The sequence below is a fragment of the Triturus cristatus genome, chromosome 1_1 (genome assembly GCF_964204655.1).
Source record: "Triturus cristatus chromosome 1_1, aTriCri1.1, whole genome shotgun sequence".
Classification (NCBI taxonomy): Eukaryota; Metazoa; Chordata; class Amphibia; order Caudata; family Salamandridae; genus Triturus; species Triturus cristatus.
Window position 1 is genome coordinate 832,351,220 of NC_140579.1, and position 576,716 is coordinate 832,927,935.

Sequence of the window (576,716 nt, forward strand, 5' to 3'; positions counted from 1 at the left end):
TAACAAGTGCACGCATAAAAGCATAATGCACTTCTGTGGAGACATCCCAATAGACATTGCAACACTGATATAGAACCAATATAAGCAAGGATATATAGTGGATAAATATATATATATATATATATATATATATATATATATATATATATATATATATATATATATATATATATATATATATAGAAGTGACTAGTGAAGCCTATGACTGGCACAATAATTACAGTGTTTACAAGGTAGACCTTGGCAATGGACACTCCCTAGTGGAAGTAGGTTGACAAGATTAGAAATGACATACACTGCAATCTAAACATCTCAAACATGGTAGCAGGTTGGATATAATACAGATTCACAATAAATACAGAAAATCAAAATGATAAAGGTCGAACCAACAAAGAAAGGAGTGATGAGATTTAGGATAAAAAATAAGTCAATATAGTCCTTTGAGATGCTCGGGAAAGAAAGGCGATGGGCTACTGTTACAGTGCATCAACGTTTTTGAAAATATAAGCGACTGATTTCAACAGTAATCAGAAAGAGGAAGTAGATGCTATTCACATTTAGCATGTCCAAAATAATAAGTAGGTGGAATCTGTGGGACAACAAGGATCACTTCGTTATGGAAAACATCCGCATGAAAGGTAGTTCACCAAACGTGTGATTTTTGATTTCGGGTCTTATACTATAGTTTCCACTTTAAATACTATTTACAATATCTATTCCACTATGAAAATTGGAAAACTTTATAGTATTATTTGGATTATGACTAAGTGGGATAAGAGTCTCTGAAATTGGTTGTACTAATTGCCAAATAATGGCGACACAAAAAAAGTATAAACAAAACATTTAAAAAACCTTTGAAATTCACAAAAAAAAACATAGGTTTCAGGGACGTTATAGTTGAACATTTGACTCATATAAAACCAGAGAAATTCGCCTGTTATAGTTAGCTGAGCTAACTATAACTTGCGCGCCCGCAATGATGATGTCACATATTACATCACTCATGACATGGTCAGGGACATCACTGATGACATCACTCATGACATCATCCATGTGACAATCTGATGCACATACTGATGCTCTAATATAAACTTTGATACACCCATTCTAAAATGCTGACTACTATTTTTGAAACCAAACAAAGAAGAATGCCATATACTACATAGCACTCACTATTTCCTAGGTCTACACACACATCCAGTCACTTATACATGTAGTTACTCATCAATAGAGGACTATAATATGCACTCATACATCTGTACATGCAGTCATACGCTGCCACTCATCCATAGTTACTCACACGCCTAGTCAGTAATACAAAGAAGGAATCACGTACCCTTTTAATCATGTATACAGTTATACACACCAACTTCGTTATTTTTAGACATACCACATCAATTATTTATACAGATACTAACACATATTTACTGTCTTATACAATCACTGATAGAAGCAGACACTTATTTATACACACACTCTTGAAATAACTTAGTCTCACGTACACTCATTTATATACTCCAACACTCACATATAATGGCTTAAAACATATGTAGTTAGTCACAGATATACCACTGAGACATTTATTCACTCACCAGCACACCCATCGACACACTAACTGACCCATACAGCCCTTTCCAGATGCACTTTTTAATCCATACAACCACTGAATCACCCACTCAGACATCTATGCACAGACTCATACACCCACCCACACACACACTCAGGGACCCATACAGATACTCAGACAACAAATCAGTAACCTATATAGACACTCATGTAGGTATTCAGCAACCCATGCAGTTGCTTACACACCAATGGAGAGACTAATACAGACTTTTACACAGTTTAGTCAGTAACCCATGCATTCAGTAAGACACGTTCAATCACTCACTTATACAGTCAGTCACATACATATGAAATAATTTCTTTAGACACTTGTAAATGCATTCATTCTTCAATACACCTTGGCATATATATATATAACATATTTACATTTTATAGAAACACACATTCACTGGATGATGTCATGAGTGATGTCATCAGTGATGTCATCAGTGATGTCATTTGAGATGTCATCAGTGATGTCACTGACCATGTCATGAGTGATGTAATATGTGACATCATCAGTAGTGCATTGTGGGCGCGTGAGTTATAGTTAGCTCAACTAATTATAACAGGTGAATTTCTCTGGTTTTATACGAGTCAAATGTTCAACTCACTATAACGTCCCTGAAACCTATGTTTTCTTTAGTGAATTTCAAAGGTTTTTTAAATGCTAATTCCTAATTATAACGTCTGTAAAACCTATGGTTTTTTCAGTGAAAAAAAAAAAAAAATATATATATATATATATATATATATATATATATATATATATATATATATATATATATATATAAATCCAATATTGCACGTCAGAAAGCACACTCAGAGTCACGGGTATTCCAAAACGGCAGTAGTTTACACACACACACACACACACATACATATATATTCACTGAAAACAAACATAGGTTTCAGAGACGTTATAGTTAGAAATTAGCATTTAAAAAAGCTTTGAAATTCACTGAAAAAACCATAGGTTTCAGAGACGTTATAGTTAGAAATTAGCATTTAAAAAACCTTAGAAATTCACAGAAAAAACCATAGGTTTCAGGGGTGTTATAGTTAGCTGGCCATTTCACTCGTACAAAACCATAGAAATTGCTCCGTTATAGTTAGTTCTGCTAACTATAACTCGCGCGCCCGCAATGCACTGCTGATGATGTCACATATTGCATCATTCATGACATGGTCAGTGACATCACTGATGACATCTCAAATGACATCACCGATGACATTACTGATGACATCATCCAGTGAATGTGGTTTAGTTTGAAATTTAAATATGTATTATATATATACCAATCTGTATTGAAGATTGAGTGGATATATAACTGTCTGGATGGAGGATTTAGTAACTGTCTGACTGTTTAAGTGAGTAATTAAAAGTGTCTCACTTAATACATGGATTAGTAACTAAACTATGTGAATGTGTGCATCAGTGTCTCTGTTGTTGTATAACATGCTGCATCAGCTGGTCACAAACTATATGAGTGTGTATATTAGGTATTGATTAGTTGGGTGAGTATTTGTATGGGGCACTGAGTTTGTGTGTGGTTGGATGGGGTGTGTATAACTCTATGCATAGATGTGTGAATGGTTGATTGACTACCTGTATAGGTTTAAGAGTGCATGTGGAAACAGTTGTTTGGGTGACTGAGGGTATTTATTTGTGTGTTGGTGATCGAATATATGTTTTAGCTGTACATCTTCAACGAAGTAAAAAAATAAAATTTATTTATTTATTTATTTGCACATTTGTAGAGCGCTCTGATACCCGGAGGTGTCCTGGCGCTAGAAAGATAAACTGGTGTGTTGAAGCGTGCTTACTGAGTGAAGAGCCATGTTTTTAGAGCTTTTCTAAAGGCCATCAGATTCTGGATTTGTCTAAGCGCAAGGGGAAGTTTATTCCAGGCCTCTGCGGCCCCAAGAGAGAAACTCCTGCCTCCCCAGCGAGCTCTTTTAATTCTGGGGACCGTGACCAGCGCCAGTTGTCCTGACCTCAGAGTTCTTGCTGGTTTGTGCCAGCGGAAAAGGGATTTCAAGTGTCGAGGTCCCGAATCGTGGAGGGCCTTAAAGACCATACAGACTGCCTTGAAAATGATTCTTTTACGGACCGGCAACCAATGAAGCTTACCCAGCTCCTGAGAAACCGAGGCAAATTTGGGTGTGTCAGTGATAAGACGAGCGGCTGCATTTTGCAGAAGCTGGAGTTTACTTAATACGCTCTGCTGGGCGTTTAACATCAGGCTGTTACAGTAGTCTAGGCGTGAAAGCACTAGACCCGTAACTATTGTTTTCCTGTGTTTCTTCTCAAGATAAGGTAGTATTTTCCTGATGGTTTTGAGTATGAAATGGAGGGAGGAGGAAAGAGCATTCACCTGGGCATTGTATGTGAGAGTTGGTGTATATGAATAAGTATGTGCAAGAGTCAGTGATTGCGATAGTAACTATATGAATGAGTGTATAATTGTAATGGTGATTTTTTAACATTAACTATGAGATACTATGTGTTTGAATAAATGAGGTGTTGTTGGATAATTGTGTAAGTGAGTAAATGTAAGAGTGATTAATTTTTTTCATGAGTGAGTAGGATGACTGCATAACCGACTAAGGTGACTGCTGATGTGTCAATGTCTATATATGTGCATAAGTGCATTTGATAGTGTTCTATTAATTAGTGACTGCATGTATAAATGATTCTGTTGTTGAATGGGGAGTTGTGTGTGTAGACTTAGGAATCAGTGAGTGGGTATGTAGTAACTGGTATTGGTGTGTCAGTGGTTTCAAATATGGTACTCTGTATTTTACAGTGAGTGATGAAAGGTTATACTAGTGTACGATGAGGTGTATCAGATTGTTACGTGGATGATGTCATCAGTGATGTCAACAGTGATGTCATTTGAGGTGTCATCAGTGATGTCACTGACCATGTCATGATTGATGCAATATGTGACATCATCAGCAGTGCATTGGGGGCGCGCGAGTTATAGTTAGCAGAACTATCTATAACGGGGGAATTTTAATGGTTTTGTACGAGTGAAATGGCCAGCTAACTATAACACCCCTGAAACCTATGGTTTTTTTCTGTGAATTTCTAAGGTTTTTTAAATGATAATTTCTAACTATAACGTCTCTGAAACCTATAGTTTTTTCAGTGAATGTCAAAGCTTTTTTAAATGATAATTTGTAACTATAACGTCTCTGAAACCTATGGTTTTTTTCAGTGAATTTCAAAGGTTTTTTAAATGCTAATTTTTAAGTGTGCTAGTAGTTGTACCTATTTTTTTGTACTGATTTTCTAGTTTTTTAACTGTTTATTTATAAATATTTTATTCATTAAATAACATATATTCTGAAAATTGCAAAAAAAAATTTTTTTTAAAAACATTCAAACTGAAATATTGATTAATTTTTTTGTATTCATTTTTTATTTTAATATATTTATATTATTTTCTTTTGAATAGCGTACACCTCACGGTGGGTGCGCGGATTCTAGCCGCCATTTTAGAAAAGTTGTGAAGGATCCGCGTACGGTGTGCGACGGCTGCGTGTTTTTCAGTTACATCATATACATTTAATATTACGTGATGTGAGCGATTGGTATGCAACCAGTCCGCGACTCCTGCTCCTGCGCATTCGCGACACATGCGCATTGCGGTACGAGATGCTTGCGCGGTGGCGGGTCTCGTGTGACGTCATATACAGGCTGGGGCGCGCTGGGTGCGCGACTCCCGCAAAAAATTATATGAATGTATCTTTAATATACATATTAGGGCAAGAGAGTATCTAAGATATTCATAAAAAGAATATATTTGTACTTATAATAAACTTATATTATTTTTAAATATATTTTCGCGAAGTCGGGTGCGTGCATCGTGAGCGCAGAGAACCAGGTCAGCAGAGCTGCTGTAGAGCCAGAGAAACCAGGTCAGCAGAGCCGTTGTAGAGCCAGAGAACCAGGTCAGCAGAGCTGCTCTAGAGCCTAAGAAGCAGGTCAGCAGAGCTGCTCTAGAACCAGAGACCCAGGTCAGCCGAGCTGATCTAGAGCCAGAGACCCAGGTCAGAATAGCTGCTTTAGAGCCAGAGAACCAGGTCAGCAGAGCTGCTCGAGAGGCAGAGAACCAGGTCAGCAGAGCTGCTTTAGAGGGAGAGAACCAGGGCAGCAGAGCTGCTTTAGAGCCAGAGAACCAGGTCACCAGAGCTGCTCTAGAGCCAGAGAAACCAGGTCAGCAGGGCTGTTTTAGAGGGAGAGAACCAGGCAGCAGAGCTGCTTTAGAGCCAGAGAACCAGGTCAACAGAGCAGCTCTAGTGCCAGAGAACCAGGTCAGCAGAGCTGCTTTAGAGCCATAGAACCAGATCAGCAGAGCTGCTTTAGAGCCAGAGAACCAGGTCAGCAGAGCTGCTGTAGAGCCAGAGAAACCAGGTCAGCAGAGCTGCTATAGAGCCAGAGAACCAGGTCAGTAGAGCTGCTTTAGAGCAAGAGAACCAGGTCAGCAGAGCTGCTTTAGAGCCAAGGGACCAGGTCAGCAGAGCTGCTTTAGAGCCATAGAACCGGGTCAGCAGAGCTGCTTTAGAGCCAGAGAACCAGGTCAGCAGAGCTGTTGTAGAGCCAGAGAACCAGTTCAGCAGAGCTGCTCTAGAGCCTAAGAACTACGTCAGCAGAGCTGCTCCAGAGCCAGAGAACCAGTTCAGCAGAGCTGCTTTAGAGGGAGAGAACCAGGTCAGCAGAGCTGCTCTGGAGGGAATGAACCAGGTCAAAAGAACAGCTCTAGAGCCAGAGAACCATGTCAGCAGAGCTGCTTTAGAGCCAGAGAACCAGTTCAGCAGAGCTGTTGTAGAGCCAGAGAACCAGATCAGCAGAGCTGCTCTGTAGCCTAAGAACTAGGTCAGCAGAGCAGCTCTAGAGCCAGAGAACCAGGTCAGCAGACCTGCTGTAGAGCCAGAGAAACCAGGTCAGCAGAGCTGCTTTAGAGGAAGAGAACCAGGTCAGCAGAGCTGCTTTAGAGCCAGAGAACCAGGTCAGCAGAGCTGCTTTAGAGCCAGAGAACTAGGTCAGCAGAGCTGGTTTAGAGCCAGAGAACCAGAGCTGCTCTAGCTGACACTGACTGACTGACACTGACTGACTGACACTGATTGACACTGACTGATTGACACTGACTGACTACTCTCTACTACTCACTCTCTACTACTCTCTACCACTCTCTCTCTACTACTCACTCTACTACTCTCTACTACTCACTCGCCACTATTCTACTACTCACTCTACTACTCACTCTCTACTACTCACTCTCTACTACTCACTCTCTACTACTACTCTCTACTATTCACTCTCTACTACTCACTCTCTACTACTTACTCTCTACTATTCACTCTCTACTACTCACTCTCTACGATTCACTCTCTACTACTCACTCTACTACTCACTCTCTACTACTCACTCTACTACTACTCACTCTACTACTCACTCTCTCCCACTCACTCTCTACTACTCTACTTCTCTCTACTACTCACTCTCTACTACTCACTCTCTACTACTCACTCTACTACTCACTCTACTACTCACTCTACTACTCACTCTACTACACTCTAATACTCACTCTCAACTACTCTCTCTACTACTCTCCACTACTCACTCTCCACTACTCACTCTCCACTACTTGCTCTCTACTACTCTCTACTTCTCACTCTCTACTACTCTCTCTACTACTCACTCTCTACTACTCTAAAACTCTACTACTCTCTACTACTCGCTCTCTACTACTCGCTCTCTACTACTCGCTCTCTACTACTCACTCTCTTCTACTCACTCTCTTCTACTCCCTCTCTTCTACTCCCTCTCTATTACTCCCTCTCTACTACTCCCTACTACTCTCTACTACTCACTCTCTACTACTCACTCTCTACTACTCTCTACTACTCACTCTCTACTACTCACTTTCTACTACTCATTCGCTACTACTCCACTACTCTCTCTACTACTCACTTTCTACTACTCGCTCTCTACTACTCTCTACTACTCACTCTACTACTCACTCTCTACTACTCACTCTACTACTCACTTTCTACTACTCACTCTCTACTACTCACTTTCTACTACTCACTCTACTTCTCTCTACTACTCACTCTACTACTCACTCTACTACTCACTCTACTACTCACTCTCTACTACACACTCTCTACTACTCACTCTCTACTACTCACTCTCTACTACTCACTCTCTACTACTCACTCTCTACTAGTCACTCTACTAACTCTCTACTACTCACTTTCTACTACTCACTTTCTACTACTCACTCTACTTCTCTCTACTACTCACTCTACTTCGCTCTACTACTCACTCTACTACTCTCTACTACTCACTCTACTACTCTCTCTCTCTATTACTCACTCTACGTGGAAGAGGTGTGGCGCCTCGGCCAGGGTGACTGACTCCGGAATCTGGGGATCACGGTTCGATCCCCAGCGCCGGCGGCAGTTTAGCCCAGCACCATGTGACTCTGGGCAATTGCTTGCTTAATCTTCCCGACGGCCCCCAGCGCCTAGAGACCCTTACGGGTGATTGTTCGCGCTTTACAAATGTGGATTATCATTATTATTATTACTACTCACTCTCTACTACTCACTCTACTACTCACTCTACTATTCACTCTACTACTCACTCTCCACTACTCACTCTCTACTACTCTCTACTACTCACTCTCTACTGCTCACTCTCTACTGCTCACTCTCTACTGCTCACTCTCTATTACTCTACTACTCTCTACTACTCTCTCTACTACTCACTCTCTACTACTCAACTACTCACTCTACTACTCTGCCACTCACTCTCTACCACTCTCTCTCTACCACTCTCTCTCTACTACTCTCTCTCTACTACTCTCTCTCTACTACTCACTCTACTACTCACTCTCTACTACTCACTCTACTACTCACTCTCTACTACTCCCTACTACACTCTCTACTACTCTCTACTACTCACTCTCTACTACTCTCTACCACTCACTGTCTACCACTCACTCTCTACCACTCACTCTACCACTCACTCTACCACTCACTCTCTACCACTCACTCACTACTACTCACTCTCTACTACTCACTCTCTACTACTCACTTTCTACTACTCACTCTCTACTACTCCCTACTACACTCTACTACTCACTCTCTACTACTCTCTACTACTCACTCTACCACTAACTCTCTACCACTCACTCTACCACTCACTCTACCACTCACTCTCTACCACTCACTCACTACTACTCTCTCTCTCTACTACTCACTCTCTACTACTCACTCTCTACTGCTCACTCTCTACTACTCTCTACTACTCACTCTCTACTACTCACTCTACTACTCTCTACTACTCACGCTCTACTGCTCACTCTCTACTACTCACTCTCTACTACTCTCTACTACTCACTCTCTACTACTCACTCTACTACTCTCTACTACTCACTCTCTACTGCTCACTCTCTACTACTCACTCTCTACTACTCCCTCTCCACTACTCACTCTACTACTCTCTACTACTCAATCTCTACTACTCACTCTCTGCTACTCACTCTCCACTACTCACTCTCCACTACTCACTTTCCACTACTCACTCTCCACTACTCGCTCTCAACTACTCTCTACTACACACTCTCTACTACACACTCTCTACTACACACTCTCTACTACACGCTCTCTACTACACGCTCTCTACTACTTGCTCTCTACTACTTGCTCTCTACTCTCTCTCTACTACTCTCTACTACTCACTCTACTACTCTCTACTACTCACTCTCTACTACTCTCTACTACTCACTCTCTACTATTCATTTTCCACTACTCACTCTCTGCTACTCGCTCTCTACTACTCACTCTCCACTACTCACTCTACTAATCGCTCTCAACTACTCACTCTCACTACTCACTCTCTACTACTCTCTACTACTCACTCTCTACTGCTCACTCTACTGCTCACTCTCTATTACTCTACTACTCTCTACTACTCTCTCTACTACTCACTCTCTACTACTCAACTACTCACTCTACTACTCTCTGCCACTCACTCTCTACTACTCTCTCTCTACTACTCACTCTACTACTCACTCTACTACTCACTCTCTACTACTCACTCTCTACCACTCACTCTCTACTACTCACTCTCTACTACTCACTCTCTACTACTCACTCTCTACTACTCTCTACTACTCACTCTCTACTGCTCACTCTCTACTACTCACTCTCCACTACTCACTCTCCACTACTCACTCTCCACTACTCACTCTCCACTACTCGCTCTCAACTACTCTCTACTACTCACTCTCTACTACACACTCTCTACTACACACTCTCTACTACACACTCTCTACTACTTGCTCTCTACTACTCACTCTACTACTCTACTACTCTCTCTACTACACTACTACTCTCTCTACTACTCTTCTACTCTCTACTACTCACTCTACTACTCTCTCTACTTCTCACTCTACTACTTTCTACTACTCACTCTCTACTCGCTCTCTACTACTTGCTCTCTACTACTTGCTCTCTACTACTCGCTCTACTACTCGCTCTACTACTCTCTACTACTCCACTACTCTCTACTACTCCACTACTCTCTACTACTCTACTACTCACTCTCTATCTACTAACTCTACTACTCACTCTCTATCTACTAACTCTGCTACTCACTCTACATCTACTAACTCTACTACTTACTCTCTACTACTCTACTAGTCACTCTCTACTACACTCTACTACTCACTCTACTACTCACTCTCTACTACACTCTACTACTCACTCTACTTCTCACTCTACTTCTCACTCTACTACTCACTCTCCTACTCGCTCTCTTCTACTCTCTACTACTCTCTGCTACTCACTCTATTACTCATTCTCTACTACTCTCTCTCTGCTACACTCTACTACTCACTCTACTACTCACTCTACTACTCACTCTACTACTCACTCTACTACTCTCTACTACTCACTCTCTACTACTCACTCTCTACCTCTCTCTGCTGCTCTCTACACCTCTACACCTCTACACCTCTACCTCTACACCCCTACTTCTACACCCCTACCTCTACACCTCTACCCCTATACCTCTACCTCTACACCTCTACCTCTACACCTCTACCTCTACACCTCTACACCTCTACCTCTCTCAACACGCACACTAATGCACATATATATATGCATATATATGCATTTATATATATGTATGTGTATATATATATTCCGATACGTGTGCTCTGCACTTGAAGGTGCACTCTGTGAACTGCAATCTATTCATTAGGGCAACGCCAGCACTTCAACCTCGAGTGTTCGCCTGACGCGTTTCAGATGGTTCCTTACTCATAGGCTCAATCCAATAATTTGCATATCAGCTGACACTCATTTTAATTCTCCAATGAGCTTCTTTCACCTTTTCCCAACGCCTGCTGGGACTTGTAGTGTCAGCCGCCGCCTCTTGCTCAAATGAGATTAGGTAAGTGTATAGTCCTTCAGCACTGATTGTGCCGTGATGTGCCGCTGGTGTCCATATTAAATTCAGTTCCCCACAAATGGCGACGACATGTATTGCGCGCCGTGGCCCCCTTTGGCAATCCTGGGGTGGTGCTACCTTCCTACGCCTGAGCAGGCGCGACAATATTCCGATACGTGTGCTCTGCACTTGAAGGTGCACTCTGTGAACTGCAATCTATTTGTTAGGGCAACGCCAGCACTTCAACCTCGAGTGTTCGCCTGACGCGTTTCGGATGGTTCCTTACTCATAGGCTCACTCCAATAATTTGCATATCAGCTGACACTCATTTTAATTCTCCAATGAGCTTCTTTCACCTTTTCCCAACGCCTGCTGGGACTTGTAGTGTCAGCCGCCGCCTCTTGCTCAAATGAGATTAGGTAAGTGTATAGTCCTTCGGCACTGATTGCGCCGTGATGTGCCGCTGGTGTCCATATTAAATTCAGTTCTCCACAAATGGCGACGACATGTATTGCGCGCCGTGGCCCCCTTTGGCAATCCTGGGGTGGTGCTACCTTCCTACGCCTGAGCAGGCGCGACAATATTCCGATACGTGTGCTCTGCACTTGAAGGTGCACTCTGTGAACTGCAATCTATTTGTTAGGGCAACGCCAGCACTTCAACCTCGAGTGTTCGCCTGACGCGTTTCGGATGGTTCCTTACTCATAGGCTCACTCCAATAATTTGCATATCAGCTGACACTCATTTTAATTCTCCAATGAGCTTCTTTCACCTTTTCCCAATGCCTGCTGGGACTTGTAGTGTCAGCCGCCGCATCTTGCTCAAATGAGATTAGGTAAGTGTATAGTCCTTCGGCACTGATTGCGCCGTGATGTGCCGCTGGTGTCCATATTAAATTCAGTTCCCCACAAATGGCGACGACATGTATTGCGCGCCGTGGCCCCCTTTGGCAATCCTGGGGTGGTGCTACCTTCCTACGCCTGAGCAGGCGCGACAATATTCCGATACGTGTGCTCTGCACTTGAAGGTGCACTCTGTGAACTGCAATCTATTCGTAAGGGCAACGCCAGCACTTCAACCTCGAGTGTTCGCCTGACGCGTTTCGGATGGTTCCTTACTCATAGGCTGTATATATATATATATATAATCTGCATATCTATATAAATACAAATATAAATGCATGCATACATATACATATATGCATACATATGCATGTTATGTACATGAAAGTTTGAAAAACACTAATACAAGCAAGCTAAAAAGCCACCTAATTACAAAACGAGGGCGAGACCTACTGCATTTTCAATGCTTGTTTACTTTGGTTCCATCAAGAAGGCATTCAGATGTGTCACACATTTGCCATAAATTCGGAATGTTTGCACGCTAGTTGCTCATTAGATCACTGTAGTAAAGCTACTGCTCACCAGGGAAGTCTGCTGCTGGTATTCAAAGTGCATGTTTCAGTCTGCAAGTCAAAATGTGCCCTAATTTTTCTTTCTGCAGCACTAATCATACTTTCTATGGCAAAATGAACCCCCTCATTTTGTTCCTTTTTAAATGAAATGTTTTAAGAGTTACCACTTTATTCCAATCAAGATGGCTTCAGGTGTGCCATACTTTTGTCATAAGTAAGACTGTTAGCGCTCTAGTTGTTCTTAAGAACACTCTGGGACATTCTGTCATTGGGCTATACTTGGGCTACATCTGGGTGATATTTGTGCTACGTTTGGGCTCTTTTGTCTCTGGTGGCCATCTTGGGAGACTTATTTGTTATGAAGTTTCCGGATTTTCTCATTTACTACAGTCTCTTCAGTAGGAAATAGTTTCAGTTTTTTACTTTCATTCTATCAAGAAGGCATTTCAGATATGTCACATTTGCCATAAATTCGGAATGTTAGCACTGTAGTAAAGCACATTTGCCATAAATTCAGAATGTTAGCACTCTAGTAAAGCTACTGCTCACCATGGAAGTCTGCTGCTGGTATTGAAAGTGCATGTTTCAGTCTGCATGTCAGAATTATTTATTGAAATAGAAGAGGTTTTGAGAAGTCACTCAAAATGTGCCCTAATTTTTCTTTTTTCAGCACTAATCATAATTTCTATGGCAAAATGAACCCCCTCACTGTGTTCCTTTTAAATTAAACTACTCACTCTCTACTACTCACTCGCTACTACTCTCTACTACTACTCTCTACTCACTCTACTCTCTACCTCCCTCTCTCCTACTCCCTCTCTACTACTCAGTCTCTACTACTCACTCTCTACTACTCGCTCTCTACTAGTCTCTACTACTCACTCTCTACTACTCACTCTACCACTCACTCTACTACTCTTTCTCCTACTCACTCTACTACTCACTCTACGACTCACTCTCTACGACTCGCTCTCTACGACTCGCTCTCTACGACTCGCTCTCTACTACTCATTCTCTACTATTCTACTACTCTCTCTACTACACACTCTCTACTACACACTCTCTACTACATACTCTCTACTACATACTCTCTACTACACACTCTCTACTACTCACTCTCTACTACACTCTACTACTCACTCCTACTCACTCTACTACTCACTCTACTACTCACTCTCTACTACTCTCTCTCTACTACTCTCTCTCTACTACTCCACTACTCCACTACTCCTCACTCTCTACTACTCTCTCTACTACTCCACTACTCCACTACTCCTCACTCTCTACTACTCTCTCTACTACTCTACTACTCCCTACTACTCTCTCTCTACTACTCACTCTCTACTACTCTCTACTACTCACTCTCTACTGCTCTCTCTACTACTCACTCTCTACTACTCACTCTCTCTCTACTACTCACTCTCTCTACTACTCACTCTCTACTATCTCTCTACTACTCTCTCACTACTACTCTCTCTCTACTACTCACTCTCTACTACTCACTCTACTACTCACTCTACTACACTACTACTCACTCTACTACTCACTCTCTACTACTCTACTACTCACTCTCTACTACTCTACTACTCTCTCTACTACTCACTCTACTACTCACTCTACTACTCTCTCTATTACTCACTCTCTGCTACTCTCTACTACTCACTCTCTACTCTATTACTCATCCTCTACTCTCTACCTCTCTCTACCTCTCTTTACTTCTCTCTACCTCTACACCTCTACACCTTTACCTCTCTCTACCTCTCTCTACACGTACACATATGCACATATATATATATATATATATATATTACCTACTGGCGGTCGCCAGTAGGTAGTTATAGTTAGGACCCTGTTTCCATAGGAAAACCGCAACATTCTATTTGAAATAACTTTGGCGCCGGTCGATGAATCCTTGCGAAATTTTCAAAACTAATGGGGCGCTACGCTCCGCTCCTACCCTGAAAGTCTCGGGGGGATTCGTCAAGCGGGGGCTGAGAAAAAAGGGGGTCCCAAAACGCGTTTTTCCCATGCATTTTTCCATAGGACCTTTAGACACAGCTACAGCCCGAACGGCTGAACAGAGTTACTTGAAATTTTGCAGAGAGGTAGTCTACAGTTCAAGGAAGTGCATTTTGTAGGTCTGGTGTAAATCTGTTCAGTAGTTCCTGAGAAAATAGCATTTAAATCAATATATATATCTGTGGCAGCTTACGGTGCGCTTACCGTGCGCTTACGTAGAACATTTATTCGATTACCTTTCACAACGAAGCGCATAATATGTCCTCCGTGAGCGGACGGTGCGCGAAGCGCATCGTGCGTACATGGCCCATCCAGCGTAACGTGGGCACGCGGTGCGTGTAGCGCACCGCGTGCCCACCGTGCTTGCCCGGCACTAACTGCGTAAAGTGGGCGTGCGGTGCGCGAAGCGCACCGCGTGCTCACTGTGCGCGCACGGTGTGCGAAGCGCACCGTGCGCGCACGGAACGAACTGCGTTAAGTGGGCGCGCACGCCACGAACGGCGTAAAGTAACTTAGCATTTAAAAAAACGTACAAATTCACTGAAAAAACCATAGGTTTCACACACGTTATAGTTAGGAATTAGCATTTAAAAAACCTTGCAAATTCACTGAAAAAACCATAGGTTTCACACATGTTATAGTTAGCTGGACATTTTACTCATAAAAAACCAATGAAAATCCCCCGTTATAGTTAGTGCAGGCAACTATAACTCACGCGACCGCAATCCTCTGCTGATGACATATGTGTCTTTATGAAAAAAAAATATTTGTAATATATGTATAGCTAAAATTTAATGGAAGAAGACATGGGCAAATAAGTGTCTAAATACAGTATTAGCATCAGCAGAGGATTGCGGTCGCGTGAGTTATAGTTGCCTGCACTAACTATAACGGGGGAATTTCATTGGTTTTTTATGAGTAAAATGTCCAGCTAACTATAACATGTGTGAAACCTATGGTTTTTTCAGTGAATATATATATATATATATATATATATATATATATATATATATATATATATATATATATATATATATATATATATGCATATGCATTTATATATGTATGTGTATATATATACATACATATATAAACATATATATAATCTGCATATCTATATAAATGCAAATATAAATGCATGCATACATATACATATATGCATATATATGCACGTTATGTACATGAAAGTTTGAAAAACACTAATAAAAGCAAAGCTAAAAAGCCACCTAATTACAAACAGAATTGCTTTAACTTAAACAAGGGCGAGACCTATTGCATTTTCAATGCTTATTTACTTTGGTTCCTTCAAGAAGGCATTCAGATGTGTCACACATTTGCCATAAATTCTGAATGTTAGCACTCTAGTTGCTCATTAGATCACTGTAGTAAAGCTACTGCTCACCAGGGAAGTCTGCTGCTTGTATTCAAAGTGCATGTTTCAGTCCACATGTCAGAATTTTGAAGAGGATTTGAGAAGTCAAAATGTGCCCTAATTTTTCTTTCTGCAGCACTAATCATAATTTCTATGGCAAAATAAACCCCCTCATGTTGTTCCTTTGCAAATTAAATGTTTTAAGTGTTACCACTTTATTCCAATCAAGATGGCTTCAGGTGTGCCATACTTATGTCATAAGTAAGACTGTTAGCGCTCTAGTTGTTCTTTAGAACACTCTGGGACATTTTGTCATTGGGCTATACTTGGCCTACATCTGGGTGATATTTGTGCTACATTTGGGCTCTTTTGTCTCTGGTGGCCATCTTGGGAGACTTATCTGTTATGAAGTTTCCTAATTTCCTACAGTCTCCTCAATAGGAAATAGTTTGTTTTTTACTTTGATTCCATCAAGAAGGCATTCAGATGTGTCACACATTTGCCATAAATTCTGAATGTTAGCACTCTAGTTGCTCATTAGATCACTGTAGTAAAGCTACTGCTCACCAGGGAAGTCTGCTGCTGGTATTGAAAGTGCATGTTTCAGTCTGCATGTCAGAATTGTTTAATGAAATAGAAGAGGATTTGACAAGTCACTCAAAATGTGCCCTAATTTTTCTTTCTGCAGCACTAATCATACTTTCTATGGCAAAATGAACCCCCTCATTTTGTTCCTTTTTAAATTAAATGTTTTAAGAGTTACCACTTTATTCCAATCAAGATGGCTTGAGATGTGCCATACGTTTGTCATAAGTAGGACTGTTAGCGCTCTAGTAATTCTTTAGAACACTCTGGGAAGCTGCAGTAGAACACAAAGGAATCAACTGACAGTCTCTGCCCTTGTTGGATGTACATGTTTTACTGAGAATGTCAAACTTCATTCTCACATGACTGAGAAAGATAATGTGAATTTACAGACAATATGCTCTCAGTTTAGCTTATAGATCACCTTCCAAACCTCTGTGGGAAAAGCATGAGAAAATAGTTTTCTCTCAAACATGATTCATGATATCCCAGCAGAAGGCTTTTTCACATGGTAAAATCACCTTAGAACACACCACAATTCCTGAAATTAGTATGGTACCATCAACAAATGATTTATAATGTAACTAAAGTCTTAAAACCTTCTATTAACTGCAATGCTTTTTAATGAGGTGCTATCATGTATATTGGTCCCAAGATGGCTGCCAACACTTCTTGGATGAAGTGCTGACAGCCAATCAGATCTCACGATGAGATGTGTGGTTAGGCTCCGCCCAGATATATCTATGATTTTACTTTTGATTTTCTCAGCAACTACTGAACAGATTGACACCATTTAACCAAAAGGCACGAGTGTGAACCAAGGGCTACCTCTTTGCCAAATTTCGTGTAATTCCGTTCAGCAGTTCGGGCTGCAGCTGCGATTAACGGTTCCTAAGGAAAATTGCAAGGGGAAAACACGTTTTGGAACCCCCCTTTTTTCTCGGCCCCCGCTTGACGAATCACCCCGAGACTTTCAGGATAGGAGCGGACAGGAGCGCCCCACCAGTTTTTAAAATTTCGTGAAGATTCGTCAACCGGCGGCAAAGTTATTCCAAATAGAATGTTGCGGATTTCCTATGGATAATAGGTCCTAACTATAACTACCTACTGGCGACCGCCAGTACGTAATATATATATATATATATATATATATATATATATCAAGCACAATCCAGCGTCATTCCACCTTCTCAGGAGACATGAGCAGGAACGGACCACCGCACAATCAAATCTTTTCAAATCTTGAGTGCTTTATTCCACAATTCAGCCAGCATGACGGGTTTCGACCGGGAAACCCGGTCTTGATCACATGATCAACTATAACTGGCGACCGCCAGTAGGTAAAATATATATATATATATATATATATTATCTACTGGCGGTCGCGGGGGGATTCGTCAAGCGGGGGCTGAGAAAAAAGGGGGGTCCCAAAACGCGTTTTCCCCATGCATTTTCCCATAGGACCTTTAGTCCGAGCTACAGCCCGAACGGCTGAACAGAATTACTTGAAATTTGGCAGAGAGGTAGTCGTCAGGTCAAGGATGTGGTGTAAATCTGTTCAGTAGGTCCTGAGAAAATAGCATTTAAATCAATATATATATCTGTAAGCGCGCTCCGTGCGCTTACCGTAAGCTTACCGTACGCGTACGGTGCCGTGCGCGAGCTCAATTCTGATTGGTGGTTACATGACTGTAAACATTCGAATCGGTCGAAATCAGGAAGTGTCGGCCGCCATTTTCTGTCTCTCGCACTGAGAAACAGAGGGGCGGAACGTGAAAAGGGGGCAAAGAGAGTTGCAGACCCCCTAGTGTTTGTCAGGGGGTCCAAGAAGGACCCAAAGTACGAAAAATACATTTAATAATGTTTAAAAAAAATCGCGGAGTGCGCGTACGGTAAGCTTACCGTATGCGCACGAAAAAAAAAAATAAAAAAAAAAAATAAAGAAGTAACAATCACATTTATTAAATAAACTAAAGGACCCACAAGGGAGAAAAAAACAAATGTTACTGTGTCAAAAAAGGCGACACGCACACGGCTTGGACTGTGCAACGTGGGTGCTCGCTGCGCGAAGCGCACCGTGCGCCCACAGAGCGCGCAGGGTGTGCGCACAGTGAAAAACCAGAAAAAAAAAAAAATAAAATACATAACTTAGCATTTAAAAAACCGTACAAATTCACTGAAAAAACCATAGGTTTCACACACGTTATAGTTAGGGATTATCATTTACAAAACCTTGCAAATTCACTTAAAAAATCATAGGTTTCACACATTTTATAGTTAGCTGTACATTTCACTCGTAAAAAACCAATGAAATTCCACGTTATAGTTAGATCAGGTAACTATAACTTGCGCGACCGCAATCCACAATGTGTAATTTCAGATGTCATCATTGATGTCATGAGTGATGTCACTGACCATGTCATGAGTGATGTAATATGTGACGTCATCAGCAGTTTATTGTGGGCGCGCAAGTTATAGTTACCTGATCTAACTATAACGTGGAATTTCATTGGTTTTTTACGAGTGAAATGTACAGCTAACTATAACATGTGTGAAACCTATGGTTTTTTAAGTGAATTTGCAAGGTTTTGTAAATGATAATCCCTAACTATAACGTGTGTGAAACCTATGGTTTTTTCAGTGAATATATATATATATATATATATCCAACATAGAAGTTGGGCAAAGGGGAACTTTCCAATTGAATGAAAGCAACAACGGGAGAAACTATTCTTGAGTGTTGAAAAATGTAATTGATTTTGTCTGTATACATGTTCCAAGATGGCGCTGATGTATACCTAAAAGTGTGTGGATGAAAACGACAGCAATTGTCGTCTTTCTATGTTTTAAGTAATGTAGATGGTATTTAATTAAGAAAACAAATGGCACTCATAGGCATGAACAAGGCTGCGTCTGGCAGCTGAAATGCGTAGATGATTTTTTCACTCTGAAGATAAAAAAACCAGAGTGATGAACCAAAGGAGTGCCAATTTCATCTCTATTATTTCAACTATGTGTTTGGTTTCATATATATATGCAACGAGTAACCACCCACCGAAACTGATACAAAGTATCCCTTATGGGGAACTGTTGCGGTTGAAACGCAATAGTTCACGATCATGTGATTTTGAGGCGTCAGCCACAGAGTGCATACATAGGTTTGCCTTAAGGGGAAATAACCCATTATTGTTGCAAAATACACTTAACAAGGTGCGAGGCATTCCGAGACAAAATTTGCTGGCCAGTAACAAGATGTCAGGAAACAATTCAGATATTACCCATGAAGGTAAATTTAGGATGGTTACCACCTACTCAGCAGAAGCGAATCATTTGAAACACATGCTGAGAAAAAACTGGCATATCCTGCTAACTGATAGTGTATTGAATGAGGATATTCCATCATATCCATTAGTAACTTTCAGAAAAGCTCGGTCTCTGAGAGATCAACTAGTGCACAGTCATTTAGAGAAAGAATCCCCGGGGGTGAGAACCCTGAAGGATATGAAGGGTTTTTTCCCTTGTGGGAAATGTAAGGCATGTTCCAATAGTAGAAGAGTCCTTTCCTATAGTTTACCAGACATACAGGTGAAAAGAACCATCAACAAATTCATCACATGCAGTACTTCCTATGTGGTATACTGCTTAGTATGTCCATGCAATTTATGGTACATAGGAAGCACCATACACCCACTGAAGATTAGGATATTAGAACACCAAAGAGCAATCACCAACAAAGATACGTCATATCATGTAGCGAGACACTGCGCAGAGAAACATTCCAGCAATAGGAATTTATTAAAATGTTATGGCCTGGATCTTGTATCAGATAACATCAGAGGGGGTGACAGGCTGAGGAAGCTGCGAAGACTTGAGTCACGCTACATTATTGATTGCCAGACGAAATTTCCTAAGGGCCTAAACAGTGGAGAAGAATTGGCATCACATTTGGGGTTATGATTATTCTCAGATTGTGATTTATGAGGAGAAATGCCTTCTAGTGATAATCAGGCAGCACAAGAATTGTCCATGCATTGTATCACCCACTATGAGATTATACACTATAAATTTAAAGTAGAGGTGGCAGCAACGGTTTGATTAAGTGAATGTAAGCTATGTACGCACTGATACATAGTAGCGATAATTGGACAATGTCACAGCCAATATATGGCATGAAACTTGTACAAAAGTGACAACATGAGCATCACTTATAAACTGTATGACGCATGCCGATTCACGGCTATATTCTTATTTTGAGAAAATCTCGCAGGGGCTATGTATGCACTGATATACAGTAGCGATAATTGGGCAATATCACAGCCAATATATGGCATGAAACTTGGACAAAAATGACAATATGAGCATCACTTATAAATCATAATTTGTATGTTTGGATATTACTCCAACAGAGTTGAGACCCGTAACATTTATGTTAAGATTTTCTCTTAATTTGTGATTATATATCGACTAAGTTTCATTCAACTAGCTAAAATTGCACGTTTACAAATGGCGGATCTGTTGATTATCATGTAGTCCCCTTTTCAATGTTGCCACACGGATGTTATGCATGCATTTAAATGGTGGCTTCCCGGTGCACTAGCAAACACCGAGGAAGGCAGTCCGCCGAAACGCGTTTGTTTGTTTGAATCGGAATCAAATTCTTTCGAGTGCCTCCCGCGAGTGCTTACTTCCTTTACACAACGAGGATTTGGAGCGTCGATATATATATATTCACTGAAAAAACATTGGCTTCAGGGACGTTATTAGTTAGTAATTAGCATTTAAAAAATCTTTGAATTTCAATGAAAAATACACAGGTGTCAGGGAGTTTATAGTTAGTGGGACATTTCACTCATACAAAGCCAGAGAAATGTGTCCTTTATAGTTAGTTGAACTAACTATAACTTGCGCCCCGCAATGCACTGCTGATGTCACATATTACATCATTCATGACATGGTCAGTGACATCACTGATGACATCTCAAATGACATCACTGATTACATCATCCATGTGATAATCTGATGCACCTCCTCACACCCTAATATAACCTTTGATACACCCACTCTAAAATACAGACTACCATTTTCGAAACCATAGACACACCTATACCAGTTACTACATACCCACTCATTGATTCCTAGGTCTACACACACATCCTCTCGTTCACCCATACATGCAGTCACTCATCAATACAGCACCCTCATATGCACTCATACATTTATACAGACACTCGCATACCGCCACTCATCCATAGAGTTACTCACATACCTAGTCAGTCATGCAAAGAATCAATCACACTCCCATTTACAGTTCTACACACCCACCACCTCACTTATTCATACAGATACTAACACATACTTACTCTTATAAAATCACTGATACAAGCACACACTCATCCATACAGTCACTCTCACAATCACTCACTCTCACATATAGTCTTTTATATACTCCATCACTCACATATACTGCCTTTCAAATATGTAGTTACTCACACATGTACCACTGAGACATCCATTCTCTCACCAACACACCCATACACACACTCACCCACCCATACAGCCCTTCACAGATGCACTCTTGAACCCATACACCCAGTGAATCACCCACTCACACATCTATGCACAGAGTCACGCACCCCTTACCCACACACACAGATACTCAGGCACCCATACAGATACTCGGACAACCAGTCAATGACCCATATAGACACTCATGTAGCTACTCACCAACCCATGCAGCCGCTGACACACCTTGGTGTATATATATATATATATATATTACCTACTGGCGGTCGCCAGTAGGTAGTTATAGTTAGGACCACGTTTCCATAGGAAATCCGCAACATTCTATTTTGAATAACTTTGGCGCCGGTCGACGAATCCTCGCGAAGTTTTCAAAATAGGTGGGGCGCTACGCTCCGCTCCTTCCCTGAAAGTCTCGGGGGGATTCGTCAAGCGGGGGCTGAGATAAAAGGGGGGTCCCAAAACGCGTTTTTCCCATGCATTTTTCCATAGGACCTTTAGACACGGCTACAGCCCGAACGGCTGAACAGAATTACTAGAAATTTGGCAGAGAGGTAGTCCTCAGGTCAAGGAAGTGCCTTTTGTAGGTTTGGTGTAAATCTGTTCAGTAGATTCTGAGAAAATAGCCTTTAAATCAATATATATATCTGAGCCAGCTTACGGTGCGCTTACGGTACGCGTACGGTGGCGTGCGCGAGCGCGATTCTGATTGGCTCTTAGATCTTAGTAAACATTCGAATCGGTCGAAACCAGGAAGCGGCGGCCGCCATTTCGTGTGTTTCACTCAGAAAAAAAAGAGTGATAACAAGAAAAGGGGGCAAGGAGGAGAGTTACAGACCCCCTAACATTTGTAAGGGGGTCAAAGAAGGACAGAAAAGTACAAAGAAAACATTTATTGATTTTAAAAAAAATCACGGGGTACGCGTACGGTAAGCGTACGGTAGAAAAAAAAAATAAAAAAAGAAATGAAAATCAGATTTAAGTGTTTAGATATTAGGGGGCTCTAAAAAGAGCCGTTGTGTTTATTAAGTGATTTTTTAGTGGTACCTACAAGTAAGTACCGATGCAGAGTCTAAGGTTCAAGAGGAAGACTCTGTTCCCTTCATCATTGAAGTGTACACCATCTCCTCTATAAATGTCTTGCATGTCATAACGCAAGTTGTTGTGGTAAATGGAACCCATACCATAGTCACGGAGGAAAGCAGAAACAGATTTGTTGACGTGCTTTCTTGCTTTGTCAATCTGCGGACAGAAATGATTGGACCAGTTCCATTTTTGCCTTTGGCATATGTTAGAAAACACAAAGGCAGTTTTAGGGAAAAGTGAAAACAGTTGTGCAAAGGTCTCCTTCATAAGCATTTCCAGACCTACCCCAGTCAAAGTGCCTAGGTCATTGCCACCACAGTGCACTATTATGAGGTCAGGGTGTTGGATGTGCATGAAGGATTTCACCAATGGCATCAATTGGTGCCACTTTAACCCTCTCTGACCAATCCATTTAATGTCTACATTTGGCAAAGCAAGGTCTCTCACCATATCTGTTTTCTCTGCATACTTTTCACTCCAGAAGACATAGCTGTGCCCTACAATCCACACTGTGAACATCTTCAAAGGAGAACTGGATGCACTCAGGAGGTGTCTTTCAGTAGAATGGCAATATGAAAAGAAAGACAGTTTGGAAATGGAGGCATACATATTTTTTTCAAAAAAAAAAGAACTGATTGGCTGTTTCATACCATTCTAGAATAAAAACTAGGCTGTATGTGTAAATTAATAGAAGCATGTTTTGTATTGGTACAGAAAAATGTGTTACCAAAGAACAGTACTATGGATTTGCTGTTAGGTTTGAAAAGTCAAGCACTCTTGCTCTTTGGAATTGAAACATTGTTTGGCGAACTTCTGACCTGACTCCACACAGCAGTGTTCCATGAGCTGTTGCTATGGTAGCAGGCAGAAGTCAAGTTGGGGGAAGGGTACTAGGCAGAAGTCAAGTTGGGGGAAGGGTACTTTTGGAAAAGGGTTGGGTTTTCAACCAATAGAAATGTGTGATTACATTTGAAAAAAAAGGGGCAAGCACTGAGATTTGAAACTAACATGTATATGTGTGGAAAAAGAGAGGGAAAGTTTGCCATTATCTGGTTCTGCTGAGAGGAGAGAGGTGTAGAGAACAGAGATCCTGGCTCTGATAATCTGCTGTTTGAGTGCCACATTTCTTTCACAACTAACTAATTTTAAAGGTGAGTTTAGAGTCTGAGAGGGGATGTATATGGTAAATTAAGAAATGAATAATAGAAATGCAATTCTTTTTGTTGAAGTTGTGTTTATTATTTTCTGTTTTGGGAGAAATTTAAATGTGTGGAACATGTAAAATAATATGGACTATGTTTTCACAATAAATTAAGGTGTACTGGTATAATAAAAGAATAGTTTAAGGGTTTGAGGTTGGACTCAGTAATGCAAATACATTCAGCATCACTAAGGCTGGTTGCCCTTGCTGGAGTGTAGGCAGACACCCAGGTTACAAATGATGCTGGTCTGAAAAAGCAGTTTGGACATGTGCTTTGTAAAAAATCTGAAAAGTGGATTCATAATGTGTCAGTCTGTAAAAGTGTTTATCACTTGCCAAAAAAAAGAGCAGTAAGTGTGCTTTCAAATTGGCAAAGAAATTTCGTTTTGTGACTAATGTGAAAACATGACTCTGTGTGCAAATAGGAATTACAGGCAGAGATTTATTGCGTATTTCTCTGGTGATTTCACAGTTGCATTAGATGGAAAGGGGGAGACATTTTTTGGTGCAGAAGCAGACTCTTAGCACACAGGTAGCTGCTTACCATGTGGAATCATGCACAGTATTCACAAGCGAGTGGGGTTTGAGGTTTCAGTCAGTAATGCAAATACATTCAGCATCACTAAGGCTGGTTGCCCTTGCTGGAGTGTAGGCAGACACCCAGGTTACAAATGATGCTGGTCTGAAAAAGCAGTTTGGACATGTGCTTTGTAAAAAATCTGAAAAGTGGATTCATAATGTGTCAGTCTGTAAAAGTGTTTATCACTTGCCAAAAAAAAGAGCAGTAAGTGTGCTTTCAAATTGGCAAAGAAATTTCGTTTTGTGACTAATGTGAAAACATGACTATGTGTGCAAATAGGAATTACAGGCAGAGATTTATTGCGTATTTCTCTGGTGATTTCACAGTTGCATTAGATGGAAAGGGGGAGACATTTTTTGGTGCAGAAGCAGACTCTTAGCACACAGGTAGCTGCTTACCATGTGGAATCATGCACAGTATTCACAAGCGAGTGGGGTTTGAGGTTTCAGTCAGTAATGCAAATACATTCAGCATCACTAAGGCTGGTTGCCCTTGCTGGAGTGTAGGCAGACACCCAGGTTACAAATGATGCTGGTCTGAAAAAGCAGTTTGGACATGTGCTTTGTAAAAAATCTGAAAAGTGGATTCATAATGTGTCAGTCTGTAAAAGTGTTTATCACTTGCCAAAAAAAAGAGCAGTAAGTGTGCTTTCAAATTGGCAAAGAAATTTCGTTTTGTGACTAATGTGAAAACATGACTCTGTGTGCAAAAAGGAATTACAGGCAGAGATTTATTGCGTATTGCTCTGGTGATTTCACAGTTGCATTAGATGGAAAGGGGGAGACATTTTTTGGTGCAGAAGCAGACTCTTAGCACACAGGTAGCTGCTTACCATGTGGAATCATACACAGTATTCACAAGCGAGTGGGGTTTGAGGTTTCAGTCAGTAATGCAAATATATTCAGCATCACTTAGGCTGGTTGCCCTTGCTGGAGTGTAGGCAGACACCCAGGTTACAAATGATGCTGGTCTGAAAAAGCAGTTTGGACATGTGCTTTGTAAAAAATCTGAAAAGTGGATTCATAATGTGTCAGTCTGTAAAAGTGTTTATCACTTGCCAAAAAAAAGAGCAGTAAGTGTGCTTTCAAATTGGCAAAGAAATTTCGTTTTGTGACTAATGTGAAAACATGACTCTGTGTGCAAAAAGGAATTACAGGCAGAGATTTATTGCGTATTGCTCTGGTGATTTCACAGTTGCATTAGATGGAAAGGGGGAGACATTTTTTGGTGCAGAAGCAGACTCTTAGCACACAGGTAGCTGCTTACCATGTGGAATCATGCACAGTATTCACAAGCGAGTGGGGTTTGAGGTTTCAGTCAGTAATGCAAATACATTCAGCATCACTAAGGCTGGTTGCCCTTGCTGGAGTGTAGGCAGACACCCAGGTTACAAATGATGCTGGTCTGAAAACGCAGTTTGGACATGTGCTCTGTAAAAAATCTGAAAAGTGGATTCATAATGTGTCAGTCTGTAAAAGTGTTTATCACTTGCCAAAAAAAAGAGCAGTAAGTGTGCTGTCAAATTGGCAAAGAAATTTCGTTTTGTGACTAATGTGAAAACATGACTCAGTTGTACAAATAGGAATTACAGGCAGAGATTTATTGCGTATTGCTCTGGAGATTTCACAGTTGCATTAGATGGAAAGGGGGAGCCATTTTTTGGTGCAGAAGCAGACTCTTAGCACACAGGTAGCTGCTTACCATGTGGAATCATGCACAGTATTCACAAGCGAGTGGGGTTTGAGGTTTCAGTCAGTAATGCAAATACATTCAGCATCACTAAGGCTGGTTGCCCTTGCTGGAGTGTAGGCAGACACCCAGGTTAGAAATGATGCTGGTCTGAAAAAGCAGTTTGGACATGTGCTTTGTAAAAAATCTGAAAAGTGGATTCATAATGTGTCAGTCTGTAAAAGTGTTTATCACTTGCCAAAAAAAAGAGCAGTAAGTGTGCTTTCAAATTGGCAAAGAAATTTCGTTTTGTGACTAATGTGAAAACAAATGTAGTAATATATTTAAATAAAATAAAGGAATTTTTTTTTTGTTTTTTTCAGGTATTGCTGAAGAGCAGTGAACAAAATGTAAGATGCCTACAAAATCCAGAGCAAAAAAAGAGCAGAAAAAAACCTATATTTGAAGACAACTGGAGGACCTAAGTTAGTTGAAGATGCTCATGTTGGGAAGAAGAAAAAATCTTCTGGTAAGCAAAAAAAAGATTTTCTAAGGAACATATTCAAAAAAAGGAAAAATGTACAAAATGTCTGTACTGGAAAGAATGATTTGAATCGAAAAGGACAGGAAAAAATTGAGAATTTAGTTAATGCAAATATACCTTCTGCAACTCAAAAGATAAACTTAAACAGAAAAACAGCGTTTAAAGAGATACGTAGAAAAATGTTTCAGAGGAGAGTTATGTCCAATTTGATAAAGGATGTGAAGAAATATAAGCAAAAGGCAAAGTTTTTTAAGAGAAAAAAAGAAATTGAAGCCATTGCAGCAAAGGCATTAGCATTAAAAAGGAAACTATTCATTTTAATTTTGAATAGGATGCGTACATTAGACAAAATGGTTAATGTACTGAAATCACATAGCAAAAGGAAAAGAGTAGTGAACAGAACAAACTTTTGTAAAGTGTTTTTAGGAAAATGGATGCATAGTTCAAGTAGTGAACCTTTTTTTAATGAAGAGAGCTATTTTCAAAGTAATAGTTTGCTGCATGCAGTTGACACCAGAGGTCGTGCTTACGAAGTGAAAAATGGTTGCATAATGGAGAAGGAGATAATGGTTCCAAGAGATGAGGTACAAGTGATGGCGGATGAGGCTATGGGGAGACGTCCTAAAGTCCCAGTGTACACTTGGAATTGTAGTAGTATTTGCACTGTGCGTCAGGAATCTATTGATAAATTTCGTGAGTTTCTAAGAGAATATAGCAAAAAAAGTGTGAAACAGAAGATTAAGGTGCTTCAAAGTCTAGATCCATGCAGAGTGAGAGAGAATACTGGTTTGCAGGGTCATTCTCTGGCTTGGATATCTAGACAAGTGTGTAATAGTGTTTTCCATCATTTTAGGATGCTGGCTGTTCATCATACTGAAATGAGAAAGTTTGTGAGACGGTTGTATTTTGCTAAAAGTCCAGCAATAAAGTTAGATGAATTGAATAGGGCTCTGTTCCGTGGAACGGTATCAGATGTAGAGAAGGTTGTTGATGAAATTCAGTTTTGTTACTTTGGTCCTGAACAAAAAAGTGCAGAGAAGGACACAGTAAATGAGGAAGAAGTGGAAGAAAATGTAGAACCCTCTGTAAGTAAGACATTTAATGATCACATAACAAAATTTGCAATAATCTCTAATGAAAGACCAAATATAACTTGTATTTGTTGCCGCAGAACTCATTATAGAAAACAAACCAGGTATGTTGATCTCTACAGAAAGAGTGAAAATGAAGATAATTATAAGTGGAAGGATTTTGCCACCTATATATTTCTTGAAAATTGTTTTGAATTGGGTGAAGTTCAGCGTATTTGTAAATACTGTTACAACAAGTTAGAGGAAAATAGAATGCCGACCAGAGCTGTACATAATAATTTAGAATTGGATGCTATTCCTGCTGAACTTTCTGAATTAAATACATATGAGTCTATACTCATTCAATGTGTTCATCCGTTCCAGACCATAGTACGTATGGAGCCCAAAACTGGTAAATTACCTCCTTCAGATTTACTGAGAGGTTTAAAAGGTAGAGTGGTGTATTTGCCCTTGGATTTGAAAAAAAATATGGAAACTATTGATGCGGATACTTTGGAAACTGAACCATTAATTATTCTGGTTAATGGTGTACCTACAAAGAATAAGAAGATTTGGCAGGAGCTGGTAGATGTACGGAAAGAACAAAGAGCAAATTTGTATTTGAAAAGGAATAACAAATGGTATGAATCAATTTATATAGAAGAAGAAGAAGATTTACAAGAAGACACAGAAACACCAACTGGACAAATTGAAAAAGTGGACAAGTCAAAGGAAGAAGAAATTTATGAACATTTTAGCATACATCCTCTTCATTCAAAAGAAGTTATGGGAGACAATATTGATCTATTTCAGATGAAGAAAGCAAAAGGAACTCCCGTGAGTGTATGGGAGGAGAGCTTGGAAGCTCGATGTTTTCCCCAGCTGTTTCCTAAAGGAAAAGGAGGACGATACGATGAACGTCCGGAACAGATTCCAGCTTCTGAGTATCGGACTACAAGACTATATGCTGAAGATCCCAGATTTCGACAAAGTATTCCTTATTTGTTCCATCTTTTATTTGAAAGCGACTTGTCTGCACTGTCTTATGCAGTAAATCACATTTTAAAAAGTGGAGTACATTTACAAAATGTGTCTGCTAAGGATTTTATGGAGAAAGTGCAGCACCGAGATGATCATTTGGAAACACAACTGATCAATCTGATGGCTTGTCAGCGTGGGACAAATGAATATTGGTACCGACGCCATGGTGAATTAAAATGCATGTTACGGAATTTAGGAACACCAACATGGTTCCTTACCCTAAGCTGTGCTGAGTACGCTTGGGATGATTTACTGGATTTTCTACGAGAGGCAAATTCAAACATTAAAAACATCGAATACAAAACAGCAGGAGAACTGTGTTCATTGGATCCGGTTAATGTTTGCAGATATTTCAATCATAGATTTGAGGCTATGATGTCCTTCATCTGCAATAAAAAAAATCCACCTCTAGGAGAAGTAGTGGATTTCTTTTGGAGAAAAGAGTACCAGGCAAGAGGTGCTCCTCATATTCATATGCTGTTGTGGATCAAGGATGCCCCAAAGTTTGGAACAGATACTGATGAAGCAGTGTTATCTTACATTGAAGAATATGCAACATGTGCTATACCAAAAAGCACAGAAGAGAAAAAGTTAAAGGAGCAAGTTTTACGTTTCCAAAGTCATCGGTGTGGAAAATACTGTCGACGGAAATACAAGAGCAAAGATAAATACTACACTAAATGTCGATTTGGATTTCCTAGACCTGTTCTTTCAAAAGGAAGAGTTAACAGTTTTATGTCAGCTGTGAGACATACTATCACAAGAAAATCACCTAAGAATACCTACAACCTTAAAAGAAAAGAAGAATCAAAAAATATAAATGACTACAACCCAGTGATTTTATCCATGTGGAACGCTAACATGGATATACAGTATGTAGCTGACAATTCCATTGCTGTTGCTCGATATGTAACGTCTTACATTACGAAATCAGAAAAAACAGAATTGAAGGAAATGTGGGAAGAGATTTCTCACGAGAAAACTGTCAGTAAGAAGCTGTACAGTTTCAGTTTGAAGATGTTATCGCATCGAGAAATTGGATCCTACGAATGTTCAGATAGGTTATCTTCTGCAAGTCTCTACTCGAAATCAAGAAGAATAATTTGGGCAAGTTTAGGCCTTGCAGCAATGAGAAATCGGGTACTGAAATCTGTTGGAGAAATTGAATATTTGGCCGAAAATGACCCAGAAAGTACAGATATTTTGAAATCAAACATGTTGGATACATATTACCCAAAGAGAAGTCATCATCTGGAGAACATGTGTCTCTATGAAGTGCTGCAGAACTACATTTATTCACGGAAAGCCGCAGAAGACATCAACAATGGAAAATATAAAGTTATTCGTGAGGAAGGATGTTTGGTGAAGCAAACAAAAGGAAGTTTGATAAATCACCGGAAGCTGAGTTGCGACACTACTGACAAAAAGGAATTTTACTACTTGGCTCTTTTACAGCTGTTTAAACCATGGTGTACAGAGGATGAACTACTGGGAGAATTTCAAAGCTATGAAGATTCATTTAATGCTTGCAAAGACAGCATACAATGCAGAACATTCACAACTTATCTGCAAATGTTAAATGAAGAAATTGAACAGGAAACTACAATTGCAGCAGAAATAGCTAGAGACAGTTCTCAGGACAGCCAAAGTTCAGGAACACTCAGTCAAGATCCCCTAGGACAACCAATCGTTGAAAATGAAGCATCAATAGCCATGAATGAAGTGGAAACAGCTATGAATCAAGCTCAAGAAGAATTTATAGACTTACAAAATTTGGAAAGACAACTGAATCAAGAGCAGCAACAAATGAAGAGATCAGAAACAAAATTGATCACGGATTTCTACATGAAAAAAAAGAGTGCTCATGCACATCATTTCATCCAATCAGGATGTATGTAAGCGGACAAGCTGGAACTGGAAAAAGTTTCCTTATAAAAGTCATCAGAAGCTACCTACTGCAAAAAACGGATTCTACTTTGTCTTGTGTGGTTACTGCTCCAACTGGGTTAGCAGCATATAACATAAAAGGAATCACTTTACATCGTTTGCTAATGTTACCAGTGGAGCATGAGAACAAAATACAATACAACAAGCTAACTGGAGAAGCATGCTTGGAAGTTTCAAGAGTATTGAAGAAGATGCAAGTTCTCATTATTGATGAGGTGAGCATGGTATCGAACTTAATGCTTGCCTTTGTGCATTTAAGAATGCAGCAAATTCTGAAGTCAGACTATGACGTGTTATTTGGAGGAAAACACGTCATAGTTTTTGGAGATCTTTTGCAACTTACTCCAGTTAAAGGACAACCAGTGTTTAATACTGTGACACATGAAGACACGAAGAAGTCATTGGGAAGCATCGGTAATGCAAATATTTGGTCCTTCTTTGAGTACAAGGAACTTACAACTAATATGAGGCAAGCAAACGATGAAGAATATGGAAGTATTCTGAAAGATATCAGGATTGGACTACTCACAGAAGCTGGCAAAAAAGCATTACAGACTCGGCTGCTACATAATTTATTTCCAAAGGAAGAAATAGTTGCAGAGAAGATATACAAGAACATTGCAGAAAACAAAAGTGTCATCTGCTTAATGCCAACTCTACGTGAGTGCTCAATATTCAATGAGGAGCTTTTGAAATTGGAAAAGGAAGATATCAGGAAATTGGAAGCAGTGGACAAAATTGAGGATGGAAGAATTACTGTCACATTAACAGGCACACTGAAAAATAAATTGGATTCACTAGAGAAGAAGATTTCCAAAACAGCTGGATTAGAAAAAAATCTATATGTTTGCATGAACTGTAGAGTATTTTTAAGGAGAAATTTGGATGTTGAAAAAGGTTTAGTTAATGGAGCTATGGGAAGAGTTGTGGGTTTTATTAATTATCAGAAAAAAGATGGAATTGAATGTTTAAAAATAAAATTTGATCAGATAGAAGAAGTTAAAGATATTTGTCGTTGTACAGTTCGTTGCATGCTTGTGAAAGACTTATATGTACGTAGGAAGCAGTTTCCGTTTTCTCTAGCATATGCTGTAACTTCACAAGTCTCAAGGATTGACTGTAGATTGTGCATTTGTGAACATTGGTTCAACTGTGTTCAAAGAAGGTATGGCATATGTTGCTTTGTCACGAGTGAAAACATTATCAGGTTTATTCATGATAGACTTTGATGATTCAAAAGTTAGTGCTGATACAAACTGTGTAAAGGAGTATAATAGATTAAGAAGAAGCTATGCTCCTCATTTAGGTCAGTATCCTGTGTTGGAGAAACGTGTAGTTTCTCGTAAAAGGAGAAATGAGAATATCTGTAATGAAGATGTAGAGAGGAGGAAAAAAAAGAGGAGTGATGTAATTGCAAGCAAAAAGAATAAGGAAAATGAAGAACAGGTTGTAGGATGTCATTTTGAAAATAGCTCTGGTGTCAACTGCTACGCTAATGTAGTGCTGAATGTTGCATTTTATCTGGAAAGTTTGCAAGAGCAGATAATAGTAAATCAGGGAAAAAGATTCTGTACTGTGCTGAGTCTCCTTTTTGAAAAGCTGAGTAATGATAAAACTCAAATAGAAAGTGCTACTGAAATTAGAAAACTTTTAGATGTATGTTCAGGACGAACACAGTTTTCTCAAAATGTACAGCAAGATGCACAGGAATTCTTGATGTATTTTCTTCAGGTACTGGAAGAGGAAGGGGTACAAATACAAAATATGTTTGGTCTCTCTTATAAATGGGAACATAGTTGTGAAAACTGTTATAATATATGTGGCTCTAATGTTGATTCTGAAAGGTTTATTTATTTAACATTGCCAGAGAGTAAAACAGTCACTTTTGCTAAATTAGTTAAAGATGCTAATCATAGCATGCAATGCAGTGAGTGTAAATCTGACATGTTTTCAACATTAATTTTAAAGGAATACAGACAGTATGTAATTTTAATGATGCAACGATGTAGAGCTGATGGTTCAAAATTGGATACTTTAATAAAGAAGTTTACTGGACAGCAATTATCAATTTCAGGAAAAACTTTTGTAACAGTTGCAATAATTTTCCATGATGGACCTACTGTAACTTCTGGTCATTACACAGTTTATCTTAAATGTGAAAAAGGCTGGACACTGTGTAATGATTCCCAATTGATTTTTAAGCAACGTTTGCCTTTTGATTTAGCAAATTCCTATCTAATCTTCCTGAAACCTAAATTTTAGAGAGATTTGACAACATCTGGAGAAAACAATTTTACCATTTTATTGGATTACCATTTGGAATTTACAAATAAAAAGATTTAACAAATTATCATTTGGCCTAATGGAAAGGTAACCAATTGTAATGTGGAATTTTTCCATTTTTTAAGGAAATTTTGGAAAAACAAAAATTTAGAAAAAATCGGTAACATCTGCACAATTTAAATTTTGGAATGTTATTGGATTGCCATTGGAAATTTTTTCAAAAAAGATTTTTAAAATTACTATTTGGCCATGCGGAAAAGTAAACAATTCTATTGTGGACTTATTTAATTATTAATTAATCTTTCGGAAACCAAAATGTTACAGAGAAACGGTGACATCTGTACAATTTAAACTTTTGTTTTTTATTGGATTACCATTGGAAATTAAACAAAAAAAGAATTTTAAAATTACTATTTGGCCTAAAGGAAATGGAACCAGATGTATTGTGGAGTTATTTGACATATATTATTGTGATTATACTTCTGAAACAAAAATATCAGACGGTATTTTAAAGAAATAAGTATAGATATTAGATGATATTTTTTTAGAATATTATGCATTTCTTTAAAGTTATGTTTATGAAAAAAGAGATTCTGGGCTTTTTTAAAAACAATCTTTGAGATTGTTAATTTTTTTTTGCCTGCTGTTAAATGATGAATGCAATTGCTTTCACAATTTATAGTGAAATGCAATATTTTCTGAAAACAGCAAAAAAAAGGCAAAAATATTTTTTGAAAAATATGTAAATATGTGTACTGTATTATTAAATGTTTTATTAAATATTAATACTTTTTTCTTTTTTTTCAGATTGAGATAGAAAATTTTCGAAAACTATAACCATTTAAAAAGCAATTAAAAATAAATTAAATGAATAAATCTTTTTTTGAGTGGCTATGGTAAGTCAATAATGTCATGGTCCCTTTTTTCCACTTCTCTACAATCACATTTGCAGTTTTTAATTGTAGTCTCTCAAGGACCTTGTAATGTGATAATTGATTTTTAGTGTTTTTAAAAAAAAAAAAAAAAATTACGCGTACCGTACGCGTACGGTAAAAAAAAATAAAAAAAGTTTTTTAAAAAATATATAAAAAATAGATGACAGGTAAGGTTGGCTCTTAAAAGAGCAGTTGTGTTCATGCAGGGACAGAGGAAAGAAAGATTGGGAATATTAGACGGTACGACAAGTGTGCTGATCTATTTTACTGTTCACTAGGGAAACACTGGTCTCCCTATAAGTAATTAGATCGTGACAATGGGCGCACCGTACTTCAACCCTCGCAAACCGAGGGTTAATTTCCAGAGGACCAGAAAAAGGAGATGCTCCCCCCACAGATGAAGGGCTCACCTGACCTGCAGAAGAAGGACTCGGCTCTGCAGATGATGGTTCAGGCTGAGCTGCTGTGGATGTGCTTGGTTGATTTACTGAATGGTTACCTTCAGTAAGTCGAGCATGTGTCCTTCTGTGTACATCCTTAAGGTGTCTCATCATGGTGTGATTCCCAAAGGAATACTTCCTGTCAGGATTACCTCTTGAAAGTACACGCTTACACAGCTTGCAAGTCACTAAGGGTGCATTTACCTTTTGCTGGCCTTCTGGAAAAGTAAAATAATCCCATACGTAAGAGGTCTTTTGTTTCCTCGCTCTCTGCCTCAAGGTAGTGCTGCTAGCCTCACTCTCAGAAGGGCTCTGCTGTTCTGCCATCGTATCACAAAGACAACCCAGCTCCTTCTCCTAAGGGATCACAAGCAGAAATGAGGGGAATGGGTGTGGTGTAGGAGAGTTCTAGAACTGAAAGTAGTTTCAACCAATCAAAAGTTGTGTTTCATGATCACATAACCTACCGTACGCTTACGGTACGCTTACGGTGCGCTTACGGCAAAAGTACGCATGCGCGTAAAAAAGACATGCGCTTGCGCGCATGCGCTTAACAGTCACTCCCCGACACTTCCGCGTAACGTGCGCGTGTAGCGTACACGCGTACGCGTCCCACGCGGAGGACGGGCGGCTACGCAAATTGCGCAACTATACGCAAAGAGCGTAGATAAATTACGGACGTTGCGTAAACCGTACGCTTACCGTAAGCTTACGGTACGCGTACTAAAAAAAAAATAAAAAAAAAAGGAAAAAATTTATTGCTAATAAATTTTACATGTTTATTTTATAAAATATATTTAAAAAAACATATTATAGAATTTTAAAAATTTAACCATAGTCTTTAAAAAAGGATAGAAAATTAAAATAAAAATATGTAAAAAAAAATAGAAGAAAAAAAAAATTAGCATTTAAAAAACCTTGCAAATTCACTGAAAAAACCATGGGTTTCACACACGTTATAGTTAGGAATTAGCATTTAAAAAACCTTAGAAATTCAATGAAAAAACCAAAGGTTTCACACATGTTATAGTTAGCTGGACATTTCACTCGTAAAAAACCAATGAAATTCCCCCGTTATAGTTAGTTCAGCTAACTATAACTCGCGCGCCCGCAATGCACTACTGATGACGTCACATATTACATCACTCATGACATGGTCAGTGACATCACTCATGACATCACTGATGACATCTCAAATGACATCACTGATGACATCTCAAATGACATCACTGATGACATTATCCTTGTGACAGAGTGGTAGACCTCCTCTCACCCTAATATAACCTTTGATACAAACATTCAAAAATAGACACTAAAATTTTCAAAACAATGGACATACCAATAACAGTTACAACAACCTATTCAGTAATTCTAAGATCCACATACACATCCACTCATACACCAACAATCCTATACAGTCACTCATACATGTACTCACACATCATATGTACTCATACACCTAAACATCCTGTAACACAATCCCACTCATCCATAGAGTTACTCACACACATAGTCACTCATGCTAATAAAGAAACAAACATCCATTTACTTGCATATACAGTTATACACACACCAGCACACTTACTTTAACAGAAACTTACACATACTTAGTCTTTTTAACAATCACTTATAGAAACACATACTTATTCATACAGGAACTCTTCCAATCTCTCACTCTCACATATACTCACTTATAAACAACAATAGTCACATATACTAGTTTAAAACATATGTAGTTACTTATGAAGACACTATTGAGACAGTCATTCACTCACTAACACACCCATGCACACACTCATCCACCCATACAGTCCTGCACACATGCTGACTTCAACACATACAAACAGTGAGTCACTCATTCATGCACCTATGCACTACGTAATACCCCCCACTGCACCATGAAGACACTCAGACTGATACTCAAAAAACCAACTAATAACCTATATAGACACCCATGTAGCTACTCACCAACCCATGCAGCCACTTATACACAAAGTGAGAGACTGATACAGGTATTTACACATTTAAACATTACTCACTAAGCCATGTATTCACTAAGATACACTTAATCAGTCAGTTATACAATCAATTTTTCAGAAACAAATCATCAATTTAGACACTTATATACTCATTTATTCTTCCATCGACCTTGAGATATACATATATAAAACATATTTAATTTTCAGAAAAACACACATTCACTGGATGATGTCATCAGTGATGTCATTTGAGATGTCATCAGTGATGTCATGAGTGATGTCACTGACCATGTCATGAGTGATGTAATATGTGACGTCATCAGTAGTGCATTGCGGGCGCGCGAGTTATAGTTAGCTGAACTAACTATAACGGGGGAATTTCATTGGTTTTTTACGAGTGAAATGTCCAGCTAACTATAACATGTGTGAAACCTTTGGTTTTTTCATTGAATATATATATACATATGTATATATTCACTGAACAAAACATAAGTTTCAGGCACGTTATTGTTTGAAATTAGCATTTAAAAAAACATTAGAAATTCACTGAAAAAACCACAGGTTTCAGGGACGTTATAGTTAGTGGGACATTTCTCTCGTACAAAACCATAAAAATTCCACCGTTATAGTTAGTTCAGCTAACTATAACTCGTGCACCCGCAATGCACTGCTGATGACGTCACATATTACATCATTCATGACCTTTTTTTCTCGATCCCCGCTTGACGAATCACCCCGAAACTTTCAAGACAGGAGCTGACCGGAGCGTGCCACTAGTTTTGAAAATTTCGCGAAGATGCATCAAACAACGGCAAAGTTATTGGGAAAACAAAAAATGCTTTTCCTATGGAAACTAGGTCCTAACTATAACTACCTACTGGCAACCGCCAGTGGGTAATATATGTGTGTATATATATATATATATATATATTTATTTTTTTTCCCCCTGCTTACCTGGTATATACCTATTAATTCGTTGTACTGTCATACAGCCAACCAGGTTCTGATGTGACTGGTGGTAGATGATTATTCCTGGGATGCAGGATTATTTACAGCCACAAATGCACACAAGGGGGGGGCTGAGGAGATTTAAAGGACCAGCGAGGGCACACCCCCCAATTCTAGACTCTTTATCTCACAAAGAGCCCTCTGGTCTGGGGTCACGCAAGGTGAGTGCAGGAGTGGGAACAACTATGCTGGAGAGAGGGGAATTCCCTTTTAAGGACTGATTCCCTCACACACCAGAGTTGTCATGCTTCATCATCGAGTATCCTCCTCGCATCACAAACCTGGTTGTGATGCGGGCTACAACCCCCTCGCTGTGACGGAGGAGCTCAGGGATGTTTTCAGATAAGAGGGGTATTCATAAAACCCAATTTAAGCGAAGTGTGTGGTGGGAAAAGTGCAGTGCTAACTGAACAGTGGTTAAAACTAGCTACGAGGTTAGCCAGACACAGTTTATTGTTGCTCACTGGTGCTAGGATTAAAAACAAATAGCGGATAGTGTTGCTGCTGACAATAGAGGCAGTTACACTAGAAAACACAGCCACCACAAGTTTGGAAATCAGTCTTTTAGTCCTTCTTGGTACACCTTTGCAATTTGTCCTATTATCTTTGGGAAAGGTGGGTTGCTGTCTTTTAGGCAGTCCTGGGGCCTTTGTGATTGCATGATACCTTTGCTCCTCCTGCACTGCTCATTCCTCTCCCTGCATTGTATCCAAGGCTGCTGTGTGAATGGCTTGAATCAACAAAACATTCTCGAGCTAGAGCAAATTCACATCGCCACACCAAATTGCATCCCTCGTGTGTGTTCTAAGATGTCTGCAATAACCATGTAGTCTTGGAACCTAGTCTTATTTATCATGCTTTTGGTCTATGAAAAACAAAGGATGCATTTCGAATTTTCCACTATGGCCAAAGATCTTGTTGACATAGCTACAACCTCCTGTACTTTTGGAGCTAAGCTAGTTTTTGAAACTAGATTATCAGCTCACTTTATTGCAAGAAGCTCTGTTTACCAATACAGAGTAAAGGGTTGGAAGAGTACCAAACCTCTGTTACTGCTGCCCTACTATAAGAGTTGATGATTGATTCTAGCAGTGAGGGAAAAAGCCTGTTGTGGCTTGCAGTGTATTGCCCTGAATGTTGAGAATCTACCTCAAGAACTCTGAAGACTCTGCTGCATTGAGCTCTCCTTCGAGAAACTATTGCCAGAAGGAGGAGCTAGCTTAACTGCATCTAACCAAGACAAAGATTTTCCCTCTCTCTCTCTCACCATTTCTACTATGATTTAAAACTGGTGCTACCATTCCTGAAAGCAAGAGGAGTGTGAAAAGTTCTAAAAGAAAATCTCTGGAGAGGAGGAAAGTACTGCCTTTTGATAGTTGCCAATATGGGCAGTCTTCCCCTCAGCCTTTATCTCCCTCTTTGTCTCCTTGGTCTTTGTAAGTAAGTAATGCATTTATAGAGTGCAACGAATGCTGAGGCGCAAACTTAACCTGCAGGACCTGTAAGAGAGCTATTGTAGTTATGATGGAAATATCCAAGTCTTAAACAGCTTCCTGAACATGGATCTCTTTGATTGTAATATGATTTCTACCGGAAGCGTGCCCCAGAGTTTGGCTGCCAGATATGACCAACTTTTCTCACCCCACCTAGCCCTCCAGATTTGAGAACCTGTGCCTGCCCTTTGTCAGCAGATCTTACGTCCTTCCGAGGGACATGCTAGGAAAAGAGTTTCTGCAGGTTCTGTACCCCCTCCCCCCCGTGCCTTGTGCATAATACAGAGGGCTATAAGTTTGATTTTTTGCTGAATCGGCAGCCAGTGGAGGTCCCTAATACTATTGGAAATGATATGAGATTTAGGATTATTTAGTAGCAACAGACCTGCTATGTTCTGCAAGAACTGGAGTTTTGACAGTGAGCATTTATTAATGCCAAGAAAAAGAGCATTACAATAATCTATTCTGGAGAGAATTAGAGCGACTATCACTGTTTTTCTCAGTTCTTGTGGAATAAAAAAGAGAATTTTTTGCAAGGTTTTCAGCAAAAAAAAGCATGAAGTTGTGAGGAAGTTGATCGGATCTGAGAAACTGAGCTGGTCGTCAAACAGACTCCCAAATTTCAGACATTGTTGATCGGTATGGGACATTGGCCACCCTCAGCTGGCCACCATAGATGATTCCAAAGTGATGGTCCCTTGCCAAACTCAACCACCTCTGTTTTCTCCGTATTTAATTTGAGACCATTTTGATGCATCCACCCAGTAATGGATGTCAGACAGTTATGAAAGGGACCTGTTATTACTGAGTATCGTCCGCGCACATAACTAATGAGAAACCAAACGTTTGAATAAGCTTCGCCAGCGGGGAGACATGGAGTTGGCAGAGGTGGGCACACCTCTCTTCCTCACTTGTTTTTCCCGCCAGTTCTCCCGCCCAAAGTGGGGGGGTAGAACCAGTGGGGAGCAGTTGCTGTTAGCAGCAAATGGTCTGAAGAGGCTCACAAAGGCGGCATGCATTTGAAGCTTCTCCTTCGTGAACCCCGCCCATCCTGGTAGAGGAGGCGTGGCACCTCGCCCCAGGATGTGCATTGTTTCAGGCCCCCGAGAGCAGCAGCTCTCAACCCAGGGGTCCAGAAACATGTCTGGTGGTGGCAGCCTAGGCAGCCACTCAGTCAGGTCACTAGAAGTTGGTAGAGTTTCAGGGGGCATCTCTAAGATGCCCTATGTTGTGCATTTTACATCAAATTCCACACTGGCATCAGTGTGGGTTTAATGTGCTGAGAGGTTTGATACCAAACTTCTCAGTCTTCAGTGTAGCCATTATGATGTTGTGGAGTTCGTAATGACAAACTCCCAGCACCATATACTCTTAATGGCAGCACTGCACTTGAAATGCCCAAAAAGGGACTTGGGCACTGTAGCGGCACAGGGCTTATGCACCTGTAACCTTACAACTGGTATAGTTTACCTTGCCAGAGTTGTGACGGATCTATGCCAGGGCAGTGGTTTGTGGTCATGGCACACAGAAAGGTGTGCTAAGTTGACTCTTCACTTTGTTCTGCACCAAGATACGCAGCCTGCAAAGGTGGTGTGTTTGTGTCAGGGTACAGGACCTCTAAGGGTGGCACAATAAGTGTTGCAGCACTTAGAAGCCTTCTCTTGTCACAGTGCCCTGGGTACCTGTGGTACCATTTACCAGGGGCTGACATGTGGCCAGAGATGCCAACTGGGTTTAGGTTTCAATGCAGTTTTAAGGAAGGAACATAGGCCCTGGGTACCTGATTAGCAGGAGCCCAGGGCACACTCAGTCAAAAAAAAGAGGGCACTTTCTCACCCAACCCCTTCCCCCCCCACCAACGAAAGATGACTGTGGGAAGTTGGCCTGATATATTATGTCACTAATTCTAGTGTACACCTTGTATCAGTCCAAACAACCCTTATGGTGATTGGTTGTAAAGTCAACCTTATAGACCAGCTATCCTAGTGGTAGCATGGACAAGAGCAGTCTTAGGCTAAACTCTGAATGGCATGTGAAGCCAGCTGTTATACCATATGTAATCCCTTGAATACCAAATGAAAGGACACCACAACAGATATATATAAAAATAGAATGTATTTATTCTAGTCAAACCCTCAGCACTCTTTATGAGATTCGAGGTAAGTACAACACAGTCTTATTTAAGCATACATTAAGTCACACAGGTAAGTAATACAGTTAGGCCCTAGGGGCCACGCAAACCATATACTAAGTAAGTGGTATAAGAACCACTGTCACGAACACAGGATAGGCCTAGGCCTAGGGAATCGCTGGGGCTACACTATACTACCAAAGGTTAGGAAGTGGGAGGCCCACGGGATTCAGGTGCAGAGTGGAAACACTCACGCGTAATGCGTAAAAGTCGATAGAAATAGAAGTTATTAGAATTTAACAGTTTTAGGACACTTCTGGATTAGCTAGGAAGTCGAGACTTGGAAACTAGACCCTTGGATAGTCAATACCCTTGTGAGCACCGGAGTACTCAAGTTACCTAGCCCACGGGCTGCGGGTGCATAGGTGTGAACTTGCGTCGGGTTTCGTCGTTGACTCCTATGGATGCCTGAAGGAAAGTTGCTGACAGGCAGTCAGTGAAGAGTGTCCGGTGGATCCCAAGGATGGAATCAAGAAGGAAGGATACTTGCAAGCAGAAGGGACAGAGTCTAGGTCACCAGCCAGGAGCCGGGAAGGAACCAGGAAGGAACCAGGCGATGTTGTGAAGATGCAGGTGAAGAGGTGAAGCTTGTCGCAGCAGCCACGGGTACCAGGAGGCGTCGAGGATGACCAGGACCAGGAGGTGAGCAGTCCCACGAAGGCTCTTGCTGTCGGCGGCGTCGAAGTCGAGTTAGGACCCAACAAGCCTTGGCAAGCGGAACCCACGCAGGATGGAGGACTTGCTTCTGGTGCAGACCAGGAAGGTCTGGGGTGCTTCTCTTTCACAGAGGAGCGGGTGCCAGTCTGGAGGAGCCGGACCAGCAAGATGAAAACAAAGGTTCGTCGTCGCAGAGGTTACTAGCCAACGGGCCAGCAACCGGACAGCACGTCAAGCAACTCAGGTGCAGAAGGGCCCCACGCAGAACACGTGAAGTGTGGGGAGCTGATCTTCTTTGCAGATGGTGCTCGGGATGGGGGCTTCTCAATTCCCCAAGCACAGCCTCGAGGAAGCCTCAGAAGTCGCGCTAGTCAGGTACTAGCCACTTTTCCCAAGTCTCCGGTCCCACGTCCCTCGTCGCCTCCACGGGTCTCAGCTTCGCTGTAGATGTGGATCTGGTTCAGAGGTGTCTGGAAGTCTCGACTCTGGTCAGTCTCTGCAGTCGTCCCTCGTAGGATCAGTCGCAAAGCAAGCAGCGGTCGCTGGATGGTGCCTGGTTGCCCAGGGTGGTCACTCCTTGGACACAAGGGAGATTTCTTCAGTCTTCTTCCTGAGGTCGAATGTCGAAGGTCCAGAGTTTCTGTTCAAGTTGCATATTCAGGTTAATCTAATTTTCTGCAGGGCTCAGCTACCTACTGATATACTGGGCTAGTGGGCTGGGCTACCTGCAAGGTCCCTCCTATGGGTGGGACCAGGAAGGGGAGTGGTTACACCCCCTTTCCTTTGTCCAGTTTCGCGCCAGAGCTGGGGCTGGAGTGCCCCAGCGCCGGTTTGAACTGGACTATGCATGGAGCACCTTGTGTGCCCCAGGCATGTCTCATTCCTTTCAGACCTCCCTGCCCCAATACACTAAAGTCTGTCTGGGGAGGTGCTAGCACCTCCCCAAGCAGGAAACCTATTGTCCAGGCCTCCCTGGCTGGGAGGGCTCCCAGCTGCAGGAGGTCAGACTCGTGTCTGTGGCAGCAGCATCCATTTTGTGATGCTGAGCCTTTGGTCAGAGTTAAACAGCAATGTAGGATTTTAACATGTCTCTCCCTCTAGAAGGGGGGGAATAATATCCTGTTCACCAGAAATGGTATGGGGGTATTATTCCAAAGTGTTAGACACCTTACACGACATGTTTTGATAAAGCCAAACCATAGTTACTATAACCGTTTAAGATTATAAGGTACTTTAAGAGTATATGGTAGGCTATATCATAGGAAACAAGTATAGGGCAAAAGGGGGTCCAAGGGACGGTTTAAAGACCACAGGCAGACTAAGTCCCCTGTCCAATAATTCATAAACCAAAAAAGTCTGGTGGTCTAAATGTACAGGAGAGAGATGCGAGAAGAGACATACAAAGAAAAAGAAAAAGAAAACAGACCCTTTAAGTGCTCTATGGCTAGAAGGATTTCCATCAATAACCAGTGATTGGTCAGTTTCATCATCTGGATATCCAACCTTCCCACCACTATCAACCTCTCCAACAAGAGGTATTCATTGTGGTTAGGTGTCAGCCTGATCACCAATAGTGCAAAAGGGAAGGAACAAGAGAACAGTGGGAATTTTTGTCTTGACCCACACGTATACCACTAAATGATATAAAAAGTGCAGTGCAGAAAAGTGAGATAAAAAAGGATTTAGAGGAAGAAAAGAATGTTTATTCGGGGTATTCCAACTAATCCATAGATTAAAAATTGGTGCAAAGAACAGCTTTTAACAAATAGGCTGTATTAGGATACGGTCGACATGTTTCAGCCTTGTTGACTCAGTGATCAAATGGCTTTCCTCAGGACCTTATGCCATGTTCGTATTGCTACTGCAACAATATTTGTGAAAAAAGAAAAATAAGTGTATAAAATACAATCTTTGCGGTGTGCATCCTTTCGTGTAAACGGTATATCTGTATTACCTGGACACATTGAAAAAGATGAAAACAAGGGTTGGAAAATTACAATGACTCTATTACACATTTGTGAGAAGTTGGCCTGGCATATGCTGTTCCTAGTTATAGGGACACCTTGCACCAGTCCAATTCGACTCTTATTGATGGTAGGTTTAAGACAACCTTTAAAGAAAGCTATCCTAGTGGTAGCTGTGGAGAGCAGCCTTCAGGCTAAGTCTTGAAGGAGTGTTAAGCTTATTGTTTTACCATAATAACCTCTTGAATAACCAAATGAAAGAGTAGTCCACACAGGTATATATATAAAATATATGTATTTATTCTAAGTAGAATCCCACAGACACTTTATGTGACTAGTGGCAAAGTTACAAGTTAAACAAGCATTTATAAACACAATAAATAGCACAGAAATCAATGGGCCCCAGGGGGGGACCAAACCATATACTAAAATAGTGGTATAAGAACCACGACAATTCTACAGGCAATGCCTAGGGCATTCAGGATCGCTTGCCCCTTCAGAATCCACCCACAGTTATGAGGAAGGGGACCCACGGGAGGCGTGTGCAGTGCGAGAAGCTGCTATCGAGATCGCTATGTTAGCCTATGGAGAATGTCGCGGTTGAATATTTAAAGTTAAAGGACACTTCTAGCAGTAGTACAAAGTTAAGACTTGAGACTTAAGGCTTTGGAGAGCCCACCACCACGGGAGTACCGAAGTACCACTGTTACCTGCCCCAGGGAAGCCGGGTGCATAGGTCGATTCTGGTGTCGGGTCGCGGGCTGATTTTCAATGGAAAAGTAGTCCAAACTGCTGCTAGCTGAAAGCGTCTCTGAAGTCGTGAAGATTAAAGATGTAGGAAATGTAGAGAAGGACCTGAAAGCAGAGGGGACAGAGTCTGGGTCACGGCACAGTGACCAGGGAGCTCACAGGAAGGAGCTCGTGGATGTCGGGTGCTTCAGGTGAGGAAGGTACAGCTGGGCTCTGCAGTCACGGGCTCCGGGAGGCTTCAAGGAAGGCCAGTTTCTGGAGGGCGACTGTCCCACGTCGGATGAGGGTCGCTGCGGTATTAGTGTCCCGATTGGATCCACTAAGCTTTGGCAACCGCACCCCACGCAAGATGTACAAAGCAGCTGCTGGTGTAGACCCACGAGGTCTGAGGGTGCTCTCCTTTGGAGGGAGCGCAGAGCAGGCCTGGAGCAACCAGGGGAACTCTTGGATATTAAGATTGTCCTCCGCCAGGGCCCACAAGTCGAGAGACAAGGGACCGCGGAAGGCAGCAAAATGGAGTGCGTAAAAGGGCTCCCACGGGCCACCGGAGCGGGCCAGGGAGCTGAGATTTGGCACAGATGCTGCTTGAAGGTTGGCTCAAAAGTGGGCCAAAGCACAACTTCCCCACTGGTCGGGGTCGTGTGCTGTGCAAGAGGTGGCCGGTGTCTCGGGGTATGCGGGGATCTCGACACCCACGTGGTCCAGGGTGCTCAGACTTGCTGGGCACACTCACAGGACGCTGGGATGCACTGGAGATCCACCTCGAGGTTGCTGGAAGGCGTCGAAGGTCGTGAGAGCAGCGAAGTTCCAACCGGGTATCTTGCAGTCTTTTAGGTGCCTGCCAAGCAGGGGGATAACTCCTTTATCCCAAGGGAGATTTCTTCAGTCAGCTGGGCAGCAGCTCGTCGAAGGTCAGTTCTGTTAAGTTCTGGACGAATCTGAGGCTCTGGGGCCATGTTATTCACTTATATCCCCAAGATTAGGGGATGGTCCCAAATGGAGCCTGCCAATCAGAGTAGAGGAGGGAAAGGGTGGCTACACCCACTCCCCTTTGTGTGTTTCCCGCCTGGGCGAGGGGCAGGATGCCCCTGAACCGGTTCCAGGCGGTGTATGCAGAATTGGGGCTCTGCAGCTGCCTACGTGCAACTCTGAATGGACATTTGGTGCACCCACCCTGTTCCAATCCACATATCCTGTCTGGGGAGGTGCTGGCACCTCCCTGCCACAGGAGCCCTATTGTCCAGATGGCGAGGCTGGGGTTTTCCCCAGCAACAGCCAGCCAGAGTCGTGTAGGTGGCGGGCAGTAGCCATTTTGTGGTACATGTGCACTTTTAAATTGGTGTCTAAATTCTACCGCTTTTCCCATATCACCCTCCTAGCAAGGGGGAATCGTACCCTCATGCCCATGGCTGGACTGGGGGTATGATTCCTTCATGTTTGACACCAAACACGATATGGTTCTGTGTAGCCATTCTCAAGTTATTGCGATGACGCGATTCACTTATAATGCGGTTAAGAGTATATGGTATGGCTACACTACAAACAACCCAGTAACGATTTTACAAAGGTTGCAGAGAGGTCCTACTCACGTAGGGGTCCCCCCTCACACATACCTCAGCACCCAGCCCTGTAGGATTACCAGGGCCTGCCATAGGGGTGACCTATGAGTGTATATGTGTTGTAATGGTGTGGCATATAGGGTACCTACATCCCTGTAAGGGGTGCTAGCACCACCTTACCCAGACTACAGTAGTGGTCTGGTGGTGTCAGTTTGGGCGGCTGTCCCAGGGTGGCACAATAAGTGCTGCAGCCCTGGTAGGCCTACTGGGGGACCCATGCCCTGGGTACCTAGGGTACCATCTACAAGGGACTGGTAGGGCATGCCCAGCATCCAATTAGGTTTGTACCTAGAGTACTTTACATCAGTTTTAGGGAGAAAGCAGATAGGCTAGGGTCCTGGATAGCAGGATCCCAGCCAGACTAGTCAAACACCACTTAAATACCAGGCAAAAAGTTGGGGGCAACCATTAGTCAGATTCCACTCTCCTACATAACCCCCCCCAAACAAAAGGGGATAAGGCTAACCTTGTCCAGATAAGCCTTTATTTCCTGAGTGGCCATATAAGGAAGAACCTGTAGTAACATGGTTGCTCCCTGTGTCATGGTCCACTTGGGAAATCCTACCCCAAGGGGTTCTAGAGTTTCTCCAAAGTCTAGGGAAATTACCTGTATTGGTTTTTGGGTCAGAGGTGGGCTGGTGGGGTTTCTGAGTCTGGAAGTGAGGCCCTATTTGGGTTGATCTCAACCTCCTCAGATCACTGGCCACTATGGAAGCCTTTCTGCCCATGACTGAGTCATATCTGGCCCTAAGGGTCAACCTCTGGCTGCCTACAGCTGGGGGTCGAATCCCTTTGGCTGGAATAGTGGAGGGCACTGGAAGGTTTGGTGCAGCTAGGCCCCAGGTTTCCCTGTGCTCAACATCCATTTGAGGGGTGCCTATACCTAGGGGTAAGGGGGATCCCTCAGTGTGTAGAGGAATATTCACCTGGCTGAAACTACTCTGCTGGGTGTCCCTAATCTGTTGATGAGGGGGTTCCTCTGGGCAGGGGCCCATTAAGGGTCCACTGACCTCCCTGACCTCTGCAGCCCTGGGCTGACTGAGGCAGGGTAGAGAGGGGCAGGATACCTGCTCCAGACTGGGTACCACCTTGGAAGGGTCCCCTGCCATCAGAGAGGTGGGCAGGCCAGGCCTGTCCACTTCTGGGGCAGTTACCTCACAAGGGGCAGGGTCAGTTCCCTGAGAAACTTGACCCTTACCTGTAGTCTGGTGGGGGGAGGACTGTTCCTCTTCCCCTATGCTCTCTGTTTGGGTAGAGTGATCCATAGTTTCAGGCTTCACTCTTTCTATTTTCTCCTGGGGTGGAGGTGAGGCCCTCAGGGTCTCATCCACTCTCTCAGGGATTCCTACCATTTTCAAATAGGCCTTGTGGTCAACCTCAGCCCAGGCTGAGATTTCCAGATCATTCCCCAGTAGACAATCTACAGGCACGTTTGGGGACACTGCCACTCTCTTTGGGCCAGTGACCCCTCCCCAGCTGAGATTTACTACTGCCATGGGATGGTCTGTCCTGATTCCATCTATATTGGTCACCTGGTAGCTAAATCCAGGTAAAAGCTGTTCTAGGGGCACTAGCCTCTTGGTCACCATGGTGACACTGGCCCCTGTGTCCTTATAGGCCACAGCCTTTTGACCATTGATTATTGGTTCTTGTCTGTACCTGCCCAAGATATTGGGGCTCATGGTAAAGTTGGCAAACCCCATGCCACCATCACAGACCATAGTTGCTTGAGTAGGGGACCTGGATAGGCCAGAGTCCCCCTGAGTTCCCCAAGAAATCCCAACTAAATTTTTGGGTGCACTCCCACCACCTGGGGGATTACTACTAGTAGCAACAGGAGGTGTTGGAGCTGCTTTTGGAGGAACATTTTCTTTATTGCCATTCTTTGGACAGCTGGAGTCAGTTTTCCAGTGGCCAGGTTGCTTACACACATGGCAATATGGTTTCTTGTTATTAGAGGAAGTATTTTGGGACCCACCCCCAGCACTGGGTTTTTGGGGCCCTTCATAGGACTTTTCTTGTTTATCATCCCCACCTTTCTCTTTGGGCTTAGTGGAATCCTTCTTCTGGTCACCAACTTGGTTCTTAGGCCTAATCCTGGTTCTGACCCATTTGTCTGCCTTCTTTCCCAATTCTTGGGGAGAGGTCAGATCAGAGTCCACCAGGTGCTGGTGTAAAAGTTGGTTCTGACAATTATTAAGAATCTGCTCCCTCATTATGAGATTATACAATCCTTGATAATCATTAACTTTACTGCCATTTAACCAACCTTCCAGTGCCCTGGTTGCACAATCCACAAAGTCTACCCAATCTTGATTCTGTGCTTTCTGGGTGTCTCTGAACTTAAGTCTGTATTGATCAGTGGTTAAGCCAAACCCATCTATTAAAGCAGCTTTCAAGATATAGTAATCATCTGCATCCTCTTCTCTTACAGAGAGGAGCTTGTCTCTACCTTTATCTGAAAAGGAGAGCCACAGGATTGCTGCCCACTGCTCTACTGGGACCCTCTGTACTCTACAGGCCCTCTCAAGAGCAGATATCCATTTGTGGATGTCATCCCCATTCTGATAGGGGGGCACAATCTTGTGGAGGTTCCTATTGTCAGGGACTTTCTCTCTAACTCTAGGGGTTTCCTTACTGCCACCAGGGGTCTCTCGACCCCACTTCATTGAAGCTTTCTGAAGCTCCAGGGCTTCCCTGTCCAAAGCTAACTGTTCTCTTTTAAGCTGAAGCTTAGCCTGCTCAAATTTGATCAGTCTGCATTTCCTCTCATGAGAGGATTCTCTTCTCTGAGAAGAGGCAGAGGACCCTTTGGATCTCTCAGAATGGTTGGATCCTCCTGAGGGGGATCTGTTCCTTCTGGGACCCACCACTCTCCTTTTAGGGATGGAGGGAGTGCCTCTGGGGCCATCACCTCCATGTTGTGAGTGGTTTGTTTCTTCCAGGTCAGGACTTTCATCCTCTTCCTGGTCCTCATCAGAGTCCCCCACTGGAGGGTCCTCTTCTGAAGGATGCCCACCCAACCTGTCTACCCCACTGGACCCTATGGTCTCCATAAAGTCTGCTATGAGCAGGATTTCCCTGAGACGTTGGGTGTTGGCACCTTTGTTTGTCTTCAGTTTTCTAAGGGTGCACATCTCCCTGAGCTCAGCAAAGGAGAGATGATCATACTTATCGACTGGGACCCTTTGGGGTCCTTCCAGAGCCTTAGTGGCACCTGCACCTGAAGACATGTCTAGTGCAGTGATAGTGGTGTATCTACCTACACTAAGTGTGGCCTACTGAACCCTCTCTTGAGTTGTAGTCAAGGTGTGCTAAACCCTCTACACACAACTCTAAGTTCAGTAGAACTTATTGTATTCTAGCTTGAATTTATATGTTCCTTTGGTACCAAGTGGCTTTCACTTTAGAAATTCAATTTGTTATCTGGTAAAACAATGTCAAGCTTGAATCCAACCGCTGCACACCAATGTGAGAAGTTGGCCTGGCATATGCTGTTCCTAGTTATAGGGACACCTTGCACCAGTCCAATTCGACTCTTATTGATGGTAGGTTTAAGACAACCTTTAAAGAAAGCTATCCTAGTGGTAGCTGTGGAGAGCAGCCTTCAGGCTAAGTCTTGAAGGAGTGTTAAGCTTATTGTTTTACCATAATAACCTCTTGAATAACCAAATGAAAGAGTAGTCCACACAGGTATATATATAAAATATATGTATTTATTCTAAGTAGAATCCCACAGACACTTTATGTGACTAGTGGCAAAGTTACAAGTTAAACAAGCATTTATAAACACAATAAATAGCACAGAAATCAATGGGCCCCAGGGGGGGACCAAACCATATACTAAAATAGTGGTATAAGAACCACGACAATTCTACAGGCAATGCCTAGGGCATTCAGGATCGCTTGCCCCTTCAGAATCCACCCACAGTTATGAGGAAGGGGACCCACGGGAGGCGTGTGCAGTGCGAGAAGCTGCTATCGGGATCGCAATGTTAGCCTATGGAGAATGTCGCGGTTGAATATTTAAAGTTAAAGGACACTTCTAGCAGTAGTACAAAGTTAAGACTTGAGACTTAAGGCTTTGGAGAGCCCACCACCACAGGAGTACCGAAGTACCACTGTTACCTGCCCCAGGGAAGCCGGGTGCATAGGTCGATTCTGGTGTCGGGTCGCGGGCTGATTTTCAATGGAAAAGTAGTCCAAACTGCTACTAGCTGAAAGCGTCGCTGAAGTCGTGAAGATTAAAGATGTAGGAAATGTAGAGAAGGACCTGAAAGCAGAGGGGACAGAGTCTGGGTCACGGCACAGTGACCAGGGAGCTCACAGGAAGGAGCTCGTGGATGTCTGGTGCTTCAGGTGAGGAAGGTACAGCTGGGCTCTGCAGTCACGGGCTCCGGGAGGCTTCAAGGAAGGCCAGCTTCTGGGGGGCGACTGTCCCACGTCGGATGAGGGTCGCTGCGGTGTTAGTGTCCCGATTGGATCCACTAAGCATTGGCAACCGCAACCCACACAAAATGTACAAAGCAGCTGCTGGTGTAGACCCACGAGGTCTGAGGGTGCTCTCCTTTGGAGGGAGCGCAGAGCAGGCCTGGAGCAACCAGGGGAACTCTTGGATATTAAGATTGTCCTCCGCCAGGGCCCACAAGTCGAGAGACAAGGGACCGCGGAAGGCAGCAAAATGGAGTGCGTAAAAGGGCTCCCACGGGCCACCGGAGCGGGCCAGGGAGCTGAGATTTGGCACAGATGCTGCTTGAAGGTTGGCTCAGAAGTGGGCCAAAGCACAACTTCCCCACTGGTCGGGGTCGTGTGCTGTGCAAGAGGTGGCCGGTGTCTCGGGGTATGCGGGGATCTCGACACCCACGTGGTCCAGGGTGCTCAGACTTGCTGGGCACACTCACAGGACGCTGGGATGCACTGGAGACCCACCTCAAGGTTGCTGGAAGGCGTCAAAGGTCGTGAGAGCAGCGAAGTTCCAACCGGGTATCTTGCAGTCTTTTAGGTGCCTGCCAAGCAGGGGGATAACTCCTTTATCCCAAGGGAGATTTCTTCAGTCAGCTGGGTAGCAGCTCGTCGAAGGTCAGTTCTGTTAAGTTCTGGACGAATCTGAGGCTCTGGGGCCATGTTATTCACTTATATCCCCAAGATTAGGGGATGGTCCCAAATGGAGCCTGCCAATCAGAGTAGAGGCGGGAAAGGGTGGCTACACCCACTCCCCTTTGTGTGTTTCCCGCCTGGGCGAGGGGCAGGACCAGGCGGTGTATGCAGAATTGGGGCTCTGCAGCTGCCTACGTGCAACTCTGAATGGACATTTGGTGCACCCACCCTGTTCCAATCCACATATCCTGTCTGGGGAAGTGCTGGCACCTCCCTGCCACAGGAGCCCTATTGTCCAGATGGCGAGGCTGGGGTTTTCCCCAGCAACAGCCAGCCAGAGTCGTGTAGGTGGCAGACAGTAGCCATTTTGTGGTACATGTGCACTTTTAAATTGGTGTCTAAATTCTACCGCTTTTCCCATATCACCCTCCTAGCAAGGGGGAATCGTACCCTCATGCCCATGGCTGGACTGGGGGTATGATTCCTTCATGTTTGACACCAAACACGATATGGTTCTGTGTAGCCATTCTCAAGTTATTGCGATGACGCGATTCACTTATAATGCGGTTAAGAGTATATGGTATGGCTACACTACAAACAACCCAGTAACGATTTTACAAAGGTTGCAGAGAGGTCCTACTCACGTAGGGGTCCCCCCTCACACATACCTCAGCACCGAGCCCTGTAGGATTACCAGGGCCTGCCGTAGGGGTGACCTATGAGAGTATAGATGTTGTAATGGTGTGGGATATAGGGTACCTACATCCCTGTAAGGGGTGCTAGCACCACCTTACCCAGACTACAGTAGTGGTCTGGTGGTGTCAGTTAGGGCGGCTGTCCCAGGGTGGCACAATAAGTGCTGCAGCCCTGGTAGGCCTACTGGGGGACCCATGCCCTGGGTACCTAGGGTACCATCTACAAGGGACTGGTAGGGCATGCCCAGCATCCAATTAGGTTTGTACCTAGAGTACTTTACATCAGTTTTAGGGAGAAAGCAGATAGGCTAGGGTCCTGGATAGCAGGATCCCAGCCAGACTAGTCAAAAACCACTTAAATACCAGGAAAAAAGTTGGGGGCAACCATTAGTCAGATTCCACTCTCCTACATATTACAGTGACTCTATTACACATTTCATTCTCCTGTTTATGACAATATGTGTCAAAAAACACCAAAAAATACCAAAAAATGGCTCCAAGTGCTTACCTGTTTAGCACGAGGAATATGCCTCACCTCACCCGGAAATAACTCAGGTTGATGGAGGCCCCGCCCTGTAAAGTGGAGGGAATATTGCAATATGTGGCTATCAGTGAGAGAATTAATCATGAAAAAACTCCCATATGTAAAATTTATGCAATAGTGGTTTAAAGGGATCACGTTGTGGATGATTTTTCAAGCAGCGCAATGAATTCTTATATGTCGAGCGAGATCAGATGCTACTCGTCGACAGGCTCAGCTCATGCTAGAGCACCATCTCACATGTTACCAAGCACTCTGCCTCCAGGATTGTTAAGGCCTGCCATAGGAGTGGCTCACAGGTACACATGTGTCTATTTTAAGGGTAGATATAGGTATACTATATCTAAGCAAGGGGTGATTACACGACCTTGCCCCAGCTGAGTGATCAGCCAGTTGTGTCTGATTGGGAGGCCAGACCAGGGGTGGCATAATACATGCTGGAAGAGAATCAACTTGATCTCCTCTCAGAGACATGATCTAGTGAGGGTGTGGTGTGTGCGCCTACCTACACTAGTTGTATCTACGAAACCTCTCTAGTAGTTGTAGTCAGGGTGTGCTAGGCCCTTCAACCTACAACAACTAAGTCCAGTAGGGCTTAAGTATTTATAATCTATGTTATATGTACCTAACAATATCTTATGTGATCTTTCAATTTAGTATCCCAAGATTACAATGGTATTACAACAGCAAGCTCAGATCCCAACCGCTGCTCACCAATGTGAGAAGTTGGCCTGATATATGATGTCACTAATTCTAGTGTACACCTTGTATCAGTCCAAACAACCCTTATGGTGATTGGTTGTAAAGTCAACCTTATAGACCAACTATCCTAGTGGTAGCATGGACAAGAGCAGTCTTAGGCTAAACTCTGAATGGCATGTGAAGCCAGCTATTATACCATATGTAATCCCTTGAATATCAAATGAAAGGACACCACAACAGACATATATAAAAATAGAATGTATTTATTCTAGTCAAACCCTCAGCACTCTTTATGAGATTCGAGGTAAGTACAACACAGTCTTATTTAAGCATACATTAAGTCACACAGGTAAGTAATACAGTTAGGCCCTAGGGGCCACGCAAACCATATACTAAGTAAGTGGTATAAGAACCACTGTCACGAACGCAGGATAGGCTTAGGCCTAGGGAATCGCTGGGGCTACACTATACTACCAAAGGTTAGGAAGTGGGAGGCCCACGGGATTCAGGTGCAGAGTGGAAACACTCACGCGTAATGCGTAAAAGTCGATAGAAATAGAAGTTATTAGAATTTAACAGTTTTAGGACACTTCTGGATTAGCTAGGAAGTCGAGACTTGGAAACTAGACCCTTGGATAGTCAATACCCTTGTGAGCACCGGAGTACTCCAGTTACCTAGCCCACGGGCTGCGGGTGCATAGGTGTGAACTTGCGTCGGGTTTCGTCATTGACTCCTATGGATGCCTGAAGGAAAGTTGCTGACAGGCAGTCAGTGAAGAGTGTCCGGTGGATCCCAAGGATGGAATCAAGAAGGAAGGATACCTGCAAGCAGAAGGGACAGAGTCTAGGTCACCAGCCAGGAGCCGGGAAGGAACCAGGAAGGAACCAGGCTATGTCGTGAAGATGCAGGTGAAGAGGTGAAGCTTGTCGCAGCAGCCACGGGTACCAGGAGGCGTCGAGGACGACCAGGACCAGGAGGTGAGCTGTCCCACGAAGGCTCTTGCTGACGGCGGCGTCGAAGTCGAGTTAGGACCCAACAAGCCTTGGCAAGCGGAACCCACGCAGGATGGGGGACTTGCTTCTGGTGCAGACCAGGAAGGTCTGGGGTGCTTCTCTTTCACAGAGGAGCGGTTGCCAGTCTGGAGGAGCCGGACCAGCAAGATGAAAACAAAGGTTCGTCGTCGCAGAGGTTACTAGCCAACGGGCCAGCAACCGGACAACACGTCGAGCAACTCAGGTGCAGAAGGGCCCCACGCAGAACACGTGAAGTGTGGGGAGCTGATCTTCTTTGCAGATGGTGCTCGGAATGGGGGCTTCTCAATTCCCCAAGCACAGCCTCGAGGAAGCCTCAGAAGTCGCGCTAGTCAGGTACTAGGCACTTTTCCCAAGTCGCCGGTCCCACGTCCCTCGTCGCCTCCACGGGTCTCAGCTTCGCTGTAGATGTGGATCTGGTTCAGAGGTGTCTGGAAGTCTCGGCGCTGGTCAGTCTCTGCAGTCGTCCCTCGTAGGATCAGTCGCAAAGCAAGCAGCGGTCGCTGGATGGTGCCTGGTTGCCCAGGGTGGTCACTCCTTGGCCACAAGGGAGATTTCTTCAGTCTTCTTCCTGAGGTCGAATGTCGAAGGTCCAGAGTTTCTGTTCAAGTTGCAGATTCAGGTTAATCTAATTTTCTGCAGGGCTCAGCTACCTACTGATATACTGGGCTAGTGGGCTGGGCTACCTGCAAGGTCCCTCCTATGGGTGGGACCAGGAAGGGGAGTGGTTACACCCCCTTTCCTTTGTCCAGTTTCGCTCCAGAGCTGGAGCTGGAGTGCCCCAGCGCCGGTTTGAACTGGACTATGCATGGAGCACCTTGTGTGCCCCAGGCATGTCTCATTCCTTTCAGCCCTCCCTGCCCCAATACACTAAAGTCTGTCTGGGGAGGTGCTAGCACCTCCCCGAACAGGCAACCTATTGTCCAGGCCTCCCTGGCTGGGAGGGCTCCCAGCTGCAGGAGGTCAGACTCGTGTCTGTGGCAGCAGCATCCAGAGCACCATCTCACATGTTACCAAGCACTCTGCCTCCAGGATTGTTAAGGTCTGCCATAGGAGTGGCTCACAGGTACACATGTGTCTATTTTAAGGGTAGATATAGGTATACTATATCTAAGCAAGGGGTGATTACCCGACCTTGCCCCAGCTGAGTGATCAGCCAGCTGTGTCTGATTGGGAGGCCAGACCAGGGGTGGCATAATACATGCTGCAGCCCCTGGGAGGCCTAGGGTACACCTATGCCCTGGGTACCTAGGGTACACTGTACAGGGTCCAATAAGGTGATCCTTACCAATTGGGTATGTACCTAGGGTACATGGTGTCCATTTTAAAGAGAGAGCAGACAGCCTGAAACCCTGAATGGCAGGATCTCAGGCCAACAAAGTCGAAAAACCAGCTAGACACTAGCAAAAAGTTGGGGGTAACCATAGTCAGATATCCACCTTCCTACAATGACGAGACTAACCTTGTCCTAGAGAGTCTTCATTGTCTAAGTGGAAGAACCTGGAAAGTTTTATACAAACAGTATTGTTAGAGGACAAGTTTTTCTGATGGATACATCTGCCAGTGGATTCCTCACCTTGTGAATATCCCCTGCACCAGCTACATTCGGAAACTTTTGTTGCTCTCCACACCGACGAGGGCGAAGACGACGTCACAGAGGCACGGCTCCGCTTGCGGCTCCGCTGACGTCACTGGATCCATAAGAAGACCTCGTCGGCGTGATGGCGTCAGTACCCTTATTTCCGCGCCGTCGACGCTAACGGTTTTCTTTTCTGGGACTCCCCGTAGCTTTGGCTGATTACTTTGTTTTTCTGCTGGTGTCTCTCTTTCTACTTGTTTGCAGTTAGAAAATGTCGACTAAGAAGTCCGGGTTCAAGCCGTGCAGGGAGTGCGGTAAGCACATGTCGATCACGGATCCACACGTGGACTGTGTCTGGTGCCTTTCATCGGATCATGATGTCGAGGGATGCTCTTGCTGCCGCAAGATGAGTACAAAAGCTTTGAAGGAAAGAGAGGCCAAGTTATTCATTGCCAGAATGAAAAAGGAGAAGAAAGGTCGAAGAAGATCGAGGTAAAGGTCGAGGTCGGCGTCGAAGTCGACATCTGGGCATGCTTCGAAGTCCAAGAAGCACAAGAAAAAGAAGAGGCATGGTTCTCGACATCGTTTGGATAGGGATGCGGCTCCGAGATCGACCTCTCCTTCTCGACGTCGTAAGGACTTTGTGTCTCCTTCTCCTGTCTCTGTTCCTGCCTTTCCTGTTGGCCTGACCTCGCCTGCGGCTTCACCAAAGCATTGTCCGGCTCCATCTCTGATGCCGGCTCATTCTCCGGCTCCCGTTGAGGAAGTGGACGAGTCTTCGACCCCGCTGGCCCCACCGTCGGCGCCGATCGGCCCGAGTCCGGTTATGCCTCAGCCTGAGCCATATCCTCCCTTTCCAGGCCCGGGTCAAGATCCAACGCATTATTTAAATGCGATGTATGGGGTCTTCACTAGAGCAATGTACCCCTCTGGAGTGCCTTCGGGTCCCATGGGTCCAATGGCTTTCAACTTGGGAGTTCCTCAAGCTTACCCTCAAGCTCCTTTTATGCCATTTTTCCCGGCGACGCCGTCTTGGCATTTCCCGGCGCCGAGGACATCGACGCCACTTCCATCATCTCCGGCTCGACCTCGTTCGACTCTGGCTGCTCCTCTCGATCCGGGTTTGACGCCAGCTCCGGCGCCGTCGGATTTGGTTACGGCGCCACCGACTCCTGTTGTGAGAATACGATCCAGGAGAGAAGCTCAAAGGGTACTGGAAGAACAAAGGTACCAGGTTGAGGAGATGGAAGAAGGTGAGCTCATGGAGTCTGTGGATTTGTTTGAGGAGTTGAAAGAAGCTAGTGGCCTGGACTTGTCACCGGAGAGGGAGATTACTCCTCCAGCTGATACTCCTTCAAAAGATGTGGCTCCCTACCACTCAGTTATTAAAAAAGCAGCTGAGCTTTTGGATCTGCAGCTACCATCTGCTGAGTTCAAGCCGAACATCCTCACAGAAGTTTTACATTCTCCCTCCTCTGTATCGGAACCCTTGCTTCCATTTAATGACGCCATTATTGAACCGGTCATGAAAGTATGGCGTAAGCCCTTCTCCACTCCTGCGGTCTCTAAAACTGTAGCAAGAAGATATAGGTCGCCTCCAGGGGACCCAGACTTTGTCTTCCCATCCTTCTCCGGAGAGTCTGGTGGTTCAGGCTGCTTGTTCTAAAAGATCTTCAGGTGCCTTTCCCCAGGTCCCTAGCGACAGGGATGCTAAAAAACTTGACCAATCAGCCAAGAAAGTCTTCTCCTCTGCCAGTATGGCTTTAAAATCAACAAATGCCACCTGTCTTTTGGGCCGATATATCCATGCTCTAATGGATTCAGCTAAACAACTGGCCCCTAAGTTGTCAGAGGAGGATAGACAGAACTTTAATGAGGTGCTATCAGACACTCAGGCGACTGCGCGTCAGGTTATCCAGAGTGGCCTGGATACTGCGGACTCTGTCGCTAGAATCATGGGCTCTTCTGTTGCCACAAGAAGGAGTGCGTGGCTGAAGTCATCTGAGTTCTCCCCTGATGTGCAGGCAACTCTTCTGGACTTGCCTTTTTATGGCTCTGGGCTTTTTGGTAAAAAAGCTGATGCTGCATTGGAGAGATTTAAAGAAAGTAAAGCCACGGCCAAATCTCTGGGTCTGCAGACACAACCTAGGGCAGAGTTCTTCAAACTGTGGGGTGCGCCCCCCTGGGAGTGCGCGACACCATCCTAGGGGGGGGCGCGTACTTCACTCTAATTTACCTTTGTTCCCTGTCGCAGGTCTTCTTAGAGAACTCCGGTATGGTTGGAGGTAGGGGAAATCGACGGGGCACAAAGTGCTCATGCTTTTATTATGTTCACCGTCCCAGGGGGGCGTTAATTCATTCAGCTTCAGCTGCAGTGAGGAAGCAGGAAGTCTCCTCTGCTAAAACCAAAGGTTAACGAACAGACAGCCTTCACATTCCATATTATAGTAGAGGAGACTCCTAGCCTCGCACTGCAGCTGAAATGCCTGTCTGTTCGTTTGCTTTCATTTTAAGCAGTGGAGACAGCCTGCCTCTCACTGCAGCTGAAGCATTTCAGCTCTATGAATTAACCCCTTCCTGGGAGGGTTAGCGCTTCCCAGAAAGGAGACAGTTTATTTTAAAACTACACAGGCAGGCGCGCAAAATGCCAGCCAGCCATGTGTTCTTTTAAACAGACTGCAAATTGCTTGTCTATAAATAAAGAAGCATGTTCCCTTTTATTATCAGCCATAGATTATTCAGGCAGCCCTAGAACACAAGTAAAAGTTATTTCTATTTATATTTGCTGTTCAAATTATGCATGGACAAGTACTGACAAAACAGCTTTAGGTGACTGCTTATTTTTGTACCGCCTGGGACATCAAAATAATGAGCTGGCAACCCTAATCACAAGACCTGGAGTTGTTGCAGGATCACCACATTATTTATTTCCTCCACCCTGATCCCTGGTTACTGCCATATTAGCAGTAGTTTAACACATTTGAAACCCTACGCTGCCGTCAATAACATTCTGAGTTACTTCAAGTGTCTGGGAATGCAACCTGCATTCAGACAACTCACTCCTCATTCTCGCCCTTCACTTTCACGCTCACCCTGCACTCACACTGATCCCCATGCACTCACACCATTCACCCACTTACCCTGCACTCACAGTGATCACTCTGCACTCACAATGCACTTGCACTGTTCACCCTGTACCTCACCCTGCAATCACACAAGCACACTACTCAACCTGCGCTCAAGTGACACTTCACTCACCTGTCCCCCTCACTGCTCAATCTGCAATCTCACTCAAATAAGCCCACCACTAACCATACATTCATTCGTCCCACTCTGCACTTATATCTGCAACCAAATTCATATGGTCACCTCGCTCACCCTGCAGTCACTCCTCTTACCCTACTCGCAAACTGTCGCATGGCTCAGCGTGCACTCACATGAGCACTCCTGCCACCCACACAGCACAGAGGGTTAATGTGCCTGCTCCATAGAATGTGTACCATGCAGATCACAGAACTGAGTGTGAGTAAACAATGAGTAGCGCTATAACAAAATAAAGAGAGATGAGGTGCATCGTTGGTGAGTGGTAGTGAGGGAATTCATGGAGAAGGAGGAAATGTGGGAGGGGGCACCAAAAAAGACTGTTGCACTGTGTGCAACAAGTGCTTGGGCCAGCCCTGGCTGGGAGTGTTAGCCCCCACCCGAAGTTTGGGTCTAGTTGTGCCCCTGTACACGAGTATGGGCATGTCGTCCTAATTTACAAAAGGACACATTTACATGCACTGCAATACAGCCTTCTAGGGGTCCCCTTGATAGAGACAGCTCTGGTTTTGCCTTGATGGCCTGGATAATTCCTAAACAGATTCTTGTAAATACCGTTTTGTTTCATTTCTTTTTTATGTGATTGATGTAAGGAGTCTATTACTATTTGCAGAGAAATGTGTTTGTTTCAAGCAACAACCATAAATAAAATTATTTTAGATCCAAGAGGGGTCCTCACATATGAGAAATTGGAAGATATCAAAGATATTATTCACTGTAAAATTAGTGGGCTGCTGCTTTGTTACAACAGTGAAAACACACATCACTATCTATGAATATTAGATGTAAACGCTTTTAGAATTTCAACCATAGTGCCTGTGCATCGTTAGTAGCCTGGCTAAAGAGGGTATGGCAGAGCTGAAAGTAAATCATTTAGACTCGAAGCTGTACTGAACAGGGGCCCCAAAAATAGTTTTGGTCCAGGGCACCCAAAATCCTTAACATGTCCCTGCCACCACAAAGTCTGTCAGACAACATTGCTCTGAAGTAAAATAGACAACATCATTCATTTATTATTAGTTCTATTTTTTTTTTAAACATAAGCCCGACGTGTCCTTAACCCCAACTGCTTCAGGCAAGCAACTTATCGTACTACCAAGGAATTCTCAATTAGGTGTTCGTTCAATGCCCTCTCTGTGGACTTTCAACTTTGTCTTTGGGTCCATAACAGGTTGGTGGGCAATTATCCCATTATAATACTGCCTGAAATGGTTGTTAATGATTTCTGGAGAAGATTTGTTTCTTGTGTACCAGCTCTGAGCTAGGGAGTGCTCGAAAAATCTGACAACACTGTCTCCTTTACAGTCCCTGTTTTGGCTGAAAAAGTCTGCAGAATATTCAGCTTTGAGAGAAACTGCTATCAAAACTCTCTTGCCTTTCAGCTCGTCCTATTTATGTGAGATTGGGTTCCCAGCATTTGCGGGATTAAAGACTAGGGGGCAGATTTACAAGCGCCCTGCGCCACCAGTACGTCACTTTTCGTGACGTACCGGTGGCGCAGGGGACTCCTCCATATTTACAAGGACGGGAAAAGCCACCCTGCGTGACGTTTTCTCTCCTTGTAAATACGGCCCCTACACACGCAGCACTTTGTGTTGAAGGGTTGTTCCATGGGTATTGCTGTGGGTGTTCCCACGCAACACCCATGGAACAAGACACATCTCTAGATTTACGAGGAATCATAAATCTGGAAATGCGTCTGAATGCACCCTAGAGGTGGCTTAGAGAGGCGCAACGAGGAGAAATGTTTTCATTTCTCCTCGTTTTTCCCTCTTTCAATGCGTGCTGCATTCTACAGCATGCATTGAAAGAGGGAAATGCCTGTAGTGATTGTTTATGTGCAGGAAGGTGCCCCTTCCTGCACAAAAACAATCTCCCCACGACGCAGACATCCTTGCACCATGATGCAAGGATGCCTATGCCAGCGCATGGCTGCAGTTTGTGCGCCAGCGCAGGGGGAAGCACAGTGATGCATCATATTCTTGTAAATATGTCGCTACCCTGTGCTTCGGAAGTGCAGCAGCGTGGCACAGCCAAAAGGCTTGCGGTGCCACGCTGCCGCACATCCTTGTAAATCTGCCCCTGGATGTAGAGCACTACCTGAGGATGGCAGTAGCAAAAATCCATCCACAGATGGACAGTCTGTGGCGAAAAACAGACACACCTGTCACATTTATGTTGGTGGTGTTATCAATCAATTCCATGTGTGAAACAAAGCATCCTAGTAAAAACAATTTGCGCACATTTTATCTAGGAAAATGGTGGTTTGAGCTATGTAATAATCTGTCATTTCAGCACACCCACTCACAAACCTGCACTTTACTAAACACTCTTATTATGTTGAACATTATTTGCTGGATATGGGCCAGGATATGTGCGCGGTGGTCAATTATGTAGTGTACCAGATTCCAGAAATTTCTGTCAGGTGTTGGGGGGGCCCAACAGCTAAAAGAAATTGAGCTGGGGGGCTCAACCTATAAAAGTTGGAAGACCTCTGACCTAGGGGTTCTTTTAGGAGGTACAGGGGCTTTGGAAGATCGTCCTTTCGGACCTACAGACAGCCCCAGCAGCAGCAGCAACAACAGCAACAGAACACCCTGTATAAGAGCTATAGGGGCAGAACCAGAGGTCGTGCTCGAGGTCGGCAGCTCTCCTCCTCCTCTTCCTCCGTCCCTCCCACCACTGCAAAGCAGTCCTAGATCCACCATTCTGGATCATGTTGGTCCTGTGAGGGGCCGACTTACCCATTTTCTACAAGATTGGGAATCGGTTACTACAGACCTTTGGGTTCTAGATCTTGTAGAAAATGGGTACGCCCTTCCCTTTTGGGAATTTCCTCCGAATTACCCTCCTTGCCAAGGTGCTTGCTCGGAGGACCATCTTCTCCTGCAGGAGGAGGTCCTAACGTTACAAAAAAAAAGGTGCGATAGAGGTGGTTCCAGAGCAGGAAAGGGGTCAGGGATGCTACTCCCGGTGTTTCCTGATTCCGAAGAAGGATGGCAGGCTACGTCCAATCCTGGACCTCAGGATCTTGAACCTTTTTCTGAAGCAGGAGAAGTTCAAGATGCTCACCCTTGCGCAGGTTCTTCAAGCACTGCAACAGGAGGACTGGATGGTGTCAATCGACTTGCAGGATGTGTATTTCCACATCCCCATCCTGAAGTCGCACAGGAAGTATCTCCGTTTTACGGTAGGGTTGCAACATTATCAGTTTGCGGTCCTTCCGTTTGGTCTTACTACTTCACCTAGAGTCTTCACCAAGGTGATGGCAGTGGTGGCAGCCCATCTCAGAAGGTCGGGGATTCCAGTTTTCCCCTATCTGGACGACTGGCTGATCAAAGCGGAGTCGCCAGAGAAGGTGCTTCATCATCTGCAGGATACAACTCAGCTGTTGTACAAATTGGGTTTCTCGATAAACTTGCCCAAATCTCACCTGGTGCCCTCTCAGCGCAACCTGTTCATAGGGGAGGTACTTGACACTACTGTGTGTCGAGCATTCCCACCTCCACAAAGGATTCTCGACATACAGGAAGTGATTCCCTTGTTTTACAATGGAGCGGTCGTTCCAGTCCTGAAGGTCCTTCGTCTGCTCGGTCTGTTTGCTTCCTGCATTCTGTTGGTCAACCATGCACGCTGGCACATGAGGACCCTCCAGTGGTGCCTCCGCAGGCAGTGGTATCAGCACAAGGGAGATCTCAGGGAGTTTGTGAGGATCTCCAGAGAAGCTGCAGCGGATCTGTCTTGGTGGAGTGTGGAGGGCAATCTGTCTCAAGGAAAGCCCTTCCATCTTCCTCCATCGGTGGCCACAGTGATAACGGACGCTTCCACTTTAGGGTGGTGTGCGCATCTGGGGGATCTGGAGATCAAGGGTCTTTGGTCTCCAGAAGAAAGGTTGCTTCACATCAACCTTTTGGAGTTGCGGGCGATACGTTTGGCACTCAAGGCCTTCCTCCCTTCCCTTTGCGGTCAGTCGGTTCAAGTCCTGACGGACAACACTACCGCGATGTGGTATGTCAACAAGCAGGGAGGGGTGGGGTCACATTGCCTCTGCAGAGAGGCTCTGCGTCTCTGGTCCTGGGTTCAGGATCATCAGATTTGTCCGATGGCAAATCACCTGGCCGGAGTTCTGAATGTGCGTGCAGACAGTCTGTCGACAATTTTCCGCCGACTACGAGTGGAGACTTCATCCAGAGGTGGTTCAGCACATCTTTCGGATGTGGGGGACTCCTCGGGTGGACCTGTTTGCCACTCACGAGAACGCTCACTGCCCGTCATTCTGCAGTCTCCAGTATCCGATGCAGGGAGCTTTGGGGGACGCGTTTCAGTTGGGTTGGAGCTCACAACTCCTTTACGCGTTTCCTCCCATACCCTTGATTCCTCGGGTTCTGAGGAAGATTCGCCAAGACCGGGCCCAAGTCATATTGATCGCCCCGTATTGGCCAAGAAGGGTGTGGTATACAGATCTTCTCTTCCAGGGGATCCTCATCAAAGTCATAAGCACTGAATATTCCCGCCCATGTGCGGGGACCCTGGAAATAATAAAATTATATATGAAGAACATATATATACAGCTCTGTATATGTATAAACATATATTATTTTTTCCCAAGCAAATGCAGCCCCCATAGAAGGCTATACAATGTAGACACAAATATCCAATAATGCACCATAGGTATAATAATACACCTAAATCTCTCTTTTTTTTTTTTGATGAGGTAAAAAACTGATTATAAAGAAAAGAGAACACTGTGCAAAACACAGATCCACAAAACATTGTTAGCCTGCAGGCTGCATTGCAATACAATACCATAGAGACTGAAAAGCCTTGTACAGGTAAAAACTGGCACCGTGCCAAAACATTGTTAGCCTGCAGGCTGCATTGCAATACAATACCATAGAGACTGAAAAGCCTTGTACAGGTAAAACTGGCACCGTGCCTTTAAGGCAGCCCTGACTCCAATATCCCATCATGCCTCAGGGGTGACAGTTGGGTCAGTTGTTCTTTCCGGCTCCTTCAGTCAGGACCCTGGAATTCAGCTCTCTTCTTTTTTTACTTTTCAGTCAAGAATTGTTGCTTTTATAGTAATTTTTGGGGCTTCCTCTTGTTAAATTCTGTCTAGATTTAACTTTTTTTGTCTGTCAGAAAAATGCCTTCTTTATTCATGCCGTGTCCATCCTGTGGCAAAAAGAAGGCCTCTTCAGACACACACGATGTGTGTATCGTCTGTCTACCAGATTCTCACTCTCCTGCATCCTGTCATCACTGTAAGGACCTTTCAAAGAGGACTTTGAAGGAGAGAGAGAGAATTAGGCTTTATGGCCTTTCGGAGCGGTCGACGTCGAAGCAGCTGGTCTCTGTCTGTTCTCCATCGGCGTCGGGCTCGGCGTCGAAGACTCCAGCGGCGGGATCGTCGCTGAGAGGTGAGGAGTCCAGGGGGAGTCATGCTTCCAAAAGAAAGTCTACGTCGACGCTCGATCCGGTGGCGCAGCGCATTTGTTCGTCGTCGGTAACTTAGAGGTCAAGAAAACATCCTTCGACGTCGAAGGAGGCTCATCGCCGATCGACGTCAAGAAAACATCCTTCGACATCAAAGGATAGACATCGCTCATCGTCGAAATCGACACCAAGAGAAAAGTCGACGTCGCATGAAGAGCACAGGCGTTCGACGTCGAAATCTACATTGACGTCGAGGCAAAGATCGTTGTCAAAAGATCCGGGAAGATCTTCGATGTCGAGACCTGATTCGCCGTCAAGAGAAAGGCGATCGTCTTCGAAAGTGCTGACGACGTCGAGACAAAGATCATCGTCGGAACATTCGACGTCGAGGCGGGTGCCTCCGTTGGAGTCGACGTCGAGGCGGCTGCCTCCGTCGGAGTCGACGTCGAGGCAGGTGCCTCCGTCAGAGTCGACGTCGAGGCAGGTGCCTCCGTAGTCTAAGGTCTCCAGATCTTCGGAGAAGATAGTGACGTCGAGGCGAGATTCCCCGTTGGGTTCTAGACCTCCGTCCAGGACAAGTCCTCCGTCGACGACAAGGCTCTCGACGTCGAGGCAGGACACATCGCCGGTTATCCACTCGGCGTCGAAGTCCAGATCTCCGGTGATAGGCCTATCACCGTCGAGACGGTCCCCCGCAGTGGGATACCAGGAAACGTCACACATTCGTATGACTTTCAAGAAAGTATCGAGACGCAAATCTCCTCATAGATTGGTATATACCACATCAGAGCACGATTCATCTCGTCCGATTTCAATTTCACCTTCAGCCTCTGAAGGCTCGAGATCAAGATCCGGATCACCGGAGGTGTTGGGTCTCTCTCCAGCTCCTCCAGTGGAGCATACGTCTCAAGACGAGGACCATACTCTGCCTCAGAGCCCCGTCAGGGAAATGCCTCAGAACACTTCAATGATTCAGGCAGTTAAGGATTCCTTAACAAGATTAAGGACTCTGGATCAACCATCACGACCAGCAAGATCCCATTCTCGAGGAAAAGAATTCCAAAGGCGCTCACGCTCGCCCAGAAGGCGATCCAGGTCCACCTCTCATAGAAGAGAGTCAATCAGATCGGGGAGAAGGCGGCGGAGGTCCCCCTCATCCTCCTTGTCAAGCCGTTCATCCAGAAGGGATTACTCACCCACACTCTCAGATACTCCACCATCTAGAGTGTCGCCAGTGGACGACATCACCACCTTCCAAGATGTGTTGTGCAGAGGAGCGACAAAGTTGAACATTCCCATGCCTGTTCAAGAAACCACCTCCTCTGTCATCTTCGAGACCCTTCATGAGCGAGCGGTGTCTCGTCCACTGTTGCCTTTAGTCCCTGGGTTGCTTAAACCGGTAATGGATATCTTCCTCACACCAGCGACTATCAAATCTGCGCCGGCGCGGATTCTTAAGAAATATCGTCCGGCTCCTGAGGATCCTCTATTTCTCAAGGCGGACCCTCCACCGGACTCTGTGATCACGGCTGCTGCCAGAAAAACTCATTCAGTGGTTTCGTCATCCACAGTGCCGCCGGATAAGGAAAGTAAATCACAAGACTCTTGGGGGAGAAGAGTATGTGGCTCGGCGGCCTCTAGTCTGGAAGTGGCTAGTGCCTCAGCGCTTCTGGGGCGCTACGACAGATCACTATGGGACTCCCTGCAGAGATTTATAGAAAAAGTACCTTCCGAAGACAGAAAGGACTTTGAAGAGATCTTGCACAAGGGCAGCCTAGTTTCAAACCAAGTGATAAGCTCAGCAGCGGATGGAGCAACGTTGGCAGCACACTCGTATGCTCATGGGATTTCCGCCAGAAGATCCTCTTGGCTAAGGCTGACGGCTCTGAAACCTGAAGCACAGGCAAGAATTCTGAATCTGCCTTTCTCGGGTAGTTCGCTTTTCGGTTCTCATGCGGATGACGAAATGGCTCGAATGAAGTCAGAACTCGAGACCATGAAAGCCGTGGGGCTAGAGAAACGGAAAGAATTCCGTCGCCGTAGGGAAACCGACAGGCGTTGCTACCAACAGAGGGTTCAAACCCCTCACTGGCAGAAAAATCAAGACCAACAAGGGCAAAAGAAGCAACAATTTCAGTCCCGCAGATCATCCAGGGGACGTGGAAATAACCGCCAGGCCTGCAGTGGAAACAAGGCTCAAGGAAAGCAATGAGAGACTGCTTCCTCCAATGCCGTCCACCGCTCCGATGGGAGGAAGTATTGCAAACCATCTTCCAGAGTGGCAATCCATCACAAAGGACAAGTGGGTTCTAAATATACTGCGACATGGATACTCGCTTCGTTTCCGGAGTCCCCCTCCCTCGATCCACCCTGTACAATCATCTCAACACCTCAAGTGGCGACCCTGCTGCTCAAATCAGCAATAGAAAGAGTTCCCAGGGCGCAGAGAGGGAGAGGAGTCTACTCCAGATATTTTCTAATTCTAAAAAGAAATACAAAAGCAGAGTTCAGACCCATCTTGGACTTATGGACACTCAACAAGCGTATCAAAAGAGAAAAGTTTCGCATGCTTGCGCTTCACCAAATATATCCTCATCTCCGGCAAGGCGATTGGATGTGCTCGCTGGATCTGCAAGACGCGTACTTTCATGTTCCCATAGTACAGAGTCATCGGAAATTTCTAAGGTTCTTAGTGGGGACCTCTCACTATCAGTTCAAGGTTCTACCATTTGGCCTGAAATCGGCCCCTCGAGTATTTACAAAATGCATGGCAGTAGTAGCGGCTGCACTGAGGCACGCAGGAGTCTTCGTCTATCCCTATCTAGACGATTGGCTGATAAAAGGCCCATCGCCTCAAAGTCTACACTCACACCTGGCACGCTGCTTGAATTTGTGTCACAGATTGGGACTCCGGGGTGAACTTCAAGAAATCCACCTTCACACCAACCCAAAGGATACACAACCTCGGTGCAACTATAGACTCCGCAGTAGGAAAAGTGTTTCCTTCGGAGGAGAGACGGTTATCCCTTATCCACAAAGGCAAGCAGATTATCACCAACAATCTGTCTACAGCGCGACAGATTTCGTCTCTGCTAGGGGCCATGGCATCTTGCATATTCCTGGTGCCCAATGCCAGATTGAGGATGCGTCCTCTCCAACAAGATCTGGAGGACAAATGGGACCAAAGGAATTCACTGTGGGAGGAAACAGTCTGTCTTTCCTCAGCGGCCAGGCAGTCAATCAAGTGGTGGTTGAAGCCACTCAATCTACAGGTGGGACTTCCTTTTCATCAAGAACCCCCATCTCAGACGCTGATCACCGACGCATCCCTGCAGGGTTGGGGTGCGCATCTGGGATCCCTACAGACCCAAGGACTGTGGTCCAGCAGCGAACGGTTGTACCACATCAACATGCTAGAACTCAGGGCAGTCCACCTAGCCCTCAAAGCGTTCCTACCCGCAATCAGGACGAGTCCCATTCTAGTACAAACGGACAATACCACCACAATGTACTACCTGAACAAACAGGGGGGTACTCGATCCAGGACACTCTCGCTGGAGGCTCAGTCCCTGTGGCACTGGAGCCTAGCAAGGAACATTTCGATAAAGGCGGTGCACCTGCCAGGAGAGCTCAACGTCAAAGCGGACTTGCTCAGTCGTCATTTTCAAGATCCAGATGACTGGGTACTCAACGACGAGGTGCTAGAGGACATCTTCAAGGAGTGGGTTCGTCCGCAAATAGATCTCTTCGCGGACGAAAACAACGCGAAATGCCGAGGCTTCGCCTCAAGATACCATCGGCCAGGATCCATAGGGAATGCCCTTTTGATCGATTGGTAAATGACATTTGTGTACGCCTTTCCGCCTTTCCCACTGATCCCCAAAGTGGTGATCAAACTGCAACACTCGTCTGCCAAGATGATCCTCATAGCACCGGACTGGCCGAGGCAGTGGTGGTACACGGATCTCCTCCACATGTCGATCCGACCTCACAAGCGCCTGCAGTGCAGACCGGACTTGTTAACCAAGATGCAGGGGAAGATTTACCATCCCAGTCTTCCCTCGCTGAGCTTAACAGCATGGCTCCTGAAGTCCTCCAGTATGGCCATTTAAACCTTCCCCAGGAGTGTATGACCATACTGAAGGAAGCTAGGAGGCCTTCTACAAGACACTCTTATTTCTGTAAGTGGAAGAGGTTTTATGTATGGTGTATTCAACATCAGTATAACCCTACAAAATGTCAAGAGGAAGTGATTTTGCCTTATCTTCTTCACTTAGCCAGGGTGGGGTTGAAATTTTCATCCATTAAAGTTCACCTAGCGGCCATTACAGCATATAGGCGCTCCCCATCGCAGCAGTCATTCTTTAAGCTGCAGGTGGTGAAGGATTTTTTGCAGGGGCTCAAAAAGGTTTACCCCCCAGTAAGGCCTCCCTCGCCTTCTTGGGAGCTGAACTTGGTTCTTTCAAAGCTTATGAGTTCACCTTTCGAGCCCATACATAAAGCTACTTTGCAGCACATTACGTGGAAAACAGCTTTTTTAATAGCTATCACTTTAGCACGTAGAGTGAGTGAAATACAGGCCCTCTGTTCTAAAGAACCCTACACGATTTTTCACCTGAATAGGGTAGTGATGAGAACTCATCCATCTTTTTTACCAAAGGTGGTGTCAGATTTTCATGTTAATCAGACTATCTCCTTACCAACCTTTTTTCCCAACCCCTCCTCGCCAGCTGAGAGGGCGTTGCACTCTTTAGATGTTAAGCGGGTTCTAAAATTCTACCTAGATAGGACTAAGGCTGTCAGGAAATCTGACCAATTGTTTGTGAACTATGGTGCTGTCCGCACAGGTTTTGCTGCATCTAAGCGTTCCATTGCTAGGTGGATTGTGTCAGGCATTAAATTGGCTTACCAACTGGCGCAGAAGCCACTGATCGCTCGACCTAAAGCGCATTCCACAAGAGGAAAGGCGGCTACTGCTGCTTTTCTCAATAATGTCCCACTCTCCGAGATCTGCAAAGCAGCCACTTGGAGATCTGTCCATACATTTACGAGGCATTATTGTCTGGACTCGGACACCAGAGCAGACACTCAAGTAGGACAAGCCTCCTTGAGGAATCTGTTCAATAACTGAATTTGTCAATGGTTTTACTCCATGTATAGTGCAGTTCTCATTTGCCTGCAGGTGGAAGGTGGGCTTGCTATTCTATTCAGTGCTTATGACTATTGATGAGGATCCCCTGGAAGAGAAGGATAAGTTACTTACCTGTAATCCTAGATCTCTTCCAGGGGTATCCTCATCAAAGTCATAAGCAACCCACCCGCCTCCCCAGGCAATTATGAGGAGTGGATTATTTAACATGGAGGAAGTATATCTTTGTGTGTAGGACTACGGTCCCGCAAAGAACAACTGACCCAACTGTCACCCCTGAGGCATGATGGGATTTTGGAGTCAGGGCTGCCTTAAAGGCACGGTGCCAGTTTTTACCTGTACAAGGCTTTTCAGTCTCTATGGTATTGTATTGCAATGCAGCCTGCAGGCTAACAATGTTTTGTGGATCTGTGTTTTGCACAGTTTTCTCTTTTCTTGATCATGAGTTTTTTTTACCTCATTTGTGTCTACATTGTATAGCCTTCTATGGGGGCTGCATTTGCTTGGGAAAAAATAATATATGTTTATACATATACAGAGCTGTATATATATGTTCTTCATATATAATTTTATTATTTCCGGGGTCCCCGCACATGGGCGGGAATATTCAGTGCTTATGACTTTGAAGAGGATACCCCTGGAAGAGAACTAGGATTACAGGTAAGTAACTTATCCTTCTCCACCTCTCCTCGTGCCCTCCGCTCCGTCTCCCTCTCAGGGTAGACCTCCTCTCACAGTCGGAGGGTTCAGGTTCTACATCCCCCACCTCCAGAGCTTACACCTTCATGCCTGGAGATTGAACGGGGCAACCTGAATTCTTTTTCTCTCCCGCCAGATGTGGTAGATGCAATTTTGTCTGCTAGACGTCATTCCACCAAATCTATCTATTCCTATAGGTGGTCCAAATTTGTACTTTGGTGCGGAGAAAAGTCTACTGACCCTTTGAGGGCTCGTTTATCCAACATTCTTCAGTTTGCTCTTTCTCTTGCTCAGCAGGGCTTTGCTGTAGCTACTGTTAAGGGATATTTGTCAGCTTAGTCGGCATTTCTTTGCTTGCCGGATCAGCCTTCTCTGTTTAAGTCACCTATTGTATTACGATTCCTTAAGGGCCTTACAAGAAAGATTCCGCCTACTCCTTTTATTGTGCCTCAAAGGGACTTAAATCTCGTCTTAACTTACTTGATGGGTTCTCCCTTCGAGCCCTTGCACAAGTGTCCCTTGAGGCTGTTGTCTTTCAAAACAGTCTTTCTCATTGCTATTACCTCAGCAAGGAGGGTAAGTGAGCTTCAAGCTCTGAGTTCAAAACCCCCGTTTTTGTCCATTCGTGCTGAAAGAATGGTACTCAGGTCCAGGGCTGCTTTTGTGCCAAAGGTGGTAACTCCTTTCCATCTGGGGCAATCCATTACCCTTCCTACCTTCTATCCTCCCCCTCACCCTTCCAAGGAGGAGGAGCGGCTTCACCGTTTGGACCCCAAGAGGGCGGTGAGCTTCTACCTTGATAGGACCTAGGACTTTTTAGTGGACGACCAGCTCTTCGTGGGCTTTGTTAGCTGCAGGAAAGGCAGAGCGGTGCACAAGCGCACCCTTTCCAGATGGATTATCTTGTGCATCAAGATATGTTACTCTTTGGCCAGTAAGGAACCTCCAGAGGGTATAAGGGCTCATTCTACCAGGGCAAAGTCTTCTACATCTGCCTTGTCTAGAGGTGTTCTGTGGAGGACATTTGTAGGGCAGCAACTTGGGCCTCCCTCCACACTTTCGCGAAGCATTACAGCTTGGATTCCGAGGTGAGGAGAGACTGTAACTTTGCTCGTTCCGTCCTTCAGGACTTTTTGGTATAGAAGGGTGGACACCCTCCTCCGGGAGTGGGACTGCTGTGAGAATCTTTTCATAAGGTGAGGAATCCACTGGCAGATGTATCCATCGGAAGAACAAGTTACTTACCTTCGGTAATGCTTTTTCTGGTGGATACAGTATCTGCCTGTGGATTCCTCACTGACCCACCTGCCTCCCCGTTGTCCACCCTTGTATACCTACAATTCTGATGATGGTGTTTGAAAATGTATTTCTTACTGTCAAAGGCAGTGTGTTATTTCTTTTGCCTTCCTATATTATCTCCACACTGTGTGTGTTGTTTTGTATATTATGTACTGTGTATACTGTATATATATTGCTGTCAGTCCGTCCATGTGCCTCAAAGGCACGGAAAAAAGGGCGGAACGGACGTCATCATGCTGACGAGGTCTTCTTATGGATCCAGTGACGTCAGCGGAGCCGCGAGCGGAGAGCTACAAAAGTTTCCGAATGTTGCTGGCGCAGGGGATATTCACAAGGTGAGGAATCCACAGGCAGATACTGTATCCACCAGGAAAAGCGTTACTGAAGGTAAGTAACTTGTTCGTTAGGCCCTTACCTGCAGAAGTCCAAAGTGTGGATTGAGCCTGTCTGTCTCGTAGGAGATTTCTGAATGGAGGAGCAGCTCCCCAGTCCCAGACCCGCTCCAAGGCCAGCAGACCTAGGACTGCTATTGGTTTTCCCCAGCTCCAAGCAAATCTGAGCCCTCCTCTCACACCTGCCCAGGCCCCTTAAGGCTTTGCTGGGTGCACCCCAAATCATTCTCCCTCTTGTGAGTTGCAGCCTACCTGCGCCCAGATTGCAGTGAGCTAGGTCCAGGAAGTGGTAAGAAGGCAGACTAGTGCTGTCTCTTTCCTAAAAATGTTTTTAAAAAACAATTTTCCCTACCTGTGATTGCATCATCTTATTTGTTTTCTTTTTAAATGTCTTTACCTGTCTTTGCCTGTGGTTGTTACCGTTTAAAATTGTAGTTTTAACCTGCCTGTGATTGCATCCCATGTTTTTGTTTAAACTTGTGGTTTCTCCTGCCTGTGACTGCTTCCATTTAACCTGTTGAATTGTGGGATTTGCAGTCCAAACTCTGTACTTTTTCCCTCTCATTCCCAGTGACTATCAGTTTTTCCCTCCAAATGTCTCCTTTGCTCTGTGCTAAGACCTGTATGTTAAGCAGTGCACCCCAGCAACCATTTTGTGTTAACAAGTCAGTGAAACCAGCCCCCCCTTCCCCCCTGAGACAGCAGTAATCTGCTGTAAGCTGTTTAACCTGTGTTTAATAGGGACTGTGCACTTCGTTTTTTGGCCAGGATAGGGAGTAAAGCTTCCTCTCCTAGCCAAATAGTGTTGTTAGAGGACAAGTTTGTTAGGGCCTCACCTGCAGAAGTCCAAAGTGTGGATTGAGCCTGTCTGTCTCCTAGGAGATTTCTGAATAGAGCAGCAGCTTCCAACTCCCTGGCCAGCAAACCTTGTCTGAGGTAGCTGGGACCTTATATAGTTTGATATTGTTTGGTACATGTGTACACTGATTGGTGGTTGTATCTGATGTTTCTATTGGATTAGGGTTAGTGTCCTCATTGGTTGGGTTTTTGAGGGTTCTGATTGGTTTCTGGATCTGTGATTCAATCAATGTAGGGTTGTGGCTAGGGTTAGGCCTTTAATTGGAAGTAGTGATTAGGACTTCTGATGGTATTGGTTGCTGGACTAGGTGTGGGACTAAGAGTAGGGTTAGGCTTTCTATTGGAAGTAGGGACTAGGGCTTCCTGTGCCATTGGTTGCTTGGACTAGGGTTGGGACTACTGTTTGGGCTAGAGCCTCTATTGGACGTAGAGATCAGGGTTTTTTAAACTGATTGGGTGCTTGGACTAGGGCTAAGATTGGCTGTAAGGTCCTGGTCTCCTATTGGTTCTAGATTTCAGGGCTAGTGTTGTGATTGGATAGTGTTAGGGCTAGGGCTCCCATTGGCTAAAGGGGTCACCTGACTACTAGGGCTATAAACAGCCAGGGCTTAGGGCGTCTCAACCCGGGCATCGAGGCTAAAGGTTGAGAGGACAAGGGTGAGTGCCTGTTTGAGCCTCTTCCCATTTTCCCATTCACTAATACCCATCCTATGTATGTGTCCCTCTGTATATAAGCATTTATTTCCACTATAGATATGGACCTATCTTTCTGTATTGCTTTGTATAAACATGTAGACTAATTATGTGGTTATAAAAACAAAAACAAAAAAACATCTTTGGTCTACATGTACATGCTTCCATTGTACATCTATGTACCTCCATGTACTTGGATCTGTGTGTCTGTTACTTTTCTCCTGAAAAAGCATATCCAATGCACTGCCCTATTTCTCATCCTGTACCTCTATCAATATCTTTAATCTGCATATACTTACCTCCTTTATGCATCTATATACTTTCAATGGACTTATGGATCTATATATTTATCACTTTCTTCTAATTTAGCATTTCCAATGCACTAACCTATTTCTCAGCCTATACTTCTCTCAATATATCTTCTAGCCCAACTTTCTGACTCATCTCAAACTTCTTTCTACTACTCTTTCCAATGCACTACCCTCTCTCACCCTATACATCTATCATTATATCCTCTACACCCACTCTCTCATTTATCCCAAACCCCGTACCACTAATATGTTCCCCAAAATAACCCTTTCTTGACTCTCTCCTACTCTATCCCTCCTTGCATCATCTGACACCTCTTTTACTATACCGATCCCCCAAAACAAACCTTTCTAAACTCTTCCCTCTGACTCTTCCCCTCCAAAAACCCTTTTTACTCATCCAAAAGCCTCCTCCTACTGCTATAAAAGATATCCTTCACTCTCCTATCCCTCCACTATCCTTTGCAATCAAAATAACACTGTAACATGTTCACCTCTCTAATTCCATATTCCACTATACTAATTCACCACTAATCCTTTATGGGTTCCAGAGTAGCGTGCTACTCGCCAACAAAGCATTTCAACACCTCATCAGGGTTACAAACGCTATATAAATGCAAACCTTTTTCCCTTTTTTACACCTCCCCAACCCTTCTCAATCCAAATAACTGACTAACATATCCACCACTCAAATTACTTCATATTTCGGTATACTCATTTTCAACACTAATCCTTTATGGGTTCCGGAGTAGCCTGCTACTCACCAGAAAAGCGCTTCAACAACCCACCAGGGGTAACAGGCGCTATATGAATGCAAACCTTTCTTTCCCTTCAATCCCTCAGCTATGCTTCTCACTCCAAATAACTGACTAATATCCACCTCTCAAATTACTTTCATATTTCACTGTACTAATTCACCACTAATCCTTTATGGGTTTTTGGAGTAGCATGCTACTCACCAAAAAAAGCACTTCAACACCCCTTCAGGGGTAAGAAGCGCTATATAAATACAAACCTTTTTTCCTCTTCTATCCTTCTGCTATCCTTCCAAATCCAAATAACTGACTAACATATCCACGACTTAAAATTTACTTGCATGTTTCACTATACTAATTCAACACTAATCCTCTATGGGTCCCGGAGTAGTGTGCTACTCGCCGAAAAGCGCTTCGACGCCTCGTCCGGGATAGTAAGCGCTATACAAATGCAATTACAATTACATTAAACAGGGTGGGAGACAGTGCAGAGCCTTGCGGAACTCCACAAGGGAGTGAGAATACCTCCGATGAAAGATTTTCCCAACGCATTCTCTGCTCCCTCGAAGTAAGGAAATAGGTAAGCAGGCACCACCAGCTTAACCATGGATGTTGTATTACCACTGGCTCCCATTTCTGACTTAGAATCTCTTTGTACTACTACAGACCTTGCTGTAGTTAATTGATGCTCAGGACCCCATCCAGCTTGTCTGCAGTTCTTCCTGCCTCCAGTATTCCCGGTTGCCCAGTGTTCAGGGTCTGAGTGCCTGACTTCAATGTACCTGGGAATAGATCTGAACAGCCGACGCGCCGGGGTGTGCACACATCTGTGGTGTGTGTACACACTCAAGAGTTGTTTGCTGCAATGCTTCTCTTAAGCTGAGCCTAGCATCTTCTTCATATGCTGTCTGCAGTAGCTGGTATTGGCTACATTGCTGGCATTCTGCCTGACTAACCTTTGCCTGGTATTTTATCCTCTCACCTGCATTGTACCATCTGTTCTTCCTCAATTACTTTCTAATGTCATGCTAGGGTGGGTTATCTTACTCATGTCTAACATCCATAAGACTTGATAAGGGAGTTACACTTAGTTGTTCGTAGAGCTCAGCGTCAAAATCGAGAACAAGCACAAAGTTGGTTAGTTCAACAGGAATAGATCCTTGCCTTACTTATTATCTTCCGTTTCATTTTTATGTCTATGTTGTGACAAAATGCATGAAGGATCCAAAAAGAAAGTAGGTCTTCTGTTGCAATAAGTGTTCTACATGTGAGAGGAGGGATCCCAAAATGGGGAGGGGACATGTCTTTATCATGAAGAGTGAAAATGAAAAACTACTAATGTAATGTAGAAGGGTTGCAGGAATAAGTGATTTGGAAATCCCAAATTATGAACCAGCCATTTTTGAGAAAAAGTTAGCAATTAATTCATTTGTGATTACATAAAAGCTAAAAAAAGATAGAGGAACGAATATTCATGAGACAGTGGAATATAGACCTATTTGTCCCTTTGCCAAATGTCCGATCTGCCAAATTGAAATATCCTGACCACGAACGCAAGGCTAAATGCTCCAAAGTGCCAGTATATAGACTTACGGCGATGCTTACCCTGCAGAAACTACCAGAGATAACTGTGATAAGCTAACGCAAGAACATAAAAGTAAATGTCAATTTGTCTTCCTTCCCACTTTTCATCCGTCTCACAAATAATTTATTGTAACAAAATGAAGATGAAATGAGACATTTGGCAGATAAGAACTGTTGAGATATCAAAATAAGCAGATTGTTCCAGAACAGTTTCGCAATCAGTGGTGGCAGAATATAAAGAAAGAATATGACACTACAGAAATACCTCCAGTATAGCCTCACCACTTCCCTGCTTCCAGTGTCCAGTATGCTGATCTCTGCCTCCCCCCCACACACAAAGCGATGTTCCTACAAACGCCCCAGAAATTCAGCACAAGAACCTCTCACAGGTCCAGAACAAAGTACACCTGCCTTCTAAGCAAATTTGGCTCCAGTCGGGGGCAGCTCCACAATGTTGACCTCTAAATGCCATATGCCTGCAGAAACAGAGAGAACTTATCTGCCCTGATAAAGAACCAGTGTAATTTCATAATAGCAAACGTGGCTAAGGTCCCCAGACAAGTGGTATGGCTTCGTAAATAGAGCAGGCTGGCTGTGGATAAAGGGAGTGAAATAAAGAGCAATGAGGAGAGACACACCCACAGGGTAGTATCAAACCAATGTCTAAATTATTGTCTGGTGTAGTGAAGGGAATTTGCCAGATTTTTATGACTTAACCAAGATGTGAGGAGAAAAGCTTAAATTCCAAGATTGTGTTTTGTCCCTCTTATCTGCTGTCCACAGTTTAGTAGCACAACTTCCCCAGACTATACCTTATTTGCACAAGTGTTGGCATTTAATTAGTTTGTAACATAAAAATGTTTCATCTGAATATTACAATGTTACTTTTCATAACTGCCCAATTCAGTTGTCAGACATTTGTCGGGCAATTGTGGTCTCCCTTCTACTCTCTTATACACGCTGAAACAGGTGCCTGTCAATCAAAGTATTCTTCTTGATATATTTTTTATTAATATCTGAATCTGTGTATGTTTTACAACAAAGAACAGCAAGCAGAAGTGAGTCTAATAAACGCACCTCTGTTTTAACCACTGCAGGCCTGTATAACAACCAGAAGAGCTGAGTCTGTCCTTCAAGAGCATATGAGACTAAAATAGTACATAGCATTCTCAAAGGATCAGTTTTCTCTGTCGCCCTTTTTACACCTGTTCAACTGTTTGAGAAGAGTGAGGCGTGTCCCCAGTTTGGGAAAAAACATTTAACTGTGGCTGTAGTTGAGCCTTAAAGTGAATAAAATAATGTATTCTTATTTTAAAGGCATAACGTTGAATAGGCATTTCATTTATTGTGTGTTTGCAATGCCCCTGTCTTGAGTTTCTAAACATGCAGAATTAAGGCTTGATTTTTCATGCTTGCCATCTCCTAGGAGTCAAAACCCAAAAAGGTGAGTTTTTGTTGAGGAGCATGCTCGCTGTAGTAACTACTTCTAATAGATACTTTTAACTGCAGATTCCTCACCTTAGAGTATTACCCAGGAGTATTATTATAATAATAATAGCTCCTATTTGTAAAGCGCAAACATATCACCCCCTTAACGGTTTCAGGGTGCTGGGGACCGTCGGGGAGATTAAGTGAGCTATTGCCCAGAGTCACATGATGTGAGCTGCCTCCGACACCCTGGATTGAACCGTGAGCCCTGCGGTCCGGAGTCAGCTGCACTGGCCGCTGCGCCACATCTCTCCCTCTGGTGTCCAACTGGATCAGGAAAATCTTGAGCAGTACCTCTGCGCACCGTCAGGTGGTGGTGTTCAGCTCCGCATTGGCTGCATTGGAAGTGATGTTGCAGTGCGTATAAAGGTGCCTCCTCAGCGCACTATCAGTTCCTTTCGTTCCGCACCAACAGTATGGTGCCTGACAGCTACCTCAGTCATTTTTGACCAACTTTTCCCAACTGTGTCTAACTTTTTGTGCTTTGGTCTGTGAGCTAGGAAATCATGTCCCCTATAAAACCCTCAGGGTTCAAGCTAGGCAAGGGTGAAGATGCAACCCCCGAAGCCTTGTAGGCTCACTCCACCAAAGGCCAAACATCACTGTGTAAGCATGCGGGGGTCTGTCCTGGACATCTGTCGAATAGAAGTACCTCCATACTTTCATGAAGCACTAATGCTTGGACACTCAGGTCCGTCGTAATAATAATTTTGCCCGTTCAGTCCTCCAGGACTTGTTTCTCTAAGCCCCTTTGCAGACCCAGCTCTAGAGAGGTATGGTTGGGTATCTATTTTAAGGTGAGGAATCAGCAATTATAAATCTCTATCAGAAGAACAAGTTACTTACCTTTGGTAACGCTCTTTCTGGTGGATACTCTGACTGCAGATTCTCCACTGCCCACCCTTCACCCTTTTCTGTGAAATGGTCTACTATACACTCTTAAAATGTCTCAACCTAGGAATCTGTACATTGGTATCGCTGATTATTGTTGGGCTTGTCAAAAAAGAAACTGATGTCCACGCGCAAGGGTGGGTGGTGCTATATGTGGCTCTATTTGTCACTTCTGGTGTGGAACAAAGTCTGCGTGGAGTCGCACAACGCCAACTATTAGCGTGAGGGAGCAATGCTGTTAAAATCTTCTTATCGACTCCAGAGCATGAGGGTATTCTAAAGATGCGAAATCTGCAGTTAGAGTACCCACCAGAAAAGCGTTACCAAAGGTAAGTAACTTATTCTTTTGGCCTATCTGGACTTGAGTTGATAACCTGTCAAACCTTGTAATATGCAAATTCTAGACTACTTATGTTACAAATAAATTACTCATTCACATAGCTCTCGTTTTCCTGCTGTGTAGTTGATTGGGCAAGCCTTTATATATTGATATGCATCCGATGCACCAGGAGCAGGATACACATGAATGTGTGGTTTGGTTTGGTTTGTGTTCTAGATTTTTGGTCCATCGATACTCAATTCTTCAGCAACATGCAGAGTCAAATGGAACAGACTCTCTGGATACTAGTATTGTTCATGTAAATACACGGACTGGTTACCACGACGACTCAGATGAGGTACACTAAACCTACCCATGTCTGATGATGGCTCAGTGTTTGGTTTATTTGAGGATGTGTCTGCCATTGTTTTTTGCCTTAAGAGGGCTAATAAGCTGTCTTTCATTGAAGAGAATATATAAAACACTTCTTCCTCGTGGAGTTGGTTTAGCACCTTAAGTGCAAGGTTATAAAAACTACTCTTGCCCCATTTGTAGTAATTGACAAGTTGTGTCGTGGGAGGGCCATGATAGTTAGCAGGCAGTTCAGTAGTAACATTAAATGACAGCACGGTGTGCTTGGGATGCATGAAGAGTGAGTTCACAGTCTTGTTGCATGAGTTGGTGCGGCAGTGTGTCTGTGCATGGAGGAGCATGAATTTGTATTTAGTAGTGTGGGACAATATAATGATGAGGAATTAAGGCTCTGATATTCTGACCCTGAGTGTGCTTTCAGCTTACACTCCCCCTTTCCTGTCCAAAGATTAGTTGGAGATCAGTGCATCACTCACAGCTACTTTTTCTTTTTCTCTCGCCCTCTCTCTGCTGCCCCACAGGACCTCCTTGAATAGCATTGTCTGGAAGCTTGCAAGACCTGAAGACTGCTCCGGTGGACACAACTTGGAAGCAAATGGAGGATTTCTGTCCAATATTTTTTTATTTTAAACCTCTAAAATTAAATGCTTATCTAATCCAATGCCCTTCGTTTTTGAGGGGCATTAAATGGGAACCTGTTGATCCCACTGATATGCCTTCTAGCTTAGCTGCCCCTGGCAGCAGAACAGGTGCAGGTGAAGGGGGGAGTACTTGGAATGTGAGATTCAAGTTCCACCTCCTGATTAAAAACGGAGTCATCCAGAAACACTTGAAAGAAAGTAAGGTGACTCACTAATATGAGGCAAACATCTGTAGGACTTGGCACTACAGAGAGGGAAATATTGGAGTTTTACTTTATGATATTTAATGTTTTCTTAACTTACATTCATTTTATAAATTCATAAATGAAATTGAAGCAAGGAAAAGGGTAGAGTTGAAACTATGGTGATGTAGAGGGACTTGTGACATTAGTGCTGCTTTAATACCCCAGGCCTTCAATGGCCCATCAGACGGAGCTCTGTAGTATTCATGACTGCGTTTTTCAGACACTGAGCAATTGAGCAGTTTTTGTTGCTCTATAGTCTCTTGATGTGCTCAGAGTGCCTCCACGTAGACTTGCATTGTAGGCTCGGGCACTGAGCCCCCACTTATAAGTTTACTCAAGTCCGCCTTATAGTCAGTAATGATCTCTCAGTTTCTTACATGAAGTTTGAGGTTACGATCTGTACGGTTATGATACACAGCAGCTTTTATATCAACTGATGAAGAAGGAATGTCAGGTCTGTGTGTTAGGTGAGTGTGTGTGTGAGAGAGAGAACGCTTTGGGGTATTAATTGGTAGATGGTGATTTGAGATTTGCTAATACAATAGCGTTTTTCATTTTCTTCTACACTTAGTGACCATTTTTATTTAATGTTCAATCAGTTTGAAAAACGAAGTCTATCATAAATTACCAGGTTTTGGGGGGGGGGGTGGATTGGGCTTCGAAGGTTTAATACAAGCTACTAATGCAAATAAAACACCTTCTGAAACATGCTGATTAATGGGAAAGATTTGATTAGATTTTCATAGTATCTGTGGTATGTAACTCCCCTCACATAGGTGGTAAGAATGTTTCTGGGTGTAGGGAGCACCCTAAATGACAAAAGTGGGACAGCAAACTATTTATAAATAAAACAATATGGGTTAAGAAATGGAGGCAATAAGCATGACACAGAAAAGTTATAGCAATGATACAATGTTAAGAAATATATGCATAGATTGGTACGCAAAACAGTACAAATAAGCTGTGTGGGAGTTAAGGAGGGATTATTCTGCAGTTACATAAGACACTATGCATTAGTAGAACTTTCAGCCTTATAGCAGCTATCTTCTTTGACTTTGATCCTTACCCTGTTTTCACCAGGCTCTCTTGATTATTGAAATGAGAAGTGCATGGACAATTACTTTGTTACTATTGATCCATGGAATTTGTCATGCGTGGAGGCAAAGAGTACCTGGAAAGCAGTGAGCATTGATTCTGTCATCTATAATACCCAAATCTATTGACCAATCAAGGTAAACGAAATGGCTACCAACTGGAAAGGTGAATGTGGAACTTGATATGGATAAATTGGATACATTGGATCCTTCCTATGTATGATCTTGCCATTTCACCTCTTTGGTTGAGTCATGCAGGTCTCCTTGCCTGGCTCTCTCTGTGTAGGTATTTAATTCTGTATGTCTCCTGGCCTGTCTCTTCTGGGCTGTCCTGTGTAGGTGCTGTGTGCCTTTGTTCACAACCTATCTTTTTGAAGGCAGTATTCAGTCATGTAGGTTTCAACCTACCTCCTCATTTCACTACATCAGGATCTTCCTTTGTTCCTGTAGATCTGTCCTCTCATCTGTTTATCCATAATATTTTAATCTGGATACTATTAGAATCCATTTCCTTACTACTTATTGCAAACTCCAGCTTACTACGATCTGCTCGCCTTTTTAGGTCTCGCTAGCGAACGCAGCACATGCGCTGCTTCGCCTTGCGAGACTCTATTGTCGTGGGTTTGAACGCGAAGGGAGACAAACCATGTGCGCGCACGGACAGGCGATGGGCGCGCGCATGGCGTCTCCTCTCTGCTCCCACCGCGTGCTTGATTTAGCTTTCCCGCGCGCTCCCACCATGCACTTGCCTCCCCGTGCCTGTCCCTCTGCCACACATTATTTCCATTTGGCCTGGGAAAGTAGGCAGCTATGTTAAAGCACTGTCTGTACCATCAATAAACTCCTCCGAGTTCGAGAAAACCTGTCAGGGTAACCGGAGCCCCTGTTTACTGTTCGGGTGATGGCATGGCAGTAGACACCCTCCGACTCTCCGCCTTGCTCTGTTACACAACTTTCGTTTTCGGGGTCTGTTAAGACACACCCTCGGCATACCTTAAAATGGACCTGTGCTTTCCATCGCACTGATCATCCATTCGGCGCAGACAATTTTTTCAAAGAAATAAAGGCGTGACAGGCGTGTGAGGTTTAAACTTTGCTTCCAAACAACATAAGCCCATGCGGTGAAAGGGGGGGGGGGCAAACTCCAGGGTGCCCCCTCAGCAAAAGTGATCAGGGGCGGATGGCCCATAGGGGCGCCGGGGCAGCGCCCCACAAAAGAAACTGCTCACTGCAGTTCGGCCAACAGGAATGTAAGCAGACGAATTGACAGCTTTTACAATTCGTCTGTTTACATTTCCGGGCCGGCCTGTTTCAGGGGTGAAAGTGCGCATGTGTCAAGGCACAGCGCACGCAGGCGATAGCAGGAGTCTAGAAGATGGACTGACTGCGCATGTGAGAGAGGAGCGTTGCTCCTCACTCACATTAACAAACCATTAGGTATGCTGCGCATGCCTAGTGTAGTGCAGGTGTCTGGAGATAGGCTCCTGCTTGGGCGGTGATGTGTTTTTCGTAAAGTTGCCCCATGCCCTATCAAATGCCAGCCGCCCGGCCCCCGTCGCATCCAGTCTCCTGATTTGGCAGTTAGTATTTCCTGTTGAGCGGCAAAAGAAAGATCTGGGAGAAGTTTGTTCCACCACGTTGCAGAGGAGACGTGATGCGACGCGGGACTGGAGGAGATGCCTGGTAAGTTTTATCATTAAATTAAACCCCCACCCGCCCCCCTCCCGGCGCTACCCCCCGAGTCATGCCGGCCGCAACTGCTGTGTGGTGCTTGATGTGTATGGTGTTGGGTGGGTGTTGAAGAGCACACGGTGTGTGCGCTCTGCACTCCCTCTTTTTATTTCTGAAGTACTTTGCACTGTGGTGTAGTGCGAGTTGTGTTTTGATTCTTTCCCTGTGGGGTTATTTCTGTGATAAAACGCGCCACCAGCAGCCAGCCTTTGCCTTATAGAAGCGCTGATGCTGACTGTCTTTGATCCTAATAAACACAGGACAAGTGGAGGGCAAATCACATTATCACCCTCCCATTAGTGGACCGGATGTTGTGCAGCAAAAGACACTCATGAAACAAGCAGCGTTGCCGGGTTATTGATTAATTTGCTGCTTGCTGAAAAGCAATGTTAGTGCCCTAAATCACACAAACAGCCGAAACGCACAATCACCTGTCGGCAGTCAAATGTGAAGTGGCAGATGACACTAATGCAGGGCTGCAGTCACTCGCCCACTCCTGCTCTCCAGGGGTATGTGATTAATGAAAACACACACAAGGCGAGAGGCAGTGTCTCATCTGAGGCTGCTGCTGCTGATGTCATTGCAAGCACACCGTGCATGATGAAACAGCCGTAGCGACTAGTGAGTCCAGTGCTTTGAACCCTCATTACGGTTGTTTCTGAGCACTCCCGATGTTGGCAGGTGTAGGAACTGAGGCACCAAAAGATCTGCTCTAGATTACAAAGTGTGATAAAGTGGTTAAGACAGGGGCAGAACCCTGAGTCCTACATCAACAGCCAGTGCCACAAAACCATTAAACCAGTGGCCACGGGAATTATGTTATCCTGCATCGGAATACAATTGGCATATAATCTACCTGCTGCACATTTTACAGATTTCGAAAAATGTTTCTAGCCGCAATGAATCCAAAGTTTCTAAAATATTGAATTACCACTGGTGGTTCTGTGCAATGGTCGACTCTTTCCGAAGGGTTAACTGGTCACCTTTCAGTAGCCGATTGCAGTATTCAGCTGTATGACAGCCAAGTATTAATGATTTGAGATATTTTCCGAGATAGGACTACTGTATGTAAACGGAATGCTTGGAGTTGGAGTCGCAGGATTTAGAGAAGTGCTCTGAGGGGAGAACTCCCATGGGGGATGAATTTTTATTTTTGCCCAGGGCTTCTTGAAGTTCCAAGTCCGGCCCTGTAAGCGGACACCTCCCCTGTGCAGTCCTTTGAGCAGCAGCAAACCATTATGGCTGATACAAACGTTACTGACCTTTTTAGTTGATTAAACTTGTAAGATACTACTTTTATCAAGCTTGTGCGCTTAATAAAACTAATTTTGCAAGTTAGTCCGCCTCGCAAACTTGCACACGTCTAATCGGAGTCCATGATGGATACTACTTAGTTAAATATTACCATTTCAAACAGGATTACACCCTAACTGCATGATATCTCCTATGCACTTTTTAAATTCCGTTTCTTTCATATAGTGTGGGTGTATGTCAGAGCAGATTTATAATCACTAGAGGGTGCTGCAGGGGGAAAATGACGGGTATTTTGATGTTTCGATCAAAGATGAATCTTGGAACACGATCTCTGCCTGCGGATTCCAAATGAAAATGAATGAGGAGACAAGCGCTTAACTAAGAGGAGACAATTTGTGGGTGAAACCGACCCTCCTTGCCGCTGTTTTTTGCCGTGGGATTTCATCTGAGACATGGCAGAGTCACTCTTAAGGAGGAGACAACATTCATCCCTGACACGTGCAGACATTAATACTTTCCCACAGCTCAAAACCCAGCCATCGTATTACAGAGACTGCTTCCATTAAAGACTGAAAGAGCAGAAAGCAGATTTAAAAAAAAGATTCAATACTGCTCTCTCTGCGGAAATGCATCCAACCCCCTCCCCCCGTCCTTAGCCCTGCAACCCCCCTCCATAGCCATGCCTGCATAGCTCCGTGAACCGTCATACATGGTGTCCATAGTCCCGTGCGGTACACCCCATGCTTTCACACCCCTTTTGCCTTCATATACTACCTGCACAGCCTTGTGTACCTTGCACAGCACTGCCTTCAAAGCCCTGTGCACCTTCATACCCTGCTTGCATAAACCGTGCGCCTTCAGACCCTGCCTGCACAGCCCCTCCCACCTTCATACTCTGTCTGCACAGCCCCATCCAGCCTCATACACTGCACAGCCCTGGCTGTAGATCTCCGTACACCTGTCTGCATACAACACCGTACACCCTCCGTTGCCACGCCTGCACGGCCCATGCACTTCTATAGTCTGCACAGTCCTTTCCACCTCCACACCCTGTGCACAGCCCCGCATGCTTTCCGTAGCCTCTCTGCTGGAGCCATGCACAGCTGTGCCTGTTCATAGGCCTGTCTGCAGCCATGCTTAAAGGCCCTGTATTAAGCAACATAATTCTGACAATGGCAAAGTTTTGACTCTTGAGTGAAAAGACTTGCCAAGTTTCACTAATAAAACACAGATACAGAATATGAAGGAACTGTGCAAGTGCCTATTATGGGAAGACAAGCACTGGTAACACGTGCTGTCAGTGTTCTGCCTCCTCTCATTCTCCCGAGGTACTTGCAAAAGGCAGAACTCTTATATAAATAGAAGGAACATAATGAACACACCCCCGACTTTGGGGTATCAGTGTTATAGCCAGGGCCACAGGATTTATTCGATGCTGCTGCGTTTTAGGCATGATTATGGATTTGATACCTTAGCTATATAATCCATCATCTACAGCCTAAATTGAAGATTTTAACAAAAACCATCAGAAAAAGGATCAAATGTTACTAAATGCAGTAATATGTTGCTGCACAGTGGACGGCCCTTCACATAGTGTTAACATGTGCAGAAAATGACATAATAATGAAATAATACTACCCTGCATTACACTGTCCACCCTGCTGCATAATTTGATACTTCCTGTTGCATAATTCCAGAGGATCTGATTAAAGTGCTGCTGCTCTTCCGGTCCTTGAGAGGGGTGGAGAGAAGCGAAGGAGAGAGATGTGAGGGTAATAGGGGTCATAAGGAGGAGGCTGGGGCATTGCTGGGTGTATTGCATTAATAACCTTCCTCATATTTGCTTGAAAATGCTCCATTTATCCTCTATTTTTAGGTCGAGGACTACCGGTCTGCCGAAGGCAGAACCGGAAGTCGAGATTTAATGTTTCCTAGAGTGGCTCCTTAGCCCGCCTCTCTTTTTGCCTCTCCTCCATTGGCTGGCTTCCTAAACGGAGGCCCGCCATTGGAGGAGAGAGCTGTCCCTCCAAATAGGCTCCGTCTTTTTCAGATTCGGGGGCGTGTTCCTTGCTGTTCTTTCCACTTTTTAGCCACGCCCTTTTAGAACAGCAGGAACACGCCCCCGAATCCGAAAAAGTTTCGGAGCTTCCATCCGCCATTGTTTTGCTGTCCTCTGGCCGTGAGGATCTTCGTGCTGTTGTGAGTATAGTTGGCGGCGCTGCCCTTCGATGAGCAGGGATCCGCACCGTGCCTTGGACGCCTTTCCCCCTTGTTTAGGACTTGTGCCCTGATCCTTTGCCCTCCCAAAAAACAATTCCTGGAGCCGGGCATGCTGACCTCGCTGCCCCGCACCCTACAGACTCTGGGCTCCTCCAATTGCACCCCATGCGGCCTCGTTGCTCTTGTACTGTCCCAGCGCTCCACAGACCCACCCAGGCTCCGTCCTCCTCCTCACCCTTTTGCAGCCCCTGTGGTCTATTGAAACCCCCCTTCCAGACTCGGCGGATCTCCCTTGCAACCCGTGCCCCCGTACACCCGTAGCCCTCCCGTAGTTATGTGCTCCGTTGCCGATTCAGATCCCTTACCCAGACCGAATACTCCCCCCCCCCCACCCCCACCCACGCACGCACGCCCCGCGTATGTGTGATAGCTCTAAAACACTGCTTGTACCCATTAATTGTTATCATTTACATAATGGTGTGGTTGACATTAAGGGCACCCCTCTCATACCCAACGGGCGTTGCGCACCCACCGGAGTCGTAGTGTGCTCACCGGACTCCTGTCAAGTCTACATATTTATTTCGGTGATTTCTATAAAGCGCCAACTTGCAGTCGCTACAGAGCGCTGGCGGGATGGGCAGCAGAGAAAGGCTTGGTAGAGTGCGGTGGGGTGTGGGCTGTGCACCCCTGTGCAGTATTCCGGCATCACTCTCCAGCTGGTACTGAAGGGTGGCTGGCTTTCATGCCTCACTAGGCCATATTAGAAGGAGCACAATTTATGAACTGCAAGTAACAAAGGGATCGCGGTCTTTAAAGCAGTGACCCATCCCCTGCTCTCGGCTCCCTCGGTGCTCCTGCCTCCGGCTGGCGCTGTTCGCTCTCCTCCCCCTGGCACTCGGGGTCCATATGTCATTCTTGCTGCAGTTAGGGTTAAAAAAGAAAGCTACTCTGCGTGGGTGTCAGGCCGAGCCGTACCGAGCAGAAGCAACCAGTCCAAGAGCACACGGATGCATTTCCCCGAGGAGAGTGTCACGGGAAGTATGATGCTGGGGTAATTGGATATCTAAAATGACTGTTGGTGCGTTCATCTGTCATGGGTATGGTAAGTCAGCCTGGCAGGCAATGCACTAGGTTTAATGTATTCGTGAAACCTAAATACGTTCTTCATAGGGTAGTTCAGTGCCAATAGTCTCTGCGGTGAAAGGGCGATTTCTTCCTTGGTTAAGTCAGTCGCTGTGTGGAAAGTGGCACTGGTAGCTCAGTCCCCCCCACACACGTGTAAAGCGCAGGGCCCCGTGGGGGTAGTGCACGTGTGTTGTCTGTGTTGAGTCGGCTCTTTTGTCTGCGCCTGGCACATGCTGCAGGGAGTCGCTCTGTTCTCAGACAGATAAACAACTGGTTAGAATAGGATGTTCTGAGCTCGGAGGCCCTTCTTCTGAAGGCAGAAAGCGAATGAGTGTGTGTGTGCTGTACAGAGGCAGTGGAAACAATGAACGCAAACAGCATTCAAAGCGCCTAGCTTTTAAACACCATTTCTAACTGCCCCACACCTTCCGAATTACAGCTCCATGACCCATCCAACTCCTTTACCCCCCACCCCCCCAGTCCTTGTGGGTCCTCCTTTGTACCTTCTCTAGTTTCTCTTCTTTCACTCGATATGTTCCACTAATTTTCCCTGAAAGACACCATCTTTTACTCTTATCGGCCACTCTTGCCCTAAATATCTGGATTTCTTACCCTCGCTCTTTTTTTCTTGTAATTTCCTACACTAATCCAAATGGGTGCTGGAGTAGCGTGCTACTCACCGTAAAAGCGCTTCAACACCTCGTCAAGTCGTCAGCGCTATTTAATTGCAATTACAATACAATACACATTATTGCTTCTGCCCTCTCCCCTTTTTCGCCCGCGCCTCTTCTCTTCGTATTACAGCCGCACGCTGTCCTCTCTTTGAGCCCTGGACTGCTGCCTTTTGGCCATGCGCCAATCATAGGCTGAGTTCCGCTCTTCTCCCTTTCCCCTAATATCTCCCTACCTTTCTGTCCTTCAACCCCCCACCCTCGTCTCTTGTCCCAAGTTCTCGCCTTGGCTTCCAGCCCTTCGCTATTCTTTGGCCCTACATGCCCCGCTCCACCCTGACTTTGCTCCGCTCCTCACATCTGTCTTGGCCCTTGAAGTCACCCCTCCTTTTTAGGTCTGTGTGTGTGTGTTTGTGTGTGGGTGGGTGGCTCTGTGTGTGTGGGTGGCTGTGTGTGTGTGTGTGTGTGTGTGTGTGGGTGGCTCTGTGTGTGGGTGGCTCTGTGGGGGTGGATTTTTTTGTAGGTGGTTCTATGCGTGGTGGCTCTGGCTGTGTGTGGGTAACTGTGTGTATAGGTGGCTCTGTGGGTGCCTCTATTTGTGTGTGGGTTGCTCTGTGTGGGTGGCTCTGTGTGGGTGAGTGGCTCTGTGTGTGTGGGTGGCTCTGTGTGTGTGGGTGGCTCTGTGTGGGTGGGTGGCTCTGTGGGTGTGGCTCTGTGTGTGGGTGCAAATGCAATAGGTCTCGCATTTGAGAGTGATTAAGCTATTGACATCATTGTAAATAACAATGCAGTTTCTTTAAATGTTTTAAAAACATAAACAAAAATAATGTCATGAGCAATGCCAATAGCTCTAACTTTAACAATGCCGAGACCATTGCATTGTAAATGCTTGTTTCAAAATGTTCTCGGGGGAGAACCCCCGAACCCCCCGAAGGTTGTTTAGGCTCGCTCGCTGGCCTCAGTGCAGTACTGTCAGAATTGTACGCCTTCCCACTTTCAAATGTCACCAGCCGCCACTGGTGCTAGGTGGTGAGCCAGGGAGGAGGGCTCCGTGCACTTTGCGGGGGGGGGAGAGGGGGGTCATGTTTCTTTACGTCACTGCTTCCGAAAGATCATTGCTGCGAGATACAAGATGTGTCATTTCCAATTACACAGACCCCGCCCACTCTCCTAAGGACTTCTTCCACTCACACAAACCATCCCACCGCCCCTCATGCAGCTGTCGGTGCGTATGTTTGCGGACATTCGGTGAGTTCAACTGGAGGTCTCGCACGTCAGTCTGCAGAGACCGGTCAGCTGGGTGGCTGCTCCCAGGGGTGTGCTCTGCGGCGCCCGCACAAGCTCTGACCACGAGCCACGCACCCCCAGCAGTGCAGACGGAAGTGGTAGTGGTTCGTCCCATCCCCGCGCTTATCTTTCGTATGGCATCAGGGTGGTGCTTTCCAATCGGAGACTGTGAAAGTTAGGCCTGCAATTTACAGCTACAATTTTCCACTCTTGTAAGCAGGATTCGTAGGCAACCTGCCTGCCACATTTGCAGACCAGGAGCCCAGCTGGCTGTTTTCATCACGGACATCTGAAACCCTCAGACTTTCGTTTTACTCACTACCCCGCAGAGTATTTCCCTGCCTTGTTTTAAAAGGCAGGACTGATATCTTGCACTTGAGAGCCTCTGCGTTTGTGTTCACTGCAGAAATATAAGGTGCAAGACATGGAAATGGTGTCAGGAAGCGCTTCTGCTAAACTTATTGCTGATCCAGCGAGACACGGCCATGAAATGGAAAATGTAAGACGCGCATTTAGAGAGCTTGTATGAGCACGTGAGTCCAACACGAACACAGCCTCAAACCCATAGTTCTCTGTGTGGGTTTTCTGTATTGATCGGTGAAATATCAGTTAACCCCAGGCACATTTTATATCTTAAAGTGTGGACCATAGCAGAGGAAATACGAATGCAAAGGTTAGAAGGGATTAAAAACGCAGATGCTGATTTACACATGCCTGCAGGCATGGGCAGTACAATAGATAATGCCCATGGGGATGATGTTAATAAAAAGGAAAGATGCTGAGATTCGGACGCACATGGTTGTGAAGTTAGTGTGGGAGACAACGTTGTACCGAAATGCGATATGGCCAACAACTGCGGACAGACGGGATGGTGACATCTGTAGTGAATGGTGGTATGTGAGACCTAACAATTGTGAAATGCCCTTGCTTTTCCAAGAAGCTAATGCTGGCATAAAAATTCACGCTTCTTTCATAGTCGGTGCCCAAATTAATGGATATTTGTTTTCTAACATTCATCAAAACAATCTTCCTCTGAAAAGGATGTATGACATTACAACGCGTGTCATTACAACGCGTGCAGTTACATCGCATGCGTTACAACGCATGCGATGTTACAACGCTATGCCATTACAACGCAAGTCTTTACATCGACTTGCACTAGATGGCGTGCTAACATTAGAAAAGTGTAATTTACTATTCCAACTCCAGTCCACGTAACAGTAGGGAAGGTGTTGGAATAGTAAACTACACTATTTGTAATGTTAGCACGCCATCTAGCGCAAGTCGATGTAAAGACTTGCGTTGTAATGGCATTGCGTTGTAACATCGCATGCGTTGTAACGCATGCGATGTAAAAGCTGCGCGTGGTAAAAACCGCGTTGTAATGGCTGTTCCCCTCTGGAAATGACAAATAATTGGACGTCATGAAGGTGGGCAGTAATCTATTTCAACACATGTTTGGGGTGTCTAAAAATATTTTACCTTGATCTTTTAAAAAATTAAAATGGAAAATGTATCCGTGGATTTGTAAAGCCCCAATCTGATGAAGGTAAACCAAATATATGAAGTGTTTGTTTGATGTGAGGTATTCTTAACCAAACACTCCTGTTCTGTTAATAGTGGTAGTACTGTTTAATTACAGTCGTATCATGCATTTGGAAATAAATAACCTCTGCCTTTTGATGCAGTTGTCATTTTCGATCAGGTTTTTTCATTCATGGAGGGTATTTTTTTGTCTTGTGTTAACCTCAATTAGTAATATTCAAAAGTATGTGTCTGTTGAGGGTTAGCAGATTGACCTATGAAAGACTGAAGTTACCTTCTCTTACAAGTTCTCTTATGAGTCAGAAGTAAGCAGCTCAGCATTATAGAAAATTACTGCTAATTTTAATATATAACATTTAAAATAAATGACCGTACTCTAAAGTTTCTGAATTGCATTTGATTTACAAACAGTGCTTAAAGACAGAGTGCTGGGGCCCAACAGTTTGCTCAGAAATCCACGGCTGGCTCTATCGTAGGAGGCTGTGTAGTCTTGGTTACTCCTCAAACCTGTTTAATCCACCACCAGACACACACTGCCAGTTTATCTCACTTTTGCAAGTTCTTTTTCGTCTCGGTTTTCTTCACTTAAGCTCCCCATGCTTACAAAAAATGAATGTGTCCTTCTGTAATATAACTGGTGCTCTTGTAAAGCACTCCAATACCTTCAGATCGAGTTCACGCTATATAAAACTGCATTAAAAAATACAGTGGTGGAGGGGTAATGCATTGGGGTTGGGAGGGCAGGGGTGGGGCGGTAAAATGCAACGATGAGGCGCACATGTCCAGTATGCTGGCTATGCTGGGAGACAAGCACTTGGACTAACCGTAACACCGTAACTTCATTCCAGATGCCAGACCCCCACTTGCAACCACTGTGAACAGGTCTGTGTTCTGTTTGATTGATGTGCATATGATACAACATCCAAATTCTCAAATCAGAAAACCATGATACAGTGAACCACAGAAAAATGCGGACTTAATCCGGACTTATGGCAGAAAAGCCAAGGAAATTCCAATTAGAGCGCATACTCCTACAGAAGTGCTCTATGTCAAATATCCCCGGAAAGTTCTAACTCCTCATTTACTTATTTGGCAATTTTTTGGGTAAGTGAACAGTTGAATATGCATCTTTAAATAATGCACTGCACAGATATGATAACCTCCAGAGACCATGGGTTACCCATTAATGCACATCACTAATAATTAGTGAGGAAGTGGAAGTTTCAGGTGGAGAATCCAGTGCTTAATTTGAGCCAGTGGTTTCCGGTGCTCAGCACCGGCACTTAATTATCAGCACCAGCACTCTACATGAGCACCAGTTAAGGACACATTAATTAATGGTAGGCTTGTGGAGACTAATTGATTTGCCCAGAATCATAGGATGTTGAGCCAATGCCAAGACTCGAACCTGGTTCCCCAGCTCCGAAGTTGGAAGCTCTGGACATTACGCCACATCCTCTCCCCACTTTCATGGCTAGTAGTTGGTTCTGTTTTCGGCGTCGCTAACTGGAGAAATGGGCTGGTGCAAGCTGCCTCCTGTTGAGAGGCCCGGCAAGTATTATTTTACAAATTAACGACTGGAAGAATCACTTCTGAAACCTATACAGGATGTGGTGTATCCAGGAAATGTCAAGGTAAAGGAATGCTAATATGGTTAATATACATTGTGATGACTCCTCGTCTACCTTCCAAACCTGGCATCTCTCCCATGGTAGAGCTGGGGTCAAAGTAACCAATCTCAGACGGTGACTCATTCTCCGATGCAATCTGGAACTTGGGAAGAAGCAGACTGAAAAATGCGGAAACTCTATGAATCTAAATCGAGATGGAAAATATTTCCCATTTTATTGTGAATTAAATCAATGATCATTGCAGTTGTACATAAGATAGCACACATAATACCAGAATCTTTAATATTCTTAAACAACCATTTGCAATGCAATAGGTCTCGCATTTGCAACATTTTAAGCTATTGGCACTGTAAATGACAATGCCTTTAATTTATATGTTTTCAAAACCAACACATAGATAAAGGTTTGTCATTTACAATGCCAGTAGCTCAAAGTCTCGCAAATGCGAGACCTATTGCATTGCAAATGCTTGTTTCCTATTGGTACTTCATAGGACCTGGTTCAGTTAATAAACTGGTCTTCTTTTAATTGTTTTATTTATGAAGTGCAAGATTCCCAACAATTAGAGCTTCAAAGGTTACAGATGGTACAATCTCACGTCTTAGAATAATAATTAAAATCAGTTAAACAATTAGCATTTAATCCATAACATCTGTCCTTAATAGTTGAGGTGGCAGACCCTCCATACAAAATATGTGCCAATTTCCAGAGATGGTAAAGAGGTTATTTGTTTAACTGATATTCTTCAGATGCCTTAAAAAGTATTTTTTTTAGGATTCTAGTTGTACTAAAGCTTTTCTCCTTCATTCTCAGAAAGTGTTTTTCACTTCCTAACGAGTGTGGGTTGAGTGGTATGAGTTTATGTGAAGGGCATTTGCCTAACTCTCGTCACTGTGCTTTGGGAATATTTATATCATCGTATTGTGTAGACTTTTTACTTGTCTTGCTCCATTGGAAGACCGAGGTGTGATATCCCTTATATGGTCTGTGTTGGAACAATACCTAATATTCTTTTATCAACTCCTGAAAGTTCAGTTTGGGTTTTGTTACAGATAAGAGAATCTTATCCCAAGCATGGGCTGTGCTTGAGATGTCCCCAGTCACTTAAGAGCAGGGTCTGAGAAATTTAAACTTTGACGCTGTTTATTTTATAAAAGCTACAGACCTCCCCTTCCCCATCCCTTTTTCTTCGCACCTAATAAAGGGTCTTTAGACACCAAACTGATGTTCATGAGCACTTTTAGTTTTCAGTACACATTTTGTTTACTGACCGCTTAACATCTTCATTAATAGTCATGTTTTCAATTCAAGTCATTTTGAATTTTACATTAGAGACTCTGTTTTTGATGGTTTTAGTTCTAATGATGTACCTTTGGTTTTTACTTTTCCTCATCCAGTTCAGGTGATCTGTGCTTTATTTCTCCGGGGTCGCTCAATATCCTCCTTATAAGATAGTTCCTTTCTTAACCAAGTCAGTGACATAAGTCTGTACTCGATTCTGCGGCAAAGGAATGTTGAGAGGGTCAGCATTTCTTGGTAGCTGTAGAATCTAAATTTCCTTTTTAGGTCTCGCCTGAGCCAGCGCATGCGCTGGTCTGGCGAGACATTTTGTGAGGGCTCCAAAAAGTGCTACCAGGCCAGCCTAGAGCTACAGTGCATGTGCGCGGGCGCGCGCGTCGCGCTTTACCGCGATTACTTTCACTTTTGCGGCCGCTGTGATGTTTGATCGTGATCACTTTCGCTGCCGCACGGCCGCTTTGATGTTCTCCGTGAGGCTTCAATAGATTGCAGCAGTTAAAACAAGCATTGGCATAGCCAATAGGTGTCGCTTTTGGGACCTTATAAGTGTTTAGTTATGCAACTGTTGCATGGCTAAACACTTATAAGGTCCCAAAGGCGAGACCTATTGGCTATGCCAATGCTTGTTTCATATTTTTTAAGTCCGTCCTATTCCTCTGAAGCACCTCTGATGCAGAACGCTTTACCTGAGGCCACTGTGGAGATCTTTCTTACTTCATTAATCCTCTCCAATTTTCCTTTTGTGGCCAGAGAGAATGCACTGATCCCACAGTTAATCTCCTGTCTATGCTACAGGACATCCTTTGGTGAATTTGTTATTATGCCTCTAGCAAGATGTTTAAGTTTGGCACTACAGCTTTCCCCTATATATGTTCATAAGGGCACCTGAACAGTTGAATTGCTTTTGAGAGCTAGGGTTATTGAATGTTACTAATGGTTCTTTGGCTTTGAGAACTTGAACTAAGCAGATATTTTCTGAGATTATGAACAAGGTCGCAAAATCATACCCGTTTATGTTGGAAGTTAATTTGTATATCCTCTTCTTCAGAAGCAAAAAGACAGGATTCTTGTGCTGGTCCTTTATAGATAAACGTAAGAGGCCTAAATAAAATGATGTCCGAAGTCTTAAGCTTTTACAAATGTTTTCAGCAATCTTTCCTCCCTAGATGGAGTTTAATTCTAAGCACAATCTACTGAAAGCTTGATGCAAAACTGTTGACCTTGGCATTTCACCTAATTTTATTGGTAAAATAACAAGCATTGCTTTTGATAACTGTAATGTCTCCACCCAGCGTCCTCTCAAGAGGTTTGCTCTCTGCTGCAGTGGAGGTCACTTGTCTACATTTGGCAAATGCTGGTACTACAGAAGATGGAAACAGTGGATGCACTTGTGTACAGTATGTTTAAATGACCTGTTCTTTGTACATACAAATTAAATGGTAAATAGCATTATGTTGCACTTAATTCAGTTTATCCTTTCCTTCTCTCCCAACCTAAAATCCTTTCCTTCTCGTGTCCCTTACTGAAGGACAAACACCTGTCCCATCATGCCCCTCCAGAGTAGGCCGATCTCAAATAGCAGTGGTGAGAGAGCGGATTACTGTGGCTCACCGAACACTGCAAATGGATTGGTACTTCACCTGTGGGTATGCACCTGAAGGTGAAGGACTTGCCTGAGCGAGGTCTGTAAATGGGGTATCTGCTCCTTCATGGTATAAAATGTAGCAAATATTGCATGCCAGAGGGTGTGTGAATCACAATCTGATTGTGGGTTGGATGTCATGGAGTCTTTGTCAACATGCACATTCTGCACTCATTTATGCCGTTCTTTAGTTAGTTGTGTTTCAGCTGTAAAGGAGACACTGTTGGACATGCTGTGAAGAAAGTCTCCATAAAAGCAGGCACTCACTCGCATGTCAAACACTATTTCGTCATCAAATGAAAGCTGTTTTCGGGAGCCCTGTCGGTAGCCATGAAAGAGCAGGTGTTTTGGGAGTTCGGCCTGTGTGGATATGTTAGCACAAGTGTTTGGGTCGAAGGATTTTTTGGGGATTTTACCTGTTACAGACAAGGAGTCCTCTGAGAAAGCAACGTTGGTTTATGCAGGAGAGGCTGCTCCCTAGTTTAGTGGAGGCATAGGAGGAGAATGGTCCTTATCATTTTTAGGTCTCGCCTGACCCAGCGCATGCGCTGGTGTGGCGCGATATTTTGTGAGGGCTCCAAGAGTGCTACCAGGCCAGCCTGGAGCTACAGTGCATGTGCGCGGGCGCTTTGATGTTTGATCGCGATCACTTTTGCGGCCGCACGGCCGTTTTGATGTTCTCCATGAGGCTTCAATAGATTGCAGCAGTTAGAACAAGCATTGCCATAGCCAATAGGTCTCGCTTTTGGGACCTTATAAGTGTTTAGTTATGCAACTGTTGCATGGCTAAACACTTATGAGGTCCCAAAGGCGAGACCTATTGGCTATGCCAATGCTTGTTTATTATGCCCGGAGCAAGAAGCTTGTTTGGGTGTGTCTCAAAAGCATCTCACTGTCTGCCGAAAGGAACAAGCTAAAGCGGATACTTACCACAAAATGATCTTAGTTTGTAAATATTCCTGGAGCTTGTGTGAAGAAAAGAAGTGTAATAACTTTGTACCATTACTTTTTTCCGTATATTTGCAATATTTGATTTAGAATAAACAAAATTAACTTTTTGTGTTGGGCTAGTTTTTTTTTGTTTGTTGAAAATTCTCTTGTTGAATATATGAGCTCAGTGAAGTGGAGTGAAAGACACATTAATAGGCGCTGGTAATGATGGTGAAACATGCAAGTCTAGGTATGAGGTAAGTGGTGAGGACATGAGCATTTACAGAAGCGTGGGGCCAGTGATGGCGGAAGAGGGAAATAACTAAAATATAAGGTTAAACATAATGCGGCTAAGAGTCTGTATTGCTCCTCAGCTTTCCTCTTGGCACTGGACATAACAATTTCTTAGGGATAGCAACTATTATTTGGAGTAAGGGGGCGTGGCCATGTGGACCAAGATGGCGGATGCATAGTCTTCTCACTCCGCCATTAGGGCCTGTTTTGCTCCGGCCAGGCTCCATCGGGCTGCTCTGTGGAATCCCAGGACGGGGGATGCCATCCTGTAAACTGGAGCGGTTTGGGCCGCAGCCAGAATCTGCACGCCATGGGACCTTTCCAGCCTGGATGGCACCTTGTGGCCAGGCCTTCCTCTGCATGTCATGGCCCTGCTGGTCTCCTGGCGGCCTACCTTGGGGCATCGCCGCTTCTGTGGGGACCCTCCTTGGGCTGGTGGTGCCTTTTGTGAGGCCTGCTCTTCTTATCACCCCACCCCTCCCAACCAGCTGGAACAAGATAACGGCCCAGGCTCTCCTCCATTATTGACTCTCTCCCCTGCACATTTTAGTTCTGGAAGAAAAGCACCTGGTGCCTAGCCTACGAAGGAAGCACTGGACTGCTGCCTAACCCCTATGCGTTCTTCGAGTGGACTGTGCATCGCTGCCCTACCTACCCTTTCTCCTTTCTTCCTCGATGAGGTTGTTGGGGGGCCAGGGGAAGACAGTTTAAATGACTCTGCTCTTCTCTGCCTTCATAGCCTGAGCCTGCCTCCCCCTCCTACATCACTGTCCTCAACAGACTGACGCCTCCCTGCGGAAAGACAGGGCTGATGCCTGAGCTCCTGCAAGCAGGCCTGCGGACTGGCAGCGCAGCTTGGACTCGCCTTTAGGGGCTGTCACAAGGAGTCCCCCCCCCCCCCCTACTGGGACATCCACCCGTTTGACCCCTCTGCCTGGATGCCCTTCAGAACTGGAGCTCCCCATGCCATCTCCTTCCTCTCGGACCCAAGGATGATGCTGCTGGCAAGCTGGATTCCATCTTGGCTGTCATAGTGGGCACCTGCTCCTCACTGGATACCAAAATAGATGGTGTCTCTGGAGCTCACTCCTCTTTCTGACAACCACTGCAAACTGTCAAAATGGGTTTCCTTCCGTTTGCTCCCCTCTCTTTTTTGCGGAGTTGTTCAATGTCACGACTGGCAGGAGGGTGTTTAACAATTTACTTTCTTTACCGCTCGCACTGGGGGGGAGGTGTGGGACAGCTCTGTTTCCCTTTGACACGCGCCTCCACTGCGCTAGCCTGCTGTATTCGACTCATGAGGGCAACCTACTCACGAATGTTAGGGGTATGGACACAGCAGTTAAACAATAGACCGTCTTTGCCAATCTTAAATGCTGCAACACACATTGCAATTCTCCAAGAGAGGCACTTTATGCATCCAGAAATACAGAGATTACAAATGCTTTGGAATGGGCTGTTTTTTTCAACTGGCTGTTCCCCCTTCTCTTGGAGATACTGATTCGGCTGTAAGCGGGAACCTAGTTCCAGCCTGAGGCTTCCTTCCTCAATCCTGAGGGTTGATATGTGCTGGTGTGCTGCAGATTGGGTGGAGTCGTGGTGGTTCTTGGTAGTATCTATGCCCCTAATTCTGAACAGCCTGCTTTATTTGCTTTATTCTGCTGCTCTCTCGGCTCACCTAGCACACTGAGCTAATGTCCCTTGGTCAGGGGAGGAACACAGGCCCCCACAGCCCCTGCAGTGCAGGTGGGGGGGCGAGCTGCAGGGGGCCCCCTCAGCCCAGTACTCAGGCCTGAGAGGTCCGGACACAGTCCTGTATCCTTCAACATAACACATATAAGGACATATAAGGACAATCACATGTAAAAAGACATTTTTCAGGCAAAACAGCAGCTTAACGCCAATTACAATGGTAGGGGCAAGCAGTAGACAGTAATGCACAAGCTTTTAACAAGTGAGTTTAACGTGCATGCTGTCTAAAGAGTCGACGACGTTTCGATCTATACCGAGATACATAGATCATTATCATGACGAGAGTTAACTAGCCTGAACACACACTGCCTGTGTAAGAAATGAAAAAACGGGGAGGGAGGCAGGGAGACAACATTAGCATTTACAGAATTGGAGAATTGACAGTTGACACAAACCAACTAGCGACCAGATAAACAGTAGGGTGTAGAGCAACGCAGTAATGGTTCATTTTTATAACCAACAATTTTATAAAACCATATAGTACGGCCGTTTGAGACACATGCGGGTGAATAAGAACTCCGTGAAAACGCATATTTATTAGTAAGGAGGAAGCGCGAGTGAATCTTACAATAGTAAGAGGAAGAATAACCATATTAAGGTGGTGGGCTAACTATAGAACCGTTTGTGATATATTATACAGTGAGAAAGCAACGTAGGGGCGCGGGAGGTGTGCATGAAGTAACCTCATAAGGTGAGTTGTGCCATACTGAGGTGGATGCGTGTCGCGGTAAAGGGTAGGCGGTGCGATCTTGGAAGTGATGGCGCTGCGGAGCGGCTGTTGGGCACGAAATTTTAAAGAATTGAAGGGTTTGAAGCGCTCACCTGATAGCGAGTGTGGGGACGGAAGCATCCGGGGGTATGGGTACCGCGGAGTGGCTGCTGTAAGAAAAAGGAGGGATATTGTGAAGGCCGTTAACAGCCAGAACCGGTGTGAGTAAAGCCCGAGGGACGGAAACTCAGCTATCAAGGGGATGTAAGAAATAAGGCCATGTATGAAATTAATCCATGGGAGGACTGCGGCGCTGGTCTTGTAATGCCAGGGTGCGACCGCGAAGGAAGGGGCTGCTTGCCGATCACAAGGGGAGCCTGAAGGGGGAGAGAGAAGGGGTAGTGGCAGAATTTTTTGTCCTAAATACTGACCGCGCCCTCCAAAGGCATTCAAAGTGGTGATACGGGGGCTTTGTATTGCTGCAGCAGTGGGTGTGCAGAAGGCCATCGACACCAAACTGCACTCCATTGAGGGCTTCTTGCTCTGCCTTCAAACTGAGGCAACCAGTGCGGGTGACCATGTTTGAGCCCTAGACACTGCTTGTTCATGCCATGCCAAACTACTTGATGGACTGCATTGTTTTAACTACGCAGTGCATGCCACGAAAACTCACTTTGAGTGAGATGAACCGTGCTGGCTTGGTTTATCAGGCTGGCTGACCGATGCAACCGTATTACCTTCATTGTTTCTGCTCCTAATATCTACACCCAGAATGACATTCATGAAGCCTTTTTTGCCCATTACTGTTCATTATATGCTCCCTCACGGCCGTGCACCCATGGGGGACATTGCTTTCTTTCCTGGGTGATATCATCCTGCTTTGCATCTCTTGGGAGCAGAAGCTTGAGCGTGGCTCTCCAGTCACACAAGAGGAGGTATGAGAGCCTTGTTCCAGCTGTTGACAAGGAAGGTGCTGAGCCCGGACGGCCTTGCTCTAAATTTATCAGTCACTTTCTAACCTCCTTATCCTGAAACTAGACTAACTGTACAAATTCTTTCCCCCTTGTTGTGGAAAAAAAGGTTCGGAGGGGCATCACTAAATCTTCGAAGGCTCTACCAGATTCTGGAATTTGCACTTTCACTTTACCCTCGAGCAGCCTGCCTGGCCTTAAATATTGAGAAGGCATTCGACTCTCGGGTGGCAGTATCTGTTCAAAGTGCTCTGTAGATTTGGCTTGAGGAACAGTCTACTGTGTTGGATCACCTGCTCTAGACATCTCCCACCCTCAGCGAGGGTCCAACCTGGACGCCTTATCTCTGCCCCTGTGGCTGATCAGTATGGTACTAGACAGGGTTGTCCCTTTATGCGCTGCGGGGTGGCCCTGGGGCATACCCTTGGCGGATAGCTTGACAATTGCACAGGTCCTAGGGACATTCCGTCATGGGTCTGGCCTGAGTGACGACTGGCACAAATCCTGCGTGCTCCTGCTCTCACCCCATCAGCAGTACACTGTTCCATTATTTAGGGTTTAGAATCTGTCATGAAGAGAAATACCTGCTAGACGGCAACATAACCAGAGGTGTCATGGCACGTAGGAGCCTGGCTGCCTTTTGGCGCACTCTTCTCCTATCATTTATTGGCAAGGTTGCCATTTTGTAAATGGTCATGCTGCCCCGTCTTTTGAACTGTTTTGCCAGCTTACCTCTAATGCTCCCCTGGTCAGTCTTCCACATATTGCACGGGCTACTGGGCAGACTTCTTTAAAGGCAATGGCCACTGGGTGGCGCTGGCAAAGCTGTGGGGTCCAACTGATCATGGGGGACTGGGAGCCCCCAACCTTCCAGCATTATTATCTAGCATTGCAGCAGACATGACCACACTGCAGCCACCCTTGCTCCTTCAAAAGATACTGGTAAACTTTGCACACAGCCACTCCCATTGAAACGCTCAACGCATGAAGCTGTTTGGAAGTTATAGGCCGCAGCTTTATTTAACATTGCACCAAATCACCCATAACGCTTTAATGGCGGGGGTCATAAAACATCCTGTATGTACATAACTGGACATCATAGACACAATTTACCGTAGAGCAAGTCATGAATCACACAGCCTGGTTGACACCAGGTCATAAATCAAAGCGGAAATCAATCCTTGAATCATAAATCAGAATGCCATAAATCGCACAGGCTGGTTGACACCAGGTCATAAATCAAAGTGTAACTCACTCCTTAGTCATAAATTACAGTCCTAAATCAAGTAATAAATCAAATAGCGATTTTAATTAAGTCCTAAATCAATCGTACAGACACCTTTGTCATCATGAAAGTCCTTTTTGCCTTGCACAGTCTGGCGTTTATTGTTGTCACCTTGAGCCCCTTGAGCTGGAGTGTTACAGACTATGTGGGTAAGAGGTATTCCGCCATCTCTTTTTATACTCAACTCGCCACCATACTTATTTGGTGTGGTCCTCCGACCAGCGGGCATGGGCTGCGAGTGCCGTAGTCTGGGACCCCACCCCTCTCTGACCGCCTTATCTTGCAGTAAGGCATCCCTTTCAAACTCTTAAGCACCATTTAACAGATTCTTTCACAGCCACACTTCCCGTCCTGGGGATGCTCCCCATGTTCCCATGCTCGATATACTGACATCCTGCTAGCACCAAAGCCGCCCAGAAGTTGGTTTAGAAAACCTCCAGCCTGCACCTGAAGGATGTACTCCATCCTCTGAAAAGTATTTGGGGCGTCTCAGATTGATTAGGCCATGCCAAATAGCCTCCCAGCTGTTGGCCCTGCAATATTTAGCCACCGCGCCATTAAGCTTCTTCCTTGATCGTTCAAATGCGTTTGTGGCCCAAGCCCATTTCCAATTTTTTCTGGGTACTATTTTGGACCACAACAAGCTGGTGCTGCCTAGCCACCTGGAGGCTCTAATCAGCCCCTGCCTCATACTATTCAGTAGTTTTTTTCTACCTAGGTGCGCCAGGTTGTTTCCCCCTAGGTGTACAACCACATCATCTAGCTCGTTTGTGCACTCCTTGTGTAATCTCCCCACTGTCGCCTCCAGCTCCCCCCATCACATGCCCGGTGCTCCCACCCACATCAATCTTGTGTTATTTGGCTTGGAGAGCCTCAAGCTATCCCTTTGGGACCACCATTTCTGCGCTCTCTAGATGAGTGTGTCATACCACCCAGACCTCTTAATCTTTATACCTGCTAAGACAAATGGAGAGATCTTGGCGCTAGTTTAGCTGGGAGAGTTCTTGGAGGGGGGGGGGGGGATTTAGGGAGGTGTGAGCGGTGATTTATAAGCTATGGGTTCTCCCCTTTTGGAAGCCGCACATAATGCCTGTAGGTTGCTGACTGCCATCTTCCTACATTCTTAATTGCATCTGCCGCCTGGCAAAACACGTTACATGCTGAACTCAATGGGCTTCCTCTTGTCCTCCTTTGCCCCTCAAGGCGCCACCAACCTTTCATTGCCGCTTTGAGATAAGGAGTTCCGGTGGGATCCTTCCCTTTAGCGATCCTGGTGAAGTGGACTATCTCTGTCAAGTGTACCTGTGTCCAAGATCTTGTTTTGCTGTGGTCAAAAGCCCATTTTGCAAATTGCTATGCGCCCCAGGCTGTGCTAAGTGTGTGATTGAAAGATTGCAGCACTGTCACCCTTGAAACTGTTTATTGTATGTAGAATACCTCTGCGCTGTCATGGGTACCAAGGCGTGCTCTACCAGCAGGGACTGGTCATGTCTGCCAGGGACAACATTTCTTCCGGGAAGGGAGTCATGGCACTATCTGCTGTGGGAGCTAGCTCCCTGTATTACCCCATCTGGAAACAAGAGTGCATCTGCTTTAGCATTACGTATCTCTTGGATGTGTCTTACCCTTACCTCTGGTTGCCTGTCATTTGCAGCCTGACCAGTCTTCTTAGCAGCCAGAACTAATGGGCATGTTTTTGCCCCTACATAGATGGCATGAACTACAGCTTGGTTATTTGGCAGCGTCAGCTTCATGTTGGTTAGCCTCGCTCTTCAAATTGACAGTGCCACAATGATTTGGAGCAATTCTAGAAATGATTTGGTCTTAGTTATCCCTGCCGCTGCCCAGTTGGGGGGCACCGCTGCGCACACCTCTTGTCTCCCAGTACAGCTCCAAAGCTTATGCTGCCTGATGCGTTTGTGTACAGGGCTAGCTCCCTGTCAGAGACCTACCCTTCTCTCCATATCAGTACCCCATTGAAATACTGAGGAAAGGATAGCCAGGTTTTCAAATCCTGCTTTGCCATGGAGCTTAATCTGACATGACAGTGATTCTTTCACAATCCTTTTGTTGATTGGATCAGCCTTCTTGCAAATATCCTCCCCACTAAGATAACCCGGGTTGCAACGTTCAGTTTACCAATCAGCTCCTGCAGCTCACCCAGCTTTCTCCTTCTTTCTTAATACCACGATTTTTTCTCTGATATCCTGGACTTTATCTAAGGGAATTAGCGAGGTGCCAGCCACAGGGTCCGGCTCAGTCCAGAGGAAAGTGATGTTCGAGGCATATGAGCTGTAGATCGTATACTTGTGCATAGATCGCCATCTGTCGTTGGGCTCGGATGTTTGCACTTTGTTTTTGTCCTGGAATAAGTTTTTTGTAGTCACGAGGTAGGTGACTCCTCCTTAGGACAATAGTGCGCATGGGCATCGACTCCATCTCCAGATTGTTTTTTCCACCATCGGGTTCAGATGTGATTTGCTGTGCTCCGGGTCGGTGCCGGTTTCGGACCCCCTTCGACGCTCAATTCCTCTACATTCAACGGTATTGTTTCGATCGCGTTTCCCTTTCAACGCGCATCTTTAAAAGTCAATGGAAAGGACTCCTTTCAAAAAATGCCCCGGGTGTGGTGCTAAGTTCCCACACACGGACTTGCACAGGGTTTGTAACCTCTGCCTCTCCCCAGAGCACAAAGACCAGAACTGCGAGGCCTGTTCTTCTTTCAGGTCAAAGAAAACCATCCGTGATCGTCCGGCTCGACTTCATGAAATTACTCACGGAAGCAGCTCGATTCCGGACATCTTCGGAGCAGGTCCCAATGTCCAGCCGGAGGAAAAAGGGGATGAAGAAGACATATCCGTCTCCGAGGCCGATGACTCTGATGTCGAAGAGGAGACACTCACCCCAGCTCAGCAGTTCGTGAGTACGGAAACCCCTCTCCCAAAAAACAAACCTAAGGCTCCAGTAACACCCTCGCCCTTGGGCTCGGATCGACACTGGCAACAGGTCTCAGACGCCCCGCCCTCGGGTCCGGCTATGAAACTTAAAGATAAGTGGCATGCCCTTCTTCGTCGGCACCGAAGACAGCCTCGACGCCGTCGAAACATACCAAGCACAAACATTTGGACACGAATAAATCTTCGAAGCCGAAAACAGCTTCGGAACCGAAAAAATTGTCCGAGCTGAAAAAAGTCTTGGACTCACAAACTCCTATAACAAAACCTAAGGTGTCCAAAACCCCACAAAAAGCCTCAAACTAGGTCCAAAGAACATTCTCACACAAAATGCTCAGCACCAAAAAAAGACATTTTGCCCACACAGCATGTACCTGATTTTTCGAATTCAAAACAAAACTTTTCTTTATTGACCCAGAGACTGGCAAAGTCGTCGCCAGGCCTCCACAAAAGAGGAAACTGGACACTTCAGACAAATCTGAAATACCCTTGAAACAAAAGGTGATGAGTACTAACACCTCCCCACCTCCTTCTCCTCCTCCAGTTGATCCAAATCTTCTCATTTCTTCACCACACTCCCCACAACATACTTTTTCACCTCAAACATCAGATACTGAGGATGATCATACTGACAGGGGAAGGAATATAGATCCACATGGGGATGATGATGCACATACCATCCCACATGACGTAGACCCTTGGGATAACTACAACACAGATCCCGACCCACACAATGACCCGGACCTCTGTCCATCTAGACCACGGTTACTCATAGTATGGCCCGTGGGCCGCCAACGGCCCGGCAAGCCTTCTTTGGCGGCCCGCGGACCTTGCAGACATCCTACCTGTGTTTTAAAAAAAAAATTAAATCGTGTTAGTGTGTGTGTGTCAGCCCTGGCTGAGGGCTGACACACACACACACGGGGTGAGATGACAGAGGGTGACGGAGGGAGGGAGACAGAGAGGCACAGTCTGGGGGAGACAGAGGGAGGGAGACGGAGGGTGACAGAGGGAGGGAGGGAGAGGGAGACAGAGGGAGAGAGACAGGGAGAGAGACAGAGGGAGGGAGAGAGACAGGGAGAGATAGAGGGAGGGAGACAGAGACGGAGGGAGGGAGACAGGGAGGGAGACGGAGGGAGAGGGAGGGAGACAGAGGGAGGGAGACGGAGGGAGGGAGATGGAGGGAGACGGAAAGAGGGAGAGGGAGGGAGGGAGGGAGACGGAGGGAGGGAGAGAGACGGAGGGGGAGGGAGACAGGGAGGGAGACGGAGGGTGACAGGGAGCAAGGGAGGGAGACAGAGGGAGGGAGAGGGAGACAGGGAGGGAGACAGACAGAGGGAGAGGGAGGGAGACAGAGAGAGAGACGGAGGGAAGGAGACAGACGGAGGGAGGGAGACAGAGGGAGGAAGGGAGAGGGACTGAGGGAGGCGGAGCGAGGGAGACGGAGGGAGACAGAAAGAGGGAGGGAGGGAGACGGCGAAGGAGGGAGGGAGGGAGACGGAGGGGGACAGAGGGAGGGAGGGAGGGAGACGTAGGAAGAGGGAGGGAGACAGAGGGAGGGAGACACGGAGGGTGACAAGGAGGGAGGGAGACAGAGGAAGAGAGACAGAGGGAGGGAGAGAGACAGGGAGAGATAGAGGGAGATGGAGGGAGAGACGGAGGGAGGGAGAGACAGAGGGGGAGACGGAGGGAGGGAGAGACAGAGGGAGGGAGACGGCAGGAGGGAGGGAGGGAGGGAGAGAGACAGGGGGAGAGAGACAGGGAGAGAGAGACAGACAGGGTGAGAGAGAGAGAGTGAGGGAGAGGAAGGGGGAGGAAGGGCGGGGGAGTGAGAGGGAGGAAGGGGGAGGGGAGGGGAGGGAGAGGGAGAGAGAGAGAGATGTGTGTATGCCGGGTCTGGTGGCTCAGTGGACGAAGGCGTCTGCTGCAGGGACCTGTGTTCAACCTCATGGTCACAATTTTTTTTTGCTTTAGCCCCGCCCCTCCCCCTCTGACCCTGCCCCCACCGGTGCGGCCCTCGGCCACAAACCACACTGTAAATTTTGCCCCGAGAGAAAGTTTGTGAGAACCCATGATCTAGACCATCACCACCAGATGACAATATTGGGTTCGCCCAACTAATCAATAGGGCTGCCCAATACCACGGGGTACAATTACATTCTGTTCCCTTAGAGGAAGACTTTTTACTTGAAACCTTTGCACCCTCGCAAAAGTCCACGCACACCCTGCCAATGTTAAAAGGCATGCTCAAACATGACCCAGAAGTTTTTAAAGACCCTGTCAGAGCCAGGATTCTTAACACCAGAATAGATAAATAGTATAAGGCAGCTCCCAATGACCGAATTTACATTAAAGGTCAGATCCCTTTGGATTCTCTTGTGGCGTCTAATGCACGCAAGAGAGCAAACCTTACAGATTACAGGCGACACCCCCCCTCCTGATAAGGAGTCAAAATTAATAGACGCATCTGATAGAGACTACTAGCCGCAGATTCCTTAACGTAGAATTATCCCCAGACGCGAGACTGGACCCGGAAAACTTACTTGCTCAGCATCACTGCATGCCGGGGGGGCGGTGCCTCGCGACTCTGCCCCGGCGTCCTCCGCGGGCGTGACGTCAACGAGGTCACATGAGCCCCACCCCCGCACGCTAACGTCCGTTTTCTTCTTACGGATCAGGATCGTGTTCCTGGCCTGTTTCAGGCCTTCTTTTTCCACTTTTTATCATTTTCTTGGGAACAGTGTGCGAATGCCTTCGGGCTTCAAGACGTGCTCGTCTTGCGCGCGCCAATATGTCGGCGACGGATCCTCACCCCATCTGCATGTGGTGTTTGGGGGAGCACCACGACTCCACAGACTGTGAGGCGTGTCAGCAAATGAAGCCGAAGTCCCGGCGGGAGTGCCGGATGAAACTCCTTTCGGCACGCATGTCCAGGTCGGCATCGTCGCGTGTCTGTCCCCCGCGGACGGCTTCAAGAACCGCCGCTTCCGTCTCCGACATCGTCCTTCTCCCAGGCCGCAAGGGCGTCGCTCACCTGTTGGTAAGTGTCGCAGTTTGTCCCCGAGGCCCGGTCCCCGGCCTGTTGGGGGCGTGGGTTCTCCGCGGGTGATGCGGCCTGCGCGTCGCCACCCTATCCGCCGTTCCCCGGCGCAGGGGCGACCAGAGCCCAGATGGAGGCCTATGCGGCGGCCTTGCAGGCCTCTTTGTCTCTTACTTCTTCTCTTTCTCTTCCTGGGATGTCTGCGGATCCCTTGCTGCGTGCGGGGACTTCGGCGCCGACAGGTTCGGATCCAGGTTCGGAGGATGTGGTGCCGTCGGGGTGCGGCCCTTCGGGGTTCCCGCCTTCGGACCACGGCGCCTTTGCCTCGCGGCAAACCCCCGTGGGGGTCCCTGTGGTGTCGTGGGAGGTTGCCAGGGCTCTGGGCGTGTCCTCGAGTCCCCCTCGGTCCTCTGGGCAGGCGGCGGCCTTGGCCGAGGTGGCGCCGTTCAGGCACCGGCGGCAGCAGGCCCTGGTGGCGCCTCAGGGGCTGGCTAGGGACCAGGGCATGTCCCCAGGCCCCCCCTTGTCCGTCCATGCTGGCGGATGCCTCGTTGGAGGTCAAGTCGATGCCTTTTCGGTGCCGTTCCTTAGCCGACCCGGCTCCGACCCCACCTCGGTCTCCTGCGCCGCTTGTTGTGGCGGAGGTAGTTTTGGCGTCCCCTTCAGCGCCGGTCGCCAACCTGACGCCGGTGGCGGACTCTACGGCGCCGGGTCGACGTCTGGTCGTTGATTCGTCTTCGGACACCCCCTCTTCTCCAGAGGTACGGCGGTTGTTGGTTTATCTTCTCCGGAGACGGGTCGCCGCGTCGTGGCTTTTGCCCCGGTGTCCTCTGAGGACGGCTCTTCGCCGTCACCGCGCCCGCAGTCTTCGCCGGAGGCGCCTCAGGTTCCCCATTCATCAGTCCACCCTCCCCCTTTTTGAGCTTGGCCTTTCCTTTCTCCGGTTGGGCTGGGGGACAGCCGCCTTAGCTTGCAGTCGTCACCCATGGAGGAACTGCTTTCCCCGCCGCGGGGCCCTACGGAGGCAAGTGCTCCCTTCGCTCGGTCTGTTTCCACGGCTGCAGGAATCATGCGCATGTGCCCATTTTCCCACGTATCATCTGCTGGAGGTTCTCCATCAGGGCTCTGGTGGACAGGAGCTTCTTCTTCCCTTCGAGGCTGTGCTCCACAATTCTCTTTTGGAGGCCTGGGGGCATCCTGCCACGAGGAACTTGTGCCCCAGCCTCTTCTGCACCACCACCGTCCTGCTCCGCATGATCTTATCTGTCTTTACCTCCACCCTTCTACCAGGGGCCCTCTTATACAGACTGCCTTTCCCTCCTTGCCATCGGTGTTGTCTCCCCCGTCACGGGAGGCCTGGTGGTTAGATTCCTGGGGTGCAACATCTTCGCCTCCTCCAGTGCTGCTTTGCGGGCCCTTAACACTCTGTGTGTTGGCCAGAGCCACTTCTTGTTTATGGGATTCGGCGGAGTCCCTTATGTCTTCCGCTTCTCAGGAGGCTGCCTGCGTTGATCTGCGGCACCATGTGTTGGATGGCCGGGAGCTGGCGGCGTTTATTCTTCGGTCAGCTCTGGACGTTTCGGAGGTGCTTGGTCGTGCCATGGCTACTTCGGTGGCCCTTCGTCGCAATGCCTGGCTACGGGACAGTGTTTTCCCTGAGAACGTTAGAGAACGGCTGGTTGACCTCCCCTTTGATGACGCTCTGTTGTCCCACGCCCCTGCGGATTCTGCCATTCAGAGGTTTCTTGCGGGGCTTCGCCCTCCTCCTCCTCCTCCTCCTCCCCCTCAGTGACCTGACTGTCGGTCTGTGTTTTGGGAGGTGTTCTCCCGTTGTTTTTCCTGAGGCCTTGTAACGGGTAGCCCGGGTTGTGTGTTCTGTATGGTTGCTGTGCCCTTGGGGTCCTTTTGTTGGGCCCTTGGTGCTGTTGGCTGCTGGTCCAGCCCTTTGTTCACTTGTGGTTTTGACTGTTGGTAAGCCTGGTAGGCCCTGAGATTAGGCCTTCAGTGTCTTCTTTATTGGCTGCTTGGTAAGCCGTCTGCGGGTTTTTTCTGCAGGTCTTTCTGTTTTGTCCTCTGCTGAGGAAATGTTTTCCTAAGAGGTGTTCCCATGGTTCTTGGGACGTTACCTACCCTATGTGGGGTACTTGTAGCTATTAGATAGCTCTGTCATGTGCTGGGGAGGTGTGGTCACCCTTTCGGGTTCCTTGCTCTCCGTGGCGTCACGGTATGTCACAGGTGCGATCTTCTTGCCAATTGTCTTGGAGCAGCTTGCGCTAGATCCGTCCTTCTCCTTGTCGCTACGTTGCTCAGCCGGTCTGGCATGCTGTCTGCGGCATCGGGTTGTAGCAGTTCTGCACTTTTGTCCTGTGTTTTGGCTTGGTCCTTGATCTGATGCTCCAGAGGGTTTGTCTTACCTTGGTCTCTGTGTTCTGGTGGCAGGCTTGGATCCATCCTCTGTCTTTTTCTTTTCTGCCGTTTCCTCCACTTCTTCGTGGGTCAGTGTGTGTCTGTTTTTGGTCCGGCCCCTCCCTTGGGGTGTGTCCTGGCCGTCCCTGGCCTCTGCCTTCGGCTGGCGTCTGCCTTGTCCGGGGTGCGCTGTTCCGTGGTGTTGCCTGTTGCTGGCAGCGCATGCCCGTGCAGGCCTGCTTGTTCTACTCCACCATTGTGATCTATCTCTATGCCTGTGTTTCTTACAGTGGGCCCTGCCCTTGGTTCTACCTCTTCTCACTGAGTTTGAGGTGGCCCTTGTGTTCCTTGAGGCTTTTGGGGCGCTGTCTGCCCCTGCGGGGTGTTGGGCGCTCTCTTTCTCTTGGTTGGGCTTAGGATATTCTGTCCTTTTCCTTCTTGTTCCTGTGCCATGTGCCCCTACTGGGGCCCTGATCTCTCCTGGTGGGGAGGCTCTCTCGCAGGCCCTCCTCCCTTCTGGGTATGGCTAGGGTATCTATTCTACGTTAAGGAATCTGCAGCTAGTAGTCTCTATCAGATGTACAAGTTACTTACCTTCGGTAACGATGTATCTGGTAGAGACGATTCTAGCCGCAGATTCCTTCACGACCCACCCTTCCTTCTCGTTCTGCGAGGTCCCTCAGCCTGGTTTTCTGCGCTCGCCTCCCTCTGGGTGGCTTGTCTTCTGTGGGGGTCCTTTTCGTTTTCTGCCTGTCGGGCTTCCCTCCAGCTGGGTTTTCTCTAGTGTAGGGGCCTGCTTTTCTCTTTCCTCTTTGTTGTTACAATTTCTGATCCCCTGGCGGTCTTCTACGCTGGGGGGTTCTTTTGCCTGCCCTTGGCCTCCTGCTCCTTCAGAGGCTCTGGCCCTCCTTGACTGTGTAGTCTGGGGGTAACTTGCTGTTGCTCCTCTGTTTCTGGCTTGTGGCCCTTTGCTGTGTGGTCTATGGTTGCAGTCTCTCTCTCTTTCTCTTACAGCGCTTTCCACTGCTTGTGCCTCCTGCCTGGCTCTCGCCTTGGCTGGCACAGTGGTTCCACGGAGGGGTGCTTTACGCTTTCCCTACTGTGGATTTACTGATGTGGTCTTCTGGTACTTTTGTGCTGCCTGGTGCTACCACCTGGCTTGCACAGTTGTTTCTCAGTGGTGGTCTGCTCTCTTCCTGCTTTGGCTTTCCTGTTGTAGCCTCCTGGCGACTCTGTGCCGCCTGGTGGTGTTCCTCACCTTTTGTCTCTCTCTTTTTGTTTCTCTGGTTTTTTTCGCACACTGTTCCCATGCTCTCCTCAGTTTTGTTGTGATGGCACCGCGTTGTGGCGCGGAAAAGTTCTCCGAAGCAAACTGACGTCAGCGCGCCGGGGTGGGGTTTATGTGACCTTGCTGACGTCACACCCGCAGAGGACTTCGGGGTGGAGTCGCGAGGCACCGCCCCCCGGCGCGCAGAGCTGCTGAGCAAGAAAGTTTTCCGGGTCCAGTCTTGCGCCTGGGGTTAATTCTACGTTAAGGAATCTGCGTCTAGAATCGTCTCTACCAGATAGATCGTTACCGAATGTAAGTAACTTGTACATCTGGTAAACGTATTGCGTCACAGGCTGCAAATCATTGGCGGATTGCCAATGCCCAAGCTTTATCGGCCAGATACGACAGGGCTCACTATGACGAGCTTGAAAAGCTCATGCAACACCTTCCCGACCAGTACAAACAAAAGGCTAACGACCTTATCCAAGAGGGGAAATTGATCACAAACACCTCGATTAAATGTGCGCTCGACGCGGCTGATACCGCATCCCACGCCATTAACACTAGCGTTTTGTTGCGCAGGAACGCTTGGCTCTGGGTCTCCAGATTCAAACAGGAGGTGCAATCTGCTATTCTAAATCAGCCCTTTGATCAAGAACATCTTTTCGGGCCCTCAGTTGACATATCTTTAGAGAAAATGAAAAAAGATACGGAAACTTCTAAGTCCATGGGGGCCTTACAATTCCCTTCCCCTTGAGGTTCTTTTCGCCGCTCCTTCTAAGGAGCTGGCTCCAAAACCATTGGCTCAGAGCATTCCTCTTTGTCCTATAAGAGCCCCACTCAAATGTCCTCCAGAGGATACTTTCGCGGAGGCTACAGAGGCAACAATGGTAAGGGAAGAGGACGCGGCAACAATAACCGCACATCCCCTACCACCAAACAGTGACTTCCCTGCACTTCCCCCCCAATCATCCCACTCCTGTCGGGGGGACATCTCTCACAGTTCCTACCTGTCTGGCATTCAATCACAACAGACAAGTGGGTAAGATAAATTATCCAGTATGGTTACTGCCTAGAACTCACCTCTACCCCCCAAACATTCCTCCCAGACAACGTCCAATGTCCATGGAACATCTAACACTTCTCAAACAAGAGGTTCTCTCTCAATTACAGAAACATGCAATAGAAACAGTCCCCTTGCTTCACCAAGGCACAGGGGTTTAGTCCCTTTATTTCCTAATCTCAAAAAAGGACGGCTCTCTCAGGCCCATATTGGACCTCAGACCCCTAAACCTCTACATACAGTCGGACCACTTCGACATGGTCACTTTCCAACAGGTGCACCCACTACTTCAACAGGGCGACTTTCTCCCCACTCTGGATTTAAAGGACGCCTACTTTCATATTTCCATTCACCCCGCTCACAGGAAATATCTCAGGTTCGTGGTAGATGGTCAACATTACCAGTTCAAGGTCCTCCCATTCGGGGTGACTACAGCACCCAGAGTCTTCACCAAGTGCCTCGCAGTAGTTGTAGCCCACTTAAGAAGACAGCACATTCATGTTTTCCCTTAGCAAGACGACTGGCTCATAAAAGCCAAGTCACACAGCAGCTGTCTGCAACACGCACACAAAACAAACTGCTTCACCACTTGGGAATCACGGTAAACCTCACTAAATCCCACCTCCCACTGTCCAACATAGAACAATATCTAGGGGCTACAATAGACACTTCAAGAGCTCTGGCATACCCCTACCCAGTCAGGATAAGTGCCATACAAGCTCTAATACAAATATTTCAGCCTCAACACTCACTACCAGCGTGAGTGTTCATGCAGTTAGTCGAGATGATGGTCTCTTGCATTCTCATCGTCCCTTATGCAAGACTCCAAAAGCGTCCCTTACAGGAGTGTTTGGCATGTCAGTGGAACCAGGCTCAAGGTCAGCTAACAGATCTGGTGTTGGTAGACGACCGCACCCATCTCTCTGCAGTGGTGGAACACACAAAACCTTTCCAAAGGGCGGCCGTTCCTCGACCCGGTTCCACAGATAGTGCTAACAGACGCATCGGTCACCGGCTGGGGAGCTCATCTTCAAACCCATACCATTCAGGGCATATGGACCCCTCAACAAAAATAATTCCACATAAATTACCTGGAATTGTTGGCAATCTTCCTAGCGTTAAAATCTTTTCAACTCCACCTCGTAAACAAAACTGTCCTAGTCCGTACAGACAACATGACAGCAATGTATTATATACAAAAACAGGGAGGGGGGGGGGGACACACTCCAGCTTTCACACCTAGCTCAAAGCATATGGAGATGGGCCATTCCTCAAAACTTAGATATCCCTGCAGAACACCTCCCAGGAGTACACAATCAAATTGCGGATCTACCCAAAAACAGCAGATCCACGAATGGGAACTTCATCCTCAAGTTCTGCTTCCATTCTTTCAAATGTGGGGCCACCCAGAAATAGACCTGTTCGCCACACACCAAAACGCAAAATGCCCTAGCTTCGCATCCAGGTATCCACACCCATTATCCAAAGGCAATGCGCTATGGATGAACTGGTCTGGCAAATTTGCTTACGCTTTTCCACCTCTCCCACTCATTCCGCTAGTGGTTCGTATACTCAAACAGCATTCCCTCACAATGATCATAATTGCTCCAACATGGGCCCGACAGCCATGGTTCACAACCCTCTTGGAACTATCAGTAGTTCCTCATCAAAAGCTACACCTCTCGCCCAAGCTTCTCACTCAGAACCATGGAGAGATAAGGCATCCAGATCCCAATCAACTCAACCTTGCAATCTGGCACCTGAAGTCTTAGAGTTTGGCTACCTTAATCTACCACCAGACTGCATGAACATCATTAAGGAGGCTAGACGTCCTACCACTAGAGCTTGCTATGCCGCAAAGTGGAAAAGATTAGTCATTTACTGTACAAATAACAAAATCAACTCACTAGATGCTTCTATTCAAGACATTATCTGTTACCTTTTGCTTCTAATACAATGTACCCTAGCGTATACATCCATTAGACTACATCTTGCGGCAATAGCAGCCTAGTTCCAAAACAGACAACATTTGTCTTTGTTTAGGGTACCAGCTATCAAGGCATTTATGGAAGGACTTAAAAGAATAGTTCCACCTAGAGTTCCACCCTCCAGTATGGAACCTAAATGTGGTACTTACCAGGCTCATGGGTCCCCCATTTGAATCTACGGATAAATGCAAATTACAATTTCTCACATGGAAAGTAGCTTTCCTGGTTGTGATCACCTCTCTCAGAAGTCAGTGAACTCCAGGCATTAACCATACAAGAACCATTTCTCCAAATCCATCATAACAAAGTGGTTCTTAGGACTAACCCAACATTTCTATCTAACGTAGTCTCTGCTTTTCTCCTTAACCAGTCTGTAGAACTCCCAGTTTTTTTCCCTTTACCTGACTGAGTAGCAGAACGCTCTTCACACACTAGACGTAAAAAGAGCAATACTTTATTACATTGAAAGAACAAAATCCTTTAGAAAGACTAAACTTTTTGTGGCTTTCTCCCCACCTCATAAAGGCAATCCTATCTCAATCACAGGAATTGCAAAGTGGATTGTTAAATGCATCCAAATATGCTATGCTAAAGCCAAACGTACCATAACCATTCCCCCTAGGGCTCACTCCACACGTAAACTAGGGGCATCTATGGCATTCTTAGGGAACATTCCTCTAGATCAAACCCAGATCTGTTGACTGGGTGTGAGTGTTTGATTGGCTCTGATGCTCTGTCCATCACCACCCCCTTTTGTACCGCTTTGTTCGCCTTAAGTTGGCAGGGTATGCTCAGACGTGAGTCCCTTGTTCACTTTGACACTGGATTCAAGCAAGCCTGGCTGAAGACGGCTGAAATGCCAGAAACCGGTCCTAGGAAGCTTGTGTCCGGTCCAGGGAAGACATGGCTTGGCAGTTCGGGCTGGACTGTTCCCATGAGGCACAGGGTCAGACTGATTTGCATATGGCCATGTCTGAACTGGAGTGGCAGAGTGGGCTAAAGAACGGTGATGTATTAAACCCAGATCAGTTGACTGGGGGTGAGTGCTTGCAATGTTCAACACTTCGTCCATCATTTCCTTTGGTTTTTGCTTTGTTCGCCTTAAGTTGGCAGGGTATACTCAGACGTGAGTCCCTTGCTCACTTTGCCACTGGATTCAAGCAAGCCTGGCTGAAGACGGCTGAAATGCCAGAAACCGGTCCTAGGAAGCTTGTGTCCGGTCCAGGGAAGACATGGCTTGGCAGTTCGGGCTGGACTGTTCCCATGAGGCACAGGGTCAGACTGATTTGCATATGGCCATGTCTGAACTGGGGTGGCAGAGTGGGCTAAAGAACGGTGATGGATTAAACCCAGATCAGTTGACTGGGGGTGAGTGCTTGCAATGTTCAACACTCCGTCCATCATTTCCTTTGGTTTTTGCTTTGTTCGCCTTAAGTTGGCAGGGTATGCTCAGACGTGAGTCCCTTGCTCACTTTGCCACTGGATTCAAGCAAGCCTGGCTGAAGACGGCTGAAATGCCAGAAACCGGTCCTAGGAAGCTTGTGTCCGGTCCAGGGAAGACATGGCTTGGCAGTCCGGGCTGGACTGTTCCCATGAGGCACAGGGTCAGACTGATTTGCATATGGCCATGTCTGAACTGGGATGGCAGAGTGGGCTAAAGAACGGTGATGGATTAAACCCAGATCAGTTGACTGGGGGTGAGTGCTTGCAATGTTCAACACTCCGTCCATCATTTCCTTTGGTTTTTGCTTTGTTCACCTTAAGTTGGCAGGGTATGCTCAGACGTGAGTCCCTTGCTCACTTTACCACTGGATTCAAGCAAGCCTGGCTGAAGACGGCTGAAATGCCAGAAACCGGTCCTAGGAAGCTTGTGTCCGGTCCAGGGAAGACATGGCTTGGCAGTTCGGGCTGGTCTGTACCCATGAGGCACAGGGTCAGACTGATTTGCATATGGCCATGTCTGAACTGGGGTGGCAGAGTGGGCTAAAGAACGGTGATGGATTAAACCCAGATCAGTTGACTGGGGGTGAGTGCTTGCAATGTTCAAAACTCCGTCCATCATTTCCTTTGGTTTTTGCTTTGTTCGCCTTAAGTTGGCAGGGTATGCTCAGACGTGAGTCCCTTGCTCACTTTGCCACTGGATTCAAGCAAGCCTGGCTGAAGACGGCTGAAATGCCAGAAACCGGTCCAAGGAAGCTTGTGTCCGGTCCAGGGAAGACATGGCTTGGCAGTTCGGGCTGGACTGTTCCCATGAGGCACAGGGTCAGACTGATTTGCATATGGCCATGTCTGAACTGGGGTGGCAGAGTGGGCTAAAGAACGGTGATGGATTAAACCCAGATCAGTTGACTGGGGGTGAGTGCTTGCAATGTTCAACACTCCGTCCATCATTTCCTTTGGTTTTTGTCTTGTTTTAAATCTCTCTTTTAACTAATTTTTTTAATGTACATTGTTCCTAAAAAACGTATTTTGGAGTATTGTAATTGTCTATTTGGGATTGTATAGCTTTTAAGATATTTTTTTTATCGAAATAAAGCTTATATTGACTGACTGACTGAGTCACCTACCTCTTGACTACAAAAGACTTCTTCCAAGACAAAAATAAAGTGCAAATATCCGAGCCCAACACCAGATGGCGATCTATGCACAAGTATACGAATCTACAGCTCTACATGCCAAGAACAGATGCATACTGGTAAGTAGCATTTTCCTTTTTGTGGCTGGTCCCACCATTTTGTCTGCGGTCAGTGGCACGCCTTACTCTGGCGCTAGCTGTTGGAAAGCTTTCAGGAGGTCTCTTCACTCTCCACCCCCCGGTTTGCCCACTCAGAGGAAGTCATCCAGATAGTGAAGTTTGCCTCCCTCGGGGTGTCTTTTAAGTAGTGCTCATTCTAGGAAGGTACTGCATTTTTCAAAATACGCACAAGATATGGAGCAACTCATTGGCAGGTCCTTGTCAGAGTACAGTGCCCCCTCATATTAAAAATTCAGTAGGTGGTAGCTGTCAGAGTAGACTGGCAGGAGCCTAAAGGCTGATTCTATGTCTGCCTTCGCCATTAAAGCCCCCTACTTGATGCATCTACCAAGTCAAGCAAATCTTTTACTGACTCATATGCCACTGTGCAGTCCTCAGGGTTGATCCTATCGTTAAATGACTCTCAATCTGGGAATGACAAGTGTTGAATGAGCCTGTATTGCCCCTGCTCCTTCTTGGGCACCACTCCCAGTGGGGAGACCACCAGATAAGCTGGCCTCGCTGTGCCGAAGGGACCTTCTATCCTGCCCAACGTTTTCCTTCAATATTTTCTTGCGCACTATTTCTGGGTGGAGGAGTGCAGAGCCTGTCTTGGCTCACCTCATTACCGGAATCCTGAAACCTTTCTCAAATCCTTAGCATAATAACTGCGTCTGCTTATTATCATAGTGGTTAGCTAGCAGCCTTAGTCTGTGCGTAATGATAGGGGAGCGGGCCAACTGAAAGCCACCCCCATCCCTTTCCAGGTTTTGATTCCCCCGCACTACTTTTTTCTTGTCTTCTTTCGTTTCTGCCTTTTTTGCAGTCAACTGCTGGTTGCCTCTGCCCCCCCCCCCCCCCCCCACCTTCCTCGGAAGGTTGAGCAGACATGCCTGAACTTACAGGACGGGTCCCTGTCATATTTGTAACATACTGCAGTGGAGTTTTTCCCTGACGCCCCCCCTTTCCAAACTGAAAGTGCTTCTGCTTATAGAAGGACTTCTGTCTCTCTTGGTGCCCCTTGAACTGGCCCTTCCAAAAGAGCTGTTCCTGCCTCCCAGGCCCTGGCCTGGCCTAACTGGCTACCATCATCTTGTGAATGTAGCTAGAAACTTCTTCATCCCACTCCATGTCTGGGTGTGCTTGCATTTTTATCCTACAGCTCTTATCATACTCTGGCCAAGTGTCTCCTGTGAATTGCCTATAAGCTTCATGAATATTTGATTCATATAACCACACATCTTTGGCACAATGGAGAAACTTCAACTATCACACAAGTGATCCTGAACGTATCCACCAGTTATCAAAGTTCCTCTCTTTGCTTACCTGCGCTATATCTTTCTTATCCATATCCTTTTTTTGTTGCATGTCATGAGGTCTAACCCTTCCATTTGTATCTCCAGCAAACAAAAGATGTCTATAAATTCTTTGTGCCATATGCGTTCCTTTATTTCAAACGGCACCAAGGTAGTTAGGCCCGTGACCCTTGCTACCTTCACTGGATGACCCAGTGTGCCCCTCCGCAGTGGGGTCCCATGTGTCAGCGACGGCTGGGAGAGCTGCGCTTGGTGATGGGGCCTCTTCAATGGTGTGAACTATGCCAGGGACCTGTGTTTCTGCACCCTGCGTGGAACTTGGGTTTGCTTCGTTACCCCCATCACATCAGTCCCCCCCCTTGTTGGCAAACAGCAGTGGCGCGAATGATCTTAATCTAGCCTGCACAATCACACTAATCTGCTCACCCTCTGTAGCCTTTGCCTTCTTGCTGGTGCTAGCTGCTGCATTGGTGATGGCTGAGATGTCTGCCACCCTTTTCCCTCTTCTAACGAAGGTGCAACGGGGATTTGTTGGTGCTTCTGTCTCCACGATCTCCGCCTGGCACTCGTGGCTCTGCTCCTCACTTATGCCCTCGTTGCTTGGTTTCTGCAGACTGCCTTGACCCCCTCTCTCCTGGACCAACAGCCACTCCTTACTGCAAGTGGTGGCTGCCTCTCTCACCGTCCTTATGATCTCCTCAATGTCCTCTGGTTGTACACTTCACATCATCAACAGTTGTCTGACTTGTCACTTGTCCTTGCCCCCCTTTGGGCTTTTTCACCAGCCTGGGCCGCATCACCCAATCAATGGGCTGCCCCCAGCTGACCTAAACACTTGGGTCGCAATGCTTGTTAACCAGGCTGTCCCCACTTGTGTCTTTCCCTTCAGTGGATTGCTAGATGTCCCATGGGTTGCGTTACCTTCTTAGGCTGTCCTGCCTGCTTTTGTAGAAAGGGGGGGTATAGTCTTCTCGTACGTTTGTTGCTTTGCCAGATATTAACTGTTGTCCACAGGCCCACAATTGTAAGGGACGATATCAAAACGACTGGAAGCAGCCCCCCTTGGTAATAGGCCACTTGCCCCTTGCTGCCACTTGCTCCGCTGTGCCAGTTTGCTCCACGTGCCCATGTGGTCTCTCCCACCAGTAAAAGAAAACTCTTCCTTGGTGGGCGATTGCATGCTGCCTGAGGCCACCACTTGCGGCCTTTGGACAGCTGAACAGAGTCGTGTTGCCGCGATATGCAGCTGTCTGCCGCGATATGCAGCTGTCGTCTGCCGGCCCCTGGGGATAAAGTTGCTTTGCTTCAGGGCCCAGGTTCAGCTGCCGTCCTTTAGCCGCATGATTCGGTCTGTCCCTTTAAGGGGGCGTGCCGAGATTCCTCTTTCCTCCTCCCCAGCAGCTGTCCGAAGCAGCTCACGTTGATGCTGCTGAGGGGGATGGGGGGAATGACCCACCAAGGTGCACTTGGGGACGGACTCCTGGTCCCACCGAAGTGGGACCCACATGCTTGCCCAGAAATGATCTGCCCAGTTTGTTGTCGGCCGCGCAGAGTCGCATCGCTGCACAAGTAGCGGTCCTCTCGTGGCACCGGACTGGTCCGATGAGCACCACACGCTGCTCTTACTTTGGCAAAGTGGCTGGCTCTCAAACTGGTCCTGCACATGGGAGGACCTGCGGAATAAAACCGGCCACAGCTGATGAAAAATGCAGTCTCCAACGGTGAGAAAGTGCCTTCTTTCTGCATGGTTGCCTTCACTTTTTGCTGAATCGCTGATGTGCTTTGCCTGAGTGTGCCCTAGGCACCTGCTAATCAGGTACCCAGGGCCTATGTTCTTTCCCTAAAACCTGCATTAAAAACAAAACCCAATTGGCATCTCTGGGCACAGGTCAGCCCCTGGTATATGGTACCACAGGTACCCAGGGCACTGTGACCAGGGAAGACCTCTAAGGGCTGCAGCACTTATTGTGCCACCCGTAGAGGCCCTGTTCCATTACACTCACACACTGCCTTTGCAGGCTGCGTGTTTTGGTGCAGAACAAGGTGTGCCATGCCTACAACCCACTGCCCTGGCATAGAACAATCACCCCTCTAGCTGGGTGCACTATACCAGTGGTGAGGGTACAGGTGCATGAGCCCTGTACCCCTACAGTGTCTAAGTCCATTCTTAGATATTGTAAGTGCAGTGCTGCCATTAAGAGTATATGGCGTTTGTCATTACGAACTCCACAGCACCATAATAGCTACACTGAAAACTGAGAAGCTTGGTATCAAACTTCTCAGCACATTACACCCACACCGATGCCAGTGTCGGATTTAATGAAAAATGCACACAGAGGGCATCTTAGAGATTCCCCCTGAAAACTAACCTACCACTAGTGTCCAGGCAGAGTGGCTGCTTTCGCTGCCTCCACCAGACAGGTTTCTGGACCCCTGGGTCGAGAGCCTGCTGCTCATGGGAGCCTGAAACAATGCACATCCTGGGACGAGGTGCCAAGCCTCCTCACCCAGGATGGACAGGATCCACGCAGGGGAAGCTTCAAAGGCTTGCCGCCTTTGTGAACTTCCCCAGGCCACTTGATGCTTTCAGCAACTGGTCCCCACTGGTTGTGACCCCCACTTTGGGCAGAAGAACCGGCAGGAAAAACAAGTGAGGAAGAGTGGTGTGCTCACCTCTGCCAACTCCACCACTCAAGTGGGGTAGGCGAGGTGAAGCACAATCTGTCCCTGCCATCTTGCAGATGGGGGGACTCAGCCAACCAGGAAAAAGGCTTATGCCCCTCTCCCACTGGAGGGTGGCATATTAGGGGGTGTATCCACCCCAGGGAAGGGACCCATTTGTCCCAACCGTTTTACATACCTGTAACACCCCTAAATCTAGTATTTAGGGGCAGGCCTGAACCTTTCTTCCTCAGACCAGTAGAAACTACAAGAAAAGAAGGACCGAACAGCAGTGCCGAAGCTAACAAGAGGAAGACGCCCACTGACCTGGCCCCAGCCCTACAGGCCTGTCTCCACCTCGAACCTGCTCCTGCAAAATCCCGGTGTGTCCTGCAGCCAGAAATCTCAAAAACCCCAGAGGACCTTCCTACCCTCAACCACAAAGACTGTGTCTCCCGTGAACAAGGGATTTGTTCATCTCCGACTCTGGCTCCGGCCGGACACGGTGAATCCGCACCACTCTGCATCCACGGCCCGAGATCGAGTAGGCAAACACCACGAGGAGGTCTCCCCGGCGATCCTGACCCAAGATCTGGCAGCCCCTAACCTGCCTCAAACCTCCAGCCGATGCTGCAGCCTAAATCCGGAAGGTCCCCCCAACCACGACCAGGAGCTGGTAAGAAGATCCGACCCTAAAAGATACCCCTGCATCCGATGCCCCATGGCCTTGGGTGGCCCAACCACCGGTGCCTAACCAACCCCCAACATTTCAACTTACCTCTCGAAGTGGTGGTCACACCCAGAAGACCTTCATCCCCAAGCCAGCAGTGTCTTTGCAAACCGGAGGTTCCCCATTGCAAACAACAGGGAGCCCGACGTCGAAACGGCACCCTGCACCCAGCCGCCTAAGTGCCGCGGAGGGTGCACCTTTGGTGCTACTTTGTTTCCCCATTTGCCCTAAGCTAAAGTCCAGGAGCTTTGCTCCCACAACCAAGTGGCCTGCTCGTCAGCAGCCAGCAACTGGAGGCCTCCTATCCCCCATTGGATAACATTGGGCCTGAGCACACTGTACCCGGCCGCCCTAGTGCGCGCTGAGGTTGTAACGAGATTGCATCCCTGACACTGGGGGACCCCTGAGTCTACTCCCAGAACCTCAACTCCCACTACCGAATGCTTACCCTAAAACCGATAACACTATTTTCCTCTATAGGATAACATGGACTGTTTTTTTCTTGGCAAAGGTTCTAAGTGTGAAGTTTGAAAACCTAATGAAATTCTTTAAAATAGTACTAACTAACAAAACCGCTTTTACTTACACGTTTACAGGAAATGTTCCAGTGCTGTACCCAGGCATACTGCACTGTGTAAGAAAAGCAATCTCAAAAGTAACTTACCTGTAATTTCACGAAAAATCCTATACAAAGTATATGTACTGTATTCTGAAAAGCACTGCATTACCAGTAACACTACTGTAATCAAATCAAAGTACATTTACAATTGCAATTCAAACTGTTTACAAACTGTATATTTACTGCAAAGCATTTATCACTTACCTGCGCCAGGCTTGCTTGGTTCTAGGAAATAAAATAACTAAAAGAATATTTTTATACTAAAACAATTGGTCTGAAGTTCAGTCTTTGAGTGTGTGAATTAATTTGCTGACTGTGTACAACAAATGCTTAACACTGTCCTCTGATAAAGCCTTACTGCTTGATCACACTACCACAAATCGAGAGTGAGGTGCTATCTAACTTTACCTCTGCCTACCTTTGGGGTTCCACTTGACTCTGTGCACACTACACCTCACTTTGGTATAGTATATACAGAGCCAGCTTCCTACATTGGTGGAAGAGCGGTGGGATATACAACTTTGCATTTATTGGACTACTTGGTTTCCACCTGATCACACGACAGAACTCTTAAATTGTCTTTAGAATTCTGATTTTTGAAATTGGCATTTATTGCAAAATTACTAAAAGTCTTGCTAGGGCCTTGCTTATGTCCCTGTAGAATTTTAGAATAATAAAAAGTCACTTTAGCTAAGGTTATAGGGGTTAGAAATCTTTTTTTTTAACAATGTCTCAAAACAAGAACCCAGTTGTTAGTGAAAATAACCACAAAGCCATAGAGGACCTGGTTGTGGAGCTTGACCTCACCCCTTACCTTTACTTGTCTTTCAAGGAGGTAAAGTCCCTATGTACAGGTAAAACATATCCATGGGGTCCCATCCCACCAAACAAAAGCTCCAGGAGCTGTTGGCTATTTGCTAAGGACCACCCATCTGAAAATGGTGAAGACCGATCAGATCAGGAAGAGGGAGAGGATGACCAGGTAGATCAACCTCCCCCACTTCATAGGGAAAAAGGGCCCCAGTGGCCCTGACTCCAAGAATCAACCTCTCAGTACCTAGATCCCACAAGGTGGGTCAGGCACTACTGAGGACATTGAGGAACGCCTCAATGAGGAGGACAGCCTTTTAGCAACCTTGACCAAAAGACTGCATCTGAGAGAGAGCGCAGAGATGGGCCTAGCACCCATCAATGGTGGCAGCAATTTACTTAATAAGGATAAAGAGCAATCTTATGATTATAAAACCCTCAAAGGTATTGTCCCTAAATATGAAGAGAGTGATATCATCACAAAATGGTTCACAGCCTTTGAGAGTGCTTGTGAAATGAGAAAAGTGAAGAAGTCACACTGGGGGCACTCCTTTGGGAACTGTTCTCTGGTGACTGCAGAGACAGATTCTTGACCCTTTCTGGGGCAGATTCTGGGTCTTATGACCTCATGAAGAGACCTCTGATTGAGGGATTTGGATTCACAACGGAGGTATATAGAATTAGATTCGGGGGGGGGGGGGGCTCACAAAACCAATCCTGGATTGATTTCGTAGACTACTCAGTTAAAACACTAGATGGTTGGTTAACTGGACACAATGTGCATGATTTCAATGGACTTTACAATCTGTTAATGAAAACATATTTTAAGTAATTGCATTCATGAAAAGTTACATCAGCATTTGGTAGACCTAGGTCTAATTTCTCCCCAAGAATTGGAAAAGAAGGCAGGCCACTGGGTCAAGACAAGGGTGATAAACAACCACTGGGGGTGACCAAAAGAAAGGGGTTACAAAACCTCCCCAGGGGAAAGGTGGTCAAATCCCCAAGATAAAAAGCCTGAGTCTTCAAAAGGGCCCCAAAAACCTGCACGGGGGGTCCCAAAACTCTTCCCAGCCCAATAATAGGTACTGGGGAAAGAACTTTGATCCCTTAAAGGCCTGGTGTAACAACTGTAAGAAGTTGGGACACTTAACTGGAGATGCTGCTTGTCCTAACAAGAAACCCCTAGTCCTAGTACAGCTACTCCTGGTGAAGAAAGTCTCCAGATGGGATCAACAGTGTGCCAAGAGCAAATCGGGTTGCACACTGAAGCAGTTCCAGTTTCAGAAGGGGAAGCTGAGTTTGCCACTGTAGCTGTGTGGCCATCCAACTTAAAGAAGTATTTGCAATACCCTTGGATTAATGGAACTAGGATAGAAGCTCTGAGGGATACAGGTGCCAGTGTCACTAAGGTGAGAGATACACTTGTTTCCCCTGAGCAAAACTTGATTGGGAGAACTTACCCAGTCACCAATGCTGACAGTGTTATCACTAACCATGTAATGGCCATGGTGACATTAGACTGGGGTGGGGGTTACTGACCTGTAACAGGTAGTGGTCTCTCCAAAGCTACCAGCTGCAGGTCTGCTTGGCAATGACCTGAAAACCTCAGCATGGGCTGAGGTTGAACTGAAAACCCATGCAGCAATGCTGGATAACCCTGAGATTTTGTGTGTAAAAACAAGAGCACAGAGCAGAAAACAGGGTGAAAAAGAAGTGATGGAGCCTGGAAGTATGGCCCAACATTTCAAGAGGAAAGTTATGAAGACTGGAAACCAGCTTCTGTACAGCAAAAGGATCAGGACCCCTCTCCTCAGGAAGAGGACTTGGACACCCCAGAGGTAACTGAACCCATGGAGCTTGACCCTTACGAGGTTTAACTCTTGCACCCAGGGGTACCCTCTAGGGAAGAGCTGTGCCTTGGGCATCAGGACTGTCTAACTCTTGAAAGCCTGAGGCAGCAAGCTGCTGCACAGGAAAATGGAGATGTCAGTGGTACCCACAGAGTTTATTGGGAAGAGGGACTATTGTACACTTAGGCCAGAGACCCCAACCCTGGGCCACTAGGAGAGTGGTAGTGCCTCAGAAGTACAGGGAGTTCCTCCTAACTTTAGCTCATGACATCCCTCTATCTGGGCCAAACCAAACCCTGGGAAAGGCTAGTTAGTTACTGGCCCCAGATGTCTCAGAAGGTGAATGAGTTTGTCAGCTCCTGTGTCACCTGTCAAGACAGGTGGCCTCCCAAAGGCTCCCTTGATACCACTACCAGTGGTTAGGGTTCCCTTTGAAAGTATAGGTGTGGACATAGTGGGTCCACTTGAGCTTCCCACAGCATCAGGAAACAAATTCATTCTAGTGATAGTGGATCATGCCACTAGGCATCCTGAGGCAATTCCCCTTAGGACGACTACAGCTCCTGCAGTAGCCAAGGCCCTCATTGGTGTCTTCACCAGGATAGGGTTTCCTAAGGAGGTGGTTTCAGACATAGGTTCCAACTTCATGTCTGTCTGCTTACCTCAAACACATGTGGAAAGAGTGTGGAGTGTAGTACAAGATTAAAACACCCTATCACCCACAAACCAATGGCCTTGTTGAGAGATTCAACAAGACATTGAAAGGCATGATGATGGGGCTCCCTGAAAAACTCAGAAGGAGATGGGCTGTCCTCTTAACATGCTTGCTTTTCTCTTACAGAGAGGTGCCACAGAAGGGAGTAGGGTTTTCCCCCTTTGAACTTCTGTTTGGCCATCCTGTGAGGGGACCACTCTGTCTTGTAAACGAAGGTTGAGAGAAACCTCTCCAAGAACCCAAACAAGATATTGTGGACTGTGTGCTTGGCCTAAGGTCCAGAATGGCTGAGTATGTGGAAAAGGCATCCAAGAATCTAGAGGCCAGCCAGGAGCTTCATTCACTGGTATTACCAAAAAGCTGCACTGGTAGAATTTCAACCTAGGCAGAATGTGTGGGTTTTGGAGCCAGTGGCACCAAGGTCTCTCAAGGGCAGATGGAGTGGCCCTTACCCTTTCCTGGAAAAGAAGAATGAGCTCACCTACCTGGTTGACCCGGGCACAAGCAGGACACCCAAAAGGGTTATCCATGTGAACCGCCTAAAGCTCTTCTATGACAGGGCTGACATCACCATGCTGATGGTGACTGGTGAGGATCAGGAGACCGAGAGTGAACCTCTCTCTGACCTCCTCTCCTACAGCCTCAAAGATAGGTCAGTGGATGGAGTTGTCTTTTCAGACAACCTCTCTACCCAACAGCAGACTGATTGCAAGCACGTCTTGCAGCAGTATGCAAAGCTCTTTTCCTTGACCCCTGGTCAGACAAACTGGTGTACCCATGATGTGGACACTGGTGACAGTTCACCTGTCAAAAACAAAATCTATCGCCAGTCTGATCAAGTCAAGGAAAGCATCAGAGCTGAAGTCAGCAAGCTGCTGGAGTTAGGGGTTATTGAACCTTCTGAGAGCCCTTGGGCCAGCCCAGTCTTTCTAGGCCCCAAACCTCATCCACAGGGTGGAAAGAGAGAAACGAGGTTCTGTGTGAGCTATAGAGGGCTCAACGCTGTCACCAAGACAGATGTTCACCCTATCCCAAGAGAAGATGAGTTGATAGAAATGTGGCTGTACCTACTAGATTGAAGTACCTTTGACTTAACTGCAGGGTACTGGCTGATTGGCAGGGCACCAGGAGCAAAAGAAAAGACTGCATTTGCCACACCTGATGGGCATTATCGGTTTACTGTTATGTCCTTTAGTTTAAAAAATGCCCCTGCCACCTTCCAGAGGTTGGTGAATCAAGTCCTTGCTGGATTGGAATTCTTTAGTGCAGTTTATCTAGATGATATTTCGGTCTTTAGTTCCACCTGGCAGGATCACCTTATCCACCTTGGGAAGGTTTTAAATGCTCTGAAAACTGCAGGCCTAACTGTCAAGGCATCCAAATGCCAGATAGGACAGGGAACTGTGGTGTACCTGGGCCACCTTGTTGGTGGAGGCCAAGTACAACCCTTACAAACCAAGATCCAGTCTATCCTGGACTGGGCAGCTCCAACAACCCAGACCCAAGTCAGGGCATTCCTTGGCTTAACTGGGTACTACAGGAGGTTTGTGAAGGGATATGGGTCCATTGTGGCTCACCTCCAAGAAGATGCCCAAAAAGGTAAACTAGACAATTAGTTGTCAAAAGGCTTTTGACACCCTCAAAAAAACTATGTGCTTAGCACCAATTCTCAAAGCTCCAGACTATGCCAAGCAGTTAATTGTGCAGACTGATGCCTCTGAGCTAGGGATCGGAGTGGTCCTTTCCCAGACCAGTGATGAAGGCCAAGACCAACCTGTTGCTTTTATAAGCAGAAGGCTTTTCCCCAGGGAGCAGCGTTGGAGTGCCATTGAGAGGGAGGCCTTTGCTGTGGTTTGGTCCCTGAAGAAGCTGAGACCATACTTGTTTGGTACTCACTTCCTAGTTCAAACTGATCACAGACCTCTCAGATGGCTAATGCAGATGAAAGGTGAAAATCCTAAACTGTTGAGGTGGTCCATCTCCCTACAGGGAATGGACTTTGTAGTGGAACAAATACCTGGGACTGCCCATGTCAATGCAGATGGACTTTCCAGGTTCTTCCACTTAGAAAATGAAGACTCTTTAGGGAAAGGTTAGTCTCGTCCTCTTTCGTTTGGTTAGGGGTTGTGTGAGAAAGTGCCCTCTTTCTGCATGGTTGCCCCCACTTTTTGCTTATGTGCTTTGACTGAGTGCCCCTGGCACCTGCTAATCAGGTACCCAGGGCCTATGTTCTTTCCCTAAAAACGCCATCAAAAACAAAACCCAATTGGCATCTCTGGCCACAGGTCTACCCCAGGGCACTGTGACCAGGGTAGACCTCTAAGGGCTGAGGCACTTAATGTGCCACCCTTAGAGGCCCTGTACCATTACACTCACACACTGCCTTTGCAGGCTCCGTGTTTTGGTGCAGAACAAAGTGGAGTCGCATGGCACACATCTCTGTGTGCCATGCCTACAACCCCACTGCCCTGGCATAGATCAGTCACCCCTCTAGCTGGGTGCACTATACCAGTGGTGAGGGTACAGGTGCGTGAGCCCTGTACCCCTACAGTGTTTAAGTCTATTCTTAGACATTGTAAGTGCAGTGCTGCCATTAAGAGTATACTGTGCTGGGAGTTTGTCATTACGAACTCCACTGCACCATAATGGCTACACTGAAAACTGAGAGTTTGGTATCAAACTTCTCAGCACATTAAACCTACACTGATGCCAGTGTGGAATTTAATGAAAAATGCACACAGAGGGCATCTTGGAGATGCCCCCTGAAAACTGACCTACCACTAGTGTCCAGGCTGAGTGGCTGCTTTCAGCTGCCACCCCCAGACATGTTTCTGGACCCCTGGGTCGAGAGCCTGCTGCTCTCAGGGGCCTGAAACAATACACATCCTGGGATGAGGTGCCAAGCCTCCTCCCCCAGGATGGGCAGGGTCCACGAAGGGGAAGCTTCAAAGGCTTGCCACCTCTGTGAGCTTCCCCAGGCCACTTGCTGCTTTCAGCAACTGGTCCCCACTGGTTCTGACCCCACTTTGGGCGGGAGAACAGGTGGGAAAAACAAGTGAGGAAGAAAGGTGTGTCCACCTCCGCCAACTCCACCCCTCAGGTGGGGGAGGCGAGGTGAAGCACAACTCTTAGTCCCTGCCATCTTGCCGATGGGGGGACTCAGCCAACCAGGGAAAGCCTTATGCCCCCCTCCCACTGGAGGGTGGCATAATAGGGGGTGTACCCACCCCAGGGAAGACAACCATTGGTCCCAACCTTTTTACCTACCTGTAACGCCCCTAAATCTAGTATTTAGGGGCACCCCTGAACTTTGCTTCTGAAGAACCAGGCTGAATTAAGCCTGGCGGCGCAGGGTACGCCTTAATCTCCTGAGTTCACCTGCTTTGTTGAACAGAGACACAGGACACTCTGTTGAGCGTAGAAGATCAGGTTTATTAGCTGCAGCTAAGTACAGTTGTCCCAGAAGTACACCTGGTATGTTCTTAGGAGACTGCCACTTTACTCCATGGCGCACAATCTTTTATAGCACATAGATTCACCAAGAACACACCCAATGCATACATGTTTAGCCAATGGGAAGAGTTTGAAAACAAGATATAACCAATGAGAAAAGTTTGAAAACAGGATATCAAGTAACCCAAATAAACCTCTCTTACAACTGTTTTTGTCACTCCTCCCCACAAAGTTAATCAGTGGTTGGGCCTACAACTCAACTTGCAGGTGGCAGGACATTTGTATGCTTTGGAGGACAGTTGTGAAATGAGAGAATACAAGTAGAGAATAGCGAAGGCCAGAAGATAAGATACGGCATGAGAAAAATACTAAAGGCTAACAGATAGTTGATATAGAGATTAGGTAGTCCAGACAAGGATTAGTTTAGGCCGGCTGGTGTCTGAGATGGGTTTCAAGACAAGGACGGAGGAGGTTTTTGACACGTTGCAGTCCAAGGGGCAGAGATACTTTGTGAATCGAGCTGCCTGTGTAAAGGCAACACAAAATGGCGGTGAATGTAAAATGGAGTCGAAATTAAAGAACCTCAGACCCTCCTTTTGCCATTACGCAGGCAAATCCTAATTCATTGCTAGGTGAGCATTTTCCATTCTACACATTTCATTTAAGCAGGTATATGTAAGCTATCAACAGGGATACAAAGAGAACAAAGCATCGGGTCATAATTAACATTCAGATAGCAGAAGAAAGTAATGACCATTATTACAAACAGGATTATCATTTTTTAACAACCCTAGGTAAAAGCAAATCCTAAAATTATTTAGCGAACCTTTTCAGGGCTCTTATGCATTTCAGTGACTATTGTATACTCAGGTGAAACAGTGGCGATCCTTATCAATGCTCTCAGGTGAAATGGGGATACTCTTCAACAGAGGATAGACTTCATTCTGCTTTTACTAAACAGAATACTACTCTAAAACAATGCCAGCAAAACAATAAGAATCAGTCTCCTAACACCCATTCTATGCAATTGCACGGGAACCGCTTGTGCAACCATAACTATGCCCAAAGTCCGTTCTAAGCCTCTCTGGTAGGCTTCTATGGTCCATAAAATCTGCTTCTGTTGTTTTCTTTCGCATTGGGCCTCTTCATTCAGGCCTTCCATGAAAATAGTGCTTCTCAGTATCCGTTGGAGTGCCCTCCTGGCAAACACTCACAGCTCACTCGAAAGTCTCAATGTCTCAAGGCAGTGCACCAATAAATTTCCTCTGCTGCAGGCACTACAGATATTGTGCTCTTCATTGGTCATAGATCATCATGTGCAGACCCAAGTACTATTAATCGGAAAGAGCAACAGACTTTCACGCTCAGCAACACTTTCAGGCTCCAACACTCGCTATTCAGTGTCAGAGGATGCTCGGGCTGCTCTTTCATTTAATTTTTCCTTTCATCATGGGTACCACAATGTAGTGCCTTTTGCCAATCTTGGATCCTCCGGTGCACTGCCCTTCCGTTGGAGCAAAGAAAAGAGGGTGTGTGGCCAAAACTCAGGCCAAGGGACTCAAGGGACTGCACACTGTCAGAGGTTACCAGCACATGACAGGTAGAAAACTGAAGCCTCAAACCAGCCCTGCCATCAACAACAGGGATCCTTCTCTTTCGCTCTTTTACACTGAAACTCTGGTTTTGTGATGTCCAACGCCGTCTGATGGAGCAAGTACGATGCTTTGGAGATACCATTGATGGCGCGCTGGCGATCGCTGTCCAGCCTTGCTACTTTCTGGGTGCTGGGACTGTAGGGCCAAGACGTCCGCCTTTCATCTGTAGCTGTCACTGATGGGAATTAGGCTTAAATCAGTGTTCTGCAGGTTATTATGACTTAATTCCCGCAGAATCTAGTGACGTAGGAAATGTGACACAGTTGTTAGTTTCCTTCAATTTAGTACAAAAACAGTTCATTGTATTTAACAATGGGACTGCAAGCAGGTGGCCTGCAATCTGCGAGGGAGTGACCATATGCCATGGGACAACTCTGATCTAGAATACACTGTCATTCTCAAAGGCAGTACTTCTAGTCTCTTCAATTGGGTACCCTTCATTATCCTCTGCCATCTAAGGGTAGATAGTTACATGGGAATTCTATCATGTTCAAAAAAATAAATGTAAGGTATCTCCTATTGAGGTGGAAAACTTGTCTTACTATAGTATTGAATCAGTTAACCAGTCCATCACTACCCTGACAGTCAGACTGGAAAACATCGAAGTAGGCCTAAAGAGAATTCTTGAAAACCAGTCTGGTCATACAAAAAGGGAATTATACATAATATGGGGGTCCCTGGTACATTACTGCAGTCTGGAAGTGTAAACCTGAACAATACTCCAACAATAATAAAAGGGCTGACTGGTGAAAGGAATACGGAGAAGGGAAATGGGACTAGGACACAGCTAAAATCCCCAATAACTAGGCACATGCGACATCAATCAGGGGAGAAGTGGCAAAAGAAAAATCTATAGGAAGAACAAGAAATTACTCGGGTGATAGTAAAGTTTGTGACACAATACCAAGAGTATGGGTGATACACAAAAGTCAAAATAGTACACAAATTTTAACTCTACCGCTGGCCGCTACACCATATACGGTAATCTCAGCTAATGTTCCAGTTCCTTCTTCAGGGAAAAATGAAACCTGGTTTCCTTTAAGGGACAAAGCCATACACTAGTTAGGAAGCAGAACAAAACTGACTAATGTAATATAGAAATTAGGTCACCATGTACAAGAGTCACAGATCTATAATTTATCCTTACGTCCAATCAGGATACATAAATCTAGGGCTGCCTGTTCCTTAAGGGAAGGGGGCAGTAACGTGACTAACTGCAGGTGACACACTTTGATCCTGTATATCTCTTTTTATTTTCTTTCAATACCATTATAGCCAAATAGACATGCACTGGTGAAGTGTTGTCTGTCATATTCACAGCATGAAATATCATATCTGTGAAATTTAGTAACCAGAACAAGTCCAACCAACTGTTGCGTAGCGATGGGCATCGTCATGACCATCCCCTCACAACACAGGGGAGCTTGTAACAGTATTAAAAGCAAAAGCGTAAACACAACGCAAAAACAAAAAAAAAACCTGCATAAAATAAAAACACACATGCCAAGCCATCAGGTATACTTGCTGTATACCAAGCACAGAAAGCATAGACAAATTTCAATATCATATGTAAATGAACGGTGATGCACAACACTATGTCATGCACACTATGCACAATGAACCTGCAACCCAACAACTAATATTCTGGCCTGCTTAATTTGTCAGGCTCAAAAATAATATTCCATTTCCTTACTCCCCTCTTATGACAGCTGGTGACCGGCTGTCAAAACAACTGACTGTGTCGCTTCTGACACACAGGACCAGCAGGAACAATTCATAGAAAGACAAAATGCACAAAAATAAACACAAACATTTCTTTCCAAAGAAGTTATGCAAAAACACATCTGTTTCAATACACAGCTGACAGCACCCTCCTTTTTGCAATTTGCTCATTGATTAGGTCCCACAGGGACATATGGAACACTCGTTCCACCACCTCATGATATGGACCATCGCTGTTTCGTTGGCTGTTAACCCCTGCTTTTTCACTACTCCTCTTCACCTACTGTAACATTCTCAGTCCTTTCTAGTCTTCTCTCACCCTGATTTCCTGCCTATAGCCATTCAGGGCGCTCATTTCACCATTCTTCCTTCACAACTGACATCTTCGTCAAACCAACTCACGTGTCCAACTGTAGTCTTGTCAGCCCTCGAACCACCCAGAACAATCCATGAATAATCTGTGGACAGAAGCAAAAAAATACACAACACGCAAAAGAAAAACACTTCACATACCACACAAAAATATCAACTATAACTTTTAATCAGGAGACAAAACATACAACACATTAACAAAACACAAAAAAATAAAAAATACAAACCTAGTGGTACTTAACTGTAACCATCTTGTCAACTTTGCAATGACTAAAACATGTAAGCATGTTAAGCCACCTTAATTTTAACTGTCTAAAAGGAAAACATTTTCACAGACACTCTGTGTTCCCTTGCGCCACAATTCCTCCTGTGAAAAATGAATCTTAATTTGCTGATCATTTTTACCTAGGCATGTAGCCCACAAAATTCTAAGAAAGAGCTTCATCTTATTTTTTGTCTGAGGCTAATGCCACATTTGTTAAATGAAGGCAACTACGTGGACAATATTTTTCAAAAGCAGAAATACCAATGTATAATTTTCTTCTCAGCACCCCTTTTTTTTTTTTTGAACAATATGGGAACAGACAGGGCTCCGTAACGATTCTCGGCTGTCCTATCTTATCAGAAAAGCTAAAAATAGCACCTCAGCGCGGAACCAGCCACTGCGAGCACTCCTGGCCCCCACCACTTTTCAAGGTTCCTATAGTGTGCAAGCATTAATGTCTTCTTGTCAGAGAAGCTTTTTCAAGCAATGGTTTCTCCATCTGTTTACACTCACTTCTAACTCCCACCTTACTGACCTCGAGGTCAAAATCTGCCTCACGCTCTGTGCTCCTCAGCCCTGAAGCTTGTCACAGACAAAAAAACCTTCCTAACTCTTCCTAACCTGCAATAATTTAACCCTTTTTAAAAACACATGTTATATATATTACTTCTTTTAGGGGCTACAATTTATTTCTATTCTTAAATTATTAAAACATTTACTGTAAATAACTCACAGAACATAATAACATAACATACTAGTTTTAGAGCAAATGTTTGTTACCACCCTATGCAACGGTACTCAGTTCATCAACCTTAAATGAATGAAAGTCTCAGTAGGTCCAGCTAGAGTCAGAACCTTCAATCTTGATATTAAACTCAAACCTCTGCACTGGGCACATTGGCTCACTGAGACATTAAAAGCAAGCCCAAATGGGAACAACCTGCAAATTTGTATTATACCTAAATATATGCATTTACTGAAGCCTAAGGCACTTTAAAGCTATTGTAAAGGGCAAGAATGCTGTTAAAATAGTTTATTTTACCCAATTTCGACTTTGATATTTGGGGCACTTAAAAATAAATATCCTATAATTGTGCTACATATTAATCCTCCTCAGAATGTTCTTTACAGATTGCAGATATTGGATATTAAACATATCTCTTGCAAATACTTTTGAAATATGAGTTTTTTAAGCCTGCGCCAAGTGAAATTCCATATACAAATGTCCTCACTATGCAGTACAACACAACTTAAATTAAATTATAATGCTAGGAGGTCACAGTATGAGCATTAAGCTTTATAAATAGTAAAAAACGAATTTAGAAGCACTTATTTTTAATAATTCTTTTTCATAATTAATAATTATTTTTGATAAACCCAACCATTTTTGATAATTTCACATATAAAAGCAAGCTGCATCCTTTGCCTATCATTTTAGATGCCTTCATTAAGCACAGAAACCTAATTTAAAACATGACAAATTTTTGCGCCACTTCTTTTTTTTTTTTTTTTTAACAGAACAATTATTTTAACATTAGAACCAAGAATATTTTTATAAAAATGCTTAAAGAGAGGAAACCCTTAATTGAAATGTCGTCCTGTAATACAAAATAATAAACCTTAGTTTTGGAACCTTTTTAAAACAACATTTTGAAATGCAAAGTTTCACCCGTGTTCAACTGAGGGCGAAGTCCTGGCTGAGTAAACATTCCTGTCTATTAGAGCTGCTTGCTTAGCGACAATAAAAGCTTGTCTCTCAGTGTTGTAACATGAGCACGCAATGCGTGCTGCGTTTGAGTTCAGCAAAAATTTACTTCAGCTGAAGTGTTTGCCTGTTAATATCTAATACAATGTATGTAAGTAAAAAATACTATAAGTTTATTTTTCTACAAAACACACAATTTCATTTTTGAGGCCATTGTATTCCTAGTGAATGTGAATTTTAATTTTATTTTTTAAGCATTTAACAGTTTGTACATGTGCATAATTGCTTACTCTATAAATTATATAGCAACATATAGCTATTTAGCATATCACATGGTTCATTTCCGGATTTTTATTTAATTTCTACTTAATATTAGTTAACTGACATTTTGCTTAACAGTCTGAAAACATCAAGAAAAACCACAAACACACATTGAGCTAATTTCAGACATAAACAGAAAGGGGTCAAACACTCAGGACACATACATTTAACCCACAGAAACACACATTTTAACCCACAGATCAACACTTAAGACAGAAACAAAGGACAGCCCACAGACTGTACTTAAACCAAACCATTTGTAAATACTAGTTGCAAGTCATATTTACAAGAAACGCTTCTTAATAGTGTTCCAAAAGACTGCAAAAAAAAACCAGCCCAACAGACTGCTATATGTCCTGCCATACGATGTTGTCTATCTAAAACCTCAATTGTATAATCATTCTCATTATCTTTAAACTGCTGGGCAGCCTGTATAACAGTCATGCCCTTTTCCTTCCTATCTCTTTTTGCTTGTCTTATTTCTTTCTGTTTGGCTTCCTTGCGCCAAAGGCGGAAAGAGTCAAACATTGCCGGCCGGGCTTTTCTTTTAAACAAAATTGCTTCCAAATTATCTAATATGTCAGGCTCAAAGCTTCGTGTATCGGATCCATGCTTCATTAAAGGCAATGGGGCCAACACCATGTTTAGAATAAAGCTCATAAGTGGGAGTTCCAACCGGAGGAATTGGACAAGAGTCCTCCAGCCGGGAATCCCTTTCACAACCAAAACAACAAAACTTTCTAAACTTAGTCAGACCAGGCATCGTTATTTCACTTGACTGTTCACAAACATCAAGGGGTTAAATCAAATAATATAGCACAAACTGTACTCACCCCTCGGCTTCGGCTTTTGCAATAGCCGAATCAAAGACCCAAATCAAACAAAATAGTGGGAGCTACCCACCAATACTTAACTAAGAGTCTTCTTACGCCAACAGAGGCCCGTCTAACGTCTCGCATTACCATACATCACCAAAAAGGGCCAAAGCAAGGCGGCAGTCAGGGCAGCAGTCAGCAGCCGTCAGGAAGGAGAAACCGCGCTGAAAAAGACCTTCGGACCACTTTGACCTGCAGGGGTCGCTTGACGTGGTTCGCGATTCCTCCAGTATTTTCTTGCAGGGTTCCTCACGACCTTCAGGCAAAACCGCTACCTCTGAAGCTGCCTCACAGAGGGCACCATTTGAAGAACCAGGCTGAATTAGGCCTGGCGGCGCAGGGTACGCCTTAATCTCCTGAGTTCACCTGCTTTGTTGAACAGAGACACAGGACACTCTGTTGAGCGTAGAAGATCAGGTTTATTAGCTGCAGCTAAGTACAGTTGTCCCAGAAGTACACCTGGTATGTTCTTAGGAGACTGCCACTTTACTCCATGGCGCACAATCTTTTATAGCACATAGATTCACCAAGAACACACCCAATGCATACATGTTTAGCCAATGGGAAGAGTTTGAAAACAAGATATAACCAATGAGAAAAGTTTGAAAACAAGATATCAAGTAACCCAAATAAACCTCTCTTACAACTGTTTTTGTCACCCCTCCCCACAAAGTTAATCAGTGGTTGGGCCTACAACTCAACTTGCAGGTGGCAGGACATTTGTATGCTTTGGAGGACAGTTGTGAAATGAGAGAATACAAGTAGAGAATAGCGAAGGCCAGAAGATAAGATACGGCATGAGAAAAATACTAAAGGCTAACAGATAGTTGATATAGAGATTAGGTAGTCCAGACAAGGATTAGTTTAGGCCGGCTGGTGTCTGAGATGGGTTTCAAGACAAGGACGGAGGGGTTTTTTGACACGTTGCAGTCCAAGGGGCAGAGACACTTTGTGAATCGAGCAGCCTGTGTAAAGGCAACACAAAATGGTGGTGAATGTAAAATGGAGTCGAAGTTAAAGAACCTCACTTCCTCTGGCCAGAAGAAACTACAAGAAAAGAAGGAGGACCGAACAGCCGTGCTGAAGCTAAAAAGAGGAAAATGACCTACCGGCCTGCCTCCACTTGGAACCTGCAAAATCCCGGTGCGTTCTGCAGCCAGCAACCTCGAAAACCCCAGAGGACCTGCCTACCTTCAACCACAAAGACTGTGCCTCCCGTGAACACCGGATTTGTTCATCTCCAACCTCTGGCTCCAGCCGGACACCGCGATTACACACCACTCTGCACCTGCCGTCCACGGACCGAGCTCGAGTGGGCAAACACCACGGGGAGGTTTCCCTGGAGATCCTGACCAGAGATCCGGCAGCCGCTGACCTGCCTCAAACCACCATCCTTTGCAAACCAGAGGTTCCCCATTGCAAACAGGGCACCCGACGTCAAAACAGCACCCGGCTCCCCTAGTGCCGCTGAGGGTGCACCTTTGGTGCTACTTTGTTTCCCCATTCGCCCTGAGCTAAAGTCCAGGAGCTTTGCTCCCAGACCCTAGTGGCCTGCTCGTCAACAGCCACCAACCGAAGGCCCCCTATTCCCCATTGGATAACATTGGGCCTCAGCACTCTGCACCCGGCTGCCCTAGTGCCGCTGAGGGTGTAAAGAGTGCATCGCTGACCCTGGGGGACCGCTGAGTCTACCTCCAGAACCTCAACTCCCATTACCGAAATACTTATCCGATTACACTATTTTCCTCAATAGGATAACATTCATTGTTTTTTCTAGGAAAAGTTTCTAAGTTTGGAGTTTGAAAACCTAAAGAAATTCTTTAAAATTGTGCTAACTAAAAAAAACGCTTTTACTTACCTATTTATATGAAATGTCCTAGTGCAGTATCCAGGCATACTGCACTGTGTAAGAAAAGTAATCTCAAAAGTAACCTACCTGTAATTTTACTAAATATCCTATACAAAGTATATGTACTGTATTCTGAAAAGCATTGCATTATCAGTAACACTGCTGTAACCAAAGTACATTTACAATTGCAATTCACATTGTTTACAAACTGTATATTTACTGCAAAGTATTTATCACTTACATGTGCCAGGCTTGCTTGGTTCTAGCAAATAAAATAACTAAAAGAATATTTTTATACAAAAACAATTGGTCTGAAGTTGTCTTTGAGTGTGTGAATTCATTTGCTGACTGAGTGTGTACAACAAATGCTTAACACTGTCCTCTAATAAAGCCTTACGGCTCGACCACACTACCACAAATAGAGAGTGAGGTGCTATCTAACTTTACCTCTGCCTACCTTTGGGGTTCCACTGGACTCTGTACACACTATACCTCACTTTGGTATAGTATATACAGAGCCAGCTTCCTACATTCAACCACACTTGATCGCCACTGCCTCCTATGAATTTTAATGGTGAGTGATCCTCCTCCTGCTGCGCCGTTGTCTCAGCACAGTGTCTCAGTACGGATGCTTACCCTTTTAATAGGGCCTTGATGCCCTGCAGGTACATGTAAAACCCCACAAGCCCCCCCCCTCCCTACAACGCCCTCCCCCAATGGCTGATGGGTTTTGTGCGCCACTCTTTCTACTTTTGGCCCTCTTTTCCCCATAACCCCTCTAGGCTGGTCTTTAGGTGCCCAGGGGTGCTACTTCCTGCCCTTTGTAGTGTCCGCTTCCGGGGACCACAGTTCCCGGGCCTTTAGTGCCGTTTACCACCCGGCCCCACTAGGCCCCTATTAGTGCAGACCTCTGCTATACTTTCCCCACGTCCAGGTGTGGCTCGACTGCCCCACTCCTGTTTGATTAGTGTGGCATATGTGCACTTTTGGAAAGGAATGGGGTTTATGGACTCAACTGCCCCATATGCACCAGCTGTTCCCCTTTTCTGCTTAACTCGTGTTGGAAGTGCACTGGCTGCTCCATATGTACGCCACTGGACAGTGGCAGAGTTGATGTCCCTTGGAGATCTTTCACAGTGTGGCCCTCCTTACCTTTGCAGACATAATTGACCAATGCAATATTCCTGCAGGTCATTTCCTCACCTAAAATGCCTTGACCAGACTGCTCTGCTCGGTTGGGGCATAGATTTGAAGGAGTCACCACAACATGCAGTTCTCTAATGCCTATTTGTTCTGGGGAAAAAGGTAAGCTCCTCATCCGTGTGCTAGCTAGAGGCCTCGGCGAACGCAGCCGGGGTTCCCCTTTCTGGCCTGAAGCCGAAGTGCAAAGCAGAGATTGGCAGGGCTCCCTCTGCGAAAGAGTGAACTTAAGTTCTGGCTTACCCTGCTCAGGTGTCCAGAAATACTAGTTTTAAACCCATGCAATTGTTCCTCCTCCATAGGTCTACCTTACCCCTGCTAAACTGAATGCATATTTCCCAAATGCATAGGGCTGCTGCCTACGCTGTCATTTGTGTGATGTTGATCTGCTCAACATGTTCTGGACCTGTCACTCCTGTTCGTATTACTGGCAAGCGGTCACATCTTAGCAGCCCCAGAGACAACACTGCTCACCACAAGCGGGAAGTCTGGCCATTAGGTCTGTTGCGCCGCTCTCAGAAACAGAAACCTAAAGTCCGCTTTTGAGACTATACCTTACTATTAGCTAAGCACCTAGTCAGCAGTCATTGGATGTTGCCTGCATAATTGTAATTGCATTTATATAGCTCTTACTATCCCTAATAAGGTGTCAAATCACTTTTTCGGCGAGTAGCACGCTAATCTGGAACCCAAAAAGGGTTAGTGTTGAATTAGTATAGGGAAATATGAAATTATTTGAGCGGTGGACATGTTAGTCTGTTATTTGGATTGAAAAGGATAGTGAAGGGATAGAAGAGGGAAGGGCATAGAAAGTGGGTTTTTTGGGGTGGGGGGAGCTCATAGCAGTTCAAGGAGGTTTGGGATGAGTAAAGAAGAGGTGGAGGGCCAGGAGTTAGAGGGGAGGATTTAGAAAGGCTTGTTTGGGAAATCTGAATACTAAAAAAAGGAATGAGACGATGCAAGGAGGGGTAGAGGAGGGAAGAGTCTAGGAAGGGTTATTTGGGGATCATAGTAGTAGAATGGGGTTTGGGGTGAGAGTGGAGGTAGAGGATGTATTGAGAGAGGCATAGGGTGAGAAATAGGGTAGTGCATTGGAGATGCTGAAATAGAAGCAAAGTAATAAATTTAAAGATACATAAGTGCATGGAAGGTATATATGTATAGGATGGTAATATATGTAGGTTGAAGTGGTATTTAATAAACACAGACTTTCAAGTGTTGCTGTACTTTAGGTTAATTTATTTGTGTGTGAACAATTATTCAAATGAATAGTATTGAAGATGTGGAGAGTCTCATGAAAAGATGATGGAAAAAAATAATTCTCCGTAAGAACCCAAACAGTAGTAGTGTCATCAGTGAAGTCATACATTAATGTACAAGCTTGACTAATTATGAATGAAGTATGATACAATATGAAGTCTGGAAACCTAACACTACCTTTTGATTTATGCCTCTTAGGTTCAGTCAGAGTTATGCTAGGAGTTACGATATTCTGTAAGAAATTTGAACAAATAGAATCCAATTGTTTAAAAATGTATAAGGGAATATGGTAGGGTGACATGGATAATAAGAATCAAATATGAGGAACAACCATCCTCTTTATAGTATCAAGGCAACCCCACCATGAAAGATATAAAGGAGACCAAACAGCTAACAGAATTGAATTTATTTTTCAGGTAGGGAACAATTAAATTCTACAGTTTTCTCTAAAAAAAATGTGAACCATGTACCAAGATCTGTAATTTTACAGGGAGTCCATACGATGCTAGTGTTATGAAGTATAGGCAGACAGCTTAATTTCCATAGATTTGCATTTAATACCCGAAACTGAATGATTGCTTCGTATACGTTCTAAGAAAGGTTCAAGACAAAGGACATATAATCAATTAGATAAAGGGTAACCATGTCAAGTTCCCCGCTCAAAGTTCAAATAAGGAGAAAAAGTACTGGTAAAAAAAAACACATGAATATAATAACTTAAAGTAATTAAACGAGAATCAAATCCATACCTTTGAAAGGATTTATTCGTATACTGCAAATTAACATGAACAAACTCCTTCTTGGCATCAAGTGAGAAGGCAGCAGCAGGGATTTTTAGTTTAGACAATAATGCAATTAAATTAGTAAAAACCCTTCCATTATCTGACTTAAGTCTTAGGTGGTTGCTTGGCAGCAATCTGTCATAGTTTGGGCTATAGCTCAAGACTGCACTGCTGCAGGAAGACGCCAGTGTCCCCTCGCACAGGTTTGGGATTAATTGTTTGTGGCCTTTTAGGTCCTACTTATGAATGATACGGGCCCCCCTGAAAGAGTGGCAGTAATGTCCCAGCTCCCTCTGAGCCTGGCGGTGGAGGACACCCCTCTGCTCTCACTACTAGAGGAGGACGAGACTAGAATTCATGGGACGAGCCGAGCCTGGGCTCCGGCTTGGCTCTGAGACCAAGTACGAGATGAGTCCAGAAAAAAACAAAATCAGCATGAGAATCATGAAAATATAATTCACAGCTTCCAGCCTGCAAAAACTGAAGAATGAGCAGGGCGGTGCTGATTATATAGTAATTAACACAGCCCTCCGCCTGTGGCAGTGGGGGGCGAGTGTATTGTCTGCCGTGCTGGTGTGCTAGAAGGCAGTGCGCCGGCTGGTTACGATGTAATTGACAAAGCTATACCACTGGATCATTGGGCTGGGGGTCCGTCTGGAATGATGTGCTAAAAGGCAGTTCCTTCCTTCTTGTGGTGGCTGTTTTTTGTTCAGTTTTAGCACAGTGCTACTTTTCACAGCCTGTGAAAACCAACATTCTGAGACAGCTTTAAAAAACACCAAGACGAGTGCACTGATGTTTTTTATAGAGTTTTAGGCCAATGCTGCGTTTCATAGCCTGTTAAAAACAACTTTTCTATTTTTTAGGTCGAGCCTAGGGGTAGCGCGCATACGCTACTCGCTCTGAGAGACATTCTGTATTAGGGTATGCACTGGAAGCCCCGCCCACTCTCTGCCCATATTTGTCATTGGCTTGTGTCATTGTCCTTCGTAAATGCTGGCTTCTGATTCGTACATAGGCTTGTTGGTCCCTCCTTTGTACCGCCTTGTGTGCATTTGTTACTGCCCATAACGACAGGACATTTTACTTGGCTCGTTACTGGGTCTGTGTTATCTAATAGGTGAGCACTATCTTATTTAATGGTCTTTACCTATTCCACCCACACACCGCCGCAGACCGCTTTTTCATTTTTGTTATGTTTTTGTTTGTAATTTGCAACGTGGTCCGCTTTAGCAGTCACGCTGCTTTATTTATTTAATTGGCAGCGCCGCAGCCTGCTTTTACATTGTTATGTAATATTTTTTAATTTGCAGCGTGGTCTGCTTTCACTTTAGCGGCTGCGCTGCTTTATTCATTTAACATACAACGCGGACCGCTTTCACTTAGCCGGCCGGCTTCTGAATTTAATTAGTTTACAGTACGGTAACAGCCTGCTGTCGATCGCTACGTGCCTCACACCGCCTTGCATTTTGCCCATTTCACTAATATTGCTTTAAAAACATGACATTCTTAAAGTGAAAGCGCGCCTGGCGTGCTGCAAATACAAACAAGCAGCCGCCAGAACAACAGGAGCGCAAAACAACGGAACACGTGGCTTCGTATTTGCTGCGTGTCATACGCCCTTTCACTTTATAGCTGCCGTCCCTCACTATACTCGCACCATAAAGTGAAAACATCTCTTTGACTTAATTGAATCTCGCACCACGGGATAATCATTGTTTCTGATAACCTTTGGTCCAGACACACTAAAGTCGAGTACATTTTTACCTTGCGATATCAGTTATTGCACAACACTTTACAGAGAGACACTGTGCTTTTTTATATTAAAAGTCGTCGTCTAAAAAGGCAGCGCACGCCTGCAAGCCAGGCATAGTTCTTTACTAAGCGCTTTAATAGATAGATGCATATAGAAACAAAACCATGTGCTTTTTCTTAAAAGCGATACCCACAGACTTGTAAAGCCAGACAGTGCCTATCGTGGACAACTAAAACTCACAGAAAGTGCAAACACAGACAGTGTGCCTTTTATACGCATGTCAGACAAAGGATCTTTCATGCAAAGTGTACGTCAGAATTTTCTGAGAAATGGCGCCTACAAGATAGGAATCTGCTTTACTACCCCTTTACTAGGTGTGAAAACCCCTTTATTTTCCTGAAAACAGCATGTTTACCACTGACAAAACCAGAGAACGGCGAGCTTTGAAGTCTTTAATAGGCCCTTAACTAGGGTGAATGTTACTTAATAATTTGCACTTTTCCTCAACAGACGGCATTTGAGGAAGAAGAAGGCAAGAAATGTGTATCTGTTGCCTGACCTGTACTCTTTGTGGAATGGGACAAGCGCTCTATTGTTGTCCTTCCTACAACAGGGAGGACTTTTTAGGTCGAGCCTAGCGTTGCAGCGCATGCGCTGCTTGCTTTGCGAGGCATGCTGTATTAGGGTATGTTTTAGAAGTGGTGTGGAAGCCCCGCCCATATTTTTCATCGGCTGGCGTCATCGTCCATGGTAAATACTGGCTTCCGATTGATAATGAGGCTTCTTAGTCCCCTCTTGTTACCGCCCTGTCTCCTTTTGGGATCGCCCATCATGACTGGATCTTTTACTTGGGGCGTTACACTGTCTCCTTCATAAGTTGGTGAGCACTTTTTTATCCCACTCCTGCTGGCTTCTTTCCATATATTCATGTTTTCCTTCTTTCTCCCTTTTCTGCCTGTCTCTTGTTCCGTGCCAAAGTCTGGTGACGGAAAATAAGTCCCGGTGATCAGCACCTGCAACCACCGGAACAAATTTAACGTTGATGAGAGGGTTGTCTGTTGTGTCTGTATGTGGCTGCCACACCTGCTAAGGGATTATAACCTGAAAGAAGTCATGAGAACGGTTAATTTCCTTGCAGAGCGACTAGTGCACGGGGTGAGCCGCTGAAAGGGGTCTGCTCCTGAAGTTTGTTTTGCTCTGGTCTGGGGTCCGGGCCGCAGCCATACCCTCCACGCCGGCGCTAGCTGCAGTGGAGCCAGCCGCAGGGTGCATCTGTCCTCGCTGGCAGGCACCGCCTTCTCTCTAGTGGCGCTGACACCCACCCCATTTTAATCAATGCGGGCGAATGCGAACCGCGCACCGAGACGCACATTGTTTTTTGAGACGGGTGCCTCTCAGCTTTAAGAGCACCATGGCGTATGGTTGTTTTAAAGATGGGTGTAACCAGTGTATACGCGGTGTCGCCTTCTTGGGCTATTTTAAGATTCAGTATTTAGTTTGTTTCTGTATTGGTGGAAATGGGAGTTTGTTTGCTGCTATGGTTTCCCCACACACCGCGCACGAAAGTCACGAGCAAGTTTTGCGACTTAGGGCTGGTAATGGCTAAAAGAGAAATTACCCTGCACTGGAAAACGAGAACTGGTCCCAGCTTTGCGAGGTGGAGAGCTGCCTTTACAAAATGGGCGGGTAGCGAGAGTACGCTTCGGTTGCAGTTAGCGCTGCGGAGCAACGATGACAAGGCATTAGCCGTGGCACATGCATGGGAGGCACTAGTGGCTGACCTCCGGGCGTGGGGCACAGATGCGGAGGAGGGTGCTGAAGCGCTGGAGCCACAGGCAGCGGCGTAGCGGCGGAGAGGCAGCTGATGGATCACGCTTGAGGGTGGGGGGGCTTCCTTCTCCGCTCTGCTTGGCACCTGACCATGGGGGTGGGGAATGGCCCACGGCCGCGCCAACGGCTAACTACGCGATCGACTTATCCCGGTACCTGTGACTCTGGTACACTGACATGTGGGTGGGGGGAGGGATTGTCTGCATTGGGGAATGTTGGGGACAGTGCGCTGATAGTTGAAAGTGGTCTCTACTGTATTATGCACTGGTGTTTATTACTGGAAGAAGACCGCGGATATGTTGATCACTACATTTGGCAACTGTACCTGTGTTATATAATTAAAATTGTTTTTGCAACAAAAAAAAAATAGTTTGTTTCTGTATTGGTCTAAAAACTCAATTAAACATGAGGGTAAAATAAATACAGTTTAGTAGTTCTAAACAAGTATGATATATTTTTTTTTTAATAGTCATCATGTAGGCGTCACGTCCCTAAATTTAAACGTACTGTCCCCGTTCGCTTAAGTGTATGTTAATCACAGTCCTTCTCAAACTAAACTGTTATTTGCTGTTGTACCAACAGCAACTCATGATTGATTATGAAAATATATACGTGAATGAAAAAATTGCATTGTTTGTAATGTTCCATTGTAAAATATATATAAAATAACCTATCACGAGTTAGACGCGTGGGTTTGTATTACATTTATTGTCTTACTCGTGTAGATTTGACACTGGTGGCACATGCAGTAATCTGAGTTTGCACACACATTTAATGGTGCAGTTCATCAAAGCGCTGAAAGCACAAAGGCGGATAGAGGGAAATGCGCCTTGAAACGCCAACGTGTCAATTACTCTACAAATACAAGCAAAGTGGTTTACCAGTTGAACGCTCATCGCTTATATCTGTCGTGAAGTACAGATCGGAAGTTCATTTTCCGACTGAGCGACCCAGGCTACGTACTGTTGTCTAATACTAATAGAAAAAACTACAAGTATAAACCGCTTGCAGCGCGTGGTAGGATTATATAGTAAGGTAAGAGGCACTACTTAAACATTTATAATAAATAAATAAATAAATAATTTTGATATGTACATAACCGTAAGAGATTCGTGTTACTTTACACGTTTCACTTTTTATACTAGTGAATGACGACGACCATGCCTGCACTAGAATCATTCTATACTTTCCCAACTAGAATCCAACTTCTTTTAAAACTAATACCAAACACACAGTTGTGTCGGGCAGGACGCCGTCCTTTGCCTTCAATGTTTTCTTTAATAATCTATGTGAGCACTTCCTTATTAAAGTGGCAATTTTGTGTAACCGTGTGTGTTTTTTCATATGTATTTCATTTAAAAGGGATATTAGCAGTTTCATTTTTAAACAACAACATTGCATTTCGCCTACTTCAGTTACGCATGTTATTTCCCAAACGCGACTGCTTCATCGTGAAATGTGTATGGGTTTATGCTGAGAAGCCGGTATATTATTCATTTATTTATTTATTTTGGAGTTTCGAATAGCGCGACTCGTCATTTTGACCACTTCTGAGAGCTAAGAAAACGAGCATTTGCAATCCAACAGGTCTTGCATTTTAGAAACTTTGACCTATTGCAAATGACAGTGCCTTTTATTATTGCAGATTTTTTAAACACATAAAAAAGGCATTGATATTTACAATGCCTATAGCTCAAAATCTTGCAATTGCGAAACATATTGCATTGCAAATGCTTGTTTGTTCTTACTTAGAGCACAGCTTTTCAGAATAAGGGATTTAGCCAGGTATACCAGAGATGGTCTTCTCTGAACTCAGATGTCACACCACCCTGAAATTCTCTCACACACATTTCTCATGGTGCTGGTGCTCAATGATATTAATGAGATTGTCACGTGTGAAACAGCGCTCTGGACCCTTACAGGCCATTACAATATGGGAGAAGATGTGGCCTTATAGCCATAGCTGCCGACTTTGGAGCTGGGGAACTTGATTCTATCCTTGGCGTCGGCTCAGCATCCTGTGTTTTTGGACAAATCACTTAATCTTCCAGTGCCTATAAAAAAAAACATTTGCAATGCAATAGGTCTCGCATCTGCGACAGTTTGAGCTATTTGCATTGTAAAAGACAATTCCTTTTATTTATGTGTTCAGAAAATCTACAAAGTGCGTGTTTAGGCACCACTTGCAAGTTTTCAAAACACATAAATAAAAGGCATTGTTATTTACAATGCCAATAGGTCAAAGTTTCGAAAATGTGAGACCTATTGCATTGCAAATGCTTGTCTTTCTTGCAGTTTTATATAGCGTGAACACACGTCCCGAATGAGCTCCAGTAACATTACACAAGGTCCCAATTATTTCATATTTTTAGGCACGGGGACATTAAGTGATGTGCCCAGAATCACGGCATGTTGAGAGATGCCAAGATTCGAACCTGGTTCCCCAGATACAAAGTCGGCTGTTCTGATCATAACGCCACATTCTGTTACAACTTTAAAAAACACCAACACAGATGTTGGTGTTTTTAGCGTTGTAACAGAATGCTGCTTTTTACTGCTTGTGAAAACCAACAAGCTGTTACAACTTTTAAAAAAAACGGATCCATGCCAGATTTTGAAGGCACCTACATTTATATAAATGGAGATATACTAAACATCTGGCAAGGATCCGGCCCTCCAGGACCGACTTTGGAGAACCCTGCCCTAGACCTAACGCGAACAGTCCAGTCGTCAGCAAGGCTGAGTATAAACTGTTTTTGGCAGAAGTCATGTCTTCTGTAATGTCGCATAGAACTATATGCTTGTTATCGGGGCTTTATGTGGGCCGGATCATGCCAACTGGCAGCTTTTTAAAAAGGGGCATTGAAACAGGCCCCTATCAGGCTCTGTTTTTAAGCCTTGGCATTTTTGTTTCAGCCCTGGCAGTACAAACTGGTGGACATGCCTAACAAAAATGGCTCGTGCATCGTTAAGTGAGTCACAGTAACACTTTTTCTGCTCGTTTTGAGCAACATAGCTAGAGTCACTATGGAGCCTGTTGCAGCTGCCCTGCGTGATTTCATGTGGATCCGACCTCTCCTGCCACATACGGCGGCCTTTGGTTTGCTGCTGGACGCTGGTGGTTTTGGCAGTCGGACCGGATTCATCCCCTGGACAGATGCCGCATCAGAAAGAGATGAGTCACTGGTGGCACTTCTCTGGGACTTGCCTAGTTTATTAAATGTTTTCACAAATAGAATACCACCACACAGTGGTGCACAGGAAAGTTGTGGGCATTCTGTAAGGAAAATGAGGAACCCAAGAACATGTTCAGTACACACGCTCTGAAGGACGTATACAAACCTGAGCAGTGTCCTGTTTGCTGCAGTATGTGTGCTCGGGTGGCTTCTCCACTATGACAAGGGAGCATCGCCCCACTGCTTTCAAGCAGTGCAGAAGCAAAAACATTAAATAATTACTTTAAGTTATTATCATTTTATGTTTGGCTGCTTTGTGGGTGGGCGGGGCTGCTCTGCGAGCAGGGCAGTGGAGGAGTGGTTTGCCAACTCCTAAAAGTGCACACGGACTGTTTGGTCAGCCCTCTCGGGCCGCCAAAACCAGTCATGCACACTTTCCCACTTCTCCATGGGGGCTGCAGTACAGCCTGCATGGAGAACAGGGCCACCCCTAAAGTTCCTGGCTGAGTGCTGTGTCACGTAACTCTCATGCGATCCCCCGCTGCGATCCCCTCCCACTGTGCCCCCCCCCCCCTTCGTCACCTACTCGCAAGTCATGCTGGCCGCTGCTGTATGTGTGGCCTCAGTGTCCGGACACTGGCGAGAATGCACACCGACGGCGCTTCTGTCCTCAGATAAAGGCTACGCTACTGTCTATCAATGCACAGTGGGAATATGGCCGAGCGGTGGTGCAGCAGAGCAGACCGACACTCCGCATAGTGTCGCTATCAGCACTACTCACTGTTTGGAGAGAATCACAAAGCACAGACAGTCCTGCCTTCGCCACCATAGAGTCTCCCTGCCGTTATACCACAACAAAGCAGACTCTGTACCTCTGTGCACCTTGCAGTGGCATAGCGTAAAATGTAATCCTGCGCTGCACAATGTGATGAGAGAGGCTGAGACGCCCATACCTTACAGATATTCACGGGACTTGGTTAAATGGTGCCCCTGAAGGGTTGCCTCCATGCTTCTCCGCATGCCACTGACACCTTGCACAAATCAATACTTTCCCTACCAATGCACTTTTTTTTTATGATGACCAATATTTAAAATGTTTCTTGAAACCATACCTTGCTTTGACTGAATGTACCTATTGTATTCTACATATTTTATATTTTTTACATACTGTATCTATTTAATACTATTTTTCTTGACTCTTAATAAAGTGAATTACAGTTGCACTCTTGTGATCAGGAGTGTTTCCGACAGTCACATATTTCCGGGATCTCTGTCGAACAAGAAAACCTTTTTAAAGCTCTCATCTAAAGCCACATACTCTGCAGAAGCCTTGGAAATAGATTAGGTAGATCCCTTAGAGATGGATGTGATACTCAATCAGCATTACCTAGTACATCCACAATGCCCCTCTTATTCATGTCTAAAGTTAAAACAAATAGCAGCCCTCAGTCGTAGCCCTCATTCGGAGAGACTAATTTTTTGGGCAGGTAATACAGCTCCCACTAAAAATGAATACTGCAGGTTGAAGTGTTTACCAGGTGCAGCATCACCTCTCCAGTTCAACACATAGGAATGAGGAGTAATGTGGTAGTACTGCAGGCTTTATCCCATTAGTAGCTCCAAAACTCAAAATATTTGTATTTCATCATGCCCAAGTTCTGGTAGGGTCATGCGGGCTTTCCTTTTGTATACAAAGCATAAAGCACAACAATGTCTACTCAGGTTGTAGTATGTGCTAAATAATTAATGCAATTACAATACAATATATAACCCATATGAAAACTAATATAACACTCAGTAGTCAGGCACTTGATTGTACTTCATACAGGCTGCTTCATAATTCCCTTTTTCTGGTTGACACTCTTAAACTCAAATAAGACACAACTGCTAAGGGTCATACCAGTCCACAGCATTAAACCACCCATTTCCATATAGGTTTTAAAAACAAGAGAAGTGTTTGTACAATGAACATCCTGAACTAGTGTATCTGATAGAGATGTCTATCCTTCCCTTTGAATTATCCCCAGGCGCCAGACTGGATCCGGGAAATTTTCTACAGCAGTACCTCTGCACGTCAGTAGAGGGCTTTGAGCAACTCCGTAACGACGTCGTCCACCAGATGTGATGTCGACAGAGTCCATACAAGCCTTCCCCTGACACGCTGACGTCAGTTTCTTGCGGGTATCATCTAAAGGAGAAACATTACAATAGAGATTATCATCATTGTAATCTTTTCATTTTGTCTAGTCCATTGTTGCAGGTTATGTGAAAATCGGATTCTCAAGCTTTGAGAAGGTCGACTGGAAACGAAGCCTGTGTTGCTGATTAGCTGTGATTTACATAGTCTATTTAGGGGCAGTATTTTAGTCTTTTCCTTGTTCACAGCACCCAGAGACAATGGAGTATTTCTGGATGTAAAAAAGCAGGTATACATTTGTAAGAATCGGAAGTAAATGGAAGGATGTCATCAGCATAAGTTGCAACTTTATAAATCTCAGTATTAAATGGAACTCTAGTAATCTCAGGGTCATCTCTGATTGCATTCAACTATGGCTTGATGGATATAAGTAAATGTTGGTGGGAGAAAGGGGGATTTGGGTTCAAACACCCTGACAGAGTTTCATTCACCCTAACTCTGGCCTATGGTTTGTCATAAAGTATCTGACCATTTGAATATAGAAGTCTTCCAGTGCGAACCTGATCACAGAAACCTTATCTCATCTCAAAGGCCTTCTCTGCATTTAGCTCCACATCCATGCGTTGAGTTGACTAAATTGGCCTTCCTGATGGTTTAGCAAAATAGGGTTGTGTTGTCACATGCTAACCTGCCATTTAAAAAATCTGTTGGGAGGGGCAGCTACACTTCTTATCTGCACTTAGATGAGTTTAAGGTAGTTTTGTGTACAAATCTTTTGTTCACTTTCTATACTAATAAATCATAACGTGTATTTGTAAAGTGCATGTTCACCCAAGGGTGTCTTGGCGCTGAAAAACATGTTTATTGTTACCCAACTCATTTTATCGACCTCAGAAGGATGAAAGGGTGGGTGGACCCACTGGGATTTGAACCTATGACCATGAGGTCGAACACAGGCCCCTAAAGTGGACACATTAGTCCATTAAGCTACCAGATCCGGCTTAACACTCAGTCCTGAGCTGAATCCTTCTTACAAGCCCTGGATATCTGAACAGCTTTCATATACCATATTGATCATATAAAACAACTCTACACAACAAACCAACTTTCTTTGCTTATGCCTTGCCTGTTTAGAGACAGTTTGTTTTTAAACTAGGTTTGCAAAATGCAGGTTGCACACAAATATGTTACCCACATGCCAGCTTTTAAATTCAGACTTCGACTCTTGAAATCGGTGGCACAATGGTCTTTGTAGGACACTTTTCTGTTGATGAAATTTTCTGTGTCTGCACAGTCGCTAAAATCTTGTGCTGATGTTTTCCCAGGGGATAGGCTTTGTTGAGTCAAACAATTCTCAAAAACGTGTTTGATTCTTCCTCTCCCACTACAAGCCCTCCATTTTATGGACAGTGAAGTACTGCTCTACAGTCTATGGGTGGCTCTGAATCTACAGTACAGGAATGCTGTAATGCTAAAATGTTACTTGCCTTTAGCCATCATTTTTCAGCATTTTCTTTTGTAGATTCACAGGTTTCTCCCACATCCCCTGAAGCCGCATAACAAGAGGATAACTTTTAGTGTGTTTTCAGTAACAAAGTGTCACATAAACACAAGTGTGATGGTAAATCCTTTACTATAAGGTTCAGTCTGTGCCCAACTGCATTGTGGGCTTCAGAGTGATGTAGGCACGAGTCAAGTTGTGGTGGGCCTCAATCAAGGAAACTGAAGCATAACATTTTGACAAAAATAACTTCCAATTTTCCAGACCCAGGAGTAGATGGCAGGAATACGCTCAGCATTTCAAGCTAGAAGAACATAAGATTCAAATTGAGTTAAACGTTGCCTTACAATCTTCGTTTATAGTACCGAGCAGATGATACAAATATTGTGATAAAAAACAAGCCAATACATATAATTTCTCACGAAGCTGCCATTAACCTATGTAAATGTAGTGCATTTATATAGCGCTCCGCACACCCCCGAAAGGGTCTCTCAGGCACTGTGCACATACCGCTGTGGAACCCTTCCTGCCCTTTCCCTGTGAAGTGTCCACTCCTGGGAACCCCCAAGGTGAAGCCAGGCATCCTAGCACTGTTGGGGCTATTGTGGAGATTAAGCAAGCTATTGTCCAGAGTTGCAGAGTGGGAGTAGGCACCGAGGCGAGAATTATCAGGTCCGGGGAAATTGAGCCCATGACCCGCCGAAGCGGGAATTGAACCCTGGTCCGGGCCAGATCTCTGCAACAGGGTCTGCCGCTCTAAACATTGAGCCACACTTCTCCACCTATAGAGTGTTGAAGAGAGAAGATAGTTGGCCATAGCTGTAAAGGTTTCATTTGTGAACCAATTCTGAATTATTTACATAACTAGAGCAAATAGGAAGATAATTTGACATTATCACGGATTAAGTATAACTGAGTTTTAAATGTTAAGCAATCCGACACGAAACATGGAAAGCTGTGAGAAACATGTTGAGTAGAGCAGTAAAACAGAGGTAAAACTCAGACGTCAAGTAGAAGAATGGGAGGGGCAAGTAAGACATTCAAATAAAAGGGTAATAGGCATGAGACCTACACTGAATAGCAGAATTAGCATATTTATTTAGAGAGTTTTATATAGCGCTGGCAAGACCCGTGGGTATCAGAGCGCTTTATAACATTTACACAGGCAATAATATTAGACAGCAGTAAGTAAAGGTAAATGAGAGTTGAGCGTTACAACTGGATTGGTGGTGAGAGAAAACACAACAATCAATGTCTTGAGCATTGTGGAGGTTGCTAAAATGCGCTATGCTTTACTGTCCAGAGGGTTAAGGTGGGGATTGAGGAGATCCTGAGGATCATGAAGGAGGGGTTGGTCCCCCGATCTACTGGTAGGGAGTTCCAGATTCGGGGGGCATTGCCAGAGAATGAGCAAGGCAGGGCTTTTGTATGAGTTTCTTAGGGGGGTATGAGAAGTAGGGTGTTGGTGCTTCTCATGTTTCTTGACTGTCATGCCTTGGTGAGTTTGGCTGCCCAGTATGCTGATTTATCAGTGTGAAGGACTTTTTATGGGTGAGACAGGCAGTTTTGAAGTGACAGCGAGCTTCAATTGGGAGCCACTTAAGATCTTTCAAGGAGGGGTAGATGTGATCATGCCTTTTGGCTCCAGTGACCATCCTTGCTGCTGCATTTAGAGTGGTTCTCAGGGGAGCTAAGTGGAATTTTGCTGCAACTGTGAGGATAGAGTTCCCGTAGTCTAGTCTGGACGGAACCAGGGCTTGTGCTGCAGTTTTGAGGTCATTCAGGGGGAGGTAAGGTTTGATTTTATTAAGGAGTTTTAGGTTGTAGAAGGCATTCCTCGCTGTATTCTTTATATGTGAGCTCATGTTCAGGCTTGGGTCCAGTGTTATCCCTAGAGATTTGGCAGGACCAGCCATGGATAGGTTGCACTTGAGAGAGTTGATAAGCTTTAGCCACTCTTGGACTTGAGGGTTCTGTCCATTGTTTGAGAGGAGAAGAATTTCAGTCTTTTCTTGGTTGTTTCAAGTGTTTGTAAGATAGCCAGTTTTGGATTTTTTTTAGTGTATCATTCAATTGGCGTATGTCATCTAGAGAGGACATTTCCTGGTAAAGATGCATGACATCCGCATAGAGGTGAAAGGGGATGTTTGCTTGTTTGATGATGGTTGTGAGAGGCTCCATGTAGATATTGAGGAGCGTAGGTGAGAGAACTGAACCCTGGGGAACACCTCTGGTTATAGCAGAGGTATTTGAAGTTGCGTTTATTTGTATTTGTTGAGAGCAGTTGTGAAGAAATTATGTGAACCATTGCAGAACCAGGCTGTCCACTCCAAACCATTATTTGAGGGTGTTTAGAAGAAACTTATGGTCGACCGTGTCGAAAGCCACTAATAGGTCTAGGAGGATGAGCAGGCAGCATCTACCAGCATCCATAGATTTGTGGATGTCATCCGTTATATATTTAGTATAGCGGTTTCTGTGCTACAGCCCTTTCTAAAGCATGATTGGTGTGAGTCCAGGAGACTATCGGTGTCTATGTGCTGGTTGAGTTGGAGTAGGACACATTTCTCAAGGATTTTAGGCAAGAATGGAAAGTTCGAGACTGGCCTGAAGTTGTTGAGGTCATCAGGGTCTGATCCGTTTTTTTTTTAGCAGTGGAGTGACGTGGCCTAATTTTAGGCAGTCTAGCATAACCTCAGTACTTGAGGAGCTGTTTATTATCATTATCCAAAGGGGGGTAATGACGGGATTAAGATTTTTTGCCAGGGAGGCTGGGAGGGGTCTGCAAAGTGGGAGGCAGGCTTTGAATTCGCAATTAAATTAGAGATGTCCATCTCCGTGATTAGGTTGAATACTTTCCAGCAGTTGGGGGGTAGAGGGGTATCCTAGGATTTGTTTGCACTAATCGGTCTCAGGAGGGGAGATCACTACTTGGGAGTCGGTGGAAAGCAAGGTGTGGTTTCCATCCTCTTTAGTGGGGGCTGATTTCAGTAGAGGCTTGAGTGTGGCATTCTGGAGAAGACTCGGTCATCGTGATTTTCTCATCAAAGAATTTAGAAAATGTGTCACAGCGTTCTTTGGAGACTTGATTGGCTTTTTTTGGTGGTTTGGAAGTCAGTTTTCTTAATGATAAGGTCTTTAGGGCGATTTATTGCATAGTCTAGAGTGCTGCGGAAAAAGACTGCTTTTTCTTTCATGATGTGATCTTTATATTTCTTACATAGCGCTATGAGTTGGTGAAGGTGAGTTAAGGATGGATTTGCTCATCTGAGTCTTTCTGCAGCTCTAAGTTGCATTCTTTTGTATTGAGGTCTTTGTTAAACCAGGACCGCGGGGGCGTTATTCTTTTTTAGTTTGAGGGTCTATGTGGTTGACATCGTAGAGTTAAATTGGGTTGTGAGTTCATTCGTTGAGAGGTTATCTGTCGTTGGGGGACGTAGAGAAATCATTATTTCTTCCAGAGCAGCTAGGGTAATCAGGCTTATGTTTTTAGTCCACTGGAGAGCTTCCTTAGTATGGATGGTGTGCAGCTCTGCCTGGTTCAAGTAGAACAGAATGATGTGGTGGTCCAACCAGTCTACTGGGAGGATGTTATTAATGGTTATCACCTTGTCCTGGGCTATGATGGTGTCAAGGATTGAGCCTCTGTTATGGGTTTTTTCTTTGAAGTGTTTGGTAAGGTTGTTGTCGAGTAAGAGTTTGTTTAAGGATTGGATTAGTTTGTTTTTCTCATCATTCCAATGGAGGTTGAAGTCACCTAGGATTATGTTATTGGCATTGGAGAGTGAGCAGTGAGTTACCAGGTCTGATAGGTGTTCATGGAATGAGAGTGTGTTGCCAGGAGGGTGGTAGAGGAGGTGACAATTTGCAGTTTTATTGTTCATCATTATAGTAGTGCTAAGATATTCAAAAGTGCTGTAGGTGGAGGTGACTGTTTCCACCATCATGATGGTATTCTTGTGGATTATGGCTAAGCCACCGCCTTGTTGATCCTTTCTGTCTTTCTTGATGATTGAGAACCCAGGAGGGACTAGTAGGTCAAGGATCGGGTAAGATGATTCATTAAGCCAAGTTTCTGTGATGAATGCAATATCGTTGTCATGGTTGAGGATGGCTTCAGCCAGTTCAGTTGCATGTTTGGAAGCAGATCTACAGTTTATGAGCAAGCAGTTGATATTTATAGAGTTGTTATGTTTCTGAGAGGGGGGTACTCTGTGGATATCAGTGTGGTGTGCTGGTGGTCTGGCTGTTTTCCTAGGTGGTATAAAGTTTCTTCCAATACCAGTGATCACCTGAATCTTGGAGGTGGGTTCTTTTTTCTGGTAGGCGTCATGTGATACGTTTTGGCCAGCTCTGTCACCTCATTGTGGGACATCCTGGGGCTTGATTGTTTCAGTCTGTAAGCTTGGTTGTTGAGAGGAGTTGTAATCCAGCTATTTGGCAGATTTTTAGGTGGCTGTAGGGGTCATAAACAACCGTATGTTGCAAAACGGTGAAGCCAATCAAACAAAAAGGTGTGCATTGGCTGATCGGTCTTCAGGCCCAATGAATCTTAATATAAAAGGTTAGTGCCTCAACCAAACATTAGCTGACTCCAGAAGTGGTTAATTGTACGTAGTTCTTCCTGAAATCTTTCAAGTGAGTCTCGTGATTCAATCCACGTCATTTGCAGCAACCAGTCACTATGCTTCAGATTTCCTTTTTTGTGTGAGGATGCACATTTTTGCCATTGTCAAGTGTGTAGCAATCCATCGCCAATAGTTTGTCATGTCACAGAAATCAAACCCATCTTGGCGTATAGCTAATGCTGGTGAGGGTTGTAATTCATAACCCAGTCAAAATCCTCACATTCCAGATCTCCAACAATTATGCACAGTACGTCTGGGATAAGACCAGAGAAAATTGATCAAATTGCAGTCTAGTGCATGGCATACCTCACAGTGTGTTAATTGAACATGTTTCTATTATTATGAGGTTTGCAATTGGAATTTGGATTGTAAAGCCTGCAAATACTTTGTGGCCATCAGGAAGTAAGTCCTAGAGTGTATGGAGCCTCGTGCTGAACCACTGAGTCGTATCATTATTCTAGATTTTTTCCAGATGGGAGCATATGGGTGGAGGAATCTGCATAATTTCAGCTGTTTGTGGATCGAGGCCCAATTTCTAAAATCTAGTGTAAGATCAGATTGCAGAGCCTGTATAAATAATTGTATTGTAAAGTTGATATCCCTTCCACGGCAGTTTTCTGAGAAGCTGCTTTTTAGGTCTCGGCTCGAGGGCTGCGCTTGCGCAGTCTCGCTCCGAGATTTAATGTTTCGGAGTGGGGCTTTAACCCGCCCCTTTTTTTAACCTCTTCTCCATTGGCTGGCCTCTGAAATACTGGTCAGCCATTGGAGAAGAGCATTGTCTCTCCAAACAAGCCCCGTCTTTTTCGGATTCGGGGGCGTGTTTTTTGCAATTCTTTCTCCCCTCTGGAATGTAAACATTCCAGCCAATGGCAAGAGGAGAGAAAGAAAAACACGCCCCCGAATCCGAAAACGCCGCTGCGTTTCTCCGAGGCATTTCTGCTTGACCTCGGAGAAAGGCGGCGGTGTTGCACACATTCGTGGTTTGTTTGGGGTGTGTTGACATTTCCTTGTGTTGAGTTTACCCTTAGTCTTTCGAACGTTTTGAGGATTTAGTGGTAAGTGAATTTGAATACATTTCACAGTTTCAAGTAATTTCTGCCAAATTTGACTAAATTTTGCAAAAAAAAATGTTTTGCCATTTGCACGCCCCTCCCTCTCAGGCTAGACCACAGGCACTGGTAGCTGGGTGCCCTGGCAGACAGAGTTGCACATTTCCATCTGTGTATCAGATTGTTCACGTGCACCTAATTGCTTTTGTGCAAAGGCTCGCTTTACCCGTCACGAGCTGGTAGTGACTTCATGTCACTGCGCCTCGCGCGCGCTTTGTTCTGAAGACACTTCCTGCTGAGAGAGTCACCAGCCAGACACAGAGCCGTCTCTGCTAATTAGTGGAGGAAATCTGAGAGGGGATTTTTTATGATCCGTCACTGTCCAATTAATGGAGCCTCTCGCATTATTTTGCAATTCGCGAAGGCGAAGCCCGTTTGCTGTCAATTAAAGGGTGGCATCTGCTCAGAGTGTGGGCACATGTGTCAGCACCAGCGCGAGCTGGCCTGGCAGACTTCACCAGGGCAGTGCCAGGCGGCTGGACCTCGCGCCACGGGCATGACCAGTATCTGACGGGTGGGGGGTGGGCATCTCAGCATCCAGCCCCGTGAGCCGGCCAGAGCTTGGACCCCGGACCTCGGCCCCCGGCCAGCCGTGTGTGTGGCCCTTTGACAGCAGCACTTAGAAGCCAACTTAACGTGAGGATTTGATATATGTATGCGGTCTGAATCACAAAGGGAAATATTTCCTGATTGACAGGTTGGATTTTTCAATGTTCCACTCAGTGTCACTCCTTTATACATTCAGAGCGTCCATAAAGTAAATATCACAAAACATAGTTTTCCGGTCTTTTTGTTTTGATTTATGTGTTTATTATCTTAATAACTTTTGTATCTTATGTCTGCTTTTTGTTCCTCTGCTGCCTAGTGGCAGTGCATTGGAATTATGCGGCAAGAGAGGATCAAATAATGCAACAAAATTGGAGATTTTCTGCTGTAAGAAAGAGCAAATTATGGCGCAGAACGCAGCACATTTTGTGGCAGTATTGCTTCACTATTTTCTCTTATGTTAACGTTGTCTGTGCAAAGGTTTCACCTCCGTATCTGCTTAACAAATATATGCGGCAAACAGCACCTGGATGCTGACTTCATAACTGATGCAAACGGCTCACTATTGTACGGCAGTGTTTTTGCTAACTTTTGATACGTTTCAGCTAGAAACAATCTCTTTTTCACAAACTGCAAATTACTCTGGAGAATATGGATACTGCGGCAAGTGTGGCAAAGCCAGAACTATGCGGAAAACACTGCAGACGCAGAGTGTCACGATTGCAGTAGCCCTGTTAGGGGCCCCTTCCGACAGAGGGTGAGTGATTTGAGACATTCCTCTGCCACCCCAAGACCCACCACCTGGGGGGAATCTCTGCAGTTATATATCCTAGCTTAATATATAATGTTATGGTTCACTGACGCAGTCTTCCATGTAAAACTCCCTGGCCTTGTTTGTGGCCAATAAACTACAACATCACATCCATAAATACAGGACACACGCCGGCCTCTGGCATTCACATAAAACGACTTTTTAACCACAAGGAAATGCGAGAGAGTTTTTATTGGTGAACTCTGTGATGGCTTCTTTAGGAGAAATTGCCCCTTCCGGTTAACTGCAGGTCACATTAAGGGTTCACCACTTCATCACGGGGGACATAGCCATCTGCAAGTCAAACTGACCATCATGTGAGGACCTCGCGACCCCTGGGGGCAGACTTCCGCCCCCACCTCACAATTCTCTGATGTATGTAATTATCCCCCAATCCCAGCCTCTCTGGCTGTTGGGCCTGGCTTTCTCGATTCTAATTAATTACAGTTGTTTCAGCGGGGGAATAAACTCGGTGTGTGAATGAGGCCTTTCTCCTTCTGGGAACTGACCTGTTTGTGTGATAATCTACGGTGGCCTGTGAGAGCCTCCTCCGTCCATGTCTATGCACAGGGCGGGGCAGCGGGTGTGAGAGAGGATGGGTTTCAGCTGGGGAGCCCTACGTCGGTTCAGGGGGGCCGGCTCCATGCCAGATGTTCAGGTTAATCGCTGGCTCCATAGACATTCCCAGTGCAGCATCACTGGGGACCGATTCACAAAGCCATCTGTGCAAGTTCAACTTCCGTGCACCAAGGGCTCGTTTGACTAGTTCGAGCAATTCACAAAGGGGGCCTAGCATATGTAGTCCATTCACACGTGTGTAATATCACTGCATGGGTAAATCCTTCTGGGGGGATGGAAGTGGGCTTTTCATTGCATGGATACCCTGGACGGGTTGAACCCCTCACAAACTCCAAAGTTTAAGGATACAGATTACAAACCTACCTTAAATATAAAAATATTTATCCTTGGTGATAAGAATTAAAATTGAACAAGGATGGTTGTATTTCTCCACGAGGGTTTCCCATTCGGTACAACTGGACATGCCGAAAAGCCCCTACGTCAGCAAAGTTGCAGATTCACAGTTTACGGCAGAACACCTGGAAACCAGCGACTGATGGAGGTGTTGAGTAAAATTTGTGAATTCCCAAAATGCCTAAATCTACACACAGGAAAAATATATGCCTGTTTATGTAGTTTGTTACAGCTGAGGTGTCCACCATAGGTTACCTAGTAGGTAGATGTTCAGCATTAGGGATTGAGCAGGTTACCAGTTGAGGCATCTTCCCTAAAAGGAGTTTGCTGCTTCGTGGGATTGAGAAACCAATCTCTAAAATTAATGTCTCCTTCACCTAGAACGAAGGGACCTTCAGTCCTCGCTCCTGTATTTGGGTGTATGTGGGTTGCTCTATTTGTGTGTGGGTTGCTCTATGTGAGTGGCTCTGTGGGTGGCTCTGTGTGTGTGGGTGGCTTTGTGTGTGGCTCTGTGTGTGTGCAAATGCAATAGGTCTCGAATTTGAGAGTGATTAAGCTATTGACATTGCAGTATTCTACCCTGCAGCATCATACCAGCATACTAAGCCTGAGGCAGGCATATGCCAAAATCCAGTGATCGTATGCTTACCACACCTATTGGTATTTTTATACACTGGTGGAGATTGACGTACCTGCAGCGCCCTCTGCTGGACAGCAGCAGGAACTCTATCTTGAATTCCGATACCGTCAGCAGCGAGAGCCCAACCCGCGGATAACAGCCTGGGGCCCGGACCCACATGAGCAGGCGGGAGAAGCGGGGAGCCCGGCAGGTTTTCAAGTTGTTCCTGGTAACGTCGTCAGCAAGGAGTTCCTGGCCTTTCCCCTGGAAGCATCTTGTACTTCGGAGACGGTATAGTCCAGCTGTTCCCGTCCGTTGCATCAGGCTCGCTCCCATCCTCGGCCCGGAGAGGCGCGGTCGGCGCCAGCACCATCATCCTGAACTTAGCCTAAACCGAGGCTGTCCGGAGGTTTCGTCCCGGCCGGGTGGTAATCCAGCCGGCGCTTCCTTGGGGCAACTTGTGCGGTAAGAGCTCCGTGACTGAAGCAGAGCCCCGCGAGGGCCTCCTGTGTATACATTTGTTGCTTGGGCTTTATTTTGGCGGGTAAATAGCTCCGAGGCAGGAGCGGTTTCAGTACCTGCTTGTGCGAGACATTAAGCGGACTTCAGTATCTGCTTGTGCGAGACATTACTTGTGGCACATTCTATAGCGTCAAAAAACTGTATTTTTGGTTGTTTAACGGGACGCGCCTACAGGACTTTTGCCACTTTCCTTTCGTCTGGGACTGCCGTGAGGGGAATGGCCTGCGTTGGGGGCATTTTCCACCTGCCCTGGCCTTCACTGTTGACACTGCTGCCGTGAGGTGAACGGCTTGGGATAACTACATCCCCCCAGTTCACACAGCGCCCGGCGCCTGCCGTACTCGACATCAGGCAGCGCCGGGGCGTTATTTAAGCCGCTTACCTGCTCCGTCAGTGGCCGGTTGAGGCCGGGCTGGGCCTATTCCCTTGGTTCCTGATTGGCATTTTGTGTTTATGTTGCTGGGTTGCTTGCAGTTAAGTAACAAAAAGTGGGCTCTGTTCTTTTGTTTTTGTGTTCCCTCATTGGGTTCTGTGGGTTCTGTTATGCTTATTGCAGCTTAAGTGCTATAAGCATCAAGCTACTAGTATCATGAGTAAGAGAAAAGCTGAGGCTAGGCTGGTGGGGACTCTTGATGACTATCTTACTAGGGCTGAGTCAGTAATAAATCATAAGATTCTAGCAGTAGAGAGAAGACTATCCCTAGAACCAGTCTCGGCGCTACCTCCTGCACAGCATGTGGATGAACAGGACATCCCTATGAATACCGGGACTGGTAACTGTATTCTGGAGGATAATGCATGTCTAATACCTAGGGCTGGGATTATTGACCCCTTGCCACCCGTAAGTAGCCTCCCCAGTCCCGCTATGGTAACAACTAGGGCCAAACAAAGAGCTACCGACCCTAAAACTAGAGAACCGCCCTGCAAGAAAAGGAAAGGTAGAGCCCCAAGTAAGTCAAGCGCAGCTAAGGCACCCCTTGGTATTAGAGGAGCCCATTCTTGTGGGACTCCTTCTGTCTCAGCTAATATTCCCCCCTTGCAACCTATGACCCAGTAGAGCTTCAAGCTTTTAAATACACTTTTTAAGGAACAGCTAGTCTCACTTATCCAACCTGTTTTGGACAAGCTAGATTCTGTGGTTTCAAGGCTAAATTGTATTGAAGCATCTTTGGCAAGTAAAACCCCGTCTGCAGTAACCTCACTTGAACCTAATTCGAATGTTGTGGCCAGCAACACAAGCAGAGGGGTTTCTGAAGGTCCTCTTGCTTTAAGAACCCAAGTTGTTAACTCCTCTGACCACACAGTTAATAGAGCTAATTCTAATCAGCCCATGGCCCCCCATACTATTGTTGATAGACCTTTGACCGATCACCAGCTAAGGCGTTCTACTCAAGGCCCTGCTGCCCAGGCATCAGTGGACCCTGATGTGTTAATAAATTTACACCTCCCCCCGGAAGCAACTCCCTATACAGTTATTTTAGCCAATGTTCCATTACTATCAGCAGAGACAAGGGAGCACTGGTCTAATCTCAAAAATAAAGCCCTTTACTATCTTGGGAATAAACTAGGGGCACGTAAAAGGCTGTTTAATGAATTCAAAATGGTTAGGCAGGGTAAAATGGGTTGGCCACTCTCACAAATCCTTGGTAGGGGACTGTGTGGTTTTGAGTTTTAGGACCCCTCTACTGGTTGAACAAATTTTGGAGAGGGCCTCCCAACTTGCTCCTAATCCTAACGAGATCATGATCCTGCCCCTTGGTTACTTTTATAGACCAGCAAGGGACGCGCATACTAGACAGTTTCGTGCTTCACATTTTGCTTCCCAGCAGGGTCTGCAGCCTCTTAATTCTATTCCGTTACATAACCGTTTCACTGCCTTTTCCTCCTTGGAGGATAATGACTGACTGAGGGTTGTTAGCGTCCATTCCGGGACTGAGTCAACAGAGGTCACAGAACCCTCTAGTCGGGCGCCTCCTGGCCAATCACTTCCATTGGTCCATGGAGAAGATTTAGTTTTATCTGGCCTACCCAATGTCTGCTCTACTTCCCACCCTAACGTGGCGAACCAGATAGTGCACAAAAGAAGTGATTCTTATAATGTTAACATCTCCTCCTGGAACATAGCAGGTCTAACTTCTAGACTTGCAGTTCCTGATTGGTTGGTTTTTGTCGACCAGGCAGATATCTGGTGCTTTCAGGAGACCTGGTCGTTAGTCCCCCTACTTCGTGTAGGGTATCTGAACTTTTTCAAACCGGCCATTAAGGGTCCCAGAGGTAGACCGGTGGGTGGTTTGACCACTTGGATTCGTCAATGTGAGGGCATCACAGTTGTGGAAGTCCCGATTGACAACCCTGATATTTTAGTTACCAGGATTACTTCCACAAGGGGCCTTAATATTCTTATTATAAACATCTACGTGAGAGGTCTCCCGGGTGGCAAATGTTCCCCCACAGTCCATCTTTTAGACCATTTACTCTGCACAGTGTCTAGTGATGGCCATAGGGTGGTGGCAGGTGATTTTAACACATGTTTTGAGCCTCTGGGTGATGAGGATGGGAAACTGTCTGAGGCTGAGGATTCTGTGTGGGGAATTCCTCAGTTGGAACTAAGCCCAATCAGGAAATGGACCCAAGCAGCATTATACATGAAGGGTCTTTGTCTTGAAAAGGGTCTGCGGGCTGACAACGGCAGAACGACATCAGATAGGTCCGGGACGTTGACCTTTAATAATGGCAGGAATGGTAGCAGAATAGATTATATTCTGGTTAACTGTGAGTTGTGGCCGGCTGTTATCGATATGGTGGTGTCCGACAGGATAGAAAGTGACCACAATCCCCTGACGCTGCTCCTATCAGATAGCAGTTTTAACGGCCCGCCAATTGATGATGGTTGTGTTGTGCAAGCGCATGCCATCTTATCTAATGATCAGAGAAGGGTTCGCTGGCCCAAGATTGCTTCTAATGCCTTCGTACAGGAAGCCATTAGGAATTTGGTTAATATAGCTATGGATAAATTGACTAGTTGCGAGACCGACGATGGGGTTAAGTGTAGTATACCGGATATTCACAGAGACTTATTTGCAGGTCTTAAATCTTTTTTTATCAAGAGCATCCCTGTTAATAGCAAATATAAATCCTTGGGAGATAACTCTTGGTTTGATATAAGCTGTAAAGAATCTCGTAAAGCCCTTTCACTAGCTATTAAATCCAGGATACCAGAAAGCATTAGGAGCTGTAGATCCGCTTATAAACTTGCCCAAATAAAAGCCAAGAAGAACTGGGACGAAAATCGGTGGAGGGAGTTATATGAGGCTTGTGAGGGTAGGAGTATGTGCCAATTTTGGTCCCTTCTTAAATGGGGTAAGAACCCACAGGATATGATTCCGGCAAATCATGTCGAACCTGCTCAGTGGGTTTCCTTTTTTGAAAGCCAGTTTAAGTCTGGTGAGAGTCCAGATAGAGTTTTGTGGTCTGATGCTGATATGGAAGAGTTACGGTTTGCCCCAAGTGAGGTGAAGGCAATTTTGAAATCTCTTCCAAGTGGTAAAGCCCCGGGTCCCGATTGCATTCCTGCTGATCTTTTTAAGCAGGACCTGGACCTCTGGACTCCCTATCTGACCATTCTTGCTAACGCCCTGGCTGGCGGTGAGCTGATTCCGGATACTTGGTTTGGGGCAGAGATATTGCCGATCTATAAGAAAGGTGATCGCTCTGCCCCGGCCAATTACCGCCCAATCAGCCTCATAGATGCTGCCCAAAAACTTATTGCTCGCCTTTTATTGGGCCGCATCCAGAATTGGATTTCTGAGATTAATATCTTAACCCCACTACAGGCAGGCTTTCGTTCACATGTTGGAACCATTGACCAGGCTTTTAGGTTTACCTTATTATACTGGAAGGAAGTATTTCTTGGGGGTGGCATGCTTTATGCCGCCTTTGTGGACCTTAAGTCTGCATTTGACTCTGTCCCAAGATTCAAACTCTGGGAAGTTCTTCGGGCCTTGTCCATGCCAACTGGTTTATTGAGGCTGTTGATTAGATTACATGATTCCACTTATGCCCAGGTTCGCTGGGGGAAACCAGGGGAGGTTTCGTCTAGATTTGAGGTGTCCAAGGGGGTAAGACAAGGCTGTGTCTTGGCCCCTATCCTCTTTTGCCTGTTTATTAATGGGGTAATTGACTATTTCTCAGATTTTCCGACTGATGCGCCCACATTGGCTGGTATGAAGGTTCCCCTGCTCATGTTCGCGGACGATACCCTCCTAATTTCTAAAACGCGTCAGGGGCTCCAGCTAGCACTGACCCGCTTTGAGTTGTTCTGCCGCGAACATGAGCTTGAGGTCAATGTGGGGAAGACCAAATTCATGGTCTTACGTGGTGCTAGACCGGTTAGGGCCAGGGTCGAAATGGGAGGAGCAACATTGGAACAGACTTCTACATTCACCTACCTGGGGGTCACTTTCTCTGACAACCTTAGTTGGAAGCCCCAGATTGACCACTATACCCTTAAACATATTCAATTGGGTGGAGCATTGCTTAGGGAACATAGGCTTTCGCTAACCAAACCTATGGCTCCCCTGATTAAAATCTATGGGTCCAAAATCCTTCCAGCGGTCATGTATGGTGCTGAACTTTGGGGGTTTGGTAATTTGAATTCCCTGAGAGTGGCTCAAAATACATTTCTCAGGTCTGCAATAGGATTACCACAATCTTCTCCACGCATACCCCTTCTATTTGATTCGGGTTGTCACCCTATTGAGTACATGGTGCGGTTTAGGCCACTGGCGTTTTGGCGACGCCTGTGGACCACACCTGAGCTGTCCTCTTACGCTAACGCTTTGATAGAAGTTAAAAACCTTGGGGGTTCCCACAGAATCAGTTGGTTGTTTGAAATTAAAGCTATTCTGACTGATATGGGAATGGGTGAGTTGTGGTCTAATCCCGAGTTGGCTGTTTTTCCTCAGAAAAAGATCTTTAGGGACAGATACTGGCAGTGGGTCAAAGACAAGCGTTTTGCCTCTATGACCGGAGGTCCTCTGACCATACTGTACTTGACCAACAAGGATGTCCCTTATCTTGAGGATTATTGGGATACAATCACAAAACTGCAGGACAGGAAACTCTACCATCAATTTAGACTAGGCACCCTACCACTACGTTCCTTCACTAAAAGTTGGTCTACCCCGGGTAATGATAAATGTACCCATTGTGAGGATATTAAATATTAAATCAGGCTCCCCAGCGGACCCTTGCCCCCCGCAGATATTTAAACAAGCATGGCCAGGCCTTGAGGAGGACATTTTATCGCTCCTAAATAGTTCCCTTACCTCGGGACTAGTCCCATCTACTCTCAAAGAAGCGAGACTGATCCCCCTGCTAAAAAAGGCTGGTGCCGATTCCAAGATTTTAAAGAATTACAGGCCCATATCTCAATTGCCTTTTTTAGCAAAAATACTGGAACATCATGTGCTGTCCGCCCTCTCGCACCACCTGGAGAGTAACGCACTACTCGAACCCAACCAAGCAGGGTTTAGAGCCCACAACAGCACGGAACTAGTCATGTTATCAGTACTTGATGACCTACGTCTTAAAACAGATAATAAAGATCCCTGTGCCCTGGTGCTACTCGACCTCTCCGCGGCATTCGATACGGTCAATCATGACCTTCTTTTGTCGCGGTTGGGGGAGTTTGGCATCAAGGGCACGGCCCACGCCTGGCTGACCTCGTTCCTTGGTGGACGGGTTCAGAAAGTACAACTGGATGACATGGTGTCAGAGGCTGCTAAAATCATATGCGGCGTCCCGCAGGGCTCTGCCTTGTCCCCCTTGATGTTTAACACATATCTGCAGCCCCTCATTTCATCTCTGAATCAGATGGACTGCAACATATATAATTATGCCGACGACACCCAGATCATCATTCAGATAGGCGATTCCCCTATGGCTGATCAAAAATTGAAAAATATTCTAAAATTTACAGTCAACTGGATGACGGCAAATTTTTTGAAGATCAACCCGGACAAGACGGAGGTTCTACCTATCACAACGTCATCTAGCCCTTGGTGCGACCTCCTTTGGCCATCCGAATTAGGTAACGCCCCAATACCGGCAACAGCAGTAAAAAGCCTGGGCATAATCATCGACACAAATCTCACTATGTCAGCCCAGGTCTCGGCGGTGGTGGGCACTTGTGTAGGCCTCCTGAGACAACTGCGCAAGCTAGCTCCCATCCTAAAGGCAGACACTCTCAGACGAGCAGTGTCAGCCTTAATTCTGGCCCGACTGGATTATGGTAATGCCATGTACTTCGGCATTCCGAAAAAACTCACCAAGAGACTCCAGATCGTCATGAATGACGCGGCCAGACTTATATATAATAAACCAAGAAGGACACCGGCCACCCCCCTCCTCCGGGAGCTACACTGGTTGCCAGTGAATCAACGAGCCAAGTTCAAGGGCCTATGCATTACGCAGAAAGCCTTATATGGGCAAGCCCCAAAATACATCAAAAAACGCCTTGTCCCATATGCTCCTAACAGGAACCTACGCTCAGCCAACGCCGCCCTATTGATCTGCCCTAGGATCAAACGATCCACCATCGGTGGTCGGACATTTTCCCACATAATGCCCAAAGCTTGGAACCAACTGCCTGAAAATCTGCGCAAAGAAACCAGACTCCTGCCTTTTAGGAAAGAGCTAAAAACTGTGCTCTTTCAAGAGGCATGGGGTAACATCTAGTCGGTTTTTCTTCCTGCCAGTACTCACTCGTCTGCTAAGCGCTTAGAGACCCCGGGGTGATAAGGCGCTCTACAAGTTAAAAATACAAATACAAATACAAATACAGATATGATAGAAACTGTAGATCATTTCCTCTATGTTTGCCCGGAGTATATTCGTCCAAGAAGGTTGTGGTTACGCCCTGTCTGTCGCAAACATGGAGTTAGAACAGCATCAATTGTTAGCAGAATATTGAATTCTGATACTTCAAGTTTTGTGATTATTGGTGTGGCCAAGTATTTAAGTTGGGCATGGCTCTTACGTAGTCGGAGTTTTAGTCCCTAATTATTTTGTACTTAATATTGTATAGTCTGTCATGACATAAGTTTTAAACATATCAAGTCATTGCAATTTTTGCACATTTAATAGTGAAAACTCATTTATAGGATTTTATGTATACTGGTACAACATATATCTGTATGTTTTTAACTTGTACTGATGTTTTAGTATGTCTTTTATGATGAAATATTCGCAATAAAGACTTTTTTGACTTGACTTGACTTGCTATTGACATTGTAAATAACAATGCTGTTTCTTTAAATGTTTTAAAAACAAAAACATAAACAAAAATAATGTCATGAGCAATGCCAATAGCTCTAACTTTAACAATGCCGAGACCATTGCATTGTAAATGCTTGTTTGTTATTCAGCCATGTTGGCTTTTGTTGGTGTGGTTAGATAACCTACATGATGATGCAAACTTGCACGTTCTCGCTGATTTACACAAGAGATATTCTCCAGTGTGTTTTTGACTCTTTTTTGGCCTTCACTTTAGACAAAGGCACTCTTTTCATTGAAACTCTACCTGTCCCAAGCACCACAGAAAGCCTGATGCTGTAGTATATTAACTCCTTCATTCTCTAGTAACAAAATTCGTTTTTTGTTTACAGTATTTTTTTTTAGGTCTAAACCTACAAACAGATTTGGCCTAAGTATGTACCAGGAGTACCGCTTTAGTTAGGAACTTGAGACCTAGAGTTAGATACAGTGGTCAGGAGGGGTGTTATTTTAATTTGTAATGCACACAAATCACCCCGGGAGTGGTATCTCGCCGCAATAACAGTTCAGAGGCAAGCAAAGGTAGTAGAATTAAAACAGTGTAGTCTTAAGTGTTTTCCTATAATGAAGGTGATCCAAGCATGTGGAGAGGTAAAACGTTCAAATATAAAGGGGCTAGGTATGATGTTCTATTAATTTAACTTATTGAGCGCGCGAATACCCGGAGATGTCTTGGCGCTGAAGCTAAATGTAAGCCCAAGGGGATCGTGATCTAATTCTGGAACAGCCAGGTTTTAAGATATTGCTAACCTAATATGCATTGGGAGCGTGTTCCATAATTGAGCTGTTCCGTAGCTAAGGCTTCTGCCCCCCCAACTGGAAGTGCGAAACATAGGAACCATCATGAGTCTAGCGTCAGTAGAGCAAATGTTTACAAATGTAGCTCCCATATTTTTCAAGGCTTTTTAAGCTAGACATAGTGTCTTAAACTTGACACGGCTCGCTACAGGAAGCCAATGGAGTTTTCGGATTCCCTTAGAAACGGACTCGTGTCTTGAAGCTGCTTTTTGTATCATCTGCAAAGTTTTTAGGTGTTTTTGCATATTCTGGTACAACCAATTACAGCAGTCCAGCTTTGATTGTACAAGTGCAGTCACAACAGTCCTCCTGGAATCAATGGGAATGTAAGGAAGGACCTTCTTCAGTTTTTTAATTAAATAAAAAGAACCAGAAACAATAGAGTTAGTTTGCTCTGAGTACGATAGCTTGTTATCAATGATAACCCCTAGATTATTAGCTTTTGCAACCAGAGATTGACCTGCCCCCTGATCAGGACTTTTTGACTTGTGGAACCAATAAGAGAGCCTTATCACTATATCTAAGGAGTCTGGAAGGATGATAGTAAGTTAGCTTCGAGGCTAAGCAGCTGGGACCCTTTCTTGTCAGGGCTTTGTGGGTAAGGCAACACATATTTAAACAATTCTCTTCCGGACTGTTAACCAGTGAAATGAAAACAAGAGGGGAGCAGAGGCAGCTCTGGGTGGAAGATTACAGATGGCACGAGCTGCAGTATTCTGCACAACTTGTAGTTTTGAAAGCAGCATCTCAGCCAAGGCCAGTAGGGCGTTTTCATAGTCCAATTGGCTAACAAAAAGGGCCTGAACCACCGTTTTACGTGCTGGAAGTGGGAGAAGTGGAAAGGCTCTTTTCAACAAGTGTATAGTTTGAAAACAGTTGAGCCTGTAATGGATAGAACCTGATCTTTCATAGAAGGGTTGGTTAAGCCAGATTATTGACCATATGTTTGGGCATAGGTGCTGTGCTTAGTACAGAAGGCCACCAAGCGGAGGTCCATAACTGTTGAGTCTTGCCGAACAGCATAATCTCAGTTTTACCAGTGTTCAGCTGGAGACAATTCTCCATCATCCAGGTAGCGATTGCTGTCATTTCAGCAGAAAAGTTTACTTTTGCTTTGGTCAGATCTTCATCAAAGGAGATTAAAAGTTGTGTATCGTCTGCGTAAAATATTATTTCATAGCCAAATGCTTTTGCTGTCTTGGTGAGGGATACAACATATATGTTAAACACCAAGGGGCTGAGGCAGGAGCCCCGGGGCACTACCTTGTCCAACACCAAAGTGCAAGACTCGAATGAACCGAAAGTTGTTGGCAGGGCCAAGTTGGCCTCTTTTTTTTGAATCGGCATGACCTGTGCTGCCTTCCAAGTTGCTGGAATTTTCTGGGGCATCGGGTCCGTGTGGTGCAGGGGAGCGATCAAGAGGAACTGTGGGCGATGCCCGATGTGCTGCTGGACTTACCAGTGTCGTGTGTGGGGAGCCTGCAGACTTGGTGGACATTGCGGAGATTTTGGGAGCGACGCTGGCCTGCTGCGGCTGTGAGACTTTGCTGTGGAAGCCTGACTGCTTGCCTGTGCTGCTCTGGGCTGACTGATCCTGAAGGTGGAGCGGGGGATGCGCATGGGGCGGCTTTGGAGGCCTAGCGGTGCAAGGAGCAGGCTGAGGTGATTTCAAGCATTGCTGGAGCGTCTTGGGTGCGACACAGGGGCCGGGCGGTTGCCTGTGGCGCCGACAGGGTGATTCTGGTTTGGACCTCCTGGCTCAGTCCGCAGCGGCGACACAATCATGGGCAAACACGACGCCAACCAGCCGAAATTGAATTTTGACAACAAGCGGGCCTCCCGCCATACCGACTTGGATCATGACCCTCATGCGGTGGGTCCTCATGACTCACAAACGGAGGACCACGGGGGAGATCTGAGATCCCTCATGTTAGAGATGAGATCAAGTCTTCGTACCATAGACACCAAGCTAGATAATTTAACTGAGCAGTTAGATTCAGTCAGGTCGCAGGTATCGACGCACAAGACTCGCCTGGATGCCCTGGAAAACCAACACACGGAATATCATGAATTCCAAGTTGAGACGAAGGAACAGCTACTTCACATGGATAAACTGCTGGGGGTCATCAGAGCTAAAAACGAAGACTTAGAGGCGAGGTCGCGACGCAGTAACCTTCGCATCACGGGAATTCCGGAGACGACGGCCATCTCTATAATGGAGACCTACGTAACGGAGCTGCTGCACGAACTGTTCGATCCTCACCCCTCCCCAGTCTTTGTGGTGGAGAGAGCCCACAGGTCGCTGGGACAGAGGTCTCCTGTTGGTGCCCCGCCCAGACCCATCATAGCAAATCTACTAAATTATCAGGACAGAGACCTCATCCTCCGGAAGGCAAGGGAGAAAGGCAAGGTTACACACAAAGGGAACGCCATCTCCTTCTGCCCAGATTTCACCCCGGTGGTGCAAGCGGCGCAACGTGAATTTATTCAAGCAAAGAGGATTCTCTTACAGGTGCAAATCAAATACTCACTGCTGTACCCAGCAAAGCTAAAGGTATCAGTCGATGGGACGTATCAGTCGATGGGACGTCCCACTTTTTCACGGATGCGAAATCTGCACTAAAATTTGCTTAAGACGTTGGTGGGAAACAGAAGAAGGGGCATCGCGAAGATGATGGGAGGGCGGAAGCTAACTTAAGTGACAATGACTGATATGGTTATAACATGCTCCGTTCTCTGGCCGATCGGATTGTTCAAATGGGAGACTTGTGCATTGCTGTGAGAGATACTGACAATTGTCCTGCAGCTTTCTCCACATCATTTCAGGTTATGCAGTGTATTAGTGGTTTTGTGCGAGTAGCCTCACCCGCAGTATTCCCGGCCACCTTGCGTAAACAAGGAAGTACGCCAGTATTGCTGCGCCCTCATGGGAAGGATCCCGATCTTTATGGTGTGGATTGCATGTTTTGGTTATTTTAGGGGGGGTTTGCTACAACCTGTTTGGGGGTTGGTGTGGGTGGAGGGAAGGGGGTAGGGTTTATGTTATTGTTTCATGCCAGTGGAGGTACGATATGGGCAAAACTTTATTACAGCTGTTTGAAGTATCACGCCGTGGATATATGCATGACAACTGGAATAGTAAACTTGGTCAATGTCTGTTAACACTCTAAATTGCCTCACTTGGAATGTTCGTGGGCTCAATGATGGTAGGAAATCAAGACTGGTTCATGCCTATTTATCTGGCCACAACATAGACATATGCATACTGCAAGAAACACACCTGAATGTGACACCTTCACAGAGACTCCGTCACAACCGATGGGTACATGTATTTTCTTTGGTATATTCTAACTATGCACGGGGGTGGCTGTGCTGATTAAGGAGGGACTAGACTGGAGGGAGAGGTATACACAGAGCGACCCTGAAGGCCGGTATGTTTTGGTGCAGGGACTTATATGTGGTGTGCTTGTGACAATTGTGGCTATATATGGTCCCAACATCGACTCTCTGTTTTTTTATCATAACATTTGGTCTAAGGTTAGAGCAGCTGGCTGTTCGACTGTGTTGTGGGGAGGAGACTTTAATGCTATCCTAGATGATACACTTGATAGGAAGGGAGCTGCCCGCACCTTGCACCAGGCGGCTAGCGCCGCGTTAGGGGCGATAGTGGCCGATGGGGATCTTATTGACATATGGCGCGAATGGCATCCCCAGCTGAGGGAGGGCACCTGCATTTCTGATCACCACAATTCATGGTCACGTCTGGATTACTGGTTGGTATCCAGGGATGTCGCTACTTGGTCTATGGATGTTGTGCACATGCCCAGGTCACTTTCGGACCACTCCCCGTGCGTGTTGCAGCTGGCACTCCCCGACTTACCAAAGAGGGTTTTTGCCAGGCGTCTCCCACCTCAGGCTCTCCTAGACGACGCCTTCAAAGAAGAAATTAGGTCCGATCTCATTGACTACTTTGATCTGAATACGGGTTCGGTGCATACCGAAGCCTCACTATGGGAGGCTTTTAAAGTAGTAATTAGAGGTAAATGTATTGCCAGACAGGCGGGTGTCTTAAAGGCAATAAGAGGGACACTTGCATCTATGGAGACTAATATCAAGGCGCTAGAAGACGAATTCTATGCAACAGGGGACCCAAAATTTACTGGCTTGCTTAAAGCTAAACTGTTGGACTACTCTGAGACGGCGCAGCGGGAGGTAAAGTTTCTGGGGAAATACGCAGAGGCCAGGAGGTATGGGGAGGGTGACAGACCGGGGCGCACGATGGCAGGTATGACAAAGGCACCCAGAGCCGCCACATTCATTCACGAGATACACACTGCGACAGGCGAAATGATTAGAGGTAGGGCAGAGATTTTGACCGCCTTCTCTGACTTCTATACTAATCTCTATAAGGCCACACAGGACGACAGCCCTGTGGGTACGCAATCATTTTTAGACTCAAGTTTCAAGTTTCAAAATTACTTTATTCGGCATAAAACAATACCATAAAAGTACAATATTAAAAAGGTATCTCAAACATTTTTTTTTTTAAAACCTTGCTAAAAATCTTTTAAACAATAATGCATAAAGTATAATTGATTCCACACAAGGTTCATCTCATGGAGCAACCATAAAATGTCCTAAAATAAAAATAATTCCTCCACAATATAATACAATGAGCAATTATAGAATCAAGACACCGATAAACCATTTTCAATACCTGAGGGATACCCTTCCTTTCTCAAAATGGCATATAGTAGAATTCACAGACCTTTATTTCTCCCCTCTGCTGGTTCTAAATCTCATTTGCTGGTTCTAAATCTAATTTTTAGACTCAATCGCACTAGCCTGGTTGAATGACAATCACAGAAAATACATGGATCTTCTGTACGCGGCTGCAGATGTTGCACAGGTTATAAAAAGCTTGCCCCTTGACAAGGCCCCCGGCCCTGACGGACTGACCACAGCTTTTTATAAAACATATGTAGAAGAATTGGCACCAAGGCTGCTGGAGGTCTACGGGGAAGCCCTGGAAACGGGAATATTGCCCACTACCATGAGGGAAGCTATAATAATTACTCTGCTAAAACCAGGAAAACCAGACTCTGAGTTGGATTCATACAGGCCACTCTCCCTGATAAATGTTGATGTCAAAATATACGTGAAATTGATTGCTAATAGACTACAGCCACTGCTGCCCATGATTGCACTTCCCGATAAGTTGGGGTTCATTCCGGGGCGATCGACGTCGCACAACCTACGAACCATTTTTTCAGTATTACATTATTTGCACCCCGACGTCCACGCCGCAGTAGTGTTTCTTGACGCTACAAAAGCTTTTGACACCCTGGAGTGGCCTTATCTGTTCACCATACTGGGTCGTATGGGGTTCAGCCCGCTTTTTATTAACAGTATACGGCTACTCTACACTTCCCCCAGCGCTCGGATCAGGGTAAACGGGCTACTCTCTGACCCATTCCCGATATCACGAGGCACAAGGCAGGGATGCCCCCTTTCTCCACTATTATTCGCAATAGCAATGGAGCCACTCGCTACGCGCATCCGCCAGCACCACACAGCACGAGGTATAGGATTTAGTTCCAGATGCCTTTTGATATCGCTATATGCGGATGGTGTAACCCTCTACCTTATGAACCCGGAGGAAAATCTGGACCCCATGTTGCAGGAATTTATACGGTTCGGAGGACTGGCTGGGATATCTATCAACTGGTCAAAATCGGTTGTTTTCCCCTTAACGGATGGCACGCCAAGAACCGATTCCGAGTATCCGCTGAAGTGGGAAGTAGAGGCAGTAAAATATTTGGGAATATGGATCAGTCGGGACGTGCAGGAAATTTGGAATTTAAATTATGGGAGAGCCATGACGTGGCTGGAGGAGAATGTCAAAATATGGACGAAACGGCCTCTGTCCCTGACTGGTAGGTTGGCCCTAGCTAAAATGATTGTCCTACCCAAGTTTCTGTACTTATTCGCGAATGTCCCGATTCCTTTGACGTCATATTTCTTCAACACTCTCAAGTCACATCTTGTTGCGTTGGCGTGGGCGGGTGGGCAGGCGAGGGTATCCTGGGACATGCTAACACTCCCACTGCGCCAGGGAGGCATGGGTGCTCCGGACATGCGTTTGTATGCGCTCAGCGCTCAGGCCCAATACCTGCATTTCTGGGTACACCCGACACCCTTCCAGCCTCATGGGGCGGTAGAGCACGACGTAGTTGCGCCCACTCCGCTTAAAGTGGCAATTTGCAAACCTGCTTGCCGCCCAAAGGTTGACATAGATACTGCTGGCACGCTAAGATCGCTTGGGAGGAGCTGCGTAAAAGAGTGGGGGTCCCGCTGCTGTATGCCCCATCGTTATCACTGACACAAAATCCATTGCTACCATGTGTTGCAGATGGGATTGACAGGTCCCTTGTGCAAAAATGACATCTTCACACCTTTGCTGACTTGTTCCCAGATAACACTTCAGGCCCCCTTGTGAGAAAGTGCCATCTTTCTTGCATGGTATGCCCCCACTTTTTGCTAAATTGCTGAATGTACTTTGATTGAGTGTACCCTGGGTTCCTGCCAATCAGGTGCCCAGGGCCTATGTTCCTTCCTTAAACCACACAAACTCCAAATTGGCAAACCCTAGCCACATGTCAGCCCCTAGTAAATAGTACCCTAGGTACCCAGGGTCTTGTGGCCAGGGAAGGCCTCTAAGGGCTGCAGCACTCATTGTGCCACCCTCAGAGGCCCTGTACCCTTACACACACACACTGCTCTTGCAGGCTGAGTGTCTGGGTGCAGGACAAAACAAAGAGTCGACATGGCACACATCACTGTGTACCATGCCCATCACCTACACTGCCAAGGCATATGTCAGCCACCCCTCTAGCTGGGTGCATTACGCCTATGGTGTGGGCACAGGAGCAGGAGCCCTGTGCCCCTTCAGTACCCGGGTCCATTCCTGGGCGCTGTAAGTGCAGTGCTGTCATTTAAGAGTACATGGTGTTGAGAGCTCGTCAAACACGAGCTCCACAGCACCATAATGGCAACACTGAAGCCTGGGAAGTTTGGTATCAAACTTCTCAGCACATTGAACCCACACTGATGCCAGTATGGGATTTAATGTACTAAGCACCCCAGAGGGCATCTTAGAGATGCCCCCTTACAGCTAACTTACAATCCACGTCTGCTCTGAGGCTGCCCAGGCTGCCACACAGCAGACACGTTGCTGGACCCCTGGGTGGGAGAGCTCCTGCTCTCCCGGGCCTGTAACAATGCACATCCTGGGTGAGGTGAGAAATCTCCTCCCCCAGGACGAGCTAAGGGAAGCTTCAAAGGCATGCCGCCCTTTGGAGTTTCCCCAGGCCACTGCAACCCCCCACTCTGGCGGGAAGCTTGGCCAGAAACCCCATACAAGGACAGGGGATGTGCCAGCCTGCCCACCCCACCCCTCAGGTGGGGGAGGCGAGGTGAAGCACATCTCCGGGCTCTCGCCATCTTGAAGATGGGAGGCCCTACCCTATCAGGATTAGGCTACTGCCCCCCTCCCACAGGAGAGAGGCAGGATAGGGGGTGTACCCACCCCAGGACAAGGGCCCATTGGTCCCTGGCCTTCACCTACCTGTAACGCCCCTAAATCTAGTATTTAGGGGCACCCTGAACCTTCCTTCCTCAGATTCCAGATAGAAAACTACAAGAAGAGCAAGAAGAACAAGGACCTGCCCTGCAGCTGCTAAAAAGAGAAGAAGACACCAACTACTTTGGCCCCAGCCCTACCGGCCTGTCGACTCTCGAACCTGCACCAGCGCGGCATCTCTCGTGGTCAGCAACCTCACCAACCCCGGAGGACCTGGCTACCTTTTGGCTCTAAGCCCCTGGGACTCCCATGAGTAGAGGCTCTACTCAAGAAACCTATTTTTAACCCTTGGCAGCAGCCCGGAACCGCGGACCCAACACACTCTGCACCAGCCAAGCCTGGCCAGTGCCGGAATGGACAAAGAACCTGAAGACGACCCCACGGCGACTGTGACCCCGAGTCCGGCACCCAAGGACCCCCCTCGACATTCCGGAAGAAGCCTGCAGCCTCAGAACAGAGTGCCACCCCAACCGCGATCAACCAGAGGGTAAGATTTCCGACATCAAAAGGCACCCCTGCACCCGGCGCCCTGCGGCCCCCTGTGCCCAATCCCGGGGTACCCACCTAACCTACAACTACCCAACTTACCTCTCGAAGTGGTGGTGGCACCTGAAGCATCCTCGTCCCCGAGCTTGCAGCCTTTTTCCAAACCGGAACATTCCCATTGATTTCCATTGAGCGCCCGAGGGCTCAAAAGCACCCTGCACCCAGCCGCCCGAGTGGCCCTGGCAGTGCACTCTCTACACTAACCTACTTCCCCACTTGCCCTGAGTAAGTGACCAGGAGCCCAGCTCCCACAGCCGCGTGGCTTGCCAGACAGCGGCCACCAACCAAGGCCCCCCTATCCCTCATAGGATAACATTGGGCCTAACTCTCTCTGCACCCGGCCGTCCTGAAACCGCTGAGGGTGAACCAACTGTACCTACCTGACACTGGGGGACCCCTGAGTCTATGCCCGGAATTTCAACTCTGCCAGTCGAGTACTTACCCTTAAACCGCTAACTTCATTTTCCTCATAGGGTAACATTGACTGGCTTTTTCTTGAAAAATCTTCTAAGTGTGAACTTTTCAAAACTGCAAATATTCACCAAAAATCAGCCAAGTGACAAAAACGAATTTACTCACCTGCTCCTAGGTGAGCTCCCAGTGCTGGATCTTGGTGCCCAGCCCTGACTCTGAAAAGTGTCCACAACTATACTTACCTCTAACTCATTTTTCTCCCATAGGAAACCATTGTCTGCTTTTCTGTGAAATTTCTTCTAAGTGTCTATTTTTGCAAATTTGAAATATTCTTTTAAAATCGTACCATTTCTGCAAACGAAATTACTTACCTGTTTTTGATAAGGACCCCAGTCCTGGGTCTAGGTACCCAGTCCTGGATTACTAAAGTAACGATAAAGTACTCTACCTGCAATTTGAATTTCTTGCCATAGAGATCCATTGAATGTTTTCCTTGAAATATTTTCTAAGTGCTAACTTTTGAAATAGCTAAATACTATTTAAAAATCATTACAGTTATTAAGTCGACTTTCATCACTTGATTCTGAATACTGACCCAGGGCTGGATCTAGGAGCCAGACCTGGAATTCCAAAAGTAATCTGAAAAGTAATTTATGACAAATGACCTAAATTTACCATTGAGCTCAATGCATTGTTATGTTTAGGAAATAGGATTGTTTATTGCAACCAACTGTGACTGTTTACAAAAATGTATTGCTCAAGACAAAAGTATTTATATTCAACCTCTCATTCTGAGAAAGTATATTTGTATCCCCTTTGTGGTTCTAAAAATAAAACAAGCATATATTTTATATATATAAACCATTGGCCTAGAGTTCAGTTATTGAGTGTGTGAAACCATTTGCTGACTGAGTGTGTACAATAAATGCTTTACACTGTCCTCTGGTACTGCCTTACTGCTCGACCAAGCTACCACTTTTGAGAGTAAGGTCATACCTAACTTTGACCTCTATCAGCCTCTGGGGGACTGTGGACTCTGTACACCCTGTACCTATTAGGGAACAGTATATACAGAGCCACTTTCTCACACCCCTCCGCCTGCAGACGGCGATCGGGATGCGTCTTTTCCTGAGTTATTCTTGTATCATAAACTCCGTGCGACATGTAGAGCTCTTAGCAAGGACTTTCCGAGGGCCATGTCGGTTCTGACAGCCCTGGCAAATGTGGTAGGCTCACCATCCCCCCGTAAGCTGGTAACTCGGATCTTTAAGAACATGCAGGACTCGGCCCCGGTTGTCTGCCCCAAATCCCTGCAATACTGGAATGATGAGCTGGCTACCCCGCTGACCGAGGACCAGTGGAGGTTCTGTTGCGGGCAGCTCTCTGAGCTGTCACCAAACTATAGGTTACGATTAATTCATTTCAAGTTTAGGCATAGATTTTATAGAACACCTATTGGTCTTCATAGGATGGGGCTACGTGCAGACGATAGATGCTGGAGATGCGGTTTCTCCATTGCCACGTTTTTGCACATGGCATGGGAATGCCCGAAATTAACAGATTATTGGACTAAGATATTTATCTCAGTGAATCAAATAGTTGGTAGGTCCGATCTGCCATCTCCAATAGTGGGACTATTGGGATTTGTTAAAGACACCCTGCCAAAAACACGTAAACTACATGCTCTGCTACTATTATTTGCTAAAAGACAGGTGGCGGTGTGCTGGGGTGGGAGAAGACTTCCATCGATTGAGGGCTGGTTCGCTGCTGTGGCATTTGGGCATACTCAGCTATCTACTTTTTGGGAACTCATGCCGCCCACCTCCAGGCCGGGTGACATCTGGGAACCCTTTCTGCAATGGGCACAAAATCAGAAAGACGCGGCTGAGTAAATAGGCGGGAGCTCTCCTTTCGCGTTGGCACTGGGGGATGGGGGTGTTGGGAGTCGGGAGGGGTCCCTTGGTTCCTCGCATGTCTTACCAAATGGTACTTGTGAATGCACAGATATCAATGAACAGACTGTATAACTGCTGCAATTCTATCGGACTGCCTTGATGTAGAACTGCTGAAGAGTGACTGCACACCATTGTTGACTCTCGCAGGCATAAAACAGATGTAGGTTTCATAAAAGTATTATGCACGGGGTACTCAACCAAATGTGTGATTAGATACTGAATTTCTTTTCTCTATTTTTTGTCTCATTATTGAATAGATGGTTATGGGAAAATGTAATGCCCAATTGGCTTGTTTTGTTGTTGGAATGTGTTCTATGTTAACGAAAATGGTAATAAAATAAAAAATAAAAAAAAACATGAAAAAATGTCAAAGACGGATCTGCAGATCACTGAGCAGAAAGGAAGCGGCTTACTTAAGCCTCAGTGAGTCAGCACATGTATAGATTTCCATTATTCCCCAAGTTATTTCAGTAGTCCTTAGAATTGCGTAGCAGGCTAATCAGTGGTAAGAGGACTCCATCGCCTTGATTGAGGCCCACTAACTTGTGTGCGCCCAAGGACCCCCGAAATTGCTCTGAAATCTTGACATTTTATTTAAGGTAAATAAATTGATGGTGGTCAAGAGTTCCAGACTTGGAGACTTAGGCCAGATGTGCGAAAGTCTTATTTTGCATTTCCTAAATAGCGACTCCGTAGGAATTGCTATATAGGAAATGCAAAACAGTATGTGCAAAATTAGCGATTTCCTAATAGCAATTCCTACAGAGTAGGAATCTCTATAAGGAAATTACATATAGGAAATGCTTTTGCATTCCCACCTATGGGCCAAATAGGAAATGGTTTGCATTTCCTAAATTGTGATTTCCTAATAGGAAATCACAGTTTAGGGAACCTAAAACCAAGGGTACCTCTGGGCGTAAGGCCTCCCTGGAGGCACCCCGAAATTCGTAGTGCACTTGTAAGTGCACTTATGCCCTAGGGGCATATGTGTTCTTCATGTTAAATTAAAAAAATGCATATTTTAAATTTTGCACATGGTTACTATCAACTTTGAGTCGATGGTAATCGCATTTCCTTAAATGCCCAATTTGTATTTAAGAAATGTTTTGTACATGTGCTTTAGGAATAGTTAATCCCTATTTGCGTTTTCTAAATTGCAGTCTGCTGAGAAAGAAATCCCAATTGCCACCGGTTTTTGGCCTTTGTACATATGAAAAGGTTGTTTTGCAAAAATTTCGATTCTGCCCGTTGAGAAATGCAAAAAGTTTACGTACATTTATCTGGCCATAGGTTCCAGAGCCTTGTTCCCAGCCCTTCAAAATGAACTAATGTTTGACAATGTCATATAGTCTAATAGCTCAGAAAATTGTAAGGGGTAGCACTCCAGACACATACTTGGATTGCAGTTTCACTACCATTTTAACAACATGATTATTACTCAGAACGATAGATGAAACTGGGACCATTGGGAAAAGTTGTAAGCAGTCTTCTCAATTAAGGGTTTAGGAGGTCAGCTACCATTTGTAGGGCCCTATTAACTAGTATGCCATCATTTAGCACACGTGATTTTATGGTCAGCTATAGCTGCAGCTTTTTTGGATCGGCTCATCGTCTGAGCTTAGCTCTTTCCTTAATTCACCCTATAGATTGAGAATTCTGAGAAATTGTCAGTTATTATGAGTAGTTTGTTGTAAGTCTATAGCATAGCATTTTGTTCACTAGCATTAGCATCTCTGACTCTCAGTTGAGGAGGATTGTCGAATGGCTGCCTCCAGTGGTTCAAGGACAACCAAAATAAGCATGGTTGACAGGGAGCATCCTTGTCTGGTTTCCATCTTGGCCTTCAAATGCCCCAACAGAAACCCTCATAAGTTTACTTGGGCCCTTAGGCTAAAATATGATCGTTTGCTCTTCACTATGAAATCAGGACACCAATCATGCTTTCTCCCCACAAAGAGACATTGCCACCTTCTTCTCATCCTCATCTGACACATCAAATGAAGTGTTAACAAGATCCTGCCAGGTGTGATGTGAGACGTTGGCCTGGTATATGCTGTCCACTAATTAAAGTGGGCACCTTGTACTAGTCCAAACAACCCCTTATGGTGATAGGTTAAAGACAACCTTTATTGAAAGCTATCCTAGTGGTAGCTATGGAGAGCAGCCTTCAGGCTAAGTCTTGAAGGAATGTAAAGCAGCTTGATTTACCAGTCTATAATCTCTTGAATGACCAAATGAAAGGACAACCACACCAGGTATATATTCAAAATATATGTATTTAAGATAAAACACACCCCTCTAGTCTCTATATGAGGCTGGAGTTCGAAGTACTTAAGTTACAAGTCAGTATTCTACAGTCAAAGCACAAATACACGTTTGGGCCCTAGGGGCGTACCAAACCATATACCAATAAAGTGGTATAAGAACCACGACTGAACTAGACACAAGGCCTAGAGCCTTTAGAAGTGCTTGGGCCCCAAGGAACCACCCAAGGTAGTGATGTAGGGGACCCACGGGGACGCGTGCAGTGTTAGAACACAGGTGCGAATCGCCGTTAACTTCTATGGAGAAAGTCGCGGTTGGAAACGTACAAGTTAAGGACACTTAGAGGACGACTACAAGCAAACCGTTTTGGACTTAGAGGTGTCTAGGGCCAACAACCACGGGAGCACCGGAGTACTCGAATTACCTCACCCAGGGAAGCCGGGTGCATAGGTGTCTTTTGGTGTCAGGTCGCGGCGTCGTTTTCAATGGAAGCTGGCAAAGAAGTGCTGCTGCCGTGAAGAGGAGAAGTGTCCGAAGAGATCCAAGCCTGGATCGAGGATGGAAGGAACCTGAAAGCAGAGGGGGACAGAGTCTGGGTCACTTACCAGTGACCAGGGGCACGATAGTCCAATGCCCACAGATGTCGGGTGCTTCAGATGAGTTGACGGATGTCTTGACTCTTCAGCCACGAGTTCCAGGAGGTGTCGTCGATGACCAGGAGCTGGATTGGAGCTGTCCCACGAAGTCTGTCGAGTGCTGCGGTGTCAGCGACCAGAATGGACCCAACAAACCTTGGCAACGGCAAGTCAAGTGGAAATAGAAGAAGGACATCGGTACAGACCAGCAAGGTCTAAGGGACTCACCCAGTGAGGGTAAGTCAGGGCACGTGTGGAGCAACCAGGAAAGCCCAAGCAGAAAAGGAGTTGCCTTCGTGGGGACCCACTAGCCAACGGGCTAGTGATCGCGAAGGAGCCTCGAGCAGTCGCACTGGAAACTGGCCCACGGGTCACTCGTGGAGTGCAGGCCCAAGATCTTCGGTGCTGTAGGTGCCCAAGGCTGGGGCTACTCGGAGCCCAAAGCACAGCATCGAGGAAGACCATGAAGATGATGTACCAGCAAAAGTTCACGGTGTCCAGGGGTCACGGTTCCACGTCATCCATGATAGCCACGGGCCTCAGCTTTGCTGTTGACTCAGGGTAGCCTCGGGGAAGTCTGGAAATCCACCTCTGGTGATGCAAAGACTTCAGCGTCTGACGGGAGCTTCAGAGTTGCAGACGGGACAGTTGCTTCTTTGGTGACTGCCAAGCAGGGGAGTCACTCCTTGACCCCAAGGGAGATTTCTTCAGTCTTCTAGTCGAAACAGAACGTCGATGGTCCAGGATAAATGTTACAGAGTTTCTTCCAGGGTAATCCACAGTCTCAAGGACTGGATTCCAATACCTATACTAAGATAGGGGGTTGGACATACTCTGGGGACCCACATATGGGAGGGTTTGGAAAGAGGGTGGTTACACCCATTTCCTTTGTCCAGTTCCGCGCCAGAGCAGGGGCACGTAGCCACTGCAACCGGTTTGAACTGGACTATGCACAGGGACACCAAGTGTGCCCCCAGTGCAGGACTTCAAAGCACCAGAGAGTGCTCCCGCCCAGCCCCAATACACATCTGCCTGTCAGGGGAGGTGGTTACACCTCCCTGTGACAGGAAACCTATTGTCCAGGCCTCCCCTGATGGAGTTTCGGTCAGCAGCAGGAGGCCAGACCCGTGTCTGTGGCATCCATTTTGTGATGCCAGGGCTCTAGAAAGTCTTTACCGGTTAGACCAGTGTGAACATGTCTCTCCCTCTAGAAGGGTGGAATGCTACCCCCGCCGCAAGAACTGGCAGGGGGGTAGTATTCCAAAGTGTTTGACACCAAACACGACATGTTTCCGTGCAGCCAGTCCAAAGTTAGCATTTACCGCGAGGTTATAATGCACTTAAGAGTATATGGTCAGGCTGCACCACAAACAGCATCAGAGGAGGTACTCCGAACGCTGCAGAGGGGCTCAGCTCATGCAGGGGCACCCTCTCACATAAAAACCAGGCACTCTGCCTTCAGGATTGTTAAGGCCCGCCATAGGAGTGACTTATAGGTTTTATATGTGTGTGCAATGGTAGTGATATAGGTAGCCTATACCACAGTAATGAGTGCATGCACCACCTTACCCAGGCTGCAGTAGCAGACCTGTGGTGTCATTTTGGAGTGCTTCCCAGGGGTGGCATAATACATGCTGCAGCCCCTAGCAGGCCTCTGAGGTACCTATGCCCTGGGTACATAGTATACCATATACTAGGGACTTATAAGGCACTCCAGAATCCAATTAGATATGTACCTAATGTACATGGAAACCATTTTAGAGAGGAAGCAGCTAGGCCGGGGTCCTGATTAGCAGGGCCACTGCCAGACTAAGGTTGAAAAACAGTGAAACACCAGCAAAAAGTGGGGGTACCCATGTGAAGCAGATCCTACTCTCTTACATGTGATTACTGCTTGGATTGGTGCATGAATCTCCAAATCACTGAACAGTGTTGGCAAATGCCTTTGCTTATATTACCACGTCTGTATTGATGAGATAAATCTGGTAGAAAAGTGGTATTTTCATAATAAAGTGTTTATTGATGCTATCACGTGACGCGTTTCAGCCGCCTCCACAGCCTTGTTCACAACAAAGGGCACCATTTAAGTTAATATAGTATAATGGCACATTGAAGCACGAAACTGATGCTGTTTAGACCTTGGAGAAATGTGATCTAAGGCGAGAAGGGATTGGGCAACATATTAGATACAGGCACTTGCCAATACTGTGATTTCCAATGAGAAAGAAATTACAAATGGAGTAGTTATGGAGATAAATGTAATGATTAGAATATTGCAACAATATGAACAATATTGTTTTACAGAAAAAGTTTTGTATTAATGAGAAAAAAGACTAATGTGGCGCTAAAGTGATAGTATGTCATTTTTTCTATCACTAGGAAGCACATATGCACTTTATAAAGGTTTGATGAAAATGGCACCCTTTGTTGTGAACAAGGCTGTGGAGGCGGCCAAAATGGCTCAAGTGGTAGCATCAATAAATACTTGATTATGAAAATACCTCGTTGATGCGGCTTCCGTCTGTGGAATACGGGAGAAGGAATATGGTGATATATATATATATATATTACTTGCAGTCACCAGTAGGTATAGTTAGGACCTTGTTTCTATTCAAAAAGCGTTTTTTCTTTTGACAATATCTTTGCCGCCGTTTGACGAATCTTCACAAAATTTCCAAAATGAATGGCCCACTCACTTCAGCTGGGGTGATTCGTCTAGCGGGGGCCGAGAAAAAGGGGGGATCCCAAAACACGTTTTCTCCATGTTAATTTCCATAGAAAACTCACAGCTACAGCCCGAACTGCTGAACGGAATTACACCAAATTTGGCAAAAAGGTAGCTTTTGGTTCAGAAAGCACTATTCTTTTGTTAAATGGTGTAAATCCTTTCAGTATTTCCTGAGAAATTTAAAGATTTCTCAGATATACAAATATTATTGCGGTGGATCCGCGAACACTCCCGATCTCGTGCCTGAGATCTGATTGGCTGCCAACACTTCAAACCAGGAAGTGTTGGCAGCCATCTTGTGACTCAGTTAAACCTAGTCCCAAGGTAAAAAAAATCAAAAAACTTTAAAAATTAAGAAAAGGAGGCAGGGTAGAAACACTATGACCCCCTAGCTCTGCTCAGGGGATCCCAAGGGAAAGTTTTTTTTTTTAAATTGGATCTGCAAATCCAGCAGAATTCTTTTTTTTTAAACTCCGCGCGGGCTCCCACGCTTCGTTTTCTTAAAGCCCCTGGTCCCGGGGGCAATGATTAAAATAGCCCGGGGACCGCCACCTTCCTGGGGCTATGTATATTAAATGCGGGGGGCCAGGCGGCCCCCCCCGTAGCCCCAGGGACCACCACCTCCCCGGGGCTAATTTATTGTAATGCGGGGGCCACCCCCCGAACCCCCCCCCCCGCAGCCCTGGGTATTGCCATCTCCCCAGGGCACAAATTAAGTTAAGGCAGGGTCCGTTGCGGGGGTCCTTCACCACCCCGGGGCTACAATAATAGATGGGAGGTGGGGGCACGTGGCCCTCCTCCAGGAGCCCTTTATGGCCCTGGGGACCACCACCCCCAGGGCTGGCTCCAGCAATGTCCCGGGATGCCCACCCCTGGGAGCACTGCTCCCGCCAAGCCATAGCAAACTCTGCTTCGCTTCATGGAATTGAGAGCAGGAAAAATGCTCTCACTTCTATGAAGTGAAGCAGAATTGCTTTTGGGCAGAGGGAGCTGCATGTTTGCAGCTCCCTCTGCCCAAAAGCAGTGCTGGCTCACGCAGGAGGCCGGGAGCCGGCAGGGACCGCAGGAACCTTGAGGCTCCCCTGCGGTCCCAACGACCTGGCCATGCCCTGGGGGATAAGGTACCTAGGGCAATATCGGCCCAGGTAGTTGCAGTCCCCCCATCCCATTTTTTTTTTTATTTTTTAAAGGAGAAGGTCTGGCCCCGGTGCTGAAATCGGCCTTTGGAGGGGGGCCGCACGGTCCCCCTCCTGTTTATCAATTATAATTTAAACATAGGGCTAGCCCTGGGGGATGGAGTTCCCGCGGCCGAAATCAGCCTCCGGAGGGTGGCCACATGGCCCCCTCCCTTTTAAAAAAAATATAAATAAATGGGCCAGGCCCTAGGGGATGGGGTCCCCGGGGCCCAAAAGTGCCAAGGGTAGTGGGGCCACACAGCCCTCTTTCCTAAATTAACAAAAAACTAAGCTGGCAACTCACCGTAGGCACCACCTCCTTTCTCCACCACTCTGCAAACATGCCTCCTGGCATGCTGGTGGTTGGGGTATGAAGTTCCCTTCGCTGCTGAAGGTCCTTAGGGGACAACTAGCCCACCTGGTACCTCCAGGATGCCCCACATAGCGGGATTGCTGAGAGGTGGTCAAAGGCCATGCCCCCTTTTTCCACCACTCTGCAAACACGCCTCGTGACCTGGTATCAGAACTCCGCCATCCTGCTATGTGGGACTTACTGGAGGTAATAGGAGGGGCAGTTGCCCCCAAGGCCGTCCTTGGGGGCCAACTATCCCTCCTGTTACCTCCAGAAAGTGGGATTGCTAAGAGGTCTTCGGAGGCCACGCCCCCTTTGTCCACCACTCTGCAAATGCGCCTCCTGGTGCAGTACTGGTTGGGGGATGAAGTCTACTTTACTCCAGAGGGACCTTGGGGGCCAAGAAGCCCTCCTGTTAGTCCTACGCAATGGAATTCCTGAGAGCTGGTCGGTGCCCAGACCCCTTTCTCCACCACTCTGCAAACGTGACTGCTAGTTAAAAAACCTTAGAGATTCACTGAAAAATATAACCGGTTTCAGGGACATTCTAGTTAGAAATTAGCATTTAAAAGACCTTAGAAATTCACTGAAAAAAACCACAGGCTTCAGGGATGTTATAGTTAGGCTGACGTTTCACTCGTACAAAACCAGAGAAGCTCACTATAACTTGCGCTCCTGCAATGCGTGGTGCGTGGAGTATCTGTCTTTGCCGAGTAGCAAGTGTGAATTCTGTGTGTCGTTGGAAATCCAGAGGCAGGTTAAAATCTACTTTTAGTAAGTTTCATGTAAAGTCCATCATAATTCTTCTTTCAGGGACCCTATAAAATAATACATTATTTTGTGTACACCTGTCTTCCAACTCTATACAGGTTTCAGAAACCTTAGACCCAGTCTTGAGATATGTTTAAATTACTCTTTCACAGTATCTAGCCTGTTTTTGGCAGTCTGATTGATTGAATTCTTTTAGAAACCTTGGATGTAGTGACCCCAACAGTGCCACTGGACTTCTGGGCCGCAGGGCCCATGTCCACCAGCTGATGCGCCAGAGACTAAACGCTGCTCGAGTGATCTATTTTAGGACAGTGGCGTTTTTTGGGGTCCAGTTATCAGCTGTGGAAACAAAATGGTCAGTACTACAGAGGCAAATCTGTTATGTTGCAGAAACCTGCAGGTCAGTGGGTGAGTATGAATACTAAAGAGTTGCACACTTGAGCAGTGAGGTATCTAATCCAATCCAGAAAGGCAGAGTGTTAATGAATGACGTGTTGCCATAGCCCAAATCTCAGAGAAAATTGGAAAACCAGTGTTGTTGGCTCTAAACTTTAGTACAGCCAGGTTAAACACTCTGGTAATGCAAGCCCAGCAGGTTGTCGTGGAACTCCAAGGGTCCCAGGACTGTGGTGAATGATGTAGTACTGAGCCTGGTAAGTGCATTACAGTTAGTCACACAGCTTCTAACCGCAGAATTATATCAGAATTCTACGGCAAGGTGGTGCACCTGCATTTAATTTCTATGAGTTTATAGTAGACCTGCTTAAGAGTAGAATCCTCGGATAATGTGTAGTGTGGTCGTGTTGTATCACTGTGAACTGCTGCGATAGCTTTGTTTGTAGCCAAACTAGAAATATCTCTGGGGGATAGACAAGGTCATAGAAAAGCCAGCAGACAAACCTCGTCATCAAAATCGAGTGGCCTCCATTTTCATATTTCCGTTCAGGGGAGTAATTGTCCACCACTCGCATAAAGGCAAATTCTCCTTCCCCGGAGCGTTCTTCAAAAAGCCGTGCTGAGTAATGTCTGCACCTTCAAAGTTGGCTTCTGCTCTCTCGCTTGTCCCCGAGATGGCTAGCGATATAGGACAATAAACATTCTTAACAATGACCCCGACCGAAGACCAATGCACAGGACGCATTGCACCCATCGTTTCGTAGTCAGGAGAATGAATGGTTGACTCGTACCAGTACATACATAATACTCAGGGTCGGCGGTCCACGGCCACATCGGCGGTCTGTCGGTGGCATGGGTAAAACTGATGTGGCAGTATTATGGCCTTGCCACCTGTCCTAGTGCTGTGCCAGTTTAGACTGCACTGTTGTCACACAGCGGTAGGCGTAATGCTTGTTTGGGCTGATCGCTCAAACTGCACACCAGCGGTAAGTGCACAAAAGGCTTCTCACCCAATGCAGTGGGTAGGTACGTTGGTGGGATTCCACAGGTCCCATGCTGTGGGTTATCTGTGGAAGGCCGGGTGTTGAGGGGGAACTCCAGGTCGCGACGCAACATAAACAGAGCAGGATGTGTGGCTTCTCATACACAGACAATTATTTCAACCCATAAATTAGCTGTAATCTAGCATATGGGTCTCTCCTGCAGCCACTGTGATGGAATGATGGCTAACCGGTGATGCTGAGCTCTTAAAGGAAGCGCAGATTTCTCTCACAGATATGTTTTAAGCATGGACAAAGAGGACAATTTGCCAGAGCTCCCACTTTCCAAGGGGCCCGTTGGTAAACTGAATAAGACAGTTAAAATCGTTGCCATAAATACGTTGCTCATAACAAGCAACGTTTTTTTCTAATTTCACAATTGGGTATGCTTAACAGAACATTCCGGCCAGTTTTAATAAGGATTTGCACCGGCACAAAATTGAAGTTACACAAAGAAACGCAAAGCAGTGCAAACTCAAGCAAGAGCATTTACTTTCCAGCGCAAATGATGTTTTGCGCTTGAAACGTGCCCTTTTCTCAGCGCAAATAGCACTTTTCGCTGCTTTTCACAGTCAAAAGGGTGATAATTGTGTGGATTATCTCAACCAACCATAGTTGTTTTGGTTTTTCTAAAAATCTTTTTATTGACATTATAAGATGACAAAAAGACAGCAAACAAGCCTATCCCTTGTTTAAGGATGTGTTCCAACATGGGCACCAGGCAAGTTGTGGTTACAGAAAACACTATAACAGCGCAGTAAGAGTGGCAGAATAAGAATACATTAATTATGTTCCTATGATTAACCTTAAATCCCTCCTTACTCTGCGAACCCCAACTTGCAGAATACACCCTCCCTTAGAGTGTCTCCCCTCAAGAATGCAGTTAAAGCCTATTCAGCTGACACCAAGTCTTCTCGCCAGTCGCCACAACCGCTCAAGACTTGTGCACTGGTGGATGGGCTCCCTCTGTGGCCCTAGCGGAAGAGGCCCAGCATTCTCCAGCATGACTGGAGAGCTGAATTGTCTCCCCCCCCCCCCCCCCCCCCCCCCCCCGAGCTGCTCACAGAGCGGCTTCCATTTAAGATCAAACCTTAGATGGGTGCCATTTAGTTTGCTTGTCAAACTGTCCATGGCCAATATGTCAACAGTGTGTTACCACTGGGCGCGTGCGGGGCGTTCTATTATAGGCTATCATCAGATTTGCGGCTCCTAGGCACAGATGCCATTCATGATTCATCATTGCTTTTAGAGTTGTTCGCTTGAGGCCCAGCAGCATCACCACTGGCGCTAAAGGGATCGGGTTTGTGAGCACCTTTTGCAGGCATTTGGAGACTACGTCCCAGAAACGGCGGAACACTGGGCAGGCCCACCAGATATGGAGCGCGTTGCAGAGGGTCCTGCCCCCCTCCAACATTGAGAAGGAGCGTGGTACATGCGGTGTAATCTGTGGGGAGTGTGGTGCCATCCGTACCAGACCTGATGGTGTATTTCTCTCCCAAAGTGAACATGGAGGATGCTGTATGTCCCTGCTTAATCTATCCCATTGCTTAGTGGTACACTGTAAGCTTAGGGATTGTTCCCATGCTCATCGCCTGTTGTGTTTCCAAGTCTTGGGGTCTGTCCTATGAGGAATTGTATAATGCGGAGATCATACGCTAAGTGCCTATGAGCTTGGGAAAAATTCTCTCCAAGGTAGTTTTAGGTCTGGTGGCTCCCACGCGGATAGAGGGATGTTACCCATTGTCAGATCTGAGCAAAGTGGAGCCTCACAGACTCAGGGAGTGCAAACAAATGTTTGCACTGTGTGGAGGACTTGGGGGTATCATTTCATACATATCCAAATTTGTTTTACAGCCTCCGTTCTGCCAAATATGAAAAGCCCATCCCTCCAGGATGGGAGTGAAAGCTGGGTTATAATGAATCGTTTACAGGGGGATAGGTATTGGACCTGTCGGCCCGACCTAACATATAGATCCCACGTCTTGAGGGTTGTGGACACTTGGGTGCTAAAATATGCATTGGGTGACTTACTACGCCTTTTCAACCACACTAAGTCCAAGAGGGGACTCCATACTATCATGTGGTCTAGTCCCCTCCAGTTCTTTTCAGAATCCAGCATTGACCACTCCACTCGTGTACGTAGTTAGGCTGCTGCATAGTAATGAGGTATACTCGGGGTCCCAAGACCACCCGATTCTCAGGGTTGCGTCATCAATTTCTGCTGGAGTCTGGAGACTTAGCCCAGCCGAATGAATGATATCAGGTATGTGGGATCAAACCATGGTATAGGGTCAGGAAAATGTATAGCCAGTATATAGTAGTATGTATATCTTTAACCACATTTATTCTGCCATACCAGGAGAGCATCAGTTTCACCCAAGATCGCAGTTCTGTTGTAATAGCTACCACTAAGGGGGAGGGAGGTTAGGGGTCCTAGTCTTTTAAAAGGTCTCCTATGGATCATGTTAGGCGATCTCCCAGGTATTTCATTAAAGATATCGCCCAGTGAAAGAGGAGTTGCAGCACCAGCTCCGCCTGCTCTTCCTTTTCAAGTGTCGGGTTTAGTATTGATGATTTTTCAAAATTGTTCTTATTGCGTATTCAAAATTGATTTTATAGTGCACCCATAGTATCTGACGCAATTCCCAATCTACTAAGTTAACCAGACTAGGTTTTGTGTTAAGAAATATAATAATAACACCTCCTTTACGCAGGCACTAACATGGAGTAAAGTTTTCATTTGTCACAACATTCCCCACATTGCATGTGTGCTGCGCTGTACAGCTCACCAACAATGTGTGGAGTGTTTAATACTGTTTCTAGGAGGGGTTTTGGTGCTGGCAGGGTACACTTTCAGTACAAATCCTTTGCCCTTCCCACATACTCTTCTGTACCATGGTGTAAAGATTGTGTGTGTTGTTAAGGCTGTTTGTGCGCCATCGCTATTTTCCTCCCCTTCTACAATGCTGCACAGCAACCTTGGTTGCTGCACTGCAGTAAAAAAAATATAAACGTGCCCCTCAGTGGCCATACCTGGAACAGCCCAGCCTTAAACCTCACACTCTTGTGCAGCTGGTGGCAATTAAATTGAAAAAGCATCCTTCTGAACAGTTTCTTTCTCCTTACTTTATCTAACCTTTGCTATCTTAACCCTCTCTATCTCTACTTCTGTGTACCTTTATCCTCTGTCTCAGCTCCCTTTACTTCACCTTTGTCTAACACCTCTCTCAATATATCCAAAACACCTCACTCAAATTCGTCTTTCTTTACCTCTCATGACCTTGCCCCCTGTATAGCACTCTTGCCTACATCTATATCCATTTATCTCCTCCCCTTTCTATAAAAAATCTCTGTACCTCATTCCTTTGTCTGTTCTCACTGCTCTTTTTCCATCTGACCTCCCTGTATATCTCCTCCATCTACTTCCTCTCACACAACCTAGTCTCTATCCTTTTCTAGCCTCTCTCCACGTCTCTACTACCATACCCCTCTACTCATCTCGCAGCCCGTTCTCTACGGCACCACTCCTCTTTCTCATTTCTCTCTAGTTAGCCTCGTTAAGATCAAATAAACAACGGCGAAAAAGGGACTCTGCCCCATGGTACAATCCAGACCTTAAAACCATAAAAATCAGGTGTAGGCACTTAGAGAGGGGCTGGAGAGCAGATTACAGCGAACAGAGGAAACTGCCCTACAAACTTGCCTTAGAGGAGTATAAGCGAGCCATCATAAATGCGAAAAAGATGTATTTTACTAGTAAAATCGATGGGGCAAAAACTCCTCAAGAGAGCTTTTTAAGACGGTCACGGCACTATCCAAACTAAACCAAGAAAATCAATTCGTTCCTGACCAGAGTTTCTGTGACAAGATGGGAAGCTTCTTCCAGACAAAAATACAACTGATCTACGTCAAATTGGTTGGGAAACTTCCAAGCCCTTGTAGTACTAGCACGCTGGAGGCAGCTAGTTTAATTAGGCCTGCCACGTCAAGTCAGTTGAGCAGGGTTACCCCTCTATCCACGGAGAGTACAAACGATCTGTTACTAGCAGCAAAATCTGGGGCCCCAACAGACCCTTGCTCGCCAGCTATTATACATTTGGTCTCAAATACAATTAGTAACCAACTTGCCCCACTTCTAAACAATATCATGAGTTCAGGAATCTTCCCCACTTCTTGGAAGAAGGCATGCACCGGGCCAATCTTAAAAAAACCATCCCTGGACCCCCACCTGGTTGAAAACTATCGGCCCATATCTTGTCTACCACTTGCGTAAAAAATACTGGCAAAATCTATGAATCCAGACCTAATGGGCTATCTAGAGCTTAATGAGATGGCTCTTAGCCTTCTGGCCTCATTCCTCGTGGATAGGGAACAAAGGGTGTTTTTGGACAACCATCAATCAGAGAGGTTTTCCCTCCCCTGTGGAGTTTCCCAGGGGTCAGCTCTATCCCCAACACTTTTTAACATTTATGTGACACCTCTGGCTGAGTTAACCAGATTACACGGGTTCTCTTTGGTGTCATACACTGATGACACCCAACTTGTCATTTCCATCTCTTCAAATGCGGACACCATTGCTGGGAAATTCCATTGCTCTCTAGAACATAGGTGATGAAGTTTGGGACTGGGGCACCGCTCTGGAACCAGGAATGGTGGCCGGCAGAAGCAGGAAACTGCCCTGTATCCACAGAAAAAGTCAGGAACTTGGAAATCTTGTTGGACAATCAACTAAGCTTCCTAGGCCAAATTAACTAGCTTACATCAGCTTGCTTCTTCAAGCTAAAAGTCCTACGATTTTTTTCCATTTATCCCCCCAGAACTACTGATATCGGTTGTTGTCACTTTGATTCTTTCAAGGCTTGACTATAGTAATGCTCTCTTTATGGGCATTAACAAGCGCCAACTGTCCAAACTACAATCTATACAAAATGCTGCAGCTAGAATGCTGTTAAACATTCCAAAGTACCATCACATATATGGCAGTATTAAAACCCTTCACTGGCTGCATGTGCAACAGCGAATTGAGTTTAAAGCTTTGTGCTTGGTACATAAAACCCAGTTTGGTGGAGGAGCAGCTGATTTACAGAAACTATTTCAGCAGTAAACTCCTCGGTGCAATCTTAGGTTGGCTAACAAAGGTCTAGTCCAGATACCCAGAATACAAAGAGCTAGATGGGGTGGTAGGAGCCTGACATATCGTGCGTCCAGATTATGGAATGAATTACCAGACGATATCAGACTCCAACCTTCCAGACTACGATTCAGGAAGTTGCTGAAGATATGGCTATTTATTAAGCAGAAGTAAGGTACTCCTCCTGTGTTAAACCGGTGTCCTGCTATAGCGCCAAGAAGCCTCGGCAATTGTGCGCTCTATAAGCATAATACTTACTTACTCTACCTTACATGTCCCTCACTGCCTTACCTCTCTCTATCCGACCACTCTTTCACTACCTAGCCTCTCAATTTACCTCACTGTTAGTTTATTACGTCACTGCCCCTCTTTCTCTTGCTCTACCTCTATTCCATTTCCTTCATCTCTATAAATATATCACTCCCTTCTGGCTACCTCTATTTCTCTACTTATACCCCTTTTCTCAATCAACTCCTCCGTCTCTCTCACACACTTATTTATTTCCTAATCTCATTCTAGATTTCAACTTGCCTCCTGAACCTCAACCTTCTTTTTATATATTCACTGGAAAAAAAACAAAGCTTACAGGGACGTTCTAGTTAGGAAATAAACATTTTAAAAACCTTAGAAATTCACACAAAAAACAAAGATTACGTAGATGTTATAGTTAGGTTCAGATTTTACACACATATAATCATAGAAATTCAGCATTTATGGCTATCTCAAGTAACTGTAACTCACGCCCACTCCATGCACAGTTTTCTCATCAAAAATGTCACTGCAAATGTTGCAGTGATATCAATGATGTCATAGAAGATGTCATGAGTGATGCAATATGTGGGGTAAATATCAGTGCATGGTGAGGGCGAGAGTTATAGTTACCTTAGGGCATGAGTTATAGTTGCATGACATAACTATAACTGTTGAATTTCTATGGTTTTGTGTGTGTAAAATCTGAACCTATCTATAATGTCCCTGTTACCTATGGCTCTTTAGTGAGTTTCTTTAATTGTATTTCCTAACTATACAAAGAACAACCACTCCTATCCCACTAACTTTGGTGACAGTTGTTGGCTACCATTGTTTATCCCTCCCATAATGTGGGCAGTTGCAATCACTTAAATAAATATTCAGCTTTGGTGTGCCTGGGAAGGTCTGCCTACCACACTTGTCCCACTAGCCTCTCAGAATGTCATGAAATGTTCACTGAATGTGGGTGTTCCCTACATTCCTTCCGACCTTGCTCGGTCCTGACTAGTTCCTAAATTATACAGTATGCAAGTGGCGGCTCTTCAGTATCCAGAGTGTTGCCCCAGGTGTTCTTTATGCACCAAGGTGCGGTCACTGTGCCCTCCGCTCTTAGACTTGGTACCCCTAGGTCCTCCACCCTCTTATCCCCTGGGAAGTGCCAAGCCGCTGGGTCTGTTCCCCTACCCACCCCTTGCCTTAGGCTTTTGTCAAATCCGTCTCGCTGTAAGTGATACCCTTTTGGGCTGCATGTTCATGCATGGTGACCTTTCAGGTGTTGGTTTGCTGGATCCTGGTGGGGCGAGCTATCCAGAAGATATCGATATACCCTTAGATGTGGTCCTGCTGTTATTAACATGTTTTGTTGGGTTAGTAATCTCTTTCACCATGGTACAGCCTACATACTCTCCCACTGGAATCACATTGTATTTTGTTTTTTCTTCTGCATGTGTTGGAAGATGTGTGCAAACATAACATCCTGACACATTCATTATCTTCACATACATTGTCAATATTTGTACATGTTTGTTTTCTTCATATTCTTCCCAAATGGTTTTCTCCTTACCCCTCAATTCTCTGACGCCATCTGTCATTGATGAGTTGGATCGAGGCATTTGGTACAGCATTCAGTATTGTTCATGCCTGTCTCTGGTGAATCAAGGAAGGGTATGGAGAAGCGGTCAGCAAATAGTATCACCAGTGTTGTGATAACTATACCAGGAATGGGGGTGCATACTGCAGCCTACACCCATGGCCGCTTCTGGTCTTTCTTCTGCACCATTCATGGCTTTGTTCCAGGCATTGAAACGAGCAGGTGTAGAAAAGGAACAAAGGATTCAAGGACCGAGAATTCACAAAGATCCAAAATTATTTAGTGGTACCCTTTGTGTGGCTTGCGAGGCTACCAGCACTTCAGCCACTTAGGTACTTCAATTGGAACTGAGATTGTAGCAATGTCTTTCTGGTGCTACAACGAGGCTGGAGGCAGTGCAGTCTGGTGTGGGCCTGGACCCAGACCCAGTTTCCTGGCTAGAGTCCATGGGCTGGTAGTGTGTCTGCTTCAGGGAGAGCCTGCAGCACCTGGCAATGGAGATAACGCAATGTCTCTGTTAGTCTCTTACAGTACTGGAAGAGCAAATCATCCGATACTGACAGAGTAACAATAGACATGTGGCCTGGAATGTGTATTGGACAGCCAAACAGAATCTCATGTGGGCTTAGTTTTGTGACTCTGTCAGGAGTGCTTCTCATAGACAACAAAGCTAATGGCAGTGCATCAATCTAGGATAGTTCATTGGATGCACAGATCTTCCCTATTTTGTTTTTCAACACCCCATTTCTTGTGCAGTGTAGTTTCTGTGTGCCCCCTAGCCCTCTGCATATTCCCCAATCACACAGGAGATGAACGCTGGTCCATTGTCAGAACTCAGGAGCACAGGGTTCCCAAAGCATGGAATAAGATCCTTCAAAAGGCATTTGGCAACAGTTTGTGCATCACAGTTTTTTGCTGGGTATGGCTCAGTCCATTTGCTAAACATGAACATAATGACCAACACACACTTGTATGTAGATTAAATCAAGCTGTAGACTTTCAAAGGGTCCGTGTAGAGGTGGCAAGTACAGTTGGTGTACCCTTCCCGGAATTGTATTGTGCACAAACAGTACATTGTCTGCATAAGCGTTCCCCGGTTTGGAGGAACTTGGTACTGTACCAACATTGGGACAACAACCAGATTATTTCATCACATACCACATGTGAAAGACCATGAAAGAGGCAGGCCATGGAGGAAAGCATGGATACGGGCAAACATATTTTACCACTAGGGCCTGTCCACAATCCCTCCTCTGTCTGCACACATCCTCCATACTTCCACTCCTCCTGCACCTCTACCCCAGCTTGTTTTTTGTGTCACCTCTGTGGAGTGGAGGTGATCTAGACCATTGCAAGTTTGCAACCTGTAAGTGCTATTCTCTTAGCCTCCCCATCTATTAATGCATTTCCCCTTGAAACATACCTGTTGACCAATTTGTGGCCCAAGTACCGTACTGATGTTAGGCAGAACTGCAGTTTCTTTAGGGACACTTTGTAGCACTTTAGTGCTAGGTGGCAAAGGAGGGCAACGGTACCCTCCACATAGGCTGCCAGCAAGGGTGAGGCAAACAGTGGGTCATCAATTTTTTGTATCAAGGTGGAGCCCCCATCAGTTCCAAGGGGTCCAAATCCATTTTCAAGGTGTTAGAAAAAATGGATGGTGACGCTGTGTACCCCTGTGCTAACCTACACTATGTATATCTTTTCAATCTGAATGAAGAAGGCAAAAGGATACTGGCTATTGGGGTGCAGTGGAATGGTGAAGAAGGCGGGGCTAGGGTCCAACACAGTGAAGTGGGTGGCCGTGACTGGGATGTTGGACAAAATGGTGGCTGGGTTGGGAACTGACGGGGTCCCGATTTTGTTCAATTCGTGGATGTCTTGCATAAATCTGTACACAGGGACCCCTACATACCCCGGGAGGCTTTCTTTACAGGCAATATTGGGGTGTTGCAGGGGATAAAGAGTATCTCTTATTATGCCCTGCTGCTGAAGGTCTTTTATTACAGGACCTATACCTGCTTCTCCCTCCTTCGAAATTTTGTATTTGGGAACGCATGGTAGTGGCGCCCCTGTTATTAATTGTATCTGTACCGGTGGATAATCCAGCACCTGCTCCACATCATTGTTGTTCCTTGCCCAGACATAGTGTGGCACGACATCCTGCAATTCTGGTGGTATCACTGGGTATGAACACTTCAGGAATGCTTATAACATCAGCCTATTCATCTTACTTCCATGAAAAACCCCAATGGTGAGCAGTGGGTGGTGCACTGTAATTTACAAAGCAGGTACCTGCCCAATAAATTTACGGGGCAGTATCTGCTGAGGATGAATTGGTGTTGAACTTTTACTGGGCCCACCACCAGCATCAAATGTTTTGTCAAGTATTCATCTTCTGATTGTGCTGTTACGCCAACTGCCGTTACTTGTGTCCCCAAGGGGTGTATCCAGCATCTCTGATGCTCAGCGTTGATTTTGAAGCCCCAGTGTCAACCAAGAAAGCAATAGTCTTGTCCAAAATTGTCCCTTCTGCATATGGACTGGGCTGGTCCACAGTAGAAGGAGACAATATTGTGTGAGACACACTGGCACCATATGAATGGAAGGTCTTAACACAAATGCTCAGCATACAATATTTTCTCAGAATGGAAATATTTAATAAGCATGTCTTTGAGGACATCACAGATGTCCGTCTCCAATCCTGAAAGTGCAAATATTAGATCTGTGTGCCAGTACGGGTACAATGCAACAGGTCTACTTTTACCATCATTATGTGGTAGACCTAGACCAGTGATGCAGATATTAGAGGCACCTCGTCTCACACAGCTGTACCAAACCCAAAGTTCTGACCTTGCTGACGTCAAAATGTGGTAGGACACTCAGCACCATTGTGCTAATGGAGGAGTGAGTAGCAACAACACTATATCATGTTCCTTTGGCTTCTCGACACTACCACTTGGAGAAGCACATTCTGCTTTCGGGTCTGCTGAACTATGTGAATCATCAGAGGTAAATCACGGAAGCAAAATCAGGAAGTTTCCCACTCGCAGCACCTTACTATAGCATACCAGTCATCTTTTCAAATCCACTATAAAGGTGATATTCATGTGGCTGGCATTCCCCATTTCGGTGGGTCTTGTGAGTTTCACCTTCTACAAATTTAGGAAAAACTGGGCGTTTTAAAGCACATTGCATGAGGCAATTACTCAGTAATAATTACAGGGGCACTTTATCGCCCCAAAGATGTTATGGAAAAGTCAGTGGCAAATGGTCCACTCTATCCAACTCCACTCCAGTCTACCCCAAACTACCTATCTCACTCCAATCTATTCCTCTCCACACTAATCTACCCCAATCAACTGCACTCCACTCTTCTCCAATCTCCCCACTCATTCAAATATATCCCACTCCAATCTACCGCACTTTACCCATTAGGGGAGTGGGGTAGACTGGAGTGAAGTGGGGTAGATTGGAGTGTGATATATGATGGGTTAGATAGGAAGGGGCTGGGGAAGAGTGGCATGCAGTGGATTGGAGTGGAGTAGATTGGAGTGGAGATGAGTAGATTGGAGTGAGATAGGAGTGGGGTAGATTGGGGTAGACTTGAGTGGGGTAAATTGGAGTGGAGTAGGTTGAAGTGGAGTTGGATAGAGTGGTGTATGGGGTAGATTGGGTTAGGGTGGGGTAGATTGGAGTGCGGAAGTTAGGAGTGGGGCGGATTGGATGAAATAGATTTGAGTAGGGTAGTTTGGGATAGAGTGGAGTGGGTTAGGTTGGACTGGAGTGGGGTAGAATTGAGTAGCACGTGGTTGTAAAGAGAGAAATGGAGTGGGGTAGATTAAGTAAAGTAAAATGGAGTGTGGTAGAGTAGAGTGCGGTATGTTAGGTGGATTGGAGTGAGTAGATTGGAGAGGGGTAGACTGGGGTAGAATGGAGTCGGTGGAGAGGAGTAGATGGGAGAGTGTAGTGTAGCAGGGTAGATGAGGGTGTAGTGGGGTAGACTGAGTAGATTAGAGTAGGGTAGATTGAAGAGGCATGATTGGAGTGGGGATAAATTGGAGTGGGGTAGGGTGTGGTGGAGGGGGTTGAAGTGGAGTGAAATGGGGTGGGTTGGGTTAAGTGGAGTAGATAGGGGTAGACTGGAGTGGGGTAGGGTAAATTGGGGAGGGGTAGATTGGAGAAGGTTAGTATGGGTGGAGTGGAGCGGGACAGGTTGGAGTGGGGTGAATTAGGGTAGAGTGGGTTAGATTGGAGTGGGATAGATGTGAGTAGAGTAGGACAAATTTGAGAGGAGTTTGGTAGATTGGAGTGATGTGGAGTGGGGTAGATTCGGATAGAGTGGAGTATGGTAGAGTGGAGTGGGTAGATCCTGGGGGAGTGGGGTAGATTGGCATGGTGTGGGGGTAGATTTGAGTGCAACAGATATGGGGTAGATTGGAGTGGAGTAGATTGGAGTGGTGTAGATTGAATTGGGGAAGATTGGGTGGGATGGTGGGATATATTGGGGTAGTTGGTGTGGAGTAGCTTTGAGTGAGGTAGATTGGTTAAGAGTGTAATGGAGTGCAGTGGACTGGGGTAGATTGGAGTAGAGTGGGGTAGATTAGGGTGGAGTGGACTAGAGAGGAGTAGGGTAGACTGGAGTGGGATAGATTGGGTGGATTATGGTAGGGTAGACTGGGGTAGAGTGGGCTATATTGGAGATACCTAGATAGGAATGGGGTAGTTTGGAGTGGGGTAGATTGGAGTGAAATAGGTTGGAGTGGAGTTGGATAGAGGGGTGCGGGTAAATTGGGATGAGGTTGATTGGCCTGGGGTAGATTGGAGTTGAGTGGAATAGATTGGGGTGGACTGGATGGGGTAGATTGGAGCAGGGTAGTTTGGAGTGGAGTAGGGTAGATTGGAGTAGATCGGGTTAGAGTGGAGTGGGGTAGATTTGATTGGCAGGTGGTAGGTTTGGAGTGGAGTGGGATAGACTGGGAAGAGTGGAATGGAGTGTGGTAGATCCGGGTAAAGTGGAGTGGGATATATTGGAGTGGGGTAGATTGGGGCAGACTGGAGTGGAATGGGATGGAGCAGAGTTGGATAAATTAGAGTGGAGTCGAGATTGGCGTGGAGTTAGACAGATTGGGGAAGAGTGGAGTGAGGTAGATTGGGGTGTTTTGTAGTGGGATAAATTAGGGTGGATTAGAGTAGGGTAGATTGGAATGGAGTAGGGTAGTTTGGAGTAGGGTAGTTTGGAGAGGGGTAGATTGAAGAGGGATGATTGGAGTGGGATAAATTGAAGTGGGTTGGATTGTAGTGGGGTGGGGTAGATTGTAGTGGGGTGAAGTGGGGTAGATTGGAGTGGAATAGGCAGGGGTAGATGGGACTGGGGTAGATGAGAGTGGGGAAGATTGGGGTGGGGTCGACTGGGGAGGGGTAGATTGGGGGGAGTGGGGTAGATCTGCATAGAGTGGGGTTGATAGGAGTGTGGTAGTCTAGAGTGGGTACATTGTGGTAGATTGGAGTGGTGTAGATTGTGGTAGACTGGAGAGGGGTAGATTAGAGTGGAGGGGAGTTAGATGTATTGCAGTGGAGTTTGTATGGAGTGGGGTATATTGGACTGGGGTAGATTGGAGTGGAGTAGATTGGAGCGGAGTGGGTTGGACTGGGGTACACTGCAGTGGGGTGGTTTGGGGTAGATTGGAGAGGAGTGGGGTAAACTGGCGTAGTTTGAAGCAGAGTTGGGTAGATTTGAGTGGAGTGCTGTAGACTGGAGTGGGGTAGATTGTATCATTGTGGCGGGATTGGGGTTGAGTGGGGTAGATTAGAGTGGTGTGGGTAAACTGGGATGGGGTATATTGGAGTGGGGTAGGGTGGAGGGGAGCAGAGTGGAGTGGAGTTTCATGAAATGGAGTGGCATAGAATGGAAGGGCTTAGAGTGGAGTGGCATAGTGTGGAGTATGTACAGTGTGGTAGCACACTGCCATGACAAACAACACATTTTCAATTGAAATGACCATTACATTTGCACCGAAATACACACAAACGATAATGTGTGCAAATGTCATCACCTAGTGTATTGATGTTTTGATCTAATTCAAATATTTGTTTCCCCCACACTTCGGAATTACAAAAACATTTGCATAATTTGTACTAGCTCTGATATTTTCTGAAGCATCAGCACAGTTCTTTTTTTGCTGTGCGCTAGAAAAAAAAAACATTCTACACCGTCTCCTCTTACATAGGTACTCAGCAGGATTGTCACATACATTCTCACTTTGAAGCCAGAGAAAGAAAAGTTAACACCAAGCTCCCTGGAAGAGAGCCTTAAATTGGACGTCTGTCTTTGAATGCACAGTAAATGTGGCAAAAACACGATGTAAAGGCCTTTTTACAGAAAGAGAGTTTGTGGAAGAATACGTTAAATGAGGTTTGGGGAACTCAAGCTGGACAGCCTAAAACAAATAAAGCCCGTAAAAAGAAAGACAGAAAATGCGAGTTACAAACAACAAAGTCAATGGTAAGCAACGGGCAGAATGCATTCCTATGTCAACTTTCTGAATGTCCCCAAGATGTCTTTAGCATGTTAGGCTTCGCTCTAAAAAGGGGCTCACATAAGTCTTCTGGAAGGGCAGGTGGCAAGACTGTGGTGAGGAGCAACTACTCTTCTGCTGTGGTTTAGATTAGGTATTGAAAAAAAGGTGAAATTCGGCATATCTTCTCTTTGAAATATAAACCTAAAACAACACATCAAATAAGTTAAAAGGTATTAAAGGGCTGTTCAAGTTGTCCTTAAATGATTTTAAAGGAAACATAGGGACACTTACCATGTTACAAAAGTATACTGAAGATTTTAGATACATTAGCTTCACCTTAGTCGTTCCTGAATATCAAAATGTAGACACATGGCAGGTGTTTTTTTTTTTTAGGATCGAGCCTGCAAGAGCATGCGCTAGCGCATCCGTCTCGCTTGAGAGACACTATTGTATACACAAGCATTGGCATAGCCAATAGGTCTCGCCTTTGGGACCTTATAAGTGTTTTGCTATGCAACAGTTGATGTTGTTGCACCAAGGATATTGTGCTGGATAACTGAACACTTATAAGGACCCAAAGGCGAGACCTATTGGCTATGCCAATAAAGTATGGGGCTTTCAGTGTGAATAAGCGAGAGTAGGACTCAAGATAATGCGATTTTCGGAAATAAAAACATGGAGACAGTCTTTCCTAGGCCTGGCTCATTGGCTCAATTGATACGATAGCGTCTGACTCCTGCCAATCACCATTCTTCTATGGCACTAACTTTGAGATCTCACTCCTTTGTGTTCAGATGTCAGCTGCCGCCCCATCCCCGCTAGGCTAGACAAGGGGAAGGAAGAATCGAGAACAGATAGAAATAAGACAAAGAGAAACAAGAGAGGGGTTTGTGGAGTGTGGCATTACTGCGACAAGAGAGATTTTTGTGGAGTGTGGCATTACTGCAAGAGCTGCCGCCTTTGGAATTGGGGAACCAAGTTCGAGTCTCGGTGCTGGCTCAGCATCCAGTGATAGAGGGCAAACAACTTTAATCTCCCCAAGCCTAAAAAATAGTGACCTTGCGTCATGTAACCGGTGCTCATGTAAAGCGCTCCAATATAGTTTACACTAGATAAAGCAGAACAAATATATATATATATATATATATATATATATATATATATATATATATATATATATTCACTGAAAAAACCAACGGTTTCAGGGGCGTTATAGTTAGCTGGACATTTCCCTCGTACAAAACCCTAGAAATCCCCCTGTTATAGTTAGTTCAGCCTTTGGTTTTTTCAGTGAATTTCTAAGGTTTTTTAAATGCCAATTCCTAACTATAACGCCCCTGAAACCTATGTTTTTTTCAGTGAATTTCAAAGGTTTTTTAAATGCTAATTCCTATCTATAACTTATCTCTGAAGATATCATGAAAAGCATTCTTTTTTAAAAGTAGGGTGCACATTAGTTTTGTGGAAAAGCATCTTTGTGATTGGTTAAGAAAAAGCAGTTTCAACGTGGAGTACATATCAAAGGATAACATTTGCTCAGATCAACCACACCTGCTACTTGCATTTGAAAGGCACTGTTCGAACTTAAAACAATCGTCAACTTTTAACATGCACATGTCGTTAAATATTCAAGAAAATGTTACAAAAAAATATCGTTAAGTTTTAAAAAATTGATGAACTTTTAACCTGCAATTGTTGTAGAATGTTCTATAAAGTGTGTTGATAGAATACGTTGCACTTCTGACTTCTATGTGTTGTTCAATATTAAAAAAACGGTTCATATGGAAAATTAAAAAGAAACCAATAGAGAAGTTTTGAAACCTAAAAGAATCAAGGAACTATTCTAATATATTCTTTACATGTATTTATGTGTGCAGCAACAAAATTATAGACACAACAGACGTAGGAAGAGGAAGAAGCAGGGAGTGGGGGGAGGGGGGATATGGGCAGAATGGCACACATGCACAATTAAGTACAACACACATATAGACTAACAATGGCCAAAATGAAACACACCAACAAGCAGCACAAGTCACACAACCCGCCAACATCACACCACTGAACGAGCATAGAAGTGAAAACCACGCTGCATTCATACAGGATGTGTACAAAGGCCAGTCGTTGGTGTTGTGGGATGTCTGCGACCATGATCATCATGGATGAGATGCCCAGCATGTGGCACATGGTCGAGTTCACTGTGTGTTATGTTGCCAAACGGCTACACCTCCCTCCCACGAGCCCCCACACTTTTGTACGGTGCGCTGTTGTATCTCGTGCACTCGTACAGCACACCATTGTAATGCCTATTTGTGCATGTCCTGCTACATTCCAACTACAACATCACAGTGCCGTTTGGAGGTGGTGCATGCCAGTTTACAACATCAACTGCTGCGGCTCTTGTAGCAGGCCACACCAGAACAAAGAGACACACTTACCGCACTTCCTGTACACGGACATGTCCGAGACACCCCGTTCCCCTTGCCGGATAGGCACACCCCTGCACTGACTTGTGAACCCCAGACCAGCACACGCCAGTTGTGCATGCAGGAGGATGCGTGCGTAGCTACACATCCAGGCTCACTGCCAACGCTGAGGTGACAGCACACTGTGATGTTGCAGGGCTCGTGCCTATCATGCTAAGACAATGACCATAGGGACACACTTACTAAGATGTGGGTTTGGGGGGCATTGGCGGTCCTGGAGTTGTTGAGATGAGTCTTCTGTCCCTCATGGGTATCCCTGTATCATGCTCATTGACTCTATGGTACCTGTGGGTGTTCTGGTGTGGCTCTTGGCTGTGTTCCCTTTCATGATACAGGTAGTTGTCCTGCTTAACACCAGCAGAAAGCAGGTGTAAAATCCCTGGTGCTAACGTGTCTTATCGCCGGAATTTGTTTCGCATTGCAATTGGTGTGAAAGTTGTGATGTGATTTTTTTCGTGTGCAGAACAATATACGAACTGAGCAGTGTATCTCATCAAGATCCAGCGCCCGACGCACTATTCCCAATCAATATAAATACAATGAGATTTCTTAATAGATTTTGTGTGTACACTGTAACTGCAGCCAATACCTCAGTGCAATTCAATACAGGATTTTAGTATTTAGAATAAATCGGAAAGGTGCACCTCGTGTCTTTTTGCACGGGAACGGCTACTCTCCATTTCATTATCAGCACTTTAACGGAAGTAAAGTTGAGATAAATCTAACACACTATTCAGAAGTTAGTGCAAACTGCAGATATCACCAGTATTCCAGCGATAAGTCCCCCAAAATTTAACACCATGGTGGGCTCCATCAAATAACAGTAGTAAGAACAAGAAAGAGTCACACAGCAGTTAAGAGAACAACCAAAAACGTTATTAATTTTTTTTCCAAACTTTATTTTTTATAATAATAATAAATATATAAACGAAAAACTATTTTCAAACTTTATTTTTTTATTAACATATATATGAACAATAAACTAATAAACAAAATGTAACAACAATAATAAAAAACAACAAGGCGGAACACTACTGTGGGGACAATGGATGTCGACGACAGACCTGGAAAATAAGAAAGATTGTTAAAAAAAAACAACATGGTATTCTCAACAAAATACCACACGAAACAAATCACAGATATATAAAATGCATACAGCTAACAAAATTTTATAAGTTTAACTTACAAAAACTGTAAATGTTGCCGCTTTAAAATATTTACCGAATCTGAAGAAAATGTTTTGCAGAAGGCACCACACAAACAACGTTTTTCTTCAATGGTGAGGAAATGTTTTACTTTGTCCAAGGAGCAAACAAAGACCAATGCCACCTTCGTCACTCGCAAGATTTGCCAAAGAGTTCTGTTACGAGGAGATCCTAACAAAAAATACTCGTGCGGCACAGCAAGTATGATGAAACACCTAAGGACCCTTCATCCAAACAATCTTGCACGAGAAGAGTGCAAACAGATGAGAAACACTCCTGTTCTGTATCTGTAAAAAAGAATCACAAATAAATGTATATTAATAACTTTCAAATTTATACTATTCCATTACTGTACAAACACATTTTATATAAAAACTGACTATGAAACTATAGCCCTGAACCACAAGTGTGACGATCGTTAAAACACTACATGCATAGTGCATACTACTTTGAAGCAGTTCATGCCCTAAAGCCTACCTCACTAAAACACTACATGCTAACTGACTAAATGATTACAGTAGTATAAGGAGACACACTTGGTGACTCACAGGGTGTTTGCTAGAAGAGTATGAATACTAACTAGGGAATAGAAGGTGTGAAACACAACTGTGTAGGTGATTAGAGGACTGCATCCTTACTGCATAGGCATTTAAAGCAGACCATGTGCTAAGGCCTGGCTCACTGCATGACTACTTGGGTACTGACTGAATGATTATCGTACAGCAAGGAGTGCCTAGGTGAATTTATAAGTGCTAGGCTTTTCGCACAGAGAATAGATTAGTACTTGGTACTGAATGGGTCACTAGAGGAGTGCAAAGGCAGTGACAAGTGCTGGACTGTATGAATACTGACTAGGAAATTGAAAGTGTGAAAGACAAGTGTCTAGGTGGTTAGAAGACTGCATGCATAGTGCATAGGGGTTTGAAGCAGTCCATGTGCTAAGGCCTGGCTCAGTGTATGGATACTTAGGCACTGACTGAATGATTAGAGTACTGCAAAGATAGTATCTTGGTGAATTTATAAGTGTTTGGGTTTTAGCACAGTGAATGGATTAGTACATGGTGCTGAATGGGTCACTAGAGGACTGCAAAGAGAGTCACAGGGTATTTCCTGGAAGTGTATGGATACTGACTAGGGAATTGAAGGTGTGAAAGACAATTGTGTAGGTGGTTAGAGGACTGCATACATAGAGGATAAGGGTTTGAAGCAGTCCATATACTAAGGCCTGGGTCACTGGATGAGTACTTGGGTACTGACTGAATGAATAGAGTACTGCAAGGAGAGTGCCTGGGTGAATTTATTAGGATTTGGCGCTGTGAATGGATTAGTACATGATGCTGAATGGGTCACTAGAGGAGTGCAACGGCAGTGACAGGGTGTTTGCTGGAAGTGAACGGATACTGACTGGGGAATTGAAGGTGTGAAAGACAAGTGTGTAGGTGGTTAGAGGACTGCATGCATAGTGGATATGGGTTTGACGTAGTCCATGTGCTAAGAACTGGCTCAGTGCATGAATACTTAGGCAGTGACTGAATCATTAGAGTACTGGAAAGAGAGTGTCTAGGTGAATTTATATGTGTTTGAGTTTTGGCACAGTCAATGGATTAGTACATGCTGTTGAATGGGTCTCTAGAGGACTGCAAAGGAAGTGACAGGATGTTTCCTGGAAGTGTATGGATACTGACTAGGTAATTGAAGGTGTAAAAGACAAGTGTATAGTATGTCAGAACACTTTTATTTGAAGCAATCTATTTGGTACTTAGAAACTGACTAAATAATCAGACTACTTCTAGGACAGTGCTTAGGTACAACTTTAACATTTTCAGTTCTGCCACAGTGAACAGAATAGTACATGGTACTGCACCTTAGTGTCAAACCCTGACTCATTTTATCAATGCATAAGCAGACTAGCTTCTAATGCTACTAAAACTTGACAACATGAGAGGTTTTATATTAGTTATCTGTCAGCAAATACACGATGTTACCAAATGCTTCTCTCACAGTGGTTCTCAAATGCACACAGACTCACAGTGTAATTCTAGACAACAACCACTATACCTAGGAGTTTAACAAAAATCATTCACTACTGTGGAAGTGGTAAGCAAACTGCACACAATCTTCATATTTCATGACTGCACTTTTGTGTCAATGCCTGACTCATATAATGAAAGCATAAGCCATAGCTGTCTTCTAATGCTACTAAAACTTGACAACATGACAGGTTTTAAAACAGTTATCTGTCAGCAAATACACGATGTTACCAAATGCTTCTCTCACAATCCTTACCCAAATGCACACAGACTCAGTGTGATTTTAGACAAGCAACACTATCCTAGGAGTTTACCGAAATTCATTCACTAGTCTGGAAGAGTTAATGGTACTGCACATAATCTACATATTTAAGTACAGCACATCAGTGTCAAAGCATGACTCATTTAATCAACATATAAGCAAAGACTGGATTCTAATGCTACTAAAACTTCTCAACATGACAGATTTTAAAACAGTTATCTGTCAACAAATACATGATGTTACCAAATGATTCTCTCACAGTGATCCCAAATACACACTAACTCACAGTATGATTCTAGTCAAGCACCACTATCCCTATGAGCTTACCAAAACTCATTCACTACAGTGCAAGTGGTAAGGGAACTGCACACAATCTACATATTTCACAACTGCAATTTACTGTCAATGCCTGACTCATATAATGAAAGCATAAGCCATAACTGTCTTCTAATGCTACTAAAACTTGACAACATGACATGTTTTACAACACTTATCTGTCAGCAAATACACAATGTTACCAAACACTTCTCTCACAGTGGTTCCCAAATACACACAGACTCACAGTGTGATTCTAGACAAACAACACTATCCCTAGCAGCTTACCAAAACTCATTCACTACAGTGGAAGTGGTAAGGGAGGCTTTTGGGATTGGGGCAAGATGGCGGCCGCTTGATTACCGAGTGAAGGTCGCTCCCGGCTTCTGTTTGGTTCAAAGCAGATATGCATATCTGAGCAGAAATACCAGTTGGTTTGGAATTATATTGTTGTTGACAACCGTCGATAACCTGATTACCTAGAAGGAAATTCTTTACAAGCTCCGTAATAGCTCCTAAAGATGAAGAGAGAAAAAAAAAATCTATGCTCACCGTCTTCGGCGTTCGAGATCCCTGGCGGCGGGTGGTCGCCGCCTTTCTGACACACCTGAGGGCCTGGCGGGTATGGCTGGCAGTGGAGGAGGAGAGGAATGTAGTCGGCGAGGCTCCCGCGATCGCCAGGATGCCTTTTCGCAAAGGTGGGAGTTCCGCAGTAGCGGGCGCGAAATCGACTGGAGAGTCATCCGTGATCGGCGTTGGTGCCGGGAGGAGGAGAAATCTTGCAGCTGAGAAGGTGGAGAGTGCGGACAAGGCGGAGAAGCAGGGGAAATTGGCTGGAAAAACTTTGGCAGTGAGTGCTGGTAAAGCCGCCCTGGTTAGAGGAAAGCAAGGAGATAAGGCAGATAAAGCCGTTGAGAAGCCGCCGCCTAGCAACCCTTCTAAGGCGAAGGTTTTTAGCCTGCCAGGAACTATACCCTCTGTTATAGATAACTCTGATCAGGGGAAAACATTAACAGTCCCGGGAATGTTTGGTGGAAGAAGTATGGTAGTCAAAAATCAGATACAGGTTCCATCAGTAACTGTAATTACCCCTGCGGGTTCATTAAAGGCGTGTAACGAGGGTCTCCTGGCTATGATGGCTGAAAACTTTGAGGGGGTGGTTAAAATTGCTGGAGATTTGGTTGACTCTGTACTTTTATCGGAATCTTCAAATGCTGCATTCCTTCAAATAAATTATGATGAAGCTATCGATGGAGAGAAACCAGTGGGCTTGAATGACTCTGTAGCAACCTCCTACACTTTTTAAACCCCCATTGGAGGAAAGTTAGAAAAGAATAAAGGCCCTCTGCTTGAACTTATGGATGGGGATAGCTTTTTCTCTGTAGCGGAGTAGTCAGATATGGAGTCCGTGGCAGGCTCTATTAATGATAACTCTACTTCAAGCAGTGAGCTAGGTAGCCCCCAAGAACAGCAGGTACATCTAAGAAGGCTTCTCTTCGCCGCAATAACCCTAAGTCTGTCTCCAATCATGGCTTAGAGGATGAGGACAGTGATGGTTCTGAAGCCAGTAATAAACTTCAATGGGACTACACTCAGGCTGCTATTAGTCTAGCAGGTTTAGGGGGCCCCGGTGCTCATGAAAAAAAAGAAAGAAAAGAAGATCAGGAAGAATATAACTCTCCTCCGTCCAATTCTGTGATTTATGCTTTGTTAAAGTCAATACAAGGGAAGGCGCGACAAGAGCATAAGAGGGCCCAACTCACTACGATGAAGATTCAGGGCGCAATTCGAAGAAATACAAAAGCATGTTCCGAGGTTATTGCCAGGACAGCAGCGTTGGAGGAAAGAATTGTCGATCTTGAGACGGGTCTACAGAAGACCGATCTGAAAACTACAGCAAATGATGATAGACTGGCCGACATAATGTGGAAACTGGAAGATTCTGAAAATAGACTTCGAAGAAATAATCTTAGATTATTAGGAATAGAAGAAAATGTGGAGGGGCAGGATATTAGAGGTTTTGTCCTAAAACTGTTTAAAGCTGCTTTTCCAGAACTTTCTCATTGGTCCTGGGATACGGAGATACAGAGAGTCCACCGGTTCCCTCTTATGTTGAAAAAGAGTCCGGATCTGGGAGCTAAACCAAGAGCAATCTTGATTTTTTTTGGCAACTTTCTTTTGAGACAGGCCATTTTTGAGAAAGCTCGTCCTGATTCTAAAAGATCTGTAGAAGGGCATACTTTTTTCGTACGTCCAGATTTTTGCCACACAACAGTGGAAAGAAGGTGGCGGCTTCGTTCACTGATTACCCCCTTCCAAAAGAAGGGGTGTGAGGTGTTCTTAATGAATCCCGCACGCTTAAAGGTTATTTGTTGTGGCAGAATACGGGTGTTTTCATCAGAGGTTCAGGCTGAAGAATATTTAAAAGGACTGGGGGAAGGTTAAAGATTTAACTAGTATACCAGGCGGGTTGGGTTTTTTTGGGTTTTTTTCCCCTCCTTTTTTTCTCTTTTTTCTTTTTATTCTGCATGCTTGATAGAGAATTTAGAGACAGGAAGTGACCTTCAGTCACTCGGGTAGTGGGAGCCATCATATGGGTCTACTGACCTATATTGCCTGCATTTGGGGGGGGGGAGGGAGGGCTGGGGTATAGAGGGGGGGGAGCTGTCGGGGGAGATTTGTTATGGGAGGAGTTGGAAGTTTATCTTATGATAACCTAATTAAATTTGAATATATGCAAAGGGTCGAAAAATGGCTACTGGAATGATCTTTTCTTTTGTATGGCTAATATAAGAATTGCATCAATAAATATATGTGGGCTTAATAACCCGTCTAAACGACGCCGGATCAGGGAAGATCTGCGTTTCCTGCGGACAGATGTTCTCTGCCTGCAGGAAACGCATATTGAAGCCAGCCGGCATAAATTTCTGGAGTTTGAGGGATTCCAGCTTCTCTCTTGGACTAAATTTGAGGCTAAGACTAGGGGTGTCGCAGTCTTAGCAAGACGAGGAAAGGTTAATATTATGCGTTCTTCTGCTGACAGTTTGGGCCGCTGGGTAATGGTATATGGTAATTTTCAGGGCAAAAATTTTACACTTTGTTCTATTTATGGTCCAGTACTGGACGATCCCGAATTAGTTATTTGGCTTAGTTTTGAGCTGGTAGGATGGCCTTCCCCGCTCATTATCTGCGGAGATTTGAATATTAATATAGAATGTGGAACTTTAAATTAAACAGGGAGTGTATATACTGGGAGAAAACCAAGGGTATACCGTGCTTTACAGCATTTATTAGATTTGCATAGTCTAATTGATGTATGGGCTTTTTTTAATCCGGGTGATCCTGGCTTTACATATTTTTCTGCACCGCATAGAATTTGCTCAAGGTTGGATTATTTTTTTGCTTCACCCGTTTTGCTTCAAGGCTCTGGAATTACTAGATTTCCGCAAGTAATGTCGGATCATAATCCGCTTCTGCTTGAAATAAATACACTAGTTTGTATGACTAAAACTAACATTTGGACGTTTAATCGTGGCCTGTTTAAGGACATGGAATATGTTGATTATATGTCTTTATGGATTCCGTGGAAGAAAATATTGACAGTACAGGTATTCAGAATGTGTGGGATACGCTTAAGGCAGGGGTAAGGGGTGAAACAACGCGGTTTGGCTGGGAATCTCAAAGGAAGGAAAGGGCTAAATTGCAGCGGTTATATACAGAATTGGTAGAAGCAGAGCAGAACCTGGTTGTTCAGATACGGATGGGCGGGGATAGCGACTCTGCTCAAACCCGGATTATTTTAGCTAAAGCAGCCATAACTGAACTCTCTCAGGCTAAGGCAGCCAACAAATTTTTAATTTGGAAATCAAAAATGTTTGAAAATAGTGAGCGAGCAGGGCATATGCTAGCCGTAAGAATTAAGAAGAGGGACATCTACGCGTATTAAAAATATTCAAGACCCAGATATTGGTCTGGTATCCGGGGATAGGGCCATTGTGCTTGCCTTCCAGAAGTTTTATCAACATCTGTACAGTGAAGACATCAGGGATAATGATATGCTTCAGGTGGAAATACAAGAGTATTTGAGGGGGATAGGTGTGGATACACTACCTTCGGAAGAACGTGATCTATTAGATGCTGAAATTAGTATGGAAGAGCTTTTGCAAGCTATAGATTCTCTCCCGGGGGGCAAAGCCGTTGGTCCAGATTATTTGCCAGGAGAATTTTATAAAATATTCCGGCTTCAACTCACCCCTGTTATGTTGGCATTATTTAGGATAGTACAGAAGGGGGAACCCTCTCCCAAGTCCAGGCAGAAGGCCCGAATTATTACATTTTTAAAGAAAGACAAAAATCCAACAGACATGGGATCATATCGCCCAATCACGCTTATTAACAGCGATATCAAAATTTATGCCAAGGTGCTTGCGAGGAGGTTTTCTGGGGTGATTAAGAAGCTGGTTTCTGTTTATCAACATGGCTTTGTCCCAGGACGGGAAACAATTAATCACATTCGTCGTACAATTGCACTGTTTGATTTTACTAGGGTTTCAGGGGACCCTATGGCCTTAATTCTGCTTGACGCGCAAAAGGCCTTTGATAGGGTCTCCTGGCCTTTTTTATGGGCGGTTTTGAGGCACTATGGTTTTGGAGAAGGATTCATTACAGCAATAAAGATTATGTATAGACAACCAACAGCGCAAATCTCAATCATGGGGAACCAGTCGGGAACTATTAATATTTCAAGAGGCACACGACAGGGCTGTCCCTGTTCCCCTTTATTATTTGCCATTTATGTAGATCCCTTAATTAAAAAAATTCTTTTGAACAATCTGATTAGTCCAGTGAGATCTAAGGGTGGTGAAACTAAAATATTGGGTTATGCAGATGATCTTGCCATTTTAACAGATTTACCTGAATGCGCATTGCTAGAAATTCAAAACCTGACATCTCAATTTGGTAGATTGTCAGGCTATCATCTGAATGAGGCAAAAAAACAAATTATCTGTAATGATAAGATTTCATTGTTGGATCCTAGGGTTACTGATAAGGCAAAATATCTAGGAATACTAATAAGCTCAAATCCTGAAGAAATTGTGGAGATTAATCTTAAACCGATGTTATGTAAAATTGAAAAAGATGTCCGTAGGATGAATAATCTTCAGCTAACACTTATGGGGAGATGTAATGTTGTAAAAATGCTTTTTTTACCAAAGATATTGTATCTCTTCAGAGCTATCCCTATACTGTTTGATCCACTATGGTTTAAAAAAATAGAACGTATTGTTTCATGGTTTGTCTGGGCAGGGAAAAGACCCAGACGAGCCTTTAAATATATGACGCTGCCAAGAGAGAGGGGGGGGGCTGGTCTGTGCCTAATTTCCAGATATATTATTGAGCAATTACTCTGAGGCATATTTCCGTGTTGCTGGATTGTCTAGATTTCGAGGATTCAGAGAAATCAATATATAAACTTGTTTATGGAGAAGAAGTTTCAGGGGTATTATTTAGGCATATAGATTTTGCATATTTCAAAACGTGTGAGTTTTAAGGGTCTTTTAGCTGCTTTCAAAATCTGGACATCTACCCGGAAACTATTTAATATAGGAAGAATACATATATATACGCCAGTTAATAGAAATACTCTTTTGCCTCAAATTTTTGCAGACGGGTATTTTAGAGAGTGGAGTGCCCAAGAGGTTATTAAGTTAGGGGATTTAGTCTCGGATAATGGGGTAAGGACATTTGATTATTTGAAACAGAAATTTAATCTCAATAATCAACATTTTTTAAAGTTTTTACAGATTCTGGATTTTCTCTCTCGGAAAACTGTTAGTTGGAGTCCTGTCGCATTAGTTGATGCTATTAAAGGTGGGCATTCCACTATATACTCAATCTATAAAATGATAAATGAAAGAAGGAAAGATGATCTATATAAACATTTTAGCCGATGGCATACTGGATTGCATGCTGGGCAGGAGGTTTGCGAAGAGTCATTACGGCTCAGTCATACTGCCACCTTATCCGCAAACCTTCAGGTTCAATGCTTCAAAACCTGGCATAATTTGTATGTAACCCCACAGCGTATACAACAATGGGGTGGGATCACGGGAGTTAATTGTCCTAGATGTGGGGAGATTGCGGTCGATATTATTCATAGGTTTTCTTCTTGTCCTAATTTAATCCATTTGTTAAGCAAAGTTAAACAATGGTTAGAGATGCTTTTCCATCGTACGTTTCAATTTTCATCTCAGGCAGTTATATTGGGGGTAGTGGATGCTAATTTGACGCTTCCAGGGCAGAAGTTATTTTTTGTAGCCATGGCTACGCTTAGATTATGTTTAGCAACAGTTTGGCTAGATCCTATCCCTCCGACAGAACATGAGTGGTTTAGCAAATTTATAAATGTCGGGAAGTGGGAGCTTTTGGTTTTTAGAAAGAGAGGTCCAAGGGCCCGCAGAAATGGGGAATTAATTTGGGCACCAGTAATTAATTGGTTGGATCGGGCAAATCAATGATTTTTTAAATAGTGAAGCATGATAGTAATGTATATATATTGTATATATTGCATATATTGTGTTATGTAGCTATACATTTTTGGAGATAATTGGTTTATTGCTTAATGGATTTTTCATGTCTATCTCCTGTCCACAGCAACCCCGGGGGGGCTGGGTGGGTTTTTGGGGGGGGGGGGGGGGAATCGGGGCTGAAAACTGTAAAAATAAGAGTCATGATACAGATGATGTATGCCGTGGTTAGTTTTTTGTATTTCTTTTTCATGCTATGCTCTATTTTGATGGACGATTTTGGTGTCATGATACTCTTTAATAAAAAAAAAAGGAAGTGGTAAGGGAACTGCACACAATCTACATATTTCACGACTGCACTTTAGTGTCAATGCCTGACTCATTTAATCAACGCATAAGCAATGACTGGCTTCTAATGCTACTAAAACTTGACAACATGACAAGTTTTAAAACAGTTTTCTGTCAGCAAATACACAATGTTACCAAACGCTTCTCTCACAGTGGTTCCCAAATGCACAAAGACTCACAGTGTGAATCTAGACTAGCACCAGTATCCCTAGGAGTTTACCAAAACTCATTCACAACACTGGAAGTGATAAGGGAACTGCACACAATCTACATATCTCACGACTGCTCTTTAGTGTCAATGCCTGACTCATTTAATCAACACATAAGCAAAGACTGGCTTCTAATGCTACTAAAACTTGACAACATGACAGGTTTTAAAACAGTTTTCTCTCAGCAAATACACAATGTTACCAAACGCTTCTCTCACAGTGGTTCCCAAATGCACAAAGACTCACAGTGTGATTCTAGACAAGCACCAGTATTCCTAGGAGTTTACCAAAACTCATTCACTACACTGGAAGTGATAAGGGAACTGCACACAATCTACATATTTCACGACTGCACTTTAGTGTCAATGCCTGACTCATTTAATCAATACATAAGCAAAGACTGCCTTCTAATGCTACTAAAACTTGACAACCTGACTGGTTTTAAAACACTTATCTGTCAGCAAATACACAATATTACCAAATGCTTCTCTCACAGTGGTTCCCAAATGCACACAGACTCACTGTGTGATTCTAGACAAACAACACTATCCCTTGCACTATATGAAAACACATGTCTTCATCTAGAAGTAGTACTACATTTTAGTATAGAAACATAACATAACTCATTTCACAAATTCATAAACAATGACTGGTTTCTAATTCTACCAAAATATAAAAACTGCACAGTTATCTCTCTACAAACACATGAAAAACACAAATGCCAATCACAGAATGGTTTCTACATGCACACACATTGTAGAGAAAAAAAGTACTCCCTACACTTTAGCAGGAAAAATACATTAGTCTGATTAAAATCAAAATAGACCACATACATCCCCTCACAATTAAATAACTATCTTTCAAGTTCTTTTGTAGATTAAGGAGTATATCAATCACTCACCATATTTTCTTTTACAGAATCTCTGCACTGTGCACCTCTCAGCAAAAGCAAAGAATGGAAAAGTTTCCCTTTCATTTTCCACACATATACATGTAAACATCAAATCACAATCCTTCGCACATAAACTCAAAAGCAAACACACATTTCTATTGGTTAAACATTTCAACCCTTTCCAACTGAAATACATTTCAACCCTTCCCCCAATCTGCCTTCTGCCTGTTACCATTGAAACAGGTCATGGAACACTGCACTGAGCTCACAGGTCACAAGTTCAGCACACAATGTTCCTACACAAGACAGGAAGTGTGCTTGACTTTTCAACATATCAGCTTATCATATATAATGTTCCTTACAATCTGTTTTTGTTAACCAATAACAATCATACCTTTAAAAAACTAAAATATACACCCTACCTTTCAGTGTAGAAAGTTGTTATACAACCAATGATTTCTTGTCGTTTTTCAAAAAACGTTGCCGTGGATCCGCGCACCCACCGCGAGAGAATCCGTGCATCCAACGCGATAGGATGCGCGCACCGTGCGCGCATTTCGCCACTTTAAAAAAAAAAGGGGGGGGCCCCAGGGGGTCCTTCTGGGACCCCCTAAGCACCTCTAGAGGGTCAGAGTATTCCCACTCTGCCCCCTTTATATGTTTTACGCACTTATTCCCCTTGCTTCTTCAGCCTCGCTTCTACCGAGGCAGAAAATGGCCGCCAACAGTTCCTGGTTTCCAATGTAGAGAGACGCTCAACAGCCAATTAGCATTCAGCGCGCGATCGGAAGGGTGCGCGCTCGGTTCGGGGAGGGTTCGCGTACAGTGCAGGTAGGGTCCGCGGATCCTCCGCGGCCATAGATATCACTAACTTTTTTACCCTAATTTTCTCAGGAACTACTGAACAGATTGACACCAAATATGCAAAAGGCACGAGTCAGAACTGAGGACTACCTCTTTGCCAAATTTGGTGTCATTCCGTTCAGCGGTTCGGGCTGTAGCTGCGACAACAGATCCTATGGGAAATTGCATGGGGAAAACGCATTTTGGGGATCCCCCTTTTTTCTCGGCCCCCGCTTGACGAATCACCACGAAACTTTCAGGGTAGGAGCGGAGCTGGCCAAAAGTTTGGAGAATTTCGCGAAGATTCGTCAATCGGCGCCAAAGAAATTCCTAATAGAATGTTGCGGATTTCCTATGGAAAATAGTTCCTCACTATAACTATCTACTGGCATCCTGGAGGCAATAAAGTTGTGTTAAACCAGCCCAGCATGTGTCAGACCCGGTTTTTCTGCAAAAGCGGGACTGGAGGTATAAGTACAGCGGAGGTCGGCTCTGCTGATCTGGCACGCCCCTCGGTCTGGAGCTCCGCGTAAGCCGGCAAATTTTTGGATTTGCGTGCATGGACTGCACAACGCTGCGCCCCCCGACCTGGATTTGGTAAAGGTATTGGGGAGAGGGAGCAGATGGACTGCTAGTGGGCTGATTAATAACAATGGAGTCTGCCAGGACGTTTCCCTTAATCTTACAAGAAGTTGGCGGCACCAAACGTATTATCATATACGAAAGTGGGTCACTGTACCGCGCTTTGAATTATGGACTGTCTTTCTTTCTTTCAGTGGGAGGCCATGCACAATGCACGAGGATCCTTGGTTTGGAAAGAGGCTAGTACTGACTAGGTGGAACTTTCCCTGTCCTCTTTCTATTGCTACAATCGTCAGCCAATGAGAATCCTCGGAAAGATCCTTTAATAAAGCCCCGCGAAAACCTACCTTTCAGCCAGACGCCCGGCATTGAGAAAGGCATCCGCCGAAACGCGTCTGCCAGGAGCTGATGGCGTGGAGATCGCGTTGATTCTTTCTGTGCATCCTGGAGGCAATAAAGTTGTGTTAAACCAGCCCAGCATGTGTCAGACCCGGTTTTTCTGCAAAAGCGGGATTGGAGGTATATATATATATATATTTTTTTTTTTCCGCTTACTCGGACCGAGGGCATTTGAGCGCTTTTCATGAGCACCGGATAATATAACACAAGGTCAGATTCATGTTTTTGAAGACACTGGGAGATTGATTAGTTGTCCAGAACTACAGTGTGTTGATTTATGCTGGAACTGGAACCTGACCCCCGACCCTCCTCCCCCCACTTCCAAGGTATGCAGCGTTGCCCCCACTTCCAAGGTATGCAGCTGTGGCCGTTGGTCCACACCTCTTCCCCTAGATCGGTAGCTTATGACAGAGGCTGATCAGACAAAGCAGAGGAAGGGGGGCAGGAAGGAGAAGGTGACAGAAAGGGTTAAGGGAGGGAAAGGAAGAAAGAGCGAGAGAGAAAAGGCATAGAGGCCCAGATGGATACATGACAATAGACCCGATTCAAGCGGGAGACTCCTTATTTGTAAAGCAAAAAAAATATGCTTTATTATAGCTGTCTCCCTCCTGAAGTCTCTGATTCTATAGAAGTCAATTGGGAAAATATATCTACCTTATTTTACCTCAAAATCTCCCACTCTCGTTCTAAAATGTTGGCATGTAAAGGGAGTCGGGAGGCTGAGAGGGAGGAGAAGTAAGAGAAAGACAGGAGGGATAGAGAGCGCCATGAAGCCCTTCTCTCCGCCCCGTTACAGTGAAAGGGGTTGTCTCATTGTTCACACTCGGCAATTCTCTGTGATCGATTCTTTACAAAATAGACCCATTTTCTAACAGATAGCTGTTGAAACCTGTTTGTGTTGTTTTATAATTTGCAAAGGTTGCCCCAGGGGACTCTGAGCTATGCAAATAATAAAATAAAAACACAAATACAGTGAACTTGATGTTTGCATTCTGTGTGAATGAACAGTTGCAAGCAGGGGGCGGGAGGGAGAGAGAGAGAAAGGGAAAGAGTGAGAAAGAGAGGGGGAGAGAGAAAGAAAGAAAGAGAGAGTGGGAGAGAGAGAAAGCGAGAGGTGAGAGCGAGAGAGCCCGGGAGTGGTGCGTGCGCGCGCAGTCTGCTCTTTTTGGAAGCACATACTTGCGCTTGTGGCGCGCCCCTGTGCGCTCTCGCAAGGTGGATGCCGCCGCAAGCACGAGTATGTGCTTCCAAAAAGAGCAGAGCAACGGCTAAAGGTCCTCCTATGCAGCGCAAGCGCGCTGCGTAGGCGAGACCTAAAAAAAAGGGCTTAGAGTTTGCCCTTTGCTTACCATTTGTTGGCTTCACACCACTATTCTTTCCAGACTCCTTAATAGGCCACTGCAGGCAAAACGTAATTTCCGATAATTTTGGTGGAACAGGGACCAAGCACAAATTGATTCAAGTTAACCTCTTCGGTGCCCGTGACGAGCTGGACTCGTCATGGGCCGCGGTGGCGCTGTGCCCATGACGAGTCCAGCTCGTCACAAACCCCGCCCGCTAATGTAACGGCCGGCACAGGGCGGGGAAAGGGGCGGGCACCGAAGGGGTTAATCCATGCCCATCTGCTGCTCCTGGCGTGATTGAAGGGCTATTTCTTCCCCCTCGCACTCTTGCTGCCTGCTGCTCCCTCTGTTGCACTTGAGGTTTTTTTTCTTGCTTGTAATTGGGGAGTGTGAATCGGCTTTGTATGGCTTCAGTATGTCTCTATCTGATTATTTGGAGCATAGCCCATGTACTGATGGTTCACATGATTGCTGTTCTTCTGTGCTGCTTGAGCTTCACGCTCAGATTGTTGTTCAATTTGCTGCCCCCCCATCTCCATCCCTTCACGTCCTTGCTGTTGTCCCGCACCATCGTTTTCCCTCCTTGCTTGCCCGTCCCGCCTGTGAAAAATAAGTGATAGATGTGATGCGGGCGCTTTCTCTGTTTACTCGTTAATGCAAATGTGTATTCATTTGGAGAGAAAATCTGTTTACTTATGCAGCCACTACTTTCTTTTTTGAGGCAGGGGAAGAGTCCTTGCTGCTGCTCCTAATAGGATCAGGTGGTAAGAAAAATTGTTTTGACAGCTAACATCCTCTCTTGGCCTTTTCAGTGGGTCCATATTACATTTCTGGTCCCATTTAATGTATGTGTGAAGCTGGAGACCACTTTTAAATACATCACAGAAACGCACATAAACAGCTCCCACAGACACACACAGGCACGCACCCACAGGCTCACTCGGACAGACTGAAAGGAGCGCACGAGCAAAGGTTCAAACATGCAACACAGAGAACAACAATCACAGATGCAAACAACCCTGGCAGGGAAAGATTAACATGCACAAGCCACATGCACATACAAGGACAGACACGTGCACATGAATATCGGCTAGCAAGTGCACACTCAATCGCACATAAACATTCATAGACACAAACAAAAAACTTCACATGCGTAACCGTATACACTAACAAACATGCTTGCTTACTCAATCATAGAAACACACACAAACAGTGGCTCACATGTTTACGCACTTAAACACAAACGTTAACAGATAAACATATGTAAGCACTAACTGACAAATACATACATTAATGAACATCAGCTGACACACATGGAAAGCAGACATTTGACTCGCATATAAAGAAATAACCACACATGCCCTGTGCAGCCCGTCCATCCTGGGGGCCTTCTGTTTACATGAAACACGCTAAAGCCACACAGGCTTACCTGACAGGAGATGGGGAAAGACTCTAAATCCCTGGTACCCCGCACTCCTCCCATAACAGTAGTTTAGCATCCTCGTCCTTGCTTGAAGAGTACTAATACTGCTATTCAACTGATTTCGAACTGTTCCAGAACTGAAAGAGATAATTGGGTCTGCCCAACATCACACGGTCTAGTTACGCATGGACACCGGGATTAGACTTTCGATTTCTTCTGTTTGTTAAATATAAGGTCATGCTCGTTCATGTTTAATGAAATATTTAGTAGATTTATATTGTTGGATGTGGTGGTTAGTCTTAGTCGCTTTCTAGCTTCTTTGAAAGGTTGTAGCTTGTTATATGTAATATACTGCCTATGGTTGTATTATATATATGTTTGTAGCATTTTGAAAGAGGATTGTCTAAGTGAACTTATTATTGCAATCTATCTTCACAGACAAAGCATTTGCCCTTTTCCACAGTGCTTTCTTGTGCGGCTTTGCAGCTCGGTAAGAAACAGGCATTTTACATTTACCCGAATTTCACATATTAACCACTGAAAGATGAAACCCAAAGCCAGCCCTGCCAAAATTTTAACACATGCCGAGTTATTGTTCAAACTCAGTCATCACATGGTCCTGTATCGTGGCAGTTACAATCAGCCCGCTCTGGCTTATCAATCAATCATTCAATCAGGACATTTGTAAAGCGCACTACTTACCCGTGAGGGTCTCAAGGCACTGGGGGGGGGGGTGCTGCTACTGCTCGAATAGGCAGGTCTTGAGGAGTCTTCTGAATGATAGCAAGTCCTGGGTCTGCCGTAGGAGAATGGGGAGGGTGTTCCAGGTCTTGGCGGCGAAGTGGGAGAACGATCTGCCGCCAGAGGTCGCTCTTTGGATGCGGGGGACTGTGGCGAGGGTGAGGTCGGCAGAGCAGAGCTAGCGGTTGGGGGTGTAGAAGCTGAGTCGTCTGTTGAGGTATGCTGGTCCGGTGTTGTGGAGTGCCTTGTGTGCGTGGGTGAGGAGCTTGAAGATGATCCCCTTGTTGATGGGGAGCCAGTGCAGGTCTCTCAGGTGGGGTGTGATGTGGCTGTGGTGAGGGATGTCGAGGATCAGGCGAGCAGAGGCGTTTTGAATGCGCAGGAGTCGTTTCAGGAGTTTGGCCGAGGCTCCTGCGTAGAAGGCGGTTCCGTAGTCCAGCTTGCTGCTGACGAGGGCCTGGGTGACCGTTCTTCTTGTTTCAGTGGGGATCCACCTGTAGATCATGCGGAGGGTGTTGAAGCAGGAGGACGAGACGGCGTTGACCTGCTTTATCATGGAGAGAGTAGAGTCGGGGATGAACCCTAGGTTGCGTGCGTGGTCGGTGGCTGTTGGAGCTGTTCCCAGTGCGGTCGGCTACCAGGAGTCGTCCCAGGCCGAGGGGGTGGAGCCGAGGATGAGGACTTCCGTCTTGTCCGAGTTTAGCTTCAGTCTGCTGTTCTTCATTCACTCAGCGACGGCTTTCATTCCTTCGTGGAGGTTGGTTTTGGCGGTGAGGGGGTCCTTGGTGAGGGAGAGGATCAGCTGGGTGTCGTCAGCGTAGGAGATGATGTTGAGGTCGTGCAGTCGGGCGACGTGGGCAAGCAGTGCCATGTAGATGTTGAACAATGTTCGGTTGATGGATGAGCCCTGGGGTACGCCGCAGATGATCTCGGTGGATTCGGAGTGGAAGGTGGGGGAGGCGGACGCTCTGGGTTCTGCCGGAGAGAAAGGAGGTGGTCCAGTCCAGAGCCTTGTCTTGGATCCCAGTGTCGTGGAGGAGTGTGCGTAGGGAGCGGTGGCAGACAGTGTCGAAGGAGGCTGACAGGTCCAGGAGGATGAGGGCCGCAGCCGCAGTTTCTCCGTTGGCCAGCAGGGCCCTGATGTCAATTGGTGGCGGCGATGAGGGCAGTTTCGGTGCTGTGGTTGCTGCGGAACCCGGGCTGGGATGGGTCCAGGATGCTGTTCTCCTCGAGGTAGCGGGTCAGTTGTCTGTTGACGGTCTTCTCGATGACCTTCGCCGGAAACGGGAGCAGGGAGATGGGCCGGAAGTTCTTGAGGTCCTTGGGGTCAGCCTTGGGTTTCTTGAGTATTTTCTCAAATAGCATTGTCATGCCTACAGTTGCAAACAAGGCACACTCTCTCCTACCGCATTTTTTACATTTTTATAGCACAAACGCATTTGCAATGCAATAGGTCTCGCATTTGCAAGAGTTTAAGCTATTGACGTAAATGACAATGCCTTTTATCTGTTTTAAAAACAACACATAAATAAAAGGCATTGTCATTTACGATGCCAATTGCTCAAACTCGTGTAAATGCGAGACCTATTGCTTTGCAAAATGCTTATTCTAACTTTACTTTCAGTCATGCTGCACAGCCAAGCTTCGGTACAACATGGCTAAAAGACATCGACAAAGCCAAAGGTGCTTTCATCATAGGCAAGACCTATTGACTTTGCCAATGATTGTTTCTGAGAAAGGCGACAGCCCTACTCACGCGCTGAGTGCATGCGCTTAATGTCCCCATGACAGTATATGTGTACGTAGTGTTTGTGCTGGTAGGGGCTACGCGAGTTGTTTGTTATCTTCCCTAGTACTGCCTAAACTTCCTTTTTAGAGCAGCCCAAAAAAGCTGCATTTCCGATATTCTAAAATAATTGTTGCAAAATAAGCATCAGTTTACCTTGTGTTTTATTACGTGACTGTAAAGATGGGGATAATATCCAAAATATCCAGTAAAATAGAAGCGGAAAGTAGACTTCAATCCAGGTAAAAGTTTATTTAGATTCCCAGCAAAACACGGGAGTACTGCTGCTCTCGACAACATACAACTGCTGAATCCAAATCTAACTGTAGTATGTTTAACCGAGCAGACGCGGCACGAGAGATGCACCCTTAACCCCTTCGATGCTCATGACGGAGCGGTTCCGTCATGAGCATCGGTTGGGCTGTGCTCATGACGGAACCGCTCCGTCATGAGCACAGCCCCTGGGGGAAGCGCTGGTGCTCCCCCCTGGGGGCTCGATTTTCGCACCAATTGGGGGGTTGGCAGCGGAAGAGTTTCCGCTGCCAACCCCGAGCCCCCCCACGCTTCCTGATGACGTCAGCGCACACAGCGCGCGCCGACGTCATCAGGAAGCGTTGGACGCGCTGGAATTCATTTCTTCCAGCGCGTCCAACGGAGCAGGTAGGTGTTTGGCTCTGGTGTGGCGGGGGGGCGGAATTGAGAGGCCTTGAGGCATCGGGGGAGAGGAAAGAGTCGTCTTTCTGTCCGTTTCTACTCCCAGGGGGGGTAGAAAAGCCCACTAGATACCAGGGATGTGTGTTTTTAGAAGTTAGGAAGCGACCCCTTGGGCAAGGGTCGCTTCCTTGGCGGCATAAATTATGGGAAGACTTTTCTGCCCCATCGGTCGTCTTTCGGTCCATTTCTGCTCCCAGGGGGGGCAGAAAAGCCCACTAGACACCAGGGATGTGTGTTTTTAGAAGTTAGGAAGCGACCCCTTGGGCAAGGGTCGCTTCCTTGGTGGCATAAATTATGGGAAGACTTTTCTGCCCCCCCTGGGGGCAGATCGGTCGTCTTGCGGTCCGTTTCTGCTCCCAGGGGGGGGGGCAGAAAAGCCCACTAGACACCAGGGATGTGTGTTCCTGGGGGCTCAAATATTTTTCAAGACTTTTCTGCCCCCCCCCCCCCCCCTAGGGGCAGATCGGTTTTTTGTGTAGCCGTTTCTGGCCCCAGGGGCGGGGCAGAAAAGCCCACTAGACACCAGGGAATTAGTGTAAATAAAAATGGAAGTGACCCCTTTGGCAAGTGTCGCTTCCAGGGTGCAATTTTTATAATATGTATTTGGCCCACCCGCCCCGGGACAGAGTAGCTTTCTTTTTCCTGCTGTTTTCTGCCCCACCTGGCACACAACCCGATTGACCATTTGGGTAGTAACATAGCATGTTATAATGTTTATTGTTATATTTTTTGTGAATTGCAATAGTAATGTTTTTTTTTTACTTTTTTGTTCTAGGTGAAGGCTTTTGCTCTTTTCAGTTTGCCGTGTTGTTACTGGTGGTTCTGCTGTTTGTGTAGTTTGGTAAGAGACTTTTTTTTGTACAATGTAAATGTGTTTGATTTCTCTGCATGAATTTTTTTTGCAAATGGTGTAATAATAGCAGTATGTTTGTTTTTTGAGTGTCAAAAACTTTTTGCATTGGTGCTCGATGTGTATTTTGTTGTCTTGTGAGTAATTTTTTTTTTCTTCTTTCTAGTTGGATATCGTTGGTTTTTGCTGTGTCACTGCAGAGTTGGTTTCTGGTGAGTGCAGCTGTCTCTTGTAATTGAATTGTATAGTTTTTGAGTACATTGATCTTTGTGATAAAGGTACACATTTCTTTACTTACTTGGTTTGCACATTGTTGGTTGTTGTTGACTTGTTTGTGCAGTCTTCTATCTTAGTAAGTATAATGGCTAGCCGCAGGATTACTGCTCAGCAGGTTGTTAGTTTGCTGTTTGAGTCTTCCTCTGACCATGGTTCAGAGACTGACTCTGCATCTGAGGGAGAGGAGGCAGGGGACGATTCTGGTAGTGAGTTTTCTCTCCGTATGGTCATCGGATGATGAAGATACTCTTAGTGCGGATGAAGTGCCTGTGTTAGAGGAGGAGACTGATGTGCCGCTAGTGCGGCAAGAGGCATCTGGGCTGCAGCCTGGGGCTGCAAGGCTTCCCGTTGGTGTAGTGCGGCAAGAGGCATCTGGGCTGCAGGCTGGGGCTGCAAGGCTTCCCTTTGAAAGTGATGACCTCTGGGTTGCCCCTGGCATGGTGCAGCCGGCATTGCCAGAGTTTACTGGTGTTCCAGGGTCTAGAGTGAATACTGAAAACTTTTTGCCGGTAAATTTTTTTCAGTTGTTTATGGACGATGTGTTTTTGGCAGAGATTGTTGAGCAGACTAATTTGTATGCCGAACAGTTTTTGAGGGACAACAGTGCCAGTCTTAAGCCACACTCTAGAGCTACCCGGTGGACTCCCACAAATGTTGAAGAGATGAAGAAGTTCTTGGGTTTAACTTTTTTGATGGGCTTGCTAAGGAAGCCATCAATGTCTTCATATTGGTCTAGCAGTCCCTTGATGGCAACGTCTATTTTTCCGGCAGTCATGAGTCGTGACAGGTATTTGCTTCTGCTTCAGATGATGCATTTTGTTGATAATGGTTTAGCGTTGCCACGAGATCACCCTGAGTGTGACCGTCTTTTTAAGATTAAGCCTGTCCTTGATCACTTTGTTGATCGATTTTCTGAGATTTATGCCCCTGGGAAAGAAATTGCAGTGGATGAGTCTTTGGTGTTGTTCAAGGGCCGCTTGGTTTTTAAGCAATACATTCCTAGTAAGAGGGCACGCTATGGAATAAAGCTGTATATGCTGTGTGACAGTAGGACTGGATATGTTTCTAATTTCAGGGTGTACACCGGTAAGGAACCTAGGATTAACCTCCCTGGTTGTCCATCCACTTTTGGAGTGACTGAGAAAATTGTTTGGGAACTTGGTAGAGGATTTTTTAACAAAGGCCACCATTTATATGTAGATAACTTCTACACTGGTGTGCGGTTGTTCAGGGAATTGGCCAAAGTGGACACTGTTGCTTGTGGCACAATCCGCTCTAACCGTAAAGGTTTCCCGAAAGAACTTGTTTGTCAAAAGCTTGTGCGGGGACAGTGCAGTGCGTTGTGTTGCCAGGAGCTTCTTGCTGTGAAGTTTTCAGACAGGAGAGATGTCTACATGCTGACTACCATCCATGATGAAAGCACTGCACCTGTGACTGTTTGGGGTCAGGTCGCTGAAGCGCGCAAACCTGTGTGCATTTTAGACTATAATAGGCACATGGGTGGTGTTGACAGAGTAGATCAGAGGTTGGAACCTTACACTGCTCTTCGTAAGGCTTACATTTGGTACAAGAAGTTGGCTATCCATCTTTTCCACTTGGCAATGTTTAATGCTTTTGTTGTGTTCCAGGATTCTTGCCCTGAGTCAAAGATGACTTTTGCTAAGTTTCAGGAGTCTGTAATAGGCAGCCTTGTTGTAGTGGAACAGGCAAGTGTTCCTAGAGTTGGAGTGGTGGAGGATGTTGCTAGATTGAAAGATCGCCACTTTCCAGATCACATTCCTCCCACACCCTCAAAAGATTTTCCCAGTAGGAGATGTAGAGTCTGTTGGCGAAGAGGTACGCGGAAGGAGAGTCGTATGTACTGCCCCGACTGTCCTTCTCAACCTGCACTGTGTGTCCCTGCGTGTTTTAGAGCGTACCACACGCGAAATAATTTTTGGGAGCATTCATGAGTGGTAAAGTGAACTGCCTGGTCTGTATTCTTTGGATAATTTGATTCTGTTTCAAGGTTGGTGTTAGTGCAAAGTATTTAGTTGCTGATTTTGTGTTTGAAGATTTGTATCTATTTGCGATTTGTTTGTGTTTTTATTTTTTTCTAAAAAAATCCTAAATGTGATGGCGGTGTGTGTAGGCTTGCGCTTGGCTGTTGGTGTGTGTGGACTGGCACTTGGTTGGTGGTGTGCGTGGAATGGTGCTTGGCTGGCGGTGTGCGTGGACTGGTACTTGGCTGGCGGTGTGCGTGGACTGGTGGTGTGTGCGGACTGGTGCTTGTCTGGTGGTGTCCGTGGACTGGAGCTTGGCTGGCGGTGTGCGTGGATTGGCGATTGGCTGCCGGTGTGCCTGGACTGGCGATTGGCTGACGGTGTGCCTGGACTGGCGCTTGGCTAGCGGTGTGCGCGGACTGGTGTTTGGCTAGCGGTGTGCGTGGACTGGCGCTCTGCTAGCGGTGTGTGTGGACTGGCGCTCGGCTGGCTGTGTGTGAGTAGTGACTTTCTGCTGGTCACTACACACACTGCTAGCTGAGTGCCACTCCACGCAATCCATCAGCCTGTGTAGTTGCTGTGTCTGGATTGTGGGTGTGAAAGTGATGGGCCCTTGAATGGCGCTGTGTGCTGGTGTGAGTTTTGTTATGTGATGGGCCCGCGGCTGGCGGTGTGAATGGTTTTGTATGTCTCACACGTATGAAAGGTGTATGAATGGCCTGTAAAGAGGTTGGTGCCTTGTCGTGGCTTTACAGCTCACGAGCTGTGAGTCAATGGTTCAGTTTCTCGCCCTTTCAATTATTACCAGTGCATTTCATTTTTGTGAAATCACTTGCTAATACAATTGTATCTACTGAACCATCACTCGCCCTCGTGCCAAATCCAACCAGTATGTGTGTGTGCCTGCGGATTAGATGGCTGTGCAGTAATATTTGTCTTTCTGAAGCAGGGTGTACCTTGTCCCTTTTTGTGAATTTTGTAATGTGTTGGTTTTGTGCCTGGTGGTGCGAATGGTCTTGTTTGTATCACGTATGAAAGGTGTGTGAATGGCCTGTAAAGTGGTTGGTGCCTTGACGTGGCTTTACAGCTCACGAGCTGCGAGTCATTGGTTTGGTTTTTTGTGAATTTAATTATTGACAGTGCATTTCATTTTTGTGGAATCTCTTGTTAATAAAATTTAATACACTGAACCATGACTCGCCCTCGTGCCAAATCCAACCAGTATCTGTGTGTGTTTGAGGAATAGATGGTTGTGCAAGAATCTTTGTCTTTAGTTTCTCTGCCAAGGTACACTTTCCATGTAAGAATAACCCACCAACTGTAGATATTGTCGAAAACCCATGGGAGTTCATGGTGATGTCTCTCTTGTGAATTCAAAAAGTTTTTTTATCCCCAATGTCCTGCAAACCTCAAAATGTCTGCCACATTTTCTTTGCAATATTATTCCAAAATTCTCACGCTGTAGGAACAATAGTTAATCTGGTTTTGCAAGGGGGGTCACTTTGGTTTTTGGCCCGGTGCTCAGCGGCCATCTAGGGAAACCTACCAAACCCACACATTTCTGAAAACTAGACACCCGGCGGCTTCCAGGGAGGTATGGCTTGCGTGGATCCCCCAACGTTTCCTTACCCAGAATCCCCCGCAAACCTCAATTTTTGCTGGAAAAAAAATCACTTTTTTCACACATTTTGGGGTGGGAAAGTTGTGGCATCACCGGGCTCACACAAATTTACCACCACCCAGCGTTCCCCCAGGTCCCCCGGTAAAAATGGTGCCTCACTTGTATGGGAGGCCCAAGTACCCGCGGCAGGCAAGGGCCCAAAACGTAGTGAGGCGACATCAAAATGGCCTATCGCAAAACCACCTGGTTTTGCAAGGGGGGTCACTTTGGTTTTTGACCCGGTGCTCGGCGGCCATCTAGGGAAACCTACCAAACCCACACATTTCTGAAAACTAGACACCCGGCGGCTTCCAGGGAGGTATAGCTTGCGTGGATCCCCCAACATTTCCTTACCCAGAATCCCCTGCAAACCTCAATTTTTGCTGAAAAAAATCACTTTTTTCACACATTTTGGTGTGGGAAAGTTGTGGCATCACCGGGCTCACACAAATTTACCACCACCCAGCGTTCCCCCAGGTCTCCCGGTAAAAATGGTGCCTCACTTGTGTGGGAGGCCCAAGTACCCGCGGCAGGCAAGGGCCCAAAACGTAGTGATGCGACATCAACATTGCCTATCCCAAATGTCGCATCACTACGTTTTGGGCCCTTGCCTGCCGCGGGTACTTGGGCCTCCCACACAAGTGAAGCACCATTTTTACCGGGAGACCTGGGGGAACGCTGTGTGGTGGTAAATTTGTGGATCCACGCAGATTCCAGAACTTTCCATCACAGAAATGTAGGGAAAATGTGTTTTTTTGGTCAATTTTTTACGTTTGCAAGGGATTCTGGGTAACAGACCATGGTGGGAGGCAGTCAAGTCGCCCCATCCATGATTCCCCTGGGTGTCTAGTTTTCAAAAATGTATAGGTTTGCTAGGTTTCCCTAGGTGCCGGCAGGGCTAGGGTTCAAAAACTACAGCTAGTCACTTTGCCAAAAGGGTCATTTTTCACTGCAAAATTGAGGTGTGATCACGTTGCGTTTTGCGCCGTTTCTTGTCGCGGGCACTAGGCCGACCCGCACAAGTGAGGTACCATTTTTCTCGTAGGACTTTGGGGAACGCGGGGTGGGTGGAAATTTGTGGATTCACGCAGTTTCCAGAACTTTCCATCACAGAAATATGGGGAAAATGTGGTTTGTTTGTCAATTTTTTACGTTTGCAAGGGATTCTGGGTAACAGACCATGGTGGGAGGCAGTCAAGTCACCCCATCCTGGATTCCCCTGGGTGTCTAGTTTTAAGAAATGTATAGGTGTGCTAGGTTTCCCTAGGTGCCGGCAGGGCTAGGGTTCAAAAACTACAGCTAGTCACTTTGCCAAAAAAGGGTCATTTTTCACTGCAAAATTGAGGTGTGACCACGTTGCGTTTTGCGCCGTTTCCTGTCGCGGGCACTAGGCCGACCCGCACAAGTGAGGTACCATTTTTCTCGTAGGACTTTGGGGAACGCGGGGTGGGTGGAAATTTGTGGATCCACGCAGATTCCAGAACTTTCCATCACAGAAATGTGGGGAAAATGTGTTTTTTTGTCAATTTTTTACGTTTGCAAGGGATTCTGGGTAACAGACCATGGTGGGAGGCAGTCAAGTCACCCCATCCTGGATTCCCCTGGGTGTCTAGTTTTCAAAAATGTATAGGTTTGCTAGGTTTCCCTAAGTGCCGGCAGGGCTAGGGTTCAAAAACTACAGCTAGACTCTTCGCAACAAAAGTGTAAATTTTCAGTGTGAAAATGTGGTGTGTTCACCTTGGGTTTTGAGCCACTTCCTGTCGTGGGCACTATGCCTACCCACACAAGTGAGGTACCATTTTTATCGGGAGACTTAGGGTAGTTCAGATTTGTAAAGCAACTGTTATTACCTATTGATTTTTGATGCATTTCTCCCTTCCAAATGAAAGACATTGTGTAAAAAAAAAGTCATTTTGAAAAATGACCAATAATTGTCATGCAAGTATGAGTATTCCCAATTTCGAAAATGTGCAAATATGCACTGTTTCTAAACTCTGTAATTTGTTCCCATTTCAGAAATACATAGATGTCTTTCATACCGATTTTTCCATGTATACATTTTCCCACAATAATTGCTATATAACCGGAACAAAAAAAAAAACCATTACAACTGCTCAGTTTTTTACTCTGGGTTCATTGGGCTCTTGGTGAACCTACAAGTCCTATATATCCCCACAACAGGAAGGTCCACCGGATGTAACGGTACATTGCTTTCAAAGAGATGTCATAATTAGAAGAAGTTACAGGTGAAAACGTTGACTCAAAAGGCTGCTTTTTTCAACACATTTTTAATTTTTCCTATATTTAACTGTTTGTTTCTATAAAGAAACCTTGATGGATCTACACAAATGACCCCTTGCTGAATTCAGAATTTTGTCTACTTTTCAAAAATGTATAGCTTTCCAGGATCCATTATTGCTTTTCTACCCATTTCTACCATTATCTGGAAGGAGGTTGAAAGCACAAAAAATAGCAAAAATAGGGTATGTCCCAGAAAAATGTCAAAACTGTGTAAAAAATGTTGGATTTCTGACAAAAATCTGTCATTCCCTAAAAGCTGGAGAAATGGTGATTTCAGTCCCACAAACCCTTTTTTGACATCATTTGCAGAGAAAAACCTAGACGCTTTCAGTTGCAGCCACTTTTCCCCATTTTTCACACAAAAAACACAATTTTGCTGTATTTTGACTAATTTCTGGGAACCCTCTAGGAGAATCCACAAACCCTGGGTACCTTTAGAATCCCCATGATGTTGGAAGAAAAGGACGCAAATTTGGCGTGGATACCTACTGTGGTCAAAAAGTTACAGGGGCCTAAGCGCGCACTACCCCAAATAGCCCAAAAAAGGCTTAGCACAGGAGGGGAAAAGGCCTAGCAGGGAAGGGGTTAAACATGTTTGAAGATACACTCTCGAGCAGCGTCTGCAACAACGTGGAATACACACCATGTCACAGCAATAAACACAAAAGAAATACTACAGTAAACATGACGTGAATAATCATTGAAAGAATGTGAGTAACACCTTTACAGTGACTGGTCCGAAAGCCACTGAAAGAAATACGTTTTCTTGTTGTTAAACAACTGACGTTTTTATCGCTTTTTGACGTGCAACTACAAATATTTTGTTTAACGGGACGGTTAAAGCTGAAGAATAGGCCCACGTAATCCCTCCCACCGGCTACTTCTAGAACATTCTACGTGGGCCGTCCCTATGGAGACCAACCGCTATTGACACAGACGAAGGACAAGGAAGCAATGTAACCTTTCAAATGGCTGCCATTTCGAAACAGTATGTTTAATTAGCTATTATTGAAAGTAATTCCTTATCATAGACAACCAAGCATGAGCAATGTATCACAAATGCATTATACTGTTACTTTCAAGAATTACTAAGATAAACAGATTGTCTCTCCGTAAAAAAATTAAATCGGTTAAAAAAGGAATCGGAGTGTTTGGACCTAGCTCCGTGTATACCTCTGCAGATAGGAAGGCCAATTACAAGATGACAAACGAACTCACTGGAGCATCATTCGTGTCAAAACGTAGTCCTGACATAGCGCTTACGCAACCGGAGGGCGGTATGTTAGTAGGCGTGACCTTTAGCTGCGCACGCGCACTGTTTCGCGACGTTTCTCGTCTGTGTTCCCGGGCGCCATTTTGAGCAGGGTGATCGGCCTCTGATTGGGTTCTGGAGTCCGGTTGTGGAGCCAATCAGAGCGGGAAGGTAACCGGGAGTGGTGAGCGCGAGCGCCCAATGTGGGGGACCGTAGGTCTCAGTCTTCCTTTGTCCCGGGCGCCACCTTGTGCAGGGTGATCGTCCTCTGATTGGGTTCTGGAGTCCGGTAGTGGAGCCAATCAGAGCGGGAAGGTAACCGGGAGCGCTGAGGGCGAGCGCCCAATGTGGGGGACCGCAGGTCTCGATTGGAGGGGCCAGGAGACCAGTCAGAGTCCGGGGAGGAAAGCGCGGGGCCGAGGGAGCGCGAGCCCGTCCGGCGGAGGGCCTCAGGGTGGAACGCAGACCGAGCAAGCAGGAGACAGAAAGGCTGTCTCGAAGCAGAGGGTTGTTCGGGTGAAAGCGTGGTTGCGGGCCCATAGAAGGCCTCAGTAAATATGGTTTTGCTTGCTGCTAATACCTAAGTGGCGGGGTTTATAAGACACGGGAGGGCCCTGTAGAATGACGAGACCTGAAGATAGATCGCTGTGCAACTGGGAGTGAAGGGACAGTCCGTGGGCTGAAATTATAATGGTACGGAGTTGGGGCTGAATGCATTATTAGGCCCTGGCTGAGGTCGGGAGTATGCTGAACGAGACCAGGCGGGTCTGCATAGCGAAGCAGGGGACCTAATAGTTAAAATAATTGAATGTCCGAAGAAAACGAAGGAATTGTATTATAGTACGTTGGGAAGAGAGCTACTGTGAGAACGAGGACAATGCATGAGGGGGTCCGTGACAGGAGAGAAGGATCAGGGGTTTGATCGGGTAAGATTTCCATTAAGGTTTAAGATGGTAGAACGATAACGGGCAAGCGGATGTTAAAGCGAAAAATGGACACTGAATAGAGGACTGATGCATGGAGATGGAGCAGGTTAAATGGGATATTATGAGGTTAGACTCGGGTTGAGGTGGTTTGGCACTTTAATAATGCATGCCTTGTGGTATATTAACATCGCTTACACAACAAAGCTTTGTATCACACATTGTCACTCAGGTGTGCGTCCGATTTAACTATTTCTGAAACTACTTATTTATTTTATTTTAGGAGTATTGTATAGCGCTGGCCAGACCTGCGGGTATCGGAGCGCTTCACAACAGATTATAGAGCAGAAGTCACATACAGAGTAACAAAAAAGGTGAAGGTATATGTACTCCTGGAGTTTTGCGTCCTTGAGGTAGGGAGGTCCTGAGATAGCCAATAATACAATGTCCTGGGATCAACCTCTTTATGTGGGGAGGGAACGAGGAGGCGGTAGGGAAGTGGGGATGAGGTAGATAGAGGGGGACATTGTCAAGGGGTTTTAAAGTGCAGTAAGAGGTAGGATTGTGGTGGAACATTGTCAGGTGCCAGCGGACTTACGGTTTCCGGTTTGTGCGTTTAATCGGCGATTCTCGTTTCGGGACGGCACGGTTGTGGTAGAGGTCTTTTAGGAGACCTTTGAATTTTATAAAGGAAGGGATAGTCCTGATGTTGACTGGGATGGAGTTCCAGATTTTGGGTGCGTTTCCAGAGAAGAATCGTGCAGCAGATTTTTGTTTGTGTGTTTTCATCGGGATGAGTAGGAGGGTGTTGGAACTCCTGAGGTTTCTTGTCTGGCCAGCTTTCTTGAGTTTGGAGGCCAGGTATTTAGGTTTCTCTGTGTGCAGGGTTTTGTGCGTGAGGCAGGCAGTTCTGAAGCTGGCACACATTTCGACTGGAAGCCATTATAGTTCTCTGAGGGTGGGAGATAAGTGGTCGTATTTCTTAACCCCGGAGACCATTCTGGCAGTTGCATTAAGGGTTGTTTTGAGTGGCGCTAGGTGGGATTGAGCTGTACCGGTGAGGACTGCGTTCCCGTAGTCGAGTCTAGATAGCACTAGTTATTGCGTGGCTTGTTTGAGGTCCTTGGGCGGTATGAGGAGCTTAATTTTGTTGAGAAGCTTTAGATTGAGGAAGACACTCTTTACGGACATCTTAATCTAGTCGGTCATGTTCAGTTTTGCATCGAGGGTGATTCCTAGAGATTTTACCGAGTTAGCTAGGGTGAGATCGCCGTTGAGAGCATCGATTGATTTCAGCCATTCAGCGATTTGGGGGTTTTCTTTTTTGTTGGAGATAAGGAGGTTTTCGGTTTGGTCTTGATTGAGTTTAAGGTGGTTTGTTGCTAGCCACTGTTGAATTTCTTTGAGTGTTGTTGAGTCTTTGAATGTCGTTGATGGAAGAGGTTTCCAAGTAGATCTGGGTGTCTGCGTATAAGTGGAAAAGGATGTTGGCTTCTTTGAGGAGGGTGGTGAGGGGTTCCATGTATATGTTGAACAAATGAGGGGAGAGCACCGAGCCTTGGGGGACACCTCTGTTGACGGGGTGTAGGTCGGACGTGAAGGTTTTGATTTTTATCCTTTGGGCGCGGTTGTGTACGGAGGAGGAGAACCATTCTAGGACCACCTCATCCGCACCTACTCTTGTCTTGAAGAGCTTTGATGAGTAGATTGTGATCTACCGTGTCAAAGGCTGCCGATAGGTCTAGGAGGATGAGTAGGCAGCATTTGTGAGCATCGAGGGATTTGTGGATGTCGTCCACGATGTTAAGGATCGCGGTTTCAGTGCTACAGCCTTTTCTGAAGCCCGATTGGTGGCGATCTAGTAGGTTGATGTTGTCTATGTGCTGCGTCAGTTGTTTGAGAACGCACTTTTCAAGGATTTTGGATAGGAAGGGGAGGTTGGAAACGTCTGAAGTTGTTCAGGTCGGTGTTGTCTAGGCCTGGCTTTTTCGATAGTGGCGTGACTTGGCCTACTTTAAGGCATTCTGGAATGCTGCTGGTTTTCAAGGAGCTGTTTGATTTCGCTCCAGAGTGGGGCGAGTGAGAATTTCAGCTTTTTGGTTAATTGGGAGGGTAAAGGGTCGAGGGTGTGGGATGCAGGCTTAGAGGAAGACATTAGTATAAGAATCTCTGCTTCGGGTACAAGGTCGAAGGATTTCCAGGCTTTCGAGGGGGGCTTTTTCGTGTTGGTGTTGGGTTTTTGCAGGAGGGGTAGAGGTTGGTATTGAGATAGTTCAATTTTGGTGATTTTGTCGTTGAAGAAGTTGGCGAAGTTGTCGCACAGGTCTTTGGAGGCCTGGACTGGGGCTGCAGAGGTCTTGGAGGTCTGTTGCCTGATGTTAAAGAGTTCTTTGAGGCCTGTTTTTCGCATTAAGGGCGGTGCAGAAAAAGTTGCTTTTTTCCTTGTTGATGTTTTTTGTAGTTCCTTCGAGTTGCTCGCAGAGGCTTGTAGAAGGATTGTTTCTCCATAAACGTTCAGTAGCTCTAAGTTGTCTCCTTTCAGCGTTAATGTCCTTGTTAAACCAGGATCCGGAAGGAATATTCCTAGTTTTTTCGGTTTCAGGGGGGCAAGTTGGTCTAGAATGGACGCCATGTGTGTGTTGTAGTGGGATGTGAGTTCTGTTGTGGAGCGGCCGTCAGGGGAGATGGGCAGGAGCGTGCTTATTTTTTCTTCTAGGTCGCGCATGTTGATCTGTGATAGGTTTCTCGTCCACGTGGGAGGGTTTTGGATGGGAGGTTGATACTTGATCGGTTGCGTGATGTGAAATAGGATTAAGTGGTGATCTGACTAGTCAACTGGTAGGATGTGATCTATAGTGATTGCGTCATGTTGGGCAATGATGGCATCCAGGATAGCCCCTTTGTTGTGTGTACCTTCAGAGCAGTGCTGGGTCAGGTTGTTGGTTTGTAGTAGCTCGTTCAGGTTTTGTATAGGTGGGCTGTTTTTGTCATTCCAATGCAGGTTGAGGTCAGCCAGAATTACGTGGTTGTTGTCTCGGAGTGCGCAGTGTGCAATCGGGTCTGACAGGTGTTCAGTGAAAGTGAGTGTGTTGCCTGGGGAATGGTATAGGAAATGGCATTGCAGTATTTTGTTGTCGCTGGTGTTGAAGTTGGTGGTTAGACATTCAAAGGTGTTGTAGTTGAAGGTGTCTATTGGGGTCACAGACAGGTTGTTGTTGTGAATGATTGCTAAGCCTCCACCTCTTTGGTCTTTTCGGTCTTTGTTGATTGAGAAGCCTGGGGGTACGAGGGTGTCAAAGATTGGAGGCGAGCAGTCATTAAACCAAGACTCTCTGATGAAGTCTATGTCATGGGTGAGAATGGATTCAGCAAGCTCTGTGGCATGTTTGATGGCTGATCTGCAGTTTATCAGAATGCAGTTGGTAGAGGGTGACTATTATTAGTTTTTTCTTTAAGGGTGCAGAGGGGATGTTGATGGAGGCTTGGGGTCTATGGGTTTCGGAGTGGAGTGGTCTCTTCTGAATCCAGTGATTACCTCAATCATGGATTGGGGAATGGAAGCAACGGGGGTGTCGTACGAGGAGGCCACTACGAACACTATTTAGGTCTGTGGACACGCCAGGATCCCAGACAGTGCGCGACATCTTCAGAGCTTAACTGTCGCGTTGGGTTGCTGAGTTGTGTCCTCCGGTGGACCCTTTTTTAGGCCTCGCTGAGTCAGCGCGCATGCGCTGCTCGGAGAGACTTTAGTAGGTGAGTTTTCAAAGTGATTCTGGCTGGCGACAAGCTTGCGTTCACGCGAGCGTGCATGCGGGAACCGCCAGCCTTCAGCGCCATCTGTCTTTCCTCTTGCTTGCTCCCTGCCTCCGCACCCCCACCCTTCGCGCTTACAAGCGTTCGGGATTCTCCCAGTGGGTGCATCTCCGTCTAATCCCCAAATCTACAACATTGATTATTCTTAGTGTGGCACAGGTTCACCAGACCCTTCCTCACAATCTTAATATTTACACTAAAACAACTCTACGTCACTTTTTGATTAAACATGCCAATGCTTTATATCTAGAGGAGATGTTTTATTAATTTCCAGGCCGAGGTGTTCGACATTGGTTCCTACGGCTGATCCAAATCAGCAGGATAACTTCCGGCTACACAATTTACTCTAAGTTGATTCTTTATATTTACGTTTATCTTGCGAGTACGTCCTGAAAATCTTTCATGAAGAGTTTGCCGTGGACCAATCAACTATGTACATCGTCAGGAGCTGAAGAGGTGGCGGGCAAGTTTTATGTTAATTTTTTTTTGTCCCCCCACGCTGCCTCACCACTTTTTCCTGATAGCAGCTGCAACTGAGTGTCTGGGTTTGTTTTTTTTTTTGTGTACTTAACACAATCGATGCAGTAGCAACCATACCCAATTTTCGATTGCACCAACTTGCCAAAGAGGTCAATAAAATTCATGAATCCGATTTACACTAAGCTAGCTTGTAGATATGAAGTGATCACTTCTCACTACCTGGGCTTGTAAAGTCAGCGATCACCAACTCAGATTCCAGAATGTGCCTTTGTTTGAAGAAGTCTGGCAAGCTTAAGATCCGCGATGACGTCAGTCACTGGATGGAATCCTTCATGAATAGATGGTGCAGTAGAACTTCAGAAGGACTGGTTTAACAAGCAATAGGCATTCCTCAAAGTGGCCCCATCTCAATTTTGTGACATCAAAAAGCACCCTGAAGGCCTCAGAGGGTCTTATCGCTTTCCACGCTCCGCACATTACATGCTCTGCCCCGGTCGATTCGACTTAATGGTTTAAAATTCCATGCAATGGTATTTCCTTCTAGCAGAATCCAGACAACGGCATTCCTCAAATTCCACTCCAGCACTTTGTTGTCTTCAGCATTCCTTTAAAAAAAAAAATAAAATCTTACTTTAGTGATATTAATTTCCACTGCTTGCCATCAGGTAAAATGTCTCCTCATTTCATCCTAGAAATGCTCTTTTGTTTGAAAACATCTCATTACATTCTGTTCCAGCAGAATACACTGCAAGGCTTTCCTCGACATTCAGGTCAGAGATTTTGGCATTCCACTCTTTGAGATTCAATGCCAAGACAGGTAATTGCCTGGCACGGTATTGCACTAGTCTCCACCAGCTTTTATTCCATTAGAGAAGATAACATTCCATGACCTGGCGCTCCCTTACAAGGCATTCCACTAGATTTGTTAACACTCTTTGAACGTATTTACTTTCATGGGATTCCCTTCTTGCAGATTCCTCTCCATGCCACATAATTAACAGAAGATTTAATAAAACTGTACTTCCGTTCTATAACTCCCATTCAGGTATATTCAGCACATGGTATGCCACACCGGCTGTTTTATTTCACTCTCCGCCTCCAAACGCGAAATGGGACAATTTGGCAATGCTGCAGCTGGAAATACTAACAGACACACTTCGTATTCAGTGGCCCAGCACCAAAGTTTGAGTCAGGGGAAACCGAGGGTACAAAGCAGTGAAACAATATAATAAGCATTAGCAACGCAAAACTCGCTTATGGGCAAGCTATTGGCTTTGTCAATCCGGTAGAAGTGGACGACGAGAGGGAAAGAGTACAGTCATCGGGAGGGAAAAAAAAGAGGCTATGAAGTGGCCAATGCTGGGCGCGTCATAGCACTTTTTAGGTCTCGCTGAGTCAGCGCGCATGCGCTGCTCAGAGAGACTTTAGTAGGTGAGTTTTCAAAGTGCTGCTGGCTGGCGACAAGCTTGCGTTCACGCGCGTACCGCCAGCCTTCAGCGCCATCTGTCTTTCCTCTTGCTTGCTCCCTGCCTCCGCCCCAGCCTTCGCGCTTACAAGAGCTTGAGGGATTCTCCCAGTGGGTGCATCTGTCAGGCAATATCACACCCACCTTAAATGTATCTTCCATCGCTGCCTCAACGTGCTTTCTGTTTCCACAAACTTGATGTTGGTGTTCCTTTATTTTGAGATGCTTTTAGTATTCCTGTTTTGTGACTTAAGGAACATTAAGGAAATGTTACCGTGAAACTGGACAAAGTTCAGTGTTTATTTCTGATCGCAGCGGCTGCTTCATGTCCTTTGCACCATTCAGGGAGTCCTTTCGTTGGCGCTTTCATGAGGACATGATGAGGAAGCTGGAAACTTTTGGCACATTCTCTTTAAAAGCACAGCACGTTGGCGACTGATTAGTCGATTAGACCTTTGTTGCGCTATAGATCTCAAAGCTCTATGGTGGGTGCAGCAGTTATGACTCATGAAATATGGGGTGCAACTCACAAGGAGGGGGCAGGTTTGAGTGCACATTGGTTGCAATCGAACTCTTAAGATGATGGACTGTGTGTGTATCCATTATCGGCACTCAGTCTTCGCGAAGTGATCTTGTTTTGTTTTTGTTGTTGTCAATGCTTTGCTGCACCCGTTTGACTTACAACATGCTTTCTCTTTCTCCAAACTTGATGTTTGTGTTCCTTTATTTTGAGATGCTTTTAGTATTACTGTCGCACACAACCACACACACAGCCACCGCCAGCCTTCAGCGCCATCTGTCTTTCATCTTGCTTGCTCCCTGCCTCCGCCCCTACCCCCGCCTTCGTGCTTACAAGCGTTCGGGATTCTCCCAGTGGGTGCATCTCCGTCAGGCAATATCACGCCCACCTTAAATGTACCTTCCATCGTTGCCTCAACGTGCTTTCTCTTTCCACAAACTCGATGTTTGTGTTCCTTTATTTTGAGATGCTTTTAGTGTTACTGTTTTGTGACTTAAGGGACATTAAGGAAATGTTACCGTGAAACTGGACAACGTTCACAGTGTTTCTGATCGGAGCAGCTGCTTCATGTCCGTTTCACCATTCAGGGAGTCCTTTTGTTGGCGCTTTCATGAGGACATGATGAGGAAGCTAGAAACTTTTGGCACATTCTCTTTAAAAGCACAGCATGCTTTTAAGGCACACACACACGCAACGCCACACACACAGACACGCCCCCCACACACACGCACACCACACACGCCACAATGATCTAATCCAAACTGTGACAAATAAAATCCCTATGTATTGCAGTACCACAAAAACAGCAACAAGCATTGGCACAGCCAATAGGTCTCGCCTTTGGGACCTTATAAGTGTTTTGCCATGCAACAGTTCTTGTTGCACCAAGGATATTGTGCTGCATAACTAAATACTTTTAAGGTCCCAAAAGCGAGACCTATTGGCTAGGCCAATGCTTGTTTTTGTGTGTTGGGTATGCCAGATGACACCAAATGGAAGACAGGCATAATGGGATTTCATGCACATATTCACCCAGAGTGCCCCTTCAAGACAGCCAGTGATTTCATCTTCACTTGTAATAGTGTGCCTATGCACATGGGTCCTTCTTTTCGATTGCCTAATTGTAAGAAACTGGCTCTATATATACTACACCAAAATGATATAGTGTGTATAGAGTCCAAGTGTCCCCAGAGGTAGGCAGAGGTTAACGTTCGATAGAACCTTACTCTCTAATAGTGGTAGCTTGGTCGAGCAGAAAGGCAGTATCAGAGGACGTGTTAAGCATTTGATGTACCCACTCAGTCGGCAAATGAATTCACACACTCAAGAACTGAACTCTAGGTCAATTGTGTTTGTATAAAAATATACTGTATATTTTTAGAACCAAGCAAGCCTGGTACTGGTAAGCATTAAATACTTTTCAGTAATAAGTTACTGGATATACAACAGTTGGAAAATGCAATAGAAATTGTACTTTGTTTGATTTACAGGGGAGCAGTAGTATGCAACACTTAGCAAATACAGTACATTGAAATAAATAGGCTTTTTCAGTAAATTGCAGGTAAGTTACTTTTAACGTTACTTTTCTAACTCAGTGCTGGATACCTAGATTCAGCACTGGGACATTTCCTGGAAACAGGTAAGAAATTATGTTTTGGTTATTCGCATGATTTTTAAAGAATATTTTCAGATTTCAAAACTCCACACTTAGAAACATTTTGGAGCAGTACATTGAAATGAATAGGCTTTTACAGTAAATTGCAGGTAAGTTTCTTTTCACGTTACTTTTCTAACTCAGTGCTTAATACTTAGATTCAGCACTGGGACATTTCCTGCAAACAGGTGAGTAAACACGTTTTAGTAATTTGTGCGATTTTTAAGGGATATTTTTAGATTTCAAAACCCCACAGTTAGAAACCTTTTAAAGAAAGTGTCAGTGTTATCCTATGGAGGGAAAACAGGTTAACAGTTATTGTGTAAGTAATCAGCTGTGGGAGTTAAGGTTCTGGGGTTAGACTCAGGGGTCTCCCAGGGTCAGTGATGCACTGTTGTTGCACCCTCAGCGGCACCTGGGGCGGCTGGGTGCAGAGTGTTGAGGCCCAATGTTATCAAATGGGGCATAGGGGGCCTCCTGTTGGTGGCTGCTGGCAAGCAGGTTACTGGGTTGTGGGAGCAAAGCTCCTAGGGTTAAGCTCAGGGCAAGTTGGGGACCAGGGTAAGACCAAAGGTGCACCGTCAGCGGCACTAGGGCGGCCGGGTGCAGGGTGCTGTTTTGAGGTCGGGTGCCCTGTTGTCTTCAATGGAGAATCTCCAGGACAAAGAAACACTGCAGGCGCGGGGACGAGGATCTTCTGAGTGCACCCACCACTTCGAGGGGTAAGTTGGGATGTAGTGGGTTGGTTAGGCACCATTGGTTTGGGCAAAAAAGGGTGTCGGGTGCAAGGGTGCCTTTTGACGTCGGATTTTCCTACCCGCTCTGGTCGCGGTAGGGGGGGGTCCTCTGGATTGAGGCTGCAGGCGTTGTCTGGAGGCCTGAGGCAGGTCAGGGGTCGCCGGATCTTGGGTCAGGATCGCCGGGGGGACCTCCTCGTGGTGTTTTTCTCTTCGAGCTCGGGCTGGGTTCGGCAGGTGCAGAGGAGGCTGGATTCACGAGCTCGGGCTGGCACCAGTAGCTGCAGTTTAAACACGTCCGGTGTTCACTGCAGAGACCATCTGGTAAGTGAAGGCAGGCTGGTCCTCCGGGGTTTGTGAGGTTGCTGGCTGCTGGACACGCCGGGATTTCGCAGGAGCAGGTTCGAGAGGAGACATGCCTTTAGGGCTGGGGCCAAGTGAGTGGGCGTTGTCCTCTTGTTAGCTCTGCACGGCTCTTCGTCCTTCTTCTTTTCTTCTTGTAGGTAGGCTTGATCTGAGGAAGGAAGGTTCAGGGTACCCCCTAAATACTAAAATCTGATAGACTACTGGCCGCAGATTCCTTAACGTAGAATTATCCCCAGGCGTGAGACTGGACCTGGAAATGTTTCTTGGCCAGCATCTCTGCGCGCCACCTCGCGACTCCGCCCCGATGTCCTCCACGGATTTGACGTCTGTGAGGTCACATAAGCCCCACCCTGGCGCGCTGACGTTTGTTTTCTTCTTTTCCGCGTGCAATGAGGATCCGGATAGTGTTCCTGGCCTGCTTCAGGCCTTCTTTTTCCGCTTTCAGCGTTTTCTTGAACAGTGTGCGAATGTCTTTGGGCTTCAAGACGTGCTCGTCTTGCAGGCCTCTTTGGCTCTTCCCTCTTCTCCTTCTCTTCCTGGGACATCTGCGGATCCCTTGCCGCGTGCGGGGACTTCTGCAGCGTCGCAAGTGGCTCCGGCACCGACCGGTTCGGCTCCAGGTTCTGAAGATGTGGTGCCGTCAGGGTGCGGCCCTTCGAGGTTCCCTCCTTTGGACCACGGCGCCTCTGCCTCTCCGCAAACCCCGCGGGGGTCCGTGTGGTGTCGCGGGAGGTTGCCCGGGCTCGGGCGTGTCCTTAGGTCCCCTGGGCAGGCGGCAGCCTTGTCAGAGGCCAGGATGACGCCGCTCAGGTGCTGGCAGCTGCTGGCCCTGACGGTGCTGCAGGTGGCTGCCTTGTCGGAGGTCGTGCCGACGCCTTTTTGGCGACATTCCTTAGCTGCCCCAGTTCCGGCATCCCCTTCGGCGCCGGTCGACGTTGACCTGACGCCGGTGGCAGACTCTACGGTGCCGTACCGGCGTCGGGTTGTTGATTAGTCTTCGGATGCCCCCTCTTCTCCAGGGGTTCGGCAGCTGTTTTTCATCTTCTCCAGAGATGGGTCACCACCTCGTGGCTTGTTCCCTGGCGTCTTCCAAGGATGGCTCTTTGCCGTCACCGCGCCTGCAGTCTTCGCCGGAGGCACCTCAGGTTCCCCATTCATCGGTCCACCCTCCCCCTTTCCGAGCTTGGCCTTTCCTTCCTCCGGTTGGGCCTTAGCTTGCATCCGTCACCCACGGAGGAACTGCTTTCCCAGCCGCTGGGCCCTACGGAGGAGAGTGCTGCCTTCGCTCGGGCTGCTTCCACGGCTGCGGGAATCTTGCCCATGGGCGATCCAGCTGCCAATTTCCCCACGGATCATCTGCTGGAGGTTCTCCATCAGGGCTCTGGTGGTCGGGAGCTGCTTCTTCCCTTCGAGGCTTCGCTCCACACTTCTCTTTTGGGGGTGCCCTGCCACGGGGGACCTGGTTCCCCAGCCACTTCTGCACCGCCACCGTCCTGCTCCGCATGATCCAGACTGTATTTCCCTCCACCCTTCTACCAGGGGCCCTTTTTTACAGACTGCCTTTCCCTCCCTGCCATCGGCGTTGTCTCCCCGTCACGGGAGGCCCGCTGGTTAGATTCCTGGGGGCGCAATATCTTCGCCTCCTCCAGTGCTGCTTTGCGTGCCCTTAACACTCTTTGTGTATTGGCTAGAGCCACTGTGAGAAAGTGGCTCTGTATATACTGTTCCCAAATAGGTACAGGGTGTATCCCCAAGGGTTTGACAGAGGCTAAAGTTAGATATAACCTTACTCTCTAAAGTGGTAGCTTGGTCGAGCAGTAAGGCAGTATCAGAGGACAGTGTAAAGCATTTGTTGTACACACTCAGTCAGCAAATGGTCTCACACACTCAATAACTGAACTCTAGGCCAATGGTTTATATATAAAAAATATATGCTTGTTTTATTTTAGAACCAACAATTGGAATTAAAATATACTTTCTCAGAATGAGATGCTTTATATAAATACTTTTGCAAGATGTAATTGACTTTTGTAAACAGTTACAAGTGGTTGCAATAGGCAACACTATTTTAAAGACAATAATGCATTGAGTTCAATGGAAGTTTCATGTTATTTGCCACAGATTACTTTTAGGATTACTTTTGGAATTCCAGGACTGGATTCTAGATTCAGTCCTGGGTCAGTACTCCGAATCAAGTGATGAAAGTCGACTTAATTACTGTAATTTTTAAACAATATTTAGCTATTTTAAAAGTCGACACTTAAAAAATACTTCAAAGAAAACAGTCAATGATTCCCTATGGAAGAAAATTCAGGTTACAGGTACAGTATGTTCGCGTTACTTTTGTAATCCAGTACTGGGTGCCTAGACTCAGTACTGGGACCTTTATCCAAAACAGGTAAGTAATTACATTTTCAGATATTATACGATTTTTGAAGAATATTTAAAGATTGCAGAAATCGACACTTACAAGAAATTTCACAGAAAAACAGTCAATGGTTTCCTATGGAAGAAAATTGAGTTACGGGTAAGGACAGTTGTAAGTATTTTTCAGAGTCCGTGCTGGGCACTAAGATCCAGCACTGGGAGCTCACCTAAGAGCAGGTGAGTTATTTCGTTTTCGTTACTCGGCTGATTTTTGGTGAATTTTTTTTAAGATTTGAAAAGTCCACACTTAGAAGAAATTTCAGGAAAAAGCCAGTCAATGTTACCCTATGAGGAAAATAGAGTTTGTGGTTTAAGGGTAAGTACTCAACTGTCAGAGTTGAGGTTCTGGGCATAGACTCAGGGGTCCCCCAGGGTCAGGTAGGTACAGTTGGTTCACCCTCAGCGGCTCTAGGGCGTCCGGGTGCAGAGAGAGTTAGGCCCAATGTTATCCTATGAGGGATAGGGTGGCCTTGGTTGGTGGCTGCTGACTGGCAAGCCACGCGGCTGTGGGAGCTGGGCTCCTGGTCACTTACTCAGGGCAAGTGGGGAAGTAGGTAGGTGTAGAGTTTTCACTGCCAGGGCCACTCGGGCGGCTGGGTGCAGAGTGCTTTTGAGCCTTCGGGCGCTCAATTGATTTCAATGGGAAATCTCCGGTTTAGAAAAAGACTGCAAGCTCGGGGACGAGGACTCTTCAGGTGCCACCACCACTTCGAGAGGTAAGTTGGGTAGTTGGAGGATAGGTAGGTACCCTGGGATTGGGCACAGGGGGCCGTGGGGCGCCGTGTGCAGGGGTGCCTTTTGGTGTCGGGAAATCTTACCCTCTGTTGATCGCGGTTGGGGGGGGGCACCTTGTTCTGAGGCTGCAGGCTTCTTCAGGAGTGTCGAGGGAGGTCCTTGGGTGCCGGACTCGGGGTCACAGTCGCCGTGGGGTCGTCCTCAGGGTCTTTGTTCACTCCGGCACTGGCCAGGCTTGGCTGGTGCTGGGTTCGCGGTTCCGGGCTGCTGCCAGGGATTAGAGAGGTTTTGAGTAGAGCCTCTACTCATGGGAGTCCCAGGGGCTTAGAGCCAAGAGGTAGCCAGGTCCTCCGGGGTTTGTGAGGTTGCTGGCCACAAGAGATGCCGGGTTGGAGCAGGTTCGAGGGTCGACAGGCCGGTAGGGCTGGGTCCAAAGCAGTTGGTGTCTTCCTCTTTTTAGCAGCTGCAGGGCAGGTCTTCTTTCTTCTTGCTCTTCTTTGTAGTTTGGAATCTGGGGAAGGAAGGTTCAGGGTGGCCCTAAATACTAGATTTAGAGGCGTTACAGGTAGGTGAAGGGCAGGGGCTAATGGGTCCCTGTCCTGGGGTGGGTACACCCCCTATCCTGCCTCTCCTGTGGGAGGGGGGCAGGAGCCTAGTCCAGATTGGGCAGGGCTTCCCATCTTCAAGATGACGAGAGCTCGGAGATGTGCTTCACCTCGCCTCCCACACCTGAGGGGTGGGGTTGGCAGGCTGGCACATCCCCTGTCCTTATTTGGGGTTTCCGGCCAAGCTTCCCGCCAGAGTGGGGGGTTGCAGTGGCCTGGGGAAGCTCACAGAGGCGGAATGCCTTTGAAGCTTCCCCCTGCCCATCCTGGGGGAGGAGATTTAGCACCTCGCCCAGGATGTGCATTGTTTCAGACCCAGGAGAGCAGGGGCTCTCCTACCCAGGGGTCCAGCAACATATCTGCTGTGTGGCAGCCTCAGAACAGACGTGGATTGTAGGTTTAGGTTTCAGGGGGCCTCTCTAAGATGCCCTCTGTGGTGCTTTGTACATTAAATCACACACTGGCATCAGTGTGGATTTAATGTGCTGAGCAGTTTGATACCAAACTTCTCAGTCTTCAGTGCTGCCATTATGGTGCTGTGGAGTTCGTGTTTGACAAGCTCCCAGCACCATATACTCTTAGCTGGCAGCACTGCACTTACAGGACCCAGGAATGGACCTGGGTACTGGAGGGGCACAGGGCTCCTGCCTCTGTGTCCACACCACTGGCATAGGGCACCCAGCTAGAGGGGTGGCTGATGTATGCCAGGGCAGTGTAGGTTGTGGGCATGGCACACAGGGATGTGTGCCATCTCGACTCTCTGTTTTGTCTTGTATCCAGACACTCGGCCTGCAAGAGCAGTGTGTGTGTGTTAGGGTACAGGGCCTCTAAGGGTGGCACAATGAGTGCTGCAGCCCTTAGAGGCCTTCCCTGGTCACAAGGCCCTGGGTACCATTTACCAGGGGCTGACATGTGGCCAGGGTTTGCCAATTTGGGTTTTGGCTGTTAGGCAGTTTTTAGGGAAGGAACACAGGCCCTGGGCACCTGATTGGCAGGAGCCCAGGGCACAACAAGGAAAAGTGCATCCGCTATTAGGCAACAAAAAGGGGGGGGGGGAGGGGTTACTGCAACAGAAACCCACTTTCTTACAGCCACTTCTTGCTTATGGAAATCGGCGGAGTCCCTTATGTCTTCCGCTTCTCAGGAGGGTGCCTGTGTTGATCTCCGGCACCATGTGTTGGAAGGCCGGGAGCTGGCTGCGTTTTATTCTTGGCTCGGCTCTGGATGTTTTGGAGGTGCTTGGTCTTACCACAGCTTCTTCGGTGGCCCTTCGTCACCATGCCTGGCTATGGGATAGTGTATTCCCTGAGAACGTTAGAGAACGGCTGGTTGACCTTCCCTTTGATGGCTCTTTTGTTCCACGCCCCTGCGGATTCTGCCATTCATAGGTTTCTTGCGGTGCTTCGCCCCCCCCCCGGTCTGTAATGGGTAGCCCCGGTTGTGTGTTCTGTGTGGTTGATGTGCCTTAGGGTCCTTTTGTTGTGCCCTTGGTGCTGTTGGCTGCTAGTCTGGCCCTTTTTAGGTCGAGGACTACCGGTCTGCCGAAAGGCAGAACCGGAAGTCGGAGATTTTATGACTTGGAGAAGAGGGGCTTTAACCCGCCCCTCTTCTCCCCTGTTCTCCATTGGCTGGCCTCGTAAATACTGGCCAGCCACTGGAGAAGAGGTCAGTCATTCCAAACAGGCCCCGTCCTTTTCGGATCGGGGGGCGTGTTTTTTGCGAGAAGTCTCAAGGAGGAGACAACAGCCCCCGAATCCGAAAAGGACGCTGCCTTTCGCCCGCTCTGATCAGTGTGTAAAGACTCTAGCCACCCTCTTCAAAGGCATTCCTTGTACGTGAAGAGAAATACACAGGTCTGGCATGGATTAAACCCTCAGTCCACCTCCTTTAGAGTGCTTCATTTGCAGTGCATGAGGGACTGTTTTACATATCAAAAGTTCTCTGAGTTTTCAAAAAATCAATTCCTTATCTCATACATAGATTTCTAAAAAAAATACTTTTTCGTTGCAACGGGCGCTTTTAATAATTTAATCGTGACTCAAAACGCAAGTCAGATCTAATGGCCAAAGCTTGTCCTACTAATAATGGGGAAACAAAAACTGCCTACAATAGCCTGGTTTCTATAGAGCACTTGCCGCGTGATCATTTGAATGCGTGAATTTCAATGTGCACATTTCTGCACCAGCTGCGTTTCCGGAGAGCATACATCGCTAGTAGCCGCCTCGCACGGGTAAGCGGGGCGGAGGCAGAGTGGGTTCGCTTGGCAGCCGAGCTCCGTCTGGTTTCAGTTCTTCGTGAAGGGGCTGACTGGCTCCACCCCCACCTCTCACGTCTCGATGGGCTGCTTAAAAAAAACAAATAAAATCAGAAAAATAAAGCGAGACAAAGAATGGAAATGTTTTTCGAAAAAACTGACGGAAAACGCTTTCGGATTGGTTGTGGGAGCCGTTTGCCGCAGCGTGGCCAGAGTTGGGGGTTGGGTTCGAATGAGAAGACAACAGACATAGGGCAAGCCGTCTATTTATCCCTCTGTGAGTAGTTTAAGATAACTCGAACCAAGGAGGGCTTTACGTGAGCACCACCAGCTACATTACACAAGCACACTTTCACTTATTTTAGGTAGGGACATATTGAGTGATTTGCTCAGAATCACAGGATGTTGAGTCGACGCTGAGACTTTAACCGGGATTGCTAGTTCCAAAGCCGGCTGCTCTGGCCCTGACGCCATATCCTGTTCCCTCTCACCGCAACCCCTGGCTGCGAGTGTGTGCCGTCGGCCCCAATGCATATGAATAAAATGTGGCCTTGTGGGTGCAATGGGCTCTTCACCTACCCCCTCCCCCACCCGGCGCCCAATGCTACTGCACCTGCTGCACGCATGACAACATGTGAGCATTTCAAAGCACGGCAACGTCCAGGGCACGGAAAATGGCACTTGTTATTTTTTTTTTCTTTTTTTAAAGACGGATGTAAGGTTTAGTTCAAAACCTGCAGTTCAAATAAATGCATGTTTAATCAATGTTATGTTGCTGTATATGCGTAACCACGCGCTGGGGGCGTGGCCATTAACCATCTATACAGAAACCGAGTATCTTGCAGTTATGGCCAGCATATATGACGTTGCAGCTCAGTGGCAAGTGAAGTTTAAGTTTAGCTCACTTATTCGGGGCCCTTCTGGGGAGGGGGGTAATCACGTGCCAGTGCGCATGGGCCACCGGCCGGCGATGTAGCAGCGCGGAGTGCAGCGGCCCTAGACAGCTGCACGCTGCAGTCCGAGGCTCGGTCACTCCCCCTGGCTCGGGTTTGGAAGGATGGGGACGGCAGCTCTGCCTCCAACTTTACACTCTGCGCTTCTGAAAACAATACCGGAGCCTGCGAGTTCCCTCCAGCTCCCCCTAGTCCCACCTACCACTTCCTGTCAGGACCTTGGGGAGGGGGCAGACGGCCAGCCTTCCTGCCTCACTCACCATCAATAAAAGTAATATCAGAGGGTTTGGGAAATGTACCAAAGCGGACGAAAACAAGCATTTACAATGCAATGGTCTCGGCATTGGTAAAGTTAGAGCTATTGGCATTGCTCATGACATTATTTTTGTTTATGTTTTTGTTTTTAAACATTTAAAGAAACGGCATTGTCATGAGCAATGCCAATAGCTCTAACTTTAACAATGCCGAGACCGTTGCATTGTAAATGCTTGTTTGACTTGTGGTTTTGGGTGTTGGTAAGCCCGGTAGGGCCTGAGATTAGGCCTTCTGTGTCTTCTTTCTTGGCTGCTTGGTAAGCCTCCCTGTGGATTTTCTCTGCAGGTCTTTCTGTTTTGTCCTCTGCTGTGGTAATTTTTTCCTAAGAGGTGTTCCCATTGTTCCTGGGACGCAACCTACCCTATGTGGGTTACTTGTAGCTATTGCATCGCTCTGTCATGTGCTGGGGAGGTGTGGTCACCCTTTCGTGCTCCTTGCTCTCCGTGGCGTCACGGTATGTCACAGGTGCGATCTTCTTGCCAATTGTCTTGGAGCAGCTTGCGCTGGGTCCATCCTTCTCCTCGCTACGTCGCTTGGCAGGTCTGGCCTGCTGTTTGCGGCATCGTGTTATGGCGGTTCCGCACCTTTGTCCTGCGTTTTGGCCTGGTCCTCTGTCTGCTGCTCCAGAGGGTTTGGCTTTCTTGGCCTTTGTGTTCTGGTGGCCGGCTTGGACCTGTCCTCCGTCTCTCTTTCTCTTGTGCCGGTTCCTCCACTTCTTCGTAGGTCAGTGTGTGTATGTGTGTGTTCCTGGCCCGGCCCCTTCCTTGGGGTGTGTCCTGGCCTCTGCCTTCAGCAGGCGTCTGCCTTGTCCTAGGTGCGCGGTTCCGTAGTGTTGCCTGTTGCTGGCGGCGCCTGCCCGTGCAGGGCTTCTTGTTCTACTCCACCGTTGTGATCTTGATGTGTTCCCTCGCGCCCCTGCCTCTGGTTCTGCTGGGGCTATGCGCACTGGTGCTTTCTTCTTCCGCCTGTGCTGTTGGCGATGGAGCTGTTCCGGCCTTACCTGCTACTTGCGGCCAAGCTGTATTCAGCCCCTTTTCTTTCTCTGTGCACGTGTTTCTTACTGTGGGCCCTGCCTCTGGTTTACCTCTTCTCACTGGGTTCGAGATGGCTCTTGTGTTCCTTGAGGTTTTTAGAGTGCTGTCTGCCCCTGCGGGGTGTTGGGCGCTCTTCTTTGATTGGGCTTAGGATATCCTGGCCTTTTTCTTCTTGTTCTTGTGCCATGTCCCCTGCTGGGGCCTTGGTCTCTTATGGCGGGGAGGCTCTCCCGCAGGCCCTCCTCCCTTCTGGGTATGGCTAGGGTATCTATTCTGCTTTAAGGAATCTGTGGCTAGTAGTCTCTATCAGATGTACCAGTTACTTACCTTCGGTAACCATGTATCTGGTAGATTCTAGCCGCAGATTCCTTCACGACTCGCCCTTCCTCCCCGTTCTGCGAGGACCCTCAGCTTGGTTTTCTGCGCTCGCCTCCCTCTGAGTGGCTTGTTTTCTGTGGGGGCCCTTTCGTTTTCTGTCTGTCGGGCTTCCCTCCACCTGGGTTCTCTCGGTGTAGGGCCTGCTTTTTCTCTTTTTCCTTTGAAGTTACAATTTCTGCTCCCCTTTCAGTCTTTTACGCTGGAGGGTTCTTTTGCCTGTCCTTGATCTCCTGCTCCTTTCAGAGGCCCTCCTTAACTTTGTAGTCTGGGGGTGGATTGCTGTTGCTCCTCTGTTCTGGGCTTGTGGCCCTTTGTTGTGTGGCCTGTGGTTGCAGTCTCCCTCTCTCTTTCTGTTACAGCGCTTTCCACTGCTTGTGCCTCCTGCCTGGCTATCGCCTTGGCTTGCACGGTGGTTCCACGGAGGATCGCTTTACGCTCTCCCTGCCGTGGCTTTACTGATGTGGCCTTCTGGTACTTTGGTGCTCACTGGTGCTATTGCCTGGCTTGCACAGTCGTTCCTCAGAGGTGGTCTGTTCTTTTCCTGCTTTGGCTTTGCTGTTGTAGCCTCCTGGCGCCTCAGTGCCAACTGGTGCTGTTCCTCACCTTTTGTCTCTCTTCCTTTGTTTCTTTGTTTTTCGCTCACTGTTCCCATGCTCTCAGTTTTGTTGTGATGGCTCCGCGTTGTTGCGTGGAAAAGTTCTCAGAAGCAAACTCAACGTCAGCGCACCTCGTCCCAGGATGTGCATTGTTTCAGGCCCCTAGAGCAGCAAGCTCTCGACCCAGGGGCACAGAAACCTGTCTGGTGGTAGCAGCCACTCAGTCAGGTCTCTAGGAGTTGATCGAGTTTCAGGGGCATCTCTAAGAAGCCCTCTGTTGTGCATTTTACATTAAATCCCACACTGGCTTCCATGTGGGTTTAATGTGCTGAGAAGTTTGATACCGAACTTCCCAGTCTTCAGTGTAGCTATTATGGTGCTGTGGAGTTCACATTGACAAACATCCAGCACCATCTACTCTTAATGGCAGCACTGCACTTACAGTGCCCATGAATGGACTTGGGCACTGTAGGGGTACAGGACTCATGCACCTGTACCCTCATCACTGGCATATGGCACCCAGCTAGAGGGGTGACTGATGTATGCCAGGGCAGTGGTTTGTGGGCATGGCACAAAGGGAAGTGTGCCATGTCGACTCTTCACATTGTTCTGCACCAAGACACGCAGCCTGCAAAGGCAGTATGTGAGTGTCAGGCTACAGGGCCTCTAAGGGTGGCACAATAAGTGCTGCAGCCCTTAGAGGTCTTCCCTGGTCACAGTGCCCTGGATACCTGTGGTACCATTTACCAGGGGCTGACCTGTGGCCAGAGATGCCAATTGGGTTAATTTTGGGGGAAAACATCGGCCCAAATAACCTGATGGGCAGGGACCCAGGGCACACCAAAAAAAAGTGCATCAGTAGTGTGGCAAAAAGTGTGGGGGGGTGGTTACTGCAACAGAAACATACTTTCCTACACTACTCCACACCAAAGACAGCACCTACCAATTATCTGGTTACTACTCTACCCTAACTCACTCTTGGTTCCTGCAAGAGGAGAGAGTAGTAGTCTCTTTGCTCATGCTCTACTCATTCATTGGTGCAGTACTTCGTGCTGCCGGGTTTCTATATCCGCTTCACAGATCTGTGCCTCCCGGTCTTGGCTCTCTAGGTATCTGCGGATCTCTGTAGTTCACTACAGCGAAGAACTCCCCTATTAAGAGTAGGGCTCCCGGTTTTATGGTATTTATTTTTTTGCCATTTCCGTCTGTATTTATCCATATTTATTTTTTGGGCATTTTTTCTGTATTTATCCACATTTATTTTTGCCACAAGCAGAAGGCAACGCTGCAGCTAGTATTTTTCCACATTTATTTAAATTGACAATGCACACATGCATTTGGTTGTTCTTGGTCAACACAATACATTCTGTATTCACAATACATACACAATACATCTGAAAACTTAGCCATTCGCAGAATGTCCCAAATACGCTTAAAAGTGCTATCACAAGCCATTTGTCTCAGAGCCTTGCAGTTTCTGTCATCTGCAGAGAGTGCTGTATCCTCTGCCTCACTGAACACCATACTGTCCCACTGAGAAACTCACACTCCCTTCAGCTACAACCCAATTGTGCCCTGCTATAAACACCTAGAAGCAACTCTATTCAAACTATGCACTAGACCAGAGTAATTTGCTGCCTGAAAAAAGTAACAACATTCTGGAAAAATCAAACACTCATAGGGAATACAACTTAAAGCTTTTACACTCATTATTCAGAAAGCTAAGGACATGAAAAGAAAAGTAGCGCTAGACTGGCAAACTCTGTAAGGTGGCGCTAATGTGTTTGGGTGTAAATAACACCAATCTGGCCACTTTGCGACGACTCTGTCTTGTTTTATTTAGTTATGTGTTTATTGTTCGTATTTTAAAACCTTTTTTGTCCTCCTGAGGCCGCGTTTTGGAATAGAAACATGTCAGGAAAAGACTTTTGTAAGACGTGTCCTCTTTTTTTTTGGATCCATTTCACTGGGGAACGAATGACGGAAAGGAGAGGAAAGAACAGTCACGGTTTTCTAAAAGTGAGGAGGAGCACGACAAAGAGAGGGAGGAAGAGGAATAAAGATGAGGGGCAGCAGAATTGGACACTGTCCTTGTCTTGTCCAGGCAAGAAGGAAGAGACAGCATGGCTATGGGCAATGCTGTCAGGTCACAAACGCTGCAAAGACTCTGTTTCTGAGTCTCACTTACACCCTCTTCCCTGTGTGTGTGTCTGACTGAGCCCTGCCTGCCAGCGCAGGATCCGGTTTCTTCTCTTCAGGCTGCCTACTACCCCCTGTCCACCCCAGGCGTGTCTGCGAGAGTGAGAGCTCAGCCCGGCTGAATGCGCTGTGTGTGAGAGTGATTCACTCCGCACAGGTGGGGCGCTGAGAACAATGCAGGCCTCCTGGCGCTAGCAGCCACAGATCATCCAGGAGATCAGGGCGCTGATCTCCTGCCACAACCCCCCCCCATTGTGCAGGCACTTACTGAGCGTGGCGAGGCAACTCTGCTGGAGCACAGAAGCGCTGCAAAATGTGCTAGTATTTTCCCGTTTTTACATTTAAATACAGACAAAGGAAAACTTGTTTTCCGTCTGTATTTATATGTAAAAATCCGTTTAAACGGAAAACCGGGAGCCCTAATTAAGTGGCACCGATGACCATCTGGTAGAGCCATTCAATAGAGCTCTGTGCATCTTCTTTTTCTTGGCTGTGATTTTGGCCACACCACCGCTAACGTTCAAATTCAGGTTTATTAGATTAATCTGTGAGCCGGGCATGACGACCCCTGCCTTGTTCAGTTGCAGTCACTTAACATTCATTCAACCATCTATATTTGTAAGAAAGAAACACATATTGCTTTCTGGGTTCTGTGAACCGTATACATATGCAGTTATTTGTGTTGTTTGTGTGTGACTTGAAATTCATACTCTATCTGCCAATGACTGTCACTGGAGAATACATTATCACTTAGAAGTGGGTTACTTAAGCAGAATTTCTATCTGCTTTAAATCTATGCTTTGTGATGTATATTACCTACTGGCAGTCGCCAGTAGGTAGTTGGCACCTATTTTCCATAGGAAATCCGCAACATTCTATTTGGAATAACGTTGGCGCCGATTGACGAATCTTCGTGAAATCTTCCAAACTTTTGGCCAGCCCCGGTCTGCTCCTATCCTGAAAATTTCACGGTGATTCGTCAAGCGGGGTCCGAGGAAAAAAGGGGGGGTCCCAAAACGCATTTTCCCATAGGACCTGTTGACGCAGCTACAGCCCGAACTGCTGAACGGAATTGCACCAAATTTGGCAAAGAGGTAGTCCTCAGTTCAGACTCGCGCCTTTTGCTTAAATGGTGTAAATCCGTTCAGTAGTTCCTGAGAAAATTAGAGTTAAAAAGATAGATATATCTGGGCGGAGCCTAACCACACATCTCATCGTGAGATCTGATTGGCTGTCAGTACTTCATCCAAGAAGTGTTGGCAGCCATCATGGGACCAATATACATGATAGCACCTCATTAAAAAGCATTGCAGTTAATAGAAGGTTTTAAGACTTTAGTTACATTATAAATCATTTGTTGATGGTACCATACTCATTTTAGGAATTGTGGTGTGTTCTAAGGTGATTTTACCATGTGAAAAAGCCTTCTGATGTGATATAATGAATCATGTTTGAGAGAGAACTATTTTCTCATGCTTTTCCCCCAGAGGTTTGGAAGGTGGTCTATAAGCTAAACTGAGAGCATATTTTCTGTAAATTCACATTATCTTTCTCAGTCATGTGAGAATGAAGTCTGACATTCTTAGTAAAACATGTACATCCAACAAGGGCAGAGACTGTCAGTTGATTCCTTTGTGTTCTACTGCAGCTTCCCAGAGTGTTCTAAAGAACAACTAGAGCGCTAACAGTCCTACTTATGACAAACTTATTGCACACCTGAAGCCATCTTGATTGGAATAAAGTGGTAACTCTTAAAACATTTAATTTATAAAGGAACAAAATGAGGGGGTTCATTTTGCCATAGAAAGTATGATTAGTGCTGCAGAAAGAAAAATTAGGGCACATTTTGACTTCTCAAATCCTTCTATTTCATTAAAAAATTCTGATATGCAGACTGGAACATGCACTTTTAATACCAGCAGCAGACTTCTCTGGTGAGCAGTAGCTTTACTACAGTGATCTAATGAGCAACTAGAGTGCTAACATTCAGAATTTATGGCAAATGTGTGACACATCTGAATACCTTCTTGATGGAATCAAAGTAAAAAACTGAAAGCATTTCCTACTGAGGAGACTGCAGTACATGAGGAAACTTCATAACAAATAAATCTCCCAAGATGGCCACCAGAGACAAAAGAGCCCAAATGTAGCCCAAATATCACCCAGATGTAGCCCAAGTATAGCCCAATGACAGAATGCCCCAGAGTGTTCTTAAGAACAACTAGAGCGTTTACTGTCTTCATTATGACAAAAGTATGGCACACCTGAAGCTACCTTGATTGGAATAAACTGGTAACACTTAAAGCATTTAATTTAAAAAGGAACACAATGAGGGGGTACATTTTGCCATAGAAAGTATGATTAGTGCTGAAGAAAGAAAAATTAGGGCACATTTTGAGTGACTTCTCAAATCCTCTTGTATGTCATTAAAAAATTCTGATATGCAGACTGAAACATGCACTTTTAATACCAGCAGCAGACTTCCCTGGTGAGCAGTAGCTTTACTACAGTGATCTAATGAGCAACTAGAGTGCTAACATTCAGAATTTATGGCAAATGTGTGATACATCTGAATACCTTCTTGATGGAATCAAAGTAAAAAACTGAAAGCATTTCCTACTGAGGAGACTGCAGTAAATGAGGAAATTAGGAAACTTCATAACAAATAAATCTCCCAAGATGGCCACCAGAGACAAAAGAGCCCAAATATCACCCAGATATAGCCCACATGTAACCCAATGACAGAAGTGTGCAAAACACTTATTATTTTGTGTTTTTGCAGTTTTATATAGTGCAGACTTGTCAGGTATTGGAGTGCTTTACATGAGCATTGGTTACATCACACAAGAACAAATTCATTTTGGTTGTAGACATGGGGAGACTAAGTGATTTGACCAGAATCACAGAATGTCGAGCTGAAGCAGAAACTCCAACCTGGTCCCCAGTTGCAAAGTCTGCAGTTCTGGAAGTAACACCACATCCTCTCCCCTAAGTGCAACATTTAATCAAGTGGTCAACTGGATAAAAAAACATAAAGATTACAAATAATTTTAAAGTTCTTTGTCGCTATTTGAAAACTCAGAAAATGTCCTCATTTTAGTTTTTTTTTTTTAGCGCACTAACCATAATTTTGATGCAAAAAAGACCCTCTCATGTATGTAATTTCTAAAGGAAATGCTCTAGGTATTACAGTTTTGATGACATCAGGCGTTCCACACTTTTGTAATAAATATAGAATGTTAGCAATCTAGTTGTTCATTGGGATACTGTTGAGAGGCAGAGGCCAGGGGCACGGACTCTGAAAATGGAAGGCAGGTAGAGTGCAGAGGCAACAATTTGACCACACTGGGCAGGCAGGAAGGGCAGTGGCAGCAAAACAGACTATGGAGGGCAGTGGAAAGGTGGGCAGGGGCAACAAACCAACAATACAGGACTGGCAAGAGAGGCTGTGGCAATATAATAGACCATTGTGGGCAGAAGGAAGAGGCAGTGGTAGTACAACCATACATGCCAACAGACCCGTTTCAGCCAGGAAACGTCCAATGTATTTAAGCTCAAATGGGCTTTATTTGATCTGTCTCCTGACTACAATCTCCTCTTTTTCAATGTAACTCAAAGGGGAAAATCAATACCCCAGTTTCTTTTCTAAATCTCCCTCTTACCAAGTTCAAAATGTTCGCAAGTATGGTACATTGGATCATGGTAGGCAGGAGGAATTGGGGTAGGGACATGGACTCGGATAACAGAGGACAGGAGGGACATGGAGGGGTGCACCAAACTGACCCTACAGGGCAGGCATCAGGGTTTGCAGCAGCACAATACACCACACAGGGCATGCGGGACGGCAGTGCAGCACAACCATCCATAGGAAGCAATAGGGAGGGACAGGACTATGCACATGGACTACAGAGAACAGAGGGGAAAGAGGCATGGGTAGCTAGCTGACCATAATGGACAGACAGGAGAGAAAGCTGCAGCATAAGACCCTAAAGGGCAAGAGAGACGGATCAGGGGCATTACAATGAAACAGACAAGCCGGGAGGGAATAGGGGTCTGCACATGGAAACAGAGGGCTGGGGGCAGGACAGGAGCAGCAAGATGACCATGGAGGTCAGGCAGGATGGGCACTAGAAACGACACACCATGGAGAGCAACAGTGAGACTATGATGGCATATACACAGATCATGGAGGGAAGGTGGGAAGGTTGGAGGGGGTCAGGGGCAGCTAGCTGACCACATAGGGCAGGTGGGAGGGGCCATGGCGGCACAGAAGACCATGCATGGCGAGTGGGAGGGTTAGTGGCAGCACAATGGCTATGATGGGCAAGAAGGAGGGTGCAGAGGCATGCACAAAGGACCATGGAGGATAGAAGGGAGGGTCAGGACCTGGGCACAGACAAGAGAGTTCAGGGGAAGGGGGCCCCTCACAACAGACCGCGCGGGGGCAGGCAGGAGGAGCAGTTGCAGCACAACAGACCAGGGAGGGCAGAAGGGTGTGGCAGTAAAATGGACCATGGAGGACAGGAGGAAGGGGATAGGGGCATGGCATGTGGACAGGCAGGGTGGAGGTGGCAGGGACAGGTTACAGTCATCTGACAATGCTAGGCAGGTGGGAGGGGAGTGGCAGCTCAACAGAACACTGAGTAGATAGGAGTGGCAGGTCCATGGAACATGGTGGGCAAAAAGGATGGAGCAGGGGCATGCACAAAGACATCTGAGACCAGGGGGAAGGAGAATAGGGGCAGCAAGCTAAGCACAGAGGCTAAGCAGGAGGTCAATGATGGGTCATAGAATTGGGCAATGGAGGGCAGGAGAAGTGGACTGGTACATCATGCTAAATGGAGGGCAGTGGCAGCACATCCGACCATGCGTGGCAGGAGGGAAGAGGCTAGTCCATGGATTCAGCCAACAGAGGATAGGGAGGAGGTGGATGGCGCAGCAAGCTAACTGTTCAGAGAAGGTGGGTATTAGGAACTTTATTGTTTTTAAAATGTGTCTGTGCGAACTACTTGAAATATGAACAAGTATGCAGCATAATCTCACTTTTATTCAGGAAGAAGAGGATGTTTGTGACTGTGACTCTGGGCTCACTTGGCACAAACACCCCCTGACCCTCCACCCCCCATCGCAAAATGTGATGCCCGTGAAAAGGGTAGGTGGACGCAGTGTTATATAGAACATAGTCCTGAGAGCATGATTGAAAATGAAAACTAGATATAGTATATGGTATAAACTATGCACCAAAAAGTGTGATATAAGATGAACCGGAGCGTGACATATAATACGCAATACATTGTGCACAATGACAGATTCATTGGAGAGCGCGAGATAGCACAGGCACTAGCGCGTGCTATGCGATATGCGCCTTGGAGTGTAATATGCACAGGGCAGTGTTGTGTAACATAACTAGTCTCTAAAGTTGTAATCTAAAATATGTGCTGGGGAGTGTAACGTTGCATATGCACTGTGACAAAGATATGGATCCCAGATTGTAATATGTATGGCATAGCGCTTTGCGTTATAACATAGGCATCGAGGAAGGCATGTTAGATGGGCAATGTAACCCGTGCGAAGGAAAGTGTGGCATGACATATTCACGGGGTGGTGTTACAGTGCACATGGGCTAGAGAGTGTCATAGCATACGCACTAGCTGATGGAATACAACACAGAGGTGTGTGGCACTCGGCGGGCACTGGTGGGTGTAACACAGTATTGGGCTCAGCCAGGAGCACGCTGTGACTCTCAAGTGAGGTTCGTCTCCTTTCCAGAGAGTAAAATAAAAAGTATTACACATCCGGCGGTGGATGTGTTTTATTAACCGTGAGGGGGGTTTCTTGCATAGTTTGGTCGAATCTTTGTCAAATCCCCATTGAATGGCTTGGTGTGCGTGTGTATTAAATGTGCCCGTCAATAGCTACCCATGTTTGTATAAATAAACGACAAGGGTGTCTACCGGGATTAGGCATGGTAGGGCATCAGACATGTCAGAGCTTCACTAGTGGTGTAAATACATTCCACGTGGATTCATTGTATGCATAGTCGCCTTTTAATGAATATCACGCAAATCGTCATGGTGATAGGTACATACGGTTTGTCCAGCATGTCCTAGGTGTTAGTATAAATATATATATATTTTTTTAAATTATAGAAAAAACAAAGGTCGGCCTCGGGGGATGTGGTCCCTGGGGCCATAAGTGGCCTGACGGGGGCAACGCATCCCCCCTCCTAAAGAATAAAAAAACCAAAGGCCATGATCCGGGTGTTGAGGTCCCCGGGGCCAATTAAGGCCTTGGGAGGGGGGCCACGCGGCTCCCTTCCAAATTTATTTTTCTCAACAAAAAAAAATAGGGTGCCGGCCCTGGGGGATGGGGTCCCCAGGGCCAATAAATAAGAAAAAGAAGGGGGGGCCACACAGCCCTCCTTAAAAAAAAAAAAAAAGGGGACCGGCATCGTGCCGGAGGCCACGCCCCCTCCTTGCAGCACTCTGCAATCGCGCCCCTGGCCAGTTGTAACTTTGGGAATTAATTCCCCTTCAATTCTGAGGGTCTCTGAGGGCCAACTAGCCCAACAGGTATCTCCAGTATGCGCCAGGGAGCTGTGTTGCAGACAGGTGTTCTGAGGCCACGCCCCTTTTTACACCTCTATGTAACGCAGCTCTGTGGCGCTTACTGGAGGTACCTAGTGGGCTAGTTTGACCCTAGGGACCCTTAGGATTCAAGGGGACTTAATCTCCCAACTAAAAACGGCCACAGGGCGCGATTACACAGTGGTGAAGGGAGGGGACGGGGCCTGAGGTTATGTGTGCAAACACGCCCTGTGGCGCATTTTAAGTTGGGGAAACAATTCCCTTTCAATCCTGAGGGACCCTGGAGGCCAACTAGCCCACCAGGTGCTTCCAGTAAGCGCCACTGCTCTGCGTTGCAGAGAGGTGGTGCAGGCCGTGCTCCTTTTTACACCTCTCTGCAATGGCGCTTACTGGACGTACCTAGTGGGCTAGTTGGACCCTCAGGATTCAAATGAACATAATCTCCCAAATAAAAACGGCAACAGGGCGTGCTTACACAGTGGTGAAGGGAAGGGACGGGGCCTGAGTTAACATGTGCAAACACGCCCTGTGGCGCGTTTTAAGAGGTATTTTTAATCCCCTTCCCTATTGTATACTAGGGGCTTACAGAGGAGGTCATGCTAATCACAGGGGGACCCCAACTCATAGTGTTCCCTAGTGTATGTAGGTGTTTTCACTGTTTTCTGAGTGTCTTTTAACATAGCACTGGCTCTAGGACTGGTTAGTCACTCAGTTACCACCAGTATCCGTCTGAAAAAGTTGAGGGTACAGGATGATTTTGCAACAAGGCTTCTTTCTGCTCTTCCGTTTGTTCTTTCTGCTCGTTATCCTTCTTCCTACACTTTTCTTCGTCTTTGGTGACTTCTGTTGCTTCTTTCTGCATTTCTTTTTTTTCTTTCTGTGTGTTTTTTCTTCTTTCTTCACATGTCCTATCTCTGTAGGCATAGTTAGAAATTAGCATTTAAAACACCTTTAAAAATTCACTGAAAAAACCATAGGTTTCAGGGGCGTTAGTTAGCTGGACGTTTCACTCGTACAAAACCATTGAAATTCCCCCGTTAGTTAGTTCGGCTATCTAGAACGTGCGTGCCCGCAATGCACTGCTGATGACGTCACATATTACATCACTGATATCGCTCATGACATCTCAAATGACATCACTGATGACATCATCCTTGTGATGGAGTGGCAGACCTCCTCTCCCCCTAATATAACCTTTGATACATACATTCAAAAATAGAGACTAACATTTTCAAAACAATGGACATACCAATACCAGTTACAACAACCTATTCAGTAATTCTAAGATCCACATACACATCCACTCATTCACCAATAGTCCTATACAGTCACTCATACATGTACTCACTCATCATATGTACTCATGCACCTATACATCCTGTTACACAACGCCACTCATCCATAGAGTTACTCACACACACAGTCACTCATGCTAATAAAGAATCAACCATACATTTACTTGCATATACAGTTATACACACACCACCACACTTACTTCTACGGAAACTTACACATACTTAGTCTTTTAAACAATCACTTATAGAAACACATACTTATTCATACAGGAACTCTTCCAATCTCTCACTCTCACATATACTCACTTATATACACCAATAGTCACATATACTAGTTTAAAACCTATGTAGTTACTCATAAAGACACTATTGAGACAGTCATTCACTCACTAACACACCCATGCGCACTCATCCACCCATACAGTCCTGCACACATGCTGTCTTCAACACATACAAACAGTGAGTCACTCATTCATGCACCTATGCACTACTAATACCCCCCCACCGAACCATACAGACACTCATACTGATACTCAAAAAACCAACTAATAACCTTTATAGACACTCATGTAGCTACTCGCCAACCCATGCATCCACATATACACAAAGTGAGAGACTGATACAGATATTTATATATTTAAACATTACTCACTAAGCCATGTATTCACTAAGATACACTTAGTCAGTTATACAATCAATTTTTCTAAAACAAATCATCCATTTAGACACTTATATACCCATTTATTCTGACATTGACCTTGAGATATACATATATAAAACATATTTAATTTTCAGAAAAACACACATTCACTGGATGATGTCATGAGTGATGTCACTGACCATGTCATGAGTAATGTAATATGTGATGTCATCAGCAGTGCATTGCGGGCGCACGAGTTATCGTTAGCTGAACTAACTATAACGGGGGAATTTCAATGGTTTTGTACGAGTGAAAAGTCCAGCTAACTATAACGCCCCTGAAACCTATGTTTTTTTCAGTGAATAATATATTGGAACCGCATGTTTATTTGGACTAGTCACCCTTTGTTTTATTTGTTAAAAGGCGTGCACTTTGATAAAGCAAAAATGTATAGCTTACACATTCTAAAATAGCTTCTTTGTACTCTGAAGGAAAAGAAGAGTGTTAAACACACCGAGGCCTCCTTAATAAGGGCATTTTAAAACCACTGAAGCGCAGGCCTATTTAGTATGAAATTCCTTCTGACTGAGGAGTCCACAGATTTTTACTAACGTTGTGCCGGTGCAGTCAGAAGAGTGCAGCACACCAATATTCTTTCCGCCCCAATGACTGACAAGCCCAGAGACTTTACCAGCATGTATTCCTTTTAAGTCTGAATCAACTGTAAAACTTAGTATCAGCAGTAATTCAGTGTAGAAACCACAGATGTTCGTCGTAAAATATCACCATGGAGCTACATCAGAATTTGGACTGCAAGTTTGACCTTTCCTCGTCCCACCTAGAGAGAGGTCACTGTTCAGAGTTATGTGGCCCCCCTTTTTTTCTATTTTTCACCCAAACTGAACCGTCAATACTTCCCAAACTCTAAGAAAGTACTTTTTGAATAGACTGTTTCTACACAAATCAGGGGGCCATTGCTAACCTGAACACTGCAACAGCCTATAAACAGGCTTGACCCCTGCCAAGCAGGCTTTTTTCCGGTCCACTCCACTGAAGCTGTCATCCTCTCGTTTGTGGATGACCTGCAGGATGAGGTGGACAGAGGCATTACTTAAGCCCTTGTCTTCCTTGACCCAGCAGCAGCCGGCATGACTCGCGGGTAGAGAGGCGGGGGACTGAGGGGGGTTGTAATTGCAGGAGGGAGGGAAAAATATTAGATTAAAAAACAATCTCCTTGCTGCTGCCCAGTCACGCGTCGCTGCTCCTGCTCTCCTGTTTCCCATTTCAGGAACAGGAAGCCGGCAGCCAGGCTCCCTCCCCTAAGCCAATCACAATTGCAGCGTTGTGATTGGTCTGAGCGCCGTGACACAGTGCTCAGCCAGGAGCTGTAAGGGTGGCCCTTTTCTCTATGCAGACTGTAATGCAGCCTGCATGGAAAAGTGGGATAGTGCGCATGATTGGTTTGGGTGGCCCGAGAGTTCAGACCCAACAGTTACTATGCACTTTTAGGAGCGGACAAACCACTCCTCCACTGCCCTGCTCGCAGAGCAGCCCCGCCCGCAAACCATCCTAAGATAAAATGATAATAGTTCGAGGCATAGGAGCTGCAGATTACACACTGTGCATAGATCGCCATCTGGTGTTGGGCCCGGATGTTTGCAGTTGTTTTTCCTCTTGGAAAGTCTTTGGAAGTCACGAGGTATGTGACTCCTCCTTTGGATCGTATTGCGCATGGGCTTCGGCTCCATCCTCAGATTGTTTTTTTCCACCATCGGGCTCGGATGTGATCTTCGCGCTCCGGTTCCGAACAGTTTCCAGTTCTTCTATCGACGCGCAATCCTCATTGTATCGTTTTTGATCGCGATCTCCACATTCGGCGCGGCTCTGATCGATCAAGACCTTCGATTGCAGTCGTCGACGACTGCTTTCGGGCCTACCCAAGCTCCGGTCCTGGCTAATGGAAAGGACTCCATTCAAGAAATGCCCTTGATGTGGGTCCAAATTCCCCCACAACGACCTTCACGAAGTATGTAATCTCTGCCTCTCTCCTGAACACGAGGCTCGAGACCGAAGGGCACGAAGAACTATGGCACACTCATTGACTGCGATTCTGGACAACATCTTCAAGGAAGGCGTCGACGCTCCAGAAGGACAACACACCGAGGGCATAGTCGGCGCCTCCCAAGCCGACGATTCAGATGTGGAGGACATCACTCCGGCACAGAGGGTCGTGAGTACCGAAGTCCCTCCCCCCCCACACCCTTCACGGCACCGAAAAAGGCTACGGTCACGCCTTCGCCTCCAGGCCTAGGCAAGACCAAAGACACTGCTTCCCACACCGCTCCTTCGGGACCGGTAAAGAAGCCTACTAAGCCTTCCGGCGGCTCGGGCTGGAGCCACTGCACCGTCGGTGCCGAGAAACACTCTTCCGCACCGACGCCGAAAAAGAAAATGGCCACCTCCTCGGCACCGAGCTCCATACCGACACTCGGTGCCGAAAACCAGCTCCGGCTCCTCGGTACCGACACCATCTCCGGAACCGGGCAAAAAACACAAGGCCACCGACACCGACACCGATATCTCGAAGCTGAAAACCATCTCGGCACCGAGTAAACCGACAGCCCTTTCCAGGCCGCATAGTTCCAAACAGTGGACTAGTGCAGATTCAAAAACAAGAAAACCCACGGCCCGATGCCTTCGACACCGACGGACAAACTACCCTTGGAAGAACTTTTTACACCTGACCCCAAAACCGGACATTTGATGCTCAGCATCAAAGAGACAGCTGGAAAGGCCTGCCCCAGCTCCACCTCCAAAGAGGAAGGACTCTGCTACCTCCCATTTCAGAATGCCTTCACCACCTCCTCCACCCCCTCCACCTTCCCTTCCTCCACCTCCTCCCCTCACCTCATCATTCCCCCACACCCTCTCCGGATGATAATGATGTCTATGATGACGTACCCCATGACCTACCTACAGGAGACCCCACTCCCACAGGCTCCCCAGACCCATGGGACCACTATAACATCCTTGACATTCCTAACGTCCCGCAAGATGATCTCTACCCCTCGAGACCATCCCCACCAGAAGACTCATTAGGGTTCAACCACTTACTCCAAAGAGCTGCACACTATCACAGGGTGGATCTCCATACCGACCCCGTGGCGGAGGACTTCCTTCTCGATACTTTTGACACCACGCATAGGGCCACCTCCATACTGCCCATGCTCAAAGGAGTTATAAAACACGCGCCAGAGGTTTTTTTAAAGACCCAGTCAGAGCCAGGGTCATTAACCCGCGCATAGACAAAAAATATAAAGCCGCCCCTACAGATCCCGCCTACATCAGAGGGGCAGCTCCACTAAATTCCCTAGTAGTGTCTACAGCACGAAAGAGGGCAAACTCCCAAGCGTCAGACGAAGCACCACCACCTGACAGTCAAAACTCTTGGAGGCATCGGGCAAGCGCACTGCATCCCAAGCTGCCAACATATGGCGCATCGCTAATACACAAGCGCTACGACAGGGCCCGTTATGACGAACTAGAAGCCATAATGCAACACCTCCCTGACAAATAAAAAAATAGGGCAAACCAGTTAATTCAGGAGGGCAAAACCATTACCAATACCTCCATCCGCTATGCCCTAGATGCAGCTGACACCGCCTCCAGAGCCATTAATACCAGCATCCTCCTTCGTCGCCATGCCTGGCTAAGGATCTCAGGTTTTAAACCAGAAGTGCAAGCTTCCATCCTGAACCACCCCTTTGACCAGGAACATCTGTTCGGCCCAAAAGTGGATGATGCCCTAGAAATCATGAAAAAAGACACCGATACGGTTAAATCTATGGGAGCCTTACAATCACACCCTCCCAGGTGCTCCTTTCGCCGCTCTTCCTTTCGGAGCACATCCAGAGGCTACTCCTCTGACACCGCTTCCACTTCATATAAGGCCGCTACCCAATCCACCTTTACAAGGGGTTACCAAAGAGGCGGCTACAGAGGCAACAACAATAAAGGCAGAGGCAAGACAAACACTGCCCTCTCTGCCTCCGCACCTACCCAATGACTCCCCTCCACTCCCCCCAGACCATCCCACTCCTGTCGGGAGCAGACTCCAAAATGTCCTTCCTGTCTGGACTACCATCACCTCAGACAAATGGGTAACACAAATAATTCGGTCCGCCTACTGCCTAGAACTAATATCTACCCCCCCCCCCCCAAACATTCCACCCAGGCAACGCCCCATGTCAAAGGAATATCTAACACTACTAAAGCAGGAGGTAATCTCCCTCCTACAAAAGGGGGCGATAGAACGGGTACCTACCAACCAACAAAATATGGGGGTCTACTCCCTATATTTTCTCATACCAAAAAGGGACGACACTCTACGGCCCATCCTAGACCTCAGGCCCCTAAACCGATACATACACTCTGACCATTTCCACATGGTAACACTTCAGCAGGTACTTCCACTGCTCGCCCACAACGATTTCCTGACCACTTTAGACCTCAAAGACGCCTATTTCCATATTCCTGTTCACAACGCTCACAGGAAGTTCCTCAGGTTTGTGGTGGACGGCCAACACTACCAATTCAAAGTACTCCCATTTGGAGTCACCACAGCACCACGAGTATTCACCAAGTGCTTAGCAGTAGTGGCAGCACACCTACGGAGACGACACATCCATGTCTTCCCATACCTAGACGACTGGCTGATAAAGGCCGGTTCATACAACCAGTGTGTACAACACACGCACGCCGCTATCCAGCTACTTCACCAACTGGGCTTCACAGTAAACCACGCAAAGTCCTATCTCCACCGTCACACGTAAAACAATATCTGGGTGCCACTATAGACACTTCAAAAGCGCTAGCCTACCCCAGTCCTGCCAGGATAGAAAGCATTCAAGCTGTACGCGCAAAATTTCAGCCACAACACTCTCTTCCAGCTCGAGTGTTCATGCAACTAATGGGAATGATGGCGTCTTGCATATTCATAGTACCTCACGCAAGACTCCAGATGCGTCATCTCCAAGAGTGCTTAGCTCGCCAATGGAACCAGGCCCAGGGTCGATTAACAGATCTGGTGTTGGTAGACGGTCGTACCCATCGCGCTCTGCAGTGGTGGACCACCAAAAACCTTTCCAAAGGGCGACCGTTCCTGGACCCGGTTCCTCAGATAGTACTGACAACGGACGCATCGCTCTCCGGCTGGGGAGCTCACCTATTACATCACACCATGCAGGGCAGATGGACACCTCCACAAAAGTTACTCCACATCAACCATCTGGAGTTACTAGCCATATTTTTAGCCCTAAAATCTTTTCAAACACAGATTTCAGGCAGGCAGTCCTAGTCCGCACAGACAACATGACAGTCATGTACTATATACAAAAACAAGGGGGCACACTCTCCACAGCTCTCTCAGCTAGCACAGGGAATATGGAGATGGGCCATACCCCAGAAAATCTTTCTCCTAGCCCAGCATGTCCCAGGAGTCCAAAACACTATGGCAGATCTGCTCGGCAGACAAACGCAACTCCTCCACGATTGGGAAGTCCACCCGCAAGTTCTTCACCCGTACTTTCAAATGTGGGGGCATCCACAGATAGACCTCTTCGCCACCCACAAACGCCAAATGCCCAAGCTTCGCCGCCAGATAACCACACCCATTGTCCAAAGGCAATGCGATATGGATGAACTGGTCAGGCAGATTTGCATACGCTTTTCCGCCTCTCCCACTCATTCCATTAGTGGTGCGCAAACTACAACAACACTCCCTCACTCTCATCCTAGTAACTCCAACTTGGGCCAGACAACCGTGGTACACCACACTGCTGGAACTATCTGTAGTACCGCACCAAAAGTTACACCTCTCTCCACACCTCTTAACCCAGAACCATGGAGAGATCAGGCACCCGGACCCAGCTCAGCTCAACCTTGCGATTTGGCTCCTGAAATCCTAGAATTCGGTTATCTAAATCTTCCCCCTGACTGCATGAACGTCATTAAAGAAGCTAGGCGACCCACCACTAGAGCGTGCTACGCAGCCAAGTGGAAACGTTTTGTTGTCTATTGCCACAACAATACCATCAATCCCCTAGATGTGTCCATTCAACACATCATAGGCTATTTACTACACCTACAAAGATGCAGTCTAGCCTATACGTCAATTAGACTGCACCTTGCAGCCATAGCAGCTTATCTACAAAACAGACATTATCACTTTTTAGAGTACCTGCCATAAAAGCCTTCATGGAAGGCCTCAAAAGAATAATTCCCCCCAGAGTCCCACCCTCACCTGTGTGAAACCTAAATATTGTTCTCACCAGACTAATGGGACCTCCCTTTGAACCTCTACACAAATGTCAACTTCAATTCCTAACATGGAAAACCGCCTTTCTTGTAGCCATCACTTCCTTCAGAAGGGTCAGTGAGATACAAGCACTTGCCATTCAAGAACCTTTTCTCCAAATGCACCATAACAAGGTTGTTTTCCGTACTAACCCAAAATTCCTCCCTAAAGTCATTTCTCCTTTTCACCTAAAACAATCTGTAGAACTACCAGTATTCTTCTCGCAACCACAGACCGTTGCAGAAAGAGCTCTTCAAACATTAATGTCAAATGAGCCTTACTCTACTACATCGAGAGAACACAACCTTATCGTGAGAGCAAACCACTGTTTCTCTTTCTCACCACCACACAAAGGCAACCCCATCTCCAAGTCGGGGATAGCTAGGTGGATTGTCAAATGCATTCAGATTTGCTACCAGAAAGCAAAACGAACGCTATCCGTTTCCCCTAAAGCCCACTCTACACGTAAAATAGGGGCTTCAATGGCATTTCAAGGGAACATCCCATTAGATGATATCTGCAGAGCAGCTACATGGTCAACACCGCACACTTTCACTAAACATTATTGTATAGATGTGCAAACTAAGCAACAGGCTAGTGTGAGCCAGGCTGTACTCAAAACATTATTTCAAACCACTGCAATAGATACGGGTAGTCGCCGCTAAGGATGGGAACTGCTATATAATCTATGCGCAGTGTGTAATCTGCAGCTCATATGCCTCGAATGGCAAATGCTACTTACCAGTATGCATCTGTTCTTGGCATGTAGAGCTGCAGATCTACACACGCCCACCCGCCTCCCCGGCTGCCTTTATCTGTTCCAGTTTATCTTATTTAGATACAACACACATGGGCATTTTCACTGTTATTACTACGCTCCATCTTTCCCTACTGGCGAAAAACAATCTGAGGATGGAGCCGAAGCCCATGCGCAATACGATCCAAAGGAGGAGTCCCATACCTCGTGACTTTCCAAGAGGAAAAACAACGCAAACATCCGGGCCCAACACCAGATGGCGATCTATGCACAGTGTGTAGATCTGCAGCTCTACATGCCAAGAACAGATGCATACTGGTAAGTAGCATTTGCCTGATCATTTTACGTTTATTCTTCTGCACTACTTGAAAGCAGTGGGGTGACGCTCCTCCGCCCTAGTGGTGGAGCCGCCTTTGCCTTGACCTCTTGGCGGCCTTTGACAAAATCTTGTGGTGGATCGCGTCAGGGCTGAAGGACTCTGCAATCCAATGGATCATCTCCTTTTTTAGGTCTTGCACAACGCAGTGTGCATGCGCTGCATAGGAGGACCTTTAGCCGTTGCTCTGCTCTTTTTGGAAGCACATACTTGTACTTGTGGCGGCATGCACCTTGCGGGAATGCGCATGGGTGCGCCACGAGTATGTGCTTCCAAAAAGAGCCAGCCGCGCACGCACGCACCACTCCCGGGCCTGCAAACACACGATTGCAGTTCCAGCAGTGTTTTGGTTTTACTGTGACAAGCACACGTGTGCTTCAAAATAGCAGCATTACTTATTTACTCGTGCACAGCTATCATTCACTTTGTGTTTTGCTTTCACTTTCTCTTGCTATTTTTTTTAAATTGTATTATTCCCCTCCTTATTCACTCTATTTGGCTCGCAATTTGTCTCTTGTTTTTTTTAAATTGTTTTTATTCTCCCACAGGACAAGGCAACATTGGCTGTTACTTTTTTCGCATCACTCCTTCCCTCTCTCCCCCATCTCTAATTCTCTCACTCTCCCCTTCATTCTCTCACCCCCTTTCTCTTTCTCTCCCCTTCATTCACTCTCCCCTTCTTTCTCTCTCACTCTCCAACTTGTGCTCCATCGGCCACTTTCTCTCTCTATTTTTTTGATTTTTGTATTCCCCTCCTTATTCACTCTATTTGCTTTTTAATTTTTTTTGTTCTCCCACAGGACAAGGCAACATTGGCTGTTACTTTTTTCGCATCACTTCTTCTCTCTCTTCTTCTCTCTCTCTCTCCCTCTCTCCTCTCCTCTCTCTCTCCTCTCTCTCCAACTTGTGCTCCATCTGCCACTTTCTCTCTCTATTTTTTTGATTTTTGTATTCCCCTCCTTATTCACGCTATTTGGCTCGCAATTTGTCTCTTGCTTTTTAATTTTTTGTTGTTCTCCCACAGGACAAGGCAACATTGGCTGTTACTTTTTTCGCATCACTTCTTCCCTCTCTCTCCCCCACTCTCTTTTTTTCTCTCTCTCTCTCTCCCCCTCTAATTCTCTCTCCCCCTCTAATTCTCTCTCCCCCTCTAATTCTCTCTCCCCCTCTAATTCTCTCTCCCCCTCTAATTCTCTCTCCCCCTCTAATTCTCTCTCCCCCTCTAATTCTCTCTCCCCGCTCCCCTGCCCCTTCGTTCTCGCTCCCCTGCCCCTTCGTTCTCGCTCCCCTGCCCCTTCGTTCTCGCTCCCCTGCCCCTTCGTTCTCGCTCCCCTGCCCCTTCGTTCTCGCTCCCCTGCCCCTTCGTTCTCGCTCCCCTGCCCCTTCGTTCTCGCTCCCCTGCCCCTTCGTTCTCGCTCCCCTGCCCCTTCGTTCTCGCTCCCCTGCCCCTTCGTTCTCGCTCCCCTGCCCCTTCGTTCTCGCTCCCCTGCCCCTTCGTTCTCGCTCCCCTGCCCCTTCGTTCTCGCTCCCCTGCCCCTTCGTTCTCGCTCCCCTGCCCCTTCGTTCTCGCTCCCCTGCCCCTTCGTTCTCGCTCCCCTGCCCCTTCGTTCTCGCTCCCCTGCCCCTTCGTTCTCGCTCCCCTGCCCCTTCGTTCTCGCTCCCCTGCCCCTTCGTTCTCGCTCCCCCTGCCCCTTCGTTCTCGCGCTCCCCTGCCCCTTCGTTCTCGCTCCCCTGCCCCTTCGTTCTCGCGCTCCCCTGCCCCTTCGTTCTCGCGCTCCCCTGCCCCTTCGTTCTCGCGCTCCCCTGCCCCTTCGTTCTCGCGCTCCCCTGCCCCTTCGTTCTCGCGCTCCCCTGCCCCTTCGTTCTCGCGCTCCCCTGCCCCTTCGTTCTCGCGCTCCCCTGCCCCTTCGTTCTCGCGCTCCCCTGCCCCTTCGTTCTCGCGCTCCCCTGCCCTTCGTTCTCGCGCTCCCTGCCCCTTCGTTCTCGCGCTCCCCTGCCCCTTCGTTCTCGCGCTCCCCTGCCCCTTCGTTCTCGCGCTCCCCTGCCCCTTCGTTCTCGCGCTCCCCTGCCCCTTCGTTCTCGCGCTCCCCTGCCCCTTCGTTCTCGCGCTCCCCTGCCCCTTCGTTCTCGCGCTCCCCTGCCCCTTCGTTCTCGCGCTCCCCTGCCCCTTCGTTCTCGCGCTCCCCTGCCCCTTCGTTCTCGCGCTCCCCTGCCCCTTCGTTCTCGCGCTCCCCTGCCCCTTCGTTCTCGCGCTCCCCTGCCCCTTCGTTCTCGCGCTCCCCTGCCCCTTCGTTCTCGCGCTCCCCTGCCCCTTCGTTCTCGCGCTCCCCTGCCCCTTCGTTCTCGCGCTCCCCTGCCCCTTCGTTCTCGCGCTCCCTGCCCCTTCGTTCTCGCGCTCCCCTGCCCCTTCGTTCTCGCGCTCCCCTGCCCCTTCGTTCTCGCGCTCCCCTGCCCCTTCGTTCTCGCGCTCCCCTGCCCCTTCGTTCTCGCGCTCCCCTGCCCCTTCGTTCTCGCGCTCCCCTGCCCCTTCGTTCTCGCGCTCCCCTGCCCCTTCGTTCTCGCGCTCCCCTGCCCCTTCGTTCTCGCGCTCCCCTGCCCCTTCGTTCTCGCGCTCCCCTGCCCCTTCGTTCTCGCGCTCCCCTGCCCCTTCGTTCTCGCGCTCCCCTGCCCCTTCGTTCTCGCGCTCCCCTGCCCCTTCGTTCTCGCGCTCCCCTGCCCCTTCGTTCTCGCGCTCCCCTGCCCCTTCGTTCTCGCGCTCCCCTGCCCCTTCGTTCTCGCGCTCCCCTGCCCCTTCGTTCTCGCGCTCCCCTGCCCCTTCGTTCTCGCGCTCCCCTGCCCCTTCGTTCTCGCGCTCCCCTGCCCCTTCGTTCTCGCGCTCCCCTGCCCCTTCGTTCTCGCGCTCCCCTGCCCCTTCGTTCTCGCGCTCCCCTGCCCCTTCGTTCTCGCGCTCCCCTGCCCCTTCGTTCTCGCGCTCCCCTGCCCCTTCGTTCTCGCGCTCCCCTGCCCCTTCGTTCTCGCGCTCCCCTGCCCCTTCGTTCTCGCGCTCCCCTGCCCCTTCGTTCTCGCGCTCCCCTGCCCCTTCGTTCTCGCGCTCCCCTGCCCCTTCGTTCTCGCGCTCCCCTGCCCCTTCGTTCTCGCGCTCCCCTGCCCCTTCGTTCTCGCGCTCCCCTGCCCCTTCGTTCTCGCGCTCCCCTGCCCCTTCGTTCTCGCGCTCCCCTGCCCCTTCGTTCTCGCGCTCCCCTGCCCCTTCGTTCTCGCGCTCCCCTGCCCCTTCGTTCTCGCGCTCCCCTGCCCCTTCGTTCTCGCGCTCCCCTGCCCCTTCGTTCTCGCGCTCCCCTGCCCCTTCGTTCTCTCGCTCCCCTGCCCCTTCGTTCTCTCGCTCCCCTGCCCTTCGTTCTCTCGCTCCCCTGCCCCTTCGTTCTCTCGCTCCCCTGCCCCTTCGTTCTCTCGCTCCCCTGCCCCTTCGTTCTCTCGCTCCCCTGCCCCTTCGTTCTCTCGCTCCCCTGCCCCTTCGTTCTCTCGCTCCCCTGCCCCTTCGTTCTCTCGCTCCCCTGCCCCTTCGTTCTCTCGCTCCCCTGCCCCTTCGTTCTCTCGCTCCCCTGCCCCTTCGTTCTCTCGCTCCCCTGCCCCTTCGTTCTCTCGCTCCCCTGCCCCTTCGTTCTCTCGCTCCCCTGCCCCTTCGTTCTCTCGCTCCCCTGCCCCTTCGTTCTCTCGCTCCCCTGCCCCTTCGTTCTCTCGCTCCCCTGCCCCTTCGTTCTCTCGCTCCCCTGCCCCTTCGTTCTCTCGCTCCCCTGCCCCTTCGTTCTCTCGCTCCCCTGCCCCTTCGTTCTCTCGCTCCCCTGCCCCTTCGTTCTCTCGCTCCCCTGCCCCTTCGTTCTCTCGCTCCCCTGCCCCTTCGTTCTCTCGCTCCCCTGCCCCTTCGTTCTCTCGCTCCCCTGCCCCTTCGTTCTCTCGCTCCCCTGCCCCTTCGTTCTCTCGCTCCCCTGCCCCTTCGTTCTCTCGCTCCCCTGCCCCTTCGTTCTCTCGCTCCCCTGCCCCTTCGTTCTCTCGCTCCCCTGCCCCTTCGTTCTCTCGCTCCCCTGCCCCTTCGTTCTCTCGCTCCCCTGCCCCTTCGTTCTCTCGCTCCCCTGCCCCTTCGTTCTCTCGCTCCCCTGCCCCTTCGTTCTCTCGCTCCCCTGCCCCTTCGTTCTCTCGCTCCCCTGCCCCTTCGTTCTCTCGCTCCCCTGCCCCTTCGTTCTCTCGCTCCCCTGCCCCTTCGTTCTCTCGCTCCCCTGCCCCTTCGTTCTCTCGCTCCCCTGCCCCTTCGTTCTCTCGCTCCCCTGCCTCTCGCTCCCCTGCCCCTTCGTTCTCTCGCTCCCCTGCCCCTTCGTTCTCTCGCTCCCCTGCCCCTTCGTTCTCTCGCTCCCCTGCCCCTTCGTTCTCTCGCTCCCCTGCCCCTTCGTTCTCTCGCTCCCCTGCCCCTTCGTTCTCTCGCTCCCCTGCCCCTTCGTTCTCTCGCTCCCCTGCCCCTTCGTTCTCTCGCTCCCCTGCCCCTTCGTTCTCTCGCTCCCCTGCCCCTTCGTTCTCTCGCTCCCCTGCCCCTTCGTTCTCTCGCTCCCCTGCCCCTTCGTTCTCTCGCTCCCCTGCCCCTTCGTTCTCTCGCTCCCCTGCCCCTTCGTTCTCTCGCTCCCCTGCCCCTTCGTTCTCTCGCTCCCCTGCCCCTTCGTTCTCTCGCTCCCCTGCCCCTTCGTTCTCTCGCTCCCCTGCCCCTTCGTTCTCTCGCTCCCCTGCCCCTTCGTTCTCTCGCTCCCCTGCCCCTTCGTTCTCTCGCTCCCCTGCCCCTTCGTTCTCTCGCTCCCCTGCCCCTTCGTTCTCTCGCTCCCCTGCCCCTTCGTTCTCTCGCTCCCCTGCCCCTTCGTTCTCTCGCTCCCCTGCCCCTTCGTTCTCTCGCTCCCCTGCCCCTTCGTTCTCTCGCTCCCCTGCCCCTTCGTTCTCCCGCTCCCCTGCCCCTTCGTTCTCCCGCTCCCCTGCCCCTTCGTTCTCCCGCTCCCCCTCGCTCTCGAGCTCCATCTGCCACTTTCTCTCGCTATTTTTTTAAATTTATTTATTCCCCTCCTTATTCTCTCTATTTGGCTCGCAATTTGTCTTTCTTTTTTTTATTCTCCCACAGGACAAAGCAACACTGGCTGTTACTTTTTTTTTATATCACTTCTTCCCTCTCCCACACTCTATTTTTCTCTCTCTCCCCTCTCTAATTCTTTCTCTCCTTCATTCTCTCTCCCCCTTCATTCTCTCTCTCCCCCTTCATTCTCTCTCTCCCCCTTCATTCTCTCTCTCTGTCCCCCTTCATTCTCTCTCCCCCTTCATTCTCTCTCCCCCTTCATTCTCTCTCTCCCCCTTCATTCTCTCTCTCCCCCTTCATTCTCTCTCTCTCCCCCCCTTCATTCTCTCCCCCCCTTCATTCTCTCTCTCTCTCTCCCCCTTCTCTCTCTCTCTCCCCCCCTTCTCTCTCTCTCTCTCTCTCTCCCCCTTCTCTCTCTCTCCCCCTTCTCTCTCTCTCTCTCTCTCTCTCCCCCTTCTCTCTCTCTCTCTCTCTCCCCCTTCTCTCTCTCTCTCTCTCTCTCTCTCTCCCCCTTCTCTCTCTCTCTCCCCCTTCTCTCTCTCTCTCCCCCTTCTCTCTCTCTCTCTCCCCCTTCTCTCTCTCTCTCTCTCTCTCTCTCTCTCTCTCCCCCTTCTCTCTCTCTCTCTCTCTCTCTCTCTCTCCCCCTTCTCTCTCTCTCTCTCTCTCTCCCCCTTCTCTCTCTCTCTCTCTCTCTCTCTCTCTCCCCCTTCTCTCTCTCTCTCCCCCTTCTCTCTCTCTCTCTCCCCCTTCTCTCTCTCTCTCTCTCTCTCTCTCTCTCCCCCTTCTCTCTCTCTCTCTCTCTCCCCCTTCTCTCTCTCTCTCTCTCTCTCTCTCTCTCTCCCCCTTCTCTCTCTCTCTCTCTCTCCCCCTTCTCTCTCTCTCTCTCTCTCTCTCTCTCCCCCTTCTCTCTCTCTCTCTCTCTCTCTCCCCCTTCATTCTCTCTCTCTCCCCCTTCATTCTCTCCCCCTTCATTCACTCTCCTCTCGCTCTCTCCTCTCACCCACTCGAGCTCCATCTGCCATTCCTTCTTCCATTCTTTCTCTCTCGTATTCACTCCTCCACTCCTCTTTCGCCTGCAGGTTGTAAAAATCTACACAGCACACAAGTAGCCTCTCAAGCGGTCCCATTAGTGCTGTGTAGACATAACATATAACTTAAAGTATGTGTCTTTTGCTCAAACCACTAAACTATTTATCAAGCTTTTCCATGCCTATCTATTGTCACACATTATTTGTTACATGGATGCATTTTAAGACCGCATTAGTTATTCCCTCGTGCACGCCTATCTCCTGAATCAAGCAGCTGTGACAGTTTTCTCCTCACTTTTTCCCTCGTGCTCTCTTGCTTACTTTTTTTTTTTTTTTATCATTCACTGTGTTTTGCTTTTACCCTTTCAAGCTATTTGTCTTATATTTTTATTTGCTGCCTTATTAACTCTATTTTGCTCGCACTCTCTTGCTTTTTTTTGTATTTTATTCTCCCACAGGACAAGGCAACATTAGCTATTACATCTTTCGCTTCAGTTTTTCCATTCTGCACTCTCTCTCGTTTTCACTTTTAGCATTCACTTTGTGTTTTGCTTTCACTTTCTCTCGCTATTTTGTTATTCCCCTCCTTACTCACTCTATTTGGCTCGCAATTTGTCTCTTGCTTTTAAAAAAAAAGTTTTCTCCCACAGGACAATGCAACATTGGCTGTTACTTTCTTCACATCACTTCTTCCCTCTCCCCCACTCTGTTTTTCTCTCTCGCTCTTTCTCCCCCTCTCTAATTCTCTCTCATCCTTCTCTCCTCTCTCTCTCCCCCTTCATTCTCTCTCCCCCCTTTCTCTCTCTCTTCCCCTACTAGCCACTATATATTCTACTATTTACTTTCCTTCTACAGATTTAATATAGTATACTTTCTTCTCTAAGATCATCAATTAAAAAAAAAAAAAATCAATGGTTCTACTTTTATTTACACATTCATAAAGTTCATAAACTGTAATATAAGCAGCTTTAGATTCCTTCAACTCTTACTCTAAAGGCTACTCTCCATAACTAACACTAGGATAGCTTTCAAAAAATGTTTTCTTTATCCTATTCATCAATAAGGGTTCTTTAAACAAGTGCAAAGTGCACACTATAATTTGTGGTCAACATATACCAGGCCAACCTCTCACATTTATCAATAAGGGGTATTTAAACCAGTGCAAAGTGCACACTATAATTTATGGTCCACATATACCAGGCCAACCTCTCACATTTATAACAATACAAATTAGCATTACAAAAAACATTCATTAAAAAAACTCTCTAAAACATTCACATAGCCAATTGGTCTCGCCTTTAGGACCTTACAAATGTTTTACGATACAACAGTTCATAATATTGCAACAGCAATATTGAACTGCATAACTAAATAATAATGTCCCAAAAGCAAAACAGATTGGCATATACAGTAAGAGCTAAATATTGTTTAGTTATCCAAAACAATATCCTTAGTGCAAAAACAACAACTGTTACATAGCTAAAAACTTATAAGATCCCAAAGGCGAAACCTATTGGCTTTGCCAATGCTTGTCAAAGGATGAATCTTAATCAGTCCAACTCACCCCTTTCAATTCACCAGAACAATACAACAGAACTGTGCGGTGCCACAAGGTTCATCCCTTTCTTCACACATTTTCAATGTATACATTCGACTTGTGTGCATTCGCTCTCAAAAAATGGTCAAAATATATAATTATGCAGATAATGTGCAATTTCTCTATACAATTGCTAACACCTCGAATCTAAGAAGTTCTTCTAAAACACAATGTTGTTCATTGAACAGAAATCGCTTAAAACTAAACTGTAGCAAAACGGAGATAGTTGTCACCAAAAACAAGCTTGACCTTGGGAGTCCTTCCTTCTGGCCTACTGCGATGGGTACTCCGCCCCCCCCTTCCCCTCCCCACACCCCAAGAAGTCAGTAAAGAGCCTCGGATTCACTATCAACGAGTAACTCTCCCTGAAACTTCAACGTGGATCTGTGATCTCGTCCTGATGCCTTCAACTCTGCAGGATCAAGAAAATAAGAACATTTCTTGCTGTAGAGGCACTGGCTCAAGTCATAATTGCACTGGTTATGTCAAGCATAGACTGCCAATGCCCTCTAGGCAGCATTGCTGATTTACCAACTTACCGGACATTGCCACATCTTCCCAGTGATGAAAAATCTCAACCGTCTCTCTGTCACCCAGCGATCTACTTTTAAAACATGCTGCATCATATTTAAATCCCTCCACATAAAAAACCCAGCCCTCATAAAAAACTTGCATTCAAAATTATATTCCCAATAGAAGTTTAGGATCTACTCATCCGCACTATCGATACCTCAATTTAATAGGAAAAGGACAGGCGGAGCCAGATTTTCAGTCATTGTCACCCTCTTTCTTCCCACCCCGCATCTGGCACTCCCAGCACTCGGAAATAAGGATGACCCCCAACTGTAATCAAGTTTTGTGTTTTATTAAAAACAAGATTGGGTGTACAAACACTCTTGCTGCAGTAAAACAATGGCTTTTCAGACTCTTTCCATGTCTAAAACTAATACTTTTTACTCAGCCTACACATGTAGGAGTCACAGTATACATGTGATCAACCTTCTTGGTAAACACTTATTGATTTGCTGCTTTAACTGAAAGATGTGACTATTCCTGACCTAGACTTTATTGAAAGGTTCAATATTCACGGACGACCCCTTTCGACTTAATTCGTAGTAGAACCACTATCCTTTTTCCTTAATGGAATATAGATGTTCTAGAGAGCAACCACAAACTTGGGAAGTGGCATCCACTTTCAGTGTTTTGAAAACACGCACGTATTTTGTCCTTCAACTCTGACAGATTCGCTGCGATGTTCTGTACTCCTTTTAGCAGCTACTGAAGGTATAGCCAACATTGCTCTGGTAGGTTTGATAGAGGCTAAGAATGGTCACAATAAGCACAAGCCTCATTTAAGGTCTAATTTGTTTTTCATGTGTCACCTGGGTCACATACCTTGCCGTTTCATATCGCTTGTTTTCAGTATTGAGCTAAATGTCATTTAATGTAATTTTCAATGATTAATTCTAGTAGGTCTTAGAACATGAAGGCTTGTATTTTGCTTACAAAGTGTTACCAGCTCCCCCATAATGTAATGGTTTTATGTTTTTCACAGGGGCTTTGCTGTGGTTAAAATTGTGCAAGGGTGGCATTGAGAGCCTCAGGCCATGGAGCAGTATACGACTAACAGCAATGGTGCCACTGAACAGATTGTTGTGCAAGCTGGGCAGATCCAGCAGCAGGTATGGATATTTCCATGCTCCAGTGCATTGCCGATTGTGTTTGAGACCTGCGAAACAATAATTTGTGTCTTGTCATGTGCGTTAAGCGGTACACCAGGGAAGTAAGGTATGGTACATCATGCTGGGGTTACGCTGGTCTATCAATTCGAAACCTTTCTACCACTGCCAGGAAAACTTTTATGTAGGGGGAGGGTAAGTTTCAGGGGACGGGTGGTTCCCTCCTCTGCCCTCACCTGTACAGATTGAAGTCAGACCTGTGATATCCTAGTGGCAATATTGGTGATGCACCTTGGTTTAATTATAAGAAATTCAACAATTTTGGGCCAGGAACGTGGGCCCTGGAATTTAAACCTCTTTATGGAAAAGGACATCTGGCCCACCCACGTGCAGAAATGCTTAGTCTGAGTTCCGACTCCAGCTGCTAGTCTGGGTGTTCAGTCCAAGGCAACATTTTCTGATGTGGTTTTTGAAGGTCATGACTGATATCCGTTGATATTTGGGATGCTAATCTTTTGACTTTCTTTTAGCAGGGTGCTTGAAGCCCTAGTTATGCACTGACCTGAATTAGACCTAGTATATGATGCATAGTAACCAGTGACAATCCATTCTTGAACATCTGTTCTCTCTTTGCTCTTAAAGGTTTGGTCATGTTTCGACATTGAGTTCATGTTTAGCTTCACTGCCCAGCCAGTCATAAACCCTCTGTTTTCATCTAGGTTCTTGAACTGTAATCTGACAACTCACTCCTCTCCTACCTTGTACACTGTCACAATTATTTGTCTCTTGCTGACACTTGGCTTCTAGCAGTTGTTCTTCCTATTCCTGCCACAGGGTACAGTCACTGCTGTCCAGTTACAGACAGAGGCGCAGGTGGCTTCCACCTCAGGCCAGCAAGTCCAGACCCTGCAGGTAGTGGTGATCTCCCTGCGTCTCATAATTGCATGAGCCCGAGCCTTGGTCACCACCACCTCATTTTTCCGAAGTTGTGTTTGAGACTTCCATGTTGCATATCATTGGCTTTCCACACATACACGCACATGCTTTCATCTGCTTGGATGCCCATCTTTAGAAGTGAAAGTATTAATACGTCAATGGGGCAGAGAATAGCAAAGTGGGGCTGATCTCATTATTACGAGATGCCTGTAGGACATGTCATAAGGGATTCAAAATAATGTGTACATTGTATTTGTTACTATTTGTGCTTCATAGAAGATCTCCATTATGAGGACTGAGAGCAGTCACTGCAGCTGGTGGAGATTTAACTGGTTGCATTGGAGAACAGAGTTAATTTGAATCCTTCTATTCTACAGATGGAAGAGTGGGTTATTGAGATTCTACCAGGAAGACCAGGACTCTTGAGTAATTCAGTGTGAGTGAAGAGGCTGCGGTAATTGGGAGGTCATATAGTTTTTAACTTCTCTGTTTTGAAGTGATCAATTGAATAGGGCAGTTAGCACAGAGGAGCTTGGATCTTGCCGACATTAAGATCTTGAGAGAAGACGGACACATTTAAAACTTGAGGTTTTTCGTTTAGATGGTTGGTCGGCACTAGAGTGTTGAAACACTGTTTGTTTCTAACCTCTCTGCTGAAGGCTTAGGATACCAGTTCTTTAAGGGTTCTCAGCAGTGTTAACTTTGGGGTTTGCTTTTGTCATCACATGCACTTGCCCATGTCTGACACTACCACCATCTGAATTGCTAATGTCATTGATATTGTTTGTCTGCGGCTGCAGGTCCAGGGTCAACCGCTCATGGTACAAGTCAGCGGTGGCCAGTTGATCACATCCACAGGACAGCCCATCATGGTGCAGGCAATGACCAGCGGGCAAGGCCAAACGATCATGCAGGTGCCTGTTTCTGGGGCACAGGGGCTACAGCAGGTGAGAACGCTGATCACAGACCTACTACAAACTCTAATGTAGCATGTTTGCTGTGGTGTTGGTAGTCAAGGGTTCAACAGGTTGTGGTCTGCTTAGTTTTGGTGGTGGGAAGGGCGGTGTCTAACTACTTACTGCACATTTTTCATTCAGTCCAACTAGTAGTTGGCTGCCGAAAACATAAGTCTACAGTTGGGTGTGTAGTAGAAGTTCTTATTAACGGTAATGCAGTGGCTCTAGTTTTTTCCTTGTTTCTCTTCTCTGTTTTCTCAGATCCAGCTGGTACAGCCGGGCCAGATACAGATCCAAGGGGGGCAGACCGTCCAGGTGCAGGGGCAGCAGGGACCGACCCAGCAGATCATAATCCAGCAGCCACAGACTGCTGTCACTGCAGGCCAGAATCAGGTAATTTAAGTAGAAGCTGTTGCAAGCTGACCAAATGTTGAAGTCACTTGCATGCTGTGGATTTACTCCTGAGGAATGGGCTTGAGAACTCTCATGTGAATATCTCACCTGTGCGCCTTTGTGTCTTTCGCTAGAAAATGTATTCATTTGCATCTTTAGTTTTTATGAGCTTGACTGATATTCATGTACACTGGGGTTTTTTGGCTACTAGAGATCAAGTAGTTTTTTTACAGGAGAAATAAATATATATTAAATAGCTATGGGAACAAAACCCAAAAGTCGCTGACATTCAAAATTATCAAAAACTCACACCCTCTCCATGCACTGGTCTCACACATGACCTCCCTGGCGAGATTGCATTTGCCATCTTGTGGGCCCTCCCTTTGCCACAGTACCAGAAGTCACAACCTTTATACTATTGCCATATTCTATTAAAACAATTGTTATCCCCCATGCAATAATGTTATTTTGATTTTCGGTCTGTCAATGCCGGTTACATTTTATCAAACCTTGATCCCATCTCAAACCCCCAAGTGGGCGGTTTATACAACTCCGGCAGAAATTTACTAACTTGGGTGACATCGCGTTGAAACCAAAAGGAGGAGGACAGAGTAACTGAAGCTGGAGGGTGACGACGAACGCGGAAAACCTCCAAATAGGTAAGTGCAAGTCACAACTTGATATATTGTTACAAACAATTAAGTTTCAAAAGCCGGTTTACTTCCGTGTAGCAAACTCGCAACTAGGAAATGTAAGAGGCATGAATCACTGTGCCCCAGACTGATCTGAACTTCTAATTGTATGCGCCGTTAACTAAAGGAAACGGGGGAATCGTAAAACGGAAAACAAAAAGCTGTCAAGAATAATAGGCACAAAATAATGGCAACGCCGGCAAGCTCAATCTTGGACAAAAGAGGGGCCAAAAGAAATTAAATTTTAGAATCATTCTTTGAGGAACAGGGTGCTCCGAATACAGGAAATGGAGCGCAATCAATTCCACGTAACACTGATGTGAGAGACAAACCCAGACTGTGGGAAAAACTGCAAAAAAAGAAATCAACAAATGGTGGGAGGTCACCTCCTTAAAAAAAAATACCTGGAAGTAAAGAGCCCCCAGGGGGCTACGAATAAACTTAGTGCCCAATCATCAAGATACCAGCAATGATTTGCTACATGAATTTTGGGGGGGGGGGGGACATATTCTCAGATCCTCAGTGGGACTAATGGAAATACTCATTAAACATATCACAATTGCACTGGAAAAAACAACGGCATAATTAAGAGAAGTGAAGAAAGAATTTGACAAAATCGAAATGAATGGTGAACTGCTAAAATTCAAACGAGTTGGAACATCAAATATTAAAACATGAGGAATCGGTACAACTACGCAAGCATACAAAATTTAAAAGAGATAAGTAGGACTACTCAGACGCATATTCACATATGCTAGGAAGTTTGAAATTTTGAAACAGGATAAACTGGATTTGGTTATTAATTCCTCGGAGAGCATGTCATCATTAACATCGACCGATGCGAGCGAAAATGAATCGAACAAGGAGGGGCCCTTCTCAAATGCAATTTTTTAGCGGAGATGAGGCTTGCCTTACAACAACGGAATGGGGGAAAAAAGCATGGGGGTACAGCCAGGAATAAACAGAGGACGGGGCAGAGGCAGAGGTCGCCCAAAGACAAACCAACACAAAGAGGCAAACGTAACAGACCCCCCAAAAACCGGAACATCGACAAGAAGCGTGAGACAGAGGAGGACCTAGACAGGAATGGACAGGAACTGGAGGTAATAAAACTATCTAAAAGAACAATAACTGAAACTGAAGCCCAAGTACTAAAGCGAGGCCTGTCTTTTTGCCCCACCAATGAAATGAACATGGCGCAAACCAGGATAGATATATATAAATATATCCAGAAATTACAACTCGCAAAAGTCTTTGAAGAAAATTTGAATTTGAAAGATCATAAAAAACAAAAAGAGAAACAGACAATGGATTTAAAAGCAGGAGATGCGGAACACTTTGTAACACTAATGGAACTTGACCAAGATACAAACGAACAAAGTCATGGCTTGGAAACCTACTGTTCACAACTAGGAGAATGAACTAGTGGTAAAAAATGCAAATCTAAATTTTACCAGCAGCTACAAAGTGGGAATAAAATTGAAACCTTTCACGAAGCAGTAGTCGAGGACCTATACCAATTGAAATTCAAAAGACAAGTCTAATTTAACAGTGGAAGAACGAAAGGCTTTGAAAACGCTTAAAAGTGATAATGATATAATAATAAAGATGGCTGACAAAGGTGGAAACATTATCATTCTAGACAGACCACTAGAAGCTCACTCACAGCTAAATAATACCAAATACTACCAGCGACTAAAAGAAAATCCAACGCCACAATACAAACAAGATCCGGATACAGGGTTAGTTTGAAAAGAAACGTTTAATGACCATGAAGAGAAAAAATACCTAACGACGGACCATCTCATAACTGCAACAATTTATTTCCTCCCAAACACCCACAAGACCCCCAGGGAGACCAATATTCTCAGCAAAGGGGTCCTTACTTGAGCTAGTTGCAAACTACATAGATGGTTATTTGCTGCCATACGTGAAAGGATTAACATCATACTTACGAGACACAAGTGATTTATTACAAATTTTGCAAAACCTCTCATGGGAACCAACGTACAAACTGATCACCATCGACTTGGTCTCTTTGTATACTAACATCCAGAATACAGCTGGCATGACTGCATACGAATACTTCTTAAAAGAACGGAACATCCATTTTTCCAGCCACAATGCGATGGTAATGATCAAACTATGCCTGACAAAAAATGTTTGTTTGGAGATGGAGTGTATTTGCAAAAGGCTGGTTCTGCAATGGGTTTTTCTTTTAGCCTGAGTTATGCTTGTCTAACAATGGGTTGGTGGGAGCAAAAGGTGGCATGGAACCCAGCAAACCACCAATATGTGAAGAAAACCAGATCATGGATGAGGTACATAGACTATCTTCTCATAATATGGGATGGGTCCATGGAAGAGTTCAAGTTATAATTCAAAATCCTTAACAATACCGACACCAACCTTCATTTCACGTACAACACAAGTGAAAATCGAGTGGTCTTCCTGGACACAGATCTATATCTTGGAAAATAAAATACACACGACGCTACACCGCAAAGACACAGCAAGCAACGCGACGTTGCATGCGGAAAATTTCGACCAAGCTTCGCTAATCAGAAATATTCCATATGGAGAACTGTTGAGAATACGGCGAATATGCTCTGATGACCATGAATGGCAAAAACACAGTAAACTATCAATGAACAGATTCAAGAAAAGAAAATACAACAAAAGCACTCTGGCATTGTGTCTAGAAAGAACTGAGAAGAAACAACAAACTGAAATCATACAGGAGAAACAAATGCCAGAGAAAGACCAGAAAGATGATGTAATCCGCTTGATCACAACCTACTCCACAGAATCGCAACAAAGTGAAAATATTTTAAGGAAAAATTAGAACAGTCTATGTCTGGACCCCACTATGGCAAAAGTAGCAGGAAATCACCCAAGCATCACCTATAGAAGAGCCAAGAACCTGAAAGATGAACTGGTTCATAGTCATTTCGATACAAAAAAACAACCTATGGCTTACAATCAAGGGATTCTACAAGTGCTCCACCTGTAAAGTATGTCAGATTGCACAAAATATCAAAAATTTCAATGGCAAACAAAAATGGAAAAACCACCAACTAATAAATGGTAAGTCAATACGTTCTCTACATAATTGAGTGCCCCTGCAAATTAAAATATGTGGGAAGCACTGTTTGCGAACTGAAGAAACGCATATTGGAGCACGTAAGGGCAACAACAAATAAAGATCGGAGTTATGCTGTTGCGGAACACATGGACAAACACCATGAAGGGGACTGGAAAAAGCTAAAACTTTATGCTGTGGAGATGGTCGATCGCCATGTGAGAGGTGGCAATCGGGAAAGAACTTTGAGACAAAAGGAATCACGTCACATTTTGTCGTTCAGAACTCTGGCCCCCAATGGGCTTAACAAGGATGAGGAGATGCACTCACACCTATAAAGACAGACTTAATTCTGATTAGAAAAATTTTAAATCCCAAATGAAATGGGTGTGTGTGTGTGTATATATGTATATATGTATGTATGTGTGTGTGTATATATATATATATATGTGTGTGTGTGTGTGTATATATATGTATATATGTATATATGTATATGTATATATATATATATATATATATATATATATATATATATATATATATAATCAATCTACTGGCGGTCGCCAGTAGATAGTTATAGTTAGGACCGTGTTTCCATAGGAAATCCGCAACATTCTATTTGGAATAACTTTGGCGCCGGTTGACGAATCCTCGCAAATTTTTCAAAACTAATGGGGCGCTACGCTCCGCTCCTACCCTGAAAGTCTCGAGGGGGATTCGTCAAGCGGGGGCTGAGAAAAAAGGGGGGTCCCAAAACGCGTTTTCCCCATGCATTTTCCCATAGGACCTTTAGTCCGACCTACAGCCCGAACGGCTGAACAGAATTACTTGAAATTGGGCAGAGGTAGTCCTCAGGTCAGGGATGTGCCTTTTGCAGGTCTGGTGTAAATCTGTTCAGTAGGTCCTGAGAAAATAGCATTTAAATCAATATATATATCTGTAAGCGCGCTCCGTGCGCTTACGGTAAGCTTACCGTACGCGTACGGTGCCGTGCGCGAGCTCAATTCTGATTGGTGGTTACATGACTGTAAACATTCGAATTGGTCAATCAGAAAGTATCTACCGCCATTTTCTGTCTCTCGCACTGAAAAACAAAGGTTGATAACATGAAAAGGGGGCAACGAAGAGAGTTGCAGACCCCCTAGCGTTCGTCAGGGGGTTCACGAAGGACCAAAAAGTATGAAAAATAAATTTAATAATTTAAAAAAAAAATCGCGGAGTGCGCGTACGGTAAGCTTACCGTACGGTAAAAAAAAATAAAAAAATAAAAAAGAATTAACAATCACATTTAATATATAAATCTAAGGACCCCCAAGAGAGAAAAAAACAATTGATATTTTGTAAAAAATGGCGAGGCGTGCACGGTATGAAATGCGCAACGTGGGCGCTCGGTGCGCGAAGCGCACCGTGCGCGCAAAAATTAAAAATAAATACACAACTTAGCATTTAAAAAACCGTACAAATTCACTGAAAAAACCATAGGTTTCACACACGTTATAGTTAGGAATTAGCATTTAAAAAACCTTGCAAATTCACTTAAAAAACCATAGGTTTCACACAAGTTATAGTTAGCTGTACATTTCACTTGTAAAAAACCAATGAAATTCCACGTTATAGTTAGATCAGGTAACTATAACTTGCCCGACCGCAATGCACAATGTGTCATTTCAGATGTCATCATTGATGTCATGAGTGATGTCACTGACCATGTCATAAGTGATGTAATATGTGACGTCATCAGCAGTTTATTGTGGGCGCGCAAGTTATAGTTACCTGATCTAACTATAACGTGGAATTTCATTGGTTTTTTACGAGTGAAATGTACAGCTAACTATAACATGTGAAACCTATGGTTTTTTAAGTGAATTTGCAAGGTTTTGTAAATGCTAATTCCTAACTATAACGTGTGTGAAACCTATGGTTTTTTCAGTGAATATATATATATATATATATATATATATATATATATATATATATTAGTGAATCACATCCGCCTAGTTTGCGTCCAATCACATCAAAAGTTGCCGTTTTAAATGATCTAATTTCACAATTTCCTAATTTAGTTTAATTTTGTTTTTATATTTCCTTTTGCACCTTTTTTTCCACATACTACCCGGCCTCTCTAAATAGATTTTAAAGCTGACTACATGAGATGCAGAAAAAATTGCGTGCATCAATGCACTGATAGGCCATTGATAGTATAATTGCAATCATTACTGATTCCCACAAAGTGTATAAACCCTTCCGGCTAACAATTTACAACTGATGATACCAGGCCCACTAGAGGGCATGTATTCAAATATTAACAAACAATGTTTAAATTCCTGATTTAAAGGAAGGTTAAAATCAAGTTGTATAAACCGCCCACTTGGGGTTTGACATGGGATCAAGGTTTGATAAAATGTACCAGGCATTGACAGACCGAAAACCAAAATAACATCATTATTGTATGGGGATAACAATTGTTTTAATAGAATCTGACAATAGTATTATACATGGCCAAGGGAACATATAGTTTTGCAGCGTGAATCTTTCTGGATTCACTATGCTGTGCATTATTCCGCGATCTGGTGGTTGGGTCCGGATTCGTAGTCTTTTTTTTTTTTTTTTTTTTTTTTGTAGCCCAGGTGGGCGTCTACGTCCCACCATTTGGTGTACCTCTTGTGACGTCGGCGTGCCACCTTTGGGGCGCCATCTTCAGATTCTTTTTTCTGCCGTTGGGTCTGGATCGTCAGCGAGAAGCTCCAGAGTTTTTAACGAAGGAAGAAGAAAAATACACTAGTTTCATCGAAGGAGAATTGATAGAAGACTACAGAGAGGAAGAGCATACAGCCGGGACGACGAAGAAGATCCTCAATCTTCGACGCCCATCGGAAAATGCGCACTCAGACTCTGAGCGCAATGGACAAGACACCCTTTAAATTCTGCCGTAACTGCCACCACAAATACGCGCAGAAGGACCAACATCCGGTCTGCAACCTTTGCCTGCCGATCGACCACGAGAGCAAGGACTGCAACGCCTGTTCCGTCTTCACGCTGAAGACACTCCGGGTGAGAGAAAGGCAGAGGGGAGCCAACTTCAACATGGAAGGCAAGGGTAAGGCCCCGTCGCTGTACGAACTGGGCCTCTCCACCGATGATAAAGACATCGCCGAGGGACCTGATGTCTTGACGGTCGCAGAGACCGATAAGAAAACGCCTGACATGGTAGGAGACACGCCGAGTACGAAACCCCCGAAAGGGCCCCGAAAATCTGAGAGTGACTCTCGTAAAACAGTCAAAAGTCCTCGAAAGTAACACCGGCGCCGAAAATTTCGACGACCGCGAGTGGATCCAAGGACGGAAGGCCCAGCGGATCCTTCGAAAAGGACTCCCAGGTGCCAAAGGCCGCCGAGAAACCGAGTTCGTCGAAGCAGGCCCACGAGGTGGGGCGTTCGGCGACAAAGGACAAGGCCGTGTCGACGCAAGCTCCGTCAAAGACCAGCGCTCGACGCCGAACATGCCTCCAAAATGGAGAAGAAAAAGAGAAGGCTCGAGGCGGAGATGGAGAGCATCCTTCAGAGGAAGAAGGAGTTTGATGAAAAAATTCAAAATCCCAACGAAAGCCGACGGATGTCGTCGAGATCGAGGAGCAGGAAGAGTTAGACGCCGAAGAGCAGTCGAGAGATCCTGAAGAAGAAGAAGAAGAACCCTACTTTGAGGGAGAAGATGAGGAAGAGGAGAAGCAGTCGATCTACGGCTCGGCGCTGTCGACGACACATGAGCTGGAATGGCAGGACATTGACGCCGAAAATCCCGAAGAGCCCGTGGAGACCTATCCTTCGAGGCCTTCGCCGCCAGACGACATTGGGGCGTACAACATGGTAGTCAAGAGCGCTTCAGCAGCTTTTGGCGTGAAATTGGACGAGGAGTAGCCGATGGTGGATTTTCTACTCGAAACACTGCTCCCCATCCAGACTAGGAGCCAGTTCCTCCCCATGCTCCAAAGCATAATGAACCAAGGGAAGGAGGCGTTCAAGGACCCAGGAACTTGCTGATCCATCACTCCCAGAACAGAGAAGAAATACAAGCACTCCTCACAGGACCCGCCATATATCAAAGGATCAGTCACAGCTGACTCCATCATTGCGTCCACGGCCTGGAAAAGGGCCAATGTATCGGCAACCTCAGGGCCGCCTCCCGACAAGGAGAGCAAAAGGATGGACCTCACCGGGAGAAAGGTTGAAAGAAATGCGGCAATGCACTGGCGCATGGCAAACTCCAATGCCCTATTGAACAGGCACCAGTACCAGCACTGGGACGAGATGAGAGAACTAATCCAACATCTCCCCAAGCAATACCAGCAGAGAGCTTCCCATCTGGTGGAGGAAGGGAAGAATATTGCAAACTCATGCATCAAAACAACATTGTACGGGGCAGACACATCGAGCAGACTGATGGCTATAGGAATCACTGAAAGGAGGCAGGCCTGGCTCAGAATTTCAGGATTCAAGCAAGAGGCCCAGAACAACATACTGAACACCCCTTTTAACGGTGAGACGCTGTTCGGTGCTCCGGTGGACGAAAAACTCACCCAACTGAAGAAAGAAAATGAGACTGCAAGGTCCATCGGGGCCCTGCAGTTCAGAGGGATGAGAAGAGGCACCCCAGCTCGGAGACCCTACGGAAGGGGAGGAAACCAGCCGGCAACGTCACACCAGACATTTCAGCAAGGTGAAAGTCACGGCCAGTAGGGACAGCAGAAACAAAACTGGCAGTACCACCCTCGAGGCCAGTCCTTTGGCGGGAGGGGTAACGGACGTGGCCAGAGAAGAAGAGGGGGAGACCAACCCTCAAAGTGACTGCGCACGGAAGAAGATGCTCACCCCCAGTATAACCCGAATGGTGAGGCACAAGCTAAGCACAGTAAGGGGGGTACAAACCAAACTCCTACGAGCATGCAACACCAGTAGGCGAAAGACTGGGACTTTACCTTCAACAATGGCAAAAAATAACCTCAGACAAATGGATACTCAACGTCCTACAGTACGGATACTGCATAGAGTTGGAGAAAAGACCTCCAAACAGGAAACCAAAGAGAAGACAACGCTCTGGTCAAGAGCTTGCTCAACTCAAGGAAGAGGCACTACAACTACTCCAAAAGGAGGCCATAGAACCAGTGCCATGCAGAGAAAGTAACAGGGGAGTGTACTCAAACTACTTCCTGGTCCCAAAGGTGGACGAAACACTAAGACCCATCCTGGATCTATGATTCCTAAACAAATTCATAAAGACGCAAAAATTCAAAATTGTCGCTACAAGAAGTGCTACCTCAATACAAGGCGGAGACTTGATGTCCACCGTGGATCTCAAAGATGCCTACCTGCACATCCCGATGAACAGGCGCCACAAAAACCTGTTAAGGCTCAACATCAACCAGGACCATTACCAATTCACAACCCTGGCATTCGGTCTAAAGTCCGCACCAAGGGTTTTCACAAAATGCCTTGCAGCAGTAGCAGCGTACCTAAGGCGGGAAGGGATTCATGTGTATCCGTACCTAGACGACTGGCTAATCAAAGCAAGTACTCAACGACCAGTGCGAGGAGCACGCAGAGCAGGTGAAAAGAACACTAACAAACCTGGGGTTCTCGATACACTGGGGGAAGTCATCAATGGAACCAGAACAGGTGAAGATCTTCCTGGGAGCGCAGATCAACACCTTCGACAAAACGGTCATGCCCAGCGACAGGAGAACAATAGCCCTGCTGAAGGAGACGCGTCTCTACCAGAAGGGGCGAGCTCTGACAGTGAGAACAGCGAGCAAGATCATGGGCATGATGGCGTCATGCATTCACCTAGTCCCCAATGTACGGCTTCACATGAGACCGTTCCAGGAATGGCTGCAACAACAATGGTCACAAGCGAACGGAAGTTGGGAGGATCTAGTGGTTGTTACGCACACAGTGCAAGAGGAGATAGCATGGTGGAACAGGGAGAACATAACTATAGGAAAGCCCTTGACACCACCAAGCCCAACTGTGACCATTCCCACAGACGCATCCCAGATAGGATGGGGAGCGCACATGAACAAGCTGAGTGAGGGGTCTGTGGACTCCAGCAGATGCGGTCAGACACATCAACTACCTGGTATTGAAGACCGTACTGCTAGCCCTGAAGGCCTTCCAGAGGCAGCTATACAACCAAAAAGTGTTGATACAGACGGACAATACTACCACAATGTTCTACATCAACAAGCAGGGAGGAACACAATCGTCCCCCCCCCCCCTTTCAACTCTGGCACAAGAGATTTGGAGATGGGCCATCCAACTCAAAATAGACCTGCTGGCGATACACCTACCAGGGAAAGACAATGTGGAAGCCGATTGGCTCAGCAGGCAGACCTCGGCATCCCACGAGTGGGAGCTCAATGGACAGGAAACGCAAAGGCTATTAAAAAGGTGGGGTACACCGACAATAGACCTGTTTGCAACCCGCCTGAATGCAAAATGCCGAAACTTCGCATCCAGACAACCAGAAAAACAATCCCAGGGGAATGCCCTATGGATAAGTTGGTCAAGGACATTTGCATACGCTTTTCCACCAATACCACTGATACACAGGGTACTCAACAAGTGCAAGACCAGCAACATGACAATGATCCTGGTGGCACCACAGTGGGCAAGACAGACATGGTACTCACAGATAGTGGAAATGGCACAGGGACCTCCACACAAATTTGCAAAAAGGACTTGCTTTCCATGCAGAACGGAGAGGTTCTACACCCAGAGCCAGAGAGCCTCGGACTGGCAGCTTGGCTCCTGAAGACAAAGAGTTTGCACACCTTAAACTACCTCCAAGCACTATGCGAGTGCTGCGGGAGGCAAGGAGACCAACAACACGGAAATGTTATGGGGAAAAGTGGAAAAGGTTCACAATGTGGTGCAGCAAAAATAAACTGCAAGATAAAATGACAAAGGAATCAACGGTGCTTAGATACCTCACACACCTTCTAAAGGCGAAACTTTGCTCATCGTCACTGAGGGTCCACCTAGCGGCGATCGTAGCTTACACGCGAGGTGAGACAGGAGGAAGCTTCTTTACGTCACGGGTAGTAAAGAGATTCCTGGAAGGGTCAAAAAGAATAGCGCCACCAAAGAGGATGCCGCCTCCGGCATGAAACCTCAACATAGTCCTGACGGAACTTATGAAGGCGCCCTTTGAGCCCATTCACCAGGCCTCCCTCCAAATGCTAACAATGAAGACCGCCTTTCTGGTGGCAATAACCTCACTGCGCAGAGTAAGCGAGCTGCAAGCGCTAACGCTGCAAGAGCCCTACATCCAGATACACAAGGACAGTCGTAATGAGAACGGACCCACACTTCATGCCAAAGGTGGTGTCAGCATTCCATTTAAATCAAACCATTCAAATACCAGGTTTCTTTCAGAACCCAGCAACAAGCGCAGAAAGGGCACTGCACACTCTAGACGCTAGAAGGGCGGTGATGCACTACATCAAGAGGACAAAAGAACACAGGAAAACCAAACCGTTTTTTGTGTCCTTCGCAACGAGCTTCCTGGGTAGACCAGTGACAAAAAGCACCATTGCACGATGGATTGCACTAACAATGCAATTCTGCCTTAACAGGTGGGGCAAGAACTATCCGAGGGGCCACGGGCCCACTCCACAAGGAAGAAGGGAGCAACAATTGCCTTTCTGGCAAATACACCCATTCAAGACCTATGCCTGGCGGCAACAAGGGCTTCGGTGCACACGTTCACTAAGCACTACTGCGTGGATATACAGATGAACAAGGAAGCACAAGTAGGACAGAAGGTGCTTCAACATATATTCAACGACCAACACTCATCTTCCACCCAGCTGCCACAGAGATAACAAACCGCTACAAAATCTATGCACAGCATATTGAATCCAGAAAGATTCACGCTGCAAAATGAATAGTTTCTTACCGGTTGGTGTAGTTTTGCAGCTTGAAGATCTTTCTGGATTCACTAGCGAACCCACCCACCTCCGCCAGGAAGATGAGGCAGGAAAAAAAGGAAGAAAAAAAAAGGGTGGATAGACAAAGACTGAAATAACAAGATAAAACTGAAAGGATATATATAAGGAAGTTACTTAATGCCTAGGGTTAAAAAAAAAAAAAAAAAAAAGGAAGGGAAAAAAGAACCCGAAGATGGCACCTCAAAGGTGGGACTTCCGCAGGAAGCACGCCGACGTCACGAGAGGTACACCAAATGGTGGGACGTCGACGCCCACCTGGGCTACCAAAAAAAAAAAAGACTATGAATCCGGACCCAACCACCAGATCGCGGAATAATGCACAGCATAGTGAATCCAGAAAGATCTTCAAGCTGCAAAACTACACCGACAGGTAAACTATTCGTTCAGCACAAAAGTCACTATATTTTGTTTCTTTGTATTGCACATATTTGTCACTACAAGTACCAGAAGGCAAAGCGCCACCGTAGAGTATGTGATGTAACATCATGTGGTTAAAGTATGACCTTTTAAATAAGAGTACTGATGGTAACGCTTTGTACCCATGATCAAGGTCTGAGGACAGACCGAAACGCGTAGGGTTGCTGGGCTTGTCATAATGCAACGTTGCTGCCTAAATCAAAAAACGATCTCACCCGTGAGTGCGAGTGGAACTTTTCCTTTTGGAATACCTGTTGCAATGTGTGTGTGTGTGTGTGTGTGTGTGTGTGTATATATGTGTGTGTATTACCTACTGGCGGTTGCCAGTACGTAATTCTAGTTGGGACCTTTTTTCCATAGGAAATCCGCAACATTCTATTTCCAATAAGTCTGGCGCCGGTTGACGAATCTTCGCGAAATTTTCCAAACTTGTGGCCAGCTCCGGTCCGCTCCTATCCTGAATGTTTCGTGGTGATTCGTCAAGCGGGGGCCGAGGAAAAAAGGGGGGTCCCAAAATGCATTTTCCCCATGCAATTTCCCATAGGACCTGTTGCTACAGCCCGAACTGCTGAACGGAATTACACCAAATTTGGCAAAGAGGTAGTCCTCAGTTCAGACTCGTGCCTTTTGCATAAATGGTGTAAATCTGTTCAGTAGTTCCTGAGAAAATTAGGTTAAAAAAGTTAGTGATATCTATGGCCTCAGAGGATCCGTGCACCCTACCCGCACCGTAAGCGCATCCTCCCCGAACCGCACCCTCCCGAACACGCGCTGAATGCTAATTGGCTGTCGAGTGTGTCTCTACATTCGAAACCAGGAACTGTTGGCAGCCATTTTGTGCCTCGGTAGAAGCGAGGCTGTAGAAGTAAGGGGAATAAGTGTGTAAAACATATAAAGGGGGCAGAGTGGAAATACTCTGACCCTCAAGAGCTGCTTAGGGGGTCCCAGATGGATCCCCTGGGGCCTCCCTAGTTTTTTTAAATGGCAAAATGCACGCAGGGTGCGTGCATTGTATCGCGTTGGGTGCACGGTTCCTAACGCGTTGGGTGCGCGGATCCAAGGAAAAAAAAATTGAAATTGATTTTTAAACATCAAGCTTAAGTGTTTTGTTGTTGAGTGGCTCTAAAAAGAGCCGTTGTGTTCATTGAGAGTTTTGGTACTTATAAGTACCTATACTGAGTCTAAAATTGTTGAGGAAGACTCTGTTTCCTTCATCAGTAAAGTGTACTCCATCTCTCCTATACATCTCTTGCATATGAAAGCGCGGATTGTTGTTGAAAATGGACCCCATTCTATAGTCTCGGAGAAAAGCAGAAACCTATTTATTCACATGTTTCCTAGCTTTCTCAATTTGTGGACAAAAATGATAGGACCAGTTCCATTTCTGCCTTTGGCATATGTTAGAATACACAAACTCAGTTTTGGGGGAAAAGTGAAATCAGTTCTGCAGAGGTGTCCTTCATAAGCATTTCCAGACCTACCCCAGTCAAAGTGCCTAGGTCATTGCCACCACAGTGCACTATTATGAGGTCAGGGTGTTGGATATGCATGAAGGATTTGACCAATGGCATCAATTGGTGCCACTTTAACCCTCTCTGTCCAATCCATTTAATGTCTACATTTGGCAAACCTAGGTCTTTGTGAATGCCTTTGTTGTCTGCATACTTTTGGCTCCAGAAAATATAGCTGTGTCCCACAATCCACACTATAAGCATCTTGAAGGGAGGTCTGGATGCACTCAGATGGTCTCTGTAAATGAAATGGCAGTTTGGAAGTAAGATTTTTCTAAAATGGTGGCTAAGATGCAGTTTTGAAAAAAGACAAATCATTGGTTGTTTGACAACCTTCTACACTGAAAGGTAGGGTGCATGTTCTGTTTTTTAAACTCATGATTCTTATTGGTTAACAAAAACTGATTGAAATAAACATTATATATGATAAGCTGTTATATTGAAAAGTCAAGCACACTTGCTGTTTTGATTAGCAACATTGTGTGCTGAACTTGTGACCTGTGTGCTCAGTACAGTGTTCCATGACCTGTTTATATGGTAACGGGCAGAAGGTAGATTGGGAGGAGGGTTCAAATTTATGTCATTTGGAAAGGGTTGAAATATTTTACCAATAGAAATGTGTGTTTGCTTTTGGATTTATGTGGGAAGGAATGTGATTTGATGTTTACATGTATGTGTGAAAAATGAGAGGGAAACTTTGCCATTCTTTGGTTTTGCTGACCGGTGCACAGTGCAGAGATGCTGTATAAGAAAATCTGGTGTGTGACTGATACACTTCATCTACAAAACAACTTAAAAGGTGAGTTATTTAATTGAGAGGAGGTGTATGTGGTCTATTATGATTTTAATCATACTAATGTATTTCAGCTGCTAAAGTGCAGGGAGTATTTTTTTGTCTACAATCTTATTGACAGTGTGTGTGTGCGTGTAGAAATCATTTTGTGATAAGCATTTGTGTTTTTCATGTGTTTGCAGGGAGGTAACTGCTGTTTTTATATTTTGGTACAATTGGAAATCAGTGATTCTTTATGAATTTGCAAAATGAGTCCTGTTTCTACACTAAAATGTAGTACTCGTAGATGAAATGTGTTTTGGTATAGTGGAAGGGATAGTGTTTGTCTAGAATCACACAGTGAGTCTGTGTGCATTTGGGAACCACTGTGAGAAGCATTTGGTAACATCATGTATTTACTGACAGATACTGTTTTAAAACCTGTCATGTTGTCAAGTTTTAGTAGCATTAGAAGCCAGTCATTGCTTATGCATTCATAAAATGAGTCCGGCTTTGACACTAAAGTGCAGTACTGAAATATGTAGATTGTGTGCAGTCCCCTTACCCCTTCCACAGTAGTGAATGAGTTTTGGTAAACTCCTAGGGATAGTGTTGCTTGTCTAGAAGCACACTGTGAGTCTGTGTGCATTTGGGTAACCATTGTGAGAGAAGCAATTGAACCAGGCACTCTCCTTGCAGTACTCTAATCATTCAGTCAGTACCCAAGTACTCATGCACTGTGCCAGGCCTTAGCACATGGACTGCTTCAAACGCCTATACACTATGCATGCAGTCCTCTAACCACCTACAAACTTGTCTGTCACAACTTCAATGCACCAGTCAGTATACATACACTTCCAGCAAACACCTTATCACTCCCCTTGCATTCCTCTAGTGACCCATTCAGCACCATGTACTAATCCATTCACTGCGCCAAAACCCAAACACTTATAAATTCACCCAGGCACTCTCTTTGCAGTACTTTAATCATTCAGTCAGTATCCAAGTACTCCATGTGCGAGCCAGGCCTTACAACATGGACTGCTTTAAACCCCTTTACAGTATGCATACAGGCTTCTAGTCACCTACACACTTGTCTCAGTTTTTTAATTAACTAGTCAGTATCTATTTATTTGAATAAACATCCTGTCACTCATCTTTCACTCATCCAGTGACTGATACAGTACCATGTACTATTCTCTTCACTGCGCCAAAACTGAAAATGTAAAAGTTTTACCCAGGCACTCTCCTAGCAGTAGTCTAATGATTTAGTCAGTTTCCAGGTACTCCTGTTGTGAACCATGCATTACCACATAGACTGCTTCAAAAGTCTGTGCAGTATGCATGCAGTCTTCTAATATACTATACACTTTAATTTAACAGCTTCAATTCCCCATTCAGTATCTATGTACTTCCAGCAAACATTCTGTCACTCCCCTTGCACTGTTCCAGTGACTTATTCAGCACCATGTAGTAATGCATTCACTGTGCCAAAACTGAAACACCTATAAATTTACCCAGGTATGCTTCTTGCAATAGTCTAATCGTTCAGTCAGTACCTATGTAGTAATGGAGTGAGGCAAGCCTTAGCACATGGACTGTTTCAAACGCCTATGCACTATGCATGCAGTTCTCGAACCACCTACACACTTGTCTTTCACACCTTCAATTCCCCAGTCAGTATAGATACACTCTAGCAAACACTATCACTCTCGTTGCACTCCTCCAGTGACCCATTCAGCACCATGTACTAATGTATTTCCTGCACCAAAAGCCAACCACTTATAAATTCACCCAGGCACTCTCCTTGCAGTACTCTAATCATTCAGTCAGTACCCAAGTACTCATGCAGTGAGTCAGGCCTTAGCACATGGAGTGCTTCAAACCCCTATCCACTATGCATGCTGTCCTCTAACCACCTACACACTTGCCTTTTACACCATCAATATCCAAGTCAGTATCATTACACTTCTAGCAAATACCCTGTCACTCACCCAGTGTCTCTCCTTATAGTACTGTAATCATTCAGTCAGTTAGCATGTAGTCTTTTAGTGAGGCAGGCTTTAGGGCATGAACTGCTTCAAAGTAGTATGCACTATGCATGTAGTGTTTTAACCATCGTTACACTTGTGCTTCAGGACTATAGTTTAGTCGTCAGTATTTATATAAAATGTGTTTCTATAGTAATAGAGTAGTATAAATTTGTAAGTTATTAATATACATTTTTTTGTGATTCTTTTTTTACAGATACTGTTTTTCAACGTTAAAATAGAGAAATCATGCCAGAAGAAAAAAGAAAAAGAACAGAGACAGGAGGATTACTTGAAGAAACATCAACCACAAGTATTGAATGTACAAGATATGTGGCTAAAAGGAAAAAATCTTCTGGTAAGATCACAAAGCAATTTATTAAAAATGTTTGTAGGACCAAACAGAATGTACAGAATGCTGGAACTACTGAGAATGCTTCAACTAAGAAAATAATTCTAAATAAGAGGAAAAGCTAAAAAGCAAATGGTCAGTCGAAGGAGACAAAGTATGGTAAAAGAAGGCAAAATCAGTATAAGGAATTACGCAAAAAAATATTTTACAAGAGAGTAGTGCATAATTTGTTGAAAGAAGTGAAGAAATATAAAAAGAGCTCTACTTCATAAAAATAAGAAGCATATTGAAAATATTGTTGAAAAGGCTTTTGAAGTAAAAAGGAAACTATTCATTTTAGTATTAAACAGAATTTGTTCACTAGATAAACCAATCCATGTAATGAAGGCCAAAAGTAGGAGGAAAAGAGTAATTGGAAATAAAAAACGGATTTTTTTGGGGGGGGGGAATGGAAACACAGTTCCAGTTCAGAGCCTTTTTTAGGTCTCGGCTAGCGAAGGCTGCGCTTGCGCAGTCTCGCTCACGAGATTTATTGACTTGGAGAAGAGGGGCTTGAACCCACCTCTCTTCTCTCCTCTTCTCCATTGGCTGGTCAGCCATTGGAGAAGAGGCTTGTCACTCCAAACAAGCCCCGTCTTTTTGCGATTCGGGGGCGTGTGTTTTCGATTCTTTCTTTGGGCGTGTTTGAGAAAGAAAAACACGCCCCCAAATCCCAAAACGAAGCTGCGTTTCTCTGAGGCATTAACCTCTGAGAAAGGGAGTGGTGTGCTCGTCCTCTTCCCCCTGCTCTCGGCCCGTGTTCGGCTGCTGCTCTGGTCTCTGGTGTTTTTTACTCCAAGTAAGTACACAAGTTCTATATTATTGTTGCCTAATGTGCCGCACAGGAACAGAGAACATGCGTCCTGACAGACTTCATTCACCCGTGGACAGAAAAGTAATTATTCTTAATTTTATGATTAAGGACAATGCTAGGATTCGCAACCCAACTGTTTAATTGATAACAAACACTTCTCATGATTTCTTAAAAGCGTGTATTTAACAACGCTGACACATTTTCAGTAAAAACAAACACGTTGGCAAATTTAAAACAACGAAAGGGCAAAACATTTAACAAAAAAAAAGCAAGGAATCGTAAAGAAAGAAAAGAAAATATTAACCTCGCTAAGGTACCTCGAGAGCTCGGAAGGTAAGTTTCACATCTATCCGCGAGCCTGCCTGCCTGCCTCCCTTCCCCTGCAGCCTGCCTGTCTGCTACTGCTCATCCTTGGCTGGCGGGGGGAGAGCGGAGGCGAAGGCAGGATCCGGCTGCAGAGACAATGGAGGGAGCGTGTGTGCCAGTCAGGGCAGAGGGCACGGGGCACATGCCCGCGGGAGACCGGGGGGCGAGGCAGCATGTTGTGCAGCCGGGCTAGGGGACCCCGCTCCCTCGCCGACCTCCCTCTCTCCTGCCAGTCAGTGTCTGGTTGTGATTGTATGGCAGGAAAGCATGGGCTGGTCCACTCTCGGAGACTGGGGTGCTGTTAATGTTTACCCGTGCCCTGCGACCTGCTCCCAGGTTTTTGAGGTTTCATTGTTGCCTTGTGTTTGCTCACACTGCTAGGTTTGTGTGTGCGGAAGGCTGGAGTCACACACAGGATTGGAAGCTCGGAGAGAGCATGGCAAGATTGGGAGAGGGTTGCTGCTTTAAGTGGTTGCCACTTGTGTGTTTTATTTGTTTTTAATGTGTTGTGTGTATTTTGCTGGCTTGAGGCAGCTCTCGGTGCATCCTCCCCGTGCCCTCCCCCTCCCGTCAGGATTTGGGTGGTTTTACTATTAGTAGTTTTTAGGGTTGGTGGTGTAGAGAGGGGGAGGGGGAAAGGGGCTGGGACATGTTTCTCCGGCTTTGGGAAGCTGCCTGGGTAAATTCCTTGCAGTCTGGCTTTTGAAAGCCAGTTGGGACCTGGGGGCCTCTCTCGCAGGGCAGGAGAAAGAAGTCTCTCCCCCTCTCTCTCTCTCCTGTGTACATCTGTCCAGGAAGCCAGAGAGAAGGGGGTGGTGGCAGAAACCCCGAGCAGATTGAAAGGGGGCAGCTCCCGATCGGTGCCATTGTGAAAGGAAAAGGAGGGAAGCTGTTTGTGGCTAAGGGGAGGCTGGGCTATACCCCGGTGAGAAGGCGGGGGGGGCTAGCGGAGGAGGGGTGAGGTAGTGCAGGCACTTTAAGCAATGTAAACAGAAGGAAACCCACTTCTCCAGTATTTGGGGTGTCTTTCATAGATTCACATGCCTGAATCATTCCCCGTCGTCGGAGTGGGAGTCCCACGGTACATAGAAAAGCAATAATTATCCATATAACAACCAAAAAACCCTGGTAACCTGAACCAGGAAGTAAAGTAGCCTAAGCTTCAAGGGAAAAAACTTCCACAGCTATGAGTATCAGTCATTATATCCAGTCCAAACTGCAGCCAATCAGGCGACAGCACCCACCAGAATGTTCTCCTCAGAGGCTCAGGCTCTCAGATTTTCTACCGCACGTCGTGTGAAGGGAGTCTCCCTGAGCTCTGCTCAGTACTTCAAGTTTTTTCTGCTGTTTCTTCAACTTCTAGGATGTCAACTACAAAGAGATCCCTCTTCAGACCTTGTGAGTCCTGCGGAAAGCTTCGGCTTTTTTCTGAAGACCCTCACAAAAAATGAATCTATTGCCTCTATCCTGATCATGAGGTGAAGGAGTGTAAGATTTGCCGGACTTTCCCTCAGAAAACCCTAAGGGATAGGGAAGGACGCCTTCTTCTGTGGCTACAGAAGCTCAAGGATAAAGATGCTCCTTTGTCAGAGATAGAGAGTGCCTCCTCTATGTCTTCCAGAAAGAGGGTGGCTGAAGAAGAGTTTTCTTCTACTGGGGCGAAGGTGTTGAGGAGAGCCCAGTCTGTTAAGGGCTCTGGTCAGTCTTCGTCTTCATCTAAGAAGACGTCTCCACCTTCAGGAACCAAGCCCTCTACGCCCCCGAGGAAATCAGGAAATAAATCTACCAGCTAAAAGTTTCCCTGACAGGAATTTTCCTCGGGTGAGATTGCCGTCGACGGTTATTATCGTCGACGCGGTTTAAACGTCGACTATTACATTCTCGTCGCCGAGACCTGCAATGATAAGGTCATCAGCTTCGTCCCCGTCGACGCTGGTCTCGGTGAGTGTTAAACCCATCTCGTCGACGAAGGAGGTGTCATCGCTCGTCTCCTCTCCGTCGGCGGTAAGAAGCAAGAAAGTTGCTCCGTCTACGAAGACTTCCTCGTCGACGACTGCTCCGTCGACGAAGATTGTGGTACCGTCGACAGTTGCCCCGTCGACGAAGAGTGGCTCGTCGACTAAGATTCATGCGTCGACTAAAATTGCCTCTTCGTCGACGCCCTCGTCGACGAAAATTGCCTCTTCGTCGACGCCCTCGTCGACAAATTGCCTCTTCGTCGACGCCCTCGTCGACAAATTGCCTCTTCGTCGAAAATGGCTTATTCGTCAGGATTACCACCGTCGTCGGTTCTCTCGACGCGATTGTCACCACCTCCTTTATCTACCTGCATGGATATGCAGGTATGGACTGCGACTCCGGCGTCTGCCGTATCTGATCAAAGGGCAACAGCGACTACGCTTCTTCAGCGCCGAGGATCGTCTTTAGGAGCTATTTCGCCTCTAAAATTGCCGGCGCAACTTTTACAATCGGAGGAGGATGAGGATAACGACTCCGGAGAGGATGAGAGGTTTCGGACTGCAAGGAGTCCATCGGAGCTTCTCATCAAATATCAAGATGATGATGATGATGATGACCAGGACGAAGATCCTAATACGGAACCACAGCCGACACCTCCTGCACCGGTGCCGTCTGGTCAAATGCCATTGGAACTGCTTGATAATCTGCAGTATATGTTGCAAGATTATTATGGACGTTTCCCTCCTTCGGAAACGACGGAATCTCTTCCGTCGACACCTAGGCCAAGAGTGCAGTTGTCGTCTTTTCAGTCTCCAAGACCACCTTCTCCGTTGCCATCTCGTCAATTGCAGGTTACTGACTATGAAAGGGAGGAAGGAGAGGTAGATGATCAATCTAGCATGTCGGAGTGGGATAATTATCAGGTACAAACTCCTTCTCCAAGTGCTCCGCCTCCGGTGGATTCTCCCCCGGTGGACATTGGGAATTTCCATTCACTTATGTAAAGAGCGACCAAGAGATTCCTGATCCCCATGGAAACAAAGGACGATGACTGCTTCCTGTATGATTTTAAGGACCAACCAAGGAAGCAGGTTCGGGCAATAACAATCATCGACTTTATTTGGAAGGAGGGATTGAGACTGATGGCTACCCCAAATTCTCTTCCAGCAGTGTTACCAAGGCTGGACAAGAAATATAAAGCCCCAAGTAACTCGCCAGCATGCCTTATTGGTCAACCTAAGGCGGACTCTGTTATAGCACAAGCGGCTCAGAGACAGGCTAGAAATCCATCAACGCCCATATCAGCTCCACCTGATAGAGATGGTAGAAGATTGGACGCAATAGGAAAGAAGGTTTCCACGATGGCAGCAACCACAGTTCGGGCTGCAAACTCCCTGGCGATTTTAGGGAGATACGATCGCCAGATGTGGTCCGACATCTCTCCTTTCCTCTATGTTAGCGGAGCCTTCAAAATCCGAGGCCATAAAGATCTTGCAGGAAGGGGAGTATGCATCAGCGGCGATCATTGATGCAGCAGTGGATGTGGCATCAACTGGGTTCAGGCAGTTGGCTGCAGTGCTGAGGAGGCAGGGTTGGCTAAAGTCAACATCTTTTCGCCAGGAGGTGCAGTCTAAAATCACATGCCATTTGATGGTGAGTCCTTGTTCGGTGCACATATGGATGAAGCACTACAGGCGATTAAGAAGGATACGGAGACTGCAAGGTCCCTGGGTAGTTTGCAATTTCGAAAGTCTTCCTTCCGTGGAGCCAGAGGACGTGGATCCTTCTCTAGCTGGGGAAGTTATAATCGGCAGCGTTCCTTCCAAACCTCCCAAACTGGCCAAAGATCTCAGAATTGTCGCCAGCAATATTACGGACAGCGAAATCAACCATATTCGCAGTCTCGAAGGAAACAGTGAGTCCAGTAAGAAGCAATGAGTTCTGCCACCTGCCACCATCTCTACCGTTACCACGTACAAAGATTGGAGGTCAAATATCCCACTTCTATTCAAATTGGTCCAAGATTACCACAGACAAATGGGTATTAGATATGGTATCCAGAGGCCATGCTCTGGAATTCCCAAAAATTCCGCCAAATTCTCCTCCCAAGAGCCCACCCCCTGCTCATCTCAACGAGCTTTTTTTCCCAAATAAATTTGATGATTCAAAAAGGAGCAATCGAAAAAGTCCCTCTCCTACAGAAAGGAACGGGCTTTTATTCAAGGTTTTTCCTCATCCGGAAAAAGTCAGGAGTGTGGCGTCCAATTCTCGACCTTCGCGCTCTCAACAAATTTTTAAGAAACTGTCTTTCTGGATGTTAACGCTCCAAGAAATTCTGCAGTTGCTTTCGATGGGAGATTATATGGCCACCCTCCACCTGCAGGACGCTTATTTTCATGTACCAATCCTACCCAGGCACAGAAAATTTCTACGGTTCAGAGTGGCTGGCAGGGATTTTCAATTCAGAGTCCTCCCATTTGGACTCCGTTCTGCACCCAGAGTCTTCACAAAGGTCATAGCGCCAGTGACTGCGCATCTCCGTCTGCAAGGAGTTCAAATATTCCCGTACCTGGACGACTGCCTTATCAAGGCGAGTTCCGCCAAGGTAGCATCCGAGCATGTTCATAAATGCCTCTTACTCTTCCAGTCCCTGGGTCTGTCAACAAATCTGGAGAAATCACATTCAGCTCCTTCGCAAAGAAGAACGTTCCTAGGAGCGACATTAGACACGGATCTGTCCAAGGCCTTTGTGTCAAAAGAAAGGCAAATCAAGATATGCAACCTTGCGCGCTCACTGCTATCAAAAGAGTGCGTTTCAGTCTGTGTACAAATCCTTCCTAGGGATGATTTCTTCTTGCATTCATCTCATTCCCAACTGTCGGTACAGAATGAGACCGTTGCAAGAGGAGCTCAATCTGCAATGGCTTCAGATCACAGGGTCATTCGAGGATATCATTCACATCACCTCACGAATGCGGGACGCCTTTCAATGGTGGGGTCAGATGAACCACTTGAAAGAGGGTTGTCCATTTCTGGTCAAAATGACGGATTTCACAGTCACCACAGATGCATCCCTCGAGGGTTGGGGAGCGCACCTTCAAGGAATGACAGTCAATGGCAGGTGGACTCTAGAACAAAGAAAGTGGCATATCAACCTGCTAGAACTGCGAGCCATATTCTTGGCTCTAAAATCCTTCCAAGCCATCATCCGAGGAGCATGCATACTTGTAAGAACAGACAATACAACAAGTATGCATTACTTGAACGAACAAACAAGGCGGGACGAGGTCAGCCCTCCTATCTCAGCAAGCGCAAGAGATTTGGGATTGGGCGATTCGCCACAAGATCAACCTCAAAACCATTCACGTCCCAGGAATCACGAATGTTCTGGCGGATTCCCTCAGCAGAACCACAACGTCGAATCACCAATGGGAGCTACACCAACCATTCCTAGACGGGGTATTTCACGAATGGGGGCATCCCGATCTAGACCTCTTTGCAACCAGCCAGAACCGCAAATGCCCATTCTTTGCAAGTTGGGCTCCCCACAAGGACTCGCTGGGAAATGCCTTTTCGATGAATTGGTCGCAAATATATGCCTACGCTTTTCCACCAATCCCGTTGGTTCCACGAGTTATGCGCAAGATCAAACAGCCTTGCCGCATGATTTTAATTGCTCCCAGGTGGCCCCGCCAGTACTGGTTCACAGAACTTCTCCTCCTCTCGGAGGCCGAGCCCATACAGTTTCGACCAATTCCACATCTTCTGACCCTTCAGAACGGTCAAATTTGTCATCCGGACCCAGCATCGCTGAGATTAGCGGCATGGCTCCTCAACAGCTTGAATTTGCACACCTAGAAATCCCTCCAGACTGTCAAGAAGTTTTGGCCAATGCTCGAGCACCCGCAACTGTTAAAACTTACAAACTAAAGTGGAAGAGGTTTTGCATGTGGTGTCAATCCGTTAATCTCCATCCGATCCACGCAAGACCAGAGCAAATTCTGCCTTTCTTTCTTCAGTTGGCGACGTCAGGTCTTTCCCACTCTACTCTGAAGGTGTTCTTGGCTGCAATTTCAAGGTTTCGGCAGGATGGTGTTAACTCTCTCTATTTCAATAGTCATCCAACAATTTTTTAAGGGGTTATTTAGGATGTTCCCGCCTATTCGGCGTCCACCTCCTTCTTGGCACCTTAATATAGTATTTTCACAACTAATGCGGCATCCTTTCGAGCCCATCCACAAGGCGGATCTAAAGTTCCTTTCTTGGAAGGTCGCTTTATTATTGGCTCTAACTTCAACAAGAAGGGTTAGTGATCTCCAAGCGTTCACTGTTCATCCACCCTTTCTGCAATTCACATCTGAGTCTGTGGTGCTGCGCACTAATCCAAAGTTTATGCCAAAGGTTCCGACGGATTTCCATCTTAATTAACCCATAGTTTTGAAAACATTCTTCCCAAATCCGATAACAGCTGCAGAAAGGGCCTTGCACTCCCTAGACATCAAAAGATGTCTGAAGTTTTACTTACAGCGTACAGCATCACTGCACAAATCGGACCAACTCTTGGTAGCATATGGTAAACCACGCCAAGGCCATTCAGTATCAAAGCCAACCATAGCTCGTTGGATCTCGGCTGCAATTTGTTTATGCCATGATCAAGCTGGAAGACCATTGCAAGCGACCCCAAGAGCACACTCTACGAGAGCAATCTACAGCTCTTTTCGCCGGTGTGCCTCTTCACCAGATCTGTAAAGCGGCAACATGGTCCAGCTGCCATATGTTTACCAGACACTACTGTTTGGAAGCTGCAAGTGATGTGGATGGATCAGTGGGACAAGCTGTTCTACGCAATCTTTTCAAATAAGGTGAGCTTCTGTTCTCCCTCCTCCACTATGTTTTTATAAGACGCTCTTTTCCATACTATTTCTGTCTTGAAATTGTTTTGCATATGTTGAAACACGCATGTATTTCTCTATGGTTATACTGTTTCATAATGTATATGTCTATGATACAAAGTGGCGCCTTATGAGCATAAGGTTATGTACTGCTATCTACTCTGATTCAGGCATGTTAATCTATGAAAGACACCCCAAATACTGGAGAAGAACAATAGTTACTTACCTGTAATCTGTGGTTCTCCAGTATTGGTGTCTTTCATAGATTCACATGCAACCCGCCCACCTCCCCTCGGAGGCTTTTTAGGCTATTATGTATTGCTTCACTCCTGTGCGAGAAAATCTGAGAGCCTGAGCCTCTGAGGAGAACATTCTGGTGGGTGCTGTCGCCTGATTGGCTGCAGTTTGGACTGGATATAATGACTGTGATAGTCATAGCTGTGGAAGTTTTTTCCCTTGTAGCTTAGGCTACTTTACTTACTGGTTCAGGATACCAGGGTTTTTTGGTTGTTATATGCATAATTATTGCTTTTCTATGTACCGTGGGACTCCCACTCCGACGGGGAATGATTCAGGCATGTGAATCTATGAAAGACACCAATCCTGGAGAACCACAGATTACCGGTAAGTAACTATTGTTCTTTTGTTACCCACTTTTTCTATCTTGCGTGAACCCTTCTGGACTTGATATTGTTTAAAGCACTTTATTGAAATGGTTTTAGGCAAGTGGAAAATATGTTCAGGGTTAGGTGTTTGAAATGTACTCTTTGTTTACAATATTAGTTATCTATTTAAAGATGAAACGCGTTGTTTTTTCCATGTGGGGACAAGAGAATGTATTTTGTATTTTGCATCTCAGCTGTTTATAGTATTACGTTCTTGTTGTATGGTAGAATCGCTGCACTTTGCACGTTGGGTCTGTAAACAAGAAGTAACCTGCACTTTCGGCGTGGTTTATTCTGTGCGTGTGTGGATACACTCGGCAATTGGGTCAGGCATTAATTGTAGGCTCTTTGGGCGCTATGGGTTTGAGCGTAATGCTTGTATCACTGCGATCTATTGAAGAAATGCTTACATTATTTTGAAAATGGATCAAACGCGTCATTTAAAGCACTTGAAGAGTACAAACAGGATACTGATGCATATCAAGCCCGTGGGGTTTTGTTACATGCTTGCACTGTTGTGTAGTTGACTGAACAACCATTAAAGGTGCCTTATCGACTATAAACAAGAGAATAACGCACGTATAGCCAGCCATAAATGATATAATCTGGTAATCGCCGTGGTAATAACGCTAATTTAGCGGGGGGAAAAGCCACTTTAAGGAGTGCAAAATGCTGCAATTTCGGATCAATGTGTCTTTTCTTGAGTGTGTGCCGCGCAGCTCATTAAAGCAGTCGGATGAGGCGCTTTAATGTAAACAGAAGAAATAATAGGTTTTCGGCTGTGATTTATTGCCTGCTTTTAGGTATCGCCGTGCTATAGGCAATATGGCCTCTTTTAGGCATGTGTCCGTCGTTATGTCTGTATTCAATAACAGAAAACTTAGTAGCAACCAAACGCTGGTTTAGTGCATGCTTTGTGAAGCACATACTTTTAGTTTTAAGCCAGGCCCTACACCACTTCTTGCATGATAGGTGTTTACTTCCTTCATTCGTTTTCACTAATACATTGTATTGACAGAAGAGCAACTCGGGTACTTGCTTTTGTATTTGATTAATTCCTCAAACACATTTGCTGCCGTCTGATATTCAGGCTGGGATCTGGTACTTTGCCCCAACTCATTTTGCAAGCAAAGATGCTGCCCATGTTGAGACTGTCATTGATTAGGCAGTGGCAGGCCCCATTTTTTCAGTCCCCCCATTGGTGGTATTGTAGGCGATTTTGCATAGCTAAATTAATATTCATGGTGTTGCCTCTATGGTTATGGTGCTGACTGAGACACTACATTTTTCAAAAATTGCCCTCCTTTAGATGTTGGGAATGATGATGCTTTATAGACTTTCATTTTATCGGCGACATTCCATTTAAAAAAAAAAAAAATCCAGCTACAAAATGTAATCAGTGTTAACCTCGCATCAAAGGTAACAGTTAGTCTAAATTGGACCTGTTCAAATGGCGAGCCAATCAAAATAAATACAAATGAGGTCCCAGCACTCTTTATATGGTTTACACATACACCAATTGGGTAGTAAGTAGCGGCGTGGAACATTTTTATTAGGTGTATGGGAAGTTGCATTTCGGAAGAGTTGACTGTGGCCCTTTTTAGGTCTCGGCTAGCGTAGGTGGCTCTGTGTGGGTGGCTTTGTGTGTGGCTCTGTGTGGGTGCAAATACAATAGGTCTCGCATTTGAGAGAGATTAAGCTATTGACATTGTAAATAACAATGCCGTTTCTTTAAATATTTTAAAAACCTAAACAAAAATGTCGAGCAATGCCAATAGCTCTAACTTTAACAATGCAGAGACCGTTTCATTGTAAATGCTTGTTTAATGAAGAGAGCTATTTATAGAGTGAAAAGTTATTGTATGCGGTTGACACCAGTGGTAGAGGTTATGAGGTTAGAGATGGTTGTCCAATTGAGAGAGAAAATGGTTGAAAGAAATGCAGAAGAAGTGATAGCTGATGAAGTTTTAGGGAGACGTCCTAAACACCCTGTGTACACTAGGGATTGCAGTAGTATTTGCAGTGTACGACAGGAATCTATTGAAAAAGTATGTAGTTATTAACGAGCATATACTAAAAAAAGTGTTAAACAAAAGATTGTGTTGCAGGGACTAGACCCTTGCAGAGTGAGAAAAAATACTGGTTTGCAAGGTCACTCTCTGGCTTGTCTTTCTAGGAAATTTTGTCAGTGTTTTTCACCATTTCAGGATGCTGGCAGTACATCATACTCAAATGCGGAAGTTAGTGAGAATATTGTATTATGCAAAAAAGTCCAGCACTGAAGTTAAATGAGTTGAACAGTGCTCTTTTGCGTGGGTCAGTATCAGATGTGAAGGCTTGTGATGATATTGAGTTTTGTTACTTTGGTCCTGAGCAAGAAAGTGCCGAAACTGACACGTTAGTAGAACAAAATGTTGAAGACAATATAGAACCCGTAATTACAAACCATTTTGAGGATGAAATCACAAAGTTTAAGGTCATTTCAGGTGAAAGACCAAATGTTTCTTGTATTTGTTGTCGGCGAAGTCACTATAAAAATCAGACTAGGGGTGTCAATCTGTATTTAAAAAGTGAAATAGAAGATAATGATAAGTGGATGGAATTTACAACTTATTTGTTGGTAGAGGATTGTTTTGATTTGGGATCTGAGCAGCGTATTTGCAAATATTGTTATAACAAATTAGATGAGAATAAAATGCCTGCTAGAGCTGTTCATAATAATCTAGATTTGGTTGCTATTCCTCCAGAGCTGATAGATTTAAATACGTATGAGTCTATTCTCATTCAATGTGTTCACCCGTTTCAGGCTATTGTTCGTATGGAGCCTAAAACAGGTAAATTACCTCCTTCAGAGTTGCAAAGAGGATTGAAAGGAAGAGTTGTGTATTTACCGTTAGATTCAAGGAAAAATATTGAAACTATTGGTGTAGACCATGAAGAAAATGAGCCACTAGTCATTCTAGTTAATGGTGTTCCTACTAAGAATAAGAAAATCTGGCAAGAGTTAGTGGATGTTAGAATAATGCAAAAGGCGTCATTGTATCTGTTAAAAAAATGAGTACTATAGAAATGGGTTTGTTGGAGAAGAAGAAATAGATTTAGCAGAAGATACTGAAACATTAAGTGGACAAATAGAAAAAGTGGACATGTCCAGATGTGAAGAAATCTATGAACATTACAGCGTACATCCACTTCATTCCAAAGAAGTGACGGGGAATACGATTGAGTTGTTTCAAATGAAAAAAGCAACAGGATGTCCCATGAGTGTATGGTAAGAGAGTTTGGAAGCTCGTTTCCCGCAGTTGTTTCCAACAGGAAAAGGTGGACGATATGATGAACGTCCTGTGCAGATTCCTGCATCTGAATATCGGAGAACAAGATTATATGCAGAAGATCCAAGATTTCAACAATGTATCCCTTATATGTTTCATCTTCTGTTTGAAAGTGACATGTCTGGACTTTCATATGCAGTAAATCACATTTTAAAAACTGGAATGCATCTTCAAAATGTAACTGCAAAGGATTTTATGGATAAAGTGCATCAGAGAGATCATTTAGAATCTCAGTTGATTAATCTGATGGCATGTCAGCGTGGGACTAATGAATATTGGTACCGTCGACATGGAGAACTGAAATGTATGCTATGGAACTTGGGAACTCCTACATGGTTTGTTACACTAAGCTGTGCGGAGTATGCTTGGGATGATTTACTTGAATTTCTTCAAGAGGCAAATTCCAATATAAAAAATATCGAATACAAGACACCTGGAGAATTGTGCTCTTTGGATCCTGTCCATGTATGCAGATATTTCAATCCTAGATTTGAAGCTATGATGTCTTTCATCTGCAATAAAAAGAATCCTCTTCTTGGCGAAGTTGTGGATTTCTTTTGGAGAAAGGAGTATCAAGCAAGAGGTGCTCCTCATATACATATGTTATGGATCAAGGACGCCCCCAGATTTGGAACAGATTCAGATGAAACTGTATTGTCTTAAATTGAAGATTATGCTACATGTGCTGTACCCAGTAGCAGAGAAGATAAAAACTTAAAACAAGTCTTACGATTCCAAAGCCACAGGTGTGGAAAATACTGTCGACGAAAGTACAAGTCAAAGGATAAGTTCTATACTAAATGTCGTTTTGGATTTCCACGTCCTGTATTATCCAAAGGAAGAGTGAACAGTTTTTTATGTCAGCTATGCGACATACCATCACAAGAAAGTCTCCGAAAAATACCTACAACTTAAGAAGAAGCGAAGAATCCAAATACATAAATGACTACAATCCAGTTATTTTATCCATGTGGAACGCTAACATGGATATTCAGTATGTTGCGGACAATTCCATTGCTGTTGCTCGATATGTAACGTCCTACATTACTAAATCGGAAAAGACTGAATTGAAAGAAATGTGGGAAGAGATCACGAGAAGACTCTAAGTAAGAAATTATACAGTTTCAGTTTGAAGATGTTAGCGCATCGTGAAATTGGAGCATATGAATGTTCAGATCGGTAATCCTCTGCAAGTCTATATTCCAAAAGTAGAAGAATCATTTGGGTGAGTCTAGGTCTTGCAGGAATGCGAAATCGGGTACTGAAATCGGTTCAAGAAATTGAATATTTAGCAGAAAGAACCAGAAAGTACAGATATTTTAAAAACGAATATGTTGGACACATACTACCCAAATAGAAGTCATCATCTTGAGAACATGTCTCTATGAAGTTCTGCAAAACTACACTTTTAAACAGAATACTTCAGAGAACATCGACGATGGAAAATATGCAGTGATTGTTTCCGAAGGATGTCTGGTGAAACAAAGGAAAGGAAATTTAATTAATCACAGACAACTGACAAAAGGGAATTTTACTATTTAGCCCTTTTGCAAATGTTCAAACCATGGCGTTCTGAACTGGAATTACTTGGAGATTTTCCCAGCTATGAAGATTCATGTAATGCTTCTAAAGATAGCATACAATGCAGTGCTTTTGCAAATTATGTGAAAATGTTGAATGATGAAATTGATCAAGAAGCTACAATTGCAGCTGAGATTGCTAGACACAGTTCTCAAGATAGTCAAAGTTCTGCTGCACTGAGTCAAGATCCACTAGGACAACAATTTGTTGAAAATGAAGCAGCAATTGCAATGAATGAGGTGGAAACCGCAATGTATCCAGCTCAAGAAGATGTAATACAGTTAGGAAACTTGGAAGAACAACTAAATGTTGAACAGAAACAAATATATCAGCAAGTGAGAGAGCACATTGACCATGGATTACTTCATGAAAAGAGAGGGTGCTCATGTACATCATTTCAACCTATCCAAATGTGTCAGTGGTCAAGCTGGAACAGGAAAAAGTTTCTTAATTAAAGTAATTACAAGTTATCTGCAGAAAACAACTGAGTCGCATTTGTCTTGTGTTGTCACTGCTCCAACTGGGTTGGCAGCACATAACATTAAAGGAATTACTTTACATTGTTTACTAATGCTCCCAGTACAGCATGAGAACAAATTGGAATACCACAAGCTATCTGGAGAAGCTTGTTGTGAAGTTTCAAGAGTCCTGAAGAAAATGAAACTTCTCATTATTGATGAGGTGAGCATGGTTTCAAACTTGATGCTTGCCTTTGTGCATTTAAGAATGCAGCAAATTCTTACAACAGAGTATGACGTGTTATTTGGAGGAAAACACGTCATAGTTTTTGGAGATCTACTGCAACTGACTCCGGTAAAAGGACAACCGGTATTTAAAACACTTGCCCATGAAGATACCAGAAAGTCTCTTGGCAGTGTTGGTACTGTGAACATTTGAAGTAATTTTGAATACAAAGAACTGACAACAAATATGCGACAGGCAAATGATGCTGAATATGGAAGTATTCTTCAAGATATAAGAATTGGAATACTTTAAAAACAAGGCAAACATGCTTTGGAGAGTCGATTACTTTGCAATGTGTTTCCAAATGAAAATGCTGTTCCTGCGTGAAAATTGCTCAAAGCAAATCAGTGATTTGCTTAATGCCAACACTGCGCGAGTGTACCATATTCAACGAAGAACTATTGAAACTGGAAAATGAAGAAATTGTAAAAATGGAAGCCGTCGATGAAATACAGCATGAAGAAATCACTATTATTTTGACGGAAAGTTGAAAAAAAATGGATTCTGTAGAAAAAAAATATCTAAAACAGCTGGTTTAGAAAAGACACTATATGCGTGTGTAAACTGTCGGGTAATTTTAAGGCGTAATTTGGATGTAGAAAAAGGTTTAGTTAATGGCGCAATGGGTAAAATGGTGGATCTTGTTAATTATCAGAAAAAAGAAGGAATTTAATTTTTAAAAATTAAATTTGATCAGATTGATGAAGTTAAAGAAATTGGCCGTTGTTCAGTTCGTTTTTTGCTTGTTAAAGATTTATATGTCCGTAGGAAACAATTTCTATTTTCTCTGGCATATGCAGTGACTATTCATAAATCTCAAGGATTAAGTGTAGACAGTGCTTTGGTGAACATTGGATCTACCGTATTTAAAGAGTGTATGGCATATGTTGCTTTGTCGCGAGTCAGAACATTGTTTGTTTTTGATTGATTTTGATGAGACCAAGGTTACTGCAGATGCAAACTGTGTAAAAGAGTATAATAGGTTAAGAAGGGTGTATGCTGCAAATTTAGGTCAATATCCTGTATTTGAAAAGCGTGTGGTTGGTCGAAAAAGAAGGTTTGAGAATATCTGTTCTGAAGGTGTCGAAGGGAAAAGAACAAGATAATGTTGTGATTGCAAGTAAAAAGAAATTGGACACTGTTGAAGAGATTGTTGGTTATCAGTTTGAAAACAGTTCAGGTGTCAACTGCTATGCTAATGTAGTGGTCGATGTTGTTTTTTATCTTGAAGGTTTGCAAGAACAAATTGTGCAGAATCGGCAAAAAAGATTTTGTTCTCTGTTGCATTATGTTTATGAAGAGTTGACAACAGATATAAGTAAAATACAATCTGTTTCAGATGTTCGTAATCTTTTGGATGTGTGTTCTGGTTCTACACAATTTTCACAAAATATCCAACAAGATGCTCAGGAATTTTTAATGTATATGCTTACCATTTTTGAAAATGAAGGTGTAGAAATAGGCCAAAAATATTTTCTATCTTACAAATGGGAACATTATTGTGAAAATTGCATGTATACATGTAGCACCAATGTAGACACAGAGATTTCTGTATTTAACATTACCAGACTGTAAATCAGTGTCTTTTAATAAATTAGTTAAAGGTGCAAATCAAAACATGGAGTTTAGCCAATGTAAATCAGAAATGTTATCCACATTATTTTTAACAAAATATGGCAAATACATAATTTTAATGATGCACCGTTGTACAGCTGACGGAAGAAAATTGGATACTTTAATAAAGCAATTTGTAGCAGCACAACTATCAATATCAGGAAGGACTTTTGTAGCAATTGCTATAATTTTCCATGATGGTCCTTCCACCACATCTGGACATTACACTGCCTATCTGAAATGTGACAAAGGCTGGACACTTTGTAATGATGCCCAGTTGGTTTTCAAACGTTTGCCTAGGGAATTACAAAATTCCTACCTAATATTTTTAAAGTCAAAGTTTTAGGAAGATAATTCATTCTCTGAGGAATTTATTATAATTGAATAGGACTACCATTGGACAATTTACATAAAAAAGGAGTGCAAAAATACCATTTGTCCTCAAAGAAAGGTATATGTTTGGATTATGGACGTTTTGGTGGTCATTGATTCGGTGAATATTTTAAAGCGGCAACATTTACAGTTTTTATAAGTTAAAGTTATAAAATTTTATCAGCCGTAAGCATTTCATATATGTGTGAGAATAGCATGTTGTTTTTTGTTTAACAATCTTTCTGATTGTTTTTTTTTTTTTGCCCGCTGTTAAGTAATGAGTACGATTGAAATCCCTATTTCTAGTGAAATTCAATATATTCTAAGAACAGCAAAAAAGGCAAACGAATTACTTTGTGGAAATTATGCTGTTGTAAAAAATGTATTACATGTGATAACTATATTTTTCTTTTCTTTCACAGATCCTAATTTTAAAATAAGCAATTTACATCAATTTAGATTGCAAAGAAAATCTGAAAAAAAAGTACACCATTTTTTATTTCTATTACTGTGAAGGTAAGTTTAACTAAGTATCAATATGCAGACTGGAGAGATCTGCAAGAAGCTACAAAGTTTAAACATGTTTTTAAAAACACTGTTTATACCTATTTAGTTTTGAAATCTGACCGTAATCGGATATCATGTGACCTGCAAAAAAAGATTTGAGGGGTTCATAATATTTCCCATTGTACCTATTGAAGGACCGCAATCATTTCAATCATTCTTCTTTGAACATCTTTGCAGACAAAACTCTGTGCTTACCTTCTATCATTCGCAAGCAATTTTAAAAACAGAAATATGTCACTCTTTGTAACATAGTTATTGCGCAAGACGCTCTTTCATATTTACAAAGGGAGGCACTTTTTCTACTCCATGTAAATACCTCATCATACACACCACTTTGCGTTGAAAGGGTGTTCTATAAGTGTTGTTGTGCATGATTGCACTGAATACTCATAGAACAAGACATCTCTAGATTTATCAGAAATCCTAAATCTGTGTATGAATGCTGCACCATTCTAAAATTGGTGTAGGAAAGCACAGCAAGGAGAATTGTTTTCATTTCTCCACATTTTTATATCTTCAATGCATGCTAAAATGTTCAGCATACATTGAAGGAGAAAAATGCATTTTCTCATTGTTTTTGTGCAGGAAGGTGTGTCTTCCTGCACTAAAACAAACAGCACATGACACAGATATTCTTGCACTATGGTGCAAGGGTGCCTGTGTCGCCACATGGCTGCAGTTTAAGCAGCTGTGCAGAGAAGCATAGATTTGCAACATATTTATGTACATATGTTGCATCCCTGTGCCTTGGAAGTACTACAGCACACTGCAGTTAAAGAGGTTACTGTGTGATGCTGCAGCACTTCCTCATAGTTCTGCACTTATACATTCACCATACGCTACTAATGCATTCATTCAGTCAATTACGTACTACACATACATTCATCTAAACTTTCACACACTAACAAAGAAATATAGCTCTTTTTTCAAACCAGGAAAGTTAGTTCTTAGAAGAACTTTTTTTCTTCTTTTTTTATATATTTTTTTGAGTTTTCTGAATAATTTTTTGGGGTTTTTCTGGGGAAAAAAAGGAAAGAACAGGAGGAACAAAACAATGAACTTCAGGGGGGGAAAAAAACTAGCAATGGTGACTTTCTTGCCTACGGCAGATCATCCTGATAGACTGCTCCCTGTAGCATAAAGTCGCATTGCATTTAACGCAGAGCACTTTCAAAAATTGAAATTGTGGACGGATGTCTAAATTCTGTGCTGATGGATGCACTCTTGAAGTGCTCGGCTGCGATGAGTCGGAAGGAGCAGGAGCGACTCTCATCCTTCGGCATTCCTCCCGTGCAAGATTTACCGGATGAAGGGTCCTTAGTTGTTTCATCATGCTAGCGGTTCTGCATGAGTATTTTTTGTTCGCATCCCCTCGAGACAGCACTCACTGGCAGATCTTGCACGTCACCAAGGTGGCATTGGTCTTCGTTAGGTAAAAACTTTCCACACCACAGATGAAAAACGTGGTTGGCGTGGTGGCTCTTCCAAAAAATCATCCTCAGATATATGAGCAGATGCAGGAGATGCATGCTGCCCTGAAGCCATTATTGGTTCTGAAAAAAATTTGAGCTAAGTAAAAACTTAGTCAAATAAGCTTCTTCTCTGCAAAGAGATGCGCTTCCTAAGAAGGTCAAAGAAGAATGATTGAAATGGGTGAGGTCTTTCAATAGTTAGAACAGGAACTGTAATGAACCAATCAAATCTCTTTTTTTGCAGGTCACATGGGATCCGCGCACCCTGCGCTTACGCAGCACGCACCCAGCGCGCATCCGCGAAATTGAATTTAAAAGGAATATAGGATTAAATGTAAAAATATATTACTTTTAAGAGTAGTTTAGAGTTTGTCTTCAATTAATATTCACATGAAATACATATATATGTTTTTTTAAATGTTAAATATTTCGCGGGATCCGCACACCCACCGCGTCATACACTTATATGATGCTTCGCGGAAGCGTCGCGTAACGTACATCGTACGTGTCGCGTATAGGCTTGGAGTCTCGTACCGGTCGCATTGCAATCGCGCATCAAACACGTACCCGATGCATACCGTGCGTGGATGCTTTCTCGTAGGGATCGAGAACGGTGCGCATAGGGTGCGCGGATCCAAAAAAAATTGAAAAAAATAGTTTTCAAAATATAGTTTAAAAAATATTTTTTAAATATAAAAAAAATATTTTTAAAAAACCCAATAAAAACAAATATTTTTTAAAAGAATTAATTGAAAAAATAAGTTTAAAAAAATGGTGATTTAAGTATTTTAAAAAAAGATAATGAAATTAACACACTGAAATTGAAAAATATAGAAATCCAATGAATCATTAAACGTGATATCTTTAGAGAAGTGATAGATAGGAATTAGCAATTATAAAACCTTTACAATTCACTGAAAAAACCATAGGATTCATGCACGTTATAGTTATGAATTGGCATTTAAAAAACCTTTGAAATTCACTGAAAAAACCATAGGTTTCAGGGGCTTTATAGTTAGCTGGACATTTCCTTCGTACAAAACCCTAGAAATTCCCCCGTTATAGTTAGTTCAGGTAACTATAACTCACGCGCCCGCAATCCACTGCTGATAACGTCACATATTACATCACTCATGACCTGGTCAGTGACATCACTCATGACATCACTGATGACATCTCAAATGACATCACTGATGAGATCACTGATGACATCATCCAGTGAATGTGTCTTTCTGATAAATAAATATTTTTTTATATATGTATATCTAAAGGTTAATGGAAGAAAAAATGGGTAAGTGTCTAAATGGATGTTTTTTTTTTGTAAAATGTGTATAACTGACTTATTAACAGTATCTTAGTGAATACAAGTATTATTGAGTAATGTTTAAATATTTAAATATCTGTATCCGTGTCTCACTTTGTGGATAAGTGGCTGCATGGGTTGGAGAGTAGCTACATGAGTGTGTATATGGGTTATTAGTTCGTTTTTAGAGTATCAGTATGAGTGTCTGTATGGTTCAGTGGGGGATGTTACTTAGCGTATGGACGCATGAATGAGTGACTCACTGTTTGTATGTATTTTGAAGACAGTATGTGAGCAGGACAGTATGGGTGGATGAGTGTGTGTATGGGTGAGTAAGAGAGTGAATGACTGTCTCAATAGTGTCATTATGAGTAAGTCCATATGTTTTGAACTAGTATATGTGAGTATTGATGAATATAAGTGAGGATATATGAGCGTGAGAGATCCTGTATAAATAAGTATGTTTCTATAAGTGATTGTTTTAGAGAGCAAGTATGTCTACGTTTCTGTAGAAGTAAGTGTACTGGTGTGTGTATAGCTGTACATGCAAGTAAATGGATTTTTATTTGCATGTGTCATTGTGTGTGAGTAACTATGTATGAGTGTAGGTGTGTAACAGGATGTATAGGTGTATGAGTACATATGATGACTGAGCACATGTATGAGTGACTATATAGAAGTGTTGAGGAATGAGTGGATGCATATGTAGATTTTGGAATTGCTGAATAGGTTGTTCTAACTGGTATTGGTATCTCTATAGTTTTCAAAACTTTAGTTTGTATTTTTCAATGTGTGTATCAAAGTTTATATTAGGATAATAGGAGGTCTGCTACTCTTACACCAGGATGATGTCATCAGTGATGTCATTTGAGATGTCATGAGTGATGTCACTGACCATGTCATGAGTGATGTAATACGTGACGTCATCAGCAGTGGATTGCGGTTGCGCGAGTTATAGTTAGCTGAACTAACTATAACGGGGGAATTTCAATGGTTTTGTACGAGTGAAATGTCCAGCTAACTATAACCTGTGTGAAACCTATGGTTTTTTCAGTGAATTTGCAAGGTTTTTTTAAATGCTAATTTCTAACTATAACGTGTGTGAAACCTATGTTTTTTTAGTGAATTTGTAAGGTTTTTTAAATGCTAATTTATGTATGTATTATATTTTTTATATATTTATTTTACAATAAACTACCTATGTATATAGTTAGATTGACTGTATCCTGTAATATGGAATGGCTCAGCTTTTTTTTTTTTTGAATTTCGATAAAGTTGAACAGCATAGTTAATATCTTCTATAAACTTATAAAAAGTTTAATTTTTTTGTTTTTTAGAGTTTTTGACGGTGCGCGCACCAGCAAAATCAAAAGCATTTTTTTCCTCTTGTGGGTCCTTTTGAGACCCTGTGACAAGGCCTAGGGCGTTAGGAAGTGTCTTCCGTTACTTGTTTTCACATTCTTAACTTTTCTCTTTGGCTATCTTCTGCCGAGGGGGTGCGCACACCGTGCGCGTACCGTGTGCGCACCGTCTTTGCGTGCTTCGTGTGCGCATAAGTGCGTGCTCCGTGTGCGCGTGCGTGCTCCGTACGCGCACGGTGCGTGCATGGCAAGTCATGTGATTACGAAACAACACTTTTCATTGGTTCATAGTAGTTTCAGTTCAGAATCTTCAAACGCCACACCCACTCCCCTCATTATTTCTTATTTTCTGGGAGAAGGAGCTGAGCAGCAATGGCAGAACAGCAGACTTCTTCAGAGAGTGAGGAAGAGACCTTTGTGGCAGCAAGGCAGAGGAAACAGAAGGACTCCTTCATCTGGAAGTTCTTTACTTTTCCAGAGGGTCAGAAGAAGGTGAATGCCCCAAAAGTCACCTGCAGTGTTTGTGGAGTTGTTTTGTCTCGAGGAGATCCTAAAAAAAAATACTCCTTTAGTATTTATACTATGTTGAGTCACTTTCAAACAATGCATCCTGTGGCTTATGCACGTGAGTGTAGAACAGCCACAAGAGCCAACCCTCCAGGCCCTCAGCCGAGCACATCATCTGCGGCCGCAGAATCGCCAGGTTCCAGACCTCTGGATATCCACCCTCCAGAGGGTTCATATCCGGTGCAATGAGTGCAATGTTGTTCTCTATTATGGTGAGAGCAGCATTAACCTGATCGAGAATAAAATCCAACAGCACAAATGCACCACCCCATATTCTTTTTTTTTTTTTTTTAATTTTTTTTTTTTTTTTTTTGCTGCTCGACAAAGTTATTTTCAGAACTCACTTCACTTCTCCAAGAAGAGCTATATTCTTAATATACTGTGTTGTAATTGTATTGAATGAATGTGTAGTGTATATATGAATGATTGAAATGACTGAGTGAAGAGGAGGAAACGACTGACATAATGAGTGAGAAAAGGAAAGTATGATCAGTCATGAAAGGGAAGTGAAAGACTGACCAACAAAAGGACTAAAGGTAGAGGATACAGGTAAGAAGAGTGAATGAGTAAGGGAATGGCAGTAAGTAATGGAGAGTGAGGGAGGGGTGAGTGAGAAAAGGGGAGTAAGGGACGGAGATAGGAAAAGGGAGTAACAGATGAAGCGGATGAAGTACAGCAGGGTAAAGGGATTGAAAGTAAGAGAAGTGGAGTGATGGTGAGATAACAGGTATGAGGATTAGAAAAGGGGGTAAGGGAAAGTGAGGGGATGGAGGGATTTGGGAAACTGGAGTGAGAAAGGGAGTCAGGATTTCAATGAGCAAAGCAGAGTGAGGGAGAGTGAAGGAAAGAATGCGAAAAGGTGAAGGGGTGTGAGCTACAGACAGGAGGAAGTGAAGTAGGAGAATAGGGGTGTCTATGAGAAAAGGATAGTGACAGTTAGGGAAGGTGAGGGAAGGAGAATGACAGAGAAGGTTAAAAAATTAACATAGATGGAAAATGAGTGATGGAAAGAGGAGGAGTGGTAGAAACAGAGGAGCAGATTTATAACAAACTAACATAGCACGGTGCAGCAAGTAATGCCGTGCTGCGTTAGTTTCGAAGCACAGAGATGCGACATATTTACAAGAATATGTCGCATCTCTATGCTTCCCCTGCGCTGGCGCACAAACTGCAGCCATGCGCCGGCGCAGGCTCCCTTGCACCATGCTGCAAGGATGTCTGCGTGATGGGGAGATTGTTCTTGTGCAGGAAAAGACACCTTCCTGCACAAAAACAATCCCAAGAGGCTTTTTCCTCTTTCAATGCGTGCTGTAGCATGCAGCACGCACTGAAAGAGGAAAAAACAAGGAGAAATGAAAACATTTCTCCTCATTGCGCCTCGCTACGCCACCTCTAGGGTGGCGTAGCATTCACACGTATCTCCAGAGTTACGATTTCTCGTAAATCTGGAGATGTCTAGTTCTATGGGTGTTGCGTGGGAACACCCACAACACCACCCATGGAACGCCCCTTCAACGCACAGTGCTGCGTGTGAAGTGGCTGTATTTACGAGGAGAGGAAAAGTCACGCAGGGTGGCTTTTCCTCTCCTTGTAAATATGGAGGAGCCCCCTGCACCACCAGTACGTCATGAAAAGTGACGTTGTGGTGGCGCAGGGGGCTTGTAAATCTGCCCCAGAGATGTTAAGGAAATTAAGGGTAAGTCAGACAAAGGGAGGGAGACCGAGACAGAGAGCAAGGAACTGAGAAGGAGTAGAAGTTAGAATGACTGAGACATATGGAGACTGGGAGAGAAACATGGTTGAAAAAATAGTGATGGAGGCAGTAAGCCTAGGGGAGTAGTAGAGAAGGAGTGAGGGAGTAACGAAAGAGCAGTAAAGGAAGAAGAGAGAGGGAAGGGCAATGAGAAAAGCAGAGTGAGGAGAAGTGAAGAAAAGGGAGCATGAAAGTGAAGGGGTGAGAAATACAGATATTTTAAACTTACCTGACCAACAAAATAACTTAATTAGAAATAAATGGGTTTTTTTTTAATTACAAGAAAAATGGATTCAATTTACTAAATTTTCTTTCTCGATCTGAAAAAAGTAGTAATATTTAAAAATACATTTTAGAATACAGTACACATATTTTCATATTTAACAAAGTAATTTTTTGCCCTTTTTATGCTGTTTTCAGAATATATTGAATTTCACTGAAAATAGTGATATCCATTGCATTCATCACTTACAGCGGGCAAAAAAATTAACAATCTGAAACATTGTTTAAAAAAGCCCTGAATCTATCCTCAGTAAAACATACCTTGATAGAAATGTAACATATACTAAAAATATCTTCTAAGAACAATAACTATTTGCAATAAATAACGTCTGTAAATCTTGTTGCTTATACACCAAAATAATATCGGTCAAAGAAGTCCACAATAGAACTTTTTACCTTTCCAGGAGGCCAAATGGTTATTTTTAAACCCTTTTTAGGTGAAATATCCAATGGTAATCCTATAAAATCGAAATAATGGTTTCTTCAGATGGTGCAATTTGTATCTAAAATTTTGGTTTTAGAAAAATTAAGTAGGAATTTGGTGATTCTGCTGGCAAACGTTGCTTGAAAATCAATTGAGAATCATTTCAGTGTCCAGCCTTTTTTCACATTTTAGATAAACTGTGTAATGACCAGAAGTTATAGAAGGTCCATCATGGAAAATTATTGCAACTGCAACAAAAGTTTTTCCTGATATTGATAATTGATTTCCTGTAAACTTCTTTATTAAAGTGTCCAATTTTGTTCCCTCTGCTCTACAACGTTGCATCATTAAAATTATATACTGTCCATATTTCTTTAAAAATAACAATAACATTTCTGATTTACATTGAGAACATTCCATGTTGTGATTTGCATCTTTAACTAATTTACTAAAAGTCACTGCTTTACTCTCTGGTAATGTTAAATGTATGAACCTTTCAGAATCAATATTAGTGCTGCATGTGTTCATACATTTTTTACAAGAATGTTCCCATATATGAGACCAAACATATTTTCTATTTCTACCCCTTCATCTTCCAGTACCATAAGCATATACACTAAGAATTCCTGTGCATCTTGCTGGACATTTTCAGTAAACTGTGTACATCCAGAACATACATCTAAAAGATTTCTAATATCAGAAGCATTTTCTATTTTAGTTTTATCATTACTCAGCTTCTCATAAAGGAAACTCAGGAGAGAACAATCTTTTTTCATGATTTAGTATTATCTGCTCTTGCAAACTTTCAAGATAAAATACAACATTCAGCACTACATTAGCGTAGCGGTTGACACCAGAGCTATTTTCAAAATGACAACCAACAACCTCTTCAACATTGTCCTTTTTCTTTTTGCTTGCTATCACTTCACTCTCCTTTTGTGTTCTCTTCTGTACATCCTCATTACAGATATTCTCAATTCTCCTTTTCCGACAAACACGTTTTTCAAACACAGGATACTGACCTAAATGAGGAGCATAGCTCTTAATCTATTATACTCCTTTACACAATTTGCATAAGCACTGACTTTTGAGTCATCAAAGTCTATCATGAATAAACCAGATAATTTTTTCACTCGTGACAAAGCAACATATGCCATACCTTCTTTAAACACACTAGATCCAATGTTTACAAAAGCACTATCTACAGTCAATCCTTGATTTGTGAATAGTTACAGCATATGCTAGAGAAAACGGAAACTGCTTCCTACGTACATATGTCTTTCACAAGCAAGAAACGAACTGAACAACGACTAATGTCTTTAACCTCTTCAATCTGATCAAATTTTATTTTTAAACCTTCAATTCAATCTTTTTTCTGGTAGTTAACAAAACCCACAACTATACCCATAGCTCCATTCACTAAACCTTTTTCTACATTCAAATTGCGTCTTAAGATTACTCGACAGTTCATACATACATAAAGATTCTTTTCTAAACCAGCTGTTTTCGATATGTTTTTCTCTAGAGAATCCAATTTAGTTTTCAATTTGCCTGTCAATGTAATAGTTATTCCTTCATGCTGTATTTTATCCACGGCTTCCATTTTCATAATCTCTTCATTTTCCAATTTCAAAAGTTCTTCATTGAATATAGAGCATTCATGTAGTGTTTGCATTAAACAGATTACAGTATTTTTTTCTGCAATTTTCTTGTATATTTTCTCTGGAACTATTTGTTCTGTTGGAAACAAATTACATAGCAATCGACTCTGTAAAGCTTTTCTGCCATTTTCTGTGAGTAGTCCAATTCTGATATCTTTGAGAATACTTGCATAATCATCATCATTTGCTTGCCGCATATTGGTAATGAGTTCTTTGTACTCAAAGTATGACCAAATATTCACATTACCTATACTTCCTAACGACTTTTTCGTGTCTTCATGTGTAAGAGTATGAAATACTGGTTGTCCTTTAACTGGAGTGAGCTGCAGTAGATCCCCCAAAAACTATAACATGTTTTCCTCCAAATAACACGTCATAGTCTGTCTTTAGAATTTGCTGCATTCTTTAATGCACAAAGGCAAGCATTAAGTTTGATACCATGCTTATCTCATCAATAATGAGAACTTGCATTTTCTTCAATAAGCTTGAAACTTTAAAACATGCTTCTCCTGTTAGCTTGTGGTATTGTATTTTGTTCTCATGCTCTACTGGTAACATTAGCAAACGATGTAAGGTAATTCCTTTTATGTTATATGCTGCTAACCCAGTTGGAGCAGTAACAACACAAGTCAAAGGTGAATCAGTTTTTTTCTGTAGGTAGCTTCTAATTACTTTAATTAAGAAACTTTTTCCAGTTCCAGCTTGTCCACTCACATACAATCTGATTGGTTCAAATGAAGTGCATGAGCACTCTTTATTTTCATGTAGTAATCCATGATCAATTTGTTTTGGGACTACGGTAAGTTTTCCCTCAGGTGACGGGGGTGGAAACTGTCAAACAAAAGTAAACAGTTCTTAGCTGTTGCCTTAAAGTGTGTGGTGGTTTTGAGTTTCCCCTGTTCAGGGTAGATATTCAGGTCCAAAAACACCAGGTTTTCCGCCGATACACTATGTGTAAATTTCAGAAATGCATTCTGTTGATTCAGCCATAGCATGAATGCCTCTGTTGATTCGACGTCACCTTCCCATACGACCAAGACATCGTCAATATACCTTTTCCATACTTTGATGTGAGCGAGGTATGGGTTCATCGTGTGTAGGATCCTGTTAGTTTCCAGATGGTGTACATACAGCCCTGCTAGACTTGGAGCAAAGGTACTCCCCATGCTGGTACCGTGGCGTTGTTCATATATATCTTCAGCATACATAAAGAAATTACGGGTGAGAGCCAGTGAAACACATTCCATCACCAGACTACGAGGTGTCTGGTACTCCCAGGGAGTAGAGAATAAAACCTCCTCAATGATTAGCAGTGTTTCGTCGTGTGGGAGACTGGTATATAGGCTCTCCACGTCTAATCCCATAAGCAGATTTTTGGTGGGGTCAAAGTCGATGTCCTGCAGAATTTGCAGGACGTTCTTGGTATCACGCAGGTAGGTGCTGGTACTTTGAACCAATGGTCGAAGGAACGCATCCGCGAACCTTGATAGAGGTTCCAAAATGGAATTCACACCAGAGACGATGGGTCTACCAGGTGGTGAGACCAAGTTCTTATGGATTTTAGGTATGGTGTAGAAGTAGGGGATCCTGGGATTGGTATTAACCAGAAATTCAGCCTCCTTCTTGGAGATCCAGTCGTTTGCTAAGGCCTCCTCTACCATTGTGACAATCCTGACCCTGATTGACTCAGTAGGATCTACCTGAAGGATTCCATAGTTTCTACGGTCATCCAGCAGTTTTCTACATTCAATGTCATAGTTGATAGTGGTTTGTAAAACAATGGCTCCCCCTTTATCTGCAGGTTTGATGGTAATGTCCTGGTTTGTTGATAATTCATGTATAGCCACCTTTTCCTCCCTTGATGTATTGTGAAAGGTGTTACCAAATCCTGTCGTGATGTCTTGGATTTCACCCATCACCGCTTTCTCAAATGCAAGCATCTCCACCGGTAGGGTGGAATTAGGGGGAACAAAAGTAGATTTATTACGGAGGCCCGTATCTTGTCTTACCACCTCAGTGGTGGATGGGTTGTTTTCAAAGAAAACCTTCAATTTCAATTTTCGTATGAATTCGGTGATCTCAGTGAGGATCTTAAATTTGTCCAACCGATTGGTGGGTACAAAACCCAGTCCTCTCTCAAGGACCCTCTTTTGTGTTGGTGTAAGGACTACATCGGTGAGATTGACCACCAGGTTCACTTCCGGCTCGTTGATGGTTGGGGAGGTATGTTGTTGGTCATACTCCTGGCCGCTTCTAACTTCCGGTTCCGGGTCCCGTGTAGCAGCGCCTGCGGGTTTCCACTTACTTTGTGAGCAGGTTGCCTTCTATTGGTCCGTCATACAGGGCGGAGTGGCACTTATTCCCTGATTGGTGGGGGTATTTAAACTACAATATCTCCAGTCTAAATTTATCGACGGAGCCGACCGGGGTGGTTATTTGAGCGGGACACTGATCCTAGGAGGCGTAAGTACGGCATAGCCGGCAGGTGGAAGATTTACCTTCAAAAAATGACGATTGGATTACAGTCTCCTCTCTCCCGCTATTTAGGTAGCCTATTTGGCACTCCAACCACTCGGTATATGAGCTCATGAGGAAATTGTTCTCTGTGCAGCAAGTATGTTTTTCTCTTTGCTTTGTTGGGCATGCAAACAACCACAATGACATTTTCGCCCTACAGGAACCTCGTTTCCTTTCTGAGTAGAGTGTGTGTTTTCTGTTGTTTTGTTATTGTATGTTTTTAATGTAGTATGTCACACCATATTTTTATCACAGATCACGTGATAGCGTTAGAGGACGATCATCGCTCACTTCCTTTTCAGATCACTGTTTTAAACACGACGGAATGAACGTCTATCCTTATAACAATAATGTCTTGTGTATCTCTCATTTCATACCATTCTCTCCATTTAGGTTACAAGGAGTATGTAAGACCCATTGGGGCGTTACCAACTCTTGGAGGCCATTTACCTCCTATTTGATTTTTTCACCCACTATTTTTCACCACATCACAGTGCGTCGTTGGAAGGGATCTTCTTAGGTCCTGACGAAGAAGCTTGGGGAAGCTTCGAAACATGTCGACACCAGGAGGTCAAGCTCATTGAGGCATACACCCTCCACCCCCACCTTTTTACCAATACCAGCTTAGATGGCAGAATAAAAAATTTTTTTCCTAGTCCAGTGAGCCAGGTATTTTTTTAAAATCACTCTCCACTCACTCCTGACCCTTCCTTGCACACCCTTGCACTACACATAGTAGTCTCACCAGGAACAGTGCTCCCACGTATACGTTGGTCGTAGCACGCCCCGTCCCGTAGAGGGGCGGGAAGACCCCTATGATGAAGCATGACACCAAGGGCCCTTTTGGTGTGTGAGGGGTATTTTAACAACTTATGTGTATTCTCCACGACCGTGGGACACACATGGTATGAACGGGAGTCTCTTGATCTACTATACATGCGGGTGGATCCCTTTGTTTATGTACAATATGGTGGTCAGGAGCGCAGCGACAGCCTTCGGCATGAAACTGGACGAGGAGAGGCCGAAAGCCGATTTCCTCCTCGAGACCCTGCTCCCCATCCAGACGAGGAGCCAATTCCTTCCAATGCTACAAAGTGTGATGAATCAGGGAAGAGAGGCCTTTAAGGAACCAGCGACTTGCCGTTCGATCACGCCCAGGACGGAGAAGTAGTATAAGCACTCTTCTCTGGACCCTCCCCTTACATCAAGGGTAGTATCACGGCCGACTCAATCATAGCTTCCACGGCCAGGAGAAGGGCCAACGTGCCAGCAACTTCGGGGCCACCACCAGATAAAGAGAGCAGGAGGATAGACCTCACAGGAAGAAAGGTCGAGAGGAACGCCGCAATGCACTCAATAGGCACCAGTACCAGCACTGGGACGAGATGGGGGAGCAAGTAAAACACCTCCCCGAAGAATACCGACAAAGAGCCTCCGACCTGGTGGAAGAAGGAAAAAACATCGCCAACTCTTGTATAAAGACGGCGCTGGACGGGGCAGAGACTTCGGCGAGACTAATGGCCATAGGGGTCACCGAGAGAAGACATGCATGGCTAAGAATCTCGGGTTTCAAACCGGAGGTGCAGAACAACATCCTTAGCACCCCCTTCAACGGAGTGACCCTGTTCGGAGCAACAGTAGACGAGAAACTCACCCAGCTGAAAAAAGAAAACGAAACGGCGAGGTCCATGGGGGCCCTACAGCTAAGAGGGATGAGGAGAGGCAACCCCTCTAGAAGACCCTACGGTTGGGGAGGAAGCCAGCAGGGAGCGTCGCACCAGACGTTCCAGCAGGGTCAGCAGGGTGATAGCCACGGACAACAAGGTCAACAGAAGCAAAACTGGCAGTACCAACCTCTGGGCCAGTCCTTTCGCGGGAGAGGGAACGGACGTGGCCAGAGGAGGAGAGGGAGTGACCAACCCTCATCAAAGTGACTCAGCACGCAAGAGGACGCCTACCCTCGACATGCCCCCAAGGGTGAGGCGCAATACAGTAACATCAAGGGGGAGAGAAGAGTCAAAAGCCTACGAACATCCAACACCAGTAGGCGGAAGGCTGAGGTTCTACCTTCAAGAGTGGCAGCGTATAACCACAGACAAGTGGATACTGAACGTCATGCAATACGGATACTGCGTGGATTTGGAGAAAAGACCACCAAACAGAAGACCAAAGGGACGGCAGAGATCGGCTCAAGAACTGGCCCTACTCAGAGAAGAAACCCTGAAACTACTAGAAAAAAGAGCCATAGAGGCAGTGCCGTTCAAAGAACGCAACAAGGGGGTCTACTCGAACTATTTCGTGGTCCCAAAGGTAGACGGAAACCATCCTGGACCTGCGGTACCTAAACAAGTTCATCAGAACGCAGAAGTTCAAAATGACTTCGCTGCAGGAGGTGCTCCCCCAAATAAGAGACGGGGACTTCATGGTCACCGTGGATCTCAAGGATGCCTACCTGCACATCCCAATAAACAGGAGGCACAAGGGACTTCCAAGGTTCAACATCGACCAGGAACACTACCAGTTCACAACCCTGGCCTTCGGGCTAAAATCGGCGCCAAGGGTTTTTACAAAATGCCTGTCGGCGGTCGCGGCCCACCTACGAAGGCAGGGGATCCATGTCTACCCCTACCTAGACGACTGGCTGGTCAAGGCAAACACACGCGAGAAGTGCGAGAGACACGCAACACGCGTGACAGACACTCTGACGAACCTGGGGTTCTTGATGCACTGGGGGAAGTAATCGCTGGAACCGGAGCAGGTGAAGATTTTCCTGGGAGCAAAAATCAACACTCTGAACAGCACAGTGGTGCCCAGCGACAGGAGAACGGATGCCCTACTGAAGGAGACACGTCTCTACCAGAAGGGGCGAGCTCTGACAGTGAGGTCAGTGAGCAAGATGATGGGGATGATGGCGTCATGTATCCAGCTGGTGCCGAATGTACGCCTGCACGTGAGATCATTCCGAGAATGGCTACAACAGCAATGGTCACAAGCAAACGGCAGTTGGGAAGATCTAGTGGTTGTTACGCACGCAGTGCAGGAGGAGATGACTTGGTGGAACAGAGACAACATGACAGCAGGGAGAAGCCTGACACCACCAAACCCAACAATGACCATTACCACGGACGTATCGCAAAAGGGATGGGGAGCGCACATGGACAACCTCAGAGTGAGGGGTCTGTGGGCTCCAGCAGATGCGGTACGCCATATCAATTACCTCGAATTGAAAACCATTCTGCTAGCCCTGAAGGCATTCCAGAGGCACCTGTACAACCAGAGGGTGTTGGTTCAAACAGACAACACCACGGCAATGTTCTATATCAACAAGCAGGGTGGGACACAGTCGTTCCCTCTCCTCTCTGGCACAGGAGATTTGGAGATGGGCCATACCTCTCAGGATAGATCTACTGGCAATTCACCTTCCAGGGAAGGACAATGTGGAGGCAGACTGGCTAAGCAGGCAGACCTCGGCATCACACGAGTGGGAGCTCAATGGCCAGGAAACGGAGAAGCTTTTCCAGAGATGGGGAACTCCCACAATAGACCTATTTGCAACACGCCAGAATGCAAAATGCCAAAGCTTCGCGTCCAGGCAACCAGATCAGCAATCCCAAGGAAATGCCCTATGGATAAGCTGGTCGAGGACATTTGCCTACGCCTTTCCACAGATACCCCTGTTGCAGAGTGCTCGACAAGTGCAGAACCAGCAACATGACTGATCCTAGTGGCTCCGCAGTGGGCAAGACAGACATGGTTCTCACAAATTCAAGAAATGGCACAGGGCAATCCCCACAGGTTCGAGAGAAAAAGGGACCTGCTCTCCATGCAAAACGGAGAGGTCCTGCATCCGGAACCAGAGCCTCAACCTGGCGGCATGGCCCCTGAAGACCTAGAGTTCGCTCACCTTAAATTGCCTCCTAGCACTATGCGGGTGCTACGGGAGGCAAGGAAACCAACTACACGAAAATGCTACAGCGCCAAATGGAAGAGATTTACTGTATGGTGCAGGAAGATGGGCCTGCAAAACAGAATGACAACAGACTCAACAGTACTGAGGTACCTCACACACCTAAAGAGTAACCTCTGCTCGAGCTCCCTAAGGGTACACCTAGCGGCGATCGTTGCCTACACCAGAGGTGAGAAGGGTGGAAGTTTCTTCACTTCGCAGGTGGTGAAGAGATTCATGGAAGGAGCCAAAAGAATTGCCCCTCCTAAAAGGTTGCCGCCGCCAGCATGGAATCTCAACGTGGTACTGACGGAGCTCATGAAGGCACCGTTTGAACCCATTCACAAGGCCACACTGCAAATGTTGACGATGAAAACTGCCTTTCTGGTGGCCATAACCTCACTACGCAGGGTGAGCGAGCTTCAAGCACTAACACTACAGGAACCCTACATTCAGATTCACAAGGACAGGGTAGTCCTGAGAACAGACCCACACTTCATGCCCAAGGTGGTGTCGGCGTTCCACATGAATCAGAGTATTCAGATACCAAGTTTCTTCCAAAACCCGACTTCAAACGCAGAAAGGGCTCTGCACACCCTCGACGCCAGAAGAGCGGTGATGCACTACATTGAGAGAACCAAGGAACTCAGGAAATCAAAGCAGTTGTTTGTGTCCTTTGCTACTAGCTTCATGGGCAGACCAGTGACTAAGGGCACCATCGCTAGATGGATTGCCCTCACTATTCAATTCTGCCACAAACAGGCTGGACAGGAGCTAGCGGAGGGGCCTCAGACTCACTCCACAAGGAAGAAGGGGGCCACCGTTGCCTTCCTGGCGAACACGCCCATTCAGGACATATGTCTAGCGGCAACTTGGGCATCTGTGCACACGTTCACGAAACACTACTGCGTGGACATTCAGATGAACAAGGAAGCACAGGTTGGACAGAAGGTGCTTCAACACATTCAACGACCAACGCTCATCTACCACCCAGCCACCACAAAATTAGGGAAAAACCGCTACAAAGTCTATGCACAGCATAGTGAATCCAGAAAGATTCACGCTGCAAAACGAATAGTTTCTTACCTGTCGGTGTAGTTTTGCAGCTTGAAGATCTTTCTGGATTCACTAGCGAACCCACCCACCTCCGCCAGGAAGATGAGGCTGGAGGAAGAGGGGGTAAAGTGGAAAACATCAGGAGAAATAATAACGTACAGAAAATGAACAGAAGGACTAATCAATCGCCTAGGGTTAAAAAAAAAAAAGGGGGGGGGGGGGGGAAGAACCCGAAGATGGCGCCCCAAAGGTGGGACTTCCGCAGGAAGCACGACGACGTCACGAGAGGTGCACCAAATGGTGGGTCGTCGCCGCCCACCTGGGCTACAAAAAAAAACAAAAAAACAAAAGACTACGAATCCGGACCCAACCACAAGATCGCGGAATAATGCACAGCATAGTGAATCCAGAAAGATCTTCAAGCTGCAAAACTACACCGACAGGTAAGAAACTATTCGTTATGGATTCTAGAATGACCCCAAAGTTCTGCTCCATAGGTGGAGGCTGCTCTTCCTTGGGTCCTAAAGATTTCTATTGCAGGTGCCACTGGCTTGGTGACCGAGCCTCTAAAAACTCGAGAAATTCCCCCAGTGGTTTGGGCAAGTTTTAGGACGGAGTTGGCAATTTGTCCCCCTCATCCAAAATCTTCTTGTAAAATAATCCCCAGATATCCGAACGTTGTTACCCGCTCAAGGGGAACAGCATTCAGTACTGGGTTTGGTCGAGTGTGTTTGGGGGGATTTAGAATCATACATTTAGTTTTAGCTAAATTAATCTCCAGACCTCTTTCAGCACAGAAATCCACGAAGCCATCCAGAATGCGCTGGATGCCAGTTGATGTTGTCGGCAAACATCAGCGCTGGCACCGTACCCGTAGTAAGTCTTGGCGCATCTGAATCTCTGATACCTTCCAGATGTTTAATTAGCCCATTGATATATAGACAAAATAGCGTCGGTGCCAACACGCATCCCTGCCGGACTCCACGGTTAACAGGGAAGCGGGCGGACAGCTCTCCATGTTTTCCGCATCTGACCTGGGCAAAGTTTCCCGTATGGAGTCTACTCAAAACATCCAAAAGATATGAAGGGACATTGAGAGCCCGGAGAACCCTCCACAGGTTTTCTCGCGGTACCAGGTCAAATGCCGACCTCGGGTCAACAAAAATAAGGTAGAGGCTGCCACCCTCTAGGCTTACGGTCTTCCAGTGTATGACCTGAAGTCGGAAAATCTGATCAGCAGTAGAGATGCCCTTTCTGAACCCCGCCTGCAGGGCACTTAAGATGTTGTTGTCTGACTCCCACGTCTGCAATCTGTTCAGTATTATTCTGCCAAACAGCTTCTGGGTAATGTCAATTAGGCTGATTGGCCTATAATTTGAAGGTTGCAGAGGGCAGCCTTTTTTGAATATTGGCACGATCTCCGCACCAAGCCAAGACTCTGGGGGTTCCGCGCCCAATAGGATTGAATTAAATAGAGAGAAGAGATACGGCGCCCATATCTTGGGTTCCGACCGATAAAGATCGCCAGGGATTTTATCCAGTCCCGGAGCTTTGTTAGGTATCAGCAATTGTATAGCGAGTTCCACCTCCTTCATCGTTATTGCCGTGGCAGCCTCATCTCGCCATACTAGTCTAGGGGGAGAAGTAACTATGGGTAATGTATTGTGATTTAAACTTGAATACAGGCCCCCAAAATGGTCTTCCCATACTGCTGGAGCTATGTTAGGGAATGAGGTAATTCCTGGTTCTTTTCTGCCATTGCTGACTATGGACCAGAACCCTTTAAAATCCTTGGACTGCAAAGTGGATCTTAAGTCCTCCCACATGTCAGCCTCCCAGGCCTTTCTTGCCCTTTCTAGTGTCTGTTTGTGCTGGACCCTCAATATTTTGGTCCTGTCTTTATCCAGTGCCTTGATAGCCGTGAGCAGATCGCTCTTCGACTTCCTGCACTTAGCAGAATACCACAGTTGTCGTTTAGGCAAGTGGAGTGGGGCCTCACGTTCCCAGTCGGGCAGATCACGTCCAAAAGTTTATTTACTAACTGTAGATGGATGTCTACAGGCCCGAGCTCCCTTTCTATGGGAGTACGGTTGAGCCCAACCTCAGCCATCCCGATAAGATGGGGTAGAACAAGACTATAAATGTCTGCCAATTTATTTGGGCTGGCAGCGATGCGGGGCCATCTTACTCTGCGTCTATTATTATGCAGGGTAAGGGGTTCTGCTGTGAGGGATTCTATTGTGTCACAACTGCTCATACCCCAGCTGCCTGGTTTGAGTGTCATAACCAGAGCGTTGTGATCACTATCATCCCGTTCTAGCACCCTGAAGTCGAGCACCTTATCCCAAGATCTAGTTTCAATAAGAATATAGTCTAAAGTGGAGGTTTGTCCAGCTCTATTAAAGGTGACCCGTCCTGGCCTGTCTGAGTCAAATCTACCATTACATGCCCTCAGGGATAAAGAAAGAGTAAGTGCAAATATCTGGAGAACCAAAGGAGTCCAGGCTTTGACCTTGGGAATCATGGGGTCAGGAATATTCTGGTGTTCATTTTCAGCCGTAGGGTCGTCTAGGACTGATACACTGAGTGGTTCATATTGGCAGTTAAAATCGCCACCCACTATCACGGAATATTCAGGATCCAAGGACAAAATAAATTTATTTAGATGTTCTATGACCTTAGATTCCCGGCCACCCTGAGAAGGTCTAGAGTAGACATTCAGGAGAGCCAAGTGGGTATTTTTAGGCAGCTCAAGTAAAATGCATTGGATGTCATCTGAATTAGTAGGGAGCTGCCTTGCCAAAGCACCCAGGTGGATAGCCACCCAGGTGCTAAGGCCCCCTGATGGTCTTCCCCCTACCACTAGTTACTGCTAATGTGTTAAAGGATACAAAGCCTGCCCTTTGGAAATTTTCTAATGCCCAAGTCTCTTGCATTAAACAGACATCAAAATTATCTATAAAGGTGCCCCAGTCTTCACATATCGGTTTGCTCTTGAGGCCTGCCACATTCCATGAGAGCAGACTAATACTTGACTTTGAATTGCTTGTAGCCGTGAACTGGTCACCAGCGGTTCTAATAGTGTCTGGTAAGATAATTGCCCTATCCGGGATTTCCTGCACAAACCCATTTGCCGGCCCTTTCAAAACTGTCAACCCCCCTACCACTAGAGAGGTGAATGACTCACTAGGGGGATTCTGAGATGAAACCACTTCCACAGGCAGGCTGTGTGAAGTTTCCAGTAACCCCAGAGGGGAAGAGGTAGATTTACATGCCAAGGAACCTATATTGTGAGCCAGTAGTCCTTTCTTTTCCCTGATGTAACCAACCGGAGCACTGCGGTTTAGGCATCAATCCACCTGATCAAGGACACTATCTATTGATATGATAAAAAGCTTCCAAAGAGGGTGGGCAAAGTCGATCGTGGGCTAAATTTACATGAGGGACATAGAGGGGGTCCGGCCTCGCCGGTTCTCAAGCTATCCACCCCACCGCTTAAGAGAATATCAGTACCAAAATTCTGCGGTCCTGGATAGAAATAGGTTAGAGGGAGAGCTTTTATAGCTGAATGGGAACTAGTGTGGCTACGGGGCTGCAATGAGCAAATATGCCTAACTGTGCTGGGGTCTCTAAAATTAATTACAACACAGTCACCCGGAACATCCTTAGTTCTTCGACCTACCCAGTTAATCCTCCTTGCAAATATAATCTCGCGTCTACACTGGTTCGGAAGGGGTTTATTACAATTTAACCAGTGTATACATTTGTTTTTTAGGTCAGGAAAGGCCTCCCTAGTACCATGGTTCAGGGTAGGGACACCTGCGAGAACCACCACATATGGTACGGATTCAGGTGGAAGGTCCAGGCATAATAGTTTGGGATCAAGGGGATACCCTGACTGCTTATGAAAGTTAAGATTAATTTATTGAGATTCCAAATGATCATCTCGCTGTTGCACTTTGTTCATAAAATCCTTTGCAGACACATTATGTAGATGTACTCCAGTTTTTAAAATGTGATTTACTGCATAAGATAGTACAGACAAGTCACTTTCAAATAAAAGATGGAACAAATAAGGAATACTTTGACGAAATCTTGGTTCTTCTGCATATAATCTTGTAGTCCGATACTCAGAAGCAGGAATCTGTACTGGACGTTCATCATATCGTCCACCTTTTCCTGTGGGAAACAGCTGGGGAAAACAACGAGCTTCCTAGCTCTCCTCCCATACACTCACGGGAGTTCCTTTTGCTTTTTTCATCTGAAACAGATCAATAGTGTTTCCCATAACTTCTTTAGAATGAAGAGGATGTATGCTGAAATGTTCATAAATTTCTTCTTCTTTTGACTTATCCACATTTTCAATTTGCCCAGTTGGTATTCCTGTGTCTGCTAGTAAAACTTCTTCATCCATATGAATTGATTCATAGTACTTATTATTTCTTTTCAAATATAAATTTGCTCTTTGTACTTTTCGTACATCTACTAGCTCCTGCCAAATTTTCTTATTCTTTGTAGGTAGACCATTAACCAGAATAACTAATGGTTCAGTTTCCAAACTATCTGCATCAATTGTTTCAATATTTTTTTTCAAATCTAATGGCAAATAGACAACTCTTCCTTTTAAACCTCTTTGTAAATCTGAAGGAGGTAATTTACCAGTTTTGGGCTCCATACGAACTATAGTCTGAAACGGATGGACACATTGAATGAGTATAGACTCATACGTATTTAAATCACTAAGTTCTGCAGGAATATCAACCAATTCTAAATTATTATGTACAGCTCTAGCTGGCATTTTATTTTCTTCTAACTTGTTATAACAGTATTTGCAAATATGCTGATCTTCACCCAAATCAAAACAATTTTCCATAAACAAATATGTAGCAAAATCCTTCCACTCATAATTATTTTCTTTTTCACTTTTTTTATAGAGATCAACATTCCTTGTTTGAGTTTTAGAATGGCTTCTCCGGCAACAAATACAAGTAATATTTGGTCTTTCATTAGAGATGATAGTAAATTTTGTCATTTGATCTTCAAATGTTTTACTAACAGTGGGTTCTACATTCTCTTCCACATTTTCTTCAATAACTGTCATTTCCTGCACTTTCTTGCTCTGGACCAAAGTAACAAAACTCAATATCCTCACAAACCTTCTTCACATCTGATACAGATCCACGGAACAGAGCACTATTTAACTCATGTAACTTTAGTGCTGGACTTTTAGCAAAATACAATCTTCTCACAAACTTTCTCATTTCAGTATGATGAACTGCCAGCATCCTAAAATGGTGAAAAACACTTTGACAAACTTTCCTAGAAAGACAAGCCAGAGAATGTCCTTGCAAACCAGTATTCTTTCTCACTCTGCATGGATCTAGTCTTTGAAGCACCTTAATCTTCTGTTTAACACTTTTTTTTACTATATTCTCTTAGAAAGTCACGTAATTTATCAATAGATTCTTGTACAGTACAAATACTACTACAATTCCAAGTGTACACTGGGGCTTTAGGACGTTTCCCCATAACCTCATCAGCTAACACTTCTTCCTCATTTCTTGGAACCGTTTTTCTCCTTTTCCAGTACACAACCATCCTTAACTTCATAAGCTCGACCACTGGTGTCAACTGCATGCAGTAAACTATTACTTTGAAGATAACTCTTCATTAAAAAATGGTTCAGTACTTGAACTATGCTTCCATTCTCCTAAGAACACTTTACAAAAGTTTTTTTTTTCTGGAGTGAAAAGTATGCAGAAAAAAGAGGTATTGTGAAAGACCTTGCTTTGCCATATGTAGACATTAAATGGATTGGTCAGAGAGGGTTAAAGTGGCACCAATTAATGCCTTTGGTGAAACCCTTTCTACATCTCCACAGCCTAACCTTATAATTGTGCACTGTGGTGGAAATGACCTAGGCACTTTAACTGGGGTAGGTCTGGAAATGCTTGTTAAGGACACCTTTGTGCAATTGATGTCACTTTTTCCACAAACTACCTTTGTATATTCTAATATATGCCAAAGGCAAAAGTGGAACCGGTCCAACCAATATTGTCCGCAGATTGAGAAAGCACGTCAATAAGTCTGTTTCTGCTTTCCTCAGAGACTATGATATGGGTTCTATATACCACAACAATTTGCGTTACAACATGCAAGGCATTTATAGAGGAGACGGTGTACATTTCACAGATGAAGGGAACAGAGTCTTCCTCTTGAACTTTAGACTCTGCATCGGTAATTACTTGTAGGTACCAAAAAACACTCCATGAACACAACGGCTCTTTTTAGAGCCAACCAACATCTAAACACTAAAACTTAATTTTTAGTTCTATTTTTTTTCGAATGTTTTTTCCGCCATGCGCGCACCCTGCGATTTAAAAAAAAAAAAAAAAAGAAAAAAAAAGTTTTCACTTTTCGGGATCCTTCAGAGACCCCCTGACAAAGGCTAGGGGGTCAGGAACTCTCTACCCTGCCCCCTTTTCACGTTCTCCACCTTTCTTTTAAATGGATACACATTTCTATTGGTTGAAAATTTCAACCCTTTCCCAATGATTCCTACCCCCAACATGACTTCTGCCTGCTAGCATAGCAACAGATCATGGAACACTGGTGTGAGCAGAGAGGTCAGAAGTTCAGCACACAATGTTTCTAATCCAAACAGCAAGAGTGCTTGACTTTTCAAACCTAACAGCAAATCCAAAGTAATGTTCTGTGGGAACACATTTTTCTGAACCAATACAAAACATGCTTTTAAAAATGTAAACGTACAGCCTAGTTTTTAGTGTAGAATGGTGTGAAACAGCCAATGAGTTCTTTTTATTAAAAAAAAAAAGTATGTAAGCCTCCATTTTACAACTACCTTTCTTTTCATATTGTCATTCTACTGAAAGACACCTTCAGAGTGCATCCAGGTCTCCTCCTCACTCCCTGAAGAAGACTGCTGTTCTGCCATTTTCAAGTAAAATTGATAGCTGTTCACCTCCTTGTCCCAGGAAATAAGAAATAGTGAGGGGAGTGGGTGTGGTGTTTGAAGATTCTGGAACAGAAACTACTATGAACCAATGCTTCTGAGTGGCATTTATAGAGGAGTGGTGTACATTTCACAGATGAAGGGAACAGAGTCTTCCTCTTGAACTTTTGACTGTGCATCGGTACTTGCATGTAGGTACCAAAAAATACTCAATGAACACAACGGCTCTTTTTAGAGCCAACCAACATCTAAACACTTATGCATGATTTTAAAATCTTTTTTTTTATGAATTTTTTGCCACCGTGCGCGCACCCCGCGATTTTTTGAAAGAAAAAATGGTTTTTTCACCCTTCGGGGTCCTTCAGGGACCCCCTGACAAAGGCTAGGGGGTCAGGAAGTCTCTACCCTGCCCCCTTTTCACGTTCTCCACCTTACTTTTTCACTGTCACACACAAAATGGCGGCCGACACTTCCTGATTTCGACCGATTCGAATGTTGACTGACATGTAACCACCAATCAGAATTACGCTCGCGCACGTTATGGTGCGCGCACATAGATATTTATGTACTTTTAAATGCAATTTTCTCAGGAACTACTGAACAGATTGACACCATATATGCAAAAGGCACCTGCATGACCTGAGGACTACCTCTTTGCCAAATTTCAAGTAATTCTGTTCAGCCGTTCGGGCTGTACCTTCGACTAAAGGTCCTATGGGAAAATGCATGCGGAAAACGTGTTTTGGGACCCCCTTTTTTCTCGGCCCCCGCTTGACGAATCCCCCCGAGACTTTCAGGGTAAGAGCTGAGCGGAGCGCCCCATTAGTTTTGAAAATTTCGCGAGGATTCGTCAACCGGCGCCAAAGTTATTCAAAATAGAATTTTCAGATTTCCTATGGAAACTCAGTCCTAACTATAACTATCTACTGGCGACCGCCAGTAGATTAAGTCCACAAGTTGCCCCACAAACTGGCAAGAGGCTGAATGGGGGAAGGTGTTGGCGGTGTGCCCGCGATGAATGAACTTTATTTTGCTCAGGAATTCTACTAGCTCATTTTGGGTGTTATTTGGACTTCCAATCCCAGAATTCTTTGCGTAGATACTCACCTGAGTTTGATGCATAATTAAAGGGTGCTTATTGGAGAGTCATGTGGTGGCATTTCTGCGCAGCAGCATTAACCTCTGAGGAAAGGCGGAGCCCGAAACATGTCAGGTCGCTGCAGGCATGGGGCACGCCTGCGACCTTCCCTGACCCTATGGACGCCGATTGGGAGTGCACCTCGCTCTTGTGGGGCAACTTGTGGACTTAAATATATTCCACACTTGATTTGGATGACCCACTGCCTCCAGATCAAAGGGTGCATCGACATTACGGACCTCCCAAACATTGTCTGAAATAATTCGCCACACTTCCAAAACAGAAAGTTGACGCAGTGTCTGTGCGCAAAATTGATTTAATGTCAGCTGGTAATGCTAGACGCGTTTCGCCTGTCCTGCAGGCTTGTTCACTAGCAAATCAATAGTTTTTCTGCATTTTTAAGTGAATGTGAACTTGTCACGTGTTGAACTACAAACAATAGAGTGAGATGACAGACTCGTAGTTTGTTTACACTAACATACATTGTTTGCAAAATTTATAGTAATGTGGGTGATTTGCGTTATTGATCATGTTCATCAAACCTGCTTTAAGTATAAAATATACAATGACAGCGCCAAATACTTCATTTGAATTACTCGCATTTCTCCCAAAGCGAGTAATACGCTTTACATGATATACGCGCAACAGTTCTGCCCTAGTGGGCTAACTCATAACCTAAAAAATCCCTTGTCCTCCACAATCAATAACATGCTCATTCAATCTTATACTCTCGATAAAACTGAATATCTAATGCGACAAGAATAAAGTCATTTGGCATTGATCAACAAATTTCCAGATATTACAATTCTGCCCAAGTGGGCTAATCCAAAATTGCTCAAATCTAAACAGTTTTGTAATCTTACATGTAAACATATTCTGCATTAATTTGTTTATTACTACAATATCTGCCTAAAGTGCTCGTGCAATACTGAAAAAAGTTAAAACAAACACTGAAGGTACAGGAGAAAACAATAAATGCGTATGTAGGTCTTCTTCCATATTTAGACCTTCTGGGGTCTTGGTGTTGAGTTTTATGATGTAGCTAGATTCGAGTCTTCGTAATCTCTTCACGGTCACTGCCCCTTACACTCAGAGGGACGGCATCGATTACAAAATAGAAAAGACCTTCAGCATCTTTAGTGTGGTATTGCTCAAAGTGACGGGCCACGGGGTAAGATTTATCCCCATTTTTGATGGCTCGTAGGTGCTGTAGCACCCGTTTGTGGACAGGAAGGATAGTGCTACCCACGTACTTCAGGCCACAAGAGCACTGAAGCAAGTAGACGCATACTCCGTTTTGCACGAAAACTGGCCCTTGATTTTTTTGTTGGGACATTTTGTGCAAAATCCAGAGAGTAACTGACGGTGTTCTTGCCAAAATTGCAAGCCTTGCACTTCATGCATCTAATGAAGCCGTCCTATCGACTCCGCCATGATGCAGTGGGTCTCTTTCCTACTTTGCTCGGTAACATGTTACTGACCAATGCTTGTTTAAGGGATCGGGCCCTTCTGAAAGTAATCTGCGGTCTTCTTTGGACAAACTTTCCCAAAATTGGGTCATTACGGATAATATGCCAGTGTTTGTAAATGATGTTTCTTAGCTCACTTTGCTGATTGTTGTATGTGGTAATTAATCTGCACTGGTTATTGCCCTCCTGAGATACTTTCTCTTTCTTGTTTTTAGTATTGAAAAGTATATTGGTAGATTTCCGGTATAATTTGGTCTGCAGTTTACCATTATGCACATACACTGATCAGTCCAAGAAGTTTACCTCAGAAGCATTAATGACACTTTTCAATTTAAAATTCAAATCCTTAATCTGGAGTTGTTTTAATAAACTCCTTAGCACTCTTTTCAGTGCCCCTCCACACGATTAATAAATCGACAATATACAGACTCCAGTGTATTACATTGTTCTGCCATTCTGTGTGCCATGGCGTCTGGACCACCTGCTCCTCCCACCAGCACATATGCAAATTAGCATAGCTGGGGGCGAAGCAGGTGCCCATCGCTGGCCCACACATTTGATGATAAAGCTCGCCGTTGAACAGAAAGAAATTATTCTCAAGGCAAATAGTGATCATCTTGAGCAACATTTGTGTGGTGCCAGAATTTTGCTGGGTGGCTACCCCAAAAATGTTCAGTGGCATTAATGCCATCCTTGTGTTGTATGCTGGTATATAAAGTAGTGGCATCAATGGTCATTACGAGAATCTGCCTCCCACAGAACATCATATACTTTGCGTAGGAAATCACCTGTATCTAGAATAAACGAAAGAAGCTTTTTGACTAAAGGGCACAAAATTAATCCACATATTTGGACGTATTTTCAAAGGCGCTATCAATGGCTGATATAATGGGACGACTCGGAGGATTGATCATGTCTTTGTGAATTTTTGGAATTAAGTAAAGTACAGGAATTGTGGGATTACAGATTTGAAAAAAATTTCATCTTTACCAATTAGGCCTTGCCTTTTCCAATCCACAAGCAATGCATTGCATGTCCGATGACATGACAGCATGACCAGGGCTCGAAAAATCATTAAAAATGCACTAGACCTGCAGGTCCAGTAACCTACAAAATCTCCTCGACCCAACTGAAATGCACTTGACCTCTAATCTGAAAGCTGAGCAAATGTGACATGTTATCAAGATTTAAAAGCATTTTTATTGCTCATTTACTTTGTGAGCAATAAAGATGTCTTTAAATCTTGCTATCTTGTCACATTTCCCCTGTTTTCAGTGGCAGAGGTTAAGTGTCAGTTTGTATTCCTACTCGCCAGTAAGGGCGAGTAGGACCTAAAAATAGCTTGTCCTGAATTAATGTAACTCGCAAATGCGAGCGTCGAGTGAATTTGTCGAGCCCTGATGACATCTTCCTTCACCGTTACATAATTCAATCTGTTATTAAGCTGTTTATATGTTTCAGCCAAATATTGTTGTCTACCCCAAAGCACCACATTGCCCCCTGTATCCGCATTGCGAACAATACAGTTTTGGAGCGTGAATCTTTCTGGATTCACTATGCTGTGCATTATTCCGCGGTCTGGTGGTTGGGTCCGGAATCTTAGTCTATCCTTTTTTTTTTTTCTTTTTTCTTTTTTTTCTTTTTTTTCTGTAGCCCAGGCGGGCGTCGACGTCCCACCATTTGGTGCACTTCTCGTGACGTCGTCATGCTTACTGCGGAAGTCCCACCTTGGGGCCCCATCTTCAGATTCTTTTTTCCGCCGTTGGGTCTGGATCGTCAGTGTGAAGCTCCAGAGTTTTTTGCGAAGAAAAGAAAAAAGAGCACGAGTTTCATCGAAGAAGTTGAGGAAGACTACAGAAGGAAGATCGAGCCGGGACGACGAAGGAGGAGAACCTCGATCTTCGACGTCCAACGGAGAATGCGCACTCAGGGATACTGAGCGCAGGAATGGACAAGACACCCTTTAAATTCTGCCGTAACTGCCACCATAAATACGTGCAGAAGGACCAACACCCGGTCTGCAACCTTTGCCTGCCAGTCGACCACGAGAGCAAAGCCTGCAACGCCTGTTCCGCCTTCACACCGAAGACACTCCGGGTGAGAGAGAGACAGAGGCGAGCCAACTACAACATGGAGGGCAAGGGACAGGCCCCGACGCTGTACGAACTGGGCCTCTCCACCGACGATGAAGAAAACGTCGCCGATGGACCAGATGACTTCACGGTCGCAGAGCGATAAGAAAACGTCTGATAAGGTAGGAGAGACGTCAAACACTAAACCCTCGACAGGGCCCCGAAAAACAGAGTTAGACTCTCGAAAAACAGAGTCAAAGTCCTCGAAAGGAACACCGGGGCTGAAAATTTCGACGGCCGCGAGTGGATCCAAGGACGAAAGGCACGGCGGATCCTTCGAAAATGACTCCCAGGTGCCGAAGACCGGCGGAAAGCAAAGGTCGTCGAAGCAAGGCCAAGAACTTGGGTGCTCGACTTCGAAAGATAAGGTCGCGTCGACGAAGGCTCCGTCGAAAAGACCGGCGCTCAACGCAGAACATGCCTCCGAACTGGAAAAGAAGAGGAGGAGGCTCGAGGCAGAAATGGAGAGCATCCTACAAAGGAAAAAGGAGTTCGACGAAAAGATGAAAACATTCTCAATTCCAAGCGAATTCTTGCCTTAAAACAGCCCTGGATGGAGCAGAAACATCAAGCAGGTTGATGGCAATAGGAATAACAGAAAGAAGGCAAGCCTGGCTCAGGATCTCAGGCTTCAAGTAAGAAGTCCAGAACAACATCCTGAACACTCCTTTCAAAGGAGAAACGCTGTTCGGAGCGCCAGTGGATGAAAAACTCACACAGCTCAAAAAGAACGAAACTGCAAGATCTATGGGGGCACTGCAATTCAGAGTGATGCGTAGAGGTACCCTGACACGGAGACCTTACGGAAGGGGAGGAAACCAGCCGGGAACGTCACACCAGACATTCCAGCAGGCCCATCAAGGCGACAATCACGGACAGCAGGGGCAGCAGAAACAAAACTGGCAGTACCAGCCTCGGGGCCAGTCCTTTCGCAGTAGGGGGAACGGACGAGGGCAAAGATGAAGAGGGGGAGAACAGCCCGCCTCGAAGTGACTGCCCGGAGAGGAGTGCTCACCCACAAGATCTCTCCGAGGGTAGAGCACAGAAGATCCAAAACAAGAGGGTTACACAGACCAAACGCCAAGGAGCATGCAACACCGCTTGGCCAGGCTGAGACATTTCCTTCAGGAATGGCAAAACATAACAGACCAGTGGATACTCAACATCATACAGTTTGGGTACTGCATAGAGCTGGAAAGGAAGCCACCAAACAAAAAACCAAAGAGAAGGGAACACTCAGGACAGGAGCTAGTGCAACTCGTAGAGGAAGCACAAGAGCTACTCCAAAAGGAGGCCATAGAACCAGTTCCATTCAAAGAAAGGAACAAGGGAGTGTACTCAAACTACTTCCTGGTACCAAAGGTGGACGAAACACTAAGACCCATCCTGGATCTACGGTTCCTAAACAAATACGTAACGACGCAGAAATTCAAAATGACCTCCCTACAAGAGGTACTCCCGCAAATGAGAGACGGGGACTTCATGTCCACCGTGGATCTCAAAGATGCCTACCTGCACATCCCAATGAACAGGCAGCACAAACATCTGTTAAGGTTCGCCATCAACAGAGAACACTACCAATTCACAACCTTAGCATTCGGACTAAAGTCCGCACCAAGGGTCTTCACAAAATGCGTGGCGGCAGTGGCCGCGTACCTGCGGTGGGAAGGGATTCATGTGTACCCTTAACTCGACGACTGGCTAATAAAGACAAGTTCACGCGACAGATGCGAGGAACACGCATAACGGGTCACAAGCACGCTAACGAAGCTGGGATTCTCAATACACTGGGGGAAATCCTCTATGGAACCAGAACAGGTGAAGATCTTCCTGGGGGCTCAGACCAACACCATACAGGGAACGGTGGTGCCCAGCGACAAGAGAACACTGGCCCTGCTGAAGGAGAGGCGCCTCTACCAGAAGGGGCGAGCTCCGACAGTGAGAACAGCGAGCAAGATCATGGGGATGATGGCGTCATGCATTCACCTAGTTCCCAATGTATGCCTACTCATGAGACCGTTCCAGGAATGGCTGCAACAGCAATGGTCACAAGCAAGCGGAAGTTGGGAGGATCTAGTGGTTGTAACACACGCAGTGCAAGAAGTGATAGCATGGTGGAACAAGGAGAACATAACTATAGGGAAGCCCGTGACACCACCAAGCCCAACGGTGACCATCACCACAGACACATCCCAGATAGGATGGGGAGCACATATGAACCAGCTCAGATTGAGGGGTCTGTGGACTCCAGCAGATGCGGTCAGACACATCAACTACCTGAAATTGAAGACCGTATTCCTAGCCCTGAAGGCCTTCCAGAAAAAACTGTACAACCAGAAGGTGTTGATACAAACAGACAATACAACAACGATGTTCTACATCAACAAGCAGGGAGGAACACAATCAATTCCCCTATCCAACCTGGCTCAGGAGATTTGGAGGTGGGCCATCCCACTCAAAATAGACCTGCTGGCCTTACACCTACCAGGGAAGGACAATGTGGAAGCAGACTGGCTCAGCAGGCAGACTTCAGCATCCCACGAGTGGGAGCTCAATGGACAGTAAACGCAAAGGCTATTCAGAAGGTGGGGTACACCGACAATAGACCTGTTTGCAACACACCATAATGCAAAATGCCAAAACTTCGCATCCAGACAACCAGAAAAACACTCCCAGGGGAATGCCCTATAGATAAGTTGGTCAAAAACATTTGCATACGCTTTTCCACCAATACCACTGATACACAGGGTACTCAACAAGTGCAGGGCCAGCAACATGACACTGATCCTAGTGGCACCACAGTGGCCAAGGCAGACATGGTACTCACAAATAGTGGAGATGGCACAGGGACCACCACACAAGTTCACCAAAAGAAAAGACTTACACTCCATGCAGAACGGAGAGGTCCTACAACCAGAGCCAGAGAGCCTCGGCCTAGCGGCATGGCTCCTGAAGACATAGAGTTCGCACACCTTAAGCTACCTCAAAGCACTATGTGAGTGCTTCGGGAGGCAAGGAGACCGACGACACGAAAATGCTATGGGGAAAAAATGGAAGAGGTTCACACAATGGTGCAGCAAAAAGAAACTGCAAAACAAGTTGACCAAGGAATCAACAGTGCTAAGATACCTCACGCACCTACTAAAGGCTAATCTATGCTCATCCTCGCTAAGGGTACACCTAGCAGCGATTGTAGCCTACACTGGAGGAGAGACGGGTAAGAGTTTCTTTACATCACAAGTAGTAAAGAGATTCCTGGAAGGGTCAAAGAGGATAGCGCCACCAAAGAGGATGCCGCCGCTAGATGGAACCTCAACCTAGTCCTAACGGAACTTATGAAGGCGCCCTTTGAGCCCATCCACAAGGCCTCGCTTCAAATGCTAACAATGAAGACAGCCTTTCTGGTGGCAATAACCTCGCTGCGCAGTCAGCGAGCTGCAAGCACTAACGCTGCAAGAGCCTTACATCCAAATACACAAGGACAGTAGTAATGAGAACGGACCCACATTTCATGCCGAAGGTGGTGTCTGCATTCCATATGAACCAGTCAATACAAATACCAAGCTTCTTTCAGAACCCAGCCACAAGCGCTGAAAGGGCACTGCACACTCTAGACGCTAGAAGGGCGGTGATGCACTACATTGAGAGAACCAAGGAGCACAGGAAAACGAAGCAGTTTTTTGTGTCCTTCGCAACCAGCTTCCTGGGTAGACCAGTAACAAAAAGCACCATCGCTCGATGGATCGTACTAACAATACAATTCTGCCACAAACAGGCAGGGCAAGAACTATCGGAATGGGCACGGGCCCACTCCACGAGGAAGAAAGGAGCAACAATCTCCTTTCTGGCGAACACACCCATTCAAGACATATGCCTGGTGGCAACATGGGCTTCAGTGCACACGTTCACTAAGCACTACTGCGTGGATATACAGATGAACAAGGAAGCACAAGTAGGACAGAAGGTGCTTCAACATATATTCAACAACCAATGCTCCTCTTCCACCCAGCCGCCACAAAGATGACAAACCACTACAAAATCTATGCACAGCATAGGGAATCCAGAAAGATTCACGCTGCAAAACGAGTAGTTTCTTACCTGTCGTGTAGTTTTGCAGCTTGAAGATCTTTCTGGATTCACTAGCGAACCCACCCACCTCCGCCAGAAAGATGAGGCTGGAGAAGAGGGGGCAAAGACCGAGAATGGAGAACAAAAAGAGACATAGAAAGAAATATGAGAGAGGATCTGATTAAGAAGTAATACTGAAAATTGCCTAGGGTTAAAAAAAAAAAAATCTGAAGATGGCGCCCCGAGGTGGGACTTCCGCAGGAAGCATGAGGACGTCACGAGAAGTGCACCAAATGGTGGGACATCGACGCCCACGTGGGCTACAAAAAAACAAGCATTTACAATGCAATGGTCTCGGCATTGTTAAACTTAAAGCTATTGGCATTGCTCATCACATTATTTTTGTTTTTAAAACATTTAAAGAAACAACATTGTTATTTACAATGTCAATAGCTTAATATCTCTCAAATTCGAGACCTATTGCATTTGCACCCACACACAGAGCCACACACACAAAGCCACCCACACACACACAGCCACCCACACAGAGCCACCTACACAGAGCTATTCACATAGAGCCTCCTGCACACAAATAGAGCCACCCACACAGAGCCACCTACACACACACAGAGTTACCCACACACAGACAGAGCCACCCACGCATAGAGCCCCCTACAAAAAAAGCCACCCACACAGAGGCACACACATACACACGAGACCTAAAAACTGATTTTGATTCTGTTACTATGCATAACATAAGGACAAGACTACTAGGATGAACTATAGATTAGCACCCTGAACAGCTTACACGTGATGAAGTGCTTACCAGTCCAATGTTACCCCAGAAGTGGCCTGACAGATTTCTAGCTAAGGAGTGAAGCATTTTTGCCCATACATCCCTTTCATTTTATCTAAGTGATGTTACTGGCTGAAATATGATTCCCAAATCTCAAAGGATAAAGGATTTCAATTCTTGAATTATCACACACAGCAGATCCCATTTCTAAAACCTTAACCCTGCCTCTGCTGCCTGTGCTTAGGACACGGAGAGACAGATGGTTCATCTGAGAGTGAGGGAAGGTGGGACGGGCAGTCAGTCCAAGGCTCGCCCTCTCCCCTCCTGCGCCCTCCTCCCTGCCAGCCATTGGCCGTAGACCAGCTCATCCCTGTGCCCCAGGGAGCCCGTGTCAGACCTCCCTGCCCCGGTACCTGCTGGAGACAGCACAGCTGGACGCGAGCACCCGCCCTGCCCCCTGCAGGGCTTTGCACACTCACTTTCACTAAACACAAACCCACAGCAGCACACACTAATAGAAATGAAAACAGCCGCTGTGCACCCCCACAGGCGCTGAACCTCACTGTGTGCCTGGGGGCTGGGGTTCTACTTCAAGGGGTCCTAAGACAGCGAGCTCTCTTGTTACCAACCAGCAGGTACACAGAGCTGAACTCGCAACAAAGTACAGCGCACTGAGGCAGCCTCTCACCGCTGGGTGTGCTCTGCAGGTCCAAATCTTAACCGCTCCTTTCATCCGTGCCAATTAATGCGTGTCTGGTTTGAATGGAGAATCACGGTGTAGGGGAAACTGGCAACTTGACTAAAATAGTAAATTTATGAAAAGCGGACTTTGGGACTTCGTGTGTTGGCAACATTTCACCAAACTATAACGCAAAGAGGTCTGGAGCGCCCCAAGCTACAGAAACCTAGCGCTTTCACATAAAAACGTGGGCTTCCAGCAGGGGCTCCCTTGAGGCACCGCCGGATGAGCAATAATTGTATTTTAAGGTGGAACTTGAGATGGACAGGACGGGGTGAATTTGGTTTCTTTGATACAGGCGCACTCACCCAGCAGCATCCACAGTCTGCATTTGGGCCGGGCTTGACCAGTGTCCCCGCCGCTGCTGGGCTCCCTCTGAGGTGCTCCTGCCCCATCCGGCAGCGCTAGGAGCTGTGATTAATAGTAGCAAGAGCGCGCTGGCCTCTCAAGGAAGTGAGGAAAACGTCACGCCGCCCATTGAGTGATTAAAGGCAGAGGCCCCGGTGTCACTGCACCTGCCGCACCAATGAACGCTGCGCCCATTTAGGAGAGCGCTGATTCTGAGAGCCGAATACTGAAGGTTTCGCAGCCGGATTTCGGCGTGTTATGTGCCGGCAGTGATCTTTATTTTGAAAACAGCTCTGTCTGGGATCAAAGAGCTATTTACATTTATTTTAACAACAAAATATTAATCTTTACCCTGCTCAATCCGGATGCCGCGTAGTTATTTCGATATTTTAAATACATTTGAAATGTCTTGGTAGCCAAAGGTCAGTTTTGTGTGGGTTCTTGTTGAAATTCGTACCCGAAATATGAAATGGTCTCACTAATTGTTGTGATGCAGATGTAACCCACCGGAATGTGTGCACCGCGACACGACGGAGCAGCCGTGGAGATTATCGAGGTGAATAATAGCATTGACTTTGCCGTTTCTTGAAATGTTTAAAAAAAAAAAAACATAAACAAAAATGTCATGAGCAATGCCAATAGCTGTAACTTTAACAATGCCGAGACCATCGCATTGTAAATGCTTGTTGGAGCTAGTTGCGGTGCGCAGGACAATTTTCAGTACCTGGTGAGGCCTTGTCGAGAGACTGCAGCGTTGCAGGAAGGGAGCCTTTCGAAGGGGAGTGGTCCTCAGCAGTCCTGCAGGGGAGATCCTGCGGGGTGGAATATAGTGAGTGGCGGGGGTCTAGCCAAGCACACCACTCCCAGCCCGGCAGCGGCAGCTTGGAGGAGCAGTCCCTGGTATGCACTCAGGGTTGGAGGGTGAGTGACGTCACGCCCTCCCCTCACGGAGCAAGGCCGCTGTGTATCGGAAAGGAGGCAAGCGACAGCAGAGGACGCCAGAGTTGTGTGGCCGGCCCCAGGAGCAGAGGGTTGGCGTGCTCGATTCCCGGTCAGGTGGCCACAGAGTATCGGGTAGGAAGTAGACTGTAGTGGACTGGAGGATGCCACTGTGGTGTGGTTGGCCCCAGAAGCAGCGAGTTGGCGTGGGCAATTCCGGGGTCAGGCGACAGGAAAAGGGTGAACCAGTCAAGAAACCCCCACCGTTCTGCTGGAGTGCTCGGCCGGGGCAGAAGAAGTTAGAGGATTTAAAGGCACAGCGCGTGTGCTGGCTGCTGAAGACGGAGCGCATCGAGTGACTGGGGGTCAGTCAACGGTCTCAGGAAAGAATACCAGCATCCATATTAAACTGCAATTTGGAGCCTACATTATTTCTTTCCTCGCCGGGGGGGACTGCTGGCCCGTAAAAACGAGAGGACGAGCACACCACTGCCTTTCTCCGAGGCGAAGCAGAAATGCCTCGGAGAAAGGCGGCGGTTTCGGATTCGGGGGCGTGTTTTTCTTTTCTCTCCTCTTGCCATTGGCTGGAGGAGATAATTGGAAAAGTAGCAAAAAACACGCCCCCGAATCCGAAAAGGACTGGCCCTGTTCGGAGAGACAAACCTCTTCTCCAATGGCTGGCCAGCATTCAAGAGGCCAGCCAATGGAGAAGAGGGGCGGGTTCAAGCCCCTCTTCTCCAAGTCATTAAATCTCGGAGCGAGACTGCGCAAGCGCAGCCTTCGAGCCGAGACCTAAAAAAGACCAAAGAAAGACTACGATTCCGGACCCAACCACCAGACCGCGGAATAATGCACAGCATAGTGAATCCAGTAAGATTTTCAAGCTGCAAAACTACACCGACAGGTAAACTATTCGTTATCATTACAGCCTAGTTTTTCAACCAAAGTATAATAGTCCTTAGTCTGCTGCACAAATAGCTTTTTCTTTGCAATTATTGTTTTACATAGATTTTTGACTTCATTGACCACTAGTTCATTAAATACGTCTACCGAATCTTTAGCTGTTATAGGAGTACATTTTGAGGTTGGTTTGAATTTGGTCAGTGTATCAATGCTTACATCAATTCCTTGGCCATATGCCAATTCTGTCATCTGATCCCTCGTACTGGGCACATCTTGGGTTGCATTGGATTGTTCACTTAATTCATTTTGATGTTCAAGTTGATATAGTTCCTACATCAAATTCATGTCATCAACACCTAGATTCCTGCATTCTTCATGCGTTGTAACTTGTACTGGTGTGTCGAATTTCTTGGGTGCCACTGCAAAAAATGTCTTTAGCTTTAATGACCTGACAAATTTAAACACATTGACTCTTGTTGTGACATAGTCCATATCAATGTTAGGGCAATAGGAAAGTCCTAGCTTCAAAATGTTTTTCTCTTTTTCGGAAAGCGAGATGTTCGTAAGATTAACAATTGTTGTCTCGCTATTTCCCTCTACTTATTGGCTTTGGACTTGGATTTCTCTCCGGTTGCTGAGTGTTATGCCTTTGCGCCTCTTCCTCCTCTGCCTCTTGCTCATTGTGGTCTGGTATCTGCAGGAGGTCTTGGGCGCAGATTGAAGCGCCTTTCTTCCCTTAAAAAATCAAATTAATCGATTACTGAAGGAATTGGTGTTCCCCTTTGGTTGCTGGGCCCTTCATCCAAGTCAGTATCCAGTTCCAAACTCTGAATACTACTCTGTTCAGAGTATTGTATTGGCCCCATTACACTCGCAGCATTCATTCTTAGCTTCATGTTCTCAAATTTCTTGGCAAATGTGTAAATTTGGCCACGGTCATAATCCCATTTATCACGCAGAAATTTCTGCGCCTTCCTTTCTTTGATTGATGTTTCTAACTTTGTCAGCCGTTCTTTCATCTCTGCCATGAATTTTAAAATGGCTTCTTGATCCACTTCTTTATTTAGCATGTCCAGGGTCTGGTCAATCTCTTCCAGGATTTTCACAAAAACAATTGCTAGCATTCTACTGGAGGATTCATGACTGTTGTCAGACCACTCCCTCAGCATGTTGGGATTGGGATCCTCATACGTAGGGGCCACCAATATTCTGAGCCCTCTTGGTATCCGCTTCACCTCCAGATATCGGCGCAACAACTTCGCCTCCCACCGCTTAGACAGTTCTGAGCATTTGAGCTTCTCAAGTCTATTTAAACGGGCCGTTACATCCATTGCCTTTTTACTCGCAACCACCATATTTGTCTTTTTATTTACTATGTGCCCTATCACTGAATATCGAAAGCGCAGCTTCCTCCTTTTCCCTTACTTCTGCAGCTGACATGATTAATAACTAAATTAAATCGTAGAATACTCTGCGCGCACAGAACCGCCAATTTCCACAAACACTGCAATGCACGTGGTTTCAAAATTGTTTTCACTGGCTTTCCCTTCTCCCAGTCCGTGTAAGCGAGCACTTACCTCAGCAAAACAACCGTACTCCTCTGGTCCTCTGACTTGACGGGGTGCATCACTACACCTTCAGGTAGCTTCTCGATACTCCTCCAGATTGCGATCCTGCTCTCCTGTGTAAACGGCAAAAGGGGGGCGGTGGTATTCACACACTCGATTGGGATGACCCACTGCCTCCAGATCAAAGGGCGCATCGACGTTACGGACTTCCCCAACACGGTCCGAAATAATTCGGCACACTTCCAAAACAGAAAGAGCAGATGCCGTGTCTGCGCAAAATTGATTTAATGTTAGCTGGTAATGCTAGGCACGTTTCGCCTGTCGTGTAGGCTTGTTCACTAGCAAATCAAAGTTTCTCTGCATTTTTAACAGTGAATGTGAACTTGTCACGTGTTGAACTACAAACAATAGAGTGAGATGACACTCGTAGTTTGTTTACACTAACATACATTGTTTGCAAAATTTATAGTAATGTGTGTGATTATTTGCGTTATTGATCATGTTCATCAAACCCGTTTTATGTCTAAAATATACAATGACGACGCCAAATACTTCATTTGAATTACTCTCATTTCTCCCAAAGTGAGTAATACGCTTTACATGATATATGCGTAACAAGGAGTTCTGTGGTAGGGGATCTCTGTGTATAGTCATAATCTAGTGAATAGTCCCGCCCATGTGCGGGGACCCCGTGGCAATAAAAATCTCAAGTTGTCAAGCCATGCAGACCTGCATCTACACTTAAGAGAGAATTTCAAAGACAGATAAGGCAGCCTATATCCACAGGCTACACTGTCCAGTACTTCAACTAAAAAATTCCACCAACATGCACAAACAGCACTGCCTGCCCAGCTTTTTCCAGTTGCTCTGGTTACGGACTTGCAGATGATGTTGCAGGACTACAGAGCTCGATTTCCATCACACCCTGACGTTCAACCAGTGCATCCATCTACATCAGTGGTTCCGCGAGGGCCGTCAGTGGACTTGCCACCTCCCCCTAAAAATATACCACGTACCTCACCAGTGGTGGTACCAGTAGTGGTTCCTCAGACTTCGTATCCGGAACCTACCAATGAAGATACACAGGATGTTGATACAGATGAAGAGGATGAGGTGCACGTGGTCCCACTAACTGATCCAGGGGATCCGTATGTGGATCTTGATGATACTGGAATGCAAGATCCGGATGCTACAGGGCGGGACACGAACGTGTCGCCTCCGGCAGATATTGGGGGGGTTCCATAATCTTATGGAGCGTGCATCCAAAAGATTTGGTCTGCCTCTCACAGTGGAACAGTCGGACTGTTTTCTATATGATTTTAAGGCACAATACAAAAAGTCCGTCAGGTCAATTCCCATCATTGAGCATGTGTGGGATGAGGGAATCAAGATTATGCAGAACCCGGCCACTGTCATCCCGGTTCTTCCCCGGCTGGAGAAGAAATACAAGGCCCCTGAGGGCAGTCCTGCATGTCTTCTTGGACAACCAAAGCCTGACTCTGTGATATCTCAGGCCGCATAGAGCAAGTCCAAGAATCCTTCAACACCTTTGACTACGCCTCCGGATAATGATGGCAGGCGGCTGGACAATGTAGGGAAGAGATTTTCCACCATGGCCAGTTTGTTGGTTCGGGCAGCAAATTAATTAGCCATTCTAGGCAGGTACGACCGCCAAATGTGGTGCGACATGGAGCCGTTTATTGATCTACTACCAGACTCTAATCAGGAGGAGGCCAAGCAAGTCCTCATGGAAGGAGAGAGATGTTCCTCTGAGATCATTGACTGTGCTATGGACATAGCCTCTACCGCTTTCAGGGCTTTGGCAGGGTGAGCGGTCTTGCACCGTCAAGGCTGGTTAAGGGCAACCTGGTTCCGTCAGGAGGTCCAAAATAAGATCCTGGACCTTCCATTTGATGGGGAAATGCTTTTTGGCAAGCATGTCGATGAGGCCCTGCAGAGCATCAAGAAGGACACGGACACAGCAAAGTCCTTGGGATCCTTAAATTATCGGAAGGTTCCATTCAGAGGAGCTCGTGGAAGAGGGTTCACTTCTTACAGAGGCAACCAGCGTCCGTATTCAACGCAGTCAGGACAATCATACAAGGCTCAGTACTCGAACCAACGCCAAGGTCAATCGGCGTCTTTCTCTCGTCAGTCCCAGAGAGGACGTCAGAATCGTCAGGGACGAGACAATGCCAAGAGGCAATAGCGGCCTCCTGGCTCTGACTACTGTTCCTCCCCTACCAAAGACACCGGTTGGGGGCAGGATCTCCTATTGTCTGGACAGCTGGGTCCTTATAACATCGGACCGGTGGGTTTTGAATATTGTTCAGAGTGGCCATACGTTGGAATTCCAAGATCTTCCTCCGAAAGCTCCGGACGCCCGTCCCTCAAAACATCTCCGACTGTTACATCTCGAAGCCCACCAACTATTCATCAAGGGGGCAATAGAACCGGTGCCTCTTTCACAGAGGGGCATGGGTTTCTATTCCAGGTTCTTCCTGGTTCGGAAGACTGCAGATACTTGGCGTCCTCAACTAGACCTAAGGGAGCTCAACACCTATCTCATCAAGCTCTCCTTCAGGATGGTCACTCTCCAGGATATTCTCAGTCTACTGAATCCGGGTGATTTTTTGGCGTCCCTGGATTTAGAGGATGCGTACTTCCACGTTCCAATCCACCCAGCTCACAGGCAATATCCACGCTTCACAGTAGGCAAGAGCCATTTCCAGTTCAAAGTGCTTCCGTTTGGCCTTCGGTCTGCACCTCGGATATTCACGAAGATGCTGGCACCAGTCGCTGCTTTTCTCAGAAAGCAATCCCTAGAAGTGTTCCCATACTTGGACGACTGGCTCGTCAAGGCTCCATCGCTCAAGGCAACTTCTCAAGCCGTTTCAACTTGCATTCAATTGTTCGCCCACTTGGGTCTTCAGCTCAACAGGTCCAAGTCGGTGCTGTTACCCTCCAGGTCGCAAAGGTTCCTTGGAGCTATTCTGGACACGACACTATGCACCGCTGGTCCGTCGGAGGAGCGTTAACGCAAGCTGATCACCTCCGCTCGTCAAGTGCTGCAGAGGAAATATTTGTCGGTTCGCCTGTACAAGTCCTTACTCGGATCGATATCATCCTGCATACCATTAATACCGCATTGCAGGCTTCATATGCGTCCTCTGCAGGAGGAGTTAGACAAACAATGGTGCCAGGCAGAAGGGTCATTCAACGACAAGGTGTGGGTAACACCAGGTATGCGCAAGGCCTGCGAGTGGTGGCTGGTAAAGGAGAACATCGCAGTAGGATTAACATTCCGGACTCCACCGTCTCCTATGGTGGTGACCACAGATGCCTCCTTAGAAGGCTGGGGAGCGGTACTCCAGGAGCTTCAAATCAGCGGTCACTGGAGTGCAGCACAGAGCCTAAACCACATCAACCTCTTGGAGCTGATGGCCATTCGCTTAGCCTTGCTGGCGTTCCTTCCCAGAATTCAGAATCGTGCAGTGCTGGTCCGGACGGACAATACGACGGCCATGCACTACATCAACAAGCAAGGGGGAACAAGATCGCAAACTCTGTCCAAGGAAGCTCAGACATCTGGGATTTTGCTATTTCTCACAAGATCAACCTACAAGCCGAGCACCTAGCAGGATGCCTCAACATCACGGCGGATGCTCTGAGTCGTCAGACGGAAGTGACTCACGAGTGGGAATTAGACCAAGCCACGCTGGAGGTAGTGTTCGAGGTATGGGGTACACCGACCATAGACCTCTTTGCGTCCCCGGAGAACGCCAAATGTCGGTTTTACGCAAGCAAGGTTCCCCATCGAGGATCTCCGGGGAATGCCCTTTCGATTGCTTGGTTCGGCGCATTTTGCTACGCTTTTCCTCCCATTCCCCTCATTCCTCGAGTTCTCAGGAAGGTCAAGGCGGAACCGTGCAAGATGATTCTCATTGCTCCAGCGTGGGCCCGGCAGTTCTGGTTCACGGAACTCCTGCTTCTCTCCCAGGATCGCCCAATTCGCTTGCCGCTGATTCCATCGCTGTTGTCGCGGGATCAGGGACAGGTGCTCCATCCGGATCCGAAGTCGCTACACTTCACAGCGTGGCTCCTGAATACAGAGAATTCCGTCATCTGAATCTCTCCAGGGAGTGCAGGGTTGTTTTGTCTCAGGCGCGGGCGCCAAGCACTAATAAGACATACAGGGCAAAATGGAAGAGGTTTTGTCTGTGGTGCCAGAGGAATAAACTCCATCCTTATAAATCCCTGCCACATCAGGTCTTACCTTACATCCTGTCGCTGGCTAAATCAGGTCTGGCGCACTCTTCTGTCAAGGTACATCTGGCTGCCATATCGCGTTTTCGACGAAAGGCATCAGGGCCATCTCTATGGTCCGCGAGGATTGTAAAACAGTTCCTTAAAGGGTTGTTTCGGATGTATCCTCCGGTCCGAGCACCTCCACTGATCTGGCAACTCAACCTAGTACTGGCTCAGCTCATGAAAGCTCCCTTTGAGCCAATTCACAGGGCGGACTTGAAGTTCCTCTCTTGGAAGCTAGCCCTCCTCTTAGTGTTGACATCGGCTAGGAGGGTTAGTGAACTCCAGGCTCTGTCCATAGTGGAGCCATTTCTTCAGTTCAAAAAGGATGTGCTAATATTGAGAACCAACCCAAAATTCATCCCGAAGGTGCCTTCGGATTTTCATCTGAATGAACCCTTGATTTTGAATTCCTTTTTTCCACGTCCTTCTACCCAGGCGGAACGAACATTGCATTCTTTGGATGTCCAGAGATGTCTGAAATTCTATCTCGAGCGCACACAATCTTTCAGGAAGTCTACACAGTTATGTTTCCTACAGCGCACCACGGAAGGGATTGCCTCTCGCTAAGAGTGGCATTTCCCGCTGGATCTCCAGTGCAATTCAATTCTGTCATCATGCTGGTGGCAAACCTTTGGACAGAAGGTCCCGTGCTCATTCTACAAGAGCGATGGCGTCTTCAGTGGCTCTTTTTGCTGGAGTTGCTATCAAAGACATTTGCAGGGCAGCAACGTGGAGCAGTGTACACACCTTCACGAAACACTACTGCCTGGAGTCGGTGGGACGAGATGACGCTGCTGTTAGTCAAGCAGTCCTCCGGAATCTTTTTCATTGAGAGGTGAGCTTTCCCTACAATCCCTCCATCCTGGTAAGCACATTTGGTTCAGTGATGATTGTTTTTTCTTGATTACCATGTACTAGTTTTTACTGTAAATTGAGATGGTTATGTAAGGCCAAGTGTCTACCAAAATGTGCTTTTGTGATTTACTGCTAGCTATTCTGATACAAAGCATGAGAATCTATGAAAGTTCCAATACTGGGGTAAGAAAACAAGTTACTTACCTGTAACTTTGGTTCCCCAGTATTGGTAACTTTCATAGATTCTCATGCGCCCACCCACCTCCCCTAGGAAAGCTCTGCCGGTTTACTGAGGTAGTGGCTGTTTGCACAACGGCTACGAAAATCTGAGGCTCAGCTCCCTCAGGAAGGTTCCAAAGGGTGAGGCTGTGCTGATTGGTCCTGGCAAAAGTTTGGGCTCTTTTACACAAAGAGGGTGATATGCTACAAAATGAGATGAGGCCTAAGCCTATTTTTCTCTTTTGTTTCTATGGGTATGATATATTTTTTATTTACCGAGGCTCCCATTCCGACGACGGGGAATGATACAAAGCATGAGAATCTATGAAAGTTACCAATACTGGGGAACCAAAGTTACAGGTAAGTAACTTGTTTTCTTCCTGCGGTTCCAAGTCGGCGCCAATCATCAATACACAGTACTGCCATTCGGGCTAAAGTCTACGCCCAGGACCTTCTCGAAGTGCATGGCGGTGGTAGCCGCACACCTGCGGAGGAACAAGGTGTTTGTCTACCCGTACCTGGACGATTGGTTGATCAAGGCCGCCTCCTTCTCGGAAGCACAAGCGCACTCCCAGAAGACGTGCGTTCTCTTGAACAAGCTGGGGTTGCACGTCAATATGTCCAAGTCTGTCCCGACTCAGGTCCAGTGCATACAGTACTTGGGGGGCCTCCATCAATACGCTGTCAGTAAGCGTGTCTCCTTCGGAGGAGAGACGGTTATCACTCCTTCGGAAGGCTCAGACTCTTATGACCGCCCCATCGACGACAGTGAGGAAGTTGTCTTCGCTGCTGGGATCGATGGCCTCATGTATCTTCCTCACTCCTCACGCACGGATGCACATGAGACCACTGCAGGAGTGCTTGGAGGATCAGTGGGATCAGAGGACAGCCTCTCCAAGGCTGGGGAGCGCATTCTGGAGACTTGCAGATACAAGGAAAGTGGTCCCCGTTGGTGTCGACGTACCACATCAAGTTCTTGGAACTCAGAGCCGTTTACTTGGCATTGAAGGCCTTCCATCCGTCCTTCCAGACCAACTCGCTGCTGGTACAGACGGACAATACAACCACGATGTATTACCTCAACAAGCAGGGGGGGGGGTCGAGATCACGCACTCTGTCGCAGGAGGCGCAGTCGATCTGGCGCTGGCTTCTGGCCCGAGGACTGACGATTACGGCCACGCATCTGCCAGGTGTGCAGAATGTTCAGGCGGACGCACTGAGCAGACTGATTCAGGAAAACCACGAATGGGTCATAAACGACGAAGTACTAGGGGACGTCTTCGCAAGGTGGGGGACTCCAGACGTAGATCTGTTCGCCACTGCCGAAAACAGCAAATGCCGAGACTTCGCATCCAGGTACTACCAGCGGGGGACGCTGGGGAATGCGCTATGGATCGACTGGTCGAACAGCTTTCTGTACGCTTTTCCATCCATTCCCCTGATTCCGGCGGTGCTCATCAAGCTGTCCCAGTCCGGGGCGCGGTTGATCCTGATTGCCCCGGATTGGCCCAGACAGTGGTGGTTCACGGACCTGCTTCACCGGTCTCTCCTTCCTCACATACGGCTGCCGTGCAGGCCGGACCTTCTCACGAAGTTCGGGGGGCGGTTGGTGCACCCCAACCTCTCGTCTTTGAGTTTGGCGGCATGGCTCCTGAGAGAGTGCAATATGGCCATTTGAATCTACCAGCAGATTGTGTGGATATACTGAAGGAGGCTAAGCGACCTTCCACTAGGACGTCCTATGCTTACAAGTGGAAGAGACTCTGCATCTGGTGCAAGTCCAAGAACTTTGACCCGACGACATGTAAGGAAGATGTCATACTTCCGTACCTTTGGCATTTGGCGCAGTCTGGCCTTAATTTCCATTCCATTAAGGTTCATCTCGCTGCTCTGACTGCTTACAGGAAATGCCCTTCACAGACTTCCTTTTTTCAGATCCCTGTGATCAAGGATTTTTTGGAAGGCTTGAAGAAAGTGTTCCCTCCTGTCATACTTCCCGCGCCTTCCTGGGAATTGAATGTGGTGCTGTCCAGATTGATGATGGAGCCTTTTGAACCTATTCACAAGGCTTCGTTGCAGCACCTGTCGTGGAAGGCGGCGTTCCTAGTGGCCATTACATCGGCCCGCAGGGTGAGTGAACTTCAAGCGTTGTGTTGCCAAGAACCTTGTACGGTATTTCATGCTGCTAAGGTTGTTATGCATACTCACCCTAAATTTCTTCCTAAGGTTATATCTGATTTTCATGTCAACCAGACCATAACTTTACCTACGTTTTTTCAGAATCCCTCTTCTCCAGCGGAAAGGTCTCTACATTCCCTGGACGTTAGGAGGGTGTTGAAGTTTTATCTTGATAAGACCAAAGATATTCGTAGGTCAGACCAATTGTTTATTAATTATGGATCAGTCAGGACCGGTCTTGCTACCTCCAAACAGTCCATCTCTCGGTGGATTGTGTCCTGTATACAATTATGTTACCAAAAAGCTAATAAGGCCTTAGGGGGTAAACCCAAGGCTCATTCCACCAGGGGCAAAGCTGCCACGACTGCTTTGCTGCGTAATGTTCCGATTGCAGAAATCTGCAAGGCGGCCACTTGGAAGTCGGTCCATACCTTTGCTGAGCATTACTGTCTGGACACGGATGCCAGGGCAGATGCTCAGGTTGGGCAGGCTTCGCTGCGAAATTTGTTCGCACAGTAGTGGTATTATTTTGTAGTCTTCTCCACCGCCGTTTTGGTGTGGGGATGGGCTCGCCATTCTATTCACTAGATTATGACTATACACAGAGATCTCCTACTACAGAAGGAGTAGTTTCTTTTCTGTAACTGCAGTTCTGTAGTAGGGGTATCTGTTATAGTCATAAGCGCCCGCCCTCCTCCCCGGTGGAGAGATAAATGTTAATGTAAGGAATGCTACAGGTCTGGCGTGCTATGCCTTCAAAAAGAACTGAAAGTAAAAGGGACCTGCTGTGCATTCTGGGATACTGGAAAAGTTCTGGAAAGTTTTCTTAAAGGCACAGTATCCTGTTCTGAGCCACATAATGGCAGCCTATGGGGCTTGTCTGTCCATTCCTCCCTCTCTATCATTCCAGAGGCTTTTGCTGGTAGAGGCAGGTTTTTCTATGTGGAAAAAGCTGGGCAGGCAGTGCGGTTTGTGGATGTTGGTGGAATTTTCTAGTTGAAGTACTGGACAGTGTAGCCTGTGGATATAGGCTGCATTATCTGTCTTTGAAATTCTCTCTTAAGTGTAGATGCAGGTCTGCATGGCTTGACAACTTAAGAGATTATTTTTATTGCTCCGGTGTCACCGCACATGGGCGGGACTATTCACTAGATTATGACTATAACAGAGATACCCCTACTACAGAACTTGAGTTACATAAAAGAAACTACTCCTTCTGCGCTAATTTTATTGATTTGCTAGTGAAGAAGCCTGCAGGACAGGCGAAACGCATCCAGCATTACCAGCTAAAATTAAATCAATTTTGCGCAGACATTGTGTCGACTCTTTCTGTTTTTGAAGTGTGGATATTATCTACTGGCGGTTGCCAGTAGATAGTTATAGTTAGGACCGTGTTTCCATAGGAAATCCGCAACATTCTATTTGGAATAACTTTGGCGCCGGTTGACGAATCCTCGTAAAATTTTCAAAATAGGTGGGGCGCTCCGCTCCTACCCTGAAAGTCTCGGGGTGATTCGTCAAGCGGGGGCCGAGAAAAAGGGGGGGTCCCAAAACGCGTTTTCCCCATGCATTTTTCCATAGGGACCTTTAGTCCAAGGTACAGCCTGAACGGCTGAACAGAATTACTTGAAATTTGGCAGAGAGGTAGTCCTCAGGTCAGGGAAGTGCCTTTTGCAGGTCTGGTGTCAATCTGTTCAGTAGTTCCAGAGAAAATCAAAAGTAAAATCATATATATATATGTGGGCGGAGCCTAACCACACATCTCATCCTGAGATCTGATTGGCTGTCAGCACTTCATCCAAGAAGTGTTGGCAGCCATCTTGGGACCAATATACATGATAGCACCTCATTAAAAAGCATTGCAGTTAATAGAAGGTTTTAAGACTTTAGTTACATTATAAATCATTTGTTGATGGTACCATACTCATTTTAGGAATTGTGGTATGTTCTAAGGTGATTTCACCATGTGAAAAAGCCTTCTGCTAGGATATCATGATTGAGAGAAAAATATTTTCTCATGCTTTTCCCACAGAGGTTTGGAAGGTGATCTATAAGCCCAACTGAGAGCATATTTTCTGTAAATTCACATTGTCTTTCTCAGTCTTGTGAGAATGAAGTCAGACATTCTCAGTAAAACATGTACATCCAACAAGGGCAGAGACTGTCAGTTGATTCCTTTGTGTTCTACTACAGCTTCCCAGAGTGTTCCAAAGAACAACTAGAGCGCTAACAGTCCTACTTATGATAAACCTATGGCACACCTGAAGCCATCTTGCTCGGATTAAAGTGGTAACTCTTAAAACATTTAATTTGAAAAGGATCAAAATGAGGTGGTTCATTTTTCCATAAAAAGTATGATTAGTGCTGCAGAAACATAAATTAGGGCACATTTTGAGTGACTTCTCAAATCCTCTTCTATCTCATTAAAAAATTCTGACATGCAGACTGAAACATGCACTTTCAATACCAGCAGCAGTTTTCCCTGGTGAGCAGTAGCTTTACTACAGTGATCTAATGAGCAAAAAGAGTGCTAACATTCTGAATTTATGGCAAATGTGTGACACATCTGAATGCCTTCTTGATGGAATCAAAGTAAAAAACTGAAAGTATTTCCTACTGAGGAGACTGCAGTAAATGAGTAAATTAGGAAACTTCATAACAAATAAGTCTCCCAAAATGGCCTCGAGAGACAAAAGAGCCCAAATGTAGACCAAATATCACCCAGATGTAGCCCAAGTATAGCCCAATGACAAAATGTCCCAGAGTAGTGTTAAAAACCACTAGAGCGCTTACTGTCTTCATTATGACAAAAGTATGGCACACCTGAAGCCATCTTGATTGGAATAAACTGGTAACACTTAAAACATTTAATTTAAAAAGGAACACAATGAGGGGGTTCATTTTGCCATAGAAATTATGATTAATGCTGAAGAAAGAAAATGAGGGCACATTTTGAGTGACTTCTCAAATCCTCTTCTATTTCATTAAAAAATTCTGACATGCAGACTGAAACATGCACTTTTAATACCAGGAGCAGACTTCCATGGTGAACAGTAGTTTTACTACAGTGATCTAATGAGCAACTACAGTGCTAACATTCAGAATTTATGGCAAATGTGTGACATATCTGAATACCTTCATGATGGAATCAAAGTAAAAAACAAAGCATTTCCTACTGAGGAGACTGCAGTACATGAGGAAATTAGGAAACTTCATAACAAATAAATCTCCCAAAATGGCCACCGGAGACAAAAGAGCCCAAATGTAGCCCAAAATCACCCAGATGTAGCCCAAATATAGCCCAATGACAGAAGTGTTCAAAACACTTATTATTTTGTGTTTTTGAAGTGTTATATAGTGCAGACTTGTCAGGTATTGGAGTGCTTTACATGAGCATTGGTTACATCACACAAGAACAAATTCATTTTGGTTGTAGACATGGGGAGACTAAGTGATTTGACCAGAATCACAGAATGTCGAGCTGAAGCAGAAACTCCAACCTGGTCCCCAGTTGCAAAGTCTGCAGTTCTGGAAGTAACACCACATCCTCTCCCCTAAGTGCAACATTTAATCCAGTGGTCAACTGGATAAAAAAACAAAGATAACAAATAATTTAAAAGTGCTTTGTCGCTATTTGAAAACTCAGAAAATATGTCCTTATTTTAGTTTTTTAGAGCACTAACCATAATTTTGATGCCAATAAGACCCTCTCATATATGTAATTTCTAAAGGAAATGCTCTAGGTATTACAGTTTTGATTACATCAAGATGACGTCAGGCGTTCCACACTTTTGTAATAAATATAGAATGTTAGCAATCTAGTTGTTCATTAGGATACTGTTGAAAGGCAGAGGCCAGGGGCACAGACTCTGAAAATGGAAGGCAGGTAGGAGGGTGCAAAGGCAACAATTTAACCACACTGAGCAGGCAGGAAGGGCCGTGGCAGCACAACAGACTATGGAGGGCAGTGGAAAGGGGGGCAGGGGCAACAAACCAACAATACAGGACTTGCAAGAGAGGCTGTGGCAATGTAATAGACCATTGTGGGCAGAAGGAAGAGGCAATGGTAGTACAACCTTACATGCCAACAGACCCGATTCAGCCAGGAAACGTCCAATGTTTTTAAGCTCAAATGGGCTTTATTTGATCTGTCTCCTGTCTACAATCTCCTCTTTTTCAATGCAACTCAAAGGGGAAAATCAATACCCCAGTTTTTTTCAAAATCTCCCTCTTACCAAGTTCAAAATGTTCGCAAGTATGGTACATTGGATCATGGAAGGAAATGGGGTAGGGACATGGACTTGGATAACAGAGGACAGGAGGGACATGGAGAGGTGCACCAAACTGACCCTGCAGGGCAGGCATCAGGGTTTGCAGCAGCACAATACACCACACAGGGCATGCGGGACGAGAGTGCAGCACAACAATCCATAGAAAGCAAGAGGGAGGGGACAGGACCATGCACATGGAGAACAGAGGGGCAAGAGGCAATGGTAGCTAGCTGACCATAATGGACAGACAGGAGAGAAAGCTGCAGCATAACAGACCATAAAGGGCAGGAGGGACGGATCAGGGGCATTACAATGGAACAGACAAGCCAGGAGGGAGGGAGTAGGGGTCTGCACATGTAAACAGAGGGCTGGGGGCAAGGGGGCAGGGCAGGAGCAGCAAGATAGCCATGGAGGTCAGGCAGGATGGGCACTAGAAGCAAGACACACCATGAAGAGCAACAGTGAGACTGTGATGGCATACACACAGACCATGGAGGGAAGGTGGGAGGGGGTCAGGGGCAGCTAACTGACCACACAGGGAAGGTGGGAGGGGCCATGGCAGCACAGAAGACCATGCATGGCAAGTGGGAGGGTTAGTGGCAGCACAATGGCTATGATGGGCAAGAAGGAGGGTGCAGGGGCATGCACAAAGGACGATGGAGGATAGAAGGGAGGGTCAGGACCTGTGCACAGACAAAGTTCAGGGGAATGGGCCTCACAACAGACCGCATGGGGCAGGCAGCAGGAGCAGTTGCAGCACAACAGACCAGGGAGGGCAGAAGGGTGTGGCAGTACAATGGACCATGTGGACAGGAGGAAGAGGATAGGGGCATGGCATGTGGACAGGCAGGGTGGAGGTGGCAGGGACAGGTTACAGTCATCTGACAATGCTAGGCATATGGTAGGGGAGTGGCAGCTCAACAGAACACTCAGAGTAGATAGGAGTGGCAGGTCCATGGAACATGGTGGGCAAAAAGGATGGAGCAGGGGCATGCACAAAGACATCGGATGGCAGGGGGAAGGAGAATAGGGGCAGCAAGCTAAGCACAGAGTTTAAGCCAGAGGTCAATGATGGGACATAGAATTGGGCAATGGAGGGCAGGAGGAGTGGACTGGTACATCATACTAAATTGAGGGCAGTGGCAGTACATCAGACCATGCATGGCAGGAGGGAGGAGGCTAGTCCATGGATTCACACAACAGAGGATAGGGAGGAGGGGGATGGGGCAGCAAGCTAACTGTTCAGAGAAGGCGGGTATTAGGAACTTTATTGTTTTTAAAACGTGTGTCTGTGCGAACTACTTAAAATATGAACAAGTATGCAGCATAATTTCACTTTTATTCAGGAAGAAGAGGACGTTTGTGACTGACTCCGGGCTCACTTGGCAGAAATACCCCCTGACCCTCCACCCCCTATCGCAAAATGTAATGCCCGTGAAAAGGGTAGGTGAACAGTGTTATATAGAACATAGTCCTGAGAGCATGATTGAAAATAAACTAGATATAGTGTATGGTATAAACTATGCACCAAAAAGTGTGATATAAGATGAACCGGGCGTGAAATATAATATGCAATACATTGTGCACAATGACAGATTCATTGGAGAGCACGAGATAGCACAGGCACTAGCGCGTGCTACGCGATATGGGCCTTGGAGTGTAATATGCACAGGGCAGTGTTGTGTAACCTAACTAGTCTCTAAAGTTGTAATATAAAATATGTGCTGGGGAGTGTAACGTTGCATATGCACTGTGACAAAGATATGGATCCCAGATTGTAATATGTATGGCATAGCACTGTGCGTTATAACATAGGCATCGAGGAAGGCACGTTAGATGGGGCAATATAACCCGTGCGAAGACAACTGTGGCATGACATATTCACGGGGTGGTGTTACAGTGCACATGGGCTAGAGAGTGTCATAGCATATGCACTACCTAGTGGAATACAACACAGAGGTGTGTGGCACTCAGCAGGCAATGGTGGGTGTAACACAGCATTGGGCTCTGCCAGGAGCGCGCTGTGACTCTCGTGATGTTCGTCTACTTTCGAGAGAGTAAAATAAAAAGTATTACACATCCTGCAGTGGATGTGTGTTTTATTAATCGTGAGGGGGGTTTCTTGCATAGTTTTGGTCGAATTTTTGTCTTAATCCCCTTTGAATGGCTTGGTGTGCATGTGTATTAAATGTGCCCGTCAATAGCTACCCATGTTTGTATAAATAAACGACAAGGGTGTCTACCGGGATTAGGCACGGTAGGGCATCAGACATGTCAGAGCTTCACTAGTGGTGTAAATACATTCCACGTGGATTCATTGTATGCATAGTCGCCTTTTAATGAATATCACGCAAATCGTCATGGTGATAGGTACGTACGGTTTGTCCAGCATGTCCTAGGTGTGTCTATAAATATATATTTTTTAAAAATAATAAAAAAACAGTGGCCGGCCCTGGGGATTGGGGTCAAAAAAATATAATTAGGAGACAGGCCCTGCGGGATGGGGTCATCGGGGCCAATAAATTAGAATAAGAAGGGGAACCACACAGCCCCCCTTCTTAAAAAATTAAAATAAATAAAAGACTGGCATCGTGCCGGAGGCGACGCCCCCTCCTTGCAGCACTCTGCAAACGCGCCCCCTGGCGAGTTGTAAGTTGGGGAATTAAGGGCAACCGCCCGAAACGCGTCAGATTTTGTGCATCTCTTCTAATAAATAACATCTTGCCTTATTCCTGGGATTCGTGGTGTCTCTGTTCGCCGAGGAGGAGGTACAGCGTCATCGTGGTTGTTTTATATATATATATATATATATATATACATATATGAAAAAAGGAAAACCAAAGTCCTGGAACGATCCTTAGTGGGATCCAAAAGCAGGTACGGACCACAACGTGGAAGATAAATTCTTTTATTGAAGTTGCAGATTAAAGTGCATAGTGCATGGAAATATCACGCAAGTGCTCAGCCTGACGCGTTTCGACTGCCCCACGGCAGTCTTGATCACATGACGCGCAGGACCAATCAGTGACTATATATAAGGTGACTAATAACATGACCGCTTAGATAATTTCCAACACAGTTTACGAATGAACATAAACATAGGACTGTGATTTTTTTAAAAGAAATACAAATACTTTCCTAATTACTTGCACATTAGCCGATCATTACATAATAAATAAATAAAATTACCATAGTGATAGGTATGGGAATCTGATTGGCAAATAAGAACATAGTGTTCCTATACGTTCTTTTAGACTTTAGAACATCACCATTTTGGCATTTGACAAAAAAATGCTTCGTTAAGTTTTCAACAGTTGTGAACAATCTAAATATTCAATCAGAACATAGTGTTCATTTCCGACAATTCACAACTGTGAAGCATCACATAAATAGAAACCACCCTATCTTTTGTCGATTATATATTCAGGAAAAATGCATTTTTGTTAACATCTAATGACTGGCTACATTTCCTATGTGCAACTTTTACGATACAGTTTTATACACAAGCCCATTAAAATATTCGGCGTCTTTTGCGGTAGTTCTGACAAAAGTGCAAAAATTGTGCGAATAAAGTGCTAATAATAAAGTGCATAATCATAGTGAACCTATATATATATATATATATATATATATATATATATGTGTGTAAAATACATAGCAGCTTATAATAGACGTTTTAAGAGTTTTTCCATGTTTCAGATAATTGGAATATACTGTTCATACAGATATACGCGTCATCTTCTTCAAAATTGTTCTTATTATTAGCATCTGATGAGACAAGGAAATCAAGATATTTCTGGGTTAGGATTGAACACAGACCTAAAGTGTTTGTATTGCTATATAGTCATATAATAACATATAAGTCTGATTTAAATCAATAGTAGCCAAAAAATCACACATAATTGCACAACTGTAAAATGTTTAAAATGGATAAAATCTAGGCGCTTAAAACCAACAATAAAATCCTACAAAAACCAAATAAAATCTAGAGAGCTAGATAAAATATGGTAAAATTAAGGATAAAACGCTAGTCTAAAAGCAAACCAGGAACTCACCAAATCCTCAACATCATTGAATTAAAATAATTCATTATAAAAAATTGGGCAAATCCTCAGTTATTAAGCCCATTTGGCATCTTGGTGTCTAATAACATAATAAATTCAGACTCCACTTGTCTCAGCCTTTTCTCCCTATTTCCCCCTCTGATGTTTTTGGGTATCGCACTAATGACGTAGTAACTGAGGTCATTAAGGTTGTTCTTGTGTACTAACTTTAAATGTCGCGCTACAAGATAGGTGGGATCGGAATTGACCACAGCTCTAAGGTGTTGTAAAATCCTGTTAAAAACTTGCAACTTAGTGCTGCCCACATATAATAGATGGCAAGTGCATTCCAGAATATAGATTGCATATTCTGTTCTGCAAGTAAAATGTCCTTTTATTTTAACTGGATTGGGACGAAAAGCTGTGACTTATTCAGATACATTTTTTCCGAACTTACACGCGCGACAAGAGTTACACTTAAAAAAACCATGCCTGGCTGTTAGCCATGTGCTAGAAGTCATCACCTCGGGACTATTTTTGACTAGAGCATCCCTCATTGAGGGGGCCCTTCTAAATGTCAATAGGGGGAGTTCTGGCAGAATTTGCGACATAGTAATGTCTGTCCTAATTATTGGCCAATTTTTGTATAAAATTCTACGAATTTGTCTTTCTTGTGTGCAATAATTTGTTATCAATCTAATGTTATTTGTAGATTCCGGAATAGTGGAGTCAGTATTATCAATACTTAGCCTTGATGGTTCTTGGGCCTCTTGAACAATGTGTTGCTGAGCAACCTGGGCTATGTTATTTGCCTTGTCTCGAGCTATGTGCAAATCAGAAGCCTCATAACCCCTGTTTAAAAATCTTTCAAACGTGTCATTTTGACAGCTTTTTAGATCTTCCTCATGGCTGCAAATCCGTTTAGTTCTTAAAAATTCCCCATAGGGGATACTACGAATAAGATGGCGAGGGTGAGAACTTTTAGCATGCAGAACAGAGTTCCCGGCTGTTGTTTTTCTGTGCAATTTAGTGTGTAATGTGCCCTCTCTAATGAAGATTTCAACGTCCAGGAATTGTACTTTGATATTACTTATATCTGAAGTGAATTTAAGGTTCAATGTATTTTTGTTAATTTCCTCTACAAAGTTATTGGCTGACTCGATGGTACCTTTCCAAATTAAACAAACATCATCGATAAATCTCCACCAAGTGAGCACATGTTGTTCAAATATAACCTTGTGGGTGACCTTCAGAACATGCTCCTCCCACCAGCCCATGTGCAAACACGCGTAACTGGGGGAGAAGCATGCTCCCATAGCCACGCCGCGCAATTGTTGGAAAACTTCCTTATTGAATAAAAAATAGTTGTTGGTCAAACAAGTGGTAATTATTTTTACAATCATTTAGTTATGCTCATACATATGTATACTTCTTTTGTCTAAGTAAAAGCGAACTGCATTTGTACCATCACTGTGGTTAATGCTGGTATACAATGAACATATGTCCATCACTATTAGGTAACAGTCATTTTCCCATTTAACATCTTTCAATTTAGTTAAAAAGTGTCCAGTATCCCTTATGTAAGAAGGCAGACTTTCCACGAATTCATGTAGAAAATAGTCTACATATTTCGACATAGCTTCTAGTAGACTCTTTTGTGCTGATATAATTGGTCGGCCTGGAACTGGTGTTATATTCTTATGCACTTTAGGGATAAAATATAAAATGGGGGTCATAGGATGGTCATTCTTTAAAAAATTGTATTCGTTTTTAGTTAATAATCCCACTTGTTTCCATTGCAAAAGTTCGGCAAATACATTATCCTTTATTTGGCGCAATTCCTGGAAGCTAGCTTTCTTATAACAACTGGCATCATTAAGATGATGCCATGCTTCCTCCATATAGAGAGATCTAGGCCACAAAACAATATTACCGCCCTTGTCCGCTTTATTTATAATGACTTCCGTATGTTTCTGCAGCTTGTGAATGAGTTTAACATATTGAGGTTCAGAATAGTCGTAGCGTCTTTTCTGTTTGAGAACATTACAATTCAATTTTTTAAGGTCTTCAATCATGCAGTCACTAAATACATCAATCGCATCCCGTGGCATCATGGGGATAAATGTGGACGGAGGCTTGAATGGACTAGTTGCTGGAATATTACACATGATACCTGTTTCGCTAAGATCTTCCTGTGTAGAATTCCCTGTGGGGTTGTTATCATTTGCTAGAGAGTGTACTGCTATCATCGTGGCTACATCCGAAGCTTGCAGATTTGAATTTACTTCTTGCAGTGATCTGGTTTGTGCTGCAATGTTCACTGCGCTTTTAAGTTGGAAATGTTTTTTTAACTTTAACTTACGGATAAATTTGAAAACATCCACTCTCGTTTGGGTGTACTTAAAACAGTTCGATGGACAAAATGATAAACCTAGAGCTAACAACTGCTGTTCAGCAATTGATAAAGTTATTTCTGATAAATTAATCACAGTATTGTCCACAACATCCACATTTACCTTATTTATTTTCGGTTGCTGTAATTCTTCTTGCCTCTTCCTCTAGTTTACTTTTCCGCCTCTGTTTCCTCAGTTGGTTTTTTCTACTACTTGACCCATTATTTGGTTGCGTGGTCTGAGTTTGCCGGCGGTCTTGGACTAAAAAATATAACTCTCCCCTGGTGCAAAGTTGGTGGGTGTTAGACCTGTCTGCTTCTGAGAGTCCCCTCACACCATGATTTATTTTGTTCCCCCGTGCCTCCTAAAATTTGTCGCTGTTTATTTGTCTACCAGGACCTTTTTGTGTGTTGTCCCATGGGGCTAGATGCTCCTTGACGCTCAGTTGCTCACCAAGTTCCTGGCACCTATGTACAAGGCGCCTGACGGAACCGGTGGCATTACACACTGAGGTTGTCAACCCTAAAATGGTGGACACCATTGTCCCCTATGAGAGTGACTCCCATTGGAGTCCTTCTGACCTCTGACCCTTTGGAGGTTTTGGCGCACTCTGTGTAACCTGCAAACCTGACAGGAATCCCCTCAGAAGTTACAAGTACACAAAATGGCTGCCTTAGGAAGCCCAGTATGGTGGCTCCTAATGACCAAAAAGACACCTTGGAAGGGCCATGTCATTGACACAGCCAGGGAAGGTTCTAGAACCTTCTGGCTCGTGCTGGCACCCCAGGGCACTGGCTATAAAAGGCCCAGTCCCTGGCGGCCATGAGGAGAAAAAGTGGAGAAGAGAAGAAACATAGAAGAGGACTTGACACCAGATTGACACCTGCCCTGTTAAACCCCCCCCCCCCCCCCCCCCCCCTCCCGAGGCAGCTGATAGCGCTGGCAGAAGTACAGCCGAGGTTGTTGGCGTGGACCCCGACTGGCGTTCCAGTCAGAAGCGCGAGCAGTGACCTCTCGCCTTCAGCGCCTGGCCAGCGAGTGCCCAATTGCCCCTCAGAGACTTTGGCCATAGTTAGAGCCTCCCCGCCTCCCCCAGTGGTGAGATCGCGACTGCGACCCTTGACAGGGCCCCTTCAACTTAAGTGTCTCCTGGCGGGCGTTCGGACGTCTCCGAACCCACCGCCGTCGAAGCGCTGATCGTGGACAGAAGGTGAGGTGCTGCGCTGGGGCGGGGAAAGGCTGGCCTTCATTTGGGCGAGAGTACCGTCTCTGCCCTGCCCGAGTGACTTGGGGACTGTTGTTGTGGGCGGGAGCCCCCCCGTGAGTGAGATCGGAGGGAGGATCGCGGAGCCCCTGGAACCCCCCTTCGCCCTTGGGAGAAGGACCATACTGACTGGAGAGCTTACTGGCGCAGCTAAAGTGAGGTGGGACCGTCTCTTCCCCTGAAGTTGCCGCATTGTTCCGGGACTGAGGTGCGGCTCCAATTTTGAACTGTGCGCGCAGGTAGTTTGACCCCTCCGGCAGCCCGTTCGACGGTCTGAGGACTCGTGAACTGAAGCCGCCTTCGGAGACCCCGCCTGCGTTGACTGAAGCGCACAGACTCCTCCGGCCGCAGTAGTATTAAACCGGCTGGCCGCGGAGTGTAATTGCCATAGTCATTGTATGTCTTTATCTTCCAGATACACGCGCAATATGCTTTAAGTGCAACTAAAGGATTATCACGAGTATCTTGTGCCCAGAGAGCCCGAACCCGTGAGCACTTCAAAAACTGTAAGAGCGCGCATTCCGCATTAAATGGCAATCTAAATGTGTTTAACCTGAAAGTGATTAATTGGTGGCAGCGATACCAGTATGACCCTGAGATATTTATGTGAAACGATCGGTATCTAACTTGCTATGCAACTGTGATGTTTTGCTGATATTTATTCCAGTCATTGCTGATATTTATTCCAAATGTATTGAATCCTGATATTTATCCAGTATATTTATTTATTAGAGTCCAACCATTTATTCCTACGCAACCAGTACACAGCTAATCAAACCCATGTAAGAAAGGTGAATGTGATTAACTAATTGAACTTCTTCCAACCCAGAGAACTTTTACATAAACGAAACGTATTTTTCTATAACAGTGGTGTGGTGTCCTTCTTTTTATGTGGTGTGCAGGGAGTTATTATTTGGTCATAGCCGGCTTAACACAACAGCCTTCTACCGCCTTATCACTCGAGCCAAGCTACCCCCCTTTGTGCTGGGCTTGCCCATCGCAGGTCCAACAGTGGGAATTTGCAAAGTTTTGCGACCCATGTTGTCGTCTGATCCGATGCTACTATCCACACTGCTTGATTCAACTGAGGAAAAATTATCGTTAACTTGCATGTGAGAATCTGATGCCCTGGTGCTATCACTTTCATCACTGATTAGTGCTCGGCGTTTTATATTATCGAATTTTTTCGAAAAAGTGAACACTTGCCCAGTCTCTGTCTTTTTTTATCTCTTGCAAATTTGTAGATTTTCCTTTCTTTTATAGTTTCCTCATGTTTATTCAGTCTGGATTGTATTTCCTCGCGTCCTTTCTTTATTTGTTCCTTGTTTTCATTTTTTTCCAATAGAATATTGACTTCCTCTATTTCTTTCAGTATTTTTTCTCTGTCAATTTCAGCGTATTTTATATATATATATATATATATATATATATATATATATATATCTATATATCTATATCAATCTACTGGCTGTCGCCAGTAGATAGTTATAGTTACAACCTAGTTTCCATAGGAAATCTCAAAATTCTATTTAGAATAACTTTGGCGCCGGTTGATGAATCCTCTCAATTTTCAAAACTAATGGGGCGCTCCGTTCAGCTCCTACCCTGAAAGTCTCGGGGTGATTCGTCAAGCGGGGGCCGAGAAAAAGGGGGGGTCCCAAAACGCGTTTTCCCCATGCATTTTTCCATAGGACCTTTAGTCGCAGCTACAGCCCGAACAGCTGAACAGAATTACATTAAATTTGGCAGAGAGGTAGCCATAAGGTCAAGGAAGTGCCTTTTGCAGGTCTGGTGTAAATCTGTTCAGTATTTCCTGAGAAAATAGCATTTAAAAGCATATCAATATCTATACGCGCGCACCGTGCGCGCACCCTGCCGTGCGCGAGCGCAATTCTGATTGGTTGTTAGATGTCGGTAAACATTCGAATCGGTCGAAACCAGGAAGTGTCGGCCGCCATTTTGTCTCTCGCAGTCTGAGGGGGTGAAAACAAAAGGTGGAGAACGTGAAAAGGGGGCAGAGTGGACAGGTCCTGACCCCCTAGCCTTGGTCAGGGGGTCACAGAAGGACCCCCAAGGGCGAAAAAAACAATTTTTATTTTTTTCAAAAATCGCGAGGTGCGCGCACGGCGAACCCTGGCCGCTCGGTGCGCAAAGCGCACCAAGCACCCAGAGCGCGCGCACGGTGAAAAACCTGAAAGAAAAAAAAATTAATACATAACTTAGCATTTAAAAAACCGTACAAATTCACTGAATAAACCATAGGTTTCACACACGTTATAGTTACAAATTAGCATTTAAAAATCCTTGCAAATTCACTTAAAAAACCATAGGTTTCACACATGTTATAGTTAGGTGGATATTTCACTCGTAAAAAACCAATGAAATTCCCCCGTTATAGTTAGTGCAGGCAACTATAACTCACGCGACCGCAATCCTCTGCTGATGACGTCAGATATTACATCACTGATGACATATGTGTCTTTATGAAAAATAAATATTTGTAATATATGTATAGCTAAAGATTAATGGAAGAAGACATGGGTAAAGAAGTGTCTAAATACAGTGATGTAATATCTGACGTCATCAGCAGAGGATTGCAGTCGCGTGAGTTATAGTTGCCTGCACTAACTATAACGGGGGAATTTCATTGGTTTTTTACGAGTGAAATGTCCAGCCAACTATAACATGTGTGAAACCTATGGTTTTTTAAGTGAAATATATATATATATATATAATCTCTCCATCCCCCCCCCCCCCCCCCCCCCCCCCAATGAGGATGCCCTTCCAGAGCGCTGACTTCTAAAATGAGGGCTCCAACAGTCAGATTTCAGCAATCCATCCGCATAGCGAACGGCTCTACGCGTTTCGGGCATTCGCCCTTGTTCAAACTTGCCATTGAGCGCAACAAACTGGATAACACATTCTCCATTACGTAGAACACCTGCTTTTAATGACAGTCTCGCCCCAATGAGCGTGTGGTCCTGCCTCCTTGGGCGTAAGCCAGTGATGCATTATGGTAATAGCAGTCTCTAGGTAAATATACAATATCTTATGTTGTTGGTATTTTTAGTGGCTGGCCCCAGTCGTGAAGACGCCCTGCCACTTGAACGCGGTTCTGCAGCGCTTTAAGCACGAGCACTGAGAGAAGTGAGATTTGCCATTAGACATTGCAGCATCCACTAGGGATTAACTGTGAGGAAGACAAGTACCAAGATGCAGTGCAGGCTCACGCCCACTGGGGCGAGACTTGATGGTTTAAAAACGTTTCTCCCTTAGGGTGGTGGAACACTTTGACCCGTGAGACCCCCCTTTGGGACAACGGGCGTTTACCTCAACTGGCAGCGCTGCAGGGCTTCCGTGGATGGGACACAATAGGCATCTCAGTTCTGGGGGATGTTATGAGGACTTGACACTTAAATGCTTCCAGGAACTACAGGAGGAGTATGCGATGCCGTGCTCCCAGTTTTACCGCTACCTACAACTTAGGCACGCCCTATCCCCTAGCTTGGAGGGCCTGAAGTCCCTACCCGACTTTAGCCCCATAGAGTCGAAGGTCTTCATGGGGGACCTCCCGGATCGCAAGATCTCCCGAATATATCGGTCGTTGGTCATTCACTTCTCCCCCAACCTACAGAGGCTTGGGAGTGCTTGGGAGGAAGACGTGGGTGCATTGGAGGAGGACTGGGCTGGGGCCCTAGCGGCCCGCGGGGGGGGCAGCGATAGCAATGTGCCTACGGCTAGTGCAGTTCAAGTACTTGCACAGGGTGTATTTCACCAGAGTGCGTCTGTGGAAGGCGGGAATGATCGCCTCTCCCGAGTGCCTTCGTTGTCATCGGAAGGACGGTACTTATACACACGGTCTGGAGCTGCCTATCATTAAATTGCTTTTGGAGAGGGGTATACTCCTGCCTCTCTGAGGTATTGGGATGGGAGCACCCCCGCACGCCGCAATTGGCCCTGCCACATGGTATTGAGGAGCGAGTGGGGGGTAATATTTATAAACGTCACCTCTTACAACTGGTCCTCACATTAGCCAAAAGGGATATTGCCAGGGCCTGGAAGGCACCTAGGGCCCCATCGGTGGCTGCATGGAAAAATGGGCTAGATTTTTGTATGGGGTTAGAACAACCCGTTTTCCTCGCCAGGGGGTGCCCACGCAAACACTTTAAGATATGGAAGCGGTGGGCAGACTACCGGGGTCTATTATTGGACCCACCAAGAAGTAGAGGCACGCTTGCCGGACTAATTCACAGGCACTTTCTTGGACGGTGGTGGGATGGCTCGGAGGGACTAGTTTCCCCGGTTGTGATGTTATGCGATGGACAGGTTTATGTGGCATCGGCGCAATCTGGTGGAGGGGGGGGCGGGGGGATTTGTTATAATGTGGTTCGCTAATACCTGCAAACGTCTTAAGTCATTATCAATGTATGTTTGATGTGTGCAGATGTGTCTGGAGTGCAGAGCCCTGCAATATATGTGAAACTAGACAAATAAAATTTGTTTAAAAATAAAAAAAAAACGAGTTGCCCACAATTGCTGATGTAGCTGTAAGGAGCCAGTAAACAAGGACTGAAATTGTCACACGCGTTTGGCTGTATATTATGGATTTCAGTTGGGAGCTGTTGCCGCTGCTCTCGGCAATAAATAAGGATTGCCCTCTCAACTGATGCAGTCTTCACTAAGGGTAACTTTGGTTGTTGGTATATTTAGCGGCTGGCCCCAGTCGCGAAGACGCCCCGCCGCTTAAATGCGGTTCTGCAGCGCTTGAAGCACGAGCAATGAGAGCCCAGTATTGTGGAGCGAGGTAATGGCTTTGGTGCAGTTTCCCATCTTTTATTCACCCCACTTGGGAAGTAAGATTTGCCGTTACAGACATTGCAGCACCCACTAGGGATTAACTGTGAGGAAGACAACAAGTACCAAGATGCAATGAAGGCTCACGCCCACTGGGGCGGGACTTGATGGTTTAAAAACTAGTCTCCCACAATTGCTGATGTAGCTGTAAGGAGCCAGTGAACAAGGACTGAATTGTCTGAAACGCGTTTGGCTGTATGTTATGGTTTTCAGTTGGGAGCTGTTGCCGCTGCTCTCTGCAATAAATAAGGATTTCCCGCCCAACTGGTGGCGTCTTCACTAAGGGTAACTTTGGTTGTCGATAGATATATATATATATATATATATATATATATATATATCTTATTTATTTTTATTTAAATTTTAATTCAGTTAAGGGAAAGTTGGAGGTAGAGGGGGTTAATACTGATTAGAAGTGCAAAATGTAAAAAGACTTTAAAATCAAAGTATCTTAATTACACCTTTGCCTTCATGTGTTAATGGCAGAAATGAAATGTGAATGAGTGACTCAGAGTATATGGGTGACTGTGATTCTTTCACTAAGTTCATATATCAATCACTCAACTTAGATAGCACTTGAACTTCTGTTCCTTTGTATGTCTATGCTGTGGTATTTCTTAATGTCTGACATTAAGGATTTAACTCATAGAATTGTTAGTGTCATGGCATGTTATTCTGTGTTAGTCAATACTTGGGTATCTTGTATCTCAGAACATCTATCAGCAAATGGCGACAATAAGGCCAACTGTCGGTCCTATTAGAAATAACTCCCATCGGTTCTCAAGCACTGGTAGCTAAGCTTAACCATCGAAGTGTGAAACTTGTCATCATCGAACCATTTTCGACAATGTTAGGATTTCAAAAAGGACGTTCTGGAGAAACTTGGTGATTCAAGTTAACAGGTAACTCTGGGGAAACAAGCGTGTTCGAGGCATATGAGCTGCAGATTGTACACTTGGCATAGATCGCCATCTGGTGTTGGGCCCGGATGTTTGCAGTTTGTTTTTGTTCTTTGGACAGTCTTTGGAAGTCACGAGTTCGGTGACTCCTCCTTCGGTCCGTACTGCGCATGGGCTTCGGCTCCATCCTTAGATTGTTTTTTTCCGCCATCGGGCTCGGATGTGATACTTCGTGCTCCGGCTTCGAACTTCTACGGTTCCAGCCTCGACGGAAAATCCTCGTTCTTCGAGTTTCTTCATCAATCTTCATCTCTCGAAGCGGCACTTTTCTCCATTCCTCACATCGGCACCGGCCTTCGGGCCCTCCTCGACTCCGGTCCCGGCCGATGGAAAGGACTCCGTTCAAAAAGTGCCCAAAATGTGGGTCTAAATTTCCCCCACACCGCCCTCATCAGGTGTGTAACCTTTGCCTCTCTCCAGAACACGAGGCCAGACACTGCCCCGCCTGTAAGTCTTTTCGATCAAAAAAGACCATCCGGGATCGAAGAGCTCGACGCACCATGGCGCACACATCGACCGCGGCTCCACCGGACATCTTCGGAGACGACACCGGAGCTTTGGGGCAACAACACACCGAGCAGGAGGAAGACGTCGTCAGCGCTTCCGAGGCCGACGACTCCGACGTGGAGGACATCACACCGGCGCAGAGGGTCGTGAGTACTTTACCCCCTCCCACCCCCAAAACCAAAGAGACTCCGGTTACACCCTCGCCGGCAGGCCTGGGTAAAACCAAGCACGCAGCTTCTATCACCCCACCTTCGGGCCCGGTGTCGAAGCCTCAAGTCTCACGGCAGCTCGGGCTCGAGCCAGCCGACGCCTGGTGCCGATAAACACCGTTCGGCACCGAAGAAAGTAACGCCCAGGTCGACTCCGAAGCCACCGGTGCCGAAGCCTGGACTCTCGGTGCCGACAAAACACAAACACAAATCCCTCGGCACCGACGCTCCGGCGCCGAAAACTACCTCTACGCCGAAAAAAACGGAGGTTCTAAAAAGGCATGGCGCAGAGAGAACACCAAAATCCTCGGCTCCGAAAACATCGGCGCCAGCGGACGATTCGGCGCCACTGGACCTTTTTACACCAGATCCTTATCAAAAGACCTTATCTAAGGATCCAAAGACTGGGCTATTGACTTTAGCTGTCAAGAAACGACGTCTTGACACGCCAGCTCCTCCTCCACCGCCTAAGCGGAAGGACTCTGCCACATCTCCTCTCACAGTGCCCTCCCCACTACCTCCTCCTCCTCTTCCACCTCCTCCCCCTCCCAGGTCTCCGCCACCCTTGCCTCATCATTCCCAGACCCCGTCCCCAGATCCGGATTACGGGGATCCAGATTATGACTCGGCGGACGCCCCAATGGACCCCACTCCACCGGGGACCCCAGACCCATGGGAAGATTACCAAAACCCTGACATACCGGATGTGCCTCAGGACGACCTCTACCCATCCAGGCCATCTCCTCCAGAGGACTCACTAGGGTTTCACCACTTAGTGCAGAGAGCAGCACACTACCATGGGGTGGAAATGCATAGTGAACCAGTGGAAGACGACTTCTTACTGGATACATTTGATATTCAGGACAAGTCCACAGCTATCTTGCCCATGCTTAAGGGTGTCACCAAGCATGCTGCAGAGGTGTTCAAAGACCCTGTCAGGGCCAGGGTCTTAAACCCTAGAATAGAAAAAAAAGTACAAGGCGGCACCCACAGACCCTACATACATTAAGGGCCCTGCTCCCTTAGATTCCCTAGTTGTGTCCACAGCTAGAAAGCGGTCTAACTCTCAGTCCTCAGGCGAGGCCCCACCGCCAGATAAGGAATCCAAACTTCTAGATGCGTCTGGTAAACGCACCGCTTCGCAAGCCGGGAACATCTGGCGCATTGCGAATACACAAGCGCTGCTTGCGCGTTATGACAGAGCACACTACGATGAGCTTGAGGCTCTTATGCAGCACCTCCCAGAAAAACACAAACGTAAAGCTCATGACCTGATACAGGAGGGAAAGCTAATTATTAACACCTCCATCAAATGTGCCCTCGATGCAGCCGACACTGCTTCTAGAGCCATAAATACTAATGTCCTGCTTCGTCGTCATGCCTGGCTCAGGATCTCAGGGTTCAAGCCAGAAGTCCAGGCATCCATTCTAAATCACCCCTTTGACCAACAAAATCTCTTCGGGCCAAAGGTAGACGAAGCATTCGAAAAAAGGACACAGACACAGCAAAGTCTATGGGGGCATTACAATCACAAACCCCTAAACGCTCCTTTCGGTGCTCATCCTTTCGTGGCACAGGCAGAGGCTACTCCACCGATAGCGCCTCTACCTCCTACAAGTCCCCTCCTCAAAATACCTTCTCAAAGGGCTACCAAAGGGGTGGATACAGAGGCAACAATAAGGGCAGGGGCAAAACTAACACCACCCGTTCTGCCACCCCGCCCGCACAATGACTTCCCTCCGCTCCCCCCAGACCATCCCACTCCGGTCGGGGGCAGACTACAAAACTTTATCCACGCATGGGAATCCATAACATCGGACAAATGGGTGACCCAAATTATTCGGTCAGGGTACTGTCTCGAGCTAACTTCTACCCCACCCAATATCCCACCAAGGCACCGTCCAATGTCTCAAGAACATTCCACACTGCTCAAACAGGAGGTGCTCTCCCTCCTCCAAAAACACGCTATAGAGCAGGTCCCCGGCAATCAGCAAAATCTAGGGGTCTACTCTCTGTATTTCCTGATACCAAAGAAAGACGGGACCCTGAGGCCCATTCTGGACCTCCGGCCTCTAAATGCATACATACATTCAGACCATTTTCACATGGTCACCCTACAACAAGTCCTCCCGCTCCTCTCTCAAGGAGACTTTCTCACTACCTTGGATCTGAAAGACGCATACTTTCACATTCCAATACACCCTTCTCACAGGAAGTACCTCAGGTTTGTGGTGGACGGTCAACATTACCAGTTCACAGTTCTCCCCTTCGGGGTCACCACCGCACCACGGTTGTTTACCAAATGCCTGGCAGTTGTACACCTCAGACGTCAACGTATTCACGTCTTCCCTTACTTAGACGACTGGCTCATAAAAGCCGCGTCCTACAACCAATGCGTGCAACATACCAACAGCACCATCCAACTGCTCCACCAGCTAGGCTTCACGGTGAACTACCAAAAGTCCCACCTCCTACCATCTCACACAAAGCAATATCTCGGGGCCACTATAGACACCTCCAAAGCTATTGCGTATCCAAACTCAGCCAGAATCGCAAGCATACAAGCCTTGCGCCAAACGTTCCTTCCTCAGCACTCTCTTCCAGCAAGAGTGTTTATGAAGCTCATAGGGATGATGGCATCTTGCATCTTCATAGTGCCCCATGCAAGACTCCACATCCGTCCACTTCAAGAGTGCCTAGCACAACAGTGGAACCAGGCCCAAGGACAGCTGACGGATCTGGTGTTGGTAGACGGCCGCACCCATCACTCTCTGCAGTGGTGGAACACCACAAACCTTTCCAAAGGGCGGCCGTTCCTGGACCCGGTTCCTCAGGTGATTCTAACAGCGGACGCATCGCTCTCCGGCTGGGGAGCGCACCTCTTACACCTCACAATGCAAGGTCTATGGACGCCACAGCAAAAGTCGCTCCACATCAACCATCTGGAGCTCTTGGCGATCTTTCTAGCCCTAAAATCCTTTCAAAAACAGATTTCAGCAAAAGCAGTCCTCATTCGCACAGACAATATGACTGCAATGTATTATATCCAAAAACAGGGGGGGACACACACTCCCCAGCTCTCCCGCTTAGCCCAGAGCATATGGAGATGGGCAATTCCTCAAAACATCTTTCTCCTGGCACAGCACGTTCCAGGCGTACAAAACACCATGGCAGATCTGCTCAGCAGACAAACGCAACAACTACACGAATGGGAACTGCATCCACAAGTTCTTCGCCCATTCTTCCACAAGTGGGGGCATCCTCAGATAGACCTCTTCGCCACCCACGAAAACAAAAAATGCCCAAGCTTCGCCGCCAGATACTCACACCCATTGTCCAAAGGCAATGCGATATGGATGAACTGGTCAGGCAAATTTGCATACGCCTTTCCACCTCTCCCGCTAATTCCATTAGTGGTAAGGAAGCTCCAACAGCACTCCCTCACACTCGTTCTGGTAGCTCCAACATGGGCCAGGCAGCCGTGGTACACCACACTACTACAGCTCTCGGTAGTACCACATCAAAAACTGCACCTGTCCCCATGCCTCCTAACTCAGAACCATGGAGAAATCAGGCACCCGGACCCAGCTCAGCTCAACCTTGCGATCTGGCTCCTGAAATCTTAGAATTTGGGTACCTTAACCTTCCCCCTGATTGCATGAACATTATCAAGGAAGCCAGACGTCCTACCACTCGAGCATGCTATGCCGCAAAGTGGAAGAGATTTGTTGTTTAATGCCGTAACAATACAATCAATCCTTTAGATGCATCCATACAGCACATCATATGCTATCTACTCCATCTCCAAAGGTGTAACCTGGCATATTCATCCATACGCCTACACCTAGCAGCGATTGCTGCTTACCTACAAAACAGACAGCATTTATCACTGTTCAGAGTGCCCGCTATTAAAGCCTTTATGGTAGGCCTTAAACGAGTAATTCCTCCCAGGGCACCACCTTCCCCTGTATGGAATCTAAATGTAGTTCTTACAAGGCTAATGGGTCCGCCCTTCGAACCAATGCATAAATGTGAGCTACAGTTCCTCACCTGGAAAACCGCTTTCCTCGTAGCTATCACTTCCCTTAGAAGGGTTGGTGAAATACAAGCGTTCACTATACAGGAACCCTTCTTACAAATACATCACAGCAAAGTGATACTTCGTACAAATCCAAAGTTTCTGCCCAAGGTCATTTCCCCCTTCCATCTCGATCAATCGGTGGAATTACCTGTTTTTTTCTCGCAACCTCAATCTGTTGCGGAAAGGGCTCCACATACACTTGATGTTAAGAGGGCTTTACTGTACTACATACAGAGAACACAACCCTTCAGGAAAACTAAACAATTGTTTGTTTCCTTCTCTCCACCACATAAAGGCAACCCCATCTCTAAATCGGGGATAGCTAGGTGGATTGTAAAGTGCATACAAATTTGCTATCAAAAGGCAAAAAGAACATTATCTGTTCCACCTAAAGCCCACTCTACTAGAAAGTTAGGGGCTTCTATGGCTTTTTTAGGGAACATACCCTTAGATGACATCTGCAAAGCAGCCACATGGTCAACACCGCACACCTTCACAAAACATTACTGTGTAGACGTGCATTCCAAGCAACAAGCTAGTGTGGGCCAGGCTGTACTAAAGACACTTTTTCAAACCGCTGCAACGGATACCGGTGGTCGCCGCTAAGGTTGGGTACTGCTATATAATCTATGCTAAGTGTACAATCTGCAGCTCATGTGCCTCGAACGGAATATGCTACTTACCAGTATGCATCTGTTATTGGCATGTAGAGCTGCAGAGTTGTACACGCCCACCCGCCTCCCCGGCTACCTGTATCCGTTCCAGTCCATCTTATTTAGATACAACACACATGGGTTTCTCACTGTTATCACTACGCTCCATCATTTCCCTGTTGGCGAAAAACAATCTGAGGATGGAGCCGAAGCCCATGCGCAGTACGGACCGAAGGAGGAGTCACCGAACTCGTGACTTCCAAAGACTGTCCAAAGAACAAAAACAAACTGCAAACATCCGGGCCCAACACCAGATGGCGATCTATGCTAAGTGTACAACTCTGCAGCTCTACATGCCAAGAACAGATGCATACTGGTAAGTAGCATATTCCTTACAATGCATTAGGTCCTGCAATAGCGAGATTTTGAGCTATTGGCATTGTAAATGGCAATGCCTTTTATAATATTAAAAGGCATCGTCATTTACAATACCAATAGGTCAAACTTTAGCAAAAGCAAGACCTATTGTATTGTAGAGGGCGGTGTCCCTGAAGTATGCACTGTGCTCACCATTAAAGTCTCCCCCGAACCCCCCCCCCCCCCCCCCCCCCCCCCCAAAAAAAGAAACAAGAGCGCGGTGTCCCTAAAGCGGGCGCTGCACTCAGCATGCAATTTTTGTTTAAAAAAGAACAGGTGAAACAACGCGCAGTGTCCATGAAGTAGACGCATTCTTCTAAAAAAAAGTCATTCTATATGGAAAGAAGGATTCGCCATTGTGCTGTGGGGGTAGGGGGCACCTGCTTTTAAAGTTAGAACGGCACAGCGCTCTATACGAAAAGCAGTTGGTGCACTGCAAATACAACAAAAAAGCAGCTGCCATTGTTTGTCCCCATATTCAATAAACAAAATGGTGCTCACCCACATATGCCGACCGTGTAACAAGCCAAGTAAAAGGTACAGTTATGGGCGGTAACAAATGCAGACCAGGTGGTACTAAGGAGGGACTAACAAGCCTACTTACGAATCTGAAGCGAGCATTTATGAAGGACAATGACACAAGCCAATGACCAATTTGGGCAGAGTGGGAGGGGCTTCCAGTGCATATCCTAATACAGAATGCTCGCTGCACTTAGAACCGGCCTAAAAAGATGGGCTGTAACAAAATTGAGCACAAGACAACTGTTCCTCAGTGACGTGCTACTGATTTCTTCTCCTTTACTTTCCGATTACTGCTTCCTCTATAGTCTGCATCAGGTGTTCCATTTTAACCACTGCTGCACTATGCAATGAGAAAAATAGTTCCATTATAAGGAATGTCGGGGGCATAGACCTTTGAATATAAAATACCTAAATCATGCTAATTGAGTAAAATGTTTGGTTGGATGGGTTTAATCTGTAAAGCTGTATATTTTAGTCTTTCACTTGTATCCTTTATCTCTGGGCACTTGACTGTCGGTGTACTCCACATTTTTTTTTTAATTTACTTTACAATGATTCGCTTTAATAAGTGTTTTTTAAAATTTTGTATACAAAAGTCTAAATGGTCAAATGAATAATCCAAACATCCAAACCGTCTTCACCCGTACCATTACAAACTCATTGCTTCACATCTTGAAGATTGGCAAGAAAATAACAAAAACGTAGTTTCTCTCTCTTGTGGCTAGTGGTGTGCTCTGAAAACCGCGCCTAGCAATGTAGTATACACACTACAAACATTCACTCTGAAGGAACTGCAAAAAAAGCACACTGTACATTACACAGGCTGTGGATCCAGTACCACTTATTACCATGCCAAATGCATCTACCTAGGTAATGTCAAAATATTTCAGAGACACTGTGAATGCACAAACTACAAAGTTCTCAGTAAAAAAGGGAAAAGTTCCACATGAAAGCGCTGCACCCATACCTCCTGGCACATATCTGTACCATATTTATAAAATATACAGATTTTGCTATTGTAGTTGCCCAGATTTCTTAAGTTCATCTCGGAACAACCTCACGTAAACTTATTCTCATAGCAGAAAATGCAGAATGCCAAAACTTCACATCAGACTCCAAGAGCCAGATGAAAGAAAGTGAACTGTTGCTGCTTTAAGCAAGGACTTGAGTATGTATATATGTTATGCTTTTCCACTGATTTTGCTTAAAGACTAGAATTGCCCTTGATGGCTCAGAATGGATATGTCAGTGGTGGTTTACAGATCCGGTTTACTTATCAAAGCAGTCACTCCGGTGACTACAGAGCAGACTAGGTTTACTTTCTAGTGCATAGGGCATGATCCTTCAGTATTTAACGCTGTTGCCTCCTAATGTCCTTCGGTATGCCAGAGTGCATATGGCTTGATGTCTGACATCCACAAGGTCAGCTTAATATTTCAAATAGTAGTGATTTTACTTTTAGCGCATCTGAAGATCGGTTGACCCCTTGAAGTGTAAAATTGTAGTTAGCCAACGTTACAGAATACCCTTTCAAAACTTTCTTCACTGTTCTGGAGATTAAGAACTTTCCTGAAGGGCTTGGCATGGTATTTTCTCCAATCATAAAGCCAATCCCCTGTAACACATTTGAAAGCATTGCGGCGACCATTTGAATCCTATCTAAATAAGCCTTTCTCTCATGGAAAATAGCTATACTGGATACCATTCGGAGAGTTCGTGAAATATAGAGATTGTGCTCAGTCACAGAAGTAAAGGATGGCAACTGCAAAATATTACTTGACATACACCGTATTGTATTCTGAAGAACCTTGAACGAAAATCAGTAAAAGTGTCGTGAAGATGAAGAACCCACTGTACTAAAGAAAGAGTAACTCAAAACAAACTTTTTAGATCAGTCCAGTTACTGACATCTTAAGCGCAGTCACTATGCGCTCAGTCCATATATTTGACAAGTTACTGTAATTTAATTGACAAACTATCCTACTATATAGCTGTCCTCACTGTTTTGCTCTTCCAAGTGTTTTTTTCTGCTTATCAGATTGGAGGTGAGCATTTTTTTTTCTTAATAAAACTATTTTATTAAAATTTTAACAGATCATTGATGGGAGAATATTGATTATAGGTTGAACACTGTACCATACTATTTGTCATAACACATTTCTACATCATATGGGTTGTCTACTACAAAATCTAATTGATGTCCTGTGAAAGCATTTAACTTGAGTGATTCAGAATTGAGTGGCAGTGGTGACCTCTTGTGCTTTCATTTTGGCTGTGTAAGGAGTGTACTTGACCGAATCATGTACCCTTTGCTGTGCCATCAGTGTCTCGCAAGAGCTTGCTTATTTATCGTGAATATTGGTGAAAATGCCATGATCAAGTAATGTTAGTAACTTAAAATCATATTTAGTCTTCATGCAAATATTCACTGACTTCATCACCGAGAGGTATACCACTTTGGAGAGTGAGGATTGTGGACATGGACTGACAGCAAAAGAGCTAAGGATCCTTTAAAGAGAGACACCGAAATGAATTTGTGACTTGGGGTTTAATTTGACACTTTTGGAAAAACGCCACATTGAGATTGGCTTATATACTTGAGACAAGTTTGTCTTGTGGAGTTGACAGTGTTCTTGGATCATACCTTTAGGCTGATGTGTTCAGTGTTCATGATTTAAGTGAAAATTCGTAGGATGGATAACTAGGCTTACAAGTAAATAGCATTTCCTTAATTTTAGTGTTCCATTGAGATGATTTAGTGTTTCCTTTCGTTATTTGTGCATACGTATTGGTCACCTTCTCACTGATGCATTGTTCATGGCGACAATTCTTTAGTCTAATAGATAGAATGTAGTTCTTGGTAGATAGTTGACATTTTGCCAGTGTTAATGTTGGGTTGGAAAATACTCTGCATTATTCAGCCAGCGTTACGTTTAGTAGCCAGATGTCGAATACATCTTCCCCTGTACTTAAAATCCTTGTTGGTGCTCTGGTTGTGTTCCATCAGGGTCAGCAGCAGATCACTGTCCAGGGCCAACAAGTGGCACAGACTGCAGAAGGGCAGACCATTGTATACCAGCCGGTCAATGCTGATGGCACCATCCTACAGCAAGGTACTGCAGACATGAGTGGGGAACTGTCCTAGTTTGAACTTTGTAAACGGGGCTCTGTTCTAAATTTGTATGGACGTTTTTGTGCTATGTTCTTTTCAAATGCCTGTTTAGGCCGGATGATAACTGGAACAGACACAGGATTAATGCTATTACTCTGTTCTTTGTGTATTTCCCTCTTGTTTTGTTGTTTAGTTACAGTCCCTGTTACAGGCATGATCACCATCCCGGCATCCAGTTTAGCAGGAGCACAGATTGTTCAAGCTGGAGGCAACACCAATACGACCTCCAGTGGGCAAGGCACCGTTACTGTCACGCTTCCAGTCTCTGGCAACATGGTGAATTCTGGCGGCATGGTGATGGTAAGAATTTTATCTAGCACAAATACATGGGGTGTCTCAACGCAGAATAACAGATTTGAAGATTGCAAGTCACATTAATTGCAGTGCGGTTAAAGTGACATTTAAACACTTTTTGCATTTTATGGCTCTTTGACTTCCTGTTTTCCCTAAAGTATTACTGGAAGCTTGAATCATTCTGTTCCTAGAGCACTTCAGCTGTGCTTTCTTTTGTGTTACTCTTTAAACTTTGGGGTGAGCGATGTATCCTATGAACTGTACGATACCGGTTACCAACGCTTCATGTACTCAGAAGCAAGTTGTTTGTGCCTTTTCTTTAATGTTAAACTATGGTTGTCATATGTCTGTTTCTAGAAACATAACTTTCCTCACCCTCCTGTGCTTTCCTTTTTAGGTCTCACCTGATCCAGCGCATGCGCTGGTCTGACTGAGACATTTTGTATGCAGGTTTTCCAAGTGCTGCCTGTGGCCTAAAGCGTGCACGTGAGCGTGCACGCGCGCAGCTGCCATGTGTCTTACTCCGCCGTGCTTGATCGTCATTTTCACGGCCGCGCGGCCAATGCTTGTTGTTTATAGAGAGCTGAAAATAAAATTGGCTGTGCGCCATCTGGCTAGTGTTTGATTGTAACTCGTTAGTGACATGCACTATGGACGGTTTTCTAGGCCTGCCAACAAAGCAAAGGCTCTCCGCTGTACGCCGGTTCTTACTTCACTAGCATATGTATAAGAGATAGTAGTGTACCAGCTCCTGTTCCGATAATTCCAAATTAAATGCAAACATAGGCATGTCTCCCAAGGGAGATCCTTTCCTCCCCTCGTCCTGAAAGATGGGCTAACATTACATGCTTTCCTAAATTGCATGCTCAGCCTTTGGGGCATCTTGATGCTAACAGATGTCCTTTCCTAAGTTAATGTGACATATTTTATCGAGCTTGGAAGTACGAAAAACTATGTAGACCCTACTGGATTCGAACCGGTGACCACGAACGAGGTCCAGCACAGGTATCTGCAGGGGATGCATTAGTTCATTTTGCCAGTAGGGTTACGATGGTCAGTCTCCCTGTGGATTCCTCTTGCTTTGCAGCTCTTTCCTTAGCTCATCCAATGTTTTACCGTTGAGCGAAACACAAGACATTACCACCCCTCACGTTTTGGCGAAATACATTTGTCGCAAGCTTTCCGATTATATTTTGTCTTCCTTAATGCCAGTAAATATGGATATCCAGCACTCATTTTAGTCTCCAGAGTTAAGATAATAGTTTAGGTGTTTCATGCAACACACATGGTTACGAATAGGCATCCAGGTTCGCTACTATCTTTGTGCGGGCGTACATGTCAGTTAAATAAAATGCTGTGGTGTGCAAACAGAAGGGAAGTTTAATGTGGGGGTTGGCATTTTCTACATCTCTTTAGGTCCTAATCTAAACATAGTTGTCTGTGATATTCAATCATTGCACAGATACCACTAGTGAATACCGTTCAGCGTTGCCTGGGCTGCATCAGTGTCTAAACACTCCGTCCTACGGAACTTGTTTTTAAAACCTTGTTTTCCAGCCGAGCTCGAAATTCCTCAACGTGATGAAACATTAAAACAGAAACCTAGCGAGTGGGAGTAACATTCCTTAAAAATTTGGTACAAAAATGTTCTGAGAATGCTGCAGTGGTAACTTTTCTTGTGTCAAAATCCACGCCTGGAGGCTTGTGTTTTTTTTATATTTGCGCCCGCGCACACAACTCCCGGTCGCGGCCGCACGTTTTCTTTTTGCAGGTTCAGGGGGAACCAGCATGGGGAAATATGAAACCAACTTGAGAAGCGGAAATGCCAGCCTGCCACCTGGACTGTAAGGAAGAGTGACCAGTGGAAAATTGTACCAGTCCTTTCAGCGCACCCCAGGAGAACTTAAGTGCGCAAAAAGTTGGGGAATTGAACCCTTAGTTCTAGCATTGTTCTCCTTGGAGTGCGTGCACTTTCTAACTGTTAGCACCTATTTCGATGTTCCTTTTAGTATGCACCCCTACAGTAACTTTGTGATTCAGTTATGTGTGTGTTCTTATCTCCCCATCCCCCACGACTGCTCCTGTTAACTCCCCACTCCCGTTGATCCAACACCAGCGACCCGATGGGGGCATGGCAACTCCAAAGTGATACCAGGATTCTCATGTTCCAACGTAGTTTTTCATTTTTACTTTACTTTTCAAAAACTGCTGCCGGACATGTTGGAATGATAAAATAGCAGAAATGACATCTGGCCTGTCACAAGGCATGATGCACAAAGTGGCAATCAGGGAATGCATACAAACTGTTCCATAATGGCCTCCATGTGAACGAACGTGTGTTTACCTTTCCAATATGGCGAACGACCCTTTGAAAAAGGTAATGTTAAATCAAAGAAGCATTGGCAAACCCAGTAAGTCAGATCTCCCCTTTTAAATGCCAAGACCTATTGGCTCTACCAATGCTTGCTCCATTTCTATGTCCAGTGTAAAGTTTCTGGCTGGTATGAACTGGGTCTTTTTTTTCTGTTGTAATTCTGGTGAAACAACTATTCCGGTTTTAGTGGAGGTAGCCCACTTTAATGACGCCCTTGATATTTTTGAAGGTTGGGCCCTTTGACAACATCCAGTTACAACCCCCAAGTCTGTGTTGGTGATTGACACTCCAATCGTGCCGATATCTTAGAGTTGTTGTCGGATAGTAACATTTCTCGACCTCCATTGTTTGGCAGTTATGTATTTCCCCCATCCTCTGCATTTCTATAAACCGGCAAATTAAGGACTTGAATGGAAGAAAATAGTGTCAATCTAAGACCAATGATCATGATGGATTATTTTTCCGAGCTATGTTATAATTTTAAATTACGGTAACACTGGGCTGAAGTTTGTCTCTAAAAGCACCATTTTTTGCAAGCTGTGTCGGTTGGGAAACTGTCCTCCAGTTGGCTTAAACATCCGAACTTGACACATGAGAGAATGGTTCACCGTTGTTTTGATCAACTTTGGAGATGGCCTGGTAGATCAGACACAGCAGTGGTTTGTTAACGCACCTTTAAAATATATGATTTTATACCTAGGTATTTAGACTGCGTAGGTTTCTGTGCTGCGCTGCCCTTGCTATCAGTGAGTCACTCTCACGTGCAGGCGAGGACGGCGATGGAGCCCAAAAAGGGTCTGTCATTTTAGACTGGATGTGGCCAACCAAGGCAACATTTTTAATACTTTTGCAGCCCAACTCCCGAAACATTTCATCTCACCAGCTAGAAGATAGTTTTCTTAAGACTGGTTTTAAGAAAGACCTTTTTTATTTTAATAGTGTGTGTATGTATATATGTGTGTATATATGTACGTGTGCGTGTGTGTGTATATGTATGTATGTGTGTGTGTGTGTATATATATATATATATATATATATATATATATATATATATATATATATATTCTCCATTTATGGGTAGGGCCATTCCAATTATGCAATTTTGAGGCCATGGTGTTTTTCCTGCATAGTTATGGGTTTGCCAAAGAATACATCTGCCGCATGATTTCAAGATTTTAACATAATCTGTTTCTAGCTCAAATGTTACTAAAAATGCAGCAACATGTTGCTACCCAGTGGAAGGCCCCCTCCCGATGGTTAATTGGTCATCTTTCAGAAGCTTATTGCTGTAATTGAGTGTTAAAGTGGTGCTAATAAGGGGAAACCTTTACTAGGACAGACAATAGGTCTCACCTGTGGGAACTTATAAGTGTTTAGCCATGCAACAGTTGATGTTGCACCAAGGATATTGTGCTGCATAACTAAATACTTATAAGGTCCCAAAAGCGAGACCTATTGGCTATGCCAATGCTTGTTTACTGTGCATCTGAATAGTTGCGCCTTTTCTGATTAGAAAATGTCTCCTGTTCTGTCATAGATGGTACCTGGAGCTGGTTCTGTGCCAGCCATACAGAGGATTCCTCTGCCAGGGGCAGAACTACTGGAAGAGGAGCCACTTTATGTGAATGCAAAACAGTATCACCGGATACTAAAGAGGAGGCAAGCCCGTGCCAAGCTGGAGGCAGAAGGCAAGATTCCGAAAGAGAGAAGGGTAAGATTTGGGGTGAAGTGTTGCAGGCAGAGATGAAATATACAGTGCAGAGTCTTTCGTGGTAGCATGGGTAGTTGAGTGAAACTACACAATGCCTAAGGTATGTAGGTTTTGGGGCCTACAGAACATTTCTCTTTCTGATGGAAAGATTTGTGCTGTATTTTTACTTTGCGTTATTTTTATTGCTTGTTGCACTGACTGAGATTTCTCTATTCTACACTTCCAGTCTATTTCTGTGTTGAGCCAGCCTTGTCTCTGGTGCCTGCACTGTCTTGGCTGTGCTGTCGCCTCCTCTGTCTCTCCGCTCCTTGTGTCTTGCCTACTGTTCTGTGACCTTACTTATGAATACTGGATTTATACTTGTACTGTTCTGATAGATACTTCTAACCAAAGATTCTTTTGACTTTACCCACAAGGACCAGACTGGATCTGCAGATCATTTTGCCACCTAGTGCTCCCTCTTGTCTGCTGATGTCATCAGCCTGCAGCAGCCTTGCCCTTTCGCTGGAAGGGATGGCATCACTCCTGCGCAAAACAGCAGTTTTTTCCCCTGCACCCTTGGATGTAGAATTCGAAAGTTTGCCGGATCTTTGCAGACTTCAAAAACCTTTCTTTTTTTTTTTTTTTTTTTTTTATACCCCAATTACACTGTGCTAGGGATGTCTTCCCCAAAGACAACAGGCTTCACCATTTTTCATCTGCAGAAAGCAGTTGTCTGTCATAGATGTGGTGATGACCAATCATGATTCGAATTAAGGTCATCAGGGAGTGTGAGGTAAAGTTCTACATGTTCGAGGCATGTGGGCTGCTGAATTCATATCTGTGCATAGATCGCCGCCTAGTGTTGGGTCCGGATGTTTGCACGTTGTTGTCCTGGAAGAGTCTTTGAAGTATCCTGGGATAGGTGACTCCTCCCCTGGACTACAGTGCGCATGGGCATCCTCTCCATCCTAAGATTGTTTTTTTCCGCCATTGGGTTCGGATGTGCTTATCTTGACTCAAGTTAGGGAAAACTTTTTACAGGCCAAAAGGCCTTTAGTTCGCGTCGGTACTGTTCCCGATCGGTATCGATAGTTATTTGTTAGTTTACTAACTTCCAGAAACCAACTTTTTCGTATCATACCCGACCATCGACCCGACATCGACGATGGAATCGAGGACGCCCTTCAAGCGGTGCCCTGTATGCAATGCGAAATATCCCCATGTCGACGTCCACCCGGTGTGCAACAAATGCCTTTCACCGGATCACGACGAGTCCTCATGTATGGCCTGTGCCCGATTCCGATCCAAGAAGACTCTCCGGAATCGTCGAGCAGCGAGGCTCGAAGCGCAGCAAGCGGCACCGGCCCCGACTGACGTCTTCAACGCCGAGGACGAAGATGTGCAAGACGTGGAGAACCTACCCTCCAGCCCCGCTTCCGAACACGACTCCGGATCGGAAGACGTCGAAGAACAACTCTTCCACAGAGACGAAGCCGACACCGAAGTAGGAGACTACAATGAGGCCTTAGGGGCCGAAGAGAGTAGCTCCGGTGACGAGCAAGGCCTACCCGAACAGACTTTGGATATCCCAGTGCGTCAGTCTGTGGCTCCGGTCGAGGGATCGCCTTCGGGCCTTACCCAAGACCTATCCCGCATCCATTCGGCCCCGCCCTCTGGCCCGGCCTCGGACATTCAGCGGCAGCCTATACTACCCAAAACGGCTGGTTTCCCTTCATCGAAACCGAAAGCCGTCTCGGTTCAGCAGAAACCGAAACTGAAAGTCACACTGGTCGGATCGAAGCCCACCACGCCTTCGACGCCAGCCAAACCCGTCGGCACCGACCGCACCAAACGGGACTTCGGTGCCGAGCTTGCAGCAGCCGACGTCCGCGCCGACGCACGGAAAAAGACCATCGGTACCGCCAAGCCGCCTCGGCTCCCGGCACCGAAACAATCTGCTCCGACCACAAAGGTCAAAATGGCTGCTGGATCTCACACCACTTCCAAAACAGCACCAAAAGCACAATCATCGACGCCGTCGACAGCTACTACCTCTCCTCGACTCGATGACCCCGTGGCACCGAAGAAGTCCACGCCTGCCTCAACGGAACCGGTCTGTGCCAAAGAATCGTCGGCGTTCCAGGTGCGGCAAGTTTCAGCATCCTTGCAACGCATCAAAGATAAGGCGGCCCTCCAGGACACATCAAGCTCCGAGCCGAAAAAGGCTCAAAAAGCTTCTCCGGCACCGGCCAACATCACTTTTGGCCTGCCACCATCCACGGCGCCAAAACTGTTCGAAATCAGAACACGTGTCACCCACACCAGGATCACACCTGCAGAACACTCTCCTACGGAGACGTCGCCTTCACACATCATCGATGCCGCAACAGGCAGAATGATGCTTCACAAGAGGAAGATAACTTCTGAGCCAGCTTTGGACTCCTACCGGATCCCACTAAAGAAAAAGCTGCCAGTGGATTCGGAACCACTGCTTTACGAGCCTCTCCATGCCTCTTACCAAGATCCACAGTCCTTCTCTCCGACACACTCCGACACAGACGTTTTGGAGGACTACATGGGTGACCACGTCCCCTACCCCGGAGAGATGGACCCTCAAGGCCAACAGGACCCTGACCAAGCTTGGGATGACCCTGTAGAGTCGGGTGCACCTATGGATACACAGGACCCGCAACTCTATGGAGCAAAAACGTCTCCCACAGAGGACACTGCCGCATTCAACGCCCTCATTGAACGTGCTGCGGCCAATCATGGTGTTCAACTCCACTCTGACACCATCGAGGACGATTTTCTCATGGACACTTTCGCATCCTCAGAAAAACATGTTAAAACTCTACCCATGTTGAAAGGTGTCCTCAAACCAGCAAAGGACATTTTCAAAGAACCCACCAGGGCCAGAGTAATAAACCCCAGAATCGACAAAAAATATAGGTCAGCGCCTGGGGATCCTATCTATATTAGAGGACAGTTGCCTCTAGATTCCATAGTAGTCGCGAATGCTCGTAAACGGGCGCACTCGCAGACGACTGGGGATGCCCCTCCCCCGGACAAAGAGTCCAAGGTGTTAGAGACCTCCGGCAAACGGGTTGCGGCCCAAGCAGCTAACATATGGCGTATTGCCAATACTCGAGCGCTCCTGGCTCGCTACGACCGAGCGCATTATGACACACTAGAAACATTACTACAACATCTCCCTGACCAATACAAAGAGGGAGCAGAGATCCTCATCAGAGAGGGACAACTCCTCACAAACGCATCCATCAAGTGTGCACTGGATGCCGCAGATACAGCTGCCAGAGCCATAAACACCAGCGTCATGTTACGACGACACGCCTGGTTACGAATCTCCGGATTCAAACCTGAGGTGCAAAATAACATCCTCAACCAGCCGGTCAACCCAGACTACTTATTCGGGCCAGAGGTTGACACCACACTAGAAAAAATAAAAAAGGACACAGACACTGCAAAGTCCATGGGGGCTCTCCAAACGCAGACCTTTCGGAGTGGCTCCTTTCGTCGCCCCGGTAATAGAGGAGCAGGTAGAGGACAGGGGTCACAGCAAACCTACAACAAGGGCAACACCCAAAGTACCTACGATAAAAACACCAGGGGTGGATATCGTGGTTCAAGCACAAAGGGCAGAGGACGCGGATACGGCAATACCAGATCCTCTCCCAAGAACAAACAGTGACGCCCTCTCCCTTCCTCCCGACCACACAACACCTGTCGGGGGAAGGTTGCAAAAGTTCCTGGACACGTGGAACTCCATCACCACGGACAGGTGGGTCAAAGATATTATCAAACACGGTTACTGCCTAGAATTAACCTCTACTCCACCCACAATACCCCCAAAACACCGTCCTATGTCCTCAGAGCACTTAGCGCTATTACAGCAGGAAGTGCTAAGCATGATGCAAAAAGGCGCAATAGAGTTCGTACCCGTCCACGAGCAAGGTACAGGGGTGTACTCCCTGTACTTTTTAATACCAAAAAAGGACGGGTCACTCAGACCTATACTAGACCTGAGACCCCTCAACCGCTATATTCTTTCGGAGCATTTCCACATGCTCACCCTGCAACAAGTCCTCCCACTGCTCAAACAGGGAGACTTCCTGGCCACACTAGACCTCAAAGATGCGTATTTCCACATACCCATTCACCCATCACACAGGAAATATCTCAGGTTCACTATTCAAGGGCAGCACTACCAATTCAAGGTTCTTCCCTTCGGCGTCACAACAGCACCCAGAGTTTTCACAAAGTGCTTAGCTACTGTGGCGGCACATCTACGGAGGCAGCACATACACGTCTACCCTTACCTGGACGACTGGCTTGTTCAAGCAAAGTCAGCCCAGCTATGTGCCAGCCACATATCCCGCACCATTCACCTCCTTCACAGTCTGGGGTTCTCACTAAATTACCCAAAATCACATCTCCAACCCGCACACGTACAACAGTACCTAGGTGCGACCATAGACACTCTGGCGGCCACAGCTCAGCCAAATTTAGTGAGAATCAACAGCATGCAAATGCTGATTTCCAAGCTCAAACCACAACACTCCCTTCCCGCGCGAGTGTTCATGCAGTTGATAGGCATGATGGCCTCCTGCATTTTCATAGTCCCACACGCGAGACTACATATGCGCCCGCTTCAGGAGTGCTTAGCACGTCAATGGAACCAGGCTCACGGACAACTAAAAGACCTAGTGTTGGTGAGCGGTCGGGCATACAACTCTCTGCATTGGTGGAATCCACAAAACCTTTGCAAGGGCCGACCGTTCCAAGAGCCTGTTCCACAGATAATACTGACAGCGGACGCGTCTCTCCAGGGATGGGGAGCTCATGTACTCAACTACACAGTGCAGGGACTATGGACAACACAACAAAAGAAGATGCACATCAACCTTCTAGAACTGATGGCAATCTTCCTGGCTATGAAAGCATTCAAAGTACACTTGTGCAACAAAGTCGTGTTGCTCCGGACGGACAACATGACCGCCATGTACTACATACAGAAGCAGGGAGGAACACACTCTCCACAGTTGTCTCATCTGGCTCAGAGCATGTGGAAGTGGGCCATTCAGAGGAACATGTTCCTCATGGCGGAAACCCTCCCCGGCAAGGACAACCAGATGGCGGATCTGCTCAGCAGACACAGCCACCAGATGCACGAGTGGGAGTTACACCCATCAGTACTCCAACCGTACTTCCAGCAATGGGGTCATCCAGAGATAGACCTATTCGCCACAAGCGAAAACGCAAAATGCCAAAGCTTTGCCGCCAGGTTCCCACAGTCGCAGGGCAATGCGATATGGATGAACTGGTCCGGCAGATTTGCGTACGCTTTTCCCCCAGCACCGTTGATACCGCTGGTGGCTCGCAAACTCAGACAACACTCACTGACACTCGTCCTGGTTGCTCCAACGTGGGCACGCCAGCCATGGTACACCACTTTTCTCGAACTTTCCGTGGTGCCGCATCAAAGGCTGCGGATCAAACCCGCGCATTTGACGCAGAACCATGGAGATTCAGCACCCAGATCCGCAACAGCTGAACCTGGCAATCTGGCTCCTGAAGTCCTAGAGTTTGGCTACCTAAACCTGCCACCTGACTGTATGGACATCATTAAGGAAGCTAGGAGACCCACTACCAGAGCTTGCTATGCAGCCAAATGGAAAAGATTCGTCATCTATTGCAATAATAATGACATTAACCCGCTAGACGCATCCATCCAAAACATAATTTACCTCTTACACCTATACCGATGCAATCTGGCGTACACCTCGATACGTGTCCATTTGACCGCAATATCAGCCTATCTCCAGAGCAGGCAGCACCTCTCTTTATTCAGAGTGCCTGCCATCAAAGCATTCTTAGAAGGACTCAAACGAGTAATTCCTCCAAGCCACCCACCGGCTCCGATGTGGAACCTCAACTTGGTCCTCGCACGCCTGATGGGTCCACCCTTTGAACCTCTACACTCATGCGAGATTCAATTCCTTACCTGGAAAGTAGCTTTCCTAGTAGCGATCACTTCTTTAAGAAGAGTTAGTGAACTCCAGGCACTAACCGTTCAAGAGCCATTTATACAGGTTCACGCCAACAGGGTCGTACTACGTACCAACCCCAAATTCATGCCCAAGGTGATATCGCAGTTCCACATGAATCAAACTATTGAACTGCCCGTTTTCTTTCAAAACCCACAAACTGTCGCAGAAAGAGCACTCCATACACTAGATGTGAAGAGAGCCCTCATGTACTATATCGACAGGACTGAGATCTTTAGGAAGACTAAACAACTTTTCGTTGCCTTTGCCCCACACCACAAAGGTAACGCTATCTCCAAAGCAGGTATAGCCAGATGGATTGTTAAATGTATTCAAATTTGCTATCAAAAGGCTAAACGCACATTAACGATTCCCCCACGAGCCCACTCAACACGCAAGTTAGGGGCCTCCATGGCTTTCCTGGGAAACATCCCTTTGCATGATATATGTAGAGCAGCCACCTGGTCCACTACACACACATTTACCAAACACTATTGTGTAGATGTGCAATCAAAACGGCAGGCAGCTGTAGGACAGGCTGTTCTCAAAACTCTTTTTCAGACCGCTGCAGCTGGCACTGGTAGCCGCCGCTAATAGGAGGTACTGCTATGTATTCTATGCACAGATATGAATTCAGCAGCCCACATGCCTCGAACTGAATATGCTACTTACCAGTATGCATCTGTTCTTGGCATGTAGGCCTGCTGACATTCATATCGCCCTCCCTCCTCCCCGGCGCCTGTAGCAGCTGCAGCTCTCAGAATTACTGTAAGCATGGTCATCACTTTCTGTATCTACTCCATCACTGCCACAATGGCGAAAAACAATCTGAGGATGGAGAGGATGCCCATGCGCACTGTAGTCCAGGGGAGGAGTCACCTATCCCAGGATACTTCGAAGACTCTTCCAGGACAACAACGTGCAAACATCCGGACCCAACACTAGGCGGCGATCTATGCACAGATATGAATGTCAGCAGCCCTACATGCCAAGAACAGATGCATACTGGTAAGTAGCATATTCACTCTGATGAAGTCTGGTGCCTATTCATTTCCCATATCCCAGTCTTGACGTCCCCGTCCTTGAGTAAATCTTAAGATGAAGTTCAATGACAAATCTCTGTACAAAAACAAGAAGTCTGTACTGGAGTCCTCCCCTACATTCCTGCTCCCGGTCAATTTCACTCAGTATGCACTGTAAAGACTAAATGCCCAATGAAAATATTCCACTGCTGGAGTCGTTCCTAACCCAGCAATGACTGACCCAGTTAGGCTTCCACCACTTTGCCATGTCGGGTCTGTTCCCAGAACATCTTCAGTGGAACTTCGACCTTCAATGCGGATGCCTCTCAGATTACATCCACGTGTCTTATGAGGCAGCTTGGGACCATCGAAGGTGAACAAAGGATTCCATCCTGACGTGCACCAGGCCGATCTCCATACCCTCTCCAACTGCGGAGCCTGATGTGTCCTCCAGTCCTTCCCCAACCCCCCCCCCCCCACCCCCTCTCTTTGGGAGCTCCTATTCTCACTAGAATGGGGCAGTGTTCTACACCGGAATCTTCACTTCCATGTGTGGACATTGAGCAGAACTAGCTTCAACAGATTTGATCAGCCCACGGAAGTAGCGGATGTTATCTTAGCTATTCGTCGCAAAGCCGATTTATTCTGGAAATAGGGCAAAGTTTGTGGCCTAATGGGGGATTTTTCTGGTCGATCAGCTGCATTCTAAACCTTCTGATTACTACTTCGGCTCTCGAGTCTGCAAGAAGGGCCATTTTGCCTGCGGGGTCCTGCAGAATTTACCAGTGTGAAAAGTGAGCCTCATATCCTCTTGTCTGAGAGGTTGTCTTTGGTATCTGTTCAAAAAGTGAACGATTTACAGTAAGAAGTATCCATCAGAAGAACAAGTAAATTAGCTTGATTAATGCTCTTTTTGGTGTATACTCTATCTAACCGTAGATTCCTCATGGACCTGCCTTCTTCCTCATTTATAGAGTTCTGCGTTAGGTTTGCACACTATCACGGTTCTCAGTCTGTTACTAACGCTCTGCATATAAGGGCGTGGACTGCTTGTTTATAAACTGATGTCAGTGTGCAGTTGAGACAAGGCTGCCATGGATTCTGACAGCCCCACCCACTGGCATGTGGGTGCAATTGCTAGGTAAAGAGTTTCTGGAACCAGTGTGGCACCTGAAGGAGTTCAAAAGGTAAGGAATCTGCGCTAAGAGTATCGAGCAGAAAGCATGTTACCTAGGGAGGGTAATTTGTTCTTCTTTCCTGCTTCTGACTAACGCGGTTTGTTTTGCAGCATGAGTCTGTCCTGGGTTCACATCATGGTGCAATATTCATGTAGCTGTTTCTGCCTCTAAGCTTTTGGTTTCTGATTTTGTTCCCCTCACAGAAATACCTTCATGAGTCACGCCATCGCCATGCAATGGCCAGGAAACGAGGTGATGGTGGCCGCTTCTTCTCGCCCAAGGAGAAAGATGGCTCAGATATGCACGTAATAACAAATTAATTGAATTCGATATGTATTTATTTTGGTAACTGGGGAAATATCAAATTTGTAGTGGTCAGTTTTTAGGAGTCCGGTCATAGAAGTATATGGCTGGTTTGCTTGATGACTTTGGAGCCAGTTGTGGGTGAATATTGTTTGATCAGGATCAGTATTTTCCTTCAGAGGCAGTCTCTGTACTGCATCAGTTGTCCATATCATAGCAGCACTATCTCGGTTGAGCACACAGGTGTGAACATGACAAACAAAAGGTTAGCGAGAATAAAGTTCAGAGCCAGTCCTACCAAACTATTTAGCACTAAAAATTCGGTCTTGTCAAACAATTCACCCCTCCCTCCCCACTTTCCCAAGCTCCCCCCCCCTTTCTTTTGGAACGTATGAAGATAGCCTAAGTGCACAACATATCACCTAGTAATTTGTTTTAGTGGTATATTAACTGGGGCTGATTTTACTCTTTTTCATTAAAAATAGCTAGCCTCTTGATAGTTGTGGTGTTAATTTCTATTTTTGTGAGATGCACATTCCTTAGCGTTTTGTTTTTCATGGACAGCTTGAAGTGTCGCAGGAGTGTTTTCTGACGGTGGGAGGGTGCAGGGAGCAGATGACCACCTGGAGTACAGGTATACTTAACCACACAGGGGAGGTATAGGGACAGACTAGGCATGTGCTGTGCAGGCACTCAACTACAGTGGGTGATGGGGCAGGTATGGCAGCACAGTGTAGCTGCACTGTTGATGGTGTGGGTGCACTGTTGGTGTTCGATGTGGGGTTGACTTTTGGAGTACATGTATTCTGGCCTGTGGGTCAGTGACATATGGGCACCTGATGTATAGCTATTATACAGTTGTGTGGGTAACGATTGACCATACTCCTCGTACTGATATTTTGCACCCAGTAAATTAGGCTATGGGCGGATAGTTGGGCACAATATTAGACCTGTTCACCCATTTATTTAACTTTCAGATTGCCGAGGGAAGAAGAGGCTGGGCTTATGAGTGATGGGCTTTCTCTGATGTGTGCTTGACATCTTTTTCGGCCTCTGGTTAATTTATCTTATTTATCTTCCTGTCTGTAGGATTCTCACGGAAGTGATGATGGCATGACGACAATGATCAGAGTATCTTAATCTCTCCGATCATAAGACTGATAGAGGGTCAATCTCCTCGCTCGACCGTCCTCATAGTCCTACTTTAAACAGCTTCCATCATTTTGTGCGGAAGGACAAAGGCATATCATGTTGTCTCTCCAACACATGGGCAACTGTTTGCCATTTGGATTTTATGTGGAGATGTGCTTGGCATTTTAAAAAGGGGTGGGCGCTGGCTTCCCAAAAGTTTTCTGCAAATTGCCATGATGTGGTGGAAAGCCTTCGCTTATGTTAAGGCTCAGTGCTTGCCCCTTCTGTGGCACGGAGCACTGTTGGGGTCCTTAAGTATCCGAACAGTACCGAGTTGGATCCTCCTCTCAGCTTAAAACCATCTGACTTTTCCAGCCATACACCACACAAATGCTCCCAACATTGATGAATTTTTAGAATGTTTAACGTCTTGTCGGCCACAACAGGAAAAGATTCTGCTTTTGTCAGCCTTGGGGCGTACTTCAGGCACCACTTTGAAATCTCATTTGCCTTCCTGGCTTTCCCTGTTATCTCCCTCCTTCACTGTTTCTGGAGTATGCATGGGCCATCTGGACAATGGGTGGTCCTCATCACTTGGAGGTTTGCGCACTTGCCTGAAAGAACTACCAACCATGGTAGGGATCTCTTTGGGTCATTCTTCTAATTTACCAGGACCTTATTTTCATGCAGTGGTACTGTATGGGGATATACATTTGAGCTGCATCTGTATTGCTCTCTGACCCAGGATTTTAACTACCGCTTTATTTGTAAGAGAGAAAAAGGGAAATTATAGGGAGGGAGTTTTGTATTGGCTATGATTTACTGGATGGAAAGTAGTTTCATGTTTTGCAGTAGGAAAAATGTGTTTTTGTTCTTGAAGAGTGATAACCGTTCGTACAGAAGCTTTGCTTTTGGTATGGGCAGTACTAAAATGTTATCGGCACTTGCTTCCACAATATTTATCTACTTTGCCTCTCTCTTTGTAGGAGAGATTGTTCAGGTAGAGATTGGGCCATTGCTGATCATTGTGTTACCATTGACCTTCGGGAGGGAGGAGGAATACTGTTCCTGGAATATTTTCTGTTGCCGGCAGGCTGTTATTTTTTGAATGAGTGTTGAATCTTTGTTGTTTAGGGTGTGACAGTGGAATACAGAAGTTGAATGTTAGAAGAAGGTGACCATGCAGGGTGGCCACAAAACTAGCCCATTGCGCCAGTAAAACCAAGACTGTTTCAAGGTTTGTCACATATCTGTTGATTTACTGAAGTAAGGGGAACCTAAAGGAGTTTGTGTGGGAGGCATGGTGTCTTTACCAACTGAGACCAGGGTGTTCATAGAACTTCCAACTGCCATTAAACCAAGGCTTGTCTCATAACTTTGGTTCACTGAAGTAAGAGGGATCCACGAGAGGGAATAGGGTGGTTGTGCAAGGTACTACAGTTTGATTTGCAAAAAACATTTGTAAATAGTTTTTTAATCAGGCAGTTAGCTGTATCTTTAAGTACTGTGTACACTACCAGCTAATGTTAATAAAGCAACTATTTCTAACTGTGTTTTTATTTTTGTTCTCTCTGTCTCGATCTGTTGTTTTGACTGCTCCAGCCTCCCATCTTGAGATCTAGCGAATCATTATGGTATCAAAGGAACATATCTTAGTCAAATTGGATCTTTTTTAGTGGTTGCCTAGAGACCGCTTTTAGTTGAATGTTGTCAAAGATATATTGTGGCAATACTAGTATGTAACCTGGGCTTTGAGTTAGCTTACTGTTGATTGCTTTTCTTGTCAGTCTCATTTGCTTGCTTGCATCTTGTTTGATGGCTTTCCTACACATTGTGCTTGTCCCTCTCTTGGAGCATAATTTGTTTTCACTGTCATTTTGATTGTATGACTTGGATTGGGCACATCATCGAAAGCAATGCCAAGCCTTCTTCCCAGAGTCCCCCCACATCATTGGCCTAGAAGATCTGGTAGGCACTGAGGAAGAAGGCATGTACATCCTTCCAGCCGCCCAGATGGGTGACAGCCCAGAGGTCATGTCCTCTGAAGCCTTTGACAACTAGCACGATGATGAAGTGTTCAGCCTGGAAGCCCAAGCGAAGACCATGTCCACTCCCAAGGGAGTCCTGCATCAATCCCCAGGTCTAGCCTAAAAGTGCTCTGACCTTTGGCTCTGGCTCCGCCAGCTGACTCTGCTTTACCTGGATAGCCTTCTTCAGTACTGAGCAAATCTCCACATAAGGGTATCAAGCTACACCAGTTTGTCAATGCCTCCATGCCAAGTGGCCTATTAACAGCCAGCATAGGAGTTGATGTCTATAGTGACAGGCCTGCCTAAACCAGCCTTGAGACTGGCCGCCCATGCAACTCTTGACAGTTCTGCCACTACAGAGGGATGAATCCAGCTACAGCTCCCCGATGTTCTCCACAGAATACACAAAAAAACCTTCGCCCCTCTGTGTGGAAGAGCCTATCTAAGCCTCCCGCTCCTGAGCCCACACGTTCACATCCTCCTGTATTCTTAAGAAATGGAAGTTGATCTTAAAAGAGCCGTTACCCTTTGAGTCTCTAACACCGCCTTTGTCCAAGAGGGTTAGGACAGTGCCAAAAACCCACCACCACTTCCCCAGTCCCAGGTATTGCCCCTTCACTACTGCTACCATTACACCCATGCATGCCTCCACAGTCTTGTCCTTCACAATACCCCCTGAAACTCCTCACACAAACTCAGACCTCGGTAGTCCTTACCAACCCAGTATCTTTCCCTAGCTCCTAGGGGAGGTGGACAACTTGTGGTAATCCAGAAGACTGCCCATCACAGGGTGAAGATGCTCATGGTGAAAGAGAGGAGGATTTCCTTGTAGAGCCATTGTCAATGACCAAAAGATCAATGCAGTATTAGCTCCCCATTTTCAAGGACATGGTGAAAATTGGTTCAGAACATTTCCGGTAATCAGTGGAGAAAAAATATAAATTAGCTCCAGTCAACTTGGTGTACATCCTGACACAGCTTCTACCAGACTCACTTGTGGTGTATGCAGGCAGCAGGTCATGTACCTCCATCTGACGATGCAAACTGATTGATATTTCTGGCAATCATGTGGCAGTGAGGGCTACTAGGCATTGGTGTATTGCCAACTCTGTAGGTGTTCTCCTCTTATGATGCACACTGCTGGGAGGAAATGAAAAGGGTATCAAGCACCTCACTGGGGCACACAGGAAAAGCGTTGGAAGAGCAGGTAGCCAAAGGCAAGGTAAAATCTACTGCTAATATTAGCTTCACCTTGGATGATAGACATTACGTCAAAAGGCATGTATATCTGCATCATGCTTGGCTGGGAATCTCTGGTTTTGAGCCCAAACTGCAATATCCTCTTTATGTGCCTTTTGATGGAGAGCATTTTTTCTCCCCTCGGGTCAATGAGCTACTGAAGAGTTAAAAAGGACATCGACAGAACTACATAAGTGGGTTCTCTTCAGTCTTCTTCCCAGGCTCCACCTTTCGAAAGCACCAGATCAAAGCTTAGTCCAAGCTCCAGCATCCACCCAAAGGCTACCTGCCAGAAAAGCAGCTCTCAAGGACCTTCCTACGAGGTGGCTACAGAAGGCAAAGGGCTAGCCGGCTCCAAAATTGGGACCTTGGCCTCAGAGCAGTGGCCCCGCTTACGTTCCCCTCTGATCGATATAGCACCTGGCAGGGTAAGACTGAGATAAATATCATAAGCAAATGGGTTCTATCAGCAGTACAGCATAGGTGTGGCTTAGAATTCGACACTGCCAAAGATTTCACCATGTCTTCAGCCCAGACCACCTTTAGCTGCTCAAGATTGGGGTGCTGGTGTTCATAGCTAAAAGTGGTGCACCCACATGACCACATCAAATGTGTACTTCCACTACTACTTGATACCCAAAAACGTGTTTCTCCGGCCCTGAATCAGTACATCTTTAAGGAGCACGTCTACATGACCACCCTGCATAACATCTCGCTGCTCCACCAAGGGGTCTCCATGGAGGTGCTGGAATTAAAAAACGCCTACTTACACATCACCTTTTACCCAGCCCACCATCGATACCTCCGCTTAGGTTAGTGGGCAGACACCACTTTCAGTTCATGGTACTCACCTTTGGGGTGACTATAGCTCGAGGAGTGTTCATGTCGTTTCTAGCAGTGGTAGTCTGGCATCTGTGCAGAAACATCATTTACCTATTTCCATATTTAGGTGACTGGCTGATTTAGAGCAGCAGCCGCTTAAAAATGCCTAGCACACACTCAACAACAGTGTCCAAACTCTACAAATTAGGAATACCCATCCGTTCCAAAAAGTCACAGCTCAGACCCAACACATCCAGCCCTTCTTGGTGTCTTATAAACAGGAGAGCAAACCCCAACCAACAGCAATGGCATTCCAAAAGCTGCTGCCTCTTTTCCAGACCGCGTCCTCGTACTGTAAGGATGGTAATGAAGTTGGAAATTATGGCTTCATGCATTGCCATGGTGCCCCATGCTAGTCTGCAAATACACCCAATTTAGGAGTGCCTCGCAAGGCCATTGCCGTAAGTGGAGGGTCAGTAGGAGGATCTAGTGTTGGTAAAGGCCAAGACTAAGTGCCCTCTCCTATGGGGAAACGGGAACGTGTTACTCCGCTCTCCTTTCCTCGACTCTCTTCTGTGGGTGACCATTACCACAGATGCCTCACTATTGGGGTGGGGAGCTCACCTCCACAGCATTACCGTTCAAGGCACTTTGATCCCCCACTACCTGGGATGTGACATCGGCCATCTGAAGCTCTTGGACATCATCTATACCCTACTCCTTTCTTAATGCTGATCTGCAGCAAGACAGTCCTCTTGAAGTTGAACAAAATTATGGCCATGTACTATATTTAGAAATGGGGACAGTCTCTGCACCTGCGTAGGAGACTTGCTTTGGGCTATTTGCAACAACATTTAGCTGTTGAGGGAGCATTTGCCGTTTGAGGACAACAACTTTGCGACCTAAACTTAACGCCTTAACAGGTCTACAAACCAGAACTGAACCCAGAAGTTCTCCAAAAGTATTTCTATCCGTGGGTACCGGGTGCCATTGACGTGTTCACCCCACAGAAGCACAAAATGGCAAAGCATTGCCTCCAAGTAAATTGGTTCTAGAATATTTGCTTACACCTTTTCTCTCATTCCATATGTGATGAAGAAAATAAGGCATGTGTCTATGACCCTCATCCTAGTGGTGACATCAGGCAACCCTGGTGCTCCATGCTCCTAGAGATGTAGGTGACCCTTCATGAGAAACTGCTGCTGAGGCCAGACCTTGCTCTGCAGTTGCAGCATTTCTGCAGAACAGGAAACGTGCATTTGTTTTCGAAATTCTTGTTAAAGGCTTCATGGAGGGCTTTGAGTTATCCCTCCCAGAATGCCTCCAGCTCCTGTGTGAACTTGAATACAGGTCTTACATTGCTGATGGTTCCACCCTAAGCACCACTTATCATGGTAGATGGCTGCCATAGTAGCAATCACCTCCCTCCGACGTCTCAGTAAGTTGCAGGCTTTAATCTCAAAAGAGACTTTCCATCAGGTTTGTAGGGACAAGGTCGTCCTTAGAGCAAATTCCTGTCAAAAGTAGTCTCACCTCTTCATACAAGTCAAACCATTGAACTGCCCATCATCCTGCACCCAGGCTCTGTAGTGGAAAGGGCTTCATGCATGCTAGATGTTAGAATTTCGGTGAAGTACTACCTCGACAGGATTAAGTCCCTTTATAGGCTACAACAACTGTAGCCTTTTCTAAACCTCCCATGGGACACACCATCTCCAAGTGGGGCATTATAAGATAGTTCCATTTATATAAAGGTGGTATGCCTAGATCACACTGTACTTCCTAGAGCACATTCAAGTTGGGAGGCACTATGGCATTGTTGGTTGATACCCCTCTAGCAGAAATCTGAAAAGCTGCCACCTGGTTACCTCCACGCACATTCGCGATCAACTGAGTAAATGGACTACAAGGGGATCCTGTACAATACTGATTAGACTTAACGATCACTATGTAAGTGTCTGTTTAATGAGCCATGTTGAACTAAACCATGAGTCAAACAAAATAAACTTCTCTGCAGTCGAACAAAACAAAAACAAAATAACAGGCATATCAAAGTAATTGTTATATTAACTTTGTGACTTCACACAGCCGACTCGCTAGGCAGGGCGATCGCTTAGGCATATGTTATATTCCATATAGGTACCTTATGTAGGTGTAGGTAAGCATCACAACCTTTCTCCTATATTCCTCCCTACATTACATACATAACGGTTCTTAGGCACTGACCTTTTACCTAGATACGACACTGCATTCAGAACGCGGGTTTTTCCCTGGTTCGATACTTCTACATTATGCATGAGGCTTCTTGGAAGCACAGCAGGATGAACATCTCCTGTATAATATCTATGTTAAAGTTCAAGCCCAGCGTCCTCCTTTAGGCCGACACAGTAACGCAGCAAGGTAGGACCCCTGGGGAGACCTGTGGGTTTATATACATCATGTCTTGCTTAGACAGATAGAGGAGACCGTGACTTCTGTAGTAGGGGATCTCTGTGTATAGTCATAATCTAGTAAATATTCCCGCCCATGTGCGCGGACCCCGGAGCAATAAAAATAATCTAAGTTGTGAAGTCATGCAGACCTGCATCCACACTTAAGAGAGAATTTCCAAAGACAGATAATGCAGCCTATATCCACAGGCTACACTGTCCAGTACTTCAACTAGAAAGAATTCCACCAGCAACCAATAACAGCACTACCTGTCCAGCTTTTTCCATAGAGACAGAAACCTGCCTCTCCCAGCAAAAGCCTCTAGAATGATAGAGAGGAAGGCATGGACAGACAAGCCCCATAGGCTGCCATTATGTGGCTCAGAACAGGATACTGTGCCTTTAAGAAAACTTTCCAGAACTTTTCCAGTATCCCAGAATGCACAGCAGGTCCCTTTTACTTTCAGTTCTTTTTTCCAGCTCCTGCTAGCAGGACCCTGGAGCATTGAGCTCTCCCTTTTCAAGGGTTTATTGGTGTTTTTTGTCAATTTTTCAAGAGTTTAGTGTTCTGGTGCTGTCAACATGCCTGACTTGTTCGACAAGTGCCCAGAGTGCGACAGAAAGAAGGCTAAGTCAGATCCACACAAGGTGTGTATAGGCTGCCTTTCCCAGTCCCATGTGCCTGAGTGTGATATCTGCCACTCATTCTCAGCCAGGACCCTGAGGGAAAGAATGAAGATCAGGCTCCAAGTCCTGGAGGACAGAAGGCTGAAGGCAAGGTGGGTCTGGAGGGGCTGATTCTGCCCATGCTGAGGCCTCTGGGGGGCTCCCCAGGGGCAGGAAGACCGGCAAGCGCTCCCATTCTCCACCGGCATCGATGACGTCGACTAAGGCGTCGAGAGGGATGACCACGGTGTGTTCACCTTCCCCCCCCCCCCCCCCCAGGGCTCTGGGGAGAAGCGACGTCGACGTTCGACATCGAGGGAACTGATCGGGCCGCCGTCGACGACTTCGGCATCGTCTGCGTCGACGCCGTCAACGTCTCCGTCGAAGCATCGACGTCGAGATCAGGCCCGGCGTCGGCGCTCACCGTCGAGGGGAGGTCGCCGTTCGCCGACGTCGAGGCGTTCGACGTCGAGGCGTTTGACGTCGAGGAGACGTTCGACGTCGCAGAGGCGATCGACGTCGAAGGATTCATCGACGTCGAGGAGGCGCAGGGGGCGCCCGGACATCAGGAGTCCCTCGACTGAGTCCCCGGGATCGGGGTACTCAGTGGTCTATACGCCGCCTCCTCCTCCACCACCGCCGCTGACGCCACCACCACCGCCAACTCCTCCTCCTCCTCCTCCTCCAATTCCGCCTCGCAGGCCTTCGGGCCCGCCACCGGTTCCGACGCGATCGGTCTCATTGCCCAGGTATCCGAAGCTGCCGCAGGGGACGCCTCAGCCACGGCGCCAGGGTAAGCCACGGTCGCCGGGCCCGGCGAGGCCGGCGGACAGACCGAAGCCAAGAAGCTCACGCTCCGGACGGAGAGGGAGATCGCGGAGCCGTGGGTGTTCGTCCTCAACATCGAGACGGCGCCACAGGAGGCGCAGATCCAGATCGCGCACTCTATCATCGGCCAGGGACTTCTCTCCGACGCTGTCGGACTCACCTGGGACGAGGGTGTCGTCGGTTGACGATCTGGTCTCCTTCCAGGAGGTACTGCTGAGGGGTGCAGCCAAGTTGGGAATCACGGTGACGGTACCGACACCTACGACGTCCGTGATATTCGAGACGCTGCACAAAAGGCACCTGTCTTGCCCCCTGCTGCCTCTCGTGCCGGGACTGGTGGAGCCAGCTATGGAGTTGTTCCTCACTCCGGCAGTGACGAAATCTGCACCCTCCCGGCTTATGAAGAAGTATCGGGCTCTGGACTCGGACCCGACCTTTTTGAGGACGGACCCTAAGCCAGATTCAGTCATTGTGACGGCGGCGAGGAAGCAGCATGCTACCATCCCCTCATCGACAGTTCCGCCCGACAAGGAAAGCCGCTGGCTGGATTCGGCGGGCAGGAAGGTTTGTGGTACGGCTGCCACCACCATGAAGGCGGCAAGTGCCGGGGCCCTGTTGGGGCGTTACGACCGGGCCCTGTGGGAGTCTCTCCAGCAGTATGCGGAGCTGCTACCTCGTGACAAGAGGGAAGACTTCTTGGAGACTGCGCGAGGGGATGCTAGTCTCCAACCAGGTGATCAGTGCGGCAGCGGATGTGTCCCTGCTGGCGGCGCATGGGTACTGTCATGGAGTCCACCAACGGCGGCACGCGTGGCTTCGCCTCACCTCGCTCAAGCCGGAGGCGCAGCAGAGAGTGGCCAATCTGCCTTTCTCGGGGGAAACCCTGTTCGGGCAACATGCGGACGAAGAGATGGCCCGCATGAAGACGGAGGCGGAGACCCTGACGGCTGTAGGTTTGGAGAAGCCATTAAAGAAGAAACGCCCCTTCCAGAGACGGTTCGGGTCTGCGGGCAGAGGGCGTGGGCAGGCCTCGGGACAGCAGCAGCAGTTCCGTAAACCCTTCCAGAAACGCCAGAAGGGTAGAGGGGGCCAGCAGTCCACTCCGGCTACCAAGGGCCCTGCCGGGTCGCGGCCCTGAGCATTTACTTCCCCTGCAACCGTTACCCACTCCAGTGGGGGGAAGTATTACATTTTTTCCGGCAGAGTGGAGAAAAATTACTCAGGACAAGTGGGTGCTGAATATTGTTTGCAATGGATACAGTCTTCGATTCATCAGCCCGCCTCCAGCAATTCCACCGGTAAGCTCGCGATATCAACTGCGAGAGCTCCAGGCGGAGGCAGACATCCTGTTAAGGAAAAAGGCGGTGGAAGACGTACCTCTGTCTCAAAGGGGAAGAGGTCTGTACTCTCGTTTCTTCCTGGTTCGCAAGAAGGACAAGAACGAGTTCAGGCCCATTCTGGATTTGCGGCATGCAAACAAATGGATTCGCAGAGAGAAGTTCCGCATGCTGTCGTTGCATCAGATTTACCCTCCGCTGCAACAGGGAGACTAGCTCTGTGCCATAGACCTACAGGATGCGTACTTCCATGTGCCCATTGTACGGAAACACAGGAAGTTCCTGCGGTTCCAAGTCGGCGCCAATCATTATCAATACACAGTACTGCCATTCGGGCTAAAGTCTGCCCCAAGGACCTTCTCGAAGTGCATGGCAGTGGTAGCGGCGCACGTACGAAGGAACAAGGTGTTTGTCTACCCGTACCTGGACGACTGGTTGATCAAGGCCTCATCTTTTTCGGAAGCGCAGGCGCTCTTCCGGAGGACGTGCGTTCTCTTGAACAAGCTGGGGTTACACGTCAACATGTCCAAATCTGTCCCGACCCCGGTCCAGTGCATACAGTACTTGTGGGCCTCCATCGATACACGGTCAGCAAGCGTGTCTCCTTCGGAGGAGAGACGGTTATCGCTCCTTCGGAAGGCTCAGGACCTCATGGCCGCTCCATCGGCGACAGTGAGGAAGGTGTATTCGCTGCTGGGGTCGATGGCCTCCTGTATCTTCCTCACGCCGCACGCATGGCTGCACATGCGACCACTGCAGGAGTGCTTGGAGGATCAATGGGATCAGATAACAGGTTCTTGGGACGACAAGATCCGGCTGTCTCTACATGCTCTTCAGTCTCTGAAATGGTGGTGCTCGGCGGAGAATCTCCTCAAGGGGGTTCCCTTCCACAAGGACATTCCCGAGACGACTATCGTGACGGATGCGTCTCTCCAAGGTTGGGGAGCGCACTCCGGAGACCTACAGATACAGGGAAAGTGGTCCCCGTTGGAGTCGACATACCACATCATTTTCCTGGAACTCAGAGCTGTGTACCTGGCGTTGAAGGCCTTTCATCCGTCCTTCCAGACCACCTTGTTGCTAATACAGACGGACAATACAACCACGATGTATTACCTCAACAAGCAAGGGGGGTCGCGATCGCGCACTCTGTCGCAGGAGGCGCAGGCGATCTGGCGCTGGCTTCTGGCCCGCGGATTGATGATCACGGCCATACATCTGCCGGGGGTGCAGAATGTTCAGGCGGACGCGCTGAGCAGGCTGCTTCAGGAGAACCACGAATGGGTCATAAACGACGAGGTACTAGGAGAAGTCTTCGCAAGGTGGGGGACTCCAGACGTAGATCTGTTCGCCACCGCCGAAAACAGCAAATGCCGAGACTTCGCATCCAGGTACTACCAGCGGGGGACGCTGGGGAATGCGCTATGGATCGACTGGTCGAACAGCTTTCTGTACGCTTTTCCATCCATTCCCCTGATTCCGGCGGTGCTCATCAAGCTGTCCCAGTCCGGGGCGCGGATGATCCTGATTGCCCCTGAATGGCCCAGGCAGTGGTGGTTCATGGATCTGCTTCACCGGTCTCTCCTTCCTCACATGCGGTTGCCGTGCAGGCCGGACCTTCTCACGAAGTTTGGGGGGCGGATGGTGCATCCCAACCTCTCGTCTTTGAGTTTGGTGGCATGGCTCCTGAGAGAGTGCAATATGCCCATTTGAATCTACCAGAAGATTGTATGGGCATACTGAAGGAGGCTAAACGTCCTTCCACTAGGACTTCCTATGCTTACAAGTGGAAGAGATTCTGCATCTGGTGCAAATCCAAGAACTTTGACCCGACAACATGTAAGGAAGATGTCATCCTTCCATATCTTTTACATTTGGCACAGTCTGGCCTTAATTTCCACTCCATTAAGGTTCATCTCGCTGCTTTGACTGCTTACAGGAAATGCCCTTCACAGGCTTGAAGAAGGTGTTCCTCCGGTCAGACTTCCCTCGCCTTCCTGGGAATTGAATGTGGTGCTGTCCAGATTGATAAAGGAGCCTTTTGAACCTATTCACAAGGCTTCGTTGCAGCACCTGTCCTGGAAGGCGGCGTTCCTAGTGGCCATTACATCGGCCCGCAGGGTGAGAACTTCAGGCGTTGTGTTGCCGAGAACCTTATACTGTATTTCATGCTGCTAAGGTTGTTATGCATACTCACCCTAAATTTCTTCCTAAGGTTATATCTGATTTTCATGTTAACCAGACCATACCTTTACCTACGTTTTTTCAGAATCCTTCTTCTCCAGCGGAAAGGTCTCTACATTCCCTGGACGTTAGGAGGGTGTTGAAGTTTTATCTTGATAAGACCAAAGATATTCGTAGGTCAGACCAATTGTTTATCAATTATGGATCAGTCAGGACCGGTCTTGCTACCTCCAAACAGTCCATCTCTCGGTGGATTGTGTCCTGTATACAGTTGTTACCAAAAGGCTAATAAGACCTTAGGGGGTAAACCTAAGGCTCATTCCACCAGGGGCAAAGCTGCCACGACTGCTTTGCTGCGTAATGTTCCGATTGCAGGAATCTGCAAGGCGGCCACTTGGAAGTCGGTCCATACCTTTGCTGCACATTACTGTCTGGACGCGGATGCCAGGGCAGATGCTCAGGTTGGGCAGGCTTCGCTGTGAAATTTGTTCGCACAGTAGTGGTATTATGTTGTAATCTTCTCCACCGCAGTTTTTGTGTGGGGATGGGCTTGCCATTCTATTCCCTAGATTATGACTATACACAGAGATCCCCCACTACAGAAGGAGTAGTTTATTTTCTGTAACTCCAGTTCTGTAGTAGGGGTATCTCTGTTATAGTCCTAAGCGCCCGTCCTCCTCCCCGGTGGAGAGATGAATGTTAAATGTAAGGAATGCTACAGGTCTGGCGTGCTACACCTTCAAAAAGAACTCAAAGTAAAAGGGACCTGCTGTGCATTCTGGGATACTGGAAAATTTCTGGAAAGTTTTCTTAAAGGCACAGTATCCTGTTCTGAGCCACATAATGGCAGCCTATGGGGCTTGTCTGTCCATGCCTTCCTCTCTATCATTCCAGAGGCTTTTGCTGGGAGAGGCAGGTTTCTGTCTCTATGGAAAAAGCTGGACAGGCAGTGCTGTTATTGGTTGCTGGTGGAATTCTTTCTAGTTGAAGTACTGGACAGTGTAGCCTGTGGATATAGGCTGCATTATCTGTCTTTGGAAATTCTCTCAAGTGTGGATGCAGGTCTGCATGACTTCACAATTTAAGAGATTATTTTTATTGCTCCGGGGTCCGCGCACATGGGCGGGACTATTCACTAGATTATGACTATAACAGAGATACCCCTACTACAGAACTGGAATTACAGAAAAGAAACTACTCCTTCCTGGCTGACACACTGACCAGAGATGCTGCGGTTCCTGTATGCAGACGTTCCAGCTAGCAGTGGTCTAACATCCCTCGCGCGGTGTCCAACTTGAGACCAGGACGGGGTCCCATATATTCTTTCTCAGGTAATGGGGTTGACTAGACCTTAGAGGGATTCTTGGCATAATACCTACACAGATGGTAGGTACATCTAGTTAGGGAGACATTGTAGGAGTATGCACTTTCTTATGTGTTTCATGTACTTGTATATATTCATGATTACTGCAAAATGGTAGAACTGTACCATTCCTATACTTTCGTAGTACTGCTAAGCATATATCTATGCTACTGTCTGATGGTTGTTACTGCACACCTGTTTTACACTAGAATAACTGTTCAATAAATCCTTATTGAAATGCCCAGACTGTTTATTCTGTGTATCTCTGACACAAACTAAAGTGAGCACAGGTGACTGAGCGAAAAGTAGTATATTGTTTCCACGATCCTTAGGGATCAGGTTTGTCATGTTCTGAGGTTGCCAGAAACTATTCTCTCCCTGATAAGAGGAGAGTCTAGTGGCACTGTGAGCTAGATAATGCATACAGGCTAACACATCCGGTGGGGGTGCGCTGGAACCAGTATGCCACCAAACCAACAGTTTGTTATCCGGAACGTGCAGATCCTGTATAGGATATATAGGAACTACACGACATGGCGCCGCCAATGTTGGTTGGGTACTTATTTAACAGTAGAATCTGAGTAGTTCAGTCGTGCTATTTCTCAAAGACCCCTACTCACAAAACACCAGAGATGTCTGGAGTGGGTGGGCTCTAACTCCGCCACAGCTGAGTAGGCAAAATCCTATTTATTGGCTGTTGGTTAATCAAGCTTGAAGGACACGGTGTTCCTAAAATTGAGCATAAAAAAACCTTATCTTAGTTCCCTTGAAAGGACTTCTTCTTTACAAAATGACTGAGACAGGAAATAAAACAGTAGTGGATCTCCACATCTCAGATGTGGATGCAATACAGATTGCACCAAAATTCAGACATACAGTCACCTTGAAATTATTTGAAAATGGTCGATTGTCTAGGGGTGGCTTAGTAGCTTTTGTTACTGAGGCAGAGAAATCAAACAAAACAAGTATTTTATTCGTGGGTTACATTCCCAGCGGATGCGCGAACACAGACATTTCACTCTTACACAGAAGGAGATGCACCATTGGAATATGGTCCGTTCGAGGACATAGAGATTCCACTCATGTACCAGGAACATTTATACTGGTTTAAAGGCACCCTACCCCACACAAGAAGAAGAGTTAGATTAGGCCCACTTGGAGGAGAAGGGGCAACTTGGCTGATATTAGCGACCTACGCACCACATCCATACATTGAAACAATGCCACAGGCAGACTTAGTCCTACAACACAAAGATTTAATTAAAATCTCTAGAAACTTGACATAATTCGTCATGAGGACTTTCACAGTCCAACAAGCAACAGTTGCAACAAATGAAACTCGATCACATGGTACAGCAACTGAAATCACAGTACAAACGTTACACGCGGTAGTGGGCAAAATGCCCACGAAACGTGAACAAATGCCATTCTGGGTAGCTCAGAAAATAACTCAGCTAGAGGCAGTATTCCTGAATACTACTCTGTATGAAAAACACAGAATGCTAACAATCTGCTTCCCCATGGGGATAACACCACAAGTAGAACGATTGTACCACTTGGGGCACAGTCTTTGTTGCAATTTATACCAGAGCTCATGGTATTCCTTCATTAGCTGTAGTATCGGACATATTAAGACCAATACAAAACGAGTACGGAGCAGAGCCTGCTCTGAACTTAGGGATGAAGTTACTTGGTAACTATGACCAGGTATCAGCCATAATACTAGCTAATATTAAAGGGGAAGCAGCTTCAGTGGCAATCTGCCAGCGCCTAAGGTAGTTCAGTCCTTTAGATCAACAACACGAACTATCCAAAATAATTGAAACTGTATGCAGAATTAGGCAGAGACAGTTTGGGTGGGAAAGCTTTAAAACCACACAACTGATTGGCAGTCCTGAAAAAGACACTTCCAAGCAGACACCTACTTCTAAAAAGAAGTGGGATAACAAAAAACAACAAAACTTTAAATGAAACATCTCAATCCCGAGGTAGATCTCCACAGGAGCCCTCTTAAAAGAGGTACAACCTTAGCAATAAGGATAATATCATGATACTGATGCACGTTTCTCTCATTCCTTTCAGGGTTCGTCAAAAAACTCAGAGAGGGAAGGACGGTCAGAAAGACCAGAAGAGCGTACAAAGTCCAGAGCCAAGCAGCATGCTCAAGATTACACTTCCAAAAAAGAAGGGAAGCAAAAGCCACAAAGGAAGAAAAAGAAAGTTGCAGGTCTCAAGATCAGACCTACCAAGAATTCTGAGGACTCTACTAATGAACCGGGAATGGGCTCTGACGATGCTAGACAGTGTGGCAGAAGTAACAATAGCTCGCTAGAACCTGATGGAATTTCTGGTGACAGCGGGCTTGAATGATTATATTACGGTGGAAACACCTGATACTAGGGCAAGTGTCCCACATAAATTGTTTGAAATAACGCTCCAAATGGAGGGGGACAAAAGTAGGAAAGTTAGAGGTCTCTTTTGGGAGAATCTTACTTTTGGCTATGACATTTTGTTAGCTGAACAAGATTGCCGCCAGCATTCGTCATGGATTGCCCTAAAGGAGAAATGGTAATTCTACCAGCCTTCTCAGATCACATTCCAAGGCATTTGCAACATACATATGCGCGGGAGTGGGCAGTAGCCCAGTCTCCAACTTTATACAAAAACCATGTTGGATGGGATGAGTATTCAACCCACCACATAATTCCTTTACAAAATACTCCCAACTGCACAAAGGCAGTATCCAATAAAGCAAGCAACTAAAAAACGGGTCAGGGAGATCTTAGATCAACTTGGGTACCAAGGGGTGATTGAAACTTGCATCTCTCAAATGAACAATCCTTTGTTTCCTGTCATGAAACCTGATAATACATATAGTCTAGTTTTAGATTAGACATTTAAACACTTGCACTCCAACATTTGCAGTACAAAATGCATACAGTGCAGCATTAATGAATAACATTGTGCAGAAAAAATACAAAACCATGTTAGATATCTCCAATGGATTTTTTTGCTCAAATATAGCCCCTGAAAGCAGGTTCTTAACAGCCTTCTCAGCACTAGGGTCCCAGCGGCAATTTCGGCGACTCCACCAAGGGTATATGAACAGCCTGAGTTTGTTGAAGGCCAGAGTGACAGAGTTTCTTCAAAAATTAGGTGAAGAGGCATTGTTGTATGTGGATGATATTTTTCTGACGGACAATGACCTGGAGGAACACTTGAACAGAGTGAATACCATAATTTTGGGATTTGCATCTGAGGGCTACAAAGTTAACTTTAAAAAAATAAAAAATGTCCCATCTCAATATTTTTGGGATACGAGCTTTCAAGTAAAGGAAAAAGTCTGGCAGCCAATTTTTTCGAAAAATGCGCGCTGCTACAACCTCCAAGATCATTAAAAAAATCTACAATCCATACTGGGATTCCTAAGTTTTGGTAGAACATACATTTTGGATTACGCAGAAAGAGTAAAACCTTCCTACGACATAATTAAATCTGATTTCACAGCAAGAAATTGGACAAAGGAACACAAAGATGCACTACGTTCCTTACAAGCTGACATGATTGCTTCCAAACGCAGACACGTGTAAACGTACGCAGCCTGGTGATCCGTATAGTTGCGGGCCAATCAGCTATCTGACCAATAATGAAGGTGAAACAGTACCAATTGCATACAAATCACATTTGTACACAAATGCTGAGATGCGCTTTGCATCTACAGAAAAGATTCTAACAGCGGTACAGACTGCTGTAGTAAGAGAAAGAGCACTGGCTCAGGGGAAACGAATAATAGTAGTGACTCCAGTCCCAGCCTTAGAGGCTGCGACAAAGGCAAGCATTCCTAATGCTAAAGCCTTACATCCAAGATGGATACAAGGGGCTAATTCTCTCACTGCAACAGATGTAGAATACAGGTACGACCCAAATTTAAAGACACAAGCACTTCTGCAATACGAACGAGAATATCCTCTACCTAATGAAATAATGCCGCCAGATCAGTATGAATATATAATTAACACTGACGGATCTGCTCAACTGGCTATAGGGAGTAAGCAACAATACAGCACAGCATGTGCTATTGTTAAAGGTCGCATGCGGGATGGAAAGTTCCACCCCAGTTGCACAAAAATGCAATCTCTAGGAGACTGCACGGGACAGTTGGCAGAGTTAAAAGCACTGATACTGGCACTTGTAAATATGGATCAAGAATTCCCCATACTAATTGTGTGTGATTCCTTTTACTGTGTACAGTCATATAATGAATACTTGCAATACTGGGTTCCAAACTGGTTCAAGGACGCAAAAGGTGGCACAATTAAGAATAAAATGCTATGGGAACAGATAGTGGAGTTGAAATCCAGACTACCGAGGACTCGCGTGATACACGGAGTCATCAGCGTTTTGGCATTCATGTTGAAGGGAATTCATTGGCTGATGAAGCCGCAAAGGGGGCTGTATGTAAGGCTTCCGTAGCTGCAATCACTTGTTCTAAAACTAGATTAGACTGTGAGATTAAGGTGGCTGTTATTGCTTCACGCAAAAACAACGGTGCAGTGCCGAAAGAATTTCCACTCAAGTACTCCTACAAGTTAGATGCCAATAACATTCCATTTGCTCAGATTCCTAGAGTGGGGAATAGAGTAATTCCAAATATGGATTGTGGGTCAGATGTAATACTAGCAGCACACGAAGGGATAGGTCCTGCACATGCAGGAGTTACGGTGACTGTTTCTTTGCTGAAACAACGCTATTGGTGGCCTGGATTAACAAAGTAAACTAAGGACTATGTCTTGAAATGCGTCATCTCACAGCAGATGAAAGGTTCCACTGTAACATGTCCGGCGCAGACACCATTGTTAATAGCTCACTAGCCACTAGATTGTGTCTTCCTAGACCACTGTGGCCCCTTGAAAAGATAAGGGGCTAAAAAATATATCATGATAGCAGTGGATTCTTGCTCGAGATTCCTATGGGTGTGGCCCCAGAGCTCAGCTGACGCTCAAACTGTTATAAAAGATTTGCGAGTCTTCATAGGGACATACGCAATTGGCACATTACATTCTGACCAGGGCCCCTCGTTTAGCTCTAGGGCTTACAAGGAAGCCGTGAGAAGTTTTGGTGTAGCATTGCGGTACTCATCTCTGTACCATCCAGAGGGAAATTCGGTAGTGGAGAGAAAAAACTGAGACTTAAAGTAATCTTTAACAGCTAGAGTATTAGGCACAGGTGAGAGCTGGGTAAAACATCTGTATGGAGTCCAGAGGGCCCTTAATAACATGCCAAGAAGTTCTCTAGGGGGGGTCAGTCCATATGAGGTCCTATTTGGGACAAGATTGTGGGTACCTGATCTTGATTGTGAAGGCGCAGTGGCGGCTGAAAAGCCATTTGACATCCATGAACGTTTGACTGTTTTACAGGAACTAAATGAATCAAGGACAAAACAAAATAACGTCCACCTGAAGCAGACCGCCACTGGGGAAGTCAAGTCAATCATGGCAAGACCTGTCCGGATCCCAAAAGTCAGGGATCTGGTCAGAGAGAAAATAGCGGACACAAATTTGTGCCATCCTACAGAAAACCAGTACCGATTCTAGCCATTGAAGGAACAAGAACTGTGCTTCTACTGCCTCTTGCCGGAAAAAAGAAGAAAAGTTGTGTCTCATTTGACCTAAGCAAACCACATTATGTGGCTGATACTAAGCAGTAGGCCATGTGGACTCCAATGTAGCAGACGCCCTCCTCTTGCTACAATCCAAGAAGTTCAAACTAAAAGACTCATCACGTTCGAAGAGTCACCTATACGGAAAGAAGGACCACGCAACAATGCCATGGAAGTCGTTCCTCTTGAACCCGAAGTTCAAACTCAAAATAACACACAAGTTGCTATAAAACCAAATACTGATGTCCATGTCAACATGCCTCGACAAGAGCGAACTACGATGTCAACAAATCCTGGTGCAATTCCACCAATTGATCGAACTGCTTCTGGCTACTTCATAAACTTTGATACGTTTTCTTTGGATCCAAGCGAACCTGAAACGACGCCAGCCCGAAAATCACGCAAGCAGCAAGTTAAAGACTTTCTGAACCTTTAAAAAAAAAACTTACCTGGTATCACCGTGGGCAGAACTATGGATAATTACTGGCATGCTTTTCTTTCTTTTCTGGCTAGGCTTAGTAATAGTTTTTAACATGCAAATTAGTGGACAAAGGTGAATATAATTTTAAAACCACATCAATCATCTAATCGAGAACAAACAGAATTGTCGTCCGTCAACATTACAGCAGTTCTGTACCAGATGGTATAGTTTGGAACAAGATTGATTTCGATATATTTAGCCCGCCAGAAATTTTAAAAATTCCACATTTAGTTAAAATATCATTGAATGATCTCATAACCTACAGTACATTTTCCGATGATTGGGATTTTGAGACTGTAAATAATATGATGTCTGATTTAGAAAAATCTGCTGCTTTTTCTAATAGTGAAACATTGGAGAGCTCAGCAGATTATGAATCTATGTATTGTTATCAACATTATGGTCAGCATTTCTTGCATAAATCTGCTAATCCTAGAAATGTGTTCACATACCATCAGTAGGAACATTGTCCAACACCGCCAAAAGGCAGATCAAAAACATTTGCACAAAAGTTTCCATATTTTTCAGGGTTAAATATGTCAGATCCAGCCTCTTATTATTATTAGATTGCACCAACATCAGCACAGAAGAATATGTTACCAAACAGATTTACTCAGCATCCTTTATTGCCCAGTTGTCTGAACGAGGTTACGACTTATGGAAGGACACCATAGACTTAAAATCGGTCTGGGGTACTAGTGAATGGCAATCTCAGGGAACAGAAGCTTTATTTAGAGCATGCCTTATCCCTCAACAAATCATGTTTTTGAACGAGACATTGCAACAGACGTCTTGCCTTGGACTAGCCAGGAACAAAGGCTTGAACGCACCTCGGCTGCCAACACCATCATTAACCGAGGGTAATGAAACATCACAGAAAGGGGTTATATTAGATGACATTTTACAATACAACAGATTAGATCCTGATTGGAAGAAATGGTTGATTAGGCCCACAGACACCAATGGTTGTCAGAAAAGATTTATGGGTAGAACCGAAGGGTTTAGTATCCATAGGCCAGATCCACGCTACGTACAGAGAGAACATCCCGGGGTAGTGACATCCTACAGTGTTGGGAAGTTGTGCCATAATTGGCTAGAAACCTGAACACTCAGAGAAGTGAAACCACACTAATCCGTACTCACACAGGACATGGATTTTTTACTAGATCCCAGGAAACCAAGCCAAAAACATTTCCTATATGCTGGCATTTACGCTGCCTACAATGAAATATGGAAAATATCCCAACAAGAGGCCGCAGAAAGAATACGGGAAATAGACCGTATTAACTTAGAGAAATCTCTAGCAGTGGTAGACAATGGGTTAACAACATTGACCTCCAGGATATATTCCTTAGGCAACATTGTATCTTCTGCGATAGACATACTGGAACAAGATTTGGCCATATTACAACACGGGCAATCTCAGTTACGTTCTATTATGTCATTAAGCTGGACACGGCAATCTTTGCGTGCAGGCTGTGTGCCTTGGCGTTTCATCAAAAGTACGTCTCTGTTTTCTGAATACAATCTAACAGATAAACAGATAGAAATGGCACAAAGGGGAGCTAAATATACAATGCTGCGTATCGAAAACTGGATAGATTACCGTTCACAGTGGCAGAATCACTGCACACAGAATGGCTATCCCATGGCCACATAACTCTACCGGTCACTAATTTTTAGTTTCAGTATTGTCTTGAACAAAAGCAGGCAGGCAAATATGAAAAAAATGGGTAAGGAATCTTGGGAGTTACCATACAGATTTCGATGCCAGAGTGGGAATCGAGAAGTGTTTCTCAGTGGCATAAACTGTGAAGGCGCTTTAAGTGGATCGCTCATATGTCAGGACATTCTACTGCACGGGGCTTGTAATGGTTCTGTGGCAAACCTGTCCTGTCATCTGAGCGGTGCCGCAGCTGCTGTGATTACTCCAGCGTTTGGGATATTTTCAAATGGGAGTTACTTGATGCTGAACAGTCAAGGCTGCTGTGGAATGCTCCCGGGCATCGCATATCTGGTAACCGTGAGCTCTAGGCTAACTTGTTGTATGCAAGTATTGTTTCCACCGACACATACAGTCAGGGGGGCGCCATTACGGCCTTCACTGACTGTTTCTTTAATACGGTTTGATACTCTAGGCACAATGAAAGCCATGCTTTTACAGAAGTCAGTGCCCTTAACCTCCGCTCGAGAGACTTTTGAACTCGAGATCGCAAGGTCTTCAGCTGAGATACAGGCGCTTATCAATACAAACTGCCCTTTCCATTTAGTGGAAATGATAAATCGTATCATTAACATGTCTGATACGACTGGTATTGTCCACCTATTTAAGACCATAGGTTCTGGACTTCTAAGCACCTTTCAGACGGTACTTGGAGTTATACCAAACTTCATTCACTCTGTATTCCGAAGCATCTTTGGAGGTGCTTCTAATAGCAGGTATCCTGATTGTCTTTTATCTGCTACGCAATGGATGTCCCAGTCACCAAGGAGATGGAAAGAGCACTCCTGGAAAGGAAATACTGTGACTGAATGGTACAATACCTCGGCACGCCTCGCCTGAGAGAACTAAGTGCATCTTGGTTCTTGTCATTTCGACCAGTCTGGATGGACTGCATCTTACCTGTCCTCCGATTGCAGAGAAGAATGCGTGTTAGACCTTTGTTTGACACTCCCATCGTGTGCGCAACCGGACGTGGATGCTCTACTCGACCCGATAACGGCCCATGTGTAGTGTCCTCAGCGGATTCCAATGTTGTTGGCGGCGTTCCTTGAGCCACCACAGGTTGCAACTACACCTGTTGGTATGAACATCGGCTCCTCCACTGACACCCAGGCTTTGAACGGTGTACAGGCTGCCGCAGCACCGGCTGTGAACAGAGTGAAACATCATCTGTGCTCAATTGATATGCTTTGCGAGGTGCTACAGGGGCCGTCTACTGCGGAAGCAAGCAACGGAAATGTTGCGTCTACCAGCCAGGACACATAAACATTTGACTCATTTTGGCTCTTCGTGTGCTGGGAAAAAATTCGCCCTTTTTAAAAACCAACTCAATTTGGAACTCAGAAACAAAATTGACATGACATTCCTTTCATTTATTTGGGCATAAATGGCTTTCTAATGCTTATACTGCTTTGGACTATAACTGCAGACACTGTTAGAGCAGTAGTTTGCAAATATTGTTTCTTTTAACATTTTTTAAGCTTTTTTTTTTTAGAAGTTTTAAACATTTTATCAAAACAAATGTTTTATAAACTTTGAGCAAACCTATATCTAGGTAGACCAGTAGTACGCTATAGGTTACATATGTCGTCCAGTCGGAACAGGAGTGGGTGTTATATTCCATATAGGTACCTTATATAGGTGTAGGTAAACATCACAACCTTTCACCATTATTCCTCCCAACATTACATACATAACGGTTCTTAAGCACTGACCTTTTACCTAGATACAACACTGCATTCAGAACGTGGGTTTTCGGTTTTCCCCTGGTTCGATACTCATACATTATTCATGAGGCATGAGGCTTCTTGTAAGCACAGTAGGACTCACAGCAGGATGAACATCTGTATAATATCTATGTTAAAGTTCAAGCCGGATGTCATGCTTTAGGCCGACACAGTAACACAGCAAGGTAGGACCCCTGGGGAGACCTGTGGGTATATATACATCAAGTCTTTCTTAGACAGATAGAGGAGACAGTGACTTCCCGGCTGACACACTGACCAGAGACGCTGAGGTTCCTGCATGCAGACGCTCCAGACAGCAGTGGTCTAACATCCCTCGCAGGGTGTCCAAATCGAGACCAGGACGGGGTCCCATATTCTCTCCTTTCTCAGGTAATGGGGTTGACTGGACCTTAGAGGGATTCTTGGCATACCACCTACACAGATGCTAGGTACATCTAGTTAGGGAGACATCGTAGGAGTACGCAATTTCTTATCATGTGTTATGTACTTGTATATATTCATGATTACTGCAAAATGGTAGAACTGTACCATCCCTATGCTTTCGTAGTACTGCTAACCATATATCTATGCTACTGTCTGATGGTTGTTACAGCACACCTATTTTACACTAGAATAACAACTGTTCAATAAATCCTTATTGAATCGCCCAGTCTGTTTATTCTGTGTATCTCTGAGACAAACTAAGTCAGCACGAGTGACTGAGCGAAAAGTAGTATATTGTTTCCACGATCCTGAGGGATCAAGGTTGTCATGTTCTGAGGTTGCCAGAAACAATTCTCTCCCCGATAAGAGGAGATTCTAGTGGCACTGTGAGCTAGCTAATGCAAACAGGCTAACATATCCGGTGGGGGTGCTCGAAACCAGTCTGTCACCAAACCCACAGTTTGTTATCTGGAACGCGCAGGAAACTACACGATAGTGGCACTTCGTCGCTGTGCCTGGTTGAGGTCTGTTGGCTTTTTGGGGTATGTCCAAACACTCCTTACGGACATGCCCTTTCGATGGCACTCGCTTTTTTGGTGTTAAGAGAGATTCACTGCATGATCGATTTAAGGATACTAGGGCTGCCATCAGGTTGCTAAGTCTCCATTGCCCCATGCCAAGTCCCACTCTGCCTTTCGTCCCTTCCATGGCTATGATGGGGGATACCAACTATGTCCATTCCCATCCAGTCCCCACAGCCAACAAGCTCCCCAGTTCTTTTGTGGCTGCAGACATGGTTCCCACAAAACTCGTGGGACCAAAGGCCAGCGATCTGCCCAGTCTGCCACTGCCCCTGGCAGCCTCCAATCCTTTTAATATGTCCTCTCACCATCAAGGTGGGGTCCTAACAAGTGATCTGAAGATTTAGCAATTAAATTAGCATGTCCTGACTCTATACCAGTAGTCAGACATCCCCAATCCAAGGGACAGGGGAACGTAACATTTCTAAATAAAGAAATGAGTATACCACAATCACTCCACACACACAAAAATTCAATTGAGGTTAATTAAAAATTGTATTGAAACTAAATCTATATAATGATAGATCTGAAGTCTGTTGAAGAGACTGGACTGTTGTAAATAAGCACTCTGCCTGCTCGTCTCACAGTAGAATGGCCATGTCCTTTACCTTATTCCACAAATGCTGTAGCTGCATGCATGGAGACCTGTTTAGCGTCTGAGGTTGCAAATATTCCTCTTGGCTGCCTGAAAACCTGCCACGAAATCCATTTATGCCGGTTCCTGGAATGAGGTCGTTCTGTGATGCAAGTCAAAAGGTCTGAAGCCTTTTCTGTCATGCCTTTCCAACATGCTACAGTTCACCCACATTCTTGTCCAACCAGGCCTAACAGTAGCTACTATAAAAGGTTATTTGGCTGCCCTAGCACCTTCATATGCCCCCACCACACCCCCAAATAAGTCTTCTTTAAGTTGCCATTATTGGTGCATTTTCTGAAATGTTTACTTTTTTTATCCACTCTATTTATTGTTCCTCACTGGAATTTTATGTTTGTGTGAATATTACTAATGACATCTTCACTTGAATTGATGCACATTTGCCTGGCCTGTGCTTTGAGATCTTTTTAGTGGTATTAACATCAGCCTGTAAAGTCTGTGAACTTCAGGCCCTTGGTTCAACCATTTCTGTTTTCTACTGGGATTAAGTGGTTCTTCGCACTTGTCAATATTTCCTTCTGAAAGTTGTACCCCCTTCCATATGTGGGGACCGGATAATCAGCTCTCTGTGGGCTTTGCCAGAACCAAGAAGGACAAAGTGGTGACCAAGTGTACCATTTTGCGTTGGGTCACACTTTGGTGCCGATTCCGATCCGTTAAAAAAATTTACCGTCCGACTCGTATCCGTATTTTCTTACGTACGAATCGTACAAGTACCGTACAAACTGCGAAGTACGATTTGTACGTGAAAAATACATACGACTTGCGTCGGGAAAATGGTCCGAGAGGGAGCCGTAAATTTTTACGTCCGAATAGCGTCGGGAAAAGTGTCCGATAGGGAGCCGGACATTTTTACGTGCAAATCGTAAAACAGAAGTCTGCAAGTACGATCCGTACCGCCCGTCCGAATACACAACCGCATGTAAAAGGCCCCGTACGGAGCGAACGCTGTAGCCTACATGTACACGGGTAAACTTGTGCCCGAATACGAGTCGTACAGCCCCCCTCACCCCGCACATGTCAGCACCGTACCCCCGTATGTCAGCACCGTACCCCCCCTCCGCACCGTACCCCAACACCGCAGCACAGCCCTGCACCTGTACGCACCGTACCCCAACACCGTAGCCCAGCCCCGTACCTGTACACACCATACCCCAACACCGTAGCACAGCCCGTACCTGTACGCACCGTACCCCAACACCGTAGCCCATCCACGTACCTGTACGCACCGTACCCCAGCCCGCACCTGTACGCGCCGCACCCCAACACCGTAGCACAGCCCGCACCTGTACGCGCCGCACCCCAACACCGTAGAACAGCCCGCACCTGTACGCGCCGCACCCCAACACCGTAGCACAGCCCGCACCTGTATGCGCTGCACCCCAACACCGTAGCACAGCCCGCACCTGTACGCGCCGCACCCCAACACCGTACCCCAGCACCCTCACCCAGCATCGCGTATGTACGGACCGTACCTACGCGAAAAAGACTCGTACAGAACCAGGACACTGTAAAACAGCACAAGGAGGGTCAATTCGACTCGCACAACACCACAAAACACGTCAACATGACAAAATACATCTCTATGACTGACCTGCCACAGGCAAACAGAGGACCAAATCACAACCACCTCTTATAACACACCCACCACAAATTCAAACACAGCCACACCCACAAATGGACCAATAAAAAGGGCCCACACACACAACCCATGAGCCATTGCAACAGACCCACTGCTCACAGACACCACAGACTAACAACTGCACCTTACTCGCACCTTAACTACACCTTCACTTACACACCTTCACACAACCTCCTTCACAAACACCTCCTCTTCACACACACACCGTCACATTCACACCCACACACCCACAACCATCCACACCCACACCCCACACCATGCCCACTGACAAGAATCCAAAGTTCACAACGGTGGAGCTGGAGCTCCTTGTCAATGAAGTCATCAGAGTCGAGCCACAGCTGTTTGGAACATTGGTCAGACAGACCAGCATAGCCCAAAAAACCAGCCTATTTATTTTATTTATTTATTTATGGGCTTGTAACGCGCCGGCATCACACCCGAAGGTGTATCTCCGCGCGGTGCTGTGAAAAACAGGTAGGGCAGTGCTCCAACTAGAACAGGGTAGTCTTAAGGTGTTTCCTGAAGGCAAGATGGCAAGGGCAGTCTCTGAGGGAAAGAGGAAGACTGTTCCACAGACGTGGGCCCATGATGGAGAGGGAGCGACCTCCCTGTCTGATCTTGTTATGTCTAGGCACCTGAAGTAATAGCTGATTGCTAGACCTAAGAGTGCGGGAAGGGCGATGGTATACAAATTTCTCGGCCAGAAAAGGTGGACCGAGGTTGTGAAGACTCTTGTGCACCACACAGCAAATCTTGAATTCCACCCGTTTCCGGATGGGGAGCCAGTGGAGGGCCTTGAGGAGGGGCAAGGATGGGGTTCTAGGGGGGGCTTTGGTCACTAGGCGGGCCGCAGTGTTTTGAACCACCTGAAGTTTATTAAGCACTCCTTCGTTGGCTGCTAAGAATAGACCATTGCAGTAGTCCAGGCGGCTCAAAACAAGGGCCTGGACCAAGGTCTTTCTTGTATGGTCTGGTAGAAGGGGGAACACCTTCCGAAGGAGGCTAATAATGTGAAAACAGGAACCTGCCGTGGTGCCGGCATGATGAGCAAGGGTGAGATCATGGTCTAGACGGACCCCCAGATTTTTCACCACCTGTTTAGGGGATGGGGCCTGACCCAAACTGGAGGGCCACCAGTCGGGGGTCCACAGGGTTTTTGCCCCTCCGAATAGCATGACCTCCGACTTTCCCACATTACACTGGAGAAAGTTCTGGGCCATCCAGCTGGCGATCGCAGTCATGCCGTTGGAGAAAGCTTGTTTTGTCTCCGGGGTAAAGTTTTTAAAAGTGAACAGCAGCTGCGTATCGTCAGCGTAGGAGATAGGCATGAACCCGAAAGACCTCACAATGTTGGCCAAAGAGGAGACGTATACGTTAAACAACGTAGGGCTGAGACAGGAGCCCTGCGGAACTCCTCTAGTGATGCAGGCCGAGGGGGAGCTGAAGGAACCCATGTTCACCTTCTGGGTACGTTCAGAGAGAAAGCTGGTGAACCACGCCAAGGCGGCTCCGTCAATACCAATCTCCTTCAATCTGGTAAGGAGAATTGCGTGGGATATGGTGTCGAAAGCTGCGGACAGGTCCAGCAGCACCAACACCACTGACATCCCTCTGTCCAGGGACACGCGTATAGCATCCGTGACGGAAAGGAGAGCCGTCTCGGTGCTATACCTGGGCCTGAACCCCGACTGAGAGTGGTCCAGACAGCCTGCCTGCTCAATAAAGCTGGAAAGATGGTGATTAACATGCTTCTCCATCAATTTGCTGATGAACGGCAAGAGGGAGATAGGCCTCAGATTAGTCATATCAGACCAGGGGATGGAGGTGTTTTTCCTAATAGGCCTGACCATGGCCTCCTTCCACTCCCGGGGAACCAGTCCCTCCGAGAGGGAGCGGTTGATCACCGTCTGAATGGAAGGACTGAGGACACTCCCAATGAGGTGCATGACACGGGCAGGAACAGGGTCCACTGGGCTGCCTGATTTAATAGTCCCGATCAGGGAGTTGACTTGGTCCAAACTGATCTCGGGAATAGAGGACAGCGCAGCGGAAACAGCACCGACTGTGCCGGGCTGGGGGCTAAAGGAGGGGACCGTCTCCTCAATGGGTGGGCTTATTTGGGAGATGTTACGATAGATGGAATCGATTTTATTGGCAAAAAACTCAGCGGTATCCTCACACAGTTTTTGGGTCAGCATTTCAGGACTATCACAGGCAACGGGCTTGGTAAATGTGCAAAGAACCTGGTAGAGTAGTTTAGGATCGTTGCCAGCCTCGGACAGTTGGGAGACAATGTGAGATTTACGGGCAGCTCTGATGTTTTTATGATAGAGCCTCATGGCTGAGCCATAGCGATCTTTATCGGTCATACTGCGTGAGATTCTCCAGGCTTTCTCCAACTTCCTACAAGCCTTTTTCTCCGCACGCAGTAGGTCCGAGTACCATGGTTCCTGCCTGCGGTCAGAGCGCCGATTACAGCGTCTTAAAGGGGCAATTAGATTGACTGCCGTGATCAAGGCATCATTGTATTTTGACAAGGCTGAGCTGGTGGAGTCAGAGGGGAGAAAATCGGGAGGTACGAAAGTGGATTTAAGAGTGTCAGCGGACACCTTATACCACTGCCTGCGCCATAACGGAAGGGGAGCAGGTTGGGAGCGTTCTGTGAAGAGGGCAGGGAGGGAAAAATTAATTACAAAGTGATCGGTCCATTCCACCTGCATAGGAGGATAACACGACAGGAGGTGCGAGTTGGACAGGATTAAGTCGAGGGTGTGACCGGCCCGGTGGGTCGGACCTTGGTTGCACTGTTTAAGACCAAGGGTAGATAGATCAGCCAGCAAGTTGCGCGCATCTGCATTATCAGCCAATTCACTGTGGACATTAAAGTCTCCGAGGAGTACAAAATTAGTTCCTATGCTGATATGAGGAGCTAATGTCTCCAGAAGGAGAGTCGAAGCCTCCCCACAAGGGCCAGGGGGACGGTACACCAGTGCTCCCTTCCAGCAAGCTTGTGACAAGGAACCAATTCTAAAAACAAGGATTTCAATGTCCCTAGTACAGCATTGGTCGAGAAAGGTGACAGTAAGAGTGTCTTTATAGATTACTGCGACCCCGCCGCCGGTTTTGACAGGGCGGTCGAGTCTGAGAATCTTGTACCCCATAGGGATCCCCAGGGTGATAACCGGGACCAAATGGGGTTTGAGCCAGGTCTCTGTACAAAAGCAGAAATCTGGGCGGGCCGAGTGGATTAAATCCCAAACCTCCGAGTGATGCTTAGGGAGAGATCTTATATTGCATAATAAGCTATTGCCCACAGGAGACCTGGGACACAAGTCCTCAGGGGTCAATGTGCCTGAACGGGGAGAGCATGGGTATGACTGGTAACGGCAATGCCTACATGAGAAAGGGCCCACTGGACATAAGTCAAGGTCCTGAGCGCAACCTTTCAGCGGCGGGAGCCACAAATTACGTAGGTCATTGGAAGAGTACCTAAGACTGTCGGTACCGCCAGCGGCAGGGGCCTCGATGACAGGGGTCATGGCCCCTGGCCCCGTGCGGTCACGGACGGGCACAGACGGGCTCCTCTCTGGCTCGTCTCAGGCGCGACTAAGGCGCCCCCTGCGCGCAATCGCTGCGCGCTTGGGCGACGAGAGGGCTTAAATGCCCTGCCTGATGCAGTCAGCTAGAGCGCTAGCAGCGCGATAGTGTGGGTGGGGTCACTGGCTCTTCCTGTCCCGCCCTCCGCTCAATCGGCACTGGTTGCCGTGTCGGACCGGGGCGGGGCAGGGGAAGAATCGAGCACAAGCCCTCAAGGAGTCAGAACTCAGCACAATCTCACCGTAGTGACAGTAAGTATGAAAAAGGTTTTTAAAATATCATAGAACAGATTAAAAGCTAGACTGTGCAAACACACACACACAGGTACCGGCTAGTGGGGAGCGCAGAGCGCTGTCAAACACAGCAGATAGTAAAGCGGGTCGGGGAGACTCTGCCACCGTCCTCCCTTCCGCAAGCTCCCGCTGCTCCTCGCCGCCTTAAATGCCCTGCCTGATGCAGTCAGCTAGAGCGCTAGCAGCGCGATAGTGTGGGTGGGGTCACTGGCTCTTCCTGTCCCGCCCTCCGCTCAATCGGCACTGGTTGCCGTGTCGGACCGGGGCGGGGCAGGGGAAGAATCGAGCACAAGCCCTCAAGGAGTCAGAACTCAGCACAATCTCACCGTAGTGACAGTAAGTATGAAAAAGGTTTTTAAAATATCATAGAACAGATTAAAAGCTAGACTGTGCAAACACACACACACAGGTACCGGCTAGTGGGGAGCGCAGAGCGCTGTCAAACACAGCAGATAGTAAAGCGGGTCGGGGAGACTCTGCCACCGTCCTCCCTTCCGCCATGGCAGAGGATCATCGATAATGTGAATGCTGTTGCGCCCATCCGAAGGACCAGGCATGAATGCCAAGCCAGGTGGTACGATCTGCGCAGGGCAGTCAAGAGGAAAATGAACGAGGAATACACCCAGACTAACATCACTGGAGGCGTGCTGCCCCGCAGACCCGTACATTACCATCCCTGGGAAGAGAAGGTGATGGCCACGCTTCCGCCGGTGGGAGTCGAAGGAGTCGCAGAGCCTGGTGAGTACACAAACAACTCAGGTAACATGGGGGAATGGCATCCACACCCCAACTACAACAAATGCACTCACCTACCCCCAAGCCCTCACCGCACACAACCACACCCTAAAAACCACGCTCATGCCACTAACGTCTCCATGCCCCATTCACAAATAAAGGCAATGCCATGTCCCAGGCCACACCAACCACAAACCCAAGACTGGATGTCCGGGATGCTGGGAGGGTGGGGCTCACACAACACATTGTGCAACTCAGAACCAGACACCAATGCCCACAGCCCATATGGCATAGGTACATACCCATGCACCATGCCCAATGCACAGGGACTGGCAAAGTCATGACAAGGTAGCTGACACTTGGCCCTGCTGTAGGCAGCACAAGGCCCTCCTGTGACCACTGTACACTCAAACAACAACTCCACTAGCTCACATACCCAGCACAGGAACTCACACACACTGTCATGCCAGCATGCTCCATGAGGGTACAGACACATCACCTGGGAGACCCACTGACAAATCACACTAAACACAACAGCAGGCCTGGTCACACCCCCCCCCCCCTCACACAAGCACCCCCCCCCCCCGGGGCAGGCAACGGATTTACCCACTCTCACAATGGACATGTGACACAACAAGACCAATCCATAGCCAAATAAGCATCCCAGCCAAAAATCTACTGGCAAACACTCAGGAGCACATACCAATCTGTCCCCCGCAACATACCCATCCCCAAGTGTACATTGAGAGGAATGCTAGGCACATCCAACCACCTGGAGGAACTGTGACTACTTGAATATGTATGAAACATGGATGTGGCATGAAACAGCATTAACATTGTCTCTCTCTCACACACAGGGCAACGTCATCGACCTCCCCCCAACAATGGGGGGAACAATCACAGTCCCAGGCTCAGCGTGAAGATGATCCCACCGGCAGCGACGACTCTCACCACTCCGTGGATGACCCCAACCAACCTGGCCCCTCTGGTGCCCAAGCCCCTGCAGCACCTGCGTCAGGTACATCTGTGCCAACCCCAACCCCCATTCCTGCCACATCCCAGGAGACACCCAGGAGCCCTGCTCGCACCGAACAACACAGCCAGTCTGACCAGGAGGGACAAGGTTCTCCGGGCACCCAGGAGGAGGCAGACGACCACGCTAATGCCATCCCTCAGGGGTCCCGTAGACCCGATGTGCCCACAACGGCAGGCCAGGCTCGTGTGGGCAGGGGTGGTGGGAGTGGAGGCAGGCGGAGGCGAGAACCTGACCAGCCAGCTTAGGGAACCGGTATGGCACACATGCGCCACATCCTGGACACATACCGGCGTGACACCAGGGGCATCAGGCAGGTTGTGTCGAGCCTCACAGACATCAAGGGGAACCTCGACGAGATGAAGAACCTGCAGGCCGAGCAATATGCCAGTCAACAACAACACCAAGGACGGATGGAGGCAAGACTGGCGAGCTCCTGGCGGTGCAAACGGACATGAGCCGTTCACTCCGTCGGATTGCCGACAACATGGGCAACCCTCCCTGTGACACCAGGCGAAGACCAGCACCAGCCACAGGGAGGGAGGAGGAGGATTCGTCCGACGGAGCATCACAGACATCGTCAAGGCCTGCATCTGAGGGTCCCCGGAGGAAGGTGGGTCGTCCACGGAAAAGACCGTGAGAGTAAGCGGACCATCCACATCTCCCAGGTCACCTGGCCTGGCACCTGGCCCTCTGGCGCAACAGCACCACCTCACCCAATGACATTCTCTGCCACATGGACTTGCTGGTCACAGTCTGACCAATGATGACCAACACTGTGGTCTGGACTCTGATGACTCCAACTGACAAGGATGCCATCTCCCCCTGTGAACTTTGAATTCAATGCACCCGGTAGAGCGCCTTACTTCATCCACCAAAAGACTTACCCCACCAAAAATAAATACTTAATTTTGTCATGAGATGTTGCTGTCATTTGGCATTATTCACCAACATATGTGTGTGTAAATGTCAAACTATGCCTGAGTGTTGAACTAACTCCACACATCCATACCCTGGGATCGGAGTCTGGTACAGGACACCCATAGGTCACAATGTATCATTCAATGCAGACATGGAGCACAATACTCACCTGTGATGGCCTCAAGCTGCTGAGGGGGTGCTAGGGAAACTGTGAGGACACACCTATTTGGAAGAGTAACATTAAGGCGTAGAGGTCATGCCTCATTTGGATGTTCCCGGGGAGGGAGTCCCAGGTATGTGTTCCCAGGTGGGAGAACTATGTCCTGCATGCAGGAGTACGGTGGATCAGAAGAATGGTGGCCAGGTCAAGGTTGGATGCACGGAGATGGCACTACGGGGTCTCGGATGACAGTGGTACAAGGTTGGTTTTGGGTCAGGGTTGTGGCCTGCCTCCTGAGTGTGGGTGAGGAGTCTGAAGGTCATCCTGCAGCACACAGTGATCCATTGCAGCTATCTCTGCTGGACGGTGATGTGGCTGGGGCGCGGGATGTTGACGCTGAGGTGTGCAGATGCAGCCTGGATGTGGACAAGTGTCCCTGGACTTTGGATGTGGCTGCTCCGTAGAGGGCAGGGCAGTATTTGACACGGATGTTGTCGTGGACCTGGGGGATGGTCCATCTTACCTTGGAGTGGATCTATCTGGGGGATCATGTGCATAATGCGGAGGGTGTTGCAGTGTGAGGTACAGATGCTGGTGATTACCATGGCAAATTAGAGCAAGCAATCCATGATGCACAACATCTTGTGTGCGTGGACACTGGGTGCCTGTGCGGGGCTTCTGTGGGTGGGACACAAGCAGTTGAGCCAGCTGTAAGGGGACAATCCTCAGATGTTGACCTCAGTCCTGTACAAGTCCAGCCTCACGTGGCTGCTGTTCTGCCATTCATCTATGGATCCCATGCAATCTTGAATATTGGAACTGGAAATGTCTGCGTCCTTGGTGAGGGTGAGGAGCGCCTGGCTGTCAATGGCATACGAGTTGATGATGAGGTCGTGTGTGCATATGGTGGTGGATAGGGGGGTCCTGGACACATTGTAGATTGACACGCTGAAAGATTATACCTGTGCCATGTGCCTCACGACGAAAGCATACTACATGCAGAAGCCTTGAGTCCCACTCCCATGGCCTTGCAGGGGTACAGATCCGGTGGGGAGTAGGAGGGACATGACCGGGTGGGTGTGACCGGTCCTGGAAGGCGTGGCAGCGCTGTGTAGGCAGTCGGAGTTGCACACTCCTCATGCAAAGGTGTTGTGTGTGCGCTCAGTGCATGCCTGAGAGCAGGCGGGAGATGTGTGGATGGACCTTGCTTGGAGGGTGGCTGCAACATCACACTGTAGTGTGATGTGGGTCATGCAAGGACCTGAGGGTCGTGCAATGTGCACGTTGCATGTGCAGACGGTCCAGCCTTTGGTACCGCGTGGCCGCAACTGGGGCACAGACAAGCCAAAGACAGCCAAATGAATGTGTTGAGGGAGGAAGGGAGGAGCACCTTTGATGTGTGTGTGTTGCCAAATCTGGAAACTACGTGTGCCCTTGCTGCAGTGGCTGCAACAGCAGGCGGCATGTCCTGGGAATTATGCCACAATATCCACACAAAGACTAGGATGTCAGAAAGGACTACTGCAACAGGTGTATGTCAAGGAAGGAGTTACCGGTTTGCAATGGCACACCCAGAGACAAAGGATGCACTATCACCAAAGATGACTGACACCGGATCATGAAACTGAAGGCCGAGCTGCGCACAGGAAACACACCCCAGAAGGTGTTGACGGCCCGTGGGTGGGACTAACATGCCAAAACACATACACAGCCATGGACATCATGCACAATAGAGAATCAAATAAATGAAGAACAGCATGCAGGTTGCTAATCTACACATCGACTCATATGCACAATCCTTGACAACCATGCCAGAGATGCCGCATGCACAGTGGCAAGAGACCTGCATTGACAGAGATGAGGCACCTTGGAGGCTGAGGAACACCTTTATTACTCAGGCTCTCACCTATGCAAAAGCATCAACATGAACAGACTCACAGGTCTATTGGATTAACATGTGGGACCTTCACCGGACACCCCCTTTGCACCACAGATGCTGTAAATCCATTGTACTGGCACTGAATTGAAGGGGTTGAGCCAAACATCCCCTGCTGCACACGGAGAGGCTGCAATTCTCCATTGCGCATCATATGGGGATGTCCCGCAATATGTCCACCCGTAGCCTCCCGTATGTTTCAGAGGGAAGTTGTACACACATTGATGCCTTCATCACAAACCACAATCCCATAACAGATTACTGTCACGAAGTGTGAATATAAATTCATGTGAGTCATACCACATGTCATGTGCCCCATGGTGAGTCGACATGTATGCATAGTAACATAACCTGCACAGGAGCAGTGCCCAGACATTACAAACAACTACCACACCCAAAAAGCCTTGCTGCAATCCTTACCCAAAGGAGAATTTTCACCATGTCCGTGCATGTAACGCTGATTCAGCACACGTTGCATTACTCAAGAGGAATAGCAGGAGCACAACGATGCCACAAGCAGACAGCATGCGCAACTACCTGGGGATGAGAGACACACAAGAAGTCAGGAAAAACATAGTCATCCGCATGCATGGTCATGTACTCTACATGAATAAGGTTGACGCCATGCCAGTTGTCAATTCAATGTGTCAGCTAAAATGTGTGGAATGACATCAGCACTCGAGTGACACTTCAGCACACACCTCAAAGTCACTTAGCATACAGTCAGCTGGACACACACACACATTGCAACACATGCCACACAAGGCTCAAAGCGTGCACACTCAGACCCAGGGACTCACCATTATGAGAAGAAGTTGCGTATGAGCTGACTCCGGATGTCGTCGTCCTCCTCCTCCTCCTCCTCACTTGCCTCGTGACCAAGGCCGTCATCCTCCACGGGTGGATGTTCCTGCTCATCGGGATCCAGGATTAGTGGCACAGCTTTCTCCACTGCCATGTTGTGCAGCATGCAGCACACGAGGAAGATTTTGCAGACCTTCACCGGTGCATATGGGAGGGACCCGCCGGTCTTGTGGAGGCACCGGAATCAGCTCTTCAGGAGGCCAAACGTCCTCTCAATCACTCGCCTGGTCTGCCCCTGGGCGTTGTTGTAACGGTGATCTGCAGCTGTTCTCGGGTTGCGGAGAGGCGTCACCAGCCATGGCATGTTGGGATAGCCAGAGTCCCCTACATGGAAACATCATGCAAAGAAGTGGGTCAGGAGATGCCGTCACATACTAAGATACTGCAGAATACTGGACAAACAGAGTCTACTCACCAAGACATGCTCGTTCGTTGTGCAGCTGCAGCATCATTTCTGGCACCCTGCTACGCCTCATGATGTAGGCATCGTCTGCTGACCCTGGAAAAAGTGCACAGACATGGGAAATCACCATGTTAGCAAGACACACCACAAGGGCATTAATGGAGTGGTAATGTTTACGGTTACGGAAGGCTACCTCCTGTGCCTGTGGTGGTACCAAAGCCACATGTGTCCCATCAATGGACCCAATTACATGGGGCATCCCTCCCAGGGCATAGAACTCACCCTTGATACCTGTCAACTGCTCACGAGTTGGAAAATGGATGAATTCATCCAGGTGCTCCAACATGGCTTCTAAAACATCATGCAGGACACGGCTGAACATGGTCTGAGACATGCCACCCACATCAGCTATGGTCAATTGAAACGTACCGGTGGCAAAGAAATGTAGGGCTGCCATCACCTTCATCTTGGGGGTCAGCGCAGTCGGATAACTGTGTCGCGGTTGGAGGTGTGGTGCCAGCCTGTTTGTCAGGTCCACAATTAACCGTTGGGGGAATCGGTAGCGGCGTATGCAGTCACGTTCCCTCATGGCAGCCAAGTCTGGCATTGGTCGGGGGAGAGGCGGTGCCCTGCAGAAAATTGGAAGGAATAACGAAGATTGAGTACATTACTACACCAATGTCAATGAACTGAGCACATGTTCAACAGCTAATACACATATGCCACATACAGAGTCTGGTCTGTGCAATACATCCTGCACACGTATGCCAGCCAGGTGATACTCCTACCAAGAGCCAGCTACAAACATGGATTGTCAAGGTCTACATGACATGCCATGAAAGTAGCTGTGGGCCAGTGTGAGTGAACAGCCAGACACATTACAGGAGTGACATACATCCACATATGTGCATTTGAAGGATGTCATCTCATACAGACAGCTGCCGGCAAGCTAGACGCACAGGTCACATGTCATGGAAAAAGGACAGACCACACACCTTGCCATGAAGGGGTACATGTAAAATATGATCACACAGACATTGAGACTACGCAGATATGTCCTAAGCTCGCAAGTCCCTGTTAGATACATACAGACACACGTCACGTGTTATTCCACATGTGTCCTGGTGTGTGTAATAGTGTGACATGGGCATCTACACACAGACACATGTTGGATGCAGCTACAGCAGATGCCGTTGACGGAACACCAACAGCAAGATCATGGGAACACATGACACACACATGACATAGTCACATCGTGGAACGCTGATAGTGAGATGTCAGGTGTCATCATCCGTGTACCTGGCATCAGGGGACATTTGCGGGTGTTGGGGACTGTGCCATGCCAGTGATGCAGTGCTTGACAAGTTTGAAATACATGCACACATGTAAAAGGTGTTAACGGCGAAGTGCGCCACATGTTGCCCCATCACACATGACATGTGTACACAGGTCATCACACAACTATTGGGTTAAAACATGAGGAGACATGTGCCAGCTCACTGCCTGACACACCTAGGCCCTACACATGATGCACTGCACTGACAATGACTTGATGTCCATCCTTGTGCGAGTCATACACCTCCATTCCTTTCCTGTGCGCCTCCTATCACCAGTGTAAGCTGTGAAACGCACCGTACACGCTCTGAGGGCGTGTGTAAGGTCGTATCACAATATGGGGTTTGAGTAGGAGTACGCGTGTGTGCAAGGACCGTACACACGTACGTGTACACACTGGTCCTATCCCCATGGTAGTGTTGGCGTAGGTGTACGCCATAGAAATACGGCTCGTACCCGCGTATGTACGGCCTGTAGCACTATGGCGTACGCCTACGGCAACACTACCATAGTGCTACGGGCCCTACACAGGCGGGTACGGCCCGTAGCACTAGGGTAGTGTTGGCGTAGGCGTACGCCATAGAGATACGGCTCGTACCCGCGTATGTACGGCCCGTAGCACTATGGCGTACGCCTACGGCAACACTACCATAGTGCTACGGGCCCTACACACGCGGGTACGGCCCGTAGCACTAGGGTAGTGTTGGCGTAGGCGTACGCCATAGAGATAGGGCTCATACCCACGTATGTACGGCCCGTATCTCTATGGCGTATGCCTACGGCAACACTACCATAGTGCTACCGGCCCTACACACGCGGGTACGGCACGTAGCACTAGGGTAGTGTTGGCATAGGCGTACGCCATAGAGATACGGGCCATACATACGCGGGTTTGATCCCTATCTCTATGGCGTACGCCTACGGCAACACTACCATAGTGCTACGGGCCCTACACACGCGGGTACGGCCTGTAGCACTAGGGTAGTGTTGGCGTAGGCGTACGCCATAGAGATACGGCTCGTACCCACGTATGTACGGCCCGTAGCACTATGGCGTACGCCTACGGCAACACTACCATAGTGATATGGGCCCTACACACGCGGGTACGGCCCGTAGCACTAGGGTAGTGTTGGCGTAGGCGTACGCCATAGAGATACGGCTCGTACCCGCATATGTACGGCCCGTAGCACTATGGCGTATGCCTACGGCAACACTATCATAGTGCTACTGGCCCTACACACGCGGGTACGGCCCGTAGCACTAGGGTAGTGTTGGCGTAGGCGTACGCCATAGAGATACGGGCCCTACACACGCGTGTACGGCCCGTATCACAATGGCGTACGCCTACGGCAACACTACCATAGTGCTACGGGCCGTACCCGTGCGGGTACTGCCCGTAGCACTAGGGTAGTGTTGGCATAGGCGTACGCCATAGAGATACGGGCCATACATACGCGGGTTTGATCCCTATCTCTATGGCGTACGCCTACGGCAACACTACCATAGTGCTACGGGCCCTACACACGCGGGTACGGCCTGTAGCACTAGGGTAGTGTTGGCGTAGGCGTACGCCATAGAGATACGGCTCGTACCCACGTATGTACGGCCCGTAGCACTATGGCGTACGCCTACGGCAACACTACCATAGTGATATGGGCCCTACACACGTGGGTACGGCCCGTAGCACTAGGGTAGTGTTGGCGTAGGCGTACGCCATAGAGATACGGCTCGTACCCGCATATGTACGGCCCGTAGCACTATGGCGTATGCCTACGGCAACACTATCATAGTGCTACTGGCCCTACACACGCGGGTACGGCCCGTAGCACTAGGGTAGTGTTGGCGTAGGCGTACGCCATAGAGATACGGGCCCTACACACGCGTGTACGGCCCGTATCACAATGGCGTACGCCTACGGCAACACTACCATAGTGCTACGGGCCGTACCCGTGCGGGTACTGCCCGTAGCACTAGGGTAGTGTTGGCGTAGGCGTACGCCATAGAGATACGGGCCCTACACACGTGTGTACGGCCCGTATCACTGGAGTAGTGGTGCCCTAGGGGTACGTGTGGAACGCACCGTACCTGTGTGTGGATAGTGAAATTACATAGGGGACACGTGAGGGACAAGTATAAGGGCCTAAATGCATGTTGGTTGGGCCTAAATGCATGTTGGTTGTCATGGAGACCGAGTTTCCAGTTCAAAATTTTTCATCAGGTGGCCAGCAAAAGTAGGTTGGAGACAATATACTATGTTGCAAAGTGGTTGTTGACTTGACATCATGCTCAAATTTTGAACCATGCAAAGGCCCTCACTGGGGTAGGTTTAAAGGGATTGGAGGAAACGTAGGATGCAAATGAGATTGACCAATCACTCTGTACTCCTGTAAATGAAACAGCCCAGCAAGGGAGATATAAGGCAGCCAGGACCCATGAGAGAGCACTTGCCTGCACAACCTTTCATTCCACACCACTGCTGCTGTTCATGATTCCTCTGGCACCATGTCCAGGTCTGTGGAGAGGGCCCAGCCTTTCACCCAAGAGGCGAATGAGGCGTTGCTGGACGTCATCCTCCCACAGTACCCCTGCCTGCCTGGGAGACCAGGGGAGCAGGTGAGTGCTGACTCCACTAGCTGTGACTGTGCCCCTTTTTTGTGTCTGTCACTTCCGGCATTGTGTCCAGGTGTGACAGACATGCAATGTTGTTCATGGTGGGTCCCAGGGGGGGGAATGCCTTATGTCTCCCATGCAGAGCCTGATGTGGTTCATATCTGCACTCCTCACTTGCATTGTGCTTACTGTGACAATCACTGCATGGTGCATGCCACATTCAGCCTGGCTAATCCTCTTGGGAATGTTGTTTCCATAGTCCTGATGTGATTCTGTGGTCCCCCAGTGTGACAGGTGACTGTACCCACAGATGTGTGTGAGTTGAGTGTACCTGTGGTGATAGTGTCCAAATGATGTGTACGGCCCCTGGACATTGGTGTGTGTGTAAGTCCCCTGTAATGTGGGTGAGTGTCTATGTGGAGTGTTGCACCCCAGCTGCATGGAGGATGCATATGCCCTACCCATCTGATGTGAGCAGGGAGCCGTGCTGTGTGTCTGACGTGCTGAGCTAGCCCCACACCTGTGACTCCCCCAGTCAAGTGGCACATGTGCAGAGTGATGTTTGTAACCGCAGTTGCCAATGGCAGGTGATTGTCCTGTGCCTGTGTGTGTCTGTGTACTCCGCTGAGGTTGCGTCAGTGGCCTGGGGCATGTGACTGCTTTGAGGTGCTGTCCATAATCCTGGTGTTGCTTGTGATGCACAGTGTGAGCCATGATCATTGATTCTGTCGCACCCCTCATGCTACCTGTGTACTTTAAATGCCATGTAGTGCATTTGGCCTTCCCCAGAGGATAATGTCCCTATGACAAAGGTGCAATGAGTTGGCTGCATACTATGCCCTGTTCAAACAAGCCCAATTGTTCTAATGTGTGTCTCTGTGACATGGAGCAGGTGTATTGATGTTGTCTCACTTTGTCATCCTCACAGGTAGCCGCCTACGCCAAGGGGGAGATTTGGAAGCGGGCCGTCAGGGCCGTGAGGTCGGTGGAGGGTCGCAGTCGGCGCCTGGCCCAGGTGAGGAAATGCTGGCAGGATATCCGGTGCTGGACCAGGAGGATCGCCCGGGTCCTGCTGGGGGACTCACCAGAGGGTAAGAACCGCGGGCGCCGGCGCCTGACCCACCAAATGAAGCGTGTCCTGGCGGTGGTCTTCCCTGACATGGATAGGCGGTTACAGGAGAAGCAGCAGCAGGAAGGGGGTAGGTACATGTGTGTTTGTTGTGTGTCACCAGCTTTTGGAAGTGCTCAGTCGCCTGGATACACTGCCAGGGTTTATATGTGCATATCCTGTTCCCCAAAGTCAACCGGTCCTGTTCTTCCTCCCTTCCCCTCCTTGACATGTGTTCCCTGTGTGTAGTCACTCTTGCACAAGGTAATCTAGGCTGGCAGTTAATCCAAGTGCCCAATGCTTGCAGCATCATGTGTGTGGGTGGTCTGTGACATGTGTTGGGACCTTGCCTGTGCCCTGTCCAGTTCAGTCATTTGGGGGTCCATGATTGTTGGCACTGATGCAGAGTCTCAACATAGGAGTGTGAGGCTTAAAATAAACTGCCTTGCAGCATGCATGACCGATGTTGTGGCCTCAGACATGATGTGCATGAGGGGGAGATATGCATAGTGCGGGGACGGTTGCTCCTGTTGCAGTCAGATCTATCCAGGACCATGGAGCAGTGTGGCCACTACTGTCCCCTGAGACACCTTTTTTTAGGAATCATGTGTGTCATCCAACACTGTGGACATTCTCAGTGTCTTCAGCATAGGTTGGCCTCTGTGGCATTGTACCCTGGCCTCATTTGTATTTACGTAAAGTGTGCTACATGTGTACACTGTACAGGGTGACCCAATGTGGCTTGTGCATCCTCACACTGGCCAGTGCCTGTGTGTCTGTGTACAACTATCTGATGATGGTTGTTTGTCAATAATATGTGTGGTCAGCCCCACGAGGGGTAGTTAGAGTGCAATTAGGATGTCATGGAGCCCATTTTTGTGATCCCTGATTAAGAGGTGTAAGTCCTTTCTCTGTCTCAATCACATTGTCTCAGGTAGGGGGGGTTTGTGCGGGCAAGGCCTACATGTCCAAAGCTTATGTCTCCTTGCCAGGTCTGGCCTGTGTGTGATGATAGTCGGAACAGACACTCAACAAGTATTGACCCAGTCATGTTGTGCAGGGTTTAATGTTTGTGCTTTGCAGCATGTGTCAGAAGTTAAAAGACATGGTTCCTGCTCATCCATTTTTGGCAACGGTGTGTGGTCCAGATGCTGTGCTCGACTGTCCACAGACACTAGCTTCTCTGTATAATTCGATATCAAGTTCTTTGCTATTGTGTCATGCTCTCCATTGTTTCAAAGTGGCATGGTGGGTCAACCAACTGTGTAGTGCAGGGCCTACATATGTGCGTAGTATTGTAGATGTTACTCATGATGCTTTTCATGCTATGCACTGTGACCTATGTAGTTTGGACTCATGTGTCATATGTGTACAGGTGTCTGATTATTTCCTGTCTCTTCACCTTGCCCACAGCATCGTCGGGGGACACCGAGGGAGACACTGGCACGGACGTGGAGGAGGGATCCAGCACCGGTGCCACCAGTGCTGGGGAGTCTGGCTCAGCAAGTGGCACAGAGGGCGAGGGGAGTCAGGCGGAGGACCTGTCCAGTCCCAACACCGACTATGATGCTGACGGGTCCGAGGCTGAGCTCCCAGAGGGGGCGGAGGCTGCTCCCACAGCTGAAAGCAGCAGTACATCTCTCGCCGCCCCCTCCATTCCCATCACCGCCCTCCCACTTGGTCGGGTCCCTTCTGTCCATGCTAGGCGACCACATGTCTCCTTCGTGCCAGGCACCGCACCCCCTGCCCCTGTCTCCCCTGCTGCCATCAATGCCGAGTCTGTGGACATCCTGCGGCAGTTGCAGGTTGGTCAGACATCGCTGCTTAATGTCCTCCATGGCCACACCAGACTGCTGACACAGATGGTGTTGTACATGGAGGGCATGTCAGCAGCGATGTCTGACCAACGGATGTTGCTGAGGTCCATGGACTCGTCACTGACGGCAGCAGTGGGTCTCCTGCAGCGCTCAGTCCCCCCCTACCCCTGCACCATCCACACTTCCCACTCCCATTCCTGTCCCAAGCACACCCAGACGTCCCCATGCACGCACCCCACCAGACACAGGCAGCACACCAACAGGGAAGGCCAAGCGCACACCTCCAGTCACGCACACACAGGGGGAAGTAGGCACGCCCACTGGGTCGGGAGGCAAACGGCAGCCATGCAGCCACAGTGGGAGTCCGCAGTCCTCACGACCCACTTCCTCCAAAACCACTCCCCTTAGCTCCCCTGCCCAACAGTCGGACAAAGAGTCCTTCATGGCCAGTCTGCCCCAGTGTGACACCACCCCGCAAGCGGTCAAGGAAGTCCCCAGGCAGGGGAATTGAGTCCCCCCCCGTCCACACCCTCCCCCAGTAGCGCTGCAACCCATCCCTCCAACCCCCCCCCTCCTTGGGGCCTGTGGTTCCTTCGGGTGCAGGGGAGACGCTGCCAGACCTTGCAACCGTGTGCAGCGCCATCCTAAACACCACCTTTGGCGCTGCCCCACCCCCTGTGGTGGAGTCGTCCGTCCCTGCACCCACAACACCTACCCATGCCCCTCCTGTCCCTGCGGTGCCTGGTCCTTCCCCCCCACATGATGCCACCCCCCGTGGATGGAAAGGAACTCTGAACTGTGCAGGCAAGCTAGGGGAGACGCGTCCCAATGTGTCCCCCCCCCCCCCCCCCCGGGATTCGCATATGGACTGGCCTATGGGCCTTGTATATAGTGTACATTTCAAATCCAATCTTTTTTTATGCTGAATAAAGCATTTTGTTTTTCATTTGCACACAAATGCTTTTCTGGTATTGCTGTTGGTGCTGCTGCTCCCTGAGTTGGGGTGGTGATAATGTGTTAGGTGTCTGGGAAATGTTGTAGTGTGCTGCTCATGGGGAGGACCCTGGTATCTGCGTGCCATCACAAGGTCTCTGCAAATAATCTTTGGTCATGTAAGCTCTTACTGTATGGTGACATTGTCCCAAGGAGTGTTCCTTCCACTGTGGCACCTGACTTCTTCCCTGCAGGGTGTTACCCAATTGTTGTGCTGACCTGTGTCTACATTTCCTTGCTGTGTGAGGGATCCCTTCAACTTTGCCCATGCCTGCTCAGCAATGTCTCCGCCTGCATCGTCTGTGCCATCCTTGGTAGTCACTGTACTTGTGTATGGAGTATGTTGCCATGGCTTCATGTGGACATGGTCCCTTTTCCGCAATATGCATGTGTGTACTCCCAGCCTAGCACACATGTGTTACTTGTTCTGCAGGGTATTTGGGCACCTGACTGACAATTGTGGGCATTGTATCTGTGGGTACTCCACCCTTTTCCTTCCATGGGAGGCAACAACTTGTTGGCTGCCCCAGCACCTGTACATTCCTATCAGTCCTGGAATGTGGGTGACAGTGTGTGTTCCCTTAAGCTCTCTTAGTTTAGTGGGGTTTCACATTAGGATACAGTCTTGTTGCATGATCTCAGTGTGTGTATTGTGCTGCCACCGCCAGGGGTGGGTATGCATGTGTAATTTGTCATCACACTCACATGTGGTGTGTCATGCAGTGGGGGAAGGACATCCATCCTCATGGGAGTGGGATACTGCTGTCAGTGATGTGTTGTCATGGCACTATCAACATAGTCGCACATTGTGGATGCCTTCATGCACCCATGGAGTTTTGCTAATGGGAGGATGATGTGAGGTAATTCAGTTTCCGATCTTGTTCGTATTTAGCCACCATTTTGTGTCTTTCTGCCATTTTGTGTTGCCCTCACTCAGGCGGCACGGTGAACGAAGTGTTGTTTTCCCTCATCCTACTGCAACGTGTCAAATAACCTCCTGCCTCTGTTTATAGCTGGTGTCAGGGTCTGGCCGACTTCGCTAATCCTCGTCTGGTCTGACTGATCCCTGTTTCAACTATCTGTTGGTTCGCACCATTCTTTCCTGACTTTATCTCATCCTCTGGCCTTCGCTATTCTTTACTCGTATTCTCTCATTTCACAACTGTCCTCTAGGCCATACAAATGTGTCCTGCCACCTGCAAGTCGACTTATAAACACTACCACTGATTAACTTGTTGGGAAGGGTGACAAACACAGTTGGGAGAGGGGCTTATTTGAGTTACTTAATATCTTGTTTTCACATTCTTCTCATTGGTTGACCCTGTATGCATTGGGAGTGTTCTTTGTGAATATGTATGTTATAAAAGATTGTGCGCCACGAAGTAAAGTAGCAGTCTCCTAAGAACATACCGAGTGTACTTCTGGGACAACTGTACTTAGCTGCAGCTAAGAAACCCTATCTTCTACGCCTAACGGAGTGTCCCGTGTCTCTGTTTGCCAAAGCAGGTGAACTCAGGAGATTAAGGCGTACCCTGCGCCGCCAGGCCCCTAAGGTCTTGGTTCTTCAATTGGCGCCCGAACGTGGGCCGGCTTCAGAGGTAGCAGTTCTGCCTGGGGATCGTGAGGAGCCCCGCAGGAAAATTCTGGAGGAATCGCGACCCACGTCAAGCGACCCCTGTATGTCGAAGTGGTCCGAAGGTCTTTTGCAGCGCGGGTTTCTCCTTTCTGACGGCTGCTGATGACTGCTGCCCTGACTGCCACCCTGCTTTGGTCCCTTTGATGATGTTTGCTATCGCGAGACATTAGACGGGCCTCTGTTGGAGTAAGAAGACACTTAGTTAAGTATTGGTGGGTAGCTCCCACTATTTTGTTGTGCTTTGATTTGGGTCTTTGATTAGGCTATTGCAAAAGCCGAAGCCGAGGGGTGAGTACGCTTGTGCTGTATTATTTTTGATTCAACCCCTTGATGTTTGTGAACTTTCCAGTGAAATAACGATGCCTGGTCTGAGTAAGTTGAGGAAGTTCTGTTGCCTTGGTTGTAATAGGGATTCCCGGCTGGAGGACTCTTGTCCGATTCCTCCGGTTGGAACTCCCACCTATGAGCTTTATTCAAAACATGGTGTCGGCCCCATCGCCTTTAATAAGGCGTGGATCCGATACACGAAGAACGATGGCGTTCTACAGTGGCCATAAAATGGTAGTTTTGAGCCTGACATATCAGACAATTTGGAAGCGTTATTGTTCAAAAGACAAGCCCGGCCGGCAATGATTGACTCTTTTCGCCTCTGGCGTAAGGAAGCCAAACAGAAAGAAATTAAGCAGGCAAAACGAGATAAGAAAGCACAAAATATGACGATTATACAGGCTGCCCAGCAGTTTAAAGATAATGAGATTGATAATGCAACGGAAATTTCAGAGAGACAGCATTGTATGGCAATAGATAGATGCTATCCGGTGTTGCCTAATTACCCTTCTGATAAAAGTAAGGATCTGGAGGAAGACCCTTTGATGTCTCACCTATTGATATTGCCTCCACCCTATGTACAAGGTGCTAATGCACCCCCGTTGTTACAACCTGTTCAGCTACCTGTTGTCCCCCCACCTGTTCCTGTTCTTCCACATTTGCCCCTTCCGGTATTGCCACTCCCACCTCTCGTGCCACCGATTCCTTTATCTCCATCTCCTGAACCTCAATCTTCTTTGCCTTCGGCTCCCCTTATAAATGCCAGTTCCTCTCTCCTGTATCGCCTAATACCTTGTCCCCTGTCCTTATGTCTAATTCTCCTACTGTGCGCAAATGAATATTTGGTTTCTTGTCCCCTATCTTTGAGACTCTGAACATGTCTCCGGCTTTTTCTCAAAGACAGTCTTGTAGTCAACTTCCAGGTTCCGACGAACGGGTGGTATTGGACTCTCTCGCTCGCAAATGGATCGAGAAGGGTCCCCAGTATAGTGTGAAAGATATCATGACCACCTTTCATCAGTGGCTGGCGCCCACGCAGAGATATGTATTTAATGTTATGTGTGACACTCTCGCTAAAGAATGGGAGGATATGGATTTGGGTTTACTTCCCCAGGGTTTGTTGGATGTTCAGGCTAATTTCGATCAAGGACTCATTGTGGGTTCTAAGGTTGAGGACGCCGTAAGGACACTTGTTACTTTTAGGTCGTTATTTTATTCACAAACTTTTCTTGATTCTGATCCTGCTGTTCGGCAGACATTGAAACATTACCCAATGAGAGAGGTTCCTCCGATATGGAGGGAAGAGGTTGCGCAAGCAGGTAATAATCCAGCTATTCCCGCTCACTTCCAGCGTATATGGGTACATGTGCCCTGGAAGAGATCTGATGTTTTGGCCCTCTAACAATCTCTACCGGATCCCCGTAAAAACCCTGCTGGTTACTATAAAGAATTGTCCCAGACTGTTGATGCCTGTATTATGAATTTAGCCGATATTGACATGTTGATGGGAAATGTAGTCCCACAAGCGTTATGGGCTCGGAGTCGTAAAGAGGTTCACGCTCAAGAATTGGGTGGTACATGGAATGCTATAACTGCCTCAGATAGGGCACAAGTGGGTGGTGCTAATCAGAAGGGTGTGGTCGAGGAGACGAGGGGAAATGTATGCAATAGTCCTGTTCTCCCAGTTCTTAAACGCACTGATCCTTCTTAGCCTCCTGTTTATCGTTTTGTTATTGATCTTCGGGAGGTTAATAAAACTGTTGTACCACAGTTTCCTGTTGTTCCAGATATCACTGCCCTGTTAACTATGATACCCGCCTCGGCAGCTTGGTTTTCTGTTATTGACCTGAAAAATGCTTTCTTCAGCATCCCCATTGCTGAAGAGAGTAGGGATATTTTTGGCTTCTCTTTAGGAGGCCGAAGTTTCCGGTTCAAGCGCGCACCCCAAGGCTATTGTGAAAGTCCCTCCATCTATAGCCAAGCTCTGAAGTGCCAGCTTGATGCTTTTCCTTTGCCGCCAGGTGCTACCCTTATTCAGTATGTGGATGATTTATTAATTGCTGCTGATTCAGAGGATATTTGCAAAAACATGACTATTGCACTACTGCGTCACTTGTCTGACCTTCACCATAAGGTTTCACCTTCTAAATTACAATATGCCCGCCAAGAGGTTACCTATCTAGGTCATCTCTTGTTGAAGGAGGGAAGGCGACTGACCCCAGAACGTATTCAAGCAATTGCACAAATGTCTGTGCCATCCACACAAAGAGAAGTGCGTGCCTTTCTGGGCATTACCTCTTATTGTAGACAGTGGATTCCAAATTGTTCTTTGTTGGCTAACCCTTTGTTGGCACTCACTTTGAAAGACACACCCCAACCCCTTCCTTGGACTGATGAATGTCAGAAGAGTTTTTCTGATTTACGTGCTGCTCTGTGCTCTGCTCCTGTGTTGGGTACTCCGGATTACAGTAAGCCCTTCACGCTCTATGTCCATGAAAGAGAGGGTTGTGCGTTGTCAGTCTTAACACAACGATTTGGAGACAAGCAGCGGCCATGTGCCTACTTTTCGGCTACATTAGATCCAGTAGCCAAGGCATTGCCTAGTTGTCTTAAAGCTACAGCAGCAGCAGCAGCAATTTCCATTCGTCAATCTGCTGGAGTGGTGCTTGATAACACTCTTATTGTCATGGTACCACATGCAGTGGATACCTTGCTAAATAGGACAAAAACGCAGCATCTTACAAGCGCTCGCTTGTCTGGGTCTGAACTGACGCTCTTGGCTAGTCATGTGCACATCAAACGATGTAACACTTTAAATCCAGCCACATTGTTACCTCTTCCAGGAGAGAAAGGTATTCAGGAACAACATGATTGTTTTCTCCGTACTGAGGAGGAGACAAAAGGTAGAATTGATTTGAAAGATACACCACTAATGGACCCGGATGGGATCCTATGGGTGGATGGTTCTTGTTTTAAACTCCCTAATGGTGAAACAACTTCAGCTTATGCTGTTACCACCTTGCATACAATCGTGGAGACAGCACGCATCAGACATAATTCAGCTTTGGCGGCTGAGCTGATAGCTTAGACCAGAGCGTGTGTGTTATCTAAGGGGAAGAGAGTGAATGTATATACCGACAGCCAGTATGCGTTTGGTGTGGCACATAGTTTTGGTCGTTTGTGGAAGGAAAGAGGATTCTCTACCTCCCACGGTACTAAAATACAGCATGGTCCGTTGGTAACTGATTTTCTTGAGTCACTTGCTTTGCCTACCCAGATAGCAATCATAAAGTGTAGTGCACATAAGAGGATTACTGATGATGTTGATCGCGGGAATGCTTTTGCGGATGAGGTAGCGAAAGGAACAGCCAGAGATGCTATGAGTCGCATGTATGTTGCCGGCCCTGCAAACTGGGTCAAGGAAACAGGAATGTGTGAGGATACAATAGAAAGTGTGAGATCGATTCAAGGAGAGGCTACAGAGAAAGAGTTGAGTAAGTGGAAAGAGAGTACAGGAATGTTAGACGCGATGGGATGTTGGATAGAATTGTCAGAACATCAGCGTTGGCTGTTACCAGATGCCTATGTACTGCCTGTAGTTGCTATGGCACATGGTCCAGCCCACATCAGTGCGAAAGGAATATGTAAGCTTCTGCCTCCAGTGTGGCTGAACGAAGGGATTTCAAAATTTGCAGATAATTTAGTGAAGCATTGTATCGTTTGCTTGATGCATAATCCAGGAAAGGGAACCCCAACTCCAGCAGGTCATTTTGCTCCCCCAACATATCCTTTTGAGGTGTTGCAAATTGATTATATTCACATGGAATGATGCAACAATCTCAAATATGTTTTGGTGGTAGTGTGTGCCTTCTCCAGATGGATAGAGGCCTACCCACTGAAAGACAACACTGCTTTGTCCACTGCCAAAGTTCTTCTAAAAGAGTTCTTCCCTAGGTTTGGTTTGCCGCGCATTGTCTGGAGTGACAATGGAAGTGAATTTGTGGGCCAAATTATGAAAAAGGTGTGTGCCGGTCTTGGTATCGTCCAGAAATTCCATGCGGCGAACCATCCCCAATCAGCGGGTTTGGTGGAGTGCTATAACGGCACTCTCAAACTTAAGCTTGCAAAGGTACAGGCTAGCACGGGACTTGCCTGGCCCGATGCTTTACCTTTGGCTCTCCTATCCTCTAGAACAGCTGTACATTCTCGTTTGGGACTCAGCCCATACGAGGTTGTTTTTGGGCGCCCGGCTAATGTTTGGGGAGTCCCTCGCCCTAAAAAGTATTCTGACATACAGTATCCAATGCTGATTGATTATTTGCATGACCTCACCACTAAATTACGTGTTCTCCACCAACAGGTTCGAGACGCTTTACCAGAGGCCTCCACAGACCCAGGTCATTCTATCCAACCGGGAGACTGGGTCTGTGTGAAAATTTTTCAGAGGACAAGGAATTTGGAGCCTCGTTTGAGGGCGCCTCGACAGGTTCTTCTAGTCACACGTACAGCAGTGCAGATCGAAGGGAAAAAGAACTGGATCCATGGCGTGCACTGCAAAAAGGTGCCCTTGCCCTTGCCTTTTGACCAGTGGGTCCGTAAGGGTGTAGGTGATTTTGAAGACGAAAGGGTCCCTCGGTTTGTACCTTTCAGTAGTGCACACCTAGATGGAGCTCGGTCTGAAAAAGAAGATGACGACGTTTTACAAGAAGCAGTACCGCCACATCTTCAATTGGACACTACAGATCCACAGACACTATTTCAGGACCAAACTGTACTGAACAGAACTCGATATAATTTAAGGCCTAGACTGGTCAAGGACACCTGAAATTTTCATCTCTTTCGTGACATGTATCATCTGTCCAGGTTGCAGGGTCACGGTAGGAGTCTTGGTTCGTGATCTGTATAGTGGCTAGGCCCCCCAGGACTTGCAGTGTCATAGGACGGCTAATAATCACAGCCAAGTGAGTAAGGAAGATTGCCGTGAGCAACAATTTCAGAGGATGGATGTCAAATTGCAGAAGAATAACAAGAAGGAAGAGATGAAAAAGAAATATTGTAAATTAGTGTACAGTCAATGTGGCATAACATTGTGTTTTCTTATGTTTTCTAGTATCTTATTGGCTTGTATAGGTTGGATTGTTCATGTTATGCAGCACAAATCTGTTCCTACTTCTATTTCTTTGCCTTTTCATTCTACTATCTCCCCACACCAATTATATACGCTTCCCCAACATGAACTAATCAGGAGAACAGAATATTTTAACAATTCATTTGTCCAGTTATTGCACCAACACCAATTGGTAGTCAACACAACCGACTGTTGGGTGTGTGGACTTATGCCTCATACCACCGAAAAAAGGATGCCATATTTAGCCCTTCCATTTTCTTATGAAGGTTCCGCTTGGGCCTATTTTGTAATGTTTTCAAATGCATATCAGAACCAATTTAGACGTCCAGCTGGTTCATATGGTAGTGGACAAGATTTTAGTCATAGTTCTCTGATAAAAAGAATAGTGGCTATGGCTAGAATTGTGGAGAATGGTAAAATTCCTGTTGATGAGAAACGGGCATACGATGCTTGGAACGTGACTCGTTACGCCACTAACCTTACAGATAGGATTAAACAGGGAAAATCTCCACCAATTTGGACTGTGCCTCGTCAAGGTAACTTTGGTTTACAAATAAATGGCCAGACTACTGACACCGGACAAGGAAAGAGTGTTTGTTCCCATACGTACATTCACACATCTCAGAATTCACCACCGTTAGTGCCATGCCAGGGCACGTATTTTGTCTGCCATGATAGAGCCTACATGTGGCTACCGACGGATTTTTCAGGAACATGCTATATAGCCTTTCTTCTCCCCCCTACATACACTGCTCCTTCGGGACGCCACAGAAACAGAAATGGCAGAGGGATTATTGATTCTAAAGACACGGCAGGACAAGAGGGAGGTGATTTCCTTAAAGGATTTCTTCCTTTTTGGGGCCCAATGGCCAACAGTAGAAACATGAGACAATTGGTTTGTGTTGTTGAGACTACCATAGATGTCACTGTGGGAGCCTTGAGCAATATCACAGCTGAACTTCAGGCGGATCGTCTCATGACATTGCAGAACCGGATTGCTTTGGATGTTATTCTTGCAGATCGTGGTGGAGTTTGTAAATTGATCGGATCTAGCTGTTGCATTTATATACCTGACGACGCCCCTACGGTATACCAAGCCATCTCCAAATTACATGTGATCTCCGAGTCGATTCATCAGGACGAAGGAGATTGGTCTTTGTTGGAATGGTTTTGGGGATTACTGTCCAAATGGGGATGGAAGGTATTAACATTCCTTGGAGTGATTTTGGCCATCATTTTTTCCTGTTGTCTCTGTATGCAGTGTGGCCCCGCCATCTGTGGTCTTTGTGCCACTATGTGTGTCCCAAGGCCTGTGCCGCGGAAGACGGAGAGCATTAAAATGATGTTGCAGCAATAGCTTGATGACCTCATGGCCATTGACGTCGACTCAGATTAAAATGAGTCTGTGTGTCTTGCCTGAGTAATGGCAAAAGGAGGGTCTGAGGTAATTCAGTTTCCGATCTCGTTCGTATTTAGCCACCATTTTGTGTCTTTCTGCCATTTTGTGTTGCCCTCACTCAGGCAGCACGGTGAACGAAGTGTTGTTTTCCCTCATCCTACTGCAACGTGTCAAATAACCTCCTGCCTCTGTTTATAGCTGGTGTCAGGGTCCGGCCGACTTCACTAATCCTCGTCTGGTCTGACTGATCCCTGTTTCAACTATCTGTTGGTTCGCACCATTCTTTCCTGACTTTATCTTATCCTCTGGCCTTCGCTATTCTTTACTCGTATTCTCTCATTTCACAACTGTCCTCTAGGCCATACAAATGTGTCCTGCCACCTGCAAGTCGACTTATAAACACTACCACTGATTAACTTGTGGGGAAGGGTGACAAACACAGTTGGGTGAGGTGCTTATTTGAGTTACTTAATATCTTGTTTTCACATCCTTCTCATTGGTTGACCCTGTATGCATTGGGAGTGTTCTTTGTGAATATGTATGTTATAAAAGATTGTGCACCACGAAGTAAAGTGGCAGTCTCCTAAGAACATACCGAGTGTACTTCTGGGACAACTGTACTTAGCTGCAGCTAATAAACCCTATCTTCTACGCCTAACGGAGTGTCCCGTGTCTCTGTTCGACAAAGCAGGTGAACTCAGGAGATTTAGGCGTACCCTGCGCCGCCAGGCCCCTCAGGTCTTGGTTCTTCAGATGTACACACCCCCATGTCTCTGTCCACTGCTGGGAGGCCTCTGCACCCATCCCTCATTTGTCTGGGCACTGCTGGGAGTCCTCTGCACCCACCCCTCATATGTCTGGGCACTGCTGGGAGTGATAGGCACCCACCCATCATATGTCTGGGCACTGCTGGGAGTCCTCTGCACCCACCCCTCATATGTCTGAGCACTGCTGGGGGTCCTCTGCACCCACCCCTCATGTGTTTGGGTACTACTGGGAGTGATAGGCACCCACCCCTCATATGTCTGGGCACTGCTGGGAGTGATAGGCACCCACCCCTCATATGTCTGGGCACTGCTGGGAGTGATAGGCACACACCCCTCATATGTCTGGGCACTGTTGGGAGTCCTCTGCACCCACCCCTCATATGTCTGGGCACTGCTGGGGGTCCTCTGCACCCACCCCTCATATGTCTGGGCACTGCTGGGAGTGATAGGCACCCACCCCTCATATGTCTGGGTACTGCTGGGAGTCCTCTGCACCCACCCCTCATATGTCTGGGCACTGCTGGGGGTCCTCTGCACCCACCCCTCATGTGTCTGGGCACTGCTGGGAGTGATAGGCACCCACCCCTCATATGTCTGGGCACTGCTGGGAGTGATAGGCACCCACCCCTCAGATGTCTGGGCACTGCTGGGAGTGATAGGCACACACTCCTCATATGTCTGGGCACTGCTGGGAGTCCTCTGCACCCACCCCTCATATGTCTGGGCACTGCTGGGGGTCCTCTGCACCCACCCCTCATATGTCTGGGCACTGCTGGGAGTGATAGGCATACACCCCTCATATGTCTGGGCACTGCTGGGAGTCCTCTGCACCCACCCCTCATATGTCTGGGCACTGCTGGGGGTCCTCTGCACCCACCCCTCATATGTCTGGGCACTGCTGGGAGTAATAGGCACCCACCCCTCATATGTCTGGGCACTGCTGGGAGTCCTCTGCACCCACCCCTCATATGTCTGGGCACTGCTGGGGGTCCTCTGCACCCACCCCTCATATGTCTGGGCACTGCTGGGAGTCCTCTGCACCCACCCCTCATATGTCTGGGCACTGTTGGGGGTCCTCTGCACCCACCCCTCATATGTCTGGGCACTGCTGGGAGTGATAGGCACCCACCCCTCATATGTCTGGGTACTGCTGGGAGTCCTCTGCACCCACCCCTCATATGTCTGGGCACTGCTGGGGGTCCTCTGCACCCACCCCTCATGTGTCTGGGCACTGCTGGGAGTGATAGGCACCCACCCCTCATATGTCTGGGCACTGCTGGGAGTGATAGGCACCCACCCCTCATATGTCTGGGCACTGCTGGGAGTGATAGGCACACACTCCTCATATGTCTGGGCACTGCTGGGAGTCCACTGCACCCACCCCTCATATGTCTGGGCACTGCTGGGGGTCCTCTGCACCCACCCCTCATATGTCTGGGCACTGCTGGGAGTGATAGGCACACACCCCTCATATGTCTGGGCACTGCTGGGAGTCCTCTGCACCCACCCCTCATATGTCTGGGCACTGCTGGGGGTCCTCTGCACCCACCCCTCATATGTCTGGGCACTGCTGGGAGTAATAGGCACCCACCCCTCATATGTCTGGGCACTGCTGGGAGTCCTCTGCACCCACCCCTCATATGTCTGGGCACTGCTGGGGGTCCTCTGCACCCACCCCTCATATGTCTGGGCACTGCTGGGAGTGATAGGCACCCACCCCTATGTCTCTGTCCACTGATGTGGATCGTAGCACGACACCCACCCACCCGCCCACACGCTCTGAAGGCCTGGGAAAGGGACGTACCCCAAATGTTGGGGTGCCGTAGGGGTACGGCCCGTACCCAGGCCTTCAGAGCGTGGGTACGGGTCGTACCACGCCTACCCCTACGTCACCCCAACATTGGGGGTACGACCCGTACCCCCCTCGTAACCAGATAGAGTGTAAACAGAAAGGGTATGTTGTAAGTCCGATTGACATAAAAGTTTGACCTTACTTTTGGGATAATTAGGAAGAGAAAAATGAAGATATTTATAAATGTTGGAGGCCCAAACGGACAGGGAGGTGGAAAACGGCTCCAATGGGGGATCAACTGAAATAGAAGATCGAGATAGAAGAGAGTACTGCTGAGTTAAGAGCGTTCTCAAAGAGTCGTACTTAAGAAAGGAGGTAGCGGGCAGACCAAATTTGGATTGAACTTCCTGAGAGGAAAGAAAATGTGTGCCTTGAAACAAATGTTGTACTTGGGCTATCCCTTTAGCATGGATATATTATGCCATAAGGAAGAATCAAGGAACTTTTGCAAAGATAAGCGATTTGGTAAAGACCGGATAAATGGTCGATGTAAACTGTGAAATGGTTGGGGACTTAAATGAACGAGGGGGATGCAGAAAATTAACTAGTGAAGAAAAAGGAAGAGGATAAATCAGGGAATCCTCCAATTTACGCCAAACCGAAATAAAAGGCGCTTCCGAGGGAGAAAGATATGGTAAAACTTGAAGTATTAGAAAAGAAGAGTGGTACTGTTGGAAGTTAGGAAAATTGACACCTCCCCGTTCCTTAGGAGCAGATAAAGAAGACAAAGAAATGCGAGCTTTCTGATTATTCCATAGGAATTTACTTAGAGTACTATTAAGGGTTTTAAATACCCTTATTGGAAGCTTCACTGGTAACATGGATAAATAGAAATTAATGACAGGGAGCATCATCATTTTGATAGTGTCCAATCTACCCCACCAAGATGGATATAAGGGTAACCATTTCTCTGACATCTGAAGCGCTTTCAGTAAAACATCTTCCAAGTTAAGTTGAACTGTTTTGGAGATTGAAGAGGAATACTTGACCCCCAAACAAGTAATATAATTTGTGTTCCATTTGAAACCCGTATCTACAAACATGTTTTTAAGCAGAATTTGTCTAGTGGTAGAACTTCAGATTTTGAAAAGTTTAACTTATAACGCGACAAGGTGGTGTAGGAATATAGGATATCATTAAAAGCAGGTAGAGAGTCTGGTTTTACTCGAAGATATTTTTTTATAACGTAGCGTTCAAAAAGGTGGCAATGGTTGATGAAATCATATTGAATATTTGTCTAAATTTCTTTTCTTTTAAATGTTAATATTGCAATGGTTTTTGTTAACTATGCAAAAATAAAGAAACTTGGTAGAGAGTACTGCTGAGTTAAGAGCGTTCTCAAAGAGTCGTACTTAAGAAAGGAGGTAGCGGGCAGACCAAATTTGGATTGAACTTCCTGAGAGGAAAGAAAATGTGTGCCTTGAAACAAATGTTGTATCTGGAGTATCCCTTTAGCATGGATATATTATGCCATAAGGAAGAATCAAGGAACTTTTGCAAAGATAAGCGATTTGGTAAAGACTGGATAAATGGTCGATGTAAACTGTGAAATGGTTGGGGACTTAAATGAACGAGGGGGATGCAGAAAATTAACTAGTGAAGAAAAAGGAAGAGGATAAATCAGGGAATCCTCCAATTGACGCCAAACCGAAATAAAAGGCGCTTCCGAGGGAGAAAGATATGGTAAAACTTGAAGTATTAGAAAAGAAGAGTGGTACTGTTGGAAGTTAGGAAAATTGACACCTCCCCGTTCCTTAGGAGCAGATAAAGAAGACAAAGAAATGCGAGCTTTCTGATTATTCCATAGGAATTTACTTAGAGTACTATTAAGGGTTTTAAATAACCTTATTGGAAGCTTCACTGGTAACATGGATAAATAGAAATTAATGACAGGGAGCATCATCATTTTGATAGTGTCCAATCTACCCCACCAAGATGGATATAAGGGTAACCATTTCTCTGACATCTGAAGCACTTTCAGTAAAACATCTTCCAAGTTAAGTTGAACTGTTTTGGAGATTGAAGAGGAATACTTGATCCCCAAACAAGTAATGTAATTTGTGTTCCATTTGAAACCCGTATCTACAAACATGTTTTTAAGCAGAATTTGTTTAGTGGTAGAACTTCAGATTTTGAAAAGTTTAACTTATAACGCGACAAGGTGGTGTAGGAAGATAGGATATCATTAAAAGCAGGTAGAGAGTCTGGTTTTACTCGAAGATATTTTTTTATAACGTAGCGTTCAAAAAGGTGGCAATGGTTGATGAAATCATATTGAATATTTTTCTAAATTTCTTTTCTTTTAAATGTTAATATTGCAATGGTTTTTGTTAACTATGCAAAAATAAAGAAACTTGGTAGAGAGACAAGGGGATCAGAGACATATAACAAAATGTCATCGGCATAAGCTATGAATTTGATTTCATTGGCTTTGTAAATAAAACCACAGAATAAGGGAGAGTCTCGTAAAGAATGGCGAAAAGGTTCTAGGGATAATATAAAAAGCAATGGAGAAAGTTGGCAGCCTCGACGAGTGCCCCTTTGAAGGATAAAATATGAAGATTGAGAACCGTTAAAAACTGAGTTATTTGGGGAGGAACAGAGTAAACTAACAGGGCCGAAACCATGCCATTTAAGTGCCCACATCATAAAAAGCCAGTGAAGGCGATCAAAGGCTTTTTCAGCGTCTAGGTAATGGCTGCCAAAGGCGAGGAACTCTTGGAAGTAAGGTGAATAATATTCAAAAAGGTTCTAGAATTATCTGCTAAAGTTCTACCCCTGACAAAAATAGGTCTGTTAGGGACCGATCAGGTCTGGAATTACCTGATTGATGCGACAGGCCAAAAGTTGGCAATCTAAGTTTATTAGAGAAATAGGACGGTAGTTGTCACAGGATGAAAGTTCTTTATCCTTCCTCGAGATTAAACAGATCATAGCTTCTAGAAAAGTACCACGGGCCTCGTTATGGAAAATAAAGTGCTGAAAAAGAGTTGGGCAATGAGGATAGAAGAATCCATGAAAAACAAGAGTACAATTCGGCTGTAAAGCCATCAGGGCTAGGAGCTTTGTCCTTAGGTAACTGAGCTAAAGCTAGCTTAATCTCTGACAGGGACAGGTCTTGATCCAAAAAAGGAACAATCAGGAGAAGGAGTGGAACTAGGGGGTAGAGGATCGAAAAACTCATCCAAAGCGGTGTCTGAGGGAGAAGACTTTGGTATATAAATTCTTATAAAAATCTGTGAAGCATTGCAGTATCTCTTCATCTTTAAAGTGATTAATACCTTTTTCATCAATGATATTAACTATTTTGGATTTCTGAGATTTGACTTTCAAGTAGTTTGCTAGCAATTTACCAGCTCTATTGCGTCTACCATAGAATTCAGAGTTGATCTTTAGCAATGTCCCAGAGGTTTCCTCAGTCAATTTCCTATTAAAATTTAATTTAGCCTGGACTAGCTGTTTGAGAGTGCCTTCATTATTAGAAGAGTAATAGCATGCTCAAGTTATTTAATAGAAGATAATAAGGAAGAGGATTCTTTAAGAAGAGTTTTTTTTCTTGACAGCCAAGTAGTCAATGATAAAACATCTGGCTGTTGCTTTGAAAGCGCCCCAAACAGAATGAAATAGTATGTCTGGGCTGGTGTTAGTAGGAAAAAAAATCTGATAAAAACCCTTTGAAACGCTCTATAAAAATGGGATCTTTAAGTAAATAGTTGTTAAAGCGCCATCTACGAGGTTTAGAGGGTTCAGAGCGGAGATCTAAATCAATAAAAATAGGTGCATGGTACGGAGTAATTATGGAACCGATTTCGGCATGTGTTCAGTTAGTGAGAAGATGGGGAGTCAAATAAACGTAATCAATTCTAGATTTGGTGTTGTGTGTGGGGGAATACAAGGTGAATTCTAAACTGTCCGGGTGGTATGTCCTCCATGCATCAGCTAAACCTCTCGAATGGCTAGTGTTTGTAAAGGTTGTTTGCATTTTATTAGGGGTATATCTACAGGTGGATTTCGTGTCAATGAAGGGATCCATAACCTAATTACAGTCCCCACCCACCAGGAGATTGGAACTAGAACAGGAATGCAAGACAGGTGACATAGATTTCCAAAACTGTGAATCTAAACCAGAAGGACCATAAATATTAAGGAGAGAAAGAGGGAAACCATTAATGACTTGGTGAAGAAGAAGCCAACTTCCATCAGTGTCCCTCGCCTCCTTTTTTTTATAGTTAGGGAAAGGGATTTGTGAAATAGTGTCACCACTCCATTCTTTCTTTCCTTAGCCGGAGAGCAAAACACGTGCCCCACCCAGTGCTTTTTAAGAGAACTAATATAAGTTTAATTAAGATGGGTTTCTTGTAGCATTGCAATATTACATTGTAATCTAGATAAAGATAAATGAATAATTACTCTCTGTTTCTTAATAGGGTTGCGGAGACCCTTCACATTCCATGACACATACAGCGGCAGAAAAAGACATAAAGCAAAAGGAGCCCAAGAGAAAATAAACACCTGGTAGAGCTATAGGTTTGAAAGGCTTTTAAGAGGCAAACAGAGGGTTGATTAACTGGTACGCCTTCAGAGAGAAGTAAATATCAACTTTAAAAAGTGATTTGGCCATCTATAATAACTGAAGTTATGGATTGGTGCCTTAATGGCAGTTCACCGCCGCATTCTGCAGTATACCAGATGGCGGCTGCAAACAGCAATTTTGAGGAGAATGCGGCGCGGGGGAATCCGGGTAAAAAAAGAGCTTTGTTGGAGCCAAAAATGCGTCAGAGAGTTCAGGACCTCCACTGCATAGTACCAGTCCAGGAGACAAGGGCTGCCGCTCCGAGAGGGTAAAGGTCTCGGTCGAGGTGCGGAGCTTCACTGAGTTGCGGCCATCTTGCGGCGTATCAAGCCATGCCCCCCACCCCACCGAGTAATACTTTTGACTGGCTGTTGTGCTCAACCTCTCCAGGGCCATGGCTGCACCCACACCTCTAATCGGAGGTGGTTGACATCTGGTTGGCGACCACTTTGTCCCCCTTACATGCTGTTAAACGTTATTGCCTCACAGCTGAAGCACTCAGTGACTGATTCTTTGCCATGGCTGTGTTGCATCCTTTGTTTGGTGGGCACTATTCAGTCTCACTTCTCAGAGTGTGTTGCTTTGGAACTCACTGATTAGTTGAGGAATCTGTGGGAAGAGTATCCATCAAAAGAAAGTTACTTACCTTCTGTAATGATATTCCTGTTGGATACCATATCTTACTGCAGGTTCCTCACTGTCGTACCTCATCCCCTGTTAGTGCTGTTAGCGTGGGATCGTAATGATCACAGCACTATGTAAACCTATTTTGCTGTATGGTCGCCGTCATTGAATCTTTTAGGTCCTCTCTTCAGGCATTTATGAGGGACAAAATAAGGACCAGGAACTGACACTTGTGCACCGGTTGTCACATTTTATACTCCAGTGTTCTTATATCTGCGCTGGTGGGTTCATGGCTGAGGCTGCATGGCGCCACCTGCTGGTGGTCAAGAGTTATTTGTGGAGGGAAAAGTTTCCAGACTGAGGCCTGGAGAATATTCATGAGGAAAAAGAATCTACAGGACCATACAGGTTCGATCAGATATATGTGCAATGAAGGGAAATAGCCTTTTCCTTAGCCACAGTAGGGATCTACATTGTTTACATCCTTCCATTATAGTCCCACTGATGCTATCTGCTAATTAGCTGCTTTAGTAACCAAAGTCCAACTCGTTCTCTATCTTTACCACTTGATGGGCTTCTTTTGTCCCAGGATCAAATAGGAGATATTTAAATTTAAAAAGGAAGGCAGAAGGTCTCAATTTGGAACATTTCCCCAGACCAGGCGATATTTTCCTTCACTAGTCACATTAGTGTAGTGTAAGAGCTCATTTGGCATCAGATGGCTTCATTTTCCTGCAAACTTTATGATAACTCCTCAGTTTCCATCTTGCACTCAGACTGGATGGTTCTGCAGCAACATATTGCACTGCAATTCTTTAGCTTATAATTATTGTGTGGCACAAATCAGTACTCACAACACTCAAATAAATAAATAAATATATATATATATAAATAAGGTTTCGAAACTTGCACAAACAGTTGGTGAACAAGCCTGCTGGGCAGGCGAAACGCGTCCAAACCGGCTGTATAAGAAATAAATATCTTTTTGAACCTGGACACGGCGTCGTCATCCTTTGCCTTTGTACAGAGGACTTGGTTATATGAATCGGGCTGTGCTGGGGTAGCCCGTGGCAGACGACGCACCCTCTGATTAGGAGCGTGGCGGCAGTTACCTGAGCGAGGAGGAGCAACTAGTGTGGACCGCCACCCCCCCGGACCGAACATCAAGGAAGCGCCGCGGTGCGCCCGTGTTGGATTACGAAGTGCGTACCAGGAGCACTGAGGTTTACCTGACGAGGGACCCGACCTACGCAGGATACCGACGAGCGAAAAGGTACGAAATTCTTCGTTTTAAACGGCCATGGGAAGAGGGGAAGTCCGCCAAGACTAGTTATTCTACTTACAAGCTTGTTGAGTAGAGGCAGACGGTTCCAGGTTCACAGCGAATTGCTGATAATACTCACGCTATCAGTAACAAACATGTCAGCCGGGGAAATGAAAGAGAGGGAGGAGGCTGCCCTTTCTATCTTCAGTGATACAAGTACAACATTACCCGATTCCGGCACACATGCAACAGGTGAAAAAATGTCGGATGTCCAGTCTCGTCTTAAACGCTTAGAAAAACTGAAGCGTAGCGAGTTATCGAAGTGGTGGGAAGCCAAGTCCCTCCAACGTTATCTAGAGGTCAAAAGAATCCCTCGTGGACTCCGTATCTTGGTAGCCCCGACATATGAGGACCCGAACCCACTCATGTTGAATGAATGGGCTCAGAACAACTTCGAGTCCTCATGCAGAATGTTGGCGATTCTGGTAAAATACGCAGAAATAGATCGGAACAAGATCATGGAAGAAATAGCGCAAATCACAGAAATGCTGGATAAAGAAACCAACCAGGCACCGATCGAGAAATTCACAAAAGAAATGAAGGAAAGACTACTTAAATTAGAAAAAACAATCAAAGAGAGAAAGGCACAAAAATTTATCCGGGACAAGAATGACTATGAGCGTGGGCAAATTTATACATTCGCCAGGAAATTTGACACTCTACGAAGGCAACGTATGAATCCTAGTAGCCACACGCAGGCGAATGCCCAGGCAGAGCTCAGCAGCATTCCCAGTTCTGAAGTTGACACAGATATCGATGAAAATGCCCAAGGCCATGAAGGAGGTGCAATACCGTCTGTAATAGACGAATTCAGTTTTTTAGAGCAAGAAAGGAGATTCAATCTCCGTCCACGCCCACCTCAGACAAGCGTAGGAGCACGAAGAGGAAGAGGCAGAGGCAACAAAGGCGCAAGGGGTCAAAACTTTGGCAGAGGAAAGAACAGCAAACAATGATGGCTTGTGGCCTTGAGCAAAACAACCAAGTAATCAATATGACTAACATCAAACTATCTGAGCAAGAGGTCAACATCTTAAGCCTCGGTCTTTCCTACTGCCCACCTGCTGATTTTGACTATGTAAAAACAAGAGTAGATGTCTTTAAATTTATAAGAACGCTCAAACTGAGAAAACACTTTGCCTCTAATCGCGACGAGGGATCTCGGACAGTGCAATCAAACACTACAGATGATATATCCCCCGCAGAATTAGTTGTAAACGATATGGACTTGCTTCTAAATCTAAGACCGATGGATGAGTTATCTAATCCTATGGCCAATGAGGGCTCCGCATCCAATGCAATGGATACAACGGTAACAAGCAGTCAAGCGCAAGACATAGCCAGGGATCAGGAAGTTGACATTGGGGGAAATGACCCGACAAAATTCAGATTACCTTCCAGATTCATGCCGCTTACCGCTCGTGATGCCGTGGATGTTTATAATGAACTGGTGATCAACGATCTTAAAAATTTGGAAAAATGCACAAGTGTGAAATACAAAGCTCTATCTAAGCACCAACAAGAGTACAGTGCATTGATCAACAAACTTTCCACAGATGAGACTTGTATAGTTCGCAACGCGGACAAGGGAGGCAACATTGTCCTATGGGACAAGAAGAGCTACCTTACAGAGGCTCATAGACAATTGAATGATGTGAACAACTATAACAAAATCAATGATAATGTGATGCATACAAGTTATAAACTGTTTAATGATCAGCTCTATTTGTGGTATAGTCAAAACTTGTTGACACGTGATGAATTAGCCTTCCTTAAAATCGCTAATCCTGTGACTCCGGTGTTCTACCTGATCCCCAAGGTGCACAAAAGTATGCATAACCCCCCGGGCAGACCAATTATTTCCGCCATAGGGGGGGCCTTTGAAAACACGTCAAAATTTATTGATTCTTTCTTATGTCCCTTGGTTCGCACTTTACCAGCTTTTATCCAAGACACGGGAGATTTTCTGAAGAAAATCTATGACCTCCCATGGGAAAAGGACCTTCTACTAGTGACTATAGATGTATGCTCACTATACACTAGTATAAGACATGAAGATGGCCTCAAAGCTGTCAAATATTTTTTGGGCAATCGCCCTATCAAATTATGGTCGCATACACAAATGTTGCTCTCCATGATCTCCACTTGTTTAAAAAACAACTTCTTCCTCTTTAATGATCAGCTGTACCAGCAGACATGCGGAACAGCGATGGGCACCTGCTTCGCCCCCAGCTATGCAAATTTGCATATGGGCTGGTGGGAGGAGCAGGTGGTCAGAGCCTTGTACCAGGAAGAATGGGAGGAGAATGTGTTGCTTTGGAGTCGCTATATAGACGACCTTTTCGTTATTTGGAAGGGGTCTAAACTAGCAGCCCAAAACTTTATTGACAAACTTCAAACGAATGATCTAAATTTAAGTTTCACCAGCACCATCAGTGAAACTGAAGTTAACTTTTTAGATCTTACTGTCTATATTAAAGAAGAGAGGGTTCATTCCAAACTGTTTAGAAAACCGACTTCTAGCAACACAGTGCTTCATGCCAGGAGCTTCCACCCCTTCAGCCTGATTAGAAGTATCCCTTATGGGGAGAGCCTCAGGACAATTCGAAACTGTAGTGAGGAAAAGATTACTGACCAGGAACTCACAGGTCTAACTAATCGTTTTAAGGCCAGAGGATATACAGAAGAGGTCATTAGCCAAGCTGTAACAAAAGCTAAACAAAGATCTAGAGAGGACATTCTTTTTAATGCGAGCAACAGCAAAATTAAAAGAAACAATAAGGATATAAGAATGATCACCTCTTTCAATACAAAGCATAGACAGATCAGAGGCATACTCACCAAGCATTGGCATATAATTCGAAATGACCCCCTTTTGGGGAAAGCCGTTCGGAAAAAACCAGCAATAACTTTCCGAAAAGCCAGATCATTCAAACAGATGCTAGTATCAAACATGCTGCCCTCTAAAAAATCAGTGTCCAAAGGCAGTGCCTGGTTAATGCGAAAACCAGGCTTTTTGAAATGCAACAAATGTAAGGCTTGCATTCACGGGAAAAACACTATGTCTTTTGCACTGGGTCTCTCTAAGAGAGTGAAAAAGATCCAAGGGTGTTTCACGTGTAAGACTGATTATGCTGTCTACGTGCTTCAATGCCCTTGTGGCTTGCGGTACGTGGGCAGCACAATCCACCCAGTGCATAAGAGAATCCTACAGCATCTGAGGGCCATCAAAAACGGGGATCGAACATACCCCGTGGCCCGGCATTTCGAATCCCATCACGCCAAAAATGAGAAAGGATTATCCTACTTTGTCATCGACTGCATCATGCCGAATGTAAGAGGGGGCAATCGCGAGAAGAAGTTAAGGAGACTTGAGTCTTCTTACATCCTTGCCTTGAACACACGTACCCCCATAGGTCTTAATATGGAAGAAGACCTTATCACGCATTTATAAATAGCTTGAGAATGTATTGATGAAAGATTAGCAGCCAAGAAACCTCCCTCGTCACTGTTTTTAATGTATTTTCTTTAATGTGTTTGTCCTTTGCACGGTATATGACATGTGGAACGCAGACTGTCTGACACAATTATTGGTTAGACCGTAATGTTTATAAGTGAATTCAGGCCCACTTGGGCTTTATGAGATGAATAACGTGTTGATTAACGTGGTGGTATGAGAGCGGTGAAAACTCAGCAATTTTGATAAGAGTAATATATTATTGGTACCATGCTTTGGTTACGATTGATAACACGCTAGGTACAGGATTATCAAGAATAATATCCTGTTCATTGACATTTAATCTTTAACAATTATAAAAGATGTGTCAATTTATTATTACCCCCGTTAATGCATTTGCTTTAATTCACACAGTCTTTTGTATATATGTATATAATTGTTTCACCAAGGGTGAAGGATTTTCTGGTTTAAACTACGAGTCTGTCTTCCATGATATTGTGGTTGTAGTCACGTCACGTGATTTGGGACGAACACGTAAGCATGTAAATAAGGTTTCGAAACTTGCACAAACAGTTGGTGAACAAGCCTGCTGGGCAGGCGAAACGCGTCCAAACCGGCTGTATAAGAAATAAATATCTTTTTGAACCTGGACACGGCGTCGTCATCCTTTGCCTTTGTACAGAGGACTTGGTTTTATATATATATATATATATATATATATATATATATATATATATATATATATATATATTATCTACTGGCGGTCGCCAGTAGATAGTTATAGTTAGGACCGTGTTTCCATAGGAAATCTCAAAATTCTATTTTGAATAACTTTGGCGCCGGTTGACGAATCCTCGTGAAATTTTCAAAACTAATGGGGCGCTCCGCTCAGCTCCTACCCTGAAAGTCTCGGGGTGATTTGTCAAGCGGGGGCCGAGAAAAAGGGGGGTCCCAAAACGCGTTTTCCCCATGCATTTTCCCATAGGACCTTTAGACACAGCTACAGCCCGAACGGCTGAACAGAATTACTTGAAATTTGGCAGAGAGGTAGCCATAAGGTCAAGGCAGTGCCTTTTGCAGGTCTGGTGTAAATCTGTTCAGTATTTCCTGAGAAAATCGCATTTAAAAGCATATCAATATCTATACGCGTGCACCGCGCGTGCACTGAGCAAGCCCTGTGCGCGCACCCTGCCGTGCGCGAGCGTAATTCTGATTGGTTGTTAGATGTCAGTAAACATTCGAATCGGTCGAAATCAGGAAGTGTCGGCCGCCATTTTGTCTGTCGCACTGAAAAGGAAAGGTGGAGACCATGAATAGGGGGCAGGGTAGGGAGTTCTTGACCCCCTAGCCATTGTAAGGGGGTCACAGTAGGACCACGAAGGGCAAAAAAAAAATATTTTAATTTTTTTTAAAAACATTGCGAGGTGCGCGCACCCAGCGCGCACCCGAAAAAAACCATAAAAAAAAAATAGAGTTAAAAATCACGTTTAAGTGTTTAGATATTAGGTGGCTCTAAAAAGAGCCCTTGTGTTTATTGAGTGTTTTTCGGTACCTACAAGTAAGTACCGATGCAGAGTCTAAAGTTCAAGAGGAAGACTCTGTTCCCTTCATCATTGAAATGTACACCGTCTCCTCTATAAATGTCTTGCATGTTGTAACGCAAGTTGTTGTGGTATATAGAACCCACACCATAGTCTCTGAGGAAAGCAGAAACAGACTTATTGACGTGCTTTCTTGCTTTGTCAATCTGTGGACAATAATGGTTGGACCAGTTCCACTTTTGCCTTTGGCATATATTAGAATATACAAAGGCAGTTTGTGGAAAAAGTGACATCAATTGCAGAAAGGTGTCCTTAATAAGCATTTCCAGACCTACCCCAGTTAAAGTGCCTAGGTCATTTCCACCACAGTGCACAATAATAAGGTTAGGCTGTGGGAGATGTAGAAAGGTTTTCACCAAAGGCATTAATTGGTGCCACTTTAACCCTCTCTGACCAATCCATTTAATGCCTACATTTGGCAAAGCAAGGTCTTTGAAAATACCTCTTTTTTCTGCATACTTTTCACTCCAGAAGACATAGCTATGACCTACAATCCACACTGTAAACATCTTCCAAGGAGAACAGGATGCACTCAGGAGGTGTCTTTCAGTAGAATGGCAATATGAAAAGAAAGACAGTTGAAAAATGGAGGCATACATACTTTTTTTTAATAAAAAGAACTCATTGGCTGATTCAAACCATTTTACAGTTAAAACTAGGCTGTATGTTTAAATTTTTAAAAGCATGTTTTGGATGGGTACAGAAAAATGTGTTCTCACTGAACAGTACTTTGGATTTGCTGTTAGGTTTGAAAAGTCATGCACTCTTGCTCTTTGGATTTGAAACATTGTGTGCTGAACTTCTGACCTGTCTGCTCACACCTGTGTTCCATGAGCTGTTGCTATGGTAGCAGGCAGAAGTCATGTTGGAGGAAGGGATGATTTGGAAAGGGGTTGGAAGTTGCAACCAATAGAAATGTGTGATTCCATTTGAAAAAATGTGGGAAGGACTGTGATTTTACATTAACATGTATATGTGGGAAAAAAGAGAGGGAAAAATTGCCAATTACTGGTTGTGGAGAGAGGAGAGAGGTGTACAGCTCTGAGATTCTGGCTCTGATAATCTGCTGTTTGAGTGCCACATTTCTTTCTCAACTAATTAATTTTAATGGTGAGTTATGAGTTTGAGAGGGGAAGTATGTGGTGTATTTTGATATAAATAATAGAATTGTCATTCTTGTTTTAAAGTTGTGTTTTACATTTTGTGATTTAGGAGAAATTTAACTGTCTTGAACTAGTAAGATATTATGGAGTATGTTTTCACTGTAAGTTAAGGTGTAGTGGTATCACTGAGGAATACTGTTTTGTGCCTAGAATCACATCATGAGTGTGTCTGCACACAGGATTTGTTGTCAGAGATTTAATTTGCGTTGCTGTTGTTCTGTTAGCCTTGCACTTGTAGAAAAGTGGCAGTTTGTTTGCTTAAAGTGTGATGGTTAGCATTCAGCAGGAATTAGTTACTCACAAAAAAGAGGAAAATGCAAACACATTCACATTTGAAAATTGCATGGTACATTTTCCTACCACTTTAAAAGTGGTGTTTTACATTTTATGTTAAGGAAGATATTTAAGTGCCTTGAACATGTTAGATATTATGGAGTATGTCTTCACTATAAATTAAGGTGTACTGCTATCACCCAGGAATACTGTTTTCTGCCTAGAATCACACCATGACACAGTGTGCACACAGGAATTGTTATCAGAGATTTAATTCGTGTTGGTCTTGCTCTATTACCCTTGCACTTGTAGGAAAGGGGCAGCTTGTTTTTTGTAACACATGCTGATGGTCTCAAGTAGCTGTTAGGACATGTGCTCTTTTTTGCCTCTCTAAAATATAAGGGAAATGTTTCAGGCTGTCTCAGTAACTATCACTTGCTCCATCCACAGTACTAAATGTGCTTTCAAATTGCCAAAGGAAATATCGTTTTCTGCCTAGAATCACAGCATGAGTCTGAGTGGACAGAGGAATTGTTGTCAGAGATTTTATTTGTGTTGCTGTTGTTCTGTAAAACTTGCACTTTCAGGAAAGGGCCAGCTTGTTTTGTTCAAATGTGATGGTTAGCACTCAGCAGAAATCACTATCTCACAAATGAGAGGCAAATGTTAACACATTAGAAATCAACAGGGTAGATTTTCCTTTCAATCTTGTAATCTGTGAGGTAGTTCCTACATGTAAAAAACTCTAATTGACCTTTACCAAAGATGTACTCTTACACACATATCTGCAGTCTTCATGCACTTGTAAAAGTCTCCATGCAGATCTCTCTTGCAACTGACAATACACAGTCTCCAGAAACACACTGTTTGCACACATGCAGCAGCTTCTCCTACACTCCCATGCATAATACTCAGCTCTGTGTTGTATTTCAGATAGCAGTGTGTAACGCAAACACATTCAACGTCACCAAGGCTCATTTCCTTTGCTCTACTCTAATCACTCACCCTGTAACACATGCTGATGGTCTTAAGTAGTTATTAGGACATGTGCTCTTTTTTGCCTCTCTAAAATATAAGGGAAATGTGTCAGGCTGTCACAGTAATTATCATTTGCTCCTCAACAGAAGTAAATGTGCTTTCAAATTGCCAAGCAAATATCGATTTCTGCCTAGAATCACACCATGAGTCTGTGTGCACACAGGAATTGTTGTCAGAGATTTAATTCATGTTTCTCTTGTTTTGTAAGACTTGGACTTGTAGGAAAGGATCAGCTCATGTGATAGGATTTGAAAAGTTGAAATTTTTTTTTTAATGAATTAAAATTACATAAAGGTATTTTTTTTTTAGTTTTTTCCAGGTATTGCTGAGCAACATTGAAAAAATATAAAGATGCCTATAAAGTCAAGAAAGAGAAAAGAAAAGAAACAACAATTATATTTGAAGACGACTGGTAAAAAAAAAATAGGAGGCGAAGCGTGTGTTGGAAAACAGAAAAAGTCTTCTGGTAAGCAAACAAAAGAATTTTTAACAAATATCTTCCAAAAAAAAAAAAATGATCGAAACATAAATTCAAACAGTGTTTCAAGTACAAAACAACAACAGAGTCGACAGCAAAAAGAAAATGCTAATGTAGACTCAGAAGTAAGAAAGAGTAACTTAACACGGAAAATAGATTTTAAAAACATTCGTCGAAAAATGTTTCAGAGAAGAGTGATGTTAAATTTGCTAAAGGATGTGAACAAGTATAAGAAAAAAACCAAATTTTATAAGAAAAAGAAATTAATAGAAAATATTGTTACCAAGGCATTAGAAATATAAAAAACTATTCATTTTAATTTTGAACAGGATGCGTAGATTAGATAAATTAGTCAATGCAATGAAGTCACAAAGCAAAAGGAAAAGAGAAGTAAAAAAAAATAACTTTTGTAAAGTGTTCTTAGGAGAATGGAAGCATAGTTCAAGTACTGAACCATTTTTTAATGAAGAGAGTTATCTTCAAAGTAATAGTTTGTTGCATGCAGTTGACACCAATGGAAGAGCATATGAAGTTAAGGATGGTTGTGTAATGGAAAAGGAGAAAATGGTTCCAAGAAATGAGGAAGAAGTGATGGCTGATGAGGTTATGGGGAGACGTCCTAAAGCCCCAGTGTACACTTGGAATTGTAGTAGTATTTGTACTGTGCGTCAGGAATCTATTGATAAATTACGTGAATTTCTAAGAGAATATAGTAAAAAGAGTGTTAAACAGAAAATTAAGGTGCTTCAAAGACTAGATCCATGCAGAGTGAGAGAGAATACTGGTTTGCAAGGACATTCTCTGGCTTGTCTATCTAGGAAAGTGTGTCAAAGTGTTTTTCACCATTTTAGGATGCTCGCTGTTCATCATACTGAAATGAGAAAGTTTGTGAGAACATTGTATTTTGCTAAAAGTCCAGCACTAAAGTTGAATGAGTTGAATAATGCTCTGTTCCGTGGATCTGTATCAGATGTAGTGAAGGTTACTGATGAGATTCAGTTTTGTTACTTTGGTCCAGAACAAGAAAGTGCAGAAAATGACACAGTTATTGATGAAAATGTAGAAGAGAATGTAGAACTTACTGTTAGTAAAAATTTTGATGATGAAATGACAAAATTTGCTATCATCTCTAATGAAAGACCAAATATTACTTGTATATGTTGCCGGAGAAGCCATTACAAAATTCAAACAAGGAATGTTGATCTGTATAAAAAAAGTGAAAATGAAGATAATTATAAGTGGAAAGATTTTGCAACATATATATTTCTGGAAAATTGTTTTGAATTGGGTGAAGATCAGCGTATTTGTAAATACTGTTATAACAAGTTAGAAGAAAATAGAATGCCAGCAAGAGCTGTACATAATAAATTAGAATTGGTTGAAATTCCTCCAGAGCTTTCGGATTTAAATACGTATGAGTCTATACTTATTCAATGTGTCCATCCGTTTCAGACCATAGTGCGTATGGAGCCAAAAACTGGTAAATTACCACCTTCGGATTTACAAAGAGGTTTAGAAGGAAGAGTTGTCTATTTGCCATTGGATTTGAAAAACAATATGGAAACAATTGATGCAGATACTTTGGAAACTGAACCATTAGTTATTCTGGTTAATGGTGTACCTATGAAGAATAAGAAAATTTGGCAGGAGCTGGTGGATGTACGAAAAGTACAAAGAGCAAATTTGTATTTGAAAAAAAATAATAAATGGTATGAAGCCATTTATATGGATGAAGATGAAGAAGATTTACTAGCAGACACAGGAATACCAACTGGGCAAATTGAAAAAGTGGATAAGTCAAAAGAAGAAGAAATTTATGAACATTTCAGCATACATCCTCTTCATTCTAAAGAAGTTATGGGAAACGCTATTGATCTGTTTCAGATGAAGAAAGCAAAAGGAACTCCTGTGAGTGTATGGGAGGAGAGCTTGGAAGCTCGTTGTTTTCCCCAACTGTTTCCTACAGGAGAAGGTGGACGATATGATGAACATCCAGTACAGATTCCTGCTTCAGAGTATCGGACTACAAGATTATATGCAGAAGATCCAAGATTTCGTCAAAGTATTCCTTATTTGTTCCATCTTTTATTTGAAAGTGACTTGTGTGCACTATCTTATGCAGTAAATCACATTTTAAAAACTGGAGTACATCTACATAATGTGTCTGCAAAGGATTTTATGAACAAAGTGCAACAGCGAGATGATCATTTGGAATCTCAATGGATCAATCTGATGGCTTGTCAGCGTGGAACTAATGAATATTGGTACCGACGCCATGGAGAATTGAAGTGTATGTTACGGAATTTAGGAACTCCTACATGGTTCCTTACCCTGAGCTGTGCTGAGTATGCTTGGGATGATTTACTGGATTTTCTGCGAGAGGCAAATTCAAACATTAAAAACATCCAATACAAGACAGCAGGAGAATTGTGCTCATTAGATCCGGTTAATGTTTGCAGATATTTCAATCACAGATTTGAGGCTATGATGTCCTTCATCTGCAATAAAAAAAATCCACCTCTTGGAGAAGTTGTGGATTTCTTTTGGAGAAAAGAGTACCAAGCAAGAGGTGCTCCACATATTCATATGCTGTTGTGGATCAAGGATGCCCCAAAATTTGGAACAGATGCTGATGAAGCAGTTTTATCTTTCATTGAAGGATATGCAACATGTGCTATACCTAAAAGCACAGAAGAGAAAAACTTAAAAGAGAAAGTTTTACGTTTCCAAAGTCATCGGTGTGGAAAATACTGTCGACGAAAGTACAAGAGTAAAGATAAATTCTACACAAAATGTCGATTTGGATTTCCACGACCTGTTCTTTCAAAAGGAAGAGTAAACAGTTTTATGTCAGCTGTGCGACATACTATTACAAGAAAATCGCCTAAGAATACCTACAACCTAAGAAGAAAAGAAGAGTCAAAATATATAAATGACTACAACCCAGTCATTTTATCCATGTGGAATGCTAACATGGATATACAGTATGTGGCTGACAATTCTGTTGCTGTTGCTCGGTATGTCACGTCTTACATCACTAAATATGAGAAAACGGAATTGAAGGAAATGTGGGAAGAGATTTCTCACGAGAAGACTGTCAGTAAGAAGCTATACAGTTTCAGTTTAAAGATGTTATCGCATCGAGAAATTGGATCCTACGAATGCTCAGATAGGTTATCATCTGCAAGCCTGTACTCGAAATCCAGAAGAATAATTTGGGTAAGTTTAGGCCTTGCAGGAATGCGAAATCGGGTACTGAAATCTATTCGAGAAATTGAGTATTTAGCAGAGTTCGAACCAGAAAGTACAGACATTTTAAGAACAAACATGTTGGACACATATTACCCGCAAAGAAGTCATCACCTTGAGAACATGTGTCTTTATGAAGTGCTGCAGAACTTCATTTTTAAACGGAATGCCACAGAAGATATCAACAATGGAAAATATAAAGTCAGTGGTGAGGAGGGATGTTTGGTGAAGCAAACAAAAGGAAGTTTGATAAATCACCGGAAGCTGAGTTGCGACACTCCTGACAAAAAGGAATTTTACTACTTGGCACTTTTGCAGCTGTTTAAACCATGGCGTTCAGAGGACGAACTACTTGGAGAATTCCAGAGTTCTGAAGATTCCTTCAGTGCTAGCAAAGACAGCATAGAATGCAGTACTTTCACAACTTATGTTCAAATGTTAAATGAAGAAATTGAACAAGAAGCAACAATTGCAGCTGAAGTAGCTAGAGACAGTTCTCAAGACAGTCAAAGTTCTGGGACATTCAGTCAAGATCCTCTAGGACAACCAATCGTAGAAAATGAAGAAGCAATAGCCATGAATGAAGTTGAAACAGCTATGCATCAAGCTCAGGAAGAATTAGCAGACTTAACATATTTGGAGCAGCAACTGAATGAAGAACAAAAACAAATTTATGAAGAAGTCAGGAAAAAAATTGATCACGGATTACTACATGAAAAGAAAGAGTGCTCATGCACATCATTTGAACCAATCAGGATGTATGTGAGTGGACAAGCTGGAACTGGAAAAAGTTTCTTAATTAATGTAATTAGAAGCTACCTACAGAAGAAAATGGATTCCATTTTGTCTTTTGTTGTTACTGCTCCAACTGGGTTAGCAGCGTATATCATAAAAGGAGTTACCTTACATCGTTTGCTAATGTTACCAGTAGAGCATGAGCACAAAATACAGTACCACAAACTAGCAGGAGAAGCATGCTTGGAAGTTTCAAGAGTATTGAAGAAATTGAAAGTACTCATTATTGATGAGGTAAGCATGGTATCAAACTTAATGCTTGCCTTTGTGCATTTAAGAATGCAGCAAATTCTGAAGACAGAGTATGACGTGTTATTTGGAGGAAAACACGTCATAGTTTTTGGGGATCTTTTGCAACTTACTCCAGTTAAAGGACAACCGGTATTCCATACTCTTACACATGAAGACACGAAAAAGTCGTTAGGAAGTATAGGCAATGTAAATATTTGGACATATTTTGAGTATAAGGAACTCATTACCAATATGAGGCAAGCCAATGATGAGGACTATGCAAGTATTCTGAAAGATATAAGAATTGGACTACTCACAGAACATGGCAGAAAAGCATTACAGAGTCGATTGCTGAGTAATTTGTTTACAACAGAAGAAATAGTTCCTGAGAAAATATACAAGAAAATTGCTGAAAAAAATACTGTAATCTGCTTAATGCCAACACTACATGAATGCTCTGTATTCAATCAAGAACTTTTGAAATTGGAAAATGAAGAGATCATAAAACTGGAAGCTGTGGATAAAATTCAACATGAACGAATAACTATTATATTGACAGGCAAATTGGCTACTAAATTGGATTCTCTGGAGAAAAAATTTCAAAAACAGCTGGTTTGGAAAAGAATCTTTATGTGTGTATGAACTGTAGAGTAATTTTAAGACGCAATTTGGATGTAGAAAAAGGTTTAGTGAATGGAGCTATGGGTAAAGTTGTGGGTTTTGTAAAGTACCAGAAAAAAGATGGAATTGAATTCTTAAAAATAAAATTTGATCAGATTGAAGAGATTAAAGTGATTAGTCGTTGTTCAGTTCGTTTTTTGCTAGTGAAAGACTTATATGTAAGTAGGAAGCAGTTTCCGATTTCTCTAGCACATGCTGTAACTATTCACAAGTCTCAAGGATTAACTGTTGATAGTGCTTTTGTAAACATTGGGTCTACTGTGTTCGAAGAAGGTATGGCATATGTTGCTTTGTCACGCGTGAAAAAATTATCTGGTTTATTCATGATAGACTTTGATGACTCAAAAGTAAGTGCTGATGCAAACTGTGTAAAGGAGTATAATAGATTAAGAAAAAGCTATGCTCCTCATTTAGGTCAGTATCCTGTGTTTGAAAAAAGTGTTGTTTGTCGGAAAAGGAGATTTAAGAATATCTGTAATGTACAGCAGAGGAAACAAAAAGACAGTGATGGGACTGCAAGCAAAAAGAAAAAGGACAGTGTGGAAGAGGTTGTTGGTTGTCATTTTGAAAATAGCTCTGGTGTCAACTGCTACGCAAATGTAGTGCTGAATGTTGTATTTTATCTTGAAACTTTGCAAGAGCAGATAATACTAAATCATGAAAAAAGATTCTGTTCTTTGCTGAGTCTCCTTTATGAGAAGCTGAGGTAATGATAAAAATAAAATAGAAAGTGCTTCTGATGTTAGAAATCTTTTAGATGTATGTTCTGGATGTACACAGTTTACACAAAATGTCCAGCAAGATGCACAGGAATTCTTGATGTATATCCTAATGGTACTGGAAGATGAAGGAGTAGAAGTAGAAAATTTGTTTGGTGTCTCTTATACATGGGAACATTGTTGTGATAACTGTATGAACACAAGCAGTAGTAATGTAGATTCTGAAAGGTTCATATATTTACCATTACCAGAAAGTAAAACAGTGACTTTTAGTAAATTAGTTAAAGATGCTAATCACAACATGGAATGTTCTAAATGTAAATCTGAAATGTTGTCAACGTTATTTTTAAAGAAATATGGACAGTATGTAATTTTAATGGTACAACGTTGTAGAGCTGATGGAACAAAATTGGAAACTTTACTAAAGAAGTTTGTTGGCAACCAATTATCCATATCTGGGGAAACTTTTGTTACAGTTGCAATAATTTTTCATGATGGTCCTTCTATAACTTCTGGTCATTACACAGTTTATCTTAAATGTGAAAAAGGATGGACACTGTGTAATGATTCTCAATTGATTTTCAAGCAACGTTTGCCTTATGATTTACCCAATTCTTACTTAATTTTTCTGAAGCCCAAATTTTAAATACTAACATCATCATCGGAAGAAAGCATTATTAAAATTTAAAAGGATTAAAATTGGATATTTCACTCAAAAGGGATTTTAAACTTACCATTTGGCCTTAAGGAAAGGTAAAACAAACAATTGTGGACTTCTTTGACAGATATTATTTTGGAAAATGTTCTTTTGCAACAAGGTTTACAGACGTTATTTTTTGAAAATTGTTATTGTTCTTAAAAGATATTTTTGACATTTCTATTAAGGTATGTTTTAGTGAGGATACATTGGGGGCTTTTTTAAACAATCTTTCAGATTGTTTTTTTTTTTGCCCGCTGTTAAATGATGAATACAATTGATTTCACTATTTTCAGTGAAAATCAAAACATTCTGAAAACAGCAAAAAAATGGCAAAAAATTGCTTTGCTAAATATGAAAAAACATGTACTGTTTAATAAAGTGTATTGTTGAATATTAATACTTTTTTTCTTTTTTTCAGAACTAGAAAGAAAATTTAGAAGATGTTATTCAGTTTTCTTTGCAATTAAATAAAAACATTTATTTCTAAATAATTTACTTTGATGGTCAGGTAAGTTTAACATATCTGTATGTGTCACTGCTTTCGTTTCATGCTTCCTTTTCTTCACCTCTCCTTACTCTGCTTTTCTCATTTCTCTTCTCACTCTCTCTTTCTGCTTTACTACTCTTTTGTAACTCCCTTACTCCTTCTCTACTAGTCCCCTACCTTTACTACCTCCATCACTAATTTTTTATCCATGTTTCTTTCTCTGTATCCATATGTCTTAGTCTTTTTAACTGCCTTACTCCTTCTCAGTTGTTTGCTTTCTGTCTCTGTATCTGTCACTCTCTGTTTGCCTGTTTTACCCTTAACTTCCTTAACATCTCTGGGGCAGATTTACAAGCCACCTGCACCACCACTACGTCACTTTTCTTGACGTACTAGTGGCGCAGGGTGCTCTTCCATATTTACAAGGAGAGGATAAGCCACTCTGTGTGTCTTTTCCTCTCCTTGTAAATACAGCCAATTCAAATGCAGCACTAAAATGATCTATTATCTTTTTTGATAGGTTTAGAGTACCTATAGGTAAGTACTGATGCAGAGTTTAAAGTTTAATAGGAAGACTCTCTTCCCTTCATTTGTGAAATGTACACCATCTCTTTTTTAATTACTTTGCCACTCCCCTCTCTTTGTCAGGGAGTCCCTGAAGGTTTACTAAAGGTGGAAAAAATGATTATTTTTTTTTAAAAAAACCCATTGGGTGCGTACACCCAAAAAAACCCCCAGAAAAATAGATTCAAAAAACAAGTTTTTGTGTTTTGATTTTTGGTGGCTCTAAAAAGAGCCCTTGAGTTAATGTAGGGACAGAGGAAGTGAAAAACGAAAAAAAAAAATAACAAAATTATGGCCTTTCGCAAGGATGCTCCTCAAATTTTCTTTGAATGAGATCAATACTGCTCTCACCCAAAGTAATAAGAGTACCACAATCCATGCAGTGTGTACTCATCCTCCCAAAACAAGGACGAATATCCAGAGGTGTGGAAGAAGGTGAAGGCACCATCGCAGAAGAAGTGCTCGCCTGAGCTGCCGAAGATGTGCTCGGCTGAGCTACTGCAGATGTCGTCGGCTGAGCAGGTGGAGGGTTTGCTCCAGAAGCTTGACGAAAAGTCACAGGATGCATTGCCTCAACGTGCCTCATCATAGTGTGAATACTAAAAGAGTACTTCTTATTAGCATTCCCACGTGACAAAGTGCGCTGACACTGTATGCAGGTGACCTTTGGTGCATTCACCTTCTTTTGTCCCTCAGGAAAAGTGAAAAACTGCCATATAAAGGAGTCTTTCTGCTTCCTCTGCCTCTCAAGAGTGTCCTGTTCACTCCCAGAAGGTGGCTGGTGCTCTGCCATTGTCTCACAAAAACAGAGTAGCTCCTTCTCCAAGGGAATCAGAACTAACAATGAGGGGGGTGGGTGTGATTTTGGAAGAATCTGGAACTGAAAGTACTTTGAACCAATGAAAAGTGATGTTTCTTGATCACATGACTTGCCATGAGGGGATTGGGTGTGGTGTTGAAACAATCTGAAACTGAAAGTAATGAAAACCAATTAAAAGTGTTGTTTTATTAATCACATAACCCGAGGTGCGCGCACTGAGCAAGCTCCGAGCGCGCACGGTGCAATTACGCATGCGCGAACGCATACGCGCACATGCGCATAAGTATTATGCGCGTACGTAACGCGCATACGCAGCACGCACGCATGCGCGAACGTCAGCACGCGTACTCTACGCGTATACGGAAGTGTACCGCGTGGAGCACGTACGACGCACGCATGCGTACGTACGCATGCGTACTGGGTGCGCGCTGCGAGCGCGCACTAAAACCTATGTATGCGTACGTAGATAACGTACGCCTGCATACATGAAAAACGTACGCAAACGTACTAGGTGCGCGCTCACCCTAAGAATTAAAAAAAAAAAAAAAGTGGACATAACTTAATAGATATTAACTATGCTGTTCAACTTTATCCAAATTAAAAGTAAAAAAAAAAATGAGCCACACCAAATTAAAGGATACAAATAATTTATAAATGTATACATAGGGAAATTTATGAAAAAGAAATATATAAAAAATATAATTAAAAAATAAAAAATTAGCATTTAAAAAACCTTTGAAATTCAATAAAAAAAACATAGGTTTCACACACGTTATAGTTAGGAATTAGCATTTAAAAAACCTTGCAAATTCACTGAAAAAACCATAGGTTTCACACACGTTATAGTTAGGAATTAGCATTTCAAAAACCTTGCAAATTCACTTAAAAAACCATAGGTTTCACACATGTTATAGTTAGCTGGTCATTTTACTCATAAAAAACCAATTAAATTCCCCCGTTATAGTTAGTTCAGCTAACTATAACTCGCGCGCCCGCAATCCACTGCTGATGACGTCACATATTACATCACTCATGACATGGTCAGTGACATCACTCATGACATCACTGATGACATCTCAAATGACATCACTGATGACATCACTGATGACGTCATCCAGTGAGTATGTGTTTCTCAAGAATTTCAATATGTTTTATATATATAGAGAAAGTCCTGTTGAAGAATGAGTGGGTGTACAAGTGTGTAAATGGATGATTTTCTGTGGTGCATAACATGATTCTTTAAGTAAGTCATTAAATGTATCTTACTGCAGACTAGTGACTAAACTGTGTAAATGCTAGTATGTGTCTGTATGTTGGTGTATAAGTGGCTGCATGGTTTTGAGAACAGCTATATGAGTCTCTATATGGGTAATTGATTGGTTGTCTGAGTATCAGTATGGGTTTGTGAGTGTTTGTGTGGGTAGGGTGTGTGTCACTCTATGCATAGATGTGTGCGTGGGTGATTCTATGGGGGAATGGTTTTAGGAGTGCATCTGTGATGGACTGTATGGTTGAGCGAGTGTATGTATGGGTGTGTTAGGGATTGAATATATATTTCAGTAGTACATTTGTGACTAACTACATATGTGAAAGGCAGTATATGTGCATGTAAGAGTATATAAGTGAGTAGATATGAGAGTGTGTGATTGTGAAAGTGACTGTATGGATGAGTGTGTGCTTGTATCAATGATTCTATAAGAGTGTAAGAATGTGATACTATTTTTATGAGTAAGTGAACTTCAGTGTGTATTACTGCATAGGTGAGAAAATGGGAGTGTGATTATTTGAATGACTGAGTTGGTGTAACACTAGCTCTATGGATACTTGTTAGTGTGTGAGTGTCTATATAAGTGTTTAAATGTATATTATAGTTTTGTATGGAGTGACTGTAAGTATGAGTGACTGTACAGGTGAGCAAGTGGAGGTATATGAAGACCAGAGAGTTAATAAGTGGGTATGTAATGATGGGTATTGCAGTATATATGGTTTTGAGAATGGAACTCTTAAATTTTTACTCGGTGTATCAAAGGTTATATTATGGTGTGAGAAGATGTGGTAATTTTTCTCATGGATGACGTCATCAGTGATGTCATCAGTGATGTCATTTGAGATGTCATCAGTGATGTCATGAGTGATGTCACTGACCATGTCATGAGTGATGTAATGTGTGACGTCATCAGCAGTGGATTGCGGGCGCGCGAGTTATAGTTAGCTGAACTAACTATAACGGGGGAATTTCATTGGTTTTTTATGACTAAAATGACCAGCTAACTATAACATGTGTGAAACCTATGTTTTTTTAAGTGTGTATATATATATATATATATATATATATATATATATATATATATATATCTCAAAGGAAAGACCACTTTACTGGAAAGCAAGTCACGAGGACACAGCGGGGAACATGTCGGGAGACTTTTATTCACTGGTACAGCTTAGCATGATGCATTTCGGCGTGTCAGCCTTCTTCAGACGCCGCTGTTGCCACACCATCACCTCCTCCCTCCTTTGTAGTTCCTCTGGCGCTCCCATTGGTGGGAGATCAGCTGACCCTGCTGCAAAAGGATCCTGCAGACAAATGTGAGCCTACAGTTCCCAGCGTGCATCTGGTCGGGTAAGTGCGGCAGCTGGATCTGATGTTTTTGAAATAGTTGCTGAAGTTTGCCTTGCAAAGGAGGGGCCGTGTAGCAGCAGGTGAGGATGTATTGTTGGTGTTTAAAGTGCTCCCTCCAGTCCCCTACGTCCGAGCCTCAAAATAGAAACAAACCGGGCTGCGAGGTGAACTGTAATCATGCTCACCTCCCCATGCAGTCACAGGCTGCCTTTAGCAGCAGTCACTAGCGTGATTTTTTCTCAAGGCGGTCCTCGGGCTATCAATCACTTGATAAACACAAACAGTCCATTTGCCAGACTTGCCCAGGACACTTGCAGGACGGGTTCTCGTTTCACGTTGCTGGCAAGCGCGACGAACATCAAAGGAAAGACCACTTTACTGGAAAGCAAGTCACGAGGACTCAGCGGGGAACATGTCGGGAGACTTTTATTCACTGGTACAGCTTGGCATGATGCATTTCGGCGTGTCAGCCTTCTTCAGACGCCGCTGTTGCCACACCATCACCTCCTCCCTCCTTTGTAGTTCCTCTGGCGCTCCCATTGGTGGGAGATCAGCTGACCCTGCTGCAAAAGGATCCTGCAGACAAATGTGAGCCTACAGTTCCCAGCGTGCATCTGGTCGGGTAAGTGCGGCAGCTGGATCTGATGTTTTTGAAATAGTTGCTGAAGTTTGCCTTGCAAAGGAGGGGCCGTGTAGCAGCAGGTGAGGATGTATTGTTGGTGTATATATATATATGTGTAAGGAGTCGCTGACTCTTTACGTTTTTGAGCCTTGTGGTAGTACTTCATAATTGTGGTGAGATATTTTGTTTTCTATTTAAAATTGTAAGTCTTTGAGTTCTATCCAATGCTTCAGAAGTTAATAGCTAAACATTTTTTTAAACTTTCCAGTGTTTATTTTGTAAATAATCCTTCGTGTTAGAAGATGTTTTGTTCATCTGTTTGCCATTCACATATGGTCTCACCACAGTTGTTCATCCAGGGCTTAATTTTGTGTAGCATTTAAAGTACACACAGTCCAAAGAAATGAGAATAATGCGTTAAGAGTATCTGACCTAATATTTTGGGGATAAGTGTATATAATATAGTTCTGCCCACCTGTGAGCAAAGATGAGACTATTTTAGTGTTGACTGAATGGCAGCAGAACCCAGTACTGCCTCCTGACCATTCCTCTTATGCCTAAAAGGCTCATATTGTACTGTCTGGATTAAATCACTGGTGACTGAGAGTTTATATGGCATCAACCACTATTAGGAGGGAAGAACTTCCAAGACTGCACACTATTTTTTAAATATTATTTTAAAGCTCTTGATACAGCACTACTAGACCCTGTTGGACTAGTAGCAAAGGATTATAAACTAAGAACTTGGACAGCAAGAGGAGAAATTGCATAATACATACATTAGACAAATGAAAGCTAATTTGAATTTGATTTTTGCATCTGTATAACCCGATGGGCATTTAAAAGACATATATATTTGTAGTCGGTTGTGACTAAACATGTATAAACATATCGAGAGCAGCAATGGATGTAAGAAATATACATTTGTAATAAGCAGTGTTTGTGGGAAAAGAGGATGGAAGGAGGGTATGGCTATTACATGAAGGAGGTATGGAGCTCAGTTGAACCTTTGCGTGGTGATAGGAATTTGGCATGATGTATCTAAGCAAGTGACCTGCTTTAAACGTTGAGGTCCGCAGTAGCACAGCATAATGCAATATTGAAAAGTCTTTCAGCAGGGTACGTTTTTAGGCGTGTGCAACAATTAAGTAGGTGACTCTTTAGTCGGTGAATTTGAAATGAAGGAAGCTATATATGTATTGATTGCATCGGGATTCCGGATCTCTTATGCATTTTTTGCGAAAGTGTGCTTGACTGTCTTTTTTTTTTTTTAAATCAACGTTTTGTGGGGAGCGGGAGCACCCCCACTGATTAGTGCATGGAAGAAGGACATGGACTGGTGTATGCTGCAAGAGAAGACAGTGTATGTTTCGAGGGGGTGCCCCGGGAAGTGGGTAGCGGTCTGGTCTTGTTGGAATGCATATCACGGTAACATCTGCGAACCTCTCCTGTTCCCCCCCCCCCCCCCCCCCCCCACGGAAGAATTGTTAACTCAATAGTGTGTCGGTACTGTCTACCCCCAGTATGTTCCACATTAAGCAACAATAATGTCTCTGTAAGTCCAAGGATGCAACACTGTAACATCATTAAGTGAAAACTGTGAAACGACCAACAAGTTTGTTTGTTAATAAAAAGATTTATAAAAAAAATAAATCAACGTTTTGAGAAACAACCCTTATTTGCTTGGTTTATACCGGAATATTCCAGTTTTTGTGGAGTTGTGGTGGAAATAATGTGTATCCCTTTGTATGTTTTACCAGTTGTTTTAGAAGTGGAGTGAGATTTTGGTGTTCACTATTTTAGGCAGTTTAGAATGGCTGCACTTCTGTTGACTTTTCTTGTGTGCTGGATGGCTGCAGAGTGTAGAATGGCCTTGAAAGTGTTTAGGAAGGACTTGGGTAAGTAGCACATAGTCGTGATCGGATACCTAGTAATGCACCTGTCTGATGTAATTTCAACCCCTCGTATGTCTTATTTGGTGTGCATCGACAACTAAGTGATACCATCTGTAAGAACGTTCAAGATACTTGTGTAATATCCTTGGACCTATGTATAAGTACTGTATTTACTACGGATTGTACCTCATTGCTCCTTCATATGCAAAAATTTGAATAAAAATCTGTTTTTAAAAGAAAAAAAAAAGAAGGACTTGGGTAGTGCTGAGTAGGGTAAGGCTTAGTGCTTTCCGTGGGTTTTTCAAGTGAAGTTCTGAAATGGGACTAACGGAGGACCAGGATGCTGATTGTGCATTTCTGGTGAGAGGAAATCGTTTAGTTTCTGGTTGATGTGTGAGGTGCTTATTGCTTTTTGATCTGATAATTTGTGTAAAGTGTTACTAGGTGCCTGCTGTTAGAATTTTTAGGTGAGGTGGGTTTGTGGTTTCATATGGTCATGTATGATGTTTAAAAAACTGTATGGTACTGTATTTAGCTTTTAGAAGCATAAGTCTGAAAAATGAGGACTTCAACTGGGTAGGGAGCTTTTGAAAGTTTTTCTTTCTTTGCTAAGGGATGTGAGTTTGGAGAGTTGGGGGATCTTCTTCATCTTTCAAGTGGATCATAAGATCGATCTCTAACTGTTCAATTCCTTATTTACCCAGTGAGCTAACCTGTTGATATCTCTACTTAATTTTGTGTGGAGCAAGATTATGAAATATGGTTGATTATTTATTATTGTATTGCTTGGTTATCTCACTGTGGTCAATAGAGTGAAGCCTATCCAGTGTGAAGGTGCGCATCATAATCTAACTGTATGCATTGTCATTCAGTTTATGAAAATGTTACTAAAAAACTGATAGCCCTATCCAAATAAGTGGAATATTTTTACTCTAAAGACAACACCAATTGTATTTACAAATATATTTATGCATTAGATCAGTGGCGGCTTCTCCAGTAAGGCGGAGGAGCTTGGCCCCACTGCTTTTTAGAAGTGAAATAAAGGAAAGATGAAATGCTAATAACTCGACATTATTATCATTTTATTTGTTCCTTCCTTGGCAGTTTGGCGGGGCTGCTCTGATGACAGGAGCAGGGGGAGTGTTGAGCCCACTTTGTAAGTGCACATGAATGTTTGGCTGGCCAAACATTCCTGCTCACTTTGCATGTTCTCCACCCAGGTTGTATTGCAGCCTTTGTGGAGAACATGCCCAGCCTCACACTCCCTGTCTGAGCGCCGAACCACGGTGCTCAGACCAATCACAACGCTGCATTGCAGCGTTGTTTGGCTATGAGGAGCCTGGGTGTGCTTCCTTTTCCGGCCAGAGCTAGGGACTACGGAGGAGAGACGTAGCGAAAAGGTATGTTTTTTCTTTCTTTTTACACTTGCTTTCCCCCTCATCCGCCGATCCATGCCGGCCGCCACTGCATTAGATCACATCAGTATTTTTATCTTTGAAAACTCAGGTACACATTAGAATTTCATAAAACTGTGTAAATTAATTATGCTTTCTTAAAATAGTGTAATGAAATTCAACAGTAAGAAATCACTGCATAGCTAATATATGTTTGAAATCCTTTGCAGGGCTATATGAGTAGAAATAGAGAAAGGCATATGCAGTTTTACCAAAAACGTTTCCATTCCCTCTTTCCTCTATAAAGGAATGTCTGCTAACATGAATCAGAACTTTCTTCAAAGAGCAAACCACACTTAATTTCCTTTCCACTGATGATCAATTTTTCCTAAAACCATATTTACCTTACACCGACCAGTTCACATTAGAAAAACAAGCATTTGCAATGCAATAGGAATCGCATTTACGCAAGTTTAAGCTATTGGCATTGTAAATGACAATGCCTTTTATTTATGTTATAAAAACAAAAACAAAAGGCATTGTTATTTGCAATGTAATAGCTGAAACTCGCCTAAATACGAGACCTATTGCATTGCAAATGCTTGTTAGATTAGTGAGTAGAAACGCTCCCTTTCGGCCTGCAAGGCAAATTAATTAAATAAATAAGCACAGCCGCTAAAGTGAAAGCGGACCGCGCTGTAAATAAAAAAAAATAGTGCTTACCGACTTATGAAGGAGACCGTGTAACGCCACAAGTAAAAGATCCAGTCCTCATGGAAGGTAACCAAGGGCGACAGGGCGGTAACAAGGCGGGACTAACAAGCCTCATTATCAATCGGACACCAGCCAATCAAAAATATGGGTGGAGAGAAGGCGAGTCTTCCACAGCATACTAAACTACCATATGCCAAGCACGCTGCCACTAGGCTCGACCTAAAAATGAACTAACTCTGATAACATGTATTCATCTGCTTAAATCTTGCCATGTCCCGCCTCCTCAACCCTTCCCCTAACCTTATAAAAAATATATTCTTTATTGATTTTTATAGGATTAGTACACTGCATCAAGACTCCAGTGTAGCAATTCTAATAAAACATTGACAGCCACAATGCATACCATATAGGAATTATCCCCAACTGCCCCCACAGCTGCTCCTACTTATTAAAAAAAAAAATCACTACTACATATAGTTATCCTATTTGGAAACAATTACATATTACAATCGCGTTCTTTTTTAAAAGCTACTGTACCCCGTTCCTTACGTGATTTCCTCCTGTGCTGTATCAAGGGGGTTCCGCAGGGGTTGTCGCCTGTGTGGGGGTGTTGGAAGCAAAGGGGAAGTTGGTCCGAGGAAGGTGGGAGGTCTTGGGGGAAATTTCGGCTAGCGCTCTAGTCGTTCTAGCCTGAATGGTACTTCTGGGGGCACTAACGCGACTGCGCCAAAGGCAAGCCTGTCTGTGCCCGTCTGCACCGGATCGTCGCCAGGTGCCATAACCCCTGCCCTTTCTCCCTCTATACTCCGGTGCTACTCGCGTGCTGAGTTGCTGGGGATGCGACCTAATTGCCTTCCTCCACCATGGTATCCACTAGCCGGCCCCATTAAATGCAAGGTATGTTTGTTTCAACTCTTAGGGGAGGCGTTAGAATCTTGCCCTCCTATCCATACGGACTTTAAGTTCATGAACTTAAACTGTCGATCCCTGACAAAACATCATGCTAAGGTGTTCGACCTTTTGGAGGATGAATCCCCCGATGTTCTCTTTTTAACAGAAACCTGGCTGACCCAAGATTCCATTACAGAATCTTGGTTGGCTCTTCCCTCAGGATTTGTCATGAAGAACTTAAATAGACTGGGGAAACGGGGGCGGAATTGCTATCATTACAAAAAACATCTATTCTTGTAGTCTTAACAGGGAGAACGTGATGGACTGTGAAAGCGCCTTATTCAAAATTATGCTGAACCCCAGCCTGACCATTTCGGGCTTCCTTATCTATCGCCCGCCTGGGCCTTCCGGTGCCATCAGGGAAGACTTAGTGAATAAAACTGCGCTGTTCGCTAGTCAAAGTGCGAACTTCAGCATTATAAGGGACTTGATTCTCCATTGTGACAATATTGGGAAGGTTGAGATTCCTAGCTTTTTGGTTGACTTAGAGGCACTTCAATTGACCCAGTGGGTACAGGAGCATACGCATACTGCTGGGCATGTACTGGATCCTCTATTCTCAAACCTGGCCTCATTGAAGGTTGATCCTCCAGTCCCACAGTGTTGGACAGATAATTTTTCGGTGATCTTTACACTACGGTGGCAGGGTCAGCCAAGAGAGCATTGTCCGACCTCTGCTCTAAAACGACCATGGCATAAGCTAGACAGCAGTGGGCTGGCTGCATACTGGTCTAGCCATAGGCCGCAACTACCACAGGATATTGAGACAGCTGATATGCGAGTCCACGACTGGGTAGTATCAGGCCTGGATAGCTGTATTCCAGCTAAGCTAACTAGGATAACTCGGGGCCAATCCAAACCTTGGTTTAATGAGTCCCTGTCAAAAGCTAAAAAACATTGCAAACCGCTTGAACGTATATGGAGACGCACGTATGAGGCAGCAGAGAAAACCAATTATTGGATGGCCATCAATCACTACCATAAGTTAATTCGAAGAGCCAGGGCTGAGTATTTCGGTAGTAAAATCTTAGCCAGTTCCAATCCATCTAAGACTATATTCTCCCTGCTCAAGAATACGAAGAATGGTGGTGTGTCCGGGATGTCCCCTATTTCATCCAACAGTCAGTGTAATGAGCTGGCCAAATATTTTGTCAACAAGATGGAAAAAATATACCAAAGCCTCCCTCCGATGGTTAGTCCTGGCAGGAAGATCGGGCTTGTTGTCCCGGCCTCCCAAAGACCAAATAGCCTGCTATCGTTTCCGTTGTTATCCTTAGCAGGTTCACCTAATCTTTTCTGTCAATTCCTGCCAACGATCCTGCCAGTATGCCTGGAACTGGTGAATCTCTCCCTGGCCTCGGCTACAGTGCCAGCAGCATGGAAACATGCTAAAGTTACTCCCTTGCTGAAGAAACCATCACTGGACCCAGTCGAGCCTGGAAATTACCGCCCGATCTCACAACTTCCTTTTCTATCTAAAATGGTGGAACTACATGTGCATAGGACTCTTAATGAGTTTATTGAGCAGAATGGAGTTCTCGACCCTTCACAGAATGGTTTTAGAGCCCGCCACGGCACAGAGTCTGCTCTGTTGGCTGTGACGGAGGAAATCCGAGGGATTCTGGATGTCGGGGATTCTGCGGCCTTGGTTCTTCTTGATCTAAGTGCTGCTTTCGACACTCTCTCCCATGAAATTCTGATGAAGCGCTTAAATGATATTGGAGTGAGGGACCGGGCTCTGGACTGGTGCCGAGCCTTTCTGACGGGAAGATCTTTCCAGATCTGGATGCCACCATTTCAATCTCAGAGGTGTGCTCTACACCAGGGAGTGCCGCAGGGTTCTATCCTGAGCCCCCTTTTGTTTAATATCTATATGCAACCTCTGGCCCAGGTGGCTCGGGGGAGAGGGTTGTCATTGGTGTCATACGCTGATGACACCCAATTGGTGATCGCCTTTTCTAAAAAGAACAATGCAAGTCTTGGCAGGTTTAAGGAAGATCTGGTAGAGGTTGCAGACTGGATGGCCAACAATTGCCTGCAACTGAACGCCAGTAAATCTGAGGTGCTGCTATTCGGGAAAGACCGAGACCTTGGGTCTGAGCAGTGCTGGCCAGACAGCCTTAAACCAGCCCCTGTGCCTAAAGAGGCAGTTTAGAACCTCGGGGTCTGGATTGATAGCAGGCTCACGTTTGACACGCAGGCTAAAGCCGTGGCAGAGACCTGTTTTGGCCTTCTGCGCGGGCTAAAGCCGATACTTGGCTTTTTTCCCCCTAGGGTTCGTCAGACTATTATCCAGACGACCATACTATCTAGATTGGATTATGGCAATTCGCTGTATCTCGGGGCTAATAAATCCTGCGTCCAGCGTCTGCAGAGGACCCAGAATGCTGCGGCACGCAATCTGGTGGCACTGCCGAGATCTGCCTTGGTTTCCCATGTCCTGCCCAAACTACACTGGCTGCCTGTGGAGAAACGAATTCAATTTAAAACTCTTTGCGTTTCTCATAAGATCCTTACACAACAGGCTCCCCCGGGTCTGTCCAAGTTGCTTAAGCTTTATGTGCCTCGGCGGCCTCTTAGATCAGCCAGTCAGGCCTTAGTAAATGTCCCTCGTGTTACGAGAGCGAAAGCTGGAGGCCGTTCGTTTCGCTGTCTTGTGGCGCTACTCAGGAATCAGCTTCCTGTTTTGATCAGAGAAATCCAGAGCCATCTGTTTTTCCGTAAAGCTATTAAAACCTGGCTTTACCCCACTGTTGCATAACGGCTCTCTGGCTTGCCATCTCCATTGTCTCAGGTCTCTGGTCGCGCTGGGGCAGCTATGCGCTATATAAATCCGACAAATAAATAAATATTGGTGTAGTTACTAGTTTGAGCCTCAGTAATTCGCATAGCTACCATTTCCAGCCCTTTGCCCAGGTCCATGGGTATCCTGTCCCTCAAAAGAAGCACACCTCTATCCCACCAAGTCCCAGATCACCCATCCAGCATTTCTCCATGTCCTGTACCCCTGAGTCGCCTCTTCGGCTGCAGCGTCGTGTGTAGGTCAGACAACATCTGTGCCCATGCCAGCAAGTCACCCCCAGGCGCTCTTCCCACCTCATGTACTTCATTCTGACTTCTTTTGGTACCGCCTATTCGGTTATATCTCGCCACCAATCATCTCTACTGATGACGGTTAAAGAACCAGAAACACGTGTCTAGAGATCAGCACTATCTGCGCCAACTGTGGCAAAACACTCGAGCACTCTTGAAGCAAGCAAGTAACTGAAACTGCATTTACCACAATGCCAGGGGCGAACCTTGCTGGGAGGTGAAGTGGTGTGCTCCCACCCCTGTTCCTGTTTAATAGTACTCCTGTGAGTCATTGAGCTGACGAGCTCGTGGATGAAGCCCCTGCATGCCTGTGAGAGGTACCTGACCTGAGAAAGATGTTGGCAGCCTACTCAGCAAACCCCACATTTCAAAGACTGTAATCTCTACTGATAACGGTTAAAGAACCAGAAACACTTGTCTAGAGATCAGCACTATCTGCGCCAACTGTGGCGAAACACGTAAACACTCTTGAAGCAAGCAAGTAACCGAAACTGCATTTACCACAATGCCAGGGGCGAACTTTGCTGGGAAGTGAAGTGGTGTGCTCCCACCCCTGTTCCAATCAGCATAAGTTGGTGGCTACAATCTCATCCATTTGATAGGAATTCTCCGCTTTGCGAGCAGCAAGCCCAGTAATAAGAACTTATGTCTAAGTTTATTTTTCGATAGGGCCGTAATCTGTTCCAGCAACATTGCCCATGGGGGTGTGTGAGATCTCCTAAGAAGTTGCCCTATTTAGACTTTGCAAAAGTTCTCCCCAGTACTGCGCTATCAAGGAGCAACTCCACACCACATGCACAAAGTCTGCAGTAGGGGTCCCACATCTATTACACCGGTCAGACCGTGTGGCGTATATGTTGTGTAAGGTCTTTTGCGAGAGATACGCCCCATGGGTGTAATTATATTGTATTAGTTTAAAGCGCACGTTGGAGCATACAGTTCGCACCTCCATATGAACTTTTTCCCAGTCATATGTGGAGAGGGCCTCACCCAACACCTCTTCCCATTTCCCATGTGACCTAGGTACGATCTTTACCAAGTCCTCCCTCAGTACACTGTACAAGTCTGATATAAGTCTGCGACCTCTGGACATCGCCAATAGCATTGTTAGTGTCTGCAAGGCTACTGGCTCTAATGGAAAAAACGCCATATCTCTCGGGCCGTTGCCTTCACCTTGGCATATTGACCATGTACCCAACGTGAATGAATACATCGTGTCATCTTGTGTGATAAACTGGCTGCCCAGATACAGATTTCCCAGGACTTCGTAGCCTCTGTCTTGCCATCTCTGCATGGACATCACTCCTGCTATGCTTGGAAATGGCTTTAATGCTCAGAGCGGCATATCTCGCGCATAAGACCTGTGGCGTAGAAGGCTTGTGACTGGCTGCTCCCACACTCTGCCCACATGTCAAATCAGCAACAGCAACTCCGCCGGCAGCCGACCATCACACATGAGCAGCTCAGGGAGTGTGCGGTCTCCGTGGGAGCCCCTCAGGAGTTTCTTCTCCCAATTGTCCCCCCTCATCCAGCCAGTGGACTGCATGCTGAAGGTGAGCTGCAAGATAATAATTTTCTATATTAGGGAGTTCAATCCCTCCCCGTTCCGGGGTCTGCTTGAATACAGGTAGCCCTATCCATTATCTTTTAGCAGCCCAGAACAGGTTTATGATCCAACTATACAATTCGATAAAGTACCTCCTGGGGATCTCATATAATGTACCTTGCAGGGTGTATAAACACCTAGGCAGCACCACCATCTTAATTAGTGAAGCCCTGCCGATCAGTGACAGAGGGAGGTCTCTCCAGAACCGAACAGACGCTCTCATGCCCGCTAGCACTCTGCCTATATTTAGTTTAAAAAACGTATGTTTCGTACAGCCCAAATAATGTATCCTCTCCATACCCCATGGAAGTCCCACCATTGGAAGTGCTCTAGGGCTCACCTCAGTCAGGCCACCTATCGGCAACAACTTGGATTTTTCGGTATTCAGAAAGAGTCCCGAATCCTCACCGAAGGTCCTCAAAACGTGCAGGAGCACGGGGACTGAGTCTTCTGGATTTCACATATACACTAGGGCATCATCGGCGTACAAGGACAGGATATGCGTTGTCTTGTCCAGTGAGATTGCCCAGGGCCTAAGCATGTGATACAATAGTGCTGCCACAGGCTCCGTGTACAGGGCAAATAGTAGGGGTGATAAAGGGTATCCCTGTTGGGTACCTTGATGCAGTTTGAAACTTGTGGACACCATAGCGTCAGTCCGCAACCTGGCACTCAGGTCAGTGTACAGGTGTTCAATCCATGCTATAAACTTGGGGCAAGCCGTACCTTCTCCAGCACACGCCTGAGGTACTCCCATGCAACCAAATCAAACACTTGTTCAATATCAAGGAATGCCAATGCATAGGGACCCTCATTCAAGTGTGGTGCATGGATGACATGGAACAATTTATGGATCTTGTACATGGTATATCTGCGGGACAAAGCCGCACTGATCTTCATGTATCCATGTCGGTAGATATGGGAGCAGCCGCACTGCCAGAATTCCACTCAGTATTTTTACATCCACGTTTAGGAGCGGGAGCAGTCTATAGGACGAAGCCTCCACCATGGTCTTTGCCCGGTTTCGGCACCAACACTATGAGGGTCTCACACATGGTTTCAGGTAGTCGCCCCTGCTGGAGTGCTTCTTGATAGACCTCTAGAAGTTTCTCAACTAGTGCATCTGCATACTTATGGTACAATCCAGCGAGGAGGCCATCGCCTCCTGGTGTTTTTGCATGTTTCTGTTGCTGCAGTGCCACTAGGAGTACCTCCCCTGTAATGGGCTCTTCAAGGGCTGCCTTCTCCTCTATCCCTAACCAAGGGAGATCTGTCTCAGCCAGAAAGGCCCCCACATGGCCATCCGGTCCCCCACTACGCTCTGCATATGCTCTACAGAGATGGGCCCGGAATACTTCATTAATCGCAAACTGGGTGTTGACTAATGTTTTGCTCATGTCACGCACCACCAATACCGGTTCCTGGGATTCTTGCTGTCTCAAAAATTGTGCCAGTCACCTAAAAGGTCCCTATGGGTGTGACGCCATTCCTCTCAAGTCTCTGAGGTTGAGATTGAAGCACCCCTTCTGTATCCAGCATTTAGGACTCCCTGCTGGCCAGGTCTTGTTCTAGCTGCCATCTGAAGCCCTATGAAATTTTAAGACAGGTCCCTCTGATCACTACTTTCATTGCTTCCCAGTCATGGGCCCTACTGTTGGAGCTGCCCCAGTTTTCATGGAAGTAGTGGCATATTGCCTCCAGCGCTGTAGCCTCAAATGGTGGGTCCGCTAGTGCTACTTCGCTCAAGCTCCACATCGGTACCGCGGGGCGGAGTACGCCCTCTCCCCAGGCACAGCAGGAGTGGGGAGTGATCAGATACGTAACGCGCCAGGTATGAAACCTCCTTCACTTGTTGTGCTAGTCCAGTGGAGACAAGGCAATAGTCTAGGCTACTATGTGTCGCTGTGGCAGGGGTATAGCAGGAGAACATTTTGGAGTTTGGGTGTCTTTCTCTCCAGATATTTTGCAGGTTAAAGCCCCGCATCAGGTCTCTCAGTTGCCCTGTCATATGTGGTTTCGTGTTTCTACGTGTTTTGCTCACGATCAAGCCCCGCATCAAGCACACAATTACAATTTTCCGCTAACACCATATCTTTCTGTCAGGTAGGGAGCGGCAGCTGCTGTCACTCCTCTGTAGAAGTCCTCACAATCGGTATTAGGAGCATATACGTTTAGTAGGCACACCTCACACCCATCCAGGTCTCCAGACAGGATAACAAAGTAGGCTTCCGGGTCTACAGCATGCCCCTTATGATTGAAGGGTACTCCAGGAGCCACCCATATCATGGCACCCCGGGTGTATCCAGAATATGAGGTCGCATACAATTGTCCCCTCTGCCTCTTGCGAAGGCTCCCGATACAGTCCTCCCAGACATGAGTCTTAAGTAGGAATGTAATGGAGACACAATGTCGTTTGAGGTAAGCATGTACTCTGCACCATTTCTCCAACTGCGCCAACCCCCTGACATTCCATGTAAGAAATTTAAATACCTCATCTTCCATTATTCGTGCACAGCAAAATCATTTTGAGGTCAGGGCATCCGGACACGCTTTCCCACATCAGGCCATCAGGCTCTATGTGTACCATAGCTTCCTTCCATATGAGCAGCTGTCATTCACCCTAAAAAGTGAAAGGACCAAAACTTCAAGCCCCCTCAACATCCCTACCCCATGGGCAGTAACGCAAACTCGCCCTGTCTATTGCTAGGCAGTACGTGAACTGGTGTTTTCCACGCCATTCCCAGTGCTCTGTATACTTATCAAACCAAGAATACAAATAAACAATCAACTGAATGCTTTGCTAGAGACCAGGATACTGTGGTGGCCACGAGGCAGTGCCCCAGATCAGCTTCTCCTGCACCTGGACCCTTGGTCCCTACCAGCCCAAGTTATCACATAATGTATGCAAACAATCAGGCAACCCATCTGCTTTTCCCTCCCATTTTTCCCCTGTAAGAAAATAAGCAGTTAAAACAGTGGTAGCAGTCAAACCAATGCATGCAACCCAGCGCATCCACCCAGTCACTGGCCTTGTCAGCCGTGAAGAAGTGCACTTTCCTGTCATGCACCACTCGAAGTTTCGCCGTAAACACCAGGATGTAGCGTAGATTAAGGGCTCACAGCCGTTTCTTAATACCCAAGAATGTGTTGCGCTGATTCTGGATTTTGTGGGTATAGTCTGAGAAGACAGATATGGGCCATCCCTCAAAGTTTGTTGGCACCTCATGCATTATGTGTTGCAAGACTGCGTTGCGGTCCCGGAAGTTGAACAGACAAGCGATGAGGTCCTGCTGCGGCGTGGGACTGGGGGGGCGTCTAATGATCCCTTTCTATCGTAAAGAGTTTTGGCAATTTTTCTGGGTTCATGATTTTGGTAAGCCAATCCTCAAGAACGAGTTCTGCAGACTGGCCCTCTGCTTTTTCTGGGAACCCTACAAAGCACAGGTTATTCCTCTTGAATCTTCCTTCAGAGTCTTCAATACGTTCCTCGAGTCTCACCATTAACTTCTCCAAGGATGACACGGTTTCCTGTAACGTAGCAACCTCCCATTGCAATTCATCTACATTTTCTTCTGTGGTTGTTACGCATTACACAGCTTTGCGGAGGTCAATCCTGAGTAGGTTAACGTAAATGGCCACAGAGTCTATTTTAGTGACCATCTCTACCTGGGAACCCTTAGTGGTCTTCTCTGCCATTGGGATAGTGTGGGTGTAGCTAAGTATTTTGTTGGCCTGGGCTGATCTCTCCACCTTGGCCTTCACCATGGTGTCTCGGCGTTGTTCTGCACAGTGCACCTCTACTTCACCAGGCACTCTGAGTTGTTCTCTGTGTTCAACCACCCTTCACAGGCAAATTAATTAAATAAATAGGCACAGCCGCTAAAGTGAAAGCGGACCGCGCTGTAAATAAAAAAAAATAGTGCTTACCGACTTATGAAGGAGACCGTGTAACGCCACAAGTAAAAGATCCAGTCCTCATGGAAGGTAACAAATGGCGACAGGGCGGTAACAAGGCGGGACTAACAAGCCTCATTATCAATCGGAAACCAGCATTTACCAAGGACAACGACACCAGCCACTCAAAAATATGGGTAGAGAGAAGGCGAGTCTTCCACAGCATACTAAACTACCACATGCCCGTGCGAGCTGCCACTAGGCTCGACCTAAAAATGAACTAACTCTGATAACATGTATTCATCTGCTTAAATCTTGCCATAATGCATACCATATAGGAATTATCCCCAACTGCCCCCACAGCTGCTCCTACTTATTACAAAAAAAAATCACTACTACATATAGTTATCCTATTTGGAAACAATTACATATTACAATCGCGTTCTTTTTTAAAAGCTACTGTACCCCGTTCCTTACGTGATTTCCTCCTGTGCTGTATCAAGGGGGTTCCGCAGGGGTGTTCGCCTGTGTGGGGGTGTTGGAAGCAAAGGGGAAGTTGGTCCGAGGAAGGTGGGAGGTGCGACCGCCATCTTGGGGGAAATTTCGGCTAGCGCTCTAGTCGTTCTAGCCCGAATGGTACTTCTGGGAGCACTAACGTGACTGCGCAGTGGTCGTCTGCGCCTGTCCGCGCCTGATCGTCGCCAGGTGCCATAACCCCTGCCCTTTCTCCCTCTATACTCCGGTGCTACTCGCGTGCTGAGTTGCTGGGGTTGCGACCTAATTGCCTTCCTCCACCATGGTATCCACTAGCCGGCCCCATTTAATGCAAGGTATGTTTGTTTCAACTCTTAGGGGAGGCGTTAGAATCTTGCCCTCCTATCCATACGGACTTTAAGTTCATGAACTTAAACTGTCGATCCCTGACAAAACATCATGCTGAGGTGTTCGACCTTTTGGAGGATCAATCCCCCGATGTGCTCTTTTTAACAGAAACCTGGCTGACCCAAGATTCCATTACAGAATCTTGGTTGGCTCTTCCCTCAGGATTTGTCATGAAGAACTTAAATAGACTGGGGAAACGGGGGCGGTAATGCTATCATTACGAAAAACATCTATTCTTGTAGTCTTAACAGGGAGAACGTGATGGACTGTGAAAGCGCCTTATTCAAAATTATGCTGAACCCCAGCCTGACCATTTCGGGCTTCCTTATCTATCGCCCGCCTGGGCCTTCCGGTGCCTTCAGGGAAGACTTGGTGAATAAAACTGCGCTGTTCGCTAGTCAAAGTGCGAACTTCAGCATTATAGGGGACTTGAATCTCCATTGTGACAATATTGGGAAGGCTGAGATTGCTAGCTTTTTGGCCGACTTAGAGGCACTTCAATTGACCCAGTGGGTACAGGAGCATACGCATACTGCTGGGCATGTACTGGATCCTCTATTCTCAAACCTGGCCTCATTGAAGGTTGATCCTCCAGTCCCACAGTGTTGGACAGATCATTTTTCGGTGATCTTTACACTACGGTGGCAGGGTCAGCCAAGAGAGCATTGTCCGACCTCTGCTCTAAAACGACCATGGCATAAGCTAGACAGCAGTGGGCTGGCTGCATACTGGTCTAGCCATAGGCCGCAACTACCACAGGATATTGAGACAGCTGATATGCGAGTCCACGACTGGGTAGTATCAGGCCTGGATAGCTGTATTCCAGGTAAGCTAACCAGGATAACTCAGGGCCAATCCAAACCTTGGTTTAATGAGTCCCTGTCAAAAGCTAAAAAACATTGCAAACAGCTTGAACGTATATGGAGACGCACGTATGAGGCAGCAGAGAAAACCAATTATCGGATGGCCATCAATCACTACCATAAGTTAATTCGAAGAGCCAGGGCTGAGTATGTCGGTAGTAAAATCTTAGCCAGTTCCAATCCATCTAAGACTATATTGTCCCTGCTCAAGAATACGAAGAATGGTGGTGTGTCCGGGATGTCCCCTATTTCATCCAACAGTCAGTGTAATGAGCTGGCCAAATATTTTGTCAACAAGGTGGAAAAAATATACCAAAGCCTCCCTCCGATGGTTAGTCCTGGCAGGAAGATCGGGCTTGTTGTCCCGGCCTCCCAAAGACCAAATAGCCTGCTATCGTTTCCGTTGTTATCCTTAGCAGGTTTAGAGACGCTGTGCAGGAAAATTAAATCAGGATCACCAATTGATCCATTGACACCTAATCTTTTCTGTCAATTCCTGCCAACGATCCTGCCAGTATGCCTGGAACTGGTGAACCTCTCCCTGGCCTCGGCAACAGTGCCAGCAGCATGGAAACATGCTAAAGTTACTCCCTTGCTGAAGAAACCATCACTGGACCCAGTCGAGCCTGGAAATTACCGCCCAATCTCACAACTTCCTTTTCTATTTAAAATGGTGGAACTGCATGTGCATAGGACTCTTAATGAGTTTATTGAGCAGAATGCAGTTCTCGACCCTTCACAGAATGGTTTTAGAGCCCGCCACTGCACAGAGTCGGCTCTGTTTGCTGTGACGGAGGAAATCCGAGGGATTCTGGATGTCGGGGATTCTGCGGCCTTGGTTCTTCTTGATCTAAGTGCCGCTTACGACACTGTCTCCCATGAAATTCTGATGAAGCGCTTATATGATATTGGAGTGAGGGACCGGGCTCTGGACTGGTGCCGAGCCTTTCTGACGGGAAGATCTTTCCAGATCTGGATGCCACCATTTCAATCTCAGAGGTGTGTTCTACAACAGGGAGTGCCACAGGGTTCTATCCTGAGCCTTCTTTTGTTTAATATCTATATGCAACCTCTGGCCCAGGTGGCTCGGGGGAGAGGGTTGTCATTGGTGTCATACGCTGATGACACCCAATTGGTGATCGCCTTTTCTAAAAAGAACAATGCAAGTCTTGGCAGGTTTAAGGAAGATCTGGTAGAGGTTGCAGACTGGATGGCCAACAATTGCCTGCAACTGAACGCCAGTAAATCTGAGGTGCTGCTATTCGGGAAAGACCGAGACCTTGGGTCTGAGCAGTGCTGGCCAGACAGCCTTAAACCAGCCCCTGTGCCTAAAGAGGCAGTTTAGAACCTCGGGGTCTGGATTGATAGCAGGCTCACGTTTGACACGCAGGCTAAAGCCGTGGCAGAGACCTGTTTTGGCCTACTGCGCGGGCTAAAGCCGATACTTGGCTTTTTTCCCCCTAGGGTTCGTCAGACTATTATCCAGACGACCATACTATCTAGATTGGATTATGGCAATTCGCTGTATCTCGGGGCTAATAAATCCTGCGTCCAGCGTCTGCAGAGGACCCAGAATGCTGCGGCACGCAATCTGGTGGCACTGCCGAGATCTGCCTTGGTTTCCCATGTCCTGCCCAAACTACACTGGCTGCCTGTGGAGAAACAAATTCAATTTAAAACTCTTTGCGTTTCTCATAAGATCCTTACACAACAGGCTCCCCCCGGGTCTGTCCAAGTTGCTTAAGCTGTATGTGCCTCGGCGGCCTCTTAGATCAGCCAGTCAGGCCTTAGTAAATGTCCCTCGTGTTACGAGAGCGAAAGCTGGAGGCCGTTCGTTTCGCTGTCTTGCGGCGCTACTCTGGAATCAGCTTCCTGTTTCGATCAGAGAGATCCAGAGCCATCTGTTTTTCCGTAAAGCTATTAAAACCTGGCTTTACCCCACTGTTGTATAACGGCTCTCTGGCTTGCCATCTCCATTGTCTCTGGTCGCGCTGGGGCAGCTATGCGCTATATAAATCCGACAAATAAATAAATATTGGTGTAGTTACTAGTTTGAGCCTCAGTAATTCGCATAGCTACCATTTCCAGCCCTTTGCCCAGGTCCATGGGTATCCTGTCCCTCAAAAGAAGCACACCTCCATTCCACCAAGTCCGAGATCACCCATGCAGCATTTCTCCATGTCCTGTACCCCTGAGTCGCCTCTTCGGCTGCAGCGTCGTGTGTAGGTCAGACAACATCTGTGCCCATGCCAGCAAGTCACCCCCAGGCGCTCTTCCCACCTCATGTACTTCATTCTGACTTCTTTTGGTACCGCCTATTCGGTTATATCTCGCCACCAATCATCTCTACTGATGACGGTTAAAGAACCAGAAACACGTGTCTAGAGATCAGCACTATCTGTGCCAACTGTGGCGAAACACTCGAACACTCTTGAGGCAAGCAAGTAACTGAAACTGCATTTACCACAATGCCAGGGGCGAACCTTGCTGGGAGGTGAAGTGGTGTGCTCCCACCCCTGTTCCTGTTTAATAGTACTCCTGTGAGTCATTGAGCTGACAAGCTCGTGGATGAAGCCCCCGCATGCCTGTGAGAGGTACCTGACCTGAGAAAGATGTTGGCAGCCTACTCAGCAAACCCCACATTTCAAAGACTGTAATCTCTACTGATAACGGTTAAAGAACCAGAAACACGTGTCTAGAGATCAGCACTATCTGCGCCAACTGTGGCGAAACACTTGAACACTCTTGAAGCAAGCAAGTAACCGAAACTGCATTTACCACAATGCCAGGGGCGAACTTTGCTGGGAGGTGAAGTGGTGTGCTCCCACCCCTGTTCCAATCAGCGTAAGTGGGTGGCTACAATCTCATCCATTTGATAGGAATTCTCCGCTTTTCGAGCAGCAAGCCCAGTAATAAGAACTTATGGCTAAGTTTATTTTTCGATAGGGCCGTAATCTGTTCCAGCAACATTGCCCATGGGGGTGTGTGAGATCTCCTAAGAAGTTGCCCTATTTAGACTTTGCAAAAGTTCTCCCCAGTACTGCGCTATCAAGGAGCAACTCCACACCACATGCACAAAGTCTGCAGTAGGGGTCCCACATCTATTACACCGGTCAGACCGTGTGGCGTATATGTTGTGTAAGGTCTTTTGCGAGAGATACGCCCCATGGGTGTAATTATATTGTATTAGTTTAAAGCGCACGTTGGAGCATACAGTTCGCACCTCCATATGAACTTTTCCCCAGTCATATGTGGAGAGGGCCTCACCCAACACCTCTTCCCATTTCCCATGTGACCTAGGTACGATCTTTACCAAGTCCTCCCTCAGTACACTGTACAAGTCTGATATAAGTCTGCGACCTCTGGACATCGCCAATAGCATTGTTAGTGTCTGCAAGGCTACTGGCTCTAATGGAAAAAACGCCATATCTCTCGGGCCGTTGCCTTCACCTTGGCATATTGACCATGTACCCAACGTGAATGAATCCATCGTGTCATCTTGTGTGATAAACTGGCTGCCCAGATACAGATTTCCCAGGACTTCGTAGCCTCTGTCTTGCCATCTCTGCATGGACATCACTCCTGCTATGCTTGGAAATGGCTTTAATGCTCAGAGCGGCATATCTCGCGCATAAGACCTGTGGCGTAGAAGGCTTGTGACTGGCTGCTCCCACACTCTGCCCACATGTCAAATCAGCAACAGCAACTCCGCCGGCAGCCGACCATCACACATGAGCAGCTCAGGGAGTGTGCGGTCTCCGTGGGAGCCCCTCAGGAGTTTCTTCTCCCAATTGTCCCCCCTCATCCAGCCAGTGGACTGCATGCTGAAGGTGAGCTGCAAGATAATAATTTTCTATATTAGGGAGTTCAATCCCTCCCCGTTCCGGGGTCTGCTTGAATACAGGTAGCCCTATCCATTATCTTTTAGCAGCCCAGAACAGGTTTATGATCCAACTATACAATTCGATAAAGTACCTCCTGGGGATCTCATATAATGTACCTTGCAGGGTGTATAAACACCTAGGCAGCACCACCATCTTAATTAGTGAAGCCCTGCCGATCAGTGACAGAGGGAGGTCTCTCCAGAACCGAACAGACGCTCTCATGCCCGCTAGCACTCTGCCTATATTTAGTTTAAAAAACGTATGTTTCGTACAGCCCAAATAATGTATCCTCTCCATACCCCACGGAAGTCCCACCATTGGAAGTGCTCTAGGGCTCACATCAGTCAGGCCACCTATCGGCAACAACTTGGATTTTTCGGTATTCAGAAAGAGTCCCGAATCCTCACCGAAGGTCCTCAAAACGTGCAGGAGCACGGGGACTGAGTCTTCTGGATTTCACATATACACTAGGGCATCATCGGCGTACAAGGACAGGATATGCGTTGTCTTGTCCAGTGAGATTGCCCAGGGCCTAAGCATGTGATACAATAGTGCTGCCACAGGCTCCGTGTACAGGGCAAATAGTAGGGGTGATAAAGGGTATCCCTGTTGGGTACCTTGATGCAGTTTGAAACTTGTGGACACCATAGCGTCAGTCCGCAACCTGGCACTCAGGTCAGTGTACAGGTGTTCAATCCATGCTATAAACTTGGGGCAAGCCGTACCTTCTCCAGCACACGCCTGAGGTACTCCCATGCAACCAAATCAAACACTTGTTCAATATCAAGGAATGCCAATGCATAGGGACCCTCATTCAAGTGTGGTGCATGGATGACATGGAACAATTTATGGAGATTGTACATGGTATATCTGCGAGAGATATGGGAGCAGCCGCACTGCCAGAATTCCACTCAGTATTTTTACATCCACGTTTAGGAGCGGGAGCAGTCTATAGGACGAAGCCTCCACCATGGTCTTTGCCCGGTTTCGGCACCAACACTATGAAGGTCTCACACATGGTTTCAGGTAGTCGCCCCTGCTGGAGTGCTTCTTGATAGACCTCTAGAAGTTTCTCAACTAGTGCATCTGCATACTTATGGTACAATCCAGCGAGGAGGCCATCGCCTCCTGGTGTTTTTGCATGTTTCTGTTGCTGCAGTGCCACTAGGAGGTCCTCCCCTGTAATGGGCTCTTCAAGGGCTGCCTTCTCCTCTATCCCTAACCAAGGGAGATCTGTCTCAGCCAGAAAGGCCCCCACATGGCCATCTGGTCCCCCACTACGCACTGCATATGCTCTACAGAGATGGGCCCGGAATACTTCATTAATCGCAAGCTGGGTGTTGACTAATGTTTTGCTCATGTCACGCACCACCAATACCGGTTCCTGGGATTCTTGCTGTCTCAAAAATTGTGCCAGTCACCTAAAAGGTCCCTATGGGTGTGACGCCATTCCTCTCAAGTCTCTGAGGTTGAGATTGAAGCACCCCTTCTGTATCCAGCATTTAGGACTCCCTGCTGGCCAGGTCTTGTTCTAGCTGCCATCTGAAGCCCTATGAAATTTTAAGACAGGTCCCTCTGATCACTACTTTCATTGCTTCCCAGTCATGGGCCCTACTGTTGGAGCTGCCCCAGTTTTCATGGAAGTGGTGGCATATTGCCTCCAGCGCTGTAGCCTCAAATGGTGGGTCCGCTAGTGCTACTTCGCTCAAGCTCCACATCGGTACCGCGGGGGGAGTACGCCCTCTCCCCAGGCACAGCAGGAGTGGCGAGTGATCTGATACGTAACGCGCCAGGTATGAAAGCTCCTTCACTTGTTGTGCTAGTCCAGTGGAGACAAGGCAATAGTCTAGGCTACTATGTGTCGCTGTGGCAGGGGTATAGCAGAAGAACATTTTGGAGTTTGGGTGTCTTTCTCTCCAGATATTTTGCAGGTTAAAGCCCCGCATCAGGTCTCTCAGCTGCCCTGTCATATGTGGTTTCGTGTTTTGCTCACGATCAAGCCCCGCATCAAGCACACAATTACAATTTTCCTGCTAACACCATATCTTTCTGTCAGGTAGGGTGCGGCAGCTGCTGTCACTCCTCTGTAGAAGTCCTCACAATCGGTATTAGGAGCATATACGTTTAGTAGGCACACCTCACACCCATCCAGGTCTCCAGACAGGATAACAAAGTAGGCTTCCGGGTCTACAGCATGCCCCTTATGATTGAAGGGTACTCCAGTAGCCACCCATATCATGGCACCCCGGGTGTATCCAGAATATGAGGTCGCATACAATTGTCCCCTCTGCCTCTTGCGAAGACTCCCGATACAGTCCCCCCAGACATGAGTCTTCAGTAGGAATGTAATGGAGACACAATGTTGTTTGAGGTAAGCATGTACTCCAACTGCGCCAACCCCCTGACATTCCATGTAAGAAATTTAAATACCTCATCTTCCATTATTCGTGCACAGCAAAATCATTTTGAGGTCAGGGCATCCGGACACGCTTTCCCACATCAGGCCATCAGGCTCTATGTGTACCATAGCTTCCTTCCATATGAGCAGCTGTCATTCACCCTAAAAAGTGAAAGGACCAAAACTTCAAGCCCCCTCAACATCCCTACCCCATGGGCAGTAACGCAAACTCGCCCTGTCTATTGCTAGGCAGTACGTGAACTGGTGTTTTCCACTCCATTCCCAGTGCTCTGTATACTTATCAAACCAAGAATACAAATAAACAATCAACTGAATGCTTTGCTAGAGACCAGGACACTGTGGTGGCCACGAGGCAGTGCCCCAGATCAGCTTCTCCTGGACCTGGACCCTTGGTCCCTACCAGCCCAAGTTATCACATAATGTATGCAAACAATCAGGCAACCCATCTGCTTTTCCCTCCCATTTTTCCCCTGTAAGAAAATAAGCAGTGAAAACAGTGGTAGCAGTCAAACCAATGCATGCAACCCAGCGCATCCACCCAGTCACTGGCCTTGTCAGCCGTGAAGAAGTGCACTTTCCTGTCATGTACCACTCGAAGTTTCGCCGTAAACATCAGGATGTAGCGTAGATTAAGGGCTCACAGCCGTTTCTTAATACCCAAGAATGTGTTGCGCTGATTCTGGATTTTGTGGGTATAGTCTGAGAAGACAGATATGGGCCATCCCTCAAAGTTTGTTGGCACCTCATGCATTATGTGTTGCAAGACTGCGTTGCGGTCCCAGAAGTTGAACAGACAAGCGATGAGGTCCTGCTGCGGCGTGGGGTTGGGGGGGGCGTCTAATGATCCCTTTCTATCGTAAAGAGTTTTGGCAATTTTTCTGGGTTCATGATTTTGGTAAGCCAATCCTCAAGAATGAGTTCTGCAGACTGGCCCTCTGCTTTTTCTGGGAACCCTACAAAGCACGGGTTATTCCTATTGAATCTTCCTTCAGAGTCTTCAATACGTTCCTCGAGTCTCACCATTAACTTCTCCAAGGATGACACGGTTTCCTGTAACGTAGCAACCTCCCATTGCAATTCATCTACATTTTCTTCTGTGGTTGTTACGCATTACACAGCTTTGCGGAGGTCAATCCTGAGTAGGTTAACGTAAATGGCCACAGAGTCTATTTTAGTGACCATCTCCACCTGGGAACCCTTAGTAGTCTTCTCTGCCATTGGGATAGTGTGGGTGTAGCTAAGTATTTTGTTGGCCTGGGCTGATCTCTCCACCTTGGCCTTCACCATGGTGTCTCGGCGTTGTTCTGCACAGTGCACCTCTACTTCACCAGGCACTCTGAGTTGTTCTCTGTGTTCAACCACCCTTCACAGGCAGGTTCCCCACATTTCCTGAGGGCAGCATCGCGGTCACACACTCGGCCAGAGTTCCTGGGTCAATTGTTCACCGCGACACACTTTAAGGACTCCTGGGTCTAGCAATCCTCCTGTGGACCACTACAGCCCCAAATGTTCCCAAGAGTGCAGTACTATGGAGAGATGGGGTGTTCCCAGCAGTTATTACAGATACAATCCATGTCAGATTACTATGATCCAGCCGTATGAAATAGCACACCAAAACCTCTTGTGAATACAAATACACAGTTTTCGTTAAGGTATCAGAGCACATCAAGAACAGAGAAAGCCACTGTAACCTGGTCGGAGACAACTTTATGCAACTGCGTCCATCGCTTGGCATACACTCCTGGAGGTCCAATCCACGTGCCAGCACAGGAGCGCCCTGTCGGTTCCAGCTCCCTCGTGTGAGATAGGATTCCGCTGGACAGCTTCCCTGGGGAGTTCTGTGGCAGGGAGCATGCTCCACTCACCTCTGTGGAATGGTTTTAGCCCTTCCAGGGCCTGTAGTGTTCGCTGTCGGGGGGCCTCCCTCCATAGACCTCAGGCAACAATCAAGCCACTACCGTTGCTGCTGCTATAAAATATAGTGGGCCCCGGCCCGGCGGCACCGCCAGCACCCAAGATCAGGCAAGCTTCGGGTCCACACAGGGAAGGGCAAAGCCATTGGGCCTTGCTGTTCTTCACTATGCGCCCCCTGATCGTAGGGGTGGGCACATTCCGGCACTCGCCGCCTGGTCAGGGACGCGAAAGCACCAGCCCAGTCCCCTTCTCCTACTCACTCATCAGGGTTGGGCCAGTGCGGCCTCCCTCCTGACAGCTATGCCGGGTGAGTCTGCTCTGCTCCAGCGTGTAGCGTGGTGCAGTAGGCCACAAGTTGCACCACACGGGCCACCGTGGTCAATGGTGGCAGTCGTTGCATTCTGCACTGATTTTCGCCTCACCAGGCCCCCACGCCAGGCGAACATACTCTGCAAATTTGAGGGGTTGGGGAGCAGGTTTAGACTCTAAACGGGGCAGATTATCCAGGATTTTAACTGGAGTTGGCATGAGCTCTGGTAGAAGTGACTAGTCTGCCATCTTGCGTGGCCACCCCCTAACGTGTGTCCCATTCATCGACCCCTCTCACACCGTGACCCATTCAACCACCATTGGTGCTAGGCCTGTGCCCCTTCTTGCTTGCCTCCTGCATATATCAATTTCAATGGGTGTAAAATATGCCCCTATCCCTTCTCCACAGTACTGTTGCCCTGTGCTAGTATATATGTATCTCTCCACTCACCTCAACAATACCACCTGGGGCCTGGCTCTTATCCCATGTAATTGTTCCCCTCTCCAGTAGCATAGAACTAAGTGCTTCACACAGAGGAAGCCAATGTGTGCATAGGTCCTTCTTATGCATCATTTAAGAAGAAAGACTGTGGTTTCATCAGAACTATGAAAATCTCTCTTTTTAGATCTCAAATTTCAAGTCTCTGCCCAGAACCCCGACAAGGCTACGCATTTTCCTGTGCTCACAGTGGTGCTTGGCTTCTTGGGTTTAGGGTTATTGTACAACCTCCCTTTCACCTTCTTGCCTGCCTTCTCTACTGCATCATGTCCCCTCTTCTTCCACCTTCTTAAAACTGGTCACATTCAGACACTCTCACCTCCCTCCTTTACCGTGCTTGGTGCTTAATGATGTATCCTGTGCGGCATTCCCGCTACTCCCTAAGGATCCTGACCCAGGGCCTCGAACCAAAAACGCTGTTCTCAGGCTGTGCACTGGTGGGCAACGGGGAACGTGTTGTGCTGCTGAAATCACTGCACAGAACTGGGGGTTGAGGGTGTAGAGTTATACAGCTGAGATTGCTGCGCAATTCAGAGAAATGGGTGGGGTACGCTCTTGCAGTATTAACTGCACGGTTTACCCAACACAAACCAGCACACACTTCAAATAATGGCACACAGACACTCTAGGTTGGCAGACTTTCTATTATGATTTCACAATACATTGCATGTGCAGAGACATGAGTGGGTGGAGCCATCAAAAGATGTTTATTTGGAGTCTTGACATGCTTTCTTTTATTCAGTGTTATTATTTTCAGGTCCCGCTATGCGAAATTAACTATTGTCATCTTACAGTGGGCTTAGAGCCCGCCCATTGCTTACCATTGGTTGGCTTTATTGTCACTCTTATCTGTTTGCTTTTTATTCGTTAGCTTATGTGGCTTTCTTCTTGTGTTTGTCCCTCCCCTGGAGCACAGTCTCATTACTTGTGTCCTTCCACTGCTTATATTTAAGGTACGACTTTTCACTGTTTGTTTAAGCAGTCCATGAAAATGCATGTGTTTTCCAGCTGTCTCTCTGGTGTGCTTCTGTCTCCATCTATGCCTTGCTCTGAATTGCTTTTTCCCACACCCCCTCAGTGTTGCGCTCGCCCATATGTACTTCTTCCTCGTATTGCTTTTTCGCTTGTATGTGCCTTTCAGTTTTGCTGCCCCTTTCCGCCCTCCATTACTGCCTCCTCCCCCACCTGTGATCTTGTTTAAATGCATTTTTTTTAAGCCAACCCATCTGCTTTAAAAGGGTTATTGCACTACTTCTGTTTGTTTTTCTTTTTTATTTACCGACCATTTTGAACAGATACATTTAAAAAAATGCATCATTTTTTAGGTGTGGTGTCTTTATTTGTAATAACTTAATAACTTTTTGCCATGCACCATAGCATCTTTCTGATGCTGTACAACATGACTAAAAGACATTGCCAAAGCCAATAGGCCCCAAATGTGAGATCAGTTACCTTTGCAAATGCTTCTTTATTCCAGCTTGCTCTCTTTAAGATCAATAGACTATTTAAAATACATTGATCTGACCAGATAGAGAGATTATCAAGTGTGTTCCAATCTGCTGGCGTTAGCCTAGCCATAACTGGTAGCAATTGTGACTGCTGGAGAGTTAATAATGGTTAACCAATTGCAATATACATTTGCAAAATAATTTTATCCACTGTGGTTTGCCCAGTAACCTCTTATTGCCCCAGAACCTAGATATATACCACACTCTCTCTCTCTCTCTGTGTCTTTATTTCTTTACCTGTAAACTTTGGGGACACTTAGAAACAGGCTCTATTCCCAGACGTGGATGCTGAAAAAAGCCCACCCCCCTGGACATACTCCACCCACAAGGTGGGCACTTTTCTGGCGTGGCAAACACCAGCACAACCCACTAGATTGTCCAGTAGGTATGTTTTAGTCATGACATTATAAAGCCTCACCTTTAAAAAAGAATGTTGCACTGAGCGTCACCAGCACTAAAGACAGCCCTGCACACACACGTGTAATCATGCTCACAGACATTTCCGCACTTTGTTTACAGTGCAGTAGACCTGATAAGTGACCTTGTTGCGTCGTCGAACTTTCTTAGTGGTGACCCCTTCTTTAACCTAGGTGCTGGAGGTGGAAGCATGGGTAAACTGAACCTAGGTACTCAGTATATAGTGCCGATGGTGGAAGCATGTCTAAAATGCTGAAAATGGGGAGCACTTTACAGGAGGACTACAGCTTCCGCGCTCTAGACATGCTTCCACCTTCAGCGCTTTCATGGCCTCCCTAATGTAAGTGTTCTACAAATGCTTCCATCTTCAGTCCGGGTGGAGTGCTGAAACTGAGGAACCAGTGTAAAGAGCTGAAGGTGGAAGCATGTCTAGAGAGCTGAAACAGGACAGCCCCGTGTAGAGTGCTGAATTTGAGGAGCCCTGTACCAGAACTCCACAGCTACAATGCTCAAGGTATACTTTGAGCATCTGTGCTCTAAGGTAGCTCGCCAGCATCAGCGCTCTCTATGGACTCCCCAATTCAGGTCCCTCGGCAGGCTTCCACCTTTAGCTCTCTAGAGGGGCTCTCCTGCTTCAGTGCTCTAGGCATGCTTCTTATCATACCCCGTGGCAGACAGGGGCTACTCAGCCTGTACTGTGATGGTTGAGGTCGTTTGCCAATGTTGCCTTGAGGTCTGTCCTACTATGGCTCTGCACCCTGACCCAAGTATAACCCTTTCTGCACTTGACTCTCAGGGTAGCAGGGCTTCGTAGAGTAGGTGCAAGCACTCAGACGTTTAGCAGTCAACCAACAGACACAATAGATGAATGTCCAGCCCAATGCTTATCTTTTAAGTAAAACAAAGGACTTTAATCTCGCAGCTTTATTAAATACTATATATATTCCAAAAGGCAGTTCAGTTACAGGGTTGCATAAACCCTATGGTGAATAACGACATGCAGATGCCCTATAGTGCCCCTGTCTTTCCCCACCCTCTCTGTTTCTCTCTTGTGTGTGACTTAAAATATGTGTACAGGCATAGCCTACACACAGGTGTACAATACTAGTGATTACTCCAGAGGGGAAACAACCTTTACATCGCGGTCATTAGACCGCAATGCCTTTACAACGCGGGCGTTACAACAACCGCGTTACAACAACCGCGTTGTTACCACACAATGCCATTACTACACAAGTCATTACATTGACTTGCAGTAGATGGCACTCTAACATAAGGAATAGTATAGTTTACTATTCCAACACCTTCCCTACTGTTGCGTAGGCTGGAGTTGGAATAGTAAATGATACATTCCTAATGTTACGGTGCCATCTACTGCAAGTCGATGTAATGAATTGCGTAGTAATGGCATTGCATGGTAACAACGAGGTCGTTGTAACGACCGCGTTGTGAAATACCGTGTAGTAAAAGCACGCGTTGTAATGTGCTATATTCACCCCAAAGACTGACCAGTATGTCGGATTAATTGCGGGCACTGACTTGATGGGCCAAAGGGCAAAGTTTGCTACAACAGTTTCCTGCTGTTTGCATTCATTCACAATCTTTCAATTCGTAAAGGCACAGTACTGTGTTAATTGTGATATCCAGGAGCAGACTGGTGCAATGAGCATCTTCACACTCTAGAGCGTCTGTGTTGGAGTGGGAGACCCAGTAAGACAGTCTAGCTCCCTTTGTGATCACAATGATCTCAGTGAGCTTGTCGGTGTACGTGGCCTCGAGTCAATAAAGGCTGGAGTTTGTCTTTGGCAGTTATAGCACTTGAGGCTGGGACAGCTCCAAGCTGGGACTGCTTATCTTCAGCAGTTGTGCCACTGGAGGCCAATGCAGCTGCTCCAATGCAGCTGCTCCTCTCGGGTGGGACCCTTGGGTGGCAGTACTTGCCCCTTGGTGTTGATGACTGAAATTCCGGGCCTCACAAAGACAACTTGGTGGATACTTCTTTGCACAGCTCATGAGGTGGGCTGCAATGGGAGAACGGGGTACCCTGCAATCTTTGTTCAGGACTGACTTTGCTCCAGCTCAGCAGTCAGTTACTTTTGAGTTTCGCATTCCCCTAGCACACACTGAGCTTCTCCTCCTGGACAGTCTCTCCCCCTTCAGGGCTAGGCACTCACATTCCCTCTGTGAGTATGCATACTTTACAGATGCTTAGGAAGACCCTGAGCCTCCCCAGTAAGTTGCAGACTTCAGGTGATTTCCCCTTGCCTCTGGGAGACTGGCTTTCATACAGATACCAGTCCTGGTTACACAGCATTACTCCGAATTCGCGGGGAGTATTCCCTTCCTTGATCATGAAGGACTCGGAACTGGAAGATAGTGGAAAATTTTCCACAAAGTGAATTTGGATCCACTGCTTCAGGCTTCAGATCTGGTTTGAGTTGGTTCTTCAAGTATCATATCTAGGCTCTGGATACAGCTTTTGTGCAACGTGATGCTTCTCACAGCAGGTAGCATGTGGGCTAAATCCAAGCAAGAGTATCCAAAAAAAGGGCCCAATCACCTTAAACAACAGAAACGGCTGTCCCATCTATGAAAGGGCAGTCCTCATGAGGAATGAATCCGCAGCATTTTGTTAACAAGGCTCTGATGGAATTTCTAAAGGCAGCCCTGCCTTCTTGCATTGTTAAGGACAGACCTAGGACTCTGTGAAGCCTGGATCAAAGTAAAGTAAGGGCACCAATATCTCTTGCAGTTGTGCACTCAGAGCAAGGATGCATGCCCCTTTACCATGCACAGGGCATTCCCATCTGAAAACCCCTACTTTCAGCACATGAACTGTTCTTCCCAGTGTCAATGCTCTACATGGTCTCCCCAGTTCTTTCTAAGCAAGCTTCCGTTGTCAGCCCATGTAGAGCACTTAAGGTGGAAGCATGCTGAGGTAGATGAGAAAGGGAAGCCCCTATAGGCCTATAGAGTGATATAACTATGGATCACACATAGAGCATTGCAGGTAGAAGCTAGCCTAGAGCTCTGAAGCTACAGGTCTCATGTAGATCAACAAAGCAGGAAGCATGCATGCTGCTGTGAAGTTAATAACCCTTGTATAGCTCTGAAGGTGGCAGCATGCCTTCAGTGATGAGAAAGGGAAGCCCCTTTAGAGAGATGAAAATGGGAAGTTTATTTAGAGGTCCTGGTAAGCTACAGAAGCCTAGAGCATGAGTCAGATTTTAGTGCAAATAATTAATGAAGTCACTGTTCTTTGCGGTGGTGGCCACTAGTGATGAATGTGATGAAATCTGTAGATGAGTCTGTGGGTAGACATGCTCCAGAAAGTTCATCCATTGGAAACCCGCAAACACCATTGCTAGCTCTGGAGGTTCTGGAGTTCACAGTTCTTGCTGAAGGGCGAGCGTCGAACATGCCACATATGCCAGGTTCAGCTGTCTCCCTTGGTAGTGGCTTTAAGCACCTATGGGCTCTTGAGTTGGTTGTTGGGTACAGCAGAGCAGTCATTGTATTCTTCTGTTGTTTCTTGTCACCTCTGCAATGGAAAGCATGTTACAATTTTTGGTAACCTTGTATCACAGAAATCAAGAACTTGGTGATTTTATCAGGAGATACAACTAGTAACTTGCCATCGGAAAAACAATACATGTTTACAGGCGCCTTTCACAGAGGATCTGCGTACAATCTATGAAAACGGTCTACCCTTCACAGTCACTAGTATGTAGCTGTCATCTACCAAACCTATCTCAGCACAAATGCATTGCTTCCCATTAAAAATTTGTGATCGGGACATTATGACTAGACTAGCCTATTCTCTTTAGGGCTATTGTGACTTGCTTGGTCTGGGCCTAGTATAGCTCTGAAATCCCACTGTTACCCTTTTTTGAAAGTTGTTAAACTTGGTGTTTATAAGAGGTCCAGTTTTAGCAGATTCCCTCAACACCAAGAAAGAGACACTCTCTTTCATAACTCCCTCCTGAAATGTGTCCACTTATGCTCACCTGTAAAGATAGTGTTCATCTTGTCCAAGCTGCTCACCGTAGCTGTACAGGTAATCAACATCAGATAGATAATCCAGCGGAGGATGTCCCAGGCAAGGTAGTGGGTCTCTGTGTCACTGTAACAAACACAAGCAGTGATTGGGGTGGGTTGGGGTTTCTGTCAAGTGCCTGTATCATTTGTTTTAGGACTCGCTACAGACATCTTTTAACTGTCTGGACGACCTCAAGTTGTCCCTTCTTCAAAAAGTATAATAAGGAATATATCTATATCTCTATCTATCTATCTATCTTTCTATCTATCTATCTATCTATCTATCTATCTATCTATCTATCTATCTATCTATCTATCTATCTATCTATCTATCTATCTATCTATCTATCTATATATATATATATATATATATATATATATTCACTGAAAAAAACATAGGTTTCAGGAACGTTATAGTTAGAATTTAGCATTTAAAAAAACCTTACAAATTCACTGAAAAAAACATAGGTTTCAGGGACATTATAGTTAGTTGAACATTTCACTCGCACAAAACCATTGAAATTCCGCTGTTATAGTTAGTTTAGCTAACTATGACTCGCTCCCCCACAATGCACTGCTGATGACGTCAGTGACATCTCAAATGACATCACTCATGTCCGCTTTTGAATACAGTGTGCCCCGGGGAAGTGGTGGTCCCTGAGGCAGTCTGGGGGGCTTGGGCCCCCCACACTAATTAATTTTGACAGCCCTGGGGAGGTGGCAGACCCTGGGGCTTGTGGGGGCCCGTGAGGCTCCCCCGCCCTTATTTAATGAAGCCACGGGAGGTGGCGTCCCTGGGGCAGCATGGGGGGGACCCCCATGCATTCGTCTTTTAAAAGAGCCCCAGGGAGTTGCCGGTCCCTGGGGCTGCGGGGGGGCACGTACCCCCCGCACATAATCTACATAGCCCCGGAGAGGTGGCAGTCCCCGGGGCTGCGGGGGCCCCTGCTATTGTTAATTGACAATGCCCCCACGACCTGGCCCACCCGGGGGCCTCATTAAAATGAAGCGCTTTTTGTGGCCCTGGGGGTCCTTGTGCAGGCCTAGTGGGTCAGGGTGTTTAAACCCAGCCCCCTTTTCTTGTTTTTTATATTTGTTTTACTGTCAGGAAGTGTTGGCAGCCATCTTGTGACTCGGTAGAACCGAGTCACAAGATGGCTGCCAACACTTCCTGATATGGAGTGTTGGCAGCCAGAGTGAAGCTCGTGCTCGGAGGGGTCGCGAGCCCTCCTCTTTGCTCAGATATTGAAACTTTCTTTTTCTAATTTCTCAGGAACTACTGATTGAATTTACACCATTTAAAAAAAGGGCTCTTTCTGAACCAAGACCTACCTTTTTGCCAAATGTGGTGTAATTCCGTTCAGCAGTTAGGGCTGTAGCTTTGTCTAAAGTTTCCTATGGAGGACAGATATCGAACCTATTCTTTTTCTAATTTCTCAGGAACTACTGAACAGATTTAAACAATTTTTTTATAAAAAAGGGCTCTTTCTGAACCAAGACCTACCTTTCTGCCAAATTTGGTGTAATTTCGTTCAGCAGTTCGGGCTGTAGCTTTGTCTAAAGTTTCCTACGGAAATTAACATGGGTAAAACGTGTTTTGGGACCCCCTTTTTTCTCAACCCCCCCTTGACGAATCACCCCGAAACTTTCAAGACAGAAGCTGACCGGAGCGGGCCACTAGTTTTGAAAATTTCACGACGATTCATCAGCCGGCGCCAAAGTTATTGGGAAAAGTAAAAAACGCTTTTCCTATGGAAACTAGGTCCTAACTATAACTACCTACTGACGACCATTGCCTGGATGGGCTATCAAGGCTACAGAATTTTTTGCATGGTGGTATTGTTCTATTTGTTTTCCATTATGTTTGGTGATGGGGCATCCAGTAGTCCTTTTTTTAGACTGCAGGTGTGACAAGACCTGTGAATAGCAGTGAGAGCCAGTGAGTGTTTATTGAGAATTTAGTTTGTTAGCATAAGAAGACTTTAAATGCTATTGATTTGTGGCTGTTTTGTTTAGGAAGTGGGTGCTGTTTGGATGCTTTAGCTTACCACAAGGAGACCGTGTTATTCAGTAATCGCTCCTGCAAGTTCATTTGTTTTACTTTTTTGCAGTCATGATAAAATGCTGTTTGTTATTTTTTTTGTTCACAAAATACAAATGATGCAAAAATACTAGCCTTTTGTTTCTGTTCCACTGTTTATGTTGCCTTGCTTGAGAACGTGCATAAAGTATGTCCCTTAATACTAGTGTTTCTCACGTATTTTATATTGTATATACCAGCTACCATTACCTGCAAGAAGAGTAAGGTTTCCATTAATGTCTTAATTGCCAGTTTCCCAAACTATTAATATACGGAAAGTGGATCGAATACAGCTACTATGTGTGCAGTCTGTATCCCTTATCTCTTCTCAAACACAAAGGGGCTTAGTACGATGGCGGGCGGATCGCCACCGCCGGGCCGGCGTTGACCTCTGCACCGCGATGGTAACCTTGGAAACCGCTGGTCAGATTATGATGGCGGTGGTGACCGCGGCAGTGTGAAAATCCGTCTGAAGCTTTTCCGCCAGTAGCAATCCACCCGCTGGCCTGGCAGGCAGAGCTGGACTGCTAAAATGGTGCCGGTGCCTAGCTTTTTCCGCCGTCCAGATTAGGATGCATGCGGAAGCCAGCTTTCCCGCGGCTGTCTCTCCGCTAAAGAAAGGCTGGCGGGGATTGTGTTTGGGGGCCTGTTGCGGGCCCCCCTCGTGTTGGGGGTGTGTGGGTGCACTGGGGGGTACCCATGGTACCCCCCTAGTGCCCCCCTACATTTCACTGCATTTACCCCCCCTACATTTCACTGCACCAAGTGGCAGGCACAGTGCAGTGCCTGCCACGTAGTGCAGTGTAATGCACAACATGCTCGTTTTCGCGACGCAGCAGTGCTGCTGCCAGCACCGCCCGCCACAATGTTAATACTGCGGTGGCGGGCCCATCATAATACAACGGGCGGGACCGCTGCACGCATGGTGGTCGGACCCAATCTCCGCTAAGGTGGCGGCCGGAAAAAATCCGACCGCCATCGCAATGAGCCTCAAAGTATTATCACCAAAGCCCCAATTTTTTTAAATCATGGTCTGCTGCTTAGACTGGGTCTCTGCAGTGGCTGCATGGCTCCTGCGCTGTGGGCAGTGGTGGCTTCTCGACTAAGATGGAAAATAAAACTAAAATGATAATAACAAGAAGTTATTATCATTTTATCTTTATTTGCGGGACTCCAGCCAGGTCGGGCGAGGCGGGCCTGGGTTCACCGCCGTCAGAGGGAGCAGGAGTGGTTTGCAATCCCTCCCTCAGTGTGCATGGCGGCTTGGTTGGCCCACTGGGGCTGGCCAAACCGTAATGCACACTTGGCATGTTCTCCACTGGGCTGTGTTGCACAGCCCAGTGGAGAATTTGCTCAGCCTCCCAGGCACTGCCTGTGCGGCCAAACAGGCTGCTCAGATCAATCACAACACTGCTCCTGCAGCATCGTGATTGGCTGGGGGAGCCAGGGTGCTTCCGGTGCGGGTGAGGACAGAGGATTGATGTGCTGTGGCGAAGAAGAAGAAGGTATGTTTTTAATTTTTCTCATCCCCCAAACCCCTCCCCATCCCACCACCCCGGTTCCGAGGCTGCCACTACTGGCTGTTGGTCCAATTCTCTAAGATTTTTCTGTGATGGTTGTGTTTTTTGATCCTCACCTAGATATGGCTTACTCCTCGATATCTAGGAACAAGAGTCACTAGGCTCTGGGGACAGGATTTATGGATTCCCAAGCAAAAAGACAATTCTGCATTTGAGTGTTCATTTTTCGTTAGAAAAGATTCCTTTAAACACCACCTGTTGCAATCTAGGATCCTCTTATGGCCATTAGGTCTCTCTTTAGCTATTCACAATCTCTGCCCTGGTCACAGCCTTTGTTATCCTTGTCCTTTTGGTTCCTCTCCAGACCCTCTGCTATCCTTGTACCACTCCACACTCCTGGGTGTGTAACAATGTTTGCAAGACGTAGCTCTGTCCTCCGACCCCTGCCTGCCAACCCGCAATTGATCACCGATTCTCTTCAATCTTGGCTTCTTCCTCGACACTCTAGATGAATCTGCCTCCTTAAAATGCACATGAAATGCCATTTTCTTGATACCTTAAGAAGCTGAAAATGCATCTGTTCTAACCTTTGTACTACCACTTCCTCTGCTGTGAAACACCGAAAACGAATTGAGTCTACGCAGTGGTGGCTGGTGACATTTGAAAGTGGTGATGCGTAAATTTATGACAGTACTGCACTGAGGCGAGCGGGCGTAGCGAGCGCGCCTAAACAACCTTCGGGGGGATCGGGGGTTCTCCCCCGAGAACATTTTGAAAAAATAGAGGATAAATGGAGCATTTTCAAGCAAATATGAGGAAGCAGGAAGGTTATTAATGCAATACACCCAGCAATGCCCCAGCCTCCTCCTTATGACCCCTATTACCCTCCCATCTCTCTCCTTTGCTTCTCTCCACCTCTCTCAAGGACCGGAAGAGCAGCAGCACTTTAATCAGGTCCTCTGGAATTATGCAACAGGAAGTAAGAAATTATGCAGCAGGGTTGACTACATTTTACAGTGTAATGCAGGGTAGTATTATTTCATTATTATGTCATTTTCTGCACATGTTAACACTATGTGAAGGGCCGTCCACTGTGCAGCAACATATTACTGCATTTTTAGTAACATTTGATCCTTTTTTTCTGATGGTTTTTGTTAAAATCTTCAATTTAGGCTGTAGATGATGGATTATATAGCTAGGGTGTCAAATCCATAATCATGCCTAAAACGCAGCAGCATCGCATAAATCCTGTGGCCCTGGCTATAACACTGATACCCCAAAGTGGGGGGTGTGTTCATTATGTTCCTTCTATTTATATAAGAGTTCTGCCTTTTGCAAGTACCTCAGGAGAATGAGAAGAGGCAGAACACTGACAGCACGTGTTACCAGTGCTTGTCTTCCCATAATAGGCACTTGCACAGTTCCTTCATATTCTGTATCTGTGTTTTATTAGTGAAACTTGGCAAGTCCTTTCACTCAATAGTCAAAACTTTGCCATTGTCAGAATTATGTTGCTTAATACAGGGCCTTTAAGCATGGCTGCAGACAGGCCTATGAGCAGGCACAGCTGTGCATGGCTCCAGCAGAGAGGCTACGGAAAGCATGGGGGGCTTTGCAGACAGGGTGTGGAGGTGGAAAGGACTGTGCAGACTATAGAAGTGCATGGGCCGTGCAGGCGTGGCAACGGAGAGTGTACGGTGTTGTATGCAGACAGGTGTACGGAGATCTACAGCCAGGGCTGTGCAGTGTAGTGTATGAGGCTGGATGGGGCTGTGCAGACAGAGTGTGAAGGTGGGAGGGCTCTGACTGTAGGAAAGTGCACAAGGCCATGCAGGCACGGTATGATGGTGCCTGGGGCTGTGCAGACAGAGTAAAGTATGAAGGTGCAACGGCCTGTGCAGGCAGGGTCTGAAGGCGCACGGTATATGCAAGCAGGGTATGAAGGTGCACAGGGCTTTGAAGGCAGTGCTGTGCAAGGTGCACAAGGCTGTGCAGGTAGTATATGAAGGCAAAAGGGGTGTGAAAGCATGGGGTGTATCGCACGGGACTATTGACACCATGTATGACGGTTCACGGAGCTATGCAGGCATGGCTATGGAGGGGGGTTGCAGGGCTATGGACGGGGGGAGGGGGTTGGATGCATTTCCGCAGAGAGAGCAGTATTGAATCTTTTTTTAAAATCTGCTTTCTGCTCCTTCAATCTTTAATGGAAGCAGTCTCTGTAATACGATGGCTGGGTTTTGAGCTGTGGGAAAGTATTAATGTCTGCACGTGTCAGGGATGAATGTTGTCTCCTCCTTAAGAGTGACTCTGCCATGTCTCAGATGAAATCCCACCACAAAAAACAGCGGCAAGGAGGGTCGGTTTCACCCATAAATTGTCTCCTTAGTTAAGCGCTTGTCTCCTCATTCATTTTCATTTGGAATCCGCAGGCAGAGATCGTGTTCCAAGATTCATCTTTGATCGAAACATCAAAATACTTGTCATTTTCCCCCTGCAGCACCCTCTTGTGATTATAAATCTGCTCTGACATACACCCACACTATATGAAGGAAACTGAATTTAAAAAGTGCATAGGAGATATCATGCAGTTAGGGTGTAATCCTGTTTGAAATGGTAATATTTAACTAAGTAGTATCCATCATGGACTCCGATTAGACGTGTGCAAGTTTGCGAGGCGGTCTGACTTGCAAAATTAGTTTTTATTAAGCGCATGAGCTTGATAAAAGTAGTATCTTACTAGTTTAATAAACTAAAAAGGTCAGTAACGTTTGTATCAGCCATAATGGTTTGCTGCTGCTCAAAGGACTGCACAGGGGAGGTGTCCGCTTACAGGAACTTCAAGAAGCCCTTTGCAAAAATAAAAATGTATCCCCCATGAGAGTTCTCCCCTCAGAGCACTTCTCTAAATCCTGCGACTCCAACTCCAAGCATTCCGTTTACATACAGTAGTCCTATCTCGGAAAATATCTCAAATCATTAATACTTGGCTGTCATACAGCTGAATACTGCAATCGGCTACTGAAAGGTGACCAGTTAACCCTTCGGAAAGAGTCGACCATTGCACAGAACCACCAGTGGTAATTCAATATTTTAGAAACTTTGGATTCATTGCGGCTAGAAACATTTTTCGAAATCTGTAAAATGTGTAGCAGGTAGATTATATGCCAATTGTATTCCGATGCAGGATAACATAATTCCCGTGGCCACTGGTTTAATGGTTTTGTGGCACTGGCTGTTGATGTAGGACTCAGGGTTCTGCCCCTGGCTTAACCACTTTATCACACTTTGTAATCTAGAGCAGATCTTTTGGTGCCTCAGTTCCTACACCTGCCAACATCGGGAGTGCTCAGAAACAACCGTAATGAGGGTTCAAAGCACTGGACTCACTAGTCGCTACGGCTGTTTCATCATGCACGGTGTGCTTGCAATGACATCAGCAGCAGCAGCCTCAGATGAGACACTGCCTCTCGCCTTGTGTGTGTTTTCATTAATCACATACCCCTGGAGAGCAGGAGTGGGCGAGTGACTGCGGCTCTGCATTGGTGTCATCTGCCACTTCACATTTGACTGCCGACAGGTGATTGTGCGTTTCGGCTGTTTGTGTGATTTAGGGCACTAACATTGCTTTTCAGCAAGCAGCAAATTAATCAATAACCCGGCAACGCTGCTTGTTTCATGAGTGGCTTTTGCTGCACAACATCCGGTCCACTAATGGGAGGGTGATAATGTGATTTGCCCTCCACTTGTCCTGTGTTTATTAGGATCAAAGACAGTCAGCATCAGCGCTTCTATAAGGCAAAGGCTGGCTGCTGGTGGCGCGTTTTATCACAGAAATAACCCCACAGGGAAAGAATCAAAACACAACTCGCACTACACCACAGTGCAAAGTACTTCAGAAATAAAAAGAGGGAGTGCAGAGCGCACACACCGTGTGCTCTTCAACACCCACCCAACACCATACACATCAAGCACCACACAGCAGTTGCGGCCGGCATGACTCGGGGGGTAGCGCCGGGAGGGGGGCGGGTGGGGGTTTAATTTAATGATAAAACTTACCAGGCATCTCCTCCAGTCCCGCGTCGCATCACGTCTCCTCTGCAACGTGGTGGAACAAACTTCTCCCAGATCTTTCTTTTGCCGCTCAACAGGAAATACTAACTGCCAAATCAGGAGACTGGATGAGACGGGGGCCGGGCGGCTGGCATTTGATAGGGCATGGGGCGACTTTACGAAAAACACGTCACCGCCCGAGCAGGAGCCTATCTCCAGACACCTGCACTACACTAGGCATGCGCAGCATACCTAATGGTTTGTTAATGTGAGTGAGGAGCAACGCTCCTCTCTCACATGCGCAGTCAGTCCATCTTCTAGACTCCTGCTATCGCCTGCGTGCGCTGTGCCTTGACACATGCGCACTTTCACCCCTGAAACAGGCCGGCCCGGAAATGTAAACAGACGAATTGTAAAAGCTGTCAATTCGTCTGCTTACATTCCTGTTGGCCGAACTGCAGTGAGCAGTTTCTTTTGTGGGGCGCTGCCCCGGCGCCCCTATGGGCCATCCGCCCCTGAGTCTACGGATCTGTTCTATTCATGCCTGCTCATTAATTCATTCACTTGTTCCTGCACGTGTTATCATTCAAGCACTGGGGCCATCGACCTGGCTCTAACATGGTAGCTAAAGAGTTTGTATTCGTGGTACCTTTGAATTATACCTACTCTTGGAAGGCAGCTATTTGCATAGACATTTTTCCAGTTGTGATTCTTTGTGAATTGTAATACTGATTGTGGAAATGAAGATACACAAGCATAATGATATAATATATGTCTTATTTCACACATCACCAGCCATCCACTCCTGCCAGTGGCAAATTATAAAAACGATCATGTGATTGATGTTGACATCAGTGAACAGTTTCACTGACAGAATATCGATGTACAAAATATAGTTGTTAAAAATATTGATGAAACAATATAGAATGCAAATATATCGATTGCCTATACTTACACAGATAAGTATAATAATATCGGAAAATAAAGATTGATGTAAAAAAATATAGTTGTACAAAAAATCGATTTTATACATATATATATTCACTGAAAAAACCATAGGTTCCAGGGGCGTTATAGTTAGGAATTGGCATTTAAAAAACCTTAGAAATTCACTGAAAAAACCATAGGTTTCAGAGGCGTTATAGTTAGCTGGACATTTCCCTCATACAAAACCCTAGAAATTCCCCCGTTATAGTTAGTTCAGCTAACTATAACTCGCGCCCCCAAAATGCACTGCTCAAAATTTCAGACGTCCATTCTCAAAACCATAGATACTCCAATACCAATAACTACATACCCACTCATTGACTCTTAGATCTACACACACATCCACTCACTCACCTGTACAGTCACTCATACTTACAGTCACTCAGTACAGGACTATCATATGCATTTATACACCTACATAGACACTCACACACCACCAATCATCCATAGAGGTACTCTCACACCTAGTCAGTCATGCAAATAATTAATCACACTCCCATTTACTCACCTATGCAGTTATACACACACAAGAACACTTATTCATAAAAATAGTACCACATTCTTACGCTCTTATACAATCACTGATACAAGCACACACTCATCCGTACAGCCACTCTAACAATCACACACTCTCACATATAACCACTTATATACTCTTACACACATATATACTGCCTTTCACATATGTAGTTACTCACACATGTACCACTGAGATATACATTGAATCACTAACACACCCATACATACACTCACCCAACCATACACTGCATCACAGATGCACTCTTAAAACCATGCACCCATAGAATCACCCACTCACACATGTATGCACAGAGTCACACACACCCCACCCACACAAACACTCAGGCACCCAAACAGATACTCAGACAACCAATCAATAACCCATAGAAACTCTCATATAGCTATTCACAAAACCATGCAGCTGCTTATACACCAACAGACAGACAGATATAGACATTCACACAGTTTAGTCACTAGTCTGGAGTAAGATACGTTTAATGACTCACTTATAGAGTCAGTCACGCACCTACTAAATCATCCATTCACACACTTATACACCCACTCATTCTTCCATAGGTTTTTCCCTATATATATATTAAACATATTTAAAATTTACAGAAACACACACTCACTGGATGACGTCATCAGTGATGTCATTTCAGATGTCATCAGTGATGTCATCAGTGATGTCACTGGCCATGTCATGAGTGATGTAATATGTGACGTCATCAGCAGTGCATTGCGGGGGTGCGAGTTATAGTTAGATGAACTTACTATAACGGGGGGATTTCTAGGGTTTTGTACGAGGGAAATGTACCCGCCCCTGAAACCTATGGTTTTTTTCAGTGAATTTCTAAGGTTTTTTAAATGCCAATTCCTAACTATAACGCCCCTGAAACCTATGGTTTTTTCAGTGAATTTCAAAGGTTTTTTAAATGCTAATTCCTAACTATATCAGGCCTGAAACCTATGGTTTTTTCAGTGAATTTCAAAGGTTTTGTAAATGACAATTTTGAATGTATTAATTGTTATACTGATTTTTTTGATACTGATTTACTATATTTTTTAACTATTTATTTTTAGATATATATTTTTTAATTACATTATAATTACATTATACATTACAATACAAAATATACTTTCTCAGAATGAATTACTTTAGTTTAAATACTTGGCAAATAGGCAACAGACTTTTAAGTACAGTAGTTACAGTTGTTGCAATGGGCAACACAATTTCAAACACAAAGCAACATTGAGCTCAATGTGAATTTCTAGTGAAATGCAATTAGTTACTTTATGGATTACTTTTCTAACCACAGGACTGGATCCTAGATTCAGTCCTTGGACATCTAATGTAAACAGTTGAGTAAAAGCGCTTTGGTTACAGTAGTGATTTTTAAGGAATATTATTGTATTTTAAAAGTTGACACTTAAAATTTTTTTCACATAGAATCAGCAATGTTATCCTATGGCAGAAAATTCACTTAGCAGGTAAGTAGTGTTATCATTACTTTTTCTTACTCAGTGGTGGATCCTGGTTCCAGCACTGGCCAACCTCCTGTAAACAGTTGAAAGAATGTGTTTAAGTCATACAGACGATTCTTTAGGAATATTTTTAGTTTGTGAAAATAGACACTTAGGTGCCGATTCCGATCCGGTAAAACCCGGGTACAAATGGTCATACGGAGCGTTTTCTCCGTCCGACTCGTACCCGGGAAAAACACCTTACAAACTCGCAAGTACGAATCGTACAGAAACACCATTTCCGTACGAGTCGTAAAAAACACAGACCGGCAAAAAAATACATACAAATCTGAGTCTGGACGGCGCAGACGCGACGTCCGGACGGAGTCAGGCAGCGTTTCACGGACCAGCAAGTACGATTCGTGCCTACGTCACTCCGCACGTAGCATTTTTTACGGGAGCCAAAAACTGCGGGGAAATTGAGGACGACGCGAACAAGGAGCACCGGTACGCGACGGACAGCGATGGACCCCAACCTACGCGTCATCCCGGCCCTCATAGCCTACGACCTCATGTTCAGAAACCGACGCAGACGCCGCAAAAGGTCAGAACAACCCCCAGGGGCAAAGGGGGGGGGGTGCAAGGGGCAGGAAACATAACCCACACCCCACAAAATACAAATACAACCTGCACAATAATTACCTCCATGGTCTGGTCACTTCGGGGGGCGTGTCCACCAATCACACGTCCCGCCACAACGGAAGTGGACGTAGACGCGTACCCGTCACCACCATAATGGTGTTATGGGACGTACCCACGCCCCCAGAGCGTGGGTACGGTCCGTACACGCGTACCCCTACATCACCACTACAATGGTGGTACGGCCCGTACCCACACCCCCAGAGCGTGGGTACGGTCCGTACCACCATAGTAGTGGTGATGTAGGGGTACGCGTGTACGGACCGTATCCACGCCCCAGAGCGTGGGTACGGTCCGTACCACCATAGTAGTGGTGATGTAGGGGTACGCGTGTACGGACCGTATCCATGCCCCAGAGCGTGGGTACGGTCCGTACCACCATAGTAGTGGTGATGTAGGGGTACGCGTGTACAGACCGTACCCATGCCCCCAGAGCGTGGGTACGGTCCGTACCACCATATTAGTGGTGATGTAGGGGTACGTGTGTACGGACCGTACCCATGCCCCCAGAGCGTGGGTACGGTCCGTACACACGTACCCCTACATCACCACTACTATGGTGGTACAGACTGTACCCACGCCCCCAGAGCGTGGGTACGGTCCGTACCACCATAGTAGTGGTGATGTAGGGGTACGCGTGTACAGACTGTACCCACGCCCCCAGAGCGTGGGTACGGTCCGTACCACCATAGTAGTGGTGATGTAGGGGTACGCGTGTACGGACCGTACCCACGCCCCCAGAGCATGGTACAGCACATCAGCTGTAAATTGGGGGTGGTGTATGGCCAGGACAGCAGTGTACCACAGCAAGATCGCAAGTGGGTGGGTGGGTGCCTATCACTCCCAACAGTCCCCAGACATATGAGGGGTGGGTGCATATCACTCCCAGCAGTGCCCAGACATATGAGGGGTGGGTGCCTATGACTCCCAGCAGTGCCCAGACATATGAGGGGTGGGTGCATATCAATCCCAGCAGTGCCCAGACATATGAGGGGTGGGTGCCTATCACTCCCAGCAGTGCCCAGACATATGAGGGGTGGGTGCATATCACTCCCAGCAGTGCCGACATATGAGGGGTGGGTGCCTATCACTCCCAGCAGTGCCCAGACATATGAGGGGTGGGTGCATATCACTCCCAGCAGTGCCCAGACATATGAGGGGTGGGTGCATATCACTCCCAGCAGTGCCCAGACATATGTGGGGTGGGTGCCTATCACTCCCAGCAGTGTCCAGACATATGAGGGGTGGGTGCCTATCACTCCCAGCAGTGCCCAGACATATGAGGGGTGGGTGGCTATGACTCCCAGCAGTGCCCAGACATATGAGGGGTGGGTGCCTATCACTCTCAGCAGTGCCCAGACATATGAGGGGTGGGTGCAGAGGACTCCCAGCAGTGGACAGAGCCATGGGCGTGGGTGCAGAGGACTCCCAGCAGTGGACAGAGATATGGGGGGGTGTACATCATTATCAGATGACCACAGCTCCATGGGTCAATGTACGTATCCATAACTTAGGACAATGATGATAGTGCCATAGCAACACATCACTGACAGCAGAGTCCCACTCCCAGGAGGATGGATGTCATTCCCCCACTACATGACACACCACATGTGGGTGTGTGGACAAATAACACATGCATAACCACCCCTGGCAGATGCATCACAAGACACACACTGAGATCATGCCACCAGACTGTATAATCATGCCACTGCCTAATAAACTAAGAGAGCCAAAGAGAACACACACTGACACGCACATCCCAGGACTGATAGGAATGTTCAGGTGCTGGCCTAGCCACCAAGATGTTGTCTGTCACGGAAGGAATCGGGTGGAGTTCCCACAGATACAAAGGCCACAATTGTGAGTCAGGTGTTCAAATACCCAGCAGGACAAGTACCATATGTGTACTAGGCTGGGATTACACACATGCATTGTGCGGAAAAGGGACAATGTCTCCGTGAAGGCATGGCAAAACACTCTATACACAAGTACAGTGAGTACCAAGGATGGCACAGACTATGCAGCCGGACACATTGCTGAGCAGGCATGGCCAGAGTTGAAGGGATCCATCACCAGCCAAGGATATGTAGACACAGGGCAACACAACAATTGTGCAACTCTCTGCAGGGGAGATGCCAGGTGACACAGAGGAAAGAACACTCCTTGGGACAATGTCTCCAAACACAAAGAGCAGACACGACAAAGAATCTTTGCAGAGACCTTGTGATGGCACGCAGATACCAGGTTCCACCCCATGAGCAGCAGACTACAACATTTCCCTGAAACATAACACATGCCCACAACCCCAACTCCTGTAGCATCAACATCAACATCAATACCTGAAATGCAAGACTTTCCAAACGAAAAAGAAAAGGCTTTATTCAGCAGCAAAATAATAATGTGTAAACAAGACTATTCACAAAGGCCAATGGCCAGTCCATTACATCAGTCCTTGGGGGGGGCCACATGGCCATGCGTCTCCCCTAGCTTGCCTGCACATCACAAGACTGTGTCGTCGACTGGGGGGGGGGGCATCATGTGGGGAAGGACCAGGTACCGTAGGGACAGGAGGGGGAAGGGTAGGTGTGGTGGGTGCAGGGACGGACGACTCCACCACAGTGGGTGGGGCAGCGCCAAAGGTGGAGGCGAGCTCGGCGCTGCACACTTCTGCCAGTTCTTCAAGCGTCTCCCCTGCACCCGGAGAAACAACAGGCCCCAAGGAGGGGGGGGGGTCGGAGGGATGGGTTGCAGCACTACTGGGGGAGGTGGTGGACAGGCTGGGGGACTTAACTCCCCTGGAGTGCCTTGACCGTTTCCGCCCAGGTGAACTAGTGGGGCTGAGGCCCAGCCCAGAAAAGTAGGCCTCCTTCTCCGAATCTGGGACAGGGGAGCCAAGGGGAGTGACATCGGAGGGACTGGGGATTGAGTCATGTGGACGAGGACTGTGGCTGCGTGCCTGCCTGTGTGCCCCAGACCCAGTGGGTGTGCCTGCTTCCCCCTGAGTGTGCGTGTCAGGAGGTGTGCGCTTGCCCTTATGTGGTGGTGTGCTGCTACTGTCTGGTGGGGTGCGTGTGTGTGGATGTCTTGGTGTGACTGGGACAGGCATGGTTGTGGGACTTGTGGATGGGGCAGGGGTAGGGGGGGACGCAGCGCTGCAGGTGATTTGCTACTGCCGTCAGTGTTGAGTCCATGGACCTCAGCAACCTCCGTTGGTCAGATATCGCTGATGACATGCCCTCCATGTATGACACCATCTGTGTTAGCAGTCTGGTGTGGCCATGGAGGACAGTCAGGATCGATGTCTGCCCAACTTGCAACTGTCCCTGAATGTCCACAGACTCGGCAGTGAGGGCAGTAGGGGGGACAGGGGTAGGGGGTGCAGTGCCTGGCACGAAGGAGACATGTGGGCACCTAGCACGGACAGAAGGGACCCGAGCAAGTGGGAGGACGGTGATGGGAATGGAGGGGGCGGCGAGAGATGTACTGCTGCTTTCAGCTGTGGGAGCAGCCACCGCCCCCTCTGGGAGCTCAGCCTCGGACCCGTCTGCCTCGTAGTCTGTGTTGGTACTGGGCAGGTCCTCCGCCTCACTCCCCTCGCCCTCCGTGCCACTGGATTCCACCGACTCCTCAGCAGTGGTGGCACCACTGCTCGATCCCTCCTCGACGTCCGTGCCGGTTTCTCCCTCGGTGTCCTCAGATGATGCTGTGGGCAAGGTGAAGAGACAGGAAAAAATCAGTCACCTGTATACATCTGACACATGAGTCCAAACAAAATAGGCAACACTGCATATCAGGAAAGGCATCCTGAGTAACATCTAGGATACTCCCCACATATGTAAGACCTGCACTCCCCAGTTGGTTGACCCACCATGCCACTTGGATAAAAATAAAATTAGGACACAACAGCAAATAACTTGAAATCACAAGATCATGAGAAGCTAGTGTCTGGGATCAGTTGAGCACAGCGAGACTATGAAGGCATGCCACCTCTTGTTCACTGTGAAACAAACAGTATTGTTGCAACGAAGGCCAAAGACCACATGCCAATGCAGAAGGTGTCCCCACACTCAGAGACCTGTGAGTACTTTTGACACCCCAAAGCAATACATTGTGACTCCTGGAGATTCACAACCCTTTACATAATAGACATGTCTAGCATGTGTGAATGTGGCACTCTGTGAACACAACACACATGTGTCTGTATAGCAGAAGTCACACAAGGAGGTGCACACCAAACTACATGTACACAGTCATTGTCTGAGCTGCCAGACTCATTCAAATCAGCCACTGTTAGGCAGAAATGGCATATCAGTAAGTACATATACATGGCACCAGGGTGGTCTGGATAACTTGACACTCGTAAGTTGGTATCAGCAACAACCAAGGACGAACCCAATTGCTAGCACACTGTGGGAAGATGTATATGTATGAACTCAAAACAAGTTTTGTTCGAACTGTGCCTTACTTTAAAATGTGCCAGAGTGTCCCTGGAAAGTGTAAAGGTGGTGTCTTGTGCACTTCCTTGGGAGACATCTGGCATGCAGGCACATCATTGTCCTTCACAACAAAACAACAAGGTCACGCATATGAAACATTGAGACATGTTGACGGGTGTAGTGAGTGCCAATGGACATTTTCTCTGTGTAACAACTTGAATCATGTCATTTGTCACATGGCTATCCGTCACCTGATCACACAGTTGGCTACACATATGACCTACTGACTGTCATCTGGAGTGGCACACATGTCCACACCCAGGACAATGCATAAGCTAATGGGCCTGCAATTGTGTAGCAAAAAAGCCTAGCTGTACTGTGGGTTCCCCTTCATGGCAAGCCAGAATGTACCCACAGATGTCAGCACACAAAGTCACAACTGTGTAGCATCTGAACCACACACAGGTGGCAAAAATGTACAACCAGGATACATGATTGTCAAAAACTGACACTGGCAATGACGCACGAACATTAAGCACTGGCCAACATCACGGGGGTACTGCACGATGACTGTCTGTACTACGACTCATCACACACAAGTCAGAACTGGCAATGAAACATCAGGGTTGAACATGTACGCCCCTCCCGCACACACCCACCCATACCTGAGTCAATGTGACTGATACCGATCAAGAAGTGACACCACTTATTCAGGGTTACAATAACTGTGCTTGAAAACTAGCTTCATTAACACGACATCACCTTGTAGGGCTGGCAAAACATATTTGTCTGAAACAAACATCAACAGATTGTTGTGAATAGCCACACAGGCACTGCCCAGTGTGAGTATACACAAGCAAACTGGTGTATCCCTGTCCAGTGGACAAATGTATCACACATGTGAAAAATACAACCTAGGCCAGGGAACAATGCCACAGAGGCAGAGCCATGATGTACCCACAGTGAATGTGCACAGTGTTGGATGACACACATGAGTAGGAGGTTGGTATATGAAAAAACAGTCACAGTGGAGCAGTTTATCTTAATAAAAACACAAGTATGTGAGTATACACTTAAATCGAGTTATGACAACACCTTATTGAGATACACAAATGACCTCATTTAATCATATTCAGCATAGAAAAGGGTCAACATTTCAACCTATTAAATAGACAAATGCATGTCACAATCATCATTTTCAATTACTACGGGTGTAAGTGAAGTGAAAAGTGCAACATAAATCGGGATAAGTGCAGACAAAGTGAAGGGGAAGGTCGTGTGTTTTAGAACATCCAAAATGAATTTGAAGACCTAACCTGCCACTCGAATGGCAATAACACAAATGCAATAACATTAGCAAGAAAAGCAGTTGTACAATCACTGTCAGTCTTGTGTATTAAACAAAGGGAAAAGTCGTCGACGTTTCGACCCCTAATCGAGCCAGCAATTAGGAAATCTTGGAAGCGGGGTCTTCTTCAGGACCAGCGGGGGGTAGGGAAGAAGGACTTACACCTAGAGATAATGAGTAGTATTAATACGGTGTGTCTCTAGGATCATTAATTGTCATGAGGTAGAAATAAGATGATATTTACCAGCAACAGCAAGGAAAACTCATGCTGGATTATTTGTGGAGTGGGCCCGAACGGCTCCTAAAACAAAACAAAAACAAAAAGACGGAACAAGGGGAGATTGTACATCTGTATGAGGTCTCAATTGGGGCCTGTTGGCCAAAGCAAGATGGTGTATTACTCACCATTCAATGTTGAACAACCGGTGCTATTGATGGCAATATTCTTGTCGGTATGTGATGAATCACAGTGGGCAGTGGTTCAAAAGTAACCAACGCTGGGGGGGTAAAGAAATTGAATTTCAAATCACCACTTAGTTTGAAGATGTACCAAAACCAAATAAGGTACAAACATCAAAGGACCCACACAATTGACGGGAAAACTATGGGGGCAAATGTATCTAAAAATGTCTAAAAAGGGAGTCACCGTGAGGGGACATCAAGGGTAACTATGGGCAGCGCTGCGGGGTTTGGAGGATATGAATCCGCTAAATTTAAGAAGAACATCCAGCGTGTTATGGACTTAACACGTAACAAGCCCCAACCTCTGAAAGCCCGGACAATAAGTATGAGGCAGGCGAAGATGAGAGATTAAGCTCGCAGCGTTTCACAAAATCAAAACTTGAAAAAATATATAAAACCGCCTAACGGCTCTAAAGCATGGAAACTAATTACATATGGTTCTTATTATAACTCAACCCAACTACGATGTGGCCAACAACGGAAGAATAGCAAATGGAGAGGTGAAGAGGGGCAGCTTTTAATCTCTTAGTGGAGCAAAAAGAAAGTGAGAAGCGCGGTGAATTGCAATCTCTTGGAAGACGCGCGCTTGCTCCGCGGCATGACATACCTCCCAGGTAGCGTCGACAACATCTGACAGCTAACCCTGGGAAGTGTCAGGTCGCTCATTAAGTAACTGACGAAAACAAGTACGTCAGCAAGAGGCACGTGACGAGCCCATTGGACCGGGGCAGGGGGTGTGTCTGTAACAACGCAGCTGAAAGCTCAGATGCTGCAAAACTGAAAGTGTTAACCCGTGATCGACAGACAGCGTTCAAAGGCGCGCGAAGGGCACTTAAATGTGTCAATTGAAACTGCTGTGTTACAGCTTACACTCTAAGTTTCTTGTTTACAACATTGAAGCATAATATTTTCAGCGTTGTGCGTTAATGCAAAAAATAGGTAAAGCCACTTAGTCAAATGTACGTCAGCTTGGAAACCATGAACATGAAAAACAAATCATAGAGCAGCATATAAAATAGAGGCAAGCATTAACGTATCCTATTTAAAATGTATGCAACGAGGTAGTGACCTGACTGCAAAAGCAGCTTACATTCTGAAGCAGAGATAAATCGCCCTCAACAAGATAACAATATATGTCTAGATAGAGTGTAGTTCAGATTTTGAAAGGGAATCAAGGCAATAGTAGGTTCCAGGGGCGGAAAAAATGTGTCATGCAGCAAATGATTATGGATGGTCAAGATTACCCCATATTTTAGGCTAGGTGTTATTCAACAGGGATAATTGTGCATACGTAGCGTCAAGTTCGTTAAGGCCATTGAGGACAGAGTCAAACCTGTCCATCCATTTACATTCACGAGTGTTGAGGATTGCTCCCAGGTCGCCTCCCCTGATACCCAGAGTGATGGCCTCCAGAACTAGCCATTTCATCGATTCAGGGGGGTGATTAAATGCTGAAAAATGTTCAACCATGGGGGCCCCCGTGGTATTGCATCTTATTCTGCTACAGTGTTGTAGGATACGGCATTTAATCCTCTGAGTGGTCTGACCCACATATATCTTATTGCAGGGACAGACAATGGCGTAAATCACATTCTTAGTGTTACAATTTGTCAATGTTTTTAGGGGCACCGTGCAATTGTTCAATTGAAACACTTTAGTTTCAATAGTGAGACCACAGGCTTTACATTGTCCACATTTGACATGGCCTACTGGTGCCGGTAGTTGCCACATTGATTCGATTGTTGGCTTAGGCGGTGTGTCCAAAAAGGATTTTACTACTTGATCACGGACATTTCTACCTTTCTTAAAAGAGTGCATGGGTGGTTCGGGAAGATGTAGTTCCGATGATACCAAATGCCAGTGTTTGTTAATGATATGCCGAATTTCGTTACTCCTGGTGTTGAAGGTGGTAACGCATATTAGCCTGTTGGGGTCCTCGGTACGATTCTTTGGAGTTAAAAGCGTGTCCCTATGGTTGAACCACGCTCTCTTGCGAGCTCTCTTAACCAACCGTCTGGGGTAGCCACGTTCAATCAGTCTGGCAATCAAATCATCAGATTCATTGAAGAAATCCTCCTTCCGTGTACAATTTCTCCTGATCCTTAGGAACTGGCCAAAGGGTAGATTATCACGCAGGCCTCTTGGGTGGTGACTCCCATATCTGAGTAGCGTGTTTCTCTCAGTAGGTTTACGGTAAAGAGTCGTATATAGGCACTCATCCGCGGTTTTGATAGAAATGTCCAGAAAGTCAATGGTGGACTTGTCTTTGTGAATTGTGAACTGGATGTCGCCTGTTCTCTCATTGAGCCATTTGAAAAAATTGTTGAGTTCTGAATCACTGCCTGTCCAAATCATGAGGACATCATCGATGTACCGCTTCCAGTACGCAACTTGCCTCTTAAATGGATTAGTAATGTTGTTCACAAAGGTCTGCTCAAAATCGTCCATGTACAGGATCGCCAGGTCCGGTGCAAAGCTGGCCCCCATCGCAACACCTTTAGTCTGCATAAAATACTCATTCTGGAAGAGGAAAAAGTTTTGTGTCATCGCTATAGTGAGCAACTGAATTATGAACTCGGATGGAACATGTGTGGGTTGTGTTCTTGTGTCCAAATATTTTGACATCACATCTAGAGCATGTTGTTGTGGTATGCTGGTATATAGTGACACAATATCCAGCGTGACAAGAATCTGGGTATCTGGATTGAAAGACATACCATCAATTAAATTGATGACCTGCATTGTGTCTCGTACATATGACCTGGTTTGTTCAGCCAAAGGTTTTAGAAAGAAGTCCACGTATTTACACAATGGTTCAAGGATAGACCCACATCCAGACACTATGGGGCGCCCAGGCGGTCGTTGTTGATTCTTATGAACTTTCGGTAAGGTGTAAATCGTTGGAACGCGTGGATGAGTCTGGTTCAAGTAGGCAAATTCCAAATTCGAAAGGAAACCTTGGGCAAGGCCATCTTGAGTTGTCCGCAAAATCATGCTGCTGATTTTCTTGGAAGGATTGGAATTTAATCTGGTGTAACTGACACCGTCATTCAGTTGAGAGTAAATCTCGTCCTTGTAATCCTCCACATTCTGAAGCACAATGGCACCACCCTTATCCGCAGGTTTGATGACAATGGAGCGATTGTTTTTTAAGTCATCAAGGGCTTTCCTTTCACCACTAGTAACGTTATGAGTTACATATTTCTTGATGGAACACGTGTTGAGGGCCTCCTTGAGCACAATACTCTCATAAGTTAACAGGTGATGTGAAACCATTTGTGAGGTTGGAGTAAAGGAGGATGGAGTCCGGAGTCCAGTGCAAGATGTCGTAGATTGACTTGGGGACTGACGGAAAAAATAGCGTAACCTCATCTTACGAAAAAAACGGTGTAATTCAGTTTGTAGATTGAATTTATTAGGGTATGCGGTAGGGACGTACGATAGCCCTTTACTGAGAACCTTATGTTCATCATTAGTCAATACATGGTTGGACAAGTTCATAATAGGGTCCTTGATGGTGCTCACCAGCGATAGACTCGGCGTCTCGTTTGAATTTCCCCATGCTGTTCCTGGGGGAAATGTACTTGTTTCTGGGCAGGGGTCATTCCTTGGGGTAGGCCTCGGCCCCATCCTTGTTGTAGGTGGCCGCGTCCCCGGCCTCTGTTCCAGTTCCAGTTCGTATTCCTTCCTCTTGGTGGTCGCCATTGTCTGTCCTCTAAAAAAGAAGGACCCGATGGTGGATAATATGCCGTGTCCTGGCCTTGGTAGTTAACACTACTACCTGCTTGTTCACTGTCGCTTCCAGTGGATCCTGTCGATTCAGAAAAAGTTGTGAAACGACGGGTACCTCTGAATCCACCCCTTCCTCTATTGAAAAAACGACCTTGTTGATCCTGTTTGTAGTAGTCGTCGTGTAAATATGGGTAGGTCAACTTCTTGTCATAGACACGTACGTCTTTGGAGAGTTTGTCGAGCTTCTTTGCTTGAGTATTAATATCGAATTCTTTGATTGTTTTCTCAAGGCGCTCCAAGGCTTCTTTGGCGTTCGTTAAAGCGTTGTCAGTAGAGATATCGCGTTTAAGATCTGCGATTTCTTTCATAAGTTTCTCGACCTGTTCAAGGGCTGTTTCTACCCCCAGCACCATCCAGTGCCGCGAGCAGTTATTGGCAACAAAACTGAAGCCCTCCTTGAACTTGGGCTGATCCACAAAGATCGCAGGTTCGTTCTTGACTTGTAATCCTACCGGGATGACATTAGCCTGTAAGTATTTGGTCAGGACGTGTCCGTGTAATCTTGTACGGATTAGCTTTTTCTCCAGTCTTTCCAATTTGTTAATCTTCTCGTTGAGAGACACATCTATGTTGGGAGTGTTGGCGGACAACTCAAGATGGCCTTGCCCAAGGTTTCCTTTCGAATTTGGAATTTGCCTACTTGAACCAGACTCATCCACGCGTTCCAACGATTTACACCTTACCGAAAGTTCATAAGAATCAACAACGACCGCCTGGGCGCCCCATAGTGTCTGGATGTGGGTCTATCCTTGAACCATTGTGTAAATACGTGGACTTCTTTCTAAAACCTTTGGCTGAACAAACCAGGTCATATGTACGAGACACAATGCAGGTCATCAATTTAATTGATGGTATGTCTTTCAATCCAGATACCCAGATTCTTGTCACGCTGGATATTGTGTCACTATATACCAGCATACCACAACAACATGCTCTAGATGTGATGTCAAAATATTTGGACACAAGAACACAACCCACACATGTTCCATCCGAGTTCATAATTCAGTTGCTCACTATAGCGATGACACAAAACTTTTTCCTCTTCCAGAATGAGTATTTTATGCAGACTAAAGGTGTTGCGATGGGGGCCAGCTTTGCACCGGACCTGGCGATCCTGTACATGGACGATTTTGAGCAGACCTTTGTGAACAACATTACTAATCCATTTAAGAGGCAAGTTGCGTACTGGAAGCGGTACATCGATGATGTCCTCATGATTTGGACAGGCAGTGATTCAGAACTCAACAATTTTTTCAAATGGCTCAATGAGAGAACAGGCGACATCCAGTTCACAATTCACAAAGACAAGTCCACCATTGACTTTCTGGACATTTCTATCAAAACCGCGGATGAGTGCCTATATACGACTCTTTACCGTAAACCTACTGAGAGAAACACGCTACTCAGATATGGGAGTCACCACCCAAGAGGCCTGCGTGATAATCTACCCTTTGGCCAGTTCCTAAGGATCAGGAGAAATTGTACACGGAAGGAGGATTTCTTCAATGAATCTGATGATTTGATTGCCAGACTGATTGAACGTGGCTACCCCAGACGGTTGGTTAAGAGAGCTCGCAAGAGAGCGTGGTTCAACCATAGGGACACGCTTTTAACTCCAAAGAATCGTACCGAGGACCCCAACAGGCTAATATGCGTTACCACCTTCAACACCAGGAGTAACGAAATTCGGCATATCATTAACAAACACTGGCATTTGGTATCATCGGAACTACATCTTCCCGAACCACCCATGCACTCTTTTAAGAAAGGTAGAAATGTCCGTGATCAAGTAGTAAAATCCTTTTTGGACACACCGCCTAAGCCAACAATCGAATCAATGTGGCAACTACCGGCACCAGTAGGCCATGTCAAATGTGGACAATGTAAAGCCTGTGGTCTCACTATTGAAACTAAAGTGTTTCAATTGAACAATTGCACGGTGCCCCTAAAAACATTGACAAATTGTAACACTAAGAATGTGATTTACGCCATTGTCTGTCCCTGCAATAAGATATATGTGGGTCAGACCACTCAGAGGATTAAATGCCGTATCCTACAACACTGTAGCAGAATAAGATGCAATACCACGGGGGCCCCCATGGTTGAACATTTTTCAGCATTTAATCACCCCCCTGAATCGATGAAATGGCTAGTTCTGGAGGCCATCACTCTGGGTATCAGGGGAGGCGACCTGGGAGCAATCCTCAACACTCGTGAATGTAAATGGATGGACAGGTTTGACTCTGTCCTCAATGGCCTTAACGAACTTGACGCTACGTATGCACAATTATCCCTGTTGAATAACACCTAGCCTAAAATATGGGGTAATCTTGACCATCCATAATCATTTGCTGCATGACACATTTTTTCCGCCCCTGGAACCTACTATTGCCTTGATTCCCTTTCAAAATCTGAACTACACTCTATCTAGACATATATTGTTATCTTGTTGAGGGCGATTTATCTCTGCTTCAGAATGTAAGCTGCTTTTGCAGTCAGGTCACTACCTCGTTGCATACATTTTAAATAGGATACGTTAATGCTTGCCTCTATTTTATATGCTGCTCTATGATTTGTTTTTCATGTTCATGGTTTCCAAGCTGACGTACATTTGACTAAGTGGCTTTACCTATTTTTTGCATTAACGCACAACGCTGAAAATATTATGCTTCAATGTTGTAAACAAGAAACTTAGAGTGTAAGCTGTAACACAGCAGTTTCAATTGACACATTTAAGTGCCCTTCGCGCGCCTTTGAACGCTGTCTGTCGATCACGGGTTAACACTTTCAGTTTTGCAGCATCTGAGCTTTCAGCTGCGTTGTTACAGACACACCCCCTGCCCCGGTCCAATGGGCTCGTCACGTGCCTCTTGCTGACGTACTTGTTTTCGTCAGTTACTTAATGAGCGACCTGACACTTCCCAGGGTTAGCTGTCAGATGTTGTCGACGCTACCTGGGAGGTATGTCATGCCGCGGAGCAAGCGCGCGTCTTCCAAGAGATTGCAATTCACCGCGCTTCTCACTTTCTTTTTGCTCCACTAAGAGATTAAAAGCTGCCCCTCTTCACCTCTCCATTTGCTATTCTTCCGTTGTTGGCCACATCGTAGTTGGGTTGAGTTATAATAAGAACCATATGTAATTAGTTTCCATGCTTTAGAGCCGTTAGGCGGTTTTATATATTTTTTCAAGTTTTGATTTTGTGAAACGCTGCGAGCTTAATCTCTCATCTTCGCCTGCCTCATACTTATTGTCCGGGCTTTCAGAGGTTGGGGCTTGTTACGTGTTAAGTCCATAACACGCTGGATGTTCTTCTTAAATTTAGCGGATTCATATCCTCCAAACCCCGCAGCGCTGCCCATAGTTACCCTTGATGTCCCCTCACGGTGACTCCCTTTTTAGACATTTTTAGATACATTTGCCCCCATAGTTTTCCCGTCACTTGTGTGGGTCCTTTGATGTTTGTACCTTATTTGGTTTTGGTACATCTTCAAACTAAGTGGTGATTTGAAATTCAATTTCTTTACCCCCCCAGCGTTGGTTACTTTTGAACCACTGCCCACTGTGATTCATCACATACCGACAAGAATATTGCCATCAATAGCACCGGTTGTTCAACATTGAATGGTGAGTAATACACCATCTTGCTTTGGCCAACAGGCCCCAATTGAGACCTCATACAGATGTACAATCTCCCCTTGTTCCGTCTTTTTGTTTTTGTTTTGTTTTAGGAGCCGTTCGGGCCCACTCCACAAATAATCCAGCATGAGTTTTCCTTGCTGTTGCTGGTAAATATCATCTTATTTCTACCTCATGACAATTAATGATCCTAGAGACACACCGTATTAATACTACTCATTATCTCTAGGTGTAAGTCCTTCTTCCCTACCCCCCGCTGGTCCTGAAGAAGACCCCGCTTCCAAGATTTCCTAATTGCTGGCTCGATTAGGGGTCGAAACGTCGACGACTTTTCCCTTTGTTTAATACACAAGACTGACAGTGATTGTACAACTGCTTTTCTTGCTAATGTTATTGCATTTGTGTTATTGCCATTCGAGTGGCAGGTTAGGTCTTCAAATTCATTTTGGATGTTCTAAAACACACGACCTTCCCCTTCACTTTGTCTGCACTTATCCCGATTTATGTTGCACTTTTCACTTCACTTACACCCGTAGTAATTGAAAATGATGATTGTGACATGCATTTGTCTATTTAATAGGTTGAAATGTTGACCCTTTTCTATGCTGAATATGATTAAATGAGGTCATTTGTGTATCTCAATAAGGTGTTGTCATAACTCGATTTAAGTGTATACTCACATACTTGTGTTTTTATTAAGATAAACTGCTCCACTGTGACTGTTTTTTCATATACCAATCTATACACCCGAGTCCAGTGGTCTATCGGGTTACCCCATTGAAACATAACACACATGAGTAGGAGGGCAGGCTGTGTTAGGGGACTGTAGTGTGCACACTGCTCCATGGTCCTGGAATGAGCTGACTGTCGCAGGAGCAACCGTCCCGGCACTAAGCATATGTCCCACTCATGCACATCATGTCTGAGGCCACAACATTGGTAATGCATGCTGCAAGTCTGTTCATTTGAACCCTCACACTCCTATGTTGAGACTCAGCATCAGTGCCAACAATTAAGCACCCCAAAATGACCAAACAGGACAGGGCACAGGCAGACCACCCCCACACATGATGCTGAAAGCAGTGTGCACCTTGATAAACTGGCAGCCTAGATGACCATGTGCAATAGTGATGGCACACAGACCAGGTAACACATGTCAAGGAGGGGAAGGGAGGAAGAACAGCACAGGTTGACTTTGGGGAACTGGATATGCACTGTACATATATAGCCTGGCAGTGTATCCAGGCGACTGAGCAGATCAAAAAGCTGGCGACACACAACAAACACACATGTACCTACCCCCTTCCTGTTGCTGTAACTCCCGTATCTGCCTATCCAGGTCAGGGAAGACCACTGCCAGGACACGCCACATCTGGTGGGTCAGGCGCCGGCGCCCGCCATGCTTGCGAGGCTCCTCCTCCTTCAGCATGACCCGGGCGATCCTCCGGGTCCAGCACCGGATGTCCTGCCATCTCTTCCTCACTTGTGGCAGGCGCCGCCTGCGACCCTCCACCGATTGCATGGCCTTGACGGCATCCTTCCAGATCTTCCCCTTGTGGTAGGTGGATACCTGTGTGGATGACAAAGTGGGACAACATCACTACACCTGCACCATGTCACAGAGACACACATTTGAACATCTTTGATCTGTTGAACAGGGCATAGTATACTGGCAAGTAATAGCACCTTAGTCATAGGGACGTTTTCCACTGTGGGCGCACCAATGCACAACATGGCATAGTAAGTGCACAGGTGGCATGAGGGGTGCGAAACAATCCCTGATCATGGCACACACTGTGCATCCCAAGCAACAGAAGGCTGATGGACAGCACCGAAAATCAGTCACATGCCCCAGGCCACTGACAAAACCTCAGCAGAGTACACAGACACACACAGGCACACATCAATCACCTGCCATTGCCAACTGCGGATGCACACCTCACTCTGCACATGTGCCACTTGCCAGGGGGGGGGGTCACAGGTGTGGTGCTACCTCAGCAAGTCAGACACACAGCACGGCTTACTTCACACATCATATGGATTGAGCAGTTGCCTCCTCCATGCAGCTGTGGTGCAACACTCCACATGGACACTCACCCACATGACAAGGAACATTCACACACATCAATGTCCAGGGGGCATACACATCATTTGGACACTCTCACCACTCTCACCACAGCTCCACTCAACTCTCACACACATCTGTGGGTGCAGTCACCTGTCACACCGGGGTGACCACTGAATCACCGCAGGACAATAGAACAAGAATGCCCAAGAGGATTAGGCTGGCGGAATGTGCCATGCACTATGCAGTGAATGTCACAGTAAGCACAATGCAAGTGAGGAGTGCACACATGAACTACATCAAGCCCTGCATGAGAGACATAAGCCCCTCCCCCTCCCTGGGACCCACTCCAACCAACATTGCATGTCTGTCACAGCTGGCCACAATGCCAGAAGTGACAGACACAAGAAAGGTGCACAGGCAAAGGTAGTGGAGTCAGCACTCACCTGCTCCCCTGGTCGACCATACAGCATGGGGTACTGTGGGAGGATCACATCCAGCAGGGCCTCGTTCTCCTCCTGGGTGAAAGGCTGGGCCCTCTCCACAGTCCTTGACATGGTGCCAGAGGGAGACAATACAGCAGCAGTGGTATCGACTGACATGTTGTGCAGGAAAGTGCCCTCTCATGGGTTCTGGCTGCCTTATATCTGCCTTGCTGGCCTATTTCATTTACAGGAGGACAGAGTGATTGGTCAGACTCATTTTCATCCTACGTTTCCTCCAATCCCTTTAAACAGACACCAGTGACAGCCTTTGCATCTTTCGACTTTGCAGCATGATGTCAAGTCAACAACCACTTTGCAACATTGTTAAATGTGGCCAACTGATTTTTCCAGACCACATGATGTTCAACTTTGAACGTGAAACTCGGTATCCATGACAACCTGCATGCATTTAGGCCCTAATACTTGTCCCTCATGTGTCCCCATTGTAATTTTTAACTCCCCACACAGGTACAGCGCGTTTCGCACGTACCCCTAGGGCACCATCACTACAGTGATACGGGCCGTACTCACGCGTGTACGGCCCGTACACGTGTGAGTACGGCCCATATCACTATAGTTGGGGGTACCGTAGGTCCTAGTGATAGGCACGTACTCACGTGTGTACGGCCCATACACGCGTGAGTACGGCACGTATCACTATAGTTGGGGGTACCGTAGGTCCTAGTGATAGGCACGTACTCACGCGTGTACGGCCCGTACACGCGTGAGTACGGCCCGTATCACTATAGTTGGGGGTACCGTAGGTCCTAGTGATAGGGACGCACATGTCTCCTCATGATGTGGCACAATAGATGTGTGATGAGCTGTTTACACATGTCATGTGTGATGGGGCACTACGTGGCACACTTCCCATTCACACTTTGCACATGTGTGCATGTAGGACACACGTGTCAAGCACTGCATCACTGGTATGGCACAGTCAGCAACACCCGCAACTGTCCCCTGATGCCAGGTACACAGATAATTACACCTCACATGTGACTCCCAGCGTGCCACGATGTGACTATGTCAAGTGTGTGTCATGTGTTCCCATGAGCTTTCCGTTGGTGTTCCGTCAAATCCATCTGCTTTTGCAGCATCCAACATGTGTCTGTGTGCATATGTGCATGACACACATATACGCACACCATGCCACATGTGGACTCACACGTTACATGTGTCATGATGGTTCGAAGATGACTCCCTGACATGAGGCAATATCTGCATTCTCTCAATGTTTGTGTCATCAGTTTTTGACATGTACCCCTTCATGGTAATGTGTGTTGTCTGTCCTTTTCAAGATTACATGTGACCTGTGCGTCTAGACTCCCGCCAGCTGTCTGTATGAGATGACATCCTTCAAATGCTGATATGTGGATGTCTGTCACTCCTGTAATGCGTCTGGCTTTTCACTTACACTGGCCCACAGCTAGTTTCATGGCATGTCGTGTTGACCTTGAGCACCCACGTGTGTAGCTGACTCTTGGTAGGAGTATCACCTGGCTGCCATACGTGGCCTGGATGCATTGCACAGAACACACTCTGTATGTAGCATATGTGTATTAGCTGTTGGACATGTGCTCTGTTCATTGACATTTGTGTAGTGATGTACTCAATCTTCGTTATTCCTTCCAAATTTCTGCAGGGCACCGCCTCTCCCCCGACCAATGCCAGACTTGGCTGCCATGAGGGAACGTGACTGTATACGCCGCTACCGCTTCTCACAACCGTTGATTGACAACTTGACCGCAAGGCTGGCACCACACCTCCAACCGCTACACAGATATCCTACTGCACTGACACCCAAGATGAAGGTGATGGCAGCCCTACATTTCTCTGCCACGGGTACGTTTCAATTGACCATAGCTGATGTAGGTGGCATGTCCCAGACCATGTTCAGCCGTGTCCTGCATGATGTGTTAGAGGCCATGTTGTTACACCTGGATGAATTTATACATTTTCCAACTCGTGAGCAGTTGACAGGTGTCAAGGGTGAGTTCTATGCCCTGGGAGAGATGCCCCATGTCATTGGGGCCATTGATGGGACACATGTGGCTTTGGTACCACCACAGGCACAGGAGGTAGCCTTTTGTAACCACAAGCATTACCACTCCATCAATGCCCTTGTGGTATGTCTTGCTAACATGCTGATATCCCATGTCTGTGCCCGTTTTCCAGGATCAGCACACAATGCCTACATCATGAGGCGTAGCAGGGTGCCTGAAATGATGCTGCAGCTGTGCAACGAACGTGCATGTCTTGTTGGTGGGTATACTCTGTTAGTCCAGTGTTTTGCGGTATCTCAATATCTTACTGCTTCTCCTGACCCACTTCTGCCCATGATGTTTCCATGTAGGGGACTCTGGCTATCCCAACATGCCATGGCTGATGACGCCTCTCCGCAACCCCAGAACTGCCACAGAACACCGGTACAACGACACCCATGGGCAGACGAGGCGCGTTATTGAGAGGACGTTTGGCCTCCTGAAGAGCAGATTCCAGTGCCTCCACAAGACCGGCGGCACCCTCCCATATGCCCCGGGGAAGGTCTGCAAAATCTTCCTTGTGTGCTGCATGCTGTACAACATGGCAGTGGAGAAGGCCGTGCCACTCATCCTGGATCCCGATGAGCAGGATCATCCACCCGTGGAGGATGAAGGGCTTAGGCATGGGGCAAGTGAGGATGAGGAGGAGGATGAGGAAGAAGACATCTGGAGTCAGCTTATCCGCAACTTCTTCTCATGATGGTGAGTCCCTGTGTCTGAGTGTGTACGCTTAGAGACTTGTGTGGCATGTGTTGCAGTGTGTGTGCCGAGCTGACTGTGTGCTGAGTGACTTGGAGGTGTGTTCTGATGTGTCATTCAAGTGATGATGTCAATCCACACATTTTTGCGGGAACACAAAAATCATTAATAGCATGGTGACGGCATCATTCCTGTAGAGTACATGTACATGTCTGCGGATTACTGGCTCTTAGCTGACTTGTTGTGTGTCTGTCCTCCCCAGGTTCCTGCGGCTGTCGTCTGCTCATGTCATCATTGCCGTCCTGCTATTCCTCATGAGTATTGCAACGTGTGCTGGATCAGAGTGACATGCACAGACATGGTGAACATTCATTTGGGGTAAGGAGTGCAGCAAGGCGTTTTGTGGGTGGTACGTGTTTGTGATTTGTGGGGACTTCTCCTGTGCATGTTGTGTTACCATGCATACATGTCGACTCACCATGGGCCACATGACGTGTTGCATGGCTCCCATGAATTGATAGTCACCCTTCCTGACAGTCATCTGTCATGAATTGTGGATTCTGATGAAGGCATCAATGTGTGTATAACGTCCCTCAGGAACATACGGGATGCTAATGGTGGACGTGGTGTGGGACATCCCCATGACAGCCTCAATGGGGAATTGCACACTCTCCGTGTGCAGCAAGGGGTGTTAGGCTCAACCCCTTCACTTGTGTGCCAGCTCTGTAGGATTTACCACATCTATGTGTTGAAGGGGGTGTCCAGTGTAGGTCACACATGTTCAGCCAAATGACCTGTGAGTCTGTTCCAATGGTTGCATTTCCATTAGTGTGAGGCTGAGTAATAAAGGTGTTCGGAACACTCCTAGGTGCCTCATCTCTGTCAATGCAGGTCTCTTGCCAATTAGCATGCGGCATATCTGGCATACTTGTTGTAGATAATGCATAGGAGTCCATGTGTAGTTTAGCGACATGCATGCAGTTGCTCATGGATTAGGCTCCCGATTGGGCATGTAGTACATGGTCGTGTATGTTTTTTTGCTAGGTCGACCACACAATGGGCCATCAACAGCTGCTGAGGGTGTGTCTCCTGTGCGCAGGTCGGCCTTCAGTTTCCTGATCCGGTGTAATGGCTCTTTGGTGATTGTGCATGCATTGTTGCTGGGTGTGCCATGTGACACTGGACACTCCTTACTTTACACCTGCGCCTGTTGCAGTTGTCTTTCTGACATCCTAGTCTTTGTGTGCAAAATGTGGCATATTGAAGGGAGATGGCGCCTGCTGCTGCGGGCCCTGCACAAGCACCCAGTGGCCCCACACACAAGATGGTGTGCATCATGTTTGGCTAGCTCACATATGCCATGCTAGTCCACAGCATCTGTACCTCATGCTGCAACGCCCTCTGCATTATGCACATGATCCACCGATAGATCCACTCCAAGTTACGACAGACCATCCCCCAGGTCCATGACAACATCCGTGTCAAATACTGCCCTGCCCTCTACGGAGCAAGTACATCCAAACTCCCAGGAAACTGGTCCACTTCCAGGGGGCATCTGCACACCTCAGCTTCAACACCCTGCGCCCCAGCCACCTCACTGTCCAGCATAGATAGCTGCAATGGATCACTGTCCGCTGCAGGATGACCTCCACACTCTCCACCCACACTCAGGAGGCAGTCCACAACCCCGACCCCAACCAACCTTGTACGTCTGTCAACCTAGATCCCGTTGGGCCATCTCCGTGCATCCAACCTTGCCCTGGGCACCGTTCTTCACATCCACCGTACTCCAGCATACAGGACATTGTTCTCCCACCTGGCCACACATACCTGGGACTCCCTCCCCGGGTACCTCCACATGAGCCATGACCCCTACGCCTTGATGATAATCTCCCAAATAGGTCTCTCCGCACAGTTTAGCAAGCACCCCCTCAGCAGCCAGAGGCCATCACAGGTGAATGTTGTGCTCCATGCCTACATTGTATGATACCTTGTGACCCATGTGTGTCCTGTACCAGACTCTGATCTCAGGGTATGGATGGCTGGAGTTAGTTCAACACTCAGGCATAGTTAGACATTTCCACACACATATGTCATTGAATAATGCCAAATGACAGCAACATCTCATGTGCAGAAAAATAAGATTTTATTTTTGTTGGGGTGAGTCTTTTGGTAGATGTGCTAAGGTGCACTACCGGGGGAATAGAATCCAAAGTTCACAGGGGGAGATGGCATCCTTGTCAGTTGGAGTCATCAGAGTCCAGACCACAGTGTTGGTCATCATTGGTCAGACTGTGACCAGCAAGTCCATGTGGCAGAGAATGTCATTGGGTGAGGTGCTGCTGTTGCGCCAGAGGGCCAGGTGCCAGGCCAGGTGACCTGGGAGATGGGGATGGTCCGCTGACTCTCACGGTCTTTTACGTGGATGACCCACCTTCCTCCGGGGACCCTCAGATGCAGGCCTTGATGATGTTAGGGACGCTCCGTCAGACGAATCTTCCTCCTCCTCGTCCCTCCCTGTGTCTGGTGCAGGTCTACGCCTGGTGGTACAGGGAGGGTTTGCCAGGCTTTGGGCGATCTGATGGAGTGATTGGCTCACGTCCCTGTGCACCGCCAGGAGCTCAGCCAGTCTTGCCTCCATCCGTCCTTGGTGTTGTTGATGACTGGCATGATGCTCGACCTGCAGGTTCTTAATCTCATCGAGGGTCCCCTGCATCCCGGAAAGTCTGGACACGACCTGGTCGATGCCTCTGGTGTCACGCCGGTATGAGTCCAGGATGTTGCGTATGTGTGACATACCAGTGTCCTGAGCTGGCTGGTCAGGTTCGCGCCTCCGCCTGCCTCCACTCCCACCACCCCTGCCCACTTGAGCCTGGCCTGTCCTTGTGGGCACATTGGGTCTACGGGAACCCTGAGGGATGGCATTTGCAGGGTTTCCTGCCTCCTCCTGGGTGCCCGGAGAACCTTGTCCCTCCTGGTCAGACTGGCTCTGTTGTTCAGTGCGAGCAGGGCTCCTGGGTGTGACCTGGGATGTGGCAGGAATGGGGGTGGTGGTTGGCACAGATGTACCTGACGCGGGTGCTGCAGGTGCTTGGGCGCCAGAGGGGCCAGGTTGGTCGGTCTCATCCACGGAGTGGTGAGAGTCGTCGCTGCCGGTGGGATCGTCTTCACGCGGAGCCTGGGACAGTGATTCTTCCCCCCCAGTGTTGGGGGGAGATCGACGATGTTGCCCTGTGTGTGAGAGAGAGACAATGTCAATGGTATTTCCTGCCACATCTATGTTTCATACATATTCAAGTTGACACAGTTCCTCCAGGTAGTTGGTTGTCCCTAGCATTCCTCTCAATGTCCACTTGGGCATGGGTATGTTGTGGGGGACATATTGGGATGTTCTCCTGAGTGTTTGACCTGTAGATTGGTGGCTCTGGATTGGTGTAGTTGTGTCACATGTCCATTGTGGGAGTGTGTAAATCCATTGCCTGCCCCGGGGGTGTGTGCTTGTGTTAGGGGAGGGTGTGACCGGGCGTGCTGTTGTGTGTAGTGTGAGTTGTCATTGGGTCTCCCAGGTGATGTGTCTGTCCCCTCATGGTGCATGCTGGCATGACAGTGAGTGTGAGTTCCTGTGCTAGATACCTGTGCTTGTGGAGTTGGAGTTTGAGTGTACAGTGGTCCCAGGAGGGCCTTGTGCTGCATACAGCAGGGCCCAGTGTCAGCTACCTTGTCAGTAGTTTGCCAGTCCCTGTGCATTGTACATGGGTATGTACATATGCCATATGGGCTGAGGGCATTGTTGTCTGCGTCTCATTTCCACAATGTTTTGTGTGGCGCCCACCCTCCCAGCCTCCCGGACATCCAGTCTTGTGTTTGTGGTTGTTGTAGCCTTGGACATGGCCTTGCCTTGATTTGTGAAGGGTGCATGGAGACGTTAGTGGCATGAGCATGGTTTGTGAGTGTGGTTGTGTGCGGTGAGTGCTTGGGGGAAGTTGCGTGCATTGGGTGTATATGTTGTGTGGACCCCATTGCCCCCATGTTACGTAAGTTGTTTGTGTACTCACCAGGCTCTGCGACTCCTTCCACTCTGTGTACTCCCACCGGCGGTAGCAGGGCCATCACCTTCTCCTCCCAGGGATGGTAGTGTACGGGTCTGCGGGGCGGCCCACCTCCAGTGATGTTAGTCTGGGCATATTCTTCATTCATTTTCCTCTTGACCGCCCGGCGCAGATCGTACCACCTGGCTTGGCATTCATGCCTGGTCCTTCGGACGGGCGCAACAGCATTCACCTTGTCGACAATCCTCTGCCACATGGCAGATTTTGCAGATATGCTGGTCTGTCTGACCAATGTTCCAAACAGCTGTGGCTCGACTCTGATGACTTCGTTGACAAGGAGCTCCAGCTCTGCCGTAGTGAACTTTGGATTCTTGTCTGTGGGCATGGTGTGGATGGTTGTGGGTGTGGATGGTTGTGGGTGTGTGGGTGTGTATGTGAGTGTGTGTGTGTGTGAATGTGAAGAGGGGGATGTTTGTGGTGGAGGTTGTGTGAAGGTGTGTGAGTGAAGGTGTAGTGAAATGATGAGTAATGTGGAGTTGTTTGTGTGTGGGGTCTGGCAGCAGTGGGTCTGTTGCAAAGGCTCATGGGTTGTGTGTGTGGGCCCTTTTTATTGGTCCATTTTTGGGTGTGGCTGTGTTTGAATTTTGGTGGGTGTGTTATAAGAGGTGGTTGTGATTTGGGGCCTCTGTTTCGCTGTTTGGATGTGCCAGGTCAGTCATTGAGATGTATTTTGTCGTGTGGATGTGTTTGGTGGTGTTGTGCGAGTCGAATTGACCTTCCTTGTGCTGTTTTACAGTGTCCTGGTTCTGTATGAGTCTTTTTCGCGTAGGTGCGATCCGTACATACGCGATGCTGGGTGTGGGTGCTGGGGTACGGTGTTGGAGTGCGGCGCGTACATGCGGTGGGGGTACGGTGCGTACACGGGCGGACCTGGGGTACGGCGCGTGCATGCGGAGGTACTGCGCGTACAGGGGGGGACGGCACGTACATGGGGGGTGCGGTGCGTACACGTGGTGGGGGGCAGGGGGTTCGGTGCATACATGCGGTGCTGGGGTACGGTGCGTACATGCAGTGCTGGGGTACGGTGCGTACATGCGGTGAGAGGCAGGGGGTACGGTGCATACATGCGGTGGGGGGGCAGGGGGTACGGTGCGTACATGCGGTGGGGGAGGCAGGGGGTAAGGTGCGTACAGGCGGTGCTCGGGTCCGGTGCGTACATGCGGTGGGGGACAGGGGGTACGGTGTGTACATGTGGTGGGAGGGCGGGGGTTCGGTGCGTACATGCGGTGCTGGTGTACGGTCCGTACATGCGGTGCTGGGGTACGGTGCGTACATACGGTGCTGGGGTATGGTGCGTACATGCGGTGAGGGGAGGGGGTACGGTGCGTACATGTGGTGGGGGGGCAGGGGGTTTGGTGCGTACATGCGGTGCTGGGGTACGGTGTGTAGATGCGGTGCTGGGGTACGGTGCGTACATGCGGTGAGGGGCAGGGGGTACAGTGCGTACATGCGGTGGGGGGCAGGGGGTACGGTGCGTACATGCGGTGGGGGAGGCAGGGGGTAAGGTGCGTACAGGCGGTGCTCGGGTCTGGTGCGTACATGCGGTAGGGGGCAGGGGTACGGTACGTATATGCGGAGGTACGGCGCGTACATGTGGGGGTGATGCGCGTACAGGGGGGGACGGCACGTACAGTTGCAGGGCTGGGGTACAGTGCGGACAGGGTGGTGTACGGTGCTGACAGAATTGGGGGTGGGGGGCTGTACGGCTCGTACACGGGCATAGGTTTACCCGTGTACATGTGTGCTACTGCATTAGCTCCGTACGGGCCTTTTTCCGTGCGATTGTGTATTCGGACGGACGGTCGGGATCGTACTTGCGCGTTCGGACTTGTGTTTTACGATTTGCACGTACAAATGTCCGGCTCACTCTCGTACACTTTTCCCGACGATATTCGGACGTAAAAAATTTCCGGCGCACTCTCGTAGACTTTTCCCGACGCTATTCGTAGATATTTTTCACGTACGGATCGTACTTGGCCGTTTGTACAGTACTTGTACGACTCGTACGTAAAAAAATACGGATACGAGTCGTACGGTATTTTTTTTTACTGGATCGGAATCAGCACCTCAGAAACTTTTCTGGTGAAAACCACACAATGGATTCCTATGGAAGGAAATACAAGTTACTGGTAAGTACGCTTAGAATTACTCTTCTGGGTCAGTGCTGGGCTAAACGATGCAGCCCTGGGTTCTCTCCTGATAACAGGTGAGTAAATCGGAATTCGTAGTTCGGCTTATTTTAGAGGAATATTTGTACGTTTCAAAAATGGACACTGAAAATTTTCTGGTGAATACCACACAATGGATTCCTATGGAAGGAAATACAAGTTACTGGTAAGTACGCTTAGAATTACTCTTCAGGGTCAGTGCTGGACTTAAAGATGTAGCCCTGGGTTCTCTCCTGATAGCAGGTGAGTAGATCGGAATTCGTAGTTCGGCTGATTTTAGAGGAATATTTGTTCGTTTCAAAATTGACACTTAGAAAATTTTCTGCTGAAAACCACACAATGGATTCCTATGGAAGGAAATACAAGTTACTGGTAAGTACGCTTAGAATTACTTTTCAGGGTCAGTGCTGGGCTAAAAGATGCAGCACTGGGTTCTCTCCTGATTACAGGTGGGTAAATCAGAATTCGTAGTTCGGCTGATTTTAGAGGAATATTTGTACAATGGTAAAGGAAGGGGGTGGGGCCTGAGGTGACGTGTGCAAACACGCCCTGTGGCGCGTTTTAAGTTGGGGAATTAATTCCTCTTCAATCCTGCGGTCCCCTGGCGGCCAACTTGCCCACCAGGTACCTCCAGTATGCTCCAGGGAGCTGCATTGCAGAGAGGTGTTCAGAGGCCACGCCCCTTTTTTACAACACTCTGCAACGCAGCTCCGTGACGCTTACTGGAGGTACCTGGTGGGCTAGTTGACCCCTAGGGGACCTCTCGATTGAAGAGGAATGAATTCCCCAACTTAAAACGCGCCACAGGGCGTGTTTGCACAGTATCACCTCAGGCCCCGCCCCCTACCTTCACCACTGTGCAAACGCGCCCCGTGGCGCGTTTTAAGTTGGGGGATTAAGTCCCCTTGTATCCTGAGGTCCCCTAGCGGCCAACTAGGCAACCAGGTACCTCCAGTAAGCGCCACGGAGCTGCGTTGCAGAGAGGTGTAAAAAGGGGTGTGGCCTCATTACACCTCTCTGCAACGCAGCCCCCTGGTGCATACTGGAGGTTCCTGGTGGGCTAGTTGGCCCCCAGGGATCCCCAGTATTCAAGGGGAATTAGTTCCCCCTCTGCAAACGCGCCAGGGGGCGTGTTTGCAGAGTGGTGTAAGGAGGGGGCGTGGCCTCCGGCCCGATCCCGATCTTTTCTGCCGGCATTGCTTTTCGACATGGGGAGCAGCTAACATGCTGCTCCCCATGTGGAAAAGCAATCAGCTTTGCTTCATTGAAGCGAGAGCAGGTTTCCCTGCTCTCGCTTCAATGAAGCAAAGCAGTTTGCAATGACAGGGTGGGAGCCGCGTGTCTCCTGCCCTGTCATTGCAAACAGCAGTGTCCCAGGGCCATCATTGGCTCCAGGAGGGGGGCCGCGTGGCCCCCCTCCCACACGGATAAGTTGCCCCGGGGGGTGGCGGTCCCCGGGGCTGGGGGGGTCTGAGAGCCCCCCCATCACAAATACTTTCAAGCCCCGGGGGGTGGTGGTCCCCGGGGCTGGGGGGGGGCGTGAGCCCACCCCATATAGTATCTCTGAGCCCCGGGGGTGGCGGTCCCCGCGGCAGTGTGGGGGGGATTGGGACCCCCCACACTTTTGTATTTCTGCCCCTGGGATTTGGCTCCCCGGGGGCTAATTACCAAAGAAGCGCGGGAGCCCCGCGCTTCTTTTTTTTTTATTTTTGCCCGAAATTCGCGCTGGGTGCAGGAATCTCGCAGATTTTTTTTTTTAATAAAATACTTTTTTTGGCCCTGTGGGTCCTTGTGGGACCCCCTGAGCAGGCCTAGGGGGTCAGGGTGTTTCTACCCTGCCCCCTTGTCGCGTTTTGCGCCTTAGTTTTTGTGCTTTCTTGTGCCTCGGTTCTACCGAGGCACAAGATGGCTGCCAACACTTCCTGATTCAGAGTGTTGGCAGCCAATTAGCATTCAGCTCGTGCTCGGGAGGGTTCGGGGAGGGTGCGGGGAGGATCCGCGGATCCTCCCCGGCCATAGATATCACTAACTTTTAACTCAAATTTTCTCAGGAACTACTGAACGGATTTACACCATTTAAGCAAAAGGCACGAGTCTGAACTGAGGACTACCTTCTTGCCAAATTTGGTGTAATTCCGTTCAGCAGTTCGGGCTGTAGCTGCGACAACAGGTCCTATGGGAAATTGCATGGGGAAAATGTGTTTTGGGACCCCCCTTTTTTCTCGGCCCCCGCTTGACGAATCACCGCGAAACTTTCAGGGTAGGAGCGGAGCGGAGCTGGCTAAAAGTTTGGAAAATTTCGCGAAGATTCATCAACCGGCGCCAAAGATATTCCCAATAGAATGTTGCGGATTTCCAATGGAAAATAGGTCCTAACTATAACTATCTACTGGTGACCGCCAGTAGATAATAAAATATATATTTATGTATATATATTATACATATATATATAGATACATTATCTACTGGCGGCCGCCAGTAGATAGTTATAGTTAGGACCGTGTTTCCATAGGAAATCTCAAAATTCTATTTTGAATAACTTTGGCGCCGGTTGACGAATCCTCGCAAAATTTTCAAAACTAATGGGAGGCTCCGCTCAGCTCCTACCCTGAAAGTCTCGGGGGGATTCGTCAAGCGGGGGCCGAGAAAAAGGGGGGGTCCCAAAACGCGTTTTCCCCATGCATTTTCCAATAGGACCTTTAGTCGAAGGTACAGCCCGAACGGCTGAACAGAATTACTTGAAATTTGGCAAAGAGGTAGTCCTCAGGTCAGGGATGTGCCTTTTGCATATATGGAGTCAATCTGTTGAGTAGTTACTGAGAAAATTGCAGTTAAAGTACATAAATATCTATAGCCGCGCACCGTACACGCACTGTGCGCGCACCGTGCGCGCACCCTAACGTGCGCGAGCGTAATTCTGATTGGTGGTTACATGTCAGTAAACGTTCGGATCGGTCAAAATCAGGAAGTGTCAGCCGCCATTTTGTTTGTTTTGAGTGCGAGAGTGAAAAAGGAAGGTGGCGAACGTGAAAAGGGGGCAGGGTAGAGAGTTCCTGACCCCCTAGCCTTTGTCAGGGGGTCCCTGAAGGACCCCGAAGGCAGAAAAAAACATTTTAATTTTTTTTTTTTTAAATCGCGGGGTGCGCGCACCGTGCGCGCACGGTGAAAATCAATTAAAAAATAAATTACAAAATTTAATACGTAGTTTGTTGTAAAATAAATATATAAAAAATATAATAATAAATACATAACCCTAGCATTTAAAAAAACGTACAAATTCACTGAAAAAACCATAGTTTTCACACACCTTATAGTTAGGAATTAGCATTTAAAAAACCTTGCAAATTCACTTAAAAAACCATAGGTTTCACACATGTTATAGTTAGGTGGACATTTCACTCGTAAAAAAACAATGAAATTCCCCCGTTATAGTTAGTTGAGATAACTATAACTCGCGCGACCGCCACTCTATCACAAGGATGATGTCATCAGTGATGTCATGAGTGATGCCACTGACCATGTCATGAGTGATGTAATATGTGACGTCATGAGCAGAGGATTGCGGGCGCGCGAGTTATAGTTATCTCAACTACAAAGGTAGTTTGTGGAAAAAGTGACATCAATTGCACAAAGGTGTCCTTAACAAGCATTTCCAGACCTACCCCAGTTAATTTGCCTCGGTCATTTCCACCACAGTGCACAATTATAAGGTCAGGCTGTGGGAGATCTAGAAAGGGTTTCACCAAAGGCATTAATTGGTGCCACTTTAACCCTCTCTGACCAATCCATTTAATGTCTACATTTGTCAAAGCAAGGTCTTTCAAAATACCTCTTTTTTCTGCATACTTTTCACTCCAGAAGACATAGCTATGACCTACAATCCACACTGTGAACATCTTTCAAGGAGATCTGGATGCACTCAGAAGGTGTCCTTTAGTAGAATGGCAATATGAAAAGAAAGATAGTTGTAAAATGGAGGCTTACATATTTTTTTTAAATAAAAAGAACTCATTGGCTGTTTCAGACCATTCAACACTAAAAACTAGGCTGTATGTTTAAATTTTTAAAAGCATGTTTTGTATTGGTTCAGAAAAATGTGTTCCCACAGAACATTACTTTGGATTTGCTGTTAGGTTTGAAAAGTTAAGCAATCTTGCTCTTTGGATTAGAAACATTATGTGCTGAACTTCTGACGTCTCTGCACACACCAGTGTTCCATGATCTAATGCTATGCTAGCAGGCAGAAGTCATGTTGGGGGTAGAAATCATTTGGAAAGGGTTGAAATTTGCAACCAATAGAAATGTGTGTTTCCATTTGAAAAAATGTGGGAAGCACTGTGATTTGAAGTTAACATGTATATGTGTGAAAAAAGAGAGGGAAAGATTGCCATTTACTGGTTCTGCTGAGAGGTGTACAGTTCAGAGATTCTGGCTCTGATAATTTGCTGTGTGAGGGCCACATTTCTTTCTCAACTAACTTCTTTTAAAGGTGAGTTATGAATTTGAGAGGGGATGTATGTGGTGCATTTTGATATAAAAAATATAAATGCGATTCTTGTTTTAAAGTTGTGTTTTACAATTTATGTTTTGGAAGATATTTAACTGCCTTGAACTTGTAAGATATTATGGAGTATGTCTTCACCATAAGTTAAGGTGTACTGGTATCACCCAGGAATACTGTTTTCTGCCTAGAATCACACCATGAGTCTGTGTGCACAAAGGAATTGTTGTCAGAGAATTAATTCGTGGTGGTCTGGTTCTGTAAGACTTGCATTCATAGGAAAGGGGCAGCTTGTTTGCTTGAAGTGTGATGGCTAGCATTCAGCACAAATCAATATCACACAAATGAGAGGCAAATGCTAACACATTTGAAATCAACAGGGTAGATTTTCCTTCCACTCCTGCAATGGGTGAGGTAGTTCCTACATGTTACAAACTCAAATTAAAAATTACCACACATGTACTCTTACATACATCTGTGCAGTCTTCATGCAGTTGTGCAAGTGTCCATGCAGATCTCTCTTGCACCTGACAATACACAGTCTCCAGAAGTACGCTCTTAGCACACAGGCAGCTGCTTCTCCTGCACTCCCATGCTAAGTATTCAGCACTGTGTGGTATTTTAGTTAGTAGTGTGTAATGCTACCACATTCAACATCACCAAGGCTCATTTCCTTTCCTCTAGTCTAATCACTCACTCAGGTTCCACATGCTCATGCTCCCAAGTAGCTGTTAGGACATGTGCTCTTTTCTGCCTCTCTAAACTATAAGGAAAATGTGTCAGGCTGTTACAGAAATTATCACTTGCAAAACCACAGTGGTAAATGTGCTTTGAAATTGCCAATCAAAAATCGTTTTCTGCCTAGAATCACACCATGAGTCTGTGTGCACACAGGAATTGTTGTCAGAGATTTAATTTGTGTAGCTTTTATTGTGTAAGACTTGCAGTCGTAGGAAAGGGACAGCTTATATGATAGGTTTTGAAAAGCTCATAATAAATGTAGTAATATACATAAAGGTATTTTTTTTTTTGTTTCTTTCAGGTATTGCTGAACAACACTCACATAAATTAAAGATGCCTATAAAATCAAGAAAGAGAAAAGAACAGCAACAACATCTATATTTGAAGACAACTGGACAACAAAAATTAGTTGAAGAACCTCATGTTGGAAAAAAGAAAAAGCCTTCTGGTAAGCAGACTAAGGATTTTATAAAAAATATCCTCAAGCAAAGAAAAAATGTAAAAAATATATCCACTGGAAATAGTGTTTCAAGTAGAAAACAACAAGACAATCGACAGAATATACTAAATGCTAATGTACAATCAGAAGTAAGAAAGAATGACTTAAAAAGAAAAATAGATTTTAAAAACATTCATAGAAAAATGTTTCAGAGAAGAGTGATGTTCAATTTGCTAAAGGATGTGAAAAATATAGGAAGAAAGCCAAATTTTATAAGAAAAAGAAACATATTGAATCAATTGTTGCAAAGTCTTTGGAATTAAAAAGAAAACTATTCATTTTAATTTTGAACAGGATCCGTACATTAGATAAATTAGTGAATGTAATGAAGTCAAAAAGCAAAAGAAAAAGAGAAGTGAAAAAAAAAACTTTTGTAAAGTGTTCTTAGGAGAATGGAAGCATAGTTCAAGTACTGAACCATTTTTTAATGAAGAGAGTTCTCTTCAAAGTAATAGTTTGCTGCATGCAGTTGACACCAGTGGTCGAGCATATGAAGTTAAAGATGGTTGTGTAATGGAAAAGGAGAAAATGGTTCCAAGAAATGAGGAAGAAATGTTAGCTGATGAGGTTATGGGGAGACGTCCTAAAGCCCCAGTGTACACTTGGAATTGTAGTAGTATTTGTACTGTACGACAGGAATCTATTGATAAATTTCGTGACTTTCTAAGAGAATATAGTAAAAAAAAGTGTTAAACAGAAGATTAAGGTGCTTCAAAGACTAGATCCATGCAGAGTGAGAGAGAATACTGGTTTGCAAGGACATTCTCTGGCTTGTCTTTCTAGGAAAGTTTGTCAAAGTGTTTTTCACCATTTTAGGATGCTGGCAGTTCATCATACTGAAATGAGAAAGTTTGTGAGAAGATTGTATTTTGCTAAAAGTCCAGCACTAAAGTTACATGAGTTGAATAGTGCTCTGTTCCGTGGATCTGTATCAGATGTGAAGAAGGTTTGTGAGGATATTGAGTTTTGTTACTTTGGTCCAGAGCAAGAAAGTGCAGGAAATGACACAGTTATTGAAGAAAATGTGGAAGAGAATGTAGAACCCACTGTTAGTAAAACATTTGAAGATCAAATGACAAAATTTACTATCATCTCTAATGAAAGACCAAATATTACTTGTATTTGTTGGCGGAGAAGTCATTATAAAACTCAAACAAGGAATGTTGATCTCTATAAAAAAAGTGAAAAAGAAAATAATTATGAGTGGAAGGATTTTGCTACATATTTGTTTCTGGAAAATTGTTTTGATTTGGGTGAAGATCAGCGTATTTGTAAATACTGTTATAACAAGTTAGAAGAAAATAAAATGCCAGCTAGAGCTGTACATAATAATTTAGAATTGGTTGATATTCCTGCAGAACTTAGTGATTTAAATACGTATGAGTCTATATTCATTCAATGTGTCCATCCGTTTCAGACAAGAGTTCGTATGGAGCCCAAAACAGGTAAATTACCTCATTCAGATTTACAAAGAGGTTTAAAAGGAAGAGTTGTCTATTTGCCATTAGATTTGAAAAAGACTATTGAAACAATTGAAGCAGATAGTTTGGAAACTGAACCATTAGTTATTCTGGTTAATGGTGTACCTACAAAGAATAAGAAAATTTGGCAGGAGCTGGTAGATGTACGAAAAGTACAAAGAGCAAATTTATATTTGAAAAGAAATAATAAATGGTATGAATCAATTTATATGGATGAAGATGAAGAAGTTTTAGTAGCAGACACAGGAATACCAACTGGGCAAATTGAAAAAGTGGATAAGTCAAAAGAAGAAGAAATTTATGAACATTTCAGCATACATCCTCTTCATTCTAAAGAAGTTATGGGAAACACTATTGATCTATTTCAGATAAAAAAAGCAAAAGGAACTCCCGTGAGTGTATGGGAGGAGAGCTTGGAAGCTCGTTGTTTTCCCCAGCTGTTTCCTACAGGAAAAGGTGGACGATATGATAAACGTCCAGTACAGATTCCTGCTTCTGAGTATTGGACCACAAGATAATATGCAGAAGATACAAGATTTCGTCAAAGTATTCCTTATTTGCTCCATCTTTTATTTGAAAGTGACTTATCTGCACTATCTTATGCAGTAAATCACATTTTAAAAACTGGAGTACATCTACATAATGTGTCTGCAAAGGATTGTTTGAACAAAGTGCAACAGCGAGATGATCATTTGGAATCACAATTGATTAATCTGATGGCTTGTCAGCGTGGGACTAATGAATATTGGTACCGACGCCATGGAGAATTGAAATGTATGTTACGGAATTTAGGAACTCCTACATGGTTCCTTACCCTAAGCTGTGCTGAGTACGCTTGGGATGATTTACTGGATTTTTTTCGAGAGGCAAATTCAAATATTGAAAACATCCAATACAAGACAGCAGGAGAATTGTGCTCATTGGATCTGGTTAATGTTTTCAGATATTTCAATCATAGATTTGAGGCTATGATGTCCTTCATCTGCAATAAAAAAAATCCACCTCTTGGAGAAGTTGTGGATTTCTTTTGGAGAAAAGAGTACCAAGCAAGAGGTGCTCCTCATATTCATATGCTGTTGTGGATCAAGGATGCCCCAAAATTTGGAACAGATTCTGATGATGCAGTTTTATCTTTCATTGAAGGATATGCAACATGTGCTATACCTAAAAGCACAGAAGAAAAAAACTTAAAAGAGCAAGTTTTACGTTTCCAAAGTCATCGGTGTGGAAAATACTGTCGACGAAAGTACAAGAGTAAAGATAAATTCTACACAAAATGTCGATTTGGATTTCCACGATCTGTTCTTTCAAAAGGAAGAGTAAACAGTTTTATGTCAGCTGTGCGACATACTATTACAAGAAAATCGCCTAAAAATACCTACAACCTAAGAAGAAAAGAAGAGTCAAAATATATAAATGACTACAACCCAGTCATTTTATCCATGTGGAATGCTAACATGGATATTCAGTATGTAGCTGACAATTCTATTGCTGTTGCTCGGTATGTCACATCTTACATCACTAAATCTGAGAAAACGGAATTGAAAGAAATGTGGGAAGAAATTTCTCACGAGAACACTGTCAGTAAAAAGCTATACAGTTTCAGTTTAAAGATGTTATCGCATCGAGAAATTGGGTCATCCAAAGGCTCAGATAGGTTATCATCTGCAAGTCTGTACTCCAAATCCAGAAGAATACTTTGGGTAAGTTTAGGCCTTGCAGGAATGCGAAATCGGGTATTGAAATCTATTCGAGAAATTGAATATTTAGCAGAGTACGAACCAGAAAGTACAGACATTTTAAGAACAAACATGTTGGACACATATTACCCAAAGAGAAGTCATCATCTTGAGAACATGTGTCTCTATGAAGTGCTGCAGAACTACATTTTTAAACGGAATACCACAGAAGACATCAACAATGGAAAATATAAAGTCATTGGTGAGGAAGGATGTTTAGTAAAACAAACAAAAGGAAGTTTGATTAATCACAGAAAGCTGAGTTGCGACACTACTGACAAGAAGGAATTTTACCACTTAGCACTTTTACAGTTGTTTAAACCATGGCGTTCAGAGGATGAATTACTTGGACATTTTCAAAGCTATGAAGATTCCTTTAATGCATGGAAAGATACCATAGAATGCAGTACTTTCACAACTTATGTACAAATGTTAAATGAAGAAATTGAACAAGAAGCAACAATTGCAGCTGAAGTAGCTAGAGACAGTTCTCAAGACAGTCAAAGTTCTGGGACGCTCAGTCAAGATCCTCTAGGACAACCAATCGTAGAAAATGAAGCTGTAATAGCCATGACTGAAGTGGAAACAGCTATGACTCAAGCTCAGGAAGATTTAATAAACTTACCAAATTTGGAACAACAACTGAATGATGAACAACAACAAATTTATGAGGAAGTCACAAAACAAATTGATCATGGATTACTACATGAAAATAAAGAGTGCTCATGCACATCATTTGAACCAATCAGAATGTATGTGAGTGGACAAGCTGGAACTGGAAAAAGTTTCTTAATTAAAGTAATTAGAAGCTACCTACAGAAAAAAACTGATTCAACTTTGTCTTGTGTTGTTACTGCTCCAACTGGGTTAGCAGCATATAACATAAAAGGAATTACCCTCCATCGTTTGCTAATGTTACCAGTAGAGCATGAGAACAAAATACAATACCACAAGCTAACAGGAGAAGCATGTTTTGAAGTTTCAAGAGTATTGAAAAAAATGAAAGTTCTCATTATTGATGAGGTAAGCATGGTATCAAACGTAATGCTTGCCTTTGTGCATTTAAGAATGCAGCAAATTCTAAAGACAAACTATGACGTGCTATTTGGTGGAAAACATATTATAGTTTTTGGGGATCTACTGCAGCTCACTCCAGTTAAAGGACAACCAGTATTTCATACGCTTACACATGAAGACACGAAAAAGTCGTTAGGAAGTATAGGTAATGTGAATATTTGGACATACTTTGAGTAGAAAGAACTCATTACCAATATGCGGCAAGCAAATGATGATGATTATGCAAGTATTCTCAAAGATATCAGAATTGGACTACTCACAGAACATGGCAGAAAAGCTTTACATAGTCGATTGCTATGTAATTTGTTTCCAACAGAACAAATAGTTCCAGAGAAAATATACAAGAAAATTGCTGGAAAAAATACTGTAATCTGCTCTAAAATGCTCTATATTCAATCAAGAACTTTTGAAATTGGAAAATGAAGAGATTATAAAACTGGAAGCTGTGGATAAAATACAGCATGAAGGAATAACTATTATATTGACAAGCAAATTGACAACTAAATTGGATTCTCTAGAGAAAAACATATCAAAAACAGCTGGTTTAGAAAAGAATCTTTATGTATGTATGAACTGTCGAGTAATTTTAAGACGTAATTTGGATGTAGAAAAAGGTTTAGTGAATGGAGCTATGGGTAAAGTTGTGGATTTTGTTAATTACCAGAAAAAAGATGGAATTGAATTTTTTAAAATAAAATTTGATCGGATTGAAGAGGTTAAAGACATTAGTCGTTGTTCAGTTTGTTTCTTGCTTGTGAAAGACTTATATATACGTAGGAAGCAGTTTCCGTTTTCTCTAGCATATGCTGTAACTATTCACAAATCTCAAGGATTAACTGTAGATAGTGCTTTTGTAAACATTGGATCTACTGTGTTTAAAGAAGGTATAGCATATGTTGCTTTGTCACGCGTGAAAAATATATCTGGTTTATTCATGATAGACTTTGATGAGTCAAAAGTTAGTGCTGATGCAAACTGTGTAAAGGAATATAATAGATTAAGAAGAAGCTATGCTCCTCATTTAGGTCAGTATCCTGTGTTTGAAAAACGTGTTGTTTGTCAGAAAAGGAGAATTGAGAATATCTGTAATGAGGATGTACAGAAGAGTAAACAAATAGAGACTGATGTGATTGCAAGCAAAAAGAAAAAGGACAATGCTGAAGAGGTTGTTGGTTGTCATTTTGAAAATAGCTCTGGTGTCAACTGCTACGGTAATGTACTGCTGAATGTTGTATTTTATCTTGAAAGTTTGAAAGAGCAGATAATACTAAATCATGAAAAAAGATTCTGTTCTCTGCTGAGTTTCCTTTATGAGAAGCTGAGTAATGATAAAACTAAAATAGAAAGTGCTTCTGATGTTAGAAATCTTTTATATGTATGTTCTGGATGTACACAGTTTACTCAAAATGTCCAGCAAGATGCACAGGAATTCTTAATGTATATGCTTATGGTACTGGAAGATGAAGGGGTAGAAATAGAAAATATGTTTGGTCTCTCTTATAAATGGGAACATAGTTGTGAAAACTGTTTGAACTCATGCAGCTCTAATGTTGATTCTGAAGGTTCATATATTTAACATTACCAGAGAGTAAATCAGTGACTTTTAGTAAATTAGTTAAAGATGCAAATCACAACATGGAATGTTCTCAATGTAAATCAGAAATGTCATCAACGTTATTTTTAAAGAAATATGGACAGTATGTAATTTTAATGATGCAACGTTGTAGAGCTGATGGAACAAAATTGGACACTTTAATAAAGAAGTTTACAGGAAATCAATTATCAATATCAGGAAAAACTTTTGTTGCAGTTGCAATAATTTTCCATGATGGACCTTCTATAACTTCTGGTCATTACACAGTTTATCTAAAATGTGAAAAAGGCTGGACACTGTGTAATGATTCACAATTGATTTTCAAGCAACGTTTGCCTGCAGAATTACCAAATTCCTACTTAATTTTTCTAAAACCAAAATTTTAGATACAAATTGCAGCATCTGAAGAAACCATTATTTCGATTTTATAGGATTACCATTGGATATTTCACCAAAAAAGAATTTAAAAATTACCATTTGGCCTCCTGGAAAGGTAACTGTTTCTATTGTGGACTTCTTTGACAGATATTATTTTGGTGTATGAGCTTAAGCAACAAGATTTACAGACGTTATTTATTGCAAATAGTTATTGTTCTTAGATGATATTTTTAATATATATATTACATTTCTATCAAGGTATGTTTTACTGAGTAGAGATTCAGGGCTTTTTTTTAAACAATCTTTCAGATTGTTAATTTTTTTGCCCGCTGTTAAGTGATGAATGCAATTGATTTCACAATTTGCAGTGAAATTCAATGTATTCTGAAAACAGCAAAAAAAGGGCAAAAAATTACTTTGTTAAATATGAAAATATGTGTACTGTATTCTAAAATGTATTGTTAAATATTACTACTTTTTTTCTCTTTTTTTCAGATCGAGAAAGAAAATTTAGGAAATGTAATCCTTTTTTCTAGCAATTAAAAAAATCCATTTATTTATAATTAAGTTATTTTGTTGGTCAGGTAAGTTTGAAATATCTGTATTTCTCACCCCTTCACTTTCATGCTCCCTTTTCTTCACTTCTCCTCACTCTGCTTTTCTCATTGCCCTTCCCTCTCTCTTCTTCCTTTACTGCTCTTTTGTAACTCCCTCACTCCTTCTATACTACTCCCCTAGGTTTACTGCCTCCATCACTACTTTTTCAACCATGTATCACTCCCTGTCTCCATGTGTCTCTGTCATTCTAACTGCCTTACTCCTTCTCAGTTCCTTGCTCTCTGTCTCTGTTTCTGTCTCTCTCCCTTTGTCTGTCTTACCCTTAATTTGCTTAACACCTCTGGGGAAGATTAACAAGGCCCCTGCGCCACCACTACGTCACTTTTCATAACGTACTGGTGGCGCAGGGAGCTCCTCCATATTTACAAGGAGAGGAAAAGCCACCCTGCGTGACTTTTCCTCTCCACATAAATACAGCCACTTCACACGCAGCACTGTGCGTTGAAGGGGCGTTCCATGGGTGTTGTTGTGGGTGTTCCCACGCAACACACAAAGAACTAGACACATCTCCAGGTTTACGAGAAATCGTAACTCTGGAGATGCGTGTGAATGCTACGCCACCCTAGAGGTGGTGTTGTGAGGCACAACGAGGAGAAATGTTTTTATTTCTCCTCGTTTTTTCCTCTTTTAGTGCGTCCTCCATTCTACAGCACGCATTGAAAGAGGAAAAAGCCTCTTTTGATTGTTTTTGTGCAGGAAGGTGTCCCCACCACGCAGGCATCCTTGAACCATGGTGCAAGGGAGCCTGCGCCGGCGCATGGCTGCAGTTTGTACACCTGCGCAGGGTAAGCATAGAGATGTGACAAAAATAGAATTAAAAATAAAGTTTAAGTGTTTGGATGTTGGTTGGCTCTAAAAAGAGCCATTGTGTTAATTGAGTGTTTTTTGGTACCTATAAGTAAGTATCGATGCAGAGTCTAAAGATCAAGAGGAAGACTCTGTTCCCTTCATCTGTGAAATGTACACCGTCTACTCTATAAATGCCTTGCCAATCCCCTCACTATTTCTTCTTATTTCGTGGGACAAGGAGCAGAACAGGTATCAATTTTAGTTGTAAATGTCAGAAGAGCAATCTACTTCAGGGAGTGAGGAGGACATCTCGATGCACTCAGAAGCATTGGTTCATAGTAGTTTCTCTTCCAGAATCTTCATACACCGTAGCCACTCCCCTCACTATTTCTTCTTATTACCTGGGACAATGAGCTGAGCAGCAATCAATTTTAATTGAAAATGGTAGAACAGCAGTGTATTTCAGGGAGTGAGGAGGAGACCTGGATGCACTCTGAAGGTGTCTTTCAGTAGAATGACAAAATGAAAAGAAAGGTAGTTGTAAAATGGAGGCTTATATACTTATTTTTTTAAACAAAAGAACTCATTGGCTGTTTCAGACCATTTTACAATAAAAACTAGGCTGTATGTTTAAATTTTTAAAAGCATGTTTTGTATTGGTCCAGAAAAATGTGTTCCCACAGAACATTACTTTGGATTTGCTGTTAGGTTTGAAAAGTTAAGCAATCTTGCTCTTTGGATTAGAAACATTATGTGCTGAACTTCTGACATCTCTGCACACACCAGTGTTCCATGATCTAATGCTATGCTAGCAGGCAGAAGTCATGTTGGGGGTAGAAATCATTTGGAAAGGGTTAAAATAAGCAAAAAAAAGAAATGTGTGTTTCCATTTAAAAGAAAGGTGGAGAACGTGAAAAGGGGGCAGAGTACAGAGTTCCTGACCCCCTAGCTTTTGTGAGGAGGTCCCTGAAGGACCATGAAGGGTGAAAAAAACATTTTATTTTTTATAAAAAAATCGCGGGGTGCGCGTACCGTGCGCGCACGGTGCGCGCACGGCGGGAAAAACCCCCCAAAAAATAGAATTAAAAAACAAATTTAAGTGTTTAGATGTTAGGTGGCTCTAAAAAGAGCCGTTGTGTTAATTGAGGGACAGAGGAAAAAAAAGAGATGGCAAAAATTATAGGGTGTCGCACGTGTGCTGCTGTATCTTCCTCTCTATTAGCGGAATGCTGGTGTCCGCATAAGAGATAAGAGCATTACACGAATTGCACAGTATATGCACCCTCTCAAACAGAGGGTGTATATCCAGAGGAACCGAAGAAGGTGAAGCTGCCGCCGCAGATGAAGTGCTCTGCTGAGCTGCCGATGATGTGCTTGGCTGAGCGGCTGCGGATGTGCTCGGCTGAGCTGCTGGAGGGTTTTCTCTAGCAGCTCGAGCATAAGCCACTGGATGTACATCTCTAACGTGCCTGATCATAGTGAAGATACTAAAAGACTATTTCTTTTTAGGATCTCCTCTTGATAAGACACGATCACAAAGAGTGCAGGTGACTTTGGGAGCATTCACTTTCTTCTGCCCCAGTGGAAATGTAAAAAATTGCCATATAAAAGAGTCTTTCTGTTTTCTCTGTCTCTGTCTCACAAGGGTCTCCTGCTCACTCCCAGAAGATGACTGCTGCTCTGCCATTCTGAAGTACTGAAGTACTAGAAAAGCTGCTCAGCTCCTTCTCCCAGGGAATCAGAAGTAATAATGAGGGGAGTGGGTGTGGTGTTGGAAGTTTCTGGAACTGAAACTACTATAAACCAATGAAAAGTGTTGTTTCTTGATCACAGGACTTACCGTGTGCGCACCGAGCGCGTACTGTGCGCGCACGGAGCACGCACGGTACAAGCACGCATGCGCGTATGGAGCACGTGCGCATGCGTGTACAGAGTACGCGCGTACGGAGCGCGTACGGAGCATGCGCGCATGTGCGTATGGAGCACGCGCGTATGGAGCACGCGCGCATGCGCGAAAGGAGCACGCGCGCATGTGAGTACGCATCACACACGAAGTACGCATGCGCACGTGGAGCACGTACGCATGCGCACACGGAGCACGTACCCATGCAAGCAACGTGCGCGCACCGTACGCGTACCGTACGCGTACGGTGCGCGCACGGTCAAAAACCCTTAAAAAAAAAAAATATTTAGAGGTTTATAGAAGATATTAACCATGCTGTTCAACTATATCCAAAATAAAAAAAAAAAAGCTGAGCCATTCCATATTGCAGGATACAGTAAATCTATAATTATATACATAGGTAGCTTATTGTAAAATAAATAAATAAAAAATATAATAAAACATTCATAAATTAGCATTTAAAAAACCTTGTAAATTCACTGAAAAAACCATAGGTTTCACACACGTTATAGTTAGGAATTAGCATTTAAAAAACCTTGCAAATTCACTGAAAAAACCATAGGTTTCACACACGTTATAGTTAGGAATTAGCATTTAAAAAACCTTGCAAATTCACTGAAAAAACCATAGGTTTCACACACGTTATAGTTAGCTGGACATTTCACTCGAAAAAAACCATTGAAATTCCCCCGTTATAGTTAGTTCAGCTAACTATAACTCGCGCGCCCGCAATCCACTGCTGATGACGTCACATATTACATCACTCATGACATGGTCAGTGACATCACTGATGACATCACTGATGACATCTCAAATGACATCACTCATGACATCACTGATGACATCATCAATGTGATAAATTACTGCATGTTCTCACACCCTAATTTAACCGATGATACTTGAACTCAAAATTGCAGACGTCCATTCTCAAAACCATAGATACTCCAATACCAATAACTACATACCCACTTATTAACTCTTAGGTTTACATACACCTCCGCTCATTCATATGTACAGTCACTCATACTTACAGTCACACCGTACAAGACTATCATATGCATTTATGCACCTACATAGACACTCACACACCACCAATCATCCATAGAGGTACTGTCACACCTAGTCAGTCATGCAAATAATTAATCACACTCCCATTTACTCACCTATGCAGTTATACACACACAAGTTCACTTACTCATAAAAATAGTACCACATTCTTACGCTCTTATACAATCATTGATACAAGCACACACTCATCCATCCAGCCACTCTCACAATCACACACTCTCACATATACCCACTTATATACTCTTACATGCATATATACTGCCTTTCACAGATGTAGTCAGTCACAAATGTACCACTGAGACATACATTCAATCCCTAACACACCCATACAAACACTCACTCAACCATACAGTCCATCACAGATGCACTGTTAAAACCATTCACCCATGGAATCACCCACTCACACATCTATGCACAGAGTCACACACAGCCTACCCACACAAACACTCAAGCACCCATACAGATACTCAGACAACCAATCGATAATCCATATAGACACTCATATAGCTATTCACAAAACCATGCAGCCACTTATACACCAACAGAAAGAAACATGAAGACATTCACACAGTTTAGTCACTAGTCTGCAGTAAGATACATTTAATGACTCACTTTTCCAGTAAATTACGCACGTAGAAAATCATCCATTCACACACTTGTACAGCCACTCATTCTTCCACAGGCCTTTCTCTATATATATATTTAAAACATATTTAAATTTTACAGAAACACACAGTCACTGGATGATGTCATCAGTGATGTCATCAGTGATGTCATTTGAGATGTCATCAGTGATGTCATCAGTGATGTCACTGACCATGTCATGAGTGATGTAATATGTGACGTCATCAGCAGTGGATTGCGGGCGCGCGAGTTATAGTTAGCTGAACTAACTATAACGGGGGAATTTCAATATTTTTTTTCGAGTGAAATGTCCAGCTAACTATAACGTGTGTAAAACCTATGGTTTTTTCAGTGAATATATATATATCGTCAGTTTTCGGCCCAAATGTTTGGCGCTGCAATCATGAGGGGCGGTGCGTTTCTTTCCGGCAGAGCCACGCCGGTATCCATGAAACAATTCTCGCCTTTCAGCAAGGTGAAGAACGCACTCACTCGTTTTCAGGAATAATCAGGCGGATTTATTGGATATTTTCCATGCCCTACGTGTTTCGGTCAAGTTCCTTTGACCTTGTTCACGGGAACAAGGTGAAAGGAACTTGACTGAAACACGTAGGGCATTGCAAATATCCAATAAATCCGCCTGATTATTCCTGAAAACGAGTGAGTGCGTTCTTCACCTTGCTGAAAGGCGAGAATTGAGATATATGTATATATATATATATGAAATAATTATTAATTATGTTAAATAATAAAATTAATATAAAAAATTAAGTAAATTTAATATACATTTTAACAAACATAACAAATAAACTTAATAAAAAAAGTTAAACACATACGGTGCCGATCACGATCCGGTAAAAACCGGGTACGAACCGTCGGACGGAGCATAATCTCCGTCCGACGCGTACCCGGTCGTCAATTTTTACAAACAAGGAATCACGATTCGCACGGGTACACCATTACCGTACGAATCGTAAAAAAGCCCGACCGAACCAAAAAACACCAACCAATGCGATCCGGGAAAGCGCCGACCTGACGTCGGGACGCTCGCAGCCAGCCATTCACGACCCAGGAATCACGATTCGCACCGACGTCACCCCGCACGGCGAATATTTTGCGGCAGCCAAAAACTGCCGGGAAATCAGGACGACGCGAACAAGGACCACCAGTACGCGACGGACAGACGACGACGCGAACAAGGAGGACCAGTACGTGACGGACACACAGGACGACGCCACCAAGGAGGACCCGTACGCGACAGGACGACGCGATCAAGGAGGACCCGTACGCGACAGGACGACGCGAGCAAGGGTACCAGTACGCGACGGACAGACATGGACCCGAACCTACGAGTCATCCCTGCCCTCATAGCAGTCCACCTCCTCTACAGGTTACGACGCAGACGCCACAGAAGGTCAGAATAACTAAGGGAGGGGGGAAAGTGGGGTGGGGTGGGGGTGGCAGGACCAGGGCAGGCCACAAAACAACCACATAAGTCACACACCACACATGGCCTGGACATACCTGACTCCCATGCCCTGGTCACCACGAGGGGGTGGGGGCGTGTCCTGATAAGCCAGCGACCGCCACAACGGACGTCCGTCACCACGCGAACCGGCAACACAACCAGACAGGTACGTCCCGTACCCACGCCTGAAGAGCGTGGGTACGAGTCGGACCACGCCCACACACGTCACCCCAACAATGGCGGGACGGATCGCACCCACGTGGCAAAGGCCTGGGTACGGGCCGCACAAGCATCACATAGCGTGGGCACGGATATGTACGGACCCTACCCCCACCCCGTATGCAAGGAGCGTACCCCCCACCCCAACAGTGAAAGTACGACCCGTACCCCCACCCGCCTATGCATGGAGCGCACCCCCCATGCCAACAGTGTAAGTACGACTCGAACCCTCACCCGCGTATGCAAGGAGCGTACCCCCCAGCCCAACAGTGTAAGTACGACCCGTACCCCCACCCGCGTATGCATGGAGCGTACCCCCCAGCCCAACAGTGAAAGTACGACCCGTACCCCCACCCGCGTATGCATGGAGCGCACCCCCATGCCAACAGTGTAAGTACGACTCGAACCCTCACCCGCGTATGCAAGGAGCGTACCCCCCAGCCCAACAGTGTAAGTACGACCCGTACCCCCACCCGCGTATGCAAGGAGCGTACCCCCCAGCCCAACAGTGTAAGTACGACCCGTACCCCCACCCGCGTATGCATGGAGCGTACCCCCCAGCCCAACAGTGAAAGTACGACCCGTACCCCCACCCGCGTATGCATGGAGCGCACCCCCCATGCCAACAGTGTAAGTACGACTCGAACCCTCACCCGCGTATGCAAGGAGCGTACCCCCCAGCCCAACAGTGTAAGTACGACTCGAACCCTCACCCGCGTATGCAAGGAGCGTACCCCCCAGCCCAACAGTGTAAGTACGACCCGTACCCACACCCGCGTATGCATGGAGCGTACCCCCCACCCCAACAGTGTAAGTACGACCCGTACCCCCACCCGCGTATGCATGGAGCGTACCCCCCACCCCAACAGTGTAAGTACGACCCGTACCCTCACCCGCGTATGCATGGAGCGTACCCCCACCACACCAGTGTAAGTAGACTCGTACCCTCACCTCGAATGCATTGAGCGTACCCCCACCGTGTATGTTCCAAGCGTACATATCCTGAAATCGGAGGTGTGTGTGCAGAGTCCACCCAGCAGTGCCCTGAGACAGGAGGGGTGGGTGCCTATCACTCCCAGCATTGCCCTGAGACAGGAGTGGTGTGTGCAGAGTCCTCCCAGCAGTGCCCTGAGACAGGAGGGGTGGGTGTGGAGTCCTCCCAGCAGTGCCCTGAGACAGGAGGGGTGGGTGCAGAGTCCTCCCAGCAGTGCCCTGAGACAGGAGGGGTGGGTGCCTATCACTCCCAGCAGTGCCCTGAGACAGGAGGGGTGGGTGTGGAGTCCTCCCAGCAGTGCCCTGAGACAGGAGGGGTGGGTGCAGAGTCCTCCCAGCAGTGCCCTGAGACAGGAGGGGTGGGTGCCTATCACTCCCAGCAGTGCCCTGAGACAGGAGGGGTGGGTGTGGAGTCCTCCCAGCAGTGCCCTGAGACAGGAGGGGTGGGTGTGGAGTCCTCCCAGCAGTGCCCTGAGACAGGAGGGGTGGGTGCAGAGTCCTCCCAGCAGTGCCCTGAGACAGGAGGGGTGGGTGTGGAGTCCTCCCAGCAGTGCCCTGAGACAGGAGGGGTGGGTGCAGAGTCCTCCCAGCAGTGCCCTGAGACAGGAGGGGTGGGTGCCTATCACTCCCAGCAGTGCCCTGAGACAGGAGGGGTGGGTGTGGAGTCCTCCCAGCAGTGCCCTGAGACAGGAGGGGTGGGTGCCTATCACTAACAGCAGTGCCCTGAGACAGGAGGGGTGTAACACATGTGTGTGAGGCCAGAATTATCCACATGCATACTGGCTACAAGGGAACATGTCCCCATGAACTCATGTCAACAGACTCCACACACAAGTACAGTGATCACCAAGGATGCCACGATTGTTGCAGGTGGAGACATGGCCCTGCATGCATGGCCAAAGTAGAAGGGCTCCGTCACACACACAGCTCATGTAGACACAGCTCTGCGCTAAACATTGGGAACACCCTGCAGGGAAGAAAGCTGGGTACACAGAGGAAGGAATACACCCTGGGACAAGTGCACCATGCAGTAACTGCTTACATGAACAAAGAAAGTTAGCCAACACCTTGTGATGGCACACAGATTACAGGGTCCCACCAATGAGCAGTACACTACTACATATCCCACACACCCAAACCCTTACACACCACCCAAAACCATGTAGCAGCCCCACCAACACCAACACCAGCATAGCAGTAGTGTGATAATGAAAACAAAATTAAGCTTTATTCAGCATGAGCACAATGTCCGTGGATCGCAGGCAGTTCAATCTTCACAAAGCCCATAGGGCAGTCAATGATTCTCAGCTGGATGGGGGACACAGTGGGATGCGTGTCCCCTACCTTGCCTGCACAGTCAAATGGCATCGTCTTCCACACTGGTGAGGGCATCAGGGGGGGGGGGAAGCAACAGGCACCGCAGGGACATCAGGGCAAAGGGGCGGCGTTGTGGGTGCAGGGATGGAGGACTCCACCACAGGGGGTGGGTCAGTGCCAAAGGCGGAGGCCAGGATGGCACTACACACCTTTGCAAGGTCCTCCAGGGAGTCCCCTGCACCCGAAGGGACCTCAGGCCCCAAGGAGGGGGGGGGTCAGAGGGATGGGTCGCAGCGCCACCGGGGGAGGGTGGAGACAGGGGGGGAGACTCAACCACCCTGACCGGGGACCTCCTTGACCGCTTGCGTGGTGGTGTAACTGTGGGGCTCAGGGACAGAGCGGCCATGAAGGAGTCCTTGGGGGAGATGTGGCCAGGAGAGCTGAGGGGAGGGGATTTGGAGGGAGTGGACTGGGTGGAATGCGGACTCCCACTATGGCTGCGTGTCACACGTTTGCCCCCCGACCCAGTGGGTGTGCCTACCTCACCCTGTGTGTGCGTGTCAGGAGGAGTGCGGTGGACCTTCCCTGCTGGTGTGGTGCCCGTGTCCGTTGATGTGGGTGCATGCCGACGTCTGGGTGTACGTGGGACAGGCATGGGAGTGGGAAGTGTGGATGGGGCAGGGGTAGGTGGGGGGAGGTCGCGCTGCAGGAGACCCACTGCTGCAGTCAGTGTGGAGTCTATGGACCTCAGCAAGTTGCGTTGGTCAGCCTGCGATGAATGAATGCCCTCCAAGAAAGCCTCGATGTTGGTGAGGGTTTTGCCGTGGGCATGGAGGACATTAAGGATCGCAGCCTGACCAACCTGCAGTTGCCGCTGGATGTCCACAGACTCTGCATTGGCGGCAGCAGTGGAGACAGGGGCAGGGGGTGCGGTGCCTGGCAGGAAGGAGACATGCTGTGACCGGGCACGCTGGGAAGGGACACGAGCAAGTGGGAGGCGGCTGGTGGAAACTGAGGGGGCGGTGCGAGGTGTTGTTCCGCTGTCAGCTGCTGGTGCAGCCTCCGCCCACTCGGAGACATCCTCCTCGGACCTGTCAGCTTCGTAGTCTGATGTGCCAGTCGACAGGTCCTCGGCCACACTCTCCACCGCCTCTGTCCCACTCGATGTGCCAGACCCGATGTCACGGCTGGCACTGGTGCTCGGTCCCTCCGCCTGGTCTGTGTCCATGTCTCCCTCTGTGTCCCCCGACGATGCTGTGGGCAGGGTGGAGAGACAGAAATTAATCAGACACCTGTACACATCTGTCACATGAGTCCAATCTACATAGGTAACATTGCATGGCCTGAAAAGGAAGATCCCTAACATCTACTGAACAGGGTACCGATGTAGGGCATGAAAGACACAGTTGGTTGAGCCACCATGCCACTGAAATACCATGGAGAGCATGAGACAATAGCTAAACACAGGAAACGGAGTCTGACATAGCACCCAGGCCCTGGGGACAATCCAGCACTGCATCTGCACCACACAGCGTTGGCGAAAATACCGATGACCAGGGAGCATATCCATGAACTTGAGACACATGCTGCATAGGTAATGCTGAAAACATGCACAACATGACTCGGTCACTGCACATTGCGTGTGTGTCCAGACACATCACACACTGCCCAGACCCAGCAAGTGGAAATCAGGAGTTAACACATAGGCATTGCCCGCCCCAACAAGACCCTACATGAGGCAAATTGTTGTGACACAGGTGGCACCAACATCTCATAGTCTGGGTGATACACACAGGGGCAGGCAAAAAGCAAGATTGGACGCCAAACAGCCAAGGTGCGCCTGTACAAATAATGAGGTACCAGTGCCCATCCTCAGATGAGTATAAAAAGACACACAGGCACTGGCAACTGTGAGTATGAAGAAGGACAATCAGGTCAGGCTGCACAGTGGACACCTGTACAAAATAGCACGTCTATATACATGGTGACAGGGGACAATGGCACAGAGCACAACCTACGCTGTGGACACTGAGATTGGCCACGTTTATGATGACACATACACCACTGAGGAAAAGGTGCCCCAGGGGATAGTAGTGGGCACGCAACTACATGCTACTGAATGGTAATGACTGCAACACACGTCACCATCCCTGCACTATGTGTATCGCACACTCATGCACATCATGTCACAGGCCACTACATAGGACATGCGCGCTGTAAGGCATGACACATGAGAGACCAACTCCCATGTCTGGAGTCAGCATCAGTGCCAACTGACATGGAACCCACATGCAGTGAACTTGACAGTGCACAGGCAAGGTCCCACAACCTGTTACACACCACCCCCACACATGATGCTACAGTCATTGTTCTCGTGGACAAAGCGCAAGCCTACATTACCTTGTGAAGGAGTGACTACACACAGACCAGGGAACACATTGCAAGGAGGGGAAGGGTGGCAGGGGCACAGCGCTATACTGGGGCAAACAGGATCTGCACAGCACCTTTAAACCCTGCCAGTGAATTCATGCTACTGTGCCCTTACAAATGCCGGTGACACACAACAAACACACATGTACCTACCCCCTTCCGGCTGCTGCATCGCCTGTAAGCGCCTCTCCAGGTCTGGAAAGACCACCGGCAGCACACGCCTGTGGAGGTGGCTCAGACGGTGGCGGCCGCGGTTCTTGTGGCTCTCAGGTGAGTCCCCCAGCAGGAGCCGTGCAATCCTCCGCGTCCAGCACCGGATATCCTGCCAGCGTTTCCTCACCTGGGGCAGGCTCCGCCTCCGACCATCCACACCCCTCACGGCACTGACGGCGGTCAGCCAGATCTGCTCCTTGGCAGTGGCGCCTACCTGTGAGGAGGAACAAGTGACACCACATCAATACACCAGCCACATGTCACAGAGAGACATATGGGTACAAATTAGCTGGTTACAACAAGGCATGTCATGCAGCCAACGCATTGCACCTTTGTCATAGGGACATCATCCCCTGGTGAGGGCAAAAGCAGTACGTGCCACAGTGGGTACACAGGTGGAATGATGGCAATGTCACAATCAATGATCAAGGCTCACACTGTGCATCACACCCACCCCTCCTGTCTCAGGGCACTGCTGTGAGTGATAGGCCCCCACCCCTCCTGTCTCAGGGCACTGCTGTGAGTGATAGGCCCCCACCCCTCCTGTCTCAGGGCACTGCTGTGAGTGATAGGCCCCCACCCCTCCTGTCTCAGGGCACTGCTGGGAGGACTCTGCACACACCCCTCCTGTCTCAGGGCACTGCTGGGAGACATCAGGCACCCCCCCCCGGGACCCCCCCGACAGTACATGGCATGTGTGTTACACCTGGACGCAATGGCAGAAGTCACAGTCACAACATAGGGACAGTCTGTGGCAGTGGCCTATGCACTCACCTGATACCCTGGTCGCCCATACAGCATGGAGTACTGTGGGAGGATCACATCCAGCAGAGCCATGTTCTCCTCCAGGGTGAATGGCTGTGTCCTCTCCACAGCCCTTGACATGGTTCCAGGGAATCAGTAGCAGCAGCTGGGTCGACGAATGCAAAGATGTGCAGGCAAGTGCTCCCTCATGGGACCTGGCTGCCTTATATGTGCCCTTCTGGCCAGTCTCATGCACAGGAGTACAGAGTGATTGGTCACTCACATTTGCATCCTATGTTTCCACCAATCCCTTCAAACCTAGCAGTCTGTGGGTTCTCTATCGGTTTCATTCTCCTGCATGATGTCAGCCCCCCAAACACATTGCAACAAAGTAGAAGAATTCCAACTGACTTCTGCTGTGCACCTTCCAGAACAATTTCGAAATTTGAACTTGGTCTCCATGACAACCAGCATGCATGTAGGCCTTAATACTTGTCCCCTATGTAATTTGGAGCATCACACACAGGTACGGTGCGTTTCGGGGCCCTAGGGCACCCCAAATGCATGGCAACGGCCCGTACATGCATGCCTACGTTCACTATCACTATGGGTCTGCACGCGTATGCATACTCGTAGTGGTACGGACCGTACACACGCATCTACGTTCACTATCACTATGGGTCTGCACGCGTATGCATACTCGTAGTGGTACGGACCGTACACACGCATCTACGCTCACTATCACTACGAGTACGCATACGCGTGCCGACCCATAGTGATAGTGAGCGTAGATGCGTGTGTACGGTCCGTACCACTACGAGTACGCATACGCGTGCAGACCCATAGTGATAGTGAGCGTAGATGCGTGTGTACGGTCCGTACCACCATGGGTCTGCACGCGTATGCGTACTCGTAGTGCTACGGACCGTACAAATGCCTGTACGCTCGCCATCACGATGGGTACACATACGGCAGCACTCCCACAGTGATTTGGGAACATGCACAGGCCCTCTCAGCAGCAGTACGGCGGTTTTTACACATCACTGTGGTGATAGGCGACACACAGGTAGGAATAGGGGGGACATACTTGTCCATGGATGGACATACTTGTCCAGGAATGGACATCAAGGCATCGTCTGTGCATTACTACATGTGTGGGGCACAGGTGTCACAGGCTGTGATGTGGAACATGCCTCCTGAGTGAAGAAGGCACCAGATGTATGATGAGATGTGTACAGGTGTACTGTGTGAGGGTGCAATGTGTGCCAGGCATGCCCTTGACTCCTTTGACATGTGTGCATGTGGGACTGCGCACTTGGGGTGAGCGTCACTGGCATGGCACGGACACCAACACACGGAAGTGTCCCCTGATGCCCGGTACAGGGGTCATGACACATGACTTGTCACTACCCACAGTGCACAATGTGACTATGTCATATATGTGTCCGGGATTTACATCAGGTTGATGTTGTAGCACCCTCAAAAGCTGCAGCCGTTGCAGCAACCAACATGTGGCTGTGTGTAGATTGTCATTGCACACTGTTCCGCACACCATGCCACATGTGTTATCGGATGTGAGGTGCACATGTATGCATGGGACACGGAGTAGCGTGACAAGGCCATGTCAGCATCCTCACAAGGAATGTGTGGTGAGTCATGACATGTGCACCTTCATGGCAAGGTGTGTGGGCTGGACTAGTGTAATGTCATGTGACCTGTGGCTCCAGTGTTCCGCTACCAGTCTCTGCAATCGGCATCCCACTTCTGCTGATGTGTGGGTGTATGTCACTCCTGTGTTGCGTCGGGCTGTGCACTTGCACTGGGACACAGCTATGCCCATGGCGTGGCATGGGGAGGTTCTCAATCACCGTGTGTAGCTGGGTCTTGGAAGGAGTGTCACCTTGCATCCATACGTGTCCTGGGCATGTAGCACATACCTGACTCCCTATGTAGCATGTGTGTAATGCCAGATTTACATGTGCTCAGTAGACATGAGTTGTTCTCGTAGTGCACTCACTCTTCCTTGTCACTTCCAAATTACTGCAGAGCGCCGCCTCTTGCCCGAAGAATTCCAGACTTGGCTACCATGCAGGAGAATGACAGGATCCGGCTCTACCGCTTCACCCAACCGTTGATTCTGGAGCTGACGGCGAGACTGGCACCACACCTGCAACCGCAGCACAGGTATCCTACGGCACTGACACCCCAGCTGAAGGTAATG

The 576,716-nt window shown here is 45.9% G+C and overlaps 2 protein-coding genes, 2 long non-coding RNA genes and 1 pseudogene across 14 annotated transcripts in view; 3 read left to right on the forward strand and 2 right to left on the reverse strand.

Annotated features, from left to right (window-relative positions):
• Positions 1–81,164, forward strand: part of LOC146871147 (sortilin-like) — a 795,868-nt gene extending 714,704 nt beyond the window's left edge. The window contains 2 exon segments of the mRNA XM_085650312.1: positions 79,519–79,639; positions 80,175–81,164. Coding sequence (XP_085506438.1) covers positions 79,519–79,639; positions 80,175–80,189 — 136 coding nt within the window. The 3' untranslated portion in view covers positions 80,190–81,164.
• Positions 81,165–160,881: 79,717 nt separating this feature from the next.
• Positions 160,882–404,059, forward strand: LOC146871148 (nuclear transcription factor Y subunit alpha). Of its 11 annotated transcripts, none has more exons than XM_085650326.1 (10): positions 160,882–161,147; positions 279,917–280,043; positions 281,777–281,922; positions 282,184–282,325; positions 388,287–388,392; positions 388,585–388,751; positions 392,657–392,830; positions 401,281–401,382; positions 401,945–402,014; positions 402,470–404,059. In XM_085650326.1, the coding sequence occupies exons 2-10, from the start codon at positions 279,969–279,971 to the stop codon at positions 402,484–402,486; spliced, it is 999 nt and encodes a 332-aa protein (XP_085506452.1). In that variant the 5' UTR covers positions 160,882–161,147; positions 279,917–279,968; the 3' UTR covers positions 402,487–404,059. The 11 variants fall into 11 exon arrangements, with proteins under 11 accessions (XP_085506452.1, XP_085506446.1, XP_085506479.1 ...); XM_085650320.1 differs by lacking the exon at positions 160,882–161,147 and adding an exon at positions 233,196–233,342; XM_085650324.1 differs by lacking the exon at positions 160,882–161,147 and adding an exon at positions 233,236–233,355.
• A 108,943-nt stretch (positions 404,060–513,002) lies between these two features.
• Positions 513,003–576,716, reverse strand: part of LOC146871149 (uncharacterized) — a 417,898-nt pseudogene continuing 354,184 nt past the window's right edge.
• LOC146871150 (uncharacterized) lies at positions 530,392–531,136 on the reverse strand. Its single transcript, XR_014959507.1, has 3 exons — positions 531,043–531,136; positions 530,882–530,938; positions 530,392–530,801 (listed from the first exon to the last, which is right to left on the reverse strand). It is a non-coding gene; the product is annotated as an uncharacterized LOC146871150 (long non-coding RNA).
• Positions 538,423–539,176, forward strand: LOC146871151 (uncharacterized). The gene is made up of 3 exons (XR_014959508.1): positions 538,423–538,516; positions 538,621–538,677; positions 538,758–539,176. It is a non-coding gene; the product is annotated as an uncharacterized LOC146871151 (long non-coding RNA).

Coding starts and splice junctions, on each gene's coding strand:
- LOC146871148 (XM_085650326.1), top strand. CDS start 279,969: ATGGAGCAGTATACGACTAACAGCAATGGTGCCACTGAACAGATTGTT. Junction 280,044..281,776: donor CTGGGCAGATCCAGCAGCAG/GTATGGATATTT, acceptor CTGCGGCTGCAG/GTCCAGGGTCAACCGCTCAT. Junction 392,831..401,280: donor AGATTCCGAAAGAGAGAAGG/GTAAGATTTGGG, acceptor TTCCCCTCACAG/AAATACCTTCATGAGTCACG.